This window comes from Podarcis pityusensis (genome assembly GCF_964106645.2).
Source record: "Podarcis pityusensis genome assembly, chromosome: 10".
Classification (NCBI taxonomy): domain Eukaryota; kingdom Metazoa; phylum Chordata; class Lepidosauria; order Squamata; family Lacertidae; genus Podarcis; species Podarcis pityusensis.
Genome location: NC_138035.1, coordinates 1,292,044 through 1,854,957, shown reverse-complemented (window position 1 = coordinate 1,854,957; position 562,914 = coordinate 1,292,044). Strand labels below are relative to the sequence as shown.

At 51.9% G+C, this 562,914-nt stretch overlaps 12 protein-coding genes, 5 long non-coding RNA genes and 1 pseudogene across 32 annotated transcripts in view; 7 read left to right on the top strand and 11 right to left on the bottom strand.

Moving 5' to 3' along the window:
• The window catches only part of LOC308486250 (uncharacterized protein), a 214,247-nt gene extending 154,525 nt beyond the window's left edge, over positions 1–59,722 (bottom strand). The window contains exon 1 of the mRNA XM_081022843.1: positions 59,126–59,722. The gene's annotated coding sequence lies outside the window, so the exon portion shown is untranslated. The remainder of the gene's footprint in view (positions 1–59,125) is intronic.
• LOC308486199 (uncharacterized protein) lies at positions 6,825–23,426 on the top strand. Of its 2 annotated transcripts, none has more exons than XM_081022703.1 (5): positions 6,825–6,840; positions 15,149–15,230; positions 15,478–15,560; positions 16,037–16,163; positions 20,115–23,425. In XM_081022703.1, the coding sequence occupies exons 2-5, from the start codon at positions 15,170–15,172 to the stop codon at positions 22,685–22,687; spliced, it is 2,844 nt and encodes a 947-aa protein (XP_080878829.1). In that variant the 5' UTR covers positions 6,825–6,840; positions 15,149–15,169; the 3' UTR covers positions 22,688–23,425. The 2 variants fall into 2 exon arrangements, with proteins under 2 accessions (XP_080878829.1, XP_080878828.1); XM_081022702.1 differs by lacking the exon at positions 6,825–6,840 and adding an exon at positions 14,537–14,959 and having other exon boundaries at positions 20,115–23,426.
• Positions 27,255–34,518, bottom strand: LOC308486346 (uncharacterized protein). Its single transcript, XM_081023123.1, has 2 exons — positions 31,792–34,518; positions 27,255–31,709 (listed from the first exon to the last, which is right to left on the bottom strand). The coding sequence occupies exons 1-2, from the start codon at positions 32,954–32,956 to the stop codon at positions 31,609–31,611; spliced, it is 1,266 nt and encodes a 421-aa protein (XP_080879249.1). The 5' UTR covers positions 32,957–34,518; the 3' UTR covers positions 27,255–31,608.
• On the bottom strand, positions 45,161–46,035 carry LOC308457799 (biogenesis of lysosome-related organelles complex 1 subunit 4 pseudogene; annotated as a pseudogene). The gene is made up of 2 exons: positions 46,024–46,035; positions 45,161–45,891 (listed from the first exon to the last, which is right to left on the bottom strand). The product of its transcript is annotated as a biogenesis of lysosome-related organelles complex 1 subunit 4 pseudogene (transcript).
• LOC308486481 lies at positions 47,058–48,640 on the top strand. Its single transcript, XR_013991072.1, has 2 exons — positions 47,058–48,528; positions 48,561–48,640. It is a non-coding gene; the product is annotated as an uncharacterized lncRNA (long non-coding RNA).
• A 4,941-nt stretch (positions 59,723–64,663) lies between the features above and the next one.
• Positions 64,664–75,718, bottom strand: LOC308486269 (uncharacterized protein; the record flags this gene model as incomplete). Of its 2 annotated transcripts, XM_081022883.1 has the most annotated exons (4): positions 75,580–75,718; positions 74,557–74,729; positions 72,955–73,210; positions 64,664–66,833 (listed from the first exon to the last, which is right to left on the bottom strand). In XM_081022883.1, the coding sequence occupies exon 4, from the start codon at positions 66,651–66,653 to the stop codon at positions 64,812–64,814; it is 1,842 nt and encodes a 613-aa protein (XP_080879009.1). In that variant the 5' UTR covers positions 66,654–66,833; positions 72,955–73,210; positions 74,557–74,729; positions 75,580–75,718. The 2 variants fall into 2 exon arrangements, with proteins under 2 accessions (XP_080879009.1, XP_080879008.1); XM_081022882.1 differs by lacking the exons at positions 72,955–73,210; positions 74,557–74,729; positions 75,580–75,718 and having other exon boundaries at positions 64,679–64,827; positions 64,910–66,808.
• A 16,301-nt stretch (positions 75,719–92,019) lies between these two features.
• On the bottom strand, positions 92,020–95,667 carry LOC308486289 (uncharacterized protein). The gene is made up of 2 exons (XM_081022980.1): positions 95,537–95,667; positions 92,020–94,908 (listed from the first exon to the last, which is right to left on the bottom strand). Exon 2 carries the CDS (start codon positions 94,645–94,647, stop codon positions 92,899–92,901), a length of 1,749 nt encoding a protein of 582 aa, XP_080879106.1. The 5' UTR covers positions 94,648–94,908; positions 95,537–95,667; the 3' UTR covers positions 92,020–92,898.
• A 7,119-nt stretch (positions 95,668–102,786) lies between these two features.
• Positions 102,787–103,564, bottom strand: LOC308486532. Its single transcript, XR_013991133.1, has 2 exons — positions 103,447–103,564; positions 102,787–103,187 (listed from the first exon to the last, which is right to left on the bottom strand). It is a non-coding gene; the product is annotated as an uncharacterized lncRNA (long non-coding RNA).
• An 82-nt stretch (positions 103,565–103,646) lies between these two features.
• Positions 103,647–112,493, top strand: LOC308486284 (uncharacterized protein). Of its 4 annotated transcripts, none has more exons than XM_081022967.1 (6): positions 103,647–103,781; positions 107,292–107,756; positions 107,940–108,021; positions 108,297–108,379; positions 110,049–110,175; positions 111,081–112,493. In XM_081022967.1, the coding sequence occupies exons 2-6, from the start codon at positions 107,355–107,357 to the stop codon at positions 112,184–112,186; spliced, it is 1,800 nt and encodes a 599-aa protein (XP_080879093.1). In that variant the 5' UTR covers positions 103,647–103,781; positions 107,292–107,354; the 3' UTR covers positions 112,187–112,493. The 4 variants fall into 4 exon arrangements, with proteins under 4 accessions (XP_080879093.1, XP_080879094.1, XP_080879092.1 ...); XM_081022966.1 differs by having other exon boundaries at positions 103,729–103,781; positions 105,015–107,756; positions 111,081–112,492; XM_081022968.1 differs by lacking the exon at positions 107,292–107,756 and having other exon boundaries at positions 103,712–103,781; positions 111,081–112,489.
• Positions 110,253–130,669, bottom strand: LOC308486370 (uncharacterized protein). Of its 5 annotated transcripts, none has more exons than XM_081023177.1 (12): positions 130,438–130,663; positions 129,745–129,788; positions 128,995–129,058; positions 128,091–128,231; positions 127,524–127,625; positions 126,521–126,579; positions 126,217–126,357; positions 126,071–126,113; positions 125,355–125,435; positions 122,645–122,795; positions 120,611–120,681; positions 110,253–110,393 (listed from the first exon to the last, which is right to left on the bottom strand). In XM_081023177.1, exons 1-12 carry the CDS (start codon positions 130,480–130,482, stop codon positions 110,379–110,381), a joined length of 957 nt encoding a protein of 318 aa, XP_080879303.1. In that variant the 5' UTR covers positions 130,483–130,663; the 3' UTR covers positions 110,253–110,378. The 5 variants fall into 5 exon arrangements, 4 of the variants coding, with proteins under 4 accessions (XP_080879303.1, XP_080879300.1, XP_080879301.1 ...); XM_081023174.1 differs by lacking the exon at positions 110,253–110,393 and adding an exon at positions 118,130–119,183 and having other exon boundaries at positions 130,438–130,662; XR_013991031.1 differs by lacking the exon at positions 110,253–110,393 and adding an exon at positions 122,900–122,996 and having other exon boundaries at positions 130,438–130,669.
• Positions 130,670–132,462: 1,793 nt separating this feature from the next.
• GCC1 (GRIP and coiled-coil domain containing 1) lies at positions 132,463–140,659 on the bottom strand (the record flags this gene model as incomplete). Of its 2 annotated transcripts, none has more annotated exons than XM_081022770.1 (3): positions 132,463–134,110; positions 136,822–137,895; positions 140,570–140,659. In XM_081022770.1, 3 exons carry the CDS (start codon positions 140,657–140,659, stop codon positions 132,794–132,796), a joined length of 2,481 nt encoding a protein of 826 aa, XP_080878896.1. In that variant the 3' UTR covers positions 132,463–132,793. The 2 variants fall into 2 exon arrangements, with proteins under 2 accessions (XP_080878896.1, XP_080878897.1); XM_081022771.1 differs by lacking the exon at positions 140,570–140,659 and adding an exon at positions 139,748–139,861.
• A 2,612-nt stretch (positions 140,660–143,271) lies between these two features.
• FSCN3 (fascin actin-bundling protein 3) lies at positions 143,272–152,588 on the top strand. 5 transcript variants are annotated; one of them, XR_013991015.1, is made up of 8 exons: positions 143,272–143,584; positions 145,468–146,199; positions 146,758–146,876; positions 147,102–147,261; positions 148,103–148,273; positions 149,575–149,791; positions 151,786–151,845; positions 152,275–152,463. XR_013991015.1 is itself a non-coding variant. In XM_081023003.1 (7 exons), exons 1-6 carry the CDS (start codon positions 143,287–143,289, stop codon positions 149,778–149,780), a joined length of 1,686 nt encoding a protein of 561 aa, XP_080879129.1. In that variant the 5' UTR covers positions 143,272–143,286; the 3' UTR covers positions 149,781–149,791; positions 152,275–152,463. The 5 variants fall into 5 exon arrangements, 4 of the variants coding, with proteins under 4 accessions (XP_080879129.1, XP_080879130.1, XP_080879131.1 ...); XM_081023003.1 differs by lacking the exon at positions 151,786–151,845; XM_081023006.1 differs by lacking the exon at positions 151,786–151,845 and having other exon boundaries at positions 143,339–143,584; positions 145,503–146,199.
• Positions 152,589–157,539: 4,951 nt separating this feature from the next.
• On the bottom strand, positions 157,540–174,659 carry PAX4 (paired box 4; the record flags this gene model as incomplete). The annotated part of the gene is made up of 8 exons (XM_080971972.1): positions 174,610–174,659; positions 173,351–173,398; positions 172,250–172,398; positions 161,637–161,852; positions 160,400–160,487; positions 159,955–160,125; positions 158,745–158,827; positions 157,540–157,659 (listed from the first exon to the last, which is right to left on the bottom strand). The coding sequence occupies exons 2-8, from the start codon at positions 173,361–173,363 to the stop codon at positions 157,540–157,542; spliced, it is 840 nt and encodes a 279-aa protein (XP_080828098.1). The 5' UTR covers positions 173,364–173,398; positions 174,610–174,659.
• A 14,661-nt stretch (positions 174,660–189,320) lies between these two features.
• On the top strand, positions 189,321–414,992 carry SND1 (staphylococcal nuclease and tudor domain containing 1). Its single transcript, XM_081022732.1, has 24 exons — positions 189,321–189,488; positions 196,615–196,764; positions 198,127–198,247; positions 202,023–202,101; positions 204,734–204,894; positions 206,275–206,366; positions 207,627–207,785; positions 209,542–209,648; positions 210,892–210,982; positions 223,786–223,899; positions 273,840–273,929; positions 295,428–295,528; positions 304,103–304,213; positions 309,908–309,980; positions 317,662–317,803; positions 350,064–350,173; positions 406,957–407,145; positions 409,673–409,814; positions 410,242–410,365; positions 410,737–410,806; positions 412,226–412,339; positions 414,164–414,367; positions 414,478–414,522; positions 414,642–414,992. Exons 1-24 carry the CDS (start codon positions 189,399–189,401, stop codon positions 414,705–414,707), a joined length of 2,745 nt encoding a protein of 914 aa, XP_080878858.1. The 5' UTR covers positions 189,321–189,398; the 3' UTR covers positions 414,708–414,992.
• On the bottom strand, positions 384,227–388,660 carry LRRC4 (leucine rich repeat containing 4). Its single transcript, XM_080972061.1, has one exon. The coding sequence runs from the start codon at positions 388,185–388,187 to the stop codon at positions 386,226–386,228; it is 1,962 nt and encodes a 653-aa protein (XP_080828187.1). The 5' UTR covers positions 388,188–388,660; the 3' UTR covers positions 384,227–386,225.
• Positions 414,993–485,813: 70,821 nt separating the features above from the next.
• LOC308486477 lies at positions 485,814–488,082 on the top strand. The gene is made up of 2 exons (XR_013991065.1): positions 485,814–486,590; positions 487,714–488,082. It is a non-coding gene; the product is annotated as an uncharacterized lncRNA (long non-coding RNA).
• Positions 488,083–510,932: 22,850 nt separating this feature from the next.
• On the bottom strand, positions 510,933–525,542 carry LOC308486490. Its single transcript, XR_013991084.1, has 3 exons — positions 525,456–525,542; positions 515,382–515,798; positions 510,933–511,155 (listed from the first exon to the last, which is right to left on the bottom strand). It is a non-coding gene; the product is annotated as an uncharacterized lncRNA (long non-coding RNA).
• Positions 525,543–525,641: 99 nt separating this feature from the next.
• Positions 525,642–559,825, top strand: LOC308486513. Its single transcript, XR_013991114.1, has 3 exons — positions 525,642–525,915; positions 554,707–554,886; positions 559,095–559,825. It is a non-coding gene; the product is annotated as an uncharacterized lncRNA (long non-coding RNA).
• Positions 559,826–562,914: the final 3,089 nt, after the last annotated feature.

Sequence of the window (562,914 nt, the reverse complement as noted above, 5' to 3'; positions counted from 1 at the left end):
GGAGACTCTTGAGAGTCCCATGGACTGCAAGAAGATCAAACCTCTCCATTCTGAAGGAAATCAGCCCTGAGTGCTCACTGGAAGGACAGATCCTGAAGCTGAGGCTCCAAGACTCTGGCCACCTCATGTGAAGAGAAGACTCCCTGGAAAAGACCCTGATGTTGGGAAAGATGGAGAGCACAAGGAGAAGGAGACAACGGAAGACGAGATGGTTGGACAGTGTTCTCGAAGCTACCAGCATGAGTTTGACCAAACTGCGGGAGGCAGTAGAAGACAGGAGTGCCTGGCGTGCTCTGGTCCAGGGGGTCACGAAGAGTCGGACACAACTAAACGAATAAACAACAACAGCAGCACTTACGGATCAAGTGCTTGCACACTTCATGTGCTTGCACACTTCTTCATATAGTGAAGGGTAGTGGGAGATGGTAGTAGGAGTACCTTTCTGAGAAAAACCCCAGCCCACCCTCCCACGATATACAAGGGTCTGGTGACATCTGTTTCAGTGTATCTGAAGAAGTGTGCATGCACACGAAAGCTTATACCTAGAACAAAATTAGCTGGTCTCTAAGGTGCTACTGGACTATTTTTTAATTTTTTATTTCAAGTGCTTCAGACCAATACGGCTACCTACCTGAATCTAGATGTCATGGGGTGTTGGGGAGCAGTAGTTCCTTTGGTGGTGGTCATGTCCTGCACCTTCTGGGGTCATTTTTCCACCCTTGGTGCCCACCCTGCACTCAGGTCTCACCTGTGGCTTCCAGAAGCTGTCAGCATGCAACAGGGGTTCAAGCAACGGCTTCAACCGGCCGGCTAAACCAGGTGAGGAAAGCTGATGGGTCTCAAATCCTTGGGGGGCTGGGGGATTCTGCTGCACGTGAAGTCAAGCCCTGGTGGATGGAGAGGAGGAGAACAACCGTGAATCCCACAGTCCAGAAGGCAGATTCTGCCCGTGCAGAAGAGGAACGTGAAGGGCAGGTGGGGCACGTCCACCTGGAGGCTTTTTATCTAGTCCCAGGTTTACTCTGACATTGAATTATATATAAATTACAGTATTGAAATGCGCCTGCTCCCACTTCATATTCTGATATTACTCTACTCTGCTTGTCTGTTTCTTACTTGAGTGCTGTTTTGGAATGCTAAGTCAGAGTTACATTTTTGCTATTTTTGGATCCTGTTATGCTTATCCGTCTTCGGCTGCGCAAAGAGGGAGAACTGTGCAGCGCCCCTTCAGCGAGGCGCCTGTCCTGGCTTCTGCCTTAGCCTCTTCAACCTGCTGCCCTTGGCGCTGTTATCCCAGAAGCCAGAACAGCCACACAGTATCCCAGAAGCCAGATTCCTCTTGCTGTTCTGGCTTCTGGGATTCAAAAATCTTTTTTTCTTGGATTCCTCCCCCCAAAACTAGGTGTGTCTTATAGAGCAAAAAATACGGTAGGTACCGCTCCGGCGGGAAGGTAAACGGCGTTTCCGTGCGCTGCTCTGGTTTGCCAGAAGCGGCTTAGTCATGCTGGCCACATGACCCGGAAGCTGTACGCAAGCTCCCTCAGCCAATAAAGCGAGATGAGCTCCGTAACCCCAGAGTCGGCCACGACTGGACCTAATGGTCAGGGGTCCCTTTACCTTTAACTATATGTACTGGAAGCTGCCCAGAGTGGCTGGGGGAAAATACTAATACTATAACGTCTAGAGTGGTACCTCGGGTTACAGGAGCTTCAGGTTACAGACTCTGCTAACCCAGAAATAGTACCTTTAGTGAAGAACTTTGCTTCAGGATGAGGGCAGAAATTGTGCTCCAGCGGCGTGGTGGCCCCATTAGCTAAAGTGGTGCTTCAGGTTAAGAACAGTTTCAGATTAAGAACGGACCTGCAGAACAAATTCACTTCTTAACCCGAAGGACCACTGTACTATTATTATTATCTTGTGATTTTTTGTAGTTATTTTGGAATTTTTACTGCAATATTAGCTTACGAAATGTTATGGGCAGAGAAAATCACAGGGTTGCCGTAAATTATAATCCCACCCACAAACTTTCATTCACATACAGTCTGTAAATTTGGGAATGACACACACCTCACCTGTGCTAATACTGGCAGTTTTTGGCCTCCACAGGCACACCCGGTGTGTAGAGCCTCCAGCCCCAGGCACTGTCTATCATGAAAATGGGTCCTTTGACTGGGAAGATTCATGCAGTCACTGTCATCGGATGCTGAAGGATAGTATCTCAGCTTGTCAGTCACTCTGACATTGCCTATGAAGAATAAGAGGAACAGAAATGCTTTTGAGGTGCAACTTCTGTATCAATCCTGAGAGCCATTCCATGGACTCTGCACCCCTGTTTCACATCCCCTGTGTGAGTCTGCTGATGTAAACTTAAGTGTCCACTCTGACTGAAGCTCTTTCCACACTCCATACATTTATGTGGTTTCTCCCCTGTGTGAGTCCGTTGATGAGTGCTAAGTGCATTACTCCGACTGAAGCTCTTTCCACATTCCATACATTTATATGGTTTCTCCCCTGTGTGAGTCCGCTGGTGTATATTGAGGAGTCCACTCTGACTAAAGTTCTTCCCACACTCCCTGCATTGGAATCCATTCTTGCCCATGTGACTCCGCTGATGTGTTCTAAGTTTTCGACTATCAGTGAATCTTTTCCCACACTCCATACCTTTCAATGGTTTCTCCCCTGTTGGAGGTTGTTGATGTGAACTATGTGTGCTCATTCAATGAAGAATATTCTGCATGTCACACATTTTAATTTCTATTCCTAATGAAACTAAAGGTACCCCATTCCCTGGAGTTCTGACTGTCTTCTCCATCTCCTTCTTCAGAGTGGGAAGAAAGGGAATCCTGTTTGGGTTTCAAGGAAGAGACCTAAGGGAAAGAAAATAAATCAAGCTCCATTAGCACCTTCTCCTATATCAACATCTCCTATATTCCCCCACCTCCTCCCCATGATCCCAATTTTTTGGAAATGAAGTTGTAATGTTAACAAATGATAGTAATTCATGAGCAGCTTTCATAATCCTCAATCAATGTTAATAAAGCAGCATGATTTTTAAAAGAATGATGTGCTGTCTGATCTCATGCCCATCTTCTGACGCAAGACTATCCTAAAATGACACTGAAAAGCAGATATTCAAGGCAAATAGATAAACTGTACTTAGTGGAATATGTAGTACCTTGAATAAGTAGTATTAATTTACTTATTGCCTGAAGTTGTGTTTTTTCTAGAGACGAATTTATTCCGGTTCTGTCTCAAATATCATAATTATATTGTGTTTTGGGGTGTTAGGAGAGCATTAGTTCCTTTGGTGGGGGTCATGTCATGCACGTTATGGGGTAATTTATCCATCAATGGTCCCCACCCTACACTCAGTTCCCACCTGTGGCTTCCAGAAGCTGTCAGGATAGAATAAGGGTCACAAGCCCAGGAACGGCTTCAACCGGCCGGCTAAACCAGGTGAGAATAGATGGTCTCAAATCCTTGGTGGGTTGGGGAATTCTGCTGCAGGTGTAGGCAGGCCCTGGTGGATGGAGAGGATGAGAACAACAGTGAATCCCACAGTCCAGAAGGCAGATTCTGCCCATCCTGCAGAGGAAAGTGAAGGGCAGATGGGGCTCGTCAATCTGGGAAGGGAGGTCCTCGAGAAGGAAAACTAAACCTTCACTGCCTGGTGAGTTATCTTCAGGAAAAGAAAAGGCTATACAAATCCAGAGTGGAGTCTCTAAGATAGTTGCATGGTGTCCTGCACACCTCCTTCCAGCCACTCCAGCAGCCAAGCTGGTGCCAAACGTACTGATCTGCTTTCCTTGGGACCATATTAGCCAGGCTGAGAAAGGGGTCTTGTTGTCTAGGCAGCCCAGGACCCCCAAACACACTGCCCAGGCAGTGCTGCTAACACAGCAGTTTCAGGCGGAGAGATGAGCTCAGACGTGTGTATCAAAATCGCTCCAATGTGGATGTGCTATTTACATCATATGTCACTGTAAAAGTATTCAAAATATTTGTCTTTTGAAGAAAAGACCACCAAGTATTGGATGGCCCCTTCAAAGCTAATGAAAGACTTGTGCCTGGAGCTTTTGGGGGTGCAGGACCAGGAAAGCTTCTGCCAGCATGATCCTTCCAACTGGGATTCAGGCCTCATCATGTGACAGAAACTGCCCTCGTTGCTCTGGTTGATGATCTCCAATGCGCTAGAGTCTGAAGGGAAAGCTGTTTCCTGGTTCTGCTAGATCTCTCAGTGGCTTTGGAGACCTTTGGCCATGGTGTCCTACTGAACCCTCTAGGGGAGCTGGGGACCCTGCTATGCAGTGGTTCCCCTCCTTCCTCCTGGGCCATGTCCAGAAAGTGGTGTTGGGGGATGACTGTTCTGACCCCTGGGCTCTCACTTGTGGGGTTCCTCAGGGCTCCGTCCTCTCCCCCATGCTTTTTAATATCTATATGAAGCTGCTGGGAGAGATCATCAGGGTTTTGGGGCTGGGTGATCACCAGTATGTGGGTGATCCCCAGCTCTTCTTCTCGTTTAAATCGGAGCCAGTGAAGGTGGTGAATGCCCTGTGTTGGTGCCTGGAGGTGGTTTGAGGATGGGTGGCAGCTAACAGATTGAGCTTGAATCCTGACAAGACAGAAGTACTGTCCCTGGGGAACAGGAGGTGGGCAGGTGGGGGGGCTGGTCCTGATGGGGTAATTGTGCCCCTAAATAACCAGGTGTGCAGCCTAGGGGTCATTTTGGACTCACAGCTGACCATGGAGGCGCAGCTCAATTCTGTGTCCAGGGCAGCTGTCTAGCAGCTCCATCTGTAACGCAGGCTGAGTCCCTCCTTCCCCGCACACTGTCTTGCCAGAGTGGTGCATGCTCTGGTTATTTCCGGCTTGGACTACTGCTATGTGGTCTACATGGGACTACCTTTGAAGGTGACCCAAAACTGCAACTGAATGGGAGCAGCTGCCAAGACCACATATCACTGTTCCTAAAGGATCTTACTTGGCTCCCAGCAGATTTTCAAGCACATGTCAAACTGTTGGTGCTGACCTTTAAGTGGCATGGCTGCATTTTCCAGGCAAAGAAAAGCATTGATCTAATGAAGGCTTCCTGAAACTCGGCAGTTTCCTTTCTGCTGAGAGCTGGTGGTGGGATCAGTTGCGATGAGGTTATGAAGAACCTTTCTTGTTTCATGGAACCAGATGAAGCTGGTTTAAACTGGAGTGAGCCAGGCTTGTTATCCAGTCCCAAGGTTACTCTGATATTTAATGGAATATAAATTACAAGGCTTAAAGGCGCCTGGTCCCACTTCCTAGTCTGCTATTTCTCTACTCTGCTTGTGTGATTCTTAGTTGAGAGCTGTTTTGGTATGCTAAGTTAGGGTTTTACGTAAGTTAAGTTTTTGCTATTTTTTGAATCCTGTTATGCTTCTTTGCCTTCAGTAATAAATTTATTTGCTGAATGAGATTGTTATGGAGCAGCAAGATCTGCAACCTGAAGCCCTCAACAGCCTCGGCCCTGTAGACCTGAAGGAGCATCTCCACCCCCATCGCTCAGTCTGGACAGGGAGGTCCTCCTTCGAAGGTCTTCTGCTGATTCCACCCTGGGAGAAGCGAAGTTACAGGGAAGCAGGCAGAGGGCGAGGAAATGGGCAACATTCTGACATTTAGAAGACAGCTGAAGGCAACCCTCTATCGGGAGGTTTTTAATGTCTGATGTTTTACTGTCTTTTCTTTGTACTGGAACCAGGCAGTGGAAGAGAAACTTAAAGATGGAAGCCCGAGAGAGAGGAAAAGGTTTCTGGCTGCTTCCTGGGTGGGATTGCGGAAACAAAGAGCTGCTTCTGAGAAGGCCTCTCCCCTCCCCTCTTCCTCTTTCCTCTCCTCTCCAGGGGGACCAATGGTTGGACTTGGCAGAACCATTGCGTCTGGGCAGGGCAGGGGCTTATGGGGTGGGAAGAGGATGGAGGTTGCAGGAAGGAAGGGGGGACTGGACCCCCCACTTTCCAGGGATCTGTCTCTGGTCACCTTGAAGGGGTGGCCGATTCCTGGATGGTAAGGAGAAGTCAAGACGGCCCCTCCAGAGAAACCCAGCAGGTGCCACCATGGAGAAGTCTCCCCAAAGACTGATTTCCTATCTCTCCCCCCCCCCCATTGCTGCCCTTTCCTGCCCCAGGGATGCTCCCCCTCCCCACTTCCTCGACTCCCTCCCTCTGTCCCAGAGTCTCCCCTGAACCCAGAGGCCTCCCTTGGCGCGGCTCAGCCCTCATCCCCCATCTTTCCATCCTGGGGGGCCACCCCAAGACTAGCAGAGGAGGGACAGGGGGTCTCTATCTAGGCGTCCCTCACGCCCGTTAACCCTCCTTTATCCGTGCGAAACCCACAGGGCCCCAGGGATGCCTTCGCGGGGAAAACGGGGCAAGGGGGCCCTCGTGGGGACCCCCTGCGTAGGCGTCCCATGTCCGCCGCTGCCAAGGCGCCTAAGGGGCCATGGAAAGCCCCCTTCGCAGTACACGTGCAGGGATCCAGGCCCTGCCGACGGGGCCCACGAAAGGCGCCTTGGGGGAGCTGGCGGGGGTCTCTGGGTCCTTACCCCCTCCCTCTCCGCCCCCCGCGACCCCTTTACCTCTTTGTCCTCGCTCCCGATTCTCCTTTCCTTTCCCGCAACATCCACCGGGCGGGGGTTCCCTCCCCTGCCGCCCCACCTTTCCTTTCCAAAGCGCGCTCCCCTAGAGCTACGCCGCAGAGCAGCAATCCGGCGCAGAAGCTCCACGTCCGGGAGAAGAAGGGAGGTTGGGAGGGGGGCTCTCTCCGCTCATTGCGGAAACAGAAGCCGGATTGGAGGAGGAGCAGAAGGAAGAGGTGCGACATACGGGGGGGGGGGGTTGTGGGGGCGGGGTGAGAGGAGGATGTACCGGGAAGGGAGGGATAGAGGGGGGGAGGAGACGAAGGTTTCCCCCCTCCCTTCTTCGTTCAGGGGATCAGGAGAGCGGGGGAGGGGCTGATCCTGGCAATCCAGCTGCAAAGTGGGGTCCCCCCCTACAATGTTTACATTGAAAATCCGTCCGGAGGGGCCACCCCAAGACGAGCAGGGGAGGGACAGGGGGGTCTCTATCCAGGCGTCCCTCACGTCCGTTAACCCTTTCATGGCCCACCTCTCTCCGTGGGGAACCCACAGCGCCCCAGGGATGCCTGAGGGGGGGGAATGGGGCGACAGCGCTTCATTGGGATCCCCTGGGTGGGCTTCCTAAGGGTCCAAGGAAAGCCCCCTTCGCAGCACGCGTGCCGGGATCCAGGCCCCACGGAAGGCGCTTGGGGGAGCTGGCGGGGGTCTCTGGGTCCTTTTCTCCCCCTCCTCCCCCCGCAATCCCTTTACCTCTTTGTCCTCGCTCCCGATTCTCCTTTCCTGCAACATCCACGGGGGGGGGGGTGTTCCCCTGCCGCCCCTCCTCCCCTTTCCGAAAGCGCCCCCCCCCCGAGCTACGGGGCAGAGCAGCTCCACGTCCGGGAGAAGCAGGCAGGTTGGGAGGGGGGCTCTCTCCGCTCATTCCGGAAACAGAAGCCGGATTGCGGGGAGGAGCAGAAGGAAGAGGTGCGACATACGGGGGGGGGGTTGAGGATTGTGGGGGCGGCGTGAAAGCAGGTTGTGCCGGGAAGGCAGGGAAAGAATTGTTTGCGGGGGAGAGAAAAAGGTTTTCCCCCTCCTCACTTACTTCTGGGGCTCAGGAGAGCGCGGGAGGGGCACTCCAGCTGCAAAGTGGGCCCCCCCTACAATGTTTACATTGCAAAATCCTTCCCTCCCCCCGCCCCACACGCCATGATCTTAGATCCATTCCATGTTTTAGGTATTGGTGCAAATTGAGCAGCGGGTTGGGCTCTGTGACTCCTGTGTTACGGGGAAAATGGGGCTTGGGCTTTTGCACACACACACACACACACACACACAGAGAGAGAGAGAGAGAGAGAGAGAGAGAGAGAGAGAGAGAGAGAGAGAGAGAGCCGACACAATTCCTCCCTTGTGTCTCCGTCGGAGGTAACACAATGCGGCCCGGAAGAAAGCAAGGCAGCTGTTGATCTGTTTGCAGGCAGAGCCCCCCCCCCTCTCCATGCGAGGAGTGAAGCAGCCCAGAACTAAAGCGCGTTGCAATTTGTACACCCTCAAATAATCGCCCCCCCGTCACAGAGAGAGCACCCCAAAAACATCCCCGGTTGTGCCACAAAGTGAGTTGTACATGGAAATCAGATCAGAGTCCGAGTTCGTGTTTTGGCAACATGACAAGTCTGTCTGTCCGTCGGGATGCCTGACGATTCCTGCTCGCTGCCTTTTCCTGGCCAGCCGGAGAGATCATCGGAAAGGGTGGATTTCTTGACTCCAGAATCCATCATCGGAGACCCGTTTCATTCAGGCCTAGAGATCTGCTCTTTCGCCCAGTCTGCTTGGATCATGTGGATCATCAATGGATCATCCATGATGTCATACCCATCTCACGGAGGGGGCGGGGGCTCAAAATGAATCTCCTGCCACGTGTCTGGGGGAGTCTGGAGGCTGACGGGGGTCAGACAGGGCTGCTGTTTTGCTCTCCGTACTATTTCAGCTCAGGTTTTACTGAAATGGGTGGATTTATTGAAGAAACGGGGCTACGCTGTAAAGAGGCAAATGTGTATACTTTGTTACCACCCAGTGAGTTGTGTTGCAAAGGCCATTTGCAGAAAGGCTCCTATTGTGTCACCTGCGGCTACATGCCGGAGTTTGGGTCTTTTTGCGGAAATGTGTCTGTGTAAATGCACTCATCCCCATGCATTTACAATGGCAAGACATTAAATCCCATGAGATCCACAAGCACCAGAACCATAAGCCCACATAGGAGTCCAAAAGCACAGAACGAAGCAGCCCTTAATCCCTGCCTAGCTAGCTGTCAAAAGCTGGGTGTCCAACAACAACAACAACTTTTTTTGTACCCCACCCATCCAACTGAATTGCTCCAGCCACTCTGGGCGGCTTCCAAAAGAATAAAAGAAAAGATAACCCAACATAAAACATTAAAAGCTTCCCGATACGGAGCTGCTTTCAGGCGTCAATGGAGGCCGTATAATGGTTTATCTCCCTGACATCTGGTGGGAGGGCGTTCCACAGGGCAGTCACGACAACCCAGAAGGCCCCCTGTAACCTCACTTCTCGCAATGAGGCACCTGCCAGAATGAAGCAGGGCCACCTGGAGGAATTTTACCCTTATGCTTTCTGTATAATCAGTTAGCCATATATAACCATATATAACCATATAGCACCATATATCCTTATAATGCTTTTTATCCATGTTTGAATCATGAAGGCTTCTGCAAAGCTTAGGGCAAAATGCTTAGATTTGAAAAATCCAAAATGAACTCTGCCCCAGTTCTCTCCCCTTGTTCTTTTCAACGTCTCGCTAACATAAGGGGGGAAGCAATACATCTGCTGTGCTGGCATTTTCCTCCTGTCCAGACAGGGTCCTGAGCAGCTAAAAACAGGAAGATGCTAACCGCAAAATGTGTCGGAATCAAGCCTAGTCAGAGGAATTGGCCACTCTCCAGGGGCCCGGCTTGAATTCCTTGTTGACCTCCCCGTCTGCGTCTCCCGGCAAGATCAGGTGAGATCTCTATGGCGATCCTCCTCTAGCGTGAGAAGAACACACCACTCCTCCCCTCTTCCCTGCCATCCCCAGGGAGGGGAAAGAGACACTCAGAAATGTATTTACATGCCTTTATTTCTGTCTTTTCCAGCAGTACAGAGAAACATATCTGCACTCTCTGAACACCAACTGCAGAGAGAGAAACTCCACCCCTGTACTTCCAGTACAGGTCAGACGACACACTGAGCTAACATCCGCTGCTCAGTACAGTGAATAGACTGTCCCTTTGTTCCCACGGTACAGTCCCAAACATCAACATCCTGTCTGGCTCTCCAGCCAGCTGGAGCTCGCTGCTGCATTGCTCCTTTTTCGTAACATCCTTCCCCAAAAGAATCAATGCGTGTTGTTGCGAGCAAAGCGTGATCCAGAGAAGAAAACAAACAGTTGTTATACACATAACACTCCCCTGTTGTTTCAGTTCCACCCTTGGAACTCCCTGCCACTGGTTTCCCCAGTGTACCTCTCTGGTTGTCTGGCTTCCAAGGAATGAGTGCTTCTGCATTACCTTGGTTAGCAACTCTCCGTTGTGTCTTTGTCTCTGACTTGGACACAGCTCCAACCTGTCCTCGGTTGTGTACAACAGCAACACATGCAACAGCTAAGTTAGCAAATTCTTTTGAGTACCTCTTGGGTGGTACAGCCTTTGTAACCCTCTCAGACCTGCGTATGAGGTGCTGATCCTCTCTGCTCACTGGTTCAGCCTCTGGACTCTCAGGAGAACCAGTACCCATGGTAAACAGTGGTTCATCCTTCATCTGTGAAGGCCTAGCAATTATGTGAGATTTCCTCTCAATGACTGTTTCAACTGAGCTCTTTGAGCTATCACTGTCACTCTCAGTACCAGTAATCAGTAAAATCATCATCATCATCTGAATCGTCCCCTGTGGGAAATGTGTGAACAATTACTCTCTCCTGTTCAGGAGCACTCTCTAGAAATTTTGTGAGAATCACCTGACCAGATTCAGACAAAATTACTCTGTAGAGACCCTTTTCATATCCCACAAAAATGCCTCTGGCATTCGAAAGTTGGTCAAGACTAAAACTTTCCTTGTTGGGCCGAATTGCTGCGATAAAGATGAATGTATTGCCAAAAATGTTGTTTCTGTTTCAGACCCTACAGATTGTGGACAGAGTGGAATGTTTTACAAAGTGGCAGAGAGATATTTCTAAATTTGTCTGGCAGGGCAAAAAGCCCCGAATAAAATTTAAAATACTAACTGGTGCTAAGGAGAGAGGGGGGTTTGCCCTGCCAGATTTGAGGTTGTATTATGAATCTGCAGCTTTCTGCTGGTTGAAAGATTGGCTTCTTCTTGAGAACACAAAATGTTCCTGTTTGGCAGATGTTGCGTAGGGGAGCTTAACGGCTGAATACAGTTCCTTTCTCCTTTTTATTAGGGGAAAGGTCGGACTAATGTTCAGACTGAAGAAAGCAGAAGTTGGGAGGGAACTCTTTACATGATCAGGGGGCAAGGCTTGAATGCGCTCATTGGTTTTATTTTTGCTGCCATGTGCGATTGTATTCGATTATGTCATGATCTATGACGTATGTACTCAGATATAAAGCCTCAGGGCGCTAGAGCTGGGCGGCCCAGTCTCTGGAAAGGATTCCACAGGGTCAATTATTGCTCAGCAATAAATATCACTTTCTTTTTCTCCACTGCTGCGTCTGTCAATTCTGGGACACAATTTGAGTGGGTCACTGGTACCTTAAAAATCCTTGCTACAAGAAGGCCCTCGGAGCTGGACCTCAGTGTCCGGGCTGAGCGATGGACGTGGAGACGCTCCTTCCCTTCTACTGGGCTGAGACCATTTGGGGCTTTCAAGGTCGGCGCCAGCACTTTGAATGGTGCTCGGAAATGGACCGGGAGCCAGTGAAGATTTCTTAGGACCTGTGTTCAGGGACCAGCTGTTAGGGGGCCAAAACTGAATGTATCCCTTGCCGGAAGTAATCCATAAACCTCTCCTCCTCCGCCTTCTCGGGATGCCATTGGTGCGCGATGCTCCGGCTCTCGGGAGAGGGAGAGGCGTGAGTTGGGTGCGCTCGGCTTGCCAAGGGTTAAACGGAAACGAGCTAGATTCCTAGAGAGGAAAGTAAGACGGGGGGGGCAGGGTCCTCCAGAGCGAAAGCCCAACCCCTCCCTTTCCTGCAAGAAGTCGGGCGTGTGGGGGTCCCGTTGGTTCGGCTCTGCAGAGGCTGCCTGGGGGGGGGCGCCTGCTGGGATCCGGTGAGTCTCCTCTCTCCCAGGATAGGGCCCATGGGGAGAGCGGGGGTCCCAGCGCTGCATGGCGAGAGGGGGGCAAGTCAGGGCGCGGAGAGTCGCAGGAGGGCGGCAGCTGGCTCTTCCTTTGCATGGATGCGCTGCTGGCCCCTTGGGGAGGGGTCTGGGGTCCAGGAGCGGGGAAATGCATGCAAATAAACCCCATTCAGATGTATGGATCAGTCCCCTTGTATAACAGAGGTCGTCCGTGGATGGAAACATTTGGACATGAAATATACCCTGGTCCCTAAAATCTCGCCTGTGCAAGGAAAGAAGACGGAGGGCAGAGAAGAGAAAGCGCTTCCTCTTGCAGGGCAGAGTAAAACCTGTGGAACTCCCTCCCACAAGAGGCAGAGGCCACCAGTGGTTGCAGGAATTGATGTATAGGTTGGGGGGGTTGCCCCTCCAGCAGATATCATGCACATGCAGCCCACTAGCAAAATCAGCACAATCACTTTTGTGACTTTTGTGATTTGTCCCCACAAAACACTTCATCACAGTTTCTTCCTGCCTATTCAAATGGCCTTTGCTGCACAATACGAAATGTAGCAATTCAGTGATTAATGTATCTATGTACTGGCTCACTGGGGAAACTTCAGAACATGTGAGCTCAGCTACTCAGCAGCCCCTCTGCCTGAGTGATAATCCCTGGCATCCTGATACCCGAGTGCCAGACAGGTAGCCATTCCAGAAATACCAAACCCAGATGAAGACAACTTGGCTGGGAAACAGGGAAATGTAAATATCTCCTTTTTTTCACTTGATGGGTGTTTGGTGGAGAGCAAGGGGAACCATGGGGCAGGGTCCAGGATGCTCAGATTGCTGCCACCAGACCTCCCCTTTAATGATGTAACCATGAATGTATTAGTGATGTAGTTTGGGGGGATGTAACATGGGGATTAAATGTAAAGGGTAAAGGGACCCCTGACTGTTAGGTCCAGTTGCGGACGCCTTTGGGTTGCAGTGCTCATCTCGCTTTATTGGCAGCTGACGGTTGTCTGCAGACAGTTTCCGGGTCATGTGGTCAGCATGACTATGCCGCTTCTGGCGAACCAGAGCAGTGCACGGAAACACCATTTACCTTCTCGCCACAGCAGTACCTATTTATCTACTTGCACTTTGACGTGCTTTCGAACTGCTAGGTTGGCAGGAGCAGGGACTGAGCAACGGGAGCTCACCCCGTCACGGAGATTCAAACCGCCAACCTTCCGATTGGCAAGCCCTAGGCTCTGTGGTTTAGACTACAGCGCCACCCACTAATAAAAGTTTGGGTTCTCTTTTGTACAGGGCTCCCATCTTGTTCCCCCTTGTGGCAGGTGGGAGTCCTGTGGCGACAGTCTTCAATCAAGACCAAGCCGACTGGCTGCTGTTTGCTCTGGTATTCCTGGCTGGTGTCCTTGTTTTTTGTCCAAGGGAGCCCTCAGATTTCTCCGTTAGCACAATCAAGGTGATGTTCAGAGAGGAGGAGGCTGATCCGTGGAGGAGGAGGAGGAGAGGGCGATGGGGGGCTCCTCTGCTGTGTCTCCCCCATAGGAGGCTGTCATGAGACAAAGGTTCTTGAGAGCAGGAGCAGTAAGGCCTACATCTTTCAAGCCTGTTGGCTGTTAACTGTTAACAGCTAATTGCTGAGTCACTGTAACTCAGGACTCATCTCGAGTGATGACTCATTCTCCCTAGAAAAGTAGCCAGTCTCTCTGTGGACCTCAGGAGCTGAGTAGTATTGCTTTGTGATGTTGCTGTGAATGTGTAGCGGAGTCGCCTTCAAGGGCAGTTCCACACAGAGAGCGTTGCCACCATCCCATCTGGCGCAGAGCAGGGAAGACCAGCGCCATGTCCTCTCTGTCCCAAAAGGTCTGTGGGGTGGGGAACTAGCCTGAGCTGGACATGGGCCTCAAGTGACCATGATGGACCCAGGAGTGCCCTCAAGTATTCATGACTGGGGAGGGGGAGTGTTAAGCAATGTAACGTCATCATCGTTACTGCTTGTTCCCTGCCTGTCATCTGAATTTCCAAGAGCAGATTACAATTTTCTTTAAAAAGCAATAAGAACAGTTGAAAACGCATTACACTCATAGAAAGGCGAGTTCCACTTTATTTGCTTTTGAGTGCTGACCTTTGACCCCACCCACATGTGATTTGGCCCTCAGAAGTTAGCCAGATAAGGAAAGAAAGGGGCTCTGAAGTGGGGTTGGGCAGGAGAGCAACTCTTGAGGAGTCCTGGGTTAGGACCCCCACTATAACCCAATGCTCAGATAACACTCAGTACAAATGACTCACTTGTCAGTCACAGTTCTGACTTCATTCCTTGATTGAAAACTCTGAAAGGCAGGAGCAAAGACCAACAGTTCCCTGCACATTTTGCATGGTCACTTTCCCTCCAGGAGGGCTGGAGACTTACTTCACCTTCTCCTTTTTATAGAAACCTCAGAGTCTGGGTTGTGGTGCAGTCCAGAGCTGGCTCTTCCAAGACTCATACATACTTCCTCGCGGAACATTTTTCTCCTCCAGGCAATATGTCAGTTTTGTAACAGAACAATGTATTCGGTTTGTAGAATTCCCTAGCACCTCTGATTTGGACAGACAGAACTTGGCAGAAGATCAAGGGATTCCTTCATCTCTCTTGGAGGCTTCCTGAGAGCACAGATGGATGAGCAAGACTCAGCTGGCCCTGGAGCAGGAAGAGGCCAGGCCATGGAAACGGGGAGCAGTGGGAGATTCTGGGGGAAAACTGTGCAGAAGATCCCGGGAGAGGAGGACACTCTCCACTCAGAGGTGCAGAGCAAGCAATTGAGGCAGTTCTGCTCCCAGGAGGCCAAAGGACCCCGGAAGGTTTGCAGCCGACTCTACTGCCTTGACCATCAGTGGCTGAAGCCAGAAAGGCACACGAAAGCTGAGATGCTGGACCTGGTGATCTTGGAGCAGTTCCTGGCTGTCCTTCCTCTGGAGATGGAGAGCTGGGTGAGGGAATGCGGAGCAGAGACCAGTTCCCAGGCAGTGGCCCTGGCCGAAGGTTTCCTCCTGAGTCAGGCAGAGGAGAGGAAGCAAGCAGAACAGCAGGTGAGAGAGATTTTTCTCTGGATACTCCCAAGGGGCTCCGAACGTGAGTGAGGGTATCTGAAAATTCTCCATCCTTTTTTGGAAAGCAGCCACTGAATGCTATCAGATTGCCCTTCAGTTTTTGCCTCTGTCATTCCTTTTCTAACTCTTCTTCATATTCTCTGTTTTGAATCTTTGTTGCTATTTCAGAGGCAGGATCTGATTGCAGAAATGGGCCCAGATTCCTCTGAGACCAAAAGGACTCCGTTGGACACCAGAGAGAGGCTGCTGGGTAAGGAAGGAGTCCGTTCTCCATTTGGTCCCTTTCTGTGGATATCAAAACAAATCCATGGGTTCTTTTCCTCTCTTTTTTTGGGGGGGGGGTAGACACTTGGGGCCAGGAGCACCAAGGAGGGAGATGTATTTTTAAACCCAACTAAATTATGAAATGGGTCCAAATGTCCCGATGCACTCAGAAGGTGAGACTTTTTGGAGAGCAGCTGCACTCCTGGCTTCCCACTTACCTCTGTCTCTTGCAGGTGACCAGATGATGCCAGCAAGACCTCCTCTTCCATCTATTCCTGGTGGTGAAGGAGAAGCAACGGCTGTGGAAGCAGCTCAGGTAGAGGGAGGGAGCCCTGTGGGGAAGGGGGCTGAGGGGTGGGGCAGCCAGGGTGCCTCTGGCCCCCGAGGAATCTCTCTCCTCCTCTTGGCTTCTGCCCAAGCTTCTCTGAAGGCATCTTTGTCAAGGGCAGCCTAGACAGAAGCCAGGAGGCTGGGAATGCCATTCGAGAAGCTTAATGTGCTGAGAATAAGGAACAGCCACCTTGCCTTAACTCACCTTCTGACGGTCAATAGGATGATTCATAAGTCATTGTCGTTTCACTTGTAGAGTTATCATTGAATGCTAAAACAGGCTTCTAAGCAGTTAATCAAGCCTCAAAAATAGTTCCCAGGAATCACCTATCTTGTCGCATCAGTTGCACAATGGGGTTTCCCCACCTTCTCCTCCCCCCTTTTAATGCACAGAAAGAAACAGCAATGTGTAGCAGACAACCTTAGTGCTGTCTAAAAAGGACCTCTTCATTTCTCTCTTAGGGTCCAGTGTGCTTTGAAGATGTCGCTGTTCATTTCACAGATGAGGAATGGGCGTTGCTGGATCCTGACCAGAGAGCTCTGCATAAGGAAGTCATGGAGGAGAATCACAGAATTGTGGCCTCTCTCAGTAAGGCTCCCTTGTGGATCATGACCTCTGTTTAGAAATTCCATGCATTTCCTGGTTTTGAGGGAGGTCTGCAGGGCCACTTGCAGCATTTGGGATTCTAATACCCCCCAAATAGACCTTAAATGGAGAGCTATCAGCATGTTTTGACCGTGGACATGATGAAGCCAACATAGACCTTGCTGAGAATGAAATGGGAACATGCTGGGAATCTGAGGTCAGGAGAACACATCTTTGTTGACACAGTCCTGCCTTCTATTGCCCAAAATCTTCCTGATATGGAGCATATGGAAGACATTGAGGGTTTTTCCCCCTAATGGTTGTAATTGTCCACAATTCACTTCACAAACTGCTTGCTCAAGGCACAATCCTGATAGACCTCCCTCTTGGCATTGAAGAGTTAGTAACACATTTGCCTTGCCAATACACTTGTCCAGGTCAGCATCGATGAAGAGGCTGTTGGTTATGGTAGAACCTCCTAGGGAGACAAAATCATCCACCACCTCCAGTGTTTGAAACTCCCATAGGTGCATTTTGCAACAGGGAATTTCATAGACACGAGCAGTTTCTGAGCTCTGCGCGCAGTACTGCACCTAAGATTTCAGATTAAAACTGCGGAGTGGAAGGAAAGGAGGACCTTTTTCTGCCTCCCCACCTCCAGCTACTCTCTGAAAGCTGAAGGAGAGACCTGTCAAGGTGGTGTCTGCTCTTCGCAATAAACACCCTCTGCTCACTCAGAGAGATATTTACAGTTCTTTATTTACATATGTACGAACAAAATAAAAAAAATCCTTCCAGTAGCACCTTTAAGACCAACTAAGTTAGTTCTTCGTATGAGCTTTCGTGTGCAAGCACACTTCTTCAGATACACTGAAACAGAAGTTGCCAGATCCTTCTATATAGTGAGAAGGTGGGGAGGGGTATTACTCAGAAGGGGGGTGGGAATGGGAGATTGGCAGATAGCTGAGATGAGCCTGCTGACGACTCTTAACGACTGTAATAGGTCTTACAGGAAAAGGCAAGGGGTGAGAAGGTGAGAAATGACTTAGTCATGTATAATGGGATAAGAATCCAATGTCTTTGTTCAAACCAGGTCTCTCCATGGTTTTAAGTTTGGTAATGAGTTGCAATTCAGCAGCTTCTCTTTCCAGTCTATTTCTGAAATTCCTTTGTAGTAAAACAGCTACTTTGAGATCTTGTATAGAATGTCCTGGGAGATTGAAGTGTTCTCCTACTGGTTTCTCTGTTTTGTGATTCTTGATGTCAGATTTATGTCCATTTATTCTTTGGCGTAAGGTTTGGCCTGTTTGTCCAATATAGAGAGCTGAAGGACACTGTTGGCATTTGATGCCATACACAATGTTAGATGATGAGCAATTGAATAGTCCCGAGATGGTATGTGTGATGTTGTTGGGGCCAGTAATGGTGTTGTCCGGGTGTATGTGGCAGCAAAGTTGGCATCTGGGTTTATTGCAGGCTCTGGTGCCAGTGTCCGTGTTAAGTCTGGTTGTAGTATTATTGTGGGTTAGGAGTCGTTTAAGATTGGGTGGCTGTCTGTAGGCAATGAAAGGTCTTCCTCCCAGAGCTTGAGAAAGAGAACTGTCATTGTCCAGGAGAGGTTGTAGATCTCTGATGATGCGTTGTACTGTTTTAACTTGGGAGCTGTATGTGATGACTAGAGGTGTTCTGTTATTTTCTTTTTTGGGTCTGTCTTGCAGCAAGTTCTCTCTGGGTATAAGTCTGGTATTTCTTGCATTAAATTTTAATGATTTTCACCCCCCAATCAACCTTACAATGAATCAATCTATGCAAGAAATACATTTTTTGGACACTACTATAAAAATACAGGATGGGCGCATAGACACCACCTTATACCGTAAACCAACTGACCGACAAACATATCTACATGCCTCTAGCTACCATCCCAAACATACCAAACAGTCCATTGTATATAGCCAGGCACTACGTTACAGCCGCATCTGTTCCAATTCTACAGACAGAGACTCTCACCTAAGAGATCTACAGCAAACCTTTTCAGAACTAAAATACCCAGCAGATGAAGTTAGACAACAGATCAACAGAGCCAGACTTATACCCAGAGAGAACTTGCTGCAAGACAGACCCAAAAAAGAAAATAACAGAACACCTCTAGTCATCACATACAGCTCCCAAGTTAAAACAGTACAACGCATCATCAGAGATCTACAACCTCTCCTGGACAATGACAGTTCTCTTTCTCAAGCTCTGGGAGGAAGACCTTTCATTGCCTACAGACAGCCACCCAATCTTAAACAACTCCTAACCCACAATAATACTACAACCAGACTTAACACGGACACTGGCACCAGAGCCTGCAATAAACCCAGATGCCAACTTTGCTGCCACATACACCCGGACAACACCATTACTGGCCCCAACAACATCACACATACCATCTCGGGACTATTCAATTGCTCATCATCTAACATTGTGTATGGCATCAAATGCCAACAGTGTCCTTCAGCTCTCTATATTGGACAAACAGGCCAAACCTTACGCCAAAGAATAAATGGACATAAATCTGACATCAAGAATCACAAAACAGAGAAACCAGTAGGAGAACACTTCAATCTCCCAGGACATTCTATACAAGATCTCAAAGTAGCTGTTTTACTACAAAGGAATTTCAGAAATAGACTGGAAAGAGAAGCTGCTGAATTGCAACTCATTACCAAACTTAAAACCATGGAGAGACCTGGTTTGAACAAAGACATTGGATTCTTATCCCATTATACATGACTAAGTCATTTCTCACCTTCTCACCCCTTGCCTTTTCCTGTAAGACCTATTACAGTCGTTAAGAGTCGTCAGCAGGCTCATCTCAGCTATCTGCCAATCTCCCATTCCCACCCCCCTTCTGAGTAATACCCCTCCCCACCTTCTCACTATATAGAAGGATCTGGCAACTTCTGTTTCAGTGTATCTGAAGAAGTGTGCTTGCACACGAAAGCTCATACGAAGAACTAACTTAGTTGGTCTTAAAGGTGCTACTGGAAGGATTTTTTTTATTTTGACTATGGCAGACCAACACGGCTACCTATCTGTAATATGTACGAACAGCTACAGTTCAAAATCATGCATCTGAATCTGACCAGTCAGATTCGGGGAGCGGCTTCCTTCGGCTCCTTCTCCAACACAGCAGATGTGGGAATCTCGCAAGACGTCTTTGATTCTCTCCTCGCCTGTGCCAAAGGCACCGCTTCCCCTTCTATTCCTGAACTCCCTGGTTGGTGGCAGGGCTCTCCAGTACTGCAGAGCCCTGACACCACTTGACTGCTCTCCGCCTTCTCCTCCCCTACTTCGTCCATTATTTCCCTGTTTTCCCTGTCTGACTGTCCCTGCTCTGATACTCCCCCTTCCCTTGACCCAAGGGCTGTCTGTCCCGTGACATCACTCCCCACTAAGCCCCCCCATCTGTCTCGCTTTCAATGTCTTCTGAGGATCTGAAACCTACAAGTGGTGATATACCTGTGGGTGCATGCATTGTGTTATTGTATGCAAACTCTGCCAGGCTCAATTTCCTCAAAACTTCTCTCTCTGTTCTCCCCTTGCCTGTCTGTCCCGTGACAAGACCTTCTTAAAAAATCAGGGGGTGGGGGTGGGCAGGGGAAGGACTAGACCATGTGAAAAATGAACATATTATTTTAGCTGCTGTTCATTCCTTTTCAGCTTTGTATTTTTGTCATACGAAAGTGCACCTAGACATTCCATTTTTGAGCCCATAACCTAGGTATAAGGTCCTCTTTATGTCCTAGCTTTCCTATCTCTGTTTCTAACACTGACCACCTCTAGTGTGTGGTCAGCAATGTTGATGCATGGAATTCTTCCTCTATCACAAGGGTTAGTGATCAATATTCAATACAGTGGCACTCCATTTCTTCCTGCAGCTCTAATCCATTTCTTTCTTCATTGCAGGTGGTGCTGATTTGGAAATTGAGAACGAGGACGCCCATGACAGAATCCACACAGTGGAGAAGCCATTGCCCCTCTTGGAGTGTGGAGAGAGCTTCAGTCACAGCTCCCATTCGACTATCCACCAAAGAAATGCTATTGGGAAGAAACCCTCTCAGTTCTCTGAATGGGGAAAAAAATTCTGTTGGAATGAAAGTCTAACTTCACAGGAAATAATTCCCACAGGGGAGGACCCACTGAAATGCTTGGAATGTGGAAAGAGCTTCAGTAAGAGTGCACATCTCATTTCGCATCAAATAATTCATACAGGCGAGAAACCCTATCAGTGCTTGGAATGTAGGAAAAGCTTTAATACAAGCAAAACCTTCCGTAAACATCAGAGAATTCACAGGGGGGAGAAGCCATTTGAATGCCAAGAGTGTGGAAAGAGCTTCAGTCAGAGAACCCATCTCACAGCCCATCAAATAATTCATACAGGTGAGAAACCCTATCAGTGCTCAGAATGTGGGCGGAGCTTCAATCACAGGACGACTCTCACGGTCCATCAAAGGATTCACAGTGGTGAGAAACCCTATCAGTGCTCGGAATGTGGGAAGAGTTTCACTGTGAGCTCCCATCTCACTTCCCACCAAAGAATTCATACTGGGGAGAAACCATATAAATGTGTGAATTGTGGAAAGGGCTTCACCCAACAGGCAAGTCTCACTTCCCATCAAAGAATTCACAGTGGTGAAAAACCTTATCAATGCATGAAATGTGGGAAGAGCTTCAGTTGGAAGCAAAGTCTCACTTCCCACCAAAGAATTCACAGTGGTGAGAAACCCTATCAGTGCTCGGAATGTGGAAAGAGATTCTCCCAGAGAGCCAATCTCAGTTCCCACCAAAGAATTCACACAGGGGAAAAACCGTATCAGTGCTTGGAATGTGGAAAGAACTTCAGTCTCAGGGCCCATCTCACTACCCATCAAAGCATTCATACCAGGGAGAAACCCTATCGATGCTTGGATTGTGGAAAGAGTTTCCTACAGAGAGCCGATCTCACTTCACACCAAAGAATTCACACAGGGGAGAAACCATATCAGTGCTTGGAATGTGGGAAGAGCTTCACTGTGAGCACTGGTCTTACTTCCCACCAAAAAATTCATATTGGGGAGAAACCCTATCAATGTGTGAATTGTGGAAAGAGCTTCACCCAGAAGCAAAGTCTCACTTCCCACCAAAGAATTCACAGTGGTGAGAAACCATATCAGTGCTTAGAATGTGGAAAGAGTTTCTGCCAGAGAGCCAATCTCACTTCTCACCAAAGAATTCACACAAGTGAAAAACCCTATCAGTGCTTGGAATGTGGCAAGAGCTTCGGTCTGAAGAAAAGTCTCACTCATCACCAAAGAATTCACAGTGGTGAGAAACCCTATCAGTGCTCGGAATGTGGAAAGAGTTTCTGCCAGAGAGTCAATCTCACTCATCACCAAAGAATTCACACAGGTGAAAAACCCTATCAGTGCTTGGAATGTGGCAAGAGCTTCAGTCTGAAGAAAAGTCTCACTTCCCACCAAAGCATTCATACTGGGGAGAAACCCTATCGATGCTTGGATTGTGGAAAGAGTTTCTGCCAGAGAGCCGATCTCACTTCCCACCAAAGAATTCACACAGGAGAGAAACCATATCAGTGCTTGGAATGTGGAAAGAATTTCCGCCAGAAAGTCAGCCTCACTTCCCACCAAAGAATTCACACAGGGGAGAAACCCTATCAGTGCTTGGAATGTGGGAAGAGTTTCCGCCAGAAAGTCAACCTCACTTCCCACCAAAGAATTCACACAGGGGAGAAACCCTATAAGTGCTTGGAATGTGGAAAGAGCTTCAGTCATAAGCAAAGTCTCCCTTCCCATCAAAGAATTCACAGTGGTGAGAAACCTTATCAGTGCTTGGAATGTGGGAAGGGCTTTGGTAAGAGGACCAAGCTCATGGCCCATCGACAAACTCACAGTGGTGAGAAACCCTATCAATGCTTGGATTGTGGAAAGAGTTTCAGCCAAAGGGCCAATCTAACTTGCCATGAAAGAATTCACACAGGGGAGAAACCATATCACTGCTTGGAATGTGGGAAGAGCTTCAACCAGAAGCAAAGTCTCACTTCCCACCAAAGAATTCACACAGGGGAGAAACCTTATCAGTGCTTGGAATGTGGAAAGAGCTTTGGTAAGAGGACCAAGCTCATGGCTCACCAAAGAATTCACAGTGGTGAGAAACCCTATCAATGTGTGAAATGTGGAAAGAGTTTCTGCCAGAAAGCCCATCTCACTTCCCACCAAAGAATTCACACAGGGGAGAAACCCTATCAGTGCTTGGAATGTGGGAAGAACTTCAGTAAGAGGACTAACCTCATGGCCCATCAAAGAATCCACACTGGGGAGAAACCCTATCAGTGCTTGGAATGTGGAAAGAGCTTCAGTAAGAGGACTAACCTCATGGCCCATCAAAGAGTTCATACAGGGGAGAAACATAGAATTTTAGACCTGCAGGAGACTTCTGGGTCGTCTAGTCCACTGCAGGACTCTCAACTAAAGCATCCATGACATATTGCCTTCAAACTTCTCCTTACAAACCTCCAAGGAAGAGGAGTCCACAACCTTCCAAGGGCGTCTCTAATTTGAAGCCATTGGTTTGGGTCCCAGCCTCCAGAGCCGGTGAAAACAAGCTTGTTCAATCTTCCACCTGACAGCCCTTCCTGTTCCTCAGAAGGCTTGGTTCCCCAACGCTTAATTGTCTTGCTCACCCCCCCTCTGCACACCTCCCAGCTTGTCAAAATCCTTCTTAAATTGGGGCACCCAGAACTGGACACAGGACTCCAGGTGTGGTCTGAACAAGGCAGAAGAAATTGGGGCTGTTACTTTTCTTGATCTGGACACTTGACTTCTTTGGATGCAGCCTAGAATAACAGCCTATTTTGCTGATGTTGACTCATGTTAGTCTTGTGGTCCACTAAGACTCCAGGTCTTTTCCACATGTACTACTGGCAAGCCTGGTATGTCCCATCTTATATTTGTGCACCTGATTCGTCTTCCCTAAGAGCAGAATCTTACCTTTCTTCTTAGTGAAATTTATTGGATGCCTTTATATACCACCTGTTTCTTCAAGGAGCTCAGTGTGGTCTTAAGTCGTTCTCCCCCTCATTGTTTAATCCTGACAACAACCCTGTGAGGTAGGTTGGGCTGTGAAGCCATCATCCAGTGACTGAGTGGAGATTGGAACCCAGGTCTCCCAGTTCCTAGTCCAAAACTCTTAAGCACTGCACCCCACTGGCTCTCGAATGAGACTCTTGGAAAGTGCGTGCATGCGCATTTCCCGAATTTTGCATTTCAGTGCATTTCAGTGCAATGTCTTGGTGTTTGCATTTAAAGTTTTATACACATGTATCAATGACATTAATATAATAATGGTAATTACAGTAGAAGAGTAAATTTTAGGAAATGCTAGATGGTGATAGGGGTAGTTTGGAATGCTGGGATTGAGCAATTGAACGGATCAATTTCCACATAAATCACAAGATCTAAAATATAAAAACAAAACACCAACAGCAACAACCCCCAAATTCAAGAGTCTGTTCAGCAGCCTCAGCTTTTGCAGCTGGAGTCAATCCAGGCTCTGCCCTCCCAGGCTAGGTGGAAAAGGTCTCTAAGGAGAGAGCCCGTCTTCTGGGACTTGCAGTCAAGATGGTTGGCTGCCACCATTGGAGGGTGGAATGGAATGGGGCAGTGGTGGCAATTGTGGAGCAGGGTTGGTTAGACCTGCAGTAGAGAGACAGCATTATAAACCCCGTTGTTGCAGCTGTAGCAAAGTTTCAAAAGAAAAAGAAAAGAAATGAGAACATTTGAAACCACATGTTTAGGTCTATTTTTAAAATAAATCAGTTTAATGAATCGATGCACACTTCCTCCTCTGTTATGTTTGGGGTGAAGTGTTGAAGAGTCCTCTGTGGTGGCAACAGGAATAAAGGGGAGTTTGGCGGAAGATCCATCTCCTAGCCGTGCACCTTGAATGAAACGGGAAGGTGGCCCAGGGATGGGTGGGCAGGGCCAGAGCCCCTCTGAGCAAAGGCTGTGGGGGCTCAACATGGGGAGATAAACTAGAGGACACTCTGAGAGTTCAAAGTGCTTCATAAAAACCAACTCTGCTGTCTTTACAACATCCCTATGAGGTGGACCTGTAGCCTTTCCCCATTAATGTGGGAAGTCGAAGAGAGGAGGAGGAGAGCAGAGAGGGGCGTGAAGCAGAGACTCTGTCCCTCTGCCCTCTTGCAAATTGCACGCACACAATGCACTCTGATTTGCGCTGCTCATTCACATCTGTTTTAGGCCCCCAGGCATTTATTGGAACGGTCTAGGTGCTGATTTTTAAAGTACTTGATGTTGTTGTTGTTGTTTAGTCGTGTCCGACTCTTCGTGACCCCCTGGACCTGAGCACGCCAGGCACTCCCATCTTCCACTGCCTCCCGCAGTTTGGTCAAACTCATGCTGGTAGCTTCGAGAACACTGTCCCACCATCTCGTCCTCTGTCGTCCCCTTCTCCTTGTGCCCTCCATCTTTCCCCACATCAGGGTCTTTTCCAGGGAGTCTTCTCTTCTCATGAGGTGGCCAAAGTCTTGGAGCCTCAGCTTCAGGATCTGTCCTTCCAGTGAGCACTCAGGGCTGATTTCCCTAAGAATGGAGAGGTTTGATCTTCTTGCAGTCCATGGGACTCTCAAGAGTCTCCTCCAGCACCAGAATTCAAAAGCATCAATTCTTTGGCGATAGCCTTCTTTATGGTCCAGCTCTCACTTCCATACATCACTACTGGGAAAACCAGAGCTTTAGCTATATGGACCTTTGTTGGCAAGGTGATGTCTCTTGCTTTTTAAGATGAAGAGTTTGGATTTGATATCCCGCTTGATCACTACCCTAGGGAATCTCAAAGTGGCTAACATTCTCCTTTCTCTTCCTCCCCCACAACAAACACTCTGTGAGGTGAGTGGGGCTGAGAGACTTCAGAGGAGTGTGACTGGCCCAAGGTCACCCAGCAGCTGCAGGTGGAGGAGCAGGGAATCAAACCCGCTTCACCAGATTACGAGTCCACTGCTCTTAACCACTACCCCACACTGGTAGTTTGTCAAGTATTTGATAGTGGTTGCTTTTTTTATAGTTGACGGGATTTAAGAGGGGGCTTTGAGCTATGTGTGCTGCCCTCATACTGGAGCAGAGGGAAGGAAGTTGCCCTGCAGAAGGGGCAGGCCAGCCTCTCCCAGCGGACAGAGAGAAGTCCAAAGTTTGGAGCAATGAATAACCTGGTTCAATCTGGACCAAGTACACTCCTTCGGAACCCTGGGAGTCCCTTTCACTGAGACACTTTTCTGGAAGGGGCACCTGGAGGCTGCAAAACTTAAAGCGCAGGAAGCTTGTGAGGCACTAATGAAATTCTGCCTCATGGTTGGTGGACACTTATTAGAACCTGTGCTGAAAATTAGAAGCTGAGCTGAGGGAAGTCTTTGGGGGAGGGGAGGGGGGTTTGAGCGGGGGAAGGTGGTAAATAATGAATATAATATGTCTGGATATGTTGTTGAATTGCTAATAAAAATGTTTTTTTAAAAAATAAAAGTATATAAAATAGTTTACTCACATTCTGTTCACAGAAGGATCCCAGAAGGCAGACTTAGGTTACAAAATATACACACCTGGAATCTATCCCATAAGGAGATAGTTCCTTTGTCCTCTCTTGGCTGGAAGCATCTCAGGCTAAGGAGATGTTGCTGCTTCGAGGAATGGAGTCAGAGAGAGAGAGAGAGAGAGAGAGATGGCTGCCTGCCCTGTGCTATGTTGTTACCTGCACAGGTGAGGTCACACCCACCTCTGGTCACATGTAGAGGAAGTTTGTCCCAGCCCAGGAGGAAACAGGATGTTCTGACTGGCTGGTCCAGACATCCCCTTTTATGTCCACTCTAGGAATGTTGTATTTGACTGCTCTGTGTTTCACACCCCACAGTTCAAAGAAAGAGAGATTGCAAGGAGCTCCTAAAAGAGCTCTCCAAACGGGGTGGATGGGCAGTAATGACAGTTCATTGTCAATGAGATCAAAGTGATGCATGTTGGGACACCCCCCCTTAATATGTACAGGCTCATGGGGTCTGAACCGGGTTTCTCTGTGTGCTCTAGGAGACCAGGGGAGAGGGGAGCTGGTCGCAGCAGGAGGGGGAGTCTCCCTGGATGCTTCAGCAGCCGGCCTCCTCTGGGTCTCCTGGCCCCCTCCTCTCCTCCCTCTGAGTCTGACCTGCCAGGTACTTCTGCCTTCCTTAAAATGCTGTTCAGTACTTCTTTCAAGGGTGCAATCAGGGTTTTTTGATCATATTTTGCCGGAAATCCATCCGGTCCTGGGGCCTCCACAGTTTTTTATTCTTTTATTACTCGTTGGATTTCGTCTTCTTCTACTGGCTCTTCCTCTCGGTCCTTGCACTTTGCACCAACCAATACTCAGCTTTACTTAAGAATACTTTAGCACTTATGTAGCACATTTAAAGCATTACAAAATATAACACATATTATCTCAGTAATCTAAACAACGGCCCTGCAAGGCTGTCCAGTGTTATAATCCCCATGCATACGAAGAGTTGAGGTTGCAGGAAGAGGAGTTTGACTCACATCTCACACTTTGACTGCTACACTACATCAGTCCTTGCCCTCCAGATCCTGAAAACAGCCCTGTGAGTTGCCAGAGGACTGCCCGCCATCCTATTCAAAACAAGGCAGCACGGGCAGGAAGCCCTCGTCAGCAACCATTGCCAGAGGTGTCTGTATGGGGAACGGTGGGCTGAGCATAACACACGGAGGCAGCTCAGAGGCATCCCTGCTGGTCGCTCGCTCCAAGGGAGGTAACATCCTACCCCAGGCTCTTTCTGTGGGAATGTTTAGGGAGGCAGGAGAGGATATATTCTTTTATGATATGCTTCCTAACTTGCGTTGGCAAGTTCTATAACTTAGCAGAGTTGTTAAACAATCCCTCTTTGAAATCACACAGCAGTTAGCTAGTTGCAGGCTCGTCTGAGCCTCACTATTTAGGATTCCTGGTAAGAGCCCTTTTTATATCCCTCCTAAAAGAATAGACACGACTATCTGATTAAAGTTAACATAAAACTAGTTTACTTACAATCATCCAGTTCACAATAAGATCCCTGAAGGCAGACTTAAGTTACATAACTCTATATATATCGACATGAACTATCCCACAAGGGAAATAATCTCAAGTGACTGCAACCGAGCAGTCACTTCTTCCTAACTTGTAGGAACACAAAAAGGAGAAGAAGAAGAGCAGAACATGGAGGCCGTGTGCTCCTCTGTCCAAGAACAGGCCACACCTACATGAAGTGCCATGCAGAGGAAGTCTGTCCCAGCTCAGGAGGAACTAGCAAGTCTTCTCCTGAGTGACACAAGCATTCCCCAGCATGTACATTGTAGGAATGTTGCATTTGACTGCAATACAATTTCACACTCCACACCTTCACTACCCAATAATCATTTGCAAGCGTACTTCTTCCAAGGCTCAGTAGTTAAGATTCTGAGCTTGAAAAACAAAACCCCTGAGATTGAAGCATCACCAGAGAAACTTCCTCATGTGCATCTCACACAACATTCTCATCTCCAGTTGGGATCAGCTGAGACCTCAGAAAGAAATCATTGTTTTTTGGGGGGGAGTGGCGTGGAACCATGCCTGAGTCAAAAGATTACAGAGCAAACACAGCGCCCTATTCATGTTTCATACGAAGTTGGTTGGTTCTCATTAATTGTACCAGCGAGCTTCTTCACAGAATTTCACATCCCCTTATAAAGTCATGTCCAGCAATACCTTTATGCCCCATCTCCTGTCTCAGATGCAAGCAATCCCCTGGCCAGCTACCACTGGACATCCTGCACCTTGTTTTCTTTTGCAAACCTCCCAGCCTCAGCAGTTCAAATTCCAGCCGACACATGCACTTATGCGCACACACTTGTCGGAAACATGTTCTCTTTTATCCAGACCAGATAACTGTCAGCATTTAAAGGGAAAGTAGAAAGATGACAAAGTAGAAAGATGACAGGATGGAAGATGTTTAAGATACACTTGGGAGTGCCATCTTCCCCCCCGTCTGCTCAGTCCCGTGCAGAATATACCCAGGGAAGTGGAGTCAGGACTGCAACATTATTTATGCCTTGGGATTCGGCTGCAGAACTGCAGAGTTTACTCAGCACACTTGCAGGGGGAAAGTCTACACTAGCGTCCATCTGGCATACTTCTGGGCAAACATATGCAGGGTTTTATTGCAGGGTCTTCAGTAGTTTAGCCCTAAATTGAGAATTTTGGTTTGCTCCTTGGTGTATTGATCTCCAAATTGCTGCTTGACTTCTCATGAAGCAAAGCTGCCACAAAGCACACTTGCCTCAAGGAAGACGGAGCTCATGCCCACCTAACAATATGCTTGCCCTGATGAAGCTAGAAGGTGCTGGTCACCCCCCCAAAAAAAATATTTATTGGTTTTCTGTTGTAATTTTGTTGTTGTTTAGTCGTTTAGTCCTGTCCGGCTCTTCGTGGCTCCATGGACCAGAGCACGCCAGGCTCTTAGAATACATAAACATAAACACAGAAAAGAACATTACATTTAACACAACATATAAACTTAACAACAATAAAAATGCAAAAGATAAAAGAATATTTTCCCCCCTTCTTATTCCCTGGTATATTTACATTGCTAGAAGACTTCCTTGACACCTTCCAATCTGAATTTCATCATAACACATATTTAGCAGTTCCCAATTTCATATCTGAAACATCAATATCCTCTTTCATTACAAACTTCTTATCCCTACTTCCAATTGTAATCCATAATAATCATTATTATTGGTCCTGCTTCTCCTTGTGCTTTCCATATTTTCCACATTTTGTTTCCATTTTTCCACATCTTGATATTCGTTGTTGAGTCGTTTAGTCGTGTCCGCCTCTTCGTGACCCCCTGGACCAGAGCACGCCAGGCACTCCTGTCTTCCCCTGCCTCCAGCAGTTTGGTCAAACTCATGTTAGTGGCTTCGAGAACACTGTCCCACCATCTCGTCCTCTCTCGTCCCCTTCTCCTTGTGCCCTCCCTCTTTCCCAACATCAGGGTCTTTTCCAGGAAGTCTTCTCTTCTCATGAGGTGGCCAAAGTCTTGGAGCCTCAGCTTCAGGATCTGTCCTTCCAGTGAACACTCAAGATTTTTTTGGAAAATTAATAAAAATGATTAAAAATGAAATAAAATCCACACCCCAGGATATTTCCCCTATCACCTCTTTTCCACCTGAGCCTCAGCCCCATACCTAAAAACCAGACATCCTGCAGTGTGCCAGGATTGTGACTCCTGCCCTCAGGAAACAAAATACCTCCCCCCCCCCCGATGCTTAGGTGCCCTGAGGGCTGTGCAGGACCCACAATGCTTAAAATGAAAAAGGGAGGGGCTCAGGAAACCTGAAGGGAGCAGGCGGGGAGGGGGCTGCACAGGATCCAGAAGCTCCTTCTCGCTGATCCCCCCCCCCATGAAGTTCCTTTAAGACCCCACGTTGTACGGGGCAGGCTCACCTGCAGCGAAACAAAATGCAGCTGCCCTGGCCGAGTGGAGCCAGGCTGGGGGGCACCATGGGGACCCTGGAAAGGTGCCCCTAGAAGAAATGTGGCCCCTCTGTTGGAGGCAGCCCTCCTTCTGAAACACCAAGAGCGTAAACGGACAGTTCTCTGAATGGAGAGGAGAAGAAAGCGGAGTCCCCTCAAGATCAGTATTGGGACCTGTGGCTTTTCAACTTGTTCATAAATGATCTAGACTTAGGACGGAGCAAAGTTTGCTGATGGCAGCAAATTGTCCAGGGTTGTTCAAAGAAAGAGAGATTGCAAGGAGCTCCAAAAAGGGCTCTCCAAATAGGGTGAATGGGCAGAAAATACAGTTCATTATCAATGACATGAAAGTGGTGTATGTTGGGACAAAAAAAATACCTCTTAAAACAATGTACAGGCTCATGGGGTCTGAACTGGATTTCTCTGTGAGCTCTAGGAGACCAGGGGAGAGGGGAGCTGGTCACAGCAGGAGGGGGAGTCTCCCTGGATGCTTCAGCAGCCAGCCTCCTCTGGGTCTCCTGGCCCCCTCCTCTCCTCCCTCTGAGCCTGAACTGCTCTCTGCCCCAGACTCTTCCTGATCACCAAACCCTGTTTCCTCCTCAGCTTGCAACACCTCCCCTCCCATTCTGCTCGCTTTTCTCCCTCTTTCGGCTCATCCCTCCACCAGTTCCTGGGCTCTGAGCCTTCCTCCCTTGTGGGTCCCCCAGCTGGTGCCTCCCCCCCCCTCACCAGCCAGTCCATGACAACAACAGCAGCCAACAACTGTGGTCCTCTGGTAGGAAAACTCCCGAGTAGCATGATTGAAGCAAAACCTCTGGGACTATGGAAAAATACTTTCTTTCCCAAACCCTAGAATAAGCAGGAGCTCTGGGGTTGCCCCATGGGGTTCATGAGTGAAGATGGCCCCCCCAGGAGACTTCCCTGGTACCTGCAGCCCCTCCTTCCCCCTCTTGAAATTAGGCTTTGGGGGGAAAGCTCCCATTCAATTTCAGTATTTCAAGTTTTCTTCAGAACGCGATGGGCAGGAGGCAGCGATGAAGTTCTGCTGAAGAAGCAGTGCTGGGAGATCATGCGGGGGGGGGGGTGACAGAGTTTAGTGCAAAAAACCAAAAGTACTTTCATCTAAAATTATACTCACTATTGTGAGATGCTGCCTTCATTATTTCATTATTATACAGTTTTACATATAAACACCAGAACTTCACATATACCTCATGCTTGTAGGAATGATCTCCTGCTGAGTTCATTGCTCAGAGTGGACTCTGAGAGGAAGATGTCCCACACTCCATACATCTAAATGGGTTCTCCCATGTGAAAGTCCCTAGATGTTCCTTAAATAAAGGTAAAGGTAAAGGTAAAGGGACCCCTTACCATTAGGTCCAGTCGTGACCGACTCTGGGATTGCGGCGCTCATCTCACTTTACTGGCCGAGGGAGCCGGCGCACAGCTTCCGGGTCATGTGGCCAGCATGACTAAGCCACTTCTGGCGAACCAGAGCAGCGCACAGAAACACTGTTTACCTTCCCGCTGGAGCGGTACCTATTTATCTGCTTGCACTTTGACGTGCTTTTGAACTGCTAGGTTGGCAGGAGCTGGGACTGAGCAACGGGAGCTCACCCCGTCGTGGGGATTCGAACTGCCGACCTTCTGATCGGCAAGTCCTAGGCTCTGTGGTTTAACCCACAGCGCCATCCGCGTCCCTGTTCCTTAAATACTCCATTATAAATAAAGCACTTTCTGTAGTCTTTTCATTCAAACTGCTTCTCCTGAGTTTGTTGATGGTTTGAAGGGTTTCAACTCTTAAAGTTCTTCCTGTCCGTGAGTCTGTTGATTCTGAACTTCCACTAAGAGTGAACCTCTATCTACTTTCCTGATATTTATATGGTTTGTCTTTTGTATGAGTTTGTTGACAAAAATCAAGGGTTCCACTCTGACTGAAGCTCCTTCCACAGTCCATACCTTTAAATGGTTTCTCCCGTGTGTGTCCGCTGATGTTTTCTAAGATTTCCACTCTGACTGAAGCTCTTTCCACACTCCATACATTTAAATGGTTTCTCTCCTGTGTGAGTCCGTTGATGTCTCCTAAGGCTTCCACTATCACTAAAGCTTTTTCCACAATCCATACATTTAAATGGTTTCTCCCCTGTGTGAGTCCGTTGATGTTGTCTAAGGCTTGCACTGAAACTGAAGCACTTCCCACACTCCACACATTTAAATGGTTTCTCCCCTGTGTGAGTCCGTTGATGGTTCCTAAGGTCTCCACTCTGACTAAAGCTCTTTCCACACTCGATACATTCATATGGTTTCTTCCCTGTGTGAGTCCGTTGATGTTTCCTAAGGTCTCCACTCTGACTAAAGCTCTTTCCACACTCGATACATTTATATGGTTTCTCCCCTGTGTGAGTCCATTGATGTTTCCTAAGGTTTCCAATATCACTAAAGCTCTTTCCACACTCGATACATTTATATGGTTTCTCCCCTGTGTGAGTCCGTTGATGTTGTCTAAGGCTTCCACTCTGACTAAAGCTCTTTCCACACTCGATACATTTATATGGTTTCTCCCCTGTGTGAGTCCGTTGATGTTTCCTAAGGCTTCCACTATCACTAAATCTCTTTCCACACTCGATACATTTATATGGTTTCTCCCCTGTGTGTGTCCATTGATGTATTTTAAGGTGTCCACTTTGACTGAAGCTCTTTCCACACTCCATACATTCATATGGTTTCTCCCCTGTGTGATTCCGTTGATGTGATCTAAGGCTTCCACTATCACTAAAGCTCTTTCCACACTCCATGCATTTAAATGGTTTCTCCACTGTGTGAGTCCGTTGATGTCTTCTTAGGTTTCCACTATTACTAAAACTCTTTTTACACTCAATACATTTATATGGTTTCTCCCCTGTATGAGTCCGTTGATGTGATCTAAGGCTTGTATTACAACGGAAGCTCTTTCCACACTCGATATATTTAAATGGTTTCTCCCCTGTGTGAGTCTGTTGATGTCTTCTATGGTGTGTACTCTGATTGAAGCTCTTTCCACACTCCAGACATGTAAATGGTTTCTCCCCTGTGTGAGTCCGTTTGTGCAATTTAAGGAGTCCACTCTGACTGAAGTTCTTCCCACACTTAAAATGTTTTCTCTCTCTGTGAGTCCGCTGGTGTGTTCTAAGTTTTGCATTGAAAGAGAAGCTCTTTCCGCACTCCATATCTTTAAATGTGTTCTTTCCTTTTTGTGTTCGTTGATGTGAACTATGTGTGCTCGTTCAGTGAAGCATATTCCACATTTCACACATTTTAATGGCTATTCCTAATGAAATGAAAGGTGCCCTGTCCCCTGCAATTCTGTCTTCTCCATCACCTTTTTCAGAGTGGGCAGAAAGGAAATCCTGTTTGGGTTTAAAGAAAGAGAACACAGAAAAAAAGGACACATCAACCGCCATTAGCACCTTCTCTTATTTCAACATCTCCTACATTCTTCCATGTCCTACCTATGTTCCCAATTTTTAGGAAATAAAAATGGTATGATGTCAAATGGTAGTAATGCATCAGCAACCTTTCATAATCCTCAATCATCTTTAATAACACAGCATGATCTTGGAATACTGTTGTCCTGTGGGGCTGCCTTTCAAATCAAGTGGTTGCCCCCATTTCCACCTCTAGATCTTCATGAATCAACTGCATAGTCCCACTGACCTCAGGAGGTCTATATGGACCATTTTGGGCGACCCAGGTCTATGTCTTTTCTGGGGACTGTGGTCTGGGTCAGTCAGAGAACTAGTGACAAGGCTTGGTGCTTGGGGTCAGCTGAATGGGTGCTCAGGGAAGCTCCTGTTCTTGGAGATGGACCTATGTCTACATGCCTCACATTGCATGGGGAGAGCAGGAGAAGCAGAAGGAAAGCAGATGGCAAATGGGAATCCCAGGCGGAAACACCCCACCCCAATGGTTCTTTATAATGATGATGTGCTGCCTGATCCTCTGCTTGTCTTCTGACAGAGGACTATCCTAATCTGGCACTGAAAGGCAGGATATTCAAGGCGAGGAGATAACTGTAGTTAATGGTAGGTAGACATATTTGTCTGACACAGTTGAAGTAAAAAAGTAACAAAAATAGTCCAGCAGCACCTTAGGATCTTGGGAGAAAAGCAATGAGAAACCTAGACAGCATCTTAAAATGCAGAGACATCACCTTGCCGGCAAAGGTCCGTATAGTTAAAGCTATGGATTTCCCAGTAGTGATGTATGGAAGTGAGAGCTGGACCATAAAGAAGGCTGATCACTGAAGAATTGGTGCTTTTGAATTCTGGTGCTGGATGAGATTCTTGAGAGTCCCATGGACTGCAAGAAGATCAAACCTCTCCATTCTTAAGGAAATCAGCCCTGAGTGCTCACTGGAAGGACAGAGCCTGAAGCTGAGGCTTCAGTACTTTGGCCACCTCATGAGAAGAGAAGACTCCCTGGAAAAGACCCTGATGCCGGGAAAGATTGAGGGCACAAGGAGAAGGGGACGACAGAGGACGAGATGGTTGGACAGTGTTCTCGAAGTTACCAGCATGAGGGAGGCAGTGGAAGATAGGAATGCCTGGCGTGCATGGGGTCCATGGGGTCACGAAGAGTCGGTCACGATTAAACGACTAAACAACAACAACAGCAGCACCTTAAGGACCAAATAATTTTGTTCTAGGTATAAGCTTTCATGTTCATGCACACTTCTTCATATAGTGATGGGTAGTGGGAGATGGTAGTAGGAGTACCCTTCTGAGAAAAACCCCACTCCACCCTCCCACGATACACAAGGGTCTGGTGACATCTGTGTCACTGTATCTGAAGAAGTGTGCATACACACGAAAGCTTAAACCTAGAACAATCATAGTTGGTCTCTAAGGTGCTACTGGACTATTTTTTAATTTTTTATTTCAAGTGCGTCAGACCAACACGGCTACGTACCTGCATCTAGATGTCATGGGGTGTTTGGGATAAGTAGGTCCTTTGGTGGGGGACATGTCCTGTACCTTCTGGGGTCATTTTTCCACCCTTGGTCCCCACCCTGCACTCAGCTCTCGCCTGTGGCTTCCAGAAGCTGTCAGCATGCAACAGGGGTTCAAGCAGCGGCTTCAACCGGCCGGCTAAACCAGGTGAGGAAAGCTGATGGGTCTCAAATCCTTGGGGGGCTGGGGAATTCTGCTGCACCTGAAGTCAAGCCCTGGTGGATGGAGAGGAGGAGAAGAACAGTGAACCCCACTGTCCAGAAGGCAGATTCTGCCCGTGCGGAAGAGGAAAGTGAAGGGCAGGTGGGGCACGTCCACCTGGAGGCTTGTTATCTACTCCCAGGGTTACTCTGGCATTGAACTATATATAAATATATAAATAAAGTATTGAAATGCGCCTGCTCCCACTTCATATTCTGATATTACTATATTCTGTCTGTTTCTTACTTGAGTGCTGTTTTGGTTTGCTAAGTCAGGGTTTTAGTGTGAGTTACATTTTTGCTAATTTTTGGGTCCTGTTATGCTTATCTGTCTTCAGTAATAAATTTCTCAGCTGAATTATTTTTTTCTGCCTCTGAGTGTTTTTTCCTACTCTGCTAACTATACATCGATCATTATGGAGGAGCAAGATCTGCAGCCTAAAGCCCTCATCAGCCTCGGCCCTGTGGACCTGAAGGAGCATCTTCACCCCCATCGCTCAGTCTGGACAGGGAGGTCCACCTCCGAGGGTCTTCTGCTGGTTCCCTTGCTGTTAGAAGTGAAGTTCCAGGGAACCAGGCAGAGGGCTTCCTGCCCCGTGGAATGCCCTCCTTTCAGAGGGCAAGGAAGGAGGCAACCACCTGACATTTAGAAGACAGCTGTATCAGGAGGTTTTTAATGTTTGATGTTTTATTGTCTTGTATATGTACTGTAGGGATGCGGGTGGCGTTGTGGGTTAAACCTCAGAGCCTAGGGCTTCCCTATCAGAAGGTTGGCGGTTTGAATCCCCGCGACAGGATGAGCTCCCATTGCTCGGCCCCTGCTCCTGCCAACCTAGCAGTTCGAAAGCACGTCAAAGTGCAAGTAGATAAATAGCTACCATTCTGGCGGGAAGGTAAACGGCATTTCCGTGCGCTGCTCTGGTTCGCCAGAAGCGGCTTAGTCATGCTGGCCACATGACCCGGAAGCTGTACGCCGGCTCCCTCGGCCAATAAAGCGAGATGAGTGCCGCAACCCCAGAGTCAGCCACGACTGGACCTAATGGTGAGGGGTCCCTTTAGTAAAGGTAAAGGTACCCCTGCCCGTACGGGCCATTCGTGTCCGACTCTAGGGTTGTGCGCCCATCTCACTTCCGGGTCACGTGGCCAGCGTGACGAAGCTGCTCTGGCGAGCCAGCACCAGCGCAGCACACGGAAACGCCGTTTACCTTCCCGCTATAAAGCGGTACCTATTTATCTACTTGCAATTAAGGGTGCTTTCGAACTGCTAGGTGGGCAGGAGCTGGGACCGAAGACGGGAGCTCACCCCGTTGTGGGGATTCGAACCGCCGACCATGCGATCAGCAAGCCCTAGGCACTGAGGTTTTACCCACAGCGCCACCTGTGTCGCATAGGGGTCCCTATACCTTTACCTATATGTACTGTAAGCTGACCAGAGCGGCTGGGGGAAAATACTAATACTAGAACTTCTACAGTGGTACCTCGGGTTACAGATGCTTCAGGGTACAGACTCTGCTAACCCAGAAATAGTACCTTGGGTTAAGAACTTTGCTTCAGGATGTGAACAGAAATCGTGCGGCGGCAGCAGGAGGCCCCATTAGCTAAAGTGGTACCACAGGTTAAGAACAGTTTCAGGTTAAGAACGGACCTCCAGAATGAATTCAGTTCTTAACCTGAGGTACCACTGTACTATTATTATTATCGTGTGATTTTTTGTAGTTATTTTGGAATTTTTACTGCAATATTAGCTTACGAAATGTTATGGGTGGAGAAAATCACAGGGTTGCCGTAAACTATAATCCCACCCACGAACGCTCATTCACATACAGTCTGTAAATTTGGGGATGTCACACACCTCACCTGTGCTAATACTGGCAGTCTTTGGCCTGCACAGGCACACCTGGTGTGTAGAGCCTCCAGCCCCAGGCACTGTCTATCATGAAAATGGGTCCTTTGACTGGGAAGATTCATGCAGTCACTGTCATCAGCTGATGAAGGATTGTATCTCAGCTTGTCAGTCACTCTGACATTGTCTTCAAAGAATAAGAGGAACAGATACGCTTTTGAGGTGCAGCTTCTGTATCAATCCTGAGAGCCATTCCATGGACTCTGCACCCGTTTCTGATGACAGGTGTACATTATCCTCATCCTCAAGAAAGGACAATTAAAGATGGAAGCCTGAGAGAGAGGAAAAGGTTTCTGGCTGCTTCCTGGGTGGGATTGCGGAAACATAGAGCCGCTTCTGAGAAGGCCTCCCCCCTTCTCTCTTCCAGGACAGGGCAGGGGCTTATGGGGGCTTAAGGGGTGGGAAGAGGATGGAGGTTGCAGGAAGGAAGGCTGGGGGGGGCAGGACCCCCACTGACCAGGGATCCCTCTCAGGTCGTCTTGAAGGGGGGGTTTCATTCCTGGGCGGGAGAGAGAAGCCAAGGCGGTCCCTCTGGAGAGTCCCCAAGGAAGCCACGATGGAGACGCCCCCCGCAAGCCTGGTCTTCCTATCTCCCCCCCCCCTCCCCAGTGCTGCGCTTCCCTGCCCCGGGAATGCTGCCCCCTCCTCCCCCCGCCCCTGGCCCCCCTCCCATCCCGGGGTTTCCCCTGCACCCAGACGCCGCCTTGGCTCACCCCTCGCCGTGCGCCTCCCATCTCTCCGTCCCTATTGCCCCCCAAGACGAGCAAGGGAGGGACAGGGGGTCTCTATCCAGGCGCCTCCCGCACCCCTTAACCCTTTCCTGGCCCGCTTCTCCGCGCCCCCAGGGAGTCCTCGTGGGTGGGCGCCCCATCTCCGCCCCTTCGCAGCACGCGTGCCGGGATCCAGGCCCCACGGAAGGCGCTTGGGGGAGCTGGAGGGGTCTCTGGGTCCTCTTCTCCCCCCTCCTTCTCCTCCCCCCCCGCGACTCCGTTACCTCTTTGTCCTCGCTCCCGATTCTCCTTACCTGCAACATCCACGGGGGGGGGTCCCCTGCCTCCTCCCTCCGCTTTCCGAAAGCGCCCCCCCCCCCGAGCTACGGGGCAGAGCAGCAATCCGGAGTGGAAGCTCCACTTGCGGGAGAAGCAGGCAGGGTGGGAGGGGGGCTCACCCCCCCCCATTCCCGGAGCAGAAGCCGGATTGGAGGAGGAGGAGGAAGGGGTGGGATGTTTGGGGGCGGGATCTGGGGTTGTGGGGGCGGGATGAGAGGAGGAGGGGAGGGGAGGGATTAAGGGGGGAGAAGGTTTTCCCCTCCCCTTTTCCTTTAGTGGATCAGGAGAGCGGGGGAGGGGCTGATCCCGGAGATCCAGCTGCAGAGAGGGGTCCCCCCCCCCACAAGTGCAACATCCTCCCCCACCCCACCCCACGAGCTTAGATCCCTCCGTGTTTTAGGTCTTGGTGCTGTTCTAACCAGAAATGGAGGGGGCAGCTAAACGACTCCCCCCAAATCCCAGCTCCCCACCCCAGCCTCTGACTCAGGCCAGGACAAGGACCGTGGACACAGGCACCGTCCATGCACAACAGCCAAGAGGCTCAGCAAAGCAGCCGATACAATTGTAGCCAGAAGCGGATTCCAAAATCTGAGGGATCCCTTGGGCAAAAAACAAGGAGACCAGCCAGGAATATGTTACGGAAATTACGGGGGGGGGGCACATCTTTAAAGTTAAATATTACAAATATTATGCCTTCCAACTTGACAGCTCAGGGAAGTCACCTAGCTTTAAAAATAATATCAAATCATCTCCTTTCCCAGTTCCCCCCATTCCAAAGCTATTTTCCCCTGGCAAAAGGACTCCAGGAAGCTCTCTCTTTTTTTAAAAAAAAATATTTATTAAAAGTTTAAGAATTACAGAAAAAAGAAGAAAAAAAACAATAACAATAAAAAAAGAAAAAGAACAATAACAAAACATATCAATACAGCAAAAAAGACAGACAAAAAAAAAACAAACCTAAAACACACATCCACTATTCCTTGTCTTTACCTTTCCTTTCCTTGTTTCATCGACCTCCTCACACCTCCCTTTTTTTGTATTCTAATTCAATTAACTATTTCAGCAAGTTCTTCCCATCTTTCTCAATTTTTATTCTATAGTTTATCTTAACGGTCTAACCTTGGATTTTTTCAATTTAACCCATTATCAATCAACTTTTACTTAATTCTTTGTTGCATTTCTACTAAAACCATGTAACTTCATTCCCGCATCCTTCTAACACTCATTAATTTTACAATGTTTCTGTAAGTATACTTTAAATTTTTTCCAATCTTCTTCCACCGACTCTTCTCCCTGGTCTCGAATTCTGCCAGTCATTTCCGCCAGTTCCATGTAGTCCATCAGCTTCATCTGCCATTCTTCCCTGGTGGGTAGGTCTTGTGTCTTCCAATACTTTGCAATGAGTATTCTTGCTGCTGTTGTAGCGTACATTAAAAAAGTTCTATCTTTCTTTGGCACCAATTGGCCGACCATGCCCAGGAGAAAGGCCTCTGGTTTCTTCCGGAAGGTATATTTATATACCTTTTTCATTTCATTATAGATCATCTCCCAGAATGCCTTAATCTTTGGGCATGTCCACCAAAGGTGAAAGCATGTACCTTCAGTTTCAGTACATTTCCAACATTTATTATCGGGCAAATGATAAATTTTTGCAAGCTTGACTGGTGTTATGTACCACCTATAAATCATTTTCATTAAATTCTCTTTTAAGGCATTGCATGCCGTGAACTTCATACCAGTGGTCCATAACTGTTCCCAGTCAGCCATCATAATATTATGTCCAACATCTTGTGCCCATTTAATCATAGCAGATTTCACCATTTCATCTTGAGTATTCCATTTCAACAGCAAGTTATACATTCTTGACAAATTCTTAACTTTAGGGTCTAACAATTCTGTTTCCAACTTTGATTTTTCCATCTGGAAGCCAATTTTTTTATCCAAATTATACGCCTCCATTATTTGATAATAATGGAGCCAATCTCGTACTCTGTTTTTTAATTTTTCAAAACTCTGCAATTTTAATCTGTCACCCTCTTGTTCCCAATACAATTTCCCAATACTTCGGCCATTTGGCCTCCATATTGAGTTTTTTCTGAGCCTTTGCTTCCATTGGTGACAACCATCTTGGGGTTTTATTTTCTAACAAATCCTTATATCTTATCCAGACATTAAACAGTGCTTTTCTTACAATATGGTTTTTGAACGCTTTATGTGCTTTAACCTTATCATACCACAAATATGCATGCCAACCAAATACATTATTGAAACCTTCCAAATCCAAAACATCTGTGTTTTCAAGAAGCATCCATTCTCTCAGCCAACAAAAAGCGGCTGATTCATAATAAAGTTTAAGATCTGGCAGGGCAAATCCACCTCTTTCTTTAGCATCAGTTAATATCTTAAATTTTATACGAGGCTTCTTGCCCTGCCAGACAAATCTGGAGATATCTCTCTGCCACTTCTTGAAACAGTCCATTTTGTCCAAAATTTGCAGTGTTTGAAACAAAAACAGCATTCTTGGCAATACATTCATTTTTATCACAGCAATTCGGCCTAACAACGATAACTTCAAATTTGACCATATTTCTAGATCTTTTTTCACTTCAGTCCAACATTTTTCATAATTATCCTTAAATAAATTCACATTCTTAGCAGTCATATTAACCCCTAAATATTTTACTTTCTTGACCAGTGTCAGTCCTGTCTCCTTCAATCTCTGTTAAGTTCTTTTCTAATACCTTAGTTTTCATCTTATTCAACTTAAAACCTGCCACCTGACCAAATTCTTGGATTAATTCTAATACTCTTTTAGTACTAGATTCTGGCTCCTGTAAAGTCAATACTAAATCATCAGCAAATGCTTTCAATTTGTACTGTTTCGCTCCCACGCTCCCACGCTCCCACTTGTATACCTTTTACCAATTGGTCCCTTCTAATCATATTTAACAAAACCTCCAAGACCGATATAAAAAGCAATGGATAGATTGGGCAACCTTGTCGTGTTCCTTTCTCAATCTTAAAATCTTCCATCACTACATTGTTCACAATTAATTTGGCCTTCTGTTCTGAATAAATTGCACTTATACCGTTTCCAAAACCTTGACCCACCCCCATCCCCAATAAATTCTTCTTCATAAAACTCTAAGAAATGTTGTCAAAAGCTTTCTCCGCATCCACAAATATCAAAACTGCTTTAGTATTAATCTTCACTTGTAATTTTTCTAAAATATTAATTATATTCCTCGTATTGTCAGATAAGTGTCTGCCCGGGAGAAGCCCGCTTGATCTTTATGAATTTCTTCCATTAACACCTTTTAAAATCTTTTAGTCAAAATATCTGCAAAAATTTTATAATCCACATTAAGCAATGATATGGGGCAGTAATTCTTAAGTTGTGTCTTTACAGTCTCTGTTTTCGGTATATGTGTGATGTAAGCTTCCTTCCATGACTCTGGTGCCCTTTTCCCTTCCAGTATTTCGTTACAGACTTCCTTTAAAGGTTGTATTACCCATTCTTTCAGAGATCTGTAATATCTTGAAGTCAGTCCATCCGGTCCTGGAGATTTACCTAATTGTATATTCTGAATGGCCCCTTCCACTTCCTGTTCCGTTACTTTGTAGTTCAACATTAATTTATTTTCTTGAGAATTTTTTTGTAGTCCATTCAATTTCAAAAATTTGTCAATATCCATTTCTTTCTGCTTCTCCTGTGTATAAAGTTGTTTAAAATACCTCTGGAAGCACTTTCTAATTTCCACTGGATTCTGTATGTTCTTTCCTTCTACTTCCAAATTCGTAATAGTATTAAGTTTTTGTCTTTTTTTCATTTGCCAAGCCAACAATTTACCACACTTATTTGCCGACTCAAATGTCTTTTGTCTCATCTGTTTAATCTTCCATTTTATTTCCTGATTCATCATTTTCATGTATTGTACTTGATATAACTTTATCTCTTTCATAATCTCCTGGGACTTTGGTTTCACCCTCAATTTCTTCTCCCCTTCCTTTATTTTCTCCAAGATTTTATCTTTTTTCTCATTTTGCATTCTCTTCTTAATTGCATTCTGTTGTATCAAAAATCCTCTCATGACCGCTTTACTTGCATCCCAGATTACTCTTTTTTCCACAGTAGTGCTCATATTTATCTCAAAATAGTCTCTCAAAGTTTTTTGGGCCTTCTTAATAAATTCTTTATTCCTAAACAAAGTATCATTCATCCTCCATCTAAAGGAACCAACTGGCATCAATTTCATCTCCATCTTCACAGCATTGTGATCGGAGCAGCTCTTAGGGCAGATTTCAACTTTACTAATCTTCGGAGCCAGACCTCTAGTTACCCAAATTTGGTCAATTCTTGTCCATGTCATTTTGGCCTCGGAGAAGAAAGTTCCCTCTCTTCCCAGAGGGTTCTTCGTTCTCCAGATATCAACTAAGTCCATATTTTCAGTCATATCAAAGAAAGTTTTTGGTAGTCTTCCATCCTTAGTTACTACCTGTCTTTGTGCCTTGTCCATATTTGTAGACACAACGCCATTCATGTCTCCCATCAAAATCATATTGTAGTCCATATAGTCCATCAGAGTCTCATGTAGCTTCTTAAAAAATTCCGATTTTCCTTCATTTGGTGCATAAATACCTATTATCAAAAAATTTTCTCCTTGCGTTTGAATTTCAATTGCTATAAATCTTCCTTGATCATCTTTAAAGATAAATTTTGGTGATAAACTCTCCTTTACATAGAGGACCACTCCTCTTTTTTTTACTTTATCCGATGAGATAAATTCTTGACCTAATCTTTTATTATTCAGTAGCTTCCTGTGTAACCTTGTCACATGTGTTTCTTGTAAACAAATCAGGTCCAAATGCTCTTTTTTCAATAAATGAAATACTCTCCGCCTTTTTTCAGGGCTGTTGAGTCCATTAACATTCCAGCTCAAGACCTGCAGCCCCATCATGTAGTTACTTTGGTATCCCCCCAACTGCCCCCAATACTTGCTCCTCTTCTGTTGGTGGTGATATTGGGACGTTCGCTGGGGGGTCCAATCCAAAAGATAGTCTCGTTATGTCCAATGTTTCCCTGTTTGGTGATCTTCTCTCCAATGCTCTTTGCTCTGATCCTCTATCTGGTGATCTTCTGTCCAATGCTGTTGGCTCTTTTCCAATTCCCTTCTGTAAATCTTCTTCGTATTTATACGAAAATTTGTTTTTTCTTCTATTGATCTTATTTTTATTTTCCTTCCTTTGAAACTGAAGGATAAGCCTTGAGGAAATTCCCACCTGAAAAGGATTTTGTTCTCTCTCAACAAGGAAACCAAACCTCCAAAGTTGAACCTGAGGTCCAAAAGATGTTTTGGGATATCTTAAAAAATTTCCACTCTTGATTGATTTATTACCAAAGTCTTCTCGTAATGCCAGCCCAAGATTTTGTTTCTCTCTTCTTTAGACCGGAGGGTAATCAAACAATCTCTTATTCTGGTCTTCTCCTTCTTCCCTCCTCTTCCCAGTCTAAAGGCTCTCACAATTTTAAATTCCTCTTTTTCCAGATCCAACTCCCAATTTTCTGCAAATTGCTCCGTAAGATAGTCTATCAGGGAGTCTTTCTCCAATTCAGGTACAGCTCTAATTCTCAATTTTGTCTGTTTTTCCTTAAGCTCAACCATAGAAAGCGCCAGCCTATGGTCCTCTAGTTGTTTTTGAAGGTCTGGGACTCTCTCTGTTTCCAACTGAGTTACCTTTGCTTCCACAGCCACAACCTTTTCCTTAGCTTCCTCTGCGATCTGTCGAGTTGAGTTAGACTCCTGGATCAATTTCTCAATAGCTTCTGTATTTGAGTTAACTTTTTGTCCCAGACTATTTATACTTTGTGTATTCTGATCTAATTTTTTATTCATTTGTTCCAAAGATTCATTTATTTTACTCAAGGCAAGAGCCAGGGCCTCATCTGCAATCATTGCCTTTGGTTTAGTTAATGCAGTCACAGAAGAAGCAGAGGGGCCGGATGTGGAGGCTCTTCGCCAGACCTTCCCAGACCTTGTTGTTTTGTCTTGACTTGGCGGATCTATTTTTTCTTTTCCATCTGGCATAACACTTAATCCTTTCAAGGCCAATTTCCCAGTTCCAGAGGACTCCAGGAAGCTCTCAAAGGTGACAATTGCTGGGCTCATTGTTAGCCAAAGGAAGCCAAATCTCATCACCTGACTCGCCTCAGGCTCCAGACATGCAAAGGAACTCCTATTGTACTTTTGGATGGTGGGTACTTAAGACATATTTGTCTATGCTAATCTTATACCTGAGTCTTGCCCTCCCATGTCTGCTTATGCTTATCTTGTACCAAGGACTTGTCTGGACATGTTTGCCAAGGTTAAGCCCTCCCCTTCGAACTGTATTCTGGGATGTGGTGGGAAAGTTTTAAAAGTCTTTGTCACCCCATCCTCGGGGTTCAAATTTGCTTTTGAACCTATTGTGCAATAAACTTTGGTCTACAACTATTTGCTCCGGTTGGCTGGACTCCTTCCTTTATTCCGCAGGGACCCGCGGGCTCTGCCCGACCAGCTGGGGGACTGAGCAGTTTGCTCAATTTCTCTAGGACTCCATGACACCTCCCCTGTCCTCCATAATCCCTCAAGCAAGGTGTCAAGACCCTAATCCTGTCAAATCACTCTGCCAAGCCTTTCCTCCGGGCGATGCCAGGTGACAGACTATGCATACATGGACCATTGTCTTCCCATCACCGATACTCAGGATGTGCTTATCTGCGCATATCTCCAGCTCTGCATATTCCCCCCTCCCTCCTCCATATGTTAATCCGGTGTAACCCAACCTCTTCCTAATGTATTCGTGATGTAATCTGTGTAACCCAACCTCTTCTTAATGTATTCATGATGTAACTGGGATGTATTTTGCACTGTATTCTGGGACATGGAGGGAAGTTTCAAAAATTCATGTCACCCCTTTCTCGCTGTTCAATCTCGCCTTGAACCTGTTGCGCAATAAACTTGGATCTTCTGCAGTTTACTCCTGTCTCCGGCTGAGCTCATTTTTCTTCCGCAGGGACCCACGGACTTAGTCTGACGAGCTGGGTGGCAGAGTAGCCCCGCACCCAGATTTTACCGTAACAGTTGGCACCCAACGTGGGGCATTGCCTATGCAGGCTGTGTATATTAGTGAGACACTTAGGTTGGATCCTCTTTCCTGACTGGTAGTCTTTTACATGAAACATGGTTCCATTTAATCATGTAGCAACCCACTCAGAGTGTTACTTCCCCACTTGCCTTCCCTGACACTTTCTAGCTTAGATAAGACTCTTTTTTCAATAATGTCATTGTCAAGCTAAATCACATATACTGTGCTTCACCAAGGGAAGGAAAGTAGTCTTCTGTCTTGAAGAGATCAGGAGGTTCATAAACTGTTTGATTCTGCCTTGAGGAAGATGTTTTGTTAAGGAAAGATGGCACATTGATTGTGTGTAGAAATTTTTTTGAAAGTATTTGGGAATGTTCCAAGGTCTGATTCTGCCTTTGTGATCTGTTCTTCCATCCCTGACACACTATTTCCAACCATTTTTACAAAGGCCTCCAGTTTGTCAAACTTTCTATACAGTTGCTTCATTTCCATTGCCTTTGCATGAATATGAGGCACACTTTCATTTACTACTTGAGAGGAATCACTTCGAATCATGTCTAACATCCCCACAAACTCATCTACCCTGGTCCCCAAATCTTCCAGACTTTTGTCTAAGGTTTCAATCTGCCCGGTTGGGGCGACTCCTCCCAGCGGCGAGGGCAGCAGGTACCCGGCGTAGTCCGCCGCGGCCGCGACCAGCAGCAGCTCCGCTCCGCAGGGATCTCCTTTGGCCGCGTCGTCTTCCTCCTCCCTGATGCCGGAGGCGCTGCTGTGGCTCTGAGAGATGTTGCCGCTGTCGCCGCTCAGCTGCAGAGGCGGCGGCAGCAGCGGCGGTTCCTCAGCTGCCGCCTCATCCAATCGGCCCCCTCCCTCGCGCTACTACACTCCGCCCACGCGCACATCTGGTACGGTGGATACCAAGTTATTATTTAGTGCATATCTATATAACATACACGTACATTGTGTTGGTCCGTGTTGCTCCCTCCTTTGCTGCCCTGCTCAACCCACCTCCTTTTCCATTAGAGCCTATTCCCACTCACAGGGCACCCCTACCTTCACCGAGATATAGGGTGCGGAGAAAAGATTTGCAAGTTCTTACAGAACTTTAATGCAAATCTATCTCCGAATGGGGGACTGATACAGAAGGGGGGGGCATGTCTTCTTCACCTTCTTCTTCGCTACAATATATCCATTTATTTCCAATTGTCAATGTCAAAAGGGACTAAAATCTATAAAATTCATAGAAAATCAAAGTGCCAATTTGCTCAATTTCTCTAGGACTCCACGACACCTCCCCTGCCCTCCATAATCCCTCAAGCAAGGTGTCAAGACCCTAATCCTGTCAAATCGCTCTGCCAAGCCTTTCCTCCGGGCAATGCCAGGTGGCAGACTATGCATACATGGACCATTGTCTTCCCATCACCGGTACTCAGGATGTGCTTATCTGCGCATATCTCCAGCTCTGCATATTCCCCCCTCCCTCCTCCATATGTTAATCCGGTGTAACCCAACCTCTTCCTAATGTATTCGTGATGTAACTGGGATGTATTTTGCACTGTATTCTGGGACATGGAGGGAAGTTTCAAAAATTTCAAAAAGATGGAAGCCCTGAACAAAAGAAGACCCCAACTTTTATTAGCTCCTAATCCCCCATGCTACACCCCCAGACTACATCATGACTACATCATTGACACATCACACAGAGGAGGGGTTGTGGTGGTAACCTGAGTGTCTTGTCGAGAGCCAGTGTGGTGTAGTGGTTAAGAGCAGTGGACTCGTAATCTGGGGAACCGGGTTCGCGTCTCCGCTCCTCCACATGCAGCTGCTGGGTGACCTTGGGCCAGTCACACTTCTCTGAAGTCTCTCAGCCCCACTCACCTCACAGAGTGTTTGTGGGGGGGGGAGGAAGGGAAAGGAGAATGTTAGCCGCTTTGAGACTCCTGAAGGGGAGTGATAAAGCGGGATATCAAATCCAAACTCCTCCTCCTCCTCCTCCTCTTCTTCTTCTTCTTCTTCTTCTTCTTCTTCTTCTTCTTCTTCTTCTTCTTGTCACCTGTCCGGTTCCTCCTTTCCTCTCCCCATGATTACATTCCTGAGGACAAAGAGGAATTCATGTGTTTCCTGAACACATGAATCCCAATCCCAAAGAAGAGCAGTGCCAAAGAATGCTCCACCTACCGTACAATTGTGCCCATTTCACACGCTAGCAAGGTTATGCTTAAAATGCTACAAGGCAGACTTAAGCAGTATGTGGACCGAGAACTTCCAGAAGGGCAAGCTGGATTTCAGAGGGACAGAGGAACCAGAGACCAAATTGCAAACATGCGCTGGATTATGGAGAAAGCTAGAAAACATTTTACTTCGGCTTCAGTGACTACACAAAATCCTTTGACTGTGTCCACCACAGCCAACGATGGCAAGTTCTTAAAGAAATGGGAGCGCCTGATCACCTCATCTGACTCCTGAGAAATCTCTATGCGGGACAAGAAGCTACAGTTAGAACTGGATATGGAACAACTGATTGGTTCAAAATTGGGAAAGGAGTATGACAAGGCTGTATATTGTCTACCTGCTTATTTAACGTAGATGCAGAATTCATCATGCGAAAGGCTGGACTGGATGAATCCTGTAATAAAAATATTAAGGTTGATACGGAAGGGGGGGCATGTTTGTCAACCCCCTTCCCAGAAGCCTTCAGAGGGTTTGAGGCGATGACCTCAAGGGCGCCCGGCCCTACAAAGACCCCCCAGCCCCCTCACTCTTTTGCACTAAGCACCAGGCGAAACCCAAGCCCCAAAATAAAGTGCCCTTTCCCTGCGCCCTTTCCCTTTCCCTGGGTAGACCGGAGGAGCGAGTAGCGTATTTTATGAATGAACAGACTAGTTGCCTACGGGAGCGTCCTGACCAATCAGCCTGCACCCAACGCAGCCTCCAGCCAATCAAGACAATGCATTTGGTCTGCAGTGTCAGCTCCTACAGGCCTCATTCACCTTCTGACAAGCTGTTGACAGCTCCCTGCGGGGAGAACAATGGACTGACACCTCGTATCCTTGCTAAGCCCATCCAAATTGATACAATCTATCAATTCGCTTCCCAAATGAGCTGCCACTCTTTCAAAGGGCTAAAAAAATATAAAAATTCATAGAAAATCACCCGTACCACCGATTCTCTTGCTTTCAATGCCAAACTGCTCAATTTACTCAGGACTTCAAGACTGCCCAGTGCCTTCCATAATCCCTCAAGCGGGAGGTCACGGTCATGTACACCCAGGAAAGACCTCATTGATGCCAAATCACCCAGTCTAGCCCTTCCTCCAGGCTCGGCCGGGTCACAGACTATGCAAACTAAGACCCCATTGCTCTCTTATCACCAGTAATCAGAATGTGCCTTTCAATACATGTTCCAACTCTGCATGTTTCCCCCTCCCTCCTCCATATGTTAATCCTGTAGAACCCACCCCTTTTCTGATGTAATCATGATGTAGCAATGATGTAGTGATGATGCTTTTGAACTGTATCTGGGGTAATGGTGGGAAGTTTTAAAAGTTCATGTCACCCCATCCTCGGGGTTCAATCTCGCCTTGAACCTGTTGCACAACAAACGTGGATCTTCTCCAACTTGCTCCAGTCTCTGGCTGCGCTCCTTTTGTTCCGCAGGGACCCGCGGACTCAGTCCGACGAGCTAGGTGGCAGAGCAGCCTCGTACCTAGATTTTCCATAACAAGGTCTTATAATATACAATAAATGTTCATAAATGTACCAACCAAGCGCATACATAGATATGTGGACCACATGTCTGGAGCAGCACAGGAAGACCGTCCTGAAACCATTTAGACTCCCCAACTGACCAAATGTTTTCTCTGCAAGGAGGGAGCGGGTGAGGGAACCTTCCCATTGTCTCAGGAATTGGGAAATCACCATCTCAAAGGAATGGCCAGACTACCAGGAAAGGGAATCAGATAAGGCATTATCAGATAACCTGGCAGACGGGAAAAACAACAACATTCAAATTTCTGTTGTAGACCGCCTTTTCTGTGATGTAGGTATGTTGGGAATCAAGCCTTTATCAGGAGAAACTGGCCACTCTCCAGGCACCCGGCTTGATCTCCTGTTGACCTCCCTGTCTGCATTCCCCAGCAGGATCCAGGCAGAGGTCGCGATAGGCGATCCTTCTCAGAGTGAGAAGAACACCCCCCCTCTTTCCTGCCCCCCCAGGCAGGGGAAAGAGATAGACAGAAACGTATTTACATTCCTTTATTTCTGTCTTTGCAGCGTTACAAAAATCATGACTGCTCTCTTCAAGCTCCAGCAGTCGAGAGACAAACTCCTCCTGTACTTCCTGTACAGCTCATATTACACTCTCAGCTAATTCCGGTGCCCTCTGCACTGTGAATTGACTGTCCCTCTGTTTCCCACGGAACAGTCCCAACATTCCCATTATGTTTTGCTTTCAAGCTACCAGCTCGCGGCCGCATTGCTTCTATATCGTAACAGTTTGTAGTAGGTGGACTTGGGTTACACCCCTTCTGTGATGTATGGAGGGGTGGTCTGGAGCTCCAGGTCAGGGAATTTAAAATGTCTATATAAGGGCTGGCACGCCTTGGTTGGGGGTCCTCCTCAGGGGAGCACCCTGTTGCAGCAGATCAATAAAGATCAGGCTTACAAGCTGCTTTGCTTCTCAGTAGTCTCTGGTTGGCCTCAGTTGTTTTCTCCTACCGATGGAGAACCTACAAGGGACTCTATAAGGGCTCTTGTGTCCCCCATAAGGGAAGAAGGGCAGCTTTTGTTTACAACAGATGGCACCCCAGATGGGACCTTCGGTTGGCCGGATTCTGGGGGCAAGGAAGGACTGGTGGTCCAGTGCACACCAGGCCATTTGCCAGGAGGAGCCACCAGTCCTCTAGTGCAGTGTTTCCCAACCTTGGGCCTCCAGCTGTTTTCGAACTACAATTCCCATCATCCCTGACTACTGGTCTTGCTAGCTGAGGATTATGGGAGTTGTAGTCCAAAAACAGCTGGAGGCCCAAGGTTGGGAAATGCTGCTCTAGTGACCCCAGGGTCTGGAAAGAACTGGAGTTCCAGCGAGGCTAACCAGAGGAAGCAACGCTTGATCAGGCCGGCCTCAAATTTATTTATTTTTTAAAATAATCTTTTTTGATTTAAATTACACACATATACAAAGAATTTGGAATCTCATACTGCAAAAATAAAATTAAAGAAAAAACGAAGAAGAAAAAAGGAAGGAAGAAAATACAGAAAAGAAAGAAAAAGCAGATTTATGTGCATGATTAATTAAATAAAAGAGACTTCTGACAAAACGAGTCTTCCAATCATTCTCATTGTGCTGTTTATACTGCCGTTGTTTCTTTCGCACAGTTTTATATTCTTTAATATTGTTCCCATCTACTCCACAAACAGTATTTGTTATGTTTACAAGTATCACTCAGGTTCTGCTAATATGGTGTGGTTGGTACAATATGATCTTATATAATCCTTAAATATTCTCCATTCTCCAAATATTTTCCGGTTCAATACTCCTCTAACTCTTCCTGTCAGTTTTGCTAGTTGTAACTATTCTAACATGAGTAGATGGCTTCTCTTGGTGATGTCCACAAGGGTATTTTTGGCTCAAGTAGTCCTTTATATTTATTCCAGATTTTATATCACGATTTTCTTATCACATGGCTCAAAAATCCCCTGTGGACCTTCACTTTTCCATATATTAAAGAAGCGTGCCATCCAGACCGATCCTCGTGGCCTTCCAAGTCTAATAGGTCCGTATCTTTTAGTGTAATCCTGTCTTTTATCCAAACCAATCCTGCCGCCGCATGGTAGAATTCCAAATCTGGCAATGCAAAACCTCCTCTCTCCTTTCAATCTGTTAATAACTGGTGTTTAATTCTCGGTTTCTTTCCACTCCATATAAATCGAGATATTTCCCTTTGCCACTCCTTAAAACAATTCATTCCTCCTAAAATACATTTTAGGATACATATACATTTATACTTTTATTTGAAATCCAGATCCCTAGGTATTTAACCTTATTTTTAGTTTCCAGGCCTGTTTTTTCTTGAAGTTCTTTTTTTTCCTTCCATTGTGAGGCTTTTTGTCAGTAATTTAGTTTTTTGGTAGATTATTTTCAGCCCCAGACCGGCCATAAATTAATCTAGTAAAAGACCCTGGGATGGCCAGGAGCAGCGCATGCGGACGTGAGTCTAGGAATGGAGAAGATTGTGGGCGGGATTCTCTGAAACACCGAGCAACCCAGATTCTCATCCTTGGCTGTCTCTTTTGCTGACGGTCTTCACTCCCAGCCTTCCTGGCAAGAGGTAGCTAGGAGGGGGAGGGGAGAACGGGAGAATTGGGGTTCTGCAATTAGAGAGGCAATTGACTGCAAGGGGAGAACCCCAATCAAAACTCTCATTCCCTGTCGGGGAACCTGAGATCTGAAACTTTTCCTTTTCCCCAAGGAAGACGCCCCCAAGGCTGGTCCAAGTGGTCACTTTGGATAGCAAGGGACTTGGGCTCGGTTTCCAATTTCTCTTTTTCTCGTAAATGCAGCTGCACCGGCAGCACAAAGATCCGAGAGGAAGTGACTGGTGCGCGTCAGAGCGCAAGGGCGTTTACAGGTCCTTTCCGTTCTCTCTGGAGCAGCCGGATTTGGCACTGGGCTGCCAGGCGTCCAATGGAAAGGGACTCTTTTCCATTGCGTGTAAGAGGCAGAAAAGGTTGGTGGGACCCCATGGTAAGTAAAGGGAGGGAGAAGGACTTTGTAGAGAAGACGAACGACTGTCAGGTCAGGAAAGACCTGGGAAAAGGCTGGCGGGTTTTTGCTTTGGTTGAAAAATGGGACCCCCACATTCTAAGCGTTCTAACCGCCAGACGCAAAGGCATGTGCTGGTCGCAGCAGGAGGGGGAGTCTCCCTGGATGCTTCAGCAACCGGCCTCCTCTGGGTCTCCTGGCCCCCTCCTCTCCTCCCTCTGAGTCTGAACTGCTCTCTGCCCCAGCCTCTTCCTGCTCACCAAACCCTGTTTCCTCCTCAGCTTGCAACACCTCCCCTCCCACTCTGCTCCCTTTTCTCCCTCTTTCTGCTCATCACCATCCCACCACCAGGAAGGCAGCCCTCCTTCTGAAACACCAAGAGAGTAAACAGACAGTTCTTTGAATGGAGAGGAGCAGAAAGCGGAGTCCCCTCAAGATCAGTATTGGGACCTGTCTACACTTAGGAGGGAGCAGGGAGGGGGCAGTTTGCTGATGGCAGCAAATTGTCCAGGGTTGTTTAAACAAAGAGAGATTGCAAGGAGCTCCAAAGGGACTTCTCCAAACGGGGTGAATGGGCAGAAAATACAGTTCATTATCAATAAGATTAAAGTGATGCATGTTGGGACAAAAAACCAAACACCTGTTAATATCATGCACAGGCTCATGGGGTCTGAACTGGTTTTCCCTGTGTGCTCTAGACCAGGGGAGAGGGGAGCTGGTCGCAGCAGGAGGGGGAGTCTCCCTGGATGCTTCAGCAGCCGGCCTCCTCTGGGTCTCCTGGCCCCCTCCTCTCCTCCCTCTGAGCCTGAACTGCTCTCTGCCCCAGACTCTTCCCGCTCACCTAACCCAGTTTCCTCCTCAGCTTGCAACATCTCCCCTTCCGGTCTGCTCCCCTTTCTCCCTCTTTCGGTTCATCCCCCCACCAGTCCCCAGGCTCTGAGCCTTCTTCCCTTGTGGGTCCCCCAACTGGTGCCTCCCCCCCCCTCACCAGCCAGTCCATGACAACAGCAGCAGCTATAGCACTGTGGTCCTCTGGTGGGAAAACTCCAGAGTACATGACTGAGTCAAAAATTCTGGGACTATGGAAAAATACTATCTTCCTCAAACCGCAGAATGAGCAGGAGCTCTGGGGTTGCCCCATGGGGATTCATGAGTGAAGATGGGCCCCCCAGGAGACTTCCCTGGTACCTGCAGCCCCTCCTTACCCATCTTGAAATTAGGCTGGGGGGGGAATCCCCCATTCAATTTCAGTATTTCAAGTTTTCTTCAGAACGCACAGGGCAGGAGGCAGCGATGAAGTTCTGGTGAAGAAACAGTGCTTGGAGATCATGTGGTGGGGGGGTGACATAATTTGGTGCAAAAACCAAAAGTACTTTCATCTAAAATTATACTCACCATTGTGAGATGCTGCCTTCATTATTTCATTATTATAATGTTTTACATATAAACACCAGAACTTCACATATACCTGATGCTTTTAGGAATGATTTCCTGCTGAGTTCATTGCTCAGAGTGGACTCTGAGAGGAAGACGTCCCACACTCCATACATCTAAATGGGTTCTCCCATGTGAGAGTCCTGGGATGTTCCTTGATCACTCCATTATAAATAAAGCACTTCTTGCAGTCTTTTCATTCAAACTGCTTCTCCTCTCTGAGTTTGTTGATGGTTTGAAGGGTTTCAACTCTTAAAGTTCTTCCTGTCCGTGAGTTTGTTGATTTTGAACTTCCACTAAAAGTGAACCTCTATCTACTTTCCTGATATTAATATGGTTTGTCTTTTGTGTGAGTTTGTTGACATAAATCAAGGGTTCCACTCTGACTGAAGCTCCTTCCACAGTCCATACCTTTAAATGGTTTCTCCCCTGTGTATCTACTGATGTTTTCTAAGATTTCCACTCTGAGTGAAGTATTTACTGTACTCCATACATTGAAATGGTTTCTCCCCTGTGTGGGTCTGTTGATGTCTTCTAAGGCTTCCACTATAACTGAAGCTCTTTCCACACTCGATACATTTAAATGGTTTCTCTCCTGTATGAGTCCGTTGATGTGATCTAAGGCTTGTATTATAACGGAAACTCTTTCCACACTCTATACATTTATGTAGTTTCTCCCCTGTGTGAGTCCATTGATGTTTTTTAAGTGTTCCACTCTGACTGAAGCTCTTTCCACACTCCATACATTCATATGGTTTCTCCCCTGTGTGAGTCCGTTGATGTGATCTAAGGCTTCCACTATCACTAAAGCTCTTGCTGCACTCCATACATTGAAATAGTTTCTTATCAATGTGAGTCTGTTGATGTACTCTCAGGTTTCTACTATAACTGAAGCTCTTTCCACACTCCATACAAGTAAATGGTTTCTCCCCTGTATGAGTCCGTTGATGTGATCTAAGGCTTGTATTACAACGGAAACTCTTTCCACACTCGATACATTTAAATGATTTCTCCCCTGTGTGTGTCTGTTGATGTCTTCTATGGTGTGTACTCTGACTGAAGTCCTTTCCACACTCCATGCATTTAAATGGTTTCTCCCCTGTGTGAGTCATCACACATCAACCGCCATTAGCACCTTCTCTTATTTCAACATCTCCTACATTCTCCCATGTCCTACCCATGTTCCCAATTTTTAGGAAATGAAAATGGTATGATGTCTAATGATAGTAATGCATCAGCAACCTTTCATAATCCTCAATCATCTTTAATAACAGAGCATGATCTTGGAATACTGTTGTCCTGTGGGACTGCCTTTCAAATCAAGTGGTTGCCCCCATTTCCATCTCTAGTTCTTCATGAATCACCTGCACAGTCTCACTGACCTCAGGAGGTCCATATGGACTATTTTGGGAGACCCAGGCCTTCATCTCTTCCAGGGACTGTGGTCTGGGTCAGTCAGAGAACTAGTGACAAGGCTTGGTGCTTGGGGTCAGCTGAATGGGTGATCAGGGAAGCTCCTGTTCTTGGAGATGGACCTCTGTCCTCATGCCTCGCATTGCATGGAGAGAGCAGGAGAAGCAGAAGGAAAGCAGATGGCAAATGGGAATCCCAGGCGGAAACACCCACCCCAATGGTTCTTTATAACGATGACGTGCTGCCTGATCTCGAGCCCGTCTTCTGACTATCCTAAAGTGACACTGAAAAGCAGGACATAACTGTACTTAATCGTAGATGGCCGTGTTGGTCTGACACAGCTGAAGTAAAAAAGAATAGTCCAGTAGCACCTTAGGGACCATCTAAGTTTGTTCTAGGTATAAGCTTTCGTGAGCATGCACACTTCCTCATATAGTGAAGGGTAGTAGGAGATGGTAGTAGGAGTACCTTCTGAGAAAAACCCCACCCCACCCTCCCACGATATACATGGGTTTGGTGACATCTGTGTCAGTGTATCTGAAGAAGTGTGCATGCACACAAAAGCTTAAACCTAGAACAATCATAGTTGGTCCCTAAGGTCCTACTGGACTATTTTTTAATTTTTTATTTCAACTGTGTCAGACCAACACGGCTACCTACCTGAATCTAGATGTCATGGGGTGTTGGGGAGCAGTAGTTCCTTTGGTGGGGGACATGTCCTGCACCTTCTGGGGTCATTTTTCCACCCTTGGTGCCCACCCTGCACTCAGCTCTCACCTGTGGCTTCCAGAAGCTGTCAGCATGCAACAGGGGTTCAAGCAACGGCTTCAACCGGCCGGCTAAACCAGGTGAGGATAGCTGATGGGTCTCAAATCCTTGGGGGGCTGGGGAATTCTGCTGCACCTGAAGTCAAGCCCTGGTGGATGGAGAGGAGGAGAACAACCGTGAATCCCACAGTCCAGAAGGCAGATTCTGCCCGTGCGGAAGAGGAAAGTGAAGGGCAGGTGGGGCACGTCCACCTGGAGGCTTGTTATCTAGTCCCAGGGTTACTCTGACATTGAATTATATATAAATTACGGTATTGAAATGCGCCTGCTCCCACTTCCTATTCTGATATTACTCTACTCCGCTTGTCTGTTTCTTACTTGAGTGCTGTTTTGGTATGCTAAGTCAGGGTTTTACTGTAAGTTATATTTTTGCTATTTTTTGGATCTTGTTATGCTTATTTGTCTTCAGTACAGTCATACCTCATGTTATGTTTGCTTCAGGTTGTGCCTTTTCGGGTTGTGTCCCGTGGCATCCCAGTTACTTCCGGGTTTTGCCGCTCGTGCATGCGCAGACGTGCAAAATCAGGTCACGCGCATTTGCAGAAGCAGCGAATCGCGACCCACGCATGCACAGATGTGGGTTGCATTCTGCTCATGTTGCGAACTGGCCTTCAGATCGGATCCCGCTCGCAACCAGAGGTACCACTGTAATAGATTTCTCAGCTGAATTATTTTTTTCTGCCTCTGAGCGTTTTTTGCTACTCTGCTAATTATATCTCAGACTTGCTCTGGAGATCGTTATGGAGGAGCAAGATCTGCAACCTAAAGCCCTCCTCAGCCTCGGCCCTGTGGACCTGAAGGAGCATCTTCACCCCCATCCCTCAGTCCAGACAGAGAGGTCCGCCTCCAAGGGTCTCCTGCTGGTTCCCTTGCTGCTAGAAGTGAAGTTCCAGGGAACCAGGCAAAGGGCCTCCTGCCCCATGGAATGCCCTCCCTTCCGAGGGCAAGGAAACAGGGAAATATCTGACATTTAGAAGACAGCTGTATCAGGAGGTTTTTAATGTTGGATGTTTTACTGTCTTGTATATGTACTGTAAGCTTCCCAGAGTGGCTGGGGAAACCCAACCAGATGGGCAGGGCATAAATTCTGCAATCATTCTTATCATCCCCCTGAGCACGGCCTTGGCTGGGGAGGATGGGGTATAAATAAAATTTTTATTTTTATTTTATTTATTTATTATTATTATTATTATCATCATCATCATCACCACCATCATCATCTTGTGATTTTTTAAAGTTATTTTGGAATTTGTACTGCAATATCAGCTCACGAAATGTTATGGGTGGAGAAAATCACAGGGTTGCCGTAAACTATAATCCCACCCACAAACTCTCATTCACATACAGTCTGTAAATTTGGGGGGGTCACACACCTCACCTGTGCTAATACTGGCAGTCTTTGGCCTGCACAGGCACACCCGGTGTGTAGAGCCTCCAACCACAGGCACTGTCTATTCTGAAAATGGGTCCTTTGACTGGGAAGATTCATGCAGTCGCTGTCATCGGATGCTGAACGATTGTATCTCAGCTTGTCAGTCAATCTGACATTACCTACAAAGAATAAGAGGAACAGAAATGCTTTTGAGGTGCAGCTTCTGTATCAATCCTGAGAGCCATTCCATGGACTCTGCACCCCTATTTCTGATGACAGGTGTACATTATCCTCATCCTCAAGAAAGGACAATTAAAGATGGAAGCCTGAGAGAGAGGAAAAGGTTTCTGGCTGCTTCCTGGGTGGGATTACGGAAACATAGAGCCGCTTCTGAGAAGGCCTCTCCCCTCCCCTCTTCCTCTTGGGATTTCCTCTCCTCTCCAGGGGGACCAATGGATGGAATTGGAGGAACTGCTGCGTCTGGGCAGGGCAGGGACTTATGGGGTGGGAAGAGGATGGAGCTTGCAGGAAGGAAGGGGCGGGGGGACACGACCCCCCACTTTCCAGGGATCCCACTCTGGTCGCCTTGAAGGGGTGTCCCATTCCTGGGAGGGAGGGAGAAGCCAAGGTGGCCCCTCCAGAGAATCCCTGCGGGCACCACGATGGAGATGTCTCCCCAAAGACTGGTCTTCCTAGCTCTCCCCCCCCCCAATGCTGCTGGGATGCTCCCCTCCCTTCCCCCCACTTCCTCGACCCCCTCCCTCTCTCCCAGAGTCTCCCCTGCACCCAGAGGCCCCCTTGGCCCGGCCCAACCCTCGCCATGCGTGCCCCATCTTTCCATCCGGAGGGGCCACCCCAAGACGAGCAAGGGAGGGACGGGGGTGGGTCTCTATCCAGGCATCTGTAGCGCCCATTAACCCTTTCAAGGCCAGACTCTCTTCCCGGGAACCCCACAGCGCCCCGGGGATGCCTGCGTATGGGAAACGGGGCAAGGAGGCCCTCGTGGGGACTCCCTGGGTGGGGGCCCCATGTCCGCCCCTGCCAAGGCGCCTAAGGGGCCAAGGAAAGCCCCCTTCACAGCACGCGTGCAGGGATCTGTAGCAGGAGACCCCCCCCTTCATTACATCGTAATGCACAAGCACCACACACACACCTCCCACCTCCCGAGCTGGGAGATGCCCCTTCTAGACGGGCATCACCCCCCCAACCAAAGCCTTCCGTAAATAAGGAAGCGCTAACTCCGCGTAGAACTCTTTTATTTCATGTATTTTCCTGCAACGCTCCACCTCGCCCTAGCTTTATTATGGGTAGACCGGCCGCCTGAACTCCGGGTCAATCGGCTGCCGTTTCAGCCAATCAGCGTTACTGAACAGCGCCTCTTGTGGCGGCCACGCAGGTACTGCAGGCAGCAGGCGCTCGCTTCTCTGTCTTTGACAGTCTTTTAATACAAAGTTTCCGAGTTCAAATGACCGTGACTGATTTAATCAAAATGTTGCAAACCGCTTCCGGAAAGGCGAAAGTGCTTTGGACTTCAACGACAGTATTCTTCATAAATTCACCATAAATCAGCCATATATCGGATTTTCACCGGACCACTTTTATTCTGCTTCACATTACAAGGACTATCAAAGGGGGGTGGTTTGATACCAGTCAGCCATAATCCTTTGACCGAGCAGGCACGTACTCTGCAGCCCTTCCCCAGTTGATATGGCAACCTTGATAGTCATCTTGATGGGCTCAGACGAAAGACTATCAAAGACACAACGAACTGCATACACTAGTGTATTCAACACGGACTATGACAAAGGGACCATGACCGGATTCCCCTCAGGGGGCAGGAAACTGCGCCTTTCCCTTTGTTTTCTGAAAATGACTCATGGGGAGGAAGGGAGGGGGCTCCCGCCAGGTGTCAGGATACTCAGATTACCTGTGCAACCCCTCCCCTGACTCCTCCTGTTCTTAATGTAGTCATGATGTAAATATGATGTATTTCAAGGGGTGTAACTTAGGGGATTAGGAGCTAATAAAAGTTGGGGTCTTCTTTTGTTCTGGGCTTCCATCTTGCTTCACCTCGTGGGCGGTGGGAGTCCTGTCGCGACAGTCTTTTCTTCAATAAAGACCAAGCCTACAGGCTGCTGATTTCCTTCTACATTGCTCTGGTTGGTGTCTTGTTTGTCCAAGGGAGCCCTTGGATTTTCCGGTAACAGATCCAGGCCCTGCCACGGGGCCCACGGAAGGCGCTTTGGGGAGCTGGCGGGGGTCTCTGGATCCTTCTCTCCCCTCTCCTCCGCGACCCCTTTACCTCTTTCTCCTCCCTCCCGATTCTCCTTTCCTTTCCTGCAACATCCGGGGGGGGGGTTTCCCTGTCGCCCCTCCTCCCCTTTCCGATAGCGTGCCCCTAGAGCTATGGGTCAGAGCAGCAATCCGGAGTGGAAGCTCCACGTCCGGCAGAAGCAGGCAGGTTGGGAGGGGGGCTCACCCCCCCCCCATTCCCGGAGCAGAAGCCGGATTGGAGGAGGAGGAGGAGCAATGTATTGGGGGAGGGATTTGGGATGGTGGGGGCAGGGTGAGAGGAGAATGTGCCGGGAGGGGAGGGAAGGTTTGAGTGGGGGGGAGGAGAGGAAGGTTCCCCCCTCCCCTCCTCTTTCTGGGGATCAGGAGAGCAAGAGGGTGGCTGATCCCATCAATCCAATTGCAAAGTGGGGTCCCGCACAAACAGTGTTTACATTGCAAATTTCTTCCCTCCCCCACGCCACGCCATGAACTTAGATCCGTCCACGTTTTAGGTATTGGTGCTATTAACACCAGGAATGGGGGGGGGCGGTTAAACGACTCCCCAAAAACCCCAAGTCCCCAACGCAGCCTCTGACTAAGGCCAGGACAATGGCCATTGACACAGGCACCTTCCATGCACAACAGCAAAGAGGCTCAGAAAAGCAACCTATAAAATTGTAGCAATAACCCGATACCATGAATCGGACTGTTTTCTCCGACTATCCAATACTGTATAGAAAACTGAAGAAGCTTCAAATAATCGCCAACATTCAACGGTTTGACGGATTTCCTGGGTTCCAAAGCGTAATGACTCCTCTGGAATTGGGGGATCCAGGGCTCCCCCTGACTCCATAATCCCTTAGGAGGCAGGAGGCGATCAAGGGCAGCACATGCCCCAGGCAGAAATCCCTCGGGATGGTGGGTTGACTCCTGATACTTTCAAAGGAGAAGCCCATTAAAGCCTTGCAGCTCGGGAGATGGGTAAATACTATTATGGTTCTTTGGGCTGTATATTGTCTCCCTCCTTATTTAACTTATATGCAGAATTCATCATGCGAAAGGCTGGGCTGGATGAATCCCTAGCTGGAATTAAGATTGCTGGAAGAAATATCAGCAGCCTCAGATATGCAGATGACACAATCTTGAGGGCAGAAAGTGAGGAGGAATTAAAGAACCCTTTAATGAAGGTGAGAGAGGAGAGCGCAAAATATGGTCTGAAGCTCAGCATCAAAAAAACGAAGATCATGGCCACTGGTCCCATCACCTCCTGGCAAATAGAAAGGGAAGAAATGGAGGCGGTGAGAGATTTTACTTTCTTGGGCTCCATGATCACTGCAGATGGTCATGAAATTAAACGATGCCTGCTTCTTGAGAGAAAAGCAATGACAAACCTAGACAGCATCTTAAAAAGCAGAGACATCACCTTGCCGACAAAGGTCTGTATAGTTCAAGCTATGGTTTTCCCAGTAGTGATGTATGGAAGTGAGAGCTGGGCCATAAAGAAGGCTGATCGCCGAAGAATTGATGCTTTTGAATTATGGTGCTGGAGGAGACTCTTGAGAGTCCCATGGACTGCAAGAAGATCAAACCTCTCCATTCTGAAGGAAATCAGCCCTAGTGCTCACTGGAAGGACAGATCCTGAAGCTGAGGCTCCAAGACTTTGGCCACCTCATGAGAAGAGAATGTTACCGGAAAATCTGAGGGCTCCCTTGGACAAAAACAAAGACACCAACCAGAGAAATTGGAAGCAAATCAGCAGCCAGTAGGCTTGGTCTTTATTGAAGAAAAGGACTGTCGCGACAGGACTCCCACCGCCCACGAGGTGAAGCAAGATGGAAGCCCAGAACAAAAGAAGACCCCAACTTTTATTAGCTCCTAATCCCCTAAGTTACACCCCTAGAAATACATCATATTTACATCATGACTACATTAAGAACAGGAGGAGTCAGAGGAGGGGTCGCACAGGTAATCCGAGTATCCTGACACCTGGCGGGGGTCCCCCTCCTTTCCTCATCATAAGCCTTTCTGGAGAACAAAGGGAAAGGCGCAGTTTCCTGCCCCCTGAGGGGTCTCTGGTCACAGTTCCTTTGTCATTGTCCATGCTGAATACACTAGCGTATGCAGTTCATTGTGTCTTTTGATAGTCCTTCGTCTGAGCCCATCAAGACGACTATCAAGGTTGCTGAGTCAACTGGGGAAGGGCTGCAGAGTACGTGCCTGCTCGGTCAAGGGATTATGGCTGACTGACAACAAGCCACCCCCCTTTGACAGTCCTTGTAATATGGAGTAGAATAAAAGTGGTCCGGCGAAAATCCGACATATGGTTGATTTATGGTGAATTTATGAAGAATACTGCCGTTGAAGTTCAAAGCACTTTCACCTCTCAGGAAGTGGTTGCAACATTTTGATTAAATCAGTCACGGTCAATTGAACCCGGAAACTTTGTATTAGGAAGCTGTCAAAGACAGAGAAGCGAGGGCCTGTTGCCTGCAGTACCAGCGTGGCCGCCACAAGGGGCGCTGTTCGGTAACACTGATTGGCTGAAACGGCTGCCGGCTGACCTGGAGTTCAGGCGCCCGGTCTACTCACAATAAAGATAGGGCAGAGCGGGACGTAGAAGAAAATACATAGAAATAAAGGCGTTCTTTAAAGGAAATCAGCGCTTCCTTATTTACGGAAGGCTATCATCTGTTGAGGTGATGCCCCTCTAGAAGGGGCATCGCCCGGTTTGGGGAAATGGGAGGTGTGTGTGGTGCTTGTGCATTACAATGTAATGAAGGGGGGGTCTTCCGGCGACAGTTCCCCCCTTCGGAGATAAGATTGCGAAGGTGGACACCGTGCAATCCTTTTCTCTGCACAAGCTTAATAAAAATCTGACATGCCATACCTAGGATCCGAGTTGTGCTGGGCTCCTTGGGGTCCCATCTCGATGAAAGTCGAAGGGGTTCCCGCCGGGATCATCCTCTGAGAAACAGCGGTGCGGGAGTGGGGCGACGGGACGCAGTATTCGCACGTTTGACAGCAAAGTGGAAAGCAATGGATGGCGCAGCAGAAGAAAGCGACACAAATGGCTACGGCGATTAGAATAAGGAGGCCATTTCCGAGGAGCTGTTTTATCCACATGGCGCCTGGTAACCAGCCCCAAAGTTGGGTATCAGACAGACCTTCGTGTTGGATATTTCTAAGGTCGTCGGTCAGTTTATGGATGTTGTTGAGATGACCCGTAATGTTCAGGGTCTGGTCGGAGACGTATGTGCAGCACTCAGTTCCCACAAGTGCACATACTCCTCCGGTTGAAGCTAGAATATAGTCCAAAGCAAGGCGGTTCTGGATCGCCATGTGTCTGACCTCAGTCAGCTCTGTTAAGATGGATTGGGTTGCGGCGTTGGGATTCCTCCATAAAGGTTAATAAAATGTCTGTTAGTTTAAGGATGTCAACGTGGTTGGAGCCTGCTCCGTAGGCGGGGAAAAGGGCCCGTCCATAGGTTTCCCCGTTGGCTGACACATCGGAGAGTTCCGACAGGTCCTTAGCTCTCTTGTTGCGCCTCCTCCCAAGGGGAAGGTCTGGGGTGACCCTGATCCCAGGCAAGATAAGTCCAAGGTAGCAGGTGCCTCGGGAGTGGGGGCTAGCCCATACATAGCCGCAGTGACCACACACACAAAACAGTCCCTGTAGGCAGGAGTCTATACGACCCATGAGAAAGGTGCGGAAAAAACAGTGGGAGCTGGGGGAGGGGTCCCAAGTGTCAGGTAAATCCATTACTTGTTTCCAGGCTGACAACAGATCTGGATGGGTGGAGGGGATGCCCTGTCGCCACACAGTGATTCTACCGATTAGGGGAATATCAATGAGGTACTTACAAGTACTTTCTCCAATCATCCTGTCGTTGCCGCTAAACTTCCGGCAGAGGTCACCTTTCGTGGGTCCAGTGAGGTAGATGTACTGGTGAGTTAAATTTACAGCAGTCAAGTTCCAGGACCGTACATCAGCGGAAAGATGTTGTTGTAAGGTGAGGGGTACTCCAAGGAATGGTATACCGCTGTGGAGGTGGGCAGGAGCGTTGGCACAGATCCAGCAGTTGTCAGTGGCAGTTTGCTTTGCGATTTCAGAGACTAGTTTCACATAGGTGTTGGAATGCCAGGTGGACAATAGGTCGCTATTGGTTGGAGTTTGAGATATAGACAGTTCCCCCCTTTGTCGAGGTGCTGTACCCGTGGGGTGGAGAGGGTCTTGTCGAAGTAGGTAGGTGAGATTTGTAGCTAGACCGCCACATCTTTGAGGCCCGGAGGTATCCCACTGCGTTGGTGGTGTGGTGGAGTGATACCATCCCTCAAGGTATGCTCTGCCGTCCCAAGTAGAAGCAAGGCCAATGTCCCAGACACAGCAGTACCTTCGGACGCAAACTCCTTGTAGGGTGGTTGGGCGGGGTGCAGTGTCTACTCTCTGGCAGTAAAACCCGTGGATTATACGGTTGGTCGGATGATTATGGTCAGTGTAAACTGATTCGCCGCCACCATTATCTAAATTTGTCCAGTTCAGTGGTTGTTGGGGTACACCGTCAGAGAATAGTGTATAGGAACCATTTATACAGCGGGCTCGGTTCCAGGGACCATCTCTGCTGAGTATAAGCTTGCCGAGTAGGGTGTAATTTGAAGAGCGGATAAACAGTTCCCAAGTCTGGTGTGTGGTCATGGTAGGCAGTATGGAATGGCGGAGGAGGACATGGGTCTCTGGTATGCAGAAGTCAAAGCCTCCGAGGCGGTCTATGGTTCCTTTTTTTACCATGTCCACAATTCCGAAATGCAGGTATTGGTGTTCGATTTGTATTCCTGGGCATGAAGCATGCGTGTCCATGGCAGTGGATGTTGCGGTAAGAATGGGGAACATGAGGAGGATGGAGAAAGCAGGCATGATGCATTTTATGGGAAGCATGATGAGGGAAGGCGAGCTGTCAAAGGCGAGCTGTCAAAACGGCGAGCTGTCAAAGGCGAGCTGTCAAAGGCGAGCTGTCAGACGCGAGCTGTCAAACGGCGAGCTGTCAAAGGCGAGCTGTCAAACGGCGAGCTGTCAAACGGCGAGCTGTCAAAGGCAAGCTGTCAAACGGCGAGCTGTCAAACGGCGAGCTGTCAAAGGCGAGCTGTCAAACGGCGAGCTGTCAAACGGCGAGCTGTCAAACGCGAGCTGTCAAAGGCGAGCTGTCAAATGGTGAGCTGTGATGTCTTTCAGAGTCGGAGGCGGATCGGTGGGTGCTCTTGGCGGTCCGTCGTTGGGATGATTTCGGAGGTCCAATGGGTCGGCGCTGACGTTGAAGCAGGTCCGGTCTGTAGGGCTCGATGCGCGCCCCGATCTGGTCCGGTCTGTTGGGCCCGATTCGTGCCCCGATCTGGTCCGGTCTGTTGGGTTACCTCTATGTCGGCGGTGTCCTCTGCCGGTTGTGGGGGAGTGGAGTAGGGTGCGTCATCATCGGTAGGATCAGGTGGTGAAGCTGCCTCTTAGTCTTAGGGAGGGACGTAGAAGAAAATACATAGAAATAAAGGCGTTCTAAAGGAAATCAACACTTCCTTATTTACGGAAGGCTATCATCTGCTGAGGTGATGCCCCTCTAGAAGGGGCATCGCCCAGTTCGGGGAGATGGGAGGTGTGTGTGGTGCTTGTGCATTACAATGTAATGAAGGGGGGGGGTCTTCCGGCGACAGTTCACACTCGATACAATTATATGGTTTCTCCCGTGTGAGTCCGTTGATGGGTTCTAAAATATCCTCTGTTCCTAAAGCTCTTTCCACATACGATACACTTATATGGTTTCTCCCCTGTGTGAGTCCGTTGATGATTTCTAAGGTTTCCACTCTGACTGAAGCTCTTTCCACACTCCATGCATTTAAATGGTTTCTCCCCCGTGTGAGTCCGTTGATGTTGTCTAAGGCTTCCACTATTACTAAAGCTGTTTCCACACTCAATACATTTATATGGTTTATCCCCTGTGTGAGTCCATTGATGGTTCCGAAGGTTTCCATTATTACTAAAGCTGTTTCCACATTCGATACATTTATATGGTTTATCCCCTGTGTGAGTCCGTTGATGTTGTCTAAGGCTTCCACTAACACTAAAGCTCTTTCCACACTCCATACATTTATATGGTTTCTCCCCTGTGTGAGTCCGTTGATGGTTCCTAAGGTTTCCACTCTGACTGAAGTCCTTTCCACACTCCATGCATTTAAATGGTTTCTCCCCTGTGTGAGTCCGTTGATGTTTCCTAAGGCTTCCATTATCACTAAAGCTCTTTCCACACTCAATACATTTAAATGGTTTCTCCCCTGTGTGAGTCCGTTGATGGTTCCTAAGGCTTCCCTTACCACTAAAGCTCTTTCCACACTCGATACATTTAAATGGTTTCTCCCCGGTGTGAGTCCGTTGATGGTTCCTAAGGCTTCCATTATCACTAAAGCTCTTTCCACACTCGATACATTTAAATGGTTTCTCCCCGGTGTGAGTCCGTTTATGTGTTCTAAGATTTCCATTATTACTAAAACTCTTTCCACATTTGATACAATTAAATGGTTTATCCCCTGTGTGAGTCCGTTGATGTTCTCTAAGGCTTCCACTAACACTAAAGCTCTTTCCACACTCCATACATTTATATGGTTTCTCCCCTGTGTGAGTCCGTTGATGTTTCCTAAGGTGTCCACTCTGACTGAAGTCCTTTCCACACTCCATGCATTTAAATGGTTTCTCCCCTGTGTGAGTCCGTTGATGTTTCCTAAGGCTTCCATTATCACTAAAGCTCTTTCCACACTCCATGCATTTAAATGGTTTCTCCCCTGTGTGAGTCCGTTGATGGTTCCTAAGGCTTCCCTTACCACTAAAGCTCTTTCCACACTCGATACATTTAAATGGTTTCTCCCCGGTGTGAGTCCGTTGATGTTTCCTAAGGATTCCATTATCACTAAAGCTCTTTCCACACTCCATACATTTATATGGTTTCTCCCCTGTGTGAGTCCGTTGATGGTTCCTAAGGTTTCCACTCTGACTGAAGTCCTTTCCACACTCCATGCATTTAAATGGTTTCTCCCCTGTGTGAGTCCGTTGATGTTTCCTAAGGCTTCCATTATCACTAAAGCTCTTTCCACACTCAATACATTTAAGTGGTTTCTCCCCTGCGTGAGTCCGTTGATGGTTCCTAAGGCTTCCCTTACCACTAAAGCTCTTTCCACACTTGATACATTTAAATGGTTTCTCCCCGGTGTGAGTCCGTTGATGGTTCCTAAGGTTTCCATTATCCCTAAAGCTCTTTCCACACTCTATACATTTAAAAGATTTCACCCCTGTGTGAGTCTGTTGATGTCTTCTAAGGTGTCCACTGTCACTGAAGCCCTTTCCACATTCCATGCATTTATATGGCTTCTCCCCTGTGTGAGTCCGTTTGTGCAATTTAAGGTTTCCACTCTGACTGAAGTTCTTCCCACACTCCCTGCACTTAAAACGCTTTCTCTCTGTGTGAGTCCGCTGGTGTGTTCTAAGTTTTGCATTGAAACAGAAGCTCTTTCCGTACTCCATACCTTTAAATGGGTTATTTCCTTTTTGTGTTCATTGATGTGAACTGTGTGTGCTCATTCAGTGAAGCATATTCCACATTTCACACATTTTAATGGCTATTCCTAATGAAACGAAAGGTGCCCTGTCCCCTGCAATTCTGTCTTCTCCATCACCTTTTTCAGAGTGGGCAGAAAGGAAATCCTGTTTGGGTTTTAGGAAAGAGAACACAGAAAAAAAAGGACACATCAACCTCCATTAGCACCTTCTCCTATTTCAACATCTCCTACATTCTCCCATGTCCTACTCATGTTCCCAATTTTTAGGAAATGAAAATGGTATGATGTCGAATGATAGTAATGCATCAGCAACCTTTCATAATCCTCAATCATCTTTAATAACACAGCATGATCTTGTAATACCGTTGTCCTCTGAGACTGCCTTTCTTTCTTTTTTCTTCTTCTCTTTTTTAAAAAAAACTTTTATTTTGCTTTAAACAGGTACATGTAAACAGGTACTTAGAAATATAAACAACCAAAATTACAAAGGAAAATTCCTTAATAGTAATGAAAAAAAAATGAAAAAAGACTACAAAAAATATTGAGGTACATGACACAGAACATAAGCAACTATGGGAAAGATAAAAGAAAAAAGAAAAAGAAAAAAGAAAAAGAGAAAAATAAAAATAAAAATGAGCCAAAGCAGGAAAGCTCATCTATTGTACACTGCCGTCAAGCTCACAACAGATCATTATTCCTATCAATTCTCTCTATCTGCATTCCAAAGGAATCCCTCATCTTGGTATCAGGGAGCATTTCTCTATGCGGTATCATTCTAAACATAGCCAGGTCTTTCTTGTTGAGCCCTTGTCCCCTACATAATTATTTAAATATTCCCATTCTTCTTTCACCATTTTTTAAGGTTTATCTCTTATTGCATCTGTCAGCTTTGCGAGCTCCAAGTACTCGCACAATTTGACTACCCATTCCTCTTTAGTGGGTATATTTTTATCTTTCCAGTGTTTTGCCACTACAACCCTTGCTGCTGACGTTGCGTACATAAATAGCCTAGTTTTGTTTTTGGGAATATTATCTGAAACCATTCCTAGTAAAAATTATATGGAGAGACGACCAATGGGTGACGCAAGCAAAAATCAAGTTAGCGGAATTTTTCAAGATAAATGGGAAACAAAATGCAGACATAAATGTAGTTTAGTAAAGCGTACATGAGGGGTCTTGGAATACAACAAATGGCTAGGCTGAAGAAGATAAAAGACAATAATATCCAAGAGCTAACTAAACAGATAAGAATTAATGAAAAAGAGTTGATCAAAAATCCAAAAAGTCATGAAATCTTACAAAAAAATAAAGATATTGCAATCCCATATCTCTAGTATATTAAATAAGGAAGTAGAAAATAAAATTAAATGGGGAAAACAAAGGTATTTTGAGTCCGCCAATAAGCCCGGTAAGTTGTTAGCATGGATGATAAAGGAAAAGCAAACAAAAAAAGTTATAAATAAAATTTTGGACCAAGGAGAGGAAATAACAGACCCAGTAAAAATAAAAATAAAATTCTTAAACTTTTATAAAGATTTGTATAAACAAGAACATTTAGAGGTTAATAAAATGGAAGAGTATTTACCACAAAATAAATTACCAAGAATTGAAAAAGAAGTTGAGGCCCTAAACTCCAATATAGGAACAGATGAAATGGCACAAGTAATAAAAAAAAATGAAGAGTTGCAAATCGCCAGGTCTTGACGGAATCACATTAATGTACTATAAGAACCTGGAAGAAGTAATCCTCCCTATATTACAAAGAATAATGAATAATATACTGGGAGGGAAAGATATACTACAATCATGGAAAGAAGCACTGATCACTCTAATCCCAAAACAGGGAGTGGAGTTGACAGACATGAAAAATTATAGACCAATCTCCCTGTTGAATACAGACTATAAAATCTATGCTGGGGTGATGGCTAATAAATTAAAAAAGACTCTAAACAAAATAATCAGCAGAGACCAGGCGGGCTTCTTACCGGATAGACATATAAAAGACAATACAAGAATAATAATTGACCTGTTGGAATATGTGGAAATGAAACCAAGTAAAAAGATGGCCATGTTATTGGTTGATGCAGAAAAAGCTTTTGATAGAGTATCATGGAATTTCCTATTGGAAACTTTCAAAGGTCTGGAGAAAATAATTAATGGAATTAGGGCGATATATGATAACCAAAAAGCAAAATTGCTAATAAATAACGAGATCACCGAAGAGTTCAGCATCCAAAGGGGGCCACGACAGGGGTGCCCTCTCTCCCCACTTCTTTTTATTGCCACCTTGGAACCACTTTTAATAGCAATAAGAAAGGATAAAAATATAAGAGGAATTAACCTAGGAACTCGATACTACAAAATTAAAGCCTTTGCCGATGATGTAATCGTAACCACTGAAAATCCAGTGGAAAGTATCCAAAAAACGCTTGCACAACTGGAAGAATTTGGGAAAGTCTCTGGGTTCAAACTGAATAAAGGAAAATCCAAATTATTAACGAAAAATTTACGTAGGTTGGAACAAGAGGAACTGGAAAATACAACAGGTTTAAAGGTAGCCAATAAGGTAAATTATTTGGGGGTTTGGATCACCAATAAGAATATAAACTTATATAAGGACAATTATGAGAAGAAGTGGAAGGAAATAAAAAAAGAATTAGAGACTTGGGGAAAATTGAATTTATCCCTGTGGGGGAGAATATCCACAGTTAAAATGATGGTATTGCCAAAGATGATTTTTATGTTCCAAACAATACCTATAATTAGAGGCGTAAAGTGTTTTAAGGATTGGCAGAAAGACCTTGCCAAGTTTATTTGGCAAGGGGAAAAACCACGCATAAAATTTAAGCTACTAACAGAGCTGAAGGAAAAAGGAGGCTTCGCGGTCCCTGACCTTAAACTGTACTTTGAGGCAGTGTGTTGGACATGGATTAAGGATTGGATATTAATTAAAAACACGGAAGTCCTAGTTCTGGAGGGATGGGATATTGTGTACGGGTGGCATGGCTACATAGGCTATGACAAGGTTAAATCCCACAAAGGATTTTTAAATCACATTGTGAGAAGGGCATTATATGAAGTATGGGAGAGGAGTAAAAAATCAGTAGTAACCAAAACACCATGGTGGCTGTCACCAATGGAATCTATGTCAGTTCACAGGATGAATATGAACAGCGATTGGCTAACATATAAGGATTTAGTAGAGGAAACAAGTAGTGATCCGAAAATAAAGGGCCTAAGCGAATTGAAACAGAAGGGAATAACCTGGCTGGAGTATTATCAATTAAAAGCCACCCTTGAAAAAGATAAAAGAACCAAAGGATTTGACAAAAAAATATCCTATCTGGAGAAGGATATTTTATATAATAATCAAAAGACACTTTCTAAAATGTACAAACTACTTTTGAATTGGCAAAGAAAGGAGGAAGATATCAAATAAATTACAGTAAAATGGGAGAGGGACCTGGGACATACGATCAAACCCAATATTTGGAACGAATTATGGACTAAAAATATAAAATTCGACTTCTGGGTCAGCGCCATCGGCAATGGCGGAGCTCCTCTGACCGAGAGGAACCCGCTCTGTGAAAATCGGGTCTTGCCACCGCGGCGAGGGCGGAGACCCTTTAAAAATCCCAGGCGGAGGAAGCCTGGGAACATGGGATTCGGCTGACACCAGGAGCGCCTCCCCTACTCGCAGGGAAACCCTTTTTCAGGGATCCGAAGCGACGTGGGGTGAGTGGCGCGGTGTTTTGAATCAACCACTACTTTTACGGAGTGAAGCCGCACAGCCGCTGCCAGAGAGCGCTGACTTTTTCCTGTGGACAATTGGACTCTAAACAAGTACCTGTGAGTAGAACGGAAAATTGGATTAAGAAACATTTTAATTTGGCACTGAAATGGGAAGGCTCTAAACAGGAAGTCCACCTCCCGTTTTTTGCAAATAGATTGAAGCAAAAACTTTGTAAGCTAAAGTCTGGAAAGTCGTATATAAAGTTCTAAATTTCCTTCATTTATTACCACCAAAACCCCTCTTGGAAGCAGGAGAAAAGAGGGGGATTTTTGACTGTTTAAGCCTGCAGGAGAGAGAGTAAAGAAAGATAAATTTCCACCGTCTGGGTGTCAGAGACAGAAATTTATGGGGAAGTTCATCGACTGTGAATGGAACGTCTTTTGACAGATAGTAAAAAAAAAAAAGAGAAACAAATTGACTCCAATGTTGCTTCTTGCAATCAAAAGAAATAAAGTATTTGAAAAGTGAAAGTAATTATCCTTTGTTGGTCCTGCTTTCAAAAGATGGATACAAATAGAAATTGTCTCCTGTAGAGGGAGCTTGTTAATTTGTTGCCGGAGTCGATCTGGGGACCTCACAGCTGTAAGATTAGGATCGTGAGACCAGACTCTAACCTTGAATAAAAATGTGTTTACAAGAAGTCTTGGTGCTTGCTTTTTGCAAGACAAGTGCTTTGCTGGAGCAGATGCATGAGAAGATGGATTTGATGACTGTTGCAGTTAAAAACTTTGGACAAACGGCGAATACCCATATAGAAACCATTCAGGAACCAGCCCAGGAACCTGTTTTGACAGGGCAAGCGCAAGTGCAGAAGAAAATGGAGGAGGTTGCTGTTGAACCTCAAGTAACACAAATGGAGAGATCCGAGGCCTTGCAGGAGTATAAGCCGCTGTTCTTGAAGTTTGAATCTGGAGTGGACCAGGGGGGGTCTGGAGTTGTGAGGGCTCTTAATTTTGGAAGGACTTTGAAACATGCTTTTAAATACTTTCTGGATTACAGTGTTGACTGTGGGGAATGGGACTGTGGGGAATGGGCTGATTGTTTCCTTATAAGGGAAAATCTTATGAAAATGTACTATAGGTGGTACCTGACCCCTGTAAAACTTGCAAAAATAAATAATTCAAATAATAACAAGTGCTGGCGATGTAAGGAACAGATAGGAACATACTACCATATGTGGTGGTCCTGTCTAGAGATACAAAGTTTTTGGAACATGATTTATGAAGAGATAAAGAGATTGATAAAAACTACATTTAGCAAGAAACCGGAAGAATTTTTATTCCGAGAATGCCTTTCAAATCAAGTGGTTGCCCCCGTTTCCACCTCTAGATCTTCATGAATCACCTGCACAGTCCCACTGACCTCAGGAGGTCCATGTGGACCATTATGTAAGACCCAGGTCTACATCCTTTCCAGGGACTGTGGTCTAGGTCAATCAGAGAACTAGTGACAAGGCTTGGTGCTTGGGGTCAGCTGAATGGGTGCTCAGGGAAGTTCCTGTTCTTGGAACTTCCATTAGCACCTTCCATTAGCACCTTCTCTTATTTCAACATCTCCTACATTCTCCCATGTCCTACCCATGTTCCCAATTTTTAGGAAATGAAAATGGTATGATGTCTAATGATAGTAATGCATCAGCAACCTTTCATAATCCTCAATCATCTTTAATAACAGAGCATGATCTTGGAATACTGTTGTCCTGTGGGACTGCCTTTCAAATCAAGTGGTTGCCCCCGTTTCCATCTCTAGTTCTTCATGAATCACCTGCACAGTCTCACTGACCTCAGGAGGTCCATATGGACTATTTTGGGAGACCCAGGCCTTCATCTCTTCCAGGGACTGTGGTCTGGGTCAGTCAGAGAACTAGTGACAAGGCTTGGTGCTTGGGGTCAGCTGAATGGGTGATCAGGGAAGCTCCTGTTCTTGGAGATGGACCTCTGTCCTCATGCCTTGCATTGCATGGAGAGAGCAGGAGAAGCAGAAGGAAAGCAGATGGCAAATGGGAATCCCAGGCGGAAACACCCACCCCAATGGTTCTTTATAACGATGACGTGCTGCCTGATCTCGAGCCCGTCTTCTGACTATCCTAAAGTGACACTGAAAAGCAGGACATAACTGTACTTAATCGTAGATGGCCGTGTTGGTCTGACACAGCTGAAGTAAAAAAGAATAGTCCAGTAGCACCTTAGGGACCAACTAAGTTTGTTCTAGGTATAAGCTTTCGTGAGCATGCACACTTCCTCATATAGTGAAGGGTAGTAGGAGATGGTAGTAGGAGTACCTTCTGAGAAAAACCCCACCCCACCCTCCCACGATATACAAGGGTCTGGTGACATCTGTGTCAGTGTATCTGAAGAAGTGTGCATGCACACAAAAGCTTATACCTAGAACAATCATAGTTGGTCCCTAAGGTCCTACTGGACTATTTTTTAATTTTTTATTTCAACTGTGTCAGACCAACACGGCTACCTACCTGCATCTAGATGTCATGGGGTGTTGGGGAGCAGTAGTTCCTTTGGTGGGGGACATGTCCTGCACCTTCTGGGGTCATTTTTCCACCCTTGGTGCCCACCCTGCACTCAGCTCTCACCTGTGGCTTCCAGAAGCTGTCAGCATGCAACAGGGGTTCAAAGAACGGCTTCAACCGGCCGGCTAAACCAGGTGAGGAAAGCTGATGGGTCTCAAATCCTTGGGGGGCTGGGGAATTCTGCTGCACCTGAAGTCAAGCCCTGGTGGATGGAGAGAACAACTGTGAATCCCACAGTCCAGAAGGCAGATTCTACCCGTGCTGAAGAGGAAAGTGAAGGGCAGTTGGGGCACATCCACCTGGAGGCTTGTTATCTAGTCCCAGGGTTTCTCTGACATTGAACTATATATAAATTACAGTATTGAAATGCGCCTGCTCCCACTTCCTATTCTGATATTACTCTACTCTGCTTGTCTGTTTCTTACTTGAGTGATGTTTTGGTTTGCTAAGTCAGGGTTTTACTGTGAGTTACATTTTTGCTATTTTTGGGGTCCTGTCATGCTTATCTGTCTTCGATCATTATGGAGGAGCAAGATCTGCAGCCTAAAGCCCTCCTCAGCCTCGGCCCTGTGGACCTGAAGGAGCATCTTCACCCCCATCGCTCAGTCCAGACAGGGAGGTCCGCCTCCGAGGGTCTTCTGCTGGTTCCCTTGCTGTTAGAAGTGAAGTTCCAGGGAACCAGGCAGAGGGCCTCCTGCCTCATGGAATGCCCTCCCTTCAGAGGGCAAGGAGGTAGGCAACCATCTGACATTTAGAAGACAGCTGTATCAGGAGGTTTTTAAAGTTTGATGTTTTACTGTCTTGTATATGTACTGTAGGGATGCGGGTAGTGCTGTGGGTTAAACCACAGAGCCTAGGGCTTGCCGATCAGAAGGTTGGCGGTTCGAATCCCCGCGACAGGGTGAGCTCCTGTTGCTCGGTCCCTGCTCCTGCCAACCTAGCAGTTCGAAAGCATGTCAAAGTGCATGTAGATAAATAGGTCCCGCTCCGGCAGGAAGGTAGACGGCGTTTCCCTCGGCCAGTAAAGCGAGATGAGCGCTGCAACCCCACAGTCAGCCACGACTGGACCTAAGGGTCAGGGGTCCCTATACCTTTACCTATATGTACTGTAAGCTGCCCAGAGTGGCTGGGGGAAAATACTAATACTATAATGTCTAGAGTGGTACCTCGGGTTACAGGTGCTTCAGGTTACAGACTCTGCTAACCCAGAAATAGTACCTTTTGTTAAGAACTTTGCTTCAGGATGTGAACAGAAATCACACGGCGGCAGCCGCAGGACCCATTAGCTAAAGTGGTGCTTCAGGTTAAGAACAGTTTCAAATTAAGAACGGAGCTGCAGAACGAATTCAGTTCTTAACCTGAGGTACCACTGTACTATTATTATTATTATCATGTGATTTTTTGCAGTTATTTTGGAATTCATACTGCAATATCAGCTCGCAAAATGTTATGGGTGGAGATAATCACAGGGTTGCTGTAAATTATAATCCCACCCACTAACTCTCATTCACATACAGTCTGTACATTTGAGAAGGTCACACACCTTACCTGTGCTAATACTGGCAGTCTTTGGCCTGCACAGGCACACCCGGTGTGTAGAGCCTCCAGCCACAGGCACTGTCTATCATGAAAATGGGTCCATTGACTGGAAAGATTCATGCAGTCACTGTCATCGGATGATGAAGGATTGTATCTCAGCTTGGCAGTCACTCTGACATTGGCTACAAAGAATAAGAGGAACAGAAATGCTTTTGAGGTGCAACTTCTGTATCAGCCCTGAGAGCCATTCCATGGACTCTGCACCCCTGTTTCTGATGACAGGTGTACATTATCCTCATCCTCAATGAACCAGGCAGTGGAAAAGACATTAAAGATGGAAGCCTGAGAGAGAGGAAAAGGTTTCTGGCTGCTTCCTGGGGGGGATTGCAGAAACATAGAGTTGCTTCTGAGAAGGCCTCTACCCTCCCCCCTTCCTCTCGGGATTTCCTCTCCTCTCCAGGGGACCAATGGTTGGACGGTGCAGAATTGCTGCGTCTGGACAGGGCAGGGGATTATGGGGTGAAGGAAGGAAGGGTGGGTGGACAGGACCCCACTTTCCAGGGATCCCTCTCTGGTCGCCTTGAGGGGATGGCCGATTCCTGGGCGGGAGCGAGAAGCCAAGGCGGCCCCTCCGGCTATCTCCCCCCCTCCAATGCTGCGCTTCCTTTTCCCGGGGGTGCCCCCTCCTACCCCCGCTCTTGGCCCCCCCTAGGGCCCCCTTGGCTCACCCCTCGCCATGCGCCCCCATCTCTCCATTCGGAGGGGGCCCCCAAGACGACATGGGGAGGGACAGGGGGGTCTCTATCCAGGCGCCTCCCGCACCCCTTAACCCTTTCCTGGCCCGCTTCTATCCGCCCCCCAGGGATGCCTGCGCGGGGGAAACGGGGCCAGGGAGTCCTCGTGGGTGGGCGCCCCATGTCCGCCCCTTCGCAGCACGCGTGCCGGGATCCAGGCCCCACGGAAGGCGCTTGGGGGAGCTGGCGGGGGTCTCTGGGTCCTTACCCCCCCTCTCCCCCCCGGCGACCCCTTTACCTCTTTGTCCTCCCTCCCGATTCTCCTTTCCTGCAACATCCACGGGGGGCGGTCCCCTGCCTCCTTCCTCCCTCCCCCTTCCGAAAGCGCCCCCCCTAGAGCTACGGAGCAGAGCAGCAATCCGGAGTGGAAGCTCCACTTCCGGGAGAAGAAGGGAGGTTGGGGCGGGGCTCACCCCCCCATTCCTGCAGCAGAAGCCGGATTGGGGGAGGAGGAAGGAGGGGTGGGACGTTTGGGGGCGGGATCTGGGGTTGTGGGGGCGGCGTGAGAGGCGGATGTGCCGGGAGGGGAGGGAAAGAATGGAGGGGGGGAGAGGAAGAGGAAGGTTTCCCCCTCCCCTTTTCCTTTAGTGGATCAGGAGAGCGGGGGAAGGGCTGATCCCGGCGATCCAGCTGCAAAGTGGGTCCCGTCCCCCTACAAGGTTTGCATTGCAAAATGCTCCCCTCCCCCACCCCACGAGCTTAGATCCCTCCGTGTTTTAGGTCTTGGTGCTGCAGCCCCTCCGCCGCCCCCCCCCGAAGTTCCCTTAAGAGCCCCACGTTGCAGGGGGCAGGCTCACCTGCAGCGAAACAAAACCAGCTGCCCTGGCCGAGTGGAGCCAGGCGTCGCACCGTGGGGACCCCAGAAACGTGTCCCTAGAAGAAATGCGCCTCCCCAGTTGGAGGCAGCCCCCCTTCTCTGGTGCTCAAGTGCTGCCGGTGGGCTTCCCAGAAGAGGCCCCTGCTTGGCCCCTGGGAGGACAGGGGCCCCTTGGGCCTGATCCTGCAGGGCTCACCTGACGCTCTGATGCAAGTGAACCCCCCTTTGTCCTTCAGGGAGAACAGGGTTTCCCAAACTTGGGTCTCCAGCTGCTTTTGGACTACGGCTCCCATCACCCTGAGCTAGCAAGACCAGTGGTCAGGGATGATGGGAATTGTAGTCAGGCCCTCCAGGTGGCTCTGGCAAGTGAGCCCAGCTGCGTGTGACAAGAGTGGGGGAATTCCTTCCTGCTGTTATGGAAATTACAAGGGTGTGTGTCTTTACCATCTGACATTATCCCCTGGGGTGATGAGTCCAAAACCCCTCTCCCCTCAGTAGCACAAGAACAACACACACATCGTATAAATACAGGAAAACACGGTCTCTGCATTTTATGAATGGGATTTATGGACTTTGTGTTTTATGAATGGGATTTATGAATAACTGAAGCTCACCAATCAAGAGTGCTATGTTTTGACACCTAGCCAATGGGGGAATCCGTAGACGGCTGAAACTGTCTGCAAACCGGCCATTCAGCTCAGCCTTTGCACGGTTGTCTCAGCGCCCTCCTGCTGCTCAGACTATGGGCAATGTATATTAAATGTATCCATTTTGGTTTCGATTGCCTAAAGTTGCTAGAATCTTACAAAGATTGTGTCTGAATGTATCCTTTCAGCTTGACAGCTCAGGGAAAGATACCTAACTTTGTAAATTCATATAATATCCATTCTTTAACCAATTCTTCCCATTCCGACGCCATTTTAAGGTGAATTTAGGCTTCACCCTCCTCCATGACCCTGGAAGCGGATAGTCACGTAGGCAGCAAGAACAGGGCCTCCTGCCATGAGAGCACGTACACTTCACCCCACCCACCAAGGGGCGACAACAGACTTCCACAGAGGCAGCTGACCAAGCCAGGTGTTCTGGAAGCCCATCTCAGGAGAAGCCCTGAGGGCAAGGATGTATGTCAATAGTTTTATTGTTCTCTGGGTGGTGGGTACTTGAGAGGTGTCCGGAGATGTATCTGATAGAAGGATGAACTGCTGAACTTGTGTAACCCTTTGATACCCCTCCCCACTTGTGACATACTAGTGAGGATGCTGCTCAAAATGTATTATTCTGGGTGGGGGGGGTGAGTTAAAAAGGTTGATGTCACCCCAGGCTCAGGGTTCTTGCTCTGTGTGGGAATCTCTTGTGCAACAATAAAGATTGTGGTCTACTGATCGCCGGTTTGCTCCAGATTACAGTGGTACCTCTAGTTACGAACTTAATTCGTTCCAGAGGTCTGTAACTCTTCAAGATTAGCGGAGTTTGTAATGTGAAGCGTTTGTAACATGAGCAGTTTGTAATTTGAGGTACCACTGTACTTGGCTGGAACTTCCTTCTTTCACTGACCTCATAGACTCATGGGGGGACTTGCACCCCAACGAGCTGGGCCCTCTCAACCCGGGATTTTCCTTATCACTGGCCATCACCTTTGAGTATAGGGCTAAGTGCCCCTATTCCTCCAGCAGGAGCGATTGTGAGGATTCCATTCAGCTGTGCCGTTCCCAAATGGCAATTCTTCTTCAGCCATGGTGGGAGCAGAAAGGCTAGAAGCTGAAGAGGTTTCCCTTTGAGTAGGCTTTGCTTCGCTTTCTGCTGACCTCAGTCTCTTGGATTGTGGCCAGCTTTCCTCTTCCATTTCCCTGAATGCTGAGCAGTGTTGGATGTGTGGGGAAGCAAAATTCACCCCAGATCTTTTCTGCAGGGTTCCCTCTGCAGCGCAGAAGGAAGGAGGGAGGGGGGAACATGTACTAAGAAAGGGACAGTTCTCTGAATGGAGAGGAGCAGAAAGCAGAGTCCCCTCAAGATCAGTATTGGGACCTGTGGCTTTTCAACTTGTTCATAAATGATCTAGACTTAGGAGGGAGCAGGGAGGGGGCAAAGTTTGCTGATGGAAGCAAATTGTCTAGGGTTGTTCAAACAAAGAGATATTGCAAGGAGCTCCAAAGGGACTTCTCCAAACGGGGTGAATGGGCCGAAAATACAGTTCATTGTCAATGAGATTAAAGTGATGCATGTTGGGACAAAAAAACCATACGCCCATTAATATCATGTACAGGCTCATGGGTCTGAATTGGATTTCTCTGTGTGCTCTGGGAGACCAGGGGAGAGGGGAGCTGGTCACAGCAGGAGGGGGAGTCTCCCTGGATGCTTCAGCAGCTGGCCTCCTCTGGGTCTCCTGGCCCCCTCCTCTCCTCCCTCTGAGCCTAAACTGCTCTCTGCCACAGCCTCTTCCTGATCACCAAACCCTGTTTCCTCCTCAGCTTGCAACACCTCCCCTCCCCTTCTGCTCCCTTTCCTCCCTCTTTCTGCTCACTGCCATCCCACCACAAGTCCCCAGGATCTAAGCCTTCTTCCCTTGTAGGTCCCCCAACTGGTGCCTCCCCCCCTGCACCCAGCTGTTCCATGACAGCAAAAGCAGAAACAACAGTAAAATCAGTATGATAGCAATATGAACTGTGGGCCTCTGGTAGGAAAACTCCCTAGCAGCATGACTGAATAAAAACTTCTGGGACTATGGAAAAGTACTACCTTCCCCAAACCCCAGAATAAGGAGGAGCTCTGGGGTTGCCCCATGGGGTTCAAGAGTGAAGATGGGCCCAGCAGGAGACTTCCCTGGTCCCTGCAGCCCCTCCGTTCCCCTATTGCAATTAGGCTTGGGGGCAAATCACCCATTAACTTACAGTATTATCAGTTTTCTTCAGAATGCTTAGGAGGCAGGGATGAAGTTTGGGTGAAGAATCAGTGCTTGGAGATCATGCGGTGGGGGAATGAGAGTTTGGTGCAAAAACCGTCTTGCATGCTTGAGTAGAGCAACTCCAGGGCATGAGCCAAGTAGCAGCAGGGTAGGGGCCACATGTAGAGCAATTCCCACACTGAGGTCAAAAACACACACAGAGGCAGCAGGACTTCTTCAGTAATAGTTTACTGAGCTTTCAAAGCATACAGTTCTTACTGGGTCCCCAGTGAGGCACAAAACTTAGCTCCTGAGAGCAAATCCAGTTTCAGCAGTAAACAAAATACAGCACACAGGATATCTAAGTCAGGCACACAAACCGGCAGAAGGGAGCAAGGGATGAAAGAGGCTGGAAGGACACAGGGCAATGGATGTGTGTCTTTCGCTTCCTGTCGTCTGGGAGGGAAGTCAGCAACTCGGAATCTGCAGGGGCTTCACGAAGAAAAGCTTTCTGCCGGCTGCTTCCAGGCAAATGAGCATCCCAGAAAAACGCACTGTGATCTGTGGTGTGTTGCCATATCAATTGTTTTTGAAAAGTTATGACAATGTGGTCTAGAAACCGGTATAGGATGAGATTAATAGATCGCCCAGCCCTAATCCTCACGCACCACCAGAAATCCAGATTCACCAACTCCCCCTCACTATCAAAAGGTACCTTACATCTAAAATTATACTCACTATTGTAGGACTTCCGGTCAGCCCCATTAGCGAACGGAGGATTCCCTCTGTAACGGAGGGAATCGGCTCCGCGAAAATCGGGTCCTGAGCGCTGCAGCGGAGCGGGGACCCCCAGAAATCGCAGGCGCTGAAGCCTGAGAACGTGGAGACTCGGCGGGCACCCTTCAGCGCCCTCCCAACTCGCGAGGAAGCCTTTTTTTGAGGCTTCAGAGCGGAACGGGGGAGAGGCGCGGTGCTGTGAGTTGACTGCTGCTTTCGCGGAGCGAAGCCATGTTGCCATTGCTAGAGAGCGCTGATTTCTTCCTGGAACATTCGGATTAAAAGACTAACCGTGAGTAGGTGGAATTGGATTTAAAAGATTCCGAATTGGACTAAATCTTTAAAAGGAAAAAGACTTTGAATTGGAACAAAAATAAGGGTTGAATTGGCTACCGCGGCGGGAGGTGTATAGAAGAGAAGAAGAAGAGTTTGGATTTGATATCCCGCCTTTCACTCCCCTTCAGGAGTCTCAAAGCGGCTAACATTCTCCTTTCCCTTCCTCCCCCACAACAAACACTCTGTGAGGTGAGTGGGGCTGAGAGACTTCAAAGAAGTGTGACTGGCCCAAGGTCACCCAGCAGCTGCATGTGGAGGAGCCGAGACGCGAACCCAGTTCCCCAGATTAGGAGACTACCGCTCTTAACCACTACACCACACTGGCTCTACAGTGCCAGGAAGTCCGCTTCCCGTCTTGTAAATAGTGTAAAGCATAGAGACTTTGAGCTAAAATGTTGAAATTTAACCTGAAAAGAGCTGTTTTCCGACCTGAGAACTCTTTTTGAATCTACCCTTCTGAAAGTAGGAAAGGAAGGGGTTTGTTTTTTGGACTGCGTAAAGTTGTCTAAAGAATAATCTGCCAGTGAGACATCTCAGCTGTCAAAAGCTGTCAAAGAGAACTGCTGACAGTAAGGTGGATATATTGTGGCCAGCTTCGTTGGAAAAATAATTGGAAGGCTACTTTTTGGAACTGTTTCTTCTTCTTTGTCTACACTTTTGTTTTTTCCTTTTCTTGTTACTTCAAAAGGGAAAGTGACTGCTTTGGACTGTTGTAACAGTGTCCACCTAGGGGGACTTTCTGAAATTGCAACAAGGGAATTTTCCACTGGTAAACAGGAACAGCATATCTGAGAACGGCCTTGACTTTCACATTGTTATGGCAGATGGCAGAGAGAAATTAGACGCGTCAGTTTTGAGGTCTGGGAAAGCCTGGGGGCATCGAAGGCAATCATCTGCTGGTTTGCCTACGACAGCAACACAAGTTAAGTCCAGTGGAATGGCAGAAGAAGTTCTAGCCAGTGCTCTGGCCAGGATTAATGAAACCTTATTACAACTTAGTACAAAGGTTGATGAGACGAATAAAAAGGTTGAAGAAACGAATAAGAAAGTTGATACTGCAAATAAAAAAATTGATTTAAATACAGAAACATTAGACAACTTGGGGAAAAAGGTGAACAGCAACACAGAATCCATTCAGAGACTATTGCAGGAGTCGAAGTCTACACAGGAAAAAACTGCTGCTGTGGAATTCAAAGTAGGGCAGCTGGAAACTGAGAAGGTACCTGGCCTACAGAAAGAAATTGCAGATCATAAGTTGACGCTGTCTATGATTGAACTCAGAGAGAAACAAACCAATTTAAGAATTAGAGCTGTTCCTGAGCTGGAGACGGGCACCTTGATAGATTTTCTGACACAAGAATTTGCAGAATTTTGGAAATCGGATTTGAAACAAGAAGATTTCAAGATTGTGAGGGCCTTTAGATTGGGAAAAGGAGGAAAAAAGATTAAAATAAGGGATTGTTTTATTACCCTCCGATCTAAAGAAGAGAGGGATAAAATTTTAGGTTTGCACTACGAGAAACCTTTGACAATTCTGCAATCAAAAGTGGAAATTTTTAAAGACATACCGAAACATCTTTTGGATTTAAGATAAGATTTTGGAGACCTGGTGGCCCTGTTGAGAAAAAGTAAGATTCTTTTCAGGTGGGAATTCCCTCAAGGCCTATCTTTTAGTTTCAAAGGAAGAAAGATAAAGATAAGATCAGTGGAGGAAAAAAATAAGTTCCTGAGTACATACGAAGAAGATCTACAGAAAGGACTGGGAAAAGAGCCTGCCGCACTGGACAAGAGTCTACAAAAAAAAGGGAAATCAACGCCACCGCCAGATATAGACAAACTTCTGGGAGCTGTTGGGGGAGAAGGAGAGTAAGTACAACATGACATAATGTTTGATGTATCATTGTATTTTAATATTCTTTTGGAAGCCGCCCAGAGTGGCTGGGGAAACCCAGCCAGATGGGCGGGGTATAAATAATAAATCATTATTATTATTATTATTATTATGACACTGCAAGTACTAAGCTGGAATATTAATGGATTGAACTCCCGGGGGAAAAGGGGGAGAGTATTTCATATATTAAAAAAAGAACATTTGGACTTGATTTGTTTACAAGAAATGCATGTGACAAGGCTACATCGGAAAATTTTGATCAATAAAAGACTAGGAGAAGAATTTATTTCATCAGACAATGTAAAAAAAAGAGGAGTAGTACTTTATGCAAAGGAAAGCCTGTCACCAAAATTTTTATTTAAAGATGACCAAGGAAGATTTATTGCAATTGAAATTCAGCTTCATGGTCAGAAGTTTTTGACATTAGGCATCTATGCGCCAAATGAAGGAAAATCAGAATTCTTTAAAAAACTGCATGAAATCCTATTGGACTATTTGGATTACAACATAATTTTGATGGGAGATATGAATGGAGAGTGTCTACAAATATGGATAAAGCCCAATGACAAACGGTGACGAAAGATGGCAGACTACCAAAGACATTTTTTAAAATGACTGATAATATGGACCTTGTAGATATTTGGAGAATAAAGAACCCCTTGGAAAGAGAAGGAACCTTCTTCTCTGAAGCCAAAATGACATGGACAAGAATAGACCAAATTTGGATAACTAGGTGTCAGGGAACTGCCATCGGAAGGAAGGGAAGTGAAAGGGCTCACACAGGTTGGGAGAGACTCAGCAGCTGAAGAGGGAACCATTAGGGGGAGAGGAGCTGAGCTGAGGGAAAGGGAGCTGGAGGGATGGCTCAGAGACACTTCCAGCGAAAACAGTGGGGAGGTTTCAGGACCTCCTGTAGGGACACCCACTCCTCGCCGGAAACTGTCACGCAGAGAGTCCAGAAGACGTGTTTCCGTTAAGGAGCTTTTATGTTGGAAGCGATTCCGAAAGCAACCACTGTCGGAATCTGCCAGCGACTGACGGAGCCATGTTTAAGGGGCTCCGTTACAGACAGAGGTTTGCAAACTTGACCAAACTCTGAGGGACTAGGATTTTACACACAAGCAGCTCATCGTCCCATCACAGCATTCCGACAGTCTTCGTGAGCAGCTTGTGCAGGAGAAGGCATCATGAGCAACCCAGCCGGAACCGGAGAAGCAGGAGCTGGAGCGGGTCCAAGCCTGGAAGAAAGGTACCGGGTGTTGGAGGTCCAGCTAGCGCTGCAGACGGCGAGGCTTGAGGAGAGGAGGGCTCAGGATGCAGACAAAAAGGGGAAAGACACCCAGCTCGTCAGAAAGGTACCAGGATTGGTGCAGAAGTTTGGGGGGGAGCCCAAAGACTATCATGGCTTTCGGACAGAGATGCAATATGCCCTCAATCTGCAGTTTGATGAATTCCCTGACGAGGAATCACGAGTGGCTTTCGTGATTGGGCATCTTGAAAAGGGGGCGAGAGACTGGGTTAGACCCCTGATGGCAGCGAATAGTGACGTCCTAAAGGACACGATGAAGTTCTTTCGCGCCATGGATCTGATGTTTTCCAGCGATATTGAACAGGGAGTGGTCCGCAGACAGTTAATGGCTTGCAAACAGGGGAGCCGATCTGTCCGTGAGTACTGGACTGAGTTCACCATGTTGATCCATAAATTGGGGTGGGATCTATCGGCGGAACCCATTCAAATGCTCTTTGAAGAAGGGCTTTCTTCGGCTGTGAAAGACGAACTTTCCCGGGCGCCCAGGGTGGAGTCTATGGACCAGCTGACCAAATCAGCGCTGACCATAGGAGCGCGCCAGGAGGCGAGAGCATTGGAGAGGCGGGAAGGGAAGGGGGAACGTTGGAAGGAGTTCCGCATTCCAGACATTCCAGAGCCAACTTTCCCGCCGGCAGAGCCGATGGAAATCGGAACAGCGCGCGCGCGCGCAGTTTCAAAGCCCAGTGAGGGGGGAAAGAAGGAGGGAAAAGGCGCCCGGAAATGCTATCTCTGCCAACAGCCAGGTCACTTTGCCAGAGTCTGCCCCCAGAGGAAGGAATGGCAAGGGATGGTAGGAGCTGTGGAGGGAAGAGAGGAAGAAATACCGAAGCAAGTAAAAGCCAACGCCTGGCTGCCACCGTCGGGGCACAGCAGCCAGGCCAAAGAGCAGTGAAAGTGCCCACGCCAGAACCTCCTAAACCCGCCCTAGTGATAGAAGTGGCGCTAGAGCTGCCAAACGGACACCCTCTAAAGATAAAGGCGCTGTTGGACTCAGGCAGCTCCTGCAATTTCATGAGCAAAGAGTTTGCAGCTGAACACCAGATACAGACGATCCCTTTAAGCAACCCCCTGCAGGTGACCACGATCGATGGCAGGGAGCTGTTGGGAGGAGAAGTCAGCTTGCAGACCGTCCCAATGATAATGAAGGTGGCAAGGCACACCGAACTGATAGCGTTTAATGTGGCCACCTTGGGAGGAGCTCCCATTATATTGGGGATGAGCTGGCTAGCGTTACATGATCCGCTGGTGGGCTGGCATCAGAGAGTGGTTTCTTTTGGTTCAGCACATTGCTTAGAACACTGCAAAGAGGGAAAGGGTTTGGCAGGGGCCCAAGCCACCCTAGCAGGGACTGAAGTAACGGAGAACGTGAAGGTACCACGACAATACGCAGATCTCCGCGACGTCTTCAGCGAAAGGGAAGCTGACCAACTACCCCCGCATAGACCCTTTGACTGTCAAATCAATTTACTCCCTGGGGCACAGCTCCCTGTAGGCAAGCTGTACGCCATGTCAGACAGAGAGATGCAGGAGCTAAGAGAGTTCATTGACAAGAACCTGAAGAGAGGGTTCATCAGAGAGTCCAGGGCGGTGGGGGGCAGCCCAGTGTTTTTTGTGGATAAAAAAAACACGAACAAGCCGAGGCTTGTGTGTGACTTCAGGGCCTTAAATGCAGTGTCAGAACCAGTGGCTTTCCCTATGCCCAGGATTGACGACATTTTGACAAGGGTCAGGAAGGGAAAGATTTTTACTAAACTGGACCTAAGGGGGGCGTACAACCTGATACGAATAAGGAAGGGGGATGAATGGAAAACCACCATGTTCACCCCTTTGGGGGCATTTGAATATTTAGTTATGCCCTTCGGCCTACAAGGAGGCTCCGCGTGCTTTCAATCGTTTATGAACCACGTCCTGGGGCCTTTGCTTTACAAGAATTGTGTGGCCTTCTTAGACGACGTGTTGGTGTATTCTGAGAATGAGGAGCAGCATGTGAGAGACGTCAGAGAAGTGTTGAGCAGGCTGCAAGCCAACCAGCTGTGGGTGAAACTGGAGAAGTGTCAGTTTCATACCAAGGAGGTGGAATTCCTGGGGTATCGCCTGTCAGACAAGGGATTGGCCATGGATCCCGGCAAGGTCCAGGCGGTGCTGGAATGGAAAACACCCAAAACAAGGAAGGATGTGCAGAGGTTCCTAGGATTTGGGAACTTCTATCGTAAGTTCATCCGAAACTTTGCCCACCTGACGGCGCCCATTACGGACTGTCTCAGCAGTAAGAAGAAGTTCGTTTGGACTGAGGAGGCGGAGCGAGCATTTGAGGAACTAAAAAGGGCCTTCGCCTCGGAACAACAACTCCTGCATGTGGATTTACAAAAACCGATGAGAGTGGAAACTGACGCATCAGACAGAGCTATTGGGGCGGTGCTTCTGCAGCCAGGGAAGGAGGAGTCAGAGTGGAGACCGTGTGCCTTTTTTTCGCGAAAGCTGAACAAATCCGAGAGGAACTACACGGTGTATGACCGAGAACTACTAGCCATTCATGAGGCGTTCCGGAGATGGAGGCACCTGCTAATTGGCGCACAACATAAGGTGCAAGTGTGCACTGACCACAAGAACCTAGAGTATTGGAGGACGGCACGAGTGCTCAACCAATGGCAAGTGAGATGGGCCCAGGAGTTCTCCAAATTTAACTTTGAGATTTGTTACGTGCCAGGCCCAGAGAACATTAGGGCGGACGCTCTCTCACGCAAACCTGAATATTTGGAGGGGGAGGGAGCACCCGAAGAGAGACATGTCATTCCAGAGGACCGCTGGGTGTGTGGGGCGGCATTGGTGGGACAAAGAGAACTGGTAGAGGAAACAGAGAATGATGAATACGCCCAGAATAAGCTCAGAGGTCTTAGGGGTGAGGGAGAGGAACCAGGGGGTTTCGAGGAAAGAAATGGAGCTTTGTATTACAAAGGGGCACTGTATATCCCTGAAGGAGACTTAAGGGGGAGGGTACTCAAGCAGTTGCACGACAGCCCCACGGCGGGGCATTTTGGACAACACAAAACCATGTGGTTGGTCACCAGGGAATTTTGGTGGCCTAAGGTGAGGGAAGATGTACGGGAGTATGTAAGAGGGTGTGAGCAATGCCAGCGAGCCAAAGGGGAGAGGCGGGCACCGGCGGGGCTATTAGAACCCTTACCAACCCCAGAACGACCTTGGGAGGCAGTGTCGATAGATTTTATGACTGATCTGCCGAAGTCCAAGGGGAAAACAGCCATCATGGTGGTGGTAGACCTACTAACAAAGATGTGCCACTTTGTAGCCTGCTCGCATGCAGTCACGGCGGAAGAGACAGCGAAGTTATTTGTAGAACACATTTTTAGGTTGCACGGGGTGCCATTGAGGGTGGTCTCAGACCGAGGAAAACAATTTACTTCCAGGTTCTGGAGGAAGCTCATGGGCTTACTGCAGGTGGAGGTCAACTTTTCGACTGCCCGGCACCCTGAAACCAACGGGCAGGCGGAAAGAGCAAACGGGGTCCTCCAGCAATACCTGAGGTGTTATGTCAATGACAGAGAGAATGACTGGGTAGAAAAGTTGGCGCTGGCGGAATTTGCCTACAACAATGCCGAGAATGTGTCCACAGGGATGAGCCCCTTCTTGGCTAATTATGGGTGTCATCCCAGGGCTTTCCCAGGGGGAGAAGGGGAGAGATGGGGTGTCCCGGCAGCCGAGCATTTTGTAGAAGAAATGGAAGCAATCCATCGTCAGCTCCAACTCAACTTAGAAAGGGCGAAGGAAGAATACAAGAGGCAGGCAGACAAGAACCGAAGGGAAGGTGAAACCATAAGGGTGGGAGATAGGGTGTGGCTGTCAACCCAAGGGTTGCCGTTCAAAGGAGGTTGTAAGAAATTAAGACCCAGGAGATTGGGTCCCTTTGAGGTCATTCAACAGGTCAACCCAGTGGCTTTCAGGCTCCGGTTACCCAACCACATGAAACTGCACCCAGTATTTCACAGGTCGTTACTGTCACCGTATGAGGGGGGACGAGAAGGGATGGCCACTCGGGGACCGGTCATAGAAGAAAGGGAATGCAGCAGCCATGTGGCAGAAATCCTCGACGCCAGATGGAAGGGGGATCAGGTGGAGTATTTGGTAGCGTGGGAAGGAGAACCGGAGTCAGAAAACACTTGGGTAATGGCAGAAGATATCAATGACGAGGTATTGATAGAAACGTTCCATCAAAGGTTCCCAAGGAAACCTCAGCCTGTGGAGAGGTTCCGGAGGGAATACTTTGGGACCACCGATGAGGAGGAGGAGTTGGAAGGATTCTCGGAATCGGAAGGGGAAGGGGAGATGGACTCTGAGGAGGAGGAGTACTTCGAGACCAGGAACCGCAACAGGTGGAGAGAAGTGTTCGGGACATCGGAAGATGAAGGAAGTTCATTCCGGGGTTTTGCCTCCTCACCGCCCGTAGAGGAGGGGGCGAGAGGGGATGAAGGGGGCCCTGGAGGGGAGGTGGATGTCAGGGAACTGCCATCGGAAGGAAGGGAAGTGAAAGGGCTCACACAGGTTGGGAGAGACTCAGCAGCTGAAGAGGGAACCAGTAGGGGGAGAGGAGCTGAGCTGAGGGAAAGGGAGCTGGAGGGATGGCTCAGAGACACTTCCAGCGAAAACAGTGGGGAGGTTTCAGGACCTCCTGTAGGGACACCCACTCCTCGCCGGAAACTGTCACGCAGAGAGTCCAGAAGACGTGTTTCCGTTAAGGAGCTTTTATGTTGGAAGCGATTCCGAAAGCAACCACTGTCGGAATCTGCCAGCGACTGACGGAGCCATGTTTAAGGGGCTCCGTTACAGACAGAGGTTTGCAAACTTGACCAAACTCTGAGGGACTAGGATTTTACACACAAGCAGCTCATCGTCCCATCACACTAGGGGACTGGCCCCGAAGATTAAAAAAAGCGGTAATTGGTCCTAAAACCTGCTCTGATCACAACCCAGTAAAGATTGAAATGGTATTAACGCCAATTGGAGCTTTTAGATGGAGGATAAATGACTCCTTGTTTAGGAATGAGGAAATCATTAAAAAGGCCCAGAAAAACTTGAGAGATTACTTTGAGATAAACATGAACACTACGACCGAGAAAAGAGTGATTTGGGACGCAAGCAAAGCAGTGATGAGAGGGTTCTTGATACAACAAAATGCAATTAGGAAAAGAGTCCAAAACGAGAAGAGAGAAAAAATTTTGGAGAAAATAAAGGATGGAGAAAAGAGATTGAGGGTAAAACCGAATTCACAGGAGATTTTAAAAGAGATAAAGTTATATCAAGTACAATATATGAAATTGACGAATCAGGAAATAGAATGGAAGATCAAACAGATGAGACAAAGGACATTTGAATCAGCAAATAAGTGTGGGAAATTGCTGGCATGGCAAATGAAAAAAAGACAAAAGTTTAACACTATTACGAACTTGGTAGTAGAAGGAAAGAGTATACAGAACCCTGTGGATATTAGAAAGTGTTTTCAGAAATACTTTAAACAGTTATACACGCAGGAGACTCAGAAAGAAATAGACATTGATCGATTTTTGAGAACAAATGGATTACAAAAAATCTCTCAAGAGAGTAAATCGATGCTAAACTCTACAATATCTGATCAAGAGGTGGAAGGAGCCATTCAGGACATGAAATTGGGCAAATCTCCAGGGCCAGATGGTTTGACTGCAAAGTATTATAAATCTCTGAAAGAATGGTTAATGCAGCCTTTGAAAGAAGTTTGCAATGAAATATTAGGGGGGGGGAAGGCACCCGAGTTGTGGAAAGAAGCTTATATTACACTTATACCGAAAACAGAAGTGGAAAAGACACAGTTTAAGAACTACCGTCCCATATCCCTACTTAATGTGGATTACAAAATTTTTGCAGAAATTATGGCTAAAAGATTAAAAAAAGTATTGGTGAAAGAAATCCATAAGGACCAAGCGGGCTTTCTCCCGGGGAGGCATTTGTCAGACAATACGAGGAACATCATTAATATTTTAGAAAAACTACAAGTCAATATTAATACTAAAGCAGTTCTAATATTTGTGGATGCGGAGAAAGCCTTTGATAATATTTCCTGGAGTTTTATGAAGAAAAATTTACAGGGAATGGGAGTAGGCCAAAGTTTTGAAAACGGTATAGGTGCAATTTATTCGGAACAAAAAGCTAAGTTGATTGTAAATAATGTAGTTACAGAAGAGTTTAAGATTGAGAAAGGAACAAGACAGGGTTGCCCAATTTCCCCATTGCTTTTTATATCGGTCCTGGAGGTTTTGCTTAATATGATCAGGAAAGAACAATTGGTTAAAGGTATACAACTCGGAGCTAAACAGTATAAATTGAAAGCTTTTGCTGATGATTTGATTTTGACACTACAGGAGCCAGAATCCAGTACAAAAAGAGTATTGCAATTAATCCAAGAATTTGGTCAAGTAGCAGGATTTAAATTGAATAAGGTGAAAACCAAGGTGTTAAGAGAAAAATCTTACAGAGATTGAGAAAGAGAGGTTTCAGAAGGAGACAGGATTAACATTGGTTAAGAAAGTGAAATATCTAGGGGTTCATATGACTGCTAAAAATGTGAATTTATTTAAAGATAATTATGAAAAATGTTGGATAGAAGTAAAGAAGGATTTGGAAATATGGTCAAAATTGAAGTTATCATTGTTGGGCCGAATTGCTGTGATAAAGATGAATGTATTGCCTAGGATGTTGTTTTTGTTTCAAACATTGCAGATTTTGGACAAGATGGACTGTTTCAAGAAATGGCAGAGAGATATTTCGAGATTTGTCTGGCAGGGCAAGAAGCCAAGAATAAAATTTAAGATTTTAACTGATGCTAAAGAAAGAGGTGGATTTGCCCTGCCAGACCTTAAACTTTATTATGAATCAGCCGCATTTTGCTGGCTGAAAGATTGGCTGCTTCTTGAAAACACAGACATTTTGGACTTAGAAGGTTTTGACAATGTCTTTGGATGGCATGCATATTTATGGTATGACAAGGTTAAAGCACATAAGGCCTTTAAGAACCATATTGTCAGGAAAGCATTGTTTAATGTCTGGGTGAGATATAAGGATTTGTTGGAAAGTAAAACACCAAGGTGGCTGTCACCAATGGAGGCTAAGGCTTTGAAAAAAATTAATATGGAGGCAAATTGGCCAAAATATTGTGAAATTTTAGAACAATATGGAGATAAACTAAAGCTGCAGAGTTTTGATAAATTTGATAAATTAAAAACTAAAGTCTGAGACTGGCTTCATTATTATCAAATAAGGGAGGCTTATAATTTAGATAAAAAGATTGGTTTCCAGGAGGAAAAATCAAAACTGGAAACAGAATTGTTAGACCCTAAAACCAAGAATTTATCAAGAATGTATAACTTGCTGTTAAAATGGAATACACAGGATGAAACGGTTAAATCTGTCATGATTAAATGGGCACAAGATTTTGGACATAACATTATGTTTGCTGACTGGGAACAGTTATGGACCACAGGTATGAAATTTACGGCTTGTAATGACTTAAGAGAAAATATAATGAAAATGATTTACAGGTGGTACTTAACCCCAGTCAAGCTAGCAAAAATCTATCATTTGCCAGATAGTAAATGTTGGAAATGTAAAGAGACGGAGGGTACTTTTTTTCACCTTTGGTGGACATGCCCAAGGATTAAGGCTTTCTGGGAAATGATATATAATGAACTGAAAAAGGTATTTAAGTATACGTTTCTGAAGAAACCAGAGGCCTTTCTTCTGGGCATGGTCGGCCAATTGGTGCGAAGGGAGGATAGAACTTTCTTTATGTATGCTACAACAGCAGCAAGAATACTCATCGGGAAGTACTGGAAGACACAAGAATTGCCCACCCAAGAATTGCTTCAGCAGCCGGCCTCCTCTGGGTCTCCTGGCCCCCTCCTCTCCTCCCTCTGAGCCTGAACTGCTCTCTGCCCCAGCCTCTTCCTGCTCACCAAACCCTGTTTCCTCCTCAGCTTGCAACACCTCCCCTCCCGTTCTGTTCCCTTTCCTCCCTCTTTCTGCTCACTGCCATCCCACCACAAGTCCCCAGGATCTAAGCCTTCTTCCCTTGTAGGTCCCCCAACTGGTGCCTCCCCACCCTGCACCCAGCTGTTCCATGACAGCAAAAGCAGAAACAACAGTAAAATCAGTATGATAGCAATATGAACTGTGGGCCTCTGGTAGGAAAACTCCCTAGCAGCATGACTGAATAAAAACTTCTGGGACTATGGAAAAATACTACCTTCCCCAAACCCCAGAATGAGGAGGAGCTCTGGGGTTGCCCCATGGGGTTCAAGAGTGAAGATGGGCCCATCAGGAGACTTCCCTGGTCCCTGCAGTCCCTCCGTTCCCCTCTTGCAATTAGGCTTGGGGGGAAATCACCCATGAACTTACAGTATTATCAGTTTTCTTCAGAATGCTTAGGAGGCAGGGATGAAGTTTGGGTGAAGAAGCAGTGCTTGGAGATCATGCGGTGGGGGGATGACAGAGTTTGGTGCAAAAACCGTCTTGCATGCTTGAGTAGAGCAACTCCAGGGTATGAGCCAAGTAGCAGCAGGGTAGGGGCCACATGTAGAGCAAGTCCCACACTGAGGTCAAAAACACACACAGAGGCAGCAGGACTTCTTCAGTAATAGTTTACTGAGCTTTCAAAGCATACAGTTCTCATTGGGTCCCCAGTGAGGCACAAAACTTAGCTCCTGAGAGCAAATCCAGTTTCAGCGGTAAAAAAAATACAGCACACAGGATATCTAAGTCAGGCACACAAACCGGCAGAAGGGAGCAAGGGATGAAAGAGGCTGGAAGAACACAGGGCAATGGATGTGTGTCTTTCGCTTCCTGTCGTCTGGGAGGGAAGTCAGCAGGGGCTTCACGAAGAAAAGCTTTCTGCCGGCTGCTTCCAGGCAAATGTTTTTCCCAGAAAAACGCACTGTGATCTGTGGTGTGTTGCCATATCAATTGTTTTTGAAAAGTTATCACAATGTGGTCTAGAAACCGATATAGGATGAGATTAATAGATCGCCCAGCCCTAATCCTCATTCACCACCAGAAATCCAGATTCACCAACTCCCCCTCACTATCAAAAGGTACCTTACATCTAAAATTATATTCACTATTGTGAGACATTACCTTCATTATTTCATTACTATACAATTTTATATATAAACACCAGAACTTCAAATACATGACATGCTTTTAAAATGGATTTTCTGCTAAGTTGAGTTCATTGCTGTGAACAAAAGAGTGGACTCTGAAAGGAACATGTTCCTCACTCCATACATCTAAATGGGTTCTCCCCTCTGAGTCCTTAGATGTTCCTTAAACACTCCATTATAACTAAAGCACTTTCTGCAATCTTTCCCTTTAAACAGCTTCTCCTCTTTGAGGGTTGATGGGTTTGTAGGGTGTCAACTGTAAAAGTTCTTCCTGTCCATGAGTCTGTTGATGTAGGACTTCCACTAGGACTGAACCTCTGTCTACTTGACATTTATATGGTTTCTCTCATGTGGGAGTTTGTTGATGTAAATCAAGGGTTCCACTCGGACTGAAGCTCCTTCCAAACTCCATACATTTAAATGGTTTCTTCCCTGTGTGTCCGTTGATGTTTTCTAAGGTTTCCAATCTGAATGAAGCTCTTTCCACACTCCACACATTTATATGGTTTCTCCCCTGTGTAAATCCGTTGATGTGTTTTAAGGTCTCCATTCTGACTGAAGCTCTTTCCGCACTCAATGCATTTAAATGGTTTCCTCCCTGTGTGAGCCAGTTGATGTCTTCTAAGGCTTGCATTGAAACTGAAGCTCTTTCCACATTCCATGCTTTAAATGGATTCTCCCCTGTGTGAGTCTGCTGGTGTAATTTAAGGTCTCCTTTTTGACTGAAGCTCTTCCCGCATGCCATACATTCATATGGTTTTCCCTTGCCTGTGTGAGTCCGTTGATGTGATCTAAGGCCTGAATTGTAACTGAAGCTCTTTCCACATTCTATACATTTATATGGTTTCTCCCCTGTGTGAGTCCGTTGATGTGTTTTAAGGTATCCATTTTGACTGAAGCTCTTTCCGCACTCCATACATTTATATGGTTTCTCCCCTGTATGAGTCCGTTGATGCATATTGCGGTGCCCACTCTGAATGAAGCTCTTTCCACACTCCATACATTTATATGGTTTTTCACCCGTGTGAGTCCGTTGATGTATTCTAAGTCTATCACTCTGACTGAAGCTCTTTCCACACTCCCTGCATTCATATGGTTTCTCCCCTGTGTGAGTCTGGTGATGGTTATTGAGGTGTCCACTCTGACTGAAGCTCTTTCCACACTCCATACATTTATATGGTTTCTCCCCTGTGTGAGTCTGGTGATGTTTATTGAGGTGTCCACTCCGACTGAAGCTCTTTCCACACTCCATACATTTATATGGTTTTTCACCCGTGTGAGTCCGTTGATGTGAACTTAAGTATCCACTCCGACAGAAGCTTTTTCCACACTCCATACATTGAAATGGTTTCTCCCCTGTGTGAATCCGTTGATGTTTTCTAAGGTCTCCACTCTGACTGAAGCTCTTTCCGCACTCTATACATTTATATGGTTTCTCCCCTGTGTGAATCCGTTGATGTTTTCTAAGGTCTCCAGTATCACTAAAGCTCTTTCCACACTCTATACATTTATATGGTTTCTCCCCTGTGTGAGTCCGTTGATGCATATTGCGGTGCCCACTCTGAATGAAGCTCTTTCCACACTCCATACATTTATATGGTTTTTCACCAGTGTGACTTCGCTGGTGTAATTTAAGTTCTCCATTCTGCCTGAAGCTCTTCCCACACTCCATGCATTTAAAAGGTTTTTCACCCGTGTGAATCCGTAGATGTGAACTTAACTGTCTACTCTGACAGAAACTTTTTCCACACTCCATACATTGAAATGGTTTCTCCCCTGTGTGAATCCGTTGATGTTTTCTAAGGTCTCCACTCTGACTGAAGCTCTTTCCGCACTCTATACATTTATATGGTTTCTCCCCTGTGTGACTCCGTTGATGTTTTCTAAGGTCTCCACTATGATTAAAGCTCTTTCCGCACTCTATACATTTAAAAGGTTTTTCACCCGTGTGAATCCGTAGATGTGAACTTAAGTGTCCACTCTGATGGAAGCTTTTCCCGCACTCCATGCATTTAAAAGGTTTTTCCCCTGTGTGAGTCCGCTGATGTATATTGAGGAATCCTCTCTGACTGAAGTTCTTCCACACTTCCTGCATTGTAATCCTTTCTTGTCCATGTAAATCCGCTGATGTGTTCTACGTTTTCCACTATCAGTGAAACTTTTCCCACACTCCATACCTTTAAATGGTTTCTCCTCTCGGAGTCATTGATGTGAGCTATGTGTCCTCATTCAATGAAGCATATCCCACATTTCACACATTTTAATTTCTATTCCTCATGAAACGAAAGGTGCCCCATTCCTTGGAATTCTGAATGTCTTCTCCATCACCTTCTTCAGAGTGGGAGGAAAGAAAATCCTGTTTGGGTTACAAGAAAGAGAACAAAGTGACAGACAACACATCAAGTGCCATTAGCATTGTCTTATATCAACATCTCCTACATTCCCCCGCCTCCTACCCATGTTCCCAATTTTTTGGAAATGAAAAAGCAATGTCATCAAATGATAGTAATGCATCACCACCTTTCATAATCCTCAATCATTGTTAATAAAGCAGCATGATCTTGGAATACAGCCTTTTCAAATCAATTGTTTCCTCACAGGAAAGCTCCTGTTCTTGGAGATGGACCTCCATCTACATGCCTCACATTGCATGGAGAGAGCAGGAGAAGCAGAAGAAAAGCAGCTGGCACATTGCAATCCCAGACCCCCACTGTTCCTTATAATAATGATGTGCTGCCTGATCTCGAGCCCATCCTAAAGTGACACTGAAAAAGCTGCATATTAAAGGCAAATGGATAACTGTACTAGTGAAAACTTCAACCTTGAATATGTAGTGTTGAATTATTGATGGCCTGAAGTTGTGTTATTTCTAGAGACATGAATTTATTCCGGTTCTGTCTCAAATATAGCTATTATATGATGTCATGAGGAGTCATGGGAGCGGTAGTACCTTTGCTGGTCCCCACCCTGCACTCAGCTCTCACCTGTGCCTTCCAGAAGCTGTCAGGATGAATCAGGGGCCACAATCCCAGGAATGGCTTCAACCGGCTGGCAAAACCAGGTGAGGTGAGAATAGCTGATGGGTCTCAAATCCTTGGTGGGTTGGGGAATTCTGCTGCAGGTGAAGTCAAGCCCTGGTGGATGGAGAGGAGGAGAAGAACAGTGAATCACACAGTCTAGAAGGCAGATTCTGCCCGTGCGGAAGAGGAAAGTGAAGGGCAGATGGGATCGTCAACCGGGGAAGGAAGCCCATCGAGAAGGAAAACTCTGGTCCTAAACCTTCACTGCCTCGTGAGTTATGTTCAGGAGAAGAAAAGGCTATGGAGGGAAACCCACACAAATCCAGAGTGGAGTCTCTAAGACGGTTGGATGGTGTCCTGCACACCTTCTTCATTCAACTCCTGCAGCCAAGCTGGTGCCCAACCTACTGCTCTGCTTTCCTTGGGACCATATCAGCCAGGCTGAGAAGGGGGTCTTGTTGTCTAGGCAGCCCAGGACCCCCAAACCCACTGCCCAGGCTGGCAGTGCTACAAACACAGCAGTTTCAAGGGGGGAGATGGGCTCAGAGCTGTGTATCAAAGTCTCTCCGATGTGGAACAAGGGAAACAGAAACAAAATTTACATCATAAAGGTAAAGAGACCACTGACCATTAGGTCCAGTCGTGGCCGACTCTGGGGTTGCGGCGCTCATCTCGCTTTATTGGCCGAGGGAGCCAGCGGCATACAGCTTCCGGGTCATGTGGCCAGCATGACTGAGCCGCTTCTGGCGAACCAGAGCAGCGCATGGAAACGCCGTTTACCTTCCAGCCAGAGCGGTACCTATTTCTCTACCTGCACTTTGACGTGCTTTCGAACTGCTAGGTTGGCAGGAGCAGGGACCGAACAATGGGAGCTCACCGCATCACGGGGATTCGAACCGCTGACCTTCTGATTGGCAAGTCCTACGCTCTGTGGTTTAACCCACAGCGCCACCCGGATCCCATATTTACATCATACGGCACTGTAAAAGTATTCAAAATATTTGTTTTTCGAAGAAAAGACCACAGTGTATCATGTGGCCCCTTCAAAGCTAATGAAAGTCTTGTGGCTGGAGCTTTTGGGGGTGCAGGACCAAGAAAGCTCCTGCCGCCATGATCCTTCCAATGGGGATTCAGGCCTTGTCAGGGGTTCAGGGACAGAGGCACAGGGTAGGCAGGAGATGGAGAGCGATGGGGATGAATCCCAGGACAGCGAGGAAGAGGATGACAATGACTCAAGAGATTCCATGAGTCTTTCCAGCGAATCAGAGGATTCCCAGAAGGGGGCGCCGGTGGTCAAGGCCAGGGGAGCCCCAGGGGGAACCTGTCAGGAGCAGGGGGCCAGCGGGGGATCCCAAAGTGGCAGCTGGGCGTCAGGACCAGCCTCCCCGCCAGAGTGCAGCGAAGGGGGTGGAGGTTCCAGTGTATCAGGGGAAGCAGCTCCGGCAGCAGAGAAGGGAGGGAGGTTGGAGCAAGCCACCCTCCCGGAAGGGGAGGGGAGTAGTGAAGGGAGTAGTGTAGCTGTCAAAAGGAAGGTTAGAGGTTGGGCGCGCGCGCCAAGTTCAAATGTGGAGGCGCGCGGAAGTACAGGGAGCCCGGAGGAGGGGCCAGGTCCCAAAGCCCGCAGGAGGGGGGAAGAGCAATCTGGGGATTCCGCGTCAGGGGAATCCAGGAGGGGCGAAACCCCAGCGGGCAGGAAGACCCTGCGGAAAAGGAAAGAGAGGAAGAGGTGGAGCAGCGCAAGCCTCTTAAACTGGTGCAGGGGAGGGACTGACTCAGAGGGGACTTCAACGGTCTAAGCGTAACAGACGTGGGGCTGTGCACCTCGGATGTGAAGCAAACAATGAACTCCAATAAACACTTTTGTATATAAGAAGAAATTGGCGTTGGTCTTTTGTGAGCTGAGACCTGAGGCAGCCTTGACAGGCCTCATCATGGGACTGAAATTGCCCTGGTTGTGCTGGTTGATGATCTCCAACGGGCCAGAGGCTGAGGGGGAAGCTGTTTCCTGGTTCTCTCAGCGGCTTTGGAGACCTTTGGCCATGGTGTCCTTCTGGACCCTCTAGGGGAGCCGGGGGCCCTGCTATGCAGTGGTTCCCCTCCTTCCTCCTGGGCCATGTCCAGAAAGTGGTGTTGGGGGATGAGTGTTCAGACCCCTGGATGCTTACTTGTGGGGTGCCTCAGGACTCCATTCTCTCCCCCATGCTTTTTACTATCTATATGCAGCCACTGGGAGAGATCATCAGGGGGTTTGGGCTGGGTGTTCACCAGTATGTGGATGATGCCCAGCTCTTCCTCTCTTAAATCGGAAGCAGTGAAGGCGGTGAATGCCCTGTGTGTCTGTTTGGAGGTGGTTGGAGGATGGATGGAGGCCAACACATTGAGGTTGAATCCTGACAAGTCAGAAATACTGTCCCTGGGGGAGGGTGGGGGCATTCCTGGTCCTGATGGGGTAACTGTGCCCCTGAAGGACCAGGTGTGCAGCCTGTGGGTCACTGCCTTCTGGGATCCATTTGTGAACAGAATGTGTGAGTAAACTCTTTTTATACTTTTATAGAAGATTGTGTCGTGTCTATCTTTTTATGAGGGACTAAAGTGGAAATTACCAAGGAAACTTATTTTAGAGGCTTTAGCGAGCCTGAGCAAATGCATCCGCTGTAAGTTTAAAGAGGGGAATGTTACTCTGATAAATTGTACAACTTGTTAACACAAGTTGGAAAGGATATAATCAAACAATATATCCTCTCCTGCATCCCTGAACATTCCCAGTGTCATGGTTGCATTTTTCAGGCATAGAAAAGTACGGATCTAAGTACAGTGATAATTCCTAACCTATCGGTTCAAGAAGGTTCTGGTAGTTTTACTCTGTATGATTCAAAGCTGGTGTTTTCTCTAGATCATGGGGAGGCAAACTAAGGCCTGGGGGTATAAATGCGATGATGATGATGATGATGATGATCTTGTGGGGTTTTTAGAAGTTATTTTGGAATTCGTACTGCTATCTCAGCTCACAAAATGTTATCACAGGGTTGCTGTAAAATATAACCCCACCCACGACTTCTCATTTATATACATTTATATACAGTCTGTAAATTTGGGGAGGTCACACACCTCACCTGTGCTAATACTGGCAGTCTCTGGCCTCCACAGGCACACCCGGTGTGTAGAGCCTCCAGCCACAGGCACTGTCTATCATGAAAATGGGTCCTTTGACTGGGAAGATGACACGCAGCATAAATTAATAATGCAGAGTTTTAAAGAATAAAAGCTTTACTGAATTAAAATAAGCTTCTTCATAAACAACATGGTTCCAAACAGTTTGACTGAGATTGCATGCAGACTCTGCTCAGGGCTGAGACAGACAGACTCTTGCTGAAATCTTACAGAGAGCACAAAGTGCAACTGGCTACTACGTCACATGTCAGAATGACTCCACAGTTAGCAGTTAAGCCTGAATAAATTGAGTAGGCCCAAATGACTGTGCAGTCCCTGCACTTCCCAGCCTGCTTTGCTGCTTCTGCTCTCATGTGTCTTTGTCACGTGACAAAAGATTCATGCAGTGGCTGTCATCAGATGCTGATGGATTGCATCTCAGCTTGTCAGTCACTCTGACATTGGCTACAAAGAATAAGAGGAACAGAAATGCTTTTGAGGTGCAACTTCTGTATCAATCCTGAGAGCCATTCCATGGACTCTGCACCCGTTTCTGATGACAGGTGTACATTATCCTCATCCTCAGTGGAAAAGACGCTTAAAGATGGAAGCCTGAGAGAGAGGAAAAGGCTTCTGGCTGCTTCCTGGGTGGGATTGCGGAAACCAAGAGCCGCTTCTGAGAAGGCCTCTCCCCTCCCCTCTTGTCACGGCTAAAAATTGGCCGCTGTTTCTTTAATGCTTAAAAAGCTGCGGGTTGTATATATAGAGTGAGAAATGTTAGTTTGGTATTGGGTTGGTTGGTTGGTGAAAGCTGGCAGTGTGGATGTGTGTACAGTTGGTCAGTCGCCTTTGCAGAAAGACTTTTTAGAATACAGTGGTACCTCGGGTTAAGTACTTAATTCGTTCCGGAGTTCCATTCATAACCTGAAACTGTTCTTAACCTGAAGCACCACTTTAGCTAATGGGGCCTCCCGCTGCCGCTGCGCCGCCAGAGCACGATTTCTGTTTTCATCCTGAAGCAAAGTTCTTAACATGAGGTGCTATTTCTGGGTTAGTGGAGTCTGTAACCTGAAGCGTCTGTAATAATAATAATAATAATAATAATAATAATAATCTTTTATGCTGCCAAGGGCCCAAGGACCAGGCTGAGGCGACAAAGGGAGGCCAGAAGCTTTTCTTTTCTTCTTACAAATACTGACATCTCTTCCTCTGGATTTCCTCTCCTCTCCAGGGGACCAAAGGTTGGACTGGGCAGAATCGCTGTGTCTGGACAGGGCAGGGGCTTATGGGGCAGGAAGAGGATGGAGAATGCAGGAAGGAAGGGTGGGGGGACAGGACCCCCCACTTTCCAGGGATCCCTCTCTGGTCGCCTTGAAGGGGGAGGGGTCGATTACTGGGCGGGAGAGAGAGGCCAAGGCTGTTCCACCAGAGATCCCCCGCAGCTGCCACAATGGAGACGCGATATCTCCCCCCCCCCGCCGCCAATGTTGCCCTTCCCTGCCCCAGGGATGCTCCTCTCCCTCCCCCCCCAATTTCCTTGACCCCATCCCTGTCTCCCGGAGTCTCCCCTGCATCCAGAGGCTACCTTGGCGCCGCTCACCTGACGTCCTGCGCCCCCATCTCTCCAGCCAGAGGCGCCCCCCCAAGAGAAGCAGGGGAGGGACAGGGGGGTCTCTATCCCTCGTGCCCGTTAACCCTTTCGTGGCCCACCTCCAGCAACACCCTCGCCCTGCGCGCCCCATCTCTCCATCCTAGCACCCCCCCCCCGACAGGAGCAAGGGAGGGACAGGGGGGTCTCTATCCAGGCGTCTCTCGCGCCCCTTAACCCTTTCATGGGCCGCTTTTCTCCGCGCAGAGCCAGGGGAGACGGGTGAGGGGTCCGACCTGCGAGGAAAGCCCCCTTCGCAGCACGCGTGCCAGGATCCAGGCCCCACGGAAGGCGCTTGGGGGAGCTGGCGGGGGTCTCTGGGTCCTTACCCCCTCCCTCTCCTTCCCCCCCGCGACCCCTTTACCTCTTTCTCCTCGCTCCCGATTCTCCTTTCCTGCAACATCCACGGGGGGGGGTCCCCTGCCTCCTCCCTCCCCTTTCCGAAAGCGCCCCCCCCCCCGAGCTACGGGGCAGAGCAGCAATCCGGAGTGGAAGCTCCACTTCCGGGAGAAGCAGAAAGGTTGGGAGGGGGGCTCCCCGCCCCACATTTCTGGAGCAGAAACCGGATTGGAGGAGGAGGAGGAGGAGGAGCAATGTATTGGGGGTGTGATTTGGGATTGTGTGGGCGGGATGAGAGAAGGATGTTCCGGGAGGGGAGGGAAGGTTTTGAGCGGGTGGGGGGAGAAGGAGGAGTAGAAATCCCCCCCCCCCCCGTCTTCCTTCTGGGATCAGGAGAGCGGGGAAGGGGCTGATCCCGACAATCCAACAGCGAAGTCACAAAATGAGTTCTGCATGGAAATCAGATCAGACTCCGAGTTCCTGTTTTGGCAACATGACAAATCTGTCCATCGGGATGCCTGAGGATTCCTGCTCCCTGCCTTTTCCTGGCCAGCCTGAGAGATCACTGGAAAGGGAGGATTTCTTGACTCCAGAATCCATCATCGCAGACCCGTTTCATTCAGGCATAGAGATCTGCTCTTTGGACGAGTCTGCTTGGATCATGTGGATCATCAATGGATCATCCATGATGTCATACCCGTCTCACGGGGGGGGGGGGCCTCAGGATGAATCTCCTGCCACGTGACTGGGAGAGTCTGGAGGCTGACGAGGGTCAGACAGGGCTGCTGTTTGGCTCTCCTTACTATTTCAGCTCAGGTTTTACTGAAATGGGTGGATTCATTGAGGAAACGGGGCTATGCGAAAGCATCCGTTGTAAAGAGGCAAATGTGTATACTTTGTTACCACCCAGTGAGTTGTGTTGCAAAGGCCATTTGCAGAAAGGCTCCTATTGTATCACCTGCGGCTACATGCCGGAGTTTGGGTGTTTTGTGGAAATGTGTCTCTATAAATGCACTTATCCCCGTGCATTTATAATGGCATGACATTAAATCCCATGAGATGTGCAAACTGGCTGCTTTTGGAAGCACCACTCTGCAGCCCTGCCTGATGCATGCTTACTTAGGAGTAACCCCTACGCGGTTCAAAGGGATTTGCCGTTCCATCTGATGCACGCTTACTCAGAAGTAAGTCCCCATAGTCGCCTTTGGCTGGACTTGACCAGGGGTCCTTTACCTTGGGTAACAGGGGCCAGGAGGGGCCAGCCCCAGCCCCTGCTGGCTGGTCACATCTTCCACGCCAAGAAACTGGGCAGAGCCTTTAGGAGCCTCTGGCTGAACCTGCTGCTCTTCTCCCTGGCACCGCCATCTCCATGCAGGTGCCCCCTAGGCAGATTGGCCTGCAGTTCCCCTCCGTGCCAGCCAGCACGATGCCTGCACTCAGAAAACCTGGAGGGCACCGGCTGAAGTCTGGGAACCCTCAGTGCCAATGCGCAGCTGCTTTGCTTTTCCTTAGCCTGGCGGACATCAACACAGCACCCTACAGGGGGGGGGTCTCTTGTTCAGAGTCGCTGGCCACAGGAAAGTGTGCCAGGAGGGGCCATTGAGAGGTCAGTCTGGCACAGCCAGTGGGGAGAGTGCCTTCCTTGGGTGGGGTGGGGGGAGCTTGGATGGCCCCCTGCCTGTGATGCTTAGCTGAGATTACTACTATGCTGGGGGTTCAACTAGATGACTCAGGAGGGCCCTCCCTACTTTACAGTTAGAAGCCCCCGCACTGCCCCCTCCACACCACCCAGATGGGACTCTCTTGTCCAACCCCACAAGGCCATTCCTCTGTCTGGACGGGGAGGGGGAGATAAGGTTCGCCAGCACTGCAGCCCCTAACTTTCAAGCTGGGGCAGAGATGCAGATGCTCCAGGGTCTGGGCTGGCCACAGGCCCCCATGGGCGTGGATGTTGAGCCTTTCTTTGGGAGGGGGGTGTTACAGAAAAATCTAGGTGCCAGGCTGCTCAGTCCCCCAGCTCGTCGGGCTGAGCCTGCGAGTCCCTGCGGAATAAAGGGAGGAGTCCAGCCAACCGGAGCAAATAGCTGAAGATCCGAGTTTATTGTGCAACAGGTTCAAAAGGAGATTGAACCCCGAGGATGGGGTGACAAGGACTTTTAAAACCTTCCCACCATATCCCAGAATACAGTTCGTACAGCATCATTGCTGCATCACTGCTACATCACTGACATGTCACAAAAGGGGAGGGTTACACGTCATTAGCATAGACAGATGTGTTAGGGAAACACACAAGTATAAGATGAGCATAGACAATTATGTCATAAGTACCCACCACCCAAAAGTACAATAGAAGTTCCTTTGCATGTCTGGAGCCTGAGGCGAGTCAGGTGATGAGATTTGGCTTCCTTTGGCTAACAATGAGCCCAGCAATTGTCACCTCTGGAAACTTCCTGGAGTCCTTTTTCAAGGGGAAAATAGCTTTGGAATGGAGGAAACTGGCAAAGGAGATGATTTTATATTCTTTTTAAAGCTAGGTAACTTCCCTGAGCTGTCAAGTTGAAAGGATACATTCAGGCATAATATTTGTAATGATTTTATATTATTTTTTAAAGCTAGGTAACTTCCCTGAGCTGTCAAGTTGAAAGGATACATTTTCAGGCATAATATTTGTAACATTTAGCAACTTTAAAGATGTGCCCCCGCCCCCGTAATTTCCGTAACAGCGGAGATCACTTGCCTCCGGCTTCTAGGCCAGGGAGGGGGAAGCTCAGCCCCCGGCCAGGAGGGCCCCCCAAATAAAGCATCTCTGGGTGCTTTGCGCGCCATGCGCGTGGCTCCTCCGGGGCTCCTGCTCTCCAGAGGGAGAGAAGAGGGAGAGCTGGGTGCCCTCGGCCTGCCAAGGGTTAAACAGAAACGAGCTGGATTCCTAGAGAGGGCAGGAAAGAAAGACGGGGAGGGCAGGTCCTCCAGAGCAAAAGCCCCTCCCCGCCTCCCCAGACTTTTCCTGCAAAAAAAGGGGGCGCTTCTGTCTCTCCCTGCCAATGCTGCCCCGGCGGCGCCTGCTGGGATCCGGTGAGTCTCCTCTCTCTCCCTCTCCCAGAGGGTGCACGGGGTGTCCCAGGGCTACAGGGGAACCTGCATGTGGGGAGCCTGCAAGGGGGGGGACCCCCAAGTCAAGGAGCGGAGGGTCCTGCCAGGGAGGGGCGGGGTCGCAGGAGGGCAGCAACTCTGCTCTTCCTTTGCATGGATGCGCAACTGGACCCTTTGGGGAGGGTCTTTGGGTCGAAGGAGGGCGGCGCGGGAAACGCATGGGAATGAACCCCGTTCAGATTGATGGATCAGTCACGTTTATGAATGGATGCCGCAGCCGCACGGAAACATTCCGACGTGAAACGTGTTGTGAACAAAATCTGCCCTTCTTCCCTTATGGGGTACCCAAGAGCCCTTAAGTGGGTTCTCCATCGGTCAGAGAAAATAACAGAGGCCAACCAGAGAATATTGAGAAGCAAAGCAGCTAGTAAGCCTGATCTTGATTGGTCTGCTGCAACAGGGTGCTCCCCTAACACGCAGGAAAGGAGGAGGACACAGAACAAAGGTGTGCCTGCACTTATATAGACATTTTAAATTCCCTGCCCTGGAGCTCAAGACCACCCCTCCATACATCATACATACATCACAGAAAAGGTGGTCTACAACAGAAATTTGAATGTTGTTGTTCTGGCGGTTCCCTCATTGCGAGAAGTGAGGCTACAGGGAACCAGGCAGAGGGCCTTCTCGGTGGTGGCACCCACCCTGTGGAACACCCTCCCACCAGATGTAAAAGAGATAAACAACTACCTGGCATTTAGAAGACATCTGAAGGCAGCCCTGTTTAGGGAAGTTTTTAATATTTAATGCTGTATTGTTTTTAACACTTGATCAGGAGTCGCCCAGAGTGGCTGGGGAAACTCAGCCAGATGGGCGGGGTACAAATAATAAATTATTATTATTTTATTATTATTTTTCCTGCCTGCCAGGTTTTCTGATAATGCCTTATCTGATTGTCTTTCCTGGTAGTCTGGCCATTCCTTTGAAATGGTGATTACTAAATTCCTGTAACAAGGAAGGTGTTTTTTCCACCTCCTCCCTCCTTGCAGAGAAACATTTGGTCAGCGGGGGAGTCAAAATGGTTTCAGGACTGTCTTCCTGTGCTGCTCCAGACATGTGGTTTATATATTTATGCATGTGTTTGCTTGGTACATTTATGAACATTTAATATATATCAAAGACCTTAAAATTCTTATAACAAACGAAACCCTGTGCCAGAAAGAAAGAGTGGATGTTGACAGATGGAGGGCTCTCAAAGGAAAGTCCTTCCATCATGCAACGTGCACTGAAACCTCTGGAACCGAGATGGCTTTGAAAGAGGACGAGGCCAGTTGGCGAAGGAGCAGAGGGCAATGCAAGGCTTCGGAGTCCCAGTTGCGGGGAGTCCTTTGCTGATGAACCCCGGGAAAATCTTTGCTCCCTTGCCTTCTGCTGTTTGGCCCCTTTTACCATGCGAACTTGACCAGATAGAACGTATCTGACCTCTTTAAGGGCAGGCCACGCATTCAGAAACCTTCTGTTCCGTTTTGTAACCAAAGATTTCTGCCTGTGTTTTCTTGCTGCTGCATGGAGATATGCATGAATCTGAACTTGGAAAGTTTGTAAGTAAAAAAACATCTTCACTTACCAAAGTGTGTGGTCTCTTCTATGCCAGAGGGGTAGAAAGGGGAAGCGCTGGTAGCAACGAGATGTTGAAAAATGTCTCATAGCCCAAATCCCGGTGCTTCATTTCTTTGCATGTTTTATAACTTTTTTCCAGATTTATTTATTTAATATTCAAAATAAAAATTTACACTGACACCACAACATTATATAAAGAAACACAGGTTCCCACGAAATCCCCTGGGCTTTCCTCCTCCCCCTTGTGGGCCTTATTGTTAAACTTTTCCTACCGTATCTTTTGCAATAATTCAGAATTTTTGTATCTCTGTTGTATCCGTAGTTCTCGTTACATTACAAGTGTTATTGAAATCACACTGTTTACAATGGTTTTTTAAGATAAGTTATAAATTTTCCCCATTCCTTATTAAAGTTTTGGTCTTCTTGATTTCTTATTTTTCGGGTCATTTTTGCCATTTCATCATAGTCCATCAACTTGATCTGCCATTCTTCTCTGCTAGGGACTTTGTCTTCTTTCCATCTTTGGGCCAAGAACATACATAAACAATCTTTTCTGTTCCCTTGGAATTTTAGCACCTATATTTCCTAAAATAAAAACTTCTGGCTTTTTAAATAAAAGTTATTTTAAACATTTCCCAGAATGCTTTTGTTACTTTGCCTGTCCACCACATATGATAAAAAGGGCCTTCTTTTTCCATACATTTCCAACAGATATTTGTAGCTGTCTTATACATTTTTGCTATCTTACTGGGAGTTAGATACCAAAGGTACATCATTAATATATATTTTTCTTTCAACATACAACATGCTGTAAATTTCAGATCATCTTTCCATAACTTCTCTCATGATGAAATCTACATTGTACCCAAAATCGCTCACTGTATCATTACAGATTTAACTTCTTCAGCTTTTGTATACCATTCTAAAATTAGTTTGTACATTTTAGAAAGTAATTATAAATTATCCTCTAACAATTCTTTTTCAAACCTTGAGATTTCATTACTAACTCCATTCTTTTTATCCATCTTAAATATATCATCTAGTTGGTGATATTGTAACCAATCAGTTACTAAATTTCATATGTCCTCAAAATTTTGCAATTTCAACTGTTTTTCTACTTCCGTTAACAACTTTTTATATGTTGCCCAATCGTTTCTGGTATTTAATTTTTTCAAGGATATTGCTTCTAGTGGGGAAAGCCACCAGGGTGTTTTCTGTTCTAATAAATTTTTATATTTCTCCCATACCATATAGATTGGTTTTCTTACAAGATGATTCAAAAAACCTTTATGTACTTTTGCCTTCTCATACCATAAATATGCCTGCAACTAAACCTGTTATCATGACACTCCAGGTCTAGAATATTCATATTTGTTAATGTTATCCAGTGTTTTGTAAGTTTTTAAACTGCTGCACCTCTTTCTTACCAGAGGCTGTGCTCACTCTACGTTTGCCTCCACCAAATTCTTTTTAATTAAGCAAATAATATTAAATAAATACTGACAGTCTTCTCATGTCATGTGTATAACACAAAATTAGCACAATAAATTTGCAGGTATATCTACAGCTGATTCATCTCACAGAAATCCCTGCAGTTGCCGGCACATTATGCATCGTCACTTTCCTTCTAGAAGGGCTAGCCCAGGCATAGGCAAACTCGGCACTCCAGATGTTTTTGGCCTACAACTCCCATGATCTGTAGCTAACAGGACCAGTGGTCAGGGATGATGGGAATTGTAGTCCCAAAACATCTGGAGGGCCGAGTTTGCCTATGCCTGGGCTAGAGGTTTCCTTCTTTTTCTTCCTGACAGTCAGTTTTATTGCAGAATAATGTACAAGCTTTGTAGAATTTGCTGACACCTCTAATTCGGACAGACAGAACTTGGCAGAAGATCAAGGGGTTCCTTCATCTCTCTTGGAGGCTTCCTGAGACCACAAATGGATGAGCAAGACTCATCTGGGCCTGAATCAGGAAGAGGCCATGCCATCAAAACAGGGAACAGTGGGGCATTTTGGGAAAACTCTGTGCAGAAGATCCTGGGTGAGGAGGACACTCTCCACCCAGAGGAGCAGAGCCAGCAGTTCAGGCAGTTCTGCTGCCAGGAGGCCAAAGGACCTCGAGAGGTTTGCAGCCGACTCTACAACCTTTACCATCAATGGCTGAAGCCAGAAAGGCACACGAAAGCTGAGATGCTGGACCTGGTGATCTTGGAGCAGTTCCTGGCTGTCCTTCCACCGGAGATGGAGAGCTGGGTGAGGGAATGCGGAGCAGAGACCAGTTCCCAGGCAGTGGCCCTAGCCGAAGGTTTCCTCCTGAGTCAGGCGGAGGAGAGAAAGCAGGTGAGAGAGACTTTCCTAAGTAGCTCAGAACATGAGGGAGAGTCTCCCTAAATTTTCTACTAATGGCCCATCCCTTTTTGGAAAGCATCCGAGGAATGAGATTGGATACCCCTCAGGTTTTCACCTCAGTCATTGCTAATCTTTCTCCCCATTTTCTGTTCTGAATCCTTGTTGCTATTTCAGAGACAGGTTCTGTTTGCAGAAATGGGTCTGGATTCCTTTAAGACTGAAAGGACTCTGTTGGACACCAGACAGAAGCCACTGGGTAAGGAGGAATAAGATTTTTCTCTGTTTGGTTCCATTCTGTGGATTTCAAAACAGACACATGGGTTCTTTTCATCTTTTGGGGGAATATTGTCCAAGAGCCCCAAGGAGGGAGATGTATTCTTAACACAACTAAAATATGAAATGGGTGCAAATGTCATAATCCGTTCAGCAGGCAAGACTTTTTCAAAGGCCCCTTTGTAGTTTGATATGTAGTGTTTAGCCTCTGAGAAAAGCATCTACTCCTGGCTTCCCACTTACCTCTGTCTCTTGCAGGCGACCAGATGATGCCAGCAAGACCTCCTCTTCCATCTATTCCTGGTGGTGAAGGAGGAGCAACGGCTGTGGAACCAGATGGGGTAGGGGAAATGAGTATTGTGGGGAAGGGGCAGTGGGGAGGGGCAGCCGGGGTCCCTCCAGACCCAAGCAAATCTCTCATTTTCTTAACAAATCTGCCCTGAACTATTTATTTTAGAAGGCTTATGTGCTGGGAATAAGGAACAGCCATCTCACCTTAACTCGCCTTCTGAATGTTGCTAATATGATTCACCAGTTGTTTGCAGTTTTATTTCTAGATTTATTATTAAATGCAAACACAGGCTTCTAAGCAGTTTACACACCATACAAAAGTGTGTGGGAATGTTCAGGGCGGCAGGAGAGGATATATTGTTTATTAATATCCTTCCTGCAGAGACGCGGCTGGCACTGTGGTCTAAACCCTGAGCCTAGGACTTGCCGATCAGAAGGTCAGCAGTTCGAATCCCCACGATGGGGTGAGCTCCCGTTACTCGGTCCCTGTTCCTGTCTACCTAGCAGTTTGAAAACACGTCAAAGTGCAAGTAGATATATAGGTACTGCTCCAGCGGGAAGGTAAATGGTGTTTCCGTGCGCTGTTCTGGTTCACCAGAAGCAGCTTGGTCATGCTGGCCACATGACCCGGAAAAACTGTCTGTGGACAAATGTCGGCTCCCTCGGCCAGTAAAGCAAGATGAGCGCCACAACCCCAGAGTCGTTCATGATGGGACTTAACTGTGAGGGGTCCTTTACCTTTACCTTTTTAAAATATGATTCCTAACTTGCACTAGCAAGCAGAATGCATTCCCTCTTTACACAGCAGAAAACTGGTTGCAAACTCATGTGAGTTTCTTAAGACAATAGGCAATTCAATCTGGCTTGTCCAGATTGAAACGTGTTCTGATATTTTCCTTCCTAATTGAATAAATACAGCACAGTCTTCTTCATAAGCAATAAAAAGAAAGTTTACTGATGATCAGGCAGAGCACAGTGTGATCCCTGAAGACAGACTTAAGGCTGAAAGTTGCAAGCATATAAAAACAGGATTACCCCATAAGGGAGATGACCTGGGAGACTGCTTGGCTGGCAGCCAGCAGTTCAGTCCAGGAAGTTTGCAGGACGAAAGGAAGATGGAAAAGAGAGAGAGAGGCAGTATGCCTTGGCCTTTTCCCAGGTCTGGGAAGGTCACACCCACCCACTAGTCACATGCAAGGAAGGATGCTCCAGGCCAGGAGGAACAGGAAGTTCAATTGACTGGACCAACATCCCCGGCATGTCCACTCTAGCAAAACAAGGAATGTTGTATTTGACTGCTCCCAGTAGATTACATCCCACAAAGGGGCCAGGATTCAGCTAACCAGCCCCAAGAGTTACGGAATGGGGCTTTTGCCCCAATCTCCTCCCCCTTCCTGTGCCCCCGTGTTTCTCTTGAAGTTGACCTCAGGGTATCAGGTTCCTCCAAAAGAGCACACAGGGAAAGGAGAGCGGCAAGGCTGGCACAGACAGAGTGATTTGAGGAACACATTGTGGAGTCCCCCCATTTACACTAAGGTTAATGTCCATCATTAAAATGCACACTAAAATAATTCCATTAAGATATTTAAAGAAACACCCACAATTAAAATGTGCAGCAAAACGATCCCATTAAAATAACACAGCAGAAAGCAATAGAGCAATTTATAGCAGATCATCTTCATTCTGACTAAGAGGAGGACCTTTCTCTTTCTCTCTTAGGGTTCGGTGTGCTTTGAAGATGTTGCTGTTCATTTCACAGACGAGGAATGGGCGTTGCTGGATCCTGACCAGAGAGCTCTGCATAAGGAAGTCATGGAGGAGAATCGCAGGATCGTGGCCTCTCTCAGTAAGGCTCCCTTGTGGATCATAATATCTCTTCGGAAATTCCACACATACCTCTCTGTGATAAGCCTGTTGACATGCAACCAAGGAAACAGGGGCAATTGGCAGGCCCCCCGCTGGCTCCAGCCCACCGGCCATTGTGCCGGGTGATCTCCAGTCCTTGACGCAGCATCTGCGACCCAAGCTTCAGAAGCTGGGGCACGCTACTCAGCAGAGTAAACACTACGCAACAGAAGCAGAAGGAGAAGTTGTCTGAGCATATTTACAAGCAGTTTATTCAGCTACATCAGGACAAAAGGAAAACATGTCTGATCTCCTTCGTGTCCAAAGCAAGACAGCAAAAGCTATACACAAACAGAAGTTCCCAGCAAGCTGTACTGGAGTGTAAACAGACATGTGACATACAACAATTCCACACGTCTGTCCTTAAGGTGGAACAGAATATCCCAACAAAGCCTCCCCGATTTTGCTGGAAATCAGCAGGGCCACTTGCAGCATCTGGGATGCAATGCTAACACCCCCACAACTCACCTTGCATGGGGGGCTGTTGATTATTTTGTCTGTTAATATTGTTCCTCCTGTTGTTTCTTTTTAGACATTGATCAGGCTGGTCTGAACTGCTTTTTTCTTCTTTGCTTCTCTCTGTTTTTGATTGACTAAAGAGAGGACAGCTATTGGAGGTAGAGCAGATTCCATGATTGGGCAATATCTATCCCAGGAGAGAGACAGGCTATTCGAATCTCAGGTTCTCATAGGTATTTCTGTTAATGCCAGCAATCAAAGGCCATGAACCCTGGAATAAGACTTTCCATCTAACTCCCTGTATCACAAGTGTTAATGAGCATTGCTCCATAATTGGGAACTCCCATTTCTTCCTGAGACTCTAATCCATCTTTTTCTTCATTTCAGGTGATGATAAATGGGAAAATAAGAAGAAGGGAGACCATGACATAATTCACACGGTGGATAAGCCGTATCAACATTTGGAGTATGGAGAGAGCTTCAGCCAGAGCTCCCATTCCACTTCCCATCAAAGAAATCCCATTGGGAACAAACCTTATCAATGCTTGGAATGTGGAAAGAGCTTCAGTCGGAGGGAAAGTCTCACTTCCCATCAGAGACTTCATACAGGAGAAAAACCTTATCACTGCTTGGAATGTGGAAAGAGATTCATTCGGAAGAGAAGTCTCACTTCCCATCAAACCACTCATACAGGAGAGAAACCCTATCAGTGCTTGGAATGTGGGAAGTGCTTTAACATACACACAAACGTCCGCCGACATCAGGTAATTCACAGCGGGGAGAAACCGTATCAGTGCTTGGAATGTGGAAAGAGCTTCAATAAGAGCTCCAATCTCACTTCCCATCAAAGCATTCATACAGGGGAAAAACCCTACCAGTGCTTGGAATGCGGAAAGAGCTTCGGTCGGAACTCCCATCTCACGTCTCATCAAAGAATTCATAGAGAGGAGAAACCCTATCAGTGCTTGGAATGTGGGAAGAGCTTCCCTTGGAAGGAAAGTCTCACGTACCACCAAAGAATTCATACAGGGGAGAAACCCTACCAGTGTCTGGAATGTGGGAAGACCTTTACTACAAGTGCAAACATCCGCCGACATCAAAGTATTCACCGTGGGGAGAAACCATTTCAGTGCCAAGAGTGTGGAAAGAGCTTTAGTCGGAAGGAAAGTCTCGCTTCCCATCAAAGCATCCACACAGGGCAGAAACCCTACCAGTGCTTGGCATGCGGAAAGAGCTTCAGTCGGAACTCCCATCTCACTTCCCATCAAAGCATTCATACAGGGGAGAAACCATATCAGTGCCCGGAATGTGGAAACAGGTTCAGCAGGAGAGCCAATCTCGCTACCCATCAAAAAATCCACAGCAGGGAGAATAATAGAATTGTAGAATTGCAGAGTTCGAAGGGACCCCGTGAGTCATCTAGTCCAACCCCTTGCAATGCAGGAATCTCAGCTAAAGCATCCGTGACAGACGACCAGACGACCTCTGCTTAAGAACCTCCAGTGAGACCCCACCACCTCCCGAGGGAGTCTGTTCCTCTGTCAAAGAGCTCTTGCCTAGTGCAGAATTTCAGTCCATGTGTTGAGTGGTGCTCTGAGCTCCAACCACAGCAGTGGGTAGATGGTAGCAGGTCAGCGCTTTATTGACCGGCTTAAGGCAAGTGGCAGCTGACCAGTGAGGCACTGAAATCTATCCCACCAACAAAGGCAACCTGTAGCTCTCATATCGTACGCCAATCAGGTCAAGCTTTTAACCCGTAGCTGCTGCCTTCAGTATTGTTTGTGCCACAGGGAGGAGGAGGCCCTCTGTGAGCAGAGCTGAAACGTCAGCCTGACATCATCATTGTTAGGAAAGCGTTATTCAATGTTTGGTTAAGATATAAGGATTTGTTAGAAAACAAAACCCCAAGGTGGCTGTCACCAATGGAAGCGAAAGCCTTGAAAAAGGTCAATATGGAGGTCAAATGGCCGAAATATTGGGAAATTTTGGAACAAGACGGAGATAGACTGAAATTGCAGAGTTTTGAAAAACTAAAAAACAAAGTGCGAGACTGGCTTCATTATTATCAGATAATGGAGGCATTTAAATTGGACAGGAAAATTGGCTTCCAGGTGGAAAGATCCAAATTAGAAACAGAATTGTTAGAACCCAAAACTAAGAATTTGTCAAGAATGTATAACTTGCTGCTGAAATGGAATACTCAAGATGAAACGGTAAAATCGGCTATGATTAAATGGGCACAGGACGTTGGACATAACATTGTTTGCTGACTGGGAACAGTTATGGACCACAGGTATGAAATTTACGGCATGTAATGCCTTAAGAGAGAATATTATGAAAATGATATATAGGTGGTACATAACCCCAGTCAAGCTTGCGAAAATTTATCACTTGCCCGATAACAAATGTTGGAAATGTAAAGAAACTGAAGGTACATTTTTTCACCTTTGGTGGACGTGCCCAAAGATTAAGGCTTTCTGGGAAAAGATATATAATGAATTAAAAAAGGTATTTAAGTATACCTTTCCTAAGAAACCAGAGGCCTTTCTCCTGGGCATAGTGGGCCAAATGGTGTTAAAAAAGGATAGAACTTTCTTTATGTATGCAACAACAGCAGCAAGAATACTCATCGCAAAGTATTGGAAGACACAAGAACTTCCCACGCTGGAGGAATGGCAGATGAAACTTATGGACTATATGGAATTGGCGGAAATGACTGGCAGAATCCGTGACCAGGGAGAAGAGTCGGTGGAGGAAGACTGGAAGAAATTCAAAGACTATCTTCAGAAACACTGCAAAATTAAGGAATGTTAGAATGATGTTGGATTGAAAATAAGTGGTTTCCAGCTGTACGGGTTAAAGTTAAGGATAGATTAAGATTAAAGATCAAGATTAAAGATGTTTAAAGAAATGGAAATTTGATAATAAAAGGGAAAAATTTAAAGGTATATGACATTAAGAACAAGGATTAGGCTTAAAAAAGTTGAAATTATATATTTTAATATCTTATTAAACTAAAGATTGGGTTTAAAAAAGTGGAAAAGAAACTGCTGGACAAATAATGTAGATTGGAATACAAAAGAGGGAGGTATGAGGAAGTCCAGAAAATAAGTAATTTAAAATTGGGAATGGAAAAGAGAGTTGGTTTTTAATTGTTATGTTTTGTGTTTTTATTGTTAAATTTTGTATTGTTTTTTTGTGTGTGTTGTTTTTCTTTTTTCTTTGTTTAAAACTTTAATAAAAATTATTAAAAAAAAATTAATAATAATATTGATAACACAGCGAATAGAAACGAAGGAAGCCACATATAGGTGGAGGCAAGTCCAAATTTATGTCTGTATGTCTAGTTTGTATGTTTGTTTTCTTTTTTTGTAATCTAAGTTGAGAGGTGTACATGTATCTATGTATAATCAGTTTGTTTAGTGTCCTGGTTTGTGTTGTAAGTATTGCATTTATCAATAAAAGTTTTTTGTTTTTTGGTTTTTTTTTTAAAAAAAGAAAGAAACGTCAGCCTGACATCATTCGCTCCATTTCCTTTACTAGTATTTCTTTGCCGTCTGCTTGAGGGCTTTGCAGAGCCAGAGCACACACTCGGCATCTCACAAAGAGCCAAGCAGGACACACCTGGACTCCTTGGGGGTGGGGGTGTGTGTGTGTGTGTGTGTGTGTGTGCTGCATCCTGGCCTGCTTACGAGCTGTGGAAGCACCCTAGAATCATAGAATCATAGAGCTGGGACCCCGAGGGTCATCTAGTCCAACCCCCTGCAATGCAGAAATCTCAACTAAAGTCTCCCTGAAGGATGGCCACCCAACCTCTGCTTAAAAACCTCCAAGGAAGAAGAATCCACCACCTTCCGAGGGAGACTGTTCCTCTGCCAGAAAGTCCCCCCCGACAGTTTAGCCTTGCCGGCTGAGTCGGGCTCAGTTTTGCCCAGCCAGCTCCCCCTGTGCTTTGCAGGGATCCTTCGACAATACACAGGGTAGTGATATAATAGCAAAATGCAAAGTCACACAAAATATATATCACCAAGGGCAAATGCTCCACAATAAGGAATTCCTAACTTCACTCTTAAATATGTGAGTCCTGCCAGCATCTCCCAAGGAAGGGTAACAAATAGAAGACCTTTTTCTGTTCTTCCCTGCATATGGGGACAGGTATATTCTACAGATTTTTCATACAAGCGATGGAGGCTGGGATTAGTTCTACAAACCTTTTGTGATGAAATTCGTAATTTTGTCATTTTTCTACCTTTATAGACCTGCCCCTTTCTCTAAGCTATGGATGCGTAGTCTTCTGTGTAGAGGTTACATATATGGGATATATTCTCACTGTAATTCTCCTCCCCCCCAACCGAAAAAAGAAAAATTACAAACATCAAATTCAACATCCATATTCATTTTCTAACATAAACCTATTACATAATTAACTAAATACAAATACAACACAGTTAGAAATTTTATATTAAAGTTTTTATATTAAAAATATTTCAAATTCCCCTATACCCCCGTTTCCCTTCACTCATGTGTGATCTCATTTTTTTATTATTATTTTTACTTCTTCCGTCTTCTTGTGTTGTTATATTCTCACCGTAATTCAACCATTCCATATGGAAATAGATGTTGACTATAATCATTGCTTTTATCGTATCAGCTCAATGATTAAGCCCCTTTGTGGGTTGAAGGGCTGATTGTACTGGAAAAGCATGCGGGGGTTGACTCGCGAGTTGACATTGCTTCTATCAAATACACGAGTGATTGCAAAGAAAAAGACGACGTCTGAGATTTCTCTGTTTGCTTGCTTAGACTCCTTATTGTGGAGCAGTTGCCCTTGGTGATATATTCTTGTACGACTTCGCATTTTGCAAGATTCCTAGCAGGTGCGCCAGAAAGTGGCACCAGGATCTGGGCCATTGCCCAGCCCTGCTCTGGGGAGGAGGAGGAGGAAGCAAGGAAGCGTCTTCCCAGCTGAGTCGGCTTCTTTTCCTGCAGAACATCCAGGCCTGGGTGAAGGACAAGTCTGAGGCTGAGGTGGTCGACCTGGTCCTGAAGCTCCAGGAGAAGCTGGTAAGCAGGATGCTCCCAAGTGAGTTGCACCTCATGGGTGCAAGGTGCTCGGATCGGGGCTCTCTCCTCGAGGGAGCAGAGCGGAGCCTGGCTGGCTGGCTGGCTGGCTGGCCCCTCCAGACTCTGGCCAGGCCTGTTTCAGCCTTGGGAATCCCCTAAGAAAATCTCAGCGGACAAGAGTCAGGGCTAAACTCCTACAAATCCCTCCGCTGAACTTTTGCATGTGGGCAATAACTGGAATCCTGAAGGAGGAGGAGACTCTCTTGGGTCGTTGGGCGATGTGTTGGTCCCCATCTGTGGGGGCAGGCAGGCAGGTGAGCATCCCTGTTGCCAAAGGGAGAGAGAAGCAGCTTCTCTCAAGGTGGGCACTTGGTACGTCAGAAAGAAATGGCGATACAGATGTTTGAAAGGATGTGCTGCCCAGTTCACAGGACGGCTTCAACCATTCAGTCACTTTAATGACCTGATTCTGCCTCGCCCAGTGGACTGGGAGTCAGAGACTGGATCAGGCCACAGGGGCCCATCTTGGCCAGCATCCTGAAGCTCCAGGAGCAGCTGGTAAGCAAGGTGCTCCCAAGTGAGTTGTGCCTGATAGGTGGAAGGTGCTCGGATCGGGACTCTCTTCTCGAAAGGCAAGCAGCCGCAGGTCTGTGCCCTGCTAGGATCTCACCCTTGAGAACCAAAAGGGGTGCAGCCTCTACTGGGGGGGGGGGGCTGAGCAGAGCCTTGTTCTGCTTGAGAAGGAAGGAGGCCTTTGAAGGAGAAAGGCAGCGTTGTCTGCCCCACTTGCCGTCTCTCTCTGCCCCCCGCAGACAAGGGCTGCTAGCCGGACTTATCCTCCCTCAACTTGCCCCTTGCTGCCTGAAGTCAGGCTTTCTCTGTGGGGCCCACCCAGAGATAGTAGGAGGGGTGAGGGCAGCATCAGGCTGGCACTCTGCCAATGGGGCATCTGTCCTTTTCCCTGCATCTTATCTAAAAAGCATTCAGAAATGTACAAACTGAACCCATTGAGAAGGGATGAGCAGTTTTACAGCACGCTATGACTTAAAAGAAAACTATATGAAAATGATGTGTAGATGGTATTTGACGCCTAGTAGGTTAGCTAAAATGTACAAGACTGAATCAAATACATGCTGGAATGTAAAGAGAAGGAAGGAACCTTTTTCATATCATACCTACAGGACCGCTTCTCCTGGTATATCCCACGGAGGACCTTACGGTCTTCAAATAAAAACATCTTGGAGGTCCCTGGCCACAGGGAGGTTAGGCTGGCCTCAACCAGAGCCAGGGCTTTTTTGGCCGTGGCCCCGATCTGGTGGAACGCTCTGTCACAAGAGACTAGGGCCCTGCGGGACTTGACATCTTTCCGCAGGTCCTGCAAGATGGAGCTGTTCCGCCTGGCCTTTGGCCAAGGCACAGTCTGACCCCCTCTCTCCTTCTGTAATCCTCACAGAACTCTAGCCCAATGGTTGCCATTGATTTGATTTTGAATTGATTTTGGAATGAATTGATTTTCAAATGTATTTCAATTAATTGATTGTGATTTTATGTAAACTGTGTTATTTTTACTGTTGTTAGCCGCTGTGAGCCTGGCTTCGGCTGGGGAGGGCGGGATATTATTATTATTATTATTATTATTATTATTATGTGGTGGCCATGTAAGATAGTAAAAGTCTTCTGGGAGGTGATTTTAAAGAACAGAAAAAACCTCTTTAGGTATGCTACTACGGCTGCCCGAATGGTGTACACCCAGAAATGGCAAGAAGAAAGAGTTCCAATGAAGGATAACTGGCAGCTAAAATGGATGGAGTAGCAGAAATGGCGAAACTTACCGGAAGAATAAGTGCTAAAGATGAGAGTTTTCTTAGAACAGAATGGGGGAAATGTGTTGAATACATGAAGATGCACTGTAAACAATTAAAAACATTAGCAGGAATGATGTAATAAACATGAGCAGTAATAATTAAAAAGAATTATAAAGGGAAAATTTGTAAATAGGTCTGAACTGGATATGCAGCAAGAATAAGATACAAAATAAGTAACCACAGAGAAGGGGGGGAGTAAAAGAAAATGCAGATTGATTTGGGATGAATTTATTTGTTGTTGTTAAAATAATTGTAAAAATGGAAAATTATAGAGGGGGGGACGGGGGCAGTAAAATATGCCCTGGGGTGAGTCAAATCCATTTTCCAGAGTGTGGCCCCTGTTGCACCATGCTGGCAGCTACTAGGAGCCCCAGATGAAAGCTGAGGGCAGACTGGGGACCAAACTGCCCCAGAAGGAGCACGGTGTGTCCCCCACCAGAGGTACTGCCCCCCAACCCCCAACTAGCACTCATAAATCCTGTTTTATGAATGGGAAAACCATAGATATTAAAATAAAATAGTTTATTCATGAATAGAACTCAAGCCAAAGGTCACAGAATCATACACAGAGTGAACCAAAGTGGTTCTGAGCAACAGAGTCTGAGCACGTCGTGGCTGCAGCCACAATCCCCGAGTCCTGACCATGGGCAATAAAATGGGCTGACAACGGAAGGAAGGATCCTTATCTGCCCAGGAAGAAATCGCTGAGCAAGAGACTAGGTGAATGGATTGGGGCGAAGGTTATTTGTGACGCCAAAGGGGTGTGCTCATGTTTGTCCAAAGATGAGCAGAGGAGAGGAGACTTGCCATGCTCAGATATCTTGGAGACAAGGCAAGGACTCAAGTTTCTGTAAAAGGTCACCTCTTCCTGTGATGCCTTGCAACATTTGGACGGTGCTTTTTGGGAGTGGATCTCTGGGCAAAAGGCAAACTTTTCAAAGGAGTCGCACCCTTTGCTGGGGCTGCTTCTTTTGCCTTTCAGAAGTAGGAACCTCGCTGTGACAACAATAAAGACTGGGCCTCCTAGTCGCCTTGCTTTTCATATACCTGGTTGCCTTTTCTTGCTTTGCTCTGACCGCCAAGTGGACCCCAGGGGATTGTGAGACCCCAGAGCAAAGGGGGGGGGGCGACAACAATCTCCTGATTTCCCCACAACACATGAAGCCCCTGTAGCAAGCAGAGCGCACGGCTCCTACGCGTCTCTGGTGTGATCCTGCTGGCTGCTGGGCTAATCAAGTCCTGAGCAAAATACCCTTACAAAAAAACCCAGAATGGAGGGGCTTGTAATGCACCCCCACCCCTGGCAGTGGGGGGGGGGGGAGGGAAGCAGAGCTGAGCTGCTCCCTGCCTGAGTTTTGCAGCGCTCTGTTCTGGGGAGACCCCGCCTGCCCCTCTCTCTTCAGCCCTCCCTGCATATGGCCAGGGAGTCCTCGAAAAAGGCTTTCTGGCCCAGGTGGGCCAGGAGGGGCATCTGCTCCCCGGTCACCTCCCGGCGGAAGTTCTGCCGCAGCCACCCGTAGACCAGGCTGTGCAAGAAGCCTTGCAGGGAGACGGTCAGGGCCTGCAGAAAGGGAAAAGAGGAGGCGTTACGCTTACGGGGGGGCGCGCAAAATCCAGCAGCTTCAGCATCTCGGGGGGGGACGGGTGTGCTCTGGCAGAGCAAAGGGAGGCTGGGGAGGGGGGAAACTTCACGGGGGCCCGGAGATCCAGGGAGTTGAGACCCCACTTGCAATCCTGCAATCGCTTAAAGTATCCAAGGCCACCTCTGGTGGATTGCTCTGCTGGCATTTCTGTGGCTGACCACCGCATGGCTTTGTTTGGTTAGATCAGTGGTTTTCAACCAGTGTGCTGTGGCACCCTGGGGTGCCTTGAATGATGGGCAGGGGTGCCTCAGGCAACCCTGGCCTCTGTCCTTCTGTCCTTCCCTCCCTCCTCAGATGCCCTCTCACATCTCTGCCTGCCAAAGGCTTGCACAGCTCTTTGTTGCAGCAGCCCTGGTGTAATAAGAATTTTAAGGTCTTAGATATATATTAAATGTTCATAAATGTACCAAGCAAACACACACATAAATATATAAACCACATGTCTGAAGCAGCACAGGAAGACAGTCCTGAAACCATTTTGACCCCCCAGCTGGCCAAATGTTTCTCTGCAAGGAGGGAGGAGGTGGAAAAAACACCTTCCTTGTTACAGGAATTTAGTAATCACCATTTCAAAGGAATGGCCAGACTACCAGGAAAGGCAATTAGATAAGGCATTATCAGAAAACCTGGCAGGCAGGAAAAACAACAACATTCACATTTCTGTTGTAGACCGTCTTTTCTGTGATGTAGGTATGATGTTTGTGGGGGGTGGTCTGAGGTTACACCCCTTCTGTGATGTATGGAGGGGTGGTCTGGAGCTCCAGGGCGGGGAATTTAAAATGTCTATATATGGGCTGGCATGCCTTGGTTGGGGGTCCTCCTCAGGGGAGCACTCTGTTGCAACAGATCAATAAAGATCAGGCTTACTAGCTGCTTTGCTTCTCAATATTCTCTGGTTGGCCTCTGTTATTTTCTCCTACCGATGGAGAACCCACTTAAGGACTCTTGGATACCCCATAAGGGAAAAAGGGCAGATTTTGTTTACAACACTGACTATAAGCTCCGCAGGCAAATGGCGCCTCTAGGGCTGGCCAGGGGTTGCATCCCAAGCCCCTGTGGGGCAGTGTGAGGAGGCACCTCTCTCTGGGGCAGGAGGGGACAGCTCAGAGACCAGGGGCGGCAGCTGCGGCTGCCCAGGGGACTCCCAAGGAGAGGGGAGAGGAGAGGAGGCTGAGGGAACACGCCACAAAGGAGGGCGTTTGGAAATGAATGGGGCTGCCAGCTCTGCAGGAAAGGGGTGACATAAGTGGGAGCCCCTCCCTTCGCCAGCACTGAAGTCCAGGAGCCGAGGCAAGACCAGTGCATTTGCTTCAGCCCCTCCAAGGACCCCCCCCCCGTCACTCACCACAGCCAAGTAGAGAGGGAAGAGGATGGCCGGCTGGAGACTGGAGAAGGAGAGCAGGCACAGGAAGAAAGCTGAGGGGGAAGGAGAGAAGAAGGGGCCACGTCACTTTTCCTGGCCAAGGTCACCAGGCTGGCAGGGGGCACCCTGGCCCCAGGTTGAAGTGATGGACATGAGGCAGGAGTTGATAATGCAGGTGAGCTGCGCACAGGTGAGCTGCAAGCAAGCTGCCGGCCAGCTCTGTGGAGGCTCCTTTTATTGACACAAATATGCAAACCCAGGCAGATACATTTGGGGCTGTGACCTTTACACATCTTCCTGTCCCGAGATCGTGGGGTGGTACAAAGTTATTTTGGCACCCGTTTCCACCGCGTCATTTTCCTCTTGCACAGTGTATGACAAAGGAAACAAAAGGTCTCCGAGACAAAGCTTACAGACAGGGCACCGCAGACTGCTGAGACGACAAAAGGTGAGACAGAGGGAACGGTGTTCAGACAGCGGTGGCTTGTCTGTGGCGGAGTGTGCCCTGCACCCCAAGGTCACACGTGCAGGCAGGCTGAGGCTGCCTGCAGGTGGGGAGTGTCCTCCCTCCGGACCCAGCGATTATCCCTACACCTGCTGAGTCACCATCCCCTGAGAATGTAGCTCACGGTTTGGGATCACGGCCACCTTTTCTCCCTCGGTGACCAAGCGGGTGCTCAGCTGGGCGAAAGATGGAGCTGGCCTCTGGCAGAGCAGAGTTCCTATAAGCCTTCCCTCTCTCCCTCCACCCCGAAAAGGCCTTTGTCTGCCACCAGGGAACAAGTTCTTTCTTCCATCCGCTTAGGGTGGCTCCTGTCGCCCATGACCCCTCCCTCACCAAGGAACCCAGAACTACTCTTTGCCAGTGGAACAGACTCTCTGGGAAGGTGCCAGACCCTCCTGCCTTGGTGGCTCACCCATCTGGGACTCTCCAGCTGTGATTCCTGCAGGGCGGGAGCTTGGGCTAGATGACCCTTTGGGGTCCCTACAAGCCTGCAATTCTATAAATGCACAAACACGGGGCATCTGGGGAGGAGGGGGGAGGGAGGAAGCTCCTCCCATTTACACCTTTTCCAGGTATTTCCGCAGTTCGAAATGTTGGGTTCAGCCAACATGCGGCAACTTAGCAAACCTCCAGGATCCCCTCTGCCTGGGTGCTGATCCCTCTGCCCATCTTGGCAGACACACCCCATAATAGCCCTGATTTAAAATTGAACTGGGCGGTCTTTGTCTCTGCGCTGGGGGGAAACCGCCTGCCACCTGATGGATCAGAAGAAGAAGAAGGTTTTGGATTTGATATCCCGCTTTATCACTACCCTAAGGAGCCTCAATGGTTGGACAGTGTTCTTGAAGAGACCACCATGAGTTTGACCAAACTGCGGGAGGCAGTGGAAGACAGGAGTGCCTGGCGTGCTCTGGTCCAGGGGGTCACAAAGAGGCGGACACGACTAAACAACTAAACAAAAACAACAACAAAGGAGCCTCAAAGCAGCTAACATTCTCCTTTCCCTTCCTCCCCCACAACAAACACTCTGTGAGTTGAGTGGGGGTGAGAGACTTCAGAGAAGTGGGACTGGCCCAAGGTCACCCAGCAGCTGCAGGTGGAGGAGCGGGGAAGCGAACCTGGTTCACCAGATTACGAGTCCACAGCTCTTAACCACAATACCACGCTGGCTCCCAGAGACTCTCCCCGCCCCCAGCAGCCCAAAGAAAGCTCTCAGGGTCTGTATCTGATGTGGGGATCCACCCCAAGGGTGGGGAGTAGTTGTTAGACAATGTGTCTTGAGAGTTCTCGACTCATTCAATAAACATCAGAAACCTGGAGGTAAGTGATGAGGCTTAACTTGGGGGTCTCCACGCTTGCCAAACAAGAAGAGAGTCTGCCTCTTTCCCCTCGAAGATGACTTGAGGCTGGATTTCCATGTCTTCAGACCCAAGTATTGCAACGTGGAAGGCAAGTGGCCCCAAAGCAGTCTCTCAGCGGTGCTACGGAGACAAGGCTCCTAGGTCACTCACCTGGCATCCAGCAGACCAGGAAGACCAGCTGGAAGAAGCAGGCGATGCGGGTTCTGATGGCACAGCCGTCACTCTCCGGAGATGGCAGGGTCAGGGTGCGGCCACCTCTCTGCCTGCGGCGACACCAGCACTTCACCCTGCAGTAGAGGACCTGGCCAGGGGCAGCGGGAGGCAGCCATTAGGGGCAAGGAAAGGGGCAGAACTCAGACCCCCCACCCTTCTCTGGGCTCTTTCCCCATTGGCATGCCCATTCACCTGGCCAAGAAGAGCGGGTCATTTGGTCAGCCAGTGAATGGGCCTCAGACCAGGCTCCATTTTTACCCGAGTAAAATACTTTTGACGTATTTGCTGCCTGCATTGAAATGTAAGTAAAGTTAAAAGGCAGTGATTTGTTAGATCTAGAAGGGTTTAATAATCATTATGGTTGGCATGCGTATTTAGCTTATGAAAAAGGGAAAGTACACAGGGGATTTATGAATCATGTCCTAAGGAAATCATTATATAAAACATGGACAAAATATAAGAATCTCCTAGAACCGAAAACACCACGGTGGGCATCACCTCTAGAAGCAATTACAATAAAAAAGAAAAATATGGAGTTAGAATGGGCCACATATAAAGATCTGATTAAGGAAAAATACATTAAATTGGTAATTAAAGATTAGGAAGATGAGGAAATTAAACAACACCTTACAGGTTGGATCCAATACCATCAATTGCACGAAGTGTTCAGGACAGATAAGAAAAAAAGGTTTCTAAAACGAACCTTCATTATTAGAAAAACAAAACCAAGGTAATATAAAAAATGTATGATACATTATTGGAGTGGGAGGTCAAAGATGAACAGGCCAAGGAGGTAATGATCAAGTGGGTTTTAGATATTGGGAAAACCATTAACAGCATGGGAAGAACTATGGAGAAAGAACTGGAAATTTACAGCCTGTGAAGTATTGAGGGGAAACCCAATCAAGATGTTTTATAGATGGTACTTAACACCTACCAAAATAGCTAAAATGTATAAGACAAAAACAAATCTGTGCTGGAGGTGTGGTAAAACAGAGGGGAGACTTATACATGTTTGGTGGACCTGTGGAAAAATCAAAAGCTTCTGGAACACAATGTATGACGAGCTTAAGAAAATGTTTAAGTATAATTTTATGAAAAATTTAGAAGATTTTCTACTAGGGATAACGGACACAGGTATAGCAAGAGAAGATCAGAAAATATTTCTCTATGCCACAGGAGCGGCAAGGATCCTAATTGCTAAAAACTGGGAAAAAGAAACTGTGCCAACAAAAATGGAATGGCAAGATAAACTGTTAAGAGTATATTGAACTGGCTAGATGAACAGAGGCAATTAGTAGAGATCACACTAGACAAGAGTTTCAAAAAGCACGGGGAAAATGCAGAGAATACTTCACAAAACAGTGCCCTAAAATACCTGGACTTGTTTTGATTAATGTCTGCAGGAGACTTTGTGGATATTTAAGTTATAATTAGAAAAATCTAAATAATTATTCATAAAGGAAACAGTTTATAAGAAGTAAATAAGGAGGCCAGCTACAGGATAAAGGAAGTCTCTTATTTGGTTGTTTGCTTATTATATGTTATGTTCACGTTTAATGAGGGTGGATTTGTGTATTGCGGGAGTGGGGGGGTTGTGTTATGTTGTAAATAAAATTCCAATTTAAAATTAATTTTTTTAAAAAAAATATGAAATGTAAGTAAACCATTTTTGTTTTTACTAAAATGTGCAGCTTATTCCTAGAAAAAGGGACAAAGAAGGGAAAGGTCAGCAGACCACAAATGGGGGGGGGGGCTATTGGGTTGTTGTTTTTATCTTCATTGTGTATTTTGTGATTTTATATCTTGATTTTATTCTGTGAACCGCCCTGAGACCCCTGGGTATAGGGCGGTATATAAATTCAATAAAAAATAAAAAATAAAAATTGTTATGTACTGAGTTGACTAGGATCCAAAATCAAACAGTCTGATTGGTCCTAGAACAATAGGATTCAGAATGCAGCAGTCTGATTGGTCCTAGAACAATAGGATCCAGAATGCAGCAGTCTGATTGGTCCTAGAACAATAGGATCCAGAATGCAGCAGTCTGATTGGTCCTAGAACAATAGGATCCAGAATGCAGCAGTCTGATTGGTCCTAGAACAATAGGATCCAGACTGCAGCAGTCTGATTGGTCCGCAGGAGTCACCCAATCCAGCTCCAGGTGGAAGTGAATCCACAACCTGATTGGTCTACAGGTGAATCCCGGAATTAGCCAATCACGTGCGGCCCATTGCGTAAATAATGTATATAAAGCAGACATCTCTTTTTTAAAAAAAAAAATATTTATTACTTTTCCAAAAAATTTAAACACTAAAAGAAAAGAAAAAACACATACAATACAATACATTAAACTAACAAAACAATGCAACAACAATAAAATAAATCAAATTTCATTATCCCATCTTTCATTCACTTATTTCCTCGACCTCCTCACACCTCCCTTTTCGTATTCCACTTCTGTTAATTATTTCAGCAATTCCTTTCTAAAGCAGACATCTCAGGGGAACTTCCATTCCTCACTACTATGAGATGAATAAAGAGCATGAATTCCACTCTCAGCTCTGAGTATATTTCAAAAATAAATAAACAGGCCTTGGTGGATGCCCACACTTACACGGGCAGATGGACGGACGGACACACTTACTGTGCAGCAGGCGACAACCAGAGAGACGAAGACGAGAAAGAAGATCTTGACTTCTTTGCCAGAGTCGTTCCTGCCTGTGTACTGGGAGGGGAGGGGGGAAGCTCCTCAGTAAGGGGGCCAACACTGGCGGGGTGGGGTCCAAGGGTAACCCCCCCCCCATGGAAACAGGCCCCGTGGCCCTTCTGCAAGTGTTCTGGAAAGAGCCTCTGAAGCCCATGGGGGCACTTCGCCCACCCCCATTGGGGCTCAGCTGCCCAGGCAGACAGGAGGGTCTCCTGAGAATCCCATCACCCTCTGTTTTGGGGGGCAGCGAGTTCCTGCTCTCCTGTGACAGGAGAGATCTGCCAGGAGGAATACTGGAAATGGAAGGGGAACAAACCTCCCCAAGTTCAACCAGAGATTCAGGGGGCTTGGGGTTAGTTTGGATGATCCTTGGGACCCCATGAGACTAGCCCCATGCCAATATCTGGGCACTATCACCACCTGAGAAGGAGGTGAAGGAGGCAGCCTTTGGGACGGCCGTCTGGTCCTCCAGGGGAGCTGGGGGGGCAGCTGGTTTCACAGCACCACAACCCTGCTGTTGCTGGGGGCCCCTTCACCCAGAACTAAGGGACCTTGTGCCCCTAAAGGATGGGGGTGGGGTCCAAGAAAGGGCATCCCAGACCAACAGGGAGAGGAAGCAGCTGGTGGAGGAAGCACTGGGGGGGGGGCAGTACCTTGTAGCAGGTGTCATGCGAGTGGCGGATGAGGATCAGGCAGCTGGAAGGAAAGTGGGAGGGTTTGGCTAGCTGGACGCAAGAGACCACCCTCCTCTGCAAAATCCCACCCCATCCCAAGGGAGAGGAAGGGGGGCAGGTTCTACCTGGAGCAGTAGAGGCCGTGGGACCCTCGCGAGCCGTTGCCAGCCTGTAACGCCAACGGGGGGAAGGCCCAGGGTGCCACATCTCTCAGGGATGAGCCTCGAATCACCAGCAGGACCACGAAGACCAGGAACGGGAGCAGCCTTTATTGCGAGAAGACACAGGGTGGGGTGTTGTGGAAGGAGATGACTCAGAGGCAGTGGGGCTGAGAGGGGGCTTCGCCTCGTGTGGCCTCCAGGGGCCAAGAGGGCCCCCTCCCAAAGGGAAAGGGTGGCAGGACAGTCCCCGCCAGTCAGTTGCACCTACCAGGCCAAGAGACGGGGCAGATTTATTCGGAGTCTCTCGCTGAACCTGCCGCTCTCCTCCTTGGAGGGAAACAGAGACGGCAGCTGAGAGGAAGGCAGCCTCCTTAGCAAAGGCAAACACCCGCCGGGAATCACCCAAGTCCTCCTTTCTCCTGCTTGTGTCTCCCCCAGGTGCCCCCCAGCCTCTTGAGCCTCCCCCAACTGGGCAGGGGCCTCTGCCAGAGCCTTTCCCAGCCAGAGCATCTTGGGCACCCATGGGCGGAGTCCCGGGAAGCCCCCCTCTATGGAGCCAGGCCCCAGAACAGGGGTCAGCAAACTTACTGCGCCTTGGGCCGGTGTCTCCAGCGCCGATCGCCCAGTGGGCCGGAGGGCAGGGGAGCCTGTGCCCATACGCGTGCCCACATGCTACTTGCGGGTCAGAGGAGCACCAGAAATAGCTTGTGCGCATGTGCACAGACCTCCTCCGACCCGGATGTGCACCAGAAATAACGCTTGCGCATGCGCACAAGCTATTTCCGGTGCTCCTCTGACCCGCAAGTGGGCAGCCGCACAGTGCAGTGCCAGTAAGAGCGGGCAACGGCAGCGGGGGTCACCGTGGACCGGATAAACGAGTCCCTTGGGCCTTATCAGGCCCGCGGGCCTTAGTTTGGGGACCCCTGCCCTAGAAGGAGCAGCCCAAGTCCTTGCAGACGCCCCCTCTCCAAGGCTGGCCAGCACCCCTCTGGCGCAGCCTTGCTCAGGCTGGTGCCCCCCCTCCAGGCATGTTGGACTACAACTCCCATCAGTGCCGGCCAGCAGGGTGCCTGGGGCTCAAAAAACCTGGAGGACCCCAGCGGAAATGCAGGAACTCCCATTGCCAATGGGTAGAAGAAGCCTCACGTTTGGTGAGGAGACCCTCCGCCATCTTGGCTTTGATTGAGGCATTGCGAGGGGCTGGACTAGATGACTCTTGGGGTCCCTCCTAAGCTCTCAGAGGCCAGGCAGGGGCCCTGCGCCCTTCCTACCTGCAGCAGGGCAGAGGAAGGGGCCTCCCTCCAGCCCCCCAGAGCTCGCTTCACTTCGTAGGCATAGACGACGACCATCAGCAGAGAAACGGCGTAGAACATCTGGGGAAGAGGAAGGCAGGGCAAGGGCAGGTGAGCGCCAAGAGGGGCCTGGCAGGGGACAGAGGGGGCGAACCTGGCTCTGGCACAAGGCAGGGGGTGCCCTGACCTGGGCAGGGCTGGTGGGCTGGTTCCAGAGCCAGGAGGCTGCCCATCCGTCTGTCTGCAGGAACTGGCAGGACTCACTTGGGTCAAGCTCTCAGCAAGGGGGGCAGCCATGAGACCCCAGGAAGGGGTGGCAGAGCCACCTTGCAAGCCGAAGGTCCTGCGTTCCAATCCCCCTTAGCATCTCCAGGTGGGGCTTGGAGAGACTCCTCCGCCTGAAAACCTGGAGAGCCGTGGCTGCCAGTCAGGGCAGGTAATTCTGAGCTGGCTCAGAGCAAGGCAGCTGACTGCATTCCATGCCACCCACTGGTGCGAGAGGCGGCTGCCACACGCCCCTGCCGGGCAGATCGACGGCTGCCTTACCAGGCCCAGCATCAGCAGGTAGGGACAGGCTTGGTAGGCCGAGACGAAGAGCCGCGGTGGAAGGAGCTGGATGGCAGCTGCGGAGAGGAGGGCCGAGGCACCCAGGAGATCCGCCAGGGAGAGGAGGAAGAGCGGGCAGAGCTGGGGGGAGAGCAAGGGGTCAGGGCCAGCTCCAGACCAGCAACCGGCAGGACCCCTCTGCCCCCTGCACCCAGAGACCACCCTCTGGACCAGGGGTCAGCAAACTTTTTCACCAGGGGGCCGGTCCACTGTCCCTTAGACCTTGTGGGGGGCCGGACTATATTGGGGGGGGGGGAATGAACAAATTCCTATGCCCCACAAATAACCCAAAGATGCATTTAAAATAAAAGGACACATTCATGTAAAAACACGCTGATTCCCTGACCGTCCATGGGCCAGATTTAGAAGGCGATTGGGCCAGATCCAGCCCCTGGGCCTTAGTTTGCCTACCCATGCAGATTGAAGGGGACTCAAAGGTCAGGCAGGCTGGGGAATGCCCCCCTCCCGGCTTCTCTTGTCCCGTTCCCAGAGCTCAGCCTGCTGCACAATCTAGACATCTGGGGAAAAGCTTGACAACTTTTCTGTCTGGATTATCACGTTTTGAAATACAGCAACCCTAACCCTTCAAAGTCTCCCTCTCCCCCCACTTTAAGTTGGGCTGGATGGGGAGCTCGGGGGGGGGGGTCTCCCAGATTGCTCTGAGCCCATCCAGCCCATCCTCTTGCAGGCTGCTCTCTTTGGTGGCAGCACTCAGGTGAGGATTTTGAAGAGCCCTTGTCAAATGCAAGCGACTCTCCCGTGCGCCCAGGGGGCTCCTGCAGAACAATGCCCTGCGTGGCGGAGCATGGGGGGGGGCTGCGTCGGAAACCCCACCCTGGCAGACCTGATCCTGGCAGCATCGCCTTCGGAGGAGGGAGGCAGCCACAATGGAACCGCTGCCCAGCAGGCTGCAAGACAAAGACGGCCAGGAGTCAGCTGGGCTCTCGCTTGGGACAGGGGAACCCCCACCCCACCCAGCTCCCCCTCCATCGCCTGCCCATGAGCAGAGGAGGCAGCCCCCAAGAACCGGGCAAGTCTTTTGTGTGGCCTGTCACGTCCTGGGGAGGGAGGCCAGCTGCTCCCTCTTTCCTCCAAATTTGGATTTGGAGAGGAGCAGCTTGGACTCCTATGCTCTGCCCTCAACCGCTGGTGTCAGATGCATAGCTGTCAACTTTTCCCTTTTCTTGCAAGGAATCCTATTCGGAATAAGGGAATTTCCCTTAAAAAAAGGAAAACGTTGACAGCTGTGGACTCAGATGTGCCTGACACCCTCGGGTGCCTCCAGAGAAGGCGGGTGAGGGGGGTGCCAAGGCAAGCGGACTTTGCAGGCGCCCCCTCCCCCCATGGCGGGCAGACGAGTAGCCAGGACCCACCCAGGCAAAGGGCACAGCCTGTGGGTGCCCTTGCTCACCCCCTACCGTCAAAGGCCCCCTGAAAGCTACCTGGATTCCCTGCGACCCACAGAGTATGGGGCTGGAGATCCCACCAGGAGGAGGGCAACAGGGGGTCAGGCTGCTCCCCTTGTGCTTGGAGGGCAGAGAAGAGGACCGGCTGGAGGGAAGGAGGGAGGGAAAGGTGGTCTTTGGCCACTCACCTGAGAGCCAGGGCAACCAGGCAGACCCACGCCAAGGCCAAGACCTAGAGGTTGCAGGCAAGAGGTCTAGGTTAGGAGGTGCCCCACACAAGCACTCCAGTCAAGGTGTGACTAGACTGCTGAGAGTCCCCCCCCCCCCACCTTTCCAGTTTGCTGTTCCCCGTAATTCACCAGATGTCCATGATGAGGACCCCAAGGTGGGGTGGGGGTCCCACCAGGATGGGGGCCAAGGAGGTCCCTGCAGAGAAGCAGCTGAGGCCACCTCAGCCCCACAGCAGCCGGTCTCTTCCTCTGCATGTTTCCACAAACCAAGAGATGCCAAGCCAGAGGAAGACACAAACGGGGACGTGGTGGTCGTCCCTCCGCCCCGCAGCTCCTGCCCCCTCTTGCCCTGGGAAACTGCTTAGGTCAGGCGAAGAACAGAAATTCAGGAAGTCCCTGAGGCTAGCAAATTTCATTTTTCCCAGCAGAGAGACACCAGAGTGGGTAAACCAGGTATGCCCCCCCATCCCCACTGGACACCTCTGGGACCACCTGCTAGAGGACCCACCTTGCCCCCAGGCTATGGGGCTGCCTTTCCCAGCCGGAGCCAGGCAGGCTAAGGCATGCCAGGCAGATTCCTCCCAAGCCAAGGGTGGGCGGAGGAGCAGGAAAGTTGCCCGGGGTGAGGTGGGGGGGTGAATGGGGGGGTACCTCTTCGTCCGGAAGGGCAGCTCCACTCCGGCCTCTCTCGGCCATGGTGGGGCTACAGCTGGAGGGGCCACAGAGCGCCGCCTGCCCTCCCTGCGGGCTCCGCTGCCCAGGGAAATTCCCCACCAGCCGCTCAGCTGACTTTGTTTGCACAAGGTGTTTTCCTTGGGCTCAGGAGCAGGAAGAAGCAGCCGCCAGGTAAGAGCTGCGCCACTTCATGCCCAAGCAGAGGAGAGGGAGGAGTCGGAGGAGGCTGGCAATTTCCTGTGGGGAGAAAGAGCAGCAGACAGCTCTCCCCCGGCTAGCAGCAGCCCTGCCTCGGTTTCCCCTTGAGAGCAATCAGGCACAGAATGCTTCAGATCAAACCTGAAGCAGGGGAGGGTTTCAGGAAGGGCAAAGGTCACCCAGAGATTGAAAGCCTTGCTTGGCACGTCTTGCTAAGCCCCCCAACCGCCTCCCTGCCCTGCTGGACTGCTACCCCTTCAGGTCTTCCGGGGAGGAGGCCCTGTGCAGCAAATTGCCCGCCCACCCACAGAATGAAGACTTTTTCGCGTGCCAGTAGCTGGCTCGCCAGTCTGCCAAGGAAGAGGGGTCCTGCTTAGCCCCCCACCCAGACACCGCTGCTCGCTGTCCCCACCCCGCTGCAACCTTCCCAGGTCCCTGCGCAGGGGAACACCTCGTGACATCACAGGAGGCCAGCCAATGGGCAGGGTGGTCCTCAGTTTCCCCGGAGGAGGCAAAGAAAACCAAAGGAATGCAGGACATCAGCCAGGGGCCTGCAGAGGGGTGAGGGACGAGGGTCTCCTGGGCTCCAGCCCAACCACACAGTTCCCACATGGCCCCATAGAAAGAGGCCCTTTTAGCTATGCGAATGTGTGTATGGGGGCAGCTCTTGCTGCAGGGATGAGGAGCCTCTGAGGCAGCTGCTACTTGGGGGGCAGGAGGGAGGCCTTGCCTTTCTGGAAGCCAGGTAACGCTGCTGAGCTTCTGGGCACCTGGCAGCAGGGAGTTCCACAGGTGCCCTGAGCGCTGCAGAAAAACCTGGGCCTGCAGTCAGGGAGAGGCATCGTGCAGGATGAGCAGAGGCCCATGAAGGCACTTTGCCCCTCGCAGCAGCTGGGAGGTTACAGGGGACTGCAGAATCACAAGAGTCGGAAAGGACCCCAGGGCTCATGTAGCCCAGCCCCTGAAGTGCAGGAATCACAGCTGTTTTGCAAAATCAAAAGTGCCACAGGGACCAAGCGCATTTCAAAACCGTCCTCAAGTGGCTGACGTGTGTTTTCCTTCACCTTCATTGCGAATCCAAGAGCTGGCAAATGTTTCCTTTCCGCTTCTGCCCTGCTTGACAAAGCCAGGCCACCAGCGTCAAGTGGCAGAGCGCAGCCCCCCACCCTGGACCCACAGAGCAGCAGGCCTGGCTATGGGGTGGCACCCGCAATGGGGCCTTCCCAATCCCAGGGCTGGGCGTTCAGCCAGAGTACGGCCACTGGAGCTTGTCCCCCGCAAGATGCTCACAGATTCATAGAACTTTAGAAAGGGACCCGTGCGGTCATCCAGCCCAACCCCCTGCAATGCAGGAATGGCAGCTTCCAGTGCCTAAACCCTGGAGGGTTCTGTGTGAGATTCAGATCCCGGGACGTTGCCCAACTCTCCACCCCTCTGGCCCAGGACCTCAGGCAGGGAGCTCTTCCCAGCCCGACACACGCACCCCGGCCCTCTCCAGGTGGGGATGCCGAGCGCTGAGCCCTCGCCAGGCAAATCCGCAGGGTGCTCTGCCCCCCACCCTCCTGCGATGGGGGCCAGCCTGGTCAGCAGAGCCACATGCCCCCCCCCCATGATGTGGAGTGGCTGGCCTCCTCTCCCTGAGTTCACCCAGCTCCCAAGGAGCCACCTCCCAAGTCGAAGAAGCCCTTTGACCCTGGAGAGGGGCCCTCTTCCTCTGCCCCCCCGCCCCAGCTCCACCCCTGGGTGCCCCACGTGCCGCATCCTGCTCCCAAAGACCAAGAGGAATTTGCCCACAGCACAGTCTCTGGTTGCTGGTCCTTTTTATTTACAGATCACAAACCAAGTTGAAGCTTGAGAGGCAGGAAGAAGAAAACCCCAAACGCAGCCTGCAAGAATTCCCCCATTTGGCAAAAGAAGACACCCCCCCAAAAAAACCCCCACTTGATTCAAAATCCCCCCATCTCCCAGATCATGGTCCCTTTCAAGAAATGGCTCTTGGGCGGATCCTGGCAGCAGAAAGGCGCTCAGAGCCCACAGCTGCGGGTACAGGAACTGCCAGACCCGCAACCTCCTCCTCCTTGGCACCTGGGCACCCTCTGGGCAGAGCAGCCGGCCCCACGGCAGCCCAGGGGGCTCACCTCTTCCCCGAAGGCCACCAGCTGCCTGCGCCCCCTGCCTGGCTGAGCACGGCCTGCTTCTCCTCGGGGCTGAAATGCAAGATAGTCAAGATGGCCGTCAGCGTCTGCTGCCGCCCCAGCAAGTCCGTCAGCGTCAGAAAGCGGTAGAAAATGTTCTTGAGGTACTCCAGGTTGGCGCCTTCCCGGCCCTGGTCCCGGGCGCTCTTCTGCAGGCGGCCCTGCAGGCCCGAGACCTCCTCCCGGTGCCGCTCGGCCTCCTCCAGGAGCCTCTCCTGCAGCTGCCGCACGGCCGCCTCCAGGCTGCGCTTCTGCTTCTTCAGGGCGGAGGCCTCCACCTCCTTCCGGGCCAGCTGCTCCGTGTACAGCAGGAAGGCCGGCTCCTTGGGCGCCGCCAGGTGCAGGGCCTGCGTCAGGGTCTCCAGGGAGACGTCCCCCTCGTCCCCCTTCGGGTCCCCGCTCTGGGGCCCTCCCGCTTGGGCCGGGCCCTGCTTGGGCCCCTGCAGCCCGTAGTACGGCAGCACCAGGGCCCTCAGCTGCTCCAGCTCCTGGTCCTTCTCGGCCAGGACGGCCAGCGCCCGGTCGCGCTGCTTGTGCACCTCCTCCTCCAGGCGCAGGACCTTCTCCTGGAAGCCCAGTTGGCTCCTCTCCAGCTCCTGCCTGTGCTGCTGCTGCAGGCGGGCCGCCTCCTGGCGCCAGGCCTCCGCCTCCTGGCGACGCTGCCGGGCGCCCTCCTCGCAGGAGAGCCGCAGGGCGACGTGCTTCTCCTTCAGTTCGGCCAGCTGCTCCTGCGCCGCCTCCAGCTCCTTGGCCAAGCTCCCGTCCTTGGCCGACTTGTTCTTGAGGACCACCTGGGCCCTCTGCTTGTACCTCTCAAACTCCTCCTTCAGCTGCTTCAGCTCCTGCTGGTAGTAGGCCGCGGTGGCCTTCTCGCCGTCCCCCGTCTCCGTGCCACTCTTGGGGGGCTCCAGCCTGCAGAAGGCTTCGATCTCCTGGGCGGACGCCGGGCTGTGCTTGGTGGCTTCCTGCAGCATCTCCTTCAGCTTCTCCATGCGGTCCTTCAGGACGTTGACGTCCAGGCTGCTCTCCTCGAAGGCCGCGAGGTCCAGCGGGGAGCGGCCGGAGGCAGCCATGGCCAGGGTCTTGTTCTCCAGGTCCAGCTGGGCGATGCGGTCCTTCAGCTTCTGGATGGCCAGCTGGTCCTTCTGCTTGGCTTTCTCGTAGGTGCCCAGGAGTTCAGAGACCTCCGAGATCTGGGCCTCCAAGCTGGCCACCCGCTGCTCCTCCAGCTGGATCCGATCCTCCGCTTGAGCCGTCTGCGGGGGGAGGAGAAACAGAAGGACATGAGAAGAGGCTGCTGGATGAGGCCAGCGGGAACCCACCCAGCCTGGTTTTGTTTTAAAACCTGCCACGTCTCCTATGCAACAACAGCAGCAAGAATACTCATCGGAAAGTATTGGAAGACACAACAACTTCCCACGCTGGAGGAATGGCAGATGAAACTCATGGACTATATGGAATTGGCGGAAATGACTGGTAGAATCCGTGACCAGGGAGAAGAGTCGGTGGAGGAAGATTGGAAGAAATTCAAAGACTATCTTCAGAAACATTGCAAAATCAAAGAATGTTAGAGTGATGTTGGACTGAAAATAAGCGGTTTCCAGCTGTACAGGTTAAGGTTAATGACAGATTAAGACTAAAGATTAGGATTAAAGATGTTTAATGAAATGGAAATTTGACAATTAAGAGGTAAAATTTTAATGTTACATTACATTAAGACTAAAGATTAGGTTTAAAGAAGTTGAAGTTATATATTTTAATATTATATTAAATTAAAGACTGGGATTAAAAAGGTGGAAAAGAAATTGCTGGACAAACAATTTGGATTGGAATACAAAAGAGGGAGGTACGAGGAAGTCCAGAAAATAAGTAAATTTAAAAACGGAAATGGAAAAGAGATATTGTTTTTAATTGTTATGTTCTTTTTTATTGTTGATTTTTGTCTTTTGTGTTTTTTTATTTTCTCTTTGAGATTTGTATGGTGTATCTGTGTATATTTTTTTTGATGTTTTTCCTTTCTTTCTTTGTTGTTTAATTTCTGATTGAAATTTTAACAAAAATTATTTTTTAAAAAATAAAAAAATAAAACCTGCCACGTCTCCAAACCTTTTGATTTCTTTTCATGTTTTCAGAACACTCTCCAAAGGTTGCTCCAATGTCAACACCACACCATCAGCAAACACCCTAAGTTTATAGACTCTACGTCCCACCTCAGTATCTTTAAGTTCCCTATTTCTCCTTATATTCCGAAGCACTATTTCTAATGCCATAATAAACAACAGAGATAAGGGACAAGCTTGTCTCATTTTTCTATTTGGCATTTGTCCGAAAGAATATATCTGTGGATTGATCAGTATAGATCTCTTCAATTCCAGCCAGGAAAGAATTACCTGTTTCCATTTTCTCAATTACCTTAATCGAGAATGACCAAGAAACACTATCAAAGGCTTTCTCCACCTGCCTGGGAGGATCTCCAGCCTGGCCAGGAGGTGGGGAAGAAGCATCGCTTGGCTCTGCCAGGGAGTCATGCCACCAGCCTGGGCCAACCTACTGCCCCCACAGAGGACAGGAGCTGCTGCCCAAAATATCTGGAGGCCACCAGGCTGGCGAAGGCTGCTCTTCCCCCCAAAAGGCTCCATGCTGGCATGACGTCCACAGGCCTTATGGAGGGGGCCAGTAAGAGTGACCCCCACCCTGTGGTGAGCTGGAGAAGTCAAGGGACCATGTAGGTAAAGGACTGTGCCTGCTTTGGGGCTCCGCTCAGGAGGGAATCACAGACTTGCAGAGCTGGAAGGGACTCCCTGAGTCATCTACCGTATTTTTCGCTCCATAAGACACACTTTTTTCCTTCTAAAAAGAAAGGGAAAATGCCTGTGCGTCTTATGGAGCGAATGCACTGGACCGGAGCCATGGCTCCCGTCAGTCAAGCAAAGCGGGAGCCGCTTACAGGGCTTCTGTCCCGCTTTGCGCGGCTCTAGCTTTCATAGAATCATAGAGTTGGAAGAGACCACAAGGGCCATCGAGTCCAACCCCCTGCCAAGCAGGAAACACCATCAGAGCACTCCTGACATATGGTTGTCAAGCCTCTGCTTAAAGACCTCCAAAGAAGGAGACTCCACCACACTCCTTGGCAGCAAATTCCACTGTCGAACAGCTCTTACTGTCAGGAAGTTCTTCCTAATGTTTAGGTGGAATCTTCTTTCTTGTAGTTTGGATCCATTGCTTTGCTTTGCTGTACAGCCAGGAGGAGCTGTGGCTCCCGTCTGTCACTCTCTGAAAGTAAGCAAAGTGAGAGCCGCTTACATGCTCTACGAGGCTCTCGCTTTGCTTGCTTTACAGCGAGCCGGGAGGAGGCAGGCGATTCAAAGCCAGCAGGCGCTTTTGAAAGTGGTGCATAGCCAGCAACAGCTGCAGCAGCAGCCTCAGCTAGCAAAGGTCTGCACGCTCCCTAAATGGAGCAATGAGGCTGCAGAGGGACGGCAGGGCACAGGAGGGGTTGGATCGGGAAGGATAAAATTTAAGCAACCAGCAGCAAAAACAAAACCAACCTTGAGCTCTGAGCCACAAGCGCAGTGAAAACCAGGAGGTAAAACAGGAAGGCTGCTGGGGATGGGAGGGCAGGGGATGATGGAGAGGGAAAAATTACGCAAATCCCCCAGCGTCTCAGCTGATCCGCTGGCTCCTTGAGAGTGCACACTAAACAAACATATAGCTCCTGTCCCTCTCAATCTCACTCTGATATACCAGTAGTTTATTAAATAGTTTTGTACAACATTTGATTCAGAATATTTTTCCCCTGTTTTCCTCCTCTGAAAACTAGGTGCGTCTTATGGTCTGGTGCTTCTTATGGAGCGAAAAATACGGTAGTCCGAACCCCAGCAGTGCAGGAATCACAGTGGCCGCCCAAGGAAGGCAAACCCACCCCCTTGGGAGAGAGGGCCCCTTCCGCTCCCTGCCCTGTTCTCACCTTCCGCATCTCCTGCAGCAGCTGCGCCTGGAAGTGGCTCCTCAGGCTGGCCGCCTCGGCCTGCAACTCCTGCACCTGCGGATCCGGCCGGGCGCTCTCCTCCCGCAGGGCCCTCAGCTCCTGCCTCAGCTCCTCCACCTCGCGGCCCAGCTGCCGGGCCTGGTGCTCGGCCCCCTCCGCCCGGTCTGCCACGCCCGCCTTCCCGGCCAGGGCCTCGCGGGCCTCCTCCAGGCCCAGCTCCGCCTCCTGGCGCAGGGCGCGCTCGCTCTGGAGCAGGCGCTGCAGCTCCCGCAGCATGACGGCGTGGTCGCCCTGCTCCTGCGCCCGGTCGTGCTGCTGCGCGATGAGGCGGGCCTTGACCTCGGCCAGCTGCTCCTGCGCCTCCTTGACCTCGGCCTCCAGCCGGCTCCTCTCCTCCTCGGCTCTGCGGCTGGCGCTCTCCATTTCCTGCTTGGCCTTCTTCTTGTCGGCCTGGTAGGAGGCCTCCATCCGAGACTTCTCCTGCGTGACGGTGGCCAGGGCGCTGGTCAGCGTGGCCAGCTGAGTCTTCAGCTGCAGGACCCTCCTGTCCGACTCACCGGTGCCCCCCACAATCAGCTCCCCGCTGCCAGAGCTCACGCCGCTGCTTTCGGAGCTGCTGGTCTCCTCCCGCTTCGAGGGAGAGGCTGCGGTTGCCACTGCCACCGTCCCTTCTTCCATGCCCACCAGGTCCCCCCTCACGCTGGCCAGACTGGCAGCTGTCCCATGACTGTCCTCGCTGTGGACCGAGCTCTGGTCCTCACTCAGGTCCGGGCTAGAGGAGCCAGCCACCCCCAGGGGCTGGGCCACGCCAATGCCCAGGCCGGCGTCCACCTCATGGGAGACCGACAGGACCTTCAAGCTGGCCTCCAGCGCCTCCTTCTCCTTGAGGAGACTCTTGTAGGCCCGCACCACGTCCTTCAGGCGCCCCTGGTACTGCAGCAGCTGCTTCTTCTGCACCTCGATGGTCTCCTGCAGGTCCTTCTTGCTGGGACCGCCCCCAAAGTTCATGCCAAACTTCTCCATGGCGCTGGGGGGCTGGGCTGGCTCTGAGAGCTGCAAGGGAACATCAGGGCGTGAGAAGAGCCATGCAGCTGGGTCAGGCTGACCCCCCGCCTCATCCAGGATCCTGTCCCCACAGAGGCCCACCAGATGCCCCAAGGGGAGGCTAGCAGGCAGGGTTCATAACAAGAGCAAAAGAGCCTCCCTGTGCCGAGTCAGACCTTCAGTACAAGTACGTCAAGCAGACAAGGCTGCCTAAAGGTGCTTAGAAAGTTGATGTGAATTTTTATCTGTTTCAGTATTTTAACTTTTTATACCAGAGAGCTGTTGAGTTGGAAGGAATCTCAGTTAAAGCATCCAAGACATATGGTTATCAATCTGTCCTGTCTTCTTTTTCTGTGAAACCCTGGGGTGGGGGGTGTTTCCTACACTCAAGTGGTGCATAACTTTGGCAAAATAAACAAACACAAGTAGCCCATCTAGCTCAATACAGTGGTAAAGGTAAAGGGACCCCTGACCATTAGGTCCAGTCGTGGCCGACTCTGGGGTTGCGGCACTCATCTCGCTTTACTGGCCGAGGGAGCCGGCGTGCAGCTTCCAGGTCATGTGGCCAGCATGACTAAGCCACTTCTGCTACTTGCACTTTGACGTGCTTTCGAACTGCTAGGTTGGCAGGAGCAGGGACCGAACAACAGGAGCTCACCCCGTCACGGGGATTCGAACTGCCGACCTTCTGATCGGCAAGTCCTAGGCTCTGTGGTTTAGACCACAGCGCCACCCGTGTCCCTCAATACTGTACTGCCCACACTGATGAATGGTCGCGTCTCTGCAGGATTTCAGGACAGGTTCTGTCCCAGGTTTTCCTGGATATTCTGCCAGGGCTGAAGGCGGGACTTCCTGCATGCCAGGCAGGTGCCCTCCCACATTCTGGAGGAACAGCTCCCGGGCAGGAGCAGGCAAGGAAGGGCTGCTGGTCCTCATGGGGTCTCCAAGGACCCCAAACGCAGCACAAATGGCAGCCAAACAATGGCAGTTTGGGAAGCCATTCCGGTGCCACCAGGGCACTCAAAGGAGAAAAGCCCCCTCCCTTTGGGGGGGGACCCTCATGGGCTGCACACGTGCAACTTGCCTGGTCTCTCAGCGTCTGACCTGAACACCAGAGGCTTTTGCTACAGGGCTCCCCCCAACTCGGGGAGGGGGGGCATAAGGTGCTTTCTGCAGCAGCACCCACACTTTGGATGGGGAGAGAATCTGTAAGCCCCATCCTGCCTCCTATTGCTGCCCCCCCCCATGCAGTGCTGGATTTAGGTATAAGCTAAACAAGCTCTAGCTTAGGGCCCCACTCTCTTGGGGCCCCCCTCAAAAGAAATTAAAGCAAAAAACCTGGAAGTATATTTCCAAAATATAAGATACGAAAGCTAATAAACTAAAACCTACATACAGAGACAGTGTTTCGTGTTGTGTCGGCTCCTATGATGTAAGCAATGGGCGCTGCCTGCTCCCTCAAATATCCCTGGTTTGCTATTATTACTTCACTTTATAGCAAGTTTCTGGGGACTAGATTATGAGTCTTTGCAAATTGTGTTTCTAAAGGAACTTTTGTCATTGCCCAATGCCAATGCGTTTGCATTGTTAAGTTCGTTATGAATAAAAGATCATTTTAAGTTGGAGCTTAATAAACATTTCACGATTAATATAAAGGTAAAGGGGCCCCTGACCATTAGCTCCAGTTGTGGCTCACCCTGTCACGGGGATTCGAACCGCCGACCTTCTGATTGGCAAGCCCTAGGCTCTGGGGTTTAACCCACAGCGCCGCCCGCGTCCCCACGATTAATATACTTCTTCTTAATTGTATTTCACTATTAATACATAGTATTTGATTTCTACAATTACTTTGATAAAATACCTATTCTGTGATGTGCCAATGGCTTGAGATACCTACGAGGTCCATCAATGAACATACTGTATAGCATTTATTCGACACAGAAAAGAGGGTCCATTTGTTGTGGACAAAGGACAGCTGGACATGGAAAGGGCCCCTTCAGGAGCTGAGGGCCACATCCGACCTCGATCCGGCCCTGCTCCTACTGCCAGCCCCCCCCCCCCGTGACAGGGTCAAGTGCCAGTGGGGCGGGGGGGTCGAGGCGGGTGGGGGGGCGCTTGGAAAGGACCCGGATGGGGCGGGGGGGCAGGAGAGGCCCGGGAAGCGGGGGGGGGCGGCCTGCCAGGGGGTGGGGGGGGTCTCCCTCGCCCCCCAGCCGACCCAGCCTAGCCTCTCCCGCACGGGCTGGCAGCAGCAGCAGCAGCAGGAGGAGGAGGAGGCGCCGCTGCCGGCCGGGGGGGGGTCCCCGAGGGGGCGGGGCCGGGGAGGGGGGCAGGAGAGGCCCGGGAAGCGGGGGGGGCGGCCTGCCAGGGGGTGAGGGGGGGTCTCCCTCTTCCCCCCCCGCCTCTCCCGCACGGGCTGGCAGCAGCTGGAGGAGGCGCCGCTGCCGGCCGGGGGGGGGGTGTCCGAGGGGGCGGGGCTGGGGGAACAGGAGAGGCCCCTCCCGCGGGGCCCGGGAAGCGGGGGGGGTCTCCCTCTCCCCCTCCCAGCCGACCCAGCCTAGCCTCTCCCGCACGGGCTGGCAGCAGCAGCAGCAGCAGGAGGAGGAGGAGGCGCCGCTGCCGGCCGGGGGGGTCCCGGGGGGGGTCCCCGAGGGGGCGGGGCCGGGGAGGGGGCGGGGCTCACCTCTCTTCCCGCCGCGCGGCCCCGGCCCGAAGCCCCTCGCCCAGCAGCTGGCCCCCCCCCGCACTGCGCCTGCGCCGCCCGTCCGCGCATGCCCGGGAGGCGGCGCTGCGCCTGCGCCGAGGGAGCCACGCCTATACTATAGACTCGGTCGCGTTTGGGTAGACTCGCGCCGGGATCGGCTGCTTCCGGGTCCCCTGTGACGCCTCCGCTCCCCAGGGCGCGGCTGCGCATTGAGAGCCGGGGAGGGGGTCGTTTGGATGGCCTCGAGGGGACCCGGAAGGAGAGGAGGGGCTCGTGTCGGGGGCACCGGGCAGGTTTCAGTTTCCTTCTTTCTTAAATTTCTCAACTCCCAAAGGATCCTAATATAATAATAATAATAATGTTATAATATTGTTGTTTCGTTGTTGTTATCAATATTAATATTAATATATAATTATATAAATAATATATTCTAATAATATAGCAATGATGTATTCTAATATTACTATGTTAATAATATATTTTAATATTAATATATTAATAATAAATATTAATATCAAAATTAATATTAATATTGATATAATTTTATACCCCAGCAATTCTGGGCGGCTAGCAAAGCGTCCCCCTGCGGTGCGCCTGCACATGGATGCTCCCGGGATGCGCATCTCGAGACACGTGTTCCCCTCCTCCTCCTTCCTCCTCCGAAGACGCAGCAGCGCCGCCTCGTGTCTCCGGTCGTTCCAAGGGCCAAATTCCTGGCCAGACAGCGCCCCCTGCAGACGCGCCTTGGGCAGAGGCGCCCCTGTCGAAGAGCTCAGCTGAGCTGGGCGGATGCAAAGGAGCCGCTCAGCTGTCCATCTCTCCTCCGGGAATGAATGAATGAATCTTTATTTGCAGCAGCCATCAGCAATAAAACAACAACATACCAAGAACAGAAATAAAAAGTCAATTATATAAAATTCCTTTTAGGGTTTGGAATCAGTAGTCAAATAGTGGGTCTTATCCTGACTGCCCCAGCTAAAAACCTTGCCACCTTTGCTGTCCCCTGCTCATCCTGATCTGCCAAGAGAAAGGACACTGGGGCGATGGCTGGGCGACCCGGAGTGGACAATAAGAGAGAGGCGATAATCTCATTCCTGAAGTCTTGGCACGTAGCCGGAAATTCTTCCAGAGACCCCCAAACTATCAATAACTATCCCAGCAGACCTGTCAAAAAAGAGCAGGTATCTTTGAATAAACATACACAAATTTATTATTGGTAACATATAGATAGATAAATTAAGGCTCTTTACAATTTTATAATATGCAGAGATTAACATGTGCTGAAAAACCAGAGAGAGGAGTTGGGGGGGGGAGGCGGGGGGGGGGCGTTCTGGTTTGGGGAGGGAAAAATAGGGGGGGAATGAGGATGATATGTTTTTGATAAATTGTTATGTTGAAATTCTTAATAAAAAAAATATTTTTTTTAAAAAAGAGCAGGTATCTCTGTGTGAATGAAACAGGTCTGTGACAATGGATTCTGGAGCCAAGGTATCCACCTTTTCAAAAGGATGTTTCAGTCAGGCCAGGGATCGTCAGGCATCTTGATTGACATTTGCAGCGAAGAAGTGGGCTGCCCAGATGACAAGACACACACACCCCTTGGCATTGTCAACATCCTTTTTAAATTGTTGCACCCAGAACTGGACACAGTATTCCCAGTGTGGTCTGACCAAGACAGAAGAGAGCGGGACTATTATTGGCAAAACCTGTTGGTGTTTCGCAACGTTCTGACTAGTTGCAGGACCTTAGCCAGACCTAGCAGAGTAAACGCAGAATCCACGGAAGCAATTGGCAACTTGGCTGCAGACAGGATAGACGAAGCAGGAACCAGAAACTTGTTTTGTTGTTTAGTTGTTTAGTCTTGTCCGACTCTTCGTGACCCCATGGACCAGAGCACGCCAGGCACTCCTGTCCTCCACTGCCTCCCACGGTTTGGTCAAACTCATGCTGGTAGCTTCGAGAACACTGTCCCACCATCTCGCCCTCTGTCGTCCCCTTCTCCTTGTGCCCTCCATCTTTCCCAACATCAGGGTCTTTTCCAGGGAGTCTTCTCTTCTCATGAGGTGGCCAAAGTCTTGGAGCCTCAGCTTCAGGATCTGTCCTTCCAGTGAGCACTCAGGGCTGATTTCCTTCAGAATGGAGAGGTTTGATCTTCTTACGGTCCATGGGACTCTCAAGAATCTGCTCCAGCACCAGAATTCAAAAGCATCAATTCTTTGGCGATCAGCGTTCTTAGTTAGGTGTTTATTATATACAGTGGACTATTTACAGGAACAGAACACGGATCTTTTGCTAGCTCTCTCTGACACGACTCACAACTCCTACACTGACACAGAGCAACTGAACACTGAACTCTGAACTAACACATTCCAGTTAGTAGGCCATTAATTATCACTCCCTTCAGAGAGCTTGACCAGTCAGGGAGCTGTCTCCATGCCTCTGTTATCACCAGGCAGACTTACTCCTTCAGATTGCCTTCTGGCTGTCTGCCAAACCTTAATTGACTCTGTGTGAGTAGCTGCACGTACACAGTTTCCCAACAACTATGACTTCTCTTGACCTGGACACTATCTGTGGATGCAACCTAGAATAGCTTTAGCCTTTTTTGCTGCTGCATCACACTGTTGGCTCGTGTTCAGCCTGTGGTCCACCAAGACCCCTCCATCCTTTCTGAGGTCACAAAGGCCAGACTTGCCATGGAGCTTCTCCCCTTGGAATCCTGGGCCGGCGTCTCCCGCAGGGAGAAGAACCTCTTCCTCTCTTCCTCCCCCCTCCCCAGCGCCCTCAGAAGCCTCTCCCATGGCCCAGCCGGCCAGTCGGTGGGCAGTGCAAGGTCCAAAGCGGGGGCCGGCCTGTTGCTGATGCCCTCGGTAGCTCCGCCCCTCCTGCGTAGCCATGCAGATTGGGTTGGTCAACTGGACAGGCGGGTATCTCACTGGGGAATGCTATGGCGACGGCGTCAGCGTCTTGGGAAACTCACTGGGGAAGAAACAGGTATCCCCCCGGAAGCCTCAAATGAGGCTTAATTTTCTCTATTTGAGTTCTGTTCCAGAATGAGTGCTATCAGCCAGTGTCAGATTTGGGGCTGTTTTCCACTGAATTGCAATGGTCAGGCATGTCCAAAGTCCGTTTTGGGGGGCTAATCCGGTTGGTTTAATCTGGCCCCTGTGGCAGTTTATTTCCTGGGTGTAAAATCCTTTATAAAGTTCAACAACTTCAATCCAGAAAAAAAGGTCAACAACTTTGGCCGGCTCCCAACACATGTTCACTTCATCACATCTGGCCCTCTTTGAAAAAAGTTTGGACAGACACCCCTGCTAATGGCTATCTATGCTGCCAAGGTCATATATGACCGGTTCTTCTGACTATCTATCTTATCTATGTTAATACCATCAAAAAACAGTGCTTAGTTTCCTTTTTAGTTGCTGTTTTATACAATACGATAATCTTTATGGTCATTGTCCCATACAGAACAATGAAATTGAAAAAATCTACATCAGACATTCAAAAACCCACAAGCCAGCTATCCCAGCCTGGTTAGCCCCTAAAAACCTCTGATACCCCATAACTGAATACAATATACTCACATAAAGACTACCTTAGTAAAGGTATAGGGACCCCTGACCATTAGGTCCAGTTGTGACCGACTCTGGGGTTGCGGCGCTCATCTCGCTTTATTGGCTGAGGGAGCCGGCGTACAGCTTCCGGGTCATGTGGCCAGCAGGACTAAGCCGCTTCTGGCAAACCAGAGCAGCGCACGGAAATGCCGTTTACCTTCCCGCCAGAGCGGTACCTATTTATCTACCTGCACTTTTGATGTGCTTTCGAACTGCTAGGTGGGCAGGAAAGACTGCCTTACACTGTGTTTAAAAACCAAAATCGCATTTGGATAGAAACTGTTTCTCAGGCTCTAGTCCTGGTCTTTATAACCCTGTATCTTCTTCCAGAAGGCAGAAGCTGAAAGAGATCCTTTCCGGAGTGCGCACTATCCTGTGCTATCTCCGCAGCTTTCTTATGGCACCTGGAAGCATAGATTTGATTCAAGGTGGAAAGAGGGCACCCAATTATCCTCTCCGCAGTCTTTACAACCCCGGACAGCGTTGTTTTTCCCCTGACCGTGCAGCCCCCCAACCACACACACAGACCATAATTATAATAATAATTTAATAATAATTTATTATTTATACACCGCCCATCTAGCTTGGTTTCCCCAGCCACTCTGGCCAGCTCTCAACAGAATTAAAAGCACAACAGAACATCAAACATTAAAGGCTTCCCTAAACAGGGCTGCCTTCAGATGCTTTCTAAATTTTGTTAATGTTGTTAATATTGTTCTATGGATGATGAGTGCTGTAACATTTCTGACTTCTGTTGAAACGGTGCTGTTTAGCTTATTTCTTTAGTTGCTTTGTTAATAGCGTTTCATCGATTGTTTTGCCGATGATTTGTTAATTGTTCTGTATGATTTGTGTTATATTTGTGATTTATTGCTTGTAAGCCACTTTGCGATTTGTGCGAATGGCGCAGAAATATGATAAATCAGCCCAGAGAAATACCCAGGGACATTTCTTTGGGATCTGTTATGTACTGAGTTGAATAGGATCCAAAAGGAAACAGTCTGATTGGTCCTAGAACAATAGGGTCCAGAATGCAGCAGTCTGATTGGTCCACAGGAGCCACCCAATCCAGCTCCAGGTGGAAGTGAATCTGCAACCTGATTGGCCTACAGGTGAATCCCGGAATTAGCCAATCACGTGGGGCCCATCGTGTAAATAATGTATATAAAGCAGACATTCTGGGGGAACTTTCATTCCTCCTCACCACTATGAGCTGAACAAAGAGCATGAAATCCACTCTTGACTCCGGGTATATTTCAGGATCCCTGCTGACCTGCCCCTCTCGCCCCCTGCAGACCTGGGACCTGGAGGTGACCACGAAGCCTGGGAAGCTGACGGTGGCCGTGCTGAGGGGCCACCAAGGGCGCTGCCTCCTGGTGGACGCGGATGGCACCGTCCGGTGCGGTCACCCGGCCTCGGGGCGGCAGAGCCAGTTTGTGCTGGAGGTGCACTCCAGCGGGGCCTGGAGCCTCCAGCACCTGGAGAGCAAGAAGTTCCTGGAGTCGGACGGGGAGGACGTCTTCTGCGTCTGCAGAGAGCTGACGCGGCGCCACATGTGGATGCCCCAGCTGGCCATGCACGCGCACGTGGTCCTCTTCAACCCCAGCAGCCGGCTGTACGCGCGGACCGACCCCGAGCTGAACCGCGTCTGGGTGGACACGCCGGTGCCTTACTGCGAGGAGTGCGGCTTCGTCCTGAGGCTGCGCTGCGGCGTCTGCCACCTGGAGACGTCCAACCACAAGTTCGTCTCCCGGCTGGAGAAGCTGGCCAAGAAGCCCTCGGCCGAGACGGCCTTCCACCTGAACCTGAGGCCCGGCTGCCTGGCCTTCCTGACCGACAGGGAGGGGCACATCCTGTACCCGCAGGGCAGCCGGGGGCTCCTGTGCCTCGGAGACTGCCCCGAAGACAACGAGGAGTGGTTCGTCATCAAGAGGTGCCCGCAGTGGGTCAGCCTGAGAACCAGGGCCAAGAAGTACATGGGCATCCTCTGCGGCAAGTAAACCCCGGGGGGAGCAGCAGGGGCCAGGCCGGGGGCCCAGGGCCTCTTTGACTCATGTCAGGGGTGATTCAGCTCAGATTTGGGAGGGTGTGCTTGATGACCCCTGGAGGTCCCTTCCACAGTTCTCTGGTTCCATCTAGCTCAATATTGTCAACCCTGGCTGGCAGCCGTGGATCTCCAGGGTTTCAGGCATGGTCTGTCCCTGTCGTTCCTGGTGATGCTGTCCGTGGGGACTGAACCTGGAAGCTTCTGCAGAATATTAAAAACATGATAAAACATCAAACGTTAAAAACTTCCCTAAACAGGGCTGCCTTCAGAGGTCTTCTAAAAGTCATGTAGTTGTTTATTTCCTTGACATCTGATGGGAGGGCGTTCCACAGGACACTAGGGAAACAAGGAATGTTGTACTTGACTGCTCCAGTGGATTACATCCCACAAAATCCTGAAGAGACAATGCTGCCAGCCAGTGTCCTGAGCTAGATGAAGCCGACTCAGTGCAAGGCAGCAGCTCCCCGTGCTGCACCTGCTGAGCTGCTCTTCTCTCCCCTCAGACTCGGAGGTCTACGCAGGCTCCAAAAAGGCAACCCCCATGTCCACGTTCCTCTTTCATGTCAGTCCCGATGCCCAAACCGTGCAGCTGAAAGACATCAACCACAAGTACCTGGCACAGGTAAGTTAGGGGCTCCTCCACCCCCCAAAGGCTGGGTCCAGGGTCCCTGTGAGGGCCAGGAGGTGGAGTTCCCAGCCCCATAGCCAAATGGTGGAGGGGCCACATTGCTATTGTCCCAAAGAGCATTACCACCTGCTATATCAGGGGATGGGGACTTTCATTCCCATGGGGCAGAGTGGCTGGTTTTCTCTCCTCACCCCCGCTGACCTGGTCTTCTCTCCCCAGAGGGAGTTCCAGAGTGTGATGGCCGATGGCTGTAGCAAAGAACCTGAGACCCATTTCAGCATCCTGTGGCATTATGGGAAAATCTTCCTGAGGGCGCTCAACGGCCGCTACCTGGGCACCCTCCCTGTTGGGCTGGTGGTCGCCAGAGCCATGCAGCCAGGTGAGGAGAAGGGGGAGGGGGGAGAGGATGAGCCACTCCCTGGAACAAGGCGGGTCTCTGGCTGGGGGAGGTGGGGCGGGAATAATATAAGAAATATAACAGATGTGATAGAATATCTGGAGGTCAGAAATGAGAAATAAGCTGCTTTAACATTTATAGATACTGAAAAGGCCTTTGATAATATTTCATGGGCCTTTATGAAGAAGATAATAGAAAAGATGAATTTTGGGATGCAAAATTCCCCCATAAAACAATCATCACACTAACAGTCTTGAAAATATCACTTACTCACTCAGAATACTTGTTGGAGAGTATACAGCAGAGTAATGAGATTAACAGAGACAGGCGGACTTGAAATGGCGATTCAGTTGTAAAGACATACTTTACAAGGTGCCTTAAAACGGTGCCTGAGCGTTGGAGCTCCGACTTAACAAATGTTGCCCTTTTTCTGGCATGTCATAAAGAGATGGGGAAAGGGTGTGCCCAGGCAGGTAAGAGAATATATTGCTATGCCCTCCTCTGCCTGCCAGGGCACAGTGCGGGGAGCATCTCTCGCAGAGTTCTTTCTAGCAAACACGCAGGAAAGCTCTGTGAGCTTCAACTCCTATCTTGCCAAACTTGAATTGTTGGTTTGGACTACACTTTAAATATCCCACGAATCCCACCCCTTCTGGCTCTTTTGCAAAAGGGGTTCTCCTCCACCCCTAGACCTCAAAGGAAGGAGAGCAGCCCCCGTCCTCGCCAGCTGCCAAGAAAAGTCTGGACCAAAGGTCTGCCAATGCCTCAGGGACCCCGTCTCCTTGCCAGCTCCCAGCTGACCTCCTGCCCCGCTGCATTGCAGGGCCCCACGAGGAGTTTGGCCTGCGCCTGGCCAACCGCTCCTTCCTGCTGCTGCGCGGCTGCTACGGCTACGTGGGGAGCTCCTCCTGCCATGAGGCCCTGCAGTGCAACCTCCTGGAGCCCGACTGCATCGAGCTGCTGCCCTGCAAAGAGGGCATCTACCACTTCCAGAGTAGGTGAAGGGGGGACATGCCAGGGGGTCAGGCCCGTTGCCCATCTGGTCCAGCATGCTGTTGCTCCAGAGAGGGACTCACAAGCAGGATCCGAGCACAAGGGCATCTCTCCCCTCCTGCTGTTTCCAGAAACCCCTACAGTCATACCTCGGGTTGAATATGCTTCATGTTGAGCGCGTTCAAGTTGCGCTCCACGACAACCCGGAAGTAACAGAGCGCGTTACTTCCGGGTTTTGCTGCTCGCGCATGCGCAGATGCTCAAAATGATGTCATGCGCAGAAGCGACAAAAAGCGACACGCACATGCGCAGACGTGCCGTCGCTAGTTACATTTGCTTCTGGATGCAAACGGGGCTCCGGAACGGATCCCGTTTGTATCCAGAGGTACCAGTGTACAGTGGTACCTTGGGTTAAGTACTTAATTCATTCCGGAGGTACGTTCTTAACCTGAAACTGTTCTTAACCTGAAGCACCACTTTAGTTAATGGGGCCTCCTGCTGCTGCCGTGCCACCGGAGCACAATTTCTGTTCTCATCATGAGGCAAAGTTCTTAACCTGAAGCACTATTTCTGGATTAGCGGAGTCTGTAACCTGAAGCATATGTAACCTGAAGCGTATTTAACCTGAGGTTCCACTGTATTACTGCCTCTGCCTCTGCACTGCTGCCTCTGACTGTAGCGGCAGAGCAGAGCCATCCTGGCTACTAGCCATTGAGGGACACGGGTGGCGCTGTGGTCCAAACCACTGAGTCTCTTGGGCTTGCCGATCAGAAGGTCGGCGGTTCGAATCCCCGCAATGACAGGGTGAGCTCCCATTGCTCGGTCCCTGCTCCTGCCAACCTAGCAGTTCGAAAGCACACCAGTGCAAGTAGATAAATAGATACTGCTGTGGCAGGAAGGTAAATGGCATTTCCGTGTGCTCTGGTTTCTGTCACGGTGTCCCGTTGCGCCAGAAGCGGTTTAGTCCTGCTGGCCACATGACCCGGAAAACTGTCTGTGGACAAACACCGGCTCCCTCGGCCTGAAAGCGAGATGAGCTCCACAATCCCATAGTCACCTTTGACTGGACTTAACCATCCAGGGGTCCTTTACCTTCACTAGCCATTGATAGCCCTCTCCCCTGTGAGTTCCTCTAATTCTGTTCTCGAGCCATCCCAATTGGTGGCCATAGTTGCCTCCCGTGGCAGGGAGTTCCACAGTCTGCATTGTGCGAAAAGGCCATTTCTTTCACCTGTCCTGAATCTCCCAATGTCCGTCTTTGTTGGACGCCCACCACTTTTCCGCCGCCGTTTCGCTTCCCAGGCCGCGGCAAGAGCTTTTGGTGCCTGACTTCGGAGGGGACCTTCAGCCCCTGGGGGAAGTTTGCCTTGAATTTCTGCGTCGAGATCCGAGGGAACAACCTCCTGGCGGTGCTGGGACCCAACGGATACTTCCTGCGTGCGGACCGGGAGGGCTGCCTGTTGGCCGACAGCGAGGAGGTGACCTGCGAGTGCCTCTGGGAGTTCTAGGCCTCGGGCAGGTGAGAAGAAGGGGGGCAGTCGCCTTGCCAGGGTTGGGGGTGGAAGAGGCGGGGGCCCGGCAGAGATGGGAGGGCAGAGAGCTGTGGGCCCCTCCTCACACCCGAGAGACTCAGCCACCAGCATAGACCCCGGACCCCACTGTGGCACCTCCAGGGGGGTGAAGTTTTTGGCTCCCAGATCCACTTCCGCCTCCCTCTTGCAGGACTCCCCTGGAGGTCTCTCTGCCACCCAAAGCCTACAGGACCACCCACTGTGTGTCAACAGAGACAGAGGCGGAGCCAGGGGGTGGGGCAGTGAGGTCACCCCCCCTCAGGGATGACACCTGGGGCGGTCTGCACCCTCCCTTCCTCCGCCAGTGAACAGAGATCCGAGATCCGAACTGGTTCCTGATTTGCTACTGGGCCATGTTCAAGGTGTTACTACAGTGGTACCTCAGGTTACATACGCTTCAGGTTACAGACGCTTCAGGTTACAGACTCCACTAACCCAGAAATAGTACCTCAGGTTAAGAACTTTGCTTCAGAATGGGAACACAAATTGCCCGGCAGCAGCGGGAGGCCCCATTAGCTAAAGTGGTGCTTCAGGTTAAGAACAGTTTCAGGTTAAGAACGGACCTCCGGATCAAATTAAGTACGTAACCAGAGGTACCACTGTATTAGTATTGTTAACAAAAGTCAGGTGTCTGCTCCGCTCTCTGCCAAGCAGTGGCAAAGCCCTTGGGGTCCCAGGCACCCACCTGGGGTCTGTGTTCCTCTGGAGGAACAGAAGATGCAGCGCAGACTGTCGTGGCTTTAAGATACATGGTTTATTCACCTATTTACACCTTCAGTCTGCAAGGAGGGAGTCCAGATCTTACAGCTTGTTCCCCAAAGCAGAGCAGCGTTTATGGGTATCAGCTCCTCCTCCTCCTCCTCCTCCTCTTCTTCCTCCTCCTCTTCTTCTTCTTCTTCTTCTTCTTCTTCTTCTTCTTCTTCTTCTTCTTCCCAGCAACCCTTTCTGCCTGACCCCCTTTTGCTGTCACCTTCAGCACTCAGTTACCCTGACAGCCTTTCAGACCCCATCTCTGTCCACACCTCAGGGCACAAACTCTCTTGCATTGTTAATGTCCCTCACTTGCTCTTTAGTGTTCCTTGATGGCCAAAGCTCAGCCACAGGAATCACCCTGTAGCTTGTGCTTTGATCCTAGCATTTATTCATTTCTAAGGGGTTTTTTTGGGGGGGGGGCTCCCCATCTTAAATCTATAATAGTATTACAGTCACACCTCATGTTACGTCCGCTTCATGTTACGTTTTTTCAGGTTGCATCCCGCAGCGACCCGGAGGTACCAGAGAGGGTTACTTCCGGGTTTCGCCACTCGCGCATGCACACAAGCGGCAAAACACACCGCGCACATGCACAGATATGGCGCTTCAGGTTGCAGGCTTTTCACGTTGCAAACAGGACTCCGGAACAGATCCTGTTTGCAACTGGAGCTACCACTGTATACACATTGTATTATCAGTATCATTAGTATTAGTATATTGCTATGCTATACAGTGGAACCTCGGTTTTCGAACGTACTCTGTTCTGGAAGGCTGTTCAGCTTCCAAAACATTTGAAAACTGAGGTGCAAAGGGAGAGTGTCAATTTCAATGGTGAAAACTGAATAAACACGCAGCGGAAGCCGTTCAACTTCTGAGGCACATTTGTAAATGGAGCAATTACTTACTTTCAGGTTTTCGGCATTCGAAAACTGAAACGTTTGGCTTCAGAGACGCTTGAAAACTGAGATTCCACTGTACAATAAAGCCCAGAAAAACTTGGGACCAGTTTCTCTGCGAGGTGGCCTGGCCCCACTTGACCCCATTGATTGGGGGGAAGAAGAAGAAGAAGAAGAAGAAATTTATTTATACCCTGCCCATTTGGCTGGGTTTCCCCAGCCACTCTGGGCAGCTCCCAACCGAAAATTAAAAACACAATACAGCATTAAACATTAAAAACTTCCCTAAACAGGGCTGCCTTCAGATGGAACTGGAGCTCCCACGGGGGACACATAATACCCGTTTCTCATTGGTAAGAACTCACATCATTTTGTGTGGCAGCACTTTGGAACTCCCTGCCTAGTGATATCAAGAAGGCACCTTCAACTGTGTTTTTCCTGGCACCTGCTAAAAACATTTCTAACCAGGCCTGTGGAATGTGGACGTGTTTCTTCATCTGTTTTTAGTTTATTGCTGGATTCATCCTGCAAGTCTATTGAAGAGTTGCGCTTACTGACAATATTGTTTTATCCTTTTTCGTAAGCCGCTTTGAGGGGTGTGTGTGTGTGTGTTTGTTTTACATTCAAGCAGTGTTTAAATTTTGTGATACAAATGAATTGCTGGGGGCTGGGAGCCTCGGGGTCCCATCCCAATCTGAGCCTATGGTTTTATGAACTAAACCAGGCAGGGTTCTAGCCCCTAGTGACTCGGGGAAGGCTAACCAGGAGGTCATTGTTCACAGGTGTCTGCAGGAGAGGAGGACACGGAAACCCAGCAGAGTCCTTGTTGGGCCACCCAAGATGTCCGAATGCCTTGGCCTTCTCTCCGCTGCCTCATCCGGACGCATCAGCAAAAGGCTTGGAAGCAGCAGCAGCAGCGGAAAAGGAGGGGAGCTCTTCCCTCCCACCCATAAAGGGGGTCTCACCCGCTGCTATTCTCCCCCATTGAGGTGAAGGGGCAGATGCCCCCAGAGGAGGATGGGGGGCTGGGGTGTGGCTCCTCCCCCCTTGCAGGACCACTCAGGTGTCTTCTGAAAAGGAGCAAAAAGCAAAAGGACCCTGGCTTCTGTCTCTTTCAATGGGGGGGTCCAGAGGGTCAGGAAGCGGGGAAGAAGGGCGGGGAAGAAGGGCGGGCAGGCGGGTGCCCGCAGGATTTATTTGGACCAAGGACAGATCCCTGAGCCCAGATGCAACACCGCCCAGCAGAGGTGCCCCAGGGCATGTGCAGAGCGTATGTCCCGCTTCAAGAAGTAGTTACAACTACCAGCCCCTCCACCACCGACTTGGGGTGGGGACACTGGTGGAGGAACAGTGGGGCGCACCATCGGGGAGGGGGTACCATTGCGGCCGCACCCTGGACACATGCCGCATACTCCCCCCACCATGCTGGGCGTCACGCCCCCACAGGCAACGTGCCACGCTCCTGGGACGCGCGTCAGCCATGCCCCCACCTGCTATCTGCCCCCAGTGCCGTACCATGCAGCTTTGCCATGGGGGGTGGGGGAGAAGGGCACCCAGCCCAGCCTCTTCAGCCCCAGAGCTGCACCCTAAGCATGGGCTCCTCTCCTCACCTCGCGCAGTGGCCCTTTCCCAAAAACTCCAGGGGAAGGAGGCAGCTGAGCTATGGAACTCCCTCCCACTGGAGACAGGCATGGGCACCAACTTGGGTGGCTATAAAAGGGGATTGGGCAAATCCACGGAGGAGCAAAGGGATATGGATTGCTACCAGCCAGGATGGCTCGGCTCTGCCTCCCCAGTCAGAGGCAGCCATGGTTCTGAATCCCAGTTGCTGGTGTTGTCAACAAAAATTGCCCCTTTCCCCTTATGGGGTATCCAAGAGCCCATATAGAGTCCTTCTGTAGGTTTTCTGTTGGTAGGAAAACATAGCAGAGGCCAACCAGATAATATTGAGAAGCAAAGCAGCTAGTAAGCCCGATCTTTACTGATCTGTTGCAACAGGGTCCTCACTCACCACACGCAGGAGGGAGGAGGAACCCAGAACAGTGGCGCACAAGGCCTTATGTAGACATTTTAAATCCCCTGCCCTGGAGCTCAAGACCACCCCTCCATACATCATACATACATCACAGAAGGGGTGTAACCCAAGACCACCACCCCAGATACATCATGCCTACATCACAGAAAAGGTGGTCTACAACAGAAATCTGAGTGACTTGTGTCTCTCATCTGACAGGTTACCTGTTTAATGGTGACTTGATTGGATTGCCTGGGGAGCCTGACCAGTCTTTTGTAATGATAAATACTTAGTAATGATAAATACTTAGTTCCTGAGCCAGCTCACAGGCTCATCCTATTCAAACACAGACAGACATACCCTTAAGACAGGATTTGTGAAGGAAAAGACAATGGGGAGGCTTTTCCATTTTCCTTTGACCTTGCAGAGAAAACATTTCGTCAGTTTGGGAATCAAAAATGGTTCCAGGTCGGTCCTCCTGTGCTGATCCATGTACGTGCTTGGTTGGTCCATTTATTATATATCCAAGACCTTAAAATTCTTATCACACTGGAAACTGCAGGAGAGGAGACTTGCTCTTGGGCTTGGATCCTGCCTGCTGGTTTCCCAGAGGCATCTTGCTGGCCACTGTGAGAACAGGAGGCTGCACTAGATGGGTGGTTGGAAAGTAAGATTTTGTTTTATAAAATTGATTTCTTCCCTCCCCTTCTGTAATTTGCCTCTTTTGGGGGTGATGATTGGCCATCAGGGAACTCCCAAGAGCCTCCTCAGCAGTTGAGGGCCCTGGCTGGGGCCTGGGAGGGGTCATCCTCCCCATGCCCCCTTGCCAGGTCTTGGGCATGGAGCTCCTGAGGTTCTTGCAGAGAGAAAGGTGGCCTCTCTTCTAATAACTGGCAGACCAATGAACACGGCAGAAATATATTGCAGAAATCACACGAGATTAGAAAACCCTCCCTCTGTCCCATAACTCAAATCCAAGAGGTCCCCGTGTAACATCCTGCCCTCCTTGAGAGTCTCCAGATTCTCTTTCTAGTATACAGGATGAGTGCAAGAGAGGCTGAGGGGAAAGAAGGAAGAAGGGATTGCAAGGCTGAGGTCCTCTGAGCACCCACAGAAAGGACGGAGGTGGGCACCTGGTTTGGGGCTACGGACAAGGGACAGCCCAGCAGGCAGCCACCCCAAAACCTCCTGCAGCTCCCCCCCCCCAGGCAAGACAAGCAAGGAAAGAGAGGTGGTCCAAGGAAGAGAGGGGTAAATGCTTCCTGCCCAGGAGGGTCTCTCTCCTGCCCCATAGCTGCTACAGCAGCACTTGTGGGGTGGGAGGGCCAGGAATTACAGCCGTGCCCTTGGCAGGGGGCTCCCCACAGCCAGCCATCATCTCCCCCTTCTCTTCATGTTGCCGCCTTTGTTGGTTGTTGTTTAGTCGTGTCCGCCTCTTTGTGACCCCTGGACCAGAGCATGCCAGGCACTCCTGCCTTCCACTGCCTCCCGCAGTTTGGTCAAACTCATGCTGGTAGCTTCGAGAACACTGTCCCACCATCTCGTCCTCTGTCGTCCCCTTCTCCTTGTGCCCTCCATCTTTCCCAACATCAGGGTCTTTTCCAGGGAGTCTTCTCTTCTCGTGAGTTGGCCAAAATATTGGAGCCTCAGCTTCAGGATCTGTCCTTCCAGTGAGCAGTCAGGGCTGATTTCCTTCAGAATGGAGAGGTTTGATCTTCTTGCAGTCCATGGGACTCTCAAGAGTCTCCTCCAGCACCAGAATTCAAAAGCATCAATTCTTTGGCGATCAGCCTTCTTTATGGTCCAGCTCTCACTTCCATACATCACTACTGGGAAAACCAGAGCTTTAACTACACAGACCTTTGTTGGCAAGGTGATGTCTCTGCTTTTTAAGATGCTGTCTAGGTTTGTCATCACTTTTCTCCCAAGAAGCAGGCGTCTTTTAATTTCGTGACTGCTGTCACCATCTGCAGTGCTATTCTCCAAATCACGCCCCCTCAATACATGCACACATTATCCCAAAGGATTTTGCTGTTGGCCCAGCAGCAGCCCAGCAAGAAGGTTTTGGTTGGATTAGACGAATTCATGGAAGAGAGGGCTATCAGTGACTTGCTAGCCAGGAGGCCTCTTAGGCTCGGATCCTGCTTGCTGGTTTCCCATCATTGGCCACTAGGAGAAGAACAGGCTGCCGGACTTGGTAGACCCTCCTTGGGCCTGATCCAGCCGATTCTTCTCCAGGTCTTCTGTGCTAGCAGAATGTCTCAGCCCAGTCTACACAAGGTCTTTTTGGAGGAAGTCAACACAGCACGGAGAATCCCGACCCTGGAGTCCTCAGGGAGGCCCAAAGAGCAGCAGGTGTGGGCACGCCCCATGGCGTCTCTTCTAGAGCAGATATTCCCGGTGGTCTCTCTGGGCCTGGGCAGCCCCCCAGAATCAGGCTCCCTGGTCCTTGGGGAGGAGGCACCGGCAGCGGCCCAGAGCTGGTGGGGCAGAAGGGGCTTCCGGGGCCCCGGACAGCTGAGGATGGGGGGAGCCCCACAAAAGGAGGCAAGTCTGGGCTCCAGGGTGGGGCAGGAGTAGCCCCTGCAGACCCCAGCCCTGCAGAGAAAGAGCCAGGGGTCAGGCGAGGGTTAAGGGGCCTTGTGAAGAGCGGGCCCCTCTTGCTTCTGATGCCCCAAAGGAAGGGGCGCTCGAAGGGCAACTGACCCCCTGGCTGGTGATGCCCTCCTCCTATCCCATGGGGGGGGGGGAATGGGTAGGAGCCAAAGCAGCTGGAGACCTCTCTTACCGCAGAAGGGCTCCGTCCAGGCACAGGGTGGGGGGCCAGGTGGATGCAGGTGGGGCGGGAAGGTTTTGCAGCCGCCGGCCTTGAAGCGAGGGGCAAGGCTGGGAGGAGAAGGCTGTGGAGGCAAGAGGAATCATGGAAGGGACCCCCAAGGGTCATCCAGCCCAACCCCCTGCACCACTCCCTGGCCCATCCTGCTGTCCCCTATCTTAAAGTTGTAGAGTTGGAAGGTACCTCTGAAGGTCCTCTAGTCCAACCCCCTGCAATGCAGGAATCACAACTAAACAATCTGTCAGGCTTCGGGGAATCGGCAGTAGATAAGAAGATGAAAGAAAGGGACTTCTTACCAGCTAGAAACTGTCAGAACCAAAGCGAGAGAACAAAGAGCTCATCTCCTAGAAATGGCGGTGCTCCCAATTAAGGATTACACCCGCTTCTGTCACTATTAATCTACGTCACTCCTACATCTTGTAATCTGAGCTTGTGCTTTCTGTGCTTTCTGTTTTGAGACTTTCTGAGCTCTTCTCAACCTTGGACTGAGCGGAGGAATGCTTTCCAGAGACAGTGGATCTGTTAACCCTCTCCCACCCAGTGCTTCTTCTCCTAGCTGTTCCCCATCCGGTATTTCCCAGCTTCTGCCTTCTGAATTATGTCCCTCTTCAAACCACTGCTCCAAATCTATACTGTCCTCCTGCTCCTGGGAAGTTTCAGGATCAGGATCCGGAGCAGGGGGAGGCTCCCACCATTCCTCCTCAGTGCAGCCCTCCTCAGCAGGTTCCCTGACAGAACCCCTGGCAGAGGCCACGCAAACTCTGCTTGAAAACCTCCAAGGAAGGAGAGTCCGATCTTGGGACTTCTGGGCGCCCACCTACCTGGTGGCAGAGGGCAGCGGCTGTTGGTGCGTCAGAGTCGGCTGCAGCAAAGCCTTGGGGGGCTGGTGCCGCAGGAGGGGGGCAGCACTCCCACGGGGGTCCTAGGAAGGAGAGAGAGAGAGGGAGAGCTGTCTGCCGCCTGCCTCGTGGCTCCAAAGCAGGGTTTGTTCCGCTTGCTCTCCCCACGGCTGCCAGGGGAAACTGGGAGAGCAGCTGCCTGCTGCCCTAGGGGTCCTGCCCCACAGCTCCTTGTCCCTCCCAAAAGGCCCTAAGAGGAGAAGGGTGCAGGGAAGACACAGGAGCCACGGACTCATGGGGGGGGGGGAGAGTCTTGTGAGAAGTCAGTACACAGACTTCTCTGTGAAGCCCCCCCCCCTTAGGGCAGGACAAGAACACCTGGAATTGGGGAGGGGGTCAGGCCAGAACCTGCGTGCCCCGTGTCCAGCGTAGCCTTGGCCTCTCGCTGTTGCCTCGCTCTCCGATTTGAGAACCAAACCTAGTGGGAATGAAGACAAAGTCACAGGCGGTCTGGGTTGGGGCCACACCCTGCCCCAGAACTCCCGGGAATCCCATGAAGCTGAATGTCAGAAGGTGCAGCACAGGGTTCACCTATGGAACTCACTGCCACAGGAGGCAGGGGGAGTTGCTCTTGTGCTCAGGTCCTGCTTGCAAGGTTTCCCATAATTGGCATCTGTTTGGCCCTGAGAGAACAGGATGCTGGGCCAGAGAGGACACTGGCCTGATCCTGCAGCCTCTTTGCATTGTTATAGGAATGCCAAGGTCTCACATATTGAAAATCATATGTTCATAAATTTACAAGGCAAACACATAAACAAGTATATAAACCACGTGTCTGAAATAGTACAGAAGAGCCACCCTGAAGCCACTTTGACTCTTCCAGGGACCTCAAATATTCTCTGCAGTGAGGAAGGAAATGGGGAAGCCTCCCCATTGTCCCTTTGCTCAAATCTTAAGGGCATATTTGTGACCTGTGACCTGGATTCAGGAACTAAATATTTAACATCTCAAAAGGAATGGCCAGGCTGCCCAGGTAAAGCAATCAGTGACCATTGTCAGGTATCCTGACAAACAGGATTTCTGGGGTAGACTGCCCCCTGTGATGTGTTTGTGTTGGAGAGCGCCTCCTTCTGTGATGTATGTATGTATGATGTTTTGGGGGGTGGTCTTGAGCTACAGGGGAGGCAATTTCAAAAGTCTATATAAGGGCTTGCACACCAATGTTCTGGGTCCCTCCTCCCTCCTGCATGTGATAACCCTGTTGCAACAGTCTACTAAAGATCAGGCTTACTAGCTGCTTTGCTTCTCAATATTCTCTGGTTGGCCTCTGTTATTTTCTCCTACCAATAGGGAACCTACTTAAGGACTCTATACGGGTTCTTAGGTACCCCATAAGGGAAAAGGAGCAGTTGTGTGTTTCCCCCCCTATAACAGCATGTTCTTATGTTTTCAGCGTTTGGGTGAGGATCCTGTGGCTCTGAGGTTGCTTTGCACAGTGGCGTTTGGGGGAGCAAAGCCTTTGTCCCAGGTGAGGGAGCAGGCAGCAGGAGGAGCTTCACTTACTCTGATGGTGTCGGCTGGGAGCCCAGTAGCAGAAGCCAGCTCCTCCCGCGCAGCCGTCTCTGGATACGGCCCTCTCTGGAATGCTGGAAGGGAGTTTGGGAATTACATTCAGCTGCCCCCCTTGGCCCAGATCCCAAAGCACCACACTGTGATTGACAGGACCCCTCAGATGGAGATACAGTGGTACCTTGGGTTAAGAACTTAATTTGTTCTGGAGGTCCGTTCTTAACCTGAAACTGTTCTTAACCTGAAGCACCACTTTAGCTAATGGGGCCTCCTGCTGCCGCCGCACCACCGGAGCATGATTTCTTTTCTCACCCTGAAGCAAAGTTCCTAACCCGAGGTACTATTTCTGGGCTAGCGGAGTCTGTAATCTGAAGCATCTATAACCTGAAGCGTATGTAACCTGAGGTACCACTGTACTGCTGTGATAATGACCCTAGACCAGGGGTGTCCAAACTTTTTACAAAGAGGGCCAGATTTGATGCAGTGAACATACATGAGGGCCGACCAAAGTTGTTGACCTTTTTTTAGGATTAGTCAGCACAAAATTGCTCACCATGCGCGAGATAGCGGGTGGATGGGTCCTAGAGCCGCACGCAGGGCACATGCGCGAGTTGCCCAACAAAGAGCTGGGCGCATGTTGGGAAGATCGTGGGGTCCGGACAAAGCCACAGCTGTCTGAACATCATGGCCTCTGTCTAACCTTTTGCGGTCTCAGTAGTCTGCGGTCTGAGACCTTTTGTCTCCTTCGTCATACACTGTGCAAGGGGAAAATGATGCGGTGGAAACAGGTGCCAAAATAACTTTGTACCACCCCACGATCTCAGGACTGGAAGATGTGTAAAGGTCACAGCCCCAAATGTATCTGCCTGGGTTTGCATATTGTGTCAATAAAAGGAGCCTCCACAGGGCTGGCCGGCAGCTTGCTTGCAGCTCACCTGCATTATCAGCTCCTGCCTCATGTCCATCACTTCAGCACATGTGCAAGCGGGTGAGTAAGCAGCAGCGCCTTTGGGGCCAGATTAAAGCTACCGGAGGGCCGGATTTAGCCCGCGGGCCTGTCCTAGACTCTCTGCCTCCCCTCAGAAGCACCCAAGAGGAGGCAGGCTGCCTTGCAAAGCCCCTCCAGGTGCCAAGCGGAAACCTTAACCCTTCAGAGTCCTTGCCCTTGTGGGGGCCCTGATCCTGCACAGCCCCAGGAACTCACCTTGTTCCAAGACCTCCAGCTGCTGCGTGGAGAAGACAGTGCGGCTCCTGTTCCTGCCTTGCTTGCCTGCTGCGGGGGGCCTCGCCACCTCCTGCAGCCCCTCGGGGGGAGCCGGGGCCCCTGTCCTCTCCTCTGAACCTGGGGGACTCCTCTCCCAAGGCAAGGTGGGACCTGCAGAAGAGAGGGAGTGCAAACCAAGTGTGGGTGTCTGTGTAGCGAGATTCCTGGAAGCAGGACCCAGAGCAAGTCACAGAATCCTACAATTGTAGAGTGGTAGAGTTGGAAGAGATGCATTTTAAATAAAAGGACGCATTCTACTCATGTAAAAACACGCTGATTCCCAGACCGTCCACGGGCCAGATTGAAAAGGCGATTGGGCCACATCCGGCCCCCAGGCCTTAGTTTTCCTACCCACGTCCTGAAGCCTTTTCACAACATCTCTCACCTGACTGCAGAGGCTTGAGGAAGGCGGCCTGCTCTGCGAAGGGCATCCCCACTGGCAGACTTCTTAGGATTCGGTTGATGGAGGACACCTGGAGAGGGAGGGAGGAAAGAGACGGTGGCTGGAAGGGGCCCCAAGAGTCAGGCTCCAATCCTGACACATTCAGGAGGATCACACTGCAGAGCCAGAGGTGGTGTGGTGGTTAGAATGTCAGACTAGGACCTGGGAGAGACTGGGGATCGAATCCTCCACTCGGCCATGAAGCTCAGTAGATGTGGCCTTGAGGGACCGGTCCCTGCCTCTCAGCCTAACCTACCTCACAGGGCTGTTGCTGAGATTAATTGAGGTGGGGGGGGGGTGAACCGTGTATGCCACCTTGAGCTCCCTGGAGGGAAAGCTGGGATAGAAATGCAAGAAATAAAACAAGAAATAAATAAATTGCACTTGATGCAGTCATAACATTTGGGGGTTGGGAAGTCTAACAAGATTTCCAGTTGGCAAAGGCTCCGTTCAGAGCTGATGGCCCCAGACTCCGTCCTCAGAGGCACTGGCTGTGGAGGGGGTCCCCAGCTGCATCTTTCTCCTCTGGTGCAAGAGGGGGCTCCCTGCTCCTGCTGCCTCTGGACAGGAAGAGTGGGTTGGGGGGGTCCCCTGCCTTCAGCCCCACAGCTCCTCGCAAGAAGAGGTCTGCCCCTCAGTGCTGGGCACTGCTGGGCTCAGAGGCCGGACGGAGCTCAAGAGATGCTCTCTTGCTTCATGGCTTAAGGCCTGTCCCTGGCAAGGAGCAGAAGGCTGCCTGCGCTCCTGGAAGGTGGGGAGAATATTAGGGTCCCCTGACTCCTTTGCCCCTGGGGAGGGGCCACTCTTGCGCTGCCCTTTCACAGGCCTTTGCTTGCACCGATAATGGTATTCATTTCTTAGGAGGTGGGGAATGCAGAGGAGGGACCCAACCAGGGCATCTAGTCCATCCCATCAGCGCTCTGCCCTCTAACATTGTCCCACCCAGTGGCACATGGAATTATTGTGTGTGGGGGGGTGCATCACATGATTCACCTTGGCACATGTTTCCTGCTGTGTAAAGAAAGACAGGCACGCATGCCTTGATTGCATTGAAATTCACTTGGGAAGAGATTTATAAATGAAACAGCACATCCATGGCAGGCTCCCAGCCCCAGCTTCTCAGTGCCCACAGGTAACCCCCCCCCGAGACCTGCCCCGCCGCCAGCTCATGGCAACTCACACTGGGCATCCTGTTGGCAGCGCAGGCTCCCTCCGCCTGCAGCTGCCCTCTAATCTCCCAGGCAAAGAGGGACGGCTGTTCCCACTTCAGCTGGGCAATCCGGGCCACAACCTCTGGCGTGGATGTCCGAGGGCGGCTCCCTCCCACGCCCTTTGGCTGGACGGCCCCCGTCTGGTAGTAGCGGGTGAGGATCTTGCTGACACAACCATTGGAAACCTGCGGTGTAAAAACAGGGGAGCGAGGAGCAATGAAGGGTTGCAGGAAGAGAGAGAGAGTTGGGGGGCTTATGGGGGTTGGCTGCCCCCCCTCCAGCTGCTTCAGATTGTCCCCAGCCCCTCAATCCCACCCCTCCTACTTATCAACCGTCCCCTTTGTTGTTGGTTTCGATGCCCCAGTCCCTTGGGGTCTGATTAGCATGGGTTAAGGTAAAGGTAAAGGGACCCCTGACCATTAGGTCCAGTCGTGGCCAACTCTGGGGTTGTGGCGCTCATCTTCCTTTATTGGCCGAGGGAGCCGGCATACAGCTTCCGGGTCATGTGACCAGCATGACTAAGCCGCTTCTGGTGAACCAGAGCAGCGCACGGAAACACCGTTTACCTTCCCGCCAGAGTGGTACCTATTTATCTCCTTGCACTTTGATGTGCTTTCGAACTGCTAGGTTGGCAGAAGTTAGCATGGGTTAGAATCTAGCTAAGGAGGTTGCTGAAGTGGTCTGACAAGTTTCTTTGCAAGACAATGACCTCACCTGGCCTCTTAAGTGCCTCATCAGCATCCCAAAACAATGAGTTCAGCAAGAGCTACAATTAAGTGAGGGAGCCCTACAGGTCAATGGGCGGGCCTTTCCTCCACCCCTCACTTAGTTGGGGGCACAGATGGCTGTATGTCCCTGATGGTTCCGCAGGATGTCTTGGCAGCTTTCGATACCATCAACCGTGGCATCTTTCTGGGCTGCCTTGCTGGGATGGGCCTCACCTAGTTAATAGGTAGAGCAGCGGTTCTCAACCTGTGGATCCCCAGATGCTGTTGGACTACAACTCCAGCTCAGGGATGATGGGAGTTGTAGTCCAACAACATCTGGGGACCCACAGGTTGAGAACCGCTGAGGTAGAGGAACAAGAGCCAGAGCAGTGCAAGAGAGAGCTGAGTTGGGAGCAGGCTGGAGGCTGGAGACACAGAGACGTGTTTGCTCTGCGCTGGATCGAAAGCTGAATAATGGAGAAGCAAGATCTGCTGGGTGTGTTAATGCCGTGGGCCCTTCCATCCTATGTTCAGGGTGTATATCTGTGTAAATAAAACCAGATATCCTAAAGACACCACCGCAAACCTTCGTTCCAAGGAAACAGAACCTGCTTGCAAGTGCTTGGAAACCCTGGAGCCTCTCACTGCTCAGATATTGGGGGTGGTGTGTAACAAAGAAAATATCAAATAATCTGGATGAAGGCGAAAGATTTATACGATCTGAAGAGAAACCAGAGTATAAAGAGAAACCTCTCTAAATAAGGTGTCATTCATTTTCCATTCCATTTTCAGATGGAAAATGAATGACACCTTATTTAGAGATGAAGAATTTCTTAAGAAGGCCCAAAAAACTCTGAGAGATTACTTTGAGATAAACCTTAGTACCAACGTGGAGAAAAGTGTAATCTGGGACGCTAGTAAAGCAGTTATGAGAGGGTTCTTAATACAACAGAATGCAATAAAGAAAAGAACTCAAAATGAGAAGAAGGATAAGATAATGGACAAAATAAAGGAATGTGAAAAAAGACTGAGAGTAAATCCCAAATCTCAAGAGATTCTGCAAGAGTTAAAGCTATACCAAGTACAATATATGAAAATGATGAATCAGGAAATAGAATGGAAAATTAAACAAATGAGACAAAAGACTTTTGAGTCGGCCAATAAATGTGGTAAATTGTTAGCATAGCAAATGAAAAAGAGACAAAAATTAAATACAATTACGAACCTAGAAGTGGAAGGAAGAAACATACAGAACCCTGCAGAGATCAGAAGTTGTTTCCAGAGGTACTTTAAACGATTATACACTCAAGGGCCGATAAAAGAAACAGACTTAGACCAATTTTTGAAAACAAATGGATTACAAAAAATATCTCAAGAGAACAAATTAATTTTGAATCATAGAATAACTGAACAAGAAATAGAAGGTGCCATTCAAAATATGCAACTGGGTAAATCTCCAGGACCAGACGGCTTGACCTCTAGATACTACAGATCTTTAAAAGAATGGTTAATTCAACCTTTGAAAGAGGTCTGCAATGAAATAATGGAGGGGAAAAGAGCACCAGAGTCGTGGAAAGAAGCATATATTACACTTGTACCGAAGACAGAGACTGAAAAGACACAGCTTAAGAACTACCGCCCTATATCGTTATTGAATGTGGATTATAAAATTTTTGCAGATATTTTGGCTAAGAGATTTAAGAAAGTGATGATGGAAGAGATCCATAAAGACCAAGCGGGCTTTCTCCCAGGAAGACATTTGTCTGACAATTTGAGGAATATAATTGATATTTTGGAAAAATTAGAAGTGAATATAAACACCAAAGCAGTTTTGATATTTGTAGATGCGGAGAAAGCCTTCAACAATATTTCTTGGAATTTTATGAAGAAGAATCTCCAGGGTATGGGAGTAGGCCAAGGTTTTGAGAATGGTATAGGTGCAATTTATTCAGAACAAAAAGCTAAACTAATTGTAAATAATGTTGTGACGGAAGAACTAAAAATTTAAAAAGGGACACGACAAGGTTGCCCTATTTCCCCACTTCTTTTTATTTCGGTCCTGGAGGTTTTGCTGAATATGATTAGAAGGGACCAGTTGGTTAAAGGTATACAGGTCGGAACTAAACAGTACAAACTGAGAGCGTTTGCAGATGACTTAGTATTGACGTTACAGGAGCCAGAATCTAGTACTAAAAGAGTTTTAGAACTGATTCAGGAATTTGGTCAAGTGGCAGGATTTAAATTGAACAAGTCAAAAACCAAGGTTTTAGAGAAAAACTTAACACCGTTTGAAAGAGAGAGGTTTCAGAATGAGACAGGTTTAACAGTGGTTAAGAAAGTTAAATACCTGGGGATTAACATGACAGCAAAAAATGGGAACTTATTTAAAGATAACTATGAAAAATGTTGGTCCGAAGTGAAAAAAGATTTAGAAATTTGGTCAGATCTGAAGCTTTCACTGCTAGGCCGTATTGCTGCGATAAAAATGAATGTATTGCCTAGAATGTTGTTTTTGTTCCAAACTTTGCAGATTGTGGACAAAGTGGATTGTTTCAAGAGGTGGCAGAAAGATATTTCTAAATTTGTCTGGCAGGGCAAGAAGCCCAGAATAAAATTTAAAATACTAACAGATGCAAAGGAAAGAGGTGGATTTGCCCTGCCAGACCTTAAACTTTACTATGAATCAGCAGCTTTTTGCTGGTTGAAAGAATGGCTACTTCTTGAAAACACTGACACTTTGGACTTGGAAGGTTTTAATAATGTATTTGGATGGCATGCATATTGTGATGGGACGATGAGCTGCTTGTGTGTAAAATCCTAGTCCCTCAGAGTTTGGTCAAGTTTGCAAACCTCTGTCTGTAACGGAGCCCCTTAAACATGGCTCCGTCAGTCGCTGGCAGATTCCGACAGTGGTTGCTTTTGGAATCGCTTCCAACATAAAAGCTCCTTAACGGAAACACGTCTTCTGGACTCTCTGCGTGACAGTTTCCGGCGAGGAGTGGGTGTCCCTACAGGAGGTCCTGAAACCTCCCCACTGTTTTCGCTGGAAGTGTCTCTGAGCCATCCCTCCAGCTCATTTTCCCTCAGCTCAGCTCCTCTCCCCCTACTGGTTCCCTCTTCAGCTGCTGAGTCTCTCCCAACCTGTGTGAGCCCTTTCACTTCCCTTCCTTCCGATGGCAGTTCCCTGACATCCACCTCCCCTCCAGGGCCCCCTTCATCCCCTCTCGCCCCCTCCTCTACGGGCGGTGAGGAGGCAAAACCCCGGAATGAACTTCCTTCATCTTCCGATGTCCCGAACACTTCTCTCCACCTGTTGCGGTTCCTGGTCTCGAAGTACTCCTCCTCCTCAGAGTCCATCTCCCCTTCCCCTTCCGAGTCCGAGAATCCTTCCAACTCCTCCTCCTCATCGGTGGTCCCAAAGTATTCCCTCCGGAACCTCTCCACAGGCTGAGGTTTCCTTGGGAACCTTTGATGGAACGTTTCTATCAATACCTCGTCATTGATATCTTCTGCCATTACCCAAGTGTTTTCTGACTCCGGTTCTCCTTCCCACGCTACCAAATACTCCACCTGATCCCCCTTCCACCTGGCGTCGAGGATTTCTGCCACATGGCTGCTGCATTCCCTTTCTTCTATGACCGGTCCCCGAGTGGCCATCCCTTCTCGTCCCCCCTCATACGGTGACAGTAACGACCTGTGAAATACTGGGTGCAGTTTCATGTGGTTGGGTAACCGGAGCCTGAAAGCCACTGGGTTGACCTGTTGAATGACCTCAAAGGGACCCAATCTCCTGGGTCTTAATTTCTTACAACCTCCTTTGAACGGCAACCCTTGGGTTGACAGCCACACCCTATCTCCCACCCTTATGGTTTCACCTTCCCTTCGGTTCTTGTCTGCCTGCCTCTTGTATTCTTCCTTCGCCCTTTCTAAGTTGAGTTGGAGCTGACGATGGATTGCTTCCATTTCTTCTACAAAATGCTCGGCTGCCGGGACGCTCCATCTCTCCCCTTCTCCCCCTGGGAAACCCCTGGGATGACACCCATAATTAGCCAAGAAGGGGCTCATCCCTGTGGACACATTCTCGGCATTGTTGTAGGCAAATTCCGCCAGCGCCAACTTTTCTACCCAGTCATTCTCTCTGTCATTGACATAACACCTCAGGTATTGCTGGAGGACACCGTTTGCTCTTTCCGCCTGCCCGTTGGTTTCAGGGTGCCGGGCAGTCGAAAAGTTGACCTCCACCTGCAGTAAGCTCATGAGCTTCCTCCAGAACCTGGAAGTAAATTGTTTTCCTCGGTCTGAGACCACCCTCAATGGCACCCCGTGCAACCTAAAAATGTGTTCTACAAATAACTTCGCTGTCTCTTCCGCCGTGACTGCATGCGAGCAGGCTACAAAGTGGCACATCTTTGTTAGTAGGTCTACCACCACCATGATGGCTGTTTTCCCCTTGGACTTCGGCAGATCAGTCATAAAATCTATCGACACTGCCTCCCAAGGTCGTTCTGGGGTTGGTAAGGGTTCTAATAGCCCCGCCGGTGCCCGCCTCTCCCCTTTGGCTCGCTGGCATTGCTCACACCCTCTTACATACTCCCGTACATCTTCCCTCACCTTAGGCCACCAAAATTCCCTGGTGACCAACCACATGGTTTTGTGTTGTCCAAAATGCCCCGCCGTGGGGCTGTCGTGCAACTGCTTGAGTACCCTCCCCCTTAAGTCTCCTTCAGGGATATACAGTGCCCCTTTGTAATACAAAGCTCCATTTCTTTCCTCGAAACCCCCTGGTTCCTCTCCCTCACCCCTAAGACCTCTGAGCTTATTCTGGGCGTATTCATCATTCTCTGTTTCCTCTACCAGTTCTCTTTGTCCCACCAATGCCGCCCCACACACCCAGCGGTCCTCTGGAATGACATGTCTCTCTTCGGGTGCTCCCTCCCCCTCCAAATATTCAGGTTTGCGTGAGAGAGCGTCCGCCCTAATGTTCTCTGGGCCTGGCACGTAACAAATCTCAAAGTTAAATTTGGAGAACTCCTGGGCCCATCTCACTTGCCGTTGGTTGAGCACTCGTGCCGTCCTCCAATACTCTAGGTTCTTGTGGTCAGTGCACACTTGCACCTTATGTTGTGCGCCAATTAGCAGGTGCCTCCATCTCCGGAACGCCTCATGAATGGCTAGTAGTTCTCGGTCATACACCGTGTAGTTCCTCTCGGATTTGTTCAGCTTTCGCGAAAAAAAGGCACACGGTCTCCACTCTGACTCCTCCTTCCCTGGCTGCAGAAGCACCGCCCCAATCGCTCTGTCTGATGCGTCAGTTTCCACTCTCATCGGTTTTTGTAAATCCACATGCAGGAGTTGTTGTTCCGAGGCGAAGGCCCTTTTTAGTTCCTCAAATGCTCGCTCCGCCTCCTCAGTCCAAACGAACTTCTTCTTACTGCTGAGACAGTCCGTAATGGGCGCCGTCAGGTGGGCAAAGTTTCGGATGAACTTACGATAGAAGTTCCCAAATCCTAGGAACCTCTGCACATCCTTCCTTGTTTTGGGTGTTTTCCATTCCAGCACCGCCTGGACCTTGCCGGGATCCATGGCCAATCCCTTGTCTGACAGGCGATACCCCAGGAATTCCACCTCCTTGGTATGAAACTGACACTTCTCCAGTTTCACCCACAGCTGGTTGGCTTGCAGCCTGCTCAACACTTCTCTGACGTCTCTCACATGCTGCTCCTCATTCTCAGAATACACCAACACGTCGTCTAAGAAGGCCACACAATTCTTGTAAAGCAAAGGCCCCAGGACGTGGTTCATAAACGATTGAAAGCACGCGGAGCCTCCTTGTAGGCCGAAGGGCATAACTAAATATTCAAATGCCCCCAAAGGGGTGAACATGGTGGTTTTCCATTCATCCCCCTTCCTTATTCGTATCAGGTTGTACGCCCCCCTTAGGTCCAGTTTAGTAAAAATCTTTCCCTTCCTGACCCTTGTCAAAATGTCGTCAATCCTGGGCATAGGGAAAGCCACTGGTTCTGACACTGCATTTAAGGCCCTGAAGTCACACACAAGCCTCGGCTTGTTCGTGTTTTTTTTATCCACAAAAAACACTGGGCTGCCCCCCACCGCCCTGGACTCTCTGATGAACCCTCTCTTCAGGTTCTTGTCAATGAACTCTCTTAGCTCCTGCATCTCTCTGTCTGACATGGCGTACAGCTTGCCTACAGGGAGCTGTGCCCCAGGGAGTAAATTGATTTGACAGTCAAAGGGTCTACGCGGGGGTAGTTGGTCAGCTTCCCTTTCGCTGAAGACGTCGCGGAGATCTGCGTATTGTCGTGGTACCTTCACGTTCTCCGTTACTTCAGTCCCTGCTAGGGTGGCTTGGGCCCCTGCCAAACCCTTTCCCTCTTTGCAGTGTTCTAAGCAATGTGCTGAACCAAAAGAAACCACTCTCTGATGCCAGCCCACCAGCGGATCATGTAACGCTAGCCAGCTCATCCCCAATATAATGGGAGCTCCTCCCAAGGTGGCCACATTAAACGCTATCAGTTCGGTGTGCCTTGCCACCTTCATTATCATTGGGACGGTCTGCAAGCTGACTTCTCCTCCCAACAGCTCCCTGCCATCGATCGTGGTCACCTGCAGGGGGTTGCTTAAAGGGATCGTCTGTATCTGGTGTTCAGCTGCAAACTCTTTGCTCATGAAATTGCAGGAGCTGCCTGAGTCCAACAGCGCCTTTATCTTTAGAGGGTGTCCGTTTGGCAGCTCTAGCGCCACTTCTATCACTAGGGCGGGTTTAGGAGGTTCTGGCGTGGGCACTTTCACTGCTCTTTGGCCTGGCTGCTGTGCCCCGACGGTGGCAGCCAGGCGTTGGCTTTTACTTGCTTCGGTATTTCTTCCTCTCTTCCCTCCACAGCTCCTACCATCCCTTGCCATTCCTTCCTCTGGGGGCAGACTCTGGCAAAGTGACCTGGCTGTTGGCAGAGATAGCATTTCCGGGCGCCTTTTCCCTCCTTCTTTCCCCCCTCACTGGGCTTTGAAACTGCGCGCGCGCGCGCTGTTCCGATTTCCATCGGCTCTGCCGGCGGGAAAGTTGGCTCTGGAATGTCTGGAATGCGGAACTCCTTCCAACGTTCCCCCTTCCCTTCCCGCCTCTCCAATGCTCTCGCCTCCTGGCGCGCTCCTATGGTCAGCGCCGATTTGGTCAGCTGGTCCATAGACTCCGCCCTGGGCGCCCGGGAAAGTTCGTCTTTCACAGCCGAAGAAAGCCCTTCTTCAAAGAGCATTTGAATGGGTTCCGCCGATAGATCCCACCCCAATTTATGGATCAACATGGTGAACTCAGTCCAGTACTCACGGACAGATCGGCTCCCCTGTTTGCAAGCCATTAACTGTCTGCGGACCACTCCCTGTTCAATATCGCTGGAAAACATCAGATCCATGGCGCGAAAGAACTTCATCGTGTCCTTTAGGACGTCACTATTCGCTGCCATCAGGGGTCTAACCCAGTCTCTCGCCCCCTTTTCAAGATGCCCAATCACGAAAGCCACTCGTGATTCCTCGTCAGGGAATTCATCAAACTGCAGATTGAGGGCATATTGCATCTCTGTCCGAAAGCCATGATAGTCTTTGGGCTCCCCCCCAAACTTCTGCACCAATCCTGGTACCTTTCTGACGAGCTGGGTGTCTTTCCCCTTTTTGTCTGCATCCTGAGCCCTCCTCTCCTCAAGCCTCGCCGTCTGCAGCGCTAGCTGGACCTCCAACACCCGGTACCTTTCTTCCAGGCTTGGACCCGCTCCAGCTCCTGCTTCTCCGGTTCCGGCTGGGTTGCTCATGATGCCTTCTCCTGCACAAGCTGCTCACGAAGACTGTCGGAATGCTGTGATGGGACGATGAGCTGCTTGTGTGTAAAATCCTAGTCCCTCAGAGTTTGGTCAAGTTTGCAAACCTCTGTCTGTAACGGAGCCCCTTAAACATGGCTCCGTCAGTCGCTGGCAGATTCCGACAGTGGTTGCTTTTGGAATCGCTTCCAACATAAAAGCTCCTTAACGGAAACACGTCTTCTGGACTCTCTGCGTGACAGTTTCCGGCGAGGAGTGGGTGTCCCTACAGGAGGTCCTGAAACCTCCCCACTGTTTTCGCTGGAAGTGTCTCTGAGCCATCCCTCCAGCTCATTTTCCCTCAGCTCAGCTCCTCTCCCCCTACTGGTTCCCTCTTCAGCTGCTGAGTCTCTCCCAACCTGTGTGAGCCCTTTCACTTCCCTTCCTTCCGATGGCAGTTCCCTGACACATATCTATGGTACGATAAGGTCAAAGCACATAAAGCATTTAAAAACCACATTGTCAGGAAAGCGCTGTTTAATGTTTGGATAAGATATAAGGATTTGCTAGAAAACAAAACCCCAAGGTGGCTGTCACCAATGGAAGCGAAAGCCTTGAGAAAGGTCAATATGGAGGTCAAATGGCCGAAATATTGGGAAATTTTAGAACAAGACGGAGATAGACTGAAATTGCAGAGCTTTGAAAAATTAAAAAACAAAGTGCGAGACTGGCTTCATTATTATCAGATAATGGAGGCATTTAAATTGGACAGGAAAATTGGCTTCCAGGTGGAAAGATCTAAATTAGAAACAGAACTGTTAGAACCCAAAACTAAGAATTTGTCAAGAATGTATAACTTGCTGCTGAAATGGAATACCCAGGATGAAACGGTAAAATCGGCTATGATTAAATGGGCACAGGACGTTGGACATAACATTATGTTTGCTGACTGGGAACAGTTATGGACCACAGGTATGAAATTTACGGCATGTAATGCCTTAAGAGAGAATATTATGAAAATGATATACAGGTGGTACATAACCCCAGTCAAGCTTGCAAAAATTTATCACTTGCCCGATAACAAATGTTGGAAGTGTAAAGAAACCGAAGGTACATTTTTTCACCTTTGGTGGACGTGCCCAAAGATTAAGGCTTTCTGGGAAATGATATATAATGAATTAAAAAAGGTATTTAAGTATACCTTCCCTAAGAAACCAGAGGCCTTTCTCCTGGGCATAGTCGGCAAATGGTGTTAAAAAAAGATAGAACTTTCTTTATGTATGCAACAACAGCAGCAAGAATACTCATCGCAAAGTATTGGAAGACACAAGAACTTCCCACGCTGGAGGAATGGCAGATGAAACTTATGGACTATATGGAACTGGCGGAAATGACTGGCAGAATCCGTGACCAGGGAGAAGAGTCGATGGAGGAAGATTGGAAGAAATTCAAAGACTATCTTCAGAAACATTGCAAAATTAAAGAATGTTAGAGTGATGTTGGACTGAAAATAAGCAGTTTCCAGCTGTACAGGTTAAAGTTAATGATAGACTAAGTTTAAGATTAGGATTAATGATGTTTAAAGAAATGGAAATTTGACAATTAAGAGGAAAAATTTTAATGTTATATTATATTAAGATTAAAGATTAGGTTTAAAGAAGTTGAAGTGATATATTACAATATTATATTAAAGTGAAAGATTGGGTTTAAAAAAGTTGAAAAGAAACTGCTGGATAAACAATTTGGATTGGAATACAAAAGAAGGAGGTATGAGGAAGTCCAGAAAATAAGTAAACTAAAAAAACGGAAATGGAAAAGAGATATTGTTTTTAATTGTTATGTTTTTTGTTTTTTATTGATGAATTGTGTTTTTTTCTGTGTGTTTCTGTTATCTTTTTTTTTTTTGAGATATGTATTGTGTATGTTTTTCTTTTCTTTTTTGTTGTTGTTTAAAACTTTAATAAAAATTATTTACAAAAAAATAATAATAATCTGGATGAAGGCTATGACTTGGCCTTTGCTGCCCTTCTGCCGGGAGAGCTAAAGGCCCCGCTCCCACTGGCTTCCCACCCTCCATCTAATTTTTACCTTCAAGTGTCGGGAGATGTCTGAAGCACGCAGCCCACACGAAGCCAGCTCAACAATTCTCTTCCTCTTGAAGTTGGGCAGGGGGCAGCCGTTCACGAAGGGCCCCCCCAGCTGGTTCACACCACTGGTCCCTGCAAACAGCCCAGAGAGATGGCTTACACCCCTGGCTGTCCCCCAGAGAGCAGGCAAGGAAGGGGGGGTCTTCTGGGGCCGTGTGGAGTCGGGTGCTCAGCTGCATGTGGTCTTAGTCATGGTGTTGTTATATGGGAGAACGGGAATGTAGGAAAGCATTTGAAAATAATGTTAGCACATTTAATTTTAAGAACATGTGGAGAGCCAGCAGGATCAGGGCATTGGGCCATTTAGTCCCGCCTCCTGTTCTCAACAGACGCCTCTGTGAAACCAGCAGGCAGGATCCGAGCGCAAGAGCAACTCTCCCCTCCTCTGGTTTCCAGCAACTGGGATTGAGAAGCACTGCAGCCTCCAGCTGTGGAAGGCAAAGCACAGGCATCTTGGCCATTGACAACCCCTGGAATTTGTCTGATCCTTTTTTAAAGCCATCCAAGTTGGTGGCCATCACTGTGGAAGGGAGTTCCATGGGTTAACTCTGTGCTGAATGAAGAAGGACTTCCTTTCCTCTCTCCCGAACCTTCAAACATTCAACTTCATTGGATGCCCAGGGGTTTTAGCGCTATGAGGGAGGGAGAAAAACTTTTCTCCCTCCTCTTCGTTTGAAGATGTTAAGGTTATGTCACCTGCAAATCTGACGGGGATTCCCTCTGTTCTGTCACCTGAGTCAGGGGTGGGGAGCTGGAGCCAGCCAGTGCTGGGTTAGGGTTAGGATCCTTAACTCCCCCACCCTTTGCAGGTCAACTCTGAATCAGTTTGGACGAAGGTGTTATTATGACTTGCTAGATCAAGAAACACTCTGCGGGAAGTGGAGAGAAGGCTCGATTTAGATATTTCAATTCACAACCTGACAGGTCAGGCTCTCAGATCACTGGGCAGAAATGCCAAGGCTTCTCTATGGCACACCAGGTGCCTAAACAGAGATCCCCAGCTGGTCAGGGAGGCTCCCTTTACCTTGATGTTGCATTGCAGGACAACCCCGGCAGGATAGCTTCAGGGATTCTACAAGAGAAAAGCATTTATTTAGTTACTGTCATTTTATTCCATTTCCCCCAGAAGTCTCTCAAAGTGGCACCCAGCTTGGGCAGGGATGGCTTTCCTTTACTTCCGTTCTTGCTTGAGAAGCAATTGGTGGTTTTTGTTCCTTTGCCAAGAGGAGGGTTCCTGAGGACACAGACTCACTTTCCCAGGTAGGGGGGTGTGTGTGTGTGTGTGTGTGTCTCCTTCCCTGCTTCTTTGAAGCTGCCTCCTTCATGGATCTTATTCCGGGAGGAGCCTTTGGAATGCCCTGAAACTGTGGGGTTGGGGTTGGGGTGGGGAAGCAGTTGCTAAGAAAGGATTCTGCATTGGGGGGGGCAGCATCTCCTTGGGGACCTATTTCTCACTGCTCTCTTTCTTCCAAGAGGGAGGCTTCGATGTGATCTGAGAGGTGACATAATAGCCACTTTCAGACATGGGAAGCGCTTTCCCACGGAAGGTGGAGCAAGCTGGTTTTCTGCTGCTCTGGAGGGCAGGACCCAGAACTGATGGATTCACATGGCAAAGGAAGGCGATTCTGACTAAACATTAGGAACAACTTCCTGGTGATGGGAGCCATTCCACAGTGGAACTGACTCCCTCGGAAGGCGGTGGACTCGCTTGCGTTGGAAGTTTTTCAACAAGGGCGGGATGGCCATCCGTTAGGGACGCTATAGCTATGACTCCTGTATTGCAAAGGGCAGGACTAGATGTCCTTTGGGGGTACCTTCCAATCCCACAATTCCAATTCTACAACTTCTGCTCAGAGAAGCACTTCCCTTGGGACAGCGAAAGTGGAGAGGGCCTTCCTATCTGGAGTGCTTGGGGGGGGGAGCTCTTGTTGAACCCCAAAAGCGAGATGCCGGCGGGGAGGCAGCTGATTCTTCGCTCCCACCCACCTCCACCCGCTGCAGCCTCCTGGCCGCGTCCCGTCGGGGCTGGGGCAGTGGCGGCCGGCGGCCGCAGCGTTTCAGCACCATCGCGGCGCGGACAGCGGCCCCAGGTCCGCCCGCGGCGGCTTCCTTCGCTTCTCCTCTCCGGCGCCAGAAGCTGCTTCGGACGGGGCGGGAGCGACCGCAGGAGTCGGGGCAGCGCCACCCCCCGCGGGAGGCGCCCCTTCTCCCGCTTGCCTCCCCGGGGCCCGGGGCCACCCGCCAGCTTCCAGCCACAGCCGGCAGCATCCCCTTCGCTTTTACCTGAGCTGTGGCTCCGACGCTCGCCGGGAGCTGCTCCTTCCTTTGAGGCGGCGCGACTTCCCCACGAACCCCAGACCCGGACGCGCCGCTGCGGATTTGCCCCTCGACGGCCGACACTCTGGCTGCTCTTTAGCCAGCGGGGCCAGGCCGAACTCCTTCGCCAGCCGGTCTCTTTCCCCGGCTGCAGGATGCAAAAAGAGGCCAGCTCGGCCTCGCCAGGGGAGGGGAAGGGGCGCCCTGCCCCCACCGACGCCTCCCGAGCTGGCCCAGATGGCCCGGGACTTGCCTGGCGGAGCTGAGCCCTGCCAAGCTGCCCAGGACAATATTTGATGAGCAAATAGTGGGGGCAGGCAGTTCTCCCCCGGCCTGGGCACCTAGCAATTGACCCTCATTAGCCCCCCCTCTCCATGCCGCCGCCTCCCCTCCCTCCCTCCCGGGCTCTCCACCGAGCAGGCTGCCTCGGAGGCGACCATCTGGTCCCCATTACACATTAACCACGGCGCCCTCCCGCTTCGCCAGCCCCGTCGGAAGGGAGGGAGGCACAGGGCTGGCCGGGTTCCCTGTGGGCCCTGCACCCCGCAGGGGGGAGGGGAGGCTCGTGGGGAGCCTGGGGGCGACCACGCTGTAGCCCGGATCCCCCCTTGCCCCTGTCACCAAAAGGGAGCCGGAGCGGACGCGCCAAGGAGCAGGGCGGCGTGCGTAATGGCACCGAAGGTGGTCGGCGAGAGCCCTGCAAGCTGGCGTCGTCCTCGACATCGAAAGGGCCCGGGGACAAGGCCTAGAAAGCTCCCCCCTACCCGCCCCCTCCAACTCGGAGAGCCAAGCCAGCAACTGGGCCGAGTCGGCTCCTGCTCCGCGGTTCTGCAAGGCGGGGGCCTGCCAGGACTCTCCGGGGCGCACGGCGGCAGGAGGCGCCTCAGCCGGAACAGGCGCTTCTTCCACAGCCCCGACTTGGGAAAGCCTTCTGGAGTGGCGCGGGGGTGGGGGGCTCGGGAAAAAGGTGTAAGCGTGACCCCCTTCTCAGAGCCTGGATGGAAGGAGCTGCTGGACGCCATGCGGAGGGGTCTAGCCCTGGCCCGACGGGAGTCCCGGGAAGTGGCGCCCGAAGAGGCGACGCTGTGCCTGGCGCGCTCCGCGCAGAACTTCACCAAGGGCGGCGGAGAGGAGCCAAGGCGAGAGGCTAGGGACACAGGAAGCTGTCTTGCACCGAGTCAGACCATTGGGGCCATGTAGCTCCGTACTGCGTGCACTGACTGGCAGCGGGTCTCTCCTAGCTTAAACTGGAGCTACCTTTGGGCATTGAAACTCGGGGTCCCCTGTCTGCAGAGCTGATGCTTTGCCGCTGAGATGCGGCCCATCCCCAGCCGCGGAATCTCGACTGGAAGGCGTGGAAATGGGGGTACGGAGACGGGCCAGGAGAGAGAGACCGGCTGCCCAACCACCCCAGCCAAACCCTCGGGCACCCGCGGCTCCAGCTCGCCTTGGTGGCCGCGCGCGTTCCTTTCTCACCAAACTCAAGCGCATTTCACTGCTTTCTTTCACAATGCAAAACGCACAGCTTATCCCTTAGCTAGAATACAGAATTAGAGAGTTTGTCATACAGGTGACGTTTAAAGCTACAAACGTTTTGCGCAAGCCAACTTTTTACTCTCCAGGCTACCCAGCTCCCTCTTGTGGGTTTGGTCCAAAACTTAATTCCTAGGCAGACCAGATTTTATTTGCGGTGATGTGGCACCTACAACAGATCTATGGATTCCTCTGCCTCGCACTGTACTGACCTCCCCTCCTGCAAGGCAGATCAAGACGCGCTTCCCGGGCTCCAGTCCGAACTGGGTCCCAAGTTGCCCAAGCAACTTGTGGACCACGCGGCTGCAACGCCCAGGGCGCAATCCCAGGCCGGCTGCGGTTCTCTCAGGGGCTCCGGCTGCATGCATTTAAGGCACGTGACTTCCCCAGAAGAACCCTGGGAATTGTAGTTCGTTAAGGGTGCTGGGGATTATAGCTGTGTGAGGGTAAACTGCAGTTCCTAGGATTCTTTGTGTGCGGGGGGGGGGGATAATGTGTTTTTAGATGCGTGGTGTGTACACAGTTTCAGGCAAGCAGCTCGTCAGGAAGCAGCCCCAGGTGAGCAAGGGGTCAGGCAGAAGACATTGCTCCTGCAGCTCTCAGAGGCATGGAGGCCCCAAAGCCAAAGGGGGGGCTCTCCAAACCCCACCCTGGGCCAGTTTCAGCCTCTGGGAAATTTCTGCAGGCAGTCCTCCTCTTCTGCCCTGGAGCACTCTTGCCTGGGAGGATCTCAGCCAGCCTCTTGCAGAGCCAGCATGGTGTAGTGGTTAAAAGTGGTGGACTCGTAATCTGGTGAACTGGGTTCGCGTCTCCGCTCCTCCACATGCAGCTGCTGGGTGACCTTGGGCCAGTCACACTTCTCTGAAGTCTCTCAGCCCCACTCACCTCACAGAGTGTTTGGGGGGGGGGGAGGAAGGGAAAGGAGAATGTTAGCCGCTTTGAGACTCCTTCTGGTAGTGATAAAGCGGGATATCAAATCCAAACTCCTCCTCCTCCTCCTCTTGTGGCATCGTTGCTCCTGGGGGCTGTTCTGCCTCTGCGTCTGATGCCCAGCTCACTTTCTGTTGGGGGGGAGAGCACTGCCAGTCCCTCCCAAGGCTGCTCCCTTCTTCTCAGCTGTTGTTCTAGGGCAGGCATAGGCAACCTCGGCCCTCCAGATGTTTGGAGACTACAATTCCCATCCTCCCTGACAGCTGGTCCTGTTAGCTAGGGATCATGGGAGTTGTAGTCCCAAAACATCTGGAGGACTGAGGTTGCCTATGCCTGTTCTAGGGGTTGTTCCTGAGTGGCTGGAGGCCACTGAGACAGATCCTGCACCACCACCTTCTCCTTGGAGGCAGGACACCCGGCCAGCGCCAGTTCTACACATTTTGCCGTAGGAGGCAAAAGTCTTCACTGCCACCTGCATGGGGGGAATAAAGTCTTTCTCCATTTAGTGTCCCACACAGGCTTCCTTCCCTTGGTGGCAGCACTGAGACCACCTCAAAGGGAAGATAGAGGGTCTCCCCTTTGTTCCTCTTCTGCTGCCACCAAGAGAAGGAAGCCTGAGGGTTCCCATCCCATCCAGCCCATAGCAGGGTTCGGGTCTGAGGGTCACAGTTGTTTGAGTGGAGAAGTGGCAAGGCTGGCCACACGGGAGGGAGCAGGTCTAATGGACAGCAGCATCACCGTTGCTTCCAGTGTCCAAAGGGCGCCAGAAGGCGGAAAGCAGCAATTCAGAAGCAACGAAGACTCTGCCTGCTCCTCTTCCTGCATCTTGGATCTCTGCATTGTGTATTTTATATATTTGAATCTGCCACCCGCCCTTCCCCACAAGGTCCCAGGGCAAAGCCCACCCAATGAAAAATTAAAGTATCATCAAAGCATTTATTAAAACAGCAGAGGAAGTCCTATGGTGCAGTTGTGCTGCTGATCAGATGCAGGAGAGAGGATCTGATCTGAAATGACGCACCAGCTCCCAGAGATGGGGGCACAGGCACCTCCAAGGAGAGGAAGCTGCAGAACTGTGTGTGTTTGTGGTGGGGAGACCACAGAGGAAGTCCTCCCAGGTGCCCCTGCTCCTTGGACCAACCACTCCCTGCCCCACCCCCTGATCTTAATATTTGGGCAGGTCTATGTGGGCTGAGGTGAATCCATCATTCTCTAGTGTTTTATATGGTCTTACAGTTTAAGGAAACTCTTCAAAAGCACTTGACTCCTTCCAAAATAAGAATAGTCCATAGGGCTCCCCCCCAGCTTTCCTCAAAATTTCTGTTGGGTCCCCCCCCCCTCTTTTAAGGCCTTTGCCGTGAAACATTTCCCCATCGACCTGCCTTCCCGCAGGGCTTTCATCTCTCTAAGCAGGACCTGAGCACAACAGCAGCCTCCCCACTTGCGATACTCAGCATCTGAGATTCAGAAGCATGGCTGACTCCAACTGTGAAGGATAGAGCAGAGCTAGGAGCCCTCCATAGCCCTCTCCTCCTCCATGAATTGGTCCAATCCTCTTCTAAAGCCATCCAAGTGGGTAACCATTCCTGCTTCCTTGGGGGAGCGAGTTCCACAATTTAACTCTGCGTTGCCTGAAGAAAGACTTTCATTTGTAGGTCCTGAATCACAGAAGAGGCAGTCTACAACAGAAATCTGAGTGCATTGTTTATCTTCTGTCTGGTAGGTGACCTGTTAACAGTCACTTGATTGATACCCTGGGGAGCCTGGCCAGTCTTTTGTAATGACAAATACTTAGTTCCTGGGCCAGGTCACAGGCTCACCCTATTCATACACAGACATACCCTTAAGACAGGATTTGTGAAGGAAAAGACAATGGGGAGGCTTTTCCATTTTCCTGCGACCTTGCAGAGAAATATTTGAGGTGAATTTGGGAGGGACAAAATGGTTTCAGGACTTTTTCTGTGGGGTTTCAGACATGCGGTTTATATATTCAGTTATGAACGTTATATATATATGTATATATATACATATACATGTTATATATATGCATATACATATATATATTTGTTACATACATATATATGTTATATATATGTAAGACCTTATATATATATGTATATATATGTAACGTTATATATATGTAAGACCTTAACTTTTTTATTTCACTTCCAAGCTTTCACTTTCTACAAGTGCCTGGGGACCCTCTGTCTGCAGAGAAGGAAACACAAGTGGCTTGGGGTTGCCACCTCTGTGATGACCTTGGCTCTGAGAAGAAGCTCCTCCACAACTGACCACCACTCTCTGCCTCAGCCAAGGGCTCTGCTGTGCCATCCCTGCCCTTCCTGAGTCCTGGGAACTCTTCCTCTGATGACGAGAATCTCATGATCTTGAATAAGTGAACCTTGTCATCATCAGCGGCCATAGATGGTACTGTTCTTTTGTTCTATTGCCCATCATTAATGTTGGTGGTTTGCGTCAGCATATCACAGGTCCCCCCTTTGTTTGTGTATTTATTTGTGTATTTATTTATTTTTATCGATAATGCGGCAGGTATGGGGTTCCCAAGCTTGGTTGCTTTTGCTTTGTTGATTGCGGTGTGGCTTATTTGTGTGAGGGAGGTGGGCTAGGCTGTTGGGTCAGGTGAGCCATATTGATTCATATGCTCTTAGAAGGGGGAGGTCATTGACCTGTTGTGTCACGTACGTGATGAAGGGGAATCACACTGGGGCGAAGGTGTCCTCCGTAGCTTGTCCCTGTGCTAGTTTGAGTTTTTTGGTTAACATTTCTAGTACAGCAGTTTACCATACATTTTGGTAACAGTGGCCACAGTTGGTTAAGTAGTAGTAGTAGTAATAATAAAAATAATAACAATAATTATTTTTTTTTATTTGTACCCCGCCCATCTGGCTGGGTTTCCCCAGCCACTCTGGGCTGCTCCCAACAGAATATTAAAAAGGTAAAGGTAAAGGTACCCCTGCCCGTACTGGCCAGTCTTGCCAGACTCTAGGGTTGTGCGCTCATCTCACTCTAAAGGCCGGGAGCCAGCGCTGTCCGCAGACACTTCCAGGTCATGTGGCCAGCGTGACAAGCTGCATCTGGTGAGCCAGCGCAGCACACGGAACGCCGTTTACCTTCCCGCTGGTAAGCGGTCCCTATTTATCTACTTGCACCCGGGGGTGCTTTCGAACTGCTAGGTTGGCAGGCGCTGGGACCGAACAACGGGAGCTCACCCCGTTGTGGGGATTTGAACTGCCGACCTTTCGATTGGCAAGTCCTAGGCGCTGAGGTTTTACACAGCGCCACCCGTGTCCCAACAGAATATTAAAAACATGATAAAACTTCAAACATTAAAAACTTCCCTAAACAGGGTTGTCTTCATATATCTTATAAAAGTCAGATAGCTGTTTATTTCCTTGACATCTGATGAGGGCGTGTTCCACAGGGCAGGCGCCACCACCGAGAAGGCCCTCTGCCTGGTTCCCTGTAACCTCACTTCTCACAGGGAGGGAACCACCAGAAGGCCCTTGGAGCGGGACCTCAGTGTCCAGGCAGAACGATGGGGGTGAAGACGCTCCTTCAGGGATACTGGATAAAGGATATCAACAATCTGGAATGTGGCCAGAGAAGGTTGGCAGAGATGGAGAGAGCTTTCAAGACCGCATCCTATGAGGGAGTTGGGCAGGTTCAGCCCGGAGAAGAGTAAATCAAGTGGCAACACGATAACCATCTTCAAATATTTGAACAGCTGTTGCATAGATGATGGAGCGAATGTATTCTCTGTTGTGCTTCGGGGGGAGGACTTGAACCAAGGGCTTCAAATGACAGGAAAAGGTATTCTCAACTCAACATTTGGAGGAACTTCCTGTCGGAATGAGATGTTCGCAGAGGAACAGCTTGGAAGGTGCTGGTGGCCTTTGAACAGAGCCGGAGTGACCACCAAAAAGCCACGCTCATTGTTCCAGCGCCGGGTTTTCTGCATTGGTGCAGGTTGGACTAGATGGCCTTTGGGGGGCCTCCCAATTGAACAGAACTCTGATGAGTGTTTCCCAAGGCCTATCTAGCAGAGGAGTCATTACAACCAGAGCCCAGCCCTTCCCCTACAGCCCATCTCCAGAACCCCAGGGCTGGCTTCTCTCTGCAGCAAGTGGCGACTGAGGGGAGATGGTGATCGTGATGATTCATTTCATTTCTTATTATTTTTAAGAAAAAAAGAATCTCAAATCTTTTTACAACACATTAAAACATCAAATAAAACAACCCAGCACTGAACATCGCTGAACAAAGTCAATATAAAGTATCCATTCAAAGCAGCATTATTAACAGAAAACTAAAATATTATCTTAAACATGACTAAAGGAATTCAATTATAAAATGCACATTTAAAACAGCATAATGAGCAAGAGACTAAAAACGTTATCTCAAGCATGGAAAGTATCTGCTGCTGTCGCTGCCAGTCTTGCCAAGCGTGGTTTGTGGTGGGCGGCTGGAAGCTCAGGCTCTGTGACCTGGCTGTGCACTAAAAGACAGGCAAGATGGTCTCTGGCCTCTTTCGCAGCCTAAACTTCTGTAGCTGGAGTCAGTCCAAGCTCCACCCTCCCAGGCCAGGTGGGAAAAGGACTGCAGGGCAGGGAACGGGTTTTCCAGGGCTCACAGCCTGGACGGTCGCTGACATGTCGCCTTCCAGCTTGAGTTCAGGGCGGCAGCTACCATCAAAACAGCAGTGTTCTGCCTTACTTCGGTAATAATAATAATAATAATAATAATAATAATAATAATAATAATAAATAAAATTTTATTTATATCCTGCCCTCCCCAGCTGAAGCCAGGCTCAGAGCGGCTAACAACAGTAAAAAATAACACAGTTTACATAAAATCACAATCAATTAATTGAAATACATTCTAAAATCAATTCATTCTAAAATCAATTCAAAAGCAAATTAATGGCAAATTAATAAGGCTTCGGAGAATGGGATCTCTTTCTTCAAGGATGGAGGGCATCTTGTCCTCAGTAAGCAGGAGCTGTTGGTTCTCACCACAAGCCGTGCATTCAGCCAGAATGGGGATTCTCAACATTTTTGGAATCAGGATAGCATTTGGAAATCTGAGCCACTGCCACGCTTGCAGAGAGAGTAAAAGCTCTTTGCATCTCTCAATCAGGGTAAGGTTACCAGATTTTTTTTCAATGAATCCGGGGACACTTTTCAACTTCAATGGATTTTGTATTGGGACTGATTTGTAAATCTGGGGATTGTCCTTGGGAAACGGGGGCGCCTGGTAACCTTACATCAGAGAGACAAGGTGGGTGTCTGGTCCCGGCATCCAAGGAAATGAGGCCATATTTAAAAAGCAGAGACATCACCTTGCTAGCAAAGGTCCGTATAGTTGAAGCTCTGGTTTTCCCAGTAGTGATGTATGGAAGTGAGAGCTGGACCATAAAGAAGGCTGATCACTGAAGAATTGATGCTTTTGAATTATGGTGCTGGAGGAGACCCTTGAGAGTCCCATGGACTGCAAGAAGATCAAACCTCTCCATTCTGAAGGAAATCAGCCCTGAGTGCTCACTGGAAGGACAGATCCTGAAGCTGAGGCTCCAAGACTTTGGCCACCTGATGAGAAGAGAAGACTCCCTGGAAAAGACCCTGGTGTTGGGAAAGATGGAGGGCACAAGGAGAAGAGGACGGCAGAGGACGAGATGGTGGGACAGTGTTCTCGAAGCTACCAGCATGAGTTTGACCAAACTGCGGGAGGCAGTGGAAGACAGGAGGGCCTGGTGTGCTCTGGTTCAGGGGGTCACGAAGAGGCGGACACGACTAAACGACGAAACAACAACAACAAAATTCAGTGTAGGTCAGGCTAAGTGAGTGGAAACAGGAACTGAGCAGGGAAAGCAAACCATCTTTCATGCTTTGTAGGGTTTTGAGGAGACATTTACTGAGGCCTGTTCTGGGCACCATGGGGGGGGGTCCTGTTGGGTGCAGTGGCACTCGTGGGTGCCGTGTTGGTGACTCTGGGAGCTGTGTTGATGACCTTTCCTTTTCCTGCGGCACTGGATTCTGCCAGACATGAGTGGAGTAGGGCTTTTCTGAGCAAACATGCACCGCCAGAGGACTGAGCAGTAGATCTGAAAATCAGGATAGTGAGATGGAGCTTCCACCTTCAGCAGCAGCCTATATCCAACCAGGGAGGGCAGGGAGGGCTCTCTGCTTTAAAACGGCATCTGCATCTCTTCAGCCACTGCTGGCAGCCAAGCATTGCATCAGATGGACCTTTCAGCCATCTCAACACTTAGGTTCTAGTTACAGGTAGGTAGCCGTGTTGGTTTGCTGTAGTCGAAACAAAATTAAAAAATTCCTTCCAGTAGCACCTTAAAGGTAAAGGTGAAGGGACCCCTGACCGTTAGGACCAGTTGTGGCCGACTTTGGGGTTGTGGCGCTCATCTCACTTTACTGGCCAAGGGAGCCTGCGTACAGCTCCTGGGTCATGTGGCCAGCTTGACTAAGCCGCTTCTGGCAAACCAGAGCAGGGCACGGAAATGCCGTTCACCTTTCTGCCAGAGCGGTACCTATTTATCTACTTGCACTTTGACGTGCTTTCGAACTGCTAGGTTGGCAGGAGCAGGGACCAAACAACAGGAGCTCACCTGTCATGGGGATTCGAACCGCCAACCTTCTGATCGGCAGGTCCTAGGCTCTGTGGTTTAACCCACAGCGCCACCCGCATAAGTAGCAGCTTAGAGACCAACTAAGTTTGTTATTGGTATGAGCTTTTGTGTGCATGCAGACTATGTGTGTATCTGAAGAAGTGTGCATGCGCACGAAAGCTCATACCAATAACACACTCAGTTGGTCCCTAAGGTGCTACTGGAAGGAATTTTTTTATTTTGTTTCAACACTTTGGGAGGGAGACTTAATATAAAGCTTACATTAACCTCCGAACTCCTCTTTCCTTTTGTTAAAGAAGCAACCTTAATCTGCTCTCACCACCTAGAAGAGGAAATAGGAAGATCCCTTTCCTCTGAGCTCTTTCCAGGGGCTGCTCCACTCTCAGCACCCACTGGGATTTCCACACTGCAGGGGAGTGAATGATCAGTGCCTTGGGCTAGTCTTCCCATTAGGGACGTGGGAGACTTTTGGCTCTGAGACCAGCTGGGGCACTTCAGAGGCCCAAATCTCCCATCTCCCCAAATCTCTCTCTGGACCACTGGAAGCTGATGCCTTTTTCTTCTCCATCTGCCCCTCTAGCTCACCAGCGCTGGTCCCCCCTGCCTGGGATTCTGGGGAGCGGAAGGCCGAGACCCCCTGGCCACCGAGAAGCCCCTGGCAGGGCAAAAAGAACTCAGTGCCTCTGTGATGGCCTGGGAATCTGATTCAGAGGCTGATTCAGAGGAACCCCAGCCTGCACAGGAGTCCCCACCTCCAGGGCTGGCTGAGCCGGGGCAGGGCCTTGAATCTGAAGCACCTGCACCTGTGCCAGATCCTCAGGAGCAGACACCAGGTGAATCCACTCTGGCTCTGGAGGTGATTGAGGACCCATTGCCTGCAGGTGTGCCTCTCCCAGCCCTGTCAGGGGAAGGTGAGCCTCCCCCTGGGTCCAGTAACCCTCCAGCCTCTCCTGAGCTGCAGAGGCTCAGGGCAGAGAGACGGAGGGAACTGGGTTCTCTCAGGAGGAGTGCTCGCCTCCAGGCCAGGAGAGGCGGGTCACCTGGGGGCCGGGACCACCCCTGGCCTCAGAGGAAATAAAGGCCAGTCAGCCCAGTCCCAGGTTGCGGGAGCAATGTCGTTGGAAACCCGTTTCTGCCAGCACCCAGACCTGTTTTTCCAGAATTCCTGACCATGCCCGACTCCTCGCTTTGGACCCCGCTTCGCCCTTGGTGGACAGTCTCCAGACCCTCGACCCAGGACCGGTCTCTGACCACGCCTCACAGTAACCTCCCCCCGGGACCAGCACAACCTCCTTTGCTGAAGGTGGGCAGCTGAGGTTTTGTTGCTGCCAGCAAATTAACGGGCTCAACCCTGTCCTCTTGATGTTTCTGCATCTCCACCCTCTGTTCTGCAGCATAAACAGTATTTTGTAGCAGCAAAAAAAGCTAATGGTATTCTAGGCTGCATCAGCAGAAGTCTAATGTCCAGATCAAGGGAAATCATGGTCCCACTCTATTCTGTATCGGTCAGACCACACGTGGGATACTGTGTCCAATTCAGGGCACTACAATTTAAGAAGGATGCTGAGAAGCTGGAACCTGCGCAGAGGAGGGCAACCAAGATGACCAAGGGTCTGGAAACCGAGCCTGATGAGGAATGGTTGAAGGAGCTGGGGATGTTTAGGCTGGAGAAGAGACTGAGAGGAGATATGAGAGCCATCTTCAAGGGCTGTCACATGGAAGAGGGAACAAGCTTTTCTCCTGCTTTGGAGGGTAGGACTCGAACCCATGGCTTCAAGTTACAAGAAAGGAAATTCTGACCAAACATCAGGACACCAAGAAATGTTTGATGATGGAAAGGTGGGGAGATTATGGACTCTCCTTCCTTGGAGGTTTTAAAGCAGAGGTTGGATGGCCGTCTGTCAAGGATGCTTTAGCTGCGATTCCTGCATTGCAGGGGGTTGGACTAGATGGCCCTTGAGGTCCCATCCAACACTACAATTCCATGATTCTATGGTTTTAATATCCCCCCACTGCGATTATTGGAAACTCAACTTGTTCACAGTAAAACAGTGCAAAATACAGGTGTTGGAACCGATGGACTTTCTCATATTCCAGGTTCACCTGATACTAAGTGCATTTTGGCACTAGAGGTGGACCCCAAAATGGTGTTCTTCTCACTGGCAGGGAAGAAGTGGTGATGGAAGATTTACATAAGGAACAAGGGTGGAGGAAAGATCAATGTCGGGATCTGCTGCCCTGGGGGATCCTGCTGGCTGAGACAGTCACCTCAGGCTTCCTGGCTGGGTTTGGCTATCGGTAGCAAAAGGGGGCTGGGCCCACAGGCAGAAGGCAGAGAGACGTCTGACCCTCTCCCCTTCACCCCCAGGAAGAAGGGCTGAATGTAGCAGGGGCTCCTTGGGGGTGGCCCCAAAGGAAACCCTGCTCAGCCAGTAGGGGGCGCAGACGAGCACCCCAGCTCATCCCCCCGCCTCTCCGATTCCGTCTGAAACGGGCACAGAGGACCGGAGCTGCCAGTCTCCAAGGGGGTGCCCGTGTAGCAGCCGCAGCCCAGCCCCATCCTGGATCTTAGAGTCTCCAGGCAGGTGCGCCAGATGCCCGGGGAATTGCCGCCAGCCTGGTTGGGGGGCTCCGAGCAGTGCCAATCGCTTTCGGGGGAGGAAGGGACCAGCGACAGGGAGCCACAGGGACGGAAGGAGCAGGTCTCCTGTGTGTCCAGGGTCCGGCCTCCCTCACAAAATGCCCCCGAGATCACCTCCTGAGCGAGTCACCCGAGAAGGTCCTGCCTCCTGGTGAGGGGCTGGACTAGATGACCATTGGGGTCCCTTACATCTCAGCATTTCAGTCCCTGCCAGAGAGGAATGGCAAACCAAGCTGTTGAGCCTATGCCAGGCATAGGCAAACCTAGCCCTCCAGATGTTTTGGGACTATAACTCTCATCATCCCTAGCTAACAGGACTAGTGGTCAGGGATGATGGGAGCTGTAGTCCCAAAACATCTGGAGGGCCGAGTTTGCCTATGCCTGGACTATGCTGAAATGGCAAAACTGATGGGAAAACTCAGGAACCAGGAAGACAAAAACTTCCAGAAAGACTCTGAAGGCAGCTCTGTTAGGGAAGTTTTTAATGACTGATGTTTTGTTGTTGTTGTTTAGTTGTTTAGTCGTTTAGTTGTGTCCGCCTCTTCGTAACCCCATGGACTAGAGCACGCCAGGCACTCCTGTCTTCCACCGCCTCCCACAGTTCGGTCAAACTCATGCTGGTAGCTTCGAGAATACTGTCCAACCATCTCGTCCTCTGTCATCCCCTTCTCCTTGTGCCCTCCATCTTTCCCAGCATCAGGGTCTTTTCCAGGGAGTCTTCTCTTCTCATGAGGTGGTCAAAGTATTGGAGCCTCAGCTTCGGGATCTGTCCTTCCAGTGAGCACTCAGGGCTGATTTCCTTCAGAATGGAGAGGTTTGATCTTCTTGCAGTCCATGGGACTCTCAAGAGTCTCCTCCAGCACCAGAATTCAAAAGCATCCATTATTCGGCGATCAGCCTTCTTGATGGTCCAGCTCTCACTTCCATACATCACTACTGGGAAAGCCATGGCTTTAACTATACGGACCTTTGTTGGCAAGGTGATGTCTCTGCTTTTTAAGATGCTGTTTGTGTTTGTCATTGCTTTTCTCCCAAGAAGCAGGCGTCTTTTAATTTCATGACTGCTGTCACCATCTGTAGTGATCATGGAGCCCAAGAAAGTAAAATCTCTCACTGCCTCCATTTCTTCCGCTTCTATTTGTCAGGAGGTGATGGGCCCAGTGGCCGTGGTCGTTTTTTTGATGTTAAGCTTCAAACCATATTTTGCGCTCTCCTCTTTCACCCTCATTAAAAGGTTCTTTAATTCCTCCTCACCTTCTGCCATCAAGGTTGTGTCATCTGCATATCTGAGGTTGTTGATATTTCTTCCGGCAATCTTAATTCCGGCTTGAGATTCATCCAACCCAGCCTTTCGCATGATGAATTCTGCATATAAGTTAAATAAGCAGGGAGACATTATACAGCCATGTTGTACTCTTTTCCCAATTTTGAACCAATCAGTTCTTCTATATCCAGTTCTAACTGTAGCTTCTTGTTGTTAACGGAGAAATCTGAGGGTTCCCTTGGACAAAAAAACAAGGAGACCAGCCAGGAATAGCAGAGCAAAAGAGTAGCCAGTAGGCTTGGTCTTGATTGAAGACTGTCAAGACAGGACTCCCACCTGCCACCAGGTGAAACAAAATGGAAGCCCCAAACAAAAGAAGACCCCAACTTTTACTAATTCCCCAAACTACACCCCTGGAACTACATCACATTGCCCCGGGTTAGGGGGTGCAAATTACTTGCCTTGCCCCGGGTTAGGGGGCGCAAATTACTTGCCTTGCCCCGGGTGCTGACAACCCACGCTACTCCGCTGCCCTTTCCTCCTCCCCATGAGTACTTTCCAGGTGGCAAAGGGGAGTTTCCAGTTTCCTGCTCCCAGAGGGAAGAGCTGATCATTGTCCTTTGTTCCAGTCCCTGCTGAATCCACTCCCATATGCAAGTCCCTTGTGACCTTGATGGTCTTCTGTCTGGGACCATCAAGGTCGTCATGCCAACTGGGTAGGGCTCCTGATTACGTGTTGGTACGCTTAAGGGATTATGGCCATCCTGTATTAAACCTATCCCCTTTGATAGTCCTTCCTTCATGGAATAAAATAAAAGTAGACCGGTGTAAATCCGATGTACTATGAATTTATAACAGAAATGTCGCGTGTGTCGTGTGTGAGTGTGTGTGTGTCGTGTTTGTACAAACTGAATGATTGGGGGGGGGGAGGTTCCTGCAACATTGTCCCACATAGCGATTTCTCAGGAGAAAACTGATGTTTTATTGTATTTTTAATCTTTGGTTGGAAGCCGCCCGAGTGGCTGGGAATGCCTGGCAAGATGGGCGGGGTAGAAGTAATAAATTTTTATATATATATATATATATATATATATATTAATTATTTTAATTTCACTAGTAATGTAGCAAACACTATGAACAATACTGACAGATATTATAAAATATTCTGAAATAATATGCCGCTCGCAATGTCGACCACAGGCAATCCTAGGCGCCGCCGCCGCCGGAGCAGCAGCAGCAGCAGCAGCAGCAGGGAATTCCCTCCTTGGTCACGTGCCGGCCCGCCGGGCTTCCCCGGGATCCCCCTCTAAGGCGCAGGCGCGTCCTTGGCGGCGGCCCCTCCCTCCCCCACGTGGGCGGTCCTGCCGCGCGGGCAGCTCTTGCCGACGTGTCCTTCTGCCCGCCTGACCCGGAAGTCCCGCCTCCTGCCCCTCCCTCCCTCCCTCCTTCCGCGACGTCGCGGGTTTGAATCCGCTCCCCTTTCCCTCCCGGGCCGGCGCTCGCCGCGCCCATTGGCTAAGCCGGCCGCGAGGGGGCGGGTCCGGGTCCGCGGGGGCGCCCGCCCATTGGCTCTCCTCGCCGGCGCGAGGGGCGGGGCCGGGGAGGGGTAGAAAGCTGGCGCCCCGCCCCTCGCCCCGCCCCTTCCGCCGCTCCGTCCGCGCCGCGTCCCTCGGAGAGAGAGAGAGAGAGAGACCCCCGAGAGAGACCCCCGCCAGAGACCCCTCGGGATGGCCTCCTCCTCCGGAAGCACCGCCGCCGCCGCCGCCGCCGCCTCGGGCGCCGCCAGCCCCGCCCTGCAGAGAGGCATCGTCAAGATGGTAAAGGGCGCCTCGGAGCATGGGCAGAGTGCCGAGGCCGGGAGGCCCCCCTCCGCTCTCCCCTTGCCCCAGCTGCCCGGAGGGGGGTCCAGCCCAGGACCCTTTCCCCGGGGAGGGGGCCTCTGAGCATGGGCAGAGCGCCCAGGCCCCTTTCCGGGCGGCCTCTCGGGGGCCGGACCCCTTCGGCTCCCCGCCACGTGCCCCCCTCCGCTCTCCCCTTGCCCCGGCTGGGAATTCAGCCCAGGACCCTCCTCCCCAGCCCTTTCCCCGGGGCAGGAAGGGTGGGAGGGGGGGCAGAACCGAAGAGCTGGGAGGGGGACCCCCAGGGGTCGTCCAGACCAACCCCGTGCAAGGCGGGAAGGTCCCTCGAAACCCCGCCAAGCAGCCCAGCAGCAGCAGCAGCAGGATTTGGGACCACGTGGGGGTTTGGGTGGGTGGGTGAGAGGGATCCCACCCCCCTGTGCCCCAGAGAGGCCAGCCAGGGGCCCCAGTGGGAAGGCCCTCGGCTCCCCCAGAGACCCCCCCCCGAACTCCCCTATGGGAGGTGGGCGTGTGGCCCCCAGGACTGGCAGCCCCAGGGCGACCCTTTTCTCTCCCTGGTGCAATTGCAGCATCCTGAGCTCCTTCTTTGGAGACCCACACTTTAGGGACGGTGAGGTATGTAAGGAGGAAGAGGAGTCCTTGATGCTGCGCATGGTTCTCTTGTTTTGCTGCACGTGATGCAGCCAGGAAGGGCCCGGCTGAGTCTCAGCGCCTACACGTTGGAGGCAGAAGGCCTCGGATCCAGGCCGGAACTGCTGCCCTAGAGCTGGGGAAAGAGCCTTGTCTCTGGGCAGGGGGCACCCCATGCAGCCCCCTCCATATGTTGCTGGACTACAGCTCTGGGCCCTGACCATTGGCCATGCTGGTTGAGCCTGTTGGCAGCTGGGCTCTAGTAACATCTGGAGAGTGTTGCCCTAGGTGGCCCAGTGGTCTGGCTTCCGGTGACCTTTAGAAAACGCCCCCATGATAACTTAGGGGAGCCTTGGAACTGCCTTTGCGTTGCAAAGGACACCAGGCTCACACTTGCTTTCTGGAAGGAGTGTGTGTGTGTGTGTGTGTGTGTGTGTCAGTTGTATCTTTTTTGAGAAGGGCAAGACGCAAACTTGACAAAGTTGGGCAGTGGGGCAAGCCTGGAAGGGCAGTCTCATGGGGTGGGTTGTGGGCTGCCCCCTGGCAGCTCTCTCAGGCCATCTTCCACAGACTTGCTTCCGGGAGCCCACATTGTCCAAGACTGGTGCTGTCAGCGCATGTGGCAGCTTGGACGTGTGTTGTGGGTCCAGCCTGCCCTGCTGCTGCTCAGTGCTCTGGCATCTGGTGTGTGTGTGGGTCCCCCCCCCCCCCCGTCTGGGGGCTGCTTTTTGCTGCAGATCCGCTGTGACACAGGACAGGTGCTGGCTGTGCCAGGTCTCGGCCAGAATTTGCAAATGCCACGAGAAATTCAGCAGCAGAAGTTGCTTGTAATAAACCCCAGGCGTGCTAGGGTGTAATCTTGCAACCTGGAGGCAGGAAGTGCCTTGCCCGATGAGCAGAGGATGTTCAGGTGCCTCTAAATAGCAGGGTTCTGGAGCCGGAGAGCAGCTGGTTCATTTCCCTATCCCGAAACAAGTGCCCTGTGGGTCACAAACGTCACTCTACCCCACTGCGATGTGTGAGCCACACCACATGAAAGAGTTCTGCAATTTAGATGCTTCCCTTGGAGCAGGCAGGGACGGAAGCGCTCGCCCAGTAGCTTTGGGAACCAGTTTAGTTTGGTTTTCGGAGTCTTCTGGGCATCCTGCACAGGTGCATCTCTGCCCCACAGCGAGAAGATCAGTGGGGCTGGTGGGCCAAGGTCCTGGGGCAGCTAGAGAGAATTCCGCCCAACAGCGCAAGCAGGGGGTGTGCCCTGGGGCGAGGGCACCTGTCCACAGTGGGTGGTCTGCAGTGTGCTCCAGGACCGCCGCCCGAGGGGTGGGGTGCAGCTCAGCTTTGCAGACATGCCGGGGTGCCGGCAGTTCTGATCTGCCCCAACAGCAACCCTGTGAGGAGAGAAGGGGCAACGCTCTCCCTGTACGTTACTCCCGTCCTCACTTCCGCAAAGGGTGGCTGGGATGCCTGTGGTGCTCTGGCCACTTTCCAGATCACAGCCTGTAACCAATCTGGTCTTGCTCTTATTTCATTCAGCTCTCATTTATAATTTTTTTGCAACACTGCTTCAACGGCAAAATGCAGCACCCTGTGACCCAGAGGGCCTTAGGGAAGCAGGGAGGCACTTGGGGGGGGGGCTCCCCCCGAGAAGGATGGGGAGAGCTTCCCCATAGGCACCTCTGTCTTCAGCCTGTCACCCTGTGGTATACCGTCGTACTTTGGCTCCTGAACGTCTTGGGAGTTGAAAGTTCCGGCTCCTGAATGATCAAAAACCAGAAGTATTTTGAACTTTTTTTGGAAGCCAAAGGTCCGGCCCAGCTTCTGCTGTTGTGTCCAGTGTGCCTGTACAATCGGAAACCAGTCAGAAGCTGCGCTTTGGTTTCTGAACGTTTTGGAAGTCGAATGGACTTCCGGAATGGATTCTGTTTGACTTCTGAGGTATGATTGTATTTATTTGTTTATTTTATTTATTTTACAAACCACCCGAGCTCAAGGGGGCCTCTCTGGTTCTCCCCCTCCTCGTTTAGCACCCACAACAACAACCCTGAGAGGCAGTGGCTGGGCCAGCGTCGCCCAGTGAGGTTCATGGCCAAGTGGGGATTTGATCCCTGGTGTCTCCCAGGCGCTAGAACCACTGAGATGCACTGCGTCTCTGTAAGAGAGGTGGAGTTCCTTTGCCGCGAGGAGGAAGTGATCCCCAGCCTCTGTTCCATCTGAGAGCAGCACCTTCTTCCTGGGAGAATGGGCCCCACTGGTGGAATCAGCCCTCAGGTCCTTTCTGCGGGGAAAGCCTGGGCTCTGGCAGGCAGCCTTTGAAACAAGAGGCATCTAGCCCAGCGTCTCAGTGGGGGGGGGGGATTGTGAGGTAGGAACTCTGCTCTCTCTGGTGGTGATTTTTTACAGAGGTGGCATCAGCTTGCTAAACTTGAGAAGGGGTGAAAAATTTGGGGTGGAGGAAAGACCGAAGGAGCGTTGACTGTGGGGGTAGCAGAGGATTTTGGGGGCCGCAGTATCCTCTGACTGGCAGCTGCATTTGAGTGTCGTTCCAGTTGTGGGGGGAAGCTTTTTCTCCCCCACCCTCTGTGGCCCAAGTCGGACAGGTGAGCAGGGCTGCCCTCCTGCCAGTTACCCGATGCCCACAGTGGAGTCAGCCGGCTGGTTTCTGCCTGGTGCAAAGGGCTTGCCTCCTGTGCTGTGAAGCCCCGACAATTGCCTGTCTGTTGGGGTGACACAGAGTCTCTTGGGGACTTTGGAAGGTGGTCGGCTGATCAGGAAGCTTGGCTGAGGCAGCCTTGGGAGTAAAATGGGCGCAGGGAGGGAGCCTGCGCGGTGCCCTTTGTGCAGGATGGCGCTTCCACGGATCTGGCCCCTGGCTTTCTCCGGCAAGCGGCCAAGAGTGGGGTGGGCCTTGAGCCTGTCCTGGGAACTAGATTAAGAGCAATTACAGCTCCAGTCCTTGGGTGTATCGAGTGCCGCGGCCGCGGAACAAGCACCGTTGAAAGAATCTCTCTCTAATTGATTATTTTGTCAATTTGCTTCTCCGCTTGGAGTTTAATGCTTTGGCGTTTGCGCAGAGTGCTTTAATAGACTGGGGCATCGACTGCTACGTTTGAGGGCTGGCGATTCGGGTGAAAGGAGTCGAGAAGAGGATGCAGCCCCCGAGGAAACCCATCTTGGCCCTTGGGACGGGGGGAGGGGAGAGGGTTCTCGGAACAGGGAGGCAAGCTAGGGTCCCGATTCTTGCCACTGGTCCTGAGCCCGGGTGCTCGAAATCATTGCCTTGAGAAGGAGGCCAGAGAGGCTGCCTGCAGGTGACTACAGCCTGTTCCCCCTCCCTCCTGATCATACCAGGCTGTGCACCATCAAAGCCCCGATGTCTTTGCCTGCCTTGGCTGGTGGAGAAGCCAGAGGGACGCCTGGAGATCTGGATTTGTGCATCTTTGCACCCTGCCAGGTGGGCACCACAAAGAGGATCACAAGCCAGAGGATATTTGTCCCCTGGTAGCTCCTCTTTTAATGGCGGTGAAAGAGGAGAGCGCAAAATATGGTCTGAAGCTCAACATCAAAAAAACGAAGATCATAGCCACTGGGCCCATCACCTTCTGGCAAATAGAAGGGGAAGAAATGGAGGCAGTGAGAGATTTTACTTTTTTGGGCTCCATGATCACTGCAGATGGTGACAGCAGCCACAAAATTAAAAGACACCTGCTTCTTGGGAGAAAGGCGATGGCAAACCTAGACAGCATCTTAAAAAGCAGAGACATCACCTTGCCAACAAAGGTCCGTATAGTTCAAGCTCTGGTTTTCCCAGTAGTGATGTATGGAAGTGAGAGCTAGACCATCAAGAAGGCTGATCGCCAAAGAATTGATGCTTTTGAATTATGGTGCTGGAGGAGACTCTTGAGAGTCCCATGGACTGCAAGAAGATCAAACCTCTCCATTCTGAAGGAAATCAGCCCTGAGTGCTCACTGGAAGGACAGATCCTGAAGCTGAGGCTCCAAGACTTTGGCCACCTGATGAGAAGAGAAGACTCCCTGGAAAAGACCCTGATGTTGGGAAAGTTGGAGGGCGCAAGGAGAAGGGGACGACAGAGGATGAGGTGGTGGGACAGTGTTCTCGAAGCTACCAGCATGAGGGAGGCAGTGGAAGACAGGCGTGCCTGGCGTGCTCTGGTCCATGGGGTCACGAAGAGGCGGACACAACTAAACGACTAAACAACAACAAGAAGTTCCTCTCTGGGCTTCCATGGCTAGCTGCAGCCAGGAAACAGATCCTTCTGATCTCCATTTTCTACTTTCAAGAAAGGCAGCCACAGGCGGTAACCTTGGGCCACGTGTCGAGGAGCCCGGAGGGGTGTGTGTGTCCATAATTTCTAGTGCGCAACTTTTTATTTGCTGGTTTCAGCCTCAGAGGCTTGCAGGGTCAGCGTGGCTGCAGCTTCCGTTGCTGCCCAGCCGGCCGAGAGGAGGCCTGACCTGTGGTCCAGTGATCTGCCTGGACCCTGAACCTTGGCAGGAGGGATCGCCTGGGCATGGCCTTGCCTCTCGCGCGCCTGGGCAGAGGGGAAGCCTCCCCTGTGGGGCAGGCAGTGGGAGGGCTTGACCTGCTGGGTCCCAGGGAAGGGGTGGGGGGCTCTCGAAGGCTGCTGTTGCTGAACCAAGGGAAGTCCCGCCTCTGGGGCTTGGGGGATAACATTGATTGGCTGCTTCTTTGTAAATAGTTGTCTGAAGTTGTAAGGAATCACAATGAAAGCTTTTGGTGGATTAAAAAAAACCCTTCATAGTAGTACAGTCGTACCTTGGAAGTCCATTCCAAAAGGTTTGGAAACCAAAGCCCGGCTTCTGATTGGCTGCAGGAAGCTCCAGCAGCCAATCGGAAGCCACAGAAGCTCCGTTGGACATTCAGCTTCCAAAAATAGTTCGCAAACTGGAACAGTCACTTCTGGGTTTGCAGCGTTCAGGAGCCAAAACGTCCGAGTACTAAGGCGTTTGGGATCCAAGGTGTTGTAGTAGTAGCAGTAGTAGTAGTAATGATAATGGTAATAATAATTTGATACCAATCCTTCGCCCCAAGGTCCCAGGGCAGGATAGAACATTAAAACACGATATTAAGAACGCTTTAAAAGAACTCCCACCCATAAAATGAGGTGGGTCCTAAGAACATACACCTCCAATTGCAAAAGAAGTCCGGGGGCAAAGAGATGTCCGGCAGCTGTGCAGTTAAGGCACCAGATGCACCTCTGTGGGGAGGGGCTGCCACGGAGAAGGCCCCGTCCGCCTGGGGTGCCACTCCCCTTGAGCCCCTGAAGGTGGAGGGACTGCCAAGAGAACCCTCAAGAGGGTCTTCAGGGAAGAAGGTAGCCATTTGGATATCTGGGGCTGGAGTTGTCTAGGGCTTTGGCAACCAGGGCAGCGCAGCGTTACTTTTTGCGGCTCCGTTTTCCCTTTGGACGGATTTTGGCCCTGCAGTTCATGAACGGCTGCAAGCGCTTTGATTTCCTCTTGAGGATGCGATTTTGCTCCTTTGTGTCAATGGTCTTACTCTTTTCTGACCTGACTGGCAGTGGTGTGAGGGAAAGGCAGAAAGGCAGCATAGAAAATTCACATAGCCCATCCTCAACATACCTTGCTATTGGTTGGCTTGGGCAGTGGCTGGCATCCTGGCAAAATTCATGGGCAGGAAGGAGCCCCAGGCGAGTGCCCTGTGAGTAAACTGGGATCTTGCGCATTCAGGGGCAGCGTCTAGGTGCTGGCAAGGGGCCATTGGGGGTGGCAACAGCTGAGGAGGGGAAGGGCCCCTTGCCTTCAGGCTACCTGGGCACACCTGTGTGAAGCATTGCTCCTCTGACACTCACACCTGCCTGCTCAGCCAAGGTCCCTGTTATTATGAATTCCACTTGCCTTACCTCCAAGACCCTCAGCGTGGCTTACCTGGTCCTTCCCATTTAATCCCCAAAACTCGCCTGCGAGGTAGGTCGGCTCAAGGTCCCCCAGTCAGTTTCCTGGCCGGGCATTTGATCCTGGGACGTGGGTGCCGCTGTGGGTTAAACGACAGAGTCTAGGACTTGCCGATCAGAAGGTTGGTGGTTCGAATCCCCATGACGGGGTGAGCTCCCGTTGCTCGGTCCCTGCTCCTGCCAACCTAGCAGTTCGAAAGCACGTCAAGTGCAAGTAGATAAATAAGTACCACTCTGGCGGGAAGGTAAACGGCATTTCCGTGCACTGCTCTGGTTCGCCAGAAGCGGCTTAGTCCTGCTGGCCACATGACCCGGAAGCTGTACGCTGGTTCCCTCGGCCAGTAAAGCGAGATGAGCACCGCAACCCCAGAGTTGGTCATGACTGGACCTAATGGTCAGGGGTCCCTTTACCTTTACTTCTGGGTCCTATTCTGATGCGGCTCGCTCTGGGGCTTGTTAGATGCTGCTACTGATGCCCCCGCCTTCTCCCCCCCCCCCAGGTTCTCTCTGGCTGCGCCATCATAGTTCGTGGCCAGCCTCGTGGAGGACCGCCTCCTGAGAAGCAGATCAACCTCAGCAACATCCGGGCTGGCAACCTGGCACGCCGGGCAGCTGCGGGGCAGCCAGATGGCAAGGACACACCAGACGAGGTAGGTCTTGGGGGGGAGGTGGGGGGAAGTGCTGGTCACGGAGGCAACTGAGGGCCTGATGGGGGGTGGGCTAAATGTTGCCTCTGCTGCCAGGACCTGCTGTGGAGGTGCCCAAGAGGGGGAGGCTGTGGGCACAGGGTGCGACCCACATAATCGAAGGGAGGGGTGGTTAGCAAGGAGATGGCATGTCTGCCCCCCCCCCAAGCAAATGGGGATTCCTTCTTTATACACAAAGCAGGATCCATTGGCCAGGGCTTCATATGGCTTCACCTGCCCAGGTGAGGGCAGAAGTGGCAAATGCCCAAATCCTACGGATAAGCTCCCCTTCTGGGCTCAGAGCCCCGCACCCCACAGATAAGGCGGGCATATCAAAGCCAGCCAGTTAGCTTACATCTAAGCTAATAAATGAGCTCATTGCTGAAACAGCTGCCAATTAATTCTGGGGTTATCTGGACTGCCAAGATGGCGCTTGCAGATCTTCTGGAACAGCTCACCAGAGATGGCCCCCCCAAACTCTGTTTTAAAAACAGAACGTAAGACGGGACGGGTGGTTTATACATTCCCTCTCTCCCCTACATCAGTGGCCAGGTTTGCAGCCAGATTATGTGCTTTTGCTGCACATCGTGACCTCGCCAATGGCCCTTTGGGTCAGATTTTTCTGTCTGTAGGTTCCTGGTCCTTTCAGTCGTGCTATTGGTTGCTATTCCACTTCTTTGGCAGGAAATAGCCTGGGTGTGAGTTGTCCTTCCCCCTCCGCCATCACTCCCCCCCCTTAGTTGCCCATCTTCTGAGGTCCAGGCCTGAGGTTGACCCTTCCTGAGGCTGGGCATGGGGTGGTGTGTGTGTGTGGGGGGGAGATGGGGGTGGCCTCACCTGTGGGAGCAGCCCTGCTTGAGGAATTTGTCTCTTACCTTGTATTTTTATGTTGTGAACCACCCTGACATCTAAGGATGAAATAGTAGTAGTAGTAGTAGTAGTAATAATAATAATAATAATAATAATAATAATATGAAAATCCCCTCTCTAGAGAAGTTCATCCGGCCCCAAAGGGTTTCCATTCTCCCACGCACTGGATGTGTTATCCATCATTTATCGTCAACCGTAGCTATATACCGCTTAATATGCAAATTTCCTAAGGAGCTTATATGAAGCCCTTTTAAGAGTTGTTTCCGGCCGTGGAGGTTTTTAAAAATTCTGTATTACATGTGTGGTTCTTAATTGTTATTTTTGCAAGCTGACGGGTGAGTTTCTGAAAGCGACGAGTCGACCTTGCAATAACAAGGGGTCTGGGAGTGGGTGTTGGGGGGGGGATGTGGGGCTGAGCGGCTCCTGTTCCTGACCAGCGACCTCCTTCTTCCTCAGCCCTGGGGGTTCCCAGCCCGGGAATTCCTGCGGAAGAAGCTCATCGGGAAAGAGGTTTGCTTCACGGTGGAATACAAGACGCCCCAAGGCCGGGAGTATGGGATGGTGTACCTGGGGAAAGGTGAGAGGTCCTGCGCAGGGTTGCCCCACACTTGGAGGGCAGATCCCCACAGCCCAGTCTGCCCCTCCTGCAGAGGGTCCTTCCTCCCTGAGCCGACTGTTCTCCTGTGAGCTCTGAGGTTCATCTGTAGTCATGTGTTGGCACTGGCAGGTCTGGGGGCAAAAAAGGAGACCTCATTGGGAAACGAGGGAACTGTTCTCCCCGGGGGAAATTGGCAAAGGGGAAACACAGCTTGAAATCTTAAGCACCAGAACGTGGCCGGCAGGAAGACTATTGGGTTGGTCAAGGTGGTGGTCCAGTTTACCCCAGCTCTCACAACTCTCTATGCAGTTATGCAGAACTTCCTAGAACACCCAATATAAAAATAAGACGTTTAAATTCCACCACGTGTCCATTTCTTTAAATATATCTTTTATATAATGTGTGCAATACCAGAATCATATCCAAGTGTCTCAGAGCCAAAGTTGCGCCCAAATATTCCTTCGTTCAGAAAAGGAGAAGGATCTCCAAAAGTATACAACTTTGGGAAGTTCTATATAATAACATAGGGACGCGGGTGGCGCTTTGGGTTAAACCACAGAGCCTAGGGCTTGCCGATCAGAAGGTTGGCGGTTCGAATCCCCGCGACGGGGTGAGCTCCTGTTGCTCGGTCCCTGCTCCTGCCAACCTAGCAGTTCAAAAGGACATCAAAGTGCAAGTAGATAAATAGGTACCGCTCCGGCGGGAAGGTAAACGGCGTTTCCGTGCGCTGCTCTGGTTCGCCAGAAGCGGCTTAGTCATGCTGGCCACATGACCTGGAAGCTGTACGCCGGCTCCCCCAGCCAGTAAAGCAAGATGAGCGCCGCAACCCCAGAGTCGGCCACGACTGGACCTAATGGTCAGGGGTCCCTTTACCTTTACCTACATAATACCATAAAGGGTTGTGGGAGCTGTGTTTCTCTCTTCCTCTGCAGTCCAATTTAACAGGCAGAAAAGACACATTCAGGGCGAGAATTTGAGCCTCATGCCAGCCGTGACGTGCGAATCCACCGGTGGCATTTTGAAGCCAAGCCGGGGGGGGGGGGCTCCTTCAGAGGCCCAGCCAGTGACAAGGACGGTGCCCTGAGTTCCAGGGGGGCTCACCCCTTCGCCCTGCCCCTTGCCCGCAGTGTTGGCCTAGAGGGCAGACAAGCTTGGGTCACCTGCTGGCTGTGCAACATGCCGCCTCCCCGCTCCCTTGCCATGGGAGAGCCAGGCGGGAGCTGAAGGGCAGCCAGTTTTGAACAGTATCCCATTCTGAGTGATTTTCTCTTTTGCTCTGCTCCCCTGCTTTGAGTTTTCTGCTCCGGAGCTGCTTTAGGTCTGGGTTTCTGCAGGAAACAGCCCAACAAACAGCTTAGAATGAGGAGCCCTGGATTTTCTCCATTTCGGGTGGTGGCGGGGATAGAAATGCAAACTAAAGTTTCCCTGCCGAGATGAGGCCTAGCCCCTCTCCCCTTCCCATGCCCGTCTGCTGCCCCGCAGCTGTGGGTCGTCTCCTTCCTGCCTGCCTTTCCCCCTGTCCTTTGCCTGTGTCTCTCCAGTGCTTTGGGGGGGCGGGGTGGGGCTCTGCCCCCCACCCGCTGGTTTGCACATCTCCCTCTGGGCCGTGTGCCGGGCATAAATCTTCAGAGGCGGGCAGCGATGCCAGTATCTATCCCCCTTGGTTGCTTCCATGTGAAGGATTTTTCTGCCACGCTGACCTCGTCTTGCTGCCGCCTGACAGCCCAGGATTTAGCTGAAGAGGTGGATGCTTGCTAATTAACTTCTTCAGCTTTTGAAGAGATCCATGTTGAAATTGCTGGCTGGGCAGATCTTGGCAGCTGCCCCCCCCCTCCCCAACTCTCTGGGCTGGACTGCGCCGCTGGTTTGGACGGGAGAGGCAGGCCTGGGACTGGTAGTGCATTTGCCAAGGGGGTGTGGGTGGGTTTAAGGTTGGGTGATGCTGGAGGGGGTCCCTGGCAGGACCCCCCCCCCTTGACGGAGCCTCTGGATTCCTGGCCTTGGGCTGAACTTGAGCGCCTTTGGCTCTGCCTTCAGGGCTGCCTCCTGAAATGCTCCTGCTTGGGGCAGCCCAGGGTCCCTCTGCTCCCCCCCCCAGCGGGTGCCCCCCTCCCTCCGGGTGCTTCCTCGCCCTCTGCCTTCCAAAGCCCATGGAAGATTTTTCATGACCTTTACAGTTAATAATAATAATAATTTATTTATACCCACTCATCTGGCTGGGTTTCTCCAGCCACTCCAGATGGCTTCCAACAAAATATTAAAATACAATAGTCCGTCAAACATTAAAAGCTTCCCTAAACAGAGGCTGCCTTCAGATGTCTTCTAAACGTAAGATAGTTGTTTATTTCCTTGACATCTGACGGGAGGGCGTTCCACAGTGGGGGTGCCACCACCGAGAGGGCCCTCTGCCTGGTTCCCTGTAACTTCACTTCTCGCAGGGAGGGAACTGCCAGAAGGCCCTCTGAGCTGGACCTCAGTGTCCGGGCAGAACGATGGGAGTGGAGACGCTCCTTCAGGTATACTGGACCGAGGCTGTTTAGGGCTTTAAAAGTCTGCACCAACACTTTGAATTGTGCTCGGAAACGTACTGGGAGCTGGTGTAGGTCTTTCAAGACCAGTGTTATATGGTCTCAGCGGCTGCCTCCAGTCCCCAGTCTAGCTGCCGCATTCTGGATTAGTTGTAGTTTCCGGGTCACCTTCAAAGGTAGCCCCACATAGAGCGCATTGCAGTAGTCCAAGCAGGAGATAACCAGAGCATGCACCACTCTGGCGAGACAGTCCGTGGGCAGGGAGGGTCCCATCCTGCGTACCAGATGGAGCTGGTAAGCTGCCCTGGACACAGAATTGACCTGTGCCTCCACGGACAGCTGTGAGTCCAGAATGATCCCCAGCCTGCGCACCTGGTCCTTCAGGGGCACAGTTGCCCCATTCAAGAACAGGGAGTCCTCTACATAACTCTTTCCTTCCATGGGAGCCTCTTTGTGTGGGTCCCCTGGAAGTCTTTTTGAGGAGGGAGGGCTTTGTGGGTGGAGATCCTTGTTAAGAGCGCCTGGGGAGGCCCTGATCCTTGGCAGAGCAAGGTGAGGAAACATCCCCCCCCCGCCCAGCAGTGGCAGGCTTCCTCCTTGTGCACAGTGGTGAAATCCCTCTTGGGCGCTTTCTTGTGATCTCCTCCTTTCTTTCTGCAACCTTTGCCCACTGCAAGTGTCCTGGCCATGTGTGTGTGTGGGGGCAGTCTCTGTGGGCCAAGCCAGGCCGACTTGCCGTGGGCTCTGTGCACACCTCGCTTCCCGCCCTCCAGATAGGCTACCGGTGGCGACTTCTGTTATTATGATATATTTATTTATATCCCCCCTTTCCTCCTGGCAGGGAAACAGGTTGACGTACAAATAAAAGAACGGCAGCTAAAAATATGGGGGAAACTCCCACAGTCATTAACAATCAATTCAATCTATTCACAAATGTATTAAATCTGTTTAAAACATGCAGACACAACCAGCAGGGCACCAGCCCCCTCATTGAAAGCATTTCTTCTGCTTTTAGTTAAGATTTTTATTTTATTAAAGGCATCTCCACCCACAGTGGCTCTGCCCTGCCTCTGCGGCTGCTTCTGAATCCCAGTTTTGCAGGGCAGAGGGCTCTTGCGCTCGCATCCTGCCTGCGGTTTGGCCCCCTGGGGCCTGATCCAACCGGCCAATTCTTCCGTTCTTGGGCGCTGTGCTGCCTCGCTAACCTGGCTGTCTTTCCTTGGCAGACACAGCTGGGGAGAACATCGCAGAGTCGCTCGTGTCCGAAGGGCTGGCCAGCCGCCGGGAAGGCTTGCGTGGCAACAAGTAGGTCTACTCCTGAGGAGCCGGGCTTCCCTTTGGACGTGCCCCTGGGTTGCCGGTTCTCCCTGGCAAACTCTGGGCTGAGGGTGGCTGGGAAGCGAGGCTTCCAAGACAGAGTCTCATCTCTTTACAAAACCAGCCGCCCACAGCCAGCCTCTTGTCCCCTCCAAGACTGGCAAATGTGGCCGAAGCTTCCCGTAGATGAGAGTCCGGGTAGTTAGTCTCGAAGGTGAGGTCTCATCCAGAGGCCTCTGCAGCTTCCCTGGGCTTCGTTTTGCTGGCAGAACGGCCCTGTGCCGCCTTCCAAATCCCCTTGTGCCCGGGGACTTCGACTCAGAGGAGCCCATCATTGAGCTTGGGCGAGGACCGGGGGGTTGTGTGCTGAATCGGAAGCCCCAGGGAGAGCAGCGTGGTCTCCGTGGGGGAGACAGCGCTTCCTCGTGGCCCCAGCATCCCCCGGGGTGCGTTTTGCCAGGGACGTTGACTTTTGTGCGAATCCTGTTGGCCTTGCAGCTCCCGGCAGGTTGGCTGTGCTGCGGCAGGAGGCAGTCCTCGCTTCAGGCCTGAGCTCTGCCTCGTGCCAGGAAAGAGCGAGAGTGCCTGCCTGTGTGCGCGTGAGAAAGCGGGGAGTGCCAAGGGGGCCTGATGGCTCCGCTGATGTGTTCACGGCCTTGGAAGAGCCCCAGAGTATTCTCCGGAGGTCTGCGGAGGCGGCTGAGGCCGCGGAGCCTGTCTGGCTGGGCCGTCTGCCATGCCATCTCCACCGGGGCCTCGGCTCACTTTGCTCATGTTCCGCTTGAACGGGAAGCAAACACTGAGAAGGCAACGCTCTTGCCAGGGCAGGCCGGGTCGGCGGGAATCCCTGCACCGCAGGGCGGGCAGCTGCCGGGCCCCCCGAGGAGCTGGCGAGGTGGCACCAGCGCTTGTCCCTGGAATGCAGGCAGAGTGTGTGTGTGTGGGGGGGTGCGAGGGTGGTGCAGCCTAGCAGGCAGAACTGCCCTTTGATAGCAGCCCAGAGCTGAAACTCCAGTGGATTAGTTTAACCGGTTGCTTGAAGCCACGGGAGGGGGGAGTGCTGCTCTTGTGTCGCATCCTGCTTCCTGGAGGCGAATGTTCAGTCGCTGAGAAGAAGGTGCTGAATTAGATGAGCCGTTGGCCGGATCCTGCAGCCTCCTGTGTTCCTAATAGCAGTATCCTTTCTGATGCGTAGCGCTGTGCCGGCGGACGAAGGTGGCAACAATTTGCCGCAAGGCCAGAGGGCAAAAGTGGTGGTTCTGGTCTGCCAAAGGCTTGGTTGCTCACTCTGGGTGTGAAGGGGTCTCCCTGAGCCCCTGCCCACTGTGGCCGCTCAGGCTTTGAGCCAGAGACTGTCACGGGAGCCCTGTTCCCTTATATGCCCAGCGACAGGGTAAGGCAGAAAGGGTGTGAGGTGACAGATACATGAGGGTCTGTTGCAGGATAAATCTCTGACTTCCCACCTTTGCGTTGTACTCGACTGAGCAGCTGAAATTATTTCCTTCTTTCTTTGGTGATCCCTCATAGCCGAGTAAGATTATCTTCCACGTACGTCTTAGCGAATACAAGTGTCAAACGTAAGAACTTTTAAGGAGCAGTACTTGCAAAAGATGAACTTTTCTTTGTAATGTTCCACATCTGCCTTTTGAAAGTATGGTTGTTGTATGCAGCTGCTGTGTGCAGGCATCAGACGAAGGATACGAAAGATCTTAACTTGTGCCTTTGCAAAATACAGTTGCTGTATGCCGGTGTCAGACGAAAGAACTTGGAACATGTCAAGGGTTCCTGGAATAATACCTTGTTTCGCCCTGCCGGTTTTCGTCAGCCGTGCACTCTCGTATTTTGTGTATCAGAGACATGGAACGAGTGACACTGGCATACAGCAACTATATTTTGCTATTTTTGACACTTGTATTTGCTAAGCTTTGGAGTCCAAAGCTTTTATTTGGACATTACGTATATAAGAACTGATCTATTTGTATTTCGTGTTCTAAACATTGGTCTTTAAGTGCTTCTTCTCAATTAGATAATGTGAAAAGAGTTATGTTAATATGTATAAAGAATTTATATACCATAATTTTTGCTCTATAAGACTCAATTTTTCTCTCGTAAAAAGTAAGGGGAAATGTGTGTGCGTCTTATGGAGCAAATGCAGGCTGCGCAGCTATCCCAGAAGCCAGATCAGCAAGAGGGATTCTGCACAGCAATATTTTTCCCCCTTGTTTTCCTCCTCCAAAAGCTAAGTGCGTCTTATGGTCTGGTGCGTCTTACAGAGTGAAAAATACGTTAGTTAAACACAGCCAGTTACGTTGTGGGTATATTAGTTAGTTGAATTTATGTAACTCAGTTGGGAAACAGAATAATGCCTCGTGAAAATCCAGCCCACCTGTAAAACTTCTGGTAGCTAAGGCAGCAAGGACCAGCCTTAGTGCTTAGCAAAACGAGGGTGTCTAAAGCTGACAGCAGAAAGGCCCCCTAATTCCCCCCCGCTCTGATTATTTTTGGCATTGTTAACAGTGCAGATCCTCTGCATGCCCTCTCTGGGAAAGCTCTGCGGGCCTCGGGTGACGACCGCAGGGTTGGGTGGTTTGCCTGACGGCCGGCCTTTCTCTGCCCCCAGTCCAGAGCAGAACCGGCTGGCTGAGCTGGAGGAGCAGGCCAGGATTGCCAAGAAGGGCATGTGGAGCGACGGCACCGGATCCCACACCGTCCGGGACCTGAAGTACACCATCGAGAACCCCCGCCACTTTGTGGACTCCATGCACCAGAAGCCCGTCAATGGTGAGTCGCGGGGCGGTTTAGGGGCAGGGCTCTGGCAAAGGAGGGAGGGCTGCTGCTGGGGGCGGGGGCAGTGCCAGGGCCCGGTGTGTCTGCAGACCTTCCTTGGTCTAAAAAAAGAGATTTTACTGTTTTTCCAAAAGAAGTTTCTGCAGAATCCTGTGTTGCCAAACAGCATATACACATAGTCCATCAATCGCCCTCGAATGAGACAGGCGTAAAATAAAACTGCAAGTGAGCATGTGGAAGGCAGTGAGCGGAGCGATTTGTGGAATAGAGATGAGGGTTAAACAACCTTACTATACCCAGGGGAAGTAAGAAGAGAAGTCTGGGTCAGGTGCTCACAGTGGCTGATTGAGATGCTCTTTATGGGAAACCTGCCAGCAGGATCCAAGCACCCCCCCCTCCAGCCACGGGCATTCAGGTGCCTCACTGCCTCCAGTTGTTGGAGAACTGTAGTCTCTGGCAGCCATTAATAATAATAACAATAATTTATTATTTGTAGCCCGACCATCTGGCTGGGTTTCCCCAGCCTCTCTGGGCGGCTTCCAGCAAAATATTAAAATACAATAATTCATCAAATATTAAAAGCTTCCCTAAACAGGGAATAGTCTCCTCCTCCTCCATGAACTTGCACAATCCTTGTTTTAAAGATCTCCGCAAGTTGGTTGCCAGCACCGCCTCTGGTGGGAGGGAGTTCCACAGTTCAACTCCGTGTTCAAAGTATTCAAATGCCCTCGGTCAGCAAGTAGACCTTTCTGGACCCGGTTTGGGGAGGCATCTGGATGCAAGCTGCCTGCGGCCACGGCTGGACAGGGCTGCTCTTGCGTTTGAATCCGGCCCTGGAGTTTCCTTTTGGGACATCTGTTTGGCCTCCATGAGACAGGGGGGCAGGTCTCCAATGGCCATGGGCCTGATCCAGCAGGCTGTGATTACACATTCTGCGAAGGTCCCAGCTTCAGTCTCCGGCTTCTACAGGGTGGGCTCCAGAGAGCCTCCTCTGCCCGTCCGTGGAGGCCAGGGGTCAGCAAACTTCTTCAGCCATGGGCCGGTCCACTGTCCCTGAGACCTTGGGGGCGGGGCTGGACTATATTTTGAAAGAAAGAAAAAAGAACGAATTCCTATGTCGTACAAATCACCCAGAGATGTATTGTAAATAAAAGCACACATTCTACTCATGTAAAAATGCGCTGATTCCCAGACCGTCTGCAGGCTGGATTGAGAAGGCGATTGGGCCGCATCCGGCCCCCGGGCCTTAGGTTGCCTTCCTGTGGTGTAGGCAGTACTGATCTCAATGGTCTGACTCTGAAGGAGGCCGATTCCTGGGCTGCTGCTCCTGCCTCCAAGCGCTCAGCCCTAGTGGAAACTCTTTCTCTCCCGCAGCCATAATCGAGCACGTCCGGGACGGCAGCGTGGTGCGGGCTCTGCTCCTTCCCGACAACTACCTGGTGACGGTCATGCTCTCCGGCATCAAGGTGAGCGGCCTGGAGGCCCTGTCCCCTCACGGCGCCCAGTGCGACTCCTGCCCTCTCCTCTGCGACGCGTGTGGGGCTGAGGGGTGGCGAGGGCGAATTCTGCTGAGTGAATCGATGGAGGGGGAGGAAGGGAGTTCTGGGAGCGCCTGGCCAGAGGAAGGACTGGGTGGCACCCGAGGCCCCTCTCTGAGCGGGCAGGAAGATTTTGGGGCCCAGGGAGTGGCTCCGTGTGCAGATTTGTCCCCTGACCCAGTCTCCCACCCCCTTGCCTCGTGCCTTCTCTCCATGGGTCGCAAATGGAACCATTGGCTCCGCTGTCGTTTGAGCCAAGAAGCGAGCCCAAGGCCGGGGCTAAATGTACCTGTCCTGCTTTTCACCTGCAAGGCTGTGAAATATTGGCAGGACCCCCAGGCAGGTCCTTTCCAAAAGCCGTGGAGGTTTATAAGCAGAGCGATTCTTTAGCTGCGATTGCAGGGGGTTGGGCTAGATGATCTTTGGGGATCCCTTCCAATTCCCTAGTTCTGAGATTCCTGTCAGACCTGGGATTCTCGCCCCCCTTGACTCCTCTTGACGGAGCGACCCCTTTCCGTCTGGTATTGAGGCTGGGGAGGGGGAGGCAGGAAGGAGCTTTGCCTCCCTGGGGGGTTTCCCTCGGAGCCCCCTCTGCGGGTCTTGCTGGCTAGGGTGGGTGGGCCTGGGTGTTTGTGTTGGGCCTGGGGATCATTTAAGGTTTACGATTTGGTCATTTAAGGTTTATGATTTCTCAATTTCCTTCTGAGGAATCTGAATAGTTCAGTGAAACGAGGTTTGTAGCCAGCATCTCGTTAAGGCTTTGTTCAATTCTAGGTCTTTCTAATTTTTTCCTTAAACTTTTTGATTTTTATTATTTAGTTTATTTCTATAATATTTCTAGTCGATTACTTCTGGTTTCAGGGATTTTCATGGTATTTCATTTGTTTTGTGTAATTTCTGGGTTCCGTGGCTGTCTTTTTCTCTACTGGGGATCCTGGCCCGGCTGCCACCTGGGGGAATGGCCCTTTTGCAGAGGGTGACCCACGGAGGCAGGCGTTGGCACTCCCCAGAGAAGGCTTGGGATCCTGCCCCCCCCCATCTGGAGGGACTCAGGCATGGCTCTGGGGCCAAGTCAGCTGGGGAGCTATAAGGGCTGTCTCTCTCTCACGGGGGTGCCAAGAGCCCTGGTCCTGGTTCTGCTGAGGCGCTCTCCTTCCTGCCCTGACTTGTCTCCCCCCCCCCAACCAGTGCCCCACCTTCAAGCGGGAAGCGGACGGCACGGAGACCCCCGAGCCCTTTGCGGCGGAAGCCAAGTTCTTCACGGAGTCTCGTCTGCTCCAGAGAGACGTGCAGATTGTCCTGGAGAGCTGCCACAACCAGAACATTCTGGGCACCATCCTTCATCCGGCAAGTGCAGAGTGGGGGGCGGGGGGCAGGTGGGGGGCCCCTGGGACGGCCGTGGGGTGGCCGGAGAGCTCCTTGGGGCCCCTCCTCCTCCCTTAGTGTCCTGGGCCAAGAGCCAGAGGGAGATTCTTGGGGGGTGTCAGTCCAGGCCAGTCTGGGCTTGGCTACCCTCATGGGGCCGGGTGGGTCTCAAGGGGCTTGCAGGGGTGGGTGTGCTGGGGGCCTGAGGGGCAGGTGGGGGGCAGCAAGAGAAGAGCCTGGGGGGCCGAGAGACGGAAGAGCAGAAGACACCCCCCTTCCGCAGGGCCTGGCCTTTTCGACAGGGTTGGGGCTTTCTCGGGAGAAGAGAGGTTGGGGGCATAGCTGTCAACGTTTCCCTTTTTTAAAAGGGAAATTCCCTTATTCCGAATAGGATTCCTCGCAAGAAAAGGGAAAAGTTGACAGCTGTGGTTGGGGGGCTTCCGTGCCAGAAGACCTGGGGCCCTGGGCACCCCACATCTCCACGCATTGCCCTCCAGACTGGGCCCAGCTGAGTCTCATCCCCGCCTGAACCTCTGCCCCAGGCCAGGCCTCTTGGTCTTCCTCGCTGCCCTTCCCTCATCTTTGCCAGGAGCTCTGCCTACACTAGAGTAGGACCCTGGCAGAGACACCTGCCCGACTGGCATGTTCTCTCCCTCCTGGTCATTAGTTTGGGAGCTTCAAAAGCTTTCTTCAGCCCGAACATGACAGCAACCGATACCAACAGACACCGGCACACTTAGGGATCCGCAGTCTTCGCAGTTGCGTAACAGAGCTCAGCAACTCAGCATTTTGGCTAATCTACTTTATTTACATATAAACACACACGGAGCACTGCAACATGGCTCCCTCTCTCTCTAGCATCAGACAGCAGAGAGAGAGAGAACAAAGGACAATAGTTCCACTTCATGGAACACAGGAACACAAACATCTGTCTCCGTCTCTTCCCACTGTGGAGTCAAAACATACACCGTCATGTGATAGACAACAATCCCATGACTGCAATCACGGAGCTGGAATTCTAACAATCCTCACCCCCCTGTATGGTGATTGTAAGGTCTTTGGGGCAGCGCCTTGCACTGGGTCCTTCTGCTTGGCCTTCTCTGGGAGGGGTCAGTGGGTCTGGAGCTCTGATCCTCTGGAGACACAGACTCTCTCCCTCCTGGTAGCTCTTGAGACTGGGGAGGGGCCGGGGGGGGCAAGGCAGGATCTCCCCCCCCCCCAAGTAAGTGTGGACTCCAGGGAGGAGTCTGACTTTTACATGTTCCTGTAACTAGTTTATTAGTATTATTTATCAAATTTATTAGATGCCTTCTCCTGCTGCAGGCAGCTCAAGGCATCTTAACAAATTTTGTTTCCAGTATTGAATTTGACATTGTCGTCGCCCCCCTGCTGGGGCCTGATGGGGAAGGGCAGGCCATAAACTGGATCAGCAAGCATAACAATGTTTTCAGATGTGTTCTGTCATTTTAAATGCATTTTATTTTATTTTTAATTGTCCTGTTTTACCACTTTGCTGCCTTGGGCTGCTTTAGGAGGCAGGGCGGGATAGAAATCTAATGAATGAATGAACTGATGCACAAATAAAGGCAATAGTGAGAATAACGAAGATATATTTAGGTTTGCCCTGAGCAAACGTAATCTTTCAAGGATCTTGGGGGGGTTCAGGGGTTGTGTTTGTCCATGAAGCTGGATTTTTTAGATCCCTGACTCCTCTCTTTCTCTGCTTGCCCGGCTGCAGAATGGGAACATCACAGAGCTGCTCCTGAAGGAAGGCTTTGCTCGCTGCGTCGACTGGTCCATCGCCGTTTACACCCGAGGAGCGGAGAAGCTGCGAGCCGCCGAGAGGTAGCCCTGCCCAGCCTGCCGCCTGCCCTCCTTGGGGGGTGGGGCTCCTGTTCAGCTTCACGGAGGGGGCTTAGGGAGGGGAGGGCTCCTTGAGAAGGTGGGGAAGGTGTCCAGATCCCCCGGCCCCAAGGTGGGCTTGTGGGAGGGGCTGGGTGCAGCGATAACAAAGCAAGTGAATCCAGACAGATACGGGCTCATCCTGGCAGCAGCTCCACATTATTTGGAGGCTTATCTTGGCACTTGCAGGCCTTGCGGAACATTTTGCAGGCACCAATGCCCAGAGGGCACCTTTCTGATGGGGCTGCCTCTTAAAAGGGAATACAGTGGTGCCTCGCAAGACGAAATTAATCCGTTCCGCGAGTCTCTTCGTCTTGCGGTTTTTTCGTCTTGCGAAGCACGGCTATTAGCGGCTTAGCGGCTTTAAGAAAAAGGAAACAAACTCGCAAGAACTCGCAAGACGTTTCGTCTTGCGAAGCAAGCCCATAGGGAAATTCGTCTTGCGGAATGACTCAAAAAACGGAAAACTCTTTCGTCTGGCGAGGCATTCGTCTTGCGAGGCACCACTGTAGGTGCTAAGGGGAGCTTTAGGTGATGGGGTTCTTTTTTAAAATAAATTTTTATTGATTATACATAAATATATATATTTTGACTTGAACCATTTCAAAAACATGAAAATAAAGAGGCTCTTTCAAACCTTCGGAGCTCCTCCCCTCCTTCTATGGGTTCCATTTCCAAAGAAAATACTTTATTTTTCCTTTTTCTTCGTCTTTTACCGTCCTCCTACCAGATGCCAAAGAGAAAAATAACTACCAAACTTATAGAAGACATCTGAAGGCAGCCCTGTTTAGGGAAGCTTTTAATGTTTAATAGGTTATTGCATTTTAGTGTTTTGTTGGAAGCCGCCCAGAGTGGCTGGGGAAACCCAGCCAGATGGGCGGGGTATAAATAAATTATTATTATTATTACTATTATTATCATCATCATCATTATTATCATTACTTATCATATATTCATAGTTTCCCAAGTTCATTTCACATTGCAAGTGTCATTATATCCCTGCCAGTGGTTTTAACTGTTCGCAGTGGTCATTCCAGTCTTTTAAAAATACTTTCAGCAGGTGACGGGGTTCTTTCCCAGCCCAATGTTCTGCCCTGCAGGCGGGAAGGAGGGCAAGGGGGCCTCTTCCTCCTCCGAGGGGGTTTCTCTGGTCCGCTTTGGACTCTGATTCTTTGCTGTGTTCCAGGTATGCCAAAGAGCGCAAGCTGAGGATCTGGAGGGACTACGTGGCGCCCACGGCCAACCTGGACCAGAAGGACAAGCAGTTTGTGGCCAAGGTAGGCAAGGGGTGTGTGTGGCCTTTGCTAGGTCGATACGGGGCAGGGGTGTGTGGAGAAGTGGCCCCCCTCTTTCGGTGATGCAGGGCAGCGGAGCCACAGGCTTGGGCAGCCAGGAATGGGCCTGGAGCCTCAAGCCCCCTCACCTCCCCCTCGCCAGGGCTGCCATCTCTGGGTGCTGCCCGCTCTTGGCCAGGGCAGAGTCCCTTGACGCCAGAGCGTCTCTTCTCACCTGCTCAGGAGAGAGCCAGTGGCGCTCCAGGGGAACGGCACGTGGCCTGGTCAGGGTCTGAAATAATAATAATAATAATAATAATAATTATTTATTTATTATTATCCTGTCTTTTCCTCCCATGGTTCACCCTCCCTACAATGACCCTGCGAGGTAGGTTAGGAGGCTGTGATTGACTTCCAGGTCACCTGGTGAGATTCCTGGCCGAGAGGGCATTTCAACCCTGATCCCCCAAGGTCCTAGTCTGACACTCTCACCACCCCAACCCACTGGTTTCCTAGAGTCCCTCTGCTCTATAAATTGTGTAGGTAAATAGGGGGGAAGAAAAACGTCACTTAGAGAAGGACCTGAAATATTTTCCTTGAAGCCGGAATTTGTTTTTCCCTGGATGGTTTGGTTTGATGTTCTAATGTGTTGTAAACCGCTCTGAGGTTTTTTCTTTAAACTATAAATCGGTGTAGAAATGAAATGAATAACACTAACAATAATAAATCCCCTCTTTGGGGAAAAATGGGGCCTGGACCTTCCGTTGTGGTGGCTGTAACAGAGTTTCAAGGCTCCATTTGGCAGTTAGCTTATATATCTGAGTTTCGGGCACTGGGCCGCTTTGCTAGGGCCCAGATCCTCTTGGTTCTGTCTGTTTACCGGAATAGCATTGGATAGGCCTCTACGCAGATGCAACGTCTGTAATGGGAGGAAAGTGTGTGTTGCTGCGTGGAAAATCACACCAGCACTGCAACATGATGTGCGTTTGTGTGGCTGACGTTAACTCTTCTTAAGAAAGCGATCCAATAAATAGGATTTCCACGCACGCCCCACTGGCTGCTGCAGGCGCCTGCTCTGCCCTGGCTGGCGCTGTTTCCACTTTCTCTGGGGGGTCTTCCTCCCAGGCACTTTCGCTTCCATAGCAGCTGTGGAGCAGGGAGTGGGAAGGGGCCTCTGGAGCTTTGGTCCCAGGTGGCGCCTCCAGGGAGCAGGCCAAGGCAGCGGGAGAGAGAGAGGTCTCTTCGATTTCCTTGGAGGCTGGGCAGGGGACCCTGCAGCCTTGTGTTTGCATGTGTGTGCATCTTTTGTGTTTGAGCTGAGATGGGACTAGATGACCCCTGGGGTCCCTTCCGTGAGATTCTCTGAAGTGGCTGCAGGCTGGTGAGAATCTCCCTCTCTCTCGGGGACCCTGGTAGCATCGTGTGCCCTCCAGGCAAGGACTGCCCAGTGGCTGTGGTGCCTTGGAAAGCGTGGCCAGCCCCTGCTCCGCCAAGCCCCACCCTCCCGTTCTGGGGGGCTTGCCCCTTGCTGAAGGCCCCAGCTGGGCTTGCTGAGGTGGGGCTGTGGGGATGTGGTTGCTGCATTTTGTGCTGCTCAGGCCGCCCTGCAGGGAACGCAGAGCTCTGAATAATGAAATTATTATTATCAGCAATAATGAGATATTATTATTATTATTTATTTATACCCTGTTTATCTGGCTGGGTTTCCCCAGCCACTCTGGGTGGCTTCCAACCAAATATTAAAAACACAATACAGCATCAAACATTAAAAACTTCCCTAAGCCGGGCTGCCTTCAGATGGAACTGGTGCTCCCATGGGGGACACACAATACCTGTTTCGCATTGGTAAGAACTCAAATCAGATGTCTTTTAAAAGTCAGATAGCTGTTTATTTCCTTGACATCTGGTGGGAGGGCGTTCCACAGGGTGGGTGCCACCACTGAGAAGGCCCTCTGCCTGGTTTCCTGTAGCTTTGCTTCTCGTAAGGAGGGAACCGTCAGAAGGCCCTCAGAGCTGGACCTCAGTGTCCAGGCTGAACGATGGAGGTGGAGACGCTCTTTCAGGTCTACTGGGCCAAGGCCATTTAGGGATTTAAAGGTCAGCACCAAGACTTTGAATTGTGCCCGGAAACATACTGGGAACCAATGTAGGTCTTTCAGGACCGGAGTAATATGGTCTCGGCGGCCACTCCTGGTCACCAGTCTAGCTGCCGCATTCTGGATTAGTTGCAGTTTTCAGTCACATTCAAAGGTAGCCCCATGGAGGGTGCATTGCAGTAGTCCAAGCGGGAGATAACCAGAACATGCACCACTCTGGTGAGACAGTCTGTGGGCAGGTAGGGTCTCAGCCTGCGTACCAGATGGAGCTGGTAGACAGCTGCTCTGAACACAGAACTGATCTGCCCCTCCATGGACACCTGGGAGTCCAAAATGACTCCAAGGCTGCGCACCTGGTCCTTCGGGGCACAGGTACCCCATTCAGGACCAGGGAGTCCCCCACACCCACCTGCCCTCTGTCCCCCCCCCCAAAATAGTACTTCTGTCTTGTCAGGATTCAACCTCAATCTGTTAGCCACCATCCATCCTCCCGCCGCCTCCAGGCGCCCACAGGACCTTCACTGCCCGATTTAAAAGAGAGATAGAGCAAGGCAGAAGGTGGGGCTGAGTCCCTCTTTAGCAGCAGGAGCAGGGACCCACCTTCTGCCCTGCAAGGGGTTTCTCCCCTTCCAGGGCCCAGCCTCCCCCCCGTTGCCTCTTCCTCTGATGGAGCAAGGAAGGCTCTAGTCTTCCTGGGTTTTTGCAGAGGGGTCTTCTGAGTCAAGAGTATGGCAGCGCTTCATCTTCAGGATGGTGGGGTGGGGTTGGGCTGTGTGGCCCCCCCACAGATTTGCCCGGGAGCGCTTCTTTGGAGCAGACCCTTCTGCCCCAGAGCCCTCACCCTCGCCCCCTCCGGGGCGGGTCCCCACAGCTGCCCCACATGACCTTGAGCCTCCCTGCGCCTCGTAAGGGTTATTCCGTTACTTCCGCGCTTCCGCCTCCTCTTCCTGCGATGAATCCCCTCTGGAGGCAGCACACCAAATACGGAGAGAAGTCAACAAACAAAATTCAGACACGGCGTGCTAAGAATAAGAGCAGTGGGCGGAAGAAGAGCAGTCTGAGCCCATCGCAGCTCCAGGCTGTGACTAACTCGGGGGAAAGGGTCTCGTGACCCCATTACGGGGTGGGGGGAGGCAGGGCGAGGGGCCTTTGAAGCTGAAGGCAGGTCTCCTTGCAGGGTCAGGGGCATGGAGGCATGGAAAGGGGGAAGGCGGCAGCCCCTGGGATGTGCCTGGGAGCAAACCGGGAGCCTGTCCTCGCATGACCTGCATGTGGCAGGAAAAAGCATTCTGAGCCCGTTCCTGTTTCCTGTTTTCCAGCAGCACTGGCTCCTGGTGGAGTACAGGATCAGATTTAAGGTGCTGGTTTTGACCTTTCAGGGGCGCGGGTGCCGCTGTGGGTTAAACCACAGAGCCTAGGACTTGCCGATCAGAAGGTCAGTGGTTCGAATCCCCGCGACGGGGTGAGCTCCCATTGCCCGGTCCCTGCTCCTGCCCGCCTAGCAGTTTGAAAGCACGTCAAAGTGCAAGTAGATAAATAGGCACCGCTCTGGCGGGAAGGTAAACGGCGTTTTCGTGCGCTTCTTTGGTTCGCCAGAAGCGGCTTAGTCATGCTGGCCACATAACCCGGAAGCTGTACGCCGGCTCCCTCGGCCAATAAAGCGAGATGAGCGCTGCAACCCCAGAGTTGGCCACGACTGGACCTAATGGTCAGGGGTCCCTTTACCTTTACCTTTGACCTTTCAAGCCCTTCACGGCCTAGGACCCTTGTACCTATGGGACCGCCTCTCCTGGTATGCCCCATGGAGGACCTTAAGGTCCATAAACAGCAACACCCTAGAGGTCCCAGGCCCTAAGGAAGTCAGATTAGCCTCAACCAGAGCCAGGGCCTTTTCAGTGATGGCTCCGACCTGGTGGAAGGCTCTGTCTCATGAGACCAGGGCCCTGCGGGATCTGATTTCTTTCTGCAGGGCCTGTAAGACAGAGTTGTTCCGCCTGGCCTTTGGCTTGGAATAAACTTGATCCCCTCCCCCTCTTTCCTTTTTCCTTTCTCCTTCTGTGACGGAACTCCTATTTGGGGACTTTCCTGGCTTTTTTCTGACCCACGTAGGACCAGTTTGGCTAGTTGGCCTTGGTGACGACCTGATGTTTTCATCCCCTAAACAAGTTTTTGATTTGAGTTTCCATTGAAACGAGGCTGCATTTTAATGTTTTAGTGTTGTATTTTAATCTTGTTTTTAAGTTGTATTTTAATCAATTTGTTTTTATATCAGTTGTTAGCTGCACTGAGCCCGGTCTTGGCTGGGGAGGGCTGGGCAAAAGTAAAATTTATTTATTTATTTATTTATTTATTTCCCTGGCCCGTCTCCAGGGGCCGCACCATGCCCAGGGCATTGCAGCCATCTGTCCTGGAAGCGTTTGGGGCATCAACAGCTGAGGCTCGAGGAATCTCCTGCCTTACAATCTTCCTCTCTCAGAAGTTTTCTCCCAAACTTAAACTCTGTGCAGGGAGATCATTTGTGCCCCTGCTCGCCCCCCTCTTTTTCTGTGACAGGTTTGTGTGTGTACAGGCATATCTCCAGCCTCGCCCCCCAGTCTTGCTACTTCTGTTTGATGCGTCTGTGGGGGAGGGCTCTGGGCACCCCCCCACCAGCTCCTCCTTGGGGGCTCCAGAAGCAGAAGGGGCCGGGATCAAATCACCCTGAAGCCGTCCTGAAGTGAGGTTTTGGGAACGGCCACTAGGTGGTGCCCTTGGCCCATCCGGCTGAGCGCGGGAACAAGGCTGGCTCCTTGGCCCAGCATCCAGGATGGAAATGTGGCTCAGACTTTGTGGAAAGCGTGTCTTCCTCTGGCTCCTCATCCTCTATGTTCACAAGGAATAATAATAATAATAATAATAAAAAATAAATGTTGAGTTTTTCTATGACCGGGACTCAACATGGCTTGCAGCTAAAGTAAAGGTAAAGGTAAAGGGACCCCTGACCATTAGGTCCAGTCGTGGCCGACTCTGGGGTTGCAGCGCTCATCTTGCTTTATTAGCCGAGGGAGCCGGCGTACAGCTTCCAGGTCATGTGGCCAGCATGACTAAGCCGCTTCCGGCGAACCAGAGCAGCGCATGGAAACGCCGTTTACCTTCCCGCTGGAGCGGTACCTATTTATCTACTTTCACTTTGACGTGCTTTTGAACTGCTAGGTTGGCAGGAGCAGGGACCGAGCAACGGGAGCTCACCCCGTCGCAGGGATTCGAACTGCCGCCCTTCTGATCGGCAAGTCCTAGGCTCTGTGGTTTAACCCACAGCGCCAAAAACATAGTACAAAAAGCAGCAATTAAGAACTATTAAACACTAATGAAATCTATGTCTGTATTTGTGTGTGTGCGTGTAAGAGGCATTAAAACATACAGGTGATTAAAATAAAACCATCACAGCACCAGCCCTTTCGTTAAAAGCAGTCGGTTCTTCCCCTGCTGGCAGAAGGAGAGCAAGGAGGGAGCCGGTCTGACTTCCCTTGGCAGGGAGTTCCAAAGATGCCTGGGAGAAGCCACCACCGAGAAGGCCCTCTCCTGCGTCCCCACCCAGCGGGATTGTGAGGGGGGTGGGACAGAGAGAAGCCCCCCCCCAAGATATCAGATTCCGGCAGGTTCATCTGGGAGGAGAGGGTCTTTCAGATGGTCTGGATCTGAGCTGTGAAGGGCTTTTTGGCCATAACCAAGACTTTGCATTGTGCCTGGGAGCAGACTGGCCACCAGTGGAGCTGTTTTGACAGACAAGGGAGATGTTTGCTCCCTCTATCCAGCCCTGGTCGACTGTCTGGCTGCAGCTCTAAGAGCCAGCTGAAGTTTCTGGGTCCTTTTCAAAGGCAGCCGAACCAAGAGCACGTTAGTCCAGGCAGGAGGCAGCCAAGGCAGATGTCCTTTGGCCAAATCCCACGTCTCAAGGAATGGGTGCAGGAACTCCCCTTGTGGGTCAGATTTGACCCTCTTTGAAAACAGCTTCTGGAAGCGTCCTGGTCCATTCGTATCCAGACACAAGTGCAGGAGCCTGCAGGATGAGGCCCAGGATGAGGCCCACAAGTGAAATCCGAGCACAAGAGCAACTCTCCCCTCCTGCTCTTCTCAGCATCTGGCAAACAGGATCATTTTCCGCTTTCGGCTGTGGAGGCAGAGAATGGCCATCATCGCCAATAGCCATTTTGGCCTCCAAAAGTCCTCCGACATTGTCGGTAGGACAGAGCCCCCCCCCCCCAGCCGGGGCCATGGAGAAGGCCTTCCCCGCCTCCTCAATTTGCCTAGGTAAGATTTGCCTAATCCCCTCTTAAATTTGAGGGTCCGACCGCAAATCCTGTAGCTTTAATTCTGTGCTGTGCAAAGAAGGGCTTTATTTCGGCCGCCCTGAATCTTCCTTAGACGGCGCTTCTCGTTCTGGGAGGAAAACGTCCCTTTCTCCACAGCACACATCAATTTATACCTTTCTGAGATGCCCTCTTTGTTTCAAAGTCAGGAAGTCCTAAGCGGTGAAATAATAATAATAATAATAATAATAATAATAATAATAATTGATAATAATTTATTCTTTATACCCCGCCCATCTGGCTGGGTTCCCCAGAAACCTTTCTCTGTAGCTCAGCAACACAGAATCATGGAATTACAGAGTTGGGAGGGACCCCCAAAGGCCATCCAGTCCAGCCCCTTCCAATGCAGGGCATCTTGGCCAAAGCACCTGTGATGGGTGGCCACCCAACCGCTGCTTAAAAATGGAAGGGAAGAGAGTCTTAGCAGCAGTGCATCTTTGGGTGGCTGATCTGGGGGGGTGCGGATCCCCTCGCCCCCTCCTCCTGCACCCAGGGAAGTGGTGGGGGCCTCTGGCTGCGCCGGCCCCAACTCCTATCTGGAGCCCGCGGGTGGGTGAGGGGCCCCCCGGCCCCCCCTGCCTCCCTGCTGAGCCAGCATGCTTGGCAGCCTCTCTCCACGGCTGGAGAGTCTCCTTGTCTCCTCCGCTCAGCTCAGCAGCCTGTTCCCTTCAGAACGATTAGGCGGCCTGCCTTCGCGGCTGCCACGCTGGCCCCCCTGCCAGCCCCCCCTCGCCCTCCTTTCTGCTGAGGGCAGCTCTTTCCCACCATATGGTCCCTGGAGGAGAGGTGCCCACCAAGCGCTCGGCCGCTGAGCTTGTCGGAAGGTGTCTGGCTTTTGCCGCCGGGCAAAAACGCTCTTTTGCCACGAAGGCTGCCAAGTAAGGGGGGGGGAGCAGGAGCAGGGGGAGCTGCTGTGCGCAGAGTCGGGCCGCTGGGCCGTCTGCACTGGGAGGCAGGGGCTCTGTGGGGTTCTCAGGCAGGGAGAGATCCCTGGGACCTCGAGATTGGCTCCGTTGTGCGGTGAGCAACCTGGACTTATGAGCCGCGGTGGACGCTGAGGGGGCAGCTGGCGGAGTGGGGGGCTTGGGAGGTGCCCCCCTTCCCTGCCTCAGCCAAGTCGCTCGCCTGTCTGCTCACGTGCGCCTGCTAGTACAGTTGGACGGGACCCTAGGGGTCATCTACTCCAGCCCCTGCACTGCTGGAATTGCAGCCAGCTGTTTGTGGCAGACGCTGGCATGGTGGTCAACGAAAGAGGTTTAAAGAAAGACTGTCTCAAGGCAAGTCTTAAAAAATGTAGTGATTTTTGCCTGATTATCATCTTCCAAACCAACTACTCTATTCTGAACTTGAACATGGAAAGCATAATGTTGGTGGTCAACAAAAGAGGTTTAAAGACTGTCTCAAGGCAATTTTTTAAAAATGTCTTATAAACACTGACAAATAAACACTGGCCTGCGAGTGCTCCAGTTGGAGAACAGCCTTGACCAAAGGCGTCATGGACTTTGAATTACAGATAGGTAGCCGTGTTGGTCTGCCATAGTCAAAATAAAAAAAATCCTTCCAGTAGCACCTTTAAGACCAACTAAGTTAGTTCTTGGTATGAGCTTTGAAGACACTCGAACTCAGGACACAAGGAAGAAACGTGCTAAGAGGAAGGCAGGCTTAGCAAATCCACACCGGGATCAACTCCCACCCGGAAACCTATGTCCCCACTGTGGAAGGACGTGTGGATCCAGAATTGGCCTCCACAGTCACTTATGGACCCATTGTTCAATCCGTGTTTATGGAAGACAATCTTACTCGACTACAAGGGATTGCCAAAGAAGAAGAAGGATATGGAGGAAAACTCAGCGCTGGCATCAGGAAGGCGGTCAGTGGCACAAGGCATCGGCTGGTCTTCCAAGCGCTGCCCTCTCAAGAAAGACTCTGCAGAGCTCTGTGGCACCTGGAAGACATCTTCCTTTGTTTGGGCACCAGCTTTTGTTGCCCCAGGTGCCCTTTTCTGCCTGCAAGCGGGCAGGAGGGAGCTGGTCTTTTGCCAGTCTCCGCTGGCTCCAGCTCTGCTTCTCCGTGGCCCTTTCTCCTCCTCTGTGCCTCGGATTAAGGAATTTGCCTAGCGATTCTCCAGCTGGGATTCCTGCGTCGCAGGGGGTTGGACTAGATGACTCTGGGGGCCCCTCCCAACCCCACGATTGCTCCTAGACCCCCCTCGCTTCCAGGCCTCTGCCTCCCAGTGTGTGGGAGAGAACGGCCGTCGGCCTGATCCTGCGATCTCCTCTTCTGCTCTTCTGTGTGGTTTGTGTGTGTTCTGTTCCTCCTGCTGCCTCTAAAAGCCACTTAATTTGGCGGCGAAGGAAGGCGCGGCGCAAAGCCCCCTGGGCCGCCCAATCCTGGAGTGTCAGTTTTGGGTCCCTCTCCGCCTCTCCGCGAATTACGAGTGACAAGGAAAATCAGGACAGATGCCACAGAGCTCTGAGTGCGAGCAGGCGGCCCCAGCCGCAGCCCCGCCAGCGCAAATCCATCTTCATGATGCTCTTGAGAGGCACATTAGAGGCACTTGCTGCTCTCCGCCAGGTTGGGGGGGGAAAGGTGGGGCAGGATCCGCCCCCCTTCTTCTGGTTGTGACTGGCTGGAGGGCAGCTGCTGGGAGCCGGGGGCTTCCGATTCTGCTTGGTTTCTGAGTCTTGGGGGCCGGATGATGGGAGCTGGAAGGCCCCGGGGGGGGGGGGACAGGCAGGTGGCTTCAGGGGCGTCCCGGGGTGGGGGGAGAGCCCCCCAAGGTCTTTGGTGGGGAGTGGGCAGGGGGCGCAGTGAGCCCCCAATGCCACCGGGCAGGCGATTGAAGGGCACAGCTACATTTCAGGTCTTCTCAGCCTACGGGTACCCTCTGCTAACTATGGCTGGACAGCATCTTCCTCCTTCCTCACCCAGGCCGTTGTTAAACTGCGGAACTCCCTCCCACTGGAAGCAGTGGGCGCCACCCAAGTGGGTGGCTCTGAAAGACAGAGAGGGCTGTTGATGGCTCCTAGCCAAGACGGCTCTGCCCTGCCCTCCACTGGCTCTCTGGATGTGAGTTTCTGGAAACGGCAGGAGCGGAAAGGGCTCTTGTTCTCGGATCCTGCTTGCGGGTTTCCTTTCATGGGCAGAAGAGGATGCTGGACTCGATGAGCCTGATCCAGGCAGACTCCTCCTCCAAATGTTGCGATCTTATGAACCACCTTGGGGAGGGACTTTGACGTGCCAGAGATGAGACTCCCAGCCCCAGAAGGTGCGAGGGGTGGGGATGCCAGGAGTTCAGCCTACACTCGAGTAGGGCCCTGGCAGAGACACATGCCTGACTGGCATGTTCTCTCCCTCCTAGTAGTTCGTTCGGGAGCTTCAAAAGCTTTCTTCAGCCCGAACATCCCAGCGACCAATGCCAACTGACACCAGCACACTTAGGGATCCACAGAGTTTGCGCATCATGTACGTGACAGACCTCAGCAACTCAGCATTTTGGCTAATCTGCTTTATTTACATATCAACACACACGGAGCACTGCAACATGGCTCCCTCTCTCTCTAGCATCAGACAGCAGAGAGAAAAAGGACAAAGGACAATAGTCCCACTTCATGGAACTCAGCAACACAAGCATCCTGTCTCCGTCACTTCCCACTCTGTGGAGTGAAAACATACACCCTCATGGGATAGACAACAATCCCATAACTGCAATCACGGAGCAGGAATTCTAACAGGGGAGTCCCTTTTGGCCTCTTGGGGAGGCACACAGAATCATTGGTGCAGAGGGAGGGAAGCAGTTGGCCTGTAGAGGAGCGTGGAGCCCATCTCTGCTGGCTCTTCTGGTCTCCCTTGTGGCCAGGGGGGGCTGGCTTGGCGTGGGGGGGTCAGGGGAGGTTTGAGGTGTGGGGTGGAGCACATGCTTGCCGGCACACTATTCCAGGGCAAATCCTTCATGGGGACTAGCAACGCATCATTTTTTAAAAATGAAAAACCCCTATCAGTAATTCAACTCTAATTCCAAAGCCATGTGAGATTCGTGGGGGTCCCCGGGGTCATCTGGTCCAGCCCCTTGCAGTGTTAGGAATCACTTCTAATTTGGGCAGGGATGTTGCTCTTCTGTTGCTGTATCCAGAGGGCCACGGGTTCCCATCCTGCCTTTAAAGCTGCAGCTGTAGAATGTGTGACTTGGGTCTGCTGGGCTTGGTCCTGCAGCTCTTCTCCCTTGGGTGCCCTCAGAGGGGCTGGTGGGGGCTGGGGGGCCCCTCCTGGCCTGCGGGTGCAGGCGCCAGAGCCGAGGGCCACAGAGCGCAGCCTCCGTGTCGGCCTGTCCTGTCTCTCTGCTCCCGTTCTCCTTTCCTCCCGTCAGGAATATGGAAATGGCTGCCTGCGCTTTGAGCAGCGCAGCGCTTTGAAGTAGTAATTTACGGTAGTAATTTACTGTAAAACAAAGTCATTTGGAAAGCTTTTGGAAAGCATTTCACAAGCATTTAAAAAACAGAGTGATAACACGAATGCGGAAAGAGGAGCGTTGAGAGGCTCCTTTGAAACCAACGCTCTCAGCCCCAGCGGAGATCACGTGGCAGCTCTGGGGCTCCGCGGTTGGGGCTCCAGGCGCCGCTCCTCACGAGGAGACCCCAGGAGAAGCTCCGGCAGAGGCAAAGCGCCTCAGTTCCCCGCCCTGCTCCAAAAGAGGGTTTCGCCTCACAGGGAATGAGCTGAGTGCGAATCTCTGCGGGGCAATGGGTCAGTGCGTCCGGCTGTGGACCACAAGGCTGGTGGTTTGAGCCCCCCCCCCCGGGACGGCTGTGGGCAGGATTCCAGCATTGCGGGGGGTTGGACTAGATGACCCTCGGGGGTCCCTTCCAACTCTACGATGCTACGATTTCACTATAATTCTGGGGGATTTTGGGGATCTAAGGATCTCTTCTGTGGTCATCTGGTGAGATGGTTTGGCAGCAGAAGGGTGGTGAAAGGGGGGGCTGCCAGCTGAGACTCCTTCACTGTCGATCAGGACGGCTCTTATCCTTGCTGTTGGTGTGGCTGCAGGGGGAACGTCTTCCTGAGAGGCAGGCCAGGGTGCAGGATCTCTGGTCTGGGTTCGGGAACAGTCCTCCCCAGCCATTTTCTGTCAATTTTGTCCACCCCACCTCTCATTCTCTGTAGGAATCTCTTCAGGCCTGTTTCCCAAAGGGCCAAGGGCTGTGAAGGCAGAGGCATAGAGGGGGGCCATTTTGTTGTGTTGTTGTGTTGCGTTGCGTTGCGTTGCGTTGCGTTGCGTTGCGTTGCGTTGCGTTGCGTTGCGTTGCGTTGCATTGCATTGCATTGCAAGAAGAAGAAGAAGAAGAAGAAGAAAATGATTTATATGCCACCCTCCCTGGCCGGAACCAGGCTCAGGGCGGCTAACATCAAAGTACATGAGCTTTCGTGTGCATGCACACTCCTTCAGATACACTGAGAGAGAAGTCACCAGACCCTTCTATATAGTGAGAGGGTGAGGAGGGGTATTACTCAGAAGGGTGGTGGGAATGGGTGATTGGCTGATAGGTGTGCTAAACCTGTTGATGAGTGTTAACGAAGCAAGGGGTGAGATGGTAGTAGGAGTACCCTTCTGAGAAAACCCCACCCCACCCTCCCATGATATATAAGGGTCTGGTGACCTCTGTTCCATTGTATCTGAAGAAGTGTGCCTTCACACGAAAGCTCATACCAATAACAAACTTAGTTGGTCTCTAAGGTGCTACTGGATTTTTTTATTTTGTTTCGACTACAGCAGACCAACATGGCTACCTACCTGTAATCAAAATACATTAAGACATAAAATTCAGCAATCAACTGAAATAAAGCTTAAAATCGGATTAAAATTAAAATAAGATCAGATGGCTACCTGCAGATTATAACTATAACTATAGGGGTTGGGAACCCGAAGTACTCACCAGGCTCAGCTATTTGTATGAGATGGTGAGAAGAGTTAGAGAGGCCACTTATGCAGGGTCTTGTAAAAGGAGAGGGGTCAGACTGAGCCCTGACCAAAGGCCTGGGGGAACAGCTCCGTCTTGCAGGCCCTGCGGAAAGATGTCAAGTCCCACAGGGTCCTGGTCTCTTGCAAGAGAGCGTTCCACCAGGCTGGAGCCACAGCCAAAAAGGCCCTGGCTCATGTCGAGGCCAGCCTAACCTCCTTGAGACCTGGGACCTCCAAGATGTGCTGCCCATCCATGGATCTCAGGGTGGTTCAGAAAACAAAAACACACAATGCATAATAAAAACAAGAGCAAGAGCAAAACGAACAGCTGATCCCTGCCTCTTCCAAGCCCATGGCTGCCGGCCGGTTCTGACCTCTGGCTTTGCTCCTCTCCTCCCGCAGGTGATGCAGGTGCTGAACGCAGACGCCATCGTGGTGAAGCTCAACTCGGGCGACTACAAAACGGTCCACCTCTCCAGCATCCGCCCCCCTCGGCTGGAAGGCGAAGGCACCCAGGTAGGCTGCGCCCAGGGAAGGGCTCCTGCAGGGGGGGAGGCTGCGTCTGTTGGGCGAGGGGAGGAGAGTGCCTGCACCGGCTGGCTCAAATCCCACTTTCTTGCTTGTCGTCCCTTTTCCAGGAGAGCCTCTGTCTGGGGCAGTTTTGGGGGGAGGAGAGACTGCCCACTGTTTGCTCCATTGCTCCCCCCCCATGCCTCAGTCTCTCCACTGCCACGAGTGGGCCTAAGAACCGTGGACGTTTGTTCCTAGTGACCTCAGATCTCGGCTTTGGAAAGGGATGTGTGGCTGGCAGCGGAGTCTCTGCCGAGTCTTTCTGGATTATTGCTGTGGGGACCCTACAGTTTTGTCGTGCTTTTTGGGTCAGTTGCTCTCCTGCTGCTCTGCCAAGGAGCTCAGGGCGGTCACCAGTGGCAGCCGTGGCTTGTGAGCCCTGGGAATCCTCGATGGTGGTCTTCCGCTTGTCTTGGGGGGGGGGAGGGCAGCCTCCTTTTCCTCCTGAGATTGAAGCCTGGGTCCTCCATCTCCCCACCCCGTTGGGCCGAGAAAAGGCAGAGGGATGGTTGGCTGGGGGCCGCAAAACAGACTGCGCATGCCTGGACTTGTGGTGGACTTGTGAAAGGGTAAAAGAGTATTGGGAAGTGATATACAGTGGTACCTCCAGTTAAGAACGGAATCCGTCCCAGAGGCCCAGCCGTATCCCGAAAATTTTGTAACCGGAGGCACCGTTCTGTGCATGCGCACGGCACAACCGAGCGCTTCTGCGCATGTGCATGCGGCAAAGCCCGGAAGTATACACTTCTGGGTTTGCTGCGTTTGCAACCCGAGGATTGCGTTACCTGAAGGTAACGTAACCCGAGGGTCCACTGTATAATGAATTGGGGGGAAAAATGTTTAAAAAACATTTCCAAAAATAACCAGAGTCCTTTTTGTTGGGGATAATTCAGAGGGAAATTCCAAGGTGTCAGAAAAGACTATTTATGTCTACCACTACTGCGACCTGTGTTTTGTTGGAAAACGAGTGAGGTCCCAACCAAAGAAGAATTGTGTTCATTTAAAAACACCGGTAGCACTGAGTGGAAGTAAGTTCAGATGGTTGTAACAATGGATTACTGAGTGGTTTAGTTTAGGTAAAATATTCAGGGATGGATGGTATGCAAAATGAACCACGGAAAGAGAAGAAGGGAAGTCACTGATTTAAGGTCGCATCTCACCTTGGCTGGGTTTCAACATAAGAGTCCTAGAAATTTTGGGAGAAATGATTCTGTTACGCTGGCACGGAGTTAGTTGGATTTGGGTTTCTGGCTGTTGCCGCAGGCGATGGCTTTGGGGTCCTTGCCTGCTTTTGGTCCCTAGGTTTCTGTTTCACGAGTTTCTTCGCGTTCTTCTGCCTCAAAAGCACCCCGTGCAGTTTAAACTGAAAAACAGTGAAGGATAGAGAACCACCAAGCGCCTTGGAAATAAGTCCCTGAGTGTTGGGACCCCCGTCTTTCCCCAAATGCTTGTCTGGTGAGCTGCCCTGCCTGCCTCCAGCGGGAGAGAGGGGCTGGGGGGGTCTTCCTTGGCGGAGGCCGGTCTCCGCGCTGCCTCCCCCCCTCCACTGCAGGCCTTCGCTGTTCCTGGAGGCTCCATCACAGGTCGAGATTTGGTTATATTGGGAGATAAATTTCTTCATAAAGGCTGCCTTTATTGGGCTGCGGAGTTCTGCTCACCCCGGGGGGCTCCCCCTTCCTCTCCTGCCTCCGTGTCCCCCCCACCCAGATGTGCCCCAGCCCTCCGGAGCAGATTTTGAAGGTTCACGAGGAGGGGGCACATGGAGGCGGGAGGAGAAAGCGAGAGTGGAAGCCTGTTTCGCCACTTGTCTTTTCAGGCCCTTTGGAATGGTTTCTTCTCGATTCGTTTATTGCTTTCTGTGTCCTTGGCTGCTGCTGGGTGTTTATCAAGAGCTGCTCTGAATATTACCCAACGTGGACAGATACAGCCTCCCCCTCTGGGCTGCACGCGACCCACAATTTTTTATGTTTAAAAGCTCCGTTGTTCACAGGGGGGCCTTTTTTAAAGCCCCATTTAATGTGAGGGTGGGCTGAGTGGGGGGGGGGAGTCTGGTTGTGGGGAGTGCAACGGGAGCCAAATGCCAGGAAAGGAGGGCAGGGTGGGATGAGGGAGGGGTGTGCATTGTGTGTGGGGTGTCTCTGCCCCCCCCCAAGGCTCCCTCGCCACAAGGAGATGGAGCCTTGTGCTAGAAAAGGTCCTCTATCCCTCCCTGTTCCCTGGCAAGGAGCAGACGATCTAATTTGTGCAATTACGTTCCATTGTTCTCTTGCCCAGTGGCTAAAGCTGGGTGGTTCTCAAAGCAAATTACCCTTTTTAAAATAAAAAAAAAATAGCAATTTTTCAGCAGGAGCCTGAGGCCCCTTGCAGGTTGTGGGCCCTGCTGGACTCTCTCATAGCAGCCGCATCGCTGCTACCACTGGGCTCTCCTGCCGAAACAGCCTTTGGCCTTTGCCGTTGCGTCTCTCTGACCTCGCAGTGCCCCAGACGTGCAAATTACTCCAGTGTGCAAATCTCACCGGAGCCAGTGAGTTTTGCACATGCAGATCAGCTGCCGCTCTCTGTCTCTGGGAGCTTTCCAAGGGCCTCTCGGCAGCATCTGCTCATCCCGTTGCCACAAGGCTTCCGTGGAAATTGGGCGCCGGGCGCTGCGCTGAGGTTCCTACACCTGCTTTTGTGGCTTGGGAGGGTGGGCGAAGGAGGCGCAGCGAGGAGCTGCCCCCGCAGTTGACAGAGGAGGATGAGGATAATTGGAGGGCAGGAGCTGTTTGAGCGTGCCTGGCGCTCGCTTGTGTTTTGGCCCGGAACGTAACGAGACATTAATTCCTGCAGGCTTTGCTTGGAGCGGAAGGAAGGCTGGAGTTCCTTGCAAGGGGGGTTTTGCGGGTGGGGAACTGGAGGGAGGGTCTTCTAGACCTCAGTTGGTGCGCCCAGAGTTTCTCCACAAGAACATGAAGCGCCTTTTGTATCCGGCCAGAGGGGGCCATTGTCGTGTTCTCCAATTCATCATCGTCATCATCACCACACTTAATTTGTATACCGTCTTTCTATCTTACAATACCCAAGGCAGTTTACAAGCTCAAGAAACAAAGAATGTACACCTTCTAACAGGGTGCGGCAACCTAAGGCCCATGGGGCACAAGCGGCTCATGGGGGTCGTTTAACCAGCCCACGAGCTGCCCCCCAACCCAGCTGCCTGCCTGGTGAGTCCCCGCCTGCTGAGCTAAACTGGCGCAGCGTGGCACGGGGACTCACTTCTGTGGTGCTGGAAATCACAGACGCCGGAAAATGCATCTGCGCAGACGCCGGAAATCATGGGTACTCATGCACAGTCTGGCCCACGGAGAGATCTCCGCTGGAGTGAACCGGCCCGGGCAAGGTAAACCTTGCCGACCCCTGCCTTATAGCAATCTAATACAATACAGTGGTACCTCTGGATGCGAACGGGATCTGTTCCGGAGCCCCGTTCGCATCCTGAAGCGAACGCAACCTGCATCGGTGAGTCTGCATGTGCGCGGGTTGCATTTTGCCGCTTCTGCGCATGCACACGATGTCATTTTGACCATCTGCGCATGTGCGCATGGCGAAGCCCAGAAGTAACGCGCTCTGGTACTTCCGGGTCACCGCGGAGTGCAACCCAAAAATACTTAACCTGAAGCACATTTATCTCGAGGTATGGCTGTACAAAAGTGTGATAATAAAACAGAACTTTAAAATAAGCAACCTACATCAAATAAAGTAACCTTCAACAATCGTTAGAATAGTATAGAATAATAATCTCAGCATATAAAAATTAAACAGAAACCCACTCTTAACAATTGCAATAAATAATTTCTAAACTGCAATCAGTAAAACTACGGCAAGCCACAGAGCGCAAAATAATACAGTACAAGTTGAGAAGCAGGGACTGGAGGGTGGAGCAAGGCCTTGCCTGGTGAAGTCTCTCCCCTCTCCAGTCATCACGGAAACCTGCAAGCAGGGCACTCAGGGGCTGGGATGGGGCTTGAATCCCGCTTGCTGGTTTCGCCAAGGCAGCTGCTTTGATGCCGGCCTGGTCTGACCCAGCAGACGCAAGCAGGATCCGAGCGCCGTTTCCCGGTATCCTGAAGCGTTGCTGCCTCTGACAGAGCAGAGCAGAGGTGGCTGGCATTTTTTAAATTTTGTTTTATTGATTAGGTTGATGTACCGCCCTTCATCAAAAGGTTTCAGGGCGGTTCATGAGATAAAGCACAAGATTAAAGCACAAGTAAATAGAACAGAAGCAACAGAACAGTCACATCCCACCTCCCAGACCCCCCCCCCCCCCACGTTTAAAAGGATGTGGAATATCAGTCAGCCAAAGGCTTGGCTGAAGCCGGTTGTTTTCTCCTGGAGCCTAAAACACAGATAATGGTGCAGCCATCGACAGCCCCCTCCTCCATGATTTTGTCACATTTTCACAGAATTGTAGAGTCAGAAGGGACCCCGAGGGTCATCTAGTCCAACCCTCTCCCCCCCGGAATGTCTACAGAGTCATCCCTGACAGCCTCTGCTGAAAAGCTTCCAAGGAAGGAGAGCCCACCGGAAGGAGAGCTTGGAGGCCGTCGCTGCCTCCTGTGGCAAGGAGTTCCGCAGTTTCAGCCGAGCTTTTATTTGCCCTGACCCTTCCAGCCTTCAGCTCCATGGGAAGGCCTCAAGTTTTCCTGTTAGTAGCGGTGGAGGCAAACGCCTCTCCCCTCTGCTTCTGCACGCCTTGCAGTATTTTATTGCCTTTTCTGGGCTTCTGTAACACACGCCGTGTGGGGCTGCCCAGGGAGCCAGGCTGTTTGCAGCAGAGGAGGTTTCTGCTCGGCCCCTGTGGGACTGCCGTGCTGGACTAGAGGGGCACCCTTTGGCCTGATCCTGCCACAGCCTGGCTCTTCTCTTGCTGCTGCTGCCAGTCAGTGTAGGGAAGCATGGCCCCTTGCAGTGCGATGCAGCTTTTGATGATCCCACGAGTCGGACGAGGTCTTTGCCTGGGAAAAGCAATGTTTGGAAAGGCTGTGTGTGTGTGTGGCGAAATCATGGGGGGGAGTCATTCCACACCAGAGGCCCCCTTGTGCTGGGGGCGGGCGTGGGGCTAAGCCCCCAAACCGTGGGGCTTTGGGGGAGCGCAGCCGGGAGCCTTGGAAGTGCCTCAGCACCCGGTGAGCTCATCCGCTCTAAAGACAATGGATTTTTAGCGAGTTTTTCCCTAAAGGGAGAAAGCTTTGAAATGTTGCTGTGCATATATTGAAAGAGATTATGAAGCTCATATGTGAAGAGACAAAAGGTTTAAGAGATGGAGATAAGGAACAGTGCTGGCTGGGCTGCAGGAGGCGGGAGGCGATTAAGTCCGGGGAAGGCTGATGCCAGAGATGGTGGAGATCAGGCGGGAGGCAGGGATTAGGGGGGCGGGCGAAGGTGAAGTGCCCTGCAAAGAGAGCGGCAGGAATAGCGGGCGGGGGGGGGGTTCTGGGGCAGGGAGACACAGGTAGCTGGCAGAAGAGGGCTGTGAATGCAGAGGGAGACGGCCGGGAGCCCAGCTGTGAACCACGAAAGGGAAGGGATTGGGCCCTGCTTCCTCGCCATACTGGAAGGTGGGCGCAAGGCATTGGGTTGGCAAAAGAAGAGTTGAGAGGTGCCGAGGAATGATTTGGAGAGCAAGCAAGATCAGGCGCCTCCTTCGGGGCCACCACTGAGAAGGCCCCGCCTGGCCTGTTTGCCAGCCTAATCGATCCCCCTGCTGGACACGCCAGTGGGACCTCAGGCGTTCACCTTAGACTAGGGGCCAAGTCATGCAGGCCGTCATTAAGGAGGCAATCCTGTCCGTAACCACTTGGGGTGTGAATGGGTCAGGCCAGCGCTTTCCCAGCCATGAGAAACTCCCCTGGATTTTCTGCACAAGAAACAAGGAAAGCTGCCGGGTGTCTGGAGAGAAGCAGTTCAGAGTGGGAACTGCGGCCAGGAGGACCTCCATAATCTCTTTGGCCTTTGGCCTCAGTCAGAAGAGGCCCCTGACGCCCCTTGCAGGGCGGGTCTATTCAGAAAGGGGGGGGGGCTCTCGTTCATGGGAGCGTCTCAACCCCCTTCGTTCAGTCCCCCCAGCCACTCTGGGCGGCTTCCAACAAAACACTAAAATAAAATAACCTATTAAACATTAAAAGCTTCCCTAAACAGGGCTGCCTTTAGATGTCTTCTAAAAGTTTGGTAGTTATTTTTCTCGTTGACATCTGGTGGGAGGGCGTTCCACAGGGCGGGTGCCACCACCAAGAAGGCCCTCTGCCTGGTTCCCTGTAATTTGGCTTCTCGCAGTGGGGTAACTGCCAGAAGGCTCTCGGCGCTGGACCTCAGTGTCCAGGCTGAACGATGGAGGTGGAGACATTCCTTCAGGTCTACTGGGCTGAGGCCATTTAGGGCTTTCAAGGTCAGCACCAACACTTTGAATTGTGCTCGGAAACATACTGGGAGCCAATGTAGGAAAGGACTTTGGAAAGGACACTGTGATTACTAAGACCCAGCATGGGCTTCTCAAAATGAAGCCAGACCAATCTGATTGCTTTATTTGATGGAATTACAAACTTGGTGGATCAGGGGAACGCTGTGGACATGGTATATCTTGATTTCAGCAAGGCTTTTGACAAGACCCCCCATGATAGCTGGTAAAACGTGGGTTGAACAAGGTGATGGTTAGGTGGATTTGTAGCTGGTTGACTCACTGAACCCCAAGAGTTCTCCTTTCCTCGTCATCCTGGGGAAAAGTGGCCAGTGGGGGGGGGGCACAGGGTTCTGCCTGGGCCGGTTGTTGTTCAACGTCTTTATTAACGACTTGGATGTAGGAATTGCGGGGATGCTGGGGACTCTGGGCAGCACCAGGCAGCAGCTGCTCCGGGTTGTGGAGACCTGGTCGGTGTCCACAGAGGGTGGGCAGGAGCCCTGGCCTGGGGGGCGCGTGGATGGCAAGGGCTTGCCTGGCCTCGGGGAGTTCTGGTGGAGTTGGGGAAGGGGCTGTGGGCTTGTGTGGGGAGGCAGCGGGGGTGGCCCAGGGCAAGGCAGGGAGGGGCTTTGCAACCTTGGCGTGGGGTCCCTGTCCATCGGCCCCCGTAGCCTGGCCTGTCTGGGCAAGCGCTGGGCTGGCCTGACTCTGTGCTGCCACAGCCGCAGCGGTGTCTCGAGCTCCTGGGAGGGCAAGTGGCTTCTGGTATCATAGATGGAAACTGACAAACTGAAAATTCGGTGTAATAAACTCCTGCCGCCTTTCATCTCCTGCCTGCGTCACCCTGCGCCAAATGAAATCTGAGTGCAGGAGTCAGTCAGAGTGGCTGAGATCTCCCATGGCGGGCGCCTGGAGGTGGGTCCCTGGCCCCCACGCCCCCCTCCCCAGATGCCCACTTCTCTGGCAGAGTTTGGAGACAGCAGGTGGCTGGGAGGAGCGGACGGACTTCCAGTGCCCCTCTCCCTAGGATCCCTCAGGCGCTTCCCCCCAACCACCTCCCACTGCAGTTGGTGCCCAGGCCGTGTGGCCTGCCAGCCTGTGCCCAAGTGGTGCGTTGCTGGGCCTCTGCTCCCTGGGAAAGCCTTGCACCAGGCCAGCGTTGCCTTTTGCTGGCTCTGCAGGGGGTGCGCTCAAACAGGGCACCCAGGACACCTGCTTGGCCTGCAGAAGGCGCCAGGGTCGTTCCCCACTGGTGGCATCTGTAGGGCAGAGCTGGGGGTGCTCCCTGCTTGCAAGCGGGGCGGGCTGGTGCTGCCAGCCCTGGGCTGGATCGGGCAGCGCGTCTGACTTAAACACGGGATACTTCTGCCCCCTCTGCTGCCTGCTCCAACCGGCGGCGGCTGCGCTCCGGCAAGTCTGGGGAAGAGCCGTATTTTATCCAAACTCCATTAAACAGCCGTCATTGCCGTCTCTTCCCTGCCCTGTCATTTGCTGATTATGAAGATATTTATGTGGCTCTGGGAGCTCTCTTTTAAAGAAGCGAGCGGAGGATGGCTTCGCCTCTCCTTCCTCCAGCGCCCGCCAAGGGGCCCCTTCCTGGGGAGGGGGGCAGTGGGGCGCTGCCCAGGCTCCAGAGCCCGAGGGCTGGCCTGGCGGAGAGGAGGACCCCTCTGGCGCTCTCAGGGCTGTGCCCTTGCTCAGCCGGGGGCCCCGGCCTGGCGCCCGTGGAGGAGGCGGAGGGCCCCGGCTGCAGGGAGAGGGGGCTCAGGTGGGGGCCGGCCTCCCTTCAGAGCCTTTGGAGGCAGCTGGCAGTCATCTGACCAGGATACCTGCCGTCGCTTCAGGCTGCCTCTTCTGGAGTGGTGGCTTATTCTCCTTGCCGGTTTAAAAATAGCAATTCCGAAGGTCTCAAATCACACAGCGCTTTAAGAATTGCCAGCGTTTACTTGGGAAGCCACCGCTTTCCCTGCAGCAAAGAGGGCAGCTTGCGATCGCTGTGCCTCCAACCAGCTCCTGCTCTCCGAGCCCCACAGAGGAGGGGCAGCCCTCCCAGGAAACAAGGGGTGGGTGGGGGTACTATGCTGCCCCCCCCACTCCTTGGTTATTTGGTGCAAGAATCTTTGGCTTGCAGCAACGGCAGAAGCCGCCTTCTGCCCCCAGCGCTGAAAAGAGGATCGTTCTCTTCTGTGCGTGACGCTCACGCTTGCTGCAAATTAATTAACCTGGAAGCTTCTCACTTGCCGTTAGTCACACTCTGTGGTCCTTTTCAGGGGGGCTCCTGAAAGCACCTTCCTCCAGGAGGGGGGTGTCTGTGGGGCAGGAGTGGGGGCTTCCAACCTCTGTTTGCTACTAGTAAGCAGCTTTGCGCCTTTTTGAAGCTGCTGTTTGTGTGTGTGGAAAGAGAGATTCCAGCTGGGCCTTTTGCTTGAGAACCTAAGAAGAGCCCACTGGATCCGGCCCATGGCCCTTCTAGTCCAGCCTTCTGTTCTCACAGTGGCCGACCCTTTGCCCCAGTGGGGAACCGGCAAGCAGGATCTCAGCCCAAGAGCCGCTCTCCCAGCAGATGAGATTCAGAAGCATGGCTGCTCTTGTGGGAGGGAGTTCCACAGCTTCCCTAGGCACTGCCTCTTCCTGCTGGGCAAACTCTTTTGGTGGGTGGAGTCAGGCAGTTGCCGCTGCCGGACTTTGGCTGTGAGATCCCTCTGATGGCCTCTACTGCCCGTTGCCCTGTTCCGTCAGGCGCTGGATTTGGGAGTGTTTGCCACGAAGCGGCATCCCGGCGCTTGCGGAGCGATGAAAGATTAACCAGACCGGCTTCTCGCCTCCGTGAAATTGCGCGGCAAGGATCATGGGAAGCTACTCGTGTAAGGGAGCTGATGGCGGCTGCCTCTCATCTGCCGCTGTGGCTCCCCGGGAGAAGCGCCGAGTGCTTCTGAAGCGCTCGCTCCGCCTGCGCCCGAGTGCCGGGTGTTTGGGGGCACGGAGGGCGGCGGGAAGGCAGGGTGCGAATCTTCCCAAGTGGCGGCAGCCTCGTCAGTATTTAACGGGAGGCCGAGTCGCTTTCCAGGAAGCTGCCGCGCACGAACCTCCTTGTGCCCCCGAGGCGGAATTGCTCTCTCTAGTGGAAAAGTGATTAGTTTGCACAACTCTCCCGTGTCCCCTCTGCATTTTCTCTCCCCGGTTTCTCGGTCTCTGTGTGCAACCGAGGGGGTGGGGGGGCAGGGATGCGAGCTGCATTTTAGGCAGCCTCTGTGTCGTCTGCAAGAGAGGGGGAGAGGCTCTGCCAAGCGGGGGCTTTGGGGGGCTCCTTGCCGTTCCGCTGCTAAGAGGTGGACCCCTCCTGTTTTGGGGGCTTCTGGTTATGCAGGGTTGGGCCCCCCCATCCCATTCCTGGTTCACTTTGGGTTTTCTCCTGCTTCACCTGGAGCCATTTCGAGGATGGAGGAAGTCACAGAACGAAGGGGGCACCTGCTGGTTAGGGACTGGAGTATCCCTGAAGAGGAGGAATTTGCAGAATCGTATTATGGTGCTGGAGGAGACTCTTGAGAGTCCCATGGACTGCAAGAAGATCCAACCTATCCATTCTGAAGGAAATCAGCCCTGAGTGCTCCCTGGAAGGACAAATCCTGAAGCTGAGGCTCCAAGACTTTGGCCACCTCATGAGAACAGAAGACTCCCTGGAAAAGACCCTGATGTTGGGAAAGATGGAGGGCGCAAGGAGAAGGGGACGACAGAGGACGAGATGGTGGGACAGTGTTCTCGAAGCTACTAACATAAGTTTGACCAAACTGTGTGAGGCAGTGGAAGACAGGAGGGCCTGGCGTGCTCTGGTCCAGGGGGTCACGAAGAGGCGGACACGACTAAACGACTAAACAACAAAAACAGCATTGCAGAGTTGGAAGGGACCCCGAGGGTTATCCAGTCCAGCCCTCTGCGTTGCAGGAATCACAGCTAAAGGGCCCCTGACAGAGGGCCACCCAGTATCTCTTTAAAAGGAAGCTGAGTCCACCACCTTCTGTGGGAGACCATTCCACTGCTGAACGGCTTTTAACACCAGACAGTTCTTCCTTTCTTGTCACTTGAAGCCATGGGTTCGAGTCCTACCCTCCGGAGCTTGCTCCATCCTCCGTGTGACAGCCCTTAAGATATTTGAAGACGGCTATCACATCTCCTCTTTTCCAGGCTCAACAGACCCTCCACCTCGGCGGTCCTCCTCCTCTGCCCCCCTTCCAGCTTCCGCCTCTGGTTCCAGGCCGTGTCTGTTGAGTTTGGGGTGGGGGTGAATGTGGGATCATTGCTCGACGGATGGGCGTTCCTGGCAGTCCTGGCACAGACTCTGGCCCTGAAGCAGCCCTCACCGAGCGGCCTGGCTTTGCCGAGGGAGGAGGGGCGCTGCTGTTGGTGGCAGCAGCCGTGCGACCCCATTTCCTCACCCCCTCCCCTACGAGCCATGGGCTGGGAGCCTGGATGCTGCGTGGGGCGGCAGGGTCCAGCTGGGAGCTGTCTGTGGGCCTTGCAGGCTCCCTGGCCGTCCGGGGCGTCCAAATCTGAGCATCTGATTTTTGCTTCAGGCCGGGATTTCTGGCTGCAGGCCAGGTTCGTCCTCCAGATAGCTAAAAGCCTCTCCGCTTTCGAGCTGAGCAAGCCGGGGGCCTTGTCTCTCTCCGAGTGAATTAATAGCGAGATCTGCCATTGGGCAGCCCAAGTCCTGACCTATTTTAAGGCGAAGGAGGGGATGAGACGAGCCAGGTTCTGCGAAGGCGCTGGAAGGAAAAGAGGGCCTCTGCAGCGCAGGAGGAGCAGCAGCCACTGCAGAGTCTGCCGTTCAGAGCGCGAGGCCAGGCCCTCCCAGGCTCCTGCTCTTTTGCCATGCCAGGCAGGCTCCACACAGGCCACCCTGGGTGCGGGCAGGCACTGCCAGCCCCAAAGTGGTGAGAGGCAGGGAGATAATCCGGGAGGAAGCTATCCTGGGTCATCTCCAGGGGGTACTGCTGCCTACCTGAGAATTCGCACTCGGAAGCCGTTGTGCCGGCGCCACTGCTATCGAAGGCTGGTGACCTTTTAGCACCCTGGGAACAGAGTAAGCTCCCTCCTCCAGGAAAGAGTAGCAGAACGCTCCTTCAAGGCAGGGAGGGATGGGTGAGAGGAGCACCATCGCCATAGCAACCGAAGGGACCTGCTGCTTGGAAGCAAAGCATCCTTTGCGGAGGAGCGCATCACCAGCCCTGACTCTCTGGATGGTGGCCCTTGAGCACATGCTCAGGATCTCACTGCCCGATAAGCTGCCTGCCGGTGTCCTGCGGCTGCCTGCCCACTTTTGGAGCAGAAGGGGCCGGGCTGTGTGCCAGGGGGCAGGAGGCTTAGGGCAAAGCCAGCAGAGTGGGGTAGAGGGGAAGGGTTTGTGGCTGCCCCAGAGTGAGGCCCACACAGTGTCGGCCCGTGGAGTCACAGGCTGGCTTGTGGAGAGGCTTCTGCAGTCGCCAGCTGGCCCTCGATAGCCTCCTCCCCAGACTTATTTGCCGAGGAGTTTGCAGTTCCTCCCGCCTGCTCTGCGTGTGCCACGCTGGCACCGGACTCCCTGCTGGGAGGAGAGGCCTCCTGGCTTCTGCCTTTGGATGTGAGCCGCATGGCGTTTCACCTTGAGGATGCCAGCCATGTGCCTGGCTGGATGCCGCTCTCTCGCTGGCTTTGGCTGGCATCGCCCCCGGCCACCTTTTGCCAACCTGCCACCCGACAGATGTTTCGATTGCAGCTCCCACCAGCTGCTGCCGGAGGGACGGAGCCTGACCCAGACTGCTATCCTGCTCCTTCAGGGAGCTGACCTGTTTCCTAGACAGGGGGCTACAGGCCCACGGTCCCTCTGCCGTGCCAGGATTCAAGCTCAGCTTGTTTTTCCTTATCAGTCTCAGCCCTGGATTCAGCTGCTGTGGGTGAAGCAGAGACCAGTGTCAGCAGCGCACAGAGGGCACCTCACTCTCAAATCCTTAGCAACCACTCCCAGTGGCTTCATATAGATATTTAATAGCACCGGGGATAGAATGGTGCCCCACGGCACCCCATAATGTCACTGCCGAGGGGCTGAAGAACACTTTCCCAACTCTACTCTCTGCACTCAGAGAGGCAGTGCCCCCCCATTTGAGCCAGCCCAGGAGGGCACCATCTTTCCTCGTAGCCGCTGATGCCCTCCTTCTCTGTGAACTTTTCAAGGGGAATGTACCTCCCAGGCCAGAATCAAGGATGTGCACATCATACTTTCCAGATTTTGCAAGCAGGCTTTTTTTTTTTTTTTTTTTACAAAAAATGATGATGATAAAGCCAGTTGTTTAAATGGCATCCTAATTAGCGCTGGGGGTGTCAGTGTTAACCAGCACGTCAGAACTTGAGGATCTGCAGTTCGCCTTAATTTCCAGCAAATTAAATGCGCTTTCTGTCTTGACGTGCCCTGAACCCTCTCTGACTCTGCCTCTCTCCCTCTGCTAATGAGCCTGGTCAGTTAAGGGGCTGTCAGAGGATCTGAGGACCGGAGGCAAGAGGCGGCTTCCCTTTCGAAGGGAGAATTGGGTCGAGGTGGCTTAATGGCGCGGCTCCGCCTCAAGAAGGGAGCCTCTGAATGCCGCCCGAATCTCTCGGTTCCACGGTGGACTCATGAGAACGCAGAGGACACTTCCAGGGAAAGCCGTACTTAAAGGGGGCAGATCTCCCTCTCCGTACCGCCACAGCCAGGTTAGGTGGGGAGGTGCCGGCCAAAGTGGGGCGGAGAGGATGGGGCTCCCTTGAATTAGCTCAGGGGTGATTCCTGCCTTGCAGCGGGTTGGACTAGATGACCACTGGGGGTCCCTTGAAACTCTGCAGCTTTGGGATTCTGTTGTTTCGCAGCACGGCAAGGCCGGTGCGTCTGTTGCAGGCGGCTGGCCAAACATCCCCCAGAGAGAGCGCTGCTTTGGTGGGCTTCTGGGGAGCCCCCTCTGGCTTGGGAACACCTGGTGACGTGGCAGGAGGGGGCCGGTCCCATCCTGCTCGGCCACCAGCGCTTCCCACTGGTGGGTTTCCCTGAATTATTTCCTGTGTTTCACAAGATGGCCCTGAGACCACTGTGGGGGACTGCCCTTGCTCCCCCTCCACCGCTGCTGCCGCCTCGGAAGGGCTGCCTGCCAGGGCCTGGTCCCCCCAGGTGTCCCCCTTCTCCCTCTCCTCGAGGAGACCCCAAGTCCCCCCCCAACAAAAAAACCTTCCATCCTCTTCCTCTTCCTTCGAGGCCTCGCCCCTCCCGCGCTGGGCAGCCTCCCAAGTCCTGCCGCTGCTGCCATGCCTGGCGAAGCTTGTCACACACACGCACCCTGGACCCATCTGGTGGCCAAGCCTGCCAGGTGCCACTGTCCCCCGATGCCAGGGCTGGCAGAGGATCTGACGGGTGGGCAGGTGCCGCTGTCATTGGCTGGCCCAGCTGCTCCTGCCCACATGCCACATTGGCCAAGGCAGGTGCCCTGCACTTTTAGGAGCGGGGGGGGGGGTGTTTGCCTGTGTCTCCCTTCTTTCAGAGAAGGAGCTGCCCAGCCGAGCTGGCAATTGTTGGTCAGGCCAGTTCAGGCCCTGCCAGCCTGCCTTGGGGAGCGGCCATGTGCTGCAGACTCGCACACGCAGCTTGGCAGGTAGCTCTGGGCTGGCTGACTCCATTTGTGTTGCTCTGGCAGTGTCCCCCATCGCCCCCTTTTTTTTGCAGAGTGGTGAAGGCTCCAAGATGGTGCTGAGCTGCTGCTGCAGCCAATGGGGGGCAGGTCTTGCGCTCCCTGCAGCAGCTGTGGGGGGAGCTTCTGTGCAGCCCTCCAGGGGGCACTGTGCCACTTTTCATCTCTTAGTGCAGAAAGTATTGATCTCATGTGTAGATATCTTTCCTATTCTGGTTAATTCTAGAAGCTTCTCTGTGTGAGAGAAGCAGAGGCGGAAGGGGTAATGATTGTTTGGGTTATACCTTCAGAGAAGCTGAGTACAGCTGCTTTGAATTAGTTCCCTTCCAATTAAGGTCATGCTGACTACAGTAGCACCTCGGCTTACACCACCCTCGGGTAACGTAAACTTCGGGTTGCGAAAGCGGCAAACCCGGAAGTGTTTCGGCACATGCGCAGAAGCGGTCCTCAGGTTACGGAAACCTCAAGATCTGACCGGACCTCCGGAACGGATCCCTCCCGCAACCGGAGGTACCACTGTATAGGCCAAAAGGAATCTGGATTATGCTCTTCTCTTCTCTCTCTTCCTTCTGGTGTGGTGTATCTGTTTCTGTGCATAGGGTGCTTAGTGCTAAGGTTTAGTCTTGTTATGAGTTAAGTTCATAAATGCTGCAACTGGATTTTGTAGGGAATGAGCCACTCCTGATTGTATTGGGCTTGAGAACCATTGCGCTACGTTTGCTTTCAGCACAAGGAAAGCTCTGCTGAATGAGGTATTATTGCCTATTGTCTATTTCTGGGAACTCTGCAACGTGTTTAAGGTTTTCCTCCACACGTATGACACACGTATGGCAACATATGACAGAGAGTGTGTCGCCCTTCCTGCGGTTCCTGCGCAATGACCCTTCCTGTTCGATGGGCATGGGGGGGGGAGGAGGCTTCTTTGGGGGCAGACCTGCTGCAGGTTGGGACGTGATGGGGGGCCTTTTTGCTTTGCTGCGGATATGAGCTGGTCAAGAATCCTAGAGTCCTAGAACTGTTGAAGTGGAAGGGACCCTGAGGGTCATCCAGCCCACCCCCTGCAGTGCAGGAATCTCGGCTGAAGCGTCCCTGTCCGTTACGGGACAAGGCCTTCCCATGGGGGGCATTGTGCGCCACGCGCCATGCCAGGTGCCCCTCCCTCTTCATGCAGAGTGGTTCTCAGTTCTTTTAAAATTTTTCGGGGGCTTCTGATCTGACTTGTTGGCTTGTCTCCTTGTTACTTGCTTTTCCCTCATGCTCCACGTGCTGCCCTTGATGTTTCCGCCAGACCAGATGCTCTTTCAAAACTGAGATGCTCCTTTGGCCAGCTGGTCTCTGGAGTTCTGGAGTGAAGTGTTCAATATGGTTATTGAAATGTTGACGCGTCGGTTAATAAAATGCTGGTTTGTATTGAATTGCTGCTACTTGTATGATTTGTTCACTCTGATCCCTTGCAAAGCCTTTTAAGTCTTGGTCATCAACCAGGGAGACCCCTGCCCTGAAGTCTCTCTGTCTGGATTTGGCCCCCTGCCTGGGCACCCCAGTTCTAGCTGGCTTCCAAGCCCTGACCCCCCCACCCCATGGCTGTCCAGGTCTCCTTGGCTGAGGCAAGCCAGGAGAGGGAGGTGGGGGCTCCTCTTTCCCCCATAGTGCTGGAGGCCTCCTTCGCTCCGCCGTGGTGGGCAGGTTCGCAGGAGCCCCCTTCTCCTGGCTGTGCGGTGGGTCACTGCAGCCCCTTCCTTGCCTCTCCAGCCCCTGTGCTGGCACTGGGGAGGAGGGGGAGCCGGGGTGGAGAGAGGGAGAGAGCGAGGGGCTCACCGCTGGGAGCTGCGCGCCGGCATCCGATAAATTGAATTCTCCTCCAGAATCTCTTCATTGCCTTCCTGCCGGCCTGCCTGCAATGGGTCCCTTCTCCATCGTTCTGGAGCACAAAGCGGCAAAGGGGAAGGGAGGAGGAATCAATTTCCCGGCTGGGAGGGTATCGGATGGGAGGCATCTCTTTCTCTCTCTCCCTCAAGCATCTGCCAGGGGGAGCTGGGGGGCTCCCTGTGAGCGAGGAGGGGCACCTCACGGCTTGGGAGGGATTTGGCTCATCAGGAAGCGCAATGGCCCCTGGAGCCAGCTGTTTCTGTGGGGCTGGGGGGGAGCATCCCCTGCCTCTTCTTTCTCTCTCCCTGAACCCCCTCTCATTCCTGGGCTCCATTGAGCCACATCAGGCACTTTCCAGAAATGTGGCTCTGAGCTCTGAGCTGCCGGCAGGAACGCACGCCTCTCGCAAACCAATGACCTTCAGGCCCCCCCCCCCAAACTCCCTGCTCTGCCTGCAACCTGGCCCCACCCTGCTGGCTCCCGGCCTCATTGCCCACAGCCATTGCCCCAGGCCCGTGGGGAGGGGGTGCCACCCTCTCCTTTCTGGCCACTGAGAGGCTCAGGGTCCTGCTATGGGTGTCTGTGCACCTGGGGGGCGGGTCTTCCCTGCTATGAGGAATTGGCCTCTCGGACGCTGTAGGCCATGGGTAGGCAAACTAAGGCCCAGAGGCCGGATCTGGCCCAATCGCCTTCAAAATCTGGCCCGCGGACAGTCCAGGAATCAGCATGTTTCTACATGAGTAGAATGTGTCCTTTTTATTTTAAATGCATCTCTGGGTTATTTGTGGGGTATAGGAATTCGTTCATTCACAGAAAATATAGTCCGCCCCCCCCCCAAGGTCTGAGGGACAGTGGACTCGACCCCTGCTGAAAAAGTTTGCTGACCCCTGCTGTAGGCAGAGATAAGAAAGTAAGGATTTCCCTGCTCCATCGGGCCAATCTAGTCGAGCTCCTCTTCTCACAGTGCCCAACCAGATGCCCTCATGGGTACCCAAGAAGCAGAGCAAATCTCATCTCCTCATTTTCCCAACAGCTGGGATTCAGAAGCGTGGCTGCCTCCCGCTGTGGAGGGCAGGTTGCAGCCGTCATGGTGAGGAGCCGCCCAGAGCCCTCCTGGAATTTGTCCCGTCCTCTTTGAAAGTTGTCTCCCGTGGCAGTGAGTTCCATAGCTGCTCCCCTCGAATCAGTTTGCTCCGTGGATGGACCAGGGACCAAACCATGGCTTTCTAGCACCCATGGATCCTGCTGGGTCTGGCCAGAAGCAGCGAGGGGCTGGATCCGACGGGTGTCCTTCCCCCCCAAATAGCACCTTTCTACTGGTTCTCCCGAGGCTGTTGCCTCCCTCTTTCGGCTGCCTCTGTGCCAGTTCTGCTGACGAAGACGCGGCCGCGGTCCCTGAGTGCCTGTGCTGGCCTTGCGGAGACCCCGGCCACCTTGGCCAACTGGCTAATTGGCTTCCGCCGCTGTGGACCCCTCCCTGGGAGGTGGATGTATCTGGTTCTCTGGCCGGGCTCCCCTGGGAATAATGGATTGCCCTGCCTGGGCTGATTAGCTAACAAGTCCCTACGACGTGTAACGCAAGCTGACAAGACAAACAACTCCATTAATTTGAGGCGGCTGCCACTCAGGCGGTGGCGGGGGGAGGCGTCCGTAGGGACCCTGCGAGCGTAGATGCGGCCCTCGAACTCCATCTCGGGGGCCGGGGACCTCCTCTCTGCCAGGCTGGCAGCGGCCTCCTACTCTGGCTAGGATGAGCCATGTCTGCTGGTAGGAACGGGCAGCCCCCGCCTTGGGGCTGGGAGGGTCAGCGTTGCTTCTGAATCCCAGTTGCTCTTGCGCTTGTGGGTTTTCCTTGGGGGGCAGCTGGCTGACCGCTGTCGGGACTGTAGACTTGGCAGGTGAGCCTCTGGCCTGACCATGCCGGGCTCTGCTGATGTTTTTCTTGAGCAGCTTCCTCCTCGGCTGAGTGGGGGCTGCTCTTGACTCAGCTCTCGGCATGGGTGGGGTATAAATAATAAAACGATGACGACAATGGTGGGTGAGGAGGTCCTGCCCCCCCCCCGAAAGCCTCTCTGCTCTTTGCAGGAGCTCTGGGGCAGTCACAATAACAAGAATAAAAGGAATTCACGATTCCTTTTGGGTTTCAGTGCTGTAATGTGGAGCTGTCCTTAAATTCCGTGGTGCTGATGGTGCTCCTTTTTATCGACTCTTTTGAGCTGCCAAGGGCACCTGTTTCTGTGCGTGTGGCTGCCTTGCCCAGGAGTCTCTGGTGGGAGCCCTTGTTGGACCAGCTGCCCAGCGGAGAGCATCACAGGCGCCCCAGAGGAGTCCTTGGAGTGCCCAGATCGAGGTTGGGGGTGTGTTTGGGGTGGGGGAGACAGCCTTAAACGGCAGACTGGTTACTTTCATCCCGGCGAGAGCTGGAGTGGCATCAAGGGCGCAGCGGGGCGCTTTGGTGGGCCTTTCACGTCTTAAAACACGTTAAATTGGATGATTAAAGGTGATTTCCAGCTTAGTGATCAAAAGGCTCTTCCTTGGGCAGCTGGCATCGAAATTAGGGGTCTTGTGCTTTCTGTTCCTAATTGGCTGCTGCAGAAACGGTTGAGATCAGTGGCCTGTGGAGAGCGGGGGGGGGGGGGGAGGCCTTTCGTGCAGAACACATCAGCTCAGGGTTGAGCCCTTCCCTCCTTCTCTGCCCCAAGAAGCAAAAACCAAGGCAGACACCCTCCCCCAGGGTCCCTTCGCAGTGGAGAAGAGAATTCTGGACCCCCTCCCCATCCCAGGCTGGCTGCCCCACGAAGCTTGCCTTTGCCTTTGAGGGACGGAGGCAAATTTGTAGAAGAGCAGGAAGCTGCTGGTGGCTGGAAGCCACACAGCCACAGAATCATAGAGTTGGAAGGGAATAATAATAATAGTAATAAAATTTTATTTATATCCCGCCCTCCCCAGCCGAAGCTGGGCTCAGAGCAGTTAACAACAATAAAAGCAACACAGCATTCTAAAATCAATTCATTCTAAAATCAAATTCATGGCAACCATTGGGCTAGAGTTCTGTGAGGATTACCAAGGAGGGGGTAAAGCTGTGCCCTGGCCAAAGGCCTGGTGGAACAGCTCCGTCTTGCAGGCCCTGCGGAAAGATGTCAAGTCCCGCAGGGCCCTAGTCTCTTGTGACAGAGCGCTCCACCAGATCGGGGCCACGGCCAAAAAAGCCCTGGCTCTGGTTGAGGCCAGCCTAACCTCCCTGTGGCCCAGGACCTCCAAGATTTGAAGACCGTAAGGTCCTCCATTGGACATACCAGGAGAGGCGGTCCCGAAGGTATGAGGGTCCTAGGCTGTATAGGGCTTTAAAGGTTAAAACCAGCACCTTAAACCTGATCCTGTACTCCACCGGGAGCCAGTGCAGCTGGTATAGCACAGGGTGAATGAGATCCCGTGGCAAGGACCCCGGAAGGAGTCTCGTAGTGGCATTCTGCACCCGCTGGTCCTTTAGTCCAACCCCCTGCGATGCCCAGATCTCAGCTCAAGCATCCAGGACGGAAGGCCATCCGAGCTCTGCTTAAAAACCTCCAGGGAAGGAGGGAGTCCGTTCCACTGGCACGCTGAATGCCTGTTGGGGGGCGGCAGGGCTAGCCAGGGCCCACGGGACTTGGAGGCCTTTTGGGGGGTGGTGTGGGTGGGTGGCCAAGCTGGTCTGGTTTTCTGCCCATCCTCCTCCTCCTCCCTGCAGCCAGTCAAGCACCAGAGGTGCCCGGATACCTAGCTGTGATTCCTGTGTTGCCGGGGGTTGGTCTAGATGACCCATGGGGTCCCTTCCAACCCCACCATTGTGTGATTCTAACTCAAAGTGTCTTCTGGCCTTGGGTTCAGGAGGGGACCCTGCTGCTGCTGCTGTCAACACAGTGGCTTCTCTGCTGGGAGGAAAGTTTATCACCCCCCACCTTGGCTGCTCTGCTCCTTCTCCTTCTCCGCCTTTGCAAAGAAACAGCTGACTCTTAAACATTGCAGTTTTCTTAACAGCCAGAGAGAAGTGTCTTTCCTTGGTTCAGGTGGGGTCCCTGCTGCTGTCAACACCTCCTGCGTTGCCATGCGTCGGGAATGTTGGCGTGCGTCTGGAATGCCTGGGAAATTTCGGGTGCATGGAAGCCCATGTTGGCGGTGTAGATTTTGGCGATGATCTAAAACCCATTTTTGGGGTTGAGATTTTGCAAATAGAAGGAGAGAGGGATTCCATGGGCATTTCTATTTTTTTTTTTTATAATGATATTTATTAAAGTTTCACAAAAATACATAAAAATACAATACAAAGAAAAAAGTATAAAGTTTTAAGATGCAACAAAAAAGTAGAAAATAAGAAAAAGCGTACAAAATAAAACAGTTAAGAACACAATAATATTCCATAACCTATCTTCCTTACTCTTATTTCCCCGGACCTCCTCATACCTCCCTTCTTTGTATTCCAATTCAATTTGTTGGTTCAGCAAATCCTTACCATTAATCTTTTACCCAATTGTTAACCTTTTTTCCATGTCTCTTAAAGCATTACAGCCAAAAACCTCTTAGTTTCTATCCAACATCCTTCTAAAGTTCCCCATGGGCATTTCTACCTGAGAAGCGTGCGCAGGGTTGCAGCCTGAGTCTAATACTACTACTACTACTACTACTACTACTACTACTAATAATAATAATTTATTATTTATACCCCGCCCATCTGGCTTGGTTTCCCCAGCCACTCTGGGCGGGTTCCAACAGAACACTAAAATACAATAACCTATTAAACATTAAAAGCTTCCCTAAACAGGGCTGTCTTCAAATGTCCTCTAAAAGTCTGGTAGTTGTTTATTTCCTTCATGGGAGGGTGTTCCACAGGGCGGGTGCCACCACCAAAAAGGCCCTCTGCCGGGTTCCCTGTAACCTGGCTTCTCGCAGTGAGGGAACTGCCAGAAGGCCCTCTGAGCTGGATCTCAGTGTCCGGGCAGTGTCTTAGCCTTCAGGACTGCTGACAAGGGACCCCGCAAATTTCCAGGCCTCTTGGGAAAGGATACCCCCCTCCCCCAGACCATGCAGTTCCGCCTCTGCCTTCCAGACATGAGGTGGACCTGGGAGATCAGGGTTGAAATCCCCACTTTGTGGCCTTGGGCTGGTCGTTGTCTCCCAGCCTACCGCGCAGGGTTGTGGAGTGGATAGCGTGGGGAAAAGGAAATCCCTGGTGCCGCCGTGAGCTCCCTGGAGGAAAAGTGGAATAGATGCAAACTCTGTAATGGTGAATGGAGAAGGGCAACACGAAGCAGCCCCTCTCTCTCTCACTTTAATTTGATACAGCAAGAAAAGAAAAAAGAGAAAACACAAATACCAAATTACACACCAGACGAACAATAGATACGGAATTTTCTCAACAAACAATAAGACATAAATTGGTCTTAACACTAAAGACCAACCTCCCGTCTATTCCATATTTCGATTTTATATAACTTATTGCCAGTACACACTTTTATCATGATTAAGCTTTTTCTTAATATATCTTAATTCTTATATCTGCCTTGCAACTATTACTGAAGTTCCTCGAATGCTGCAACCGAGTTTAAACTACTATATTTATATTTCAAATATTCTTTGAGAACCTCCCATTTTGAAACAAATTCCTGTTTTGATTTATTCTTTATTTTTTCTGATAGACCATCTAATTCTGCAAATTCTGTCAGAATAAAGAGAAGCAGCCTCTCTCCATGCAGGTTCACGTAGCGTAGCGAGAGATGGAGGAGGACGGCTGCATGTCAAGCCCTCTGAACAGCCATATGGAGGGACCTCTTTGCCATAGCTGGATTAGGATTGGCCGAGTGGTGCCGAGATCTGATTGGCTGGAGAACAGGAGATGCAGAAGTTCAAATGGAAGTCTGACATGCCCTTTGGGGCATCTGCTTGACCTCTGTGAGAACAGGAGGCTGGGCTGGGGGGGAGAGGAAATGGCTTGACCTAGCAGATGCTCTTGCCGTGTGATTGTGGAACTCACTGCCACAGGAGGCAGGGACACCCATCAATCTAGATGGCTTTAAAAGGAGATTAGATTAAAAAGAGGGGATAACAAACCATTTTATTTCCAAAGTTAAAACCGCACTCAAGGTGGCTTGCGACATGTTAAAAAACTGCATAACGGCAAATATAGCCAAAGTAGTTGTAAACAGCAAACAAAGCATTAAGGTGTACACAGCCAAATTGAATATCGTGTTTTTAATATTCTGTTGGGAGCCTCCCAGAGTAGCTGGGGAAACCCAGCCAGATGTGTGGGGTATAAAGTTATTATTATTATTATTATTATTATTATTATTACTACTACAGTCATACCTCATGTTACGTCCGCTTCACGTTATGTTTTCAGGTTACATCCCGAGGTGACCTGGAAGTACCGGAAAGCGTTACTTCTGGGTTTTGCCGCTCGCGCATGCGCAGAAGCGCAAAACGACGTCACGCGCATGCGCATAAGTGGCGAATCGCAACCCATGCGTGCGCAGACGTGCCGCTGCGGGTTGTGCTCTTTTCATGTTGGGAACGGGCCTCCGGAACGGATCCCGTTCGCAACCAGAGGTACCACTGTATTATTAATTAATTAACAATTTTCTCCAAAATCATTAGATCTAAAATACAAATTCAAAAAAATTCGATCAAGAACAGCAACAACTCCTCCCCCCCAACTACATCACAGCCTGGGAGTCTGTTCTGCAGCCTCAGCTTTTGCAGCTGGAGTCAGTCCAGGCTCCGCCCTCCCAGGGCCAGGTGGGAGAAAGGCCTGCAAGGCAGGGAGCGGCTCCTCCAGGACTCTCAGCCAGGAGGGCTCTGCTGTGTCTCCGCAGCTGGAGAAAGCAATGCTTGTAGGTACCTGGAAACGGCAGGAGGGGCAAGCGTTGCTCCTGTGCTCAGGCCCTGCCTGGGAGCTTCCGGTTGGGGCCCCTGGTTGGCCCCTGGGAGAAGAAGCTGGCCTAGATGGGCCTCCTTTGGCCTGATCCAGCCGGCGCTCATGTTTTTATGACGGCTGCGAAAGCTGGGAGGGCTGGGGGCCAGAGGCCTCCTGGGGGTGGGCATGTGGGTGGGTCTCCACCCCCCCCGGCCTGCCAGCCTCCTTATTTTGGGGAGGGGCCCCGAGAGCAGAGCCGCCTTGTATCCGCATCGTCAATACAGCCCGATAACAAGCAAATCTTGTTAAAATGGTTGGCTTGCAATTACTGGGCTCCAGCAGGGAGCCTGTTTTGATAATGAAAGTGATTAAGATGGAAGTTCTTTTTTTGGCTCGGCTCAAGCAGCCGGTTTTCTCCTTTTAATTGGACTTTGCTAATGAGCTTCTAATAAGTCTCTGTGTCTGAAGAAATCTATTAGTTTGCCGGACGCTGCGGTGACCGTGGCTGGAAAGGAGATGATCCTCCCCAAACAAGGAGAGGGGCGGCAGGAGGAGGAGGCTGGGGAGATCTCTCGAGAAAGTGAGAGAGAACAAGGCTGCCTTGGGATTAAAAGCGTGGAAAAGCAAAAAAAAATCATGATTTGGGTTCCCTGCATAAGCGCCTGCAGGAATTGGCTCAGCCCCTGCCAAGGAGAGCCCGGCTGGGTCCGGCCGAGGGGAGAGAGGGGACCATGGAGTCCAGGTGATAGAGATACCTGAAGGCAAGCTTCTCCTGAACTATCTCTGTGCAGCTGTCTTATAGACCAGGCATGGGGGGGTGCGATGTGGTGGTTCTCCAGATGTTCTGGGGCTCCAGCTCCCCTCATCTCCAGCCAGGATGTGGCCAGGGAGGTCGAGGATGGGTGACTTTGCCAAGCCACACCTGGAGAGCCATAATAATAATAATAATAATACAGTGGTACCTTTGGATGCAAACGGGATCCGTTCCGGAGCCCCGTTCGCATCCTGAAGCGAATGCAACCTGCGTCTGTGCGTGTGCAGGTCGCGATTCACCGCTTCTGCGCATGTGCGTGGCGTCATTTTGAGCGTAGCAAGGTCAGGTGGTTCCCGGGTGCGAAAAATTGTTGTCAACCCCCCCATGGCAATTTTTGGGAACGTTGCCCAAAGTTGTTGAGCTTTTTTAAGGGAAGGTGTTTGCGCGGGCGGCACTCGCACCCCGGGGGTGTGTTTTCACAGCAACGATCGTGCCAATCACGATAATTCGCCTGGTGGGGGTGTGAGCACCACCACACCGATCTGCCTGTGGGGGGGGGGGGGCGGACACTCCAGGCATGACACCTGGGCCGGACCGCACCCCCCTGGGTTTCCCCAGCCACTCTGGGCAGCTCCCAACCAAATATTAAAAGCACAATAAAAGGTCAAACATTAAAACTTCCCTAAGCAGGGCTGCTGTCAGATGTCTTCTAAAAGTCAGATAGTTGCTTATTTCTTTGACATCTGATGGGAGGGCGCCACCACCGAGAAGGCCCTGTGCCTGGTTCCCTGTATCCTCACTTCTCGCAGGGAGGGAACCACCAGAAGGCCCTTGGCGCTGGACCTCAGCGTCCGGGCAGAACGATGGGGGTGGAGATGCTCCTTCAGGGATACAGGCTTCCCATCCCTGCTGTCTCCTAGCGACCACCTCCGTTCTCCAGCTGCTGGTCGTCCTGCAGCCAACATGGCCTCATCAGCATACCTAGAATCATAGAATCATAGAATCATAGAGTTGGAAGAGACCACAAGGGCCATCGAGTCCAACCCCCTGCCAAGCAGGAAACACCATCAGAGCACTCCTGACATATGGTTGTCAAGCCTCTGCTTAAAGACCTCCAAAGAAGGAGACTCCACCACACTCCTTGGCAGCAAATTCCACTGTCGAACAGCTCTTACTGTCAGGAAGTTCTTCCTAATGTTTAGGTGGAATCGTCTTTCTTGTAGTTTGGATCCATTGCTCCGTGTCCGCTTCTCTGGAGCAGCAGAAAACAACCTTTCTCCCTCCTCTATGTGACATCCTTTTATATATTTGAACATGGCTACCTGTGAGACAGATTTGGTGGCTTCTGCCCACAATGGCCGTGCTTCTGAATCCCAGTTCCTGGAAACCTCAGGAGGGGAGAGTACTCTTGTGCTTGGATCCTGCTGGCAGGTTTCCCTTTGGTTGGCCCCTGGGAGATGCTGGACTAGGTGGGCAGGGGCCTCATCCTGCAGGGTGGTTCTTAGAGGAATCCCCAAAGTTTGCAGGCGCCGTGCATGAAGCTCGTAGGAGAAGGCCTTTGGTGGGGCTGGGAGGCCCTGGGTGTGTCTGGTGACCACGAAATGGTGACTGGTTGAATGGAGCGGGTGGCGGGAGCCATGGAAGGCCAGAGTAGGGGGCGGAATGGAGTCTTCTGGAGAAGGCAGAGTGCCGGCCAGCCATGGCCGCAGAACACCACTGTGCCTCATTTTGTGTCAGGCCCCTCGCATTCCTCATGTTTCGCTGAGGCCGTAAATCAATTACGTGTTCCGTGAAGAAGGATTTTCTTTTGCCCGATCCAAATTTCCTGCTGATTGATTTCACTGGACGCCTCTCAGTTCAGCGCAGAATTAGGCGCGCGGGAGAGAGGAAATGATCTACATCTCCTTTCTCCACCCCACGTATAAAATTGTAATTTTCTCTCGTCGCTTCCCCCTTCAGTCACCTTTCTTTCCTGAGTTCCAAATGTTGGCGCTTCTCCCACAGCCCTGAGTCCCCCAAGACTCTGGAGGATTCGACGCCCTTTCTGATGGGGGGGCCTAAACCCTGGGGGGCAGAGACATAAAATGAAATCTCACCTGTGCCAGTGATGCCACCTGGAACATGTCCAGCTGCCTCCCTTGCGATGATCGGGGCAGAACTGGGCCCAAAGCGGTGCAGAGCTTTGCAGGATACTCAGGGGTCTCATTGCAGTCGGGGGGGGCGTGTTTTAAGAGCCCCCTTGTAAAGGAGGGCAGGAGAGGCTGCTGAATGGGGTCCCCAGGACCGCCCTCTGCTCTGGGGCAGCCCTTGCAGGGGGCTTGGCCTTTGCACAGACCTGTGAAGTAGTTTTGGGTGCTTCCCCTCCCCTGGATGGCAGGGAGCCCACCCAGTGGGTTCCTGGGGGTCCTGCTTCTCCTCATAAGAACACAAAGGAGCCTGTCGGATCAGGCCCAGTGGCCCATCTAGTCCAGCCTCCTGTTCTCACAGTGGCCAACCAGGCGCCCATTATGGGAAACCCGGAAGCTGAATTTGAGCTCCAGAGCCGCTCCTGTGGCTTCCAGCCCCTGGGATTCAGAAGCATTTGCCTCGTCCTCTTTTCAAGCCACCTGGGTTGGTGGCCATCGCTGCCTCCTGTGGCAGAGAGTTCCAGAGGTTACCCGTGCCTCTCCGCCTCCTTCCTCCTATCCAAGGACAAGCAAGGGAGGCTTCCTGCCCCTGGCCCTGGGCTGGGAGATTTCTGGACATCGTCCTTTATTCCACCCTCCTGTCAGGGTGCTGGAGGTGGAGCCACCATCCATCTTCCGGGTCCCTGGAGGAGGTCAGGCCCAGGCAGCGACTTTGGCCAAGCCCTGCAGGAAGGGGCCTTCTGGCTGAGTTAGGGAGACCTTCTTTCTAGCTGGCTTGTGAAGTGCCTTGTCACCCCAAAATTTTAGGGGGCCCCCCATTTTTTCCTCTGGTAAATCTTCTATTTCTTCTCCTACCTTCCAGCCTGTCTTTACAGACAGAGCTTTGCATCTGGGATGCACAAGGGTCTTCTTCTTCTTCTTCTTCTTCTTCTTCTTCTTCTTCTTCTTCTTCTTCCTCCTCTTCCTCTTCCTCTTCCTCTTCCCACCCCTCTTGCAGTGTCTGCCTCCAGCCTGTTCCCCCGGCCAGGCAGGCCCCCCCTTTAAATAGCAGGAGCAAGGGAAAGGGGGAAACTGCCCCAGTGGCTGCCTTGATTTCATTTGTGACTCTCTTCCCACAAGGCACCCTGAAGCAATTGACGGTGTGTCAACGTATACAATCACAGTTATGAATACAGAAACGGCTCAAAACAACAGGAGCACCTACGCAGAGCCGGTTAAAGTCCAAGGTGGATGCCAGCTGGGATTAAGATTTGGGAAGGCTGTTGGAAAAGACCATAGCAAAGGCCCCTGCCCCCGATATACAGTGGGAGGGAGTTCCGAAGGACAGGGCCCACCGCTGATGTCCACGTTGTGAGGAGTGGGCCTCCTGGGTAGGATAGAGCCTGCAGGGTCCCTTGTCCTGAAGAACGCAGCGATGGGTTGGGGTCTGTAGGGGAGGAGACTTCCCACCCACCGGAAATCCCACCAGGGTTCTTTCTCCTGGGTTAGCACTGGCCAGGTGGGAAGATGGAGGAGCACACCGCCTGCCATCAGGAGGGGGCTCAGGTGCCTTTGGGACAGGCAGGTGTGCGAGGGGGTTTGCGTGAGGAAGGTGAGTGCCAGCTCCCAGTCGGAAGCTTCAGGGATTTCCCCCCCGAGCCGCCTCTGTGCCTTGCCCCGGGGAGGGCAGGCCCATCCCAGGGCCAGGTGAGACCCCTGCCTCCCTTTCCTGCCTCCTGCCCTCCGGCTTCTCAGGCCTCTCCTGCCTCAAGTGATTCTCCTGTTCCCTTTCTTAATTGCCGGCCACATGACAGAAACGTCTGACCGGCTGCCGTCCGGTTTGGCCGCACCTGATGAAAACTCCAAGTGCCCCAATTTCCACTTGGCGAGGAACTTCAGGTAACTAGGACAAAGGATGCAAATGCATGCAAAAATGATTTGCATAACCTCCCTGTGGAAAGCCGTTCCTTCGGCAAAGTCTTCCCTGGGCCCTCCATCGCTCCAGGCTTTTCTGCTCCTGGCTGCGCTCTGCTGAGGCCTGTGGCTCCCTCCCCAGGTGGGTGGGGGCTGTCCGAGTCCCCCACAGCACCCGACAGGCTCTGCGCACCTAGTGCCTTCCACCTGAGGCCATCTTGGCTTGCCTCTGCCGTCCCCTGCGGAGAGAGGCTGGCTGATGTCTAGATTCCTTGTTCTGGGGTCCTCCCCTTCTGCCCCTCCCCCCATCCTTTTGCTGGTGGGGGTGACCTCTTGCCCCTGAGGAGTGGGCTGTGTGCCTGTGCTTCCGCTGCGGTGGAGAGGGAGGGGTGAGGCTGGTGGCGGCTGCCCGTCAGAGTCCTCTGCCTCCTTCCAGGTTGCACTGCTAATAACTGGCTCCCTGGACAGCCCCTCCGGGGAGCTTGCGGTTTGCTGTTTTGCATCTGTCCTCATTGATCGCTATGGATCCCGTCTGGCCTGCTTCATCCCCTCTTAAGATGCCTACAGGGCAATCTATACTTTAATCGTTACAGGTAATTATGTCAGTTTAGAAGGAGCCGGATAATTTGTGTAACTTGGCTTGAAGGCCTGCCCCACGGGAGCCCCAGTTGGATGAGACCGGGATGAGACAGGCCCCCCACCACGTCCCCTGACTACCTCTCCCTTACGCTGCCCAGCCCTCTGCAGAGAGGTTGGATCCTGCCTTTGGCTGAATTGGGCCATTCGCCCATTGCTGAGAACTCTCCGTGGCTCTTTGGGATCTCAGACGGAGGCCCCTTAGCTCCGTAGCTCAGGGGCGGCTGGGCTTTGACTGGGAGATCTCCTGCAAGTTGGGCAGGTCCCCTGCCGCTGAGCCAAGGCAGGATCTTGGTGCCAGGCTGGTCTGAAACATTTAGCTTCTGGCTAACAGCTGCATTTTGTTGGCAGACGTTGCATGCCGGTCACTTCCAATTGAGCTGGATAATTCAGAGCGCTTCATGTTTACCTTGGAGGAGAGAAGGTGGAGGGGAGAATGGATTGTGCTCTGGAAATATTTGAGGGGCTTTGGGCTTGCCCTTTGTTGCCCAGACAGAGTGGGGGGTGCAGGAAGAGGGGTTTCCTTTGGCTGCCGGTTGTTTCCCAATAAGCCATGGGATGGCGGAACAGGGCGCTGTCCCTCTCCTTGGCTGGGAGGCATTGAGGCTTCTCTTCTGGCGATCCCTCGTAGTCAAGTAAGATTGTCTTCCATAAACACAGTTTTAGCAGTGAGTCCTTAAGTGACTGTGGAGGCCAGTTCTGGATCCGCACGTCCTTCCACAGTGGGGACATTGGTTTCTGGGTGGGAGTTGATCACGGCGTGGATTAACCAAGCATGCCTTCCTCTTAGCATGTTTCTCCCTTGCGTCCTGAGTTCGAGTGTCTAACAAAGCCCGTGACCCCTTTGGTCAAGGCTGTTCTCCAACTGGAGCGCTCGAAGGCCACTGTTTCCCAGTTGTCAGTATTTATACTCCTTTTTTTTAGATTTGCCTTGAGAGAGTCTTTAAACCTCTTTTGTTGACCACCAGCATTACGCTTTCCATTTTTAAGTTTGGAATAGAGGAGTTCTTTGGAAGACGATCATCAGGCATCCGCCCAACATGACCAGTCCAGCAAAGTTGATGTTAAAGAATCATTGCTTCAACACTGGTGATCTTTGCTTCTTCCAGTACACTGATATTAGTTTGCCTGTCTTCCCAAGTGATGTGTAGAAATTTTTGGAGACCTCGTTGATGAAATCTTTCAAGGAGTTGGAGAGGCATTGAAGCAGAGGCTGGTCGGCCATTTCCCTGGGGGGGGGTAGGGCTTGCATTGCATTCGCTGCCTGGGGTGTGGGTGGGAATAGATTGCTTTCAAGGTCCCTCCCACCTCCATGATTCTGGGCGCCCTGCTTCAGGTGGGCACTGAAGCTGTTTGCTAGCAATCTGGGGAGACGTCGCCACTCTTGGATCAGGGAGAGTGGCTGAGGTCGGGTGCTGGAAGCCCCTGCTTGGCACGCACGCGCGTGCGTTCAGATGTCTGACTCCGACACGTGGAGGGTTTTGCCCCCCCCCCAAAGGTTGAGCACAAAGGTGCTCTCAGAATCCGCAGCCTTTCTTGTTGAGGAACAGAGGAAGCCTGACATGAGAGTCTTTCACAGGAGCAGAGAATCTCCAGGAGGAATGAATGAAACTATTTAAAGCATGAAAGGAAGCCAGCAATTAGGAGGGTAACTGAAAGATCAGAACCTTTACCAATCCTGGCAAGAAAGAAAAGTCGGTGAAATTCCCCGGGAAGCGTGTGTGTTGATGTGGCAGGCTCCGTCTCTTGGGGGGGGGTGTGTCTTGGTTCCCCATCTCTGGCCGATGACGGGGACAGGGCCCGCCGTCCGTTTTCCTTCTTGGGATGGCAATCAAAGCAGCCCAGCTCCTCAACTCTCTAATCTTATTTAACAGGCTGCACTAAATCAAGAAATCCATTTTAGAGCAGCATCACTCGCCAGCAAAATGATCCTCTTACATTCAGATGCCTAATCTGCGAATAGTAATTATTTCCCCCTGTAAGGCATCTTCCAGCTTCTGAAGGGAGCTCTGCAGAGACGGCTCTTCGCACTTCTTGGGGTCTTGTCGGGGTTCAGAAGGAAGCGTTTCAGAGTCGGGAGGGAGCGGAGTGTCTGTGTCTGCCACTTGTCATCCTGCCTTCTGCCTAGCGCTGGAGTCTCACGGTCCCAGCACTCCTAGCGGGATAGGAACTGAGCAAACTGGTCATTTCTATGTTGAGAGGCTGTGGCGGCCAGTAGCCTCCAGGTCTGTGGGTCCATCGTGGGGCTGCTCTTCGAATCATAGAATCACCGAGTTGGGAGGGACCCTGAGGGTCATCCAGTCCAACCCCCGCAATGCAGGAATCTCAGCTAAAGCATCCACGAGAGATGGCCAGCCGACCTCTGATTGGAAACCACCTCTCATGGGAGTCTGTTCCACTGCTGAACAGCTCTTACTTACTGTCAGAAAGTTTTTCTGAATGTGTAGTCGGAATCTCCTTTCTTGTAACTTGAAGCCATTGGTTTGTGTCTTCCCCTCCAGAGCAGGAGAAAACAAGCATAGCTATCTTATTTCCTCTCCTCTTATCCAGGCTAAGCATCCCCAGCTCCCTGCAGCGTGTCAGTGAGGCTTAGTTTCCAGGCCCTTGATCATCGTGGTCACCCTCCTTTGCCCACCTTCCAACTTGTCAGCATCCTCCTTCAATTGTGGTACCCAGAACTGGACACAGGACTCCAGGTGTGGTCTGACCAAGGCAGAATAGAGTGGGACTATGACTTGCCTTGATCTGGACACTAGACTTCTGTTGATGCAGCCGAGAATAGCGTTAGCTTTTTTTGCTGCTGCATCACACTGTTGACTCATATTGAGCTGGTGGTCCACCCAGACCCCTGGATCCTTTTCACATGTACTGCTGGTAAGCCAGGCGTCCCCCACCTATATTTGTGCATCTGGTTCTTCCTGCCTAAGCGAAGAACCTGACATTTGTCCCTATGGAAATTCCTTTTGTTAGCTTGCAGCCAGTTCTCCAGTCTGTTCAGGTCAAAGACAAAGGCTCTGAAATTGCATCTACAAGCTCCTTGGATGCAGCTCACCAGGCCCTGGAGATCTGAATTCATTTAAAGTATCCAGGTGTTTCCTTCCTACCTCTTTTCCTATCTGGGGCTGCAGCTCCCTCCTTGCATCATTTAGTCTGTTATCACCAGGTTAGGCATTACTTTCCTTTTGGGTGAAGACAGAGAAAGTAGGGGTTGAGGAGTTCCGCCTTCTCTCCGTCACCCAATAGCATTTCTCCGTCTTCCCCACACAGAGGACCTTCCACCTGCTTGTTCTTCCACTAACTTAGGACATAGCCAAAGAAACCTCTTTTATTCTTTTTAACCTCTCTTGCCTGCCTGACTTTCCCCCTGCAACTGTTGGCTACTCGTGTCTTCTCCTCCTTAGTGATTTCCTCTTTCTTCCATTTCTTACACATGCTCTTCTTAACTCTCAGCTCATCTGCAAGCTCCTTATGCAGCCACACCAGTTTCCTTAGATGCCTCCCACTTTTCTTTCTTGTTGGTATTGTCTGCATTTGGGCCTTCAATATTCTCCTTTTAGAATCTCCCATCCTTCTTGGACGAGTATTTCTGACCCTGGGATCTCACCCAGTAGCTCCTTCAGCTTTTTGAAACTGGCCTTCTTACAAGTCCAGAGTGTGTGTCTGACTACGCTCAGCTTTCCCTTGCCTCTGTATCCTGAAACTCACTTCCTCCCCCGTTTTCTGGTACTTCCACTTGGTCGGTCAGTTCCTCCCTGTTGGTGAGGACCAGGTCCAAGATAGAAGATCCCCTTGTTGGTTCTCCCACCTTCTGGGAAATGAAATTGTCTGTGATGCAATGAGGAATCCTGTTCATCCTGCTGCTTCCAACACCCCCTGGGCGGGACGGCTGAGGCCCCCTCTCCTTCACCCTGGGGACTCTTGCAGGACCCCTCTTGGTGGTGGTGGTGGGGTCCTGATGGTGAGCTGGTGGTCTGCGGTGGGCAGTGGGGGGTGGAGGCATGGCTCTCCTGTGCACTGTGCAATTCTTGCCTTGCAAGGGGTTGGACTAGATGACTCTTGGGGTTCCAATTCTGCGATTCTCTGGACAGACACACTCTGGCAAGGAGCTGCTTAGCCAACGAGTCCTGTTGTGGGAGGCCTGGCAAGGGCTTGGGAAATCAGAGGAGGAGGAGGAGGAGGGAATTTGTAGCTGCGGCTGGCAGAGGGACCTTGATGGAGCTTCGCTGATGTGTGAAGATGGGTGTCTTGCAAGGAAGCTGAGCAGCTGAAGGCTATGATTGGGGGGGGGGGTGCAGATTGCCGGCAGGGGAGCCAGCTTGGATTCCAGCTGAGGAGGAGGAGAGGCCTCTGCCAGGCTCAGCTAAGTGCCTGGAGCCCTCGGAGGAGGAGATGGGTGCCAGGAGAGATCAGGCAGGCGCTGGGGAGATGTGGTGCGTTTGGGTTTTCGAGGGAACATTTGACGAGGTTGCCCATTAGCGGTTAATGGCTGAGGCAGCGGAGCTGAGGGGGGCAGGAGTGTAACGGGTGGGGAAGCGATCTGAAAGGAGCCGAGGACAGATGGCATCTCCAGTAACCTGGAAAAGGCTGATGGCACAGGCTGCGCTGGGAGGAAGGATGAGTCCCGGGGGGCCAGAGGTGTCAAAAGCAACCTCAATCCGCCCAAGGATGCCTGGAGCAAGGAGAGGGAGGGAGGAAGAGGCTCTGGCTTGGAAGGGGAGAGGACCTGCTGCCTCCCAGGCAGAGATTTTCATTTGGGGAGGGGGTGTCCTATCCCACCTCCTAGGGGATGAGCCCTTCTTGGACACAGTGAAGGCATTTCATGGCGACAGATGAGGCCGGAGGTCGGGAGATTCAGGACAGAGAAACTCGGATAAATTAGCTACGTGCCAAATGGCACCTTAAACCCGGGTTGCAGACGCCACAATGGAATGTCTGCTTGCTAGAGGGTTGGACTAGATGACTCACGGGGTCCCTTCCAGCACCACAGTTCTGCGATCGCAACTACATTGCTTGACTGTCACTTGCAACCATTCATTTGTCCTGGGATGCAGGAGGGAGAGACACAGGAAATGAAAATGGAAACAGACTAAGGCAGAGGTTTTTAAACTGTGGCAGTGAGATCCGTTTGCGTGGCGTGTGGGAAGGCTGCTGTGCCGTAGAGATCTCTGCACAGTGGAACCTCGGAAGCCGAACGCCTGCAAACTTGAACGTTTCGGCTCCCGAACAATTCAGAAGTACCGTATTTTTTGTTCTATAGGACGCACCCAACCATAGGACGCACCTTGTTTTAGAGGGGGAGAACAAGGGGGAAAAATTCTCCCCCTCTCTGCGCAGCACCCCTTCAGAGACCTTTCCATTTCTCCTCCCGCTTCGCTGAAGGGGTGCTGCGCAGAGAGGGAAAGCTGCACAGCGCCTCTCCAGCGAAGCAAAGCCAGGAGAGCAAGAGGGATAGGTGTGCACCGATCCCTCTTGCTCTCCTGGCTTCAGCGAAAGCAACGCGAAGCCTCCGGAGCGCAGCGGGAGCGCTCCCTCTGCGCTTCGGAGGTTCCGGGTTCCTTTTGCTGAAGCCATGGAGCCTGCACTCACTCCATAAGACGCACACACATTTCCCCTTAATTTTTGGAGGGGGAAAAGTGCGTCTTATAGAGTGAAAAATACGGCAATTGCCCCTGTTTTTGGATGATTTTCGGAAGCCGAACATCCGGCGCAGCTTCCAGAATTGGCTGCAGGATGCTCTTGCAGCCAATCGGAAGCCGCATGTTTTGGGAGTTCTGGAATGGATTCCGTTCGACTTCCAAGGTGTGTCTGTACTCAGCCCTCCCTTTCCTTGATGGGGAGATGGAGGACTAAGGGGCCAGGATTCATGCGCATGAGTCGGTTGTCTCGATAGAGGCTCCAGTCGCCAACCTGGTGCCCAGAAATCTCCACAGAGTCAGGGTTGGACCCGCGCCAGTAGCAAAATGCGCCCAGGGAGTTTCGAACACTAAAGGAACTGACTTCTCCATGCAGGGCGGAGTCAGCCTGGGGGAGGCAGAGATGGTCACCGAGGCGACTTTAAAAGAGGAGCCATGGAGGGGCGGAAGTGACTGGCAGAATCCGAGACCAGGGAGAGGAGTTGGTGGAAGAGGATTGGAGGAAATTTGGGGTTTATTTACAGAGACATTGTAAAATTAAGGAATGTTAGAAGGATGTTGGAATGAAATAATGTGGTTTTAGCAGAAATGCTATAAAGGATTAAGAAAAAATAGATTGCTAAATGGTGAAGGAGGGAAAGTAAAGTTACATTATATTAAGATAAAATGGAGGACAAAAACTGGAAAAGATGGAAAGGACTTGCTGAAATGGCTGGTTGAACTAGAGTACAAAAAAGGGAGGTGTGAGGAGGTCAAGGAAATAAGCAAATGAAAGATAAGTTATGGGAAGATTCATTGTATTTTTTTTTTGTTTCTTTTCTTTTTTCTTTTTTCTCTTTTTTCTTTTTTTATTATTGCGATGTGATGTTTTGTATCTTTTTAATATGCTGTTTTTTAATTTTTTCTTTTTGTAACCCTTTAAAATTTAATAAATATTATTTAAAAAAAAAAAAGAGGAGCCATGGAGGGAGAGGGCTGCCCATGGCTGCTCGCCACAATGGCAGCCACATTTCTGGGTGCCAGCTGCTGGAAGCCACAGGAGAGTTGCGCTTGTGCTCCGATCCTGCTTCCTGGTTGCTCTTGTGCTTCCTGGCTCCCCATGATGGGCATCTGTTTGGCCGCTGCGAGAACAGAAGGCTGGACTAGATGGGCCCCTGGCCTGGTCTTAGGGCCACGGGCTCTTCCTAGGTGCTAATGTTCAACATTCACCACGTTGGACAAGGAGAAGCAGGATCAAGATGCGGAGATATTCTCCAGAGATACAGACCGTGGGGAGCCCCAAGAAATTAATAAATACAATTTGGACTATAATTTGATCTTTTTTATTTTAGTTATTTATTTTTAAATGAAGCATTATGATTGGATATTTACTTGGATTTTTTATTGGAAAATCAATAAAAATGATTTGAAAGAAAGAAAGAAAGAGAGAGAGCTAGAGAGAGAGAGCTAGACAGTATTGCAACAAGTTGTGCCGGAGATTCAGAGGTCTAATGGAAGTTAAGCTAGGTATGCACGAACAGATGATATTTATGAATTCTGACTCCCTTTCTTTATGTAATTGCTGCATGCTGTACGTCATGGTTTGTCGTGTGGCAAATTGCAATGGTTGAAATCGTTATGGCCTTTGGTTAATACAATAAACTTTTGATTGATTGGAGAGAGAAAAAACATTCACCACGTTGGCATCGCTGGCGAAACCCGTTTGCCAAGATGCCAGGAGCCCCCCATGGCTGCCTCCTGGGGCCTGGCTGCTTCCTGCAGGGGAGTTGAGGCACACGACCCCCACCCCAAAAAGAAGAGGCTTGGAGGTTCCTCTCTGTGGGGCTGCCTGGCCTTCTGCGTCTCCTGTTTCTGGTGGGAAGGAGAAGCCCCCCAAGTACAGCCAAATCCGCTCTGTCACCCTGCAAAAGTTTCCTCCACTTCCCACATTTTTTATTCTGCCACAGGAAGTGACTCCCGTAATTCTACCTCTTAATCTCAAGCAGCCTAGCCTCCTATGTCACTTTGAGTTGATTTGTTATGTTAATTACTTAACAGCTAATGGGCTTTGTAATTAGCTCATGTGTGAAGGGGGGGGGGGGATTGCCCACCTGCGTGCCAGCCTTGACAGCCTGAGACGCCACCTCTGTGAGGTGCCTGGGGATTTCATCCACGGTGGGTGGCAGTGGGGAGGGGGGGGGGACAACAAAGGCAGAAATAGAACAGGCCAGCCCCCTGGGGGTGGGGGGGTGTGAGCTTTGGCAGGCCACGTTCTCCTGCGCCCCATCCTTGTTTTTTGAGCAGTGGCCCATTTTACCGATAGGAACCTGCGTTGACCCACCAGTATGGGAGTCATTCTGTTCTAGCCCCCCAGGGTCTGGCTCTGTGGCTGTTCCTTCTTGAGAAATCCCGGGGGTGGGGAGGGTTGGCCCTCTTGGGGCCTCTCTCTGTGTGGGGCAGGAAAAGTGTTCCCAGGTGCCAGTTTCCAAACTGAGCCCAGGAGCCAAGAGCGGAAAATAGGAGGAAAGGGGACTGGGGACTTCTCTCCTCGCCCACAGTCCTCAATCCCAGCTTGTGCCCCCTTCCTTGCTGCTGTCCGTGGGTCTGAGCAACCCGGGGGGCGTAAAACAGGAGGGCAGAGCAGCAGCGAGACTTTCTCTGAACCCCACTGGGTCCCGGGGGGCGTAAAACAGGAGGGCAGAGCAGCAGCGAGACTTTCTCTGAACCCCACTGGGTCCCAGCATGTGGGTCCAGCAATCCTGGCCAGGAGGAGGGCCAAGCTGCTCAGATGACAGTGATGAGACAAAAGGTTTGCTGGAAGAGCATCTGTCAGCAAATGGAGCCAGAGAGAGCGAGAGAGAGAGAGAGAGAGAGAGAGAGAGAGAGAGCGCGCTTCACAGGGAACAGACGCAGTCCTCCTCCTCCCTGGAAAGGCCTCAAAGGGCAGCCGGGGAGGGGCAGAGCGGCCGGACTGGTAGCCGGCCCCTCTCCAGGACACGCCTTGCGCAGGACTCCAAGAACTCAGAGAACGGTAGGGTTGGAAGGGACCCCTGAGGGTCATCTAGCCCAACCCCCTGCAATGCAGGAATCTCTGCTAAAGCATCCCTGACAGGTGGCCCTCCATCCTCTGCTAAAAAACCTCCAAGGAAGGAGAGTCGGCCACCTCCCGAGGGAGGACTGTTCCACTGCCCCACAGCTCTTCCTGTGAGAAGGTGTTTCCGGATGTTGAGTCAGAATCCCCTTTCTTGGAACTTGAAGCCATTGGTTCATAAGTGCCCATGTGCTCCACCAGTCCAGAGACATCTTTGTTCTTCACACTGGGATGCTTTGGCGGTGGCAGATGTTTCCTACACGTAGAACATGTGCCCCATCGCTGATTTCTTCTTCCTTGCTGACCAGTGAACTTGAGATGCCTTAATTTTCCAAGATTTGGTGGAAGCTCACCTTCCTGCAAAATCCCACCTGCAGCCTGGCTGCTCAGGAGATGAGCGGGAGCTTTCTAGCCTTTGCCCAGCAGGGCTTAGGACTGGGTGGGCAGCCAAGCTGGGGAGGAGGCCCTGGGGGTTTCCCAGCTGAGAAGCATCTTTTCCTGTCGGAGAAGCACAGCGCAGGCATCCTGGCCCCATCAGCCAGCTTTCCTCAGTCGCTGGAATTTTCTTTCGCCCCCAAATCATGTGGCTTGCAGTTGGGGAGGCCCGTCAACTGGAAAGGCTCAGACATGGCGCACAAACCGCCGCAAAGCTTTGGGGCGCATTTGCAAGGCCTTCAGGCGAGATCCGCTTCCCCTGCTTGGCGTAGCCTCTTCCACCACCCCCTCCTTAGTGCCTCGGGCACAGGACCCCTTGGAGGGGACTGGCTGGCGGGGAAGCGATTCCTTCCACTTAAATATCAAACACAAAATCTCTCCCGGCTCGCCCTCCTTCTGTTGGCTGTCTAGGTGGGTAGAAGTCACCTTCTCCATGGATGGAGCTTTTCATCCTTTTATTGGTTTGATTAAAGATGAAGAAGAGAGGTGCTGTTCTTCTATTATTATCTGCAGCACTCAGAAAAAGAGGGATAAAAAGGGATCAAGGAGCTTTGGGGGTCTTTTCTTCCTGCTTTGTGCTGCGGGGGTCTCCAACCTCTCTGGCCCACTCCATTCTCTCCCCCCACCCAAGCCAGGCAGATCTCTGGAGTCCTCTGCTCTCCCCACCTGGGAGTTCCTTTGCAAGGCGGGGTCCTGCCTTTCCACTCCCAGGAAATGGGCAGCGCCTTCCTTGCCTCTGGAAGCACGGATATTCTCAGGTAGACAAAGAGATGAAGTGGCCAAGATCCCCTTTCCATATGGGAGAACGAAGACCCCTTAGGAGATTCCTCTTTTTCTCTGGGCTGCTCTGCAGCGTCTGTGCCCCTTAGCCTCCCCAACCCAGGACACTGTCTCCCCCCTTGTTGGCGTCCATAGAATCACGAGATTGTAGAGTTGGAAAGGGGCACCAGGGTCATCTAGTCCAACCCCCTGCAATGCAGGAATCTCAGCTAGAGCATCCCTGACAGATGGCCACCCAACCTCTGCTTAAAAACCTCCAAGGAAGGGCAGTTGACCACCTTCCACTGCCCAACAGCTCTTACTGTCAGAACGTTCTTCCTGATATTTAGTCAGGAACTTATGACTTGAAGCCATGGGTTTGAGTCCTGCCCTCCAGAGCAGGAGAAAACAAGCTTGTCTCCTCTTCCGTGTGACTGCGTTTGAGATATTTGAAGAGGGCTCTCATATCTCCTATCATTCTCCTGTTTTCCAGGCTAAACATACCCAGCTCCTTCAACCGCTCCTCAGAAGGCTGGGTGGGCAAGTGGGGTATTTGCGATCTCCCCCTTCTTGCCCCACTGTCCCGCTGGGGCCTCCTGCCTTTGCCCAGTGGAGTTGAGGCTGGGGCAAACCAGACTCTGTCCTGGAGCCTATTTTCAATCCTTTTGGGGGGGGGGCTGTCCTTGAATGTGGGGAGTCATCAAAGCACATGTCCTAGGAGACCCATCAGCGGCTGCAAAATGCCTCTGTCGCCGCAGGGCAGCTGTGCATTCTGCAGTCTAATCTGAGTTCAATCTGCTTCTTGCCCCTGACCCCCTCCCCCCCGGGGGGGGGGGGGCTTACGAAGCATAGCCAGTGTTGAAAGTAATAAGTTGGTTTGTGGGTTCACAGTTGCGGCACAATATTATCTCCGTATGGAAAAATAATTGACTGGAGCTGATTGTATAATTAGGCTCTGTCCTTTTTTGTAATATGATGTATGGATTAACTGAATTATTGTTCTCCTTGATTACATGTATAATTGGAATGGGTGCATAATTATGTGCCTGGGTGTGTGTGTATAAATTTAAAGGGGGGAAGAGGCATTCAGGAAAAGTGCAACGCAAGGCAGCGCTACTTAGGAGATAATGCGGATTATGAATGGGCTGTGAGAATAGCAGTCTAATTGTGTTGACAAAGCAATCGGCTGCATTTCAGGGAGGGCGTTCGCCTGCCTTGCTGTTCTAGAGTTGCGCCCCCCCCCCCCCAGCTTCCTCCAGCCCACCTCGTTTTCAAAGGAGCACCCTGAATTTCCCAGCCACGGCCGTCTTTTCCCAGCCGGTGCTGTGGGCTGGGAGCTTGTCTGCAGACGGGTGAGAACACACGAAGACATGTGAGCCGCATGTGCTTAAAAGGGGATGAAAGAGCCTGTCGCCCGTCCCTGAGAGTGACTTTGAAGATCCTCTTATATTCAGGCACTCAACCAGATTCCCCTACCTTTTCATGCCATGTCATCACTTATGGAGGTGAACTGGCACACTGTGTAGGTCACGGCTGCCTGCGGCCCAAGGGGGCTGGGGGGGTCTGCCTCCCCCCCTCCGCTGCTTGGCAGGTCTTTGTACCAAGGCTGCTTCTGACACCTTCCAGCAAGTTATTCAAAACAACCCAGTAAGACGCCCCCATGCCCACTCGTGTTTGAGAACAGGGCTTGAAATCCCCAGGCACGTTTTGCGACTGGCACGGGTCCAGTTGCTCCCACACAGAGATCTCTGGGTACCAGGTTGGCACCTGACATTTCCCCTGGCTGGCTCCTCCGGCTTTCTTGAGCCGGGAAGCGGAAGTGCTTATTTCTTGCATCTGTCTCCCAGCTTTTTCTCCAAGGAGTCCATGGTTCACTCGCTCCTTGCTTAATCCGCACAAGGACCCTGTGAGGAAGGTTCAGAGGCTGCGACTGGCTCCAAGGTCACCCTGTGAGCGTCACGACTGAGGGGGATTTGAACCCTGATCTCCCAGGTCTTAGTCCGACACTCTCACCACCCCACCCCACTGGCTCACAGGTTCTGAAAGGTTTTCCTGGAAGCTTGAATTTGTTTGATGTTTTCATGTGTTGTAAACTGCGTTGAGCTTTTTCTTTAAAATATAAAGCAGTCTAGAAATGAAATAGGGTGGCGCTGTGGGTTAAACCACAGAGCCTAGGGCTTGCCAATCAGAAGGTTGGCGGTTCGAATCCCCGCGACGGGGTGAGCTCCCGTTGCTCGGTCCCTGCTCCTGCCCACCTAGCAGTTTGAAAGCACATCAAAGTGAAGGAGATAAATAGGTACCGCTCCGGCGGGAAGGTGAACGGCGTTTCCGTGCGCTGCTCTGGTTCGCCAGAAGCAGCTCAGTCCTGCTGGCCACATGACCCGGAAGCTGTATGCCAGCTCCCTCGGCCAATAAAGCGAGATGAGCGCCTGGACCTAATGGTCAGGGGTCCCTTTACCTTTACCTTTAGAAATGAAATGGATGATGATGATGATAATCCCCATTGCAAAAAAGGTGCCTAGACATTCCGTTAAGACGACAACCGAAACCTACGTTCAAGGTGCCGTTTGGCGATTCACTTATATACCTGAGTTTCTAGCACTGCTTAAGAACCTAAGAAGAGCCTGCTGCAAGCAGGATCCGAGCCCAAGAGCAACTCTCCCGTCCTGCGGTTCCCAGCAACAGGCATTCAGGAGCATGTCTGCCTCCCTCTGTGGCTGGCATCTTCCTGGGCAGAGGGCTTCTCCAGCCAGCTCAGCTTCCAGGCGCCTTGCTCAGAGCTGGGGCTCCTGCCCTCCTTGCTTTGGGCCTATCATGGCAGCCCCCTTCAGGGAATTTTTTAGTGTGTGATGTCGTATTGTGCTTTTACTGTATTTTTGTTGGGAGCCGCCCAGAGTGGCTGGGGCAACCCAGGCAGATGGGCGGCATATTAATAATACTAATAAATGTGGTTTGTTTGTGTGTGTACGCACTCGTCAACTTCACCATCAAGTTGGCGCTCCTTGGCCAGGTCAGGGCACCAGCTGCCGCAGTCTTTTCTTTGTTGATTCCTCACTGAGGGCTAGCTGCTTGGGGGAGAGTTGGCGCTGTTGGAATGGCTTTTGGGGGGAGGGAGAGGAAGAGGGAGTGCAGCCCTTCCCCTCCCCTTCTGGGTAAAAGTTGCCGTAGCAACTTTTGGTGCCGAAAGCAGCTTATAGGCAGCGTGACATAATAGCCCAGCGTTGGATCGCGGCAGAGTTTAGTTAGCCTCCTTGCTGTTATATTGATTTTTAATGTTTATTTGCAAAACCTCCAAACACATGTCCAGGTTCTTGAACAGCTTCCCAGAAAGCCGCCTCGCAGTGTGCTGCCCCCCAATATGAAATACCATTTTTACCGGCCGGCCGCGCAGCATTTAATGGCGGCTGACAGGGACATGTTTAAGGGCAATCTGTATCGGGCACTTAAACGTTTCTATTATGTCTCTCCTGGCGCAGATCATTGAATTTTGCCGTGTTCTCGGGGCTACAAAAGGCTGGCTTTTGAGAAGCCTCCGGAAAGGCTCTGGCGTCCCTGGACCTGGCTCTTTATTGCCCTTTGCCTGCCTTTCAGGCAGCGACCCGTTAATTGGCCTTTGCAAGCTCACTCGGCGGGACTCTTAGGAGATAAAAACGAGAGCCAAAACCGAGGAGGATTAGGAGGAGGGACCCTGGAAGTGCCAGGCAAGGCGGTCCTTTGCCATCCCTTGTGCATTCCCGTCTCCCTTGGATTGCCACCTTTCCTCAAAGGGGAGTCGCTCCATCCCCAGATAGCGCGGCCCTCCTCTGACTTCCAGGGGTCCAGGCCACAGTTTGCGGAGCCCCAGTCTCCCCCCAGCTCCCTCCAAGCAAGCCGGACCCCTTTCCACAAGAGGCTTCTCTTCCCAAGGCAGAGCGAGCTCTTCAAGGGCGGCTGGTGCTGAAGCAACAACCTGGGCTCAGCGCGGAGCTGTCCGTGGTGCTGCTGACTCTGCAGGCCTGGCCCAGACGGAGCCTGGGGATGCTGAGCAGAACAGGCAGCCGCACAGCCCCCTTCCAATACTCGAAGGGCCTTCCTGTCGAAGGTGGAGCAGGCTTGTCTCCTGCTGCTCCAGAGGGGAGAACACCAACCAATGGAGTAAGAGGACCCGAAAGGAGATTCCGACCAAACCTTAGGAGAAATGTACTGGCAGGAAGAACTGTCGGCCTGTGGGGTGGAAGGTGGTGGACTCTCCTTCCCTGGAAGTTTTTCAGCAGAGGCTGGATGACCACCTGTCAGGGATGCTTTAGTTGAGATTCCTGCATTGCAGGGGTGGACTAGAGAACCCCTGGGGGTCCCTTCCAGCTCTACAATTCTGTGATTCTATAGGGATGTCTCCGCTAGGGCTATTTAAAGGGTAGGGAGCCGTGTTGGTCTGCTGTAGTCGAAACAAAATAAAAAAATTCCTTCCAGTAGCACCTTAGAGACCAACTAAGTTTGTTCTTGGTATGAGCTTCCATGTACACTTCTGCAGATACGTGTGCATGCACACTTCTTCTTCAGGTATCTGAAGAAGTGTGCATGCACACAAAAGCTCATACCAAGAACAAACTTAGCTGGTCTCTAAGGTGCTACTGGAAGGAATTTTTTTATTTTGTTTCGCTGGGGCTGAGCAATGTATCAGTATTGTGATATCACTTTCATAATTCTTTAGCTAGCAATATATTGTGAATCATGATGTGTGTTAGGGGCTGGGCGATACATCCTCCGAAACTGGTTTGAAGTCCATATCGTGATATCAGTTTCATAACTTTTTGACCTGGCAACATATTGCAAATTGTGTGTGTGTGTGTGTGTGTGTGTGTGTGTGTGCTATGCAAAAATCACAATTTGGGGAAACCGTGAAGGCAGCCGCTGCTCCATAGCTCCATCCTTAATTCAGACATTGAGATATATCAATATATTGCGATGTTTAGCTGGGTGATATAACACAATGTTGGAAACCTGCTGGGGTGGCTGGGCCAGGTGAGGCGCAGGGTGGTCTGGCCAGGTTCTCTGGCGCTCTGCTTCTTCCCCAGAGTCTGCCTGGGGGGTGGAGGTTGCTGCTGCTTCTGAGCCAGGCGCTGGCTTTGGGGGAAAGGAGCCCTTTCCGCTCCGCGGGGCAAAAGCCAGATCTGTGCTGCCGCCTCCAGGGAAGGGGGAATTTAGTTGGTTTTTAAGTATGTCCTGCAACATCTCCTGTATTTGGGGGATGAGATATGTGCTGTTTGCTGAGATTTAAGCCTTGGGCTCTCTGACTTGCGAGCCCAGGAGACGCTTCCAGGGGCGAAGCCGGGTTGCCTTGCGACGACATAACTCAGATCCGCGGTGTATTTATGGCTGGCTTTCTTCAGCGCAAGCTCTGATGTCCGGCTGTAAATTATTCTGGCACCAGCTAAATAATAGAAGTGCTTCCATCCTCCAGGCCCCTTTCCCCTGCCAGCCTGTCCTGATGGCAGAGGAGGAGGAGGAGGGGAGAGGCCCCCCCTTGCCGAATGCACCCCCCACTCCCTGAGCTGCCCTTTCTGAGGTGCAAGACTTCCCCCCTGACCCCACTGGGGATCCACATCGCTTGAATGCGCGAAGGGAGGTTTCTTAGATCGTTGCTAGAAAGCTTGGCATTGGCTTGGCAGCGTCTTCTGCCCAGCTGACCTGGATCCAGGTTCAGAAGGCACCGGCGGGCACCCCAGGGAAGGCATGCTGCAGGGCCACTGGCCTCCTTGGCTGCTGCTGCCATTGCCCCCCCCCCCAATACTTTGGGAAGCCAGAGCCTCTCCAAATGAAGGCCCTCCCTGCCTTTCTGCCTGCCTGCTTGCAGAGGTCTGGAAGGGGCCAGGAGGGATGAAAGGAGCCTTCTCTGCAGTAATGCTAATTATTTTTCTCCTCCTCGGGTTCGTTTGTTCGTTGGAGCTGCACATTAAGTGTGTGCCTTGAAGCAAATGGGGCACGGGCTCCTATCTGCAGAGCCAAGCCTCTCCACAACAAAAGCCTCTGCAGCCCCCCCTCCCCTCCCCGTGGGGCGTCCAGGAGGCAGCCTCAAGGTCTCACCCGGCAGGCAGCTTTCCACAGCAGCCTCTGCGCCCCCTCCCCCTCCTGGCTTTGCAGAGGGCGGCTGTGGGGCTCTTGCTTTCCTCCCTTCCACCCCACATGCCACTAGGGGAGGTCGGGAGGCAAGCTGCAGTCTAGGCTGCTAATTTAGGTTAGAGATGGCAGGACCTCCTAGGCTGCTGGCCAGCAAGGAACAGAGCAGCAGGGGAAGCTTTGCTTTGACTTTCATGCTCTGGTTGGGGGGGGGGACATGGCTGCCCCCCCTTGGGGTGGGAGGCGTCAGGAACCCTGGGGGAGAGCATCCTTGGCCCTCAGGACTCAGAAGAGAGAGGCACAGGCAGGCAGTCATGTCATGGGAGGGGAGGTTTGAGAATCCTAGAACAGAACTGTGGAATTGGAAGGGATCTTGTCCAGGGGTCGGCAAGGCTTACCTCGCCTGGGCCGGTTCACTCCTGCGGAGACCCCTCCATGGGCCGGATTGCACACCCACCCACAATTTCTGGCGTCTGCGCAGATGCGATTTCCAGCGCCGCAGAAGCAAGTCCCTGCATGCTGCACAAAACCGGCGCAGTGCAGCGCGCAGGGACTCACCAACCGGATGGCTTGGTTCGGGAGCGTCTCATGGGCCGGATAAACAGCCCCTGTGGGCCGCTTGTGGCCCATGGGCCTTAGGTTGCCGACCCCTGATCTAGTCCAACCCGCCGCCATGCAGCCTGGGTCTCGAGGACAGATCCTGCGCAGCCTCCTTGCCTGCTCCTCCCTCCGGCCGAGTTTCATGCACACACAAGCAGACACGCGCACATGGCCTTTGGTCTGGCTGGTCTGGGATTGGCTTGTGGGATCTTCTTGGCCAGCTCAGGACTTCTGACCTGTCTTCTGTGGGGTGGGAGAGAAGAAGGCAAGGAGAAATGCAGCCCCCCTTTGCACCGGCCTCCTTGTCTAGCCAGCCCGCCCTCCATCCCTTGATGGTACCTTCAGCCCCACCAGAGGAGTGAAGACGGTGCCCAGTGCTGTCCCCTCCCTTTTGGGAGTCTGGGGGCCCTTGGGGAGAGACCTTTGGGTGCACCACCAGCTGCTGTGCTTAGGGGGAGCAGAAGGAGGCTGCTGCTGGGGGGGGGGGTACGGTTTGCTTCCAAGGCAAAGCCTCCTTTAATTGTGACATTTCATTTATTGCCTCCACCCCCCTCCTCCATCCCGAGGGAGGCCCAAAGTGGCAAATGGCCAACAACTCAATTAACACAAATATCGGAATCATCTCCGTGGCGAAACGAGTCTCGCATCGGCGCTGCCTCCAGGTCAGGACAATAATGATAAGACAACAAGTCCATGGAGCCCTCCTGGTCTCCACGTCCTCACTCATTTGCTTCCCCACAATCAGCCGGTGGCGTCTGGAGCCCTTCCTCTCTCCCAGGGGGGCCTTGGCTAAGGACTCTTTGTCCTGCAGAGGGAAAAGAGGAATGTGCTCAAAACTGGGGGTGCTTGTTAGCTTGGGGGGCTTTGGCCCCTGCAGTCTGGTGTCTCCTGCCCCAAACGTTGGCCGATCTGGGGGTCTGGCGGGACCTATGGGCTGGAGCTCCCCAACCAGCTGCTTGGAGCAGGTACAGGCAAACTCGGCCCTCCAGATGTTTTGGGACAGCCACTCCCATCATCCCTGACCCCTGGTCCTGTTAGCTAGGGATGATGGGAGTTGTAGTCCCAAAACATCTGGAGGGCCGAGTTTGCCTAGGCCTGGCTTGGAGCATTCAGAGACTCGTAGAGTCTGAAAGGAATGTGAGGATCATCCTAGGCCAGGGGTCAGCAAACTTTTTCAGCAGGGGGCCGGTCCACTGTCCCTCAGACCTTGTGGGGGGCCGGACTATTTTTTTTGGGGGGGGGATGAACAAATTCCTATGCCCCACAAATAACCCAGAGATGTATTTTAAATAAAAGGACACATTCTACTCATGTACAAACATGCTGATTCCTGGACCATTTGCAGGCCAGATTTAGAAGGCGATTGGACCGGATCCGGCCCCCGGGCCTTAGTTTGCCCACCCATGTCCTAGTCCAGCTGCCTGCAATGCAGGAATATGCTGCTGTCCCGTAAGGGGATTGGACTTGCAACCTTGGTGTTATCAGAACCAGGCTCTAGCCAACTGAGCTGTCCAGGCAGTCCTTCCCCCTGATCTGCGCTTCTCCAGCGTTCCTGCTGACCCGCTTTCTGGGAGGCTGAGAATAGGAGCTGCCTGGTGTGTGCCCCCCCCAGCAGCCGAAAGGGGGCGAGCGGGCACCGTGGGGGTTGGGTAGGGGCCAGGCTGAGAGGTGTTTGCATAGCTAATGGACTTGCTAAGCTTGGATTTAAGTGAGGGTTAATTTGCAGCACCTTGAGCTCTGCGCTCCTGCTACCTGGGAAGCCGCTCTGTCACACACACATATATGTAATAATTTATTGGCCTGTTTGCCTGCAGCCTCTTCCCCCGCGGAGAAGGCAGGGAGGAGGGTCCTGCGCTGGCAACTCTGCAGACCTTTGCATTACTGGGAGGAGGACAGGAGCATTTATAATAAATAAAGGTTAGGCAATGCCGGGAGGCTGCGGAGGAGAGCTGAGCAAACTCCCAAGTATCCGTAGGGGGAGGGGGTGGCGTTTCCCAAATCCTGGGCGCAGATTGTGGCCTGGTTCTTTCCCTCACGCTCCAAACCTCACCCCCCAGCCTCGCTTTAGCCAGGCGGCCTCTGAGGGCATGTTTGGCAAAGGTCTTTGTCGCCCAAGGAGGTTTTTCCTGTCCGTGGATTCTTTTGCACAGACGGAGAGCGCAGTTGGTAGAGCGTGAGATTCTTCAACTCAAGGTTGTGGGTTTGAATCTTGCGTTGGGCAAAACATTCCTGCATTGCAGGGGGTTGGCCTAGATGCCCCCTGTGGTCCCGATTCTATGACTGGTAGTGCCACCAGCCCAGAAGGAGGCTTTCTCCCAGGTGTGTGCCCTCCCTGGGGCTGCTTGTGGGCACCTGTTCCAATCATCTGGCAGCTCTTGGTGCCAGCTTTGTGTGGGGCATTTGTGGGTGGAGATGTCGATCTGCAGGCTGGATTTGTGGCCCCTCCAGATCTCGCCCGTGGCCCCCAGAAGGGAGGGCTTTCTTCCCCCTCCCTGGCTGAGTGTTTGAGCACAAGGTCGCCCGCCCAGAGCTTGAGGGAGTTTCCTGGCTCAGCTGACTGTTGCTGTTGGATTTGAGTAGCTTCTGCTCAAAAGGCTTTATTTGCTTTCTTATTTACTCATTCCGTTTATATCTGGCCCTGCCTCCCCAAGGAGCCCAGGGCAGCAAACAAGCACCGAGGAAGCGGCTTAGAAACAATTCCAAAACAGACACAGCCTGGGAAAGGTCTCCCCTTAAACGCCTCCTTGGGAGGGGAAGGTCTTCAGCGGCCGCCAAAAGGAGCAGAGTCTGCGCCTGCCTCATATTTGAGGGAGGAATCCTAAAAGGGCAGAGGAGCCGCCACACGCCAGCCCAAGAGCTGAGTTGGGTGGCACAGGCCTCCCAGTAAGAGAGTCTCTGCAGGACGTCCTCCCTTGCAGAGCTCTGTGTTCGACTGGGCAGAGAGAAGGGGCGATTGAGCATCTTTCGGGTCTCCTGGTCCCAAGCTGCCTGGGCTTTTTGCACACCAAAAACGAGCAGCTTCAACTTTCCCTGCTCTCCAGCGGGCAGCCAGTGCAGTTTTTCCAGTGGCAAGTTAAAATGTTGGCGAGATCCTGCCCTAGTGAGCAGCTGGGTGATTTGCCCCAGGGCAGCCCTGCCTAGAGCACATTGCGGTGTTCAAGCCCAGAAGTTGCCTGCGCATGGATGACCGGGGGTGGGGGAGGAGTCTGGCCCAGAAACATATCCTTGTCTGGATGACGCCTTGCCCCCCATCTCCCCATAACCTCTCCCAGGGGCTTCGTAGAGATGCCAAGCAGCATTGAGGGCAAGATGGTGCCCTTCTGCTTTGGTGCCATACCCAGGCCTGTGCCCAGATCAAAACAGGCTTCCTCCAGTCTGCTGCGTCCAGCCTGGCTCTGCGCCAGACGTTGCCACGGCCAGCGGCTGCCCCCGACTCCGGCCTTTGAGCCAAGGCTGTGCCCTGGGGCTTCCCCTCGGCAGCTGTCAGAGACGTTCAGCCGTGATGGGCTGGCTGGCGGCTCCGATGGGCTCCGGGTGGGAGAAGCAACCTCTGCTTTTCCAGGGACGCCTCGCTCAGCCTCTCTGCTGGCATGTGCCAGGAGAAGTGTGTGTGTGTGGGGGGGGGGTGTCACAGCAAAGCAGCTTGCCTTGGAGGCAGGGGCTGGGGAGGGGGGCAGGCAGTGGCGAAACAGGTGGTGACCTCTGTGTTAAAGCCCCTGCACTGGGTGCCCATCTGCTCCCCAGCCAGGTTTAGGGGCCTTGCCTTAATTTACAAAGCCCTGACAGCTTGCCACCCCCCCCCCCCTTATATCCCGGCTCAGTCACTCAGATCACCTGCAGGAACGTCGCTGGTCGTTCCCCAAGTTGGTGAGGCTCCCTTGACAAGGACAAGGAGCTAAGCCTTTAATGTCATTGGCCTAGTCCTGTGGAACTCCCTGCCACTGGAGATCCAGCAGGTGCCAACTTCTAAATGCCAGATGGAAACTTCTATTCTGCCAGAATCCTACGCAGGCAGTGGGGAACTCATCTTTCCGCAATGGCTAACTGATGTCTGTTTTTAACTTTTCGGTAGTTGTTTAATATACAATCATATACTGCTTTGATTTTTCTTTTTAATGATTTCATGGTCCCCATTTTTTTCTTTTTTTACAAATAAATAAATGAAATGACCAGGGGACTGGGCTGGTTCTCTTCTTGAAGTGACCTGAAGACAAGAAATTCAAGAAAGAATGGGAAGAGTTTATAATTTATTTAGGAGACCACTGTAAGCAGATGAAAACATTAGCAGGCTTTTAATCTCACCAAATGCTATGGACAATATTGAAATACAGATTATGAAATAATACGCAGTTGGAAAAGTTGACAATAGAGCACATGGAGGGGATGGGGGGGATATGTATTTGGTATTGTAACTAATTTACATCTGTAAAATTAAATAAAAAAGGATTTCAAAAAAAAAAGGGAGACATGTCCCGTTTGAGCCATGAAGAGCTGCTGCTCCCATCGCCACCCCTCCTGGGGACTCTGCCACTGCCCTGACTTCTGTCCCCACCCCCCATAAATTTTTATTATTTTCTTTACATATTATTTCTTACCATACATTCTTCAACACATAAACTTTTTGGCTCTGCCGAGCTCGTGGCTTCCCTCCCTCCCTTCAGTTGGTATCCTTTATCAAGTCCATTGCATATTTTATCATTTCCCACCCTATCTATTTTGCATTGTAAGAGTTACTTCAGTCCTGCTACTGTTTTTAAGTTTTTACAACTGTCCTTCAAATATTCAGCAAATTTACTCCAATTGTCCTTAAATCTCTGGTCGTCCTGATCCTGAATCCTTCCGGTCAGTTTGGCATAGTCTGTCATTTTCGACTGCCCCTCCGCAATAGTAGGAACATCTTGTGATTTCCAATTTGGGGCCAGCAAAGTCCTTGCCACAGCTGTGGCATACATGAATAACTTTTATCTTAATCTCCTTAATCACTGCCCTGACTGCTGTTGCTTTCCCTCCGCAGGACAAGAACCGGAAGCTGCGCCCCCTCTACGACATTCCCTACATGTTTGAGGCCCGGGAGTTTCTGCGCAAGAAGTTGATTGGGAAGAAGGTAAGCCCGGAAGGGGGCCGAGGCAGGTGGGCTGGCGGGGGCCGGGGCAGAGCCCCCGAAGAACGGCTGGGCGCCAGGGCCCTGAGATCTTTATATATTTTTTAATATATATTTTTTATTATTTTCAACATACCAATTATTATACATTCCACAGAACTTCACATTTTATACAATCTTTTTGGACTTCCATCAGCACCTCTGATGATCCGCCATTTTTATCATTTCTTCTGCATTTCTTAAATTCCTATTGCCTTTAATTATCTTAACTCACAATCCACCTCTTTAACCATTTTTGCAATAATTCAAATAATTTACCTCACAAAACTTCTTGCAAACCTACAACCGTAATCTGGTCATCACAATTACTTTTCGAATAGTCCGTAAATTTACACCAGTCTTCTGTGAATCTCTGGTCCCGCAGGTTTCAAATTCTTCCGGTTAGTTTATCCAATTCTGCATACTCCATCAATTTCATCCTCCCTTCTTTTGTCGGTAATTCTTCTTGCTTCCATTTTTGTGCCAATAATATTCTTGCTGCCGTCATTGCATATAAAAACAACTTACAATCCTTTCTGTTTATATCATCTCCTACAATGCCGAGTAAAAATGCTTCTGATTTCTTAATAAATGTATAAATGCCCAGAAATCTTTAAATGAAGGGCAGTAGATAAATCTAATAAATAAAATGATGATGATGATGATGGAGGAAGGCTTTGAAGGTGGCGATTTGGCCCAACTTGAGGCCTGTGGGCTGGCTGGTGCCAGAGCTGCTCTTGTCTTCAGCCCCCCATGGGAGGCAACTGGAGGGTGTCTCCCTGCAGCAATGTTTGCGTCAAGAGGCAGTTTGGGGGTGGCGAGGGGCGCCTTTGCACGCGAGTGGGGAGGGAGGGAAGGTTTTTTTGTGGCTTCTGGGGTCTTCCTCGGACCCGCTCCTGTCTCCCCCCATCAACAACCTGTGAGAAGGGATAAAGATCCGGGTACCAGGGGCTCCCTGGCGCAGTTGAGTGTGCCGCTCGCAAACCGGCCGGCCTCTTCCTCCTGCCTTTGCCTGCTCTGCCCTCGACAGGCGGCTCCGTCCCTGATCTTCTCTGGCAGCCCCTCCTGGGCCCGCATCCCTTTGGGTCCAAGGCAGGGCCAAAACAGGCCTCTCCTGGCTTGCTCAGCGGGGCCTGAATGAGCCCGGCCCCAGCAGAAGGCTGGTGGCAGCAGTGAGGAAGCTCAGCCCTCCCCCTGGTGGGTGCCCGGGGGCTCCAGTCTGGAGGAGGGGCAGCTGGCATTCCCGGTGTGCCTGGAAGGCGGCCTGGAGAACTGCGCCTCCTCACACAGAACTAGCAGCACGAATCACACGCAGACTTGAATGGGGATTGTTGTTTTGGGTCACGGAATCAGGGTTGCCTGGGCAGCGGGCTCTGTGGGGTTTGGCGTGGGGTGCTGCCAGCCCCCTTTGTGGGAGGGGACCTCTGGCCGCCCCTTGGCAGCTGGGTTCCACCTCCCTGGCATCATCCCAGGCGTGACGACAGACCCTCTGGCGGGGAATTTGGGGCGGGGGGGGGCTTTGGGTCGTTTCCTCTGCCTCTTCCCCTCCTGCTCTTGTGGGTGGGCACCCTGGGCACCCACAGAGGAGTTCTTGAGCATATCCAGAGCTGTTATTACACCGGGACAGGGAGGGGGCGGTGGTAGCCTGAGCGACCGCCCAGAGGTCCGTTTTCTCTCCACTGTGATCTTCCCTTTTCCCTTCCTTCTCACATTCCAGGGGGCTGTGGCAGCCTGCCAGCCCTCCCCCTCCCCAAATAAGGCCTCTTGCAGCTCCTTTGTTGCATTTTCTGCTGGTGACTTTGCACGCGCACGATACGATACGATAGTCTTTATTGTCATTGTCCCATACAGAACAACGAAACTGAAATAATCTACATAAAACATTCAAAAACCAACAAGCCGGCTATCCCAGCTATCCCAACCTGGTTAGCCCCCTAAAAACTCTGATACCCCATTTTTAAATACAATATACTCAAATAAAGACTACCTTACACTGCGTTTAAAACCAAAATTGCATTTGGATAGAAACTCTTTCTCAGGTGGCTAGTCCTAGTCTTTATAACCCTGGACCTTCTTCCAGAAGGCAGAAGCTGAAAGAGATCATTTCCGGGGTGCGCACTATCCTGTGCTCTCTGCAACTTTCTTATGGCACCCGGGAGCATAGATCTGATGGTGCTCAGGGCTGCTCAAGAGTGCTTCCTTCCAGGCACAGGGCTCTGAGCATGGCCTGGGTCCCCTGAGCTGCTATGGAGGCTTCTGCCGGGGGCTGGAGGGGGTGGGCAAGGGCCCCCTCCTCTCTCCACTTCCCCGTGACCTTGGTGGCTCTGGCTCTTGGGCTGGCATCCGCTTGGCGCTGGCTGCGAGGGGGGCTGCTTTGGGAGCCCCCGTTCTGCTCTCCTCCGCTGTCGCAGGGCTGCCTTTATGCGCAGTTCCTTTGTCAGCACCTCGTTTTTCACTTTGGATTAATTTGATGGAGCTAAGCGATGAAAAAGTCCTCTGCGCTAATGATCAAAACAGTCCCCCGAGGTTGGCGCTGCCGCCTGATTGGAAGCGACAGGCCCAGCCAAGGCTGCCCGTCTTTGCCTCTGCCCTGCCGGCCGCCTGCTGGGATCGATCGGCTGGGGCTGCCGGCTCCCCCCCCCATTCCCTGCTCCCCAAAAGGACGCGAATTCGGCTCCCACGGGGGAAGGTTGAGCGGGTCCAGGGGCCTCTGAAGGCCGTTCGTCTCCCGAGGGGCCGGCGGCCCCCCCCTGCTCCTCCGCTCTGCCTGCAAGGTAGGCTTTGTGAGTGCAGCCCTGGCATCCTGAGGCCGGGCAGCTGAGTGGCCTGCTCTCACCCTGCTGGCAAGGGCAGGCGGCACAGGATCAGCGCTTTCGGCAAGAGCGCACTTTTGGGGGGTGCTGAGGGCTCCCTGGACTGGCCGCTGGAACCAGTTTGTGCTTGTGTGCAAGGGGGGGGCTCCTTCTTGGTCCTCGCAGCCTCCAGACTTTAGCAGCTCCTCCCCCCCTCCAAATCCCCATCTCTGTGTGTGCAGGTGTGTGTCTGGGCTTGCTGGCACACCTGCACACCTTTGCTCACCTTGCCTGCAAACACACACTATGTGCCTCCATTTAGATGGAAACTCGGGAGGGGGGTTCCTTTGTGGCAAATCTCACCTTTCTGCCGGTACCCCAGAGACCCGCCAAAACTGCCGTTGAGTCGCCATCCTTCCCTTGGGGGCCCTTCTGGGCCCATCTAGACCAGCCTCCTCTTTCCCACACTGGCCTCAGAAGCCCGCAAGCAAGAAGGGAATGGCTGCTCTCCCGTGACTGGAGATCGGGGGTATTTTGCCCCTGAACCTGGAAGATCCACCTGGTCCTTGTGACTAAAACTCTCATCCCCCTTCAAAGCCAAACAGGTTGGTGGCCCTCACTGTCTCCTGTGGCAGTGAGTTCCACAGGTGAACATGTGCTTAATAAGAATAAGAAATTTATTTGTTTATTTATATGCCGCCCATCTAACTGGGTGGCTCCAGCCACTCTGGGGGGCTCCCACAAAACATTAAAAACTCCATAAAACATCAACTGTTGAACTGTTGAAAACTTCCCTTCAAATCTCTTCTAAATATGCTTGCTTTTATCCATCCTGAATCTTATCCTTTTGCCCCTTAGCCTCCTTTTCTCTGACCTGAAACGAACCAAATTCCTCCCCCTTTCTTCCTAGGAGAGCCCCTCTGCCCCTCGATCTCCTTTCCTATCCCCATAATATCCTTTTCGAGGGGCAGCACCCCAAACGCGGCTGTGCCATCGGTTTGCAGAGTGGAATTCCACAATCCTGTTCATCCCCATTCCTCAGAATTCCCACCATGGACCAAACTCCTTCCCTGATGGTTCCCAAATAAGCGCCCCCCCCCCTTTTCAGATGAGGAGCTTCCTCTGCCAGCGCCAGCCAGGCTCTCGAGGCAGATCTGAGGAAGGGTGCCATGGCCCCATGTTGCTGAGCTTGTGCCCAAGTGCTTCTCCTGTGAGCAGGGGAGCCCCTTAGGAAATGCGCTTGGCTGGCATGTGGCAGATCCATCGCCCCCCCCCCCCAGGACGGAGCTGGGGGGAAGGGGCTCTGTCGTGGGGGGCGGAAGCCGGGCGGCTGGGGCAGGGGGCTCTGATGCCATGAGTCCGCCTCCCTCAACCCTCTGAAGAGCATTTGCGTGTCTCCGCGCGGCTTAAATAAGGTGTCAAGCAGTCGGATAAACCTGCAAGCAGCACAATAAATAAGGGCATGCAGCTTGCCTGGAGCAACACTGATTGCTCATGCAGAGTTTGGCGGTCGATAGGTGCGTCTCTCAAGCCTGAGTCCGTGGGAGAGAAACCAGAGCGAAGTCTCCTCCTTGACATGCGCAGAGTGGCCCGCGTGAGACGCTCTCTCCAGATTATTTCTTTTCTTTTTAAAATCATTTTTATTAAGATTTTCCAACAAATTTTAACATATTCAAAAATTCAAATTGCATTTTACAATTTCAATTAACCCCCCCCCCGCGACTTCCCCCAACTTCCCTTTCCTATTTATTACATATTTGTCTGTTCTGCGTATAATTTTATATACCTTATATACTAAAATTAAACTTGTGTTCTTAATCTGTTTTTAACATTTCCACCTCATATTTGTGTTTATATTTGTCCATTGTAAGTGTATTACTCAAATCTTGCAAATGAGTTCATTTCAATACATTGTTTCTGTATTATTTCATTTCTTAATACAGTGGTACCTCTGGTTGCGAACGGGATCTGTTCCGGAGCCCCGTTCGCAACCTGAGCAGAACGCAACCCGCGTCTGCACGTGCGCGGGTCGCGATTTGCCACTTCTGCGCATGCACGTGACGTCATTTTGAGCATCTGCACATGCACGAGTGGCGAAACCTGGAAGTAACCCTTTCCAGCACTTACGGGTCGCTGTGGGACGCTACCTGAAAATGCTCAACCTGAAGCAAACGCAACACGAGGCATGACTGTATATTAAAATATCTCTAAGCGTCCTCCAGCCAGAGCCGCCTTCTGCTCCTCAGCAGCTTAGCAGGGACTATTTGCAAAGTGTAGCCCCTGCTTTGCTTCCCAAGGCCTCTTCAGCCTCCGCCTTGACTTTGCTCTCTTTCCCCTCCCCTTAGGTCCCCCCTCCCACTGCGCCCCCTTTCCTCTCCCCTCCCCATCTGCAAAGTTTTTGGTTAAACCTCTTAGCCCCCCCCCTCCTCCTCTGGACCTCTGGTCTCTATTGCCTCCCTCCCTCGCTTGCCTCTCTGCCTGACTGTATGCTCGCCAGGGCGGAGACCTATTTGTGGGTTTTGTTTCCCTGTGCATTTAGATGGCTTTGTAGAAATGGCATGGGGGGTGTGGAAGGAAGAGGAGCACAGGAGTTTGTGTGTGTTTGCTGACTGAGGGGTGGCTCTGCCTCGCTGGGGTCTCTCTCAGCTCGGAGAACATTTCAGTGGGAAATGGCAGCCGGGATCTTTTGCATTGGGGGGGGGCCTCTGCCATGGAACTACACGTCCCGCGCCCGGAGAGGTTCCCTTTGTTACCATGCCATGGGAGGAGGAGGCGCTGGTGGTTGTTGCTGCTAGTGAAGGAAGATTCAGGACAGATGTAAAAAGTCTCCCTCCCCCCCCTCCAAAAAACAACAACCCAGAGTCCTTTCTGTTGGGGATAATTCAGACTGAAATTCCCAGGTGTCAAAAAGGTTATTTATGTCTGGCCACCAGTGCGGCCCGGGTTTTGTTAGCCCAAAAATAGAAAACGAGAGAGGTCCCAACCAAAGGAGAATGGCAACTTAAGTTGACAGAACATTCACAACTCATAGACTTAACATATAGAATAAGAGAACTAGAAGAACATACTTTTAGAGAAGATTGGAAAACGTTGATTGAATACCTGGAAAATAACTGCGTACAGCTGAAAACGCTGGCAGCATTAAGAGAAATTCAACAGTGTAAATAAGCTTTGATGGATACAATAATGGAAGACTGAATCGTATAGTTTTTGTAGAATATGCAGGGATTTGTAATCTGTAAAATGAAGCCTGGAAAGAGAAGGGAAGCCACTGATATTTTAAGGATGTAAAAATGAGTGTTTTAGATTGCAAAACAGAAAATTGAATAAAAATTATGTATTTAAAAAGTCCTCCTTCAAGCAGTGCAGAGTTAAACAGTGGAACTCACTGCCACAGGAGGCAGGCATGGCCACCCATTTGGATAGCTTTAAAAATGGACTGGACAAATTCATGGAGAAGGAGAAGGAGGAGGAGGAGAAGGAGAAGGAGAAGGAGAAGGAGAAGGAGAAGGAGAAGGAGAAGGAGAAGGAGAAGGAGAAGGAGAGGGCCATTGAGGGCTCCTAGCCAGGATGGCTCTGTTCTGCCTCCACATTCATGGGCGGCATGTCCACTGCTGGAAACGGCAGCAGAGGAAAGGCCCTTGTGTCCGGATCCTGCTTTCAGGCCTCCCGGTCTGTGAGAAGAGGATGCTGCTCAGGATGGGCTCCGTGGGCCTGATCCAGCAGGTCTTCTGAGGTTCTTGGGCCCTAGTGACTGAGCTTCCCTCCTTGCCCAGGCCAAGGGGGTGCAGAGAGGCGGACCCCGGGATCCTGGTGGGTGCCTGAGGAAGATGTCCTTGTCCTGCTGCCTAGGCAGGGTGCCAGCTGGGGGCCCTTCTGCCGTTTGGCACTAGGGGGCGCTGCTCTGCTGCAGGAGGGAGCGAGAGGCCAGAGGCGGGACCCGTGGGCTTGATTGACAGCATGGTGGCCCGGCTGCTAATTCTGGCCTCCTGGCCAGGCTCCCAGTGGGGCAATTGTTCCGGCCTCCTTGTTCCAGTTGGCAGGGGAGCGCTCCCTGCTGTCGTGCGCCCTGTGGCACGCTTGGGCAAGGCTGCCGAACCTGGCCCGGCCCAGAGGCAGCTGCCACTCCGGCCCCAGTGGAGAGTGCCATCGTGGCTCTCTCTGCCAGGAGGATTCTTAGAATCAGAGACCCATGCGGAGCTGGAAGGGATCCCAGGGGTCATCCAGTCCAGCCCCCGGAAATGCAGGAATTTCAGCTAAATCATCCCTGACAGGTGGCCGTCCAGCCTCTGCTTAAAAACCTTCAAGGAAGGAGAGTCCACAGCCTCCCGAGGGAGACCGTTCTACTGCCAAACAGCTCTTCCTGTCAGAAAGTTCTTCCTGATGCTTAGTCAGTATCTCCTTTCTTGTCACTCGAAGCCATAGGTTCGAGTCCTACCCTCCAGAGCAGGAGAAAACCAGCTTGTGACAGCCCTTGAAGATGTCTTTCCTATCTCCTCTGGCTATCCTCTTTCCCAGGCGAAACATACCCAGCTCCTTCAACCGTTCCTCATCAGGCTTGCTTTCCAAACCCTTGATCACCTTGGTCTTTAGCCTCTGCCCACCTCCCAGCTTGTCAACATCCTTCGTAAATAGTGGTGCCCAGAATTGGACGCAATTCTCCAGGCCTAAGGCAGAATAGAGCAGTACTCTGACTTCCCTTTATTGGGACACAGTTCTTCTGCTGATGCGGCCTAGAATACTGCTGCAGGAAAGGAAAGAGGATTTCAACAGCGGCTGCTGCTGCTGCAAAGACAGGGTGCTGGGTCTGCCCTGCAAGGTTGTTGCGGAAGTGGCCTGTGTGCTCATGGGGTCGGCCATCTTTCTGTAGCACCCAAAGGTGCCCCAGTTTGGTTTTCCTGCTGGCGCTGAGAAGGCCTTTGTGGGCGAAGGAGGCAGTGAAGCAATTGCAGAGATGGAGCAGAGGGTCTCTTGGGGCTGCAGCTTGCAGGGCAGGGTGTGTGTGTAGACCCATCTTCCAGTTTTCATTTCCCCCTCCTGCCCCCCTTCCACCCCTGATCTAAAAACAGATGCCAGCAACTGGGCAGAGTCTTGGGTCGGTAGAGATGGGAGAACTTGTAGGTGCAGCCTCCCCACCTGCCATGAGGAATGGCTTCCTTGCTTTACGCTCGGAGGCACCTTCAGACACTCCCCCCCCCAACGCCCTGCCTTGGAACAGAGCTGGACTGGATGACCCTTGGGGTCCCTTCTGTGGGATGTGAAACACAAGAGCAGTCAAGTACAACATTCCTAGAGTGAACATGCTTACACATGGGGAGGAATGTCTGTCCAGCCAGCAGGTCAACTTCCTGTTTCCTTCTGGGCTGGGACAGACTTCCTCTGCATGTGACTAGAGGTGGGCGTGGCCTCACCTGTGCAGGTAACGACAAAAGCACAGGGCAGGGCAGCCATCTCTCTGTGACTACATGCATTGAAGAAGCAACATCTGCTTAGCCAAAGATGCTCTCTTGGGACAAAGGGACTGTCTCCTTATGAGATAGTTTCCAGGTGAATGTTACTTTTCTAAGCTAAGTCTGCCTTCTGGGATCTGATTGTGAACAGAATGTGAGTAAACTCTTTTTTTATACTTTTATAGAAGACTGTGTCGTGTCTTATATTTTATGAGGGAATAAGGGGGAAATACCAGAACAGTTTTTCCAGAGGCTTTAGTGAGTCTGAGCAAACGCATCCGCTGCAAGTTTAAAAAGGGGAATGTTACTCTGCTAAATTGTTAACACAAGTTGGAAAGGCTATAATCAAGCAATATATCCTCTCCTGCATCCCTGAACATTCCCACACCTTCCAGCTCTGTGATGCAGATTTAAACTGTGGAACTCCCTGCTGCAGGAGGCAGGGCTGGCCACCAACTTGGATGGCTTTGGAAAATGAGGATCAGGCCAATCCGTGGAGGAGGAGAGGGCTCCCGAGGGCTCCTAGCCAGGGCAGATGTGCTTGGTCTCTGAGTTATGCGCCTGAGTCCCAGTTGCTCGGAGCCACAAGAGGGAAGAAGGCTCTTGTGCTCGGATCCTGATTTTGGGTTTCCCAGAGTTCAGCCCCTGTGAGGACAGGGTGCTGGGCTAGATGGGCCCCCCGGGGCCTGATCCTGCAGGTTCTTGTTAGCTTCCTATGGTCTGTTTTGCGTAGTTGTGATCCACTGGTGTGGCTGACGAGCTCCCCCAACTCCACTGCCGCTGGGGCTTGAGCCCGGTTGCTCTGCAGCCTGCTCTGCTGTGTGTGTGTGTGTGTGTGTTGGGGGGGCAGCACTGGCAGGCTGGCACGTGTGGGGTAATTCCCCCCGCCCAAGACTCTCCTTTTTTTAAAATAATTTTTTATTAGTTTTCAATATAATCATACAATTTTATCCAAATTTTACCTAATTTTAACAAAATACAAATTTTGGACTTCCTTCACCTTCTCTGGTAATCATCCATTTTTACCCTTCAGTACGCATTCCTTTATTTGCATTGCCATTTATCTTCCCTTCCCTTCCTTTTCTATTTACTTTCAGCAATACCTCTTAAAATTTTACAGTGCTTCTTGAAACCCCACTAGCGTTGCTTGCACCTCACATATATTTTTCAGATAATTTGCAAATTTTCCCCAATCCTCGATGAACTTTTGGTTTTGGGCATATCTTATTTTCCTGGTCAGTTTGTCCAGTTCCGCATAGTCAGTCAATTTCATTCTCCATTCTTGAATCGTCGGTATTTCCTCTTGTTTCCATTTCTGAGCCAATAGAATTCTTGCTGCCGTAACTGCATACTGGAAAAGTTTATAGTCTTTTTTTATTATATCTTTTCCTGTAATCCCTAGAAGAAAGGCTTCTGGTTTCTTCACAAAAGTGTATTTTAACATTTTTTTCAATTCATTATATATTGCTTCCCAGAAACTCTTTACCTTCTTACATTCCCACCACATGTGGTAGAAAGTTCCCTCTTTTTCTTTACATTTCCAACACTTATTACATGTTTTATACATTTTTGCCAATTTTACCGGGGTGATATACCATCTGTAAAACATTTTCATTACATTTTCCTTCAACCCCATGCATGCAGTAAATTTTAAACTTTCCTTCCATAATTTTTCCCAATCTTCAAATTGAATGTTATATCCAAAGTCTTTGGCCCACTGTATCATTACCGATTTAACCTCTTCGTCTTTCGTAAACCATTCTAGCAATATCTTATACATTTTTGACAGAGTTTTATATTCATTATTTATTATCTCTGTTTGGAACTTTGAGTCTTTTTCTGCATATCCACTTTCCTTTATGTCTTTTTTAAACATCCGCCCAAGACTCTCCTGTCACAGAAGGGAAGACAGATCTCCCTCCGCCGCCAGCCGTTTCCCCTCCCACCAAGGGGAACAGGGAGCCAACCATTGGATAATCACTCAGCAGCTTGATGAATGTCTCAGCTGATGGGAGTGGGGGGGGGGAGCTCCCGCTGGGGCAGGGAGGGGGCTTCTCATCTGAGCCATGCGCTTGGCAGGCCTTCAAGAATGTGCCTCCCCTCCGCTGAGCCAGCCGCCTTGCCTGGTGGCTTTCCAAGCCCAGGGGGGCCCCAGAAACGAGGCCAGGGCACACAGGGTGTTCTATCCTGCTCCTGGCCAGGAGCTGGCAGAGGACATCGCAGGAGGGCAGGGATCCTTGACAGAGCAGGGGTTGGACTAGATGACCTGGAAGGGGCCCTTGCAACTCAGCAATGCTCCTAAACAGGAGGGTGTGTGTGTGCATTCCTTGTAGGCTCAACTGGGACGCCCAAGCTTCAGGAGGCCTCGCTGCCTTTTCCGAGTCCTGACCCAGGAGGACTTGTGGGCTTGTGTTTCTGGGGGTCAGAGGTCATGCTCCTCTCCCTGCCCGATGTTCTGCAACCCCCCTCAGCCCCAGCAGGGAAGGGGCTGGCTGGCCGCCTTCCGGCAGAGCTTGCCCTCCTTCGGTGTTGGCTTTGTTTTGAAGGGACCTCTCTCTGGCTCACCTGCCTTTCTCGGTGCAGGGAGAGCATCCTCCTCCTGTGTCCAGGGGAGGTGGGTGGGTGGGAATCACAGACCTCCCCGCAGTCATTCATGAATGGGCTCCCTTGGCAGCCCAAGCACCACCCTGTCCGTTCCCAGAGAGTGGCTGGGGAAACCCAGCCAGATGGGTGGGGTATAAATAATAAATTACTATTATTATATTATTATTCCTGGGCCTCCCAAGCGGCTCCAGCATGCTGGGTCCTGGGAAGACGGATATCTCCCCTCCTTAGTGCCCAATTGCTGCCTTCCCAGTCGATCGAGTGCCTTGTGATGCCACAAGCAGCCCTGCCAAGCACAGCTCCGATGGAGAGATTTGGCTTTCCTGGAGAGGGAAATGGAGGTTCTTGAGGCAGTCGGAGCAGAAGGGACTGGCCTCAAGCTTCAGCTGTCCTGGGACAGCGGCTGCAAACGGGTGGGGGAGCAGGAACCCCCTCCAGCCTCGCGTTTCATTTTGGGGCACCATAGGATGGCAGAGTCGGAAGGGACTCCACCCCCTGCAGCCCAGGACTTGCCCCTTGGGATCTTTGCCCAAAGGTCTTCCCTTCCCGCTCTCATGAGTTTCCCACCTAGTCTGGGGATTTCCCAGTGTCTGCAGCTGCTGGGAGCCCCACATCCAGGCTGCCCCAAGAGAGGGGCCTTGCCCCCTCTTGCCTGCCTCTTTGGGGGAGCTTTTCCTTCCTCGCTGGGTGCAGGGAGAAGAGGGGAGCAGCCCTTCCCCGTTGGCTCTGCAGGGCTTTGGGGAGGCATTCCTGGCCGGCCCCCGGGCACCCCCCCAAAGGAAAGCCATCACGGGGAGGCAACTTGGTTATCTGCCTCTGCTGCCGTCAAACAGATCGGAAGCCCCCGCCGGGCCCTGGAGGCGGGGGGAGCGTGATGGATGCTCCCCCTGCCCTTCCGTCACAGCAGCATGGAGTTTTATGGAGCGTTGGTTTTATGGAGCGCCGGGCGGCCTCTAAACAGGCCTCATTTGTTTCCTCCGACGGTCTTGGCCGCCGTTGTTGCTGGTCCATAAAGCACAGCCTCTGGACCCTCCAGGCCGTGGCCAGGAGGGGAGCCCAGGGGCCGGGCTGGGGGTGGGCAGGTGAGCAGCGGCCCGGCGTGGGGCAGAGAGCCGTCCTTCTGCCGCTTGCCGGGGACGTGACTCGCCGACTAATGAGCACCTGCAGCTCCCGGGGTCAGGAGAGGATCTGGGGCCTGCGTGGCACGTTTTCTGCACGTTGGCAGCACAGGGTGAGGGGGCTGGGATGGGGCTGCCTAGGAACAAGCAGCCAGGGTGGCGCCCATCCCTCAGCAGCCCCTCCTGCAGCCTGGCACGGCCCCCTCCCCTCGAGGACTTCAGCGGCTGCTTCATAAAGGGAGCCTCCTTAGCCAGGACCCCAAACTGGTGCCTGTGTTGGGTCTCTGCACGGCATTCCTTCAGGAAAAACCATTCAGCATAGGGGGGAGGAAAGGGAGGGGGGTCCTTTCGTGCCTGGCCTTCTCTTCCAATGATTGGACCCGTGGCAGAGTCAAGGAAAAGGACGTGCCCGTGGCCAGTAGGCTGTGTGACCCTGCCAGGCTCTGCTGGGGTGCAGACAATCGGGAATCCGAGTTGCAAGCCCTTATAGAATCACAGAATTTATGGTATTATAGAATTAGAAGGCTCCCCGAAGGTCATCCATCCCAACCCCCAGCAATGCAGGAATGTCAGGTAAGGAATTCCTGGCAGGTGGCCACCCAACCACTGCTCAAAACCCTCCAGTCTACCCAAGATGGTCCGTTCCACTGTTCAGCGGTTCTCACCGTCAGAAGGTCATTGCTAAATGTTTCATCAGAGTCTCCTCCCTTGTCATTTGAATCCATTGCGTCCGTTGGAATCCTACCCTCCAGAAGTACAGAAAACGTTCTTGCTCCATCTTGTTTTCTCCTGCTCTGGAGGGCAGGACTCGAACCCATGGCTTCAAGTTATAAGAAAGGAGATTCCAGCTGAACACCTGGAAGAACTTTCTGGCGCTAAGAGCCGTTTCCGGGTGGGATGGTCTCCCTGGGGAGGTTGTGGCTTCTCTTTCCGTGGAGGTTTCTGAGCAGAGGTTGGACGGCCACCTGCCATGGCTGCTGCAGCTGAGATTCCTGCATTGCAGGGGGTTGGACTAGATGACCCCGGGTGTCCCTTCCCACTATACAATCCTCTGGTTCTTTGAAGCAGGCACCTTCTGCCATCTCCCTAGAATAGCTCTCCTGGCTGGGCACAATTTCCGTTTTGTGTGTGTCTGTGAGCCCACAGTTTTTGTTTTTACTGACAGGCAATTTTCTGTTTGTTACTGACAGTCTGCAAACTTACTGACAGTTGGCAAGGCGATGCGCCGTTGCTCTCGTAACTTAATAATGAGAGCGCCTTCTTCCTCTGATTCCTCTCTCCCCCTCTCTTTGGGAAAATCCGCCCCTCTTCATCTGTGTGGACGCTGTGGATTCCTGCCAGTCCGTTCGGATCGGGGAGGCAGTGCTGGGTCCCTCCCCTGGGCAGGGCAGCAACTGCCTGGCCCTGGGGGTGGGGGGGTGGTAGGGGTCATGTGGTGTAGTGGTTAGCGTACCACTCAGTGATCCCCACTCAGTGATGAAGCTCCCCGGGCAGGGCTTTGGGGGCCAGTCACTTTCTCTCAGTCTGACCTACCTCACAGGGTTGCTGTGGGGATTAAACAAGGAGGGGGACAAGAACCATGGACCCTGCCTTGAACTCCTTGGGAGGAAAAGGTGAGGTGTAAATGCAATACGTTCAGACAAGCAGCAGCTCCCAGGCCAGGCCTTCATTTGTTATTTAGGAGCTGCCTTCTAGGACAATAACCCCCAGAAAGCCGTTTATGGTTGAAGGAGATCCAAGTAAGGTGCAAATTTTTATTTATTTATATTTCACGGAACATTTTCAGTGGGCAAATAAAGTGAATGAAAATAATAATGTAATATAATAATATCTCTTATACCCTGGCCATCTGACCGAGTCGCCCCAGCCAATCTGGCAGCTGCCATCCTAATAAAATCACAGCAAAGTGTCAACCAAACTTCCCGACACAGGGCTGCCTCCAGATGTTTTTGGAAAGTTGTTTAGTTGTATATCTGCTTGTGATCTGGTGGCAGAGCGTTCCACGGGCCCTTGGGAAAGGTGCTTGAAACCGTAATACAATCTGACCTGTAGGTGTGTAAGTGATGCTATTAATCCCAGAAGTATGCAATTCTTAACAGGTCGTTATAATTCTTATGAATGCATTCCATTTTTTATGGCAGTGGGAAATGGCAGCGCCCTGGAATCTTAAGGAAGCACCGGGTCTCAGAAGAAAGGTTTTTGTCTTTTGCGGTTGTTTGTATCGAAAAAATGATTAAATCAATTTTTTAAAAAGAGAAGGAAAGGGGATGGGGGCTGCAAGCACTTTGCCTCTCGGGGGTCCCGGGGCTTTGCTTGCAGAAGGTTTTGCTTGCAGAAATATTGACTAGGTTTGCAGCGCCCAGAGTGGGGGCAGCCGAGAGCCCCTCGTGTGGCTTGTCCTGCTGGCAGACAGGAGCTGCTGCTTCTGGGCACCTGAGCTCTGTGCCCGCCCTGCTCTTCCCGCCTTCCCAGAACGTGCCCTTCCAGGAAACTTTTGCTCAGGAGAAACCTCTTCCAGCTTCTGGGCTGTGTGCTCAGGGATGTTCTGGGGGGGGCGGGGGGCGGGGGGGCATTCTGTGAACACTCAGGATGGATTTGACGCCTGGGGTCTGAGCAGGTACGCAGTCAGGTGAGCTGCCTCTCGATGGGCCCATCTGTCCCTTGGATGTTTTCTCCTGCCGGCGGTGGAGAGCAGCTGCTTTCGTGGCTCTACAAATTCAGTCCTGGGGGGCAGATTTGGGTTGCTGGGGAAGGAGATAGAAAGCCAGGAGTTCCAAGGTGGCTTTCCCCGAAATGCTGCCAATTCCAGGGCCAGCTAGACGGGCACAGCTTGGAGTAACACTGGTAGTTTAGTGGTGAATTTTGGACACAATGGATTTGGATTATTATAAAAGATGCAGGAGGAAATGATTAACAGTAGGACCCACAAACAGGGGTGGGGAGGAAAGTCCAGGAGATTCTTTGGAATCTTGTGTCTATGTTGGATATGTGACTGTAAATTTTTAATCTGAAAAACCAAATAAATAAATTTATTTTTAAAAATAGGCAGGCACAGCTTGGGGCGTCTCAGTGTATGGGTGAGATTATGGGGTCAAAGAGCTAAAATTTCTGGATTCCCTCAATGACTGTGCTGCGTAGCAGTTGGTCGTAGGACCGACCAGAGACAGCGACCCTGAATTAATTTGGATGGGTGGCCTGGTGCGAGATGTCAGTGTTGTCAAGCCTGTTTGGAGCCATGACCACCGTGCCATTAAATTAAATAAATGTTTCAATGGCCAATTGCCCAGGAAACCCGACATCGTCACACTTGATTTTGGAGGAGGCTACTTCCCCAAATGAGGAGGCTGGTGAAGAGGAAGCCGAAAGGCAAGGTCGAGAGGAGGGGAAATCGGTCCCAAATGCTTGGGAGTTCTTTAAAAAGACAGTATTAGAGACTCCGCTGGAGTGTATAGCACAGATCTGGAAAGTAACCATGGAGGCCCAGGGGATGCCCGCGTGTTAATGCGCACAGCCAAGGAAGGAATTAGAGGCAAGAAGGCTTCCTTCGGGGAAAAAGGAGGTCTTTGCCAGAGAAAGGGAACAAAGGGAACAAAACACAGGTGGGGAGAGAAGGCAAGAAGTCGGTAAAGGATGCTTAAAAGAAACATCTTGAGAAACACATTGCTGAGAGTATGAGGACCACCAGCGAGACGATCTTGAAATACGTTTGTCTCAGGAAACCGTCTAGGGAAACGGTTGACTCCTTGGATGACACAAGAGTCAAAGGAGTTGTAAAGGAGGATAAGGAGATTGTGGAGAAACAGAACGAGTTCTTTGCACCTCTCCTCCCAGCGGAGGGTGCAGGGGAGAGCCTGCAAACTGGGGGGTGGGAGGGTGAGAGAGTCAGAGACCTCAATTCAGTGATTGTTTGCTGTTTCTGAAATGTTGGGGCTGCGGGGAGAGCTGCCTGCCTGCCTCTTCTTCAGGAGCTCCTTGGAGGAAGCTGGCTACGTTCTGCACCGAGAAAGATGGATAATGAGTCTCGCAATGGAAATTAAGGCTAAATTATGCAAATTTCATGCTGTTTTCCCTCTGTTTCCTGAACGTGGCTCAGCTCCTTCAAAGGAGTGGAAGTTAAGAGAATTTGCCAATGTGTTATTGGGGTGGGAGGGAACGCTTGGGCGCGGCGAGGAAGACCATCCAAAATGGAAATGCCATTTCACAGACAGAGCTGAGGAAGCCTTCTCCTCTCAGGGAAGGAAAGAGGACATTCTGTGTGTAAAAAAGGTTATCCCCCCCCCCCCAGCGCAATACATGCAATTATTCACATCCTTTTTCTCAATCACAGTTATTTGGGCACAGGCCGGAGGGCAGATTGTTAGCCAAAGAGACGGGGCTAGTTGAAAAGGGAGTGGAGACTGTGCGCTGGTTTTGCATGGTGGTTAGGGGAGTGAGCACTGAGCCGAGAACCCAGCCCTGCACCCCCTCCCCAGATTTCAAATCTCTTTGGGTGGGGCCCTGTGGCTTGTCTTGCATTTAGCCTCAGTTCCTTCCTCGGGGATCAAGCGTCTTACCAATGTTTCTGCACCCCAGTTTCTGGAAACCGCAAGAGGGGAGAGTGTTGCTCTCGTGTTCGGATCCTGCTTGTTTCCCTTTGGGGAATCTGGCTGGCCAGTGTGAGAGCAGGAAGCTGGACTGGAGGGGCCATGGGCCTCATCCACCCACATCTTCTGATGGGTTTGGTGATCTGGCCCCACTTGGCTGGTGCTTGCTCCTGGAAGGTGAGCCTCAGCCGGGGAGTTCAGTGGAGATGCCACCAGACTTCCTTCTCTTTCCCACTCTCGGGGAGGTGAAGAAAGGGGCCGGGGGGGGGGGGCTGGGCTGCCCTGACCATCTCTGTCCTTGCTGAGGAGCTGGGTGGCCCCATGGCCATTTTGATTCCCAAACCCGCCTTGTGGAATCAGGGTCGCCTCTTTCCCCTGCCTGCTTGTCATGGCAATAGTTTCCCTGCCAGGAATTGCTTTAACCCCTTACCCTTAATTGGCTTTCTCTTGGCAGAAGCTCCTTTCTGCGCAGCTAGCGGAATATGATGAGGTTGCCACGCATGAGAGAGAGAGAGAGAGTGTGATCCGCTTGAGTCGGCATCACCTTTTTGCATTGTTATGCTCATCGCAAAGCAGGGCTTGTAAGAGACCAGACACTTTGAAAGGGCTTTAAAGGCGCTCTCTTGGCCTTGATGGGCTTGAAGGTTGCCTGTCTCTGCCTCCCCTCGGGTGGCAGGGAGCCTGTGGAGCTGGAGGGATGAATCCGGAAGGCGGAGAGAGAGAGAGAGAGAGAGAGAGAGAGAGAGAGAGGCGCTGTGTGTGCGCGTGCATGCATGTATGCATGCGATGATGCATCAGTAGCTGGTGTTCCTCCTGGCAGCGCATGAGTAGCTCTTGAAACCCTCCACCTCCCACCATTCGCTTGAAGAGTCCTTGTTTGCTTGCAAACACCTGTGACCCACCTGCCTGGAGTGCCGGCTTCCAAGCCCCTCAAGCCCCGAGGCCGCAGCGGCTTGTGGCCGCTTTCTGCGCAGGGCCAAGTTCTTTCCTTCCCGTGGGACCACCTTGTGGGGTGGCTTCTCTGCCCCCCAACACGGAAAGTGTGTTTGCACACAACGCTTCCAAGCGATTTCATTAGACGTTAGTTGAATTCTACCGGAAGAACGGGCGATCTGTGGGGAGCTGGCTTCGGGCACCAGGCCCTTTGGCAGACCAGCTCCGCGTTACAAAGGTGCCTACAGACATGACGTGCGATGGGGGCTCACATGGGTGACCCCTCTTTGAGATCTCACCCTGCACACGACAGCCTTGAAACTGCTGTGGCCAGTCTCCCCGTTGGGGGTCTTTCCTGGAGAAAGTGTCTTGAACAAAGACCTCGTGGCTCCTCTCTCCCTTTCTTACTACAGTTCAGCTAAGACTGCCAGTTTATTCTCTGGCAGCTATGGGATACAGCCCCCCCCCCCAAGCCATGCAACCAGGAAAAAGAGTTTAGAAGAAGATGTAAAAAAAGGTAAAGGACCCCTGGACGGTAAAGTCCAGTCTAAGGCGACCACGGGGTTTCGGCGTTCATTTCACTTTCAGGCCGAGGAAGCCGGCGTTTGTCCGCAGACAGTGTGGCCAGCAGGACTAAACCGCTTCCGGTGCAACGGGACACCGTGATGGAAGCCAGAGTGCACAGAAATGCTGTTCTCCTTCCCGCCACAGTGGTACCTATTTATCTACTTGCTCTGGCATGCTTTCAAACTACTAGGTTGGCAGGAGCTGGGACAGAGCAACTGGAGCTCCCCCCGTCGCACAGATTTGAACCACCGACCTTCCGATTGGCAAGCCCAAGAGGCTCAGTGGTTTAGACCACAGCGCCACCTGCGTCCCTTCAGAGGAAGAATACCCATGCATTACCCTCAATCTCACTGGGCAAGTGTAAATTCTGCCCCTTCCAGTTCTTCTGAAACTATATGGAAAGGGTAGTGGTGGGGAGGAGCACTTTTGAAAACCAGGAGCAATAAGAGAAACCTCAGAACCTGTGATACAGCCAGTTGGTCGATCAAACTCAGTACTGTCTACATTGACTGGGCAGGGCTTCAGAAGAGAAACATCCCTCTCCCTTTCCTGGAGACTTTGGGAAGAACCTTCCGACAGCTAGAGTTGTTTGGCAGTGGAGTGGCCTTGCTTGGGAGGTGGTGGGTTCTCATTCCTTGGTTTTTAAGCAGAGCTTGGGTGGCCATCTGTCATGGATGCTTCAGCTGAGATTTCTGCATTGCTGGGGTGGGGGTGGTCTAGATGAACCTTGGGGGTCCCTCCCAGCTCTCTGATTCTATGAGCCAGGCTTCCTCAACCTCGGCCCTCCAGATGTTTTGAGACTACAATCCCCATCATCCCTGACCACTGGTCCTGCTAGCTAGGGATCATGGGAGTTTTGGCCAAAAACATCTGGAGGGCTGAGGTTGAGGAAGCCTGCTATAAGCAAACGGGAAGGAGGGAATTCTGATAGGGTGGGGGCCTGGGTCCCACCCCTCTGAGCGGCTCGCTGGCTGCGGAGGTCCTGTGTTGGGGAGGAGGGGGGCTCCCAGGGAAGGAGGCCTCCTGCCCTCCTTGCACCTCATTTGCAAGGCTTGACCCCTCTGCCTATTCAACCAGCACTTAACTCTCGGGGCCGTTCATCCTTCTGAAGCTCCGTCAGTTTATTCTGGGCGTTTTAGTGGCCTTTCCATGAATGGGTCAGTGATTGAGTTCGTCTCTGATGCTTTCAGGGTTGGTATCCGTTGCCGTGCCGTTAACTTGTGCATGTAGCCGCTTCAAATGCTTCTGTCAAGAGGCGAGATGCAGATCATTTGCATGAAATGCGCCAAGAAGTGTTCCTGATCTGCACAGAGAAGCCGAGCGCCGGCACTTGGCTGCAGCGCACCATTTCCCAAAGAGTGAGCGCATGTGTGTGTCAGGCTCTTTGTTTGACTAATCCTCCAGATGTGTCTTTCTGGAAAAGGGGAAAAAACACACAGCTCTTGCAGGTTCTGATAGTCTTGAAAGGCTTAGGCAGGGTGTTCCTGGGGGAGAGCTCCTGCCCGCATCCTCCCTGCTCACATTGACCATGCATGGTTGTGCTGGTGGTGAAAGGGGGTCCTCATTTGATACTGACCCACCATCTGTTACAGCAAGTTCAGGTAACCCAGCAAAACCTCATTTTGGTGAATACTTCCCACTCCTGCAGATGCGTCTGAGCGCAGCCTTGGCTTTATCCCTGCCTGCCCTGAATGTCCCCGTATTCCTCAGAGGACGGGAGGGTGGAGAAATCCTGTTTCAGCCATTTAGCCTCGGATGTTTCTGTGCCACCCAGGGCAGCTGGTGTGCTAACTCTAAGCAGAATCCTGGCGCACGGGACGGGCTGCTCACGGATCCGGCGCTTGGTGCAATTGCACCTGTTTCCCCCAATGGCACCACCGAGCTCTGCCCTGTCTCCGTGGCCATTGAGGCATCTGATCAGGCCTTGGGCCCGATCCAGCAAGCTTTTCTTGCATTCAGATGCTCTTGCAATCCATCAAGCGGAAGCGGGAAGCCTCAGGCGTTTCTGCCTCTGGGCCTGCAGTTCCCCCTCCTCCTCCTGGGTGCTGGTGCTTCTTGCCCGTTCCTGGGCCAGCGCCCGCCTTCTCCTGCCTGCCTGCCTGAGCCTCCGAGCGCCTTGTCTGTGCACAACCTGGCAGGCTCTCGCTGCAGCAGCATGCGCTGCCTTGATGGGCCTCCTGCTGGCGCATCAGATGCTCCCTTCGAAGCAGCAAAGCCCTCCTTGCTGGCGGCAGGCAGGGAAGTGTCCGCCAGGGGCAAGGCTCCTCCCGGCCTGCCCTCTGCTCTTGCTCTGCCTGCCTGGGGGCTCAAGGGGCCTCTCACCCCCAGCCTTAAGGCAGAGGAGTGAGCAGGCTTGCAGGGAGCCGGCGGGGGGGGGGGGGAGGAGGAGATGGGTATGGACGCTTCCTCTCTCCTCCATCCTTGCAGGGCGAGGGAGTCCCTGCATGCTATTCCATGCAATGGATTGCAGATTAAAAGGTGGGGAGGTTTTTCTGTGTGTGTGTGAAATAATTCTTTATTTGATTTTCCAAAATATAAACATACAACAAAACCATTTCCAGATCTAATTACCAAGATTACTCTGAATCTCCTGACTTCCCCCCATCCTATTGATTCTATTTCAACTGCATATCAATACTTCTCCATTTTTCTCATTTCCCCAGATTATCTATACTTTCTGTTACGTTACAAGTGTGTTTTAAATCCTGCTATTGCTTTAACCTGTTTACAGTGATTTTGTATATACATTATAAACATTTGCCGTTCTTTTTTACATTTCTTCTCTTCTTGATTCCTGAGCTGCCCAGTTAGTTTTGCCACTTTGGTGTAGTCCATCAACTTGATGTGCCATTCTGGTGGGGAGGTTTTCAGATCCCTCCTGCGCCCTCACCCCAAACAAACCTCACACATTTTTTTAAGATTCTATTTATCAATTTTCAGAAAAAAGTTGAATGAAACATTTTCCAATGTGCATTCCGCTAAGATAATTGACTTCGTTTCCACCTGTCCATGGTTTTCTCGTAGCTATTTTTTGCAGCTACATATTTTACTTCATCTATACCGTCTTTTCTCAACTTTATTTGCAAAATAACTAACGTCATATTTTTGGGACCTGTTCTCACGGTTTGCTTCCTGCCAGGCTCCCTGGCTCTTCCTTTCTTGCTTCTTCGGCTCGGCAAGTGGAGTCAGCCCTGCAGTGCCCACCTTCTGCCCAGCTCCCTGGCCCTGCCCATCCCAGTCCACGGTTGCCCCAGAAGCAGCGGAACTGCCCGGCTGGTACTGAGCTGGGATGGCTTCCTCTGGGCAGACCTTTCTGCCTATCCATGGCATGGGCGCCTCCTTCTCTCTGCCACGAGGTCTCCCCTCCTTGAGCCTCCCCGGTTGCTCCTTCACCTCTGCCTGCCTCTCCTTCCAGGTCAATGTCACGGTGGACTACATCCGGCCGGCCAGCAGCGCCACAGACACAGCCCCCGCCTTCTCGGAGCGCACCTGCGCCACCGTCACCATTGGCGGCATGTGAGTATGGGGTATGGGCAGGGCTGGATTTAGGTTTGATGTGGAGGAAGGGAAAGGAGAATGTTAGGCGCTTTGAGACTCCTTCGGGTAGTGATAAAGCGGGATATCAAATCCAAACACTTCTTCTTTAAGCTACTGAAGGTAATGGGGCCCTTTCTATGTCCAGCTGTCCTTTGTCAACAACAAAGAAGAAGTATATTTTTGGCGGGGCTCCCATGAGATCCAGCTCCGAGGGCCTTCTGGCGGTTCCCTCATTGCGAGAAGTTAGGTTACAGGGAACCAGACAGAGGGCCTTCTCAGTGGTGGCGCCTGCCCTGTGGAACGCCCTCCCTTCAGATGTCAAGGAAATAAACAACTAACTGACTTTTAGAAGACATCTGAAGGCAGCCCTGTTTAGGGAAGTTTTTAACATTTAATGCTGTATTGTTTTTAACACTCAATTGGGAGCTGCCCAGAGTGGCTGGGGAAGCCCAGCCAGATGGGCGGGGTATAAATAATAAATTATTATTATTATTATTATTATTATTATTATTATGAGAGTGGGGCCCTAGGTTATATCTTGGTCTAGCTTATAAGTAAATTTGGCACTGGGTACGGGGGGGAGGGCCTGTGAAGGACGCCAGAAGGGCCCCGGGTGGCCCACCCAGCCCCACAAGGTCTTCTCAGGGGGCACTTAGGGGCCCCAGGGGGGAGAAGGCCACGTGGTGCCCAGCAGCTGGCAGTGGATGCCGAGGCATCATAGAATTAGAAGGGACCCCCGAGGGTCATCCAGCCCAACCCTCTGCAGTGCAGGAATTGCTGCTCACAAATCCATGACTGATGGGCATCCAGCTTCTCCTTAAAAGCCCCCAAGGAAGGAGAGTCCACTGTCTCTTCCACTGCCAAACGGCTCTTACTGTCAGAATGTTTGTCTAAATACTTAGTCGGAATCGCCTTTCTGGCAACTTAACCTTCTGGGACAGCTCAGTTGGTCAAGCAGGAGATTCTTCCTATTGGGGTTGTGGGTTCGAGCCTCGCCTTGGGCGAAAGAGTCCTGCGCTGCAGGGGGTTGGGCTAGATGCCCCTCAGGGTCCCTTCCAGCTCTGCAGTTCTGGGATTCTGTGACTCCTGTTGACTCATCCATTGAGCGCTTTCTCCGCCGTAGCAGGTGAGGAGGCCTTTTCCCAGCCAACCAGGTTCCCCTGCTTCTCCTCCCCTGCCCTCACAGCTTCTTCCCTGGGCAAGTGGAGCCCATCTTCTCCCTTTCTCACAGCTGGCGATGTAGCTCAGTGGCAGGACTCGTGGGGAAGAGGCAGAAGACCTCAACTGTGCCCAAGACCAGAGCTCAGGGGCCGAGCCCCTCCTTTGAGGGCGCCTGCTTCTCCAGGTCGGAGTGCGAGAGAGGCTCTGCCTGAAACCCAGCAGAGCTGCTGCTGCTGCTGCCAACCAGTGTAGGAAGCACTGAGCCAGGTGGAGCAATGTGTAAGGCAGCTTCCCTGTGGCCAAGCCCTGCTGAGCTTCGGAGATGGGGGCTGGGCCTGCCTTCCTGCCCTGTGGGGTTTGGGCCTCTCCCTCCCTGCCCCAGAGCTTTCCGTGCCAGGGTGCCCCATGATGTGCCTGCCTCTTGCTGCTTGCGGGGTGTTTGCCCAGCGTCTGATCTGTCAAAAGCGCTCTTGAGGCAGAGGATTCTGCGCAGCCGGGGAGAGAGGCTGCCTTTGAAAGCCTCCCGGCTCGATTTTCCAGAGGAAATTGGGGTCTGCGTTCCACGTTTGTGGGAGAGCAGAGAGCTCTCTGCGGCTGCTTCTCGCTCAGCCTCCCTTTGAGGGGCAACGCTGCTCTTTCACAGCTTAACAAGATTCCCTCTCCAGCTTTCATCCGCGCTCACCCAGCCCCATGCTTTCATGTGGGTCTTGTGTGAGAGAGTCACCTGTGCTGGCCCCTTCGCCCCCCCCCCAAATGCCAGAGCTGCTGCCGGACCTTTCGAGCCCCGAAGGCAGCTGGGTGGGTGAGGGTGGACTGGCTGGATCGCCTTGGGATCCCGCGGGGAGGGAATTGCGGATCCCAAACTTTGCCCCAGGCTCCGATCCTTGATCTTCGGCTAGCCTGCCCTGGACCCCGACGGAGGCTCTGGCTTTGCAAAGGCCAGGGGGAAAACAGCTGGGCGGCGTTTGCAAATGCCCCTGGAAATAGGCGTAAAATTGTGTTCCTGGGCAGCTTCCAACATATATAAAAACACAATAAAACATCAAACATTAAAAAGCTTCCTGAGACAGGACTGCCTTCAGATGATATATCCAGTTCTTGAATTTAATCAGTTCTGGGAGTCTGTTTGACTCCCAAAACTGTTTGAAGACCAAGACGAGGCTTCCGATTGGCTGCAGGAGCTTCCAGCACTCAATCGGGAGCCGTGGAAGCCACGTCGGACATTCGGGTTCCGGAAAACCTTTGCAAACCGGAACACTTACTTCCGGGTTTGCGGCGTTCGGTAGCCTATTTGTCTGACAACTAAGCCTTTCGGGAACCAAGGTACCACTGTAATTGCTCATCTCCTTGACATCTGACATGCGAGCGTTCCACAGGGCGGGCGCCACCACCGAGAAGGCCCTCTGCCTGGTTCCCTGCGGCCTCGCTTCTCGCAGGGAGGGAACCGCCAGAAGGCCCTCAGCGCTGGACCTCAGTGTCCAGGCTGAACGATGGGGATGGAGCCGCTCCTTTAGGGATGCAGGGCTGAGGCTGTCAGTACCAACACTTTGGATTGGGTTAAAACGGGAAGAGGCTTCTGACTAAACATGATGAAGGACAGTGAGAGCTGCTTGGCAGAGGAGCGGACTCCCTCCGACTGTGATGGACTCTCCTTCCTGGGAGCTTTTTCAGCAGAGCTCGGGGCTTTTTCAGGCCGTGCTGGGCAGCATCTGTGGCGGCATCCTCTCTGCTTCCCTCCACTAGGACCTTCCCCCCCTCCCCAGCCCCCTAATGGCTTGTGGGGCCATAGAGGCCTTGGATGCACCATACGTGATGATTCTGCCATTGATCTTGGCACCGTGGGGCCGGGCACTTGCTGCCCTCCGACCACGACAAATGATGGAGCCAACCGTTGCATGTACATTCAACATGCTGGTTGTGGCAAGAGTCCCTTGGGGGGGGGGTGTTGCATTTGTGTCTCCTTCCCCCCGCTCTGCTCTCCCTCTGACTGCCACCCCCAACCTCAGCTGCGAAAGGGCAGATCGGCCGATTGGCAGGTGGTGCAAGGGGGGCTTCCGAGGGAGGGGTCGGCACAGCTGTTAGCGGAGAGCAGAGGGGGCCTGAGAGTCCTGGCCGCATCCTGCCCCTATGTGCCCCTCAAGGTTGATGCCAGATCACAGAGTCATGGCATCGCAGATCTGCAAGGGACCCCCAGGAGCCCCCTGACGCTCCTCAAGATGGGAGTGGCAGGACGCCTCTGCGGTGCTGAGCATGGAAGGCCTTTCTGGGTCCCTCGCCACCCTGATGCCCGCCGTTCTTGGTGTGTGGGAGCCATGCAATGTGGTCGCAGCTCCTCCCATGCTGGTCTGGCAGTGGCAAATTGGGGGAGAGTGATTGTCATGGGAATGGAGGTGGGCAGAGACCAGGGTCCCCCTTGCCCTCTGCGTCTCGAAGGGGCAGCTCTGCCTCTGCTCTCTCTGGCCGCGTCCTGGGCAGAGGGGTGCAGAGGGAAGGTGCCAGTCTCTGCCAAGGGATTTGCAGCCCCAGCTGCTCATTGGGCAGACCTCCCCTCCAAGCGCTGTCCTTTTTTTGCTGAGATGCGGGTCAGGCGCATCTGCGGGAGGAACGAAGGTGGGAACATCCAAAGTCCTGTATTCCAAGTCTCTTTTAGTATTTTAACATTGGTCTGTTTTAAAGTAGGGTTGCCATTCCACCCCCCTCAGTTTTATGGTTTTATCTCTTTGTAAAACCCTTTGAGGGTTTTTAAAAACAATCGAGCAGTGTATAAATTTTATGAAATAAATTAAAAACAGCGTTCAGAAATATAGTTTCTGCTGTTTGTGGAGGGCAGAGCAGAGCCGCCCTGGCTACTAGCCTCTTCCAGGACTCTGTCCAGTCCTCTTTTAAAGCTATCCCACTTGGTGGCCATCATTGCCTCCTGTGGGAGGGAGTTCCATAGGTTAACTGCTGCGTGAAGAAGGCAGGAAGGGAAGCCTGCAAGCGCCTGGGTGTTGCCTTGGCTGTGCTCCTTGCCTCCCCCCACCCAGGCAGCCGCTCCAGACCGCCCCCTGCTGCTCCTCTTCTGCAAATCTCTTCCTATTAGATGCCTCGCTTGGCTGGCATCTGGCAAAGATGCGGCTGCCTCTGGGGAAGAGCCTGCCAGATGCTGAATGGCAGCACCCAGGGACAGAGCCCCCTCGGAGCAGCGGGGCAGGGGGAGGCGGGGCCAGAGGCAGAAAGGGGCGGGGCCAGGAGCATCCATTTCCCCCTCTAGGCAGCAGGAGCGTTCCTGCAGAGCGTCATGTAAGCCCCTCTGCCCAAAAGCAAGAGGTCGTATGAGGACAGGATGCAGGCCAGGGCGGGGGGTGCGAGGAGAGCGTTCTGAGGGCCAAGCAGAGCCCCCCAGAGGGTTGGACCCCCCCCCGGGTGGCATTTGAGCTCACTTTTGCACAGAGCAGACCCACTGAAATTAATGGGCGTGGCTAGCTTAGGGGGTTGGGCTAGATCAGGTGCCCCCAAACTTGGCCCTCCAGATGTTTTGGGACTACAACTCCCATCATCCCTAGCTAACAGGACCAGTGGTCAGGGATGATGGGAATCATAGTCCCAAAACATCTGGAGGGCCGAGTTTGGGGATGCCTGGGCTCAGTGATCCTCAGGGGTCCCTTCCAGCTCCACCATTCTGTGATTCCAGGAATAGGTCTTCTCTCGAGTAAAACTGGGTGGAATGCCTCCCTGTGAGATCAGAAAGCAGGGAGAAGCGCTTTCTCCTCTCCTCACCCTCTTCCGTGCCCTGGTACCCGCAGACAGTGCTCTTTGCAGCCCCAAACTGGGTCTGCTCCTGGGCTGTAGCTGAGATAGGCTTGCTTGGAGGTGCCCCTACCCCTAGGGCACCGGGCTCACCCTTCCTGGGCAGGCAGGTTGCCCTGCACCTGGTAATTGGACGCAGGAGGCTCCTCTGCCTCCCTGGCGCTTGTGCCCGGCTGGCCTTGGCGCAGCGTAGCCCCTTTCACGGGCACAGAGCCCCTGGTGGCTCCCCTGACTGGCATGGCTTCTGTGGAGAGCTGGCTGCCTGCCAGGGATGTGCCTCGCTGCTTCCGGATGCTGCCTGCGGGGCTCAGATGCTGAATGGGGATCCCTTGCCAGCATGCGCTGCCTCGCCCCCTCCCACGGCTGCCCTTCTCCCCCCTCTTCCCCTCCAAGCTTTGGCTCTGAGCATCAGCAGAAACACCAACCGACAACCTCGCCTGGTGAAGGCGAGAGGTGCCAAACTTCAGCGGGTGGCACCCAAGCCGCCTGCGTAGAGCAGAGCCTCAGCGCTCCTTGCCCTCGTGCAAACAGGGCACGGGCAGCTTTTTCTCCCGGGGAGAAGCCCCGAGCCCCCCCGGCCTCCTCCCAGCTCCCCACAAGCTTTGGGTGGGGCAGCAGGAGGCAAGAAGAGAGGGGGCGCAGCTTCCCAAAGAGGAGCAGCCTTGGGGGCACTTCCTTTCCTCTCTGGTGGGGCTGCTGCTTGCAGCTACCTTGTGGGGGGAGGACACCCCGTTCACGTCCTTGGAGCCGCTCGTGATTCTTCCGCGCCGGGTGCGAGGCAGCTGCCAGGGAAGGTGGGCTCTGCGTGCCGTGGGTGCCCGGCAACTGCCTGCCTGAAATAGGAGGTGTGGCAGTGGTGGCTTATTCCTGGCTGCCTGGCATTTCGCGCGGTGCCTCTGCAGCTGCCGCTTCGCTTGGCAGCCGATTCCTCCTTTGCAGATCTTCCCCGCTCTTCTCCCCCATCTCTGCCCGGCCTATTTCTGGCTCTTCGCTTGCCCGCCCACCCCCCTGAGGCAGCGGCAGCTCCAGGCCGGCCGTGAGGGCCTCCTTCATGCACTGGGATGTGGCGGGCGCTGGACTCGTGCCAGTCACAGCGGAGGCAGGGAGGCTCCCGGCAGAGGAGCCGGAGGGTTGAGGCCCTTGCCGGGGCTGTGGGAGTTTGGCAGCTGAGCCCACAGTGCCAAGCCCTGCCTGCGCCTCCGAGGAGGGGTGCCCACGTCTCTGGGAGCCCCGCAAGCCTGATGCCTGGCCGCTGGCTTCAAACGCACTGGAGCAGTTGGCATTCTTCGCTTTGAAGCCATCCCCACGTGGAGGGAAATAAATCGCCTTGCTCCACATGTGCCTGCTTGGCCGCTGAGCTTGGCAGGACTGGCACTGCCAGCTAATCCCCGTTCAGTGTAGGAAATCCATCTTTCTTTTTTTCCTTCTTTTTATATAAATTTTTATTAGTTTTTTTTAACATGCCATTTTCAACAGTAATTCAAGATATTTTTATATCTTATTCAATTTTTTTGACTTCCATCAGTCCTGTCTGAAAATTTTCCAATCTAATCTCTTAGTATACATTTCTTATTTTCCCTGGTACATTTAAAACTCATAACCAATATCTTTGTTCTTTATCTACTTTGTAGCACTTCATACATTCCTCCTTACAAAACATATTGTAGTCCTACTAGCGTAATTTGTTGGTTACAATTGCTTTTCAAATAGTTCAAAGGAAATCCATCTGTCAGCCTGGCAAGTGCCTGCCCTGTGGAACTCCCTGCCTCTTGATATGAGGCAAATGCATTTCCCGTCCTCTGCAAAGCATTCCTGACCCCGATGCATGCAAAGTTGATGGGAGTTTAAACCTGTTTCAGTCTTGAAACTTCCCCCGTGCTTGGTTGTAATTTTTTTCATAGTAATTTTATTGCTTTATCGTTTTGTAAACTGCTTTGAGTTTGTTTTTAAAATACCGTATTTTTTGCTCTATAGGATGCACTTTTTCCCCTTCAAAAATGAAGGGGAAATGTGTGTGCGTCCTATGGAGCGAAGACGCCATAGCCCCGCGACCCTCTCCCGGCTGGAGAGGTGACGCGCGGCTATGGCAGGAGCCTCTCCGCTGCTCCCTGAACTGCTCTTTGGGGCTGGTGGTGGGCTTCCCCCCGCCAGCCCCAAAGAGCAGGTTGAAAGGAACCTGAAGCCTGGAGAGCGAGAGGGGTCAGTGCACACCGACCCCTCTCGCTCTCCAGGCTTCCAAGGTAGCCGCTTGAACGCACCTTCAACGGCAGCTTGTTTTAGAGCGGGAAAACAAGAGGGGGAAAGTTCTCCCCCTCTCTGTGCAGCGCCTCCTGCCACTTCGCTGAAGGGGCGCTGGGCAGAGAGGGGGAGATTTTTTTTTTCTTGTTCTCCCCCCTCTAAAACAAGGTGTGTCCTATTGTCCGGTGCGTCCTATGGTGCGAAAAATACGGTAATAATCACACAGTGTATAAATTTTAGTGGGGGGGAATACATAAATTAAAATGAGCAGGTGAGGATTTTTCTGCACCCCACCTCCCAAGGGGGAAATAGCAGCAAAAAAAGAGGGAAGCACCAGAACCCCCCCCTGCTTCCCCCCTCCCTGTCCTGCATGCAGGGGATGCCGGGGGGGGGGGGGCTCTGCAGAGTGAACAGAAATCCTGGGGTCTTTTAGCCACAGATCTCCTTCCCCCCCCTTGGGGTCCCCCTGCTTCTAGGAGAATGGGGACACGGATGAAAGGAAGTCCTTCTTGATGCAGCTCATAGTTAAACTACGGAACTCCCTCCCACAGCAGGCAGGGATGGAAGCAGAGGCTGTTAGACCTTTAAAATACATCACTTGAGTTCCTTCGAAAGTTCCCCTCTTCCCTCAGATAGAAAAACATTATGCATTTGGCAAGTTTTAAAAAAAAAGTTTACTTACAAATTCACCAAAAGTCAGATTCATGTGTTATTCCATTCAGCATTTAGAAAAAATTGCAGAGGCAGTAAGACTTGGCTTAGTTTGATCCCGACTTTTTTTTTTTAAGAGGTAATTTAATTATTGTTTGATTTTATACCAATGTTACGTATTTGATGTTAGCCACCCTGAGCCCAGTCTCGGCCGGGGAGGGCGGGATACAAATAAAAGATGATGATGATGATGATGATGATGATTTCAACATGGTGAAAGTTCCTAAATCGTTGGTATAGGAGCTCAAGAATGGCTACAGAGCCCCTCCATAAGCTCAGCACCCCAAGGCCCACCTCGCAGGGAGGGAGGGGGGTGGTCAGTCCTGGTCTCTGCAGAGTGAATCACTTGGCATGGTAGAGATTGGGTTCGGGTCGAGGGGTTTTCTCCCGCTCCAGAGGGGAGATCCTGTACCAGTGGGTCCAAATTGTAAAGACTAAACATTAGGAAGAACAGTGAAATGGCTGTCCTTCAAAAAGGCGGACTCTGTTTCGTCAGAGGTTTTTAATCAGAGGTGGGGTGTCCGTCTGTCATGGATTCTTGATCTGTCATTCCTGCGTTGCAACGGGTTGGGATAGATGGCTGCTGGGTGTCCCCTCCAATTCTGTGATTCCAGCTCCCGCCACTCACACCTTTTCCTCCTCTTTCTCTTGCAGCAACATCGCCGAAGCCTTGGTCAGCAAGGGCCTGGCCTCCGTCATCCGCTACCGACAGGACGATGACCAGCGGTCCTCGCACTACGACGAGCTGCTGGCAGCCGAGGCTCGGTAAGTGGGGGGGGGGGGCAGGAGAGAAGGGGGCCGAGGAGCGATGGGGGGAGCAGCAAGGCAGTGCCTGGAAAGGGCTGGGGGGGGGCAGAGAGAGGGCGGATCCCCTTTCGGTGCCCTTTCAGGACTGCTGGGCAATGGGGCTACGCTCACTGGACTTCTTCCGTGGTTGGGGGTGGGGGGAGATGGGACAAGGAATGTGGAGGGAGGGGCAGCCCCGCCTGGCCCGGGTGTCAGGGGGTCTTCCACCCGCTTCCCAGGGTGGCAGGGAGCCCCTTTGGGCTCTGATCCATGCCCAGGCGGCTGCCAGCTGCTGGCGAGGGGCCACACCTCCCTGCTTCCCAGGGACAGGCTGTTCTGGCCACCAGCTGTGTTGCAGGTCCCTTGGAGGCCTGAGGGCGAATTCTGCCGCTCTTGGGAGGCCGAGGAGCAAAGGTCCCCTTTGCAGAGGCTCCCCCACGTTGCTCCTTGGGGCAGGCCAGCTGGGGAGGCTGGCGGCTGTGCCAGAGGAGGCCCTGAGCCGTGGGGCTAGCTTGGTTGGGGTGTGGGCATGTGGTGCAGCCCAGCGCCAGGAAATCTGTTCCGCTGCATGGTCATTTATTTTTATGCCACCTGTTGGCCGCTCAGTCTCTTCTTAGCATGGCGAAGAGGAGGCCGAGAGGAGATCGGATTAGCTATCTTCCAATACCTCAAAGGCTGCCCCATGAAAGAGGGAACAAGCTCGTTCCCATGGCTTCATGGGAAAGGAGATTCTAGCAGTCTCCCTCGGAAGCTGGTCGACTGCCCTGTCTTGGAGGTTTTTAAGCAGAGCCTAGATGGCCGTCTGTCCTGGATGCTTCAGCTGAGATTCCTGCATTGCAGGGGGTCAGGCTGGATGACCTCCAGGGTCCCTTCCACCTCTACAATCCTTGGATCCTGTGATTCTCTAATACAAGCAATGGAAATCCTCTGCCAGGGGCCCCTGCTGCCATCCTGAGCACCCGTCTGTCTGCCAGCTCCTGGGAGTTGTCCGCCAAGAATGGTGGGTGTCCATCGAGGGGCCTCCTTGAACCAAGCGCTCCTTGCTGGCCGCTCACGTCGCATGGACACAGAAGGAGAGAGGCTGCAGGATCAGGCCAGTGGCTAGTTATGGAAGAAACCCACAAGCAGGACTTGAACTCCAGAGCCCTCTTCTGTCCCATGGGGCAGGAGGATCGACTGGCTGCAACTGTGGAGGGCAGAGCAGAGCCCTCTCCTGTGGGGCAGCAGGAGAAGGACCCCTTGGCTTTTCCTGGGAGAGGGCTGGGTAGGTGGGTGGCATCGCAGGCTGGACTAGGGGCGAGTGGGGTGGGCGTCAGGGTTCTCTGGGGCCCCTCAGACCAGCCTGGCAAGTTGTAGCTGCTGTGCCTTGTCTTTTGCTCTTTTGGGGGGCGGGGAGAGATTGGACCCTCCGTAGCCCCTTGCCCGCCTCTGCCGGAGAGCCCCTTCTTGCAGCCAGCAGCATGGCAAGTCCTTGTCAAGTGACACAGAGGGGGCCGTGAATCTCTCCCCGCCTCCCCCCCCCCCCAGCCCTTATTAAGAGTCTGTCGGCCACCAATTAGCCGAGCCTTTTCGCTGACAGCTGGGCTGAAAACTTGCAAGCCTGCAGCAGAGAAGCGGGCGCCTCAGCCGAGCGCGGAAAAGAGCAAAGGCGGCAAAGCGGCACGGCTGGTCTGGGGAGCGGGTGGGACCGCGAAGCCAATTACCAGGCCGGCACCACGCAGCGTGGGTCCAGCCCTGACGGATGTTCCTCCCGCAGGGGGAGGGGAGGGGAGCAGGAGAGAGTGGAGCCCCCTTGCCAGCCAGCCAGACGTGAGGGGTGGGAGGAGGAGCCCAGCTGCTGAGCAGCCAGGGCGGGGCCGGGCGAGGGGCAGGATGAGGCCCTCTTGGCTCCTCTGTGGGCCAGGCTGCCAGCCTGATGCAGGAAGGCAAAAGCACTTGCTCAGCATTTTGGAGTTTGGCCTTCCTGTGGCCAGAGCGGTGTCGGGCCTCCTGGTGCCAACGTGATGCCCCTCTAGTCCAGCCTCCTATTCTCCCAGTGGGCAGCCATCTTCCCATTATGGCAACAGTGCTCAAATTTGATGAAGTGAACATGTGTAAGGGTCGACCAAGGTGGCTGAGCTTTTTTTAGGATTTAAGTTTTTTAGGATTAGAGCTTTTTTAAGGATTTTGCCCCAGAACAATACTGCCACAAGGGCCAGATTAAATAATAATAATAATAATAATAATAATAATAATAATAATAATATATTATTATTATTATTTTTACCCCACCCATCTGGCTGGGTTTCCCTAGCCACTCTGGGTGGCTTCCAACAAAATATTAAAATACAATAGTCCGTCAAACAGTAAAAGCTTCCCTAAACAGGACTATCTTCAGATGTCTTCTAAAAGTTTGGTAGTTGTTTATTTCCTTGACATCTGGTGGGAAGGCGTTCCACAGGGCGGGCGCCACCACCGAGAAGGCCCTCTGCCTGGTTCCCTGTAGCTTTGCTTCTCGCACTGAGGGAACCGCCAGAAGGCCCTCGGCGCTGGACCTCAGTGTCCGGGCAGAACGATGGGGGTGGAGACGCTCCTTCAGGTATACTGGACCGAGGCCGTTTAGGGCTTTAAAGGTCAGTACCAACACTTTGAATTGTGCTCGGAAACGTACGGATTAGACCCCTGAAATGGACTTTGGACACGCCTGCATTATGGGAAACCTGCAAGCATTATCTGAGCACAAGAGCAGCTCTTCCCTCCTGCCATTTTCAGCACCGAATCCTGAGAGCCTCACTTTGCGCCTGAGCATTGTGAATGAGCAAGTTTTTGGACCTCAGTCAGAGCGTGCGAAGAGCGCATGGGTCTCGGGCAACTGGGATGGTCGGTGGAAGGTTTGCCCTGGTCGCTCAGCCGCCCGCTCTCTGTGCCCCACCCCAGGGCTCTATCCTGCTGCCCCCACAGACCTCGTGCGCCTTCCCTTCCTCCTGGCAGAGGAAGACGACCACAGAGCAAAGCAGCCCGGGATGCGAGCAATGCGGTTGGCACAAAAGCTGCCCAAATGAGCTCAGCGTTGGCTGTGGCCGGCCTCTGCTGGACCTCCGGGCAGAGGAGGGAGCGAGCTGTTCCTGTGCTTGGATCCTGCATGCAGGCTTCTTCCATCGGGGCTCCTGGCTGGCCGCTGTGAGAAGAGGGCCCCTCGGGCCTCATCCTGCTGCAGCTGGCTGCCCTTAACTGTCACCTTGCCTCTCTCCCCCTTCCCTCTTGAGATGACGTCTCTGCTGCCCCTTCTTAAGTACATTTTCTTGTCCAGTATTCCTAAAGACAGGAAGGCCGGCCAGCACGAATGCCCTCCCTCCCCAAAGCCAGCATTGTGCCGGCTGGCTTCCTGCCAGCAGCCGGCTGCCGGTGCCCCATTTATCCGCGGCCGGATTCAGCAGGCCGGCCGGCCAGCCCTCCGCAACAGAGCAGCCCGCTCAATGACTTCTCCACAAAGGCCCGGCGGGATCCCTGGCGCTCCCGCCGGAGTGTTTTGTGCGCCTCGGCTCGGCTGAACAAACGGCAGGCCCCGGCACGGGAGCAGCCATTGAGCGGGCCCAGCGGGAGCCGAGGGAGAGCCGGGCTCGGAGGATTATAGAGCTGGAAGGGGCCACGGGGGTCATCTAGTCCAGCCCCCTGCAAGGCAGGAATCGGAGCGGAAGAATCCCTTGGCAGAGGGCTGCTTGACCTTTGCTGAAGAACAGCCAGTGAAGGAGGCCATAGAATCTTGGGTCTGTATGCTTTGAAGGGACCCCCGAGGTCATCCAGCCCAACCCCCCCCCCACACAATGCAGGAATCGCAGCGGAAGAATTCGCAAGAGGGGGCCACCTGTCCTCTGCTTAAAGCCCTCCAAGGAAGGAGAGTCGTTCGCCCTCCAAGGGAGTCCTTTTGTCCAAACAGCTCTTCCCACCGGAACGGTCTTCCTTTTGGAGGACCCCAAGGTGCAGCAGAGAGCAAGGAGGACGGAGGGGATTGTGTGTGTGTGTGTCTGTTTCTGGGGGGGGGGGCAGGAGGGGGGGCTGCTCGTCTCAGAGCCTGATGGCGCCTTTCAGATTGCAAGCAGGCGGCGGCGGCAGCTCCTCTGCTTCAGGGAGGCTTGATAGGAAGAGGGAAATGCAATTAAAAGGAAAAGGTTAGCAGCTGGCCGTGATTGTGGAGAAGCTGTGGGAGGAACAGCCTGCCTGCAAATTGGAAATCCCTCTGCTCTTCTCCACCCCCTCTCAAAGATTCCTGAGATGGTGCTCCTGCAAGAGAGGGGAGAGCTCTTGGGGAGCCTCTCTTAGGAGAAGGGGGGGCTCTGTGGGGCAGGAGAGCTACAGGAGGAAGGTGCATCAAGGCAGGGAGGGGGGCAGAAGTTTCTCTCTTTGCCTCATCACACCAGGACTCGTGGATGTCCCAGGAAGCCAAACGTGGGACCATTTGGGGCAGGTCGAAGGAGGCACAGAGTTGAACCGCAGAGGCAGGGATGGCCACCAACTTGGGTGGCTTTAGAAGAGGAGGAGGCAAATTCAGAGAGGAGGAGGGGGTTCTGGGGGCCACTAGAGGTCCCGGGCCCTAAGGAAGTCAGACTATCCTCCCCCAGGGCCAGGGCCTTCTCAGTGATGGCTCCGACTTGGTGGAACGTTCTGTCACAAGAGACCAGGGCCCTGCAGGATTTAACCTCCTTCCGCCGGGCCTGTAAGACAGAGCTATTCCGCCTGGCTTTCAATTTGAACTTAGCCTGATCTTTTATTCCCCTTCCTTCCCTCCCCCTCCCCTTTTTATGAAGATTTCCCACTCTGGGATCCCACAGCTAATTCTCCCCTGGCCTCCTTGCTGGCCCAAAGAGGACTAATTTAGCCAGCTAGCCCTGGTGATCATCTAATGTTTATTGGATGGATTTTCCCCCTAAACTAATTTTTGATTTTATTGTTATTCACGTTTCATACCATATTTTATGCTGGTTTTTTTGTAGCATCAATTAAGTGTTTTAAAATTGGTGTTAGCCACCCTGAGCCTGGCTTTCCTGAACCGGGAAGGGTGGGGTATAAATAAAAAATTGTTATTATTATTATTTATTATTGTCAGGGTTGCTATGCTCTCTCCCCCCCCCCATCATTTTCCGGAAACCACAGGAGGGGAGAGGGCTGCTCTTGTGCCCGGATCCTCCTTCCTGGTCTTGCAGAGGCAATTGTTGAGAGCAAGACGCTGGACTAACTGGGCCTCTGAATGCAGGAATCACAGCCAAAGCATCGCTTACAGGTGGCCATCCCACCGCTGCTTAAAAACCTCCAAGGAAGGTTTTTCAAAACCCTCTGATGCCCAGAGTTGGGGAGCCTTTTGGAGGTGGGGTGGTCTTTTGCCTGGGGCCAGGGCTGGGGCGCCCCATGTTCCTGCAAAGTTGCAGGAGACGACGCATCATTTTCAAGAGAACAGAACTGCTCATTGCATGTTTTTCATTTCAGTCTTGTGTGCCATTAAGGCCAGGAGGAATTTCTGGCTGCTTCTGAGTCTCCCTGCTCCAGGTACGGAGGGAGAAGCCCTTTGAGGGAGATCCAGGCTTCTGGGCCCAGGGCTGCTTCTCGGGGTCAACAAGCCCCTCAGAAGCAGAAGGGGGCTCCTCCTGGCCTGCCCCTCCGCCTCCTTTGACCATCTGATTGCTTCCCCCCAAAAAACAGGGCGATAAAGAACGGGAAAGGACTGCACAGCAAAAAGGAGGTCCCGATCCACCGGGTGGCCGACATCTCTGGGGTAAGGAAGGCAGAGAAGCAGATCCCATCAGTGTCCTTGCGTGCTTGGTTTTTGTTTAAAAAAGAAGGGCAATGTGTAGAACCGTAGAATTGTAGAGTTGGGAGGGACCACGAAGGCCATCTAGTCCAACCCGCTGCAATGTGGGAATCTTTTTGCCCGTGACCCTGAGATTCAGAGTCTCCTGCTCTCCTGACTGAGCTCCCTCTTAGAAACTCTGCCTGAGTAGAGAGGAGGGAGAGGCCTAGGTTTTCCACTGGGATCTCCAGAGTCCCGTTCTCAGCCCTCCAGGTGACAGCTTTGGAAAGGCGCTTGGTCTTGGCCTGGAAGTGGGCGTCTGCCTCCCTCCCTCCCTTCCCAGGCCGGCAGCTTCCACGGAGCTTCATGGATGCAGCTTGGCCAAAGGCAAGGCTGATGGTCGCCTTTGGGAGGTGTTTGTTCTCGTTCTCTCTCTCCCCTTCTCCCCACGTGCCCAGTGCCTGTCTCCAGAATCTCCCGAGGGGTCAGGCCGTTTCCCGTGCCCTTTCCCCCCTCCAAGCAAAGACCCCCAAAGTGAAACTCAGCAGCCCTGCTTGGTTCTGAAAGAGAAATGGAAAGGGTGGTGTGTGTGTGTAGAGCAGGGGCCAGCAAACTTTTTCAGCAGGGGGCCGGTCCACTATCCCTCAGACCTTGTGGGGGGCCGGACTGTATTTTGGGAGGAAAAAAGAACGAATTCCTATGCCCCACAAATAATCCAGAGATGCATTTTAAACAAAAGCACACCTTCTACTCATGTAAAAACACCAGGCAGGCCCCACAAATAACCCAGAGATGCTTTTTAAATAAAAAGAAACATTCTACTCGTGTAAAAATACACTGATTCCCAGACTGTCCACAGGCCAGATTTAGAAGGCGATTGGGCCACATTCAGCCCCCGGGCTTTAGGTTGCCTACCCGTGGTGGGGAGAGAGAGAGAAAGAGAGAGATGCATGCTGGGAAAGCAATAGGCTTTTCATCAGCCATCGACCTGACGCCACCAGGAGGGAAGCCTCCTCAGCATCCGTTGTCCCCCCGACTGAGAAGACAGGAAAAGTTCTCCACGCAGCTGCAAATTCAGCACCTCAGGAGCAAAACTGCCCTTCCAGATCCAGCCAGCACTCCGTGGGGACATTTGCGTTGCTTCTGGACTTGGGCTGCCGAGATCAGCATCCTTGCGGGGAGCTGGACCCACTGGCGATGGGAGGGTCTGGTTGCCACAGCGTCCTTGGAAGTTTCACAGTGCTCTCTGCAAGCAGCCTTGCCACAGGCTCCTGAGAAAGTCGAGGAAAGAGAGGAAGAGAGCCTCTTGCGGGTCAGGAATGGGCAACGCTTCTTTGCATGTATGTGGCAACCGCCGCACAGATGTTATTATCCCAGAGATGGAAGGAAGAAACATTCCCGACCAGGGAAGAACGGCAAACCAAGTTGATGGACTCGGCCGAAATGGCCAAATCAACTGGGAAGCTCAGGGACCAAGAAGACAAGAACATTAAAAAGAGAATGGGGGGAAATTATAATTAGGAGACCATTGTAAGCAGATGGAAAAATTATAATTAGGAGACCATTGTAAGCAGGATTTTAATCACACTTGTAAAGTGACAAAAACTATGGACAATTTAGATGGATAAGAAATGGGGATAAAGGATTGATATGCAGTTGTAATTATTGACATGAGGACCCCTGGATGGGGGGGGGGGGAGTCTTGTGATTCAGAGCAATCTCTTCATACGGATTTTTAATTGACTTTGTTGTAAGTTTATATTTTCTAAAATCAAATTAAAATCATTTTAGAAAAGGAATGGGCAAAGCTTCCGGGAGCAGACAGCGGGAATAACTAGACGGTTCTCCAAAGGGAGAGGAGTGGGAAGTGGGGTCCCCCAAGGACTGCCGTTGGGCCCTGAGCTTTGTTCCTGCAGGATCTAGAGTGAGGAGCAGGGAGGTGACCAGGTTTGCTGATGACAGCGGATCGTTCCAGGTTGTTGGAACAAAAAGAGATTGCCAAGAGCTGCCAAGAGGACCTTTCCAAACAGAGTGGATGGGCAGTAAATCCTTGTGAAGTGATGCGTGTTGGAGCAAAAATATATATCTTAATTTCACATATACGCTCGGTGGCACTGACACACCAGGGACGACACCTGGCGATTGCAGCAGATAGCTCCGTGAAGGTGCTGCAGTTGGGAAAAGGCAAATTCCACGCTGGGGAGCATCAGGAAGAGAATTGAAAATAAAACCGCCAATATCATGGCACCGTTAGAAAAGGCTCTGGAATCCCATGCCGGTTGACTCGCCTTGAAAGGACTATTGCTGAGTTGGAAAAGATTCACGAAAGGACACCCAAATTGATCGGGGTGGGGGGGTGGGGGTGGGACTGCCCTGTGAAGAAAGGTCCCAGGGTTTGGGACTTTGCAGTTTAGAGAAGAGGCGAGGAAGAGGCAACGTGATAGAAACTGCCTGGCCTGGAGAAAGTGGAGAGAGAAAAGGGTTTCCTTCCTCTCTCATAGCCCTGGGACTCATAGACGTCCAACGAAGCTGGATTCAAGACAGAGAAAAGAAAGAACTTCTTTGTGCAGTGCAGATTAACCTGTGGAACTCCTTCCCACAAGAGGCAGGGACGGCGACCAGCTTGGATGGCTCTAAAAGAGAATCAGACAATTTCATGGAGAAGGAGAGGGCCATCGACGGCTGCCAGCCAGGGTTGCTAGAGAGATTATTCCTCTGAATCCCAGCGGCTGAGAATCACAGGTGGGCAGAACGGGCACCTGGCTGGCGACTGTGAGAACAGGATGGTGGACGAGACGGGCCCTGGGCCTGATCCAGCAGCCCTGCCTTATCTCCTTCTCACCGCCGCATGGAGCTGGACTTGTTTCGCCTTTTGCTTTCTGTGCCAGGCGTGCCCTCGCTTGCAGCCGCAGATGGTGCCGCCCGGGCCAAGACGCTCCTGCCTCTGCTGCCGGTTCCCTCGGCGGCTCTGAGCCTTTGCCAGGCAGGATCCCTGGCAGCCCTGGCTCAGCCCTGGCATCCTCACCTCCTCCCGGGCCCTTGGGGAAGGTGACCGGCGGGCAGGTGACTGGAGGGATGAGCCGAAAGGGTGGGCAGCCCTCCTCTCTGGGCCCCGTGCCCTCTGCCGAAAGGATTCTCTGAGCGGAGCCTGCCAGGCCGCAGAGCTGGCGACGGAGCTGCGGATGCCGCCTCTGGCCCCCCCTCTGCCCCCCTCCTGGTCTCCTGCGCCTCCTCATTAAGGCACCTTGATTGCATTTGAGCAGCTTGGCTGTGCAGATGAGGCGGCTGCGGCTAAGCGGTTCGAAACCTGCGCGGCGGGCAAGTGATCTAATTCCGGCCGGTGCCTGGAGGCATCTGATTAAATGCGCCACGTTCGCCTTGCAGCTGAGCACGTTTGCACCGCCTGCCAGGAAGAGAGAAAGAGAGAGGGGGCCTCTGAGCCCTATCAATGCCGCTGCCCCCCCCCCCCCAAATCAGGGGCCGAGCCCCCGAGGCTTGCAAGAGAAACCCTGGACTGCTGTCCTTCGCCTCCACCTTCTCCTTCCGCTGCCTGTCTTGGCTGATCCCTCTCCCCTCCAAGGCATGTAATCCTGCTCGGGAGTAATTTACTAAATAATTTAAGTCATGTAAGACAAATCTGCGTCCGCTTCCCTTCCCGCTTCCAGCGCTGCGTCCCATTATGGGGCTTGCAAGAGCCACAATCGCGGAGTGACGGGGTTGGGGGGGGGAGCTCGTTCTCCGCACCCGCCTGGCTGTCCTTCCACAAAGTCCTTGCATAATTTTGCATAATTGGCAACGCTTCACATAAAAGTAGAGTTATGATTCTATTTTTCTCCATTCTATTTATGCATAATTTCCTTTCCATTCAGAGATAATTAACGCTGGGGAGGTTTTGAAATAATAGCAGCTGTCCCCGGCTTCTCTCCGTCTTGCTCTCTCCTTCTCGGCCGAGAATCTGAATCGAAGAATCATAGGGCTGGTACCCCAGGGGTCATCTAGTCCAACCCCCGGCAATGCAGGAATCTCACCTACAGCATCCATGACGGACGGCCACCCAACCTCTACTTGAAAACCTCCAAGGAAGGAGAGTCTACCAGCTCCGTTCTACTGTCAAAGAGATATAAACTGTCAAAAAGTTCTTCCTGATGTTTAGTCTCCTTCCTTGCCATTTGAATCCACAGGTTCAGGCCCCGCCCTCCAGAGCAGGAAAAAATAAATGTGCTCCATTTTCCATGTGGCAGCCCTTAAGCTATCTGGTGATTATATCAGAGCTCTTATTAGCCTCTCCTTATCCAGGCGAAACAAGCCCAGCTCCTTCAACCGTTCCTCATCAGGCCTGGTTTCCAGACCCTGCATCCTCTGGTTTGCCCTTCTCTGCCCACCTCCCAGCTTGTCCATATAGCTCAGGGGTCGGCAAGGTTTATCTTGCCTGGGCCGGATTGGTCCCGCGGAGATCCCTCCGTGGGCCGAATTGCGCACCCCACCCCCCACAATTTTTGGCTTCTGTGCATGTGTGCCCATGGTTTTCGGTGCCTGTGTCTGCGCAGACGCAATTTTTGGCGCCACAGAAGTGAGTCTCTGCGCTGCGCGCGTGCGGGCAGCTCGATTCGGGGGTGGCTCGTGAGCCAGTCAAATGACCTCTGCGAGCCATGGGCCTTAGATTGGAGACCCCTGATATAGTCCATGGGTTGGCAAACTAAGGCCTGGGGGCCGGATCTGGCCCAATCGCCTTCTAAATCCGGCCCGCAGATGGACAGGGAATCAGCGTGTTTTTACATGAGTAGAATGTGTGTTTTTAATTTACCATAATTTTCGCACTCTAGGACGCACCCGACCATAGGACGCACCTTGTTTTAGAGGGGGAGAACAAGAAGAAGAAAAATCTCCCCCTCTCTGCACAGCGCCCCTTCAGCAAAGCGGCAGGAGAAATGGAGCCCCTTCCACTTCTCCTCCCGCTTTGCTGAAGGGGTGCTGCGCAGCTTTCGCTCTCCCACATTGCCTTTGCCTTGAGTGAAGGCAACCCGAAGTCTCCGGAGCGCAGTGGGAGTTCCCGCTACGCTCCGGAGGCTTCGGGTTCCTTTCGCTGAAGCCAGGAGAGCAGGACTCTCCTAGCTTCAGCAAAAGGAGAGGCGAAAGGAAAGGCTTCAGCGAAAGGAGCAGCCTTCCCGCTGCTCCCCGAGCTTGTGGGGCTGGTGGTGGGGGGAAGCCTGGCTTTCCTCCAGCCCCAGCCCTAGCCCCAAAGAGCAGGTCGGGGCTGGTGGGGGAAGCCCGGGTTCCCCCCCCCCCCCCAGGGACCACACATTCGCTCCATAAGATGCAAGGACATTTCCCCTTAGATTTTGAGAGGAAAAAAGTGCGTCTTATGGAGCGAAAAATGCATCTCTGGGTTATTTGTGGGGCAAATAACCCCTCCCCCCCAAAAAAATATAGTCCGGCCCCTCCCTGGATCTTAAGAAATGTCCCCTTAAGAAAGATCGGCCCACCCTCCAGGCTTGCCTTCCTCCTCCTCCTCCTCCTCCTCCTCCTCCTCCTCCTCGATGGCTCCTTTCCAGGATGGCGCGGCCCTGCCTCCCCAGTTGGAGGCCAGTTGCTGGAAACCACAGGAGGGGACCGTTGCTCTCGCACTCAGACCCCGCTTGCAGCTTTCCCTTGGGGGCATCTGGCTGGCTGCTGTGAGAACGCTGGACTAGATGGGCCATGGGCCTGATCCTGCAGGCTCCCCCTTGGTTCCTCCTCCTCCTCCTCCCTCCCCATCGAATCCTGGCCTCCCTGCCGGCCAGCCCAGCGGCTGCCTTCTCCTCCTCCTGCTCCTCTTCAGTGCCTGGCCTCAGCTGCTGGAGAGAGGCGGGCAATCGATGGCTTTGCTGCCTCCCCGTCCCCCCCCCCACGTGCTTTGCTAGTCTAGTCAGGCAGCTCCGGGGTGAGCGGGAGGCAGGCGCTCGGCAAAGTTTCCTTGGCTGCAGCAAGTTTCTCCTCCTTGGCTGCCCCTGTGCAGTTCATTTTTCTCAATTAAGGCGAGAGCAAAATAAAAGGCCACCTGGCTGGCTGTGGAGCTGAGGCGCTCTGCCCCCCCCATCACTCTCTCTCACACACACACACATTGGGGGGGGGAATAAATCAGCCGCTGGTGACTCTCCATCTTTGTGGGTAACAGTCCAGGCTGCAGAGTTTGAGCTGCAGTTTATCCTTAAGTCCCCAAGCCAGCCAGTGCGCAGAGCCAGGCTGGATGAGGCCTTTCCAAGTCCCAGCCCGGCCCCTGAATTTGGGGTGCTCTTGCTTTCATACTCATAGTGTGTGTGTGTGTGTGTGTGTGTGTGTGTGTGTGCGTGTATTATTGAATTTTCTGATTTACAATTTAAAATACTCATTTAAACATCCTTAAAATATCAATTACTTCCCTTCTTCTCTTTCCATGGTTCATTTTACGTATCATAAATCCCTGCATATTTTACAAAAACTACACCATTCACTATTCCATTATTATATCCATCAAAACTTACTTGCACTGTTGAATTTATCTTAACGCCGCCACCGTTTTCTGGTGTACACAGTTATCTCCCATGTATTTCAATAAATGTTTTCCAATCTTCTTTAAACGTATGTTCTTCTTGTTGTCTTATTCTATGTGTTAAGTCTGCAAGCTGCGCATATTCCATCAGTTTAAGTTGCCATTCTTCTTCCATTTGGGGGCTAACAAAACACGGGCTGCAGTAGTGGCATATGTAAATAACCTTTTCTGACACCTGGGAATTTTTGTCTGAATTATCCCCAACGAAAAGGACTCTGGTTTGTTTGGAAAAGTACTTTTAAACACTTTTTTCATTTCATTATGGATTATTTCCCAGTACTCTTTTACCCTTTTACAAGTCTGCCACATAGGATAGAACGTTCCCTCCGCATCTTTGCCCCTCTTCTCCTTCTTGGGCGTCTGGGTGGGACTGGCAAAGGCAGCCTCCCTCGGTGCCACAGCCAATCAGGCCTTGCCAGGCCCTGGAGCGGGGGGCTGGCGCGCTGTGATTCAGCTGTGCTTCCTGCCTTGAAGGGTTGGACTAGAGAACCCCTGGGGTTCCCCCTAGCCCTAAAATTCTATGCTTCTACGTTCCTTCGTTGAACTCTCTGTTCCATCCCTTGAGGGCAGCTCCTTACAGCCTCGGGAACTTGTTGCTAGGAGCTGCGGAAGCAGTTAAAACCTGGCCCTCCAACTGCGAGGAGCCATGCCTATTTGTGTGGGGAGGGGGGAGAGGGTTCCGTGGAAAGCGAAGTGGTCCCTGTGCCCCCCAAGAAAGCTGAGCCTTGCTCGGGAAGAGCCGTGGCTTCCGAGCCGCGGGGGAACAGCTGCTTGGCATTCAGAAGGGTCCCTGGAAGCCCTGGACAGCGACTGGCGCAGGGCAAGCTGATCTAGACAGCCCGGTTGGCTGGGCTCTCCCTCTTCTGCCTGCTGGGAGACCCCCTTGTGCCGCTGCCCCTGGTCTGGCCCAAAGGGACCCCGTCCGGTGCTGAGCCAGGACCCCGGGATCCAGTACCCCCGGGCGACTGGGCACGCCAGAGCCTGTCATCCGCCATGCATCTGGCAGAGCAGGGGTGCAGGGCTGGGGGGCTTGGCCCTGGGGGGGGGGCCTGTGCCAGACTGCCGCTGAGCCCCCCCTCTTCTTCTCTCTCCCTGCAGGACACCCAGAAGGCCAAGCAGTTTCTGCCCTTCCTGCAGCGGGCCGGCCGCTCGGAGGCCGTGGTGGAGTACGTGTTCAGCGGCTCCCGCCTCAAGCTCTACATGCCCAAGGAAACTTGCCTTATCACCTTCCTGCTCGCAGGTGAGACCCTCGTCGCTGGGGTGCGTGTGTGTGTGGGGGGGAGTCCCTCTCTCTCCTGCAGACCGCCTCACGGCAAATTACTCTGGGGGCAAGGGGGGGTGTTTGGTGGATTTGTCAGTGTCAGGTTGCGGGTGGGTCAGGCCCAGACTCAGCCGGGGGGGGGGGTTGTGGGTTTGGTCCTCGGGGTTCAGCCTCCTTCGTGCACCAAGCCAGAGCAGATGATGATGATGATGATGATGATGATTTATACCCCGCCCATCTGGCTGGGTTTCCCCAGCCACTCTGGGCAGCTTCCAGCAAAATATTAAAATGCAAATGCACATCAGATATCTTTATTGCAGTCCATAGACCCACAAAACAGTTTCAAAACAAGATGCAGTGGTACCTCTGGTTGCGAACGGGATCCGTTCCAGAGGCCCGTTTGCAACATGAAAAGAACACAACCCACAGCGGCACATCTGCACACGTGCGGGTTGCGATTTGCGGCTTTTGTGCATGCGCGCGACGTCATTTTGCGCTTCTGCACATGCGCGAGTGGCGAAACCCGGAAGTAACCCTTTCCGGTACTTCCAGGTCACTGTGGGACATAACCTGAAATAACGTAGCATGAAGTGGATGTAACATGAGGTATGACTGTACAGTTAAAGCAACCAAACAACAGACAAAAGAGATCGAGGTAGTCATTTTGCTATGTCTAGAGCGTGATGGTCTTTATTCCTTGCTACCTCCAAAAGAAACTTTGCCGCGGTCAGTGCAATAAGTTAAAATACAATAATTCATCAAATGTTAGAAACTTCCCTAAAAAGGGCTGCCTTCAGATTTGCAGAATAAATCCTGCAAATAAATAAAGGAATTGTGCAAAACGGGAGGCCTTTTGCAGATCTGCATTCTTCATTCTCCTTGTGGAAAGCTCCTTTTGGTCTTGGGGTCTGGGGTACGTCAAGGGGGCTGCCGTTACACTTTGGGGTCCCTTCAGACTCCACCGTTCCGCGATTCCATGGGACTCCAAGCTCAGTGGGAGGGAGGGCCGCGTGTGTCTCTGCGTGCACATTCCCTGCTGAACAGTTTGGGTTCCGTCGTGCCGATGTTTGCTACAATGTGGGCTCCTTGAGGAAAAGCCTGCCTGCGCAGCTGCCCCCAGCCAGCCCCTCTCTCTGGGGGGGGGGGTCCTCCTTTGCAGGGAGCAGGATGCCAAGCTTTCGCTGCTTAAAGGGCCAATGGCAGCCCCTTCGCTCATGGCCTGACTCTCCCAAGCAAGCCTTGATGGAAAGCAGGAGCAAACCTGTACAGCAGTACCTTGGATCTCAAACACCTTGGCTCCTGAACAAATCGGCTCCCGAAAGATCGAAACCCGGAAGTGAGTGTTCTGGTTTTCAAATGATTTTCAGAAGCCGAACGTCTGGCGCGGCTTCCGATTGGCTGCAGGAACTTCCTACAGCAAATTGGAAGCCGCGCTTTGGTTTCTGAACATTTTGGAAGTCGAATGGACCTCCGGAACGGATTCTGTTTGACTTCCAAGGTGCGGCTGTAGTTTTTTTCTCTCTCCCTCGTTGCCTGAAAGTTGCAATTTGGTGTCGTGTGACGTGCAAAGTGGAATTGAGTGCCCGAGAGCATCTGCCACCCCCTTGCCAGCCTTGTCTCTGTTCCCCAGGTCTGTGGGTCCGGTGCCCTTGCTCCTGGCTGAGGCACAATCCCTTCTGGGTCTTCCTGCACTCCTCAGCAAGGGTACGTCCTGTGGTGTGGAGCACGGCCAGGGCAAAAGCGGCCCCTCTCTCACCCACTCCCTGGCAGGGCTCCCGTCTGATAAGGGCAAAGGCTTGCGCCAGTGTCTGTGTGTCAGGCACTCTTAGGAAGGGGTGCTGGCACCACTCCCTCTCCCAGATCCTCACCCTGGCCAATGCCCACGGATGTGGGTGTGCCGGGCAGGGGCCCCTTGCAGCCAGGGAGGGTCCGAGGAGTGGCTCTGCCACCCTCCCAGCCACAGCCATGCCCAGCTGCGGACACTCCTCTCCAGCAACGGACCCGCCGGGCGGCTGAGGCTCCTCTCCAGGGATGCCCCACCTGGCAGAGGGAGCCGAGTACTTGAGTCACGATGCCGCGTGGAGGGAAACATCTGGCGACACAGCAGCTTCCTCTCTGTTTGATTAACACCTCCTTTTCGCCCCTCTGCGCTTGCTGCCATCGCTGCCACCTTCCCTCGGTACCCGCCTGCTCTTGAAACCAGTCTTGCTCCTCCTTCCGTGCAGGATCTGTCTCTCTTGGGACGGGACGGGGCAGTTTAGGAAGGGGAGCGAGTGGCCAAGTTGTGGCACAGGGGAGACTCTGCAGGGACTGGTCCAGAGAGAGTGGGGCCCCCCGAGCTGAGATGCTGCCAGGTGGGCGGGCCAGGGGGGCTTGTTTGCGTTAGATGGAGCCCCTGATACTGTCCTCCTCCTCCTCCTCTCTGGCCTGGGTGCTCCATGGAGGCTGAGCTAATGGAATGGGGGGGGGGAGATCTTCCCTGGGGAGGCTCCTTGCTTTACCCACAGTCAGATGGAAGGGGGTGTGCTGGGAAACGGCCACCCCCCCCCAAAAAAAGGAGCCTGGAGCTGTTTCCGCCAGCCTGCCCTCGATTCAGGGGCTCGTCGGTGGGGACGGCACTGCAGCTCAGCGCCAGACAGAATCGCAGCCTCGGTGGGTGTGAAGTAGGAAGAGGTTCCTCTCGGGGGGGGGGGGTGGCCAGCAGGAGCAGCTCTCAGAGGCAGCTCTTTTGGGGCTGCTCTTCGTGACCCCCCCCCCTGGTGTGGATGAACATAACCCCATGGAATTTGCTGCCCAGAGACATTGAACACTCTTAGTGTGATGGCCTGGGACTCAGGCGCGGACTCGGAACCAGAGGAGTCTCAGTCCGCACCAGATCCTTTGCCTCAGGCGGCATCTGAACCAAGTCTGGGGCCTGATCCGGAAGAGCCCCAGTCTGCACAGGTTCCCCTGCAACAAGCACCAGCTGGGCTGAGTCAGGGGCCTGAGCCTGCCCTGGCTCCAGACACGGGGATGACCTCCTTGCCTCCAGCTGGGCCATCACTTCCAGCTGCTCCACTACCGGTTGGGTCAGGGGAGGCTGAGGCGGCATCTGGGTTTAGTAACTCACCGACGTCTCCCGAGCTGCAGAGACTGAGGTCTGAGAGAAGGAGAGACCTGAGTACTTGCAGGAGGAGTACTCGCCTTCGGGCGAGACAGGGAGGTGAGTCACCAGGGGATCAGGACCGGCCGTTACCCCGACAAAGATAAAAGGCTGCTGGATCCTGCCCCAGGTTGCGGGAGCAACATTGCTGTTTGCCAGAACCTGCCTGAGATCCTGTGCCTGTCCTCGCCTGGTTTCCTGCCTTGGCCCCGTCGGACTGACTCCTCGTGGAACCCTTGGATTTGGGACCAGACCTGGACCGCGTTACTTGGGTTACCCCCGGGCCCAGCACACTTAGATGAGACTTAGATGGAGAAGAACAAGGCTTTCTGGGGCTCCTGGCCTGCTGGCTCACTGTGCTCTGAACGCCACCGGCTGGAAACGGGGGGGGGGGGGTGCTCTGTTGCTCTTGCTTTTGGGTCCTCCTGGGGGGCTTATCTTGGGGGGTACCTGGCTGTCCGCAGTGAGAACTGGTATCTGGGCTCCGTGGGCCTTCTGGGACCTGATCCGGCCGCGGCTGGCCTCCTCCTCCTCCTCCCCTATTCCGTGTGCCCCGGGCGTCTCCCTGCCCCGAGCCCCGTTCTCAGGTGCCACCCGGTTTGGGGCCGCCAGCCCACTCCTGCCTCTGTTGCCATGGCAATCTCCGTGGGAGAAAAGGTGGCCCTGAACATCGATCGGGTTCCAGTTAATTGTTGGGGGATTCAATAGAAACGGCGAGATCCTTCGGCCTGCGGCTGCTCCCCAAAACAAGGGCAGCGGAAGAGGAGGAGGAGGAGGAGGAAGGGCACCGAGGTCTCTTCTCCCTCCAGCTGATTTCCCATATCTGCATCTCTCTCCTTGAGTTCCCCCCTTGTTTGCCACACTTGGTGTGACGCTCGCCAGCAACCTGCACCCTGATTCTCAGCTCTGATTCCTCCATTCCTGGGGGGTTGGACTAGATGACCCTCGGGCCCCTTCCGACCCTGCAATGCTATGATTCTGTGACACGAGACCCTGCCACCTCAGAGGTCTGCCCAAGACATCCCTGCTTCATAGAATCTGAGAATTGTAGAGTTGGAAGGGGGGGGCATTAACGGTCAAGCCCCCGCACGGCGGGTATCTCAGCTAATGCGTCCCTGGCAGGTGGCCTTCCAACCTCTGCTTAAAAACCTCCAAGGAAGGAAAGCCCACAACCTCCAGAGGAACACCGTTCCACTGTCAAAACGGCTCTTGCTGTCAGAAAGTTCTTCCTTGTATTGAGTCGGAATCTCCTTTCTTGTAACTTGAAGCCATGGGTTCGAGCCCTGCCCCCCAGAGCAGGAGAAAACAAACGTGCTCCATCCAACGTGTGACGGCAAATGATGATGATGATGATAACAATAATAATAACATTCATTCATTCATTCATTCATTTATACCCCGCCCATCTCAATGGGTTTTCCCAGCCACTCTGGGCAGCTTCCAACAAAAAATTAAAAATACATTAAAACATCAGTCATTTAAAACTTCCCTAAACAGGGCTGCCTTCAGATGTCTTCTAAAAGTCAGATAGTTGTTAATTTCCTTGACATCTGACAGGAGGGCGTTCCACAGGGTGGGTGCCACCACTGAGAAGACCCTCTGCCTGGTTCCCTGTGGCCTCGCTTCTCACAATGAGGGAACCGCCAGAAGGCCCTCAGTGCTGGACCTCAGTGTCCGGGCTGAACGATGGAGGTGGAGACGCTTCTTCAGGGATACTGGACCGAGGCATAAAGAGCCATTTAGGGCTTTAAAGGTCAGACCAACACTCAGAAGACGGCTATCATATCTTTTCTCTGTTTGAGGAAAGCTTCCGGCAATTGTAAATTCTCAATGCAGAGAAAAGCCGAGTAAGGAACAGCATGATTGAAGTCTGTAAAGTGGCCTAAGAAACTGGCTAGAGAAAACTTTTGCTCCCTCCGTTATAACGCTGGAACTTGTGGATATTCAGTGAATGTTGGAGGATTCCAGACAGATCGAAGAAGAAGAAGAAGAAGAAGAAGAAGAAGAAGAAGAAGAAGAGGAGGAGGAGGAGTTTGGATTTGATATCCCGCTTTTGTTGTTGTTTAGTCGTGTCTGCCTCTTCGTGACCCCCTGGACCAGAGCACGCCAGGCCCTCCTGTCTTCCACTGCCTCCCGCAGTTTGGTCAAACTCATGCTGGTAGCTTTGAGAACACTATCCAACCATCTCGTCCTCTGTTGTCCCCTTCTCCTTGTGCCCTCCATCTTTCCCAACATCAGGGTCTTTTCCAGGGAGTCTTCTCTTCTCATGAGGTGGCAAAGGGGCTTGAATAACTCAGAGAAGCTATGAACTATTCCGTGCAGGGCCACCCAAGATGTTCAGGTAATAGTGGAGAGTTTTGACCAAACGGGATTCTCCTGGAGCAAGAACCAGCAAGCCACTCCAGTATCCTTGCCAAGAAAACTCCATGGACAAAGACAACAGGCATATCCCACTTTATCACTACCCTAAGGAGTCTCAAAGTGGCACACAACCTCCTTTCCCTTCCTTCCCCACAACAAAGAAAGAAAGAGCGATGTTAACCTATGGAACTCCCACCCACAGGAGGCAGTCATGGCCACCAACTTGGATGGCTTTGGACTGGGCAAATTCATGGAGGAGGAGGAGAGGGTGATGACCGGCTCTGCTCTGCCCTCCATGGCGAGAGGCAGAAATGGAAGGGAGGGGCTTCTGGTGCTCAGATCCTGCTTGTGGGGTTCCCATAGTGGGCAGCTCTTGACCACCGTGAGAACAGGAGGCTGGAGCAAAGGACCCCCTTTGGGTGGTCTTCTGGGGCTGGGCTTCCTGCTCTTTCGGGTTTCACTTGCTTTCGATATTCCGATTGTACCCTTTGCTTTCCTGTACACAAGGAAGGATACAGACGTCTTGGCGATGCCCCTGGTGCCCACGTCCTTCTGGTGCTCCAGGGCTCTGCCGTCCCCCTCCTTTCCTGGCCGCCCATGTCTCCAGGAACAGCACACTTCCCGTTCCAGCTGCATCCTCACCACCGAGCAGCCCGTCTGTGGGGCCTCCTGCCTCCGGGACCAGGGCAGCGCTTAGAGGAGGAGAGGGGCAGCAAGGGGGCTGGCTCTGAGTTCCTTGGGACCTTTCCACCTGCAAAGGAGGTTGGGGAGGGCACTGCGAGAATGTCGGTGTAGCTGGGAGAAGAGGGCAAATGTAGGGAGCAATGTCAGGGTCTGCACTTAGGCAGGAAGAACCAGATGCACAAATATAGGGTGGGGGACGCCTGGTTTACTACCTGGACATGTGAAAAGGATCTGGGGGTCTCAGTGGACCACAAGCTGAACATGAGTCAACCGTGTGATGCAGCAACGAAAAAGGCTAAGCCTATTCTAGGCTGCATCAACAGAAATCTAGTGTCCAGATCAAGGGAAGTCATAGTCCTGCTCTACTCTGCCTTGGTCAGACCAAACCTGGAATACTGGGTCCAGTTCTGGGCTCCACAGTTTGAGAAGGATGTTGACAAGCTGGAAGGTGTGCAGAGGAGGGCAGCCAAGATGACCAAGGGTCTGGAAACCAAGCCTGATGAGGAATGGTTGAGGGAGCTGGGTATGCTTCGCCTGGGAAAGAGGAGACCGAGAGGAGATATGAGAGCCATCTTCAAGGGCTGTCACATGGAAGAGGGAACAAGCTTGTTTTCTCCTGCTCTGGATGGTAGGACTCGAACCCATGGCTTCAAGTTACAAGAAAGGAGAAACTTGCTCCTCCGGGAAGTGGTGGACTTTTAAGGAGCCGTTGGGTGGCCATCTGTCACGGATGCTTCAGTTGAGATTCCTGCATTGCAGGGGGTTGGACTAGATGACCCTCGGGCGTCCCTTCCGACTCTGCAACCCTTATGATTCTACGATCGCTCTTCTCTTCCTTCTCCCTGGCTTGGCTCAGCAGCTTCTGCCCAGGCGGCAGAATGCCAAGTGTAGCTGTTTCCCCAGACGCTGTGCCACGTTGAGGTTGGATCGTGGCCGTGCCCTGGCCCCAAAGGCCCTTCCTCTGGGGGCACAACCATGGCTGCCCCTTAGTGTAGTAGCATTTTTGCTTCAAAGCAGGCGCCCCCCCCCCCAGCGCCTCTGGGGCCAGAAGGTGTTGCCTCTTCCAAGGGGCATGTTTGACCGAAGCCGCCCAGAGCCGTGGGGCAGGAGGAAGCCAGAAAGCTGCGGCTGAGGGGAAAGATAGAGAGACCTTTCGTCTTTGTTTTTTAGCTGACTGCGAGTGGAAAAACTCCCACCAGGGAGTGAAAGGCAGGATTAGCAAAAATGGAGCCACAGAGAAGGGATGCAATTTGAAGTAGTGGAGCCAGCGAGGAGAAGAGCTCTCTGCTCCAATCTGAGGCAGGAAGGGGCTGATACCCCAAAGGAGGGGTGCTGGGTCCTTCTGCATGCCAAGCGGGTGTCCTGTGGCAAAGGCACAAGCAGGACCTGAACTCAAGACCCTTCCTGCTGCTTCCAGCAACTGGGATTCAGAAGCATCTTTGGAGATGCTTGTGGGGCTGGGACCTGGGACCCGGTGCATGGAGACCTCTCCGCTTCTGGCCCTGATTCCTGGTTTCCGTCCGCACCCCCCAAAAAAGAGGCTTGCGAGGAGGCCGGGCGGGCAGAGACCTGTGGCGCTGCTGAGATTTCCCCGCCGGGCGTCTGTGGGCAGGCATCTCGCGTGCCCACGGGCTCTGGCAAGGCGAGCGTGTAATGCGGAGACATCATCTTATTTATAATTAACCAGTCCTAAAGTCAGCTGCGCAAGACAAGAAAATGAGACGGCTCGTTTCGGAGCCTCTGATATTTTAAAATTTTAATAAGTGCTAAAACACCCACTTACGCGGGAAAATAAATAAGAGATGCCACCGCAGAAGGGCAAGCGCCTGACATGGGAGGGCTGCCGCCGCCTCCCTGCGTGCGTGTGAGCATGCGGCCGGTGTGCAGGCAGGCATGGGGACGCTGCTGCTGCTGCGCATGGGGGCTTTTGTGCGCGCCTGCCTTGCCTGGGAGCTCTGCTACTTCTGCTCTCTCTGGTTTCTGGAGGGGTTTGGGTGTGTTTGTTCTCCCTCGCTGCCCTCAGTTTGGTTCTGCACATTTTGCAGCTCCCCTGCAGGGCAAGGCAGCTGCAATGGGGTGTGCGAGAGAGCGGGGAGGCGGCGCAGGCAGAGGTTTGGCTCAGCTGCTGCCCGGGCCCCTTGCTCAAGGCGGGAGATGTGGGCTTTGGACGGGGTTCCTTGGTTCCTCTGAACCACAAAGGCGAGAGGAACACAGAGCGTCTCTGCCGAATGCGTCTCTTCCCCCCCCCCCCCCACGAAGCAAAGCGATACAATTAAGGCCCCCCAGTCCCCAAGTGGAAATCCCACTGCCGGATCGCAGGGGCCTTAATGACTCAGCCTGCAAGTGTAATTGCGTTCCTGGCGTCCCAGTCCTTAATTATGCAATTAGCGGGGCTGTAGAGACTTATGAATTCGCCCGGCTCCTGTAATTGAATTGCAGTTTTATGGAAATCCGGGGAGGGGGTCCCCCTTCCTGCTCCCTCCGCGGATCGTCCTTTGGGGAGCCCAGAAGGGGGCGGGCCAGGCGGGGAGAGGGGGCCGCAGCTGGGACTTTGGGTGCCCCACGGTGGTGTCGGGAGCTGCCCTGGCTTGAAGGAGAGAGAGCTGGGCTGGAAAGGTCCAAGGCTCTGGGTGGGGATCGGGGCCGAGGCCCAGCGGGGGCCCTTTCCATTTTCTGACTTACAAGGGCCAAGAACAGGAGAAGAGCTTGCTGGATCTTGCCCAAGGGGGGGGGCATCAAGTCCAGCCTTCTGTCGTCACAGGGCCAGCCAGAGGTGCTTCGTTTTTGTGGTCATTTATTTGTGCTTGTTAATTAAATTTGTATTCTGCCCTTCGTCCAGAGATCTCAGGTCGGTTCACAGCATAAAAATACAAAAGGCAAAACACAAAATACATAATGGAAACTGGAGGAAACACAGAACTGCCTCCCCACCCCATGTTTAATAATAATAATAATAATAATAATAATAATAATAATAATAATAATTAAAAAAAATTATTTATACCCCACACTCCCTGGCCAGAGCCGGGCTCAGGGTGGCTAACACCAATAAAATCACAGTAAAAATGCAATAGGAGAGAGAAAACCCCCAAGTTAAAATGCAATTTAAAATGCAGCCTCATTTTAAAATAGCTGATAAACCAAGACCATAAGGGGAGGGAAACATAAGGGTCAGACTGAGGCCGAACCAAAAGCCAGGAGGAACAGCTCTGTCTTGCAGGCCCTGAGGAAAGATGTCAAGTCCCGCAGGGCCCTGGTCTCTTGGGACAGAGCGTTCTACCAAGTCGGGGCCAGTACTGAAAAGGCCCTGGCCCTAGTTGAGACCAACCTAACCTCCTTGCGACTTGGGACCTCCAAAATATTGTTATTTGTGGACCTTAAGGTCCTCTGCGGGGCAGACCAGGAGAGGCGGTCCCGTAGGTACGAGGGTCCTAGGTTTAAAAGAACATTGCATGTGAAGCACACCAAGGCCTGGTGGAAGAGGAACTTTTTTGTCCAGGGAATTCTGCAAGCAGGATCCGAGCACAAGAGCAACTCTCCAGGCTGCTCGTTGCAGCAACCGGGAGTCCGAGGCCTGGCTGCCTCTCACCGGGGAGAACAAGCAAGCCTGTTGCGGCTGATGTTGCAAGGCCTCTCCGCCTCCTTGAATTTGCCCGGTCCTCTTTCAGAGCTTAGTCGGGAGAACACGGGGCTCTGACTCTCAGGGTCCTGGATCCGAGCCCCACCTTGGGCAAAAGATTCCTCCGTTTCGGGGGGTTGGACTAGATGACCCTCCGGGTCCCTTCCAACTCTGCCTCTCTCTGCCCTTCCTTCTCCTCCTTCTCTTTGGCTTGGATGGTTTGCAGAGGGGCACCTGTGAGTGGTGCCAGGCTGTGAGCCTCTGGAAGACCCCCTCACCCGCTCAGGGCAAGGGGGGGAACTTGAGGGGGGGCTCCCAGGCCTCTCTCCTCAGCCCCCTTTCAGCAGGACCCTGCTCCCTTTGGCCCCAATCCCTGCTGGCGATGGGGGGCCAGTCTGGCTTTGCTCTGGGGCCAGTCCCATGGCCCCCCACCCTGCTGCTCAGGAGAATCCCTTCCCAGCAGGGGAGTCCCTCTCTCCTACCCCCCCCCCCCCGCTCATGGCGAACGCATTTCCTGAATTTGTCCCTCCCCAAGGTTAATGGAGTTTCTGCTGGCTGTGTTGCTGTTTGGGGAGGCGGGGAGCAGCCGCTGCTGCCACCGCTGCTGCTAAATATTTCCCTTCCCTTTCTCCCCCCCCCCCCCGCCAGCTCTGTGTCATGCAGCAGGCGGTGTGGGGGCCGAGGGGTTGCAGTTGTCGCCTTTTGCGCCGCGGAGCTAATTTTGGATGCGGAGGAATGATTAAGGGGGATGCACCGAGCCCCCGGGAGAAGGCAGCGCCAGGGTGAGCAGGCCTTGCCGGGAGTTGTATTTTAAGTTCTGTTGCTATAGGAACCGACTCTGGCGCGGGGCTGCCTTCACCTTGGCGCCTGCTTCCCTGGCTCTCCCCTCTACACCTTGGTGGTGGCTGGGAGGGGTGGGCAGGGGCACGGCGTGGGCAGCTGGGCGGCCAGTCCGCCCTCCCTCCCTCCCGGGGGCTCTGGGCAGCCGCTGAGCCTGGCAGCAGCGCTCAGAGGGAATTTTGTCCAGGCTGCGGGGGAGTCCAGGGCCTGGCTCCACTGGGCAAGGGGCTAGCTGGTCTCCTCACTGGCGTGGCCTTTGGAAACCTCCAGAGGGCCCCTGCTGCACGGCCTGTCCTTCCTAATAATAATAATAATAATAACAACAATAATAATAATTTATTATTTATACCCCGCCCATCTGGCTGGGCTACCCCAGCCGCTCTGGGCGGCTTCCAACAAAATATTAAAATACCGTAATACATCAAACATTAAAAGCTTCCCTAAACAGGGCTGCCTTCAGATGTCTTGTAAATGTCATATAGCTGTTTATTTACTTGACATCTGGTGGGAGGGCGTTCCACAGGGCGGGTGCCACCACCGAGAAGGCCCTCTGCCTGGTTCCCTGTAGCTTTGCTTCTCGCAGGGAGGGAACCGCCAGAAGGCCCTCGGAGCTGGACCTCAGTGTCCGGGCAGAACGATGGGGGTGGAGATGCTCCTTCAGATATCCTGGACCGAGGCTCTGTGGGTAGCACCCAGCTGACTCCAAGGAATCATCTAGAGGTGGAAGGGGTCCCACGAGGCCATCTAGTCCAGCCCCCCACAATGCAGGAGTCACAGCGAAAGAATTTCCTGTCAGATGGCCACCCAGCCTCCGTTCGAAACCCTGCAGTGAATCGTAGAATTGCAAAGCACCCTGGCGACAGATGGGATGGGAAATATTGGGGCATTTTTTTGAGAATGCCTCCCTCTCCTACATGGGAGAAAGACTCTTGGGGGGGGGGTTCCTTCCCTTTGACCTTGTGTGCTTTTGTGCCTTCTTCCTTCCTTCTCGAGCCCCCCTCCCTGGCCCTCAAATGCCACCAGCCTAGGGAGAAAGAGACCAGGTGCGCTTAGGGAAGAATCACAAACCAAATGTGCCACTTTAGCAAAGATGCCCACAGCCGTCTCGACTCGGGAGATTCCGTCTCAACATCAGGAAGGACTTTCTGACGGGGAGAGCCGTCTGACAGAGGAACAGACTCCCACAAGAGCTGGGGGGGGGGGCTCTCCTTTGTTGGAGCAGCGGTTGGGTGTCAGAGAAGCTTTGGCCATGATCCCTGCCTTGCAAGAGGGTCAGACTAGACAGCACACGGGTGCCCCTTCCAACGATTCTGTGCTTCCCTGATCCTATCCAGCCGCCTCAGGAGAAAGCAGCCCCAGCACCGCAAGCGCCCTGCAATTCCTTCTCTGCCTCCCTCCACTTGAGGCTTCCTAATCAAGCTGTGCATGTTAATTAGCATGTAACGAGCAGGTAGCGTGCCAGTTAGTCTGGGCAGGTGGTGGTGGGGGGATGAGGAGGGAAGATGGCACTCCCCCCCCCCCAGGCTGCCTCTTCTGGCTTTTTTCTTCCTGGAGGCAGTTTGACCCTCTCCCCCCTCCTTGTAATTCCTAAATTGGAGCAGGGTGCCTGTGGGCTCCCCTTGCCGGAGGTGCAGCCCCTTTGCAACCAGAACGCGTCTTCTTCCCCGCTCCCTCGTTAGCATTTGCATTTTAAATTGCCACTCACCGCTGCAGCTATATTTGTGCCGCCTGTGAATGGCAGCCGGTGCATGGAGTGGGGGGGCGATGCTAGCCTGGCTGGGCCAAAAAGGGGTGTCTTTCCCCCCTCTGGGCCACGGCAGAAGGGAACGGGGCATGGGGCTGCTTCTCCGTCAGGGGCTTTGGGTGGTGGCCCCCTCCCCAGAGTGGGAGCGTGGGGTGCTGGCGGCCCCCGCCCAGCAGGAAGAGAAGAGGGTCTGGTGAGGTGCCTATGGGAGAGGCGGCAGAAGGAGTGATGAAAGAGAGGCCGCCTTCATGAAGCACGTGGTGTATCTGCGGAACTCCCTCCCACTGGAGGCCATCTAGCTTGGATGGTTTAAAGGGGGGGGTTAGACAAACTCATGGGGTGGCTCCGAATCCCAGTTGCTGGACACCCCAAGAGGGGAAGAGGGCTCTGGGGCTCGGATCCTGCTTGTGGGTTTCCCTTGGGGGCACCTGCTTGGACCCTGGGCTCGATGGCCGTGGGCCTGATCCAGGAGCCTCTTCTCACGTTCTCAGGGTATGGATGCAGCCGACTGCAGCAGGGCGTCCCCCTGGGGAACAGTAGAACCAGCTTCCGGCAAGAGGGCAGACCGGGGGCTGGACTGGGCTCGGAGATGCTCCAGGGGGGTGCAGTTGCTCCCTCCCCAGCCCAGAGCTGCCAAGCGACTCTTTCCTGCATTTAGCAGGCATCTGAAAGGAAGATGCACAACTTGGAGGGCTTCAAAAGAGGATGGGATGGAGGAGAATGCTGTGAATTTCTACTCTTGGGGGCCTGTGAATCCTCATCTGCGGTTGTTGCCCAGAGCCGGAGGGGAAGTGGAGGCAGCGATGCTGCTGGAGGCTCAGGGTTGCCCCAGAGGAGGAGGAATGGGGTGGCTGGGAGAAGGAGGGGCTGCTGGGGGGCGATGCTGCCTGCTGGGTTGGGCGACTCTGCCGTGCCCAGAGCTGGCTGAGCGGCCCCTGACTCCTTCCTTTGGCCTCTGTGGGGATTCCTGCTGGCCACGTGGGTCCTCCTTTCTCCCTGACAGACTCTCCTCCTCCTCCTCATTTCCCGGGTCCTTGAGGTGAGAGTCTCCCTCCCTCCGTGCGCCCTCTTTGCAGCCCACACGCACCCCAAATAGAAGCAGCCGCAGCGTCTGCCTGGCGGAGCTCCAGCTGGCAGGGATAGCAGGAGCAGTTTGGAGAGGGCAGGAAGGAGGCCGGGACTCGCGTGATGGATCCTGCCCAAGGAGCAGCAGGAGAAGAGCCAGAGGCTGGATCCGGCCGAAGGGACCCACCTGGTTCGGCGGCCGACCAGGTGCCTCTTCTGGGACACCTGCAAGCTGCCCCCCCCCCCCCCGTTGCAGGTCTCCCAGGTGGCCATGCGAGGAACCCACGTGGCCCCTGTGCTTCTGTGCCTGAAGCCGATTTTTGTCTGGACAGCAGTCGCTGGTAATTGGCCAATTGATGAATCACTCCAATCATTTCATCACGGAAAGTAATGTGTGGATTTGTGGGTTTTTTGTGCTATTAAACGGTCCTGTGGGAGCTTCTGGGGCTGCATTGATTGGGGGAGGCCAGCCAGAGTGATGGGGAGAATCTCTGCCTGACCGGGGTGTCTTGTGTGTCGGCAATGGCAACACCATCGCGGCCTGGAGCTCCCCGAGGCCAGAGTGCCACTCTCTGCCCCTTCCTGCCCCATTGCTGGCCACAGGTGAGGCCCACCTTGCACAGAAGCCTCAGGAGCTGCTGCAGCTGCCTAGAGGATCGTAGAATGGCAGAGCTGGAAGGGACCCCAGAGGTCCTCTAGCAGGGATTGCAGCTTAAGCATCTCTGCGCGAAGGCCATCATCATCATCATCATCATCATCATCATCTAATATTTATACCCTGCCCATCTGGCTGGCTGAGCCACTCTGGGCGGCTTCCAACAAAATATTAAAATACTGTAATGCATCAAACATTAAAAACTTCCCTAAACAGGGTTGCCTTCAGATGTCTTCTAAATGTCAGGTAGTTGTTTATCTCTTTGACATCCACAGGGCGGGCGCCACCACCGAGAAGGCCCTCTGCCTGGTTCCTTGCAACCTCACTTCTCGCAGGGAGGGAACCGCCAGAAGGCCCTCAGAGTTGGACCTCAGTGGCCGGGCTGGACGCTGGAGGTGGAGATGCTCCTCTAAGAGCCTCCTTATCTCCTTTGTCCTTAGAAAGACTCTCTTCCCCGCCTCTTCTGGGAGTTTTCCCTGTGTGCAGCCTCTATGGGTCTGTTTGCATCTGGTTTTGCTTGCGCGGGTCCCAGTTTGGTGTGAGGAGACAGAGGCCTTGTCCTCCTCCTCCTCCTCCCAAAAGGGCTCCAGGAGATCCAGCAGCTCCTGGGCTGGCCAAGGGGCTTCACTGCTGCCCTGCCGTTGTTGCCGCATTCATCTGCGCTCTGAGAAGCTGATGTATCTCTGCGCACATATATCTTGCCTGGGTCTGTAACTTATCTGCGGAGCGACGGGGAAAGCCATAATTCAAGCCAGCCGGGCTTTCTGTGGAAGGAGGTTCGAGCCAGCCCTGCTGCTTGGCCCAGGCAGGGGATCGGGGCCCCTCCAGGCTCTGAAGTGCCAGCAGAGTACAATTCTAGAGTGGGAAGGGACCCCTGAGGGCCATCTAGTCTGACCCCCACAATGCAGGAGCAAGGCACAGCTGCCGCTCACTGGGCAGTCTGGCTTCTGGATCTGTCGCGCCCCAGATGCTGCCTGAGGCGTGGCTGGTGTTGGGCTGAGTTCTCCTGCCCCCCAGCTGAGGGAGAGGCAACAGCAGGCATTTGTGGGGCAGCTTGCCAGGCCTCCTCGCTCGCCATGCGCTGGTGTGGTGTTTTCCGGGCAGCTTCCAGAGCCGCTGGCCGGGCCGGCTTTAGAGTGGGCATGTGCTGCATTGATCCAAGAGAGGCAGCTGCCTGCGGAGCGTGTCCCTGTCCCTGGTCCTTCGGCACTTTAGTCTTTGCACAACTGGAAGGTGTTTGCCTGGCCTGATGGTTTTCCTTAGCTTGGTTTCATTGTGAGCGGCCTCAGCTGCGCTTTGTTGTAGAAAGGCGGGGGGGGGGGCAAGCAGACCCAGCACAGTGCGACTGTCCATACACAGAGTGCCAGAGCCACACCTTCTGTGTCCTGGGCTGCGGTTGCAAGTGGAGCACGGGGCCCCTTTCCTCGTCTGCCCACCCCCAGGGGGGCTCTTTAGTTTGGCCGTGGGCATTTCGGAACAGCGGGTCTGTCTGGTTGCAGACACACAGGCACCAATGCACACTGGGCTTTGTGTGAGTGTGAACAGAGACTTATCTCCAAACAAAGATGGGGCACAGTCGGGTTGCTGTGGGTGCCCGGGGGACTGTGGCACAAGTGGAGCTCTCCCTGCGTTAAGTGCCTGCCACTCTTGGCCGGGAATTCACTTGTTTCCTGCTCCTGACAGAAGAGTCGCCCGGCTGCAAGGGAGGCAGCAGTGGGGCTGCTGAGATCTGGGGGGCAGGAGCAGCCCCAGCTCTGTTGTACAAATACAGTGGTACCTCCGGTTGTGCTCAGGATCCGTTCCGGAGCTCCGGTCGGATCATGCGGAATTTGCAACCGGAGGTGCCTGTTCCGGGTTTTTCTGCGTTCACGTCCTGAAGGATACGTAACCAGAGGTGTGCATATCCAGAGGTACCAATGTACAGTAGTACCTCGGTTTTCGAACGTAATCTGTTTCTGAAGACCATTTGAGTTCCAAAACATTTGAAAACCAAAAACTCAATACAGAAAACTCAATACGGAAGCCACATTTCATGTTGGACTTCTGAGGTGTGTTCGAAAACCGAAGTATTTACTTCTGGGTTCACGGCGTTCGAAAACTGAAACGTTCGTCAGCGGGGACGTTCGAAAACCATGGCACCACTGTACATAATTTTATTTGCCTGCCACCATTCCACGGTTCAAATCACGCTCAAGGCGGCTTGCAAAAATACATAACCACATGACAAATGTGGCCATAAACAATAACTAAAACATTTTAAAATACACAACCAAACCAAACAATTTCTATGTAAATCACAAGAAGATCTAAAATAAGGATACAAAAACCCGACAGCAACCCCTCTATTCCAGCCCAAGAGTCTGTTGAGCAGCTTCAGCTTTTGCAGCTGGAGTCAGTCCAGGATCCGCCCTCCCAGGCCAGGTGAGGAAAGGCCGTCCTGGACTCCCAGCCAAGATGGTCCCTGTTGTAGCAGTGGGGTGCCCCCAATTTCTCTCCACCTGTGCGTGCAAGAGAGAGAAGACGGAGACGCGAGGAGAGAAGTTCCTGTGAGGCAGAGGGCTGGGGGGAGCTTCCCCTCTCCTTTCTGGCTGCGGCTCCATCCTGCTGCTCCGAAATAATGGCCTCTGTAATGAGAGGCTCTGGCTGTGCAGCCAGGTGAAGTCGGTCTTCGCAGGAGGAGGAGGAGGTGGCAGCAGCGCCCGCCCTGCCTTTCCTGGGCTCCCTCTGCCCACTCAACCTGCTTGCCGGCAATATTTATGCTGCTCTTTGGGCCGGCTGCCTCCTCAAGCGTGGGGACGGGGAAGCGGATCCTTCACTTGACCAGCGCTGGGTGAGGAGGGGTCTAGGAGGCTGAGCCAGATGTTTATGACAAACCCAGCGACCTTCCTCTGAGCAGGGGTGCTCCCCACACCCATCCCTTGTGGGTCCAGATCCTTGGGGGCGGAGGAGGCCCACCAGGCTGCCTTTGCACCTTTGGCCCCCGCCTCCTGGATTCTCAGGTTTTGCCAGGTTGAGGCAGTCAAGGCCCCCGCCTGGGGAGATGCTGGCTTCTCTGTGACAGCTCCCCCAGGCAGAGGGGGCACACAGAGGTTGCAGGTGGCCCCAGCTCTATGCGCCTGGGGGGGGGGCTGGCGGCTTTTGTTTCCTCCTCTCTCCGCCAGCCCTGCTCCTTTCCAGGGCGTCTTGGAAGCCACGCGCACCAGGCGCAGCAGGGCCTCGCGTTACCGTTGCTTTATTTCTTGCGCACCATATTCTGTTTATTGGTACATTACGGCTCCTCGTTAAAGCTAATTGGCAATTGTCAAAGTCGATGAGCCCCGGATGCTCTGAGCCACGTTGCCGCTTCGCGTCATCTGGGAGGGCTGGCTCCAGCCGCCGCCCGGCCCCCTCTGCTGGCTCTCGTGGCGCTGGAGCGCAGCCCGTGGGGGCCCTGCAGCCTGACCCTGCTCTGCCCCCCCCCCCGGCCCTGGTGTGGGGCTGCCAGGAACTGCTGCTGCTGCTTCACTGTGGAAGCCCTTTCCCCGCAATGGCTCACCAAACAAGCCCAAGCCTGGAGGCAGGGTCTTGCCAGCTCCCCAGGAGTCACGTGGGGTGCCCCCTCCCTAGTATCCTGCCTTGGGGCAGGGCTCTTGCCACCTGGCTGTGCTCCTTCCCGGGCTCCCCTGCTGGCCGTGCCAGGCGCTTGGGGGGGGGCTCCCCATCTCTGGAGTCCAGTGGGGCCTCTGCAAGTTCTGCCTGTCGTGTGGGGTCCTCCTGGGGGTGGGGGTGAGCGATGGAGAGAGGGGGGGGCAGCACATGCACAGTCCTCTCCCATGGTCTCCCACGGCCTGACTGGTCCCCAGCAGGAGGCAGAGCAGGAGGGGGGGTCTTGTATGGCCTGCCTGGGGGAGCCTCTGTCCCCATCCTGGCCCACCACCCAGCTCTTGGAAGTCAATTCTTGGATTTAGCTGCCTTGGAGGCCTTTATACCCAATTGGGCTGAGGGAGTGAAAGAGTTCCTGGGTGGAATCATCTTCTTCTCCTTCTTCTTCCCCTTCTCCTCCTCCTTGTGTGAACAATGGCTTCCATTTTCAAAATTTTGCAGGCTTCACCCAATAAAAATGATGGGTGTTTTTATGGGGACGTATACCGTAGATTCCAGCGTATAAGACAACTTTTTAACCTTGGAAAAGAGGTTAAAAAGTCGGGGGTTGTCTTATACGCCGGGTATGGGTGGTGTGGAGCAGAGCCCACCCCCCGCTGCTGCTGTGGCGGCTCCAAAGCAGTGGCGGCAGCGGTGGGCTCCGCTCCGCGCCGTGAGAGAGCTGCCTGGCAAGGAGCCTGCCTGCTGCTGCCTCGGACGCAGGGGCAGTGGGCTCCACCGGGCGGCTTTTTCCGGGTGCAGAGCTGCCCAGCGTATTAGGCGACTGGTCTTATAAGACAAACCCCCAGATTGCAGCTGCCAATTTGGGGGGTTGCCTAATATGCCCAGTCACCTAATACGCCAGAATCTATGGTACTTTGTGTGCAGCTGGTTTGTGGGTGCTAATAAAACAGCGTCCAGTTCTTCCAGGCCTCTGGGCCCCTGAGTGGCCCTTGCGCAGCGGCCAGCGTTGCTGGCCAGCCTTCATCTCGGGAGGGGGGGGAGCTCTGCCTCCTTCCCCTCCGGGTCAGCTGCCCCCTGCCTCTCCTGCTCTCACCCCCTGCCTCACACCTTGCCCCGGCCCTTTGGGGAGGGACAGCCAGCAAACGTTACTGTCCATATTTATTTCCGCTTGGGAGTCCTCCTGAAGGCCGTTCATAAAGATTGGGGGGGGGGGAGTTTGCAACTGACCACCAAGCCGCGGCTCCAGCATCTGTTTGAAGGTTACGACGCAGCAATGTATTCTCCACCCCCCCAGGCTGTCATTGTTTGGCACCTGGCCTTTCTCTGAGGCAGGCACCCCCCCCCCAAAAAAATACTCTGAAAGGAAGTCGATGCAAAACGGTTGATGGGGCTTCTCCGGAGTCAGGGGGAGGAAAGCCTGCTAGCTTGTCAGGCTGCAAACTCCTTTCTGTCCCGCCAGTCAGGGCATGGGCTGCATGTGAATTTCTGCCTGGGGGGTTGCTGGTGCCAGGGATCTGCCAGGCAGCAGTGCCAGGAGATGCTGGGGGAGGGGGGGCAGAAAACGGCCTGGACCCCACGCTCTGGACAGGCTCAGTACACCAGTGGTTTGCTGGCAGACCTAAACTTCCCCCAGTTTTCCATGGAGATGCCCGGGAAAGGGGGTCCGGAGCGCCCTCCTCTCTTCCTACAAGAACCTTAGAAGAGAGCGTGAGAATCCTGCTTGTGGAATTCCCACGACGGGCACCTAGTCGGCCTCTGCGGCTAAAGGTCCTGAGGTCGGGGCACCATGAAAGGCTGGCAGAGAGTCAACTGACCTAGTTTGGGGCAGAGGCTGTTTGGTTTTCCCAGTTTCTGGCACCACCATGCTTTGAGCTGGCCCAGAGAGAACTGGGCTTGGGGTGTGACCGCCCTGAGCCCCCCAGAATCAAAGGATTTGTAGGGAGCCCAAGAGGCATCTAGTCTCCCTGCAGTGTGGGAATCACTGCTAAAGAATTTGCCCAGGAAAGGTGCCTGTGTGTTGTCCATCTGTAAGCAGGATGGTTGGAGGGGGGGCAGGAGGAGCCGGGGGCCCACCAGGAATTTCCTCTAACCCCCTCCCCAAACAACTGGCCTCTTTCTGTGCAGAAAGAGCCCTTTGCCTGAGAAGCTGGCGACCCCCAAACCTCCTTCCCTCTGGCCAGCTGGACCTGCCCTGGCCTCTCCCTGCGCAGTTGCTCCCCTCCTGCCTGGGGGCTCCCCAGGGCGCTCCCCCCCCCCCAGTATCGAATATGGCTGCAGATGCATTCGAGGCAAAGTCAGACGGCCCTTGCTCATGGCTCTCCAAGGCAGGCCAGCGCTGGGAGGTGTGCCAGGAGGGGACCATGAAGTCCCAGCATGCTTGTGTCCTCCTCTGGGGTGGACCCCCGCTTGGGGCAGCCCCAGTGCTGTGGCCAGGACTTGCCCCCCCCCCTTGTGAGAGGGGGCTTGGATTCAGACTGCCCCCTCCCTGCACATAGATCCTGGGCCTTCCTGGTTACATAAGTCCCGCTGTCTTGCCTTTATTGTCGTATTCCTGGCAGCCAGGCTGGGAGGGTTTAGGAAAACTGATTTGTGGCGGAGTTATTTTGAGACCCCAGGGAGAGGAGCAGTGGCAGCCAAGGGCTGCAGTCTTTTAAACTGCATCTCTCATCTCGCGGCTGCTCAGATTAATACATTTGCTGATTCCTGGGCAGAGCAGGGAGGAAAAGGGAGCATAGATGGAGAAGATGCCCCCCCCCCCGACTCCTCTCAATTTGCAGTGCAACGCTGATGGGACGCATGTGGATTTTGATGGCTGCTGAGGCCCCCCCCCCCCCCCGTACGTCAACCGGCATATTCCTGAGTTTGAGATCATGTTCAGTTCATGCTTTTATATCAAATCTTTCGCTCTGGCATCTCCACCCCACCCCCCACCCCGATCTTAAAGCGAAGAGCATTTTTGCAATTTTAGCAGACATCTGAGCTGGAGGGGGGCGGCTGTGGAGCCATTTCCCCAAATGCAATGCAGGCTGTTTTGCACAGCCCCGCAGGCAGCAGAAGATGCTTGTGGAAGCCTCTTGTGGAGACTCCCTCCCCCCCCCCCGCCCACCCCCGGCCAGACTGCCCAGGGCCCAGGAGGCACGAGGGGGGTGGAGAAATGCCTCGCCTTTTAATTTTATTTCCCCCTCCGGAAGGACTTCCCTGCAGCAGCTTCTGGAGATGCTTTTTCTTTTCCTTCCTTCCTTCTGCAGGCTCTCCATTGTGAGAACCACTTAAGAGCAGAACAATTTCACCGTTGCTGCAGGAGGGAGCGCAGGAAGTTAACGTGGGTCTTAGCGGAACGGTCTCCCCCTTTTGTGCGCTGCGCCGCTCTGGGGTTTTTGCAATTTATGGGTAAATAAGCCAAAGGTGCCGCGAGTGGCCAGACAATGGGAGCTCTGCTCTGGGTTTTGATGAGGCTCGGAGGACTTTTCCCACTGGCAGATTTTGCAAGTTCTGGGCTTTGCAGGGCACCAGACCCCCCACCCTCCCACGCCCTCGAGGTTTCCCAGGCAGCCTCATGCCCTTCGCGTCCTGGAGAACTCCCTCTCTCCGCATGGCGCAGTCATATGCTGGCCTTGGAAATGGTCTGCGAGACATTTCCTCGTTGCTCAGATTTCTGCAGGGAACAGAATTGCTCATCTCTGTCCATCTCCCACCCATCTGCTGGCTGGCGTGTTCCTTGCCCACCTGCAGGCTGAGTGTGGTGTCCGGCCGGTTGCCCGCCTGGACTCAGGCCCCTCTTATGGCAGGCTGTGGGGCAACCTGAGAGAGTCTTCCCTTCCAGGCTAACCTCCGGCCTTCGCCTTCTCACTGGGCAGCCCAGTCAGATGGGCGGGATATCAAAAAAATAGGTTATTATTATTATTATTCTCAATCGCCTGCCCGTTTAATTGGGTCGTCTCCGCCTTCTGGCCTTAGGAGGGAGAAGAATATGTCTCCATCCCCTTTCTCCATGCCAGTATCGTTTCTCCCACCCTTATATTTTATTTTCTAAATACTGCCCGGCACCCCAAATCATGATACCCTTCCATCACAAGGGAGTTCCTCCAGCCCCTCGGTGGTCTTGATGGCTCTTTCCTGAGCCTCCTTTTTAGCTCTGCGGAATCCTTTGTGCTCTGCAGGCACCGGAACATGGCTGGGGATTCCAATGTGGCTGCTTCCTAGGTCTGTATAAAAGGCCTGAAAAGGCTGGCAGGCAGCTTTATTTTCAATTCCGTGCCCCCCCTCTAATCTCCGCCACAGAATTTACCTTTCCCCCCACTGTTGCGGCATGCTGAGTTGATTCTTTCATTGAGTTATCTGCCAGCAGCCAAGCCTCTCTCCTGCCCCCACTTGCGTCTGATATGCTCCCCACATCTCTCTCCGCATTTAGCGAAGGGCCTTCTTCTCCCTCTTTGGGCTGAGAGGCTCCCGGAATTAGCATATAAACACCTAGGCGTTGTGTCCCTCCCCAGGCGCCTCCTCCTCCTCCTCCTCTGCGGCCCCTTCATCTCTTTTAAATTGCTGTCATGTTCTCCAAGGCTGGAGCTTTCAAGTCTTCCCAATCCCCCTTTATCTGGAGCCGTTTGCAGCAGCAGCATCCTTTAGGAATGGAGTTGTCACAAGTCCCACGCTCCCCAGAAGCCTGTTGAAGAACGGCCCGGTGTCCCTTGCCATCTCGAGCGCTCCATGGCGCGTCTTCAAGTGGCGCCAGCCCTTGTGCGGGGGCTCAGCTGCCCCCCAGTGCCTCGCCATGGAGCCCTCTCCTGGACACCCCCGGCCCTTCCAGGCTCCGGAGCTCTCCCTGGCCAGCAGGCCCTGCGCAAGGAGCAGGTGTCGTGGCGGAGAAGGTGCTCCGGTATTCGGCCCCTGTCGGCACTTTGTGCAAGTATGTTTCCAAGCGCACTGACATGCGCCACCTTCGCCGACCCACCTGCTGTCCTCTCTAGGCGGCTTGGGGGCAGAGGAAAGTTTTCCTCCCTCTCTCATGATGCTGGGACTCATCAACGTCCGATGAAATGGAAGGTGAAGATTTAGGAGAGAAACAAGAAAGTCCTTCTTCACTCAGCGCAGAGGCAAACAGTGGAACTTGCTTCCTCAGGAGGAGACAGGAAGGGCCACACACCTGGGTGGCTTTAAAAGAGGACCAGTGGCTCTGCAATGCTTCTGAATGCCAGTGGCTGGAATAATAATAATAATAATAATAATAATAATAATAATAATAATTTGTACCCTGCACATCTGGCTGGGTTTCCCCAGCCACTCTGGGCTGCTTCCAGCAAAATATTAAAGTACAGTAATTTTAATAATATTAAAATACAATAATTCACAGGCGGGGAGAGCTGCTCTTGGGCCCCAATCCTGCTTGCTGGTTTCCCACAGGCAACTGTGAGAACCGGAGGCTGGACCCAGATGGGCTGCCTGCTTTGCCCTGATCCGGGAGGCTGTTCCGATGTCCTTCCCACAGCCTTTGCAGCTGGCAGGCGAGTCGCCGTGTCGCCCCCATTGCAAGCCCATCTTTCTGTGTCCCCAGTTGGCAAACGTCCCGTTTCCTGGAGCCTGAGATGCAGGAGAAGGAGCGGTTCCTCACCTGAGGAATGGTTGTTCTCTTTGAAAGACTGGCTCCACCTCTCTCTTGCCCAGGGAGCCTCTTCCCGTGAGAGACGTCTGGAGCTCTGCCGTGTGCCTTGAGGTCTCGCCTGCCTCTCCCCTTCCCCGAATCAGCCACCTTGGCCATAAGGGAACTTGTTCCCTGATAGCTGTGATTTCTGCATTGCGGGGAGTTGGACTAGATGAGCCTTTGGATCCCTTCCAGCTCTAGAATCCTGTCATTTTGTCCTCCACTCTGGGCTGTATGTGGTTTTTTTGGGGGGAGGCAGTCAGTCAGCGAGGCCAGGCCGCTTGTTCTCTGTGGTCCCACGGCTGTGCTTGGTTTGCTTTGAGGCTGCTCCCCAGGACTTTTTTGCCCCCACCCTGCAGAATACAGACAGTCCCCCCCCCCCGCCCCGCAGCCTCTGCCATGCTCTTCCTTGCTGGGTCCTGGCAGGGGTCAGGCAGGGCTCCCCTTCCCCGCCAGCGGCGTCCTTCCCCTGCCCCAGCCCTCGCTTGTCAGTATGCTGGGGAACATCGCATGTGAAAGGCAGCCTCAGCCAGCTTTCCCTGGGGTCATTAATATGTGGCAACGCTGGGTGCAGCGATTTTGCTGCACAAAGCACTTTTCCCTCTGATTTATTCACCTATTTCTTTCCAATGCTTTTCTCTCCCTCGATCCAGTCCAAGAAAACTCCTGTGCTATATTTATCTCTCTCAGGAGCAGCAAAGCAGCCTCTCTCTCTCTCTCTCTCTCTCTCTCTCTCTGGCAGGAGCAAGGCCTGCGGCTGTCTGGACTGGGGGCTTTGTGGTGGGTGCTGGGGAGAGAGCACCCAGCTCCCCCTGACCCCTGCGCCAGGCCAGGCCCAGCTCCCAGTTTGCAAGGTGGCGCTTTGGGAGAGAGGGGCTGCTGAGGAGCCAAGGGTGCTGAGCCGCCTTGCCGGAGCCCGGAGTGGGGAGCCGGGAGGTCCGCCAGGCGGTTGGTGCCCAGGGCTGGGCTGGCTTTGGCAGGTGCTGCAGCCGTCCCTGGCACAGGGCCTGCGAGGCCAGCAGAGTCTGCAAGGTCAGGGTGGTGAAGAAAGCCCTTCATCAGTCAACGTACAGCTGAACTGCGGAACTCCCTGCCACAGGGAGCAGTTCCTGGAGGAGGAGGAGGAGGCTGGTGGATGCTACCGGCCACGAGGACTAGGCTCTGCCTCTGTAGTCAGAGGAATCGTAGGAGGGCAGAAGAGCTCTCTAGGGCTCAGCTTGTGGGTTTCCCCCAAGGGGCACCTACTGGTCCACTGAGAGAGCCTGATGCTGGGCTAGATGCTGAGCTCTTATGTACCTTGGCAGGTGAGCTTCGCAGCTCCATTTGCAAAATACTCGCTCGCACAAAGGTGCGTCCCTGCGCCTGCCCCTGGGGTGTGTGGCTGCCCCGTCCTGCCATGGCAGTGCCTCCCTTCTCTTTCAGGAGCCTTCCCTCTCGGGGCTCCTTGCCTTGCTGTCGTCAAGAGGCCAGGCGGCTTTTGCCGTGCCCCTGGAGAGCATCTCTCCACCCTCCTTGCCCTGCTGCCCACCTGGGAGGTTCTCCGGCTGGTGGTAGTGGCGTCGCCTAGCTGTTCCCTGGCTTTGCCCGGCGTGCGTCTCTGGCAGGAGCCTGCTTCTAAATCCTTGTGTCACCTGTGCAGAGAGATTCTTAACCTTGGACTTCCGGGGTGGCGCCTTCGGCAATGGCGGACTCCCTCTGAACTGGAGGGACTAGCTCCGCGCGAAACGGGTCTTTTCCGCTACGGCGAAGCGGGGACCCTTTTAAAAATCACAGGCGGATGAAGCCTGTGACCATGGGACTCGGCGGGCACCCTTAGCGCCCCCCCAACCCTCAAAGGAACCCACTAACGGGCTCCGAAGCGAAGAGGGGGAGGTGGCGCGGTGCTGAGAGTCAACTGCTTTTTCCGTGGATTCTTAACCTTGCCACTTCTGCCGCTGTCATTCTTCTGGACGTGCGGCTGAAGGAAGGCAGAGGGAGAAAACAGAGCCCCGTCTTCTGAGCACGGAGTGAGGTTTGGGCTGATGGCCACCTGGGCTGGCAGGAGCCGGCCTGGATTTGGGGGGCTTCTGTAGTGCAGACCCCCAGGAGAATCCTGCATTAAATCCTCTGCACTGGTTCCTTTCAAGGCCCCATTCCAGGCGCTTCCATTGGTGCTGAAAGCCCTAGACGACTCCAGCCCCACATACCTGAATGGCCGCCTCCTTCCTGAGGGCCCTCTTAGAATCATAGAATCATAGAATCATAGAGTTGGAAGAGACCACAAGGGCCATCGAGTCCAACCCCCTGCCAAGCAGGAAACACCATCAGAGCACTCCTGACATATGGTTGTCAAGCCTCTGCTTAAAGACCTCCAAAGAAGGAGACTCCACCACACTCCTTGGCAGCAAATTCCACTGTCAAACAGCTCTTACTGTCAGGAAGTTCTTCCTAATGTTTAGGCGGAATCTTCTTTCTTGTAGTTTGGATCCATTGCTCCGTGTCCGCTTCTCTGGAGCAGCAGAAAACAACCTTTCTCCCTCCTCTATGTGACATCCTTTTATATATTTGAACATGGCTATCATATCACCCCTTAACCTCCTCTTCTCCAGGCTAAACATGCCCAGCTCTCTTAGCCGTTCCTCATAAGGCATCGTTTCCAGGCCTTTGACCATTTTGGTTGCCCTCCTCTGGACACGTTCCAGTTTGTCAGTGTCCTTCTTGAACTGTGGTGCCCAGAACTGGACACAGTACTCCAGGTGAGGTCTGACCAGAGCAGAATACAGTGGCCTTCCCCCCTCAGAGTCTCAGGGGTTTGTGTGGTGGCCCAGGGGGAAGGAGCCTTCTCCAGGGCAGCCCCAGAACTGTGGGGCTCCCTCCCCACAGAGGTGCAGCAGGTGCCTTCATTGCACAGCTTCCGGAGGATGCAAAAGGCCCGTCTCTTTGCCTCAACTTCTTTTGCAGTTGGAGGCACACGTTCTCAGGACCCACCTCCTTTTACGGCTGGGAGTTGTTTTAAAGCGTTTCTAATATTGTGTTTTGATGCTCCGTCCCAGCCTGGGACCTTGGGGTGGCAAACCATCAAACAAGACAGACAGCCTGAGCAGGTGTCCTGGGCTCCTCTTAGTAAACTCCTTGGTCCCCCTTTTTGCAAGGAGGAGTGCAGAGCCACTGGGTGCGAGTGGAAGGAGGGAGCGTGTCCCCAAGGCAGGGGTCTCCCGTGGGTCTCCCCCACTGGCCAGGCAGGGCAGTTTGGCTGCCCCAGGTGTGTGGGGCCAGGCAGGAGCATGTTATAGTTGCTGGTGGCGGGAGCCTTTTCTTCCGCCCTCCGGGGCCCCTGACCATGGCTGGGCTGTGAGCCACCGGAGCCTGGGGCCCTTTCTTCCGCCCTCCATCTTCCGGGTGGCCTGTGTTAAACCTGGGGGCCTGGAAGAGGCGAGGTGGATGGTTTGGGCGGGGGGACAAGTTGTGCCCCCCAGTTGCTAGGAATCTGGCTGGGACCCGGCGTTGGCGAAGCTGAAGCGGCAGAGACTCGCCTGCCTGGGCTCCCTCTTGGGGTTCCGCCTCCTTCCCCGCAAATCTTGATGGATCGGCCCTTGCCCTGCCTCTGCGGCTCCAATCATGTGGCAGAAACAATCCCTGCTTCTCAGGCTGCGCCCGGCCAGCACTTGGCAGAGACAGCTGTTACAGGTAATAAGCTGGCATCGCTTGGGCCTCTGCTCCTTCGCCTTCTCGATCTCATGAGCCCTCCTGCCAGGTGGGGAGCCTGGTGCAAAAGCAGCCTGCTTTCACATAAAAAGCCAAATTGGAGGTTTCTAAGCAGAGACATCACCTTGCCAACAAAGGTCCATATAGTTAAAGCTCTGGTTTTCCCAGTAGTGATGTATGGAAGTGAGAGCTGGACCATCAAGAAGGCTGATCGTCGAAGAACTGATGCTTTTGAATTATGTTGCTGGAGGAGACTCTTGAGAGTCAAACCTCTCCATTCTGAAGGAAACCAGCCTTGAGGGCTCACTGGAAGGACAGATCCTGAAGCTGAGGCTCCAGTACTTTGGCCACCTCCTGAGAAGAGAAGACTCCCTGGAAAAGACCCTGGTGTTGGGAAAGATGGAGGGCAGAAGGAGAAGGGGACGACAGAGGGCGAGATGGTGGGACAGTGTTCTGGAAGCTACCAGCATGAGTTTGACCAAACTGCGGGAGGCGGTGGAGGACAGGAGGGCCTGGCGTGCTCTGGTCCAGGGGGTCACGAAGAGTCGGACATGACTAAACAACTAGACAGCTACAACAACAAGCAGAGGTCGGGTGGCCATCTGTCAGAGAAGCATTAGCAGCGGTTCTTGCCTCGCAGGGGGTGGGCTAAATGGCCCTTAGGGGTCCCTTCCGACTCTACGATTCTGTTGCTGCCCACAGCCTGTGGAGAAGCGCAGGCACCACCTTGCGCCTTGGGGGACCCCTCCGGGATACCTGGTTTGGGCTGCTAGGAAGGGGGAGGTTTGGAGCCCCAAGACTTTGCTGATCCACAGGTGTTGGGTCTTCCCCAAAGGAGCCCCATGTAGGGAGGAGCCCTGAGCCCCAAGGGATCTAGCAAAGCAGGCGAGTCTTGCCTCCTGGGACAGGAATCCTCAAACTGCAGAGTTGGAAGGGGCCATCGACAGTGCAGGCCCTGCAACCACTGCCAGAAGCTCCGTTTTGAAAGTTTGTCAATTGGGTGCCTCCAAGCCATGATGTGAATATAATAATAATAATAATAATTTATACCCCGCCCATCTGGCTGGGTTTCCCCTTCTCTTCTGCCGTGGATTCTGTGCCGCCCCAGCCTGAATTTAGGCTCTGGGGGTATTGCAGGGCCACCCCCTCATCACCCCCCCCGCTTATTCCCTTCCTCGGCCCTTTGCGTCCGCAGAGTCTCTGGGGCCACATCTTTCTCCTGCCTCGAACCGCCCCACCTCGCTCCCCCCGGGAGGAAGCCAAACTCCCCAGCGGGGACATTTTGCGCATCAAGTGGTTGATGCTCTTGACAGATGCCGCCGCAGCTGCTATAAAGCTCCTTTATGGACCCCCGTCCTCCTTGTTCTCTGTGGCAGCGGCACATCCGCCTCACTAAACCTTTATTTCAGGTTATGTCCCAGCGGTTGCTTTCCCGGCTTTATTGCTCCTTAAATTATTCCAGGAAAAAATGGCTTCCCGTCCGGAAGCCTCGGCTCGGCAGCCAGCTTCAGCCTTGGCTGATCATCATGCGCAGGGCTGAGCCGCAGGCAAAATGCATCTCTCGCTGCCTTGGAGGGAATCGCAGGGCTATTTTGAGCGGCCTCGCAGGGGAAGGCTGGCCGGGCGCCTTTGCCTTGCGCCAAGGAGCCGCCCAAAGTGGCTCGCGTTGGCTCCCTTCCAGCCTTCCTCCTCCTGGCAAGGCACCGGAGCATGGAAGTGGATTGGGACTGCGCTTCCGCCACTGTGGGGCAGGAGCTTGCCGCCTGACAGGAGGGCGGCTGCGGCGGTGGCTGCTCTTGTGAGGCTGGGGTGGAGGGGGCAGCCCCTGACAGGCAGGAGCTGGCACTGGAGACTTGTCTCACCTGGAGCCTTGCATCCTTGTCGTGCGACTTTTCTCCCCTCCCCACTGGCCCCACTTCCGGCAATTGTGGGGGTTTCCAGTAGCCCCTGCCACCTCTGCCTCCCATTGCAAGCTCTGTCCTGGAGAGCACTGATAAGCGCATGTGTGAACTGAGATAAGCAGTGCCAGCACTTTTGGGCAGTGGGAGGATGGATGGCGGCTAATAGATTGAGGTTCAATCCTGATAAGACAGAAGTACTGTTTTGGGGGGGACAGGGGGCAGGATTTGGGGGGGTACTCCCTGGTTCTGAATGGGGTAACTGTGCCCCTGAAGGACCAGTTCGCAGCCTGGGGGGCATTTTGGACTCACAGCTGTCCATGGAGGCGCAGGTTAATTCTGTGTCCAGGGCGGCTGTCTACCAGCTCCATCTAGCACACAGGCTGAGACCCTCCCTGCCTGCGGACTGTCTTGCCAGAGCGGTGCATGCTCTGATTATCTCCCGCTTGGACTACTGCAATGCGCTCTATGTGGGGCTACCATTGAAGCTGACTCAGCAACTGCAATTAATCCAGAATGAGGCAGCTAGACTGGGGACTGGGAGCGGCCACCGGGCCATATAACACTGGTCCTGAAATACCTACATTGGCTCCCAGTACGTTTCCGAGCACAATTCAAAGTGTTGGTGCTGACCTTTAAAGCCCTAAACTGCCTCGGTCCAGTATACCTGAAGGAGCGTCTCCACCCCCATCGTTCTGCCCGGACACTGAGGTCCAGCGCCGAGGGCCTTCTGGCGGTTCCCTCCCTGCAAGAAGCCAAGTTACAGAGAACCAGGCAGAGGGCCTTCTCAGTGGCGGCGCCCGCCCTGTGGAATGCCCTCCCATCAGATGCCAAGGAAATAAACCACTATCTGACTTTTAGAAGACATCTGAAGGCAGCCCTGCTTAGGGAAATAAAAAAAAATCCTTCCAGTAGCACCTTTAAGACCAACTAAGTTAGTTCTTGGTATGAGCTTTCGTGTGCAAGCACACTTCTTCAGATACACTGAAACAGAAGTTGCCAGATCCTTCTATATAGTGAGAAGGTGGGGAGGGGTATTACTCAGAAGGGTGGTGGGAATGGGAGATTGGCAGATAGCTGAGATGAGCCTGCTGACGACTCTTAACGACTGTAATAGGTCTTACAGGAAAAGGCAAGGGGTGAGAAGGTGAGAAATGGCTTAGTCATTGTCAGGGGTTCAGGAGCAGAGGCAAGGGCAAGGGAGGAAACAGAGAGCGAGGGGGAGGAGGCAGAAGAAAAGATGAGTGATGACGACGACCCGAGATCTCCGAGTCTTTCCAGTGAATCAGAAGATTCACAGAAAGGAGCACCAGTGGCCAGGGCAAGGGGGGAGCCTAGGGGGACACCCCAGGAAGATAGAGCCAGAGGGGACTCAGAGGGGAGCAGTTGGAAATCGGGACCAGCGTCACCGCCAGAGAGCAGGGAAGAGGAAGGGCGCCAGGGATCAAGCGCTGGCAGCTCACAACAGGGGGGAGGGCACGAGTCAGGAGTGGCCACACCTCCATCGGGGAGCGAAGAAACGGTCAGACGGAAGGTGGAAGGTTGGGCGCGCGCGCCAAGTTCAAATGCACAGGAAGGTGGCGCAGTAGGCAGCCCGGAAAGGGAGCCAGGTCCTAAAGCCCGCCGAAAGGAGGGAGAAGAGTCAGGGGGGTCAGCGTCAGAGGAATCCCGGAAGGAAGAGACCCCGGGGGGCAGAGGGACCCAGAGAAGAACAGTCAGGCGGAAAAGGTGGAGCAAGGCTAGGATATTAAGTTGGTGTACAAGGGGCGGAGACTCAGATGGAGCTTCGCCGATCTAACCATTAGACGTAGGGTTGCACGCAGCAGCTTGAGAATGGAAACTGTAACTCAATAAAGACTTTTATTTAATGATCGCTGGCTAGCGTGATCCTCTGTGAGCTAGGATCTGGAAGCAACTCTGACAGTCATGTATAATGGGATAAGAATCCAATGTCTTTGTTCAAACCAGGTCTCTCCATGGTTTTAAGTTTGGTAATGAGTTGCAATTCAGCAGCTTCTCTTTCCAGTCTATTTCTGAAATTCCTTTGTAGTAAAACAGCTACTTGGAGATCTTGTATAGAATGTCCTGGGAGATTGAAGTGTTCTCCTACTGGTTTCTCTGTTTTGTCACAAAACTGGAAGGATTTTTTTTATTTTGACTATGGCTGACCAACACGGCTACCTATCTGTAACTGCTTAGGGAAGTTTTTAATGTTTGATGTTTTATTGTGATTTTAATACTCTGTTGGGAGTTGCCCAGAGTGGCTGGGGAAACCCAGGCAGATGGTCGGGGTAGACATAATAAATTATTCTTACAATCTGCACCCACAGAAAGGCCCTTGGGTGCTGGCCTTTCCAGCTGCTCTGTCTCCTGGGGTGCCTGCCGGCTGGCCCAGATCCTCCCCAGAAGTCCTTCCCCCCCTGGCTCAGGGATGGGGTGCGGTGGAAGCAAGGTCTGTCCAGGGCTCCTTGCAGAGGAGAGCCTTCTGCCCTGGGAGGATGAGGAGGGCAGTCCTTGAGGGGGGCGGCCGCAAGGGGACCCCAGGCCTGGCCAGGAGGCCTCCAAGACCCTATCTTGGGCCTGGCCAGGCGGTCCTGGCAAGCCTCCCCTCCAAGGCAGGTCCTGTTGGGTTTCTGCAGCTTTTGTGGGGAGCTCCTTTTCTGGCTCTCAATGATGATGAGGGTGATCATTTTTTAAAAAATTATTTATTCCCCAGCCAGAGCCGGGCTCAGGGCGGCTAACACCAGTAAAATTACAGTAAAAACATAATAGGGGAGGGAAACCAATTTAAAATACAGGTTAAAATGAGGTTTAAAATGCAGCCTCATTTTAAAAGTAGTCAATAGATCAAGACCATAAGGGGAGGGAAACATAAGGGCCAGACTGAGTCCAAGCCAAAGGCCAGGAGGAGCACCTCTGTCTTGCAGGCCCTGCGGAAAGATGTCAAGTCCCGCAGGACCCTAGTCTCTTGGGACAGAGCGTTCCACCAAGTCGGGGCCAGTACTGGAAAGGCCCTGGCCCTAGTTGAGACCAATCTAACCACCTTGTGACTGGGGACCTCCAAAGTGTTGTCATTCGTGGACCTTAAAGTCCTCCGCGGGGCATACCAGGTTGGTGATGCTGAGGAAACATCCTTGTTCCAAAGGTCTTGTTGGAAGGAACCCAATGAGTCATCTGTTCCACCCAGGTTGTGGTGAGCGAATCCTTGACGGGCGGCCATCCATCCTAGCATGGAAGGAACTTGATAAAGTCAGGAAGGAAAAGGAAGCTCACTGAAAATCTCTCTCTCCCTCTCTCTCCCTGCCCCTCTGCTTCCTTCCTCAGGTATCGAATGTCCCCGAGGTGCACGGAACCTGCCCGGCCTGGTCCAGGAGGGGGAGCCCTTCAGCGAGGAGGCCACTCTCTTCACAAAGGAGCTGGTGCTTCAGCGAGAGGTAGGGGGCCAGGGCTGCGGGGGGGGGGGGCGTTGTCTTCCGGTTGTCTCCTTCCTCCCGTCTTTCTGTGGAGCAGCAGCCGGCCTGGCGAGAGGCTCTGGCTCCCCAGGCTGGGAGGAGTCTGGCTGGTCCCTTGCAAAGAGCTCTTGCCCTCCTTCTGGGCCAGGATCTGTGCAGGCGGGCAAGGGTTTCCTCGAGAGAGAGAGGCTGCCAGGTGGGATGGCACGGAGAGTTGTTGTCTTTTCTGGCCCGGGCTTGGCAAACGGCGAGTTGCGGCTGCGCGGGCTGGGCTCAGCTTAAGGATGTGGCTCCGCGGGGGTCCAGCTGGCTTCGTGGGCAGAGGGACTTGGGCTTACGGGGCCACGAACTCGGGTGCCAGGGGGAGGCGGCACAGGAGCAGCCCCACGACTTGGCCCAGCCGGGTTTTGCTGGGCCTTGGGCTTCCTTTGGGGGGGGGGGAGGAAGCCTCCTCACATTTGAGCCCGTGAGGCTACCTCTGGGTCACTTTGGAGGGGGGCTGGTGGTCCCAGGGACCCCAAAGCCTCCTCCCTTCCCAGGACTTCGCAAAATGTGGTTTTGTGTGTGGTCCTTCAGCACCAGAAAATCCTTGTCTTTTGTGGTGTGAGCCGCTTCATCTGCATGTGCGGAAATGAGCATTTGAGGTTGCCAGAGGCCCCCTCCCCAAATAGGCCAAGGTGTTGTTTCAGGATGGGGGGCCTGGACTCAGAACAGGTGGCCTCTTCCAGGCAGGGGGAAGCCTGGGATGAGAGTGGATGGATTTGTGTGTGGATGTCCTTAGGCGGAGGAAGGCCAGGTCCCTCCCTCCCTCCCTGATGCCTGCCCCTTCTGCCCCCCACCCCACCAAACACCAGAGCCACATGCCACCCTCCCCGACAAAATGCCCGCCTTGGTTTCATGACCCTGGAACGTTCTTCTCCCGGCTCCAAGCAGGAGAATATTTATGGATCGTTTTTTGCATTGTTCACCTTCGTTGCCCCTCTTAACGGTTAGCCTGAAATTGGCTTTGGATCAGGGCTAGTTGCTCAGGAACCGCTGGAGCGCCTTGTCGAAACTCTGCGCCACCCAAAGCTGCCAGCCTCGGACAGGCTGACCTTTCTCAGCCGTCAGTCACTCCGACAGCTTTGCCTTGCCAGCAGAAAGGTCTCTCCCAGGGCCTTTCTGCGCTTGCCTCACTCTGCTTGTGCCGGAGCCTGGGTGCTTTGGACTGGCACAGCCCCAGAGGGTGGTTCTGCTCCGCCAGGGGTTGGGCTGGGCTGCCACTGCCTGCCTAACACCAGGCAGGGGCTCCCAGCAGGTGAGTTCAAGCCCCAGTCCCTGTCTTTTAGCAGTTGCTCTACTGGACGGACCTTCAGAGATGGTTGTGACCGTGGCTGAAGGACTCGGTTCTCAAGGTGTGCACGACAAGTCGTCTGTACATGCTTAGAGGCACTCTGCTTTGCAACCCTCTCCTGTCATGCCAGGGCTTCAAATGCCACTCGCGACATTGGAGGCTTCTCCCTGGTTAGGGCGCCTGAGCATGCTTTTTAAAAATGAGTGGAGCAAGTCTGTAACCGCCTCTCAGATTTTGGGAAGACTCCAGACGTCTCCTGCTGCGCCTTCTTGTAGTAATGGGAAGGGGCTGGCAGTATTGAGGGCAGGCGACTTGAGGAAGGTTCTTCTCAAGTGGAGGGTCTAGGTAAATGTTGGGGGTGTGAGTGAGTTGGGGTCTTGGTCCGCAAATTCAGACGCAGGCCCACTGCAGAAATGCCTCTCCTTTCGCCCCCTCCCCAGCCACTTTCCCGCTTCTTGGGTCGCTGCTAATCTCTTCCCGCAAGGCGTCCTTACCTTGGCAAGGACACGGCGGCTTCTGAGCTGGCGTGGCACAAATCTCGTGCACTTTGCTTGTCGGAAGGACGCAGCGCACTTTGCAGGCTGCCCCTTCCTTGGGCCCAGCAAAGTGGAAGGAAGGCCCAGCCGTAGTTGGCGGATAGTCGGCCCCTGTGGGACGGCCTGTGGGTAAGGGAAGACATTTCTCCCGGCCGCTGGGACAAAGGCAGCAACAGGAACCTTCTCGCGTGTGGGCACAGAGGAGGCGCAAGCGGCGCTCAACATCCTTTCAGTCCTTTGGCCATTTGTGTCCCAAGTCTGGCGAGAAGACAGAAGCACCGTGGGGTGGGGATTCTGCGGGCAGCGGGGGCCCTGAGCAGACTGTGGGTGGTGCCTGCGCCTGCTTCAGGGGTCGGCAGGTGTTGATCTCCCTCTCCAGGTGTTCACAAGGCCCCCCCTGGAGGGGGTGTCAGCTTGTGGGGAGGCTGATGTAGCAAATAACCTTCGGAAGGGGAGGCAGTTGCCTGATTGAAAAGGGCTCTGATTACGGCGCGTTCACAGCAGCACCGTTTCCAGGCTCTGGCGAAGATTGCGCTGCCCTTCTCTAAACGGCACTGGCTGGGAATCGCAAGTGAGGAGATCGCTGCTGCTGCTGCTGCTGCTGCTGCTGCTGCTGCTGCTGTTGCTGCGCTCAGGTCCGTCTCCATGGGCTTCCTCTTGGAGCAACCGGTCAGGGAAAGCAGGAGGCAGAGCTCAGTGTCCCTGCCCTGTTTGCCCTGATCCAGCAGCTGCCCCCAGATTCTCTCTCGGTCTTGGCCCGGACGTTCCCGGCCGATAACCCCCAAGAAAGCCCTCCTTCGGCTGCCAGAGCCGTTTGCTGACTAATCTGTCAGTGTGGAGATTTGGAGATGGGAGGGGCTTGCCCTCCTGCCTGCCAATATTCCTCCTCTGGTGTAAGACCTGCCCCTCTCTTTTCTCCCTGCCCGGCTGCCGGGTTATGTTCAGGCTGCACGATCGCTGCCGTCTCCCTGACCCGCTGCCTGAGTGCCTGATCCTGTGCAAGCAGGGACGGGGGGGGGGGGTGTCTTTGTGCTCACCATGCGCAGAGGCGCCCAGTCTCCTCTCCCTACCCGCCCACCCCCAGTTCAGACCTCCTGCATGACCGGCATGTGAAGAGCCGCCAGTGAGGGTTGCCGTACTTCCGTGATTGAAACGGGCACATGCCTCACGCCAGGCGCCTTTGGTGTCATTGTGCTGTGATTCATAATTGCAATGTTGGAGCCAAGATGCCCTCTGCAGCCACCTCGCTGAGTGGCTGCGGAGATGAAATGCTCCCGCTTGGCACGAGCCTCGCTCTTCCTCTGGGGTCGTCTTCAGAGCGCCTGGGCGTTGGTGCCAGGCTTCAGGCCCCTGCCCCCCCTTGCGCCAGGCGGATTCCCTCCTTGCAGCCTGGCCAAGGCCATGTGGGTGGCAGGGGCGCAGTTGCTCAGGGGACCCTAGGCAAGACTCTGCCCAGAATTCGTTTCTTATTTATTCGGTTTGTATCTGGCCCTTCCTTCCAATGGAGCCCAGGCGCCAAATTATAATGGATGAAGAATCTTTAAAAGCATTCCAGTGCATGGAGGTGCAGAAGGGACACTTATACATATCTGGTGGAGCTGTGAAAAAATCAAAAGCTCCTGGGATGCAGTATATGATGAACTTAAAAAAAAATGTTTAAATATAATTTTGTGAAGAAATACAGAAGCTTTCCTATTAGGAATAACAGACACAGGTATAGCAAAAGAGGATCAAAAAATATTCCTGTATGCCACAGCCACCGAGGACCTTAATTGCCAGAAATTGGAAAAAAGAATTTGTGCCAACAAAAAAAGGAATGGCAGGATAAATTATTAGATTATACTGAATTGGCCAGATTAACAGAGACAATTAGGGGACAAGCTAGACAAGAGTTCCAAAGAGAATGGGGGAAATGCAGAGAATACCAAACTGTGCCCCCAAATATACACCTGGACTTGTTTCGATTAATTTCTATAGGAGACTTGCCGGTTTTTAAAGTCATAATTGGGGAAAACGGTAATGATCACATATAAAAGAAACAGCACACAAGAAGTAAATAAGGAGGCCATTTACAGGATAAAGGAAGTCTTTTATTTTTATGTTATGTTTTCTTTGTGTAAGGGGATAGGAGTTTAATTTTGATAATTAAATTGTCAATGGTGGTGGATTTGTTTGTTTGTATGAGTTGTTGTGGACTATGTTGTAAATAAAATAATAATAATAATAATAATATAAAAGTGTTCCAACGCAGATGCAGAGCCTTCTCTGCTTAAAAGGCTACGGTCTTCAACAGTCGCTGAAAAGGCAACAGAGGCAGCGCTTGTCTAATATTCCAGGGGTGGGACTCCAAGGGCAGAGGGGCTGCCCCACACCAGGCTCAATACCCAAGTAGTGTGGAAGGGATCGTGGAAGCCTCTGGTAGAGCAGAGTTTGTCACTTCAGACTGTGGGAATGGGAGACGGGAGAAGAACCGTCGTTCGAATGCTGCCTTACTTTGAAAACTCCTTGCAAAGTAGGAAACTCCCCGGTGTGCTGGTTTACTCACGGCCTGGAGCTCTAAAACCAATAGCAACTTTCAAAAAGAATTGTGGGGGGGGGGGAATCCTATAATTTACTTAGGAGACCATTGTACACAAATAAAAAATACAGTTTAGCTGGACTGTGAAAATGCGCTGTGAAGAAACGAAAAACATGGACAGCTTAGAGAAATGGAAAATGTGGAGAATGTAATGAGATGCAGTTTCAGAAGAATTGTTTTAGGGACCCGTGCAGGGAACGGGGGGAGTCATGAGACGCAGAGAATCTCATATAGGGATATAGTAGAAGTCTGTCCCCCCTTTTTATTATTTTGGATATATTTTTTTGGTAAAAACCAATAAAAAATATTTGTAAGTAAGTAAGTAAGTATAAGTAAGTAAGTAAGAAATAAATAAATAAATAAATAAATAAAAGCAATAGCAGCTCATGGAGGACCATTGGGAGGTGTCACCCCAGCCTAGAAAGCGGGCAGAGACTCCTTGCAGAAGGAAGGCTGGAGTAGGCGCAGAAGCAGGCCCTTCTCTGCAGACATGGATGGGGTGCCCCCCCCCACTTTGGGGCTCCAGGGGGCAGTCCAGCCTTGCCACAAAGAGAGTCCTTGCCGATCCAGTGGCTCCTGGAGCCTCCATCGCCTTTGATGGATGAAACGGGCAGGCGGCTTACTCTGGAGCGCGATGGGGCGTGAAATGGGATTTTGAACCCCCTCGGGAGAGGCGTGTGCAGGTGCCCGAGACTGGCGGGGCCTGTCCTGGGTGAGAAAGCGGAGGAGGTGGGTGCAGAGGTCCTGCTTGGAGAGATCTGTCCCTGCCGGCCCGGTGGTGGCGGGGGCAGCTTAGATGGTGGCAGCAGCAGCAACAGCAGCAAGGGCTGCTCTCCAGAGTGTCTGAGGAGAGGGGTCCTGACCAAGGAGGTGCTTCCCTCGAATTTGTGGCCAGCGAGAGGTCCTCTGGGCTTTCCAAGCATCTTGGGAGACTCCTGAACACCTTCCGCTAAACAGAGAAAAGCGAGCGCACCCTGGAGAGCCAGTGCGGTGTAGTGGTTAAGAGTGGTAGTCTCGTAATCTGGTGAACCGGGTTCGCTTCCCCGCTCCTCCACCTGCAGCTGCTGGATGACCTTGGGCCAGTCACACTTCTCTGAAGTCTCTCAGCCCCACTCACCTCACAGAGTGTTTGTTGTGGGGGAGGAAGGGAAAGGAGAATGTGAGCCGCTTTGAGACTCCTTAGGGTAGTGATAAAGCGGGATATCAAATCCAAACTCCTCTTCTCCTTCTTCTTCTGGATCCACTCTGGGGGGAGAGAGACTCCTGAGACCGGCTGCTTCCACGGGGACGTGGCCCGCCTGCTTCTGCACAGCCCCTATGCGCCACCCCACTGATGGAATCAAAGCTCCGTCGACACACACTTGGGGATTGGGGTGACAGGAGAGGAGCAAGAGGAAGGCATGGGAGTCGGTCCAGTAGACCTGAAGGAGCGTCTCCACCCCCATCATTCAGCCTGGACACTGAGGTCCAGCTCCGAGGGCCTTCTGGCGGTTCCCTCCCTGCGAGAAGCCAAGTTAACAGGGAACCAGGCAGAGGGCCTTCTCGGTGGTGGCGCCCACCCTGTCAGATGTCAAAGAGAAAAACAACTAGCAAACTTTTAGAAGACATCTGAAGGCAGCCCTGTTTAGGGGAACTTTTAATGTTTAATATACGATTGTATTTTAATATTCTGTTGGAAGCCGCCCAGAGTGGCTGGGGAAACCCAGCCAGATGGGCAGGGTATAAATAATAAATTCTATTCTATTCTATTCTATTCTATTCTATTCTATTCTATTCTATTCTATTCTATTCTAAATAGCAGCCAGCAGTTCTTAGCCCAGGGGAGGCTCTTCTCCACAGGCGTAGGGGGGCCTTTTCCCAGGCCAGCCCATGCTGCTGAGAGCTACCAACATGAATGATGGACCAAGATGCTCCCCGTGGGGCTGGAGAGGGGCCAGGAGGACCTCCCTCCCTCCCCACTCCAATATACACACACACACACTTACTTACTTGTGGGTGTTGTGCGTGTGCGAACTCAGCCTGTGCCCTACAGGGAAGGGGGGCATCTTTGGGCCACGCAGTGTAAGGGAGCAGGAGAGGGAGCCAGGTCTGCAGGTCTCAGGGGAGGTTTGGGGTCAAGGGATTTCCAGAGAGGGCACTGGAGGGATGCCAGCGCGGCAGCTGCGTTTGCCCAGAAAGCCACCTTTGCACCAGGACTCCTCCTGCCTTGGCCGAGGGCAGCAGGCCGCTGCCATTCTTGTGGGAGCTCCCCTTGGGGGCTGACCTTGCGCCCCATATTTGAGCCTCTCGCCTGCCCCTCGACATGCTCAGGAATGCCTCCTGGGCTGACTTCCCAGCCTCCAGTGCGGCTGAGAGATCTGCTGGGGTTTGGGGAGAGAACAGCCGAAGCGATCCAAGCATCCAGATCAGGGGTGGCCAAATTGGGCCCTCCAGCTGTTTTGGGACTACAACCGCCATCATCCCTAGCTAGCAGGACCAGTGGTCAGGGATGATGGGAACTGTAGTCCCAAAATGGCTGGAGGGCCAAGTTTGGTCCCGTGGTGGCAGCGCAGGGGTGCCGTTCTCTCCTCTGCGCCTGCTGTGCGAAATGCCCTTCCCCGTCCTCCCCCCTCCCGCGCTTCTGTCCATCTTGCAGGCCCCATCTCCGCTCTTCTCCTGAGTTCAGCAGAGCCTGCCGGTTCCTCCCTCCCTGCTGCCAGCCAGCCTGCCTGTCAAACACAGGCTCTCTCTCTCTCTCTCTCTCTCTCTCTCTCCCTCCCTCTCTCTCTCTCTCTCTCTCTCGGGTGGCTCCCTTAATTAATGGCCTCTTTTCCCTCTGGATCCAGCTCTGTGCAAAGACTTCCGTGCCCAACTCAGGGTAGCGGCAGATGCGGAAGAAGTTCTGAGAACTGTCAGGCCTGGAAGGAAAGGGGAAATGAGCCTGCCTTCGATGATGATGATGATGATGATATTTATACCCCGCCCAGCTGACTGAGTTTTCCCAGCCACTGTGGACAGCTCCCAATCGAGTGTTAAAAACAATACAGCATAAAATATAAAAAAACTTCCCTAAACAGGGCTGCCTTGAGATGTCTTTTAAAAGTAGGATAGTTGTTCTTCTCTTTGACATCTGGTGGGAGGGCGTTCCACAGGGCGGGCGCCACCACCAAGAAGGCCCTCTGCCTGGTTCCCTGTAGGTTTGCTTCTTGCAAGGAGGGAACCGCCAGAAGGCCCTCAGAGCTGGACCTCAGTGTCCGGGCAGAACGATGGAGGTGGAGACGCTCCTTCAGGTATACTGGACCGAGGCCATTTAGGGCTTTCAAGGTCAGCACCAACACTTTGAATTGTGTTCGGAAACGTACTGGGAGCCAATGCAGATCTCTCAGGACTGGTGTTATGTGGTCTTGGCGGCCACTCCCAGTCACCAGTCTAGCTGCCGCATTCTGGATTAATTGCAGTTTCCGGGTCACCTTCAAAGGTAGCCCCACATAGAGCGCATGGCAGTAGCCCAAGCGGGAGATAACTAGAGCATGCACCATTCTGTCGAGACAGTCTGCGGGCAGGGAGAGTCTCATCCTGTGTACCAGATGAAGCTGGCAGACAGCTGCCCTGCGCCTCCATGGACAGCTGTGAGTCCAAAATGACTCCCAGGCTGCACACGTGGTCCTTCAGTGGCACAGTAGCCCCATTCAGGACCAGGGAGTCCTCCACACCATCCCGCCCCTGTCCCCCCCAAAACAGTACTTCTGTCTTTTCAGGATTCAGCCTCAGTCTGTTAGCTGCCATCCATCCTCCCACCGCCTCCAGGCACTCGATGGAGCTTGGGAGGTCCTGCCCATTTGTTGCAAGGGGGCAAGTGAGTCCCTCCCAGGCAGAGCTGTGGCGTGATGAGAATGAGCCCCACCCACCAATCCTCTACCCCTCCTTACCTGTCAGGTCGCCTCTCCTCACCAGCAGCACCTGGGGGGTCTTGAAAGGCTCTCCTGGGAATCCCTGTGGCAGCTCCTTCCTGGAGGATCCTTGCTCCAGCTGTCTTCCCCACCAAGGCCACTTTTGCAGGTGGCTCATTGCCTGTGCTTGTGCTACAGCCGCCCGTGGGTAGCGCCTGCCCAGCAGCCTGGTACCTTGCTCGGGACACCTGGCCAGAGGCTCAACCCGCCCCCTGGGCAGGGCAGGGCAGTGCAGCGATGCCCGCTGCAGTTCGTTCCTGCTCTCCATCCCTGCCAGCAGAGCCTCCTGGCTGCGCCTTTAATTGTGATGAATGCACTGGCTTCCCTAATGAATTTCCACCCGCAGCTGCCACCTTGCTGCGCAAGTCTTCAGAGCGCTGCCTCCGGAGCAGGGCAGCCGCTTCCAAGAAGGAAATGTGACTAGCAGTCCATTACAGCTGATGGGATATGGATTTTTGGCTTGGCGGCCACGCCAGCTCCTGGTGCTAAATGGTAATTTTTAGAACAGGGTCATCTCTGTATTTTTAGTCTGAGCTGGAGGCGGGGGCCAAGTGCTTAGTGCACACTTTTCCTGCTTCCCTCCTCCCTCTCCGTGCCCCCCTCCCACCCGCCCAGGGGCCAAGGCGACGGAGCTCCAAGGCCGGAGCTTTAATCCTTCAGCAGCTTAAAGCGCTGCAGAGTTCACCCCTGCCTCTTTTCCTCTGGCTCCCAGGGCACATTTAAACGTTTTCTTGTAATAATCTCAGCACTTCAGCCCCTGCCAGGTCAGCAGCTTTGCAACTCTTTTGCTAACTGCTGGGTCCTCCAGGAATCGGGGAGAAGAGCTGTTTTTCCTTTTGATTATTTATTGTCGGAGTTAAATTTAGGGCCAGGCTGCCCCACGTGACGTTCGGCTGGCTCTCTTTCCTTCCCCTATCGCCGTAATGCGTTTACCAAGGCAGGGAGAATGGCTTACGCGTACATAAAAGAATATGCGTCTTGGAAATATAGCAGGTGAATCACTAAAGCCAGAATGAAGGCGGTTTGTAAAAACAGCAGAAATCCACTGGAATTAGTTTCCAGCGCCGGGTTCCCCCGGGGAGAGAATTTGAACGCTTTGCGGCAGCCGCGGAGTCCTGCCCGGCCCTGGAGCCCCGCGATCAAAAGCCCACGAAAGAGACAGACCAGGAGAAGCAGTGGGGGCACCAGGAGGCATTACGGCTTGCTTCCTGGTGCCAGCCAGGGAGGGGGGCAGAGAGGACTGCAGTGGGCCCCAAAGGGACCCCCCTCTCGTACGTGGAGAGCCACCCAGGCGCGTGGCCTTTGGGTGGCCTCCTGCCGCGGCCTGTTTCCTGTGCTCCAGTCGCTGATGCTCCAGACGAGGTGGCCACGATCCGCCCCTCTTGGCCCCGCCCTGCCTGCTGGTTTCTCCCTGTCCTGGTTGCAGGGGGACTTGAGGCAAACCAGGAAGGGCTGTGGGGCAAAAGGTGTTTGCGTAGTTTTGGGGAATCGGCTTCAAGACCATCTTGGGAATGGGCTTAGCAGATGAGACGCCTGGCAGGAGAGGAGTGAGATGGAGTTCCTTTCGTGTTCCGAGGACAAGGTTCTGTCTCTCTGCAGTTAGAGGGACTATGGGATGCCAGGCAGAAAGAGGGAGCTTGTGAGCTTTGAGTTGGCTGGAGAAAAGAATGTTAGGAAGGGTCTGCAGGATCTGGCCAATGGCTCATCTGGCCCAGCGTCTTGTTCTCCCAGTCGCCAATGAGATGCATCTGTGAAATCAGCAAGCAGGATCCGGGCACAAGAGCCACTCGCCTCTCCTGCAGTTTCCAGCAACTGGGATTCACAAGCACGGCTGCTTCCAACTGTGGAGGCAAAGCTTTGCTATCCTGGCTAGGAGCTATCAGCCATTTCCTCCTCCATGAATTTGTCCAACCCTCTTTTAGAGCCATCCAAGTTGGTGGCCACCTCTGCCTCCTGTGGCAGTGAGTTCCATAGTTTAACTATGTGCTGCCTGAATAAGTTTTCCCTTTATTATTATTATTATTATTAATATATTATTATTTATTTATTACCTATACCCACAGGTCTCAGGGCGGTTTGCAGGATAAACTCATGATATAAAAAACACAACATACAAAACAAAACAAACCCAATAACAGCCCCCTCAAACACATTTTAAAAGGGCTTTCAAAGGCCTGGCTAAAGAGGGATGTTTTTGCCTGGCAGCTAAAAGTGCACAATGAAGGTGCCAGGTGAGCCTCCCTGGGAGAGCATTCCACAGACAGGGAGCCACTGCAGAGAAGACCCCGTTCTCAGGCTGCCACCCTCTGGCCCTCTCGAGGAGGAGGCACATGAAGAAGGGCCTCAGAGGATGATCTCAGGGTCCGGGCAGGTTCCTATAGAAAGAGGCACTCCTTGAGGTATTGCAGTCCTGAGCCGTTTTGAGGAGCCATTCTTTTGGCAAGTTCATGCCTGGCATCTTTTGGAGCCCTGCTGGACTGTTGCCCACATGGGGGGGTAAGAGAGAGGGGACAGGGACCACAAGTCGGTCTCCTCCCTGCCCCGCTTCTGCTGGACTAGAGAGGCCAAGGTCTGGCCAGGAACGCCGGCCTTCCTGGTCCCCGAGAGCCAGGCCAGAAATCCTGCTTCCCTGTTAGGGGCATGTATGCCCCCCCCAGCAGCATCTCCCCCCTCCCGCAGGGCAAAAGGCTCCCCCACGTTGCCCCCCCTTGCTTGCCTGCAATTTGTAAAGCTGCGTTGGGAGGTGTCGGGTCGATTAATAGCAATTCACCCTTTTCCCTTTATCGATCAAAGTGACTGGGAGAAAAATAATGGGCAGTGCCTGGTCATTTGTCATAAAATATTGGGCGGTTCTTGTGCTTGAGAAGGGGAGCAGGCCCTTCCCTGGGACTGGGGGCCGGGCGAGGCCCCCGTTTGCCCCAAAGGGCACTTCCATATTAGACGGTCCACGGGGTGAGGAGCCAAAGGGTGTTGTCCCCCGACGGTGGCATACTGGTTTTTGATCTCTTCTGCCATGTGGCTGGTGGGCAGTTTTGGGAGTTGCTAGCGGGCAGCCTGGTCTCCTATGCTGGCTGCACCACCGCCTTCCTGGACCCCGTTCCCAAAGGGATGACACTGCCAGGATTCCAGGATTGAGTAGGCACATCTTATGCCCTTAGGCACCCTGCGGTGTGTGCATGGGGGGCTGGCTTGTGAGGGCAGAGCAGGCACTGCCCTGCCAACCTCAGTTTCCTTCCAGCCAGCTGCCTCCCTTCTCCCTTGCATCCAGCTCAGGGATTGGCAGCCCTGTCTGCCTGCGCCTTAAAGGTAAAGGGGCCCCTGACCATCAGGTCCAGTCGTGGACGACTCTGGGGTTGCGGCGCTCATCTCGCTTTATTGGCCGAGGGAGCCGGCGTACAGCTTCCGGGTCATGTGGCCAGCATGACTAAGCCTCTTCTGGCGAACCAGAGCAGCGCACGGAAACACCCTTTACCTTCCCACTATTTATTTACTTGCACTTTGACGTGCTTTCGAACTGCTAGGTTGGCAGGAGCAGGGACCGAGCAACGGGAGCTCACCCCATCGCAAGCAGATTCAAACTGCTGACCTTCTGATTGGCAAGCCTTGGCTCTGTGGTTTAACCCACAGCGCCACCCGTGTCCCTACGCCTTAGCCTCAGTAAAACTCAGCAGGGAGAAACCAGGATTAGTCAGCTCTGCCTGCCGTTGCCTCTAGCGCCACCTGCTGTTGACCTCCCTGCCTCCCATCGTCCCGCAAGGGCCAGTGGACCACCATCGCCGAGTGTGGAACTTTTCTCCCATGACTTTCGCTGAGCGCCCAAATGGAAAATAAAATCTGTGAAAGTGTCAAGCAGATGGCATGGTAATAAGCTGCCCTCTTGCTTCTTTTGCCCCGGGGAGAGCTTCGTGGGGCTGCTATGGGGCATGTGGCACTAAGCTAAGTCCTGGGGGGGGGGGCGCCGTTTTTGTCCTGCCCCATGTGGAAAGGGCCAGCGGATAAGGGGGTTGGGGAGAAACCTCACGGAAGATTTAGGATCGGGAAGGCAGCTGCTAATGAGGTGGGCGAGGGGAAAATGCGCTGCCTTGCATGTCGCTTTGACAGAAACCAGCAGCCTGGGCTTCGCCTGACGGCTGTAATGAGAGCTCCAGCCAATTTGGCAACTGTTTGGCTAGAAAGGAGCAGCACAAAGTGGGGGGGGCCTCTGCAGTACCCCCTACCCTTCCAGAGGCAGCCTTGGACGCCATGCTATTTGCCAGCTACAAAGCCCAAAAGGCGATAGTCAGTTGCTTGCAAGGGACAGATAGATCAGGTGCTTCTTTGCAAGTGGTCAAGCGTCCAGTCAGGGCAACTCTCCCCCCCCTGATGTCTTGGCATTTTATGAAGCCTATTAAGCCCCTGCCCTTAAGTGTCTCACTCTTGGTCATTATTATCATTATTATTATTATTATTATTATTATTATTATTATTATTAATTTATTGAATTTATATATCGCCCTATACCCAGAGGTCTCAGGCAGCAGAGATACTGGACACACTTTGTTGTTGTTTAGTCATTTAGTCGTGTGCGACTCTTCGTGACCCCCTGGACCAGAGCACGCCAGGCCCTCCTGTCTTCCACCGCCTCCCTCATGCTGGTAGCTTCCAGAACTCTGTCCCACCATCTCGTCCTCTGTTGTCCCCTTCTCCTTGCGCCCTCCAACTTTCCCAACATCAGGGTCTTTTCCAGGGAGTCTTCTCTTCTCATGAGGTGGCCAAAGTCTTGGAGCCTCAGCTTCAGGATCTGTCCTTCCAGTGAGCACTCTGGGCTGATTTCCTTCAGAATGGAGAGGTTGGATCTTCTTGCAGTCCATGGGACTCTCAAGAGTCTCCTCCAGCACCAGAATTCAAAAGCATGGAGACACTTAGGGCCGTGGAAGTTAAAAGCTTTTAGCAAAAACACCATTCGTATTTTCCATAAATTAATTGCCTCTCTTAGGGACTCGCAGGAGGCTTCCATCCTAGAGGTCGCTTGGGAACAACGAGGGCTGGCGCTACCCCAGGGTGGGGGGGGGCAGTTCTTGGAAGTGATGCTTTGTAGGGCACAGGCCTGGATAACACTCCCCCCCCCCCCCCAGAATTGGTTTGGCTTCTTGCACCAACTGCTTGGCTCAGGTAACTGGGGAAGGCAAGGTCCTTTGGCTCCAGCCAGCCCCAGGAGCTGTTCTTGGGGAGGCAGCTACTGGGGGGGGGCGCTTTGCAAGGAGGGGGTGGCCAACTTCCCTGGGAAGTGCTTTAGGACAGCCCAGACAAGCGGGAGGGGGGCGGACAGATGCTGGCTTGGCCTTTCTCCCCCCCCCCCACCTCTGCCTTAGAGACACGTTGATGGTGGTGGCTGGTGTGGAGGAGGCACAGATCCGTCTGGCGCAGGCAGGCTGTCGTGTGATGACTGACACTTTCATGGAAAGCCTGCGAGGCAGGCTCCTTCTTCCTCCTCCGCCGCCCGGCACCCGCAAGCAGTCTCCAAGAATTGTCGAGCTGTGGACAGTCCACCTTTCGTAGGAACATGAGAAGAGCCTGCAGCTGGCTCTTCTCGGCCGCCTACCTAGTCCAGCATCCTGTTCTCACAGGGGCCAACCAGATGTCCCAGCGGGAAGCCGTCACGCAAGACCTGAGCCCCCTCCCCTCTGGCAGTTTGGCGCAGCGGCTGCTCAGAAGCCTTGCTTCCTCCAGCCATGGAGACAAAGGAACGCTCTCAGGGCTTGTATCCATCAACAGCCTTCGGGAATTTGTTTAAAGCCTTCTCCATTGGTGGCCACCCTCTCCCAAAGCTTCCCTGCTGCGTAGGAGCCTCTAGACCAATGTTTCTCAACCTTGCCCCCCCCCCAGCTGTTTTTGTACTACAGCTCCCATCATCCCCGGCCACTGGTCCAGCTAGCTAAGGATGATGGGAGTTGTAGTCCCAAAACAGCTGGAAGCCCAAGGTTGAGAAACACTGCTCTAGACCATGGGTAGGCAACCTAAGGCCTGGGGGCCGAATGTGGCCCAGTCACCTTCTCCATCCGCCCTGCAAATGGTCCGGGAATCATCGTGTTTTTACATGAGCAGAATGTGTGCTTTTGTTTAAAATGCATCTCTGGGTTATTTGTGGGCCATAGGAATTTGTTCATTCTTTTTTTCAAAATATAGTCCGGCCCCCCACAAGGTGGATCGGCCCCCTGCTGAAAAAGGTTGCTGGCCCCTGCTCTAGACGGACCCGCCGCATAGCGATGTGATAGAGGCCCTCCTTTCTGCTTCCACTAGAGAGCACAGAGGAAGCCCCCAATGGGGCTTCCGTGTCCCGGGGAAAAGCAAAAGGGATCCCTCGGGTGAGAAATAGCAGAGGAGAGCTGGCGTGGATCACTCCCATCAGCTCTCTTCTCTCTCCCTTGAACGCGGGGGGAGGCCGTGGCACTTGCCAGCCATCGCGGTGCATTAATAGGTTTGTCATCTTGAGAGTGTGCTGGCTCCGCCGTATCATAACCTGCCAACCCCCCCCCCCAAATAAAACCCAGTTGCTAAGGGGATTATCCAAGCAGCCATCTGAATTAGATCCTTTTGCCACCCAGCAGAAAGGCAGGCGAGGTGGCCTGGCTGGGCTGAGATGACGTGGTCAGTTGGGCAGAGACCAAGCTCCCTCCCCCCCCCCACTCCTGGGCAGCGAGGGGGGGGCTCCGTATCCTTGAGGAGGAAAGCCCCAAGCACAGCATCCTTCACCCTGAGTTTGCTCAAGGCTTGCGTGAAGAGGAGGGGATCTCTGCGAGGCCAGAAAGTAACAGCAGCAGCATCCGGGTCTCCGTAATTTGCCCTTCTCTGCGTTGGCTCTGTGCCCTTTCCTTACCCTCAGAGGCCACTCTTAAGAAAGGCCTCTTCCTCTTCAGTATAACAGCTGGTTTTGCAGCTGGATTTGGGAAGATGAGGTGAGGGGCCTCCTCTTTCTTCAGTTCAGCTGCTTCTGCTTCTTCGTCATCATCAGCTTTGGGGTTGTCTCTGAAATACTTTTTTTTTAAATTGCTTATTTGGTTTTGCAGATTAAAATTTACACTCATACCACACATCCTAATCACCAAAACAGAAGATTCCCACCAATCTTTGGACTTCCATTGTTGGTCCTTTTCTGCTGCATCTTTTATAATAATCCATTATTATTTTTTAGTTCTCCATTGTATTCATAGTTCTTGTTACAAGTGTTATTTAAGCCCCGCTAACGATTTGAGCTGCTTACAGTGGTCTCCAAGGTAAACTATAAATTTCTCCCATTCCTTACTGAAATTTTGGTCTTCCTGGTTTTTGACCTTTCCGGTCATTTTTGCCATTTTGGCATAATCCGTCAGCTCAGTCTGCCGTTCTTCTCTGGTCGGGACCTTGTCTTCCTTCCATCTCTGGGCTAAAAGCATCAGTGCAGCTGTCATTGCATGCAGAACAGTCTTTTCTGCTCCCTTGGTATTTTTGCACCTAGAATTCCTAATAGAAAAGCTTCTGGGTTTTTAAAACAAAGGTTATTTTGAACATTTTAAAAAATGCATTATATATCATTTCCCAGAATTCTTTTACCACCTTGCACCGCATAGGATAAAAGGTTCCCGTCTCTGAAATTCTTTCCGCGCAGCCGGTAGGAGCCCTGGCTGGGAAAGAGCTGAGCTGAGCAGAAGCTGCTGTCCTCCCTCCTGGCCCCAAACTTGTGCTCCATTCAGACATTCAAGGGTGTCCTGTTCACTGTCTTACCACCCAGGCAGGCCAAAAACAGACAGAAGAAAGGAAGGAGCCTTTCCACACCAGGCTCTTCAGCACGGAGGCAACTTAGCTTTCTTGTTGTTGTGGAACTAGGTCATCAAATCATAGAGTTGTAGCATTGGGCGATTCACCCGAGGGTCCTCTAGTCCAACCCCCTGCAATGCAGGAATCTCAGCTCAAGCATCCCTGACAGATGGCCCTCCAGCCTCTGCCTAAGAACCTCCAAGGAAGGAGAGCCCACCGCCTTCCGAGGGAGTCTGCTCCAGATGTTCAGTCGAACTCTCCTTCCTTGTAACTTGAAGCCGTTGGTTTGGAAACTGGCTTGCCCCATCTTCCATGGGGCAGCCCTCAAGATGCTCAGCTGCTCTTCTCTGCCCTGCCCTTCCACGTCTACCTGTCTCCTTTTCTCCAGGCTGAATGTCATCCCCCCCCCAACCTCACCGTTTCTCCTGCCCCACACATGGAGACGGTCCATAATCGGAACCACCCTCAATTTCCTCCAGCTGCGTGTCCGTGGAATGTCGATTTTCCGCTTGCGAGATTGCGATTGGCTGAGGCGCAGTTTAAGGGATGCTCTGCGTTAATTGAAGAGGGGGGAGCGGAGGAGCTCCCTCCCCAAACCGGGTGGATGGGGCACCGCTTGGCTCTGCACTGCGCAAAGCACTCTTTCAGCTAACTTCACCTCCTAGTTTTTTGGGGGGCTTTGCTGAGTTTGGGGGTGGGGGCTTGATGGGGAAACTAGGCGGCTTTTCCTGCTATTGGTTTGGGGTAGAAGGTAGGCTCTTTGCTCCATTGATTGGCAGGAGGGGCATGCCGGGTGGGCAGAAGTACTTGGCACAGGATTTTCCTAGGGTCTGTTGCTGCCTGCCCAGAGGGGTTGGCAGGGTGGTGGTGGGGAACAGGAGGAGCTGGTGCCGCCCAGCCATGTTCCATCGCAGTCTATAAGAGCCATTTGGAAGAGTCTGGCTTCTGGATCAGGCCTCTAGTCTGGTATCCTGTTCTCACGGAGGCCAACCAGAAGCCCACAAGCAGGGTGTCTTCCTGGTACCTGCCACCCACCAGTGCAGCTCCGATCTTTTCCCGGAGCGCCGGGTGAGCCATTTCGAGAGCAGCTTGTTGAGAATGACTCCTAGTGGCTGGAGCTCAGCATTTCTGTCTGTCTGTCTCTCTTCTTTCTCTCTCTCGCTGACTGCGTGTATGCGCACGCAGAGAAGGATTAATACGAAAAGTGTGTGATTGTGTGTGTAAATGTCATCTCTCTCTCTTTCTCTCTCTCTCTCTCTCACACACACACACACAAAGTTTCAGCTTGTGGAGTTGGGCTCCATCACTCAGCAGCCACTGCAAATCTCCACGAAGGACCCAAAACCTTCTGGGTCACCCTGCTTGTGCCATTCCCAGGCAGGTGACTTCACACCTGGGTGGCCAGATTTTAACGCCTGCTGCCTTTTCGAAAGAGGCCTTGTGATAGAATGCTGATAATAGAATGCTGGCCTAGATGTCACACCTGACGGAGCTGGACCCAGGCTTTCCGCGCCACCTGCTGCCCACCTGGCAGCTTCCTTGCTGAGCCTGTCCAGGCCCCACGTTCCCTGGACCATGGCGCTGATGGACTCACTGCCTTACCTGGCCTGCTGTGCTCCTTTTTTCCTGGTTGCTGCCATTGAGCCTGGTAGATTTCAGAGGAGGGTGTCCCCTTCTCTCCCCCCCCCCCCAACCTGGGTCCCAGGAAGGAAAGTTCCCTCCGGCTCTTTCCTCGGGAACCCAGGGAGACCCTCTCTCTGTTCACTCGCTGGTGGAGCTGCCACTCGCCCATCAGCGCTGGGGGGAACAGGAGGAGAAGGAGGAGGAGGAAGGCGGGCGCTTTGGCACTTGGGATATTCATTCTCCCTCTTACATAATCACTTATCCACAGCTGACCAACTCTCGGCCCAGGCCCAGCCGTCCTGCCTTCCGCTGGGGTCCTGCCGCAGCAGCGGCAGCAGGAGGAGGAGGCAGCAGCAGCAGCAGCCTTTGTTTCCAGCCTCCTTGCTGTTTGTGGTGCTGGCATCGCAGGGGATGATTCATCCGCGTGGGCGAGCAGAGGTGGTGCTGAGAAGGAGGAGGAGCAGGAGGAGACTCCTTGCGTGGCTCTTTGGCCACCCCTGAGCGGGTCTTGGGGTGCTCCCTCTGCAGCTGGAAGCAGGCAGGGCCACCTGTGCTCTCCGGGGCTGGCCTCTCCCTGCAAACCTCCCTGCGCTGGCAGAGGGGGCTTGGGGAAGAATCACAGCTCCTCACTGTAGCAGTGCCAGGAGCATAACTGAAGGAGTGGAGAGGACTCTACTATGGCTACTAACCATGTTGGAAAAGCTCTGTCTCTGCAGCCGGAAGCAGAGAGGTTTCTGAATCCCGGTTGCTGGAAACCGCAGGAATAATAATAATAATAATAATAATAATAATAATAATAATAATAATAATTTATTTATACCCCGCCCATCTGGCTGGGTTTCCCCAGCCACTCGGCGGCTTCCAACAAAGTATTAAAATACAGTGGTCTGTTAAACATTAAAAGCGTCCCTTAAGAGGGCTGCCTTCAGAAGTCTTCTAAAAGGAGGGGAGAGGTGCTCTCGTGCTCAGGTCTTGCTTGCGGGTTTCCCATTTGGGGCATCCGGTTGGCCCTGTGAGAACAGGATGCTGGACTGGGTGGGCCTGATCCAGCCAGGCTCTTCTTACGGCCTTACATTTTAAAACTGCAAGCCCTGGTTGAAGGGTCCCCACACTGCCTTCTGACCCTGCGACTCCCAGTCCCCAGGCTTGGCTTTCTGCATTCTCTCCTGTTTCCCCCACTGGGGTCCCAGTGGCAACATTTGGGCAGTGGAGGGTGTCCTGAAATGGACTTGGGTGGGGGGAGGCTTTCTGTGGTCTCGGGAGGAGCAATTCTCCAGGCAGAACTTGGCCTCCATTGAGAAGGTTGAGGGCAGGGGGAGACCTCGGCTATCCAGGGGCCCAGCAGTGCTCTGCCCACTCCGCAACTGGCGCTGGGGGGCACCCTGCCTCTGTCAGAGGGGGCAGCATATAGTCACTGTTCTAGTCATGGGCAGGAAAGCGCAGCTTGCACACACACTGAGTGTGTTGAATGAGAAAGGGGAGGCCAAGAACTTTTTCACGTTCAGTTTTGGTGATGTGAGTGCCATGCCATTGTGCTCCACCTGTAACTCAGCTGGACCAAACCTGATGCAGGGGAAGGCAGGGTCGAGCGACAGGATCCAGGTTGCTGGGCCTGACAGCTATCCATGGAATTGGAAGGGATCCGGGAGCTCACCCAGTCCCCCCGTCTCAAGGCAGAATCTGCAATGCAGGATGTGACTGCTGGGTCTCTGTCAGGTGTCTGTCCAGCCCCAGGGAAGAAGAAGAGGCCTCTTCTGCTGTCCCCAACTCAGTCTGACCCACTTTCCGGCAACTCTGGGCGCTGGGCCCTGTTTAGCTGCAGCCCTGGTCCCTGGCCACCAGCCTGGTCCACCCCCTGCAAGACAGACAGACAGACTGCCAGCCCTGGAGATGTATGAAGAGTCCTTTCGTGTTCCTCCTGACCCTTCTCTAAACTTGCCCACCTCTTTCAACCAGGCCTCATAGGACCCCTCGCCACTCTCCTGGCCCACCTGCTCTAGATAACGCACCACGTGATCCTTCCTAAAATGCCATGGCCTGCCCAGAGCAGAGTGGCACCATTGGTGCCCTGGGCACTGGGCTCCCACTAAAACAGTCGCAGGCCATCCTGGCTTTTTTTTTTGCTTCTGCATTGCACGGCCAGCTGATGTTCCGCTTGTGATCCACTAGAGCAGGAGGGCCCAGATCTCCAGGATCTTCTGCTTCAGTGGTCCAGGAGGTCTCTTGCTGGCCTGGAAGCCTTTGGCCCACTCTGTTATTTGCCCTTCTGCTGCCTTTCCTGCTCTCTCTTCCCTGCGCGCCTCCAGGGAGCGGCCCCCTTCTCTTCCTTCCCTCGGCTCTGAGCTGGCCCTGTTCTCGGTCTCCTCCGGTGCCTGCGCTTGGCTGCCCCGAGCAAGTGCTGGATCCCAAGGAAAGCCAGCTTTCCTGCAGAGAAAGAGGCTGTGTGTTTCCAGCAGGATCCGGACCCGGAAGGATCCCCTACGGCTTGCAGGCTTCCTGTTGAGGCGCCCGGCTGGCCCCTCAGCCTTGGGGAAGCAGGACTGCAGTGGGGCCTGGACCCCGGTAGCTGTGGGGGGCGGGGAGGGCGTTGTGCCTGAGCCCCGAAGGTCAGCGCTGGGCCCCGCTGCCAGAGCAGCTCCCGGCTGCCACTCTCCCATCTCCCGGCTGCCTCTTTCCTCCCGGGGAATCTCTGCCTTGTTTTGATCCCAACATCTCCTGACGTTTCACCCATCAATGGAGCCAGAGCTCAGCTAAGTCCTCATCAGCAAAAAGCAGCAGTGAGTTCAGCTGCGGGGGGGGGGGGGGGCTTGCTTCATTTCACGTTGTTTTCGTCGCTCTGCCCCCCGCCGTCCCCAAGGCCCTATGCCTCCCCCGTTCTCCACTGGGGGGTGAGTTAACTTGGACTTTTCAAGAGCAAAGGAGAGCCCTCCCCACGCCCCGAGCGCTGGGGGTGTGCCCTCTGAGCGTTTCCTGCCTCCTGACCCTTCCCCTTTCATCAGCATCTGTGGCAGTTCTGTGCCTTAGGAGGTGGTGGTGGTGAGATTATATATATATATAAATATATATAACAACACACACACACACGTTTGAGTCCTGCTGCTGCTGCTGCTGCTGCTGTTGTGGGGAGAGGGAATGCAAACAGCAAGCACTAATGAAGTTTTCCTTGTGCTTCTCTGAGCCCAGCTAGCCAAGGGCCCCACATGCTGCGCTTTAGCCCTGGGGAGCCCAGAAGGCTCCCCTCTCCTCTTGCCTCTCCACCACCCAGTCAAAACCTCAAAGGGCAGCTGTGCAGCACCCTTGGGGGGGAGAGCAGTGGGGATCCGGGAGGGGGTGCAGAGGCGATGTCCCCCACCAACTGCCTTCCTTCTGGTTCCTGCTCCCCTCCTCTCTCTGCCACCCTGGCTGAAGTGAAACCACAGCATGGCAAGGGCTGCTGCCGCCTTGCCATGTGCAAGGAGCCCCCTTCTCTGCCTGCCAAGACTGGCACGGGCAGGATGAAGGCTGAAACAAAGTCCTGCCTGCAGAATAAAGAGGGGCCAATTTCTGGTGGGCTTAAGGGGTGGGGAGCACCCCCTGCCTCCGCCTTGGATTCCTCACCCACATTTTCCGGTGCCACCTGGTTTATGCTGCTGAGCCGCCCATTCGTCGGCCGACCGCGCACCCCGCCGGAGAGGCAATGGGTGCTGAGAGGAGATGGGGAGCTTGCTTGGAGCCCCAAAGCTTCTTCTCATTTCCTTAGCCTAGGGGGAGGAGCGGGAATTTTACTTTGAAAACATTTTCTCCCAGCTCTGGCAGCTGACTCACTCAGCAGGTAAAATGACAGGCATGCCTGTGACTAACTCAGCGCTGGCGCTGGTGGGGTGGGGGCAGGAAGGGGGGACAGGCTCAGCACCCTCTGCCGAAATCAGATCAGGAACCGAGGGGAGATGGGTGCTGCTCTCCTCCTGCGCCCTGGCTCCTCATAAAGGCAGCTATGAAGCCACGGCTGTACAGGCTCCATGGCTGTGCAGACCCTGCAAATTTGGGGCCTGCTTTCCTCCACCCGGCGCTTGTTTGCAGAGTGCCCCCTTAACTGTCTTGTGGGGCTGCACCTCTGCCCCCCCCCCGCCCTCATTGTCCATTTGAAAAGGTAAAAAAGGACAAGCCCAATTTGGCTCTGCCTTCGGCCTCTGAAAAGTGCCTCCTCAAGCAGAGCCCAGTTTCTCTGCTAACTCAAGCTGGAATTTTTGACCTGTATAGTTTATGCAAATGGGGCAGATTTGCACATATTGCTTATTTTGCATAATGTCCTCTGCTTCTGCCAGTCACGGAGAGAACTGTTAAAGGCTCAGCCTTTTCCTGAAGCCTCTCTGCCCTGCGGGATCCCTCATCACCCCCCTGCCCCCCCGCACTCTCAGAAGCCACCCTTGGCAGCCTGGAGGGCACAAGGCATTGAGAGAGAACTGAGATGGGCGCCGTGCATGGCACTGGGGCTGCTGTCACGCTGTGTGGCCCCACAAAGAAGCTCCTGGGGCCTAAAGGGTCTTCCATCTGCAGACAAGAGGAATGGAGACACAGCGTGCAGTTCCTTTCTTTCCAGAGGGCCCAAGCCCAGGAAGGGGGCACGGCAGGGGTGTCTGCCACAGCAGGGAAGGCAGCTGAAGCAGGGCCCTGCCCCGGGGCCGGCACATGCGCCTTTCCAGGAAGCTGCTTGCAGAAAGGAGCAGCCTTTGCCCATGCACACATGCGCCGCCCCCCCCCCCCCGGACTGCCAAAATGCCTCCCCTCTGCGCTCCGCTGAAGCCGAGCAGCTGGTGCTTTGCCTCCTGCTCTCAAAAAGGGCTGCCTTCTTTTGCAGGAGCCGAGCCTCGGGTTCTACGGACACAGGTTGGGAGTGGGGAGGAGCGTGGCCAGCCCTCCCTGCCCCAGAGAGGCTGTAACTCGGGGGCTGAGCCCTTCCTTGGAGTGCAAAGGGTGCCAACTTCCAATTTCATCGCAGACAGAGAGGGGTGCGCTTTTGAGCTGTTGTGAGCTGGAGCGATCACTGGAAAGATATTGGGGCTACACAAGGGCTATGCGACCCCTAAAAAAAGCTCAGAGGGCGACTGCGAGCTGGGAAGAAACCTGCAGTGCCGGAGGAGAGATCCTCGCATCCGCAGAGTTACAGCCTCTCTCTCTCCATCTCTTCCCTCCTTCCCTGGAGAGCGGCTGCTGCTGGTCTGCTAGGATATTGGGGGTGGCAGCCCCCCACCTGCCTGGTTTTGCTTGGGTCCTGCTACACTCGTTGGCCTGAGCCAGGGGAAGATGTGGCTGGGAGTCCCTGGGAGGGAGCCCACCTCTGGCTCCACTGGGATCTCTGGAGATCTGTTCGGAGCCTCCCCTCCCAATTTTCATCCCATGCCAAGAAATGTCAGGCTCTGCCTCTGGTGTCTCTTATGCAAATGCCGGTAGATGCTGACTTGGCATCCTTCAGCTGGTGGGGGGGGGGGTCGGAAGCCGCTGAACCACCACCGTCCGGCACTGGCATTTCCCTGCCCCCCCCCCCCCAGCCCTGCTGTGGCTTCAGCAAGATGGCCCAGCAGCTGCCATTCATTTGCCACCCCACACATTCTCGGAAGCCGAGGTTTGAGGATGTTCTTAGACCCAGGACTGAGTCAAGCCTGTTTTGCAGCAGATGTTCTGTGGCAGAGATTGGGATCCAGGGAGAGGCCAGGATGGCAAACGGCAGGTATACCAGCTGCGGGAGGAAAGCTCTTGCCAGCTTCCTCTGCCTCTCCCACACCGCCTGCAAAACCTGAAGGAAGGCCGGCTTGAAAACAAACGGGCCTGGTTTTTGTTTTAAATTAGGTGGGGGAGAGTCTGGCCTCTTTTGTCCATCTCTGCTGTCCTAGTTCTGCTGCGCTCCTGCATCCTGCCCGCCTTTGCCAACCTGCCGGCGCTCCTGCGGGCAGGCCTCCTCCCACTCAGCTGCAATTCCTGCATTGCAGGGGGCTGGACTAAATGACCGCTTGGGTCCCTTCTAACTTGACCGTTCTGTGAGACTGTGGACCCCATATCCTAGCTGGGCCTGCCAGGGGCTCTGGCGCTCCCCCGTCCTGGGCCTGCTCTGTGGCAAAGGAGTCGGGCAAAGGAGCCCTTGCAGCGTTCTGGGGAGCGAAGGGGGCCTGGCGCTAATTAGTAACTCATTAGCACTGTACTCTGTTTTGAAAGAGAAATGTGCAAGCTCATTATTTAGAGGCTTGGTCTTTTAGCAGCTAGCATGTGAAACAGTGAGTTGGTTAGCATCCGCGTATTAATATTTATATTGCTACTAATTAAAGTGCCGTGTTACGTCGACAGGGCTATGGAAGTAATGAATTGGGTGGGTTTATTGCTCGCCCTCTCGGAACGATACCGTGGGAGTGGGTGGCGTTCCGGGTCACACACGGGTCTTCTCCCTGGCTGCAAATGGGCACCCAGGAATTGTTTGGGATTTTGCAGATACAGGGAATTGGGCAGGGAATTGCTAGCCAGAGACCATGACTATCAGAAAAGCCCTCCAGCTGGATCAGCCCAATGGCTCATCTGGTCAGTGGTCACCCAGAGGCCCCTGGGGAGCCCACAAGCAGCCCTCTCCCCTCTGCTCGTTTCCTGCAGAAGCAGGTGACCTCCAACCAGGAAGCCCTCCAGAGCCCCCTCCTCCTCCATGAATTGGTCCAATCCTCTTCTAAAGCCACCCAAGTTGGTGACCATCCCTGCCTCCTGGATTTCATAGTTGAGCCTCCCAACGTTCAGCTTCCTTGGTCTAGCGTTTCCCCTCCATTTTCCTCCTCTTTCAGAGAGTTCCTCTCTTGGAAGGGACCCCCAGGGTCCTGTTCTAGTCCAACCCCTGCAATGCAGGACTCGCAGATGAACCGTCCCTGACAGGTGGCCCTCCAGCCTCTGCCTAAGAACCTCCAAGGAAGGAGAGTCCTCTTTTTGCCTCCCTGCATGTTCCTTCATCCTCGCCCTTCCTAGTTGCTGCTTGGGGAGGGAGAAATGTTCAGATCCGCCCAGGTGGGCGCAAGGGAGCCTGTGGTTGGACCCTGAGCTTGGCGCATCCCCTTCTTTTGAGTAGACCTGGGGTCGCCATTTTGTGTCCTTGCAGGAGAACAATTGAATTTGGCCTCAAGAGCCCTGAGGGGCCCCGTTACTTCGCATACGCCTGTCTCTGCAGGATTTACCAGATCCCACCAACACATCTTCCTCGTTTGACCTCGGCTGCCTTTGGCCTTGTTAGGCCTGCTTTCTCTCTCCAGGCAGTGCATTCGTTCCAGTTTGGAGGGATCCTTTCGGAGCTCCTGGAAACCCCTTTTTGTCTTAAGTGCCCTGAACAATTTGATATAATCCGCTCCCTTGGCTGCCTCAGTGCTCACCCTGAACTCCAGAGGGTTTAGGAAGGAGTTCAAAGGCACAGGCCCCGATCCCTGGGAGACCCCACTTGCCATGAAGCCAGGCTTTTTCGGAGGCCTTTCTACTTTTCTCCACCTTGTGCCCAAGAAGCTGCAGCCTCCAGGAGGAGGAGGGAGAGGAGGCAGAGGCCGGCAGGTTCTGTGGCCTGCGGCGCAGTTGTGTGAATGGCTCCATCCAGTTCAACTCGCGTCACTTGGACCCGTTGAACTGAGAAGCTTTTGTTTCCAAAGGCTGCTCTCTGGGTTGGTACCATGGCAACAAAATTAAGAAGTTCAAAAAGAGAGTTGTTAGAAGGGGGGGACGCTTGTTCTCCAGCCCCCCTGGTCTCACGCAGGCTGCAGGGCCGTTCTTTGCTTCCAAGTCAAGGTCCGGTTTTTGGCTCGGAGTGAGTCTTGCCGCAGGGGAAAGAGAGGGCCCTGCCTTGGGCTCCCTTGAGGGCTGGAAGCCCCAGGCAAGCAGAGCCTCTCCGTTTCTCCTTAGCCATACAAAGGGAGGGCAGCGCCTGCCCCAGGGCCCTCTGCCCCCCCAAAAAAACAGCTGCCTCCTAGCCGTATCCCCAGGCTTGGCAGGAACGGCTCAGGCTGAAGGCCACCTTGGGGAAGTGGAGAAGTCTCTCTCTCCCCGCCAGCCCTTCTGGGCCCCCTCCCCTCCAAGCAGAGGAAGGGTTTCAAGGGTCCTCTCCTCCAACCCCCTGCAGCGCAGGACTCTCAGCTCAGGCATCCACGTCAGAGGGCCCTCCAATATCTGCCTAAAAGCCTCCAAAGATGGAGAGCCCATCACCTCCCTAGGCCTCCTCTGGCTCTTCTCTCTCGTTGGAGGAAGAATCTCTGTGGCTCAGGCAGATCTGGAAGCACAGAGGCCCGGCTGGCTTTTGTCCCTGCATCAGAATGCCTGGACTGGAGAGGGAGCAACAAAACTCCTTGGGTCCTGGCTTCCGGTGTGTGTAGGCGTTGACTCCCGGCTTGGCAAGGCCCCTTCTCTCCCTGCCATCATGGGGGGAGCTTTGAGGGAAGGTGAGCCCCCTCTCTTCCCACCCCACCCCTGCCAGCCAGCATATAGATGACCCACTTTAATTGCAAGCTGCTTTAAACTGTTTTCAATGCTGTCTTTTATATCAGTGGAACCTGCCCTGGGACTTTCTGGCAAAGGGCTGGCAGTCGTAAGAACAGCGGGCTATACTTTCCCCAAAAAACCATTGTGGGTGACGTTTGACGACCGAGAAGGAGTGGAGAACCCACCTCCGTCTCCCCCGGATGCCTAGCATGCAAAGGGAGAAGGACAGGAGGCTGCGGGTGATGCCCAGGGGGCAGGGGAATGGCAAGCCCCAGCAGGGACGTCTTCTTCTAGTAATGGCGCTGCCCCAGCCCGCCTCCTGGTGCTTTGGCAAGCCCACAGCTCCTGCTCCTGCCCAGGTTCCCCTGGGTCTCCCTTGCCCTCACTCTGAGTGGTTCCGTCAGGCTCGCTGCCTCCGTGCACCTTCCCCGGCGGTTTTGCTGAGAGGCTGGGGCTCCGCTCCAAGGCCAGGCGAGGGCCACAAGGCTCCATCTTGCCTCCTGTGCTTTTGAGCGGCTGCAGGAAAGCCCTCGGGAGTCTGTGCTAAGGGGTCGTCCGCATGTGGACGTCCTCACCCCAGCCCTTCTGATCCCAGGGGAGCAGCATAAACGTTCAGTCTGGGTCAGTGCAAGACCAGATGGGGCTGGAGAACCTCAGAGGGGGGTGGAGGGGGGTGGGTCAGTTACTCTGGCAGCCTGACAGAGGTGGGGTTTCCTTCCCCCTGAAGGAGCAGGTAGGGGGCCTCCTCATCAACCCTTCGCTGTCCCCCTAGGTGCCTAGGAGGTGGCCAAGAGACCCTACGCCAGAGAAGACACTCAAGGCCTCTGCCTAAATTCATCTCTGTTTTCAGTCCTTCCCAGCTAGGCTCCTGCCATGCTCTCTAGCAAGGGCTTTAAAAACAGCTTGGAATCCCCCCCCCCCCCATGCAGCAGCCAGACTTTCTTCTGCACCCCTTTGATCAGAGCATGTAGTCTGCCTCCCCCCCCCCCCCCGGCTCAGTTTAAACGGCTGGCCTCCCACTTTAAAGCCCCCAAGCCATGGGTGGAAAGCCACTTTGCCCCAGAGGGACAGGTCTTGATCTCTTCCCTGCGCCCTCAAGCCAGCTCTGACAGGTGGGTGGGAAAACCTGACACACGATGGCTAACAGGTGGGCTGCGAAAACAGCTTTCCTAAGTGGTCGAAAACAGCTTTGCTGGTGGCCAGTGGCAGTGCGCCTTGCTCCAGGAGCATGAAAGGCTTTGCCTTGAAGCCACCGCTCAATGAAGGTATTTAGTCCTCTCTAATCTCTTGGTGGTTCCTTAGTAGCCCGTGTGGGTTCTGCCCCATGACTCATGTCACATCAGGTGTGGGGCAGGTGGGCAGGGCTTGTGAGGAAGGCTACTGGGGACCAAGTGGGGACCCCTGCCAGGCCGAAGGCTCCCCGCCCCTGCCTTCAGTGGCCCAGGGCCTGCTTCCTTTAAAGACAGATCTCTCCCCATATGGACTTGCCTGTGCCTTCAGATCAGCTCCAGAGGTCTTGCTCTCTGTGCCATCCTCTCAGGCGGGCAGGGGCATCAGTGTGAAGGACAGGGCCTTTTTAGTGGTGGCTCCCTATGCCCTTCTCTGTAGAGATCCTTTAGGTTCCCTCTCTGGCCTTTTCCTGCTGTCAGCTGACCACTTTTATCTTCCAACCGTCCTTTAACGTTTAAAGCTTCTCCACCACCAGCGTTTGTGTAACATTTTAAATTGCTGCTTTTTAGTTTATTTATGGGAGGGTTTCCAACGTGTACATTTTCGTTCTTTATGTTGTGAAACTGCTCCAAGTGCCCTATGGGCAGCAGAATGGCGCATAAATAAATTACTTAACTGTGTGCAAAAAGGTACGTTCCTTCCCTCCCTCCCTCCGCCAACTCCCTTGCCCACTCCCTCGCTCTCTGCCCTCCCCTTGCCATATTTCTTTTAGACGAGTTGAGAGGAGAGGGCTTGTACCGCCAAGGCACCCTTACCATTGTTTATTCTAAATCCCTTTTTCCTGAAATTTGAACCTCTGGGTTCAGGTCCTCCTACAGTCTGCAGGAAAAGAAAAGACCTTGGCTCCATCTTATTTCAACTCTTCAGACAGTTGCAGGTGGCTGTCCTGCCTTGCTGACCCTCCTTCCCCTCCGCTGGTCATTTTGTCTGAGTCCAGCCTTCCAGGCCACCCTCTCCTTCATCTGCCGGGGCCCAGGCCTTCACCTCCCAGCCCATTGACTCTCTCGCTGTCTCTCTCCCAAAGCATTAGTTGAGAAGAACAAAGCGTCATGGGGAGAGGAGAGGGCAGAACCGTGTGAAGAGGACCAGGAGGAGAGGTCCCTGTTCTCTTCACAAAAGGCGCAGCCAGGCTGCTGGGTCAGGTGCGGCGAGAGAGAAATGTCTCTGCCTGTGAAGCACACTGACTTCCAGGGCTCTAAACAGCAAGGCCACCACTGCTCCCCCTTCCTTCCTTCCTTCCTTCCTTCCTTCCTTCCTTCCTTCCTTCCTTCTCTCCATCCATAACTGATCTTCTCAGGATCTTTCTGCCTCTCCTGCTCCCTTCAGATCCCTCTCCAGGCCCACCATTCTCATTACCCTGCCTTTGCTTCAAGCCCATTTCTGCTCTCGGCTGCCGTTCCTCCTCCCCGTTTTGCTCCCACATCCTTTCTATCAGCTCCTGAGGTGGCTGATAAATCTGCCTCTCCCTCTTTGCCTCTTTGCCTGTGCTCTGAAGGCCTATTGATGTTGCTCCGTGAATAACAGCAAGCAAACCCGGAAAATCTTTTGCACAAGGTGGCCGGCTGGCCAAGAGCCCAGGCGCCTTCAATAAGGGAAAAGGAACAGAGCCCCACGGGGGCCTGTGGGGGCCTCTTCTACCTTAAGAGCCCCGAGGAGGCTCCTGAGTAATAAGAGGGGAGGGCCTCTTGTGGATCAGGAACTGGTTAGGTAACAGGAAGCAGAGAGGAGGAAGAAAAGCACATTTCTCCAAAGGGAGGAGTGTGGGGAAGCTGGGCTTTTAATCTTGCTCATACCTGATCCAGGGTTAGGAGTGAGCAGGGCTGTTAATACAACAAGAGAGTGGGAGGACCTCTCCAAACCGAGTGAATCTGAACTTCCCATGTCCTTCCCTGGCGCCTGAGCTGGCAGGGAAAGATCAGGAGTGAGAACTTGGGGTTGCAGCCGGTCGCTTGATGCCGACGGTGCCCCAGTGTGGAGAAAGGGGAGAGGGAAGCTGCCCTTTTCTCACTGCACTAGAATTCGTGGGCGTGAAGCTGAATGCTGGAAGACGCAGGGAAGGCAGAAGGAAGGACCCCTTCGCACAGCGCAGAGTTGAACTAGGGAACTCACTCCCTGAGGAGGCAGGGGGGTCACCAACTTGAGTGGCTTTGAGAGATGATGGGAGAAATTCATGGAGTGGCTGCTAGCCAGGAGGGCTCTGCTCTGCCGCCGTGGTCAGAAGTATACCCCGATGGGCAGTGTATAGAACATGGGTAGGCAACCTAAGGCCCAGAGCCGGATGTGGCCCAATCGCCTTCTCAATCCGGCCCACGGACGGTCTGGGAATCGGCATGTTTTTACATGAGGATAATGTGTCCTTTTATTTAAAATGCATCTCTGGATTATTTGTGGGGCATAGGAATTCGTTCGTTTTCTTTCTTTCTTTTTTCAAAATATACTCCAGCCCCCCGTAAGGTCTGAGGGACAGTGGACCGGCGTCCTGCTGAAAAAGTCTGCTGACCCCTGGTATAGATAATAAAATTAGTAGTAGTAGTAGTTTTCAATACCAGCTGGTGGAAACTTCAAGAGGGGAGATGGTTGTTGTTCTCAGGTTCTGCTTGTGGGCTTTCCATGGCCATTTGGGAGAGTGGACTCCCTGGGTGATGGGCCAGATCTAGCAGGGCTTTAATAATAATAATAATAATAATAATAATAATAATAATAATAATTTATTTCTACCCCACCCATCAGCCACTCTGGGCGGCTTCCAACAACTTATTAAAATACAATAATTTCCTTATGTTCTTAGAGGCAATGCCTTTTGGATCGCATGGGGTAGGCCAACAAGGGATGGCCAGGCCATCTGACTGACCAACAACCGCTGGGAACATTGGCCTTGACCTCGCATGACCTTTCTTTCCACGGGGACCAGAAGCCCAGTGGGAGAGGCTGCAAATGGCTTGGCCATGTCACAGGCACCTGATGACAAAGTCGCCTGTTTGCTGCATCAGCCAGTGTGGATGGGGGTCGGCAGTGGGGGGCTGTGATTTGTCCCTGTTACAACCTTTGTCAGAAATAGTCACAGGAGGCTTCCATTTCTGCCTACTCCCTCCCTCTGCCATCCCCACCCCGGGACAAGAGATGCTCGCTTCAGAGACTGGGCAGCCTAGAAGCCTCCCAGGTAGAATCACAGAATTTTGGAGGAGGAAGGGACCCTGAGGGTCATTTAGCCCAACCCTCTGAAACGCAGGAATCTCAGCTCAAGCATCCCTGATAGGCTGGCAGTCCCTGGGGATCTCGTAGTTTGTAAGTGCTTGGGGATTGGCATAGCTGCTCAGTTGCTGGGAAGCAGTGTGGTATGGGGGGGGCACACCACTCAGCACATGGGTGCCCTGAAACTCACATTATTTTAAAAGGAGGGGGAGCCCCCTAGAGTCCTTCTCTCCAGTCCACTCACTCTGTTCCAAAACAGGCATTTGACTCTCTTGTCAGGAGGACAGGTGGGCGTTTGGGCATTTTAAATTTCCATATGAAACCCAACCCAAACAGCGCCAGGAAACACATATAAGCGCATCAGGTATAAGCTTCTAGGTATATTACACGTGTGGATAGAAGGAAGTTTGCCCGGTGCCTAAAAGATACAGGTACCCAGCGGAGGTATAGAGAGATGGGAACACGGAGAGGGGGAGGCCTCCCTCTTGGGCGGAGAACGATGATTTCAAGGGGGAAAGAAGGGGAAGCATATTCTGTGGTCAATTACTTCACAGAGAAGGGGGCAAGGGGGTAAAATGCCGCCTTCCCCTTGTCCCCACACTGTGTGGCCGCCTTGAGCCACCCTTAGAGGTTAGGGTGCTTGTGCCCACCCCATCTCCCCCAATCTAGAGCTGGGTCTGGAGGGATTCCCTTGGGGGCTCCCTCCTCCCCCCCCCCCTTGTGGATCAGGCTTTGTTAGGGCTGGGGAGCAGATTGCGTAGGAGGGGAACCACCCCACCCCCTCGGACGAACGGCGCTCCTGCCATTTCTGCTCTGAACTAATTGCCTGTTTGAACATTTCAGGTGTTAATCCGGAGCGCAGCTAGTTTTGCCCTGGCCTCGTTTGTTTTACTGCTTTAGGAATGCGGATTATAATAATTACTAGCGATTTCGGTGTGCGGTTTTTGAGATTTTTATCGGCGTGTTTTGCTTTGGGAATTGTGAACCGCTCGGCTTGGTCATGATCAATTGGGATAGGCGAGGAAGGGGCTGTCCTAGGAAGGCGGCCCTCCGCCAAAACGAGTGGTACCTGTAAGGCTGCCCGCGTTCCCTGCATCCATCTTCCCACCTCTGCCACCCATCTCCACTGGCCTTCCTCTCGCCCTTACCCCCACAGTCCTTCTCTGGGTCAGACAGAAGGCCTTTGGGGCCCAGTGTGGCTCACTTGGGCCCCTCCTGGACAAAGGCCTCTGACCCACCTGACTTGCCTCTCCGCTGTGGGCAGGAAGCTCTGTGAGCCCACATCACAAGACGTCCCCTGCAAAGGGCTCCCTTTTCTTTCTCCCCACCCATTTGAAGCCTCCCTCTGCCCCATGTCTTGCCTCCCTGCTCCCAGCTGGCAGCCCTGCTCCGAGCTGACAGGTGGCAAGGGCCAGCCCTCCTTGGTCTCCTTCTCCCACCCCTTCCCAGCGAGGCTGCTGCCAGCCAGAGTGCCGGCCGGCCACGGAGCAACACTTTCTGGGCAGCCAGCGGGGCTCTCTGCCTCCCCACCTCCCCCCCCCCAACTCAAGCACTGACTGTCAGCCGCAGAGTCAACTTTGAAAAGGCAGAAAAAAAGACCTTGGCTTTGTGTGTGTTTCGCCACCCCCCCCCCTTTTTAGTCCTACAATTGGCTGCGTTATTTGCTTTTAATATGAAGGCAAAATTAAAATCTAAGCACTGCAGTCCAATTGCTGCTGCCGCTGCCGCGCTACCATTGTGGCCTTGTCCTTTTTCTCTTGCCATGCATATTAAATGGTTCCAGGAGATTAAGGGGAGGGGGTGGCACGTGGCGGAGGGGGAGGGGGAGGGATGGATGGGGAGCACGGAGCCCCGAGGTTTGTGGCTGAGCTGCAGCCGGATCGGAGCAAGCAAGCACCGAGCCGAGTTTCATTAGCCGATGGTTGCCAGCGATAAAAGCCGGCACTACAGATAAAATCAGACATATGTTTTCATAGAAAGGCTCCCAGCTCTCCGGAGTCCGATCGAGTTGCCTCGCACCTTGGCTCGCAGGAAACAGGGTGCGCCAGAGAGCAAGCTTGGTTCTGCTCCTGGGGGTGGAGGGGGTGGAGGCCCCGGCAGCTGCGCCTGGTGCTCCCGCGAGTGACCCTGTTTGGCAGGCGGGGAGGGGGGGCAAACAACTGGCGCAGCGCTTAATTATTCCATGGCACTGCAAAGAGAAGGGCAGGGGCAGCAGCGGACCCTGCCTGTGTGCCACCCCCAGAGGGGTCTGAGCAGCGGGAGAGCTGCTGGGCTTGGTATATACCCCCCACCCGCTCCAGCTGCATCGCGAAAGCAGACCCTGAGGCACAGGGGTCCTGATAGACTGGCCTGCCGCTGTCCCTGAAGGAGCCTGGGGTGGCCTTCAGCTGTGGCCGGGCCGGCAGAGCCAGGCGAGGGGAGCTGTACCCCTTCAGCTGGCAAAGCCTTTCTCTGAAGGGCATTTTTCCTGGCACTGCTTTCTTCCCCGGAGGCTGCCCTGCCCACCCACTTTCCTGCTGGATGGCAAACTGAGATTTTAAACCGGGAAGCCTGTAAATCGGGTGGCCCCATGACAGAACCTCTTCACTTTTGGGGTTGCTTTGCTCCCCGCTCTTAAACGGGGAGGGTCCCGGCAGAAGGAGCAGAATCTTTGAATGGGTGTCGTTCAGAAAAGGGAGACATTTGCAGTGCCCTTTCGGGGGGGGGGCTCTGTTCCCACGGCTCTCTGAAGAGCAGAGCGCCCAGCCCCCCTTCCACACCTGTCCCTGGGTCACCTTCTAGGGCACCCTGTCCTTGCCTCGCCCCCTGGGCCAAAGCCACCCCTCCTTCCTCCTCCTCCTGGCGTTGCTGCTCTTTGCCAGCTCTGCAAAGCCCCCTTCCCAGTCCCTGCTGCGATGGCGGCCTGCCTTGGCCTGCCTTGGGAGCCATCCGGCAGGGATGGGGGGGTGCTCCTGTGCAGCCCCCCCATCCCCTTTGTTGTGGAGGTGGCTGGAGAGCAGGCTTTGGCCTAAGAGGCAAGCAGGGCTGCCTGCACAATGGGCTGCTGATGGGGTCTGGGTACTCACAGCTGGGCAACTGAAACCCCTTCATAGAATTGGGTGGCCTGGGCAGCCACGGCTTGTCCTGGCCTCCCCCATCTCCTGTCCAGACTCCCCACAAGCTCCTAGCTGAACCAAGGTAGTCCATGCTGCTGCTGCACAATACACCCCCCAACCCCACAGTAACACAGAGGGGCTTCAGTTGCTGGGGGAGGGGCTGATGTCCTTAATTTGGGGTCCTGCCCCATCTCCCCTTAAAAGGGGACGCAATAATACCTGCAGGGGGCCCTGTGCCCCCCCTCCCAGCCGCTGCTCTAGTAATAGACGGGACGCCAGTGGCTGGTTCTAGCACTTGAAGTGGTTTTATTTAATTCCAGGAAAGGTTACTTGACAGTTTAAAAAATATTAAATACTTTTTTTCCTTTTTGCTTTTTGAAATGAACCTTTTAGGCTTCCCATTTTGCCCCGTCCCCAAATTGCCCACCTCAATTCCAGCTTTGCAGGCCAGTTTTTGGGTCCCCAAAACCTTTGGAAATGCGGTTGTGGTTTTAATTCTCCCTCTCCCCCCTCCCCTCCCTTGGTCTGGGCATTCAGCATAACCCTTTAGGGACATTGCATTATTAAAAACGTTAACAATATTTATTAAAATACAAAAATACACTTGTCTCAGAGTTACAGTCAGATAATTCTGGCTTTTGGGTTGTTGTTGCCCTCTCTGCTGCCCCCCCAACACCCCCCCCCCCCGTAGATTGCAACCTCTTTGATCAAATCTCCAGCAGAAACGAGCAACCAAAGTCATGGGAAGCCCCTGGTGGGATCCTGGGCACAGAGAAGAATCCGATGGTGCCCGGTCCCGTTTGCACATTCCTCTCCCCTCCTAAAGGACAGGGGGATTTTTTTTTGGCGGAGGGCAGGCAGGGTGGGGGGACGTGGGGGGCAGCACCATTCTCCAAACCGCACTCCTTGCCCGGAGGATGCCAGTTTTGCCCGTTCCCTCCTGTGGCATTCCGCTTGCCTTTTGAGAAGTGGGCGAGGAGGACGAGGGCTGAGGAATGTGCCCTTCACTCGCTCCCTCGCAGCCAGAGCCCAGCCCCACACGGAGGAGGGAGGAGCAGCCCTCGCCCCCCCCCCCGCCCGCCCCTCACTTCCACCTTCAGGGGGGAAAGGAACGAAAAGCACAAAATTGGTTCATGGTTCTACAATCATATGTCAAATTGCCCACAGGGTAGCCGACACGCAAGCACCCATCGCGGCGCACGAGGCTGATGCGAGGTTGTCCTCCAGGCGGCCGCACAAGACGTCCTCCTGCTCTTCTCTTCCCCTCGCCGCCCCCCCGCCCCCACCCCCGAAAAAGCTGTTTTTGCGCACTGGACCCTGCGCACAGAGGGTTAAACAGAACCACCGCAGGAATGTGGTGCAGTGGCAAGGCACCAGGCGGCCTGCTTGGGCGCAAAGCAGCTCTTCCTCCTCCCAGCCGCGGGTGAGGAGGGGGCGGCACGCCAAGGGGCCCCCCACCCTCGGCCCATCGCTTCCTCAGGGGTCGCCCCCCACCCCCCGCATGCTCGGCCCCACGTCCACCACACCCTCGCTGGGAGGAGGAGGGGCAGGCTCTTGCTGGTTTAGATTTTTTTGCAGTTTGATAATACAAGTATTTCGTTCCCTTATGATAATTGTCCTTCTGTTGCTGCTGCTGTTTTTTTCTTTTTAAAAAATGACCTTTTTATTGCATTTGTAACATTTTGGCACAGTACAAACTCTTGGTGCGCTCCCCCCCCTTTTTTTTTTCCTGTAAGTAAGATAGCTCTGTAAATACGGGGAGTTTTCTTTTTCCAGGGCTTTAAGAAAAGAGTGTCTCTATAGAAACGGGTTTGTTTTTACTGCATTCTAAGTAACATCTTCTAAAAAGGACAAATCCCACCCCCTGCTAGTCCCTGGTTCTGTGGTTTTCTTTTTTATCTTCACTGTTGCCTTTTCCTTCTTTCTTTCGCTTTAAATAGATCTTATTCCAGGAAGTCACAATGGCAATTTCTGACTCTCCTTTTTGTTGCTGCTGTTTGGGGGATTGGGCGCACGGGGGGGGGGGTTGTTTGTAGTTGCTGCCTCCCTTTAAATAGAACTTACAAGTTAGAAAATAGGGGGGGGGGGGTTCTTTACATTTTTTTTTAATATAATCTGCTTCTCTTATCTCAGCCCATAGACTTAATATATAAGCATATACAAGAGGAGAAAAAAACTGTCCCCCCGCCCCCACCTCTCTGTACAAAAGTTGATGTCTGTTTCTGTTTGTGCATTCTATTGCAATTTTTTTTTTTAATAATTTCTTGAGGAGGGGGGAGGAGTCAGATTTGCGTTTCCTGCACTTTCTCCTTGGGGTGGGTCTGAATTATATAAGGTTCGGCAATAGTAGTGACCGTGGGGTGGAGAGAGTTCCCCAAGCAGTTTTCTGTCCAGTGGGCCCCGTGTGAAGGTTTGTAAGTGTTGTAGTTAATGTGGTCATGAATAGCCGGCAGTACAACTGCCCCCTCACCTGATACCCCCGACGTAGCAGTGGGGGCAGCCGCCGCCGCCGCCGAGGCCGAGGAGGCCGGCATGTCCTCGTCCACCTGTATTATTTCCACAGTCCTGGCGGCTGCCACGGTGCTGCGCTGCTGGTGCCTTTTGCGAAGTTTGTAAAAGACAATCAACATGGCCGCCGCCAGCAGCGTCACGGCCACAAAGCAGCCAATTATGATCTTGGTGGTTCTCATCACCTCGTCCAGGCTGGTCTGCATCTTGTCGTTGTGGTTGTCCGAGGCGGGGTCCGTCTTGGGCGCCTTGGTGGTCTGGATGAGCACAGTGGTGGTGGTGGTGTACGCCGGCTGGTAGCCCGTGGACGTGGTCGGCACCGGCTTGGTGAACTTGGGGAAGATGTTCTCGGGCGACGTCTCTGTGGTCTCCACCGTCACGGTGGTGAAGAAGCTGTAGTTGGAAGTGTTGAGCTCGGCCGTGCTCACGTTGAGGTAGGCCGAGGCGTTGGAGTTCCCCGCCACGTTGGTGACCATGCAAGTGTAGACCCCCGTGTCCGTCAGGAAAACCTGGGAGAAGTTCAAGGTGCCGTCGTTGAGGACGGAGATCCTGGGGTGGTTGGACGCGTGGCTCAGCACGGTCCCGTTGGGCAGCAACCACCTGACGGAGGACATGGAAGGCGTGCGGCACTTGAGCTCGGCCACCCTCCCTTCGGAGATGTTTAGATCCCGGGGGGCATCCATGATGAAGGGGGCCGAGCACTGGAAAGCCGTCTGGTCCACCTCCACCAGGAACTTCCCGCGCATGTGCATGGGCGCATGGCAGCGCCCGCAGCAGGTGGAGTTGGTGGGGATGTACTCCCGCAGCCACCAGGAGAGCCACAGGATGTCGCAGTCGCAACTCCAGGGGTTGTGGTGCAAGTGCAGCTCCACCAGGTACCTCAGGGGGGCAAAAAGGTCGTGGGGCAGAGAGGAGAGGTTGTTGTGGGCCAGGTTGAGCTCCACCAGCGCCGTCAGGTCGTCGAAGGCGTTGCGCTCAATCAGGCTGATCTGGGAGCTCATAATCCACAGCTTTTTGAGCGACTTCAAGCCATAGAAGGAGCCGGGCTGGATGGCAGGGAAGTTGTTCCCCGACATCTCCAGCTCCTCCAGGCCCACCAGCGGGGTGAGGTTGGGCATATCCTTAATGTTGCACATCCCCAGGTTCAGGTACTTCAAGTTGTACAATCCCTCGAACGCCCCCTCCGAGATGTACTTGAGCTTCTTGAGCTCGCCCAGGTCCAGGCGCATGAGGGAGGGGACGCGGTTGAAGGCGTAGGAGGAGATGCTCTCGATGGGGTTGTTGCGCAGCCAGAGCTCGCGCAGCTTGGAGAGGTACTCAAAGGCCCCGCTGGGCACCACCGTCAGCCAGTTGTCGAAGAGCTCCAGGGTGTTGAGGCTGGCCAGGCCGTTGAAGGCCCCCACCTCCACCTGGCGGATGGCGTTCCTGCCCAGCTGCAGCACCTCCAGGTGGTGCAGGTGGCGGAAGGTGTCCGCCTGGATCATCTTGATGTTGTTCTCCATGAGGTTCAGGTAGCGCGTGTTGGAGGGGATGCCCTGGGGCACCTCGGAGAGCCCTCGCCGCGTGCACACCACCTTGCTGAACTGGTTACTGCAGGAGCACACGGAGGGGCAGCTCTGGGGCCCGGCCACGGCCGCCACTGCGCACGCCAGCCACGTTTGCGCCACGAGGTAGACTACGGCAAGCGGGGCGGCATTCCAGGCGTGGTGCGCAGTTGCCTGCCACAAGAGCTTCATGGTGTGGCACGTTCATACTTCACCATCGTGGGGGATTCGGCATCGAACGGAGAAGTGCCCCCCCACCCGCTTAGCCCGGCTGGAGCGCGCGGCTGCCCGCGCCGCTCTCCATCGGAAGGGGAGAAGGGGGGGGGAGAGGGAGAGGGAGGGGGGAGAAGGAGGAAGAGGGGAAGAGGAGGAGGAGGAGGAGGGAGAGGGCTGCGATCCGGCGAGGGGGCGCCTTCTGCGCTGGCAGGCTCCGTCCGTCCGTCTGTCCGTGCGTCCCCTCGAGGCGCTCAGCCCGGGTGCGCCATCCCGTCTCGGCCGGACCGGGCGATTCAGCGAAGGGGGGGGGGGGGAGGCGGCAGGCAGGCAAAATGGTTCCTCCTAGAGGGGCGCGCGCCCGCCGGAGCGGCCCGGCCAGCTATGCAGGTCCATGGCAGATGCCCGGTGCCCGGGAGAGCCTGGCCAGGCGCGGGCAGGCGCCTCGTCCTTGGGCGCCGGGCGCAGCGGCAGCGGCAGCGGGGCGAGGCGGAGCAGCGCTGGCCGCGGCGGGCTGCCCGGGGGGCGGCTGCTCCATGGGCTCCCCGAGCGAGCTGCTCCCGCGCCGGCCGGCCGTCCTCCTCCTGCGCCTCCGCCGCCGGCCCCGGCCCGTCCGTGCGCCCGCCCTGCGGGGAGCCCGGGGCGCTGGCCTTAGCGGGGCTCGGTGGGGCTGGCGGCCAGCCGGGCGTCCCCCCGGCGGCGCGGCGAGGTCGACGAGAGCTGCGGCACCCGCTCGCCGCCGCGCCGGCTGCTGCTGCTGCTGCTGCCTTCAGCGCCTCGCTCGCCCGTCGACTGCGGCGGCGGCGGCGGCGGGAGGAGGCGGAGGAGGCGGGGGAGGGCGCGCGGGGGCGGCGGCAGGAGCCGAGCAGCCCGGGACCATCTTCTAGCGGCGGCGCCCCTCTCGCCTCCCGGGGCCGGCGGAGGCAGCAGCAGCAGCGGAGGCAGAGGCAGCGGCAGCAGCAGCCGGGGCTGCTCGCGCATCCTTTTGTCCTTCAGTCAGCACGGGAATGGGCCGCCGCCGCCGCCGCCGCCGCTGCTGCTGACGCATCGTGTTCTCGGGCAGAGCATTAGCGTGATGCAGGAGGCTTCGCTCGCTGGTCTTAACGCCGCCGCCGCCGCCCCGCTTCCCTCCTGCGCCGCTTCCCTCCAGGGGTTAACGGGGAACGCGGCCAGCGGAGCAGCGCTTTGCTGAGCTCAGCTGCCGCTCGACGCCTGGGCCGGGCGAAGGGAGCAGGCGGGAGCCCCCGGCCCGGGAGTGGGGGAGAAGGGGGCTGGGAGAGGCTGCTGGGGGGTCTCGCTCGCCCGGGGGGTGGGGACCCTGGATCTGGTCGGGGCGCCGGTGGGGGGCACATCCCAGGAGGTGGCTGTGCAGGACCGGGTGCCCGGCTGGTGTGGCGGGGAGGAAGGCAGAGTTTTGTGCTGGGGAAGGGTCCTCTTGGGGCTCTGCTGGGCCCAAGCTTGTTTGGCGCCCTCCTCTAACCCTCTTGGGAAGTGAGGCTGAGACTAGCGGGGAGGGGGCTCCTATGGAATCTGCTCCTTTGGGTGGGCTGCATCCTTTCCTATCTGTTTCAAGTGGCTCTGAGTCCTCAGCATCCAGCGGCAGCTGGGGCACAGCTGGGCTGGGCTGGGCTGGCCCTGGAGTTTGTGCCCGTGACCTTGATGCACCCCTTTGCCCCTTCTGGGGGTACTGCTGGCCCATGGGCCTCTGGGGCTGAATCCCTCGCGGGCTCCTCCCTGGGGAGGGTGGTTGGGTGGAGCTGGTTCTGGAGGGGGGCTGTAGGACTTGAAGCTGGGGGCCCCCTCATCTCTTTAGGGCACAACTTGTGCTCCTGGGGCTGCCCCCTGGCTTTGGTGCCCAGTGGCCTATATTCCCCTCTGCCTTGGTGGGGTGGGGGGAGGGAGAGGGAAAGGCAAAGTGGGTGGGCAAGGAGAGGGAGAGTTTCTCCAGTGAACTGAGGCTGAGGGTGGGTTTGCCTTCTTCTGGTCTTCCCCCACCCCATGACCTTAGCACAGTGCTTACAGGTGAGTGAGGGTTCGGAGGCAGAACTGACCAGCGTCTGGCATTAAATCCCCCCCCCCCCGTGCCTGCTCCCCTCTAGGCAGGCACCCGCCTTCCGTCACTGAACCTTCAGCCACACACAGTTTTGTGGACAGGGCTGTCTGCCTTGCATCTGGATTCTCCAGGAAATATTGATGGGTCCCTGGCTTTGCTTGGGGGTGGGGCTGGGCAGGCAGGTGCCCCAGGCAGAGCAAAGCCCTGGGGCATCAGTGGGCAGAGAAGAGCGTGCCCCCTCTGAACATGAGCAAAGTTCTGTTGTGTGAGCAAGAGAAGTCTGTCTTCTCTTCCAGCCAAGTGGAAGATACAGACAAAACCTTTGTCTTAGTCCTGTTTTCACAGCAAAACTAAATGCAAAAGGTCTCTGCTGGATCACACCGAAGAGAAATCTGTAGGGTTGGAGGCTCACAACCAGGCTGTGGAGGAGATTAGAAATAGAGGAAGCTGCTTTATATTTAGGCAGACCACTGGCCCATCCAACTCAGTATTGTCTGCGCTAATTGGCAGTGACTCTCCGGGGTTTGGGGCAACAGTCAGGGGTCCTTCCCAGTCCCATCTGGGAAGCCCATGGGCTTTCTGCATGCAAGGCACTGTTGAGCTACAGTGGCCCTTCCCCACTTAGGGGAGTCGGGGTGGGGAGAGGAAGTGGGCCAAGCCCAGAGGCAGCCCAACATTTCGTCTGTCTCAATTAGGCCAGACTTAGCTGTGATCATCAGAGCCCGGGCTCCTCTCTGCTGCCCTTGATGCTGCCGCCCTCTCCCCTGACAAGGTCTCTTGGATGCCTCTCGTGCCACAGCTGCACCAGAGTGTGGCTAATCCAAACTGATTTCGGAAATTAAAATTTCCTCTTCCTCCGCTGGCTGTTTTCTCTCTGCCTGGTTATTATTGCATTGTATCGGCTGCTTCTCCAGGCAGACCCTGGGCTGGGGGCTCCAGGGCTTCCTTGCAAGGCCTCCCCTCTGAGGGGCTCAGCCCGCGCCCCCCCCCCCAAACTGAGAGAAGGGGTTCTGCTCTTGGGTCCTTCCTGAGCTTGCAGTGGCTTTCCAGGGGGGTCCCATCCGGTTCCTGGCAGTGCAGACTGCAGGTCAGCTGCAGCCCAGCTACCCTTGACACGCTCACTTTCAGCCTGCATTTACAAAGCGCATCTCTGCAGTGTGTTGTGTTTGCTAGTCTTTTGCAACAAACCTGTTGCGAGGAAGCCTGCTGTTTTATTCCCATTTTTCAGATGGAGAACTGAGCCTGTAAAACCACCATGTGAGAATCTCAGGGCACCTTAACAGCAGCCCAGCTAGGGCATGCGGCATCCATGGCTCCCAGTCACCAAGGCTGTGTGCTCCTAGTAACCGCTGAATACCATTTGTAGGAGAGACCCGCTGCCTTGAGATGATTTGCTTGTGGGCTTCGCATTAGAGCCTGTGGGTGGTCCCTTTGAAAGGCAGGATGCTGGACCAGATGGTCCCCTTTTGGTCTCTTCCAGCAGCTGGGCTTCTTTGGTTGACCACAAACTTGACATGAGCCAACAGGGTGACGCGGCAGCTAAAAAAGCCAATGCAATTCTGGGCTGCATCAATAGGAGTATAGCATCTAGATCAAGGGAAGTAATAGTGCCACTGTATTCTGCTCTGGTCAGACCTCACCTGGAGTACTGTGTCCAGTCCTGGGCACCACAGTTCAAGAAGGACACTGACAAACTGGAACGTGTCCAGAGGAGGACAACCAAAATGGTCAAAGGCCTGGAAACGATGCCTTATGAGGAACGGCTAAGGGAGCTGGGCATGTTTAGCCTGGAGAAGAGGAGGTTAAGGGGTGATATGATAGCCATGTTCAAATATAGAAAAGGATGTCACATAGAGGAGGGAGAAAGGTTGTTTTCTGCTGCTCCAGAGAAGCGGACACGGAGCAATGGATCCAAACTACAAGAAAGAAGATTCCACCTAAACATTAGGAAGAACTTCCTGACAGTAAGAGCTGTTCGACAGTGGAATTTGCTGCCAAGGAGTGTGGTGGAGTCTCCTTCTTTGGAGGTCTTTAAGCAGAGGCTTGACAACCATATGTCAGGAGTGCTCTGATGGTGTTTCCTGCTTGGCAGGGGGTTGGACTCGATGGCCCTTGTGGTCTCTTCCAACTCCATGATTCTATGAGGCTCCTCGTAAGGGCTGGCGTTGGCAGGAGGGTGAGCCTCACCTGAATGGGTGTTGGCTGCTGCCACCCGGGCTCAAGGCTCTGAGTCCCTTCCCAGGGGTGTTTCTCCTCCTGCGCACCTGCCCAGTGCCAGCCTCCAGCTGAGCCGCGGTTGTCTCAGGAATCTGCCTCCTGCCAGGGTGGGACACGGATCGCTCCATCGAGCCCCGCTTGGTCTCCTCTGACTGGCAGCGATCTCCAGGGTCTTTCCCAGCCCTGGACTCCCAAGGTCTTTTTGCCTGGAGCTGCCAGGGGGCTGAGTCTGGGGCTTCCTGCTTGCCAAGTATGGGCCCTGCCATTTGCCCTGCAGAAAGTGGGCAGGGATGTTGGTCCAGATGTTTTGTGAGCCAAGGAGAGGCGTGGAGAGCAAGCTCCTCCCTGGAGGCAGCAGCAAGCGAACACACACAAACCCACTGAGGCGCTTGGGAGAAGCCGGTTGGTTGGCCCTTGTGCTTGCTGGCCTGCCCTGCTGCTGCCTGCCTTGGCTGGGAGTGCTCAGCAAGTGCCTTCGGAGCACCATGTGTCCCTCCTGGCCTGGTTGTCGTTCGGGGTGAGAGATCAGTGGTGAGGGACTGGGTGCAAGGTGGGGGTGGCAGATGAAGCGTCCTCAGAGCCCAGCCTGCCATTTCCTCCTAATTAAAAGGTATTTCGGAAATCACAGCAAAAAGCACTAAAGGATGAGCCATTACCTCAACTTATTAGGAGTCAAGGAAATTTATGGTCTGCTATAAATACCGCTCCCCGCCTGGGTGCCGTAACTCAGCTGGCCAGCGCCTCCCCGGCATGTGGCGATGGCGAGCAGCCCTTCGGTGGGCAGGTGACTTGTTCCTGAAGACGCAAGTAAATCATCCCCAGCCAGAAGTTGGGAGGGAGGGAGGGAGGCAGCAGCCGAGGGGGGTGTCCCAGAAAGCCGGCTCTCCTCTTGGGATGGGAAGACGCTTCTTCCAAGGGAGCCTGCGCTGCTGCTGCTGCCTGTTCTTCCACTGGTCCTTGCGATGTGGTGCCCGGTTTCAGGCCAATTCAATGCCATTCCTCTTGTCCTGCCGCTGTCCTTGGTGGGGAGGGGGGAGACTCGGGGATCATGGTGGGGCCCTACTCTGCAGGTGCCCAGAGGTGCCCTTGCTCCTGGCTAACCATCGCAGCAGTTGGAGCCCTCTGGGATCCAGCATCCGTCTTCCCAAAGGGAGGCCCAAGAGCAGCGGAAGAATTGGGCTTGTCCAGGACAACAGAGGCATTGATGGGGCGGGAAGGACTCTGCTGCAACGCAGCTAGCGCTTGAAGGCTTGACAAGGATGCCAGTCTCTGGCTGCTTTGTGGCCTTGATGCGCTGTCCTTCTCTCTCTCCCCACCCCCAGACAGACCTTGGGGAGGGCAAGATGCAAATGGGGGGGGGGGTCCTAGCAGTGAACTCACTCCTCTTCCCCCTCCCCCTGCCGGCTCTGTTCTTGGACAACTGAGTCCCTGTGCTTCCTTCTGGGTTTTTTTGTTTTGGAGGGGGGAGTGGACTGGACCAAAGCCTTCTCTCTCTCTCTCTCTCTCTCTCTCTCTCTCTCTCTCTCTCTCTCCTGTGATTTTCCACCAGCCTGCCAGAGCCAAGCCCTCCTGGTGGGTGAGGCGGAGGGAGGAGTCGCCCACCACCTTTGCCCAGGCACCTTGCCCTGGCCAGCTGGCTTCCTCCTCTCCTGGGCCAGGGCTGGTCAGCTGGATCTGGTTTGCATGCCACCTGCGTGCCTGTGCGCTTGGACGGCTGCCACTGCCGCTCTGGGGACGGCTTTCAAAGGGGCCTTTGTGCGAGCCATGGGGGGAAGGCGGCTGCTTTCCGGGTGGGGGGGCACAGTTCCCGCCTCCTGGCAGGCCTCGGTTCCTCCGCCATTTAGCAAAGCAGCGATGGGCGAGAGCAGCCCAGCCATCCAGGGTCCCAAGGCAGGAAAGCTCACGGCTGCCTCTCCTGGGAGCGAGAGGCGTGGCCGGATGGCTCCTGGCTGGCTTTTCCCACAAATATGTTGTTCACATTGGAGGCAGCAATAATAATAAAAAATGAAGATACTACCCTATAGCAATGATTGTTCAGCAGTCACCAGTTCGTTGAAAACACTTCAAAGCTTTAAATGATAAAACTTGCCGGCGGTTTAGTTCGCATTGGCCAGTGTCAATAGCATCAACATGATGCTCACCTTAAGCAGTTCATGCAGGAGTTTTTCACCCACATCAAACAGGACAAGGGGAAAAGGCGAATTCCATAAAAGTGAGCTCTCCCGGCAGTCACAATCTTCTCCTCCTCCTCCTCCAGCCAAGCCAGGCTGAGCGGTCTTGATCCCTGCACTTCGTAAGCCCAGCCGAAATGTCCACCGCAAAGGGCCATGCCTCTGTCCAGGTGAGACGCTCCTCTGTCTCCCTCCGTCACAGTTTCATATTGAATCTCTCCCTCCTCCCCACCCACAATGCACCCCGCGGCCATGTTTTTTAACTGGGAGTGTGGTGGGACCCCCATCCCGAGAGACCGGCTCTGACCTTCTCCTGCCGCTGGGCTGGAGGCCCAGCACAAGGAGGCCAGCAGGATTTGACCCACCTCCTCGTGGCATGTTGCCTTCAGCTTAACATTTGCTTTTCATTTGCTTCTAGGGGGACGAGGGATGCTGCCTCCCCAGCCGTGGCTTGCGATTGGCAAGGCTGCCCCCAGGGGACTGTCCAAGGCCCCCCCTCCCCTGGGTGGGTGTTGTTCCCCCAGGGGATTCTCTTGCCCTCCCAGGGGGAGCTGGAGCCTGCCTCTCTCCCCCCCCCCCTAAGTTTTCTGCTCCGTCACTGTCTCCTTGCTTGCTCGCTTGTTTGATCCTGATCAGCAACCTTGAAGGTCTCTCCAGCTTCCAGGCAGGCTATCAGGCCTGTCCTGATAAGATAAGGGTGTGATAGGCGAGGGTCGAGTGCAGAAAGTGGCAGGAATAATCAATCACTCGTCCCTGGCACAGGCACACTCTCGCCCGCCTCCCACGAGGGTTGTCCTCTTGCGGAGAAGAGCTCCCCGCTTCGCCCTGCAGTTGCCAGCCTTTTTGGGGGCGACTCTGTGCTTTGCCACTGACATGCCATGCACATCTTGCGTGTGGAGGAGCTTTTGGCTTCCCACCAGCTAACGTGATAGGCTGAGCATGCCGTTCCATGCGCCTCACCTGCCTCCCTTTCTGCTCCTGAGGAGAAGGGGGGAATGGCCAGGGTGTGCTTGCATGCGTGAGCAGAAAGAGATGCCCCTAGTCTTGTGTCCTGGCCGGGGGGGGGGGGGAGCAGTTGAGGAAATGGACCATGGATTAAGCTGCTTTCTCTCCTTGGTTACAGAGCAGGTAGATTTGGGGGGAGAACACAGAGGCGTCTTTGCACAGCCGGAAGTGCAAGCTGACACACAAATCTAGCTGTGTTGGGAAATGTGGGGGCTGGTCTTCAGGCGCCGTTTTCCAGAACTGGCTCCCCATTCTCAGCCTGTGCTGCCCTAGCTGCCCCCAGAGGCTTTTCTTGGTGTCCCCCCCCCCCCAAGCTCTGACCTCAGGCCTGTGTCTTTTTCTTTTTGTAAAGGAGGCAGGGGGAGGCGAGAGCACACCGGCCTAAAGCATCGTTCTCTGGCAGCCTTTGGGAGCCCCACGTAGCGTCAGGCCACCAGGATCCCTTCAGGTGTGGCCATGGGCAGCATCCTTCAAGCTCTGCTACGCCTCCCACCTCAGGTGTCCTTGGACCTCTAAGCAGAAGGTCTCAGGCCTCTTGATGGATCTGGCTGTCGCTCCAAGATGGGGCAGGGGAAATAGGGGGGTGGGATTGAGCAGTGTGCTAATATGACTGCCTATCAGCACAAGCAGTTCCGCATCATGTCTGCTGCTCTGGGGATTTTCCTGTCGTCGTCCCCCCCCCCCAGTGGATTTGGGGCAGGAATGGAGGAAGCCCCATTGCGCTGGCTGGAGTCCTTTTGCTGGCTTGCGGCTCCATTAGTCCAGTCCAGCCCACAATGTCTTCAGGTGGGTTTTGTGTTTCCTGTATCTGCACGCCAAGCTGAGCCGCATCACCTGATGGCATTTGGAGTTTAAATGCATCAGCAGAAGTCGAACAGCGCACTGAAACGCTTGCCTGGAGGAGCATGTTTCACCCTTGATGTAACCGCACTGAGACTCGGAGTATGTAAAACGAGAAAGCCGAGATTATTGTAGGAAATAAACGGTTGGACAGGAAAGATCCTAGTTCCAGCTAACTAAAGTGGAGCTCCCAAGAGCCGTGCTCACTGCTCCGTGTCTGAGGAGAGAGAGAGAGAGAAATGAAGGAGGCAGGTCAGGTCAGGAAGGCAGTCGAGGAAACAGCCTTCTCCCCATGCAAATGTGCCAGCCTTCAATGCAAGCTGAGTTTCATCCCAGCCCTTCCAACAGGGTTTGCGTTTCCCTTTAATTTAGAAGAGTCCTTGGCACTTGCAGAGTCCCTTGAGAGCACTGCGTGTGCTTCACGAAGTCCATTCTCACAGCAACCCTGCGAAGTGGGTCAGCATGGCAGCTGCCATGTGGGGGTCTGGAGAAGGAGCCCAAAGCCCAGCCCTGTGGCTCCTGCCCTGCTAGGGCTCTCTGTGCCCTGCCCCAGCCCTTGGTGTATCCCATCTGGAAGCGATGCCTTAGGAGCCCCCAGCGGGAAAGGATTGTTGATCCCTCGACAATCAGAGCCGGAATGTTTTATTTAAAGCTGAGGACAGAGTAGATCAATGAGATGCGTAGGGAATCGGTACCGATCAGCAGTGTGGGGTGGGGGTGGCCTCCTGGCACTGGGCTGCTGCCTCATGACGTGGGCGGGGGTTCTGGGTGTGCTGGTCTGTGGCCTCGGAAAGGCAGGGGCTCCCAGAGCAGCCCCCTGGAGGCGGCTGGTTCTGTGGGCCCCGCAAGGACGTCTCCTTTCCCCGCTGGCCTGGGATCTATGCCGGCTCTTTATTTATAATTGATGCCTGCTGCTCTCGCACACTCCGAGGTCGCGCTGGGCCATGTTGTGTTGCGCTCCTCCATTTGCCAAGGGCAGCCAAATCGCGGCCCTGGGAGGCCTCTGGCTCGCTCCTTCCACGCCTGGGACCTCAGGGAGGTGCTCTCTGAGCCTCGGGAGGGAGGGGGCACAGGCCCCCCCTTTGAGGTCTCCTGCAGGCTGGCGCTTGTGTGTTTATCTCAAGCCTGTGGTTTAATGCCTCGTGATGACGGCTTGCCTGGCTCTTCCTTCTTAGTAGCCAAACGGCAACCCAAAGACGAGACCCTTTCTGTCCTCCCCCCACCCCACCCCCCCCCAGCTGTGATGGGGCTCGCCTTGTACGCTGCAGCGGTCCATGGCTGAGCTCTCTCTCTCCCCCTTCCCTCGCCTCTCTGCTCCGTCTCTCTCCAGTGCATTTGAACTTGCTGCATGAAGCAGACTTGCCCTGAGCCCCTCCAGGATCTCGCAGGGTTGCTTAGTTTGCTTAACGAAAGGCGCTTTGTGTGTCTCCTTGAACGCTGCTTACCTGCTGCCGATGCAGCACTTCTCCCTGCAAGGGCTTTTCTGCAGCGTTTTGGGTTGGATTTGAGTACCTCCGGGGGGGGGGGGAGATGCCACACACACCCCCCACACCCCACTCAGCAAGTGGAAACGTGCTGCTGCTGCAGCCAGTGGCATTTGGGTTAGTGGAGACTACTGGGGGTGGGGCTTCTCTTTAGGAAGCGAGTTTATGATGGTCCTGGGAGATGGTGATGGACAGTCTTTTTGAAGGGGCTGGGGGGCCTTCCTTCTGCAGCTTCCCTGTGATTATTTATGGGCTTTCCATGAGCAAGATTCCTCAGATGTTTGGGGCTGCCCAGGTCTGCTGCTGCTGCTGCTGGCTCAGTTTCTCTGTCCCTCCCTCTTGGCTGGGGCTGGCTGGGGGGTGGGACGCCCTGCTGGAGCTTCTCTAGGAGCCAGAGCTTTGGCCAAACCACTAGCCTGCTTCTGCTGCGGCTCCATCACACATGAAATCTGCAGGTGTGAGTGATCAGAGGTGGGCCTTGGCCTGGACCCAGACACGAAGTCAGGACCCCCTTTCCCATAGCAGGTAGTAAAGAGACACAGGAGTGGGGTTGGGGTTTTTTCCTGAAGCCCTCAACTTCTGTCTGGGAAGCCAGCCTGTTCTTCGGCATTCCCCCATTGTTGCATGGAGAAGGAGGAGGACAATGGGCTTTCCTCGTGTGCAGACGTGGGACATAATTTAGGCACCCCAGTTTTGAAGCAGGGCTTTATGCGTTGCTGAGGAGGGGCTGTTGCCTCACTCCCAAGTGCTGCTTCCCTTCCGCTGGAGGGGCGGATCTGTGAGCATCACAGGGTTCTACTTTGGACCGTTGGGATGCTGAGGCTGGCCAGTTGGTTGTGCAGGTGGAGCCAACCCCACAGGTTGCTCACTGCGTCCCTGAGTATGGTGCAGCCCAGTCAGCCCACGTTCCTCAGGTGACCTCCAAGGCCTCTGGACTGTGGGGGGGGGGGGGAGCGCTGCTTCTTGAGCTCCTTCCTCCCTTGCCTGCCCTCTCCTGCCCTTGGCACCACAGGCTCTGCTCCCTGGTCAGCTGCTCCTCTCCTGGTCCAGGGCAGCCCAGGAAACGATGGCTTATGAGGAACGGCTAAGGGAGCTGGGCATGTTTAGCCTGGAGAAGAGGAGGTTAAGGGGTGATATGATAGCCATGTTCAAATATAGAAAAGGATGTCACATAGAGGAGGGAGAAAGGTTGTTTTCTGCTGCTCCAGAGAAGCGGACTCGGAGCAATGGATCCAAACTACAAGAAAGAAGATTCCACCTAAACATTAGGAAGAACTTCCTGACAGTAAGAGCTGTTTGACAGTGGAATTTGCTGCCAAGGAGTGTGGTGGAGTCTCCTTCTTTGGAGGTCTTTAAGCAGAGGCTTGACAACCATATGTCAGGAGTGCTCTGATGGTGTTTCCTGCTTGGCAGGGGGTTGGACTCGATGGCCCTTGTGGTCTCTTCCAACTCTATGATTCTATGATTCTATGATTCTATGATTCTATGAGTCAGGGTTCCCCATCCCTTGAGAGACTTGTGTCCCTTTCCCCTTCATCCTTGTCCATTTAGGGCAGTGGTTCTCAACCTGTGGGTCCCCAGACGTTGTTGGACTACAACTCCCATCACCCCTGACCACTGGTCATGCTGGCTAGGAATGATGGGAGTTGTAGTCAAACAACATCTGGGGACCCACAGGTTGAGAACCACTGCTTTAGGGTATGAGAGAGGCCTGGCTCAGTCCCAGGCAGGCAGCGAGAAGACTCTCTTTCCTCCTCTTTGTTGTTCCTTCATTTCACACAAGAGACAAGGTCTTCCTTCTAGGAACGGGGTAGAGCTACAGGGGCAACTTCATTAAGCAAAGGATTGGTGCTTCAGAGGAAGGAAGGAAGAAGACCTGGGCAAAGAGAGCCTGTGGACCAGCGGCCGGTTTGTAGTGCTGCCGCCAACCATTCTGGGCCTGAGGCTTGGGTTCCAGGAGCCGTTCTGTCCCTGCAAGTTGGGCAGGGGGGTCATGCCATCCTCCCCCCCCCCCCCCCAGGATTCCTCAGCAGGCTGCGCCTGCCCCTCTCGATCTCTGCCTTGGATCTGCGACAATCCCCCTGGGCAGGTAGTAGGCATGTGGAGTTGCTCCCCAGCTGGGGGCCGGGAAGGAGAAAGCAGATTGTGTCGGGAAGAATCTGCAATGCTTATCACTTTACAAACGCGAGCGGAATTCGCTTGGGAGAGGGGCAGCCTTTGAATCGACGCAGCTACAAGCATTCCCCAAAACAGACACAAAGGGAGGCCAGGTGTGCAGGCAGAATGATAAGCTGCACATGTGGCGGCCGCGGGGGGGGGGGTCTCTCTCCTTGCATGCGGCATTTCGGGTTGCAGAATTCGCCTGCTCCTGGCTGTGCCCCGTCGCTCTCCGACCCCGGACCGAGCACAGGAGCCAGGCCAGCCGTCAGATGCGACTCTTCTCCCTCCTGGTCCTTCATCTGCCACACACCCTGTCGGCTTCTTGGGCTGCGGGGCATCAAAAGCTCCCCCCCCCCAATGAATCTGATGCTGCGGGTGGAGCTCCCCAAGCAGGCAGCTTCTGGGAAGCGGAGGGAGAGGTTTTGACAAATCCTGGCTCCCCAGTTGTTCCTCCTCCCGCCGTGTCCATGCTGCGTCCGGGGCCGTCTCGCCAGCAGGGGGGGTTGGCATGAGATGTGTATAAACTCCGGTACTAATAGATACTTGTCAGAGGATGAGGCTTGAGCGTGACAGGCAAGTGCTGGCGCGTTTACCTAGCGAGCCCTGTCAATCACTCGGTGGGCTTGAAGGCTCTCTGCTCAGCCGCCTTGACAGCCAGCCCCACGGCTGGAAGCGAGCCTCCCTCTGGGTGGGCGACAGGGAGGTGGGTGGGCGGGCTGGGTCCCTGGGCTGAGAGCCCCAGCAGCAGCCCATGCCTGCCCCAGAGAAGGCTGCAGAGGCCGGCTCCTTCCCCTCCCTGCTCCATCCTCCCTTTCTCTTCAGGGCTGCTGGACTTACCATTCTTTTTATATATATAAATATTTTCTATTAGATTTTACATAACAAATTTCAATTTAAACATATCATTCACCTTCGCATTTAGGATTCTCAGAATCCCTTGACTTCCCACCGCCCTCCCCTGGTTTCTGTGGTCCATCCCTTTTTCCTTCAGCTTATCCTATTTTCTCTTAATTTGTTAGAAATTTTATTAACCATTTTCCCATTGTATTTTGCACGTTACAAGCATTACTCTAATCCTGCCAAGGTGTGTTTTTTTAGTTGGTTACAATGTGCTCTTAAATACATTATAATTTTTCCCAATCCCCCTTGAATTTCTTCTCTTCCTGGTCTCTGATTTCCCCAGGTAATTTCGCCATTTCAGTGTAGTCCATCATCTTCATCAACCACTCCTCTCTGGTTGGAACTTGCCATTCCGTCCCTGTTCTTGGCAGGGTCAGCAGTGGGGATTTGCGACTGGTCTCCCTGCCCGAGGGTCTGGGAGGTTTCGAGCTCTGGGGTGCCATGTACTGGGTGAAGGTCCCTCTTGGGCTGAGTGCTTTCCCAAGGGAAGCTGCCTTGGGCAAAAGGCAAGGGCTTTCTGTGGAGAGGAAGGTGGGAGTTCCCTTCCAAAGGGTCCCATAGAAGCTTCTCCCCGTCTGCCGGGGCTTGAGAGGCTGGGGAAGAGGTGGGTTCAACAGCTGCCTTCCGCAGAGTCAGACCCTTGGCTGCGGACACTGATGGGCAGCTGTGGGTCGCCAGAGGTTTCGGAAAGGGGACCATCTCAGCCACACCTTCTCCGCCTGCCGCTGGACTTCTTCTGCAACTTCTTCGGTGAGGCTGCAGGATCCAGACTGAAAGGCGAGCCTGTCGCACGCAGACCACGCTCTGCGTGTGTATACTGTAAATATAAGATATACAAGACGGCTGACGTTAATGGCAGCACCGGATTCTCAGCGACTTCGCTTTTATCACTCCAACTGGCAGGACTTCTGACCCATCTGCCTTTTAAAATTCATTGCCCCCTCCTCATTTGGCTCCCCCCCCCCACCCCGGTGCTGATCCGTCGCGGCTTCCCCCCACGCAGAGGATTGTAAATCTCGCCTCTCTGCCTTACAACCCCTGTTATCATTTTCACGGCTCACCTCCGCCTTTGAATACTTAATTTAAAACTTCTGCCTCTCGCTCAGCGGTTCGTAATTCCAGGCCTGGTTCCTGGGGGCGGGGGAGGAGGAAAAGAGGGTGATGGATGGGCCTTGGGAGGAGAGCGGAAGCCATAAGCCGAGTCTCCAGGGGGGGCGGGGGCAAGGGGAGAGTGCTTTTTTAACCGTTAAGTTTAATAAGATGGATATCTGGAGCACATAGTTATTCTAATCATGCCATTCCGCCTCCTAATCTATTGGCCTGTGTGATGGTTATGGCTTTTAAATTTCCGCAACCTTACGGTGACAAATCGTGTCTTTTCAATTGCAAAGTTTGGAATCAAAGTCTGCGGGAGAAGGGTTGGGGTGGCCCCAACATTACCTGATGAGCGCCCCAGGCGACCCTCCAAGGTCTCCCTCGACCTGTTTTTGCACGCAGAGCTTTCAGGGTGTGTTGCAGCCCAGACACAGGCGTCCCTTGGCTCCAAGGAAGCCTTTGGACCCACGGCAAGGGGGCAGGCGGCGGGGCTACCCAGGGAGCTTATTCCGTTCCTAAGCATTCCTGCCTTGCATGTCTCAGGGACATCTGAGGTGGGTTACGGCTGTTTTTTAAGAAGCCCAAAGCTTCAGCGACCGACGGAAAAAGAGGAGGAGAGCCAGAGAGGGCTTGATGGGAGAGGCATGGTCCCTCAGGGCCTGCGGAGGACCAGCAGAAGCATTTTCACAACAAGGGGGGGGAGCTCAGAGCCACCTGCAGGGCCCGCCCCCGCCTTGCCCTAGGCGGCAGGAGAGCAGAGCCGGCCTCCAGATTACGGCCGGTGCAAAGGAAACAGAGTAAACCTTTTCTAGCATGGAAGTTCAGTTATGGGGAAAGTCACCTGTCGACAGTCTGTCTGCCAGAGATCTTACTCTATGACTTGTTTGTGGTCCTGATTTCTCTTTGGACTCTCGTGCTTTGAACATTTGTTTGTTGTTGCCAAGGCAGAACTTCTCATGAACTCAAGAGATTCCTTTGGGTAAGCCCCTACTTGAGTGGTTCGTGTTGCAAAACGATGATCTGCTTGCGCTGTGCCGCAGTGGATCTCCCCCGGCTTGCCTTCGGGAAGCGGAGAACACTTGAATTTTTCAAGAGGCCACTCAAAGCCCTGGGAGCATCCAGCCCCTATTCCCTCCCTACTCATGGCAAGGGGAGGCGACCCAGTGGGCAGCTTCCCCTCTGGGTGCAAAGGGAGAGGCGGGAGATCCCAGTGGGGGATGTTCCTTGGAGAGGGTGGGCTTTGAAGCCCCTCCAGGCTGCCTCCTGCTGTTGCCGCTCCTTTCCCCCTCCCGCCTCCTCCCCGTGCAGCAGTTTAAAAACCTGCTTCTCTGCTAAGTGCTTCGCTTTATGCATCAAAAGCCTTTTCACAACTGAGTAAAGCCTAAATGGCGAGAGGAGCTGGAAGGCGGGGAGGCAGCTGCAGCCGTGGGCGTCCTGGATCCGTGGGGCTGGGTGGAAAGTGCCCGCAGGCCAGGGCGAGCCACAGGCTTCCTTGGCCATTGGCCTTCGTCCTCTTCTGTGCGTAGCAGCTGGTGGGGGGGAGAAGGGCCTGAGAACCTCTTCTCCCCAGCAGCACCTCCTGGGCTTGCAGCCTGTTCACTGGGGGCTTGGGGCAACCTTCTGTGGGACTCCTCCAGGCCTCCCAGAAGGCCCAGCTGACTTGGGCTGATTGCCTCTGGGTGTTCCCCGCAGAGGACATGAGAGCATCCTGCCCAGCCTTTAGGCAGGTTGCGCTCATGGTTTGGAGCCCCTGGACTTGGTCTGCTGCTTTCCTCTCCAGGCCAGCTGACCAGGCAGCTCCTTGTCTTCGCCTCACCCCCGGGGGGCACCCTCCCTTGGCCCTGGCCGCCCTTGGCCAGACACCCAGGGCAGGGTTCCAGTCCTGAGCTGCTTTTATTCAGGCTCACAGGGGAAGCAGGCCCAGGTTTTGCTTGCTGGGTTCTCTCTGCTCAGCAGCTGGGCTCCCCCCAAACAGACACCTCTTCTCCTCCTGCCAAAAGAAAGAGAGGGAATTTTTCACCCTGATATTTATTTGGCTTCGGTTTCCTCTTGGCTTGCCCCTTTGGCAGTGCCTGGCATGGTGGCTCGCTGGCAGGGCTCACCTGGAGTGATCTGTTCTGCCTCTTGTCTTGGGGTGGGGTGAGGAATCCTGCTGTAGTTGCCTCCCCCAGATTGGATCTCGGCAAATGGCCAGGCCAGCCCTGCAGGGCACATGCCTTCTGGGCCCAACAGAGGTGAGGGCGCTGGGGCTGCCCCCTGACTGCAGGCGAGCAGAATCATCCATCCTTTTGCCACCTGGATAAGAAGACGGTCGCGTGGGGCCCCCCCCCAGCCTCCCCCTCTCCCTGCTCAACCTGGCAGCGCCAGCCTCCCAGGTGCCCAGGAAGCTTCCAGAGGTGCCCCTCTGCCCAGGCTGCATGTGGGGGCATTTGGGGCTGGGCAGGCTGCCTCTGCCTCTCCTTCTCCCATCGCGCAGAGCTGCCTGTTCCTCTCGCACCATTTGCTTCTTGCTAATTATGGGCAGATCCATTATGAATGGCGGGCAAATGCTAATCTGCTCGGAAAGTGGCTGGAGTGTCTGATGTTTTCCTTTGCATATTTCATTCATGTGCTTTGTCTCCCCGTATTACAGAGGCAGTTGCTGCTTCTCCTAGACAGGACTTAATGGGGGGGGGGGGGACCCAGTGCAAAGCAGGCTACCTGTTTAGCTCTGGGGAGAAGGAAGCTCCTGGGCAGACCCTCTTCCTGCGTGAGGGCCAGGAAAGGCTGGTGCTCAAGAAACTTGCCCAGAACCCTGCTGCTGCTGCTGCTGCTGCTGCTGCTGGATCAGACCAGAGACCTTGGTCTCATCCAGGTGGAAGCATCACAGGAGAGTCTCCATCGCAGGCCACTCATCTTCAGCAGCAACCGGTCTTCTGCCTCTGGTACAGGAGACGGCAGCAATAGACAGCCGCTGTGACTGGTAGTATTTTCTCTTGCAAAGTCACTTTGAGACCTTTCCTGTGGAAAAAGCAAGGAACTAATGTAATGGCTTGGCTCTTCTCCTACTCCCCAGCGGGGCTGCAGAATGTTTGCAAGGAAAGCAATTGCTGGTGGGGTTGGGGGGGTGCAGAGAGAGAGAGAGAGAGAGAGAGAAGCCAGCAGCCAACATTTCCAAGTGTCTCTTGCTGGCTCCTTCCCTCTCACCCACACCCAGATGTGGGAGGCTTGGGAGACCCCCTTCCTGGTGTGCTGGCCAGGGGGTGACAGCGCCGCCTGACCCCTTCCATGCCGTCTCCAACCTGCCCTTCTGCAGTGGCCCTTGCATACCTGGAGAGGGGTACTGCCCCGGCAGGCGCAGAGAGAGATGGGGGCCCCTGCGCCATTGTGCCCCCGTGGCTTCCTGCAGGGCCTGCCCGGTGCGCCTTGGGGAGGGTCCTGGAGCTTTCCCCTTGCCCTCGGCCCCTGGGCCCGGCTCCCAGTGGGGCAGAGGAGCCGGCTTGCCTTCTCCCCTGGCCGGCGCTGCACTTGCGCCCTTGTCTGCAAACCTCATCAAATTCCTGGATATTTAGACATCCATTTTATTGCTTAATCGAGCTTGAAGCAGCTTAAATGAATACAAGTGTTTGTAGCCATGAGGGCGGAGTTTTATGGCTTTGGAGCAGGGGCCAGCTTCATCCTAGCGCAGCCGCCTCCAAGGCAGAGGCCCCCTTGGCTCTGCGGCTGGGGGGGGGGGGCTGGCATGGAAAGGCAGCACGGCCAGAGGGATGGGGTAGGCAGCAGCAGAAGCTGGGCACTGCCACCCTGGGCTCCTTCCTCAGGCGCCACGGAGCTGCCCTCGACTGGTGCCGGAAGAGCCCCATCCGCTTTGGGAAAATGTGTCTATATCTTGGCCTGCTTTTTGAATGGGAGAGGTCTACAGTCCTGCAGTTTAGCCAAGAAATGTATATGTTCATTCCATTTTTACCGCACCTGCCCTCCAGGGTGATTTGGGGGGCTGTATCTCTCTCCCCCCCCGGCTTTCTCCTGTGGGGCAGGCTGAGCCAAGAGGCATGGTTGGCCAAAGGTCACCCCGGAAGGTCCAGCTCCCAGCAAGGAGAACGCCTCACTCGAATGGCAGGAGGTCATGCAAGCTCCGTTCTCAATCTGAGCCCAGGAGTATCAAGGCAGCCCGGATGCCAGGGAGATTTGGGGGCGGGCTGCTGGGAGAGGCCCCCCGGAGCTGTCCCTGGGCAGTCTGAGCTCTGTGGCTCTGCTGCTGCCACCACTGGGGTTTGTGGCCCTCTTGCCAACAAGCCGTGCCCTGGAGGGGGGCAGGGGTGGGTGATGCTGCGGTGACGTTGAGGCCCCGCGTCCCTGGCGTTTGACTGTCGCTCGTTGTGTCCTGAGCGAGGATTGATTTCTGTGCTGTGCGCCTGACAAGGGCAGTCCCTGAAGCAAAGTCATGTGCTGCTTGATCCCCGGGATCGGAGAGCAGATTGATTTTGAATTTGTTCAAGTGCCGTTGCCCTAGGCAGCTTGTGAGAGAGAGACTGTGAGTGTGTGAGAGGGAGCTTTATTTTCACCACCCAAGTCTCCCCACGCCCCTGGGTCCCACGCAGGGTGGAGGGTATTGCTGGGGAGGTGGTTTTCGGTGTCGGAGCGAGCCGCCTGGCAAAGTGTGTTTAGCAGGATGGCACTTTGCGGCACCTCAATCAGGGGGTGCAGGTGGCCGAATCTTGGGGTGACCCCAGGCTGGAAAGGTCTGAGTTTGCAGTCCCCTCTGGAGACGGGTCCCTCTCACCCGCCGGACGCCCTTCCACATGCCCCCTGACGGTTTTCTGCCCGCTTTGTGTCTCCTGCAGGTGGAGGTGGAGGTGGAGAGCATGGACAAAGCCGGGAACTTCATCGGCTGGCTGCACATCGACGGCGTCAACCTGTCGGTGGCCTTGGTGGAGCAAGCTCTGTCGAAGGTGCACTTCACGGCGGAACGCAGCAACTACTACAAGCCCCTGGTGGCTGCAGAGGAGGCCGCCAAGCAGAAGAAGGAGAAGGTACCCGCCAGCTGGGAAGGAGGGCGGGAGGCGGGGGGGAGGTCCTCTTTCTGGTCCACGAAGGGACACACCTGGGCATGCTCCCAAGGTTCGGTGGCTCCCCAGCATCGCTTGGTGCAACGCTCCCCTCTCAGCTGGGCCCCTTCCACTCTCCCTGCCAGCTGACCACGTTTGGGTTGCCGTTGGCCGGATGCAGGCCAGGTGCCCTTTGCCCCATTGCCAGGCCCACGCCTGCCAGCCTCAGCCCCGCCAGCCAGCACAGAGGAATCCCCACCTGAGCCAGGGCTGTCCGCCCTCAGTGTTTAATTGCCAATTAACAACTTGCCTTGCTCTTTCTCCTGTCTGGCCGCTGCCCCGGAACGGGGGAGAATGGGAGCCCCTGCCCTCCTCTCCTGGAGGCACAAGGCCTTTTTCCGATCCGAGGAGCTGGAGGGAAGGGGGGAGAAGGTGGGCCTCTCCATCCCTGATTCACCTGCAGGAGAGGAGACCTCTTGAGCTTCCTCCGTCTCTTCTCCCTCCTCCCCACTTTGGTTCGTCGGCCAAGAATCCAGAATGTCTGCGGCAGATTTCCTTGCCCCTTGGGGAGCCGTGCCTGAGCCTGTGAGGAGGGGCTGCTTCCCACCAGCCTCCCCGGGACTCTGCCAGCGTGCTGGACGGCCGAGCAGCCTTTGGGGGCCATCCACGTATGCAAATGGCTCCAGCCTGGCACTGACAAATGCCTGCGAATGCCCCTTGTCAGTCCTCGGGAGCAGAGGATGTGAAGAGTCCGCACTCCTCTGGGGCAGCCCCACTTCCAGGACGGGCTTGCTCTCTTCTGCCCCAAGGGCAGGAGGCGGCTCAGCAAAGGAGCTTCTGGGGGGAGGACGGGCCCATCCTGTCACTGCTTGTCTCTTCTAAGTCCTGCCTCGTGAACTGCCAAGCAGTTTGGGGAGAACCTAATCAGGCACGGAAGCGTCCTGGGAGCCGGGGGGGGGCACTTGCTCCCCCTGCCTTAATGGAGCCGTTCCGGTGGGAGAGTGTCTCCCCAGAAGCACCGGCCCCAGAGGGCTCCCAGCACCGTTTGACTTCACTCTTCCATTAATTAAATCAGAGGCTGTTTGGACGCCTCCAGGGAAGCAGGCACGTCCTGCGTGATTTGTGTCGCTGGCACGGAAATCGTGTGCGAAGGTGTGGGCCTGCTCCTTGCGAGGGGGGGCCCACACAGCATGGCCGGACTGAGCCGCGGGATTGGAAGAGGCGGCTGCCTTTGCCCGCCCCCTCCCTCCACGGCCCCTCCCCTCCAATCAGCCTGGCCCTTGCCTGCGCTTCTTCACGCCCGGCTGTCGACTGGACTCTTCTCGGCCCCCAGGTAGATCTCAGCTCCCTTGCAGCCGGACGCACTATGGTGCCTGCACCCTGGTCCTTCCCCTGACAGATAGAGAGCATGCAAGGCTCAGCGCTGTGTCATCGGCCAGGGCCGGACACCATAGTCCCTCCTGGACAGGCTGTTCTGGAGCCCCTGCCATTGGCATGCCAGTCCCGGGCCTCTCTCCATCCTCAGCCCACCTTGGGCTGCTGTGGCCAAGGGTCCTGCTCCCCTCCTCTCTTGGCTGCAGCTCCCTGGGTGCCCATTTTTGGCTGGTTCCGTTTCTCTTTCCGTGGCATCCCTGGGAACGTGGCTGGTGAGCGTTTTGTGGTCGTGGCGCTTGAGCTCCTTGAGTTTGAAGAGCAGTCCTTCTGCACTCCCAGCACCATCCCTGCGCCACCTTCTCCGCCAGGGTGCTTGAGTGGGTCAGGCTGGGCGTCTGTGCCTTTGGCAGGAGGCTGAGATCCGCATTTGGGGCAGAGAGAGAGGCTTCCCGGGGTGGCAGCCCCAGAGCAAAGCTGTTTCCTGCCGCTGACCTCCTCCTGCTCCTCTCTCTGGTGTGTGGAGGTGTAAATTGAGCGGCAGAGAGGGAGGGGGACGGCGTCGTGTGGGCTCCCTTCCGCAGCCCGGCTGCCTTGCCTGTCACAGCTCCCCCTGCTCGGCCGCCCACCCGGCGACTCGATCGGACTTGACAGCCTGTCTCTTTGCATCAGCGCAGCCGTGCTGTGCTCCTGTTGCGCAGGGGCCCGGGTGAGGCTGCCACCTGGCACAGGGGGGGCCGTGGGGTGTGCCTGCCTGTCTCCTCCTCCTCCTCTTCTGGCAGCCAGGGCTGGGAGCTCTGAGCCTGCCCAGAAAGCTTTCGGTGCTGGTTGGGGGGCCAGGGGCTCCTTCTCCGCTGTCTGCCTCCCCTCAAACTAAGAGATGTGGGTTTCTGCGCTCCCAGGAAAGGCTGTCCCTATCAGCTGGAGTGTGGCCTTGCAGGAGGAGCTGCAGCTGCTTCCCTGCCTCCAAAGTCACCTCTCCGGTGCCCCCCCGGTCCTCTGCAGTCGCCAACTCCCCTTCCCGGCCTGTGAGATCATTACTAGGCTGAGGTTTCCCCGGTCCTCCTGCCTTGCGCACCAGACGTCTCTGGCTCCTGTGACCTCTGGCTCCATCCTCCTCGCCCCCCCCCGCCCCCCCCAGGTGTGGTCGCACTATGAAGAGGCCCCCGTGGAGGACGTGGTCCTGGTCCCCGAGGAGAAGGAGCGCACGGCCAACTACAAGCCCGTCTTTGTCACAGAGATCACAGATGACCTCCACTTCTATGTGCAGGATGTGGAGACAGGTAAGGGGGCAAGGCCGGGGGGGGGGGAGCTACTCTGTTTGATTGACGCCCTGCCAGAATGTTTGCAGGACAGACCCAGGGACCTGATCCAGAGGGCTTGTATGTGCTAAGCAAGAAAGAGGGGCAGTTCTGCTGCTGCTCCTTCCGATGTCCAAGCCTCAACTCTGCAGCCCCCATACCCTCCCTCCTTCCTAAATGGGGGGTGCGGAGCTGGGGGAGGTGGGGCCCTTGGGTGCCCCCAGGCTCTCGGGGTGGAGGCCTGCCTTGGCTGGCCGTTCACCAAAGATAAGCTCAGCGCAACTGATCCAAGCAAAGCTTTGCCTGCCCCATTCTGCCCCATGGCGTTTGGGGAGAAGGGGTGCCCTGGAGCAGCTGCTGATAGCTTCCTGCAGCCCCTGAGACTCTCTCCCCCCCCCCTTTGTTTTAGGGACCCAGCTAGAGAAGCTGATGGAGACCATGCGGAGTGAGATTGCTGCCCACCCCCCCGTGGAGGGCTCCTACACCCCCCGCCGCGGAGACTACTGCATCGCCAAGTTTGTCGACGGAGAGTGGTGAGGGTGCTGTGTTGAGGGAGGGGCACGGGCAGGGCACCCTCAGGAGCTCCCTGGTGTGGGGTGCCACCCTCGGGACTCTTCCGAGCGCCTCCAGCTTAGCCCCTAAGCTTTGCAAGGCAGCCTCCCGGGGTGCCAGCCGGGGCAGGGGGATGATTTGGCCATGACCTCCTCCCTTGGCCATTCCAGGAGGTGCAGGCAGCCAGGGAGGCTGCCTGTAAGGATGGAGGTTTTGGCAAGGGAGAACCTCATGGCAGATTTCTCATTTTCAGGGCAGCCCGCCCCACCGCCTTGCAACAAGTGATGGGGGGTGGCTCTGGCTGAAAAGTGTGGGGTCTCAAGCTGATTCCCTCCTCTCCCCTCCCGTACAGGTACCGCGCCCGGGTGGAAAAGGTGGAGTCTTCAGCCAAAGTGCATGTCTTCTACATTGACTATGGAAACGTGAGTGGGGGGTCTTTGGGGGAAGATTCCCTGGGGGCCCTGGAGGCCTCAGCAGCCCCAGAGCTGCTTTGGCGGGGGGCAAGGCCTCCTCTGGACAGGGGGGCCCTCCCCCCGAAAGGCCTGGGCCATAATCTGTGGGGGCTCCTAAGCCCCACCTTGTTGCGGGAGCCCAGAGTGTCTTCTGCGGCAAGGACTTCCCTGCGGCTGTTCCTGGGCAGCTTGGCCCCACTGCAGCCACTTCCCATCCGGACTGCTACAATGCGCTGTACGTGGGGCTGCCCTTGGAGACTGGGAGGTGCCCCCAGGGGCTGGGTGGCCTCGATCCTGAAGCATTTGCATTGCACCCGAGTTCAAGGGATCAACAAGCCCTATAGGACTTAGAACAGGACCTCTTATGAAACTGCAGGTTGTTACCATAACCCTGCCAATGTTTTTATCTGTTTGCAAGTATATATTTAAAGTTGATAATTGAATGAGCAAATTACCGTATTTTTCTGTGTATAAGACTAGGGTTTTTTATTTTAAAAGTAGCTTTGAAATATGCCCCCATCTTACACATGGGCAGTGCGGAGCGGGTGATTGGTTGCAGCCTGTGGCGACAGGGCGGGTGATTGGTGGCCGTGTGAAGGGCTGTTTGCGATTGGCTGCCTCTGTGGCAATAGTGCAGTTGGTTGGCGGCTGTGGGTCTTGGGTGACGCATGCGATCGTCAGTGGCGGGTGAGTGATTTTTGGGCAATTCCAGCTCCTAAAAAGCTCAGCAACTCTGTGCCATCTCCCCCCGTTTTCTTAAACCAGAGTCCCCAAAAATAGGGATCGTCCTATACATGGGGGCGTCCCATAGACAGAAAACTACAGTAAATGGATTTGGATATGCAAAAGATATTTAAAAATAAATTTAAGGAACCGCAGAAGGAGGAGGAAGGAAGTCAAGCTTTGAAATGTTGAAATGATTGTAAAACTAACGAAATGTATAACCATGAAAAGTATAAATAAAAACTTGGGGGGGGAGAAGACTTAGGACAGGTAACGGAGGGAGGACTTAGGACTTAGGAGGCCTGCCTGCTGGAGATGTACGGAGGAGGCTGCTGGGGGGAGCTTTTCAGGGATAGTATGTGCTGGTGATGGGGTGCCCTTCCCAGCCCTCCCCCCTGGAAATGTGGCGGGCGCCAGCTTCCCTAACTTCCAGTCGCCAAGAGACAAGGAGTGTCCTTTGCCAGACCTTTGGTGGGCGGTGTGCCTGGTCCACAGGGCAAAGGGAACTGATGGTTTTGACCGGTTTTCATATTCCATTGCTGCATTTGGCGTGTCTGCTGTGAAAAACAAACTTCCTTTTCCCGTTGTCCTGAGATCTGCGGACCCCGGGCGGGATAGGAACTGCGCCAGGGGGTGACCGAGCTGCTTTTTCTCCCCCCTCTGCAGAAGGAGACTCTTCCCTCCACCCGCCTGGCCACCCTGCCAGCTGCCTTCAGCACCCGCATCCTCCCTGCTCAGGCCGCCGAGTACAAGTTTGCTTTCATCCAAGTGCCCCAAGATGTGAGTCCCGGCCAGGGGTGGGGGCCTGGGGGGCAGAAGGCACGTTAGGGGGAGGCCAGGGGGAGATTGTGGGTTGAGTTGTACCCTCCTGCCCCTGAGCTGTGTCAGAAGCTCAGCCTACACTCGAGTAGGACCCTGGCAGAGACGCATGCCCGACTGGCATGTTCCCTCCCTCCTGGTCAATCGTTCGGGAGCTTCACAATCTTTCTTCTGCCCGAACATCACAGCGACCGATGCCAACAGACATCGGCACACTTAGGGATCCGCAGAGTTTGCGCAGTTGCATAACAGACTCAGCGTTTTGGCTAATCTACTTTATTTACATCTAAACACACACGGAGCACTGCAACATGGCTCCCTCTCTCTCTAGCATCAGACAGCAAAGAGAGAAAGAACAAAGGACAATAGAGCCAGTGTGGTGTAGTGGTTAAGAGCAGTGGACTCGTAATCTGGTGAACCGGGTTCTTGTCTCCGCTCCTCCACATGCAGCTGCTGGGTGACCTTGGGCCAATCACACTTCTCTGAAGTCTCTCAGCCCCACTCACCTCACAGAGTGTTTGTTGTGGGGGAGGAAGGGAAAGGAGAATGTGAGCCGCTTTGAGACTCCTGAAGGGGAGTGATAAAGCGGGATATCAAATCCAAACTCTTCTTCTTCTTCTTAAGGGGAGTGAAAGGCGGGATATCAAATCCAAACACTTATTCTACTCTTCTTCAATAGTCCCACTTCACGGAACACAGGAACACAAACATCCTGTCTCCGTCACTTCCCACTTTGTGGAGTCAAAACATATACTGTCATGTGATAGACAACAATCCCATGACTGCAATCACGGAGCAGGAATTCTAACAAGCTGCCCCTGATTTGCCACCTGGAAGAGGCGGACCGGAGGTCGCAGCCGGAAGGGGCAGCTGGAGGGTCTGGGGGAGGAAGCCCAAGGGCAGTGGGTCCGCAGTGCTGCAGAAAGGCTGGCTCTCTGCTTGCTTCTCAAACTCTCAAGAAATGCAGGTGCCCCCAGCGCAGTGGTTGGGCTGTAAGCGCAGGAGAGACAAAATACGTTCCGTCTTCCCCCAGAAAGGAAGTGACTCAGAATATGGTGGTGGCAGCCAGCTCTGGGGGCTTTGGAGAAGGATTGGGCCCATTTACGCAGAGAAGAGGGGCCCAGTGGACGCCTGTCTCTCCCATGTTGAGAGGCTGCCCTAATAATAATAATAATATATTATTTATACCCCACCCATCTGGCTGGGTTTCCCAACAGAACATTAAAAACACAATAAAAGATCAAACATTAAAAGCTTCCCTAAACAGGGCTGCCTTCAGATGTCTCCTAAAAGTCAGATACAGTAGACGCTCAGGTCGTAAACATGATCCATGTGAGATGCACGTTCGCAACCCGCAGCGTTTGGAACCCACATCTGCGCACGTGCGGGTTGCGATTCGGTGCTTCTGCGCATGCACGACCGCCGAAACCCAGAAGTAACCTGTTCCGGTACTTCTGGATTTCGGCAGTCTGCAACCCGAAGAAATGCAACCTGAAGTGGCTGTAACCCGAGGTATGACTGTAGTTGTTTATCTCCCTGACATCTGATGGGAGGGCGTTCCTCAGGGCGGGTGCCACCACCGAGAAGGCCATCTGCCTGGTTTCCTGTAACCTCACTTCTCTCAGGGAGGGAACCGCCAGAAGGCCCTCGGAGCGGGACCCCGGTGTCTGGGCAGAACGTTGGGGTGCTCAGGAGCTGCCGACGCCAGTTTCTTCTGTCCCGCTCTGGAGGGCGGGTTCAAGGCGCCCCTCTGACTGAGTGTGGCCCCGCTTCCTCTCCCCACAGGAGGAGGCCAGGGCAGACGCCGTGGACAGCGTGGTGCGTGACATCCAGAACACCCAGTGCCTGCTGAACGTGGAGCACGCCGGGCCCAGCTGCCCCCACGTCACCCTGCAGTTTGCCGACTCCAAGGGCGACGTGGGGCTGGGGCTGGTGAAGGAGGGGCTGGTGATGGTGGAGCCGCGCAAGGAGAAGCAGTTCCAGAAAGTGGTGAGGGGCGGCGGCAGGTCTGCCTGGGAAGTGGGGCGGGTGGGGGGCTGAGCAAGGGGGCAGGGGAAAGGGCAGAGAGGGCCTGCTCTGATTCCGCCTCTTCCCTCCAGATCACAGAGTACCTGAATGCCCAGGAGGCAGCCAAAAGTGCCCGGGTAAGTCAACAAGGGGGGGCTGGAGAGCCAGGGGGCAAGCAGTCCCCACTGAGGGGGTCCTGGGAGGGGTCCCTGGCTGCTACTCAGATCTCACCCTCCCCTCTCTGCCCTCCTCGCAGCTGAACTTGTGGCGCTACGGAGACTTCCGCGCCGACGACGCCGACGAGTTTGGCTACAGCCGCTAAGCGACAATCCTGCTGGCCCCTCGCGGCCCCCGCCATGCCCCCCCTTCCTGAACCCCAAGCGCCGCCCTGCCTCTGGAGCCCAGTGCCCACCCGGCGGGCGCGAGGGGGCGGGCTTCATCCGACTCCAGGAGCAGACAGACTTGGCAGTGACGGCCTGCGGAGGGAGGGAGTCCTGGGGTCTCCCCCCCCAGCCAAGCCTGCCCCTTCCCCACCCTCCTCCTCCAGCAGCAGCAGGGGGGGTGTCTGCGTGATGCTTTGGAAGCCAATAAAAGTAGTGAGAAGCTGGCCGAGGCCGTGTCTTTTTGGGGGTGGTAGAGACGGAGGGGAGGGGAACACCCTTCGCCCCCCCCCAGACGCTCACACTGAGTTCTGCTCTTATTTCCAGGGGGGGGCATGTCAAGCAAGTACACTAGGGCAGGGGGGCACCTCTGCTCAAGGAGACGGGGGGGCACAGGTGGTCATGGGGGGGCTGCTTTCTTTTTGCTCCATGGGGTGGAGTTGGGGTTAAGAGTCATTGTTGCTGCTGCCATTATTTAAATTTGTATACCATCCCTAGATCTCGGGGCAGTTCACAACACAGAAAAGTTCACAACACAAAAAAGAACACACAAAATACACAAATTACGACTTTGAGACTGTCAAGTTTGCCCAGTATTGTATATACACTTGGCATCCCTTCCTTGTTAGTCATAAACTTGTCCAATGGTTAGGGATTAAGAATGTAGACATTAACCAGGCAAATTTTACCAAAAGGGCAAGGCTGCTTTGACTCTGCAGACCAGATGGGTGGAAGTTCTGAAGAGCCCCAGGTTGGGGGGCAGAGGAAAGAGCCAGCAGGGGGGCAGGGGGGCTGGCTCTCCCTTGGCCTGGACAAGGCCCTCTCCCGCCATTGTCCTCCTTTCCTTCCTGAGAGCATGAGAAGTGCCTCGTGGATCAGGCCCATGGCCCACCTAGTCCAGCGTCCTGTTCTCCCATGACAGGAGGCAGAGCTTGGCCATCCTGCCTGGAAGCCAATGACACCCCCTCTTCCTCCTCCTCTGTGGGTTGGCCTCTTGTAAAGCCATCTGGGTCGGTGGCCTTCGCTGCCTCCTGCAGCAGGGAGTTCCACAAGTTAACACTGTGCCACGTTCTTTTATCCGTCCTGAATCTCCTAACATTCAGCTTCATGGAAGCTCCGTGTCTTCTGGTGCCGTGCATAGTTTGAAAAACTTCTATCAGATCGCCTCTTCCTCACCTTTTCTGGTTCCAAACGCTGCTGCCTTTCTTCCTCGCTCTGCCCCCTTGATCACTTGGGTCGCAGACCCTACAACGTCCTTTTGGAGATGAGGCAGCTGGAACTGCACGCTGTTAGCAGGGTGAGGCCAATGAGGTGCTCTGCCCCTGATCTCTGGTCCCGCAGCGGACGGCTGCTCTGCCCTCCTCCTTCTGATGCGATAATCCTCTGTGCCCGGCCCTCCCTTTCAAAGCAAATAGTGGCTGAAGCGAAAAGGAAGGGGGCTGCTCTGGGGGCGAGCGAAGGAGGGAGAAATCCAATACTGGCTACAAAGCAGAATCCAGCCGGCCCTCGTTACACAATGCAGCCCTCGCCTTTAATTGACTGCTTGCAGTGTCTCGCCGTGGGTCAATCTGTCATGCATTGTCTCCCTGTTCTCTGAGCTGGAGCAAAGCTCTCTCGTCTGGGACTCCTCCTGCCGCCCCCTCTTGCCCCGGCAGCCTTCGGATTATTTATCAGAGGCCGGGATGCGCCTCGGCCCTCTGCAAAGCTTCAGTCTCTTCCTGCCGGCGCTCCGTGGTCCCCAAGGACCCATGTAGACTCGGCTAAGCGGTCAGGGTTTGCTCAGGAATGGCTGAGTGGGTGGAGGCGGCAGGCGTGCTCCGCGAGAGCCGGTGCGGAGAGCAAAGGCCCCAAACCGCCCTGGAACAGAAGCGGTGATTTAAATCCTGTTTATGTTGCACCTTACGAGGCCACAACCCCCCGGCCTTTTTGATGATGGAAGCAGCTGTGTTACAACAGCAGGAGGGCGGGTGCCTTTTGCCCCTGGGCGGTGGGGGGCTCCTCGCTTACTCCAACGTCGCTGCAGCCTTTGCCAGGAGCACAGGCAGGCAGGCAGGAGCAGAGCTCGGCGGAAATTTTACTCCCGAAACGATCCTCCGTGGATCAATCGGCGTGAGGTTGGGTGACGCGCAATGGGCTCCTGTCCCTTAGCGCGGCGTCGTGTCGATGACGTGGGAAGGCGGCTCATCAGACTCACAGCTGGCGCGAAACCGGGGCGGGGGGGAGTCGCGGCCCCTTCGGAGGATGAGATTAAGTTCCAGGTTGCCTTCGCTACTTGGCAAATTCAGTCTGGGCAGATGTGAAGCATTATTCCATGGGAAGTCGTTAAAATGGGGAGGGGGGGGCATGCCTCGCCTGGAAAAGAACAGCAACTAATTGTTTCCAACTGTTTTTCATGTTGTAACCTGCTCTGGGACCTTGGGGGTGAAGGACAGGGAGCAGGGGGCATCCAAGCGGCTCACAAGTTGAAGGGGGCAGGAAGGGTGAATAATAATAATAATAATAATAATTTATTTATATCCCGCCCTCCCCAGCCGAAGCCAGGCTCAGAGCGGCTAACAACAATAAAAGTAACACAGTTTACATAAAATCACAATCAATGAATTGAAATGCATTCTAAAATCAATTCATTCTAAAATCAATTCAGAATCAAATTAATGGCAACCATCGGGTTAGATTTCTATGAGGATTACAGAAGGAGAGAGGGTCAGGCTGTGCCTTGGCCAAAGGCCTGGCGGAACAACTCCGTCTTGCAGGACCTGCGGAAAGATGTCAGATCTTGTGACAGAGCGTTCCACCAGATCGGGGCCACAGCTGAAAAAGCCCTAACCTCCCTGTGGCCCGGGATCTCCAAGATGTTTTTGCTTGAAGACTGTAAGGTCCTCCGTGGGACATACCAAGAGAAGCGGTCCCGTAGGTACTAGGGTCCTAGGCCGTATAGGGCTTTAAAGGTTAAAACCAGCACCTTAAACCTGATCCTGTACTCCACCAGGAGCCAGTGCAGTTGGTATAGCCCTGGGTGAATGTGATCAAGCCTGTCACTGCGGCTGCTTTTCAGGGCCAGGTGGGAGTTGGGGGAGCCGGGTTTTCCTCTGGGCTGCTGTCCTTGGTGCTGATCTGATGGATCCCTCCTTACTGGGCCAGTCCTTTTGAGCCTCCTTTGGAGAGTGCAAGGGGTGCAGACATGCCAGGCAGCCTTGCTGAGGGGAAGGCTCTTTCCTTTTCCTGGGATGAGGGGCGTGGCAGCCTGAGACTGCAAAAGCCTTCCGCCTGCAAAGGCCCCTTCAGCTCCTTCCCTCCTCCCTGAAGTGCCTTCCTTATGCCAGCCCAGGTCAGGGGGCACCAGGAATGGAGGCTCCCGGTCTTGCCTGACCCTGGGTGGCCCTAATGCTCCAACCTCCCTTACGGGTTTTTTTGGGGGGGGGCACTGCCTGACCCAGCAGCTGTGAGCACCCCCTTGGTTAGGACGGGCTGCAGGGCAATCGTGTGCCCTTTGGTCCGTGGAAGAAGGCGCCTGTGTCTAGAAATGCCTGCCAGCCATCTCCTTGCTGCTTGCCCATTTAAAGGGGCAGAAGGGACAGGAGTCAGCAACACCAAAGTGCCCTCTCCCCACATCTATCTGGGGAGGAACCCGCATCACCAAAACTATTGGGAAGTGGCCTTGCTTTCGCCCAGGTGGGCAGAGCTGCGCTGTTGCCCTCAGGTGCTGCTTGTGAGCTTCTTCCCATTGCAACTCCTGGGTGGCCAGAAGAGGATGTGGGGCTGGATGGGGCTCCATGGGCCTGATCCGGCAGGCTCTTCCTGCGCTCACTAGGCTTGGTCTCCCCACCCCACAGCTCCGCATCCACCTTGCAGGCGACTCTTCAGAGGGTTTTGTAAATATTATTCCAATTACATTTATTTTATCACATTAATTATTGAAACATGCCACCCAGTGCACTATCCTGTAATTATGTGCAAATTGAATTAGCACAGCCCTATAATTAGCACATCAATAACGACAGGCCGTGCCAGCAGTAGCCTCTCCTGTGCTGGGACCTGAGATTGGACACATGGAGGGATTTGCCACCAGAAGTTGGCTCCATCTCTCCCCAGTCTTGCCCGTGACTGGCGCCATTGCCGCCAGTGAAGCAGGGGCTGGGGAAGGGGCTTTGCTCCCTGCAGGTGGGGTTGGGAGAAGGAATGGGGAGCCCCAGAGCCCCCTGGTCCAGCAAAGCCCCACTTCTTGCCCCGTGGCCACATGTGAGATGCATCTGAGGGGTGAGCGGGTGTCCCTCAGTATGAGCCCTTCTGTATTGTTTCCGGCATGCTTCTTATCGCTTGTTTATTGCGTTTATATCCTAAATTGCATACATGGTCTTCTCCCGCTCCTCATTTAATCCCCACAACAACCCTGGGAGGTAGGCCAGGCTGAGAGCGGCAGTGGCTGGCTCCCAAGGTCAAGTGAGTTTCATGGTTGCGTGGGGGATTTGAACCCTGTGGTGTCCCAGGTCCTAGTCTGCCGCCGACGCTGCTGGCACCTGCTCCCCCCCCCCCAGGAAGGTGGCCAGCACATCCTCAAGTCCTGCTCTGCTCTGCTTTCTCCAGGCTGGATTTGTGAAGGTCAGAGGCTCAGAAGGAGCTGGCCCCGACCAGGAGACTGGCGTGGGCAAAAGGCCCCGGATTAGCATGGTGCGCTGTTTCTCCGGAGGCGCTGGCCTTCCTGATCCTTCCTCTCATTAATTGCTCCCTCAGTGAGAACACGAGGCATTGAAAGCAAGGGAGGAGGAATTGGTTCAAGGGGAGTTTCTGCAAAAGCAGCTGAGTTGTGGCAAGATTTAAGAGGAGCTTCCAGCTTCCACTTGCTGGCCAGACTAGTCCTGCCCTCTGGAGCAAGAGAGAGCAAGCCTGGTCCATCTTCTTCATGTATGGCGGCCCCCTTGGATGTTGGAAGACCCCTCTCCTGTTCCTGCGGACGCTTCTCTTCTCCAGGCTACACGTGCCCAGCTTGTTCAACCATTCCTCTTCTGTTTCCAAAGCCCCCCACCCACATCGTGGGCACCCTCTTCTGGACGTGCGCCACTCTGTCAACGCCCTCCTTTAAAATGTGCCCAGAGCTTTACACAGGACACCAGATGCCGCCTGCCCAGGGCAGAAGAGAGTGGGATGCGATTTGTGGTTTGGACACTTTGTTCCTCTGAATGGAGCATTTGCTTAGGAACATAAGCAGAGCCTTCAGGATGAGGCCAGTGGCCCTTCTACTTGAACATCCTGTTCTCTCAGATGACCCCACGGGAACCCCAAAAGTGGCCCCCTCCCCTTCTGTGGTTTCCAGTGACGGATTCAGAAGCATTGCTTTCTCCAACTGCAGAGGCAGAGCCTAGCTGTTTTGGATAAGGTAAAGGTAAAGGGACCCCTGACCATTAGGTCCAGTCGCGGATGACTCTGGGGTTGTGGCGCTCATCTCGCTTTACTGGCCGAGGGAGCCAGCGTACAGCTTCCGGGTCATGTGGCCAGCAGGACTAAGCCGCTTCTGGTGAACCAGAGCAGCGCACGGAAACACCGTTTACCTTCCCGCCAGAGTGGTACCTATTTATCTACTTGCACTTTGACGTGCTTTCAGACTGCTAGGTTGGCAGGAGCTGGAACCGAGCAACGGGAGCTCACCCCATCGCGGGGATTCGAACCGCCAACCTTCTGATCGGCAAGTCCTATAGTGGCCTTCAATAGCCCTCTTCTCCACCATGAATTTAATCCAAGTTGGTGGCGCTTGCAGGAGCCACTTCCATTATTCCACTCTGGGCTCTGTGGCAAAGGACTTCCTTTTTTCTGTCCTGAACCTTCCGCCGTTCAGATTCCTTGGGTGTCCACAAATTCTAGTTTTAGGAGAGAAAAACTTCTCTCCATCCACGTTTTCCATGATCTTATGAGCTGCTATCATCTCGCCTCTTCCCCACCTTTTCTCTAAACTAACAAGTCCCCTGTGGAATCGCGCTGTCTCCTTGATGATTTTGGTTCCCCTTTCCTGAACTTTCTCCAACTCTACAATATTCCAAATGCGGTCGCTCCATAGATTTGTATTATGACATTATGATGTCAGCAGTTTTAGTTTCGCTTCCTTTCCTAATGACGCCTAGCGTGGAATCTGCCACTTTTCCACAGCTGCCGCACACTCGGCTGACGTCTTCATCAAGTCACCCACCATGACCCCGGCTTTTTAGCAACTGCAACACACTGCTGGCTCATGTCCAGTTTATGATAAATTAAATTGCCTAGATCTTTCTTACGCCAAGCCAGGTCTCTCCCAGCCTATTTCTGTGCCTCTGGTTCTCTGAGTCTAAATGCAGAACTTTACACTGATCTCTGCGGAATTGCATCTTCTTGGTTTCAGTCCAGCGTTCCAGCCTATCACTGTCCTTTTGCATCTGGCTCCAGCCTTTGGGGCAATCGCTCTCCCTCCCAGCTTGGTGTCATCAGCAACTGTGATGAAGCATTCCTCTGCTCCACCCAAGTCATTTATGAAAATGCCGAGCAGCTCAGGGCCCGGGACAGAAGCTTCCTTTGGCATTCCTCTGGGGACCTTGAGGCAGAGCCAGGACTCAGCCCTTGCCCGCTGGCTGTGGTTGGTCAACCAACTGCAATGTTGCTGGAGAACAGCATTGCCCAGCCCACAGTAGATCAGCTTGTCAACAAGGATGTCACGGGAGACGGTCAGTTTTACTCCCAGTAGACCCATTCAAATGAATGAGCATGACCAAGTTCAATCCAGTAATTTCAGTGGGTCTGGTCTGAGTAAAACTTACCTGAATACCCCCCCCCCTCCTCTCAAAAGGGGTCCTGTGTCTGCAGCATTCTCATGATCTGCCCAACATTAACTCTTTCAAACAGCGAGATAAGATTCTTCTTGCACGAGCCCATCCTGGACAAGAAAGGACAAGAAAAGGTTGTCCTTTTCTTGACAACCACAGATGGACAGCTTAATCACCTGTTGCAGAATTCGTCTTGCGTTCACCAGTCGGTCGTTTCTGGATACATTTCCCTCCAACCTTTTGGAAGGCCTCCAGTCACCTGGCAGCTCACAAGGTTGCAGGCCAGTGGCTCTGAACTAAATTCCCAGAAGCTCCTTTAACACACCTGGATGCGATTCAGCTGGCCCCAGAGAGCTCGGCTGATTCAAAGGAGCCAAGGTGTTCTCCGGCCATTTCCTTACCTGTCCTTAAATCGTTTGTTTGCCTTTCCCCATGCGGAAAACAATTTCCCTTGCTGAGGAAGATGGTGGGGGCAGAACAGGGAGCATCACAAGAGGCTGGCTTGTAAGTGGTTTTCCCCTTCTCATGGTCTCCAGCTCACAGTTCAACCTCCACCCTGTTATCAGGCCCTTCCTTGTCCTCCTTGCTTCAGTCACAGCCGAAGTTGCCCCTCTCCTTCGCATCCCCTCCAAGTCCCACCCATTCTGGCCTTCAGCCTTTCTGGCATCAACCTTACAAGACGAGACTCCTCTGTGGTCCTCATCCTCAGCGATGTCTCCCTCCTTCCATGTCCTGGGCATGCTCCTTCTGCAGCCCCCCCCCCAGCTTCTCTAGAGCCCCCCCCCCCCCCGTTTTCCCTTCTCATTGGAACAGTCTGCCGTTGCATCTTCAACATCCCACTCTTCAGGCTCTTGGAGAAGAATTTCTCCACCTGGGGGGTCCTACCCATCTTTTACACTTGCAGTTTAAAATCACCTTTCCTGAAATGCAAGGTGCACATCTGACCCCCTTTGGGGTTTGCATCCCTCTCTGTCACCAGTTCCAAGAGGAGGTGGCCCCTCCCCTCCCTGCCCCCTGCCTTTCTCGCCCCATGTGTCAAGATCAGGCCAAGGAGAGCAGGACCCCCCCACCTGGTTCCTCCCTCCGCCTCCCGAGAGATGAAGTTGTCTCCAAGGCAAGCTGGGGATTTATTGGACTTCCTGTTTTATGCGGGGTTCGACTTCCAGCAGATGCCAGGATAATTGAAATCCCCCATTCCTGCTCTGACTCTCTGTGATTTCTCTTCTTGCAATCTGCTTCAGGAGAGCATCCGTTGCGCCTTCCTCCCCGCAGTGGTGGCCTGTAGGATATAAAGCCATCACAGCTCCTCTCCTGCTTCCCCCTTGATGGGCACCTGACTGCTTTCTATCCCCTCTGTGTTTCCTTGCAGAGGACCAGGCCCTGTTCCTCCCCTGCCCCTTCCTCCTTGGCCTGCCTTTGGGTTTTGACAAACCTAGTTCTTCTCCTTTGCCTGAGAGGGGCATCTCCCCACCACCACAATGGGGCAGCGGTGACAGGGCAGCCGGCCCCAACCTTTTCCGCCTTCCCCTGCCTATCCTGCACTGCCTTGTATTTCGGCTTCCATTCAGTACCTCTGTGGGCATCAGTGAGACCCAGGTGGGACAGCAAGAGGGCCTTCAAAGGTGGACAGTGCAAAAGGTGGGAGGAGGAGGAGGAAAGTCTAGCCAGGATTGTGGCCTCCATGCTGCTGAGAATTAGGGAAAGGGAGGAGGGCTTCCCTTTGAGGTTCCCAGAAGCATAGATCTGTCCAGCTACAATTCTGGAGATGGAAGTATAGGCTGGAGCAGGGATGACGAGGTTGTGCCCAGGGGCACCGCTGTGCTCACCCCCACCTCCCATGGTGCCCACAAAAGGTCTCTGTAAATATCTCCGCAAAGCATGGAGAGGCTGCTTGCTCTTTCTGTTTGAGCTGACTCAGCCTCCGCTACACTGAACACATTTCTTCGGATGCCAAGACTGGACACACACACTCCCTCCCGTTCCGAAGCCAGGAAAGATGCCAAGAGCGTCTCTCTGTGAGTGGGCACGGCTGATGTAAGTGTTTCTTCCAATTGATTGGGGGGTGGGGAGGCCTGCCCCATTGGGTGGTCCTGCCTTTTCCTCTCTTAGTTAGATGTGGCAGTCATTTTGCGTCTTGTCACAAAAATACACGTGCGCACCACAGCCATTTTGTTACTGGTGCCCACACGCCCCTTTCTCAAAACCCCACATGTTCCCACACAGGCAATTGTCCTAGAACCCGGATCCTTACACACACACACACGCACACACACACACACTGGTTTGGCCTTGAGCCGAAATGGATAGTCGCCAATATTCAACCGTCTCCCCTTCCCCTTTTGAATGAAATTTCAACACTGAATTTTGAAAGAAGTGTGGGGGGGGGGAGGCAGCTGTATGGAGAGTCCCTGAGTGTTTTACCAATGTTCAGACATGAAAACGGTTCGATGGCCTCATCCATCACTGCATGTCATGGTCAGACCAAAACTCAGGAGACACCAAATACAGCATGTCCCATATTTGATCAATAGATTGCCAATAATTGCGGAACCTTCTGTGCAGAGATTCGGGCATAGCTAAGGAGGCGCACTGCAGCGTGGAATCGTGGAATTGTAGAGTTGGAAGGAACCTCAAGGCTCATCTAGACCGACCACTTTGCAATGCAACAATGAGGGCAGTGTCCTTTGGACGGCCAGGTAAAGAGTTTGCCAGCATTTAAGGTGCCCTTGAACTCCCACCTGACACATATCAGCCCAGCCTGGAATGCAATAATCTCAGTAAGGCCTTTGGGTCAGTTGCTGCATTGATTGATTGACTGCATTTACATATTGCCTTTTTCTCCTAGTTGCTGAAGGTAGCATACAAGGGTCTCCTCTCCTCAGTTTGATCCCGCAAGAATGCTGTGAGGCAGGTTAAGTTGTGAGAAAGTGGCTGGCTTCCGAGGTCCCCCAGTGAGCTTAATGGCCCAGTGGGGTATTTGACCCCCAGTCCTTTTCCGATACCTTAACCACTGCACATCATTGTCTCTTTGCCCCCCCCCCTTCCAAAAAAGTTGGCTGTGCCTACTGAGTGAAGGGCTGAGGCCTCGTGGGGTCATGAAGGTGCGTTGTAACTCATCTGCCCTGGGACTGGGGAGTGGGGCACAACAGGGCGGGCAGTCCTCGCCCTCTCCTTGGGCTGGCATCCTCCAAGGACCAGCTTGTCTCTGGTTCACCTGGCAAAGGAGATTGGGGATGAGCCATAGATGCCTGAGAGATGCTTTGATGGGGGCAAAAGAGTTGTGCCACCCAAGACCCTCGAGGGAAGGAGCAAAGCTCCCCTCACTTGCTGACCCCCAATGAGAGGGAAGGAGGTAGAAGAGCTCTTTCGGGAGACCCCAGCTCCTCCTGCCTCCCGCTGGCTGGGCCCAAAAGCCAAGCAAGACCTGAGGCCCTCTGCATCCCAGGGTCATCGCTGATGCTCAACAGAAGAACCTCAGGAAAGACTCCTGCGTCAGGCCAGAGGGTCTTCTCTGAGTGGAGAACCTGCAAGTTGGATCCGAGCCCCCTCCCCGCCCCTCCTGCGGTTTCTGGCACGTGGCCCTGAGAATGGACTGTGGAGGCAGAGCAGAGCCATCAAGTCTCCTCCTGCCTAAGGAAGCTCCAGAGCTCATTTCTGGCATCTTAAGCCTGGCTAATCCACTCCAGCTCTCGCCTTCCCTCCTGCGGAACTTCTCCCTTGGGAAAAGAGCGGCCGCGTGAGGAGAGACTTGGACGGATTGCGCTGCTCCTCCAGGCACCTCCTCCTCCTGACTTTTCTCCTCCACTCCCTGAAAGGAAACTGGGTCTCTCTCAGCTGTTTACTGAGAAGAGAGAGCTGTAGCTGCAGGCTAGGGCCTGCCAGGTGGATCCTGGGCTGGAGAAAAGGCACAGACGCCTCCTGCTTACAGAATCATAGAGTTGGAAGAGACCCCCAAAGGTCCTCTAGTCCAACCCCCTTCTTTTTTGGCGATTCCTCGAAGCCAAGTAAGATTGTCTTCCATGAACACAGGTGACTGTGGAGGCCAATTCTGGATCCACACGTCCTTCCACGGTGGGGACATTGGTTTCCAACCTCCTGCAATGCAGGAATCTCAGCTAAAGCATCCGTGACAGGCGGCCATCCAACCTCTGCTTAAAGACCTCCACAGAAGGAGAAGGAGACTGAGGGGCGGGTTTAGGGAACTGCGTTCCAGGCAGCCCTGGGGAGCTCCTTTTGGCCACTCGGTGGCCCCCTTTCCTTGATCCATAGCACAGCTTTCGCAAGCCTTCTCAAGAGTCCTTGGTCAAGAAAGGGAGGGAGAGAGAAACACGCTCCCTGCTCAGGGTCTCTGCAAGAAGCTGCCTTTTGGCAGTGGGCAGGTTCAGCTCTGACTGGCAGCCACAGCAGAGTCTCTCCCACTCAGCCGCTGCTGCCTGAGACCCTCTGCCCTGCGATCAGCCTGGGGACCTTCTGCCTGCTTCCCTCCCCCTGAGCTCCGGCCTCTTCTCTGCTCCCTCTCCTGTCCGGGGGGGGGGGCTCCTTCTGGCGCAGAGCCCAACCAAGTGCCACAAAGGGTGCCAGGGCAGGTGAGGGGGCAGGGCTGGCTTGGGCAAGGTGGCACCCCTCCCTCCCTCCATGCAGAAAAGCCAACCGGCTTAGCAGTTGACTCTCCGACATTGGCACGGCCCTCTGCTGCCCCCGAGGAGCTGGGCACAGGTCAGTCCCTGTGGCTCACACAGTGCTGCTCAGCACATTTGCCACCTGAGGCGGACGCCTCCCTCAGTCTCACATTAGGGCCGGCTCTGAGGTTGGTGTGTGTGTGAGAGAGAGAGAGAGAGAGAGAGGGCGCTGACCTTGGGATTTGACACTTAAGAGGAGGCTGCCAGATGGAGCTCATCCTGGCCCCCTTGGGGAGGGTTGGGGGGCATGCACTGAGGGTGTGGCAAGATCCCCCCCCCCCCCCCGCAGCTCACTTTCCCATTGTCTCAGATGATAACCTTTTGCGGATTGGGGGAGGGAACCTGCTTCTGATCTCTTTGGTAACAAGGAGCGAATGGTGTCGCGGGTGAAGGAGGGGGGTGAACGCCCTCCAGCAGCTCTAATCACAATTAAAAGGGATTTCAATAATCATCTGGGAGAAAGCGGCAGAAATTGAAAAGACAAAAGGACTGAGACTCGGAAAGGGTCAGTGACTCCTTCAAAATGCAAATGGGGAGACGGAGCATCAAACCTGATGCCTGCAGAACAGATGTGAGAGGCCCCCCCCCCAACACAGCGCTCAGAAGACCAAAATTGGAGGATGAAGGGAAGCAAGCAACCCTCCTCATCAGCTGCCCAGGCCTCGGGTGCAAAGGACCCCCTCCCCTCGCTCTGAGAGCCTGGCCTCCCCTTTCCCCAGGAGGGACAGAGGCAGCCAGTTCTCCGCAGGGCTTGATATTTGCAAGAGCTGAGCCAGGGAAGCTTCGCTTTAATGCTTGCAGTAGCAATTCCGGCAAAAGCTTCTGAGGATATGCAGAGTGCCTTTAGCCACAGGCTCCCTCTAGACCATGGAACAGCAAACTTTTTCTGCAGGGGGCCGGTCCACTGCCCCTCAGACCTCGTGGGGGGCCAGACTATGTTTTTGGGGGGAGCAACCCCCCCCCCACGACTCTCCCCTCCCTTCACAGCACCGGACGAGCCCCGGTGGCTGCTTACCTGTGCCTTGCGAGCGGCAGGGGCTGGCGGTGGAGGGACGGTGAGCGGCGCGAAATGGCCAACAGCGGCTCAACAAAGCCCAGCCCCCTTCCTCCTCTAGGCAGGGCAGGGAGAAGCCAGGAGGAGGGAGGGAGGGGGGGAATGGCACAGCCCAAATGATCAGAATCCCCACGGCGATTCCCAGACTGTCCGCAGGCTGGATCCAGAAGGCAATTGGGCCGGATCCTGCCCCCGGGCCTTAGTTTGCTGACCCATGCTCTAGACCAGCCTTTCTCAACCTTGGGTCCCCAGATGTTTTTGGCCTACAACTCCCATGATCCCTAGCTCACAGGACCAGTGGTCAGGGATGATGGGAGTTGTAGGCCAAAATCATCTGGGGACCCAAGGTTGAGAAAGGCTGGTCTAGACACACTTGTAAGGGTCAAGGCTGGCTGAGCATCCGCCAGAGACTCTTTAGCTGTGATTGCTGCATTCATAGAATCTCAGAATTGGAAAGGTTCAAAAGGGAGTTGGACTCAGTGACCTTTTGGCTCCCTTCCCACTCGACAATTCACTCTTATCATCAGTGGCTGGATGCTGGAGATCAAGTGGAGGGGGGAATCCTGGGATCTTGCAAGTGTGATAGTTGCATGAAAGAGGAACTTTCATAGTGTTATAAGAAAAAAAAACCCTGCTCCTTTTCCCTTATGGGGTACCCAAGAGCCCATATAGAGCCCTTTTGTAGGTTCTCTATTGGTAGGAGAAAAGAACAGAGGCCAACCAGAGAATATTGTTGTAACAGGGTGCTTCCCCCCCAGGAGGCAGGAAGAGGACCCAGGACAAAGGTGTGCAAGCTCTTATATAGACTTTTGAACGCCCACCCTGGAGCCCAAGACCACCCCTCCATACATACCTACATCAGAGAAGGGGCAGACTACAAGAGAAACCTGAGTGTGTTGTTTTTATCCTGTCTGCCAGGTTACCTTATTGGATTACCTGGGCATCCTGGCCACTCTTTTGTTATGATAACTACTCCATTCCTGAATCCAGGTCACTGGCTCACCCTTAAATGCGCCCTTGAGACAGGATTTGTGAGCACAGAGACAATGGGGAGGCTCCCCATTTCCTTCGACCTTGCAGAGAAATATTTGAGGTCATTTGGGAGAGACAAAATGGTTTCAGGGCTTTTTTCTGTGGGGTTTCAGACATGTGGTTTATACATTTATATTATACTCTCTCTGTGTATATGTGTGTGTGTGTGTGTGTGTGTGTGTGTGTGTGTATATATATATATATATATATATATATATATATATATATATATATATAAAATCACCTTAACATTCTTATAACAATAGGAAATTCCTGCCTGATGCAGAGCCAGCCTTTGGTCCATGTAGCTCAATGTTGTCTGCACTGGTTGGCAGCAGCAGCCCTCCATTGTTTCAGGACAGGTGTCTCTCCCAACCTTGTGGGATATTTTGCTAGAGCAGTCAAGTACAACATTTTTCTGTTTTCCTAGAATGGACACTTCCTGTCTCACCTGTTGGGAGCCCCCTCCCCCTGAGTGTGACCAGGTACTGTAGATGGGCGTGACCCTAGCTGACCAAAGGCCACACAGACATCTTCCTCTTTTGGATCGTCTCTTCTGAGACACTCTACTGCTCCTGACTCTTAGCCAGCACACAGCTCATCCTTTGCAGAGGATTGGGCCCACAGGTAGCAAGTCTGAGATTTAGCCCAGATTTTCTTCTCTCTACAAATGTACTGGTAACCACAAGATAAAGCCTGCCTTCAGGTTACTGCTGTGAACTGAACGTGAGTCAAACTTCATTCTTATTTTCAAGAGGACTGCATTGTGTTATATTCTTACTTTAAGAGGGAAATAAAGGGGGGAATTTACCAGGAAGAATCCAGCCTGCGCAAGGCAGACTGGATTGCTTAATTAAAAGGCTCTTAACGAGTCATCAATGGCTTGACTAGAAGCTGCAAGGGAATGCTCTCTGCTGTTTGCTCACATGAGGAGGGATCATATTTAATTAATATATTATCTCCTACCTTTCTAAACATCCCCACAAACCTTACCTGGTGATGTCAGGCATTGCATGGAGAGGCGAGGGGGGGGGGCTTGAGAAGGTAGGGCAGGTTCTCTGCCACTGGGCTACAGCCCTTCCCACAGGACTGGCCATCTTGGAGGGAGGGGAGTCAGCCCCCAGGCCCCCCTCCCTCATCCATGGAGGGGGCAGGTGTAGCCCTAGAGGGATGGCCCCTCTTCTCCACAGGCTCCTTTTCCCTTTGCCCCCCTCCTCAGCTCAGAGCAGCGAGGAAGCAGCCCAAGTGGGTGGGGCGGCCTTCCCCCATGAGGGACCCCCGCTCTCACTGGTGGGTCGAGTTTGTCAGGTGCAGGGAGGGAGGAAAAGGAATAGTCCAGTGTCAGAATCTCAGCTCAAGAATCCCTGGCAACAGAGGAGCCCGCAGCTGGAATTGAGAAGAATTTCTTTTTTTTAAAAAAAAAACTTTATTCCAAAACTGAAAAAGAATTACAAACATCAAATTCAAAATCCATATTCGTTTTGTAACATAAGCCTATTACATAGTTGACTAGATTAAAAGATACCTAATTGCTATAGACTTCCCTTTGCTATATATAAATGCAATGCAATTAGAAATATTATATTAGAACTTTTTATAAATTCCCCTATACCCTCCCACTCCCCTTCACCCATGTGTGATCTCAATTTTAAAAAAAACTTCTTATATCTTGTTGTGTTGTTGTAGTTGATTCTTTTATTATTTCCTTGCTTACCCCTGCACATTTTTGGAATTGAGAAGCATTTCAGGGCCCCCCTGTGGCCTTCCGTAGCCCCCTCCTGCATGAAGTTCTTGTTCTCTGCCTGCCCTTTGGAGGCTGCCAACCCCCAGGAATCAGGAAGCCTGGGCAGATGGCCACCCTCATGGATTCGCCCAGCCCAGCCTCCTGCCCCACTGACCAGGCCCACAAGCACAGCTCTGAACGAGGAGCCCAGATTTCTCCTGGCAGGGAAGCCGTCCGCTCTCCTCGTGAGTCACAGGGTTGGGGAAAGACTCTCCTTTCTCTTCCTGCCTCCTCCCTCCTCACTCACCCTTGCAGGGGGCATTGAAACCCAGAGAGAAACTCACTGAAGGAGTGAGAGAGAGACCCCAGCCTCATCTTCTCCTTTGGCTGGCATCTGCACGGCGCTTCAGCACGGAGGCGCACCGGTTTCCCAAACAAGCCCAGAGCAGGAGATTTATGCTCAAAAATAAATATGTGGATTTACGAGAGGCAGCGGCAAAGCGCAGAGGTCTGGGCAATCAGGCCCCGGGCAACTTGGAAATCACATTTTGGTGAGCGATTGCTTTCCTCGCTGCCGGTGATCTTACCTGGGGGCAGCTGCGCCCGCCTGCCATTGGCTGCATTAGCCGGCTGCACCAGACCCTCTGGCGGGTCAGGGAGCTGTGAGCTCGCAAGGAGGGGATCTCCCTTGGGGAATCGAGGCCCAGGCGGATTCCGTGTCTCGCCTGGCATTGCAGGTGTGCATTTGTGTGTGTGGCCCTCTGCAGCAGCACAGCTGGATGTGGGAAGGGACCGCTGCCGCAGGCGGAGGACAAATCTCAGAAACAGCATGAAGTCAACCTTCCCTGCGCTTGTGTCACGGTGTCAAGTGAGCCGAGCGCTCAGCAGGGTGGTGTCCAGAGGCAGCAGAGGCTTCTGCTTCATAGAATCATAGAATCCTAGAGTTGGAAGAGACCACAAGGGCCATCGAGTCCAACCCCCTGCCAAGCAGGAAACACCATCAGAGCACTCCTGACATATGGTTGTCAAGCCTCTGCTTAAAGACCTCCAAAGAAGGAGACTCCACCACACTCCTTGGCAGCAAATTCCACTGTCAAACAGCTCTTACTGTCAGGAAGTTCTTCCTAATGTTTAGGTGGAATCTTCTTTCTTGTAGTTTGGATCCATTGCTCCATGTCCGCTTCTCTGGAGCAGCAGAAAACAACCTTTCTCCCTCCTCTATGTGACATCCTTTTCTATATTTGAACATGGCTATCATATCACCCCTTAACCTCCTCTTCTCCAGGCTAAACATGCCCAGCTCCCTTAGCCGTTCCTCATAAGGCATCGTTTCCAGGCCTTTGACCATTTTGGTTGCCCTCCTCTGGACACGTTCCAGTTTGTCAGAGTCCTTCTTGAACTGTGGTGCCCAGAACTGGACACAGTACTCCAGGTGAGGTCTGACCAGAGCAGAATACAGTGGCACTATTACTTCCCTTGATCTAGATGCTATACTCCTATTGATGCAGCCCAGAATTGCATTGGCTTTTTTAGCTGCCGCGTCACACTGTTGGCTCATGTCAAGTTTGTGGTCAACCAAGACTCCTAGATCCTTTTCACATGTACTGCTCTCAAGCCAGGTGTCCCCCATCTTGTATTTGTGCCTTCTTTTAAATGGTCGCTGCTGCTGCTGCTGCTGCTGGCTCTCTGCATCAATGCGGTGTAATGGCTAGAATTTTGGACCCAAGTTCAAGTCCCCCCTTGGTGGCCTTGAAGCTCCTTGGAAGACCCTGGGGGCCAGTCACTTCCTCTCAGCCGAACCTCCCTCACAGGGTTGTTCTGAGGATAAACTGGGGAGGGGAGAAGCAGGCATTGAGCTCCCTGGTGAAAAGGAAGGGGTATAGATGCAGTGAAATAAATATATATATAATAAAAACACCCCAGATAGTAAAAATAATACAGTGGTACCTCGGGTTACAAACACTTCACGTTACAAACAGAAGTAGTATAATGCAGAAGTAGTACCTCGGGTTAAGAACTTTATCTCAGGACAAAAACAGAAACTGTGCGGCGGCAGCGGGAGGCCCCATTACCTAAAGTGGTACCTCAGGTTAAGAACAGTTTCAAGTTAAGAACAGACCTCTGTAATGAATTAAGTTTGTAACCAGAGGTACCACTGTAATAATAATAATAATAATAATAATAATAATAATAATAATAAATTATGTATACGCCATCCACCTGGCTGGGTTTCAACAAAATATTAAAATACAATAGTCCGTCAAACATTAAAAGCTTCCCTAAACAGGGCTGTCTTCAGAGGTCTTCTAAAAGTCTGGTAGTTGTTTTTCTCTTTGACATCTGGTGGGAGGGTGTTCCACAGGGCGGGTGCCACCACCGAGAAGGCCCTCTGCCTGGTTCCCTGTAACTTCGCTTCTCGCAGGGAGGGAACTGCCAGAAGGCCCTCGGAGCTGGACCTCAGTGTCTGGGCAGAACGATGGGGGTTGAGACACTCGTCAGGTATAATGGGCCGAGGCTGTTTAGGGCTTTCAAGGTCAGCACCAACACTTTGAATTGTGCTCAGAAACATACTGGGAGCCAATGTATGTCTTTCAGGACTAGAGTTATATGGTCTCAGCAGCCGCTCCCAGTCTAGCTGCCGCATTCTGGATTAGCTGTAGTTTCCGGGTCATCTTCAAAGGTAGCCCCACGTAGAGCGCACTGCAGTTGTCCAAGCAGGAGATAACCAAAGCATGCACCACTCTGGCAAGACAGTGCGCAGGCAGACAGGGTCTCATCCTGCATACCAGATGAAGCTGGGAGACAGCTGCCCTGGACACAGAATTGACCTGCGCCTCCATGGACACCTGGGAGTCCAGAATGACCCCCAGGCTGTGCACCTGGTCCTTCAGGGGCACAGTTGCCCCATTCAGGACCAGGGAGTCCCCCAAACCAGCCTGCCCCCTGTCCCCCAAAAACAGTACTTCTGGACTTCCGGAGGCGGCGCCAGCGGTCGATGGCGGATTTCCTCGGTTAGAGGGAATCAGCGCCACAAAAAAAAGGGTCGAATCCCGCTTCGGCGCAGCGGGGGACCCCTAAAAATCACAGGCGGGGGAAGCCTGTGAACCTGGGACCCAGCGGGCACATTTGGCGCCCCCCCCAATCCGGCAAAAAGCCCAGAAACGGGCTTGAAATCGGAGCGGGGGAGAGCGCTGTGCTGTGGGCTGTCTGCTCGTTCGTGGTGTGAAGCCGCAAGCTGTTGACCGGAGAGCGCTGCCTTTCTTCCTTAAAATCCGGACTTGGAAATCAACGATCCGTGAGTAGGATATACTCAAATTGGAACTGTACAAATTGAAAACTGAAATTAGGCTGAAAACGGAAGGAGGTTTAAAAAGGAAGTCAGCCTCCTTTATTGTAGATAAATTTAAAGCATTGAACTTGAAAGCGGAAGCATTTGGAAAGTACGTTTCAGCGGACTTTAATCCAATCATTTAACCTGGACTTTTCCCTCTATAAGTTGAGGGGAAAAGGGGGAGATCTCTGGAGGTGATTTCTTTATAAAGAGTGGAAAAGAAGAGATTAAACCATCACTCAATTTCCTGGGGAAGGATTTTCCAGATCCTAGGAAAGTAAGAGAGGTACTGTCTTGTAATATATTTTGACAGCTAGTCCTGCACTGGAAATAAAAGTTTGGATAGATTTTGTGAATATATATCTCTTGGTCCTAAGTTGAAAATTGTGATAGACTGTTTTCCTTCTGAACAAACTAGGGGGGCTTAAAAAGGAAACTAAAGTATCCAAGAACTTTTATGACTGTTACAGTGTCCCCCTAGTGGAACTTGGAACTGTTGCAACTTGTTATAACTGTATCTGTAGCAGGCTTGAGGAGTTCTCACACTGCTTGGGAGGAAATTTCCACTGTTCAATTCTAACTACGTGTCTGACCTTGAGAATTATCTAAGGAATGGCAGATAAAGAGAAGGCGGATGCTTCGACTACAAGATCGGGGAGGACTATTCACACAGAAGAAGGATTACAAAGGAGAGCCTCGGCCTCAGGCCCTTCTGGAACCTCAACAATAGCCTCATCGGCACAATCAAAGGTAAAAAGTTCGACAAGTGAAGAAGCCTTTGCTCAAGTTTTGGCCAAAGTTAATGAATCTTTGAATAAAATAAGTCAACAAGTAGCAGAGGCTTCTGATAAGATTGACCAAAATACAATAAGTATCAATCAGAATACAGCAAGTATTAACCAGAATACAGCAAGTATAAATAATTTGGGCCAAAAAGTAAATACTAACACAGAGACCATTCAGAAATTATTAGAGGAATCGGCCTCAATTCGCCAGATTGCTGAAGAGGCTAAAGAAATTGCTACAACTTCTGCTACGGATGTTAAGGAGGTTCAAGAGGAATTACCAACACTGCATAAACAATTGGAAGACCACAAACTAACTCTGTCTATGATAGATTTGAAGGAGAAGCAAGTGAATCTTCGGGTCAGATCAGTACCAGAGGTGGAAAAGGACAATTTAGCTGAATTTCTCACGCAGGAATTTTTGGACTTTTGGGACCCAGAACTGGCAAAAGACAGTTTCACAATAGTAAATGCTTTTAGACTTGGGAGAAGAGGAGAGAAGAAGGTGAGAGACTGCCTGATTACCTTTAGAACAAAAGAAGAGAGGGATAAGATTTTGGGCCTACATTTCAAGAAGACATTGGAAATCCATCGGAAAAGGGTGGAAATATTCAAAGATATTCCGAAATATCTTCTGGATCTCAGATCAAAATACAAAGACCTGGTTATCCTGCTGAGAAGGAACAACATCAATTTCAGGTGGGAACTCCCTCAAGGCCTGTCTTTCAGTTACAAGGGAAAGAAGAGGAAAATAAGATCGGAAGACGATAAAGATAAATTTTACAGGGACCACGGAGAAGACTTACAAAAAGAACTATTTCCGGAACCAAAAGACCGCTCGAAAGAAGGGATACCACCGACGGACGAGGAACAGGCACTAGGTGCAGTAGGAGGAGAACTAAAACAATAACATCATGGCCCTGCAACTTTTAACATGGAATTGCCGGGGTTTGAATTCCCCTCAGACGAGGAAGTCAGTATTTCATATATTAAAAAAGGAACAATTAGACCTAATTTGTTTACAAGAAACACATATAACAAGATTACACAGGAAATTGTTGATAAATAAAAGACTTGGTCAGGAATTTATTTCGTCAGATAAAGTTAAAAAGAGAGGGGTTGTGATCTACGCAAAAGACAATTTATCACCAAAATTTGTTTTCAAGGATGACCAAGGAAGATTTGTGGCAATTGAAATTCAAACACAAGGAGAAAAATTTTTGATTGTAGGAGTTTACGCACCAAATGATGGGAAATCTGATTTTTTTAAGAAGTTGCATGAGACCTTGATGGACCATATGGATTACAACATAATTTTGATGGGAGATATGAATGGAGTGGTATCTACTTACATGGACAAGGCACAAAGACAGGTAGTCACCAAAGATGGTAGACTACCGAAAACCTTTTTTGATATGACAGACAACTTGGACTTAGTGGATATTTGGAGAATTAGAAACCCCTTGGCAAAAGAGGGAACTTTCTTTTCTGAAGCCAAAATGACTTGGACAAGAATTGACCAAATTTGGATAACTAGAGGAATGGCACCAAAGACAAGAAAGGTGGAAATCTGCCCGAAAATTTGCTCCGACCATAACGCTGTTAAGATGGAAATGAGACTAATGCCAACTGGCTCCTTCAGATGGAAGATGAATGACACCTTATTCAGAGATGAAGAATTTCTTAAGAAGGCCCAAAAAACTCTAAGAGACTACTTTGAGATAAATCTTAGTTCCAACGTGGAGAAAAGAGTAATCTGGGATGCAAGTAAAGCTGTTATGAGAGGGTTCTTAATACAACAGAACGCGATAAAGAAAAGAACTCAAAATAAGAAGAAGGATAAAATTATGAACAAAATGAATGAATGTGAAAAAAGATTGCGAGTAAATCCCAAATCTCAAGAGATTTTGAGAGAGTTAAAGTTATATCAAGTACAATATATGAAAATAATGAATCAGGAAATAGAATGGAAAATTAAACAAATGAGACAAAAGACTTTTGAATCGGCCAATAAATGTGGTAAATTGTTGGCATGGCAAATGAAAAAGAGACAAAAACTAAATACGATTACGAATTTAGAAGTGGATGGAAGGAATATACAGAACCCTGCAGAGATTAGAAGTTGTTTCCAGAAGTATTTTAAAAGACTATACACTCAAGGGCCTGTGAAAGAAACAGACTTAGACCAATTTCTGAAAACAAATGGATTACAAAAAATATCTCAAGAAAAGAGACTAATTTTGAATGACAGAATAGCGGAACAGGAAATAGAAGGTGCCATTCAAAACATGCAACTGGGTAAATCTCCAGGCCCAGACGGCTTGACCTCTAGATACTATAGATCTTTAAAAGAATGGCTAATTCAACCATTGAAAGAGGTCTGCAACGAAATAATGGAGGGGAGGAGGGCACCAGAGTCGTGGAAAGAAGCATATATTACACTTGTACCAAAAACAGAGGCTGAAAAGACACAACTAAAGAACTACCGCCCAATATCATTACTTAATGTGGATTATAAAATTTTTGCAGATATTTTGGCGAAGAGATTTAAAAAAGTGCTGTTGGAAGAGATTCATAAAGACCAAGCGGGCTTTCTCCCAGGAAGACACTTGTCTGATAATCTGAGGAATATAATTGATATTTTGGAAAAACTAGAAGTGAATATAAACACTAAAGCAGTGTTGATATTTGTAGACGCGGAGAAAGCCTTTGACAATATTTCTTGGAATTTTATGAAGAAGAATCTCCAGGGTATGGGGGTAGGCCAAGGTTTTGAGAATGGTATAAGTGCAATTTATTCAGAACAAAAGGCTAAACTAATTGTAAATAACTTTGTGACGGAAGAACTTAAAATTGAAAAAGGGACACGACAAGGTTGCCCAATTTCCCCTCTTCTTTTTATTTCGGTCCTGGAGGTGTTGCTGAATATGATTAGAAGGGACCAGATGGTTAAAGGTATACAGGTCGGAACTAAACACTATAAATTGAGAGCATTTGCAGATGACTTAGTATTGACGTTACAGGAGCCAGAATCTAGTACAAAAAGGGTTTTAGAACTGATTCAAGAATTTGGTCAAGTGGCAGGATTTAAATTGAACAAATCAAAAACCAAGGTTTTAGAGAAAAATTTAACACCGTTTGAAAGAGAGAGGTTTCAGAATGAGACAGGGTTAACAGTGGTTAAGAAAGTTAAATACCTGGGGATTAACATGACAGCAAAAAATGGGAATTTATTTAAAGATAACTATGAAAAATGTTGGTCAGAAGTGAAAAAAGATTTAGAAATTTGGTCAAACTTGAAGCTTTCACTGCTAGGCCGTATTGCTGCGATAAAAATGAATGTATTGCCTAGAATGTTGTTTTTGTTTCAAACTTTGCAGATTGTGGACAAAAATGGACTGTTTCAAGAGGTGGCAGAAAGATATTTCTAAATTTGTCTGGCAGGGCAAGAAACCTAGAATAAAATTTAAAATACTAACAGATGCAAAGGAAAGAGGTGGATTTGCCCTGCCAGACCTCAAACTTTATTATGAATCAGCAGCTTTTTGCTGGTTGAAAGAATGGCTACTTCTTGAAAACACTGACATTTTGGATTTGGAAGGTTTTATTAATGTATTTGGATGGCATGCATATTTATGGTATGATAAGGTCAAAGCACACAAAGCATTTAAAAACCACATTGTCAGGAAAGCGCTATTTAATGTATGGATAAGATATAAGGATTTGCTAGAAAATAAAACCCCAAGGTGGCTGTCACCAATGGAAGCGAAAGCCTTAAGAAAGGTCAATATGGAGGTCAAATGGCCGAAATATTGGGAAATTTTGGAACAAGACGGAGATAGACTGAAATTGCAGAGTTTTGAAAAACTAAAAAACAAAGTGCGAGACTGGCTTCATTATTATCAAATAATGGAGGCATTTAAATTAGACAGGAAAATTGGCTTCCAGGTGGAAAAATCAAAATTAGAAACAGAATTGTTAGAACCCAATACTAAGAATCTGTCAAGAATGTATAACTTGCTGCTGAAATGGAATACTCAAGATGAAACGGTAAAATCGGCTATGATTAAATGGGCACAGGACGTAGGACATAACATTATGTTTGCTGACTGGGAACAGTTATGGACCACTGGTGTCAGGGAACTGCCATCGGAAGGAAGGGAAGTGAAAGGGCTCACACAGGTTGGGAGAGACTCAGCAGCTGAAGAGGGAACCAGTAGGGGGAGAGGAGCTGAGCTGAGGGAAAGGGAGCTGGAGGGATGGCTCAGAGACACTTCCAGCGAAAACAGTGGGGAGGTTTCAGGACCTCCTGTAGGGACACCCACTCCTCGCCGGAAACTGTCACGCAGAGAGTCCAGAAGACGTGTTTCCGTTAAGGAGCTTTTATGTTGGAAGCGATTCCGAAAGCAACCACTGTCGGAATCTGCCAGCGACTGACGGAGCCATGTTTAAGGGGCTCCGTTACAGACAGAGGTTTGCAAACTTGACCAAACTCTGAGGGACTAGGATTTTACACACAAGCAGCTCATCGTCCCATCACAGCATTCCGACAGTCTTCGTGAGCAGCTTGTGCAGGAGAAGGCATCATGAGCAACCCAGCCGGAACCGGAGAAGCAGGAGCTGGAGCGGGTCCAAGCCTGGAAGAAAGGTACCGGGTGTTGGAGGTCCAGCTAGCGCTGCAGACGGCGAGGCTTGAGGAGAGGAGGGCTCAGGATGCAGACAAAAAGGGGAAAGACACCCAGCTCGTCAGAAAGGTACCAGGATTGGTGCAGAAGTTTGGGGGGGAGCCCAAAGACTATCATGGCTTTCGGACAGAGATGCAATATGCCCTCAATCTGCAGTTTGATGAATTCCCTGACGAGGAATCACGAGTGGCTTTCGTGATTGGGCATCTTGAAAAGGGGGCGAGAGACTGGGTTAGACCCCTGATGGCAGCGAATAGTGACGTCCTAAAGGACACGATGAAGTTCTTTCGCGCCATGGATCTGATGTTTTCCAGCGATATTGAACAGGGAGTGGTCCGCAGACAGTTAATGGCTTGCAAACAGGGGAGCCGATCTGTCCGTGAGTACTGGACTGAGTTCACCATGTTGATCCATAAATTGGGGTGGGATCTATCGGCGGAACCCATTCAAATGCTCTTTGAAGAAGGGCTTTCTTCGGCTGTGAAAGACGAACTTTCCCGGGCGCCCAGGGCGGAGTCTATGGACCAGCTGACCAAATCAGCGCTGACCATAGGAGCGCGCCAGGAGGCGAGAGCATTGGAGAGGCGGGAAGGGAAGGGGGAACGTTGGAAGGAGTTCCGCATTCCAGACATTCCAGAGCCAACTTTCCCGCCGGCAGAGCCGATGGAAATCGGAACAGCGCGCGTGCGCGCAGTTTCAAAGCCCAGTGAGGGGGGAAAGAAGGAGGGAAAAGGCGCCCGGAAATGCTATCTCTGCCAACAGCCAGGTCACTTTGCCAGAGTCTGCCCCCAGAGGAAGGAATGGCAAGGGATGGTAGGAGCTGTGGAGGGAAGAGAGGAAGAAATACCGAAGCAAGTAAAAGCCAACGCCTGGCTGCCACCGTCGGGGCACAGCAGCCAGGCCAAAGAGCAGTGAAAGTGCCCACGCCAGAACCTCCTAAACCCGCCCTAGTGATAGAAGTGGCGCTAGAGCTGCCAAACGGACACCCTCTAAAGATAAAGGCGCTGTTGGACTCAGGCAGCTCCTGCAATTTCATGAGCAAAGAGTTTGCAGCTGAACACCAGATACAGACGATCCCTTTAAGCAACCCCCTGCAGGTGACCACGATCGATGGCAGGGAGCTGTTGGGAGGAGAAGTCAGCTTGCAGACCGTCCCAATGATAATGAAGGTGGCAAGGCACACCGAACTGATAGCGTTTAATGTGGCCACCTTGGGAGGAGCTCCCATTATATTGGGGATGAGCTGGCTAGCGTTACATGATCCGCTGGTGGGCTGGCATCAGAGAGTGGTTTCTTTTGGTTCAGCACATTGCTTAGAACACTGCAAAGAGGGAAAGGGTTTGGCAGGGGCCCAAGCCACCCTAGCAGGGACTGAAGTAACGGAGAACGTGAAGGTACCACGACAATACGCAGATCTCCGCGACGTCTTCAGCGAAAGGGAAGCTGACCAACTACCCCCGCATAGACCCTTTGACTGTCAAATCAATTTACTCCCTGGGGCACAGCTCCCTGTAGGCAAGCTGTACGCCATGTCAGACAGAGAGATGCAGGAGCTAAGAGAGTTCATTGACAAGAACCTGAAGAGAGGGTTCATCAGAGAGTCCAGGGCGGTGGGGGGCAGCCCAGTGTTTTTTGTGGATAAAAAAAAACACGAACAAGCCGAGGCTTGTGTGTGACTTCAGGGCCTTAAATGCAGTGTCAGAACCAGTGGCTTTCCCTATGCCCAGGATTGACGACATTTTGACAAGGGTCAGGAAGGGAAAGATTTTTACTAAACTGGACCTAAGGGGGGCGTACAACCTGATACGAATAAGGAAGGGGGATGAATGGAAAACCACCATGTTCACCCCTTTGGGGGCATTTGAATATTTAGTTATGCCCTTCGGCCTACAAGGAGGCTCCGCGTGCTTTCAATCGTTTATGAACCACGTCCTGGGGCCTTTGCTTTACAAGAATTGTGTGGCCTTCTTAGACGACGTGTTGGTGTATTCTGAGAATGAGGAGCAGCATGTGAGAGGAGGAGGAGTACTTCGAGACCAGGAACCGCAACAGGTGAAGAGAAGTGTTCGGGACATCGGAAGATGAAGGAAGTTCATTCCGGGGTTTTGCCTCCTCACCGCCCGTAGAGGAGGGGGCGAGAGGGGATGAAGGGGGCCCTGGAGGGGAGGTGGATGTCAGGGAACTGCCATCGGAAGGAAGGGAAGTGAAAGGGCTCACACAGGTTGGGAGAGACTCAGCAGCTGAAGAGGGAACCAGTAGGGGGAGAGGAGCTGAGCTGAGGGAAAGGGAGCTGGAGGGATGGCTCAGAGACACTTCCAGCGAAAACAGTGGGGAGGTTTCAGGACCTCCTGTAGGGACACCCACTCCTCGCCGGAAACTGTCACGCAGAGAGTCCAGAAGACGTGTTTCCGTTAAGGAGCTTTTATGTTGGAAGCGATTCCGAAAGCAACCACTGTCGGAATCTGCCAGCGACTGACGGAGCCATGTTTAAGGGGCTCCGTTACAGACAGAGGTTTGCAAACTTGACCAAACTCTGAGGGACTAGGATTTTACACACAAGCAGCTCATCGTCCCATCACAACTGGTATGAAATTTACGGCATGTAATGCCTTAAGAGAGAATATTATGAAAATGATATACAGGTGGTACATAACCCCAGTCAAGCTTGCGAAAATCTATCACTTGCCCGATAACAAATGTTGGAAATGTAAAGAAACTGAAGGTACATTTTTTCACCTTTGGTGGACGTGCCCAAAGATTAAGGCTTTCTGGGAAATGATATATAATGAATTAAAAAAGGTATTTAAGTATACCTTCCCCAAGAAACCAGAGGCCTTTCTCCTGGGCATAGTGGGCCAAATGGTGTTAAAAAAGGATAGAACTTTCTTTATGTATGCAACAACAGCAGCAAGAATACTCATCGCAAAGTATTGGAAGACACAAGAACTTCCCACGCTGGAGGAATGGCAGATGAAACTTATGGACTATATGGAATTGGCGGAAATGACTGGCAGAATCCGTGACCAGGGAGAAGAGTCGGTGGAGGAAGACTGGAAGAAATTCAAAGACTATCTTCAGAAACACTGCAAAATTAAGGAATGTTAGAGTGATGTTGGATTGAAAATAAGTGGTTTCCAGCTGTACAGGTTAAAGTTAAGGATAGATTAAGATTAAAGATCAAGATTAAAGATGTTTAAAGAAATGGGAATTTGATAATAAAAGGGAAAAATTTAAAGGTATATGACATTAAGAACAAGGATTATGTTTAAAAAAGTTGAAGCTATATACTTTAATATTTTATTAAATTAAAGATTGGGTTTAAAAAAGTGGAAAAGAAACTGCTGGACAAATAATGCAGATTGGAATACAAAAGAAGGAGGTATGAGGAAGTCCAGAAAATAAGTAATTTAAAATTGGGAATGGTAAAGAGAGTTTGTTTTTAATTGTTATGTTTTGTGTTTTTATTGTTAAATTTTGTATTGTTTTTTTGTGTGTGTTGTTTTTCTTTTTTCTTTGTTTAAAACCTTAATAAAAAATTATTTAAAAAAAAGAAACTGAAAAATAAAAAGTTACATATCTAAAAGAAAAACAAAAGAAAAAAAAACAAAAAAAAAACACGAAAACAGTACTTCTGTCTTGTCAGGATTCAACCTCAATCTGTTATCCGCCATCCATCCCCCAACCGACCTCAGTCATTTGCATCTCAGCCTTCCCTTCGTGGAGTTCCGGCATCTGCTGCTATTTCACCCGCTTCCTTGGTCCCTTCCTCCACTCCACGCTGAGCCATTTTCTTGACAATCTCCATCTGTGAAATGGGAAATTGTGGTCCAAGCAAGGTGGGGCTGGGTAGCCAGGGCAACCTGCAGCAGCTAAGTCTCTTGCTCGCCTCTCCTTATAGCCATAGGATTGTCGAGTTGGAAGGAACCCAAAGGATCATTTAGTTCAAACCTCCCCCCCCCCCCAATGCAGGAATCGCAGCTGTCTTGGCCAACTGCAAAGCCGTTTTGCTCACTGTCTGCCATTTGTGTGAACAAATACCATATTTTCCGCTCTATAAGATGCACCAGACCACAAGACGCGCCTAGTTTTTGGAGGAGGAAAACAAGAAAAAAATATTCTGAATCTCAGAAGCCAGAACAGCAAGAGGGATCGCTGCGCAGTGAAAGCAGCAATCCCTCTTGCTGTTCTGGCTTCTGGGATAGCTGCGCAGCCTGCATTCACTCCATAAGACGCACACACATTTCCCCTTACTTTTTAGGAGGGAAAAAGTGAGTCTTATAGAGCAAAAAATACGGTACTTCCTCCTGCTGCTGCTGCTGCTTTGCTTCTTGCTAAATTCTCCTAAGTGAGCAAGGAACAATCTTGACGTTTCTAAAGTAACCGTGTCCATTGTAACAGCGTCTGTGGTAGCACACATTTGTCTCATGCACAGATCCCCAAAAGGATGGCTTTGTTAAACGGGAGCGCAAGACAAGGCACATGAACAGTTTGCTGGAAAGGGCTCCTTCTCATGGTGGCTCAGCTCTGCCCTCCAAAATCAGGGGGCAGCATCGCTTCTGAATCCCCATTGCTGGAAACCGCAGGAGGGGAAAGTGTTGCTCTTGTGCTCAAATCCTGCTTCCCACAGGCAGATGTTTGGCCACTGTGAGAACAGGAGACCATTGGCATGACCCAACGGGATCGTCTTATGCTATGGTTTTCCCAGTAGTGATGTATGGAAGTGAGAGCTGGACCATCAAGAAGGCTGATCGCCGAAGAATGGATGCTTTTGAATTCTGGTGCTGGAGGAGACTCTTGAGAGTCCCATGGACTGCAAGAAGATCAAACCTCTCCATTCTGAAGGAAATCAGCCCTGAGTGCTCAGTGGAAGGACAGATCCTGAAGCTGAGGCTCCAAGACTTTGGCCACCTCATGGGAAGAGAAGACTCCCTGGAAAAGACCCTGATGTTGGGAAAGTTGGAGGGCGCAAGGAGAAGGGGACGACAGAGGACGAGATGGTTGGATAGTGTTCTCGAAGCTACCAGCATGAGTTTGACCAAACTGCGGGAGGCAGTGGAAGACAGGAGTGCCTGGCGTGCTCTGGTCCAGGGGGTCACCAAGAGTCGGACACGACTAAACAGCTAAACAACAACATGCACTTACAGAATCCTCTTGTGCTTTCTGGTTTCCTGTAATGGGCATCTGGCTGGTCATTGCAAGAACAAGATGCTGGACTAGGAGATCCCCCTTTGGCCTGATCCAGTAGCCTCTTCTGATGGGACCACAGGAGAAGAGTGTCTTCTTGTGCTGAGGACCTGCTTGCTGGTTTCCTGCTTGATGTGGTTGGCCATCGTGAGAAAGGAGGCTGGACCAGATGAGCCCCCTTGGCTCTGATCCAGGAGGGTCTTCTTAAGTGAAAGAGGGATGCCCAGCCTGACCAAAGGGCAAGAGAAGCGCCATGTCCTGGCCTTGCGGAGAGAGGAGCTGCCCAACTCGGCCCTCTCTTTCCGGTCTGGAGCCTTCTCCACTACGTTATGCAATGGCTCAGGCAGCCGGGACAATCCAGCCTTCTAAGCAATTAATATTCATTTCTCCTCAAGGGATGGGGCTGCAGATAAGGAGGAGGAGGAGGGAAGCATCTTCAAAACCCACAAAGCAGCCGCAGCTCAAGGCACATCAACCGCAGACACGTTCCTTCACGGGATAATGGGAGTAAACAAACAGGCCCCCCTCTCTTCCTGGTGATGGAGGCAGGTTTAGAGGGAAGCTTACAGAAGCCCACCCTCAACCTCAAGGCTGCTGAGGACCTACAGGGATGGTGTTGCCCCAGGTGAGGAGGGGGGTGGATGTTCAGCCTGGAGAAGAGGAGACTGAGAAGGTGACACGAGAAGCATCTTCAAATATTTGAAGGGTTGCCCTGTGGAAGATGGAGCAAGCTTTTTTTCTGCTGCTCCAGAAGGCAGGACTCAAACCAATGGATCCGAATTGCAAGAAAGGAGATTTCGGCCGAACATTAGGAAGAGCTTTCTGGTGGTAAGAGCTGTCCAACAGTAAGACAGACTCCCCTGGAAGGTGGTGGCCTCTTCTTCCTTGGAGAAGTGGGATGGTCATCTGTCAGGGGGTTCTTTAGTTCCTGCATTGCAGGGGTTGGACTACATGGTCCTTGGCTGCCCCTTCCAACTCTACAATTCTATGATTCTAACAGAATGCCAGTTCCGAAATGTAAAAAGCTGGAGGCCTGGGTTCATTTTAAGCATCTGTTTTCCCTAACGGCCAAAGACCAAGAGCAGAGGGAGACAGATGGGGACATTTTGATTGATTGATTGATTGCGTTTCTATGCCCCTTTTCATTCAAATGAATCCCAAAGTGGCACAAACAATAAATGACAATAATAAAACATTGCAAATCCAACAAATAATATAAAGCAATTAACAATTCATCGCTAAAACAATTGCAATCTATAAACCACTAAATGAAACGGCAACTAAAAATACGCCAAACATCACAATTACAGCAAAAGTCATAGTGTATTATATAATTAACAAATCGTTACGGCATTTACAACCTATAAAACAATATTAACACCATTAACAAAATGGCAAACTAAAAGAAACAAGCACAGTGCTGTGAAGTTAATACCAACTATCTCCAACCCCCCCATGACTCATGAGCTTCCACTCTGCTTCCGTTCATTAAAATGCGCAACATGTTAAGGGAGCTCAGCCAGATGCTGCCGCGGATGGGTCCTTGGTTGTGGGGCCACGGTGGAGAGGGTGGGGCAGGGGGCAAGAAGGATGCTGGCTCCGGGTAGCCCCTCCAGGTGTCGGGGATGAGGAACTCTCCCCCTCCACCCTCAATACTCAGAAGCAGGGGTCAGCAACCTTTTTCAGCAGGGGGCCGGTCCACCGTCCCTCAGACCATGTGGTGGGCTGGACTATATTTTGGAAAAAAAATATGAACGAATTTCTATGCCCCCAAAATAACCCAGAGTGTGCTGGTCCCGTGGGTTACCCGAGAGGCGAGGTCCAAGTCCGGTCCATGGTCGATGGTGCAACGTGGAGGCAGTTCGTAGTAGCTGAAGCTGGGTGCAGGGAAGGGAGTCGGGTGAAGTCAGGAACAGGCTTGCAAACCGGGAACCAGGACGGATCAGGAGCTCAGGCAGGAAAGCAGGACAGGGTTCAGGCAGGAACTAGCAACCAACAATGTTGCTCCCACAACTTGGGACTGGGGCCGGCTTTTATCTGCCCCGAGGATTAGGGTGGCCCCGGTCCACAGGTAACTTGCCTTTCCTGGCCTGGAGGCCAGCACTCCTCCTGCGGGAACTTAGTTCTGCCCTTAGCCTCTGCAGCTCAGGAGAGGCTGGAGGGTTCCCGGACCCAGAGGCAACCTCAGCTTCCTCTGATGGGGCTGAGAGTGGAGCACCTGCAGGCAATGGGTCCTCCATCACCTCAGAAGCCAGAGCAGACTCAGCTGGTGCTTGCACCTGAGGACCCAGCACAGGTGAGGACCCTTCAGGCTCATGCCCCAGCCCCGGCTCAGCTGGTTCTGGAGGCGGGGAATCCTGTGCAGGCTGGGATCCCTCAGGTTCAGCATCTGAGTCTGAATCCCAGGCCATCACACAGAGATGCATTTTAAATAAAAGGACACATTCTACTCATGTAAAAACACACTGATTCCTGCACTGTCCGCGGGCCGGATTGAGACGGTGATTGGGCAGCATCCGAAGTACCCCTGCTCCGAAGTTCCTTCCCCACCTGAGAGAGGCCCGTCCAGCAGCAGATTCTCCACCCCCACCTTGGCCAACGCAGTGGCAGAAGCTGTTCCCCAGGCAGGAGGAGGAGCCTCGGAAGAAGCCTCCTAGGACATTCTGGTCCTGATGCTTATCTCCGCCTTGCTCTGCTGTCACGGCCACCAGAACAAAGATAAGTGGCTGCGCTAGGGGCCTTTGCGGAGAGATGTTCTTTCTCCGCAGCTCCTCTGGATGCATTAAGATGATCAAACAGGAGGATGGGAGCAGCACATCAAATGAGCACCTGCCACTGTGAAGCGTTTCCCCACAGAGTTCTCCTGGGGGAAATGGGGAGGTGACCAAAAGGAAGCTATTCTTGAAGGTGCTGTTGGAGAGAGGGTGACTATGAAAACCTAATGTTCTCCCCAGCAGGATCCTGTGATGGCCTGGGAAATGGGCTCGGACTCGGAACCGGAGGAGTCTCAGTCTGCACTGGATCCTTTGCCTCAGGCATCATCTGAACCAAGTCTGGGGCCTGATTCTGAAGAGCCCCAGTCTGCACAGGTTCCCCTGCAACAAGCACCAGCTGGGCCGAGTCAGGGGCCTGAGCCTGCCCTGGCTCCAGATATGGGGATGACCCCGTTGCCTCCAGCTGGGCCATCACAGCTGCTCCACTACTGGTTGGGTCAGGGGAGGCTGAGGCTGCCCCTGGGTCTAGTAACCCACCGATGTCTCCTGAGCTGCAGAGACTGAGGTCTAAGAGAAGGAGAGTTCTCGGAGGAGGAGTGCTCGTCTTCGGGCGAGACAGGGAGGTTAGTCGCCGGGGGATCAGGACCGGCCGTTACCCCAACAAAGATAAAAGGCTGCTGGACCCCGCCCCAGGATGTGGGAGCAACATTGCTGTTTGCCAGAACCGGCCTGTGATCGTGTGCCTGACCTTGTCTGGATTCCTGCCTTGGCCTTGTTGCACTGACTCTTCATGGAATCCTTGGATTCGGGACCAGACCTGGACCGCATTGCTTGGGTTGGCCCCCGGGCCCAGCACAGATCCTACCCTGTGCAGGGGGATCCCACACTCTGCTCCATGTAGCTGTTGTGTTCCTGGCTCCTGGGCTCCCTGGGATGAGCTGGGCCTTTTGTCCTGGGACCTCTCTTGACTTTTGCTTCCTTGGGGAGCCTTTCCTGTGACTCTTTCACGCAGCATGTGGTTAATGTGTGGAACCCCCCCCCCCAGGAGCTGAGGACAGCCATGAACCTAGAAGGCTTTCAAAGAGAGGGCTATCGAGAGCTTCTAGCCCCCACGGCTATGCTCTGTCTTGGAAGCACAAGGTCCTGAGTTCAACTCCTGGCATCTCCCGGTACGGCTGGGAGAGACTCCTGTCTGAAATCCTGGAGAGCTGCTGCCAGCCAGTGTAGCCGATAGTGCTGATCTAGGTGAGCCGATGGTCTCCATCAACAGAAGGAAGCTTCCTATATTCCTATGCCTGGATGGTCCCCCTTTGACCCGACCCAGCAGTCTCTTCTTAAGTTCATATTGTTACGGAAAAATCTAGGTGTGAGGCTGCTCAGTCCCCCAGCTGGTCGGGCAGAGCCCGCGGGTTCCTGCGGAATAAAAGAATCCAGCCACCAACCAGAGCAAATAGCTGTAGACCAAAGTTTATTGTGCAATAGGTTCAAAGAGGAATTTTGAACCCCGAGGATGGGGTGACAAAGACTTTTAAAACTTTCCCACCATATCCCAGAATACAATTCGTACAGCATCATTGCTACATCACTGACATGTCACAAAAGGGGAGGGGTAGACAGGGGTTACACTAGTTTAACCTTGACAAACATGTCCAGACAAGTCCTTGGTACAAGATTAGCATAAAGGCAAGATCCAGGTAAGTACAATAGAACTTCCTTTGCATGTCTGGAGCCCTTGTCAAGTCTGGGGATGGGATTAGGCTTTCCTTGGCCAACAATCAGCTAGGCAATTGTCACCTCTGGGAACTTCCTGGAGTCCTTTTTCGAGGGGAAAATAGCTTTGGAATGGAGGAAACTGGCAAAGGAGTTGGTTTTATATGATTGTTAAAGCTAGGTAACTTCCCTGAGCTGTCAAGTCAAAAGGATACATTTATGCATAATATTTGTAACATTTAACAACTTTAAAGATGTGCCCCCCCCGAAATTTCCATAACAATATGTTCTTGCGTTCGTGTGTATGGGTGAGTGGGCCTGCTCCATCGCGCCTGGTCATGCTCTCAAACGCAGCCACTTCCAGCCTCTAGGAAGCTCTCGGCAGACCAGGATGATGCTCCATGAAGCGGCGCCACCTCCCTCTCCATCTGCAGCCAACTCCCTGAAGGGTCTTTAAATCCCATCCAAACACGAGCAGAAACACTCGAGACACCGAGAGGCGTCAGACTCACAAGAGCAGCTGGAGGAGGTCGCACAGGGACTCTCCAGATCCCCGGCTGATGACACAACGTCTCTCAGGATCCCCAGCTCCGTCTGACTGGGAACAGGATGGAGCCCCCGGAGAGAGGCGAGCGAAGGCTGGAAGTGTCCCATTGCACACAGGCGATGGCTTTCGTCACAGGGAGGCGGCCGGCAGAGGAGGGTCCTTCCCAGAGATGCTCAAGGAGAAGACCATTCACCCATGGGATTTGCAAGCTCCCTGGTGGCAGCTCTGTACGAGGAACTTAAATCCCCTTAACTGCCGTGGCTCCCTCTTCGCGGACTCCGGGAACTACAGGACTGAGGGGCATAAATTCATGCAACTTGTACAGTAGGAAGGGACCCTGAGGGTCATTTGGTCCAAGCACCTGAAATGCAGGAATCTCAGCTAAAGCATCTATGACAGATGGCCACCCAACCTCTGCGTAAGAACCCCCAGTGAAGGAGAGTCCACCTTGCTCCAAGGGAGTCCGTTCCACTATCAATCATCTCTTACTGTCAGAAAGATGATCTAACTCCTCTATTCCAAACTTAAGAATGGAAAGCGTAATGCTGGTGGTCAACAAAAGAGGTTCAAAGACCATCTCAAGGCAAAGCTTTAAAAATGTAGTATAAACACCGACAACTGAGAAGCACTGGCCTGCGAGTGCTCCAATTGGAGAACAGCCTTTACCAAAGGTGTCATGGGCTTTGAAGACACTTGAACTCAGGACACAAGGAAGAAACGTGCTAAGAGGAAGGCACGCTTGGCAAATCCACACCGGGATCAACTCCCACCCGGAAACCAATGTCCTCACTGTGGAAGGACGTCTGGATCCAGAATTGGCCTCCACAGTCGCTTATGGACTCATTGTTAAAACCGTGTTCATGGAAGACACTCTTACTCGGCAACGAGGGATGGCCAAAGAAGAAGATGACTGTCAGAAGGTTCTTCCTGACGTTGAGTCGGAATCTCTTTTCTTGTCATCTGGATCCATTGGTTCTGGTCCTGCCCTGCTTGCTCCACCTTTCATGGTTCACCCCATCAGGTATCTGGAGATGGCTCAAATATCTCCTCTCTGTCTTCCCTTGGCTGAATAGACTCAACTCTCTCCACCATTCCTCATAAATCTTGTTTTTCAGACCCTTCTTCATCTCGCTGTCCCTGCCAGCTTGCCAAGATCCTTCTTGAACTGTGGCCGCGGTGGACCCTGAGCTTTGAGACTTCAGGGGTGCTGCCCAGCTGCAGAGGCGGGCGAGGGGCAGCATGCTTTCAAAGCCCTGGCTCGGGGATTGTTGCCGCTTGCCAGGAGACCCCCACGTGCCCAGAGACAAGAGTCCCAGCGCCCTTGGATGGAGGAATGGCCAGTCGGCCGGAGGAGCAGGAGGACTCCCACAAAGCAAAGCATTCTGGGGTGGGGGTGGGGGAGAGGCAACCGGCGCAGGCAGATTCCGGTGCAGCATTAATATTCCAACTGGAGGTTTGTTTTCCCCTTTAAAATCATCATCCCCACAAAGCTAATAACTTGAAAAAAGTCTAATTAAGAAAGTCAGGCGCCTGCAGCACTCAGCGCTGAGCAGAGACGCCAGCTATTTGCATTTCTCTGGGAGTATAATTGAGCTGTAACCGAGCCCTAATAAGGCTGCGCTCCTCCAGCGCTGAAAATGGATTCCAGTGCTGCTCTTCCAATGGGCAAGGAGGAGAGGGGGCGCAGAAGCAGCAGCAGAAGCAAGAAGAGGCCTTTGGCGGCCCTGGCTGACTCAAGGGCCCCTTCTAATGCCCCAGAGGAGGCTGGGGCCGCATCCTCCAGTGGTGCTGGGCGCATCCTGTGCCCATTTAAGATGGGCATGTGGGAGGGTACATTTCATTCTGCTTCTTCATGAGCTGTCTTGGGCATTGCACATGGAAAGGCAGGATGTAAACCTTTACAAATCAAGATGGAGATGGTTGTGTGTGTGTGTGTGTGTGTGTGTGTGTGTGTGTGTGTTTGTAATCTTCAGAGCCCCCGGAGTGGGTGGCAAATGCACGGAAATGACACAAACCTCAATCCCAACACGCTGCAGAAAACCGTTTCATCACAAGCGTCTAGAAAACAGCAAAAGCTATCGGAAGCACCTTCCAGAAGAAAACAAACAGAGCATCAAACATTGTTTTAAAATGGCATGCTCAGATGGGAGTCATTTTTTAACCCTCCGGCTGAACATGCTGAGAAAGAGAGAGAGAGAGATTGAGAGAATGCTGGATTTACGGCTGTGAGAGCAGTTTCCCCACAAAGGGCAAACTGAGGGGCTGCAGAACGGATGGTCATCCTTGGCAGCTCATTTAGGACAGAGTGGCGAAAAGGAGGGACCTCGATAGAAGATCCCTTTGTGTGGCTGCCCCTAAACTTTGGAACTCCCTGCCTATTGAGACCAGGAGGTGCCTCCACAGTACTCTTTTGGGCACCTGCTAAAAGCACATTTGTTTAGACATGTAGAATGTTTACATGTACAGTCATATCTCGGGTTACAGCTGCTTCAGGTTGCGCGATTTCAGGTTGCACACTGCACCAAAACCCGGAAGTACCGGAACAGGTTACTTCTGGGTTTCAGCAGTTGCGCATGCGCAGAAGCACTAAATCATGCTTTGCACATGTATAGAAGCACCAAATCGCAACCCACGCATGCACAGACACGGGTTGCGAACGCTGCAGGTTGCAAACGTGCCTCCCGCACGGATCGTGTTCACAACTCGAGCGTCCACTGTATTTTAATCTGCGTTTAGCTTCTCAATGATTTTTAATCATTTGAATGTTTTAAGAAGCTATTTTAACTGTTTTTACAGATAGTTTTATTGTTTTATTCAGTCTGAGGTTCACTTGTTTCTTTTGCAATCAAGAGGTGCAAAGAAAGAAAGAAAATGAAATAAATAAATATGATCCTGAGACTGCAAGGTACCCAGAATGTTGGCCGCTTGTCTTATTTTATTTTATGTCAGGATTTTCTATCCTACCTGATTTTCCAAGGAGACTTGAAGAGGCTAAGGAATCATTTAAAGAACGACTTAAAAGAAGCCATGTTTCTATCCTTCCTCCCCCTAAAAACCCAAACTTAATCAGGATATTAACATAAAACAAATTTAACACCTTCCGAAACAGCCGTCAAATAAGCACAACACGGAGCTGGCAAAGAAATCAATTAGCTAGCTAAATGAAAGAGCTGAAGCTGTGTAAGGGTTTGGGGGTGGCAACTGGTGGGGTGGCAGCCCAGGGGGAGAGGAAGCCCAGGCCCTGAGAGATCCCAGCCTGGCCTCACCTCAGGAGGAAGAGATCTTTAGCAAGGAATCAGTGGTAAAGAGCTGGTTTTTCCAGGGGGAATCAGTGGGGCAAATGGAAGTTTGCATGAGCTCTGAGACAGAAGTTTACAAAATGACACAGTAAGCATTGAGGAAGCCGACGGAGAGAAGTTTCCCTCAATCTCTCATGGCACAAGAAGAATGCGTGGACTTCCAGTGAAGCTGAATGTTGGAAGATTTGGGGCAGAGAAAAGAAAGTCTCTCACGCAGCGCTATGGAACTCCTTCCCACAGGAAGCAGGGATGGCCACCAAACTAAACAGATTTAGAAGAGGGTTAGACGAATCCACGGAGGAGGAGAAGCTTATGGGTGACCACTAGCCAGGACGGCTGGGCTCTGCAGGAGGCAGAGATGCTTCTGAACGCCAGTGGCTGGAAACCGCAGGAGGGAGAGATGCTCTGGGGCTCGGATCCTGCTTATGGGTTTCCCGTTGGGGCACCTGGTTGACCACAGTGAGAACAGGATTATTATTATTATTAAATTTTATTTATACCCCACCATCCCCAGCCAAGACCGGGCTCAGGGTGGCTAACACCGGTATAAAAACAATTGGTTGAAATACAACTTAAAAACAAGATTAAAATATAACATTAAAATGCAGCCTCATTTCAGTAGGAACTCAAATCAAAAACTTTTTTGGTGATGAAAACGTCAAGTCTTCACCTAGGCCAACTATCCAGACTGGTCCTACGTGGGCCAGAAAAAAGCCAGGGAAGTCCCCAAGTAGGAGTTCCATCATAGAAGAAGAAAGGGAAAAGGAAAGAGGGGGAGGGGATCAAGTTGATTCCAAGCCAAAGGCCAGGCGGAACAACTCTGTCTTACAGGTCCTGCGGAAAGAAATCAGATCCCGCAGGGCCCTGGGCCCTTCTTGGGGCTTATGGACTCATGACAAGTTTTTTCTCCGCATGTTTTCTAGCTATAGAATGGTAGAATCATAGAGTTGGCAAGCCTGACAGACACATGCCCCCCCTCCCCTGCAATTTGGATATCAAGCCCATCGGCTCTGCTGTTTCATCCCTCCAAGCTCCCTGGGATGCCAGCAAATGGATGGGTCTCTGGTTATTGGGAGAGGGGCCCTGGGACGATTGAGACAGAGCCTGGGCCCTGTCCACCTTCCTGGGATCTGCCAGGAGACTTCAGGAAGTCATCAGGACCACCCATGAGCCTCCAGGGTGGGCGGTGGGGGTGATGGCCAGCCCAACGGTTCTCCTGGCCCCAAAGACCAGCTTCTCTGCCAATCTCACCTCTCTGAGTGACACCACAGCTGCCTGGATCTCCCAGCCTGGGCAAAATCCTGCAATGTGTGCTGCTAATTAAGTGGGAGGAGAAGGGATGAGAAATTACACCATGGCAATGAGAGACGTGGAAGGCAGGCAGCATCCGCCAAGCACCCCAAGTGGGAAGCAGCCGGCTCTCTCTGGTTATTGGGAAAGGCAGATGGTGACGTGAAATGCCAGAGATTCTTTGCCTGCGGGAAAGGGCTTCCGTGCTTTGTGTGTGAGGAGCCCCTGGCTCACTCTGCAGTAGCCCACCCTCATTGGTCCCTGGAAGGGACCCCGAGGGCCATCTAGTCCAACCCCCTGCGATGCAGGAATCTCAGCTAAAGCGTTCATGACTGACGTCCATCCAACCTCTGCTTAAAAGCCTCCAAGGAAGCAGAGTCCTCCACCTCCAGGTCTTCCATTCCACTGCCGAATGGCTCTTCCCATCTGAAAGTTCTTCCTGATGTTTAGTCCGGAATCTCCTTTAAGCCATTAGTTTGAGTCTTAGCCTCCAGAGCAGGAGAAAACCAGCTTGTTCCCTCTTCTGTCCGACAGCCCTTTAGATATTGAAAGACAGCCACTGTATTTCCTCTCAGCCTCCTCTTTTCCAGCACCTTCAACCATTCCTCATCAGGCTTGGTTTCTGGTCCCTTGATCATCTTGTTCACCCTCCTCCACTCACCTTCCAGCTTGTCAACATCCTTCTTAAATTAGACATAGCGCTGGAGGAGACTCTTGAGAGTCCCATGGACTGTAAGAAGATCCAACCTCTCCATTCGGAAGGAAATCAGCCCTGAGTGCTCACTGGAAGGACAGATCCTGAAGCTGAGGCTCCAGTACTTTGGCCTCCTCATGAAAAGAGAAGACTCCCTGGAAAAGACCCTGATGTTGGGAAAGATGGAGGGCACAAGGAGAAGAGGACGACAGAGGACGAGATGGTGGGACAGTGTTCTCGAAGCTACCAGCATGAGTTTGACCAAACTGCGGGAGGCAGTGGAAGACAGGAGTGCCTGGCGTGCTCTGGTCCAGGGGGTCACGAAGAGGCAGACATGACTAAACAACAACAAAAATAATGCGTAGTATAAAGCAAATCCCTGTATTCCTAAATCGGAGCACAGGTCCATTTTGACTGCCAGCAATGATTCTCCAGAGGTTCAGATGTAGAGTTTCTTTCGGCATTGCCTGGAGACGTTGTTGGTGATTGAACCCGGGTCCTTGAGCGTGCAAGGCAGGTGCTCTGTCCCTGAGCTATGACCCTTTCCTGGCTGCCACCCACCTCCCCCCTCATCTCACGCTGCCCAGCGGTGCGTTCCCTCTCCCCCCATTCAGACACAGCCCCTCCGGGCTTCCCTGGTGCTTCCTGAGGACGGGAGGGTGTCCAGCCAGACCCGGCTCCCCCCTTGCCTGCCCCCTCCCACATCTGACAGGCCTGCCAAGACGGGGTTGCAGGGGGGGAGATGAAAGGGTGTCCGGGCCGAGCACATTTCATTTTCCATTACGAGTTCAGGGAGGAAATGACCCCTCTGCAGAACTTTCAAAGAGATTGTTTTCAAATCCCATTAGCTCTCTGAAAAATAACGTGTCGGGCCTGATTTGTGGCAGTGGCGGCCGCGGCTCAAACCTCCCCCCCCCCCAACTCACTCACTAGCGGCTCTTGCAGCATCTGATCTGCCAGGAAAGGACCCAAGCGCTGGAGCCCAGGACTGGAGGTTCTGGGTTCAGAGGCGATGGAGAACGCACAGGACAAGGGCCCCACAAGTGGGGAGGCGGAGGGGAAGGGGAGGCACCTCTGACACCCTTTGAGGGGGCTGCAAAGTAGCAATACAGACCACCCCAATATTTGAGACTCCAGGCACTTTCTCAGGTTCCATTCCTTCCTTGGAATGAAGCTCAGAAGAGACTGGTCTCTCTGTGAATCCCTGTGTGCTAGCTTTTCCTGCTGTTGTGGGTTTGGAGAGCGAGTTTGGATCATGGGTCCCGTCTCATTCTTGGGGTTGTGAACCCAGCGATGGTCAGCATCTAAGAGAGGATTCCGCAGCTGAACAGGCCAGAGAGATTTATTTGCAAGACAATGACCTCCGCCGGCCATTCAAGTGTCCTCATCAGCATCCCAAAAGGATGAGCTCAGGTTGCAAGAGCTACAACTAAGTGAGGGTGGCCTCCAGGCTGGTGAGGGGGCCTTTCCTCACCTAGTTACTACTAGGAGAACAATCGCCAGAGTAGTGTGTGAGAGAGCTGAGTTGGGAGCTGGAGACACAGAGACCTGCTTGCTCTGTGCTGAATCCAAAGCTAGGAAGGAAGGAAGGAAGGAAGGAAGGAAGGAAGGAAGGAAGGAAGGAAGGAAGGAAGGGCTTTTGGGGTGTTAATGCCATGAGCCCCTCCATCTTATGTTCAGGTTCTATATGGGACCCCTGACCATTAGGTCCAGTCATGGCCGACTCTGGGGTTGCGGCGCTCATCTCGCTTTATTGGCCGAGGAAGTCGGCGTACAGCTTCCGGGTCATGTGGCCAGGAGGACTAAGCCACTTCTGGCAAACCAGAGCAGCGCACGGAAATGCCGTTTACCTTCCCGCCGGAGTGGTACCTATTTATCTACTTGCACTTTGATGTGCTTTTGAACAGCTAGGTTGGCAGGAGCAGGGACCAAGCTCACTCCGTTGCAGGGATTCGAACTGCCAACCTTCTGATCGACAAGTCCTAGGCTCTGTGATTTAACCCACAGCGCCACCTGCACCCCTCAGGTTCTATATGCGTGTAACTTAAAGCAGAAATCCTGAAGACATCACAGTCTCCTCTGACCTTCATTCCAGGTTTTTCAACAGAGATCGGATGTGCACCCGTCAGGGTTTCTTCAGCTGTGATTCCTGCACTGCTGGAGGTTGGAGTAGATGACCCCTGGTGGCCCCTTCCATCTTTACAGTGCTAGGATTCTGTGATTCGTTCTTCTCACACGGGGTAGGTGCGTGTCTCTGGAGGAGGCTCCTGGTGCATCTCACTGTCTGCGGAGAAGTTAGCACATTAGCAAAGACCGGGGGGGGGAGGGGGGCACAACCTCCTCAAGGCCACCCAGCAGAAGATGGCGGAGGTGGAACCAAGCACCAACTGGCTGGCAGAGGCCCAGGGGGTGTCTGGGGTGGCAGTGACTCTGGGGGCACGAGGAAGGCGGTGGCTGCCTCCTGCTGCCGGCACGTTAAGAGACTCTGGGGATGGAAGGCCAGGAAGCTATTAAAACAAGCAATAAAACGATTAATTTGCAAGGGCCCAGAGGAAGCAGGCTGATTGCCAAGTGTCTACCTGGGCTTATTAAGAGCAAGCGGTGCCAAGCCGGCCTTGCTTGGTTGCTCTGTTGATAAAGCAACCGTCTCCGTCGACAAGGGCAGCACAATATATTACGGCAACGAGGGACGTCAGCCGGGCCCAGTCTACTCCCACATGTCATCTTTCCAAGAAAGCTTGAGAAAATGTGGACCGGGGGAGACTTCTCAGATGCAGAGGCAGTTGTCTGAAAGATTTCATTCTCCTCGAAGAGTAGTAGATTCTGCCAATGAGCGAGACATATTTCGGGGGAGTTCAGCAGAGTCTGCTCCATGGTCTCTGTTACTCGGTCGCCGTCGTTTGTGTATTGGATAAGACAGTGCATTGAGGCAGTCTTGTGGGCCATGCAAAACGGGAAAGGCTGCCTGTGTTTTAGAGGACGGGCTCAAAACCACACCTTGGTCTATGCATCTTGAAAATGCAGATATCTTCTCTTTCGGAAGAGCTCAAGGGAGCCAAGGAGAACAAATAGAGACGTTATGGCAATAAGCCTCAGGTCTGGAGGAGATAAACTGGAAAGCGGACAGCAAGGGAAGGCAAAACAATCAAATAAAGAGGCAGAGCTCTACCAAAGCTGAAGGGCAAGATGCAAATTGGTTAAAAGGGGAGAGGGAAGGCCACAGCCCCTCTTGGGGGGGGGGGGAGAAATCAACCTACCTCTCCAAAAAGCCAGGCACTGATAATACTCAGTGTTGGGGCCAGGTGGGCCTCTTTAGGGAAGGTCTTGGAGGGAGCTGGTGCCTCCACTGAGATGGCTCTGCTTCTCATGGGCAGGGGGACCAGCTAATCTAAGCACCTAAGCAGAGCCTGCTGGATTAGACCAGTGGGGGGCCTGTGGCGGAGCTAGGTGCTCCAGCACCAGGAGCAGCACACATGCTGTGCACCCGGGAGGAGGGCTATGCAATCCTCCCCAGGGGCCAATCTTGGTGCAGGGGGGGTGACGAATGTCACCCCCCCTCAAGATGACACCCAGTGCGGTCTGCACCCCAGTTGTTATGCCCCTGATGGGGGCCCATCTAGTCCAGTATCCTGTTCTCACAGTGGGCAGCCAGATGCCCTGATTGGAAGCCTGTGAGCAGGATTCGAACACAGGCAGTCTCTCCCCTCCTGGGATTTCCAGCAACTGGTATTTTTCTTGTCTACACTGAACTGGCAATGACTCTCCAGGGTGTTTAGGCAGGAGTCTTTCCCTGGAATACCTAGAATCATAGAATAGTAGAGTTGGAAGGGACCCCAAGGGCCATTTAGTCCAATTTAGTCCAATCCTCTGCAATACTGCTAAAGAATCCCCTTCAGGACCAGTGGTATTTGACTCCTACTCAATTAGCAAAAATGTGTAGGGCAATTTCAAATATCTGCTGGAAATGTAAAGAAGAAGAAGGTACCTTTGATTACATGTGGTGGACGTGTAAGGTAATAAAAGCTTTCTGGGGATGATCTGTAATGAAACAAAAACAAAAAAAAAGGTTCAAAATAACTTTTGTTAAGAAACCAGAAGCATTTTTATCAGGAATTACGGGTACCGACATCCCAAAGGAGTGGAAATGACTTTTTATGTCTGGAGCAACAGCCTCTCAGATGTTATTGGCCCAGAGATGGAAAGAAGACAAAGTCCCTGCCAGAGAGGAATGGCAAACCAAGCTGATGGACTCTGTCGAAATGGCAAAACTGCCCGGAAAACTCAGAGATGAAGAGGACAAAAACTTTATAAAAGAATGGGGAAAATTATTTATAAAAGAATGGAAACAGTAGCAGCATTTTGATTTCACTTGTAGTGTCAAAATTACCATGGATAATATGGTGTGATATAAAGATTGGAGTATGGAAGAATATGCAGTTGTAAATGTTTGAAATAAGACTCCATGGACTGGATGTGGGGAAGTCACAAGAGTGGAGAATCTCTTTATACAGATTTGTTGTTGTTGTTTAGTTGTGTCCGACTCTTCGTGACCCCCTGGACCAGAGCACGCCAGGCACTCCTGTCTTCCACTGCCTCCCACAGTTTGGTCAAACTCATGCTGGTAGCTTCGAGAACACTGTCCCACCATCTCGCCCTCTGTCGTCCCCTTCTCCTTGTGTCGCCCATCATTCCCAAAATCAGGGTCTTTTCCAGGGAGTCTTCTCTTCTCATGAGGTGGCCAAAGTCTTGGAGCCTCAGCTTCAGGATCTGTCCTTCCAGTGAGCACTCAGGGCTGATTTCCTTCAGAATGGAGAGGTTTGATCTTCTTCCAGTCCATGGGACTCTCAAGAGTCTCTTCCAGCGCCAGAATTCAAAAGCATCCATTCTTTGTCCATCAGCCTTCTTTATGGTCCAGCTCTCACTTCCATACATCACTACTGGCAAAACCATACCTTCAACTATACGGACCTTTGTCGGCAAGGTGATGTCTCTGCTTTTTAAGATGCTGTCTAGGTTTGTTTTTACTAGTTTGTGTTTATTTCTACTTTGCAATTTTAAAACCAATAAAAATTATTTCACACACACACACACAAAAAGAATCCCCGGCAGGCGGCCCTCCAACTTCTGCTTGGAAACCTCCAGTGAAGGAGACTCCATCACCTTCCAAGATAGTTTGTTCCACTGCTGAACACCTCTTCCCACCAGAACTTTCTTCCTAAGATTCTCCTTTCTTCTCATTCAAATCCATTGGTTTCGGTCTTACCTCCTGGAGCAGCAGGAAACCATTTTGCTCCACCTTCCATGTGACGGCCCTTCAGATCTCTGGACATCTTGTCACCTCTCAGTCTCCTCTTCTCCAGGCTAAACATCCCCAACTCCCTCAACCATTCCTCATCAGGCTTGGTTTTCAGACGCTTCATCATTTCAGTTGTCTTCTGCCCTCCTGGAAATGCTCTTCCGCTGAGCAATGGCTCCTCCCTTTACCATAGAGCAAGGGATTAAGGTTCCCTGTTTGCTGATCAAACGTCCCCATAATACTTTGGAGCCACTATATATTGTGGAGAAACGTGAGCTGTGAATGGAGAGATAATTAGAACCTTTCTAACCTCTGCTGGAATCGCCTCATCTTGAGTCCCCTGTTCAGGTGTGAGCGCCAGGATCTCAAAGAAATCTTCTAGGATGGCAAGATAGGTTCACCCTGGGGAAAAAAGGTGGTTGAAAGAGTTGAATGTGGCTGCTTTGAATATATATATATTTGAAAATATATATATTTTAAAAGGCTTCAGGTGGAAGAGAGTGGGAGACTTGTTTCCCCAGTGGAGGACGAGGCCATGTCTGACGTCTGCAAAGGAGACAGATGCCTGCTAAATGAAGTCCCAGGGGAATCTGCCCACCAAAGGCAGCTGAGCAGGGACTAATCATCTGGACCAGTCTGGCTGTGGAGCGGCTCCCTTCTCAAGAAAGGCGTCTTCTGGGGCTGGACCTGGAGGACTGGTGAAGACTGTGGATTATTAAAAGGGACTCCTCATATCCCAGAGCATGAAATCCATCCACAAAGGATAGCCATCTTAAAATATCTAAAGCGCCGCCACATAGTTGGAAGGGACCCCAAGGTTCATCTAGTCCAACCTCTTGCAATGCAGGAATCTCAGCTGAAGCATCCCTGACAGATGGCCACCCAAGCTCTGCTTAAAAGCCTCCAAGGAAGGAGAGCTCACCACCTTCTGAGGGAGCCTGTTCCATTGTCAAACAACTACGGCCATCAGAAAGTTCTTCAAGATGTTTAGTCAGAATCTCCTGTCTTGTAACTTGAAGCCATTGGTCCGGGTCCTGTCTTCTGGAGCTTCCATGGGACCTCCCTTGAGATATTTGAAGATGGCTCTCTTATCACCTCTCAATCCTCTCTTTTCCTCTCTTCTTGGGAGCCAGTGTGGTGTAGTGGTTAAGAGCGGTAGTCTCGTAATCTGGGGAACCGGGTTCTCTTCTCCGCTCCTCCACATGCAGCTGCTGGGTGACCTTGGGCCAGTCACACTTCTCTGAAGTCTCTCAGCCCCACTCACCTCACAGAGTGTTTGTTGTGGGGGAGGAAGGGAAAGGAGAATGTTGGCCGCTTTGAGACTCCTTAGGGTAGTGATAAAGTGGGATATCAAATCCAAACTCCTCCTCCTCCTCTTCTTCTTCTTCTTCTTCTTCTTCTTCTTCTTCTTCTTCTTCTCCAGGCTCAACGCACCCAATTCCCTCAGTCTTGCTCAGCATTGCCCACATGGGCTGGCAGCAATGGCCCCAGGGGCTTCCAAGCCCTACTTGGAGGTGCCACGGCCAGATTTGAACCCGCAACCACCCACCTGCAAAGGCAGGTGCTCCTCCACTGAGTTCTGGCCTCTTCCCATGCTGAGGGCTGGCTAAGCACAGGCATCCTGGCACCCAGGGGGCGATTTTTCTAACATTATCTCTATTGATCTACAGGGCTTTTTTAAAGATTAAGTAGCTTTTATTTTTTTAAAAAAAGAAGCAGCTCTGGCTGACTTTTTAATATCGGGTCATATAGAATCCTATCATCTGCCTTCAGTTCTGTTTGCTTGGATGCCCCACAGTTTGCTCCGGCTCCCGCAGGGAGATCTTAGCTGGATTGAAACTGAAACCTCTTCAGGGATTACGGGTCTTGGGCAGGGTGGGGGTGGCAACGGTGAGGGGGCAAGGCTGGGGGTGGAGCAGCAGTTGGTTTTAACCTGCAGGAGCTCAACATGACAACCTCCTTTCCCACACTGCTGAGGAGAAGCCCAAAACTCAGGCAGCCGTGTCGATCCGTTGTGCATGCGCCACCCTCCAGGCAGCAGTGCCTAGTGCAATATCAATTCATCAGGCTCCAGAAGATAGTTGTGGAGGAAAGGGAAGGAGGAAAAGGAAAGGACTTTTTCACGCAGAGCATAATTAAGTCTATGGGACTCCTTCCCGCAGGAGGCAGTGATGGTGACTAACTCGGATGGCTTTAAAAGAGGATTAGAAAAATCCCTGAAGGAGAGAGAGGGCTATCGATGGCTGCCAGCAATGGTGGCTCTGCTCTGCCCTCCACAGTCGAAGGCAGAAATGCTTCTGGATCCCAGTTGCTGGACCCACAGGAAGGGAGAGTGTTGCTCTTGTGCTCAAATCCTGTTTGCTGATTCCTGCATCAGGGATGCAGGAATTGTTTGATTGTAGCCTTTCCAACTTATATAAGCAAGTTCACAATTTAGCAGTGTAATATTCCCCTTTTTAAACTCACAGCAGATGCTTTTGCTCAGGCTCGCTAAAGCCTCTATAATAACTGTTCCGGTATTTCCCCCTTATTCCCTCATAAAAGATAAGGCACAACCAGTCTTCTATAAAAGTATAAAAAGAGTTTACTCACATTCTGTTCACAATCGGATCCCAGAAGGCAGACTTAGCTTAGAAAAGTAACATTCACCTGGAAACTATCTCATAAGGAGACAGTCCCTTTGTCCCAAGAGAGCATCTTTGGCTAAGCAGATGTTGCTTCTTCAATGCATGTAGTCACAGAGAGATGGCTGCCCTGCCCTGTATTTTTGTCGTTACCTGCACAGGTGAGGCCACGCCCACCTCTAGTCACATGCAGAGGAAGTCTGTCCCAGCCCAGAAGGAAACAGGAAGTTGACCTGCTGGCTGGACAAACATTCCTCCCCATGTGTAAGCATGTTCACTCTAGGAATGTTGTACTTGACTGCTCTTGTGTGTCACATCCCACACTGGTTTCCCACAGGCAGCTGTTTGGCCACTGTGAGAACAGGAGACCATCGACATGACCTAACCGGATCTTGTTATGCTTTTACGGAATCCTAATCTGGCCCCATCTCCAGTCCTAGGAATATGAGAGGAGTGCCTCTGAGCATGCTTATCTTGCCACTGGAGGATCATCCAGACTTCTGCTTGCCCTGTGTTTTGATTGCATCTTGTTCCGATTCCTTCCCCTGGCTCAGAGAGCTGTTCTCACTCTTCCATGGCTGGGCTTTGCAGAAATCCGATCTTGCCCACAGAATTGAAGCTCGGTTAAGCAAAACCTTTCTCTGGATTTTCTGCGCATCTGATAACATCTGATTCAGCGGGTGAGATCGGATTTCCACAAGGCACAGCTGCGGAACAGTGAGAAACACTCTGGGACCTGTGGAATTAATTGGGACGCAACACGATTGAAAGCAGAAGTGGGGGTGAGCCCAAGAGACCACAGGGAGTGGGGAGTGACCACCCATGCTTCCAGGTCAAGAGGGCATTTTGTGCCCCCAAACTTCTTGTGGTGGTGGGGGGGGGAAGAGAGATTATTTTAAAATATTGTGCAAATCTGCTTGATTCCGGTCCAGGGTGTTGACTGGCCTGTGGAGCTGAAGCCTCTGTGTGTGGGGTGGGGTGGGGGTGTGTCACTAAATCTCATTCTAGCCTACCTTGCAGAAGGGGATAAGGAGTCTCTCTTCCATGAATTTGCCACATTTAGTAGCTTTTTGTAATGGCGGATTTAGGGGAGCACGACCTGGGTGGAGAACCTTGGGGGTGCTACAGGGGGCGCCACAGCTATGATATAGAATGGGAAGTGTGAAGCGGGGGTGATGGATTTTGCTGTTGCCCAGGGGGCCTCTGAGATTTCAGACCCCAAGGTCTGCCACTGGTTGTTACTCAACCTTGTCTACATTGGGGGTTTGGAAGAAGTGAATTGTTGGGGGTTGCAGGGGTGTCAGTCTGGATGATGCCCTGAGTCCCGTCCAGTTCTTGGGGTTCTGTACCCAGTGAGAGTTACACTCCAATAGAGGATTCTGCTGCTCAACTAGTCATATAAGTTTCTTTGTAAGATCTTAGCTGGCCACGCAAGTGTCCTCATCAGCATGTCAAAAGAATAGGCTCGGTTGCAAGAGCTACAACTGAGTGAGGGGCCCCTCCAGGCCTTCCCTCCACCCCATCACCTAACTGCTAGGGAGCCAGAGTTTTGGGGTGTGAGCTGAGCTGGAAGCAGGCTCTGTGGGATCCAAAACTGCTACTAACAGAGAAGCAAGATCTGTCGGGGGGGGGGTTTAATGCTGTGAGCCCCTCCATCCTATGTTCTGGTGGTATACACTGGTACATCAGGTTGCAGATGCTTCAGGTTACAGACTCCACTAACCCAGAAATAGTACCTCGGGTTAAGAACTTTGCTTCTGGATGAGAGCAGAAATCGTGCAGCGGGAGGCCCCATTAGCTAAAGTGGTGCTTCAGGTTAAGAACAGTTTCAGGTTAAGAATGGACCTCCGGAATGAATTCAGTTCTTAACCCGAGGTACCACTGTATATGTGGAAATCAGGGGCGTCTTACCCATAGAGGCTAGGGGCGCAGGGCGCCAAGGTGCCAAGTTCTGTAGGGCACCAGGGAAGAGGCAGAGGATGGACGCAGTGCCTCCCAGCATCAGCTCTCCGCCCTTGCCCCCCTCTGCCATGCTGGGCCGAAGCAGCGCCATGCCCGGAGCCTCCGTCTGCCGTGGCCACCGCAGCACAAAGCTGCTAGCTGAGCCAGGAGGTGCTGGGTCCAGCCTTCGCCTCTTCCGCGCCAGAGGAGCTGCCCTCCAGCCACTGCCCGCCTCCTCCAGCCCCGCCGGCAGCACCGTCCTCCCTAAAAAAAGGTTGACAACCCTGGGAAACCGGGGTGTGTGTGTGTGTGTGTGTGTGTGTGTGTGCCAGAGGGAGCTTTGCACCACGCTGCCGGATATGCTTGAGACGGCCCTGGTGAAAATAAAACCAGATGACACTGCAGTGATCACTGACCCTCCTTCTAAGAAAGAAACCGAACCTGGCTAGGCCGCCGGAGATCAAAGGTTGGGGTGGCTTTCTAATGCCACAATGTGTTGAGGGCATTTTGTTCATTTATCAAGGCAGCTTGCTGGGTCGATCAGCTGCAAGCTTGGAGGGCTGCGCTGCCTGGCTGTCTCCCGGAGTCCCAGGCGCTGAGCCACGCTCCATCACTCCCTGAATTAGCTGGGAGGAGGAGGAGGAGGAGGAGGAGGAGGGAAGCGCCAACTCCACAAGCCCATTTCTCTGGCCCCCTCCTTTCCCTGACAAAGCGCTACGGGGCTTTCTCTGCCAGCCTCCATCTTGTGCTCCGAGGTGAGCCAAAGATGGGCCTGGTGGAGCAAAGGATCCTGGGTAACGCTCCCTGCTGCCACCATGTTGCCTGTCATGTTTCCTCCCGGATGCCTGACTCTCTCGCCAGCAAGGTCACGGGGAGTGCGGGTGACAGCAGGGGCTCCATTAATTAAATCTCCAGGAACGCTGGCTTGCAATAATGATAATGAGGCAAATAATTGGCCGACGGAAGGTCGCCGTGTGCAGGTCGTGGGGCCCCAAAGCTGCTGCGTCGTCAGGCTCTCCGGGCTCCAGAGACCGGCTCTCTCCACCAACGAGGAATCCTACAGGTGGGAACCAGGTGGAGGAGCAGCAGCTCGTGGCAGGTGTGCTGACGGGTCAGGGAGCCGCTTGCCACAGTTGGTGTCCGGATCTTGGCCTCAGCCGCTGGTTCCGATGGCGACTGGTGGGGACGACATCATTAAGGCTCCAGGCGCCTCTTGAGACACAGGCTCAGCAATCTCAGCAGCCGTGTCCTGATTCCTGAGCACGCCAGAATGTCCCTTCTGCGTTCTCCTCTCTGAGATTAGGGCATCGCATTTTTGCAGTCTGAGGAGTGTGGATGTATTAGCGATAAGTGCTGACCCCCACATCTCCTGGCTGCTTCCGTGGCATTGTTTAATGAGCGTTTCCTTCTGAGCGCTCCTTGCCTTGTAACAAATTCAGATGGCCTTGCTTGAGCGTTTGTTCTTTGGGTAAAAGGGTATTGTTGCACGTCGCTCTGATTTCCACGTGGGCAGAGGCTCAGGGCTGGTTTTTCCTTGGGAGGAAGGGCAGCAGAGAGGGGGTGCCCTCGGGGTGTATGGCTTTATTTACACACATGTACAACCCGATCAGAGGGTGAAGGGGCTCACAGCACGAGCGCCCCAGAATATATTGCTTCCCCATTACTCTCTGCTTCTCCAGCTCAGATCTCCACGCTGGGTGTTGTTCACGACCGTTGCCTAGAGAAAGGGGCTCCTCTGGCAAGCTTGCTCTTCATGCCTCCTGCCCCCACAAATGCAAGATGCCAGCCACTGCAGAGGAACTCTGGGCATCATCCAGACTGACCCCTGCAAACCCCCAACAGTATTGTGTAGAGCAATGCATGGTTCTGTCCCTCAGTGGTGTAGCGTGGGTTGTCAGCACCCGGGGCAAGGCAAGTAATTTGCGCCCCCTAACCCGTGGATTTTAGCAGGGGGCAGAGAGCTGCGAGTGTGAGCATGCCCCCCCAGATGTTGCGGCCGGTGCGGCCGGCCCCCCTGCACCCCCCACGCTACGCCACTGCTGTCCCTAGGCAAAAGCTCTGCCCTCTCTCGGAAGCGGGCTTCAAGTGACACGCTTGCCTTTATGCGCATGCATGTCCTGCGACACGCATGTAGCGAAAGACGGGCCAGGTTGCGGCAGCTTCGCTGGGTAGTGTTTGCGGTTGCGTCTCTGCAGTTGAACTTCTTGGTGCCTGCCGCCCTCTCTTCCTTCCTGCCTTCCTTGTGTTTTGTGACAATCTTTGCTGACAGTCCCCCGCACGCTTCCTCCCGGGGAGAACCTACAGGCTGTCTTTGCTTTGTTTCATTAAATCATGCCATGTTCCATCATTACACACTGCTAATTCTGCTGCAGTGTGTAAAACCAGGAGCGGGCATCCAAAGGCATCTCTGCCAGGGAATGCGGAACCGGCTGGCGCAGGCTCAGTGGCCACACGGCCTCCATCTTAGCTGCGAGTTCCCACGTGGAGGGGGAAGGAAAGGGACTCCCAGGCTCTGCTCCCCCAAGGCTTAGTTCGAGGGGGTTGGGCCAGGACCTGGGAGATCAGAGTTCAAATCCCCACCTCAGCGTGAAGCTCAGTGGGGAACCTGAGGCCAGTCACAGTCCTTCAGCCCAAGTGACCAGACCCTCTCTGCCAGGGATTTCCTGGATTTACAGAAGCTGTCTTGGTCTCTGATTTGATCCTGGAATTTCTGGCTTTTCCTTAGGACGTCCCTATTTCCATGGGGAAAATATTGGAGGGGATGGAGCTACGCGACCCTTGAGCCAAGTCACTGTTCAACCTTTAGAAGACACCTGAAGGCAGCCCTGGATAGGGAAGCTATATTTAAAATGTTTAATATTTCATTATGTTTTTATATATGTTGGAAGTTGCCCTGAGTGGCTGGGGGAACCCAGTATTATTATTATTATTATTATTATTATTATTATTATTATTATTAAATAAAGGTAAAGGGACCCCTGACCATTAGGTCCAGTCGCGGACGACTCTGGGGTTGCAGCGCTCGCCACTTCTAGCGAACCAGAGCAGCGCACGGAAATGCAGTTTACCTTCCCGCCAGAGCGGTACCTATTTATCTACTTGCACTTTGACGTGCTTTCGAACTGCTAGGTTGGCAGGAGCAGGGACCGAGCAACGGGAGCTCACCCCGTCGCGGGGATTCGAACCGCCGACCTTCTGATCGGCAAGTCCTAGGCTCTGTGGTTTAACCCACAGTGCCACCCGTGTCTCTTTATTATTGAATAGGACGTCCCTATTTTCACTGGAGAAAAGTTGGAGGGATGACCCACTCCTCCGGGCTGTTGGGGGGATAAAATGGGCAGTGGGGGAGCCCTACTCAGATCCTACTTGTGGGCCTCTTCCCATTGTGTGCATAGGGGGCATCTGGTTGGCCATGGGCCTGATCCTGCACGCTCTTCTCATGCTTTTACAGGCACCGCAGGAGAGGGGAAGCCCTCTTGTGCTCAGATCCTGCCTGTGGGTTTGCCATTGTGGGGCATCTGGCTGGCCGCTATGGGGACAAGAGACTGGACTAGACTGGCCCCTGAGGCCTGATCCTGCAGGGCTCTTCTGATGCCCCCCATGGCCAGCCGTGGCTGGGCTCAGTGTTTCCGCCCCAGCAGCTGCCCCCTCTGCACCTCCCCCTTTTCCCCCTCCTTGCTCTTTTGCTGGCGAAATATCTCAGTGCTCTGCAGGAACTAGAGACCCTCTTTTGCGGCCTGGCGGGGTGGGGGTGGGGCTGCCCAGCCCTTTCTGCGGAGGAGCCTCTGTGTTAACAAGGCTGCGCGGCCTGATCTATGCAGCCCCCGAGAGCTGGCAGCAGTAAACAGGGCAGTAAATCGCGGGCAAAGCAGGGAGCCAGAGGCTGATGGATGGGGCCTCGTCCCTCTCCAGCGCCGGCTGCCACAACGATGCTCAGTTACCAGGGACGGCTCGCTTCGCACTTCCTGGGCCACAAAGGGCAGGCGCAGATCTCAGCCGCCGGCAGCGGATCAGAGAGCAGCCTCTCTGCTGCAGGACTGCTGGAAGGAGGGGGGCTCTGTTGGCGTGTCACACCTGAGCCCAGAGATCTGCTCTGGTTGCCCAGTTGCTACCGGGTCAAGTTCAAGGGCTTGCTCTTAGTCTATAAAGCCCTTCACAGCTTGGGACCAGTTTGCCTGCAAGATGGCTTCGCTCAACAGGCGCCACTTGACCACTTCGATCAACGGAAATGACAATGTTACCGGTGTCCAGTAAGGCTGGTTCTTCACTTGTAAGGACTCGGTTGCTCAGTGCCACATCACCTTTGGAACTCCCTGCTTATTGATATCAATCAGGCGCCTTCTCTGTACTCTTTTTGGTGCCTGCTAGAGACAGCCCTAACCCAGATGCTTAAGGGACGTGGGCGGTGCTGTGGGTTAAGCCACAGAGCCTAGGGCTTGCTGATCAAAAGGTCGGCAGTTCGAATCCCCATGACGGGGTGAGCTCCCGTTGCTCGGTCCCTGATCCTGCCAACCTAGCAGTTCAAAAGCACGCCAAAAAGTGCAAGTAGATAAATAGGTACCGCTCTGGTGGGAAGGTAAACTGCATTTCCGTGCGCTGCTCTGGTTCGCCAGAAGTGGCGAGCGCCACAACCCCAGAGTCGTCCGCAACTGGACCTAATGGTCAGGGGTCCCTTTACCTTTAACCCAGATGCTTAGTAAGTTGTGGGTGAGAGTTTTATTCTGCTTTAGTATTTTAACTTGAAAAAGCTTCTCGATTTCATTGTTCTACGTTTTGTAAACCACTTTGAGGCCTAAAAAAGATTGAGTGGAATGCTGGGATAGCTCAGTTGGTAGACGATGAGACTCTTAATCTCTGGGTCACGGGTTCAAGTCACACACTGGGCAAAAAAGGATTCCAGCATTGCAGGGAATTGGACTTGAAGATGATCCTTGTGATCCAACTTTCTGATTCTGTATACATTTTATGAAATAAATAAATATAAATAAATACGCCACCATCCACATCCACAGCTCCCAAATCCAACAGATGAATGTCAACCCCCCGCCCCGAAATCCTCCATTGGCACTGTGCAGGCCAGGTGTGTCACGGAGCACACCTGGTGTCTGCCTGGCTCCCCAGCCCACCTCTGCACCTACGGCAGTTTTTGCATGGCAAGCAGGGATGAAGCTGCCAGAAGAGAGGGGAGCTGAAAGGACAGAGTCTCTCCATCTCTCTGCTCAGAGGCAGGAGGGCTGTCAGATGCTGCGATTAACAAGGGAGACGGATATTCCCATCATGCTTTGCTCGGAAAACCTCCCGCAGGCAGCCGGCTCTCCACTTTCAGACAGCATGATGAGCGAGATAGACCTTTGGCTCTTGAGCGAGCACCGTGGCCTCCGGGCCTTTGTCTCCTTGCGAGAAAACATGGTTTCCGTCCATCAAACATGGCCAACGTTCATGGCTGCTGTTGCGGAAAAATCCCCCTCCCACTTTAGCACACTGCCGCTTCCCCTTTCCCCATTCACTAAGGTGTGAAAAGGCTTGTAGAATCACAGAATTGTGAGAGGTATTAAGAACCTGCTTAAAAACCTCCAAGGAAGGAGAGTCTACCACCTTTAGAAGGCATCCAGTCCATTGTGGAAAGGCTCTTAGTGTCAGAAAGGTCTTCCTAACATTTAATCGAAATCTCCTTCCTTGCCATTTGAGGCCATGGGTTTGGATCCGCCCCTCTAGAGCAGCAAGAAACAGCCTCGCCCAGTCTTCTGTGCCACAGCCCTTTGGATCGTGGCCTTCTCTTCTCCAGGCTGAGCAGACCCAATGCCCTCTCCCCCAGCACACCATCCCTTTCTGACAGGGGTGGGCGATCTCTGGCAAACCTCCGCCTGTGGATTGAACCTGGGACTTGGGTTTGCAAGGCCTTGCTCTCCCGCAGACCTATGGCCCTTCCCCAGGTCACAGACCGGACTCCCAACACTTTCATCTGCTAGGCTCCCTCTTTCCACACTCGTTTCTGGAGGGTTTTCACAGAATCGGCTGCCGCTCAGCAAGTTGAAGCTGAAGGTTGGAAGGTTCAGGACAGAGAAAATAACAGCCTTTCTTCACGCAGCGCTAGTTAAACTGCAGAACTCCCTCCTGCAGGAGGCAGAGATGGCCACTAGCCTAGACAGCTAATAATAATAATAACAGTAACTGTAACTGTAACCGTAACCGTAACAGGAACAATAATTTATTATTTATATCCCACCCATCTGGCTGGGCTTCCCCAGCCACTCTGGGCAGCTTCTAACAAAATATTAAAATACAGTAGTCTGTTAAATATTAAAAGCTTCCTTAAAGAGGGCTGCCTTCAGATTTCTTCTAAAAGTCTGGTAGTTGTTGTTCTCTTTGAGAGCCAGTGTGGTGTCGTGGTTAAGAGCGGTAGTCTCGTAATCTGGGGAACCGGGTTCGTGTCTCCGCTCCTCCACATGCAGCTGCTGGGTGACCTTGGGCCAGTCACACTTCTCTGAAGTCTCTCAGCCCCACTCACCTCACAGAGTGTTTGTGGGGGGAGGAAGGGAAAGGAGAAAGTGAGCCGCTTTGAGACTCCTTAAAGGGAGTGAAAGGCGGAATATCAAATCCAAACTCTTCTTCTTCTTCTTTGACATCTGGTGGGAGGGCATTCCACAGGGCGGGTGCCACCACCGAGAAGGCCCTCTGCCTGGTTCCCTGTAACTTGGCTTCTTGCAGGGAGGGAGCAGCCAGAAGGCCCTCGGCGCTGGACCTCAGTGTCCGGGCAGAACGATGGGGGTGGAGACGCTCCTTCAGATATACTGGGCTGAGGCTGTTTAGGGCTTTCAAGGTCAGCACCAACACTTTGAATTGTGCTTGGAAACGTCCTGGGAGCCAATGTAGGTCTTTCAGGACTAGTGTTATATGATGTTGGCGGCCGCTCCCAGTCCCCAGTCTGGCTACCACATTCTGGATTAGTTGTAGTTTCCGGGTCACCTTCAAAGGGAGCGCACTGCAGGAGTCCAAGCAGGAGATAACCAGAGCATGCACCACTCTGGCGAGAGAGTCCATGGGCAGGTAGGATCTCAGCCTGCGTACCAGGTGGAGTTGGTAGACAGCTGCCCTGGACACAGAACTGACCTGCGCCTCCATGGACAGCTGTGAGTCCAAAATGACTTCCAGGCTGCGCACCTGGTCCTTCAGGGGCACAGTTGCCCCATTCAGGACCAGGGTTTCCCCCACACCTGCCCGCCCCCTGTCCCCCAAAAAGGATTGGACAAATTCATAGGAAATAATAGGGCTATTGATGGCTCTGCTCTGTCCTCCACGGCCAGAGGCAGCGATGCTTCTGAATCGCAGTTGCTGGAAACTGCAGGAGGGGAGAGTGTTCCTCTTGCGCTCAGATCCTGACACTGGTTTCCCTTTGGCGCATCTGGTCGACCACTGTGGGAACAGGATGATGGATCAGATGCGTCCTTGGCCTGATCCAGCAGACTCTTCTTAAGTTCAGTTGTAGGCATAGCGATGGAGGCGAGAGGCAGCCCTTTCCATCACCGAGTGAAAGGTGTCCATTTCTGCTGCCTATGTGCCATCTGGCTAAGCCACTCCCGCCCATGACCTGTCCCTGCCAAAAGGCTTGCCCACCTTCCCGTTTCCATGAGATAGGTGTGTTCCTGGGGCTACGGCACTCAGCCTGCCAAGAGAAAGCCTCGTGCCCCCTCCTCTTGCCTCCAGGCAAATGATTATTGCAGATTGCTTTCCCGAGCAGAACTAGTCCAGCTCCCACGGCTACCGTACACGCGGAGAAGCATTCCCGACTTATGGTTGTCATCACAACCAACCAAGAATGCCGATGCTTCTCTGCCTCCCCTCCCCCTCCCCCGTAAGCCACCCTACAATCAAAAATTAAATCGGAATGAGGACATAAAAGAGAGTTCTCTATAACAACATCTCTCCCAAGGCTAAGCAGACATTCAGCATGCAAAAAGAAAACAGCACTAAAGGCGTTTCAATGACTAGACCGTCAGCGGTGCTCAAAGCAGGGAGGGCAGGAGCAACAAGTTCACCTCCAAAGCAAAGAACATACACAGGCAGCGGCAGGTCCCTGGGGAGAACAGATCCCCCCCCCCCCGGCATCCTAGCAGCCTTGCAGTTGGCTGAACTCAGGACAGCCCCGCAGCCGGCATCCAGGGCCCTTCGGTGATCAGTGTGCAGATGCGTTTTGTGGTTAGGGCAGAACCAGCATCAAAGACCCCAGGAGGAATGTTGGCAGAGAGGGGGGGGCGGAGAAAGAAGCACAGAACCCAGACAGAGAGGGAGCGGGGGCAGGGAAAGAGGGCGGGTCACCCCGGCAGCCCCCCAGAAGAAAGGGGCATGCAGGAAGGAGAGCAGGCACCCGGCCGTGAAATTCACACACACACACAAAATGCACACCGCAGTCTTGATTCCAAAAAGGACTCTGCACCCAGGAGGTCCGGGAAATTGCCTTGGATGAAAGGAGTGTGAGAAGAGCACTTGGCTGGCAAAGGGCAAACTGGTCCCCAGCCAGGACTCTGTCCCCGTTTGCAACCCTAAAGCGGACACGCAAACACGTGGCTCCCTTGCCGTGCACCCTGGATCCATGTCTGCTCAAGCCAGGCAGAAAGATATCTCTCTCTCTGCCATCACCCAGGCCAGCAGCACCTCAGAAGGAACCGGAGCCAGGATGAAGTATATAAATTTATGTCTGGCATAGAGAAAAGGTTTTCTCCCTTATTTCGTAGCACTAGACCTGGCAGACACCATGCAATGTAGCTCCGTGCTGGAAGATTCAGGCCAGAGGGAAGAAAGTCCTTTTTCAGCACCAACTGTGGAACTCCCTGCTGCAGGAGGCCGTAGTGGCTTTCAATGAGGCTTGAAGAAATTCATGGAGAAGAGGGCTATCAAAGGCTACTAGGTTGGCTCAGCTCCTGAATCCCAGTTGCTGGAAACCTCAGGAGAGGAGGAGAAGAGAGCGCTGCTTTCGTTCTCAAATCCTGCTTGCTGGTTTCCTGGACTGGATGGGCCCTTGGTGTGATCCAGCGGCAGGCTCTGCTCATGTCCTTAGGGGGACTTGTGAGCTGCAGGGACTGAACACTTCTCTCGCGTCCCGAGATGAAACCGCCTTCTGCTGTGAGGCCACTTGGGGTTTCCCCCAGCAAACAGCAAGAGCGGCTCTGATCACTGCTAATGCGAGGACGTGGGTGTTGCGGTCAGCGGAGTGCTGCTACATGGAGGTTAAGAGTTGAAGGCTCAGCTGTGGCGTTAGCTGGGAGGCTCATCTCACTTTGCCACCAGTCAGAGGCATTGTTACAACATTCGCGGCTCAGCCGATAACGATCCGTATGTTGCAATGTTCTGTCCAGCAGAACGGAGTAGCTGCTTTTCCCCAGTGGCTTCAGAGACAAGAGCAGGGTCAGATCCTTTGCCGTTGTGCCTGAATCATCGGCAGACTAGCAAGAGGTTGAACAGCGCAAGGGGAAAGATGGAGACTTGTGGTACCCAGTAAAACAGAATCGTAGAATTGCAGAGGTAGAAGGGACCCCCCAGGGCTATCCAGTCTGACCCCTTAGAAACCTGTATTGAAGGAGAGTTACCGCTTTCCTTTTGAATTCTGGTGCTGGAGGAGACTCTTGAGAGTCCCATGGACTGCAAAAAGATCAAACCTCTTCATTCTGAAGGAAATCAGTCCTGAGTGCTCACTGGAAGGACAGATCCTGAAGCTGAGGCTCCAATACTTTGGCCACCTCATGAGAAGAGAAGACTCCCTGGAAAAGCCCCTGATGTTGGGAAAGATGGAGGGCACAAGGAGAAGGGGACGACAGAGGACGAGATGGTGGGACAGTGTTCTCGAAGCTACCAGCATGAGTTTGACCAAACTGCAGGAGGCAGTGGAAGACAGGAGGGCCTGGCGTGCTCTGGTCCAGGGGGTCACGAAGAGGCGGACGTGACTAAACGACTAAACAACAACAATTACCACTTTCCGAGAGAGTCCGTACCCCTGTGAAACAGCTCTTGCTCTCAAATATAGATGCTGTGGAGGGGGCTGCTTCCTGCTCACAGGAAGACCCCCCTGTCACTGTGCCCAAGTACTTTATTATTGGACTAGTTGACCTCCAGGGTCCTTTCCAACACTACGATTCCAGATTCCATAGCAACTGAGATGTTTCCAGTCTCAGTTTCCCATAGCGGCGCACATACTGTGCACGCAGGGGCGGGGCTAGCTGCCCAAGGGAGCACAGCAAGCGCCCCGGGGCGTGGCGTGGCAATGTCACCCCACTCAGGGATGACACCCAGGGTGGGCCGCACCCACCGCATCCCCCTTCCTCTGCCAGTCTCTCTAGCTGGTGGAATCTTCTCCCACTCATGTGAAATTCCACTTTGGGATTGCGGGAGAGGAAGCGTCAGCAAGGAGGTGTGGGGTCCGGAGTCCTGGCTGCTGCTGTCGCCACAACCCTGTAGGCAGGGGTGGAGGAAGGGGGTGTGGTGGGGGTGGGTTGCCCCAGGTGTCACCACTGAGGGTGGTGTCAAAATGCCAGGCGGCACTCACCCGCGCGCCCGAGCCATGTGTCTCTCCTGGGAATGACGTGGTGGTTTGGGCACCCACAGGCTCTGCGCTGCCCAAATGGTCTGCCCGCTGCCCCTCCCCCCCAGCTGTAGGGCAGCTGAGTGGGATGAGGCAAGCAGACTCCTCAGAGGCCCCGCGGAGTGTCTTGCCCCAGCTCGCCCCACCCCAGGTGCCCAATCGGCTTGCTCCACCACTGCCTATAGGTCTGTTTGTTGCCACTATAGCTGTCTTGGCTGCTCCTGGGAGCTGGCAGCAGCAGGAAGGTGGGGTGCAAATATTTGAAACAAGCAGGTTGTGTGTGTGTGTGTGTGTGTGTGTGTGTGTGTGTGTGTGTGTAGTGCAAAAGAGAGGCTGCTGGAGAGAAGCTCAGGCCACAGAATCCAGATGGGTGGGGTATAAACAATAAATTATTATTAAATTAATATTATCCTAGAACCAGCAGAAGGGACACGAGTGGTGCTGTGGGTTAAACCACAGAGCCTAGGACTTGCCGATCAGAAGGTCAGCGGTTTGAATCCCCGTGACGGGGTGAGCTCCCATTGCCCGGTCCCTGCTCCTGCCAACCTAGCAGTTTGAAAGCGCGTCAAAGTGCCAGTAGATAAATAAGTACCGCTCCGGTGGGAAGGTAAACGGCGTTTCCGTGCAGTGCTCTGGTTCGTCAGAAGTGGCTTAGTCATGCTGGCCACATGACCCGGAAGCTGTACGCCGGCTCCCTCGGCCAATAAAGCAAGATGAGCGCTGCAACCCCAGAGTCGGCCACGACTGGACCTAACGGTCAGGGGTCCCTTTACCTTTACCTTTTAGAACCACCAGAAGTCTTTTTACTAGGTATAATAGGTGAAGAATTACCAAGTGATGACAAAAGACTTTTTATGTATGCTGTGACGGCAGAGAGAATGCTACCAGCCCAGAGATGGAAAGGAGAAATACCAACAAAAGAAGAATGGCAGATGAAACTGACGGGGAAGATCTGAAGCCAGGAAGATCAAGTATTTACTAAAGACGGGAGAAAATTTGTAATTTATTTAAAAGACCACTGTAAACAGCTAAAATCTTTGGCAGGGATGTAATGACATGTAATGTGGAATTATTTTTGATAATTATGGTTATTTAACAGATGGATAAGGGTAAAAGATGCAGCAAATTTATTCTTAAATATGGAATGCATGGAGGGAGGGAAGGAGGTCCGAAGGTTGAAAAGAACCTTGTATTTTAATGTTTGAAATGGTTGTGTTAAATATGTATAAAATTATTTAAAAACCAATAAAAAATAATAATAAAAAGTATTGGAAGGGACCGCAAGGATCATCTAGTCCAGCCCCCAGCGATGCAGGAACCGCAAATAAAGCATCCCTGACAGATGGCCCCCCAACCTCTGCTTAAAAACCTCCAAGGAAGGAGAGTCCACCGCCTTCTGGGGGAGTCAGTCAAAAAGCTCTTGCTGTCAGAATAATAATAATAATAAATAAGTAAATAATATTTTATTTATATCCCGCCCTCCCCAGCCGAAGCCGGGCTCAGAGCGGCTAACAACAGTAAAAAATAACACAGTTTACATAAATTCACAATCAATTAATTAAAATACATTCTAAAATCAACTCATTCTAAAATCAATTCAAAATCAAATGAATGGCAACCATTGGGCTGGAGTGCTGTGTGGATTACAGAAGGAGGGGGCCAACCCCAGCGCTCAGCTCCTTCCCTCTGGCAGAGAGGCTGGGTGATGAAAGCAGAGGTGGGGGTCAGGGTGGGGTGGGGTGTCTGGCCCCTTTCAAGCCCCTCCTGCAGAGGAGGGAGCCCAAGGCGATGGAGGATCTGGAAACCTCGCCTGATGATGAATGGTTGAGGGAGTGGAGTCCGTTCAGCCTGGAGAAGAGACCCAGAAGTGACATGGCAGCTGCCTCCCAGGATCTCCAGTCTCTGTCAACGTGGGAAATGGAGCCGGCCTTGTTCTCTCCTCCTCTGGAGGGTAGGACTTGAACCCATGGCTTCAAGGGACAAGAAAGGAGATTCGACTGATTACTAGGAAGAGTTTTCTGGCAGAAGGAGCCACTCAACAGCAGACCTTGGAAGGTGGCAGACTCTCCTTCCATAGCAGGTTTTTAAGCAGAGGTTGGACGGTCATCTGTTACAGAGTGAGATTTCTGCATCGCAAGGGGTTGGACCAGATGACCCTGCGGAGTCCCTCCCTACTTTATTGTTCTATGATTCAAACTAGGGGGGAACTACAGGGAGAAGATGGGAGCTCCTGCTCCCGCCTGAGGCACCTCTGCCCCCCCAGCTTGCTAATAATAATAATAATAATAATAATAATAATAATAATAATAAACCAATAAAATCACAGTAAAAACATAATAGGGGAAAAGAGGGGGGGGGACACCAATTTAAAATACAGGTTAAAATACAATTTAAAATGCAGCCTCTTTTTAAAGTAGCCAATAAATCAAGACCATAAGGGGAGGGAAACATAAGGGTCAGACTGAGTCCAAACCAAAGGCCAGGAGGAACAGCTCCGTCTTGCAGGCCCTGCGGAAAGATGTCAAGTCCCGCAGGACCCTAGTCTCTTGGGACAGAGCGTTCCACCAAGTCAGGGCCAGTGCTGAAAAGGCCCTGGCCCTAGTTGAGACCAGTCTGACCACCTTGAGACTTGGGACCTCCAAAGTGTTGTCATTTGTGGACCTTAAGGTCCTCCGCGGGGCATACCAGGAGAGGCTGTTCGCTAGGTACGTGGGTCCTCACTTCTTGGGGTGAGGGGGCTTGTGGTGCTGCTGTGCGGGGACAAGATGAGCCTATTCCCCCTCCTGTGAAGAAACTGAGCTCTGAGCCACAAACTGAGAGTGACAGTCCTCTATTGGAAGAGCATTATTTATTTACTGCATATTATCTTCTACCATTTCCCTGCAAGGAGCTCAAGACAGCTCCATGGCTCTCCACCCCTATTTTAATCCCCACAACCACCCTGCAAGGTAGGTTAGGCTGAGTGTGAACGGCTCACCCCCTGTGAGAGGTGATTCGAACCCTGGTCTGTCCCAGGTCCTAGTCCGACACTCTTTCCCAGCCTTTCTGATGGAACCTCCTGGTCCAGATGCAGCCTGTCTGCCATGGCTGCCCCAACAGTGGTAAGAGCTGGACTGGCCCCCCAGGAGAGCTTTCACTGAATCATAGAACTGTAGAGTTGAAAGGGACCACCTGGGTCATCTAGTCCAACCCCCTGCAATGCCCAATTGGTTTGAACCCATGACCCAGAAATGAAGAGCCTCATGTTATACCAACTGATGGCTTTGCTTGGACCTTTCCCACCTGCCCTCCGTTTCCCGTTGCTCAGCCTCACGGACCCCCTCCTCCCCACAGAGTGCTCCGCCCTTTATCCTCGAAATCGCTCGCCTCCCCCGTCGACACATCGCAGCACCAGGAAGCATATGGCGCAGGGACGTCTGCCATGGCACCCGGGACTCGACGCGTTTGGAAGCCTTTCGGTCCTAATTAAATTGCAGATTTCCCCTCCTGCGTCTCCTCGACAACACAGCACCAGCGCCAAGCCTGCGGGGCGGGCCCGGGAAGCAGAGGCAGCTGGGCAGGAAGCTCCAGGAAGTGTTGGGCAGGTGTGGGGGGAGCAAATCTGGATGAGGAAGCTGGAGGTGGGGGGGGGGGATGAAGGCTGGTGGGGGCAGCCGCGGAACTGGAACCTAGAGATGTAGCCGTTTCAACCCTCTCCATCCCTCCTGGCGTCCTGTGTTCCAGGGCACATTTGGCCCTGCTGGGAACCTCAGAAGGATCTCCTGGATTGAGCCAAAGGGGGTTGTTCTCACAGGTGTCTGTGAGAAACCAGGATTTGAACACAAGACGCGTCTCCCTTCCTCTGGTTTCCAGCAACTGGCCTTCAGAAGCTGCCTCCTCTATGGACAAAGAGAAAGCAAAGGGACTCTCCCCCAGGCCAGAAAGGAAGGAATGTCTGGCTTACATGAGTTATCTTGTGGAGGGTGCAGCTTGGCTCACTCTCTCGAGACGTCTCTCTCTCTCTCTCTCCATCCCTTTGCCTTCTGTATACATTATGCACACACAGCAGTTGTTCTTTGGATTGAGACAGAGGCTACAGGAGGGACATGGGCTGTTCTCCAGTTATAAGAAGCAGGTTGCCTCTGGGTCAAGCCCATAAGCCTTCGGCAGAGCAGGCATGGAAGAGCAAGTCTCCAGTCCCTTGTAGCCAGACGATGCCGTGAAATGGGGCACTGTGGGAGTAGGGCCGTGGCTAGGCAACCTAAGGACTGGGGGCCAGATCCAGCCCAATTGCCTTCTAAATCCGGCCCACGGACGGTACAGGAATCAGCATGTTTTTACATGAGTAGAATGTGTCCTTTTATTTAAATGCACCTCTGGGTTATTTGTGGGGCATAGGAATTCGTTCTTTTTTCTTTCTTTCAAAATATAGTCCAGCCCCCCACAAGATCTGAGAGACGGTGGACCGGCCCCCTGCTGAAAAAGTTTGCTGACCCCTGGGCGGTAGGCCATTATCCTGGGCTGGAGAAATGGCAAGCAGGATGCCCAGGCCTGGTCTCCCACCTGAAGCAAAAGCAAACGCATAGAATGGTAGAGTTGGAAGGGACCCCCAAGGGTCATCCAGTCCAACCCGCTGCAAGGCAGGCGTCTCAGCTCTAGAATCCATGACAGACGGCCACCCAACCTCTGCTTAAAAACCTCCAAGGAAGGAGAGTTCGCAGCCCACCAAGGGAGACCATTCCACGGTCAAGCGGCTTTTAGCAGCAGAAAGTTCTTCCTGATGTTTAGGAACTCTGTTTCAGTTCATTCTGGCTCCTGACTGGGGGAAAGGTGGGATATAAAACAAGTAATTAAACAGCTAAATAACTGCCCGGGTGCCCATTGCCAGGGCCAGCGCTACAAAAGCAGGGATGCTCACCTTGCCTAACCTGCCTGCCTCATTTGCATATATTTGCATGCCCCCAAGTGGCTATTCTTCAAGCTGTTCTTCCTCTCCAAATCATTTTTATTTTTTAAAGATCCCGTTACGCTCAAGTGGGGGCTGCAGCCATGTACAGAGAAGCCTTGTGCCCAGTCTCCCCCCACCCGGTCGCACCAGGCTTCTCTGCCCTTTGCGTCAGAAGGAAAGGTGAAGCTCTCCACCTCAGGACGCAATTTAATCTTTCATTACCTGAGCCGTGGATGTCATTGATTCAATTTATTTTGAATTATGAACTGAACGGAAAATAGCCCCTCCGCCTGTACGTGGCCTTGTCTTCCTACGGACGAGAGCGGGTGCAGCGGGAAGCAATAGCAATAGCAGGTCATGCCTTCACATTAACGGCGGAAACCCCCCCCCCCCATTCCCTCCCATCAATACAGATCAGAAGTTCCCCTAGGAGAATGGGATGGGGGTGGGGATGATTGCTGAGCCTTTGTAATTAGGAGAGGCAAGGAGTGTGGCATGGAAAGAGTTAAGGCCTGGGGTTCCCAAACTTTTTTGGGGGGTCCCTTGTTTCCACAAACCCCATAAAAGGCAACTCTGCAGTTCTGTGACTCTATGAACGGCGTCTTACACGACTCACCGAGGAAGATAATAACACCATAAAATTCAAAACAGAAGCGATTAATTGCGCATTTATTCAAAACCCAATTAAAACTATGTAGTTTAATTAATTCGACAAAATGGATGGGCTCGATCCAGCGATATGAGCTTTTCAAGGTCTGAGAAGCACTTACACCTCCAGCCCCTTCCCTGTCACCTAGCAGGTAATTCCACATATATGGCCCTCTGGGGGCGATGCCACACAGTTTGGGGGTCCCTGGGTTAGGGGCTGAGCTGCATGGGGGGGGGGGGAGCTGGCCAGAAAGACAGATCATTGACAGGTGATGGGGGACCGTGAGGAACTGTGTGTGTGTTTCAGACCCTGTCTTTCTGCACCGAGCCCCAAACCAGGAGAGGAGGCGGGGCTGCCCCCCAGGAAGAGCCATAGAACTGGCTTAGAAAGAGTCCTAGCTTCCCAGCCTTGGCCACTTATTCTCCCCCAATAAGAAGATAAGAGGAGCCTGCAGGATCAGGCCAATGGCCCACCGGATCCAGCATCCTCTCCTCGCAGGCGCCAACCAGATGCCCATGGTGGGAAACCTACAAGCAGGATTCGAGCAGAAGAACAAATCTGCCTCCTTGGGGCTGTTGTAAACAAAAATCTGCCCTTTTCGCCTTCTGGGGTATCCAAGAGCCCTTATAGAGTCCTTACGTAGGTTCCCTATTGGTGGGAGAAAACAACAGAGGCCAACCAGAGAATATTGAGAAGCAAAGCAGCTAGTAAGCCTGATCTTTATTGATCTGTTGCAACAGGGTGCTCCCCTCACACGCAGGAAAGGAGGAGGAACCCAGAAGCAAGGTGTGCCTGCCTTTATATAGACATTTTAAATTCCCTGCCCTAGAGCTCAAGACCACCCCTCCATACATCATACATACATCACAGAAGGGGTGTAACCCAAGACCACCCCCCACAAACATCATACCTACATCACAGAAAAGGTGGTCTACAGCAGAAATCTGAGTGCTTTGTTTACCTCCTGTCTGCCAGGTTACCTTTTTAATGGTCACTTGATTGGATTGCCTGGGGAGCCTGGCCAGTCTTTTGTAATGATAAATACTTACTTCCTGAGCCAGGTCACAGGCTGACACCCTATTCATATCTTAAATGTGCCCTTGAGACAGGATTTGTGAAGGAAAAGACAATGGGGAAGCTTTTCCATTTTCCTTTGACCTTGCAGAGAAAACATTTGGGAATCAAAAATGGTTTCAGGTTGGTCTTCCTGTGCTGATCTATGTACGTGCTTGGTTGGTACACTTATGAACATTTAACATATATCTAAGACCCTTGAGAGTCCCATGGACTGCAAGAAGATCCAACCTATCCATTCTTAAGGAACTCAGTCCTGAGTGCTCACTGGAAGGACAGATCCTGAAGCTGAGACTCCAATACTTTGGCCACCTCATGAGAAGAGAAGACTCCCTGGAAAAGACCTTGATGTTGGGAAAGATGGAGGGCACAAGGAGAAGTGGACGACAGAGGACCAGATGGTTGGACAGTGTTCTCAAAGCTACCAGCATGAGTTTGACCAAACTGCGGGAGGCAGCGGAAGACAGGAGGGCCTGGCGTGCTCTGGTTCAGGGGGTCACAAAGAGGCGGACACGACTAAACAACTCAACAACAACAACAGATCTCAAAATTCCTATCACAGGGAGGGAGTTCCATGGTCTAACTGTGCAAGGAAGAACTTTCTTTTCTTCATCCCGAACCTTCCCACATTTCAGCTTCATGGACAAACTTCTTTCTCTGTTGCTGAACTGTGCCCGGGGGGGGGGGTGCTCTCCCCGGAAGCATATGGGAGTGTTCCAGGCAGCTGAGATGTTCAGGGACCTTGGCAGCCGGAGCCAGCTGTTTGTTCTCCGATTCGCCTCCGTGCCCCTGGATGTGTGTGTGTGTGTGTGTGTGTGTGTGTGTGCACGCGTCAGCAAAAGGGGAGGGGGCGCCAGTAGGCACAGTCCTAAAGCCATTTTACTCTTTCAGTGACCTCAAATATTCGTCTGCAGTTTGGATGGAAATGGGAAAAGCCTCCCCATTGTCTCTGTGCTCACAAATCCTGCCTTAAGGGCACATTTAAGATATGAATTTCCGCCCTCCCTTCCCCACAGGTGGGTGGGGTTTGCGGCACTAAGCAGGGCTCACCTGGGCGGGTGCCTGCACCTGCTTGGGCTGGCCTTTGACCCGCCCTTGTCAGGGAGGACAATGGACAGCCGGCCAGGGGGGGGGGGCAAAGGCCAAAGAAAAGAGGCTGACCCCTTTGTCCAAGCCTCTTTGGTGTTCTTCCTTCCAGGATCAGGATCACCTGGAGCGGGTTCTGGTGGCCAGATTGAAGTAACCGGCCTTTTTGCGTTTTACTCTGGTCTCTTGTCTCATCATTTGGGGTAAAGGGGTAGGCACCACAGACAGGGTTTAGCGTGTGTGCCCACAATAGGGCAAGCCTGTGACCTGGACTCAGGAATTAAGTATTTGTCACCACAAAAGAATGGCCAGATTCTCCAGGTATACCCATCAACAGGTTTCCTGCCAGACAGAATTCTGCTGCCGACTGCCCCTTCTGTGATGGATGGATGATATATTGGGGGGTGGTCTTGGGCTGCAGGGTGGGCAATTGCAAAAGTCTATATAAGGGCTTGCGCACCATTGTTCTGGGTCCCTCCTCCCTCCTGCATGGGGGGAGAGGGGGACCCTGTTGCAACAGTTTAATAAAGATCAGGCTTACTAGCTGCTTTGCTTCTCAATATTCTCTGGTTGACCTCTGTTATCTTCTCCTACCAATAGGGAACCTACATAAGGACTCTGTGTGGGCTCTTGGGTACCCCATAAGGGAAATGGATGATGTCCCCGGACCAGATTTAGAAGGTGATTGGGCGGGATCTGGGCCCTGGGCCTTAGTTTGCCTTACCCATGGGCTAAGCAGACATGCAGACCCCTTCACCTCTCCCCTCCCGACTGCAGCCTCCCAAGGCTGCTTTTCATTAAGGCAAAACAGAAAAAAAGCTCCTGTCATTACATGGATTTGTACGAGCCGCTTCCAGTTTGCCCCCCGGGTCATCTTGTCTGGAGCTGAAACAGATTTCAGAGAAATATAAACCCCTGGAAAACGCTTTCTCGAGTGCATTTACTTGCGGTGATTTGCTTTTATTTCTTCCTGATTCCATTTTTAAAAGTACATTCCCAATTATGGATGCTGGCAGGTCTCCGTGCTGCTGTGAACGCGGGGGGGACGGGGCGGAGTTTGTCAAGGTGATCCTTAACGTTTTTTTCACCTGGGAGCTTTCTAAAGAGCCCTTTCTAAATTAAACTTCAGAAGAAAAGCATTTGGAAAAAAACTTGACATTTTGGATGCGGATTTCAACATGTTGCAAACGAAAAAAGGCAATTTGCTTTTCTCATTTGAACGAGCCCCTCCCCAGCTGAATGTGGGGGGGGGGGCACCTCCCTCCTGCTGGGTTTTTGCCAAAGCAAGTGTGGCCGCTCAGGAGAACGACAGACAGGAGGCATTCCTGGTGCCACAGGACAGGTCCTCCGGGTCCTCCGCTGGGGTTCAGCCACATGCCAGCAAGTTCGGGTTGCATTGGGAGGTTTCACGCCCTGAACCTGCTTGCCACATCACCTGGCCTCCCCATAAGGAAATCCTGGGGAATCCCCAGTCAATAGCCGTGTCCTCAGATCTCCCTGGAAACAAGGCAGGTGTCTGGGACTGGCTGGGCAAAGAGGAGCCGAGGGCAGAGGAACCCCCAAGGGAGGAGGAAGGCTCAGAGGGTGCAGGGAGAAGATGGTGGCAGCAGGGGCTGGATGCTGAAGGGGCAACAGGACTTAGGGGGAAGGAAGGGCCGGGGAGCAGGTCAGACTGTTAACAGAGAAATCTGAGGGCTCCCTTGGACAAAAAACAAGGACACCAGCCAGGAATGCCAGAGCAAAAGAGCAGCCAGTAGGCTTGGTCTTGATTGAAGACTGCCGCCACAGGACTCCCACCTGCCACCAGGTGGAACAAGATGGAAGCCCCGAACAAAAGAGCCCCCAAACTTTTATTAGCTGCTAATCCCCCATGCTACACCCCCAAGACTACATCATAACTACATCACGACTACATCATTGACACATCACAAAGAGGAGGGGTTGAGGGAGGAGTTGTGGTGGTAACCTGAGTATCATGTCACCTGGCTGGTTCCTCCTTTCCCCCTCCCCATGAGTACTTTCCAGAAGACAAAGGGGAGTTTGCAGTTTCCTGTCCCCAGAGGGAAGAGCTGATCACTGTCCTTTGTTTCAGTTTGTGCTGAATCCACTCCCATATGCAAGTTCTTTGTGTCCTTGATGGTCTTCTGCCTAGGACCATCAAGGTTGGCATGCCAACTGGGCAGGTTTCCTGCGGATGTGTTGGTACACTCGAGAGATTATGGCTGCCCTGTATCAGACCTTCCACATTTTGTAGTCCTTCCTTCATGGAGTAAAATAAAAGTGGAATGGTGCAGATCTGATGTATGGTTGATTTTCTACGAATTTATAACAGAAGCGTCGCGTATGTCGTGTGTGTGTGTGTGTGTTTTGTGTTTGTACAAACTGAATGATGGGGGGGGGGGGTTCCTGCAACAAGACTCTGAGGCTGAAGCAGAGGAAGGGGGTCAAGAGGCAGCTGAAGAATCCAGGGAGTCTCTCTCTCTGGTGTTACTGGAATTTATATAAAGGTGTGGCCCTCCAGAAGACATCATATGGTAAAAAGGTAAAGGACCCTTGGGCAGTTAAGTCCAGTCAAAGGTGACTATGGGGTTGTGGCGCTCGTTGGCAACGACCAAGGAAACGGGGGCAATTGGCAGGCCCCCAGCTGGCTCCAGCCCACCGGCCGGTGTGCCGGGCGATCTCCAGTCCTTGGTGAAGCATCAGCAACCCGAGCTTCAGAAGCTAGGGCACGCTACTCAGCAGAATAAACACTACGCAACAGAAGCGGAAGGAGAAGTTTTGTGAGCATATTTACAAACAGTTTATTCGGTATACATCAGGACAAAAGGAAAACATGTCTGATCTCCTTCGTGTCCAAAGCAAGACAGCAAAAGCTATACACAAACGGAAGTTCCCAGCAAGCTGTGCTGGAGTGTAAACAGACATGTGACATACAACAATTCCACACGTCTGTCCTTAAGGTGGAACGGAATATCCCAACAGCGCTCATCTCACATTTCAGGCCGAGGGAGCTGGCGTTTGCCCACAGACAGCTTTCTGGGTCATGTGGCCAGCAGGACTAAACTGCTTCTGGGGCAACAGGACACTGTGACGGAAGCCAGAGCACACAGAAATGCTGTTTTCCTTCCTGCCACAACAGTACCTATTTATCTACTTGCACTGGCATGCTTTTGAACTGCTAGGTTGGCAGGAGCTCAGACAGAGCAACAGGAGCTCACTCCATTGCAGAGATTCACACCGCTGACCTTCTAATCAGCAAGCCCAAGAGGCTCAGTGGTTTAGACCACAGTGCCACCCGCATCATACACCCCCGGCCTGCCCCTGACTACCAAAATCAACACAATCACTCCTGCAAATGTCCCCACAAAACACTTCATCACAGTTTTTCCTATCTTTATTCTGCTGCAGAATACCAAATGCAACAGTTCACTGATAAATGTATCTATGTACTGGCTCACTGGGAAAACTTCAGAAATTCATATAAAATCGCTCCAGTATGGATTTGTGCCATTCCACTGTTCAGGAAAGGAATGGCTACCAAGGGGGGAGTCTGGGATGTGGGCAGCCATAATCCCTCAAGCCTGAGACCACTACTCAGCAGCCTCTTACACAAGAGGTAATCACTGGCAAACAGGTAGTCATCCCACAGACAATAGCAGACCCTCCAGGAAAGGATTCGGTTCTCAGCTCAGGACAAAGGAGTGTGATTACCTTGACCAGAAAAAACAGGAACTTGTAAATATTTCTTTTGTATCACTTGATGGGTGTGAGGTGGAGGGCAAAGGAGAGATGGGGGCAAACCTGATGAACCGGTTTCTGCCAAAAACCACCCCCAACTCTCCCCATTTGTGACATATGTATGATGTATGTATGATGCTTCACCAAAGGTGTTTATTTCCGCCCTCCCTTCCCTACAGGTGGGTGGGGTTTGTGGCACTGAATGGGGCTCACCTGGACAGGTGTCTCCCACCTGCTTGGGTTGGCCTTTGACCCGCCCTCGGCCAGGGAGGACAATGGCCGGCCAGCCGGGGGTGGGGCTAAGGCCAAAGAAAAGAGGCTGACCCTTTTGACCAAGCCTCACTTCGTTTTCTTCCTTCCAGGATCATCTTCCAGGTTGCAGGACGTGTGAGCAACCAGGTTGAGGTAAGTATTTTGCGTTGTTTGTTACAGGCTGCTTGCAAGCCTTCCTTGATTGTTTTTCAGCGGCGGTGGCACTGGGGAGGGGCTGTAAGCCCCCTCTGCGGTCACTGCTTGCCGTGGGGGCGCCTTGCCAGGCCCGAGAGGGCGGGGGGTGCCCCAGTCATAGGCCGCATGGTGGCCTTTTTATTTTGGCAGTGGCGCTGGAGAGGGGAATTGGAAAAGGGAAAACTTATAAAAAAGGAAGCATCTCTTTATTCAGGGCTTCTTCCTGCTTCTCCCGTGTGGTGGGTGGGTGTCCTGTTGCAACAGTTTTTAATAAAGACCAGGCCTACTGGCTGCTGTTTTGCTCCTATATTTCTGACTGGTGTCTTTGGCAGTCCCAGTGGGCCCAAGGATTTTCCTATAACACCAAGAATGTGCAGGCTATTGAGGAGCAGAGACCAGAGGTGTGCAGACAAAGTTTGAGACAGTTTGGGAAACATTTGGGAGAGGAGGGTCCTTCTAAAGGGTGGGGGGCAGGGACCTCCAGTCCTGGCAACTGCTCCACAGAAGCCAACCTGCAGAGCGGGAAGTGGCTTCCTTGAAAGAAATTGCTGGACAAACAATTTGGATTGGAATACAAAAGAGGGAGGCATGAGGAAGTCCAGAAAAAAAGTAAATTCAAAGATGGAAATGGAAAAGAGATATTGTTTTTAATTGTTATGTTTCTTTTTATTGTTGATTTTTGTTCTTTGTGGTTTTTTTTATTTTCTTTTTGGGATTTGTATTGTGTATTTGTGTATCTTTTTTATGTTTTTCTTTGTTTTTGTTTGTTGTTTAATTTTTGATTGAAACTTTAATAAAAATTATTCAAAAAAAAAAAAAAAAAAAGGAAGTGGCTTCCTTGAATAGTTAACTTCCCTGACAACAGAGCCCTGCATTTTCCCTGCTGACCTGCGTCTGACTTCAGCCCTGACAGCAGGAGGAATGGCCCATGAGCAGGTCTCTTGTCCGCTTAGCCCAGAATTGCCTCCTTCCTCTCCTCCTGGTTGCGGGTCTTGAGCAGAATCTGCTACGGGAGGCTGGCAGGTGGCAGCTTCTGCATGCGGATCATGCGCTCTTTTAATGCTCCACACATCTTTTACAGTCTGCCTGGTGCTTCCTTTACATCCTTCACAGTCTGCCTGGATTGTCAACAGCCTTTGCAGATGGGGAGCCAAGCCTGGAAAGAGAGAGAGAGGGGGAGAGAGATGATGGAGGAGAGACTTGGAATAATAGAACTGAGTGGTTGGGAGGGGCCCCCAGGGGTCATCCAGCCCAACCCCGTGCATCTAAAGCATCCATAGCAGATGGCCACCCAACGTCTGATTTCCTCAGCCTGGCACTCTTCTGCTGTTCAGGGCTAGAAATCCAATCAGCTGCAACATTGGTAATCCTGGGCTGTCAGGAGGTCCATGAATGGTGGGGGACTTGAAGCTTATCCATATGAATAATAATAATAAAATCTCACACACAATCGCAGGCATAAAATGATGAATTAAAACAGAGGCCAAGTGATTGTTTCCAAATCCTGAAGAGCTACACAGAGCCTTGCCTTGAACATTCAGGTTTGCTTGCCTTGAACATTCAGGGCACTTACTTGCAAGGCGCAGGATAGAGCAGTCATGTTAAAGCAGCAGCGGCATTTGACTGCTTTGCTACTGACACTCAGACAAAGGATCTGGGATACAACCCTCAGGGCTGAGGTTCCAAGAAAATAATTGACAGCTTATCAGAAGCAAATCTTCACAAACGCTTTGAAATGGTAAATGATCAAGGGCCTGGAAACGGAGATTCAGGAGGAGGTTGGGTATCTTCAGCCTGGAGAAGAGAAGACGGAGAGGTGATTTGATAGCCATCTTCAGATACCTGGAGGGCTGTCACATGGAAGACGGAGCCAGCTTGCTTTTCATTAACATGCTATGGTTTCCTAAATGTGATTGCGAAGGGAGAGGGTATGGGCTTGTTTTCGTTTCATTCGGTATTTTGTATTCTTGTTTTGTATTTTTCTGTTCTGAAAAATACAACGATGGGCAGTATACAAATTTAATAAATCCATATGAAGGACAGTATACAAAAGTATAGCAACAACAATTTGTCCTACTCCAGAGGGCAGGGCAGGGAATCAAGGAAGGAGATTCTGAATGAGCATTAGGAAGACCATTTTAAGGGCAAGAGTCATTCAATGGTGGAACTGACTTCCTCAGAAGGTGGTTGTGCTGGGCCCGTGGGTAACCTGTAAAACGCGGTCCAGGACCAGTCCAGAATCTGAAGGTTCCTCTAGGAGTCAGTCCGACAGGGCCAAGGCAGGACATGAGGCAGGAAACCAGGCTAGGTCAGGCACAGGGTCTCAGGCAGGTTCTAGCTAACAGCAATGTTGCTCCCACAATCTGGCGTGGGGTCCAACAGCCTTTCATCTTTGTCAGGGTAACGGCCGGTCCTGATCCCCTGGTGACTCACCTCCCTGTCTCGTCCGAAGACAAGCACTCCTCCTGCAAGTACTCAGGTCTCTCCTTCTCTCAGACCTCAGTCTCTGCAGCTGGGGAGACGTCGGTGGGTTACTAGACCCAGAGGCCGCCTCAGCCTCCCCTGACCCAACCGGTAGTGGAGCAGCTGGAAGTGATGGCCCAGCTGGAGGCAAGGAGGTCATCCCTGTGTCTGGAGCCAGGGCAGGCTCAGGCCCCTGACTCAGCCCAGCTGGTGCTTGTTGCAGGGGAACCTGTGCAGACTGGGGCTCTTCAGGATCAGGCCCCAGACTTGGTTCAGATGATGTCTGAGGCAAAGGATCCAGTGCGGACTGAGTCTCCTCTGGTTCCGAGTCTGAGCCCCAGTCCCAGGCCATCACAGTGGCAAGCTCTCCTGGATGGCCATCAGTCAGGGGATTCTATAGCTGTGATTTCTGCATTGAAGGGGGTCAGGCTAGATGACCCCTGAGGTCCCTGCACTCTATAATTCTATGAAGCTTTCTCTCCCCCATCTGATTTTTCCAGTCTGCCCATTCTGATTTTGAATGAGAAGTGTTCAGCTCCATAGTCTAAGCACTTTAGCATCCCATGGCATCCTTTGATTTTGGCAGGCTTAGAAGTCTCAGAAGACGTCAGCAGTCAAGTACTAAACATCAGCGGATGTCATTCATCAAATGTTCATCAATAGATATCGAACCTTGAAATCAAGTATCATTGGGTGTCAAATACAGACATCTTGTCCCTGGAAACTAAAGACTATCTGGAGAACGTTCATCTCCAAGACTCCAGCTGTTTCAAAGAAGGTTTTGGAGGAGTGATTTTGGGAGGAAGTTCAAGGCTTACTGAGAGCCCTTTGGGAAGATGACAATTCTCTTTCTGCCAACTCTGCCAACTTTGCTGCCACATACACCCGGACAACACCATTACTGGCCCCAACAACATCACACATACCATCTCGGGACTATTCAATTGCTCATCATCTAACATTGTGTATGGCATCAAATGCCAACAGTGTCCTTCAGCTCTCTATATTAGACAAACAGGCCAAACCTTACGCCAAAGAATAAATGGACATAAATCTGACATCAAGAATCACAAAACAGAGAAACCAGTAGGAGAACACTTCAATCTCCCAGGACATTCTATACAAGATCTCAAAGTAGCTGTTTTACTACAAAGGAATTTCAGAAATAGACTGGAAAGAGAAGCTGCTGAATTGCAACTCATTACCAAACTTAAAACCATGGAGAGACCTGGTTTGAACAAAGACATTGGATTCTTATCCCATTATACATGACTAAGCCATTTCTCACCTTCTCACCCCTTGCCTTTTCCTGTAAGACCTATTACAGTCGTTAAGAGTCGTCAACAGGCTCATCTCAGCTATCTGCCAATCTCCCATTCCCACCACCCTTCTGAGTAATACCCCTCCCCACCTTCTCACTATATAGAAGGATCTGGCAACTTCTGTTTCAGTGTATCTGAAGAAGTGTGCTTGCACACGAAAGCTCATACCAAGAACTAACTTAGTTGGTCTTTAAGGTGCTACTGGAAGGATTTTTTTTAATTCTCTTTCTGTTAGCAGAGACCAGCCTTAAACTGCCTCATCCCTATAGCAGCCTGGGATGCTGGAAGCATCAGGACAGATTAAGGTCCTTCTTCATGCAGCACATAGCTTAGTGTTGTCGACACAAACTGGCAGCAGCTGTTCTCCAGGGTTTCAGACAGGGATGCCATCCCATTCCAACCTAGAGGTTTCACCCAGCAGGGATTGAGCCTCAAACCCTCTACAGTGGTACCTCGGTTTTCGAATGTAATCCGTTCTGAAAAACCGTTCAAGATCCGAAACTTTCAAAAACCGAAAACTCAATATGGAAAACTCAGTACAGAAGCCATGTGGCATGTTCGACTTCTGAGGCACGTTCAAAAACTGAAGCATTTACTTACGGGTTGACGGCATTTGAAAACCAAGACGTTCGTCAATGGAGATGTTCAAAAACCGAGGTATCACTATATTCAAAGAGGGTGCCTAACCACTGAGCAAAGGCCCTTTCCGATGCTGGGCGTGAGGGTGTCATAGGCACCTGCTCTCAGAAGAAGATTCCTCCTGGCCTTTATCAAGACCCTTTTGGCTGGGGGCCTTGCTAGTAATAATAATAATATTTTTTAATTTATACCCCGCCCTTCCTGGTTCAGAAAACCAGGCTCAGGGCGGCTAACAACAAATTTAAAACACTTAATTATAAAAGCAGCATAAAATACAGTATAAAAACATGAATAACAGTAAAAATCAAAAATCAATTTAGGGGAAATAAGCATTAGATAATCCCCAGGGTTAGCTGGCTAAATTAGTCCTATTTGGGCCAGCGAGGAGACCAGCGGAGAATTAGCTGTGGGATCCCAGAGCGGGTAATCTTCATAAAAGGGGAGGGGGAAGGAAGGAAGGGGAATAAAAGATCAGGCTGAATTCAAATTAAAGGCCAGGCAGAATAGCTCTGTCTTACAGGCCCTGCAGAAGGAGGTTAAATCCTGCAGGGCCCTGGTCTACTGGGACAGAGCATTCCACCAGATTGGAGCCACCACTGAGAAGGCCCTGGCCCTGGGGGAGGATAGTCTAGGTCCTTAATGTAAGAACATCAGAAGAGGCTGCTGGATCAGGCCCGTGGCCCATCTACTCCAGCCTCCTGTTCTCACAGTGGTCAGCCATGTGTCCATTATGGGAAACCAGGAAGCAGGATTTGGGCACAAGATCCCTTTCTCTTCCTGCAGTTTCCAGCAACTGGGATCCAGTAGCATTGCTGCCTCCAGCTGTGGAGCGCAGAGCATAGTCATACTGGCTAGGAGCCGCTGATAGTTGTCTCCTTCATGAATTTGCCCAATCCTCTTCTGAAGCCATCTAGATTGGTGGCCTTCATTTCCTCCTGTGGGAGGGAGTTCCACAGTTTAACTATGTGCTGTGTGAAGAAGGCCTTCTTTTATCTGTCCCAAATCTTCCAGCACTCGGTTCCATTGGAGGCCCACGAGTTCCAGCGTTATGAGAGAGTTGCGCAGGTGCCATGACACAGGTTGGCACAAAGCATCCCCATGTTAATGCCCAGGTGCCTCCTCTCGGTCCCATCAAAATCCAGCACAAGAGGGTGACACGAGACGGGGCCTTCTCTGTGGCTGCTCCCACATTGCGGAGTCCCCCCCAAGAGAGTTTATTTCTTCTGGCCCCCTCCTTGATATTTCTCCACTGGCAAGCTAAGACCTTCCTAGTCAGGCAGGTCTTTGAAAACTGACGTGCCGGCAATATTTGCCGCTGGGCTGCTGTCGGAGTAACCACTGTCTTAATGCTGGTTCTGAACATGTTTTATTGTATTGCAACTCTTGCTTTTAAGCAATTTCTTCTTCACATTACTTTGCATTTCATAGTGGTGTTTCAAAACCACTAGCCGCCTTGGATCCCCACTTGTGGTGGGATATAAATACATTCAGTGCACAAATAATCAAAACTAATAAAATGCTTCTTGGCAAATGGAGATGTTGAGTGGCACCAAGGGCAGAGACTGTCTCGCCAGTCCATGTATCCAGGGGCCCAAATAAATATAAAAAGCACTCTATTATTATTTTTTTAAGGAGGCGGAAGGGTGTGATCCACCACCAGGTCCACTGCAAATGGCTGGGGGTGGGCTCTACCCCCCCCCCAGCACAGTGCAGGAGCCTGGGCGTTGTAAAAGTGCCGTGCACCCCCCCCCGCAAGGGAGCCTCTGCTGAAATCTGCGGCTCTTCCCTGCCCCCCGCCCCCCGCTGGCTCTTTTTGCTATTCAGTTGACAAACAGCATAACCTTTGGCAAGCAGAGATTTATATGAGTCCTGAGCACCGCTAATGAGGAATCGATAAGGGCCGTGTGGACCCAGGATCTTGCCAGCAAAGGAGCGGCGAGTGAGCAGCAGCGGGTGGGGGAGGCAGAGACACCCCACCAGCCTCATTCTCACGGACTCCTGCCTTGCTCAGTTCCACCCTTCTCCTCCCAGGAACTGTCCTGGGTGATGAACCTGGCAGGAGTCTCACCTGCAGCAGAGAACCTTTGCTGTTCTATCACGGCTCTGCCCTGACTCTGCAGTCGGAGGCAGGGATGCTTCTGAATAGGTAAAGGTTGTGGGAATGTTCAGGGAGGCAGGAGAGAATATATTGTTTCTTAATATCCTTTCCAAACTTGCGTGAGCAAATTCTATAACTTAGCAGAGTTTTAATCATTCCCCTTTAAATGCACAGCGCTTAGCTTGTTGCAAGCTTATTTAAGCTTCTAAATATATAGGATTCCTGGTAATTCCCTTTACTCCCTCTTAAAAAGAATAGATACGGCACAAAGTTGTGTAAAAAGTATAAAACAAGTTTACTCACACATTCAGTTCACAGATGGATCCCTGAAGGCAGACTTAGTTACAGAAGTATATACACGTGGAATCTATCCCATAAAGAGATAGTCCTTTTGTGCTCTGCTGGCTGGAAGCCAACAGGGCATCTCTACAACAAATGGAGTCGGGGGGGTGCTGTGTCCCAGGTGCTTTTGTCACCTGGGCAGGTAAGGTCACATCCACCTCCAGTCACATGTAGAGGAAGTTTGTCCCAGCCCAGGAGGAAACAGGAAGTTCTACTGGCTGAAGCAAACATCCCATTTCTTGTTCATTTTAGGAATGTTGTACTTGACTGCTATCTGTGTTTTACATCCCACAAAGGCAAAGGACCCCTGGACGGTAAAGTCCAGTGAAAGGCGACTATGGGGTTGCAGTGCTTTCAGGCCGAGGGAGCTGGCGTTTGTCCACAGACAGCATTCTGGGTCATGTGGCCAGCAGAACTAAACAGCTTCTGGCACAACAGAACACCGTGATGGAAACCAGAGCGTATGGAAACACTGTTTACCTTCCCACCGCAGCGGTACCTATTTATCTACTCGCACTGGCATGCTTTCTAACTGCTAGGTTGGCAGGAGCAAGGACCGAGCAACGGGAGCTCACCCCGTCGTGGGGATTTGAATCGCCGACCTTCTGACTGGCAAGCCCAAGAGGCTCAGATGTTTAGATCACTGCACCACTCGCATTCTGAATACCAGTTACTGGAAACCATGGGAGAGTAGACATCTATGGGACCACCTCTCCTGGTATGTCCCATGGAGGACCTTCAAACAAAACCATCTTGGAGATCCTGGGCCACAGGGAGGTTAGGCTGGCCTCAACCAGAGCCAGGGCTTTTTCGGCCATGGCCCCAATCTGGTGGAACGCTCTGTCCCAAGAGACTAGGGCCCTGCGGGACTTGACATCTTTCCCCAGGGCCTGCAAGACAGAGCTGTTCCACCAGGCCTTTGGCCAAGGCACAGTCTGACCCCCTCTCTCCTTCTGTAATCCTCATAGGACTCTAGCCCAATGGTTGCCATGAATTTGATTCTGAATTGATTTTAGAATGAACTGATTTTAGAATGTATTTCAATTAAATGATTGTGAATTTATGTAAACTGTGTTACTTTTACTGTTGTTAGCCGCTCTGAGCCCGGCTTCGGCTGGGGAGGGTGGGATATAAATAATTTTTTTATTATAATTATTATTATCTAATGGAGCTGAATGTTGGGAAATCCAGAAGAGATCAAAGGAAGGACTTCTTCACGCAGCAGGTTAAACTGCAGAACTCTCTCCAGCCAAGGAGGCCACCAACCTAGATGGCTTTCTTTTTTCTTCTTTTTTTTAAATGATATTTATTAAAGTTTCACAAAGAAAGAATCACATCAGCAAAAAAAGAAAAATTCAAGAATAAAAAGAAAAATACACAATGCAAAATACAAAAAGGAAAAAGAAAAGACAGTTAAAAACAATCCCCTCTTTTCATCACTACTTTTACATTTGCTTGTTTCCCGGACCTCCTCATACCTCCCTCTTTTGTATTCCAATTCAGTTTGTTAGTCCAGCAATTCCTTTCCCTCCTTTTTAATCCCAATCCTTAATCTTAATATAATATAACATTAAATTTTTACCTATTAAAAACCAATTTTTCCATTCTTTTAACCTTTTTAATCCTAATCCTTAATCTTGATATATTTATAACTTTAAAGCCTGTACAGCTAGAAGCCACTTAATTTCAATCCAACATCACTCTAACATTCATTAATTTTGCAATATTTCTGTAAATAATCTTTGAATTTCTTCCAATCTTCTTCCACCGACTCTTCTCCCTGGTCACGGATTCTGCCAGTCATTTAATAATAATAATAATAAATTTTATTTATATCCCGCCCTCCCCAGCCAAAGCCAGGCTCAGGGCGGCTAACAACAAACAAATAATCAAACAATCAAATAATCCAACATTCTAAAACATTTCATTATAAAAATTAATTAAAATCAAATTAATGGCAACCGTTAAGCAAAGTTCTGTGCAGGTTGCCGGAGGTGGGAGTCAGGCTGGGCCCTGACCAAAGGCCTGGCGGAACAACTCTGTCTTGCAGGCCCTGCGGAAAGATGTCAGGTCCCGCAGGGCCCTAGTCTCTTGTGACAGAGCGTTCCACCAGATTGGAGCCGCAGCTGAGAAAGCCCTGGCTCTAGTTGAGGCCAGCCTAACCTCTCTGAGGCCTGGGACCTTCAGGATGTTTTTATTTGCAGACCGTAGGTTCCTCTGTGGGGCATACCAGGAGAGGCGGTCCCGTAGGTACGAGGGTCCTAGGCCATATAGGGCTTTAAAGGTTAAAACCAGCACCTTAAACCTGATCCTGTACTCCACCGGGAGCCAGTGCAGCTGGTATAGTACCGGATGAATGTGATCTCGCAGCGAAGACCCCATAAGGAGTCTTGCCGCGGCATTCTGCACCCGCTGGAGTTTCTGGGTCAGTCTCAAGGGCAGCCCCACGTAGAGCGAGTTACAATAATCCAGTCTGGAGGTGACCGTCGCGTGGATCACAGTGGCTAGGTCAGGGCGAGAGAGATAAGGGGCCAACTGCTTAGCTTGGCGGAGATGAAAAAATGCCGCCTTTGTTATAGCTGTAATCTGCGCCTCCATAGAGAGGGAGGTATCGAAGATTACACCCAGACTCTTAACGGACGGTGCTGGCACTAATTGCACCCCCGCAAGAGATGGGAGTTGCCCCCCCAATCCCATATCGTCCCGTCCCAGCCAGAGGACCTCTGTCTTCGAAGGATTTAACTTCAATCGGCTTCCGCGTAACCATCCAGCCACAGCTTCCAAACATCTGGTCAGTGTGTCTGGGGCCGAGTCAGGATGGCCATCCATCAACAGATAGAGTTGGGTGTCATCGGCATACTGATGGCAACCCAGCCCAAAACTCCGGACAAGCTGGGCGAGGGGGCGCATAAAGATGTTAAAAAGCATCGGGGAGAGTATCGCACCCTGAGGCACTCCACACACCAAGGAGTGGCGGGATGACAATTCCCCCCCAAGCGCCACCCTCTGTCCCCGACCAGAGAGAAACGGGCGCAGCCATTGAAGGACTGTGCCCTGGATCCCCACGTCGGCAAGGCCAGTCATTTCCGCCAATTCCATGTAGTCCATCATTTTCATCTGCCATTCCTCCAGTGTGGGTAGCTCTTGTGTCTTCCAATACTTTGCGATGCGTATTCTTGCTGCTGTTGTACCATACAACCTAGATGGCTTTCAAAGAAGAGAAGACGGGACAAACTCACTATGAATGGCCATGAGCCACAACAGATACACTCTGCCTCCATGGCTGGAGGAAGCAATGTGTCCGGAGTGGGTCAGCCATCAATCACACTGAGTAAGTGCAGGGGAAGACTAGGGATGACTCCTAGGCATGATGGCCATGCTCTGCCTCCTCCATTGGAAGCAGCCCTGCTTCTGAAGCCACAGGAGGGGAGAATCCTGCTTCCTGGCTTCCCATTGGAGCATCTGGTTGGCCACGAGGAGAGCAGGATGCTGGTGTGCTGGGTCCGGGGGTGACCCAAGTAACACGGTCCAGGACCAGTCCAGAATCCGAAGGTTCTGCTAGGAGTCAGTCCGACAGGGCCAAGGCAGGACACGAGTCAGGTAACCAGGCAAGGTCAGGTACAGGATCTCAGGCTGGATCTAGCATACAGCAGTGTTGCTCCTGCAACCTGGGGCGGGGTCCGACAGCCTTTTATCTTTGTCAGGGTAACGGCCGGTCCTGATCCCCCGATGACTCATCTCCCTGTCTCGCCCGAAGGCGAGCACTCCTCCTGCGAGTACTCAGGTCTCTCCTTCTCTCAGACCTCAGTCTCCGCAGCTCAGGAGACATCGATGGGTTACTAGACCCAGGGGCCGCCTCAGCCTCCCCTGACCCAACTGGTAGTGGAGCAGCTGTAAGTGATGGCCCAGCTGGAGGCAAGGAGGTCATCCCCACGTCTGGAGCCAGGGACTTGGCCCAGCTGGTGCTTGTTGCAGGGGGACCTGTGCAGACTGGGACTCTTCAGGATCAGGCCCCAGACTAGGTTCAGATGATGCCTGAGGCAAAGGATCCGGTGCGGACTGAGACTCCTCTGGTTCTGAGTCCGAGCCCGAGTCCCAGGCCATCACAGCTGGCCTGGTTGGGCCACTGGCCTGATCCAGGAGGCTCTTCTTGCATTCTTGCGCTCTGTCTCTGGGCAGGTGGGGAGAGGCAGGATTCCTGGGAAACACAGAGGAAGGAAGAGGTGTGTGCCTTAGTGAGTGTGAGTGAGAGAGAGAGAGACAGAGAGAAAGAGAGAGAGAGGGAGAGATTACAGCAAAGAAGGTGAGGTGGGGGAGAGGAGGTGAACAGAGATAAGCAGCCAGATCTTCCTGGGCCCAGACAGACTCATCACTCAGCCGTCTCCCCAAAGCCTCTGGCCCTGATGATGGATTCCCCGGCAGACCCAGAGAGGAAGGACTTTGCCTGGCATTTGTCGTGACTCAGCCCAGATAAGAGCCGGTTGCGAAATGGGATTCGTTATTTACTCCTGCGCAAGTTATTGATCCCGGGGGAGAAGAGATCAAGCATGACCCCGTTTCTGCACCAGCCAGGGATAGCAGAGAGAGGAGGGGAGAGCAGCCGAGGCAGGCTCCACGGAGCCAGCCATCTCCTTCACCCTCCTCCTCACCTGGACAGGTGAGGCGGTCGAGGATGGAAGAGCTCCTCGGAGGAGCTGCTTCTGCCGACTCCTCTCAAGGGCATGAGACAAATCTAGGAGTAACCAGGGCTCCCTCCCTCTCCTCTCCCCCACGCACCAATACATTTCCCCAAATGTGGTTGATGGAAGAGGGTCGAATTTAAATCTGCTCCTGCCCAAGGAAGAAGCTAGATGCAGAGGAGGGCAACCAAGATGATCCAGGGTCTGGAAATCAAGCCTTATGAGGAACGGTTGAGAGAGTTTGGGGTGTTTAGCCTGGAGAAGAGAAGACTGAGGGGTCTTCAAAAAATATTTGAAGGGGTTCCATGTGGAAGAGGGAACCAGCTTGCTTTCTGCTGCTGCAGAGGGGAGGATGCGAACCAATAATAATAATAATAATAATAATAATAATAATAATAATAATTTATTATTTATACCCCGCCCATCTGGCTGGGCTTCCCCAGCCACTCTGGGCAGCTTCCAACAAAATATTAAAATATTTAATGCATCAAACATTAAAAGCTTCCCTAAACAGGGCTGCCTTCAGATGTCTTCTAAAAGTCTGGTAGTTGTTTATCTCTTTAACAATGGGAGGGTGTTGCACAGGGCGGGCGCCACCACCGAGAAGGCCCTCTGCCTGGTTCTCTGTAACTTGGCTTCTCACAGTGAGGGAACTGCCAGAAGGCCCTTGGCACTGGACCTCAGTGTCCAGGCTGAATGATGGGGTGGAGACGCTCCTTCAGATATACTGGACCGAGGCCATTTAGGGCTTTAAAGGTCAGCACCAACACTTTGAATTGTGCTCAGAAACGTACTGGGAGCCAATGTAGGTCTTTCAATGGGTTCAGATGACAAGAAAGGAGATTCTGGCTAAACATGAGGCAGAACTTTCTGGTGTAAGAGCAGATAAACAGTGGAAGGGACAGTATCAGAAAGTGCTGAATGTGGGATGTAACATAAGCAGTCAAGTACAACACTTCCAGAGGTGTGTTACTCCAGCCAGGAGTACTCTTGATGGCATGCTCTCTCTTTCGCTGCGGATACTGTTGTATTTTGCTGTCTGCTGGCTCTCAGCCAGCAGCTCATGGACTCAAATCCCTCCATGGGATGAACCCACTCTCTTTTCTGTAGCTCTAAGCTGAAGCCTGCCTTCAGGGATCCAACTGTGAACTGAATATGAGGAAACTTCTTGTTCTACTTTTCAAGAAGACTGTTGTGTCTTTATTCTTTTTAGGAGGGATAAAGGGGGACTTACCAGGAACAAAACACAATCGGAACAAAGCCAGATTGGATTGCTTGTAAGTAAAGAGATTCAGACGAATCTACCAACTAGCTTCCTGCTATATATTGGGGAATGCACTCTGCTGTTGACTCACAAGCGTGAGTGAGGAAGGATGCTATTAAATCAATATATCCTTTCCTAGTATCTACAGCATTCCCCAATGACAAACCTAGACAGCATCTCAAAAGGCAGAGACATTACCTCGTCAACAAAGGTCCATATAGTTAAAGCTATGGTTTTCCCAGTAGTGATGTATGGAAGTGAGAGCTGGACCATAAAGAAGGCTGATCGCCAAAGAATTGATGTTTTTGAATTCTGGTGCTGGAGGAGACTCTGGAGAGTCCCATGGACTGCAAGAAGATCCAACCTCTCCATTCTGAAGGAAATCAGCCCTGAGTGCTCACTGGAAGGACAGATCCTGAGGCTCCAAGACTTTGGCCACCTCATGAGAAGACTCCCTGGAAAAGACCCTGATGTTGGGAAAGATGGAGGGCACAAGGAGAAGGGGACGACAGAGGACGAGATGGTTGGATAGTGTTATTGAAGCTACCAGCATGAGATTGACCAAGCTCCGGGAGGCAGTGGAAGACAGGAGTGCCTGGCATGCTCTGGTCCAGGGGGTCACGAAGAGTCGGACACAACTAAATGACTAAACAACAACACAACATTCCCACACTGATCTCCCCTTCACTGGAAGTTTTTGAGCAGAGGTCAGATGGTCAAAAAGGCTCTCAGAAAATGGAAACAGGACAGTCATAAAATCATAGGATGTTAAATCATCTGCATTGGCTGCTCACCTGCTTCCCAGCCAGATTCAAGGTCTTTGTATTAATTTGCAAAGCCCTGGAAAATTTAGGTCTCGGGCACCTCAGGGATCACCTGAACCCTTGTATCCCAGCTCCATCACTGAAATCACCTGCAGGCAGATCACTGATCATTCCCTGTGATGGAGAGCCTCATTGGACAACTACGAGGAACCAACCCTTTAGTGTCCTCAACTCAGTCCTGTGGAACTCCCTGCCACTGGACACTCAGCTGGCGCCTTCTGTTCCAACTTTTAAATGCCTGCTGAACATTTTATTTTTCCATCAGGCTTATGCAGGCAATTAAGAATGTATATTTCCACAACAGTTACCCGATTTCTGATTTCAGCTCTTTTATATAGTTATAAAATTTATGTATCTGTTTTATGTAAAGCTGTCGTGAACTGCTTTGCTATTTCCTTTTATGAATTAGTGGCACATATATATATTTACAAGTAAATAAATAAAGAGAGCTCTGACTGCTTCTGAGGAGGACACCGAACTGCATGGATGCTGTTGAGGACTGCCAGCCCAGGAAACGAGAAAAGGAGGCATCTTGGGGTTGGGGAGGGAGAAGGATCCATGTTTCTGGCCCTTTAGGGCTTAGTTTAAACCCACGCCCAGCCTCAGAACCTGTTCACAATGTCGGAGCAAATATCTAAAACATGTAAAATACTAGTAGAAAAGATGGCAACTGGGCATGTGCAGAGTGCTTCCCCCCAGCACTGAATGACTACATCCTGCCTATAATACACCATAATAATGATAATAATTTAATTGCTTGTACCCAACCCATGTGGCTGGGTTTGCCCAGGCACTCTGGACAGCTTACAGCATATATCAAAACATAATAAAACATTAAAAACTTCCCAACCCAGGGCTGCCTTCAGATATCACCTAAAAGTTGTGTAGTTCTTTATCTCCTTGATACCTGGTGGGAGGGCATTCCACAGGGCGGGCGTCACTACCGAGAAGGCCCTCTGCCTGGTTCCCTGTAACCTCACTTCTCGCAGGGAGGGAACCGCCAGAAGGCCCTCAGCGCTGGATCTCAGTGTCTGGGCAGAATGATGGGGGTGGAGACGCTCCTTCAGATATACTGGGCCAAGGCCATTTAGGGCTTTAAAGGTACTGGGAGAGAGTGAAGATCCTTTATGACTGATGTTATATGGTTTTGGAGGCTGCTCCCAGTCACCAGTCTAGCTGCTGCATTCTGAATTAGTTGTAGTTTCTGGGTCACCTTCAAAGGTAGCCCCACGTAGAGCGCATTGCAGTAGTCCAAGCGGGAGATAACCAGAGCATGCACCACTCTGGCGAGACAGTCTGCAGGTAGGGAGGGTCTCATCCTGCGTACCAGATGGAGCTGGCAGACAGCCGCCCTGGACACAGAATTGACCTGCACCTCCATGGACAGCTGTGAGTCCAAAATGATGCCCAGGCTGCACACCCGGTCCTTCAGGGGCACAGTTATCCCATTCAGGACCAGGGAGTCGTCGTCCCCTACTCCTGCCCCCTGTCTCCCCTAAAACAGTACTTCTGTCTTGTCAGGATTCAACCTCAATCTGTTAGCTGCCATCCAGTCTCCAACCGCCTCCAGACACTCACACAGGACCTTCACTGGTTCCGATTTGAAAGAGAGGTAGAGCTGGGTATCATCCGCATCAAGGAACCATCAAGGAACTGCACCCTCGGAGAGCCTCCCAGGAGTGTTCATTTTTCACATCTGAAGTCTTCAACCCCTCTCCTCGACCTGCCAGCAAAAGGGGCCATGGAAGGCAGAAGCAGGATCCGTGCGGGATTCCGATATTTCAGAGGGAAATGCGCCACCTGCTGGCCTCCAGACCAGCCAGAAAGCCGGAGGAAAGAGCAGGAAGGGGGTGAATCTGGCCCCTCAGAATCTGGGGGCCGAACGGACAACCCAGAAGCCACCACGACAGCCCCCCCCCCAGTGAAGGATGGGCATGTAGAGGAGCCTGTGGTCAGAGGCTCCCTGCGGCTTGGATCCAGCATCCTCAGCTTTTATCCGAGTGATTCAGCATGGAGGAAGGCAGATTAATTTCTGGCACCCGTTTATATCCTGGTTTGGAGCGCACAGTAGTCAGCTTTCAGCTTACATATTAGAATTAAATTGCAGGCGTAAGCAGGCAGGATGCAGCCAGCTCAGAAGCCAATGATTAGCAAGTCTCTCGAGAGATCAGCATGCTCTCAAGCAAGACATGTGCGCAGCATCCCAGGCTGAAGGACCCAGCCACCTGTCATTAAAGCGCGGTTAGCAAAAAAAATCAAGGGCTGCCTCTGCTGCGCGGTCCCCGTCCAATTAATCCTGTCACTTCTAAGCACTTCCTTTTCCCAGGGAAAGTCCCTCCTGCCTCCGCCACCTCTAGCCGGGGCAAGAGCATCTATCTACAGGCCAAAGAGAAGGAAGGCCTGGCGGTGGGGGGTCCCCATCCCCACATTTGTGGACTTCAACCCCATGTGTGTCAGCGCTCTCCTTGCAGTGGCCTTTATGGGTTTGTGGACGCCCAGAGAAGCTGAATGTCGGAAGGTCCAGGACAGAGAAAAGAAAGTCCTTCTTAAAACTGTGGAACTCCTTGCTTCAGGAGGCATTGGGGACCACCAACAGGCTTAATTATTGTAAATCACTCTACGTGGGGCTGCCCTTGAAGCTGACCCAGAAGCTCTAGCAGGTGCAGAATGCCACGGATTCATCCAGTGCTTTACCAACTGCGCTGGCTCCCGGTGGAGTACAGGGTCAGGTTTAAGGTGCTGCTTTTGACCTTTAAAGCCCTATGTGGCCTAGGATCCACGTACCTAAGGGACTGCCTCTCCTGGTATGCCCCGCGGAGGACCTTAAGGTCCACAAATGACAACATTCTGGAGGTCCCAAGTCTCAAGGTGGTCAGACTGGTCTCAACTAGGGCCAGGGCCTTTTCAGTACTAGCCCTGACTTGGTGGAACGCTCTGTCACAGGAGACCAGGGCCCTGTGGGACTTGACATCTTTCCGCAGGGCCTGCAAGACGGAGCTGTTCCGCCTGGCCTTTGGTCTGGACTCAGTCTGACCCTTATGTTTCCCTCCCCTTATAGTCTTGATTTATCGGCTATTTTAAATTGAGGCTTCATTTTAAATTGCATTTTAACCTGTATTTTAAATTTTGGCCCCCCCCCCTTTCCCCCCTATTATGTTTTCACTGTGATTTTATTGGTGTTAGCCAATTATTGTTGTTATTGTTATTGTTAAAAAGAGGACTGGACAAATTCATGGAGGAGGAGAGGGATATTGAAAGCAGCTATCCAGGGTTGCTCTGCTCTGCCTCCATAGCTGGAAGCAGCAATGTTGCTGAATGCCAGTTGCTGGAAAGCACAGGATGGAGGAGTGGTCTTGTGTTCGAATCCTGATCGCCGGTTTCCCAGAAGCAGCATCTGTTTGGCCACTGTGAGAACAGGATGCTGGACTAGATCAGGCCACTGGCCGGCTGCAGAAGGCTCTCCTTATGTCTGTTTGGACTGCAGAAAATGGTTTTGGTATCCTTGTTCCACTTGGGGTTTTAGGATTATGCTGGGCTGCTTTGCAAACTGGCTATTTTCAGGTTTGAAGGATTTGGAATGTTTTGAATTGTAATTCTCTACCATTATGGGTTGTTGTTCGATTTGCATGCTTTGTGGAGATTCTTTTTACTAAAGAAGCAGGATTATGACAATAAATGAAGACCCTTTCTATACTGCGTAATACAGAAAATATCTCTAAGCAGTATGCATCCAATTAAAAAAGCAGAAATACTTATGATAAAACCAACAATATTCATACAGATTAATGCAATGCTAATAAGATACACACTTTTACCAGTACTGTAACTGAATACAAGTCCTTCTCTTTCTAACCCCCCTCCCTACTGAATGCCTCTCAGCCTCCTGGCTCTCACCCAGGGCTCAAAGTCAGATCACTCCAAAATCTCCCATAGCAAAGATGGTCCCCTGAAACTGCTGACTTCATCCTACTTACCTGATGGGTGAAACATCACCAAATAATAATAATAATAATAATAATAATAATAATAATTTATACCCCTCCCATCTAGCTGGGTTAACTCCAGCCACTCTGGGAGGCTCCCAACAGAATACTGTATTAAAAACACGATAAAACGTCAAATATTTAAAACTTCCCTAAACAGGGCTGCCTTCAGATGTCTTCTAAAAGTCAGACGGTTGTTTATTTCCTTGACATCTGAAGGGAGGGCGTTCCACAGGGCAGGCGCCACCACCAAGAAGGCCCTGTGCCTGGTTTCCTGTAACCTCACTTCTTGCAGGGAGGGAACTGCCAGAAGGCCCTCGGAGCAGGACCTCAGTGTTTGGGCTGGATGATGGGGGTGGAGACGCTCCTTCAGGTATACTGGGCTGAGGCCATTTAGGGCTTTAAAGGTCAGCACCAACACTTTGAATTGTGCTTGGAAACGGACCGGGAGCCGATGCAGGTCCTTCAGAACCAGTGTTATATGGTTTCAGCAGCCACTCCCAGTCACCAGTCTTGCTGCCACATTCTGGATTAGTTGTAGTTTCCAGGTCACCTTCAAAGGCAGCCCCATGGAGAGCGCCAGGCAGTAGCCCCCACCCCAGTGGCTCCTCCAAGGGATGACCCAAAGGGACAATAGCCTCTGATGGTGGCAAGAGGGCTTTCTTCTATGGGCAAGCATCTGAGAGAAAGTCCTCTGGCTTCGCAGAGCTGTGTTCTGTCCAGATCAATCCACTGAACCTCACACCCCAGGACTAGGCTGTGGCGGGCATGGGGAAGCCAGATCTCCTGCTGAATGCAAATTGACAATAAAACCGCTGGCATCATGATTGCACAAGCACATTTGGAGTTCTGTGCACGGTTCTGGCCACCTCACCTCGGAAAGGGTAAGGTAGAGTTGCAAAAGGCTCAGAAGAGGGCAGCCAGAACGGTCAGGGGGAAGGAGAAGCTGCCCTGTGAGAACAAGTTGCAGCACTTGGGGTTTTTTGAGTTTGGAGGCAAGTAAGGGGCAAAATGATCAAAGTTTATTAAAAGTATACCTGGCGAGGAGAAAGAGGATGGAAAAACACTTTTCTCCCTCTCTCATTGTGGGATGCATCCAGTGCCGGATTTACATATAAGCTAAACAAGCTCTAGCTTAGGGCCATGCTCTCTTGGACCCCCCCCCCCAATTCAAAGAAAAAAAACCTGGATGTACATTTCCAAAATAGAAGATAAAAAACAAATAAAATAAAACCTACATACAGCAAGAGTGTTTTTTGGTGCATTTCAGCTCAACAGTTCACAGTTGGAGGCAGCAATTCTGAATCTCAGTTGCTAGAAACCCCAGGAGGAGAGAGGGCTCCTGCGTGCGAATCCTGCTTGTGGGTGCCCCTTAGGGTGTCTGGTTGGTCCCTGTGAGAACAGCAGGCTGAACCAGATGGGCTCCTGGCCTGATCCTGCAGATGCTTTTCTTAGATTCGTCTGCAAACTTGGGATTCTGCAGAGGGCAGGAAACTCCCGCTTCAGGAACTGGGAAATCTTTTCTGAAAAGCAAAGCCAGACTCATTTGGCTGAAGGTCGGATTCAGGACATCCCCCCAAGTGAGGAGGACACACAGCCCTCTAATGTCAGATGTAATAGGAGTCCATGGGAAAGAGTGGTGAACCCAGAGGCCTCCAGCCTCCTCCACAGACAGGGACCAGGATGATGGCGCTTGGCCGAGGGCAGTGGGCAGCCTCTGCCGCCTTATGGGATGGGCAGTCACTGAGGCTCTGCCTCTGTTGCGCAGGAGCTGGAGACAGGAGGAAGGAACAGCCCAGCGACTCACCCACCAATAGCAGGAAGGGGAAACGTGGAATAGATTGACTAGAATTAAAAACTAAATGGAAATAAATTACATTCAATTGGCAACTTTCGGGACTAAATTATTGCATGGTGCTCAAATTACATACAAAGGAATCAGTGTCTGGTAATTAACGCCTTTCATTAATGGTATATCATTTAAGCCTGCCGTCTGTTTCAGCTCTTGATGTGATTAAAGACACGTAGGATGAATGGGATCCTGGAAACGACAACTGGTGAAGCCCTGGAAGCGTCTGCCCCACTCAGGCAGAGAGCCACTCCAGCTCAGCAGTGGGGAGGATGGGGACCTGATGGAGGAGATATCCTCTGCAGGGCCAGCCATCAGCCCTGACCGTTGAACATGCTGGTTGGAGCTGGTGGGAACTGGGCGGGTCCCACCGGGAGTCCTTTGTCCAATTCTGGGCACCACAGTTTAAGTAGGATGTTGACAAGCTGGAAGGTGTGCAGAGGAGGGCAGCCAAGATGGTCAAGGGTCTGGAAACCAAGCCTGATGAGGAATGGTTGAAGGAGCTGGGCAGGTTTTGCCTGGTAAAGAGGAGACGGAGAGGAGAAAGGACAGCCATCTTCAAATATCTCAAGGGCTGTCCCATGGAGGATGGAGCGAGCTTGCTTTCTTCTGCTCCGGAGGGCAGGACTCGGACCAATGGCTTCAAGTTATAAGAAAGAACATTCCAATTTAACATCAGGGAAATGAGCTCAATTCTTGGACCAGCTCTGAGCATGCAAGCATTTGAGTTTCCCAGGAAGCACGCAGGCTCTTAAATCAGTCAACAATTTTTTTTTAATTGAATTGTTACGCTGCCTTATCGGAATACCTCAAGGTGGCCGGCAGAAAGAAAGGCAAATGTTAACTTTGTATGGCAGCATCATAAAGATAAAAGCACCATCCATCTCACTCGAAACCAGAAACTGAGAGGCAAGACACGGAAGAAGGGACAGAGGAAGCAGCTGCCTTATCCTGAGCCCAGTCATCAGGGATTCATCTAGCTCAATATTGTCTACTCTCCAACAGCTCTCCAGGGTTCCAGGCAGGGAGCCTCTCCCTGCAGATTCTGGGAATTAAACCTTCTGCAAGCAGAGCAGGTGTCCTTTGACTGAGCTATGGTCCTTGCGGCTAGGAACCCAGGAAGTTGCCTGGTCTATCCAGATAGAGACCCACGTTGAATGCTGGGAATGCTCGGTGGGGAATGAACAGATGGGGGGAGTCATGCCAGAAAGCCACACATTTTGGTATGTGCTCCTTTGTGCCCATGGGCTTATTTGGGGCATCTGCCTGGCTTCTTCTGCCCTTGATGGACCCGCCATGTTCCACATGGCCAATGGCACCCAAAATAGCCACTGTATTTCGACTGCATGGCTACTAATAGAGGGTCATCGGTCTCTGCCCTGCGATCTACGGAAGAGCCTTGGCTCTGTGGCAGATCATCTGCTTGCATGTAGAAGGCTCCAGCTTCAAGCCCACCTTGGGGCCAGTTTACCTGCAACATCACCTTGCCCCACAGGTGCCCCCTCGAACCGCTTTCATCAGCAGAACTGGGGCTGTTACAGCTGCATCATAGCCATTCCACAATGGTAAGAACTCCGTCTTTTAAAGTGTGGCAGCATCTCTGGAACTCCCTGCCTGTGGACACCAGGCAGGGGCCTTCGCTGTACCCTTCTCAGTGCCTGCCAAAACCATTCTTGTGTAGATGAGCCTGCCCAGGTGCTTAGAAAGTGGATGCGAGTTTTCATCCGCTTTTAGTTTAAAAGCAGATCTTACCCTTTCAGTGTTTTAAAGAGTTGGGTTTTTTAACTGATAAGTGGAGGAATGATGGAGGACGATGGGAGGTTGGATGCAGGTGAGCTGTGCGTGAGCAAGCTGGCAAACAGAGGCCCCTTTTATTAGCAGAAGTCAACAACTGGAAACAGTAGTGAAACCACTCTGAACATGACGCATTTCCATCTAAGCACATTTCCAGCATTAGCAAATGCACGTGTTGGCAGGTGTTTCCCTAAAATGCGTCCCCAGTCATGCTCCAGCCAAGCATTATGTCTAGTAACCAAATCTGTGAGAGGACAAATGGCCAGGGGAGAAACCCTGTCTTCTAGCCAAGAGGCAGGAGTTCAAGGAGCGTGGGCGCAAGGCTCCTTGGCACCCTGTTGCATGCCAGGTGCGAGGTGTGCCTCAGCCCAAGCGGAGCGTCATCTCCACAGATAAGTTTACTGATTTATTCTCTTTGCAAACCGCTTTGAGGTTTTCTCATAATCCAGTGGTGCATGGACTTCATGCAATAAAATAGAATAAATAAAATGAATCTCAAAGCAGAGCTGTGAGAGGCGCCTGTCTGCTGCCAGTCAGTGCAGACAATACTGGGTTCAGTGGACCAATGGGCTGACTCGGTGTAAGGCAGCTTCCTCTGTTCCCAGCTCAGCTCTGACCACTTATTGAGGAACGGGAATGAGCTGAAATGCTGACTGGCTGAAGGCTCAGGAGAGGCCAAAGTCTGAGGTCTGGGTCTCTGTGGGGGGTGCAATGGCCCCCAGTTAGATCCTTACCCTGGCCTCTCCTCTGCCTCATCAGTCACTGGGGATGCTGGACAAGACGGGCCTTTAGTCTGACCAGGGCAGCCAAGCTTCTTCTGACCATCTTCCCTCATCCTTCTAAGGCAAGGCAGAGTGACACACTCTCTGCAGGTTTACTGGATTTTGCGTTCCATTTCTGCTGCTGCTTGGAAACTGGAGCCGTAGCTGGCGATTTCCCACAGCTGATAGTGTTATGTTGTGATTTTGTGGGTTCTGTTGCTGCAAATTTAATTCCTTTTCTGCCTCAGCCTTCACTGGTGTCCAATTCAATCACCTGCGGCCATTTCACGGTCCAGGCGAACATTTATCTCGGCCAGATCTATATCAGGTTAAGCCCCCGAGATCCAGGGTCCTGCCAGGGGGCAGCCTCTTCCAAGCTCACATGCTCAATGCTCCCTCGGGCATCCCAAACCAGTACAAAAACGAAGGGATCCCCTGGCAGAGGGTTGTACCATCACAGGGACCCTAAATCGCCATCTAGTCCAGCTCCCTGCAGTGCAGGAATTGCAGCTAAAGCATCCGTTTGACCTCCATTTAAAAACATCCAACGAAGGAGATGGCAAGAGCCGTTCAAGCTCTTGCACCAATGAGCGGCTCTCACGCCAGCTCTTGCACAAATGTTCTGGAGGGAGGGGGGCTTGTGCCACTTTTGTTACGCCCCTCCAGATGGCAAGGATGCCGTGATTTTGAGGAAGCATCTCAGGGCAACTAATAAAGCAGAAGCATTGCAAGCTGTTGGACTAAAATGACACCTTCCAAATCTCTAAGTCTATGGAGAGACTCCCCTGTGAAGAACCTCTGCAACATTGGGGGACTTTTTAGTTTAGAGAAAAGGTGAGGAATGCCTGGCGCAGAGAGCGTGGCTGGAGAAAGGTTTTCCTCCCTCTCACATCACACCAGAATTTGCAGGCATCCAATGAAGCCGAATTCTGGAAGAATAAAAGAAAGTCCTTCTTCACACAGCACAGAATTAACCTGTGGAACTCCTTCCCACAGGAGGGATACGGCTATCCAAGAGCCACGGTGGCTCTGCTCTGCCTCAGTTGCTCAAGGCAGCAAAGCTTTGGAATACCAGCTTCTACAGGGCTCTTGTGCTCAAATCCTGCTTCCTGGTTTCCCATAATACTAGTCATTTCGGTTGGCCACCGCTGGACTAGATGGGCCACTGGGCCTGATCCGGCAGGGTCTTCTGGGGTTATTATGATTCCATTATGTGCCAAGGGTCAGGTGTGAACCCATTGCTAACGTACCATCCCTAGTTACAGGTAGGTAGCCGTGTTGGTCTGCCGTAGTCGAAACAAAATTAAAAAATTCCTTTTTTGTTATTGGTTTGTTCTTGGTATGAGCTTCCATGTGCATGCACACTTCTTCAGATACACTGAAAGAGAAGTCACCAGACCCTTATATATGGTGAGAGGGTGAGAAGGGGTATTACTCAGAAGGGTGGTGGGAATGGGTGACTGGCTGAAAGGTGTGCTAAACCTGTCCACGACTGTTAACGACTGCAATTGGTCTTACAGGAAAAAGCAAGGGGTGAGATGGCTAAAAGCTATCAGCCAATCACCCATTCCCACCACCCTTCTGAGGAATACCCCTCCCCACCCTCTCACTATATACAGTGGTACCTCGGGTTAAGAACTTAATTCGTTCCGGAGGTCCGTTCTTAACCTGAAACTGTTCTTAACCTGAAGCACCACTTTGGCTAATGGGGTCTCCCGCTGCCACTGGAGCACGATTTCTGTTCTCATCCTGAAGCAAAGTTCTTAACCCGAGGTACTATTTCTGGGTTAGCGGAGCCTGCAACCTGAAGCGTATGTAACCTGAAGCGAATGTAACCCGAGGTACCACTGTATAAGGGTCTGGTGTCTTCTGTTTCAGTGTATCTGAAGAAGTGTGCATGCACATAGAAGCTCATACCAAGAGCAAACTTAGTTGGTCTCTAAGGTGCTACTGGAAGGAATTTTTTTTATTTTGCACCATCCCTAGGTCAGCGATTCTTTGCAGAATACACCCTTGGGGTACCGGGAACGACACCCCTGCCCCCAGTCTGGAGGAGCCCTGAAAGACAGTTGGGCTAGTCCTGCGCCTCAGCAGCCTTCGGGGAGCCCACAAACCCCCCTCCCCGCGCATTGGGGCTCCGTGCCAGCCTCGCTGCGCCCCCCCCTTCGCAGCCTCGCCTAGCCCAGGCAAGCTGACAGAGGGAGTCCCTCCCGAGGAATTTCGAGAGAGCAGACGGAGCCCGGCGAGAGTCGGCGCAGGTGCCTCTCAGATGAAGCAATTAATTGACAGAACAATTAGAGCTATATTTAGCCTGTTTGCACACAACAAACACGCGGAGATGAAAGGCGAACAATGCACAATGGCGGCAATTAACATTTCCTTCCACTTAACAGCTGCAGAAATTAGGGTCTCGCGGAGAAGAAAGTCGCCGCGCAGCTTCCTCGCGGCTCCCCGGATCTTGCGCGCGGCGTCTCCATCCGAGCTCCAAATCGAGGAGGGTCCCACCTGCTCCGAAGGAGACCGTGCAGTTTAAGCGACAGCTGACACATTCAGAAGGAACAGACGGCAGGCTCCGCTTCGAAGGGAGAGGCTCCTTTTGATATGCAGACCCCCACAGATGCGCAGCAGCCCCCCTCCCCAGCTTACAAATTAGCGGAACAATATTTGAAAAGCCACTTCAAACCACACCCGATTTGCAATTTACGCAAAGCTGCATGCTTGAAAGTGATCGCCGCTGCAGTGATCGCTCAGCCTCCCGCAAAGGGAGGCCTTGGTGAATCTCCGGAAAGAGGCCCTCCAGTCAAAGAATTGTAGAGCTGGAAGGGACCCCTGAGGGCCATCTAGTCCAGCCCCCTGCAATGCAGGAATCACAGCTAAAGCATCACTGTCAGGTGGTCCTTCAACCTCTGCTTAAGAACCTGCTTAAGAAAGTGAGGAGGAATTAAAGAACCTTTGAATGAGGGTGAAAGAGGAGAGGGCAAAATATGGTCTGAAGCTCAACATCAAAACAGCGAAGATCATTGTTAGCAGGACTTGTTCCCCTTTGCGCCAGAGCCCAGCCTCAGACGCTTTCAAGGAGAGGGAAAAGAATAAGGATTGCTCTGGATCCCAGCACCCTGCAAGACTGGGGGGCTCAGAGGTACAGAGGCACTCGGCACATGCTCAGAGACTCTCTCTTTCCCCAAAGCATAACAGAAATCAATCCACGAGGACTGTTGAGCTGGGTATGAAGTAGGCCGCTTTTCAACAAAGAACCCTCAAAGGGTGACAGCAAACTCCTGAATTGCAAGGCGTAAAGAATAAAGATGTATGGAAGTGAGAGCTGGACCATAAAAAAGGCTGATCGCCAAAGAATGGATGCTTTTGAATTCTGGTGCTGGAGGAGACTCTTGAGAGTCCCATGGATTGCAAGAAGATCAAACCTATCCATTCTGAAGGAAATCAGCCCTGAGTGCTCCCTGGAAGGACAGATCCTGAAGCTGAGGCTCCAAGACTTTGGCCACCTCATGAGAAGAGAAGACTCCCTGGAAAAGACCCTGAAGTTGGGAAAGATGGAGGGCACAAGGAGAAGGGGACGACAGAGGACGAGATGGTGGGACAGTGTTCTCGTAGCTACCAATGTGAGTTTGACCAAACTGCGGGAGGCAGTGGAAGACAGGAGTGCCTGGCGTGCTCTGGTCCAGGGGGTCACGAAGAGGCGGACACGACTAAAGGACTCAACAACAACAACAACAAACCTGCAAGGAAGACCTTTCCCAGCACCTTCCAAGGTCACAGAATCATAGAACGGTGGGCTTGGAAGAGTCTCCCAAGGGAACCCTAAATGAAGTTTATTTGTTGGGATGTGAACAGATGCTAGGAGAGGATATATTTATTAGATATTATCCTTCCTTCCTCATGTTTGTCAGTTCAGCAGAGGGCTCACAACTGAAGGGTCCAGTACCGCATGCAAGTGATGTCGGCATGCACACGCCATGTTGACACCATGCACACACTTCATTTTATTTAATTTATTGAATTTTCTATACTGGCATATATCTATCTAATCAAAATAAAAACAACAGCCCAATAACACCGCCCCAAAAAAGAGCCACATTTTAAAAGGACATAGGATGTCAATCAAATCAACCTGGTTAAAAAGGGATGTTTTTGCCTGGTGCATAAAGGTGTATAATGAAGGTGCCAGGCAAACTTCCCTGGGGAGAGCATTCCACAGACAGGGAGCCACTGCAGAGAAGGCCCCGTTCTCGTGTTGCCACCTCTGGACTTCTCGAGGAGGAGACACACCAAGGGGGGCCTCAGGAGATGGTATTAGGGTCTGGGTGGGTTCATATGGGGAGAGGCGGTCCTTGAGGTATTGCGGTCCTGAGGCGTTTAAGGCTTCATAGGTCAAAACCAGCACTTTGAATTGGGCCCGGAAACTAATCGGTAGCCAGTGCAGTTGGACCAGGATTGGCGTAAGATGCTCAAACTGTCTTGCTCTGGTGAGCAACCTGGCTGCTGAATTCTGTACCAGCTGAAGTTTCCAAACTGTCTTCAGAGGTAGCCCTACATATAACGCATTGCAGTAGTCTAACCTTGAGGTTACCAGAGCCTAGACAACAGTAGTTAGGCTGTCCCTGGGCGTAGCTGGGCCACCAGCCAAAGCTGATGGAAGGCACTCCGGGCCACTGAGGATGTGCGCACATGTTGTAATGTTCTGACATGTCCCATGCATGCCGCCACACAACCCACAAAACACGGTAGGACTTTGTGAGACAAACATAAAAACTAAGCTGAACCATGAGTTCTTGCACTAAGAGCGGAAGTCCAGACTGTTTTCCATCCACTTTCTCCTGGGCATGGATCATTCTACAGATCTCCATCTTGCCGCCTCCAAACAGAGAAGTCTCAGGCTCTGCAGCCTTCTTTGCCGGAGGCAGGAGGGAGAGGCCGGCCACCTTCTCCTTTATTGCCAGTGTACTGCTTGCTGGTACAGATTACAGAAATTGCAGATAATAGACCCCAAAGTAATTACTGGCTGACCTCTGCTCCCCTGGCTTAGTCAGCAGCGCTGAGCTCACCTCTTCTCTCCGGCTGCTGCTGCTGCAGATGCTGGGCTTACTCTGTCATTATCCAACGGCGGGAGCAGCAGTGACAGGCGGCTTCATTACGAGGCTCTGAGAGGGCCTGCGGCGAGCCACTGCCCCCAAGAGACGCAGCCAGGCCGGGAGTTGTTAGCAGGACTTGTTCCCCTTTGCGCCAGAGCACAGCCTCAGACGCTTTCAAGGAGAGGGAAAAGAATAAGGATTGCTCTGGATCCCAGCACCCTGCAAGACTGGGGGGCTCAGAGGTATGGAGGCACTCGGCACATGCTCAGAGACTCTCTCTTTCCCCAAAGCATCACAGAAATCAATCCACGAGGACTGTTGAGCTGGGTATGAAGTAGCCGCTTTTCAACAAATAACCCTCAAAGGGTGACAGCAAACTCCTGAATTGCAAGGCGTAAAGAGTAAAGATGTATGGAGGTGAGAGCTGGACCATCAAGAAGGCTGATCGCCAGATAATGGATGCTTTTGAATTCTGGTCTGGAGGAGACTCTTGAGAGTCCCATGGACTGCAAGAAGATCAAACCTCTCCATTCTGAAGGAAATCAGCCCTGAGTGCTCACTGGAAGGACAGATCCTGAAGCTGAGGCTCCAAGACTTTGGCCACCTCATGAGAAGAGAAGACTCCCTGGAAAAGACCCTGATGTTGGGAAAGATGGAGGGCACAAGGAGAAGGGGACGACAGAGGACGAGATGGTGGGACAGTGTTCTCGAAGCTACCAGCATGAGTTTGACCAAACTGCGGGAGGCAGTGGAAGACAGGAGCGCCTGGTGTGCTCTGGTCCAGGGGGTCACGAAGAATCGGACACGAATAAACAACTCAACAACAACAACAACAAAAGAGTAAAGAGTTTCAATTCAGTCACTTTTGGCTTGAACTGGGATAGAGGTATTCCTTTCTAAATCATACTGCCTGTGCTAATTGGCTTACCAATGCCATGAGGTGTGTGTTGTCATCAACAGCTGTTAAGGGAGCCTCTGTGGCTACATACCCTCCAAGTGTCCCTATTTTCCAGGGACAGTCCTGGAAGTATGAAAGCCACCCCAGCTTCTGATTTGATCCCAGAATGTCCCTATTTCCCCCGCCTGTGCCGCCACCGTTGTCAAACTCGGAGAGGAGCCCTTTCAACTCTGCAATTCTATGATGGAGACAAGTAAATAAAGGCAGAGGTGGTTTCACCCCTCTCCCCTGGTTGTTGTGAGGATGAAAGGGGGAGGAGGGGAACTACACACGTCCCCTTGAGCTCCTTGGGGGAAACATCACCCATCGATTACAGAAGCTGGAGGGGTCCCCAAGGGTCATCTAGTCCAGCCCTCTGTAGTGGAATCATAATAGCACCTGGCCATGCCCCCCAGGGAGAGTGGGGCACCTCCTTGTCCTGCAGGGCACGTAGGTGTTTCAGAGCCTGGATTTCTTCCTAAAGACAGGCTGGCTAGACAATCACCTCCAGACCTTTTGCAGTTTTAGCAAGGCAGGCTTTGCAATTCATTTCAAATACCCTTGGCTTTCCCTATTAGCCTATCTGACACAGATCATTTGCAGATGCTTAAGTCACGGTGCTCTTTCGCTCTCTCCCCCCACCGCCTTCTCCTTCCAGCTGAATCAAAATTAAGGCTCCAGCAGCTCAGTTAATGCACATTTACCTGGCTGCAGCTCGTCTGCCTTCAAGGACAATAAATTCCCCGTCCTTGCTTTTCCCTGATAGTCCATAAAGTGCATTGGGCTGCAGACCAATTTGTACAAGCCGGGACAACTTTCCTATTACAATAAGGAAGCAAAAATAATTATGACATTCCAAGGGACTCAGGGGCACGTCTGGAGACTTCGGTGGCTCGTTGGTCCCTAAGCCCATCTTTTGACAGCTATGTGTGGCAGGTCCTGCTGCCTTCAGAACATCTGCTTCAGTGGCCAGTGTGTTCCTGAGTTCTCCTGGCCAGTTTGTCCCCAGGGAATCTTCTCTCATCCTGCTCCGAGTCTTGCTCCCTTTGCAGGGGGAAATATCACTGCAGGGCCTTCTCTGTGGTGGTGACGCACCTTTAGATACCTGGGCAGCCTCTTACCTGTGGGGAGGGGGATTTGAGGGTTCAGTATGGAGGCTCAAACCAGATTCCCAATTAGACTTTTTATTCAGTAATGCATCACTGGACAGAGTCCAAAAGAGTCTGTGAGAGCATTTCCAGCAAGAGCACACACCCCATATAGGGGGGAAAATTCATCATATTGGCTGTTTATTCTCTAGGCAACCCACCTTCTGCCAGCCTAGCACCTTACCATCTCTTTGTCCAACCAGAATCCTTGAGAATGCTTACTTAAATCAAGTATTCCACCAGTTTCCCTGTATGTGCAGAGCCTAACCCTTACAGTACCTGGTCATGTTGGAAGATTCCAGTTGGCTTCCAGCTCATCTCACACACAACTCTCTGGAAATTGTTCTCCTACCTACAGCTGGGTGAGGGGGTGCAGGAAAGGCCCCCTCACTTAGTTGTAGCTCTTGCAACTCAGCTCATTCTTTCGGGATGGCGATGAAGACACTTGAGTAACTGTGGCTGTTGTCTTGCAAAGAAACTTCTCTGTCTAGTTCAGCTACAGAATCCTCTTTTAGATTATAACCTTGCTGGGTACAGGACCCCAAGAACTGGGAGGGACTCGTGCCATCATCCAGACTGACCCCCCCCCCCCCGCCTACCCACAGCGTCTTAAACCAATTGGCTATTTTGGGGGCCACGGAGTTCTTCTCAGCTCTCCTGTAAATTTCCCAACAGAACTTACTTTGTATGAAAGGAGAAGTCCTTTTTACTTAACACAATTTCCATCAAAGCCAACACAGGGTAAATTGGGTCTCTTATTTAAATTGTCCTCAGCAACGAGGAATGCCTGGTTCTGTGGGGGACGCTTGTGGAGAGAGCATTAACATCCAAATTAACTAGAATATAATCTTCATCAATCTGTTTTATGCCTTCAGGCGGGTTGATAAAATCTATAGAATCCCTAATGAACCAAATTAGAAAAGGAGCAACAATGGCTGAGGGGGGTCCTCCTTGCGAAGAGCCCCAGCCTGACGAAGCGGCTCTAGCCAGAGAGACGGGGGGGGGGGGGGGCTTGCACGCTTTTGGTGGCACGTAATGAGGAATGTTCAAAGTCTTCTCCTGCAATAAGGAATGAGGTGCCTGAGACGTTATCAGTTCCATCAACACTCCACCTTGCAAAACAATATTAATTGCATATTTATAGGAATCGTAAGAACGTTATCAGAAGAAATGGTGCAAGTTCTATATAAGATTCAGGCTGAGAGGCCTCTGCAGCTGTTTAGCATTTTCTTTGAGGAGCCAGTCATTTTAATGGTTGTTTTATACTTTTTTTTAAAAAAATCGTTATTATATTACTGTACACCTGCCTGGTATTTTCAGAAAGGGTGGTATAGAAATGCTTGAATTAATTGATTAATTATCGTATTTATAACCCACCTCAAGGCTGTGTGCATGGTTCTCCCTCTCCCCATATTATTCCTACAAAAACCCTAAACCCTAACCCATACCCCATACCCCATACCCCATACCCCATACCCCTAAACCCTAAACCCTAACCCATAACCCATAACCCATACCCCTAAAGCCTAAACCCTAACCCCTAACCCCTAACCCCTAACCCCTAACCCAAAACCCAAAACCCAAAACCCAAAACCCAAAACCCAAAACCCAAAACCCAAAACCTAACCTTAACCCTAACCCTAACCCTAACCCATACCCCTAACCCCCTAACCCTAACCCCTAACCCTAACCCTAGCTGAGAGAGGGTGACTGGCCCAAGGTCACCCTGTGAGCCTCATGGCCAAATGGGGGGATTTGTGTGGGAATTTGCAGCCAAAATAACTTTTTTTACTAAATAAGGACACTTCCCTTCCCTCGATTTATCTGGTGGGAAAAAGAGAAAAGGGTTTAATCTTTCCTACTTTCTCCTGATTCAGAACTTCGCTCTCTCTTCCACCAGGCTTCTGAGGCAGGCACCTAGTCTCTGCTCAAGGGGAAGACTCCATTTTTGAACTCAAACTATTTATCTTGCAATTTAGAAGTAGAATTTGCTTGCCTTGTTTTTGTTACTCTTACTGCCGGAATCGAGCACAAGACTTTTATGTAAGTAAACAATATTTTTATGCTTAATCTACAGTCTGTTGCAGGATTCTTTTAATTAAGAGGGGAAAGGGGGAAATCTAGTCTGTTACCACAGCCAGGATAAATTGCAATAAGGCTACACAGCCAAGTCTCAAAGTTTCCACTTTAATGCTGCAGGGGAGGGTGTTTTAAACTTTGCTAATTGTTTTAAGTTTAAATGTCACATACATTAGTAGTAGTAGTAGAAGTAGTAGTAGTAGTAGTAGTAGTAATATACTGGCTGGGTTTCCCCAGCCAGTCTGGGCCACTTACAGAATATATAAAACATAATAAAGCATCAAACATTAAAAACTTCTCTAAACAGGGCTGCCTTCAGATGTCTTCTAAAAAGTCAGATAGTTGTTTATTTCCATGACATCTGATGGGAGGGTATTCCACAGGGCAGGCACCACCACCGAGAAGGCCCTCTGCCTGGTTTCCTGTAGCCTCACTTCTTGCAGGGAGGGAACTGCCAGAAGGCCCTCGGAGCTGGACCTCAGTGTCCGGGCAGAACGATGGGGGTGGAGATGCTCCTTCAGATATACTGGACTGAGGCCCTTTAGGGCTTTAAAGGTCAGCACCAACAATAATAGTAATAGTAAATGGTAAAATATAGTCTATCCTGCCTATAAAGCATCCATCCAACAAATTGAACCCTGGGCTCCCAGATCCTAGTCTGACCACACTGGCTCTCGCAGAATCATAGATTTGTAGAGTTGGAAGGGAACATGAGAGTCTCTAGTCCAGCCTCCTGCACTGCAGGAATCATTTGCCCAGTGTGGGTCTCAAACCTGCAGCCTTTAAATCTCAAGCTCTACCAAGTGAGCTAAAATGCAACTCAATGTTGCTTAATCATAAGGAACTGCTGCTTCTTGGAAACATGACTGCCAGTTATACCGTGGTGCCCTTATCCAAATGCACATCTGTTGAGTCTCAAAAAGAACTGAGAAAGGAGCAGGAAATGCCAGTAAAATTAAAGGGGGGCCTGGAGTATCTTCCTCGTGAGGAAAGGCTGGAGCATCCTTCCCCAGCCTGGTGCCCTCCAAACGTTTTGTCTGGCCACCACAGCCATATGGTGCTAGGGCTGGCTGCAGTTGTAGCCCCAAACACCTGGAGGGCACCACGTTGGAGAAGGCTACGCTAAACCTAAGAGCAGAAGAAGAGCATATTAGGGCAATGGCTCCTTTGGCCAACATCCAGTCCTCACAGTGGTCTAACAGATCCCTGTTAGGACTGGACGATATCTGTGATATATCACCAGCTAAACATTGCGTTTAAAAAAGCAGAGACATCACCTTGCCAACAAAGGTCCGTATAGTTAAAGCTATGGTTTTCCCAGTAGTGATGTATGGAAGTGAGGGCTGGACCATAAAGAAGGCTGATCGCTGAAGAATGGATGCTTTTGAATTCTGGTGCTGGAGGAGACTCTTGAGAGTCCCATGGACTGCAAGAAGATCAAACGCATCCATTCTGAAGGAAATCAGCCCTGAGTGCTCACTGGAAGGACAGATCCTGAAGCTGAGGCTCCAAGACTTTGGCCACCTCATGAGAAGAGAAGACTCCCTGGAAAAGACCCTGATGTTGGGAAAGATGGAGGGCACAAGGAGAAGGGGACGACAGAGGACGAGATGGTGGGACAGAGTTCTGGAAGCTACCAGCATGAGGGAGGCAGTGGAAGACAGGAGGGCCTGGCGTGCTCTGGTCCAGGGGTCACAAAGAGGCGGACACGACTCAACAACAAGAACAGAACATTGCGATGTACTCATAGATCACGATGTCTTAAATAAGGATGGAGCTCTGTCGAGGCATTGGCTGCCTTCACAGTTATTCCCACATCGCGATTTTTGCCTGCAGCTGCTCTTGTGATTCACTGCCCCAGCATGAGGCCTGAGAGAGCTGAGCCAGCAGAGCTAACAGGGACTGCAGGAATCGAGAGAAGCATTGTCTGGCTTCAAGGTTTCTCCCACATTGTGATTTTTGCATAGCACACACACACAAACACACATACACATAATGATTTGTGATATATTGCCAGGTGAAAAATAATGAAACTGATATGATACAGTGGTACCTTGGTTCTCATACTTGCTGGATGAGGCCAATGGCCCATCTAGTCTAGCATCCTGTGTCCACAATGGCCAAGCAGATGACTGTGGAAAACCCACAAGCAGGACTGGAGCACAAGAGCCCTTTACGTCCCCCCCCCCCCGTGGTTTCCAGCAACTGGTAGGCAGAGGTGTTGCCGCTCCCATTTGTGGGATGTGAAACACAAGAGCAGTCAAGTACAACATTCCTAGAGTGAACATGCTTACACATGGGGAGGAATGCTTGCCCAGCCAGCAGGTCAACTTCCTGTTTCCTTCTGGGCTGGGACAGACTTCCTCTGCATGTGACTAGAGGTGGGCGTGGCCTCACCTGTGCAGGTAACGACAAAAGCACAGGGCAGGGCAGCCATCTCTCTCTCTTTCACCACATGCATCGAAGAAGCAACATCTGCTTAGCCAAAGATGCTTCCAGCCAAGAGAGGACAAAGGGACTGTCTCTTTATGAGATAGTTTCCAGGTGAATGTTACTTTTCTAAGCTAAGTCTGCCTTCTGGGATCCGATTGTGAACAGAATGTGAGTAAACTCTTTTTATACTTTTATAGAAGACTGTGTCGTGTCTCATCTTTTATGAGGGAATAAGGGGGAAATACCAGAACAGTTCTTATAGAGGCTTTAGCGATCCTGAGCAAACGCATCCGCTGCAAAATTTAAAAGAGGGGAATGTTACTCTGCTAAATTGTAGAACTTGTTAACACAAGTTGGAAAGGCTATAATCAAACAACATATCCTCTCCTGCATCCCAGAACATTCCCACACCATTGCGAAGGCAGAGCAGAGCCCTCCTGGCTAGGAGCCCTCAATAGCCCTCTCCTCCTGCTCGAATTTGTTGAATCCTCTTTTGAAGCCATCCAAGTTGGTGGCCACCACTGGCTCCTGTGGCAGTGAGTTCCATAGTTTAACTCTGTGCTGCATGAAGAAGGACTTTTTTCCCTCTGCCCTGATTGCTACTGCCCTCAGGTCCCGCTTGTGGGCAGGGCTGTCTTAAGCATATGCGGCACCGGAGTGCAAAAATCCGCCTGGCGTCCCCCCGGTTGCCCAGTCCCAGGCGTGCAGGAGGGCGGAGCCGGATGGCCCCCTCAGCATCTCATTGGCTTGGTTGCCCCCGAACTCGCAACGCAGAGCTACCCGCAGCAGAAGAGCCCGCCATGGCACTCCGACTGATGGGTGGGCTCTTCCGCGGACTCAACTCTCAGGCCCTGGACTCTCAGCCTGGTGCCCCACACCCCTAGCGCCTGTGGGTAAGACGGCCCTGTTTGTGGGCTTCCCTTCAGCATCCGGCTGGCCACTATGAGAAAGGGGGTGATGGACTAGATGAGCCTTTGCCCTGCCAGTAATCCAGGAGGACTATGCCCTTACTTGTTCCTTGTAACAATGACTCTTGTTCCTCGTTCTGTTATGGACTGCTTAACTCCCTTCCTCCTTCATTTCTCAGACTCTAAAGCAATATATTTGACTGGATAGTGACCCCACCACCTCCACTTTAGGACCTTGCAGTGCACAGAGGGAGACTGTCAGGATGGGGCTCAGGCCACTTCTTCCAGGGTGGGGCCACCAGGATCTATTCAGCTGGAGGACGCAGCCCTTAAGACTCAAGAGGATGAGGCCCCTGACTCTCCTTCATCTTCTCAGCCTTGCAGAAGCCAAAGGCTGCAAGATCAGGCAAGAGTCCTCTCACAACCCAGAGGCGGCCACGTTGTGGGTCTTGTCAGCCTACGAAAGCCTTCAGTCAACTTTAGCTCCCTGCTGGGCAACCCCATCCTACAAATTCAAGGAAGGACAGTGGTACCTCAGGTTACAGATGCTTCAGGTTACAGACTCCACTAACCCAGAAATAGTACCTCGGGTTAAGAAATTTGCTTCAGGATGAGAACAGAAATTGTGCTCCGGCGGAAGCAGGAGGCCCCATTAGCTAAAGTGGAACCTCAGGTTAAGAACAGTTTCAGGTTAAGAACGGACCTCCGGAATGAATTAAGTTCTTAACCTGAGGTACTAGTGTACTTCTTCATGCAGGGCATCCTTTATTTCTCATTTAAGTCACCAGTCTAGTTCCCCCCACCGGCCCCCTGCCTCCAAAGTGGGCAGTATTGAAGCTATTTTATGGAAAGGAGAGGATCAGCTGAACCTGTGGGGAATCTTCCTTGTTTGGAAGATCAGGACAGATAGAAGAAACGACTTGTTCATTCAGCGCACGGTTATCCTATGGAACTCACTCCCACAAGAGGCAGTGATGACCACCAACCTGGATGGCTTGAAAAGAGGATTAGACAAATGTGTGGATAAGCCTATGGATGGCTATGAACCATGGTGGCTGGGCTCTGACTCCACAGTCCGAGAAGGAAGGCGCTCTTAGGCCCTGAACGAATGGCACTGCCAGGTACAACTATGAATGCAGAAAATCTGAGGACAAAGCTCTAGGGAACAAAGCAAAAGACTTGGGGGGGGGTTTCAGGTGTGGTTGAGGTTGTCAGTTTTTCCTGGAAAAGGTATAAAGGAGTGGGAGGGAGCAGTGGCATAGGAAGGGGGGTGCGGGCCGCCCCAGATGTCATAACTGAGGGGGGTGAAAAAATATGGCAAAAATATGTCTGTGGTTTTTTTTTTAAAAAATGGGCTCACAACACTTTTTTAAAAGAAAAATAATAGCTCCCGCACCCCCCCTTCCTAAGCCAGTAGCTGAGGCGGGGGCACTGGGCACCACACTGCGGGGAATGCAGCGTGCCTGAGTCACGCGTCTCTCCTGAGGGGGAGGCGGCGGGCGGACAGCCTGCAAGTTCCGTGCTGCTTTTTTGAGCAGTGTGGGGCTTGCGTCTGCCCTCACCTGCCCTATAGCTGAGGGGGAGGCTGTGGAGAGGCTCCACGTAGCGCGTTCGCCCCAGCCCTGGCTGCAGGGTGCATGCGCTGTCCCGGGCACCCGAGCAGCTAGCTATGCCAGTGGGAGGGAGGGGAGAGGGAGAGAGAGACTTCAAGGTGAACAGACTCTTTGCTCCTAAGGGAGCCCTCCCCACTTAAGACAGCCAGGTGCAATAATACATCAGTTATGAAGCAGCCAATTAACATGTCTTGCGAAGTGCGCAGCTTGCATGAAAGCCTCCTGCCCTCTCCTGAAACCCTGACATCCCTTTTAGGAACTTTTGCCTGCCTGAACAAACTCCAGCATTTGACCACCTAATGATTGGCAAAGACAATAACGGAAAATCTCAAGCAATTTCACTGCGTCAAAAGGGGCACATTCATTAAAAAGATGTTAAGCTAAACTGAATATTTTAAAAAGAAATGCATTAACAATACGTGAGTTTAAAAGTGTCTGAAACTAAGAAACTAGTTTAAACTACCAAGACAAGCCGTCGTGTCTGGAAATACACAGGATGTCCCGGCTTTGGGGCTGCTGTTGTGCTCACAGAGTGTAAAAGCACCACAGCCTAGGGCTGTGTACGCATTTCTGCTTCTTCCAGCTCCTGTGTGCTTCCACGCCTGGCATTTGAGGTTAACCACAATCCATAGGTATCCCTGCAGCTTCCGGGGAAATACTCTTGTCTGGTGATGCCTTTTCCCTCATACCTTCTGATAAGGAAACAGAAACTGTGGTTAAGATGAGTCGTGTGCATTTCAGGCAACTGTGAAGCATGCACTGAACTTCAGTGAACTGGAGTTTAATGTGAGGAAACTAATCATGGAATTGTAGGGTTGGAAGGGACCCCAAGGGTCATCCAGACTGACCCCCTGCAATGCAGAAATCACAGCTAAAGAGCCTCTAACAGGTGGCCGTCCAACCTCTGGCTAGAAACGTCCAGCAATGGTGAGCCCACCACCAGCAGGGAGTCTGGCCCACTGTCAAGCAGCTCCTACCCTCAGAAAGTTCTTCCTGATGTTTAGTCGCAATCTCCTTTCCTATCATTTGAATCCATTGGTTCGGGTCCTCCCCCTCGAGAGGAGCAGAAACCTCGCTTGCTCCTCCTTCCACGGGGGCAGCCCTTTCGATATCTGAAATCCCAACTCTACAATTCTATAATTCTTTGCCTGGTTTGCTTGGCGGTGGAGGAGAGCATGGCCGTCGTGCTATGTGGCAGACAGAAATTCTGCAAGGTGAGCCTTTTCTCTTGACAACTTGGCTGCCAGGCACCTTCTCATTTATGGGTGACGCCCAGTTAATTTTGGGGCCCTCTACCGCCACCAGTAGTGATGTATGGAAGTGAGAGCTGGATCATAAAGAAGGCTGATGGCCGAAGAATGGATGCTTTTGAATTCTGGTGCTGGAGGAGACTCTTGAGAGTCCCATGGACTGCAAGAAGATCAAACACATCCATTCTGAAGGAAATCAGCCCTGAGTGCTCACTGGAAGGACAGATCCTGAAGCTGAGGCTCCAAGACTTTGGCCACCTCAAGAGAAGAGAAGACTCCCTGGAAAAGCCCCTGATGTTGGGAAAGATGGAGGGCCCAAGGAAAAGGGGAGGACAGAGGACGAGATGGTGGGACAGTGTTCTTGAAGCTACCAGCATGAGTTTGACCAAACTGCGGGAGGCAATGGAAGACAGGAGTGCCGGGCGTGCTCTGGTCCAGGGGGTCACGAAGAGGCGGACACAACTAAACGACTCAACAACAACAACCCTCACCAGCAAAAACTTGCGTATGGCACAAACTGTATGCAAATTTCACGCTCGTTTGCATCTTCCGCCGGTGCAGCAGAGGGTCCAATCCACCCTCAGTATGCTGAGCCCAGCGAATTCTGTTGCCCCCCCCCCCCCATCCAAGAGACACCAGGAACAAGCCCACCTTGGCAGCGTCCGCACCCTCCCTGGAGTGGGTACCCTCTCTTGCAGCTCGGAAAGCCCGGCAGCGCCTCCTGGCTTCACGGGACCTCGCCCTCCCCCGACGGGCTGCTAAACCAAGCTCGCCCCGTCTATTTTTAGCGCCGCTGCACTTCTTATTCGTCATTTTTCTTTCTTTCATTTTGCTCAGCAAACACCTGAGTGGGGAGGGGGAGGTCTCTGAGGCAGGCAAGAAACCCCCTTCCCGCCCCACAGACACAGATGCCCGGACAGTGTGTCAAGGGAGCGAGCAGGATATGAAAGGGGGGAGCGCGGATCTCCTTCGCGGGGCGCTCGCCCAAAGGCTGGGCGCTTAACCCGGGCAAATCCCCGACGGCGCGGCAGGGAAGGAGGCAAAGGCCTCTGGGCTGGGCGCCAGGAGGCGGGCGGCACCTTCGTGTCGCTTGTGGGGGGGACCCAGCCCTCCTGCGCCGTCGGAAGGAAGAGCGCTTTGGTGGGCTCGGGTCCTCCAGGGAGAAGGGCTGGAGTTGGGTTGGCGTCGGAGTTACCTGGGTCCAGTCAGTGGGGCGCGCGTGCCACCCCCCACCCCCAGTCTAGAGACCTGGGGAGGCCCAGGGCCCTTCCCACCCGGCCCCCAGGGCGCGAGCAAAGGAGGGAGGGGGCGCCTTTCGACGGCCCCGCGGGCCCCGGGGCCCTTTACCGCTGCTGCTGCTGGGCTCCTGCCGTGGCCCGCGGGCCGGACGGGCTCCTCGCGCGGCCGTCGCCGCTCTCCCGGACCGAAGCGGCGGCTTGCTATTTTTAGCCCCTCCGTGTTTCCAGGGGAAACCTAATGACGCAATGACGTCAATGCAGGTCAGCGGCTGACTGGATGGAGGAGCCGCGCCGCCGCCGCCTGCCTGCCTCCCCTCCGCTTCTGGGGGGCTCCATCTTCTCCGAGGGGCGCCCAGGAAAGGCGGCCGGTGCGAGGTGCAAGACTTTGCATTGGGGGGGGGGGAGGCGTTGGAGCCCCCCCCGCCCGACCCCGCCAAGTGGAAGGAGCTTGCCATGGGGCGCTTTCTTGATGCAGAGGGGGTGGTGATGGAGGAGGAGGAGAGACGTGACTCCGGAGGGCCGTGGCGGCGGCTGGACCCGCGGAAGGACCCCCTCCCCGCGACCCCCAGGTAGGTGCCTCGCCCCGCGGGGGCTCCTGGGGCCACCCGGGGCTGAGCTTCGGCAGGAGCTGGGGGTGGGCTAGGATGGCTGGACTGCCCGCCCCTCCGCCCCCCCCCATTCCTCTGATCCCGCCGGGATCCTTTGCTTGCGAGTTTGAGCAGGTGAGGTGCGGGGAGTGCCGAGGGAGGGGGCGTTGAGCTCCGGGGGTGGGGTAGGATGGCGGGCACGCTCTCACCCCGGGAGATCCGGAAACGCAAGCGCCGTCGAGCAGAGACTGCCGCCTGGCAGCTCCCGCTTCCCTCACGGGGAAGAGTCGCAGTTCCGTGGCTTTGCACGCGGAAGGTTCTTCCAGGTTCAACCCGCGACGATATCTTCGAGGTGGGCTGGGAGAAACTCCGACGAGAAAGCCTGGAGAGCTGCCAGTCAGTGTAGGCACTACTGAATCGGATAGACTAAAGGTCTGAGTCTGTAGAAGGCAGTTTCCGGGGCTGGTGCGCCCGCCGCTCCGGCTGTCCGACCTCAGCCCGACGGGCTTTGCAGGTAGCCCGGCGCGGTCTCCCCTCCGACGCCGCATCCTCCGCAACGGCAGCGGGGCCCTCGACGTCCGCCCCAGCCCCTCACCCCAGCTCCCCCGCTCCGCTGACTCCTTCGGTGGTCTCCGCCTTTGGAGCCGGGGGAGGGCGCTTCTCTCCCTATGGGGTGAGTGTGGGTCGCGCCCCTCAGAAATGGCCCCTGGGCGCTCTCCAGCACGCACGCTGCATGGAGCCCAACCTGCGCCTTGCGATGTCTCCAGGGGGCTGCGACCCTCTCCTGGCGGGCCTCGGGGAAGCTGGAGCAAGAAGGACAAGGCACTGGCCTCCTTGGGTGGCGCCCCCCCGCTCCGCCGCCGCCCCCGAGAGTGCCTGAGCCCGGCAGCCTTCCCTCGGCCGGTTTCAGCACCACCGGCTCCGGACAGCTCTCGGCTCGGGCCTGGCCGGATGAAGGCGCTGAGTCCCCTTCTTGGCTCCTGTTGGGCAGCGATGCCCCGAGGCCAGCCAGGGGTGCCAGCCTTTCTGCAGGGGCCTCTGCCTTGGTCACACAGAGAGCCCATTCCCCAGTGGGCTGGAGGGCCAACAGGGCTAATGGAAGCCCATTAAGCTTCCATGCAGGAGGACAGACCTCATAGCAGTGCTATTAAACTTTGCGCCACAACTGGCCGGCTGGGTGGGTGGCCAACATGGGCATTGAGGTGCCCACTGCAAGGAATGTCACCTTCGGGGTCATCTCGGGATGCGGTACACTGGTGCCCGTCTGCGGCTGGCATGGTGCATGATGACTGCCAAGAAGAGCGAGGCTGGTTCCGGCTTGGGTTTGGTGCGACGCTGGGTCATGAGGCTCTGCAATATGATGGCGCCAGAGAGGGCACTCCTCCTCCTCCTCTGTGTTTGGGTTCTGAAAGGCTGCCTTTGCCAGGTCTTGTGAACAAGGGAGGATGGGCTGCGCCAAGGATGGAGGAACTGACTGGAGAAATGCGGGGGGCTGGCACTTTGAGGTGTCTTGTGGCCCACACAGTGAGGGCCACACTGAAAATGTCACAGCCCCATGGCATACCAAAGGCTGATTCACCTAGGGCTGTTCCTGGCAAGCAGTGATTTGCTTAGCTGGGAGCAGCAGAGCGGCCCCAGGAATAGAGAAGGGTCTGCAGAACAACAAGTGAGCAGCAGAAGGTGGCCTCAAGGAGCCCTGCTAAGAAACACTTCTTTAAAACAAAGCACCCTTATGGAAGGGGGAACTTCTTAGCCGCAGCAGTCTGGAAAGGAGGCTGGGAGTGTCTGTGGGCTTCACAGTTCCTTTGGCTCACTCTGGAGCTCCAGAACTTGCCTTAGGAGCATGGAATGACCACAGCTGTCAAATCACCAGCAAGCCATTGCCAGCGTCTGAGACCCGGCTCATCTGCAGCTACAGGCTGCAAAGGTTTGCTGGTGTCTTCTCCGGAAATCTTGCAGATTCATCCAGTCATGGAGAGACCAAACAGGTTGCAAGTTATGGGCTTGTCTTTCACAGTCAAGGCAGGCGGCTTGCTTCCTAGCCGTGCCTCCCCATCGCTGCGCACTTAGTCCAGCACCCAAACCTTTTGCTCCTTGCTGTAGATTTAAACACTAGTAGGCAGGTTTGGAAGGGAATGTGGGTGGCGCTGTGGTCTAAACCACTGAGCCTCTTGGGCTTGCCAATCAGAAGGTCAGCGGTTTGAATCCCCGCGATGGGGTGAGCTCCCATTGCTCAGTCCCTGCTCCTGCCAACCTAGCAGTTTGAAAGCACGTTAAGTGCAAGTAGATAAACAGGTACTGCTCCGGCGGGAAGGTAAATGCCGTTTCCATGCGCTGCTCTGGTTCGCCAGAAGCGGTTTAGTCATGCTAGCCACATGACCCAGAAGCTGTCTGCAGACAAATGCCGGCTCCCTTGGCCTATAGAGCGAGATGAGAGCTGCAACCTCAGTCTGGACTTAACCCCAGACAGGTCTTAACGGTCAGGGGTCCCTTTACCTTTACCTTTAGGCAGGCCTGGAGGTGCAAATATGGCTTTGTTGCAATAAAATAAAAATAAAAATGGGTTCATTGCCCTTGGAGCTGTGGATTTCCAGAATGGAGACACGAAGAGATTTAAATGCCAGTACTGGGCAGGCTTTTTGTTTTTGTCTGTCTCTCCTTTGGTGGTCCCATCTGTGGCTTCGTGTGTTTCCTGATTGTCTGTGTGACACTAACCCTAGCGATACATCATGGCCATTGCCAGTCTCTGCAAGGCTCGCCCGCCTGTGCCAGGCAGTGAACCTTACACAGCCTGCCGCTGGGGTTGCTGTTGTGACACGCAGCGCTTCTTCGGTTCAGTGGATGTGTAGTGAGCTGAGCAGCCACCTGGGCAGGGCTGAGGGGTGGGCTCTTGCCCCACTCCCATCATTTGTCTGGCCACTGATTTGTGCTCCAACAGGGCCTCACAGCTTCCTTGGAGCTTGAAGGCCCCTGCAGATTCCCAGCCTGATGGAAGGTCACTCAACTCAATGCTTCTTAAATCGCAATTCGTCATCATGGTTTCATCAGCCTTGTTTCCCATTTCTGTGAGTATCCCACGGGCATCTGTCAAAGTCCCATCCCCAACCTGGCGCCCTCCAGCCCCAGCAAATACGGTGTTTTGCCATGAGCATGTGGGGTGTGCCCTAGCTCAGATGCCACTAGTGGCTATTGAAGAAATTATTATTATTATCATTATTATCATTTGTTAAATTTATATACTGCCTTTCATCAAAAGTCCACAGGGAAGTTAACAGTGATGAACACAAATGTCAGTACAGTGGTACCTCGGGTTACAGACGCTTCAGGTTACAGACTCCGCTAACCCAGAAATAGTACCTTTTGTTAACAACTTTGCTTCAGGATGAGAACAGAAATCGCATGGCGGCAGCAGGAGGCCCCATTAGCTAAAGTGGTGCTTCAGGTTAAGAACAGTTTCAGGTTAAGAACAGACCTCCGGAACGAATTAAGTACTTAACCTGAGGTACCACTGTAAATTAAATAAATTTATTATTTCAGTCACAGACCAGTTCCATCTCACATACAATATCAGGGAAGTCATAAAACATGATAGGGATACATTTGAGTTTGCACTTGGGTATAACAGGGGCAATACAGATATAACAGCAGTTAAAAATATTAAGTTAAATCTTAATCACCAAAATATATCCCAAAATTGTCATTTAAGGCCTTAGTCATTATGGTAGCACAGCTTGCAAATGTCAGTATATGACACAATATCTTGGCAATGTGAAAATCAGAACAGTCATGCAACTAAATAATAATAATAATAATAATAATAATAATAGTATTAATGTGTAATATAATACAGAGTCTTATAACAACAGAAGCATAAAAATAAAGGGAGAAGAAAATTAGCTACAGGGTAACCAGAATACAAACAGGCTCATCTCAGCTATCTGCCAATCTCCGATTCCCACCACCCTTCTAAGTAATACCCCTCCCCACCTTCTCAATATATAGAAGGATCTGGTAACTTCTGTTTCAGTGTATCTGAAGAAGTGTGCATGCACACGAAAGCTTATACCAAGAACTAACTTAGTTGGTCTTTAAGGTGCTACAGGAAGGAATTTTTTTATTCAGAATACAAAAAACACTCACACATGCAGAACTTTCTCTCTGTCCAAAAGCAGCCTTTTAATCCAGCCCTCTAAGCCATGGGTAGGCAAACTAAGCCCCGGGGGCCTGGATCCGGCCCAGTCGCCTTCTAAATCCGGTCCGCAGATGGTCCGGGAATCAGCGTGTTCTTACATCAGTAGAATGTGTGCTTTTATTTAAAATGCATCTCTGGGTTATTTTGGGGAGATAGGAATTTGTTCATTTCTTCAAAATATAGTCTGGCCCCCACAAGGTCTGAGGGACAGTGGACCGGCCCTCTGCTGAAAAAGTTTGCTGACCCCTGATCTAAGCCTGGGAGCTTTGCTCTCCTCTCCTGGTCTCTCACACTGGAATATCTTCCCTGCCTCTACGATAATTCAGGGTCCTTTCCACTGCCACTTTCATGTGGGTGCAGTCCAGGGGTGGGGGGCAGGGTTGCCTTCATGAGCCCCTTCAGATAATTATCAGGACACCCCCTGGACAGGAGGGCTCATTAGCAAGCAGACATCAAAGAAAAGAGAGCCATACCTTCAGCTGGTAATCATGATCACATTTCCCATTACATGGTGAAACGATTCTACAGCATTTCATTGTATTTAAAGTTCTAGGCAATATTTACTGCATTTGTACCTGCAGGAGTGAAGGGCTAAATTAATAGTTTCCCCAAATGCGTCTCAATCAAGACAAGAAACAACTTCCCCATTCCCACCCCCCTGAGCTGGAGGCACCGCCTGCAAACAAGACCAGTGATGGACTGAGTTTCTAGATCCATTTCCATCTGGATTCAGGCCTTTCCTCCATACTGAGACTGCCTTAGTCACCTTGATGGATGACCTAAGCCAAAAGGAATTAGTCCCTGCCAATTCTCCTGGATCTCTCAGCCATGGCAGCTTTCGGATAACATTGGCCACAGAAACTCTCTGGAGAGATGGAGGGTTGGTGTGACCAAATGGCAGGACAGATAAAAGGAAGTACTTCTTAGTGCTACACCTAGTTAAATTAAGGGACGTTGTGGTGAACACCAACATGGATGGCGCTGGAAGAATTTTTGCTAGGTTTGGTGGGCGAAGGGATTAAAAAGATAGATCAAAGAGACTTCCGGGGTGGCGCCATCGGCAATGGCGGACTCCCTCTGAACAGGAGGGACTAGCTCCACGGGAAACAGGTCTTCTCCGCTACAGCGAAGTGGGGACCCTCTTAAAAATCACAGGCGGATGAAGCCTGTGACCATGGGACTCGGCGGGCACCTTTAGCGCCCCCCCAACTCGCTAAGGAACCCACTAATGGGCTCCGAAGTGAAGAGGGGGAAGTGGCGCAGTGCTGTGAGTCAACTGCTATTTCCGTGGAGCGAAGCCGCATGGCCGTTGCCGGAGAGTGCTGCCTTTTTCCTGGGACAATTTGGACTCTAAAATAAGCACCTGTGAGTACTCAGACTTTGAATAACTGGACATCAAATAAGGACTTGCGAGCAGAAAGGAATTGGATTTTAAAAACCTATCTTAATTTGGTACGGAACGGGAAGGTCTAAACAGGAAGTCAGCCTTCCGTTCTTTTGTAGACAGAATAAAGCAAAGACAATGTAAACTAGAGCTTAGAAAATCGCCTTTAAAGGATTGGATTTCATCATTTAAAATTGTGGAACCCCCCTTCGACAGCAGGAGAAGGAGGGGGATTTTTTTTGGACTGTTTAAAGTGAGTTTAAAGTAAAGTAACCTTCCTCCGTCCTGATCCTGGAGCGGGGTGTCAGGACTGACGTTTGAAGTTCATTGACCAGAGACAAGCGTTTTTGACAGATAGCTAAAAGAAGAGAAACATAGCGATTCCACTGCTTCCCTTCGCATCTTTAAGCAACAAATATTGACAAAGTATCTCAAAAAGGGAAACTTTGTTGCAAGAACAAATAGAAGTTTCCCCCCTAGAGGGAGACTGTGAAACTGTAACCAACTCCAGGGAGCCGGCAGCTGTTACAGATTACAATCGTGGGAACAGGCATTTGACCTTGCAGGACAATGTATTCAGAAGCTTTGTTGTGTGCTTTCTATAAAACAAATGCCCTACTGGAACAGTTACATGAGAAGGTGAATTGGATGGCGACTTCGACTAGAAACTTTGAACAGGCAGTGGGAAATTTTGAACAGACAGTGGGAAAATATGTGGAGCCCACTCAGGAATTAAATCAGGAGTGTGTCCTGACAGAACAGGCCCAACAGGAATATGAGTTTTCGGATTTGACAAATGAACCTGGAAAAAGCCAGATTTGGAAAGAAAAAGTTTGGTTTGGCTTGGAAATGGGGGCTGGATTGACCCCCCTATGCTGGGATGTTTGGACTTTTCAAATCTGGCAATGGGCCATGAGATGTTTGGGATTGTGGGGGCTCTTAATTTTAATTTTGGAGGGTCTTTGAAACATGCTTTTAAATGTCATATGGAATTCAGTGTTGAATATGGAAAAGGGGCTGATCTGTCGAGAAGGGTTAAAAATATTGTCAAGCTGGAGTTACCACGAGCAGGAGACAAGGGAAAATACAGTTACAAATATGAAGAAGAGCTGCGGAAGGGACATGGAAGAGACTTGAGGGTCTCGGATATAAGGCTGCCAGGTTAATGGGCTAGATTGACAGGATAATAAGGACTGACAAAACCCGGAACCAGGAGGAAAGGACGTTGGATGAAGATTGGATCTGTTTGTATCTCTTTTTTCTACCATTAGAACTGTTTTATAAAATTGATGAATGTCAGAAAAATGTTGGAATGAAATTACTTGGCTTTAGTAAAGATGTTTAAAGAATTATGAAAGAATATTTTGGTTATGAGAAATGGGTAAGGATAAGATTTAAGTTTTAAGTTTTAAGGTTTATTTTATTATAGTAAGATAAGATTAAAACAGTTTAGGGTAATGTAATGACAGAATATTATGAAATATGGAAAGGATTTGCTGGGATAATTAATAACTAGGATACAAAGAAAGGGAGGAGGAGGAGGTCAAAGAAAGAAGGTAATGACAGTTAAGGATTTTAGAATAATGAATTTGTTTTTAAATGTTTTTTAATTGTTTGTGATGTATTTTTGTATTTTTTCTTTTGTCACTTTTTCTTATTTTTGAATTTGTATTCATATGGTTGGAAGGGGTTTTTTTTCTTCTTCTTTTTCTACTTTGTTAACTATTTTTATTTTGTACTTTCTACTGCTTTTATTTTATTTTGTAATACTTTGAAAATTTCAATAAATATCTTATAAAAAAATAAAAAATAAAAAGATAGATCAAAGATTATATTTATATGCAACAACTGCAGCCAGAGTTGTGATAGCTCTAAAATGGAAGCAACAGGAGATGCCGACGATAAGAGAATGGCAGATAAAGTTGGTTGAGTATGCTGAGATGGCTAAATTGACACACAGAATTCACAATCAGGAGGAGACAAAGTACCAAAAAGAATGGAGTGAATTTATGGTTTATATAAGTGAGAACTGTACAAATATGAAAACGTTGGCAGGATTGAAATACCTCTCATGTCATGGCATAATTTATAATTAAAGAATCTGTAAACTATAGAATGGAATAGGAAAACTGCTGGAAGGGAAGGACGGAAGCTAATGGATCTATGAAACACAAAGTAGGATATATGTAACAAGATGTGATGTTTTGGTGGTGGGTGGTGGAGGTTGGTTGGTGATTGTAAATTTCAATAAAAATCATTTTTTTAAAAAAAAGGAACACCAACATGGATGGCTTTAAGAGAGGGCTAGACAAGTTCATGGAGGACTATCGATGGCTGTGCTGCGCCAGATGTTGGAACCCACAAGAGGGGAGAGGTCTCTTGTGCTCAGGTTCTGCTTGCAGGTTTTCTGTAATGGGCACCTGGCTGGTCACTGAGAGAAGAAGAGGATGCTGGAATAGGTGGGCCATTGGCCGGATCCAGCAGGATCGTATTGTATTCTCATGACATCTCATTCCAAGAAGTGAAGTTACAGGAAACCAGACACGAGGGCCTTCTTGGTAGTGGTGCCTTCCCTGTGGAACGCCCTCCCATCAGATGTCAAGGAAATAAGCAGCTATCTTATTTTTAAAAGACATCTGAAGGCAGCTCTATTTAGGGAAGTTTTTAATATTTAATGCTGTATTGTTTATAATAATAATAATAATAATAATAATAATTTTTTATTTATATCCCGCCCTCCCCAGCTGAAGCCGGGCTCAGAGTGGCTAACAACAATAAAAGTAACACAATATTCTAAAATCAATTCATTTTAAAATCAGTTCAAAATCAAATTAATGGCAACCATTGGGCTAGAGTTCTGTGAGGATTACCAAAGGAGGGGGTCAGACTGTGCCTTGGCCAAAGGCCTGGTGGAACAGCTCCGCCTTGCAGGCCCTGCGGAAAGATGTCAAGTCCCGCAGGGCCCTAGTCTCTTGTGACAGAGCGTTCCACCAGATCGGGGCCACGGCCAAAAAAGCCCTGGCTCTGGTTGAGGCCAGCCTAAGCTCCCTGTGGCCCAGGACCTCCAAGATTTGAAGACCGTAAGGTCCTCCATCGGACATACCAGGAGAGGCAGTCCCATAGGTGACACTTGTTTGGGAGCTGCCCAGTATCTCAGCATTTTCCAAAACCATTGACTGTGGCATTATTCTGGAAAGGTTATTCACAGGTAGAAATTGGAGGCAAGGTGTTGGGGTGGTCCTGTTCCTCTTTGGACAGCTGACTCCCAAAGGTGGTTCTGAGCCAAACAAAAGTTTGAATCCTTGGCACTTATGCCTCCAGTGATTCCTCAAACCTCCAATATTAGGGGCCTTGAAGCTCAAGCTTCCTTGGTTTCATAGCAGATCCATCCCTAGGTAGACCCTCTCCTCCTCCATGGATTTCTCTAATCCTCTTTTATTTTATTTTTTTCTCTAATCCTCTTTTAAAGGTATCCAAGTTGATGGCCATCACTTCCTCTTGAGGGATATAGAGGTCCATCGCTTGGCTATGTGCTGCGTGGAAAAGGACTTATGTGTGTTAAAACCACAAACTTTCTTGCATCATCTTAATGAAATTGTTGTGGACTAAAGCTCCTTTAGGGATGCAGATGGTGCTGTGGGTTAAACCACAGAGCCTAGGACTTGCTGATCAGAAGGTTGGCGGTTCGAATCCCCACAACAGGGTGAGCTCCCATTGCTCGGTCCCTGCTCCTGCCAACCTAACAGTTCGAAAGCACGTTAAGTGCAAATAGATAAATAGGTACTACTACGGAGGGAAGGTAAACTGTGTTTCCATGCGCTGCTCTGGTTCGCCAGAAGCGGCTTAGTCATGCTGGCCTCATGACACGGAAGCTGTATGCCAGCTCCCTCAGCCAGTAAAGCGAGATGAGCGCCGCAACCCCAGAGTCGTCCACGACTGGACCTAATGGTCAGGGGTCCCTTTACCTTTTAAAGCTCATTTAATCAGATCAACAGAATGTCAGAACAAAACTGGAGCTCCGCAGATGGGCCAGGTCAGTGGCCCACCTAGTCCAGCATCCTGTTCTCACAGTGGCTGACCGGATGTCTCCAAAGGGAAACCAGCAGGCAGGATCCGACCACAAGAGCAACTCTCCCCTCCTGCGGTTTCCATCAGCTGGGATCCAGGAGCCATGAAGTGCTTTCCTCAGCTGACAGCAATATCTATATCTATATTAGGGTGTGTGGGGAGAGAAATGTAAATAGTGGAGTCAAATGGCCATGAAATTCAAAAAGTACAGACTGTGAAAATTCAATTAAAGCTCAAATATATGCACGATAAGCACAGCGACTAGCAATGGGGGAACCGATTTTGTCATAATTTCCAATTTGCTTGCCGAGCTGCAAATGCAACATTATCAATTGAGTCGAAAAGTTCTGATCTTGCAAGATCTTAAAGTTTCTCTGAATTTAAAATTGCAGTAATATGAGATGGTCCAAGGAGTTTCCAGCACCATTTTCTTCTTTATTTGCTTCCTTAAAGGCAAAAGCTTAACATAATGTTACACACAATCCCAATCTCCAAGCGCTGTGAGATTCCAGGGGCTCCAGGCACTTACCCGGGGGTCGTGTTTCCTTTGCAAATGAAGCACAGCAGAGATTTGGGCGTCTTTATGATATACGGCTTATTCACACATATATACACAACCTGAGTCTACGACTGAGGGGCATTGACACCCTGGGAGGTTCTTGCTTCTCCTAGTGCCACAGCAGCCTTGCATTCAAAAAGAAACCAGCCGTGGCCTGGCCTCTCTGTAGCTGGCCGCATTTTACAGACTGCAACTATTTTTCTCCCGCCCACATCATCCTCAGCTGCAATCCTAAACTCTCCAATCTGCTTTGTCTCTGCTCACTATCTCAGAGCTCAGGGAGGGGCTCCACACATTTTCCAGCTGGCACAGAATCTTTACCAGGCAGAGGGCCTTCTCGGTAGTGGCGCCTGCCCTGTGGAACGCCCTCCCAGCAAATGTCAAGGCAATAAACAACTATTTTACTTTTAAAAGACAACTGAAGGCAGCCCTCTTTAGGGAAGTTTTTAATGTCTAATGCTGTATTGTTTTTAATATTCAGTTGGAAGCTGCCCAGAGTGGCTGGGGAAACCCAGCCAGATGGGCGGGGTATAAATAATAAATTATTATTATTATTATTATTATTATTATTATTATTATTATTATTTACTTTGCTGATGATTTCCCTGCCTGTCCTCTGTTAATGGCCCATTTTGTGGGAATGTTCAGGGTGGCAGGAGAGGATATATTGTTTATTAATAGCTTTCCAAACAAGGGACGCGGGTGGCACTGTGGGTTAAACCACAGAGCCTAGGACTTGCTGATCAGAAGGTCGGCGGTTCAAATCCCCGCGACGGGGTGAGCTCCCGTTGCTCGGTCCCTGCTCCTGCCAACCTAGCAATTCGAAAGCACGTCAAAGTGCAAGTAGATAAATAGGTACCGCTCCAGCGGGAAGGTAAACGGTGTTTCTGTGCGCTGCTCTGGTTCGCCAGAAGCGGCTTAGTCATGCTGGCCACATGACCCGGAAGCTGTACGCCGGCTCTCTCGGCCAGTAAAGCGAGATGAGCGCCGCAAACCCTGAGTCGGCCATGACTGGACCTGATGGTCAGGGGTCTCTTTACCTTTAAGGTAGTCTCTATGGGAGTATATTGTATTTAATTACAGTGGTACCTCAGGTTACATATGCTTCAGGTTACATACGCTTCAGGTTACAGACTCCGCTAACCCAGAAATAGTGCTTCAGGTTAAGAACTTTGCTTCAGTATGAGAATAGAAATTGTGCTCCGGCGGTGCAGCAGCAGCGGGAGGTCCTATTAGCTAAAGTGGTGCTTCAGGTTAAGAACAGTTTCAGGTTAAGAACGGACCTCCAGAACGAATTAAGTACTTAACCTGAGGTACCACTGTATGGGGTATCAGAGTCTTTAGGGGGTTAATTAGGCTGGGATAGCTGGGATAGCAGGCTCGTTGGTTTTTGAATGTCTGATGTAGTTTTTTGCAATTTCATTCTGTATGGGACAATGACAATAAAGATTCGTATCGTATTGCTGTCCGAAAGTTCTTCCTGATGTTTAGGCACAATCTCCTTTCTCGCAATTTTTTTTTTTAAAAAATAATATTTATTAAAGTTTCAAAAGAAGAAAAATCACATTAATAAAAAGATTAACAATAAAAAGGAAAAATACAAAGTAGAAAAAAGAAAAAGGAAAAAAAACCAGTTAAAAACAATTCCATCTTTTCATCACTTCTTTTACGTTTACTTGTTTCCCAGACCTCCTCATACCTCCCTCTTTTGTATTCCAATTCAATTTGTTAATCCAGCAATTCCTTTCCCTCCTTTTTAATCCTAATCTTTAATCTTGATATATTATAACATTAAATTTTTACATATTAAAAACCAATTTTTCCATATTCTTTTGTACCTGTACAGCTAGAAACCACTTAACTTCAATCTGACATCATTCTAACATTCATTAATTTTGCAATATTTCTGTAAATAGTCTTTAAATTTCTTCCAATCTTCTTCCGCTGACTCTTCTCCCTGGTCACGGATTCTGCCAGTCATTTCCGCCAATTCCATATAGTCCATCAATTTGAATCCTTTCTCGCAATTTGAATCCATTGGTTCAGGTCTTTTGCTCTGTCCCAAACCTCTTGCTGGCAGCGTCATTGCGTGAAACCAATTTCTCTTGTGTTGTGCATGAAAGGTAGAGTCTTTTCTGTCGACTCTCTGTGCCCCATTAACAATGTTGTGCTCCCCTGTGCCTTTGACCGTGGGTCATTGCTGCCACAGGAGGAAATGGGATTCATGGCTGAGAGTCATACAGAACCCTAGAACTGGAGAGTTGGAGAGGATCCCAAGGAATCCCTTGCAATGCAGGAATCCCTTGGCGTGGTACGCTTCAGCCTGGCTCTGGTGCAGACAAGCCCCTGATAAACATTTAAATCTTTCTCTCTGCAAAATGAAAGAGAGAGAGAGAGAGAACTTCACTTTGGGTGTTTCTGTTTGTTTAATGAAGTAGGAATTGAACTTTGATTACTTTGTTGCTAACACCACTCATTACTGCTTTGCTAAGTGGGAGGATCAATAGCAAAACAGGGTTTTTTTTAATAAAAAAGAGAGAAAACAACAACAAAGTAAGAAAATATCAAACAACTGGAGCCCAAAGCAATCAATTCATACATTAATTAGTGTGAAAATGATTAGGAAATGTCTGAGCAAAAGACAAACTAAATGCATCCCACTGGATTTCATTTATGAAACTCACCAGTCATAGCTAATTTTTTTTTTAATTTCAGTGGACAGTTGCAAAATTTGCAAACCGTGCTGCATATTAAGATTGCTTCAAATACTAATTAAAGCCTTAATTAATAGTTTAGTGGAGCTCAAAACAAAACACTGTTTGATTTGGGAGATGGAATCCAGGCATTGTAACAAACATGGGGAATGACAGGCTGAAAGTATCGCCACCGCCATTAATTTACGAATCACCTTCTACACAATTGTGGACTGTTTAAAAAGCAAAGAAAAAAACTGCTTAAAACCACACAAAAAACCCCCAGCAGATGCGTTTAATGCAACGCAGTAGGAAAAGCAAGGCTCCTCAAAAAGGCCCATTTATCCAGCTGGGGGAGCCTGCCTGAACAAAACATCTTAAATCATTTCTGAAAAGTGCAGATAGCATCTTGACAGGAATGCTATTCCACAGAACAGGAGCTGCCACCCTAAAAGGCAGAGAGGGCTTCTGGGATTTTAGAAACTTGCAGGAGAAACTTTCCTGCAGATCACATGACTTATAAGGTGGTGTCTCAAGTAACCTGAGCTTATGTTGTTGTTGTTTAGTCGTTTAGTCGTGTCTGGCTCTTCGTGACCCCCTGGACCAGAGCACGCCAGGCACTCCTGTCTTCCACTGCCTCCCGCAGTTTGGTCAGACTCATGTTTGTAGCTTCGAGAACACTGTCCAACCATCTCGTCCTCTGTCTCCCCCTTCTCCTTGTGCCCTCCATCTTCCCCAACATCAGGGTCTTCCCAACCTGAGCTTATAGAGACATTTAAAAGAGGATTAGACCAGGCATAGGCAAACTCTGCCCTCCAGATGTTTTGAGACTACAATTCCCATTATCCCTCACCACTGGTCTTGTTAGCTAGGGGTGATGGGAGTTGTAGTCCCAAAACATCTGGATGAACCCCAGTTTCTGGAAACCGCAGGAAGGGGGACTTGCTGTTTGTTGGATGTGATCCATGAGAGGCAGTCAAGTACAACTTTCCTTGTAATGCTAGAGAAGACATGAGAGGGAATGTTGGTCCAGTCAGTCGAAACTTCCTGTTTCTCCTGGCTGGAGCATCCTTCCTTTTGCATGTGATAGAAGGTGGGCGTGACCTTACCTGTCCAGGTAACAAGAGGACGAGTCACGCAGCACACCTCCCTCTTTTTGACTTCCTTCTTCGTTGGACCAGCTTTTAGCTAGGACTGCTCTGCTACCTTCTCAGCTAGCAGAAGCACTGGGATTATTCCTCCACATGGGGTAGATCCACATGTACATATTTGTAACTAAGTCTACCTTCAGGAATCCAACTCTGAACTGGTGTGAGTAAACTTCTTTCATCATCTTTGAATAAGATTGTGGCGTCTTTATTCTTTTAAGAGGGATTCAAGGGAACTTACCAGGAACGTACAATTCATAGAATCATAGAATCCTAGAGTTGGAAGAGACCACAAGGGCCATCGAGTCCAACCCCCTGCCAAGCAGGAAACACCATCAGAGCACTCCTGACATATGGCTGTCAAGCCTCTGCTTAAAGACCTCCAAAGAAGGAGACTCCACCACACTCCTTGGCAGCAAATTCCACTGTCGAACAGCTCTTACTGTCAGGAAGTTCTTCCCAATGTTTAGGTGGAATCTTCTTTCTTGTAGTTTGGATCCATTGCTCCGTGTCCGCTTCTCTGGAGCAGCAGAAAACAACCTTTCTCCCTCCTCTATGTGACATCCTTTTATATATTTGAACATGGCTATCATATCACCCCTTAACCTGAGGTTAGACTGAATTGTATAATAGTGAGAGGCTCACACGAGCCTGCAACCAGCTATCTGCTGTGCATGTAAAAAGGGGAATATAACTCTGCTAAGTAAAGGAACTTGCTAGCACAAGTTAGGAAGGATATTAATAAACAATACATCCTCTCCTGCCACCCTGAACATTCCCACACTGTTGTGCCCGGATCCTGCTTGCAAGTTTGCCACTGGGACACCTGGCTGACCACTGTGATGCCAGGCTGACCACTGTGATGGTAGCAGCTTTGCAGCCCATTCCAGCCCCTTAACCAGGTGCTGTCTGCTGCTGATGGTTATGCAAGATGCCTTCTTCGGTCTCTCGTGAGACCTTTGGTGAGGGAGGGCAGGGGCACACGCCAATCCAGTGGAATTAATATCATACCTCAACTGCTGGGTTGGGAGAGTTTGTGCAAGTTTGAATCCCAGGGAATAATAGCAGAACCAGTTCGTAAAGGTTGCAAAGAGATTTTTGTTTTAGTTTTGGCTTGCAGAAATTGACACAGTTCTGAAATGGATCTTGCATGCTTGCTTGCTTCTCACCTGCTCAACCTGCACAAGGGAAAACAAAAAATAATGGCATACAGGCCAGGTGAAAAGATTCCTCTTCAAACAGGCCTTTGGCTTATTAACACTCAACGGCCTTTTAAATGTGTTTGGGGTCTGTTATTGGTTTGTTTTTGTTATATGATGATGTGAACCACCCTGTGGTCTTTGGATGAAAGGCTGCATGCTAATAATAATAATAATAATAATCCCCTTCATGGATCACTGCCTTGCCGTGGCGAAGGGGCTTGAATAACTCAGAGAAGCTATGAACTATGCTGAGCAGGGCACCCAAGATGAACAGGTCATAGTGGAGAGTTTTGACCAAACGTGATCCACCTGGAGGAGGAACCGGCAAGCCACTCCAGTATCCCTGCCAAGAAAACTCCATGGACAAAGACAACAGGCATATAAAAGTTATGACGCTGGAAGATGAGCCCCTCAGGTCGGAAGGCGTCCAACATGCTACTGGGGAAGAGCGGAGGACAAGTACAAGTAGATCCAGAGCTGATGAAGCGGCTGGGCCAAAGCCGAAAGGATGCTCAGTTGCGGATATGCATGGAAGCGAAAGGAAAGTCCAATGCTGTAAAGAAAAATATTGCATAGGAACTTGGAATGTAAGAACCATGAACCTGGGTAAGTTGGATGTGGTCAAAAATGAGATGGCAAGAATAAATATTGACATCCTGGGCATCAGTGAACTAAAATGGACGGGAATGGGCGAATTCAGTTCGGATGACTATCATATCTACTACTGTGGGCAAGAAACCTGTAAAAGAAATGGAGTGGCCCTCATAGTCAACAAAAGAGTGGCGAAAGCTGTACTGGGATGCAATCTCAAAAATGATAGAATGATCTCGATACGAATCCAAGGCAGACCTTTTAACATCACAGTAATCCAAGTTTATGCACCAACTACTGGTGCTGAAGAAACTGAAATTGACCAATTCTATGAAGACTTACAAGACCTTATAAAAGTGACACCAAAGAAGGATGTTCTTCTCATTATAGGGGATTGGCATGCTAAAGTAGGGAATCAAGAGATAAAAGGAACAACTGGCAAGTTTGGCCTTGGAGATCAAAACGAAGCAGGGCAAAGGCTAATAGAGTTCTGTCAAGAGAACAAGCTGGTCATCACAAACACGCTTTTCCAACAACACAAGAGACGACTCTACACATGGACATCACCAGATGGGCAACATCGAAATCAGATTGATTATATTCTCTGCAGCCAAAGATGGAGAAGCTCTATACAGTCAGCAAAAACAAGACCTGGAGCTGACTGTGGCTCAGATCATCAGCCTCTTATAGGAAAATTCAAGCTTAAACTGAAGAAAGCAGGAAAAACCACTGGGCCGGTAAGATACAATCTAAACCAAATCCCTTATGAATACACAGTGGAAGTGAGGAACAGGTTTAAGGATTTAGATTTGGTGGACAGAGTGCCTGAAGAACTATGGATGGAGGCTCGCAACATTATACAGGAGGCAGCAACAAAAACCATCCCAATGAAAAGGAAATGCAAGAAAGCAAAGTGGCTGTCCAACGAGGCCTTACAAATAGCGGGGGAGAGAAGGCAAGCAAAATGTGAGGGAGATAGTGAAAGATACAGGAAATTGAATGCAGATTTCCAAAGAATAGCAAGGAAAGACAAGAAGGCCTTCTTAAACGAGCAATGCAAAGAAATAGAGGAAAACAACAGAATGGGAAGAACCAGAGATCTGTTCAAGAAAATCGGAAATATGAAAGGAACATTTCGTACAAAGATTACCATAATAAAGGACAAAAGTGGTAAGGACCTAACAGAAGCAGAAGACATCAAGAAGAGGTGGCAAGAATACACAGAGGAATTATACCAGAAAGATATGGATGTCTCGTACACCCCAGGTAGTGTGCTTGCTGACCTTGAGCCAGACATCCTGGAGAGTGAAGTCAAATGGGCCTTAGAAAGCACTGCAAATAACAAGGCCAGTGGAAGTGATGGTATTCCAGCTGAACTATTTAAAATTTTAAAAGATGATGCTGTTAAGGTGCTACACTCAATATGCCAGCAAGTTTGGAAAACTCAGCAGTGACCAGAGGATTGGAGAAGATCAGTCTACATCCCAATCCTAAAGAAGGGCAGTGCCAAAGAATGCTCCAACTACCGCACAATTTCACCCATTTCACACGCTAGCAAGGTTATGCTTAAAATTCTAAAAGGCAGGCTTCAGCAGTATGTGGACTGAGAACTCCCAGAAGTGCAAGCTGGATTTCGAAGGGGCAGAGGAACCAGAGACCAAATTGCAAACATGCGCTGCATTATGGAGAAAGCTAGAAAACATTTACTTCTGCTTCAGTGACTATGCAAAAGCCTTTGACTGTGTCGACCACAGCAAACTATATCAAGTTCTTAAAGAAATGGGAGTGCCTGATCACCTCATCTGTCTCCTGAGAAATCTCTATGTGGGACAAGCAGCTACAGTTAGAACTGGATATGGAACAACTGATTGGTTCAAAATTGGGAAAGGAGTATGACAAGGCTGTATATTGTCTCCCTGCTTATTTAACTTATATGCAGAATTCATCATGCGACAGGCTGGGCTGGATGAATCCCAAGCCGGAATTAAGATTGCCGGAAGAAATATCAACAACCTCAGATATGCAGATGACACAACCTTGATGGCAGAAAGTGAGGAGGAATTAAAGAACCTTTTATTGAGGGTGAAAGAGGAGAGCGCAAAATATGGTCTGAAGCTCAACATCAAAAAAACGAAGATCATGGCCACTGGTCCCATCACCTCCTGGCAAATAGAAGGGGAAGAAATGGAGGCAGTAAGAATTTTTACTTTCTTGGGCTCCATGATCACTGCAAATGGTGACAGCAGCCACGAAATTAAAAGATGCCTCCTTCTTGGGAGAAAAGCAATGACAAACCTAGACAGCATCTTAAAAAGCAGAGACCTCACCTTGCCAACAAAGGTCCGTATAGTAAAAGCTATGGTTTTCCCAGTAGTGATGTATGGAAGTGAGGGCTGGACCATAAAGAAGGCTGATCGCCGAAGAATTGATGCTTTTGAATTATGGTGCTGGAGGAGACTCTTGAGAGTCCCATGGACTGCAAGAAGATCAAACGTATCCATTCTGAAGGAAATCAGCCCTGAGTGCTCACTGGAAGGACAGATCCTGAAGCTGAGGCTCCAATACTTTGGCCACCTCATGAGAAGAGAAGAATCCCTGGAAAAGACCCTGATGTTGGGAAAGATGGAGGGCACAAGGAGAAGGGGACGACAGAGGATGAGATGGTTGGATGGTGTTCTTGAAGCTTCCAGCATGAGTTTGATCAAACTGCGGGAGGCAGTGGAGGACAGAGACAGAAGTGCCTGGCGTGCTCTGGTCCAGGGGGTCACGAAGAGTTGGACACGACTAAACGACTAAACAACAACAACAAATAATAATAATAATGTAAGTAAGTACCGGTAAATAAATTTTTATTTATACCCCGCCCTCCCCGGCCAAGACCGGGCTCAGGGTGGCTAACATCAAATAACAAATACATTAAAACACAGTCAAACAATTGATTAAAATACAGCTTAAAAATTGTTGTTGTTGTTTAGTCGTTTAGTCGTGTCCGCCTCCTTGTGACCCCATGGACCAGAGCACGCCAGGCACTCCACTGCCTCCTGCAGTTTGGTCAAACTCATGCTGGTAGCTTCGAGAACACTGTCCAACCATCTCGTCCTCCGTCGTCCCCTTCTCCTTGTGCCCTCCATCTTTCCCAACATCAGGGTCTTTTCCAGGGAGTCTTCTCTTCTCATGAGGTGGCCATGATTGTGGAGCCTCAGCTTCACAATCTGTCCTTCCAGTGAGCACTCAGGGCTGATTTCCTTAAGAATGGATAGGTTTGTTCTTCTTGCAGTCCATGGGACTCTCAAGAGTCTCCTCCAGCACCATAATTCAAAAGCATCAATTCTTCGGCGATCAGCCTTCTTTATGGTCCAGCTCTCACTTCCATACATAACTACTGGGAAAACCATAGCTTTAACTATACAGACCTTTGTTGGCAAGGTGATGTCTCTGCTTTTTAAGATGCTGTCTAGGTTTGTCATTGCTTTTCTCCCAAGAAGCAGGCGTCTTTTAATTTCGTGACTGCTGTCACCATCTGCAGTGATCGCTTAAAAATTAGAATCAGGATAAAATTAAATGACTGCCCATGAATTACAACCATAGGGGTCAGGAACCTCAAGTATTCATCAGGGCCAACTGTCCATGTTGGTCCCACATGAGCCGATAAAATGGCCAAAGAGGTAACTTACAGGGTCCCATAGTGGGGGGTCAAATTGGGCCTGGACTGAAGGCCAGGTGGAACAGCTCCATCTTGCAGGCCCTGCAAAAGGATGTCAAGTCCCATAGGGCCCTGGTCTCCTGCGCTAGAGCGTTCCACCAGGCTGGGGGCACAACCGAAAAGGCCTTGGCCCTGGTTGACGCCAGTTTAACCTCCTTGAGGCCCGGGACCTCCAAGATATTATTATTTGTGGACCGTAAGGTCCTCCATGGGGCATACCAGGAGAAGTCCCATGAGTACAGGATAATAATAATAATTAATAATAATAATAATAATGTCCACCATGCTTAAAAACTTCCAAGTAGGTTGTTCACAGTTTAGGGGACAACTCAAAATCAGTTTTCTTACTATTGACCAAGGATCCTTGAAACCTACTCCCATGTAGGGCAGCCTAACAAGGAGAATTAAGGAGGGAAATGAGATGAGTCATAACCACAATAGTTTCCCTACTTCTGGCGGCCCTTTGAAGTCTTCTTCCCTGATGAAATTCACAGACTATCCCCTTCTGAAGGTATGAGATTACCTGTAATGGTGCAAAACTGCTAAGACCAGCAGATCCAATTTTCTCCTGCTTTCAAGACTGGACTAGCGTAAGTGAATTTGGCATATATATCCCTAGGCATTTGCAGTCATGAGGCAGACAGTGAAAACCATGGGGCTGGTGGGGTTGTTCTTTTTTTTAAAGAAAATCCACGCTTTGGATCTGAGGTCCTTTTCATTTCACTTTGGGCTCCTGAGAGAGAGAGCGTGTTTTTCAAAGCTTCCTCCAGAAGCCACGAAGGCTGGGAAATTGCTTTTCAGAAATGAAAGCGGGGAGCCACGATTTCACGGAGCATTGCAGTGTCAGGCTCCACAAAACTCCCAGCATTGCAAGACTTGCGATTAAGGCATTAGAGTTGGCAATTCTGCGGTAATAGATAGGGAAAGGGATTCAAAGCACCTCTCGCTTCCTTCTGTAGTTAGGAGCAAACTGTGAAAAGTGGAATTAAAAGCACTTTTCTTTCTTTCTTTTTTTGCCAACGGAGGAGCTGCTTACTCAGGTCCCACTCCAGGGAAATGTAGACTGCAATTCTGCCTTTCCTAGCAGAACGCCAAAGCAAAGCAAGCTCACAACAGAGGGCTTTGGAGGGCAGCGCTTCCATCAAAGCGCCGTGAGCTCATAACCCCTTTCTGCCCATTGAGGTCTCTCCAGCATCTTCACTGCTCAGCCCCAAATGTCCTTCGACTGCAATGTAGCTGGAAGGGCAATTCAAGCACAGCTGGCCATGCTGGTGTTGGAAAAACACCCTGGGGGTGCCTGCAAGCCCCCAAAACTCTGAGCATCCTCTGGTATGTGTAGCTCTGGAAAAGGCATTTCCCTTCTTCTCCAGGCTGCTCCAGGGATATATACCAGCTGCTATATGCACACTAATCTTCTGGCAAAACACAGCAAGAAGAGCGAGACATCGTAGACCTAATCAACTATTTATTTACACGCTATGTACAGACAAAAGCATAATGGCATCCCCTTCTCTCCAGCTCCGAAGAAGAAGAGTTTGGATTTGATATCCCGCTTTGTCACTACCCGAAGGAGTCTCATAGCGGCCAACATTCTCCTTTCCCTTCCTCCCCCACAACAAACACTCTGTGAGGTGAGTGGGGCTGAGAGACTTCAAAGTAGTGTGACTGGCCCAAGGTCACCCAGCAGCTGCATGTGGAGGAGCGGGGAATCAAACCTGGTTCACCAGATTATGAGGCTACAGCTCTTAACCACTACACCACACTGGCTCTCCAAGAGAACAGAACAAAACAACCAAGTAAAGGTGCCAGTACATTACAGCAGAAGAAACAAGACCGTCTTCCATTTCCCACGCTCTTCTCAGATGGGCATGTGATTTACAACAAGCTCATCTGCAGCGTCGGAGGAGTGAAATTGCTAACATCCTCCCCCATTTCAGGTATCCGATGCTGCACACAACGTAACAGGCTGTTTTTGACTATGTAGCTTCTATTTCAAACACAATTCAACATATAATATCTCACAAAGTGTAATTCCATAGACCAACACATCATGCAAATGGAACATATCAAGAGAAATTAAAGTCCAATGGATGATCAGGAGATAAAGTCCATTCGGTTCCTAAACTGGCATATTGGCAATAACCACAATATGGGATGCTTATCTTATGATGTTCTACATATCGCTGCTTTGAGGATTCTAACATTCCTTGCATGTAGATATTGGATCAGATGGAAAACTTGAAGGTATGGCATGACAAGGATTCCGGGATAATACCTTGTTTTGCCTAACTGGGCTTCATCAGTCGTGCATGCTGTAAATTAAACAAACATGATATAACAATCCTTGTACAAAACTAAGTAATGTAACATACAAATTAAACAAGTTCACATATCATATTCTTGTATGATGGAAACATGGAACAAAATAAATTCAGTTAATCCAATCACTGGCCAAAGTTCCTTTTTATACAGAGAGGCAGTAAAATGCCTGACCATTTTGCACCTCTGGCTAGCTTCCTTCCATGGGACTAGAGCCTTAGCTCTGTTCCTGTCTGAGGAAACAGTGTTGGCCCTTGCAGCCTCTGGGCGTGGTATCGCGTCCTTTGAGGACAAACCCTGTACCTCTTGCAAGACCTCAGGTTCGGAAACCTGTTTTGAGTCACTAGCTGCAGCATCGGAGGAGTGAAATTGCTAACAGCTGTGTCTGCCAGGCAACGAGGCACCAGGAAGGCCAACATGTGGTGCAGTGGTTAGAGTGCCAGAGTAGGACATGAAGCTCACGGGCTGTGACCTTGGGCCAGTTCCTGCCTCTCAGACTGACCTACCTCACAGGGTTGTTGTGGGGATTAAAGGGGGCCCATTAACTAGTGAGTAGCCGTTGCTCAGTTGGTGTGGTGCTGCAAAACATGGGGTTTTGCTGCAAAATTGTTGCTACACTAGCACTGTTTTGGAGTGAATCAGATCACTTTGGGTTTTGGAATGATAGCTACAACTCCTGGTAGGAGCAGCAGCAGAGGCAGAGCAAGGTGGGGGCTTCTTCTTCTTCTTCTTCTTCTTCTTCTTCTTCTTCTTCTTCTTCTTCTGCGACCCCTCGTAGCCGAGTAAGATTGTCTTCCATAAACACAGTTTTAACAATGGGTCTGTAAGTGACTGTGGAGGCCAGTTCTGGATCCACACGTCCATCCACAGTGGGGACATTGGTTTCCGGGCAGGAGTTGATCATGGTGTGGATTTGCCAAGCGTGCCTTCCTCTTAGCACATTTCTCCCTTGCGTCCTGAGTTCTAGCATCTTCAAAGCCCATGACACCTTTGGCAAAGGCTGTTCTCCAACTGGAGTGCTCGCAGGCCAGTGTTTCCTAGTTGTCAGTGTTTATACTACATTTTTTTAGATTTGCCTTGAGACCGTCTTTAAACCTCTTTTGTTGCCCACCAGCATTACGCTTTCCATTTTTAAGTTCGGAATAGAGTATTTGCTTTGGAAGACGATCATCAGGCATCCGCACAACATGACCAGTCTAGCAAAGTTGATGTTGAAGAATCATTGCTTTAACACTGGTGATCTTTGCTTCTTCCAGTACACTGACATTACTTTGCCTGTCTTCCCAAGTGATGTGTAATGATAAAAATCAAAGGCCCCATGTTCTTCCACCTCCCAGAGACTGTGGTGTTGAAAAATACTTGAATGTTCAAAATACAAGCCATCAGAGAACACCTTTTCCTCCTTGTCCTGCTTCTACCAGCAGGTGAGGACTATTTTATTTTGACAGGCCTTTGGGAACTGTTTTTAAAAAAATATGAAAGGGGTTTTAGCAGTGCTGTGCTGTTTTTACACTCTGCATTGTAAAATGTAATAGTTGTGTTATTATACAGTTTTAATTCTGCTAGGGTTTAACTACTATAAGCTATTACCTTTTATATGTTTTTAGCTTTCTGCATTTTATCTGTGTTGTTTCAATTTCCGTAAGCCTTGAATCATGGAACTGTTGATTTGTAGAGTTGGAAGGGACCTCTATGTTTCATCTAGTCCACCCCCTGCAATGCAGGAATCCCAGCTCAAGCATCCCTGGCAGGTGGCCCTCCAACCTCTGCTTAGAAGCCTCCAAGGAAGGAGAGCCCACAGCCTCCCAAGTGAGTCTGTTCCACTGCTGTACAGCTCTCACTTGAAAATGCGAGATATACGGGGAAATAAAAATAACAATAATACAATTCTAGCCAGTGTGGCCTAGTGGTTACAGTGCCAGGCTAGGCCTGGGAGACCAGGGTTCAAATCCCTATTCATGAAGCTCAGTGTGTGTGTGTGTGTGTGAAACAATTTTATTAATTTTCCAAAAATAACAAAGATAAATCAATAGCAGTATCAAATCGAAACAACGCAAAAAAACTTGACTTCCCCCTGGTCCTTTCCTTGTTTCCATTGTTTATCAGCATACTGCATGTCCATTGTAAAGTTATAAACCATTGAAATACTTATTGTCCATTCAAAATTAAATTACAAGAGTTGCCCCCCCCCAATGGCTGGCATTGTGCAGCTATGGCCACCCCAATAATAATAATAATAATAATAATTTATTATTTATACCCCGCCCACCTGGCTGGGTTTCCCCAGCCATGCTGGATGGCTTCCAACAAAGTATTAAAATACAGTGGTCTGTTAAAGAGGGCTGTCTTCAGATGTCTTCTAAAAGTTTGATAGTTATTTTTCTCTTTGACATCTGGTGGGAGGGCGTTGCACAGGGCGGGCGCCACCACCGAGAAGGCCCTCTGCCTGGTTCCCTGTAACTTGGCTTCTCGCAATGAGGGAACTGCCAGAAGGCCCTCAGAGCTGGACCTCCGTGTCCGGGCTGAATTATGGTGGTGGAGACGCTCCTTCAGGTATACTGGACCGAGGCCGTTTAGGGCTTTCAAGGTCAGCACCAACATTTTGAATTGTGCTTGGAAACTTACTGGGAGCCAATGCAGATCTTTCAGGACCGGTGTTATGTGGTCCCGGCGGCCACTCCCAGTCACCAGTCTAGCTGCAGCATTCTGGATTAGTTGTAGTTTCCAGGTCACCTTCAAAGGTAGCCCCACATAGAGTGCATTGCAGTAGTCCAAGCAGGAGATAACCAGAGCATGCACCACTCTGGCAAGACAGTCTGTGGGCCGGGAGGGTCTCATCCTGCGTACCAGATGGAGCTGGGAGACAGCCATCCTGGACATAGAATGGACCTGCGCCTCCATGGACAGCTGTGAGTCCAAAATGACTGCCAGGCTGCGCACCTGGTCCTTCAGGGGCACAGTTACCCCATTCAGGACCAGGGAGTCCTCCACACTATTTGTGGTAATTTGGGGGTGCTGGGCGGATATTTGCACCCTGGCGCCACATCTGCTAAAGACGGCCCTGGATGCAAATGCAATAAATTGGTAAAAATAAGCACTCTTCCCCCAGTAGGTGAACTGTTCCAGTGCAGATGGAGTCTGGAGTTGGGATGTTTTGAAATGAGTGACACCTGCACACACAGAACTGACCCACGCCGTTTGAGCTGATCCAGATCCTTCAAAGGGCTGCGTTACCCACCTCCCTGCCCGTTTGGATCAGCGTTGCCACCGCGGGGCAAAAGCTGTCACGTCCGTCTTTGTTCCGTCGAGACTGCCTGCTCTCTCTTTTGTGAAAAGGACAGGTCTGGTTTTGCAGGGAATTGACAATATTATGTGCAACTGCCCAGCTCGTCAGTCGCAGCGTAGAAAACGTACCGGAGGCTACAGTTAGTGCAGGACGCTGCAGCACAATTGCTAACAGGAGCCAGGCCTTGTCGGCAGAGAACTCTTCACTGCTCAGAGATCTGCGCTGGTGGCGGATTTGTTACCAGGCTGGGTTCAAGGGGTTATTGTTAGTACACGGAGCCCTTGACAACTTGGGAGCGGTTTATCTGTGAAATCATGTTCCCCCTTGACCGGCAGAATTGTTACAGGTGTCACACAATCCTCATTGGGTGTGGTGTAGTGGTTAAGAGCGGTAGTCTCGTAATCTGGGGAACCGGGTTTGAGTCTCCGCTCCTCCACCTGCAGCTGCTGGGTGACCTTGGGCTAGTCACACTTCTCTGAAGTCTCTCAGCCCCACTCACCTCACAGAGTGTTTGTTGTGGGGGAGGAAGGGAAAGGAGAATGTTAGCCGCTTTGAGACTCCTTAAAGGGAGTGAAAGGCAGGATATCAAATCCAAACTCTTCTTCTTCTTCTTCTTGTAAGGACTCCCTTTTTAGTGTGCCAGCATCTACACTTTGGAACTCCCTGCCTCATGACAACAGGCAGTCTCCTTCATTGTAAAATACATTTTAATGTATTTTTAATCTTTTGTTGGAAGCCGCCCAGGGTGGCTGGGAAAACCCAGCCAGATGGGCAGGATAGAAATAATAAATTATTATTATTGTTATTGTTATTGTTATTATTATTACTCTTTTCCGTGCCTGCTAAAAACATTTCCACTCAGTCTGTAATTTTAACCTTTCAAAAGTCTTCAAACATTGTTGCTGATTCTCCTTATTGGTGATTTTTTTGTTTTGTCTTTATTGTTTTTGCTTTCCAACCGAGTGGTGTATAATTTTTATGAAATAAATGAATAAACCTTCAAAAATTAGGAAATATTCCCTGACAAAATAGACCCTTCATTTGAGTCCACAGGGCAATCCCCGAAGCCATCTTGACTCTCTTAATGACCCCAAATATTTTCTCTGCAGCAAAAAAGAAACACCTTGGAAAAACCTTTTCCGATAGAGACCGGCTGAGTTCTTTTTCACTTGCAAATCCTTCAAATCCTGTAAATAGATAAGCTTCTCCTGTGAATGGGCAATCCCTCTGCAAAACCTGTTAAAAGCAGAGCAGCCCTGTTGGAAAGAACATCATTGTGCATGAATGGGGAATGTCCTTGACAATGGATTCAAAAGTGAAGGCATTTGCTATTCTTAAATAATAGCCCAGACTGTCAAGGACAAAGCAATCAGCAAGCATTGTCAGGTATCTTGAGAGACAGGGGACAAGTCGCTCTTTCAAATTTCTGTGATGCATGTATGTTGCTTGTGGGTGGCCTTTGGCTAAGCCTAGGGGATTTCTGGGACGCGGGTGGCGTTGTGGTCTAAACCACTGAGCCTAGGACTTGCCGATCAAAAGGTCTGCGGTTTGAATCCCTGCAACGGGGTGAGCTCCCATTGCTCGGTCCCTGCTCCTGCCAACCTAGCAGTTCGAAAGCACGTCAAAGTGCAAGTAGATAAATAGGTACCGCTCCGGCAGGAAGGTAAACGGCGTTTCCGTGTGCTGCTCTGGTTCGCCAGAAGCGGCTTAGTCCTGCTGGCCACATGACCCAGAAGCTGTACGCCGGCTCCCTCGGCCAATAAAGCGAGATGAGCGCCGCAACCCCAAAGTCAGCCACGACTGGACCTAATGGTCAGGGCTTACTTTACCTTTACCTTTAGGGGATTTCTAAAGTCTTCAAAAGTTGTTGCACGCCTTTACTCTGGGTCCTCACCTTCTTGCCAGGGTCCGGGCAACAGGGGGGAAAAGGTTTTCCTTGCTTTCCTCAACTGCTTCCTGCCTCCACCCATTGTTCCCTGCCTGATAATGAACTTAAGGGATAGGGGGAGGGAGCTGGGCTGTAAAAGTTAACCCCAAATTTCCATATAACAGATTCATTGTCAAAGGGAATGGGCGGGGGGGGGGGGACAGGTGAGTCATGAGGGATGCTGAGGGCTGTGTGAGCCATGGGAGATTGCCATCCCTGCTGCATTCCAAGTGGGGCTTTGAGAGGAATAATAATAATAATAATAATAATAATAATAATATACATTTATACCCCGCCCATCTTGCTGGATTTTGCCAGCCACTCTGGGTGGCCTCCAACAAAATATTAAAAATACAATAAAAGCCATCCCACAGTTGGGGAGCCAACGCAGAAAAGGCCTGTTCTGATGGCGATGGTGATAACAATACCCCGCCCATCTGGCTGGGTTTCCACAGCCACTCTGGGTGGCTTACAGCATATATAGGTCCAGTGGTGGCCGACTCTGGGGTTGCGGCGCTCATCTCGCTTTATTGGCCGAGGGAGCCGGTGTGCAGCTTCCGGGTCATGTGGCCAGCATGACTAAGCTGCTTCTGGCGAACCAGAGCAGCGCATGGAAACGCTGTTTACCTTCCCGCTGGAGCGGTACCTATTTATTTACTTGCACTTTGACGGGCTTTCAAACTGGCAGGAGCAGGGACCAAGCGACGGGCGCTCACCCCGTCGTGGGGATTCGAACTGCTGATCTTTTGATCATCAAGTCCTATGCTCTGTGGTTTAACCCACAGCGCCACCCGTGTCCCACACAGCATATATAAAAACCTAATAAAGCAAAAACATTAAGAACTTCCCTAAACAGGGCTGCCTTCAGATGTCTTCTAAAAGTTACATAGTTCTTTATCTCCTTGACACCTGGAGGGAGGGCCTATGGGCTCTGTGATCCTTAGATGAAGGGTGGTGTATTAAGTAATAAAATTGAAATGAAATGAAATTCTTACCTACGCGGGAGATGTGGAATGTGCCAGGGGAGGTGGGGGTGAGAATTCAATTTTGGATGAGAAGAAGTTTTGGAGGGACAGAGAGCAGGCGGTGAAGCCGCTGAGCAGCCAGAGAAATGGTGGGCGCTGCTCCTTACACAGACCGGCAGCAGCAGCCAGAGGGTCAGCTGGACATTGGAACATGCAGCCCAGTAGCAAGGCATTCCAGGGGGGTTGGACTAGATGACCGTTGGGTGTCTCTTCCAACACTGCAATTCTGGAAAGCTGCAAAGCTTCTGTCTCTGGAGGCTTAAGAGCAGTGATGGGACAAACCATGCATCCTGCTGTAGTTGAATCACATGAATACCTCTCTCTCTCTCCTCTCCTCTCCTCTCCTCTCCTCCTCCTCCTCCTCCTCCTTCTCTTTTTCCTCCTCCCCCTCCTTCCTCTCCCCCTCCTCCCCCTCCCCCTCCTCCCCCTCCTCCTCCTTCTCCTTCTCCTTCTCTTTCTCCTTCTCTTTCTCTTTCTCTTTCTCTTTCTCCTCCTCCTCCTTCTCCTTCTCCTCCTTCTTCTCTTTCTCCTCCTCCTCCTCCTCCTTCTCCTTTTCCTTCTCCTCCTCCTTCTTCTCTTTCTCCTCCTCCTCCTCCTCCTCTTCCTTCTCCTTCTTCTCCTTCTCCTCCTTCTCCTTCTTCTTCCTCTCCTCCTCCTCCTTCTCTCTCTTTTTCAGGGCAGTCGTCCTTCTGCTTGCCTCCACCCTCACCTTCTCTCTCTCTCTCTCTCTTGAATCTTTTTGCGGTCTGGGCTTGCTGTTCCTCCAGTCAGTAGTCAGGAAGCCCTTACCCCAAAAAGTATTTGCGAGGGATCAAGTCGTCTCCGCAGGAAACCAAGGAGGACTGTGATTGCAAAGGTAGGCAAAACTCAAGGCCACGTGGATGTTTGCAGGCACGAGAGAGCATTGGGATTGGGGGGGGGTGTCCCTTTGTGGATCAGCAGCCCACCCCTCCCTTGGGGGAACATGGAGCAGCATGGAATCATGGAATTGTGGAACTGGAAGGGTCCTCTAGTCCAACCCCCTGCAGAACCTCCATGGCTGATGGCCCTTCAGCTTCTGCTTAAGAACCTCCAAGGAAGGAGAGTCCATCGGACACAGGTCTCTGGGCACGGGAGGTGTTATGTCACCTCTTTCAATTTTAGTCCCTATTTCTAAACTTTCATCCATCCATATCAATCAGCATATGCACATTTTATGTAAATCCACATCTCCTTTTGCCCTATGTCTTTGACAACTGCCATTCCGACTGTGCATTGCTCGGGCAAGTGAGCCAATCTGTGTAAAATAAATCATCTTGATAATCTGATTTTTTTTGGGGGGTGGGGAATAGGGATAACACGGTTTCCTTTCCAGGCCTGACACTGCAGTCCAACAGTCCCTGAACACAAGGAAACCCCTGAGCCCACTGCGTCGCTCCATCGCACAGTCTTTGGGGCAAAATCTCTCTAGGACATTGTCTACTCCAGTCCTACCCACTTGGAGCCTGTAGCTTTCTTGAATGTGAATGTTTGACAGCGGAATGGACAACCTGGGAAGGTGGAGGGCTCTCCTTCATCTGAGGTTCTTAAGCAGAGGTTGGGTGACCATCTGTCAGGTGCCCTTTATCTGAGATTCCTGCACTGTGGGGTCCCTGTTCTATGATTCTCTGTTTTGAAGTGATGTTATTAGTAATATTTTCTTGAGTAACAATAGAACATACTGAGTCTATTTTCAAGTCGGTGAATCATTCAGACATGACAACAGTCCTATGATTCGTTGAAGGTTTTAAAGAGAGGTCAGATGGCCACCTGTCAGGGATTTTTAGCAGCCATTCCTGCACAGCGGGGGGCTGGACTAGATGTCCTCTGGGGGTCCCTTCCAACTCTACACTTCCGCGATGCTAAATGGTGTGGGGTGTGAAACACAGAGCAGTCAAGTACAACATTCCTAGAGTGGACATAAAAGGGGATGTCTGGACCAGCCAGTCGGAACTTCCTGTTTCCTCCTGGGCTGGGACAGACTTCCTCTGCATGTGACTAGAGGTGGGCGTGGCCTCACCTGTGCAGGTAAGGACAAAAGCACAGGGCAGGGCAGCCATCTCTCTCTCTTTGACTATATGCATCGAAGAAGCAACATCTGCTTAGCCAAAGATGCTTCCAGCCAAGAGAGGACAAAGGGACTTTCTCCTTATGGGATAGATTCCAGGTGTATATATTTTGTAACTTAAGTCTGCCTTCTGGGATCCTTCTGTGAACAGAATGTGAGTAAACTCTTTTATATACTTTGATACAAGACTGTGTCGTATCTATCCTTTTAAGAGGGAATAAAGGGGAATTATCAGGAAACTTATTTTAGAGGCTTAAACAAGCCTAGCAAAGATGTAATAATAATAATAATAATTTATTATTTATACCCCACCCATCTAGCTGGATTTTCCCAGCCACTCTGGGCAGCTCCCAAAAGAATATTAAAATACAATAGTCTATTAAACATTAAAAGCTTCCCTAAACAGGGCTGCCTTCAAATGTCTTCTAAAAGTCTGGTAGTTGTTTTTCTCTTTGACATCTGGTGGGAGGGCGTTCCACAGGGCGGGCGCCACCACCAAGAAGGCCCTCTGCCTGGTTCCCTGTAGGTTTGCTTCTTGCAAGGAGGGAACCTCCAGAAGGCCCTCTGCGCTGGACCTCAGTGTCCAGGCTGAACGATGGGGGTGGAGATGCTCCTTCAGGTCTACTGGGCCGAGGCCATTTAGGGCTTTCAAGGTCAGCACCAACACTTTGAATTGTGCTTGGAAACGTACTGGGAGCCAATGTAGGTCTTTCAAGACCAGTGTTACGTGGTCTCGGAGGCCGCTCCCAGTCCCCAGTCTAGTTGCCGCGTTCTTGATTAGTTGTAGTTTCTGGGTCCGCTGCACAAGTTTAAATAGGGGGATGTTAAATTATAGAACTTGTTAACACAAGTTGGGAAGGATATAATTAAACACTCTCCTGCCTCCCTGAACATTCCCACCACTGGCTCTCCCTTGCCACCCTGCCTGCCTCCCCCACCCCCAGCAAGCCCCCTTCCCCCTCCCTTTCTGCTGACTCTTGTCTAGGGTAGGGCTCCAGCCCCCTACGGCCCCCTCCAAGGTCGCCATCCCAGCTGGCCTTTGCTCTCCCCCCTCCGGCCGGCTCCCCCCCCCCCCGCACACCGGTCTCTTCCCTGAGCAGCGCCAGCCTCTGGGCAGCTGAGAGTAATTGGATCTGGCGTTGTGGCGACAGGCAAGCTGGAGGACAGCGAAAGGGTTTCTCACCCTTCGGAGGGAGGAGAGTTGTGGCGTTTTTTGCACGGAAGGTAATGCTTGACAAATAGCTTGCCCTAGAAACTTCACATTTGGTTTATTCATGTATCCTCTATGGGCACAAGTGCCTTTGACGAAGAGGGATCCGGGAGGCCGGCTGGTGAAAACGGCAGAAGCTGCCACTCTCCCCCCCCCCCCACTTCGCCCTTCGCCCCCCGCCCCCCGCTCAGGCCAGAAGCACTGCATGACTTTCAGGGAGCAAAAGGCAGGAAGCAGGGAGAGATGGAGAGACTGTGTCCTTCTTTGCAGCGGCCAGGCACGCATCCTGGACTGGCTGCACAGAAGGGGACACTGAGGCACAAGGATGGGGGGGTGGCAGGAAGCCTGGGGCAGAAGCGTTTGCCCTGCAGGTACCCAGAGGGCAGGATCCAAGCCAAGTCTCGTTCCAAGGAGCTTTTCTGTTCCAGGTGTGTAGAATCATTGAATTGTTGAGTTGGTACCCAAGGGTCATCTAGCCCAACCCCCTGAAATGAAGGAACCACAACTAAAGCCTCCCTGACAGGTGGCCATCCAACCTCTGCTCAAAAACCTCCACCACCTTCAGAGGGAGCCCGTTCCACCGCCAAGCAGCTCTTCCTGTCAGAACGTTCTTCCTAACTTTGAGCCAACATCTCCTTTCTTGTAACTTGAAGCCAAGGGTTTGTGTCCTGCCCTACAGAGCAGGCGATAACAAGCTTGCTCCATCTTCCATGAGATAGCCCTTCGGATATAGGAAGGTGGCTCTCCTATCTCCTCCTAGTCTTATCTTTTCCGGCCTAAACATCCCCAACCCCTCAACCGTTCCTCACAAGGAATGGTTTCTAGACCCTTGATCATCCTGGTCCCCCTCCTCCTTCCACACACTTGATCATGACTCTAGACAGAAGAAGGCTCCTTTCTCCAAAGGGAGACAATGGCACCAGTGGTTGCTATTTGTGCTCAGTAACCAAAGGCACTAGGCCACTTTATGCAGATTTGGGTGTGCCCAGGCAGATTATTTTTTTGTGTGCCTGTACTGCAGAAAGCTTGTTTTCTGCTGCTCCAGAAGATAAGATCCTAAACCAGCCTTTCTCAACCTGTGGGTCCCCAGATGTTGTTGAACTACAACTCCCATCACCCCTAGCTAGCAAGCTCAGGGGTGATGGGAGTTGTAGTCCAACAACATCTGGGGACCCACAGGTTGAGAACCGCTGTCCTAAACCAATGGCTTCAAGTTCTGACCGGAAGGGGATTCCGACTTTAACATCTGGATGACCCTCAGGAATCCCTTCCAACTCCATAATTCATGGGTAGGCAAACTAAGGTCCATGGGCCGGATCAGGCCCAATTGCCTTCTGGATCCGGCCCGCGGACGGTCCGGGAATTGCTGCGTGGTTTGCCAGCATGCACACGTTCTCTCCCTCTCAATCGCACAGCAGTGCTGGCACCTCCTCCCTCCCTCCTCCTGGCTTCTCCCCGCCCTGCCTAGAGGAGGAAGGGGGCTGGGTGTGGTTGGTGACAGCAGCAGCCACGGTCGGTTGGCTGAGTGCCATTTTGAGCAGCCCCTCTCTGGAGCCCTTTCACACGCCGCTCATCGTCCCTCTGTCACCACCACCAGCCCCTGCCGCTCACAAGACACAGGTAAGCAGCCACTGGGGCTCATAGGGCTCTTGTATCCCCCCCCCAATATATAGTCTGGCCCCCCACAAGGTCTGAGGGACAGTGGACCAGCCCCCTGCTGAAAAAGTTTGCTGAGCCCTGCCATAATTCTATGATTCTTTGATTGCAGGATTCTGGTGCTTGGGCCATCCGAATCGCTTGCCAGGATCACCAGCGGTGGCGCCGAAACCTTTATGAGCGACAGCGTGCCAGACTGTCACTTGCGCTCACGACAAAACAAGGGAGAGAGGAAACCCGTTTGCCAGAAGATGGTGTCACCAGAGCAGGATGAGCTGAAACAGCTGCTGGTGCTGAGAAGACTTTTGGAAAGCAGAAAGAGTTCAGGGGAGGGTGGGAGGCTCAGGGCAGAAAGAGGGGAGGGGGTGGTCCCAGGCTGAATCGTGACTTCTCCAGTTTAAAAAGGAACCACAGGGAGTGGAGCTGTGGAAGACGGAGAGTCATGGACCTTGGAGAAGCATCACTGCCAATCAGAGCAGATGATAAAGGACTGGAGGGACCATAAGAGACATGCATGTTGCCTTGCCCCCGTGATTGAGAGAGTCCAGGGGTTCCCGACTAAAGAACTGTGGCAAGAGAAACTGATGGACTATGCAGAATTGGTGAAACTGACACATAAACTGCGTGACAAGGACAACTGTGACTTTAAAGAAGAATGGGAACCTTTCGCAAAGTACTTAAACAAACAACAAAATGAACTGGACTCCTTGGCAGGTTTTGAATAAACATACACAAATTTATTACTAACAACATATACATAGATAAATTAAGGTTCTTTGCAATTTTAGAATATGCAGATAATTACATGTATTGAGAAACCAGAGAGAGGAACTGAGGGAAGTCGGGGGGGGGTTGGTTCTTTCTCGGGAGGGGAAAATGGGGGGGGGACACTAAGGATGATATGTCTTTTGATAAAATGTTATGTTGAAATTGCTAATAAAAACTTTATAAAAGAGAGAGAGAGTCCAGGGGTGCTAGAGACATCAGCTACAGAAGTTTGGGGGGGGTGTCTGGCCCTCTGGTTTGGAATTGGGGGGGTGCTTGGCTCCCACTGCCCCCCATAGAAGAACCTGAGAAGAGCCTGCTGGATCAGGCCAGTGGCCCACCTTTCCCAGCATCCTCTTCTCACAGTGGCCAGCCAGCTGCTTATTATGGGGAACCCACAAGCAGGGTCCAGGCACAGGAACTCTCTCCCTTCTGCCCTTTCCAGCAGCCATTGAGAAGCATTGCTCTGGACTCCAGGCCTTTGCTGACCCAGCAGAAGAAGCCCCATTAATGAGCCGGCAGGGAAGGGGCACCGTTCACACAGCAGGGGTGTCAGATCTGGAGTCAGATGCAAAGGGACGTGTGAGTGGCCAAGAGCAGCTTGATTTGACTGTTGTTTAGTCGTGTCTGCCTCTTCGTGACCCCCTGGACCAGAGCACACCAGGCCCTCCTGTCTTCCACTGCCTCCCGCAGTTGGGTCAAACTCAGGCTGGTAGCTTCGAAGACACTATCCAACCATCTCATCCTCTGTCATCCCCTTCTCCTTGTGCCCTCCATCTTTCCCAACATCAGAGGCTTTTCCAGGGAGTCTTCTCTTCTCCTGAGGTGGCCAAAGTCTTGGAGCCTCAGCTTCAGGATCTGTCCTTCCAGTGAGCACTCAGGGCTGATTTCCTTCAGAATGGAGAGGTTGGATCTTCTTGCAGTCCATGGGACTCTCAAGAGTCTCCTCCAGCACCAGAATTCAAAAGCATCCATTCTTCGGCCATCAGCCTTCTTGATGGTCCAGCTCTCACTTCCATACATCACTACTGGGAAAACCATGGCTTTAACTATACGGACCTTTGTTGGCAAGGTGATGTCTCTGTTTTTTAAGATGCTGTCTAGGTTTGTCATTGCTTTTCTCCCAAGATTTGACTAGAGGCTCCCAATTTGCTTTTTTTGGAGGGCAGAACAGAGCCATTCCATCCAGGAGCCATAGATAGCCCTCTCCTCCTCCGTGGATTTGTGTGGTCCTTTTTTAAAGGCATCCAGGTTGGCAGCCATCGACTTCCTGGGGGAGGGACTTCCACAATTCAACTGTGTGCTGCATGAAGAATCTCCCAACATCAGCTTCACATTCAGAGGCTGTGTATTGATTTAATTTACTTTATTTTATTTTATATTACATCTTACCCAAATTGTAAACTATGTCACCTGGCTTTGTTCATCTCTTCTCTCCTGTGATGCACCACCTGCTGGCAGAAGAAAGCCAGCAGTAAATCCCACTGAGCAAGCTGGATCTGCACAGGAGTGTCAGGCCTAGTGAGCACAGCAACTCAGGTCTTGCCGAGACTGACGGTCCCTGCTTCCCCACAGCTGGCTATGCCCCTTCCTCCCCAGGGCTTTCCCCAAGCAATCAGAGACTGTGCCTGCATGCTTCTCTTTGCTCTGACCTTTTCACGCCTCTCCTGGTTCTGGGAGACCATGTGGGGGGAGCTTGTCTTGGCAGGAGTGGGAGACACCAGGGCCTCTTCACCAGCCCGACCCATCTCTGCCTCTTGGCCTCCCTCCTCTCCTGCTTCTGATTCTGGACTTCTCTCTGCCACGGCCTCTTCCTGCTCACTAAGCCCTGTTGCCTCTTCAGCTTCCGACACCTCATCCTCTCAGGCTTCCCCTCTTCTCCCTCTGGCTAATAATAATAATAATAATAATAATAATAATAATTTATTACTTATATCCCACCCATCAAGCCAGGCCTCCCCAGCCACTCTGGGCAGCTTCCAGCAGAACATTAAAAACACGATAAAACATCAAACATTAAAAACTTCAAAAACAGGGCTGCCTTCAGATGTCTTCTAAAAGCCAGGTAGCTGTTTATTTCCTTGACATCTGATGAGGGGGTGTTCCACAGGGTGGGTGCCACCACTGAGAAGGCCCTCTGCCTGGTTCCCTGTAACCTCACTTCTCGCAGGGAGGGAACCGCCAGAAGGCCCTCAGCGCTGGACCCTGGTGTCCGGGGTGGAGACGCTCCTTCAGGTTTACTGGGCCGAGGCCAGAGATGCATTTTTTTAAAAAAGGACACATTCTACTCATGTAAAAACACACTGATTCCTGGACTGTCCATGGGTTGGATTGAGAAGGCGATTGGGCTGTATCCGGCCCCTGGGCCTTAGGTTGCCTACCCCTGGTTTAGGGCTTTCAAGGTCAGCACCCACACTTTGAATTGTGCTTGGAAACATACTGGGAAACAATGTAGGTCTTTCAGGACTGGCATTATGTGGTCCCGACGGCCACTCCCAGTCCCCAGTCTGGCTGCCGCTTTCTGGATTAGTTGCAGTTTCCAAGTCACCTTCAAAGTGACTTGCAGTAGTCCGAGCTACTCATTGTCTGAGCCTTCTTCCCTTGGGGATTCCCCACCTGCTATCTCTCACCATCCCTCTGGCATGTCTAGAGTCTGTGCAAACCTTTTTGCAGCCTTCCCACCTGCCTGCTATGCCAGGGAATGCTGCTGTTATCTGGTTCCTAGCTGTGTGCCAAAGAGACGGGTTTAAAATGCTGCCAAAGCGACCCAGGGCCTGGTTGCTCCCCTCCTTCGACAGCAGATGTCTGGCTGGTCTCCCAACAGCCTGGTGAGGCGGTCTTGGTGCCAGGCCCTGGCAAAAGTGCCATGCCCTGTGGACTGACTCCTGCCCTCTGCTGCAGGTCCTTCTCTGCAGTGTGGACGGGGCCTTTCCCTCTGGCACCCACTCCTGAAAGGCTTCGTGGATGTTTCACAGTGGAGCTGGAAACGAGCCTCACCACTGCCAGGAGCCGAGGGCTTCCTTCGGGGGGGCGGGGGGGGGGGGAGAGACCAAGAGAGGTTTCCACACGGATGGAGGAGGAAGCATCTTTGGGGAAGCCGGGCATGAGAATCGGGCCGGAGGGAGGGAGACTGCCTGAGCCCAGCTAGCACAACGTGACTGTGCAGA

Excerpts from the sequence above, each read along its gene's own strand:
- LOC308486199 (XM_081022702.1), top strand. The coding sequence starts at position 14,546 with ATGGATGAGCAAGACTCAGCTGGCCCTGGAGCAGGAAGAGGCCAGGCC. Across the intron at positions 15,561-16,036 it reads CGGCTGTGGAAGCAGCTCAG|GGTCCAGTGTGCTTTGAAGA; the intron begins GTAGAGGGAGGG and ends TTTCTCTCTTAG. Across the intron at positions 16,164-20,114 it reads CAGAATTGTGGCCTCTCTCA|GTGGTGCTGATTTGGAAATT; the intron begins GTAAGGCTCCCT and ends TCTTCATTGCAG.
- LOC308486346 (XM_081023123.1), bottom strand. The coding sequence starts at position 32,956 with ATGGAGTGCGGAAAGAGCTTCTCTTTCAATGCAAAACTTAGAACACAC. Across the intron at positions 31,710-31,791 it reads AGGAGAGAAACCATTTAAAT|GTATGGACTGTGGAAGGAGC; the intron begins GTATGGAGTGTG and ends AACCATTTAAAG.
- LOC308486289 (XM_081022980.1), bottom strand. The coding sequence starts at position 94,647 with ATGCAGGAAGTGTGGAAGAACTTCAGTCAGAGAGGATTCCTCAATATA.
- LOC308486284 (XM_081022967.1), top strand. The coding sequence starts at position 107,355 with ATGGATGAGCAAGACTCATCTGGGCCTGAATCAGGAAGAGGCCATGCC. Across the intron at positions 108,380-110,048 it reads CGGCTGTGGAACCAGATGGG|GGTTCGGTGTGCTTTGAAGA; the intron begins GTAGGGGAAATG and ends TTTCTCTCTTAG. Across the intron at positions 110,176-111,080 it reads CAGGATCGTGGCCTCTCTCA|GTGATGATAAATGGGAAAAT; the intron begins GTAAGGCTCCCT and ends TCTTCATTTCAG.
- LOC308486370 (XM_081023174.1), bottom strand. The coding sequence starts at position 130,482 with ATGGCCGAGAGAGGCCGGAGTGGAGCTGCCCTTCCGGACGAAGAG. Across the intron at positions 126,358-126,520 it reads CTGCCCCGTCTCTTGGCCTG|GCTGCTCCCGTTCCTGGTCT; the intron begins GTAGGTGCAACT and ends CTCGCAATAAAG. Across the intron at positions 125,436-126,070 it reads CGCATGACACCTGCTACAAG|TACACAGGCAGGAACGACTC; the intron begins GTACTGCCCCCC and ends CTCCCCTCCCAG.
- FSCN3 (XM_081023004.1), top strand. The coding sequence starts at position 143,287 with ATGGAGCTTCTCCCCTTGGAATCCTGGGCCGGCGTCTCCCGCAGGGAG. Across the intron at positions 143,585-145,467 it reads ACTCACTGGGGAAGAAACAG|GATCCCTGCTGACCTGCCCC; the intron begins GTATCCCCCCGG and ends GGTATATTTCAG. Across the intron at positions 148,274-152,274 it reads GGGCATCTACCACTTCCAGA|GTGTCTGCAGGAGAGGAGGA; the intron begins GTAGGTGAAGGG and ends CATTGTTCACAG.
- SND1 (XM_081022732.1), top strand. The coding sequence starts at position 189,399 with ATGGCCTCCTCCTCCGGAAGCACCGCCGCCGCCGCCGCCGCCGCCTCG. Across the intron at positions 202,102-204,733 it reads GAAGGCTTGCGTGGCAACAA|TCCAGAGCAGAACCGGCTGG; the intron begins GTAGGTCTACTC and ends CTCTGCCCCCAG. Across the intron at positions 409,815-410,241 it reads TGTGCAGGATGTGGAGACAG|GGACCCAGCTAGAGAAGCTG; the intron begins GTAAGGGGGCAA and ends CCTTTGTTTTAG.
- LRRC4 (XM_080972061.1), bottom strand. The coding sequence starts at position 388,187 with ATGAAGCTCTTGTGGCAGGCAACTGCGCACCACGCCTGGAATGCCGCC.